The sequence below is a fragment of the Ovis canadensis genome, chromosome 12 (genome assembly GCF_042477335.2).
Source record: "Ovis canadensis isolate MfBH-ARS-UI-01 breed Bighorn chromosome 12, ARS-UI_OviCan_v2, whole genome shotgun sequence".
NCBI classification, from domain to species: Eukaryota; Metazoa; Chordata; class Mammalia; order Artiodactyla; family Bovidae; genus Ovis; species Ovis canadensis.
Genome location: NC_091256.1, coordinates 90,676,625 through 91,197,500, shown reverse-complemented (window position 1 = coordinate 91,197,500; position 520,876 = coordinate 90,676,625). Strand labels below are relative to the sequence as shown.

The window sequence follows — 520,876 nt, the reverse complement described above, 5'->3', positions numbered from 1 at the left end:
CAGAAGGCCCTTCCCAGGCCCCCTCTCGGGATCCCAGCTGCCCATGAAGCGCTGTCTCGGGCCCCAGGCCCGCCCCGCCCCTGCACACGGAGCTCCCTCCGGCCCTCCTGCCGGCGCCTCGACTCTGTCCCCTCCACAGCCTCCCCCGGCCTCATCCCTCCTGAGCCCTCACCTGCAGCCGGGCTGCCGCTGCCCTGGGAGCTGCCGTGGGAGTCTCCTTTGGGGGGCCGAGCCAGCCTGGGGTGAAGGTTCACCAGCTCCTCACAGCCTGTCTGTCTGCTGACCTGGGCCTGGGGACCAACAGTGAAACCCTCCCACCGAACCTCTGGAGACGGGAGCCGGGGGCCCGCGGGGAGCGGGAGCCAGGGCCACGGGGAGCCGGCTGCTCTACCCACTCTGATTCCTGCCGTTTTCTGGGCAGAGTGGGTCAGCGGTGCGGTGAGGGCGGGTCCAGGGCTCCCGACGCTGGGTGGCTCCACTTCTCAATAAGAAGCCACAGACCTCAGGGCCAGCCAGCCAAGCTTTCCTGGGAGTTGGACCTGCTGTCAGGCCGTGAGCCCACCCGGCTCGCCATCCATCCAGCTGGGCTGCACACCCCGTTGTGCCCCTCGCACCCACGCCAGTGCCCTTCTGCCTCCAGGCCTCGGCTTGAGCTGTCCTCGGGATCTGGTGCTTTTCCTTCTTGCCAGGCTTTGACTCTCTACTGAGTCGATGCAACACACCTCCTCCAGGAAGTCCTCCTAGATTTCCATCCGACTCTGAGTCTCTGAGTACACGAAGTACCAGAACCAGACACCCTCGGTTCTCACAGGCTGGCAGGAGGGAGGCCCTAGCCGGAGCAGAGCAGGGAGGGACCGGGTGGAGCTCTGTTGTCTGCTGTGCTGCCCTGGAGCCTGTCCGCTGCTGCCGGGCTGGAGGACACTGCCGCCTGCGTTCACTCAGCTGACAGGTTGAGGTGGGGCAGGGCTGGGCACAGACAGTAATTAGCCTTTGTCTACAGGTCCATTTGGGATGCTGAGTGGTGGACTTCAGGCCAGCCTGGAGAGCTCTGAGAAAGGGCTCCACGCGATCCCAGGCAGACGGGGCCCGTCATGGTCCGTGTCTCCCTGACGTGACCTGACCGGCATCCTGGATCTGACTGTCCCAGCCGCCCCGAGTCCGGGAGTCAGAGCTAGAAGGGCAGTGAGGCGCGTGGGGCGCGGCCGGTGGTCACTCACCTCCCTGTGGTCAAGGCCTCACCTCGCACATCTGGCGACTGGGGCAGGTGGGACTCCCAGAGGCGCTCCTTTCAGCTGTGAGGGGATGTGTGAGTCCAGCCTCTCTGTCTGAAATCGCTGCTGCTTGCCTGTGTAAGCCAGCCCTGCCTCTTTTGAGGTGAGAGTTATCTGCGCCTCCTGAGCCTTGGTGCTGTGAGCTGTGAGCTGTGAGCTGGGGGCGGTGGGGTGGCTGCCCTGAAGGTCCCTGCGATGCTCTGTGCTCACACAGGCGGCGCTGGGACGAGGGCTATTGTCGGGCTCACCTGCGGCTTCGGCTTTGCGGCAGAACCCGGCGGCATCCTCCTGAGTGGCTGGGCACCCCTTTCCCTCCACAGCCCTCAGCAACCCCCAGCAGGCGGTGAGCTGCCAGCTTCAGGACGTCACAGCAGGACAGGCTGGGACCTGCAGGTCTGTGCAGGCCTGAGTTTCAGAGTCGGGGCCCTGAATCCGTGCTCACCGGAAGTCCAGCTCCTCTCTCCTGTGTGGGGCGGAGTTTGACCACTAGTTTCTTTTCTTTTGGTTTTTTTTTTTTTTGTAAATTTATTTTCAAAGGGCAAAACAGCTGGGGAATTTACATAAGAGTCCAACAGGGTGTCACTGACGAGGTCAGCCATGCAGCCAAGATGGGACCTCGCATCCAGACGCTCCCAGGACCGCCCGTCCTCTGGCGGCGGCGGCCAGGGCCGGCCCCTCGCTCGAGCACACCCCTCCTGCCTGCAGCGCCGCCCGCAGCTCCCTGCGCTAGCACACACGGTCGCTTGTGCTTCCACCGTGTCCGACTCTTTGTGGCCCCGTGAACTGTAGCCCACCAGGCTTCTTTGTCCCGGGATTTTCCAGGCAGGAATACTGGAGAGGGTTCACTCCCTTCTCCAGGGGATCTCCCCAACCCAGGGATGAAACCCGTGTCCCTTATGTCTCCTGCGTTGGCAGGCGGGTTCTTTAAGCTAACGCCACCTGGGAAATGGACGTGTTAACTTTCCATGTCTGGACCAGGACTTTCAAACCCAAATCCACCCTCCACAGCCACAGTCATCTTTACTTGGTCCAAACGAAGGTCTCCATGAAACAGGAATTTACTGGGTGCTTCACTGGGTCTGTCTGGTCATGGTTTCCAGACAACACGGTCCTTGGCTCCGTCCAACATTAGAGGAGGTGTAGCTGGGCTGGCGGCTCAGCCGTGAATCTACCTGGAGCCGAGAGCAAGGACCTGAAAGAAACTGGCCAAACATGAGCTGCCTTGAAATAAATGCCGACGGTGTTAGGGTTTAGAGGACCCCCAGCATCTGATGCTAACTGTGGCTCTTAGGAGGATGGGGTATTGGTGACACCACCCTGCTCGTATGCACAGTTAACTGGAATACCAGTGTAGTCGAGTCTTCTTGATAGTTCGCGGGGTCGTCGGGTCACAGGGCTGCTGGTGTCAGGGCCTGGCAGCTGGCTTCTGCAAGGCCTGGGACCTCTTGGCTGGAAGAGCAGCAAAGCTCCGTGAGAGGCACCCCACTGGGCTGAGCCGGGAGAGTGAGAGGTGAAGAGTGGAGAGGAAAGGACCGCCCTGCTGGGAGGGGAGGGGCTGTGACCTGGGTGTGCTCAGGCATATCTGTCTCTGCGACCCCACGGACTGTAGCCCCCCCAGGCTGAATCTGTCCATGGGGATTCCCCAGGCAAGAATACTGAGTGGGTTGCCATGCCCTCCTCCAGGGGATCTTCCCTACCCAGCAATCGAACCAGGGTCTCCCGCACTGCAGGCAGATCCTTCACCATCTGAGCCATTAGGGAAGGCCAAGAATACTGGAGTGGGTAGCCTATCCCTTCTCCAGGGGATCTTTCCGACCCAGGAATTGAATCAGGGTCTCACGCATTGCAGGCAGATTCTGTACCAGCTGAGCCACCAGCCCCAGGGGCTGGATTTGAAGGCAGTCTTCGCTCAGCCTAGTGGGCAGCCTGGAGGAGGCTGGTCTGCGTGGAGGGCCGGCCCTTTCGTGAGGCCAGGCAGGACGGCGCAGGAGGGGGCCCAGAGAGTGCGGCCTCTCCACTCACCCCCAGGCCTCCCCTCCCCACACCCGCCCCCTGTGTGCACCATCCCCAGCTGAGTGCTCCAGAGCCTGGGGCTTAATTATATCCTGACGCACTTTGTTTTTTAAAAATATGTTTTGTTCTGATTCAATGTAGAAAATTTAGAAAATACAGAGAATATGAATAAAATGGAAATCACCCGCAATTCTACCAGCTAGACACAGCGCTCATCAACATGCCTCTGTCTCTGAGCTCTCGCACTTTTAAACTTGCCCTTCCTTTGTGATGTGTTGAATCTTTACAAATTGTGTTGGGGCCTGGTTTATGGTTCCTTCAAGACTGTAGCACTGGCGTAATCATTTTAGCTTTAAGTACTTTAAAAATTTGAGATATAATTGATATAGCATGAGTTGCTCTTTAAAAGTAGAGACCTGAGTGGCTGCTTGTGTTTTTTTAGCACGTTTACAAACTTGTGCAGACATTAACGTCTCTGATTTCAGCGTGTTCTCGTCTCCCTATCCTGGTTGGCTCTCACTCCCCACAACACTCGGCCCTGAAGGCGTTAATGCGCATGCTCTCTGCATTTGCCTGCTGTGGACATTTCACAGTCCTGCATTTAATGCAGTCATACAAAATGGAGCGCTTTGCGTTTGGCGTCTTTCGCTTTGCATGTTGTCAGGATTCACCCATGTGGGTGTCCATTAGTCTGTCAATTCAGTTCAGTTCAGTCACTCAGTCACGTCTGACGCTGTGACCCCATGGACTGCGGCACACCAGACTTCCCTGTCCATCACCAACTCCCGGAGATGGTGCCATCCAGCCATCGCATCCTCTGTCGTCCCCTTCTCTTCCTGCCTTCAGTCTTTCCCAGCATCAGGGTCTTTTCCAATGAGTCAGTTCTTCGCATGAGGTGGCCAAAGTACTGGAGTTTCAGCTTCAACATCAGTCCTTCTGATGAACACCCAGGACTGATCTCCTTTAGGATGGACTGGTTGGATCTCCTTGCAGTCCAAGGAACTCTGAAGAGTCTTCTCCAACACCACAGTTCAAAAGCATCAATTCTTTGGTGCTCAGCTTTCTTTATGGTCCAACTCTCACATCCATACATGACTACTGGAAAAACCATAGCCTTGACTAGACGGGCCTTTGTCGGCAAAGCGATGTCTCTGCTTTTTAAAATGCTGTGCAGGTTGGTCTTAGCTTTTCTGTCAGTACTTCTTTCCTTTTCTAAGAAAGTCTCCATTTCTCTGGCTGCACTAGCTTTTAGCTGCTGCCCTTGGGACCCCAGGCCTCTGCTCCTCTTGGTGGCTGAATGACATTCCACTGTGGGTTAGCCCAGGTCTGGTTGCCTGTTGCCAGCTGGTAGACACTGGGCTGTCTTCACTGCTTGCTGATTGTGGGTAATCCTGGTGTGAACACTTGTGCAGATGTGCTTTCAGTCTCTCGAGTGTGTAGCCAGGAGTGAAGCTGCCGGGCCGTGTGGTGACCATACGGACAGCCGTGTGCAGACCCGCTAAGCCGTCCCCTGCGGCGGGCACAGCGCTCACCATGCCCCGAGGCGCCTCTGTCCGTTTCCACACTTGCTGCCATCTGCGTTACGGTTTCCTCCTGGGTGTGACGTAGCATCTTGTGGTTTTGATTTACACGCCCTTGTGACTAGTGGAATGGAACCTCTTCTTACGTGCTTCCTGGTTGCCTTGTTTGGAGAAGTCTGTTCAGAGGCTTTGACCATTTAGAAACCTGGGTGGTCTTTTTCTATTGTTATTTATAATAGTTTTTTCAGTATTCTAGACACGAGTATCTTATCGGATGTGCAGTTTGCAAATATTTTCTCCCATTCTGTGGCTTGTCTTTTCATTTTCTTGATACTGTCCTTTGAAGAACAAAACTTAATTTTTATGAAGTCCAATTTTTCTGTGTTTTGTTTTTGTACTTTGGCGTTTTGTGTAAGAAGCTACTGCCTAATCCAAGGTCAGGGAGGTTTCTGTCTCCCTCTGGTAGCTTTATAGTTTTGAGTGTTTGGTCTGTTTCAAGTCCATTTCTGTATGTGGTGTGAGGTAGAGGTTCCATTGCATTCTTTTCCTCGCAGATGGTGAGTTCTTTCAGCAAACTGTTTCATCACACCAAAGGCTGTTCTTTTCCCTATTAAACTGTCTTCCGTTCAGTTCAGTTCAGTCGCTCAGTCGTGCCCGACTCTTTGTGACCCGAGGGCTGCAGCACAGCATCCTGTGGACAATTAGTTGCCCACGAGTGTGTGAATGCTTGGGCTTCGCAGGCCGCGCTAGTGGTAAGAATCCACCTGCCAGTTCAGGAGACAGAGGAGACGCAGCTTCGATCCCTGGGTGGGGAAGATCCCCTGGAGAAGGAAGTGGCAGCCCACTCCAGTGTTCTTGCCTGGAGAATCCCAGGGATGGGGGAGCCTGGAGGGCTACAGTCCACGGGGTCGCACAGAGTCAGACGCGACTCAAGTGGCTTAGCAGCAGCACGCACGCGTGAGGGCATTTCTGGATTCTCAGTCCCATTCCTTTGGCCTGCCTGCCCTTACGCCGGCACCATCCAGCCGCGACGGCTGCGCTCATGCCATAAGGTTGGAAATCAGAGAGCGTGAGTCCTCCAACCTTGTTCCTCTTTGTCATGATTCTTTTGACTATTCTGCCTCCCTTGCATTTCTCGATGCAGTTTTAGGATCTGTGTCAATTTCTGCAAAAAACAGAGAGAGGACACTGGGAGTTTTGATCGGGTCCTGCCGAATCTACAGGTCAGTTTGCGGAGTGTTGCCATCTTAAAAATCCATGGATATGAGATGTCTTTCCATCTATTTAGATAGCCTTTAATTTCTTTCAACAATGTTTTATGGTTTTCAAAGTATAGACTTTGCACTTTTTGTTGAATTTATTCCTAAATATTCGTGTGGATGTTATTGTAAATTGAATTGGTTTCTTTTTTATTGAAATACGCAGTGCTGTATTAGTTTCTGGTGTACAGCAAAGTGGTTCCGTTATACAAGTATGTGCACATATACATATATTTCTCGTAATAGATTATTATAAGACACTGAGTATAGTTCCCTGCGCTATAAGTCCGTCTTCTTACTTCATGTATATGTCTATCTGTTTAATAGATACTGGTGTGTACATACCCACTCCAGTGTCCTTGCCTGGAGAATCCCAGGGACGGGGGAGCCTGGTGGGCTGCCGTCTCTGGGGTCGCACAGAGTCGGACACGACTGAAGCGCCTTAGCAGCAGCAGTGTGCACATGTGAATCCCGAGCTCCTGGTTCACCCCTCCCTCCTCTGGTGACCGTGAGTTTGTTTCCTGTGCCTCTGAGTCTGCTTCTGTTTTGTAAATAAGTCCATTTGCTTCACAGCTTAGACTCCACGAGGAAGCGGTACCGTGTCTCCGTCTTCCCTGGCTGGCTGACTTCACTTGGCGCGCTGCCCTCTGGGTCCATCCGCGCTGCTGCTGTGACACCGTTTCCCTCCTGCGAAGCCGGGCAGCATCCCGCTGTGCGTGGCGCTGCTGCTTCTTCGTCCACTCGTCGGCCGTCGGGCACTCAGGTTGCTCCTGCGTCTTGACTGTTGAAACCAGTGCTGCAGGGGACACTGGGGTGTGTGTGTCTCTTTGAATGGCTTTTGTTTGGATATATGCCTGGGAGTACTCTTGCCTGGAAAATCCCATGGGCGGAGGAGCCTGGTGGGCTGCCGTCTATGGGGTCGCACAGAGTCGGACTCGACTGAAGCGACTTAGCAGCGTGCCCGGGAGTGGGATTGCAGGGCCACGTGGTAGCGCTGTTTTTAGTTTTCTGAGGAGCCTCCATGCTGCTTTCCAAAGTGGCTGCACCACTTTACAGTGTAAGAGGGTGTCCTTTTCTCCACACCCTCTCCTGCGTTTATTATTTGTAGACTTTTTGATGACAGCTGTGCAGACTGGTGTGAGGTGACAATGTCTCGCGGTAGTTCTGATTTTCACTTCTCTAAGAATCAGCAGAGTTGGGCATCTCCTCATGTCCTGTTAGCCATCTGCGTGTCTTCTTCGGAGAACTCTGCCCACTTTTTGTTTGGGTTGTTTTTTTGTTGTTACAGAGTTGTACGAGCTGTTTGTTTATTTTGGAAACTAAATGCTTGTCAGTCCACTTTGCGAACAGTCTCTCCTCGTCTGTAAGCTCCTTTTTGTCTTGTTTGTGGTCTCCTTTGCTGTGCCAGTGTTGTGGATTTGAGATCCCGTTTGTCTATTTTTGCTTTTATTTCTATTGCCTTGAGAGACGGCCTAAGAAGACACTGGTCCAGTGTATGTCAGAGAAGCTTTGCCAGTGTTCTCTGCTAGGAGCTTTTGGTGTCATGTCTTATACTTAAGTCTTTAAGTCATTTTGAGTTTATTTTTGTGTGTGGTGTGAGGGTGTGTTCTGACTTCGTTGGTCTACATGTTGTGTCCGGCTTTTGCAACAACACTCACTGAAGGTGAATTCTTTTCTTAATTTCGTCTTTGGATTGTTCATTGCAAGTGTGTAGAAGTACAGTTGGTTTTGGGTATTGATCTTGTATCATGCACTTTTGCTGCACTTATTTATAAGCTCCAGTAGTTTTGTAATGAGGTATTTTCATGTCTGGGGTTTTTGGTCTGTTTGTTTTGGTATTTTAATGTTTGGGGTGTTTGGTTTGGGGGTTTTTTGGTATTTTAATGTTTGGGGTGTTTGGTTTGGGGTTTTTTGGTATTTTAATGTTTGGGGTGTTTGGTTTGCTTTTTGGTGTTGTGATGTCTGATGGGGAAAGCCCCAGTCCACGTTTCTGTTACGCTTTGCTTGTCTATTTATTTTATAACATGGACGTGAAAGTCTTAGTTGCTCAGCTGTGTCTGAGTCTCTGTGACCCTAGCGCTACCACCTGTCAGGCTTCTTTTTCTGCGGCAAGAATGGTCTCTCCCTTCTCCAGGCAAGAATGGTGGAGTGGGGAGCCATTCCCTTCTCCAGGGGAGTCTTCCTGGTCCAGCGACCAAGGCTGGGTCTCCTGCGCTGCAGGCAGAGTCGCTACTGTCTGAGCCTCGAGGGCAGCCATCATAACAGGGACCTGAGCTTTAATTTGTGAAGATGCACCGAACCCCGGCCCCCAGATCCCATGCAGTCTGTTTTCTGATCCCTTACGTATTTGAGAATATGTTTTTGTGGACTTCACAGATACTTGTCAAGCTCTCTGAAAATAAAATTCATGGATCATTTTTTCTTAGGATGCTGTCAGGGTAGCTCTATTTTTCCCTGGCATGTGGTTGCCAGGAAATTCAGAGACGGCCCTCACTGTTTTGTTCCCTAGAGAAGAGCGTGCATCTTCATGAGTGCTTACGAGAGTTTCTCCGTTTATCGTCTTTACAGAGTTTCGCCAGAATGTGCCCAGGTGTGAATCGCTTTTCCTTCAGTTTGTCTGAAACCCAGTAGACGTTTGTAAAGTACATTTTTTGCAGCTTCAACAGATTTCAGAAATTAGAGCTGTCGCGCTTGTGCTCCAGTCATTTGCACGCGCCCCTCGCAGCTTCCCTGCCCGCCCAGCTCCACTTGCATCGATTTCTCTCTGAAATCCACCTTTATTTCTCGCGCTCTGCGCTGCTGCCCCTCTGCGTCTGCCTTCCCGCCCCCGTGCGTGTTTGCCCCTGTCTCACCGACGCCATCATTCCTTGTACCTTATTGAGGATGCTGATGAACCACCTGCTGCTTATTCCCGTTCAAGGAATAAATTATGTTTAGAGATTGCATCTTTTCCTGGGTTTCGGGATGCTATTATCATGTCCATGTTCTTCAGAATTTTTTAAAAAAGTTGTCCCTTTAAAGTTTTTCCTTCTCTTTTAAATGATTTTGTTTAAACGTGTAACATGAACTTTACCGTCTTCGTGTAGTCAGATGTGCGTGTGGGGCATGAAGCGCTGCACATCCCTGGGTCAGCATCCCCACCGTTGGTCCCGGGCCTCCTTCCATCCTGCAGAACTGAAACTCCGCCCCCGCTGAGCCCTCGGTAACCCTGACCCAGCGCTGTGAGTTTGGGTCTAGGGAGCTCGCTTACGCGGGATCACACAGCTTGTCTCCTGAGTCTGGCTTATTTCACGCGGCACCACGCACTCGAGGTGCAGGCCGTGGGCGCCGGTCCTCGCGGGGGCGGAGTCGTCGCCCGCTGCGCGTGCAGAGCCGTCCGCGGGGCTCAGCCCCTCGCTGCCGCCCTCGGTGATTGGTTGCTCTCCTCGGGCGAGCACGTGTCGGATTCCGGTCGCGTGTTGCTTCTGGTGGGGGTCTGAGCTTTCATTTCTTCTGTGTCTTCATCAGTGTCTTAGTGGGAAGGTGGCTGCACTTTGCTGTTTTAGCTGAACTTGCTTGACTATTTGACCTGTTTCTGGGGCAGAGGAGAGGCCTCAGCTGAGTGGGGCGGGAGCTCAGGGGTCGCCGAGGCCCGAGAAGACGCTGCGCGCGGGGGGCCGGCCTGGGGGGAGAGCGGGGGCCGCCCCACCCTGGGCAGGGGCGACGTTTCCCGATGGAGCGGAGGACGCGCCCTCCCGGGAAGCCGGCGCGCGAGGCTCACTCCGCGGAGGCGCTCTCGAAGCCCCCGCCTCCGGGCCCGCAGGGGCCGGTGACGCCGGAGGTTCCGGGACGCGGGCAGCGCGCAGGGTCCTGAGGCCGGCCCGGCGGGCTGCGTCGCAGGGGACAGGGCCAGGGGGTGGGACACGGGGCGACCCGAGGCCTAGGCAGGGGAAGACCATCCTGCACGCGGGGGGCCCGAGTCTGCCTGAGCGGACGGACGCATGGACGGACGTGGACGGGCCGACAGACAGGGGTCGGTGGGGGCGCGGGAAGCGGGGCTGGGAGGAGCGGATGGACAGCGCGCAGCTGCGAGCTGCCAGCTGTCACCCTGGTCCGCGGGAGTCGGGGGCCTGCGCCAGGGACGCCCAGCCGGTGGCCTCCTCCCGTGCCCCCGGGCACCCTCTGCTCGCTCCCTGCCACACAGTCCGCCCGGCTGCCCAGGACCCTGGTGTTGCTCGTGTTCCGTGAACTCGGACGTCACTGCCCGCTCCCGGGGGCGGGGCCGAGGAGACCCCGGACGCCCCTTCCTCCACCGGCCCCCGCAGCCGTGCCGAGGAAGGGCACCCGGGTCCCCAGGGGCCGCAGGACCGGCTAACGGCCCTCTGAAAGCCAGCCTGTCCTCTGGGTCTGGGACGGTTGCCTTTCACGGTCCCCACCCCGGATTCCGGGATTGTCACCCACAAAGCTGGCCTTCTGCCTGGATCTTCAGGTCTGTGTCTTCAGGAGAAGCTGGGAGAGGCTGCCAGGCTCCTCCCCGCCTCCGCCTGGAGGGTGGGTAATCATCTTTATACACTGCTGTGATTAAACACACGAAATGGCCCGGAGGCGCGCTCAGGTGTCCCCTTTGATGTACACAAAGGAAGCGCTCTCCGCTCCTGGGCTTCTGGCCCATCCGTCACTCTCTCGGGAGGAGGGCAGGGTAGCGGGGCCTTCTCAGAGCCTGCAGGGCAGGCGGGGGTTGGCTCCATCTTAGTAGTCTCGCTTTGATCTGCTGGGAGGTTGCAGCGAGGGGAAGGATCTTATTAGGTGGCATAAATGGAACTGACGAAACCGCTTTCTTCCGACAGTCGCAGACCTTCCTGTGTAGGGCGAGGCGGGGAGTGGTGTCCCCACCCCCTCTGTTGGGTGGTGACCCCACCCTCCCTGTTGGGTGACCCTACACCCCCTCTGTTGGGTGGGGACCTCACACCCCCTCTGTTGGGGGACCCCACCCCCTCTGTTGGGTGTCTCCACTCCTTCTGTTGGGTGGAGACCCCAAAGCCCCTCTTTTGGATGTGGTCTCACCCTCTCTGTTGGGTGACCCCACACCCCCTCTGTTGGGTGGAGACCCCACACCCCCTCTGTTGGGGGGCCCCACCCCCTCTGTTGGGTGTCCCCACCCCCTCTGTTGGGTGGAGACCCCAAAGCCCCTCTGTTGGATGGAGACTCCACAGCCCCTCTGTTGGGTGGGGACCCCACAGCCCCTCTGTTGGGGGGGGACACAGATGGAATAAGAATCCCTTTCCTGCAGCCCCCCACTCCCACCCACCCCTGCAGCAAAGTATGACTCTGAATTCCTGGGGGCCTAGCCATCAGTGTCCACTCTACCCCCGACTCTTCCATCACCTTGGGGCACTTCCCCTTGGGGTGCTGGTCCCAGCCCATTGGACTCAGCATTGGACACCGTGGGAGACCAGGCGAGGGGACCCCAGCTCTTCCTAGACGTTGTCTGCAGCTGCTTCCCAAGGGACCAGGGCGGGAGGGCAGGGGCCCCGGGTCCCACGCCAACCGCCTTCTCCGGCTCTGCCCTTGGTGCACTCTTGACCTTGACCGTCTCTGAGTCCTCTCCTCCTGGGTTACAGGGTCCCTCTCAGCTCTCACTCCATGAAGGTCTCTTCATGGCACACCATCCTATGAACAGTGCTGGACGCACCCCAAACCCCACCAGCGCAAACCAAAGCCACACAGATTGAAGGCCTCTCGACAAGTTTCAGGGAGAGCACACACTGCTGCCCCAGCGGCCTTCGCGTTAATCAGGGAGAAGCGTGGTGATGGCCCAGGGCCCGGCGCTGACCTGGGCCTGCCTTCGACACTTAGGCACGCTGAGCGTCTTCTCTGGAGCCCTGTCCCTTTGGCCAAAGGTCCCTGCGTTCCAAGCCTGTGTCCCTGTCCCAGAAGTTTCTCTCAGAAAGCTGTCTTCTCCACTAATCTAAAGGCTGTATATCTGTAGTGTATATCTGGATTTCTAAAGTCGCCACGGGCAGCTCCTGTACCGGCTCCCTCCCCGGTGGCTCAGTGGTAAGAGTCCACCTGCCCGTGCAGGAGACGTGGGCTCAGCCCCTGGGTGGGAAGATCCCATGGGGAAGGAAATGGCACCCCACTCCAGTACTCTTGCCTGGGAAATCCCGTGGACAGAGGAGCCTGGTGGGCTGCAGTCCTCGGGGTCGCAAAGACTGGGACATGACTGAGCGGCTGAGCGTGTATAACGTCCATAGGGCTGCCGCCCTGACCGGCAGATTCAGTCACCCCGAAACATGCGTAGGCCGCAGCAGAGGGTGGCCGCCCAGAGCGTCTGCAGGAGGCTGTACGTGTGCTCAGCCAGGCCTGTCCTGGCTCAGAGGGCACAACCAGGAGCCGTGTCTGCAGAAGGCCCGGCCTCCCCTCTCCGGCCCGCCCCCGGGCCCAGGGGCTCTTTTCCGCACACTCCTGCCCCCGAGCCCCGCTCCCCAGGGCACGCACCCCCTCTGTGCCGAGTGGACACAGCCTCGCACGCGCACACCACGGCAGCACCTGCTGCTTCTCTCTTCAGCTTCATGCCTCCAGCGGGGAGCCCCTTGGGACGGGCACTGGTGTGTCCTGCACAAATGCAGCTGGGTTCTTAGAGCTGGTTGCTGCCAGGCGCGTGTGTCAATCCAGGTGAGCTCAGTGTAGAGACAGTTCCTGAGGCACAGCGGCCTCCCCGCAGCTGGCGGAGGGTCCTGGGGGCCAGGGGCCGTGGCTTCTGCCGTGCTGTCTCAGGCCCAGAGGCGTCCGCCCGCCCCCGGTGCAGGAGAGGGCCTAGGAGCCCTTTGCCACCCTGCCCTCGGTGCTGGCTTGGAGGAGGGGCTCAGAGGGCACCCCGGGAACAGTCTGGGGTCCCCTCCCCTGGACTCGAGGCTCAGTGGCTATTCCCAGGGCAGATGTGCAGCCGCAGCCCTGGGGCCCCCACGGGACTGGCCTCTGCGGCCCTGCCTGTCCTGGTCAGGGTTCACAGGAAGCTCTGCTCCAGGCAGCCCGGCAGCACTCGGCCTGCACGGCTGCCGCGGCATCTGCTCTGTGCAGCTGGGGTGGGGAGGGGCCCGGCTGGGGGGTTGACATGCAGCGTGCCTGCGGGCAGTGTGTGTGGGGCAGTGTGTGTCTGAGGCAGTGTGTGTCTGAGGCAGTGTGTGTGTACAGCGTGTTTGGGGCCGTGTGTGTGTGCACTGTGTGTGGGGCAGTGTGTGTCTGTGTGCGCGGGCAGTGTGTCTGGGGCCGTGTGTGTGTGCAGTGTGTGTGTGTGCAGTGTGCTTGGGACAGTGTGTGTGTGCAGTGTGCAGTGTGTCTGGGGCTGTGTGTGTGTGTGTGTGTGCAGTGTGTCTGGGGCCGTGTGTGTGTGTGCAGTGTGTCTGGGGCCGTGTGTGTGTGTGTGTGTGCAGTGTGTCTGGGGCCGTGTGTGTGTATGTGCAGTGTGTCTGGGGCCGTGTGTGTGTGTGTGTGTGCAGTGTGTCTGGGGCCGTGTGTGTGTATGTGCAGTGTGTCTGGGGCCGTGTGTGTGTGTGTATGTGCAGTGTGTCTGGGGCCGTGTGTGTGTGTGTATGTGCAGTGTGTCTGGGGCCGTGTGTGTGTGTGTGTGTGCAGTGTGTCTGGGGCCGTGTGTGTGTATGTGCAGTGTGTCTGGGGCTGTGTGTGTGTGTGTGTGTATGTGCAGTGTGTCTGGGGCCGTGTGTGTGTGTGCAGTGTGTCTGGGGCCGTGTGTGTGTGTGTGTGTGTGCAGTGTGTCTGGGGCTGTGTGTGTGTGTGTGTGTGCAGTGTGTCTGGGGCCGTGTGTGTGTGTGTGTGTGCAGTGTGTCTGGGGCTGTGTGTGTGTGTGTGTGTGTGCAGTGTGTCTGGGGCCGTGTGTGTGTGTGTGTGTGCAGTGTGTCTGGGGCCGTGTGTGTGTGTGTGTGTGCAGTGTGTCTGGGGCTGTGTGTGTGTGTGTATGTGCAGTGTGTCTGGGGCCGTGTGTGTGTGTGTGTGTGCAGTGTGTCTGGGGCTGTGTGTGTGTGTGTGTGTATGTGCAGTGTGTCTGGGGCCGTGTGTGTGTGTGTATGTGCAGTGTGTCTGGGGCTGTGTGTGTGTGTGTGTATGTGCAGTGTGTCTGGGGCCGTGTGTGTGTGTGCAGTGTGTCTGGGGCCGTGTGTGTGTGTGTGTGTGCAGTGTGTCTGGGGCCGTGTGTGTGTGTGTGCAGTGTGTCTGGGGCCGTGTGTGTGTATGTGCAGTGTGTCTGGGGCCGTGTGTGTGTATGTGCAGTGTGTCTGGGGCCGTGTGTGTGTGTGTGTGTGTGCAGTGTGTCTGGGGCCGTGTGTGTGTGTGCAGTGTGTCTGGGGCCGTGTGTGTGTGTATGTGCAGTGTGTCTGGGGCTGTGTGTGTGTGTGTGTGTATGTGCAGTGTGTCTGGGGCCGTGTGTGTGTGTGCAGTGTGTCTGGGGCCGTGTGTGTGTATGTGCAGTGTGTCTGGGGCCGTGTGTGTGTGTGTGTGTGTGTGCAGTGTGTCTGGGGCCGTGTGTGTGTGTGTGCAGTGTGTCTGGGGCCGTGTGTGTGTGTGTGTGTGCGCAGTGTGTCTGGGGCCGTGTGTGTGTGTATGTGCAGTGTGTCTGGGGCTGTGTGTGTGTGTGTGTGTGTGCAGTGTGTCTGGGGCCGTGTGTGTGTATGTGCAGTGTGTCTGGGGCCGTGTGTGTGTATGTGCAGTGTGTCTGGGGCCGTGTGTGTGTGTGTATGTGCAGTGTGTCTGGGGCCGTGTGTGTGTGTGTGTGCAGTGTGTCTGGGGCTGTGTGTGTGTGTGTATGTGCAGTGTGTCTGGGGCCGTGTGTGTGTGTGTGCAGTGTGTCTGGGGCCGTGTGTGTGTGTATGTGCAGTGTGTCTGGGGCCGTGTGTGTGTGTGTGTGTGTGTGTGCAGTGTGTCTGGGGCCGTGTGTGTGTATGTGCAGTGTGTCTGGGGCCGTGTGTGTGTATGTGCAGTGTGTCTGGGGCCGTGTGTGTGTGTGTGCAGTGTGTCTGGGGCCGTGTGTGTGTGTGTGTGTGTGCAGTGTGTCTGGGGCCGTGTGTGTGTGTGTGCAGTGTGTCTGGGGCTGTGTGTGTGTGTGTGTGCAGTGTGTCTGGGGCCGTGTGTGTGTGTGTGCAGTGTGTCTGGGGCCGTGTGTGTGTGTGTGCAGTGTGTCTGGGGCTGTGTGTGTGTGTGTGTGTGTGCAGTGTGTCTGGGGCCGTGTGTGTGTGTGTGCAGTGTGTCTGGGGCTGTGTGTGTGTGTGTGTATGTGCAGTGTGTCTGGGGCTGTGTGTGTGTGTGTGTGTGTGCAGTGTGTCTGGGGCTGTGTGTGTGTGTGTGTGCAGTGTGTCTGGGGCCGTGTGTGTGTGTGTGCAGTGTGTCTGGGGCCGTGTGTGTGTGTGTGTGTGCAGTGTGTCTGGGGCCGTGTGTGTGTGTGTGTGTGTGCGTGCAGTGTGTGGGGCCCTGCTGGAGGCCTCAGGAAGTGCTCGCTGCTCCTCGGTCACCCGCCTGTGTCCCCTGACCGTGGCCTCTGCCCCTCAGGAGCCTTCTCTTCGGGGCCCCTTAGTTTGTGCACTGGGGCCCCACCTTCTGCCTTCACCCCTGCCTTCCCGAGTCACTGGGGACCCACTGCCTCACCCTCAGGCCCTTCTCTCACCCCCCCCAGGCTTAGCCCAGGCACCCGACCCCCTTTCTGCCTCGGGCTTGCTCCTCCCGCCCTCCTCCAGCACTGCCCCTCAGGACACCCCTCCCCTGGGAACCAGCTCAGATGTCACCTCCTCCGTGAGGCCTTCCTGGGTTTCCCGAGGGCGGAGGGCAGGCCCCAGCTGCAGAGCATTTCCCACATACTTGATTAAGTCTCAGCCGTGGGTTTGGAGCCACAGACTCCTTGCTGCAGGCGAGGAGGCAAACAAGACAGCCCTCCAGGGGTCTGGGTGGGTGTTCAGTAGGAAGGCGCGTGTGAAAGGCTGGCCTGCCTGGCGAGGAGCCCGCACGGGAGTCGATGGCCGAGGTCTTTGTGTTGCTGATTGAAGGACAGTCCAGGAGCTTCTCCAGAGACGGGCTGTGTGCAGCTCATGCTGGGGCCCAGAGCCGAGCCCGGGCTGGCCTGGCACTCAGAGCCTGCAAGCGCTCAGTGGGTTCCGTCAGGCCACCAGGCTGCGTTTAATCCAGCCTGACTGAGCTGAGGGCTAAGGGGAGATACTCAGTGACTGAACAGAGATGAGGGGCCTCTGTGGGGCCCGGTGCTTAGTTGGGGCACGCCAGTGGCTTTGTGGGAGCCGAGTGAGAGCAGAGAGGCCTTTGGGGGCAGGGCGTGGGGAGGGGGTCAGTGTGCAGGGGCACCTCGGCATGAGCTGGCCCTGTCTGCTGGCCCCAGGTGGGTCAGCACTCCTCCCAAGCCCGCCCCCCGGGAGCCGCGCGCCCTCCTCCCAAGCCCGCTCCCCCCACCCCCACCCCCACCCCGGGAGCCGCGCGCCCTCCTCCCAAGCCTCCCCTCCCCCGCCCCCGCCCCCCAGGAGCAATGCGCCCTCCTCCCAAGCCCGCCCCCCGGGAGCAATGCGCCCTCCTCCCAAGCCCGCTCCCCCCACCCCCACCCCCACCCCGGGAGCCGCGCGCCCTCCTCCCAAGCCTCCCCTCCCCCGCCCCCGCCCCCCAGGAGCAATGCGCCCTCCTCCCAAGCCCGCCCCCCGGGAGCCGCGCACCCTCCTCCCAAGCCTCCCCTCCCCCGCCCCCTCCCCCCAGGAGCAATGCGCCCTCCTCCCAAGCCCACCCCCCACAAGGTGTGCGCCCTCCTGCAGAGGCTGGTGCTGCCAGCAGCGCTGATGAGGGCGGCCCGGGCACATCCTCGCCGCCTGGCCAGTGCCAGCCTGTCCCCAAGCCTCCGCCTTCCCTGTGGCCGGACCCCAGCACCCGCCCCTGCCAACGCCGCCTCAGGCACAGGGTCACTGCTCCGAAGCGGCTGCTTTCTTTCCGCACCGTGAGGACCTCCCCCAGCACCTCCCTGCCCTGCCCTCCCTTCCTTGGCAAGGCCTCTGTAGGCCCCATGTGCCGTGGGTGTGGGGCTGGGCCTAGGGGCCTCCAGAGAAGAGGCTGCCCTTGGTGTGGCTGCAGGCGGGGGTCAGCATTCTGGTGCCCGGGAAGGGGCCCCGTGCTTAGGGCCTCCTGCCCCCTGAGTCAGGACGGCCACGGGGCGGAGGGTTTCTGGTTCAGGGAGCAGGACACTCGCGGGCGTCCCACCCAGTGGCTCCCCGCGGCCACCCAGACTCTCGGGGCTCCCCGCCCACCTGCCCTTCTGTGCCTGCGGCTGGAGGGCTGCCTGCAGGGAGGGGGCGGCTGCCCACAGGGGCTCCTCTGTGGGAGGGGCGGGGCAGGCCCAGGAAGGGGCCTCCAGGCTGGCCCGCCCAGAGCTGCTCAGGGCGAGGGGCGGCCCCGGGGGAGCCCTGGCGGCTGGATGCTCTCTGAGGGCCGCCGGCTTCAGCCAGTGCCTGCTCCTGCCCTGCCGCCCTGCGTCCTCTCCTCCACGTGCCTGACTTGGGGCGGGAAAGGCCCCGCGCCCCGAGCAGCATGGACTGGGGCCTGCCCTGCCGCCCTCTGCCCTCCGCCCTCCCTGGGTCCTGCTGGCCTGCGCTCAGAGCTCGGGGAGCAGGCAGCAGGCCCTAGCCTTTTGAATGGGCCCCTGGTGACGGGCATGGCAGCTGGTGGCCCTCTAGGACTCCCGGTCCGTCCCTCTGGCCTTGGCTCTGACCTGGTGGGATATAGGGAGGGTCAGAGAAGGAGATTCCAGAGGGTCTGTGGGGTCAGTCTAGGGCCCTGTGGGCTGCAGGGACTCTGGTTTCCAGGGGGCTGTGGCCCCTGGGCTCAGAGGTGCCTCCTGGTAGGGAGCCAGGCTGTGGAGAGGCTCCGAGTGTGAGTCCAGCCCGGCCACTGACCCACTTGGGGCAGCCCTCTCTCTTCCTCTAGGCTCCGGGCTCCTTGGGCACAGGGGGCAAGGCTGGCGGCTCCTTCAGCTCCGAGGGAGCAGGACCCAAGTCTCCACCTGCTCTTCTGGGGGCTGTGGGTGAGTCAGGTCAAGGACAGCCACCTGGAGCCTGGCACCCAACCTCCTTGCCTGCCCTGGCTCCTGGCTGGGGTCTTCCTGAAGGTGGTGTTTGTCCTCACGGCCAAAACCACCAGAGGGTCTGCAGTTGCCAGATGCCCCGCCCCTCCCGGGGGTCCCCCGCTCCTCCCTGGGGTCCCTCTGGATGTCCTCCTTGTTGGAAGGAAGGGGTGCTGGGGGAGCCTCTGAGCTGTGCTCTGTGTGTGAAGTGAAGTGAGAGTCACTCAGTCACGTCCGAATCTTTGTGACCCCATGGACTGTATAGTCCATGGAATTCTCCAGGCCAGAATGCTGGAGTGGGTAGACGCTCCCTTCTCCAGGGGATCTTCCCAACCGAGGGACCGAACCCAGGTCTCCCGCATTGCAGTCGGATTCTTTACCAGCTGAGCCACAAGGGAAGCCCAAGAATACTGGAGTGGGCAGCCGTTCCCTTCTCCAGTGGATCTTCCTGGCCCAGGAACTGAACGGGGGTCTCCTGCGCTGCAGGCGGATTCTTTACCAGCGGAGCCACAGGAACGCCCCCCCCCCGCCCCCCGCCGTGTCAGGGAAACGCTTTGTGAGCATTTCACCTGAAAACAGCGTCTCAGGCGGGCAGTGGCCAAACTAGTCAGCTGAGGAGACCCGCCCGGAGATTGAGCGGGGGGATGTGTGCCTGGATGTGTCTGCTCACGGGACCCCAGGGGAGACCGGCCGCGTAAAATGTACACACTGCGTGGGACCTATGTGCTCTAAGAAGTTATCCCCGCTGGCTGGGCTCAGGACAAGGGCTTGTAAGTGGGAGCAGTGACATCTCGGGGTCCTGGTTGTCACGGAGCGGGTGCATCTCCGCCCGGGGGGCCCAGACGTCCTTGTGGCCTGAGAGCCAAGCTCCAGCCCACTCGGCCATCTCCGTCCCACAGTCGCTGGACCTTTGGATTTGACCTGAGCCATCTGAGGTCTGTGCCCACTTCTGGCCCACGCTGGCCCCGTGTCCTGCCTGCGGCCCTCGCCCTTCTGTCCCGGTGTACGTCCCACCTTCCCTTAAGGCCTTTGGTGTGGGCTGTGATCTGGGGGGACTCGGGACTCCGCTCCCTGCGCAGTCTCTGGGAAAGCTGGGGCGAAGGTGCCGCCCCCGGGGTCTCCCCAGGGCGTGAGGGGTCTCTGGATGGGAGCGAGGTGGGGGAGGGCCCCCACAGCGTGGAATGAACACCTGAGTGAGTCACCGCTGCACACACACCCCAGGAAGGGCTGCCCGGGTCCCCAGGCTGGGGGGCCGCTCCCCTGCTGTCTGTGAGCCGCGCGGCCTGGAGGTGTGGGGGATTCTCCCTGGAGGGCGGCCTGGAGCCCCGGGCCTGGGGTGACGGGTGCGCGGACCCCAGAGCAGAGCCCCAGGCCTGGCCACACACGGAGCACAGGAGGAGGCGCCTGGCTCACTGTTCAGGCTCTCCTCCTGCCGGCGGCCCTCCCGCCGACTGAGTGTCAGCCGACACCGCTGCGCTCAGCACTCGGTGGATGACCTGCGGTCGTGCTGGAATTCAGGTTCTGACTCGCCGGTCGGGGACGGGGCCTCAGACTCTGCCTTTGCGCCGAGGTCCCAGGCAGTGCTGAGCTGACGATCCACGGACCACCTGCCAGAGGAAGGTCTGAGGCACCCAGCGATGCCCTGGAGGGGATGGCGGAGCAGGCATGGCCAGCCTCGACCGGGTGGCGGGCTCTGTGCCAGCCAGCCTCCTCGACCGGGCGGCGGGCTCTGTGTGAGAGAGGGAGGCGGCGGGGGGTGGGGTGAGGCGCCAGGGCCGGGGAGCGCGTGCTACGTGCCCGGCGACCTGCACAGTGGTTAGAGGTGTGCCCCGTGGAGCCGCTGCCAGGCTGGAAGCCCAGCTGCGCCGCTTACTGGGCGTGTGACGGGGCCGCATGTGGCTTTTCTTCTTTGGGGAATGTGAACCTCACAGGTGAGGGTTAGACGGCCTGATGCGTACAGCACCCCCGGGACTCAGGGGGCACACTCTCGGTACCCTGGGCCCTGAACGCTGGCAGGGAGGAGGTGAGGCCATGTGGGACCGCTGATGCCGATCCCATGGGCCTGCTCTGCGAGGGTCTGTGATGGACCCTGGGGTGGGGCGAGGCGAAGGGCACGTCCGTGTGGGGCTGATCGAGGCCCCCGGAACTGCCGGGTGACAGTCCTGTGCCAGGGAGCCCGCAGTGCTGGCCCCTTGGTGGTGCAGGGACGCCCCCGGGCAGGGCAGCAGGGGCGCCTCAGGAGGGGGCTCTGCAGGGGCCCGGCCCTGCCGTGGTCGAGCTCACCCTCGGGCCCCCAGGACGTGCCCACGCCCGCTTTTGGGTGAGGGGCTTGTGCAGAGCGCCTGTCCCTTTGCTGGCACGTCCCCCTCTGGAACGGCCCCTCCCTAGCAGCAGAATCCTGGCCACGGCCTTCTTCGCGTGAAGCCCTTCCTGGGTGAGGCCCTTCCTGGCTTCCCGTTTCCCTGTGGCAGTGTTGCCCTCGGCCCCCGAGCCCCAGCCCCACCGGCCCCGCCGGCTGCCCCTGCCCTGCTGCCTCCCACCCCTCGCCTTCCTGAAGCCCCTCTGGCCGCTCCTCCTCTCCCGGCAGGCCGCTGCGCGGCGCCCCTTCCCCTGGGTCCCCTCCTAACACGTCCGTGGCTGTCACACTGCTCTGGGACCGTCAGCCTGGCCTTCCCACTGACGCGGAGGGCGGGGACGGAGCCGATGCTCGTCCAGCCCTTTCCCACCTGCCTGTGCATGGAGACAGGCCCCCTTGGGCCTTCTGAGCCAGGCATCCTGGACGGGGTCTTAGAATTTTCTTCCACCTGTGGCCCCCCAGTCAGTAACCACAGTCAGACCGTAGGGGCCTGAGGACAGTGACCAGAGGGACAGGCCCTCACCGAGGGGCTTGTGGCCGTCGGGTCAGGTGTGACGTGTGTGGAGGTCTCTGCCGCTGCAGGCTTCAGGGCCTGGCTCGGTCGGTTTGCCCTCCCATCCAAGGCTCTGGGGTTGGCCTGTTCACCCACAGCCCCCTGCTGGCTGGCCTGGCATTTCTCCCAGGGATGGGGAGGATACTGGTGAGCAGCTCAGAGCAGATGGAGCCCTGCCGCCACCGGCATGTGGGCTCGCGCTGCTGGGGTGGGAGAAAGGCCCCCACCGCCCAGCACTGAGTCTTCTTCGGGGCCAGGATGAGGGGCTTCGGGGCTGTGTGGTTGGGGGCTGGGGTTTCCACATGCCAGTGTGGAGAACCAGGCCTCGGTGCAAAGCCCCTCAAGACAGCAGAGCCCGTGGGCAGATCCACGGCCGCTGGCCAGCTTGCCTCAACCCTATGGGACCAGCTGCCGGGTGGTGGGGCGTCAGTCCAAGCCCCAGGCCAGGATGCAGGGGGTAAAGGCCTGGCGCCGTCCTGAGAAGCCAGAACTGGGTGCTCAGCTGGCAGAGTCTTCCTGAACTCGTGTCTGAGGTCCTCCACCTCCTTGGATGCTTTGCTGTGGACAGACAGGCTGTCCCCTGTCTGCCTGTCCAACATCCAGTAGCCCCCATAGGCATCAGCCAAGCAGGGAGCCCCGTCTGACAGCTGGTCCTTGAACCAGGGGGCAGGGTCCCAGGGGCAGGGGCACTGGGATCAGGGTGCAAGGGTCAGGCGCTAGGGAACAGGAGTGCTGGGGAACAGGGGTGCTGGGGGATAGGGGTGCTGAGAATAGGGGTGCCGAGAATAGGGGTGCTGAGAATAGGGGTGCTGGGGAACAGAGGTGCTGGGGGATAGGGGTGCTGGGGAGGGGAACAGGGGTGCTGAGAACAGGGGTGCTGGGGAATAGGGGTGCTGAGGACAGGGATGCTGAGAATAGGGGTGCTGGGGAATAGGGGTGCTGAGAACAGGGATGCTGAGAATAAGGGTGCTGAGAACAGGGGTGCTGAGAACAAGGGTGCTGGGGAATAGGGGTGCTGAGGACAGGGATGCTGAGAATAGGGGTGCTGGGGAATAGGGGTGCTGAGAACAGGGATGCTGAGAATAAGGGTGCTGAGAACAGGGGTGCTGAGAACAAGGGTGCTGGGGAATAGGGGTGCTGAGAACAGGGGTGCTGGGGAACAGAGGTGCTGGGGGATAGGGGTGCTGAGAATGGGGTGCTGAGAACAGGGGTGCTGAGAATAGGGGTGCTGAGAATAGGGGTGCTGAGAACAGGGGTGCTGGGGAACAGAGGTGCTGGGGTCAGGTGCCAGGGATCGGCCTGTGGCTCCGAGAAGGTCTTTCCTTGGCTGCGTCCATAGGTGGACCTGTCCCCAGGTTGATGGGGGACCATCGTTGCTTTCTAGCCCAGCCCGGAGCGGACAGGGCTGGGAGCCAGTGTCCTCAGAGCGGGGGAGCCACGGCGCAGACAGGGAACCTGGGCATGAGGGGCACTGTGGTCTGAGGCTGTGGACCAGCACTGGGTCACCAACAGGGACACAAAGCATAGAGGGCCTCGGGCTGGAGCGGAGGGGCACCCGGGACCTGAGGAGCTGCGCTGTGGAGCCCGGGGGGCCCGCTGCCCCGGCCCAGACTCTCCCTGTCCCCTCCCACAGGCGCCTGGACGCCAACCTCATCTCCCTGGTCCCGGACAGGAGCTTCGAGGGGCTGACCTCCCTCCGCCACCTGTGGCTGGACGACAACGCCCTCACCGAGATCCCCGTCAGGGCCCTCGGCCACCTCCGCGCCCTGCAGGCCGTGACCCTGGCTCTGAACCGCATCGGCCGCGTCCCCGACTACGCCTTCTGGAACCTGTCCAGCCTCGTGGTGCTGTGAGTGCCCGCCGGCTTTGCTCTCAGCCGTGTCCCTGGGGTTTCCGAGGCACAGTGAGGTGACCATCCCAGGCTGTCAGGAGGCCGGGCGGCACGGGGAGTGCTTGGGGAGCCTGGGCGCCGGGCTCAGCTGCTGTGCTCTCTGCTGCTCTGCCCACAGGTTGTGGCTGTGCCCCACATGGGAGTGCCCCCTGGGAGTGACTTCCACCGTTCTTGAATTGGGCGATGGGTGGGTGCAGGGGTGGGATAAATTCACTTCATCTGCCAGCCTGGAGAAGCAGCGGAGAGCCAGCGCCTTGATTAGCGAGCAGAGTGCTGCTGGGGGAGCGCTCCGGGAGACGGTGTGCCTGGCAGGGCCTGCGGCTCACTGCCCCCCCGGGACCTGCGGGCACGGGTTAGCTCCCGGCTAATTGCCATGGACGGTTACCGAGTTTGTAGGGCAATTACCAAGGGCTTGGCGGCCGTGTGTAATTGCTCCGGGTTACAGACCCGAATGTCCAGACTTTGTGAAATGGGCGAGAGGCCTCCTCTGCTCTTGGAAGTCTGGTTTGATTTTCCACACCAAGGAGTGGACAAGACTTGGTTTCTTTGAGAGATGGAGGAGCAGCATTTGTTTGTCTGATTCTCTGTCCTGGGAGACGGGAGATGCGGGTGAGCTGCTCCAGAGCCTCAGCCTCTGTCAGGACGGCCGCGGCATCCTCCCTGGGTGGCCGTGGGTTGGCAGAGGGTGAGCAGGACAGGGGGCCTGATCCCAGCTTTGGTGATACCCCTGTGACGTCCTGATGCTCCCTGCGAATCATGAGTCTCTGAGAGACGGAGCTCCTGGAATGAGGGGGTCCTCACGGTGGGCCACTGGGAGCAGGAGCACGTCCTGCGGGACCCGCAGAGCCAGGAGTGCGCTCCGGCCGCTGCCCCAGGCCTGGGGGAGTGGCGGGGGGACTGGGAAGGACAGCGATGCTGCCCCAGAGTGCAGGACGAGGGCACTGGGTGCTGAGTCAGCCTCGGCCCGGGCGCAGGGTGGCTGGAGCAGCTGGTGGGGGACAGGGCCCTGCAGGGTGGTCCTGGCTGGAAGGACGGTTTAGAGCTGGATGGCGGAGGAGCGGGGGACAGGCTCTCGGCAGGTGTCGGTGAGGACGTGCCGGTGAGTGGCCAGTGTAGCTGGCGAGGAGGCTGGGGGGTGAGCTGGGGCCTCGGAGCGCAGGTCTGACTCTGGCCTGCCAGTGGGGTCCTGGAGGTGGGAAGGGGCCCCAGGAGGGTGACCTGAAGGACACACGGGGGCACGGGAGGGCGGAGGCGGATGCACGGGCCTGAGGGACGTTGTGGAGGAGGAGTTGGGGTCAGAGGCCAGGGTCTGGTCGAGGAGTAGGGCGCAGAAGCTCAGCCCAGGATCTCAGGTCTCCGGGGCGGTGGAGGTGGCTAAGCTCAGGAGGGCTGGACCAGGAAGGCTGATTGAGGCAGAGAGAAGCCCGGGGCGCTGACGCCGCCCTCTCCTGCCTCCAGCCTCGGCGGGGGAGGGGCTGCTGTGGCCGGGCCGTCCAGGGCAAGGGGGCCGCAGGAGGCCGCCCAGGGCTCCGGGCTGGGCTGCCGGAAAGCGCAGAGTAAGAAGATGGGTGCTTGAGGCTCATGCCAGAGGCACGGGCGACCAGCTGGCGGAGAGGGGCTTCCCTTCAGCCCGAGCCCTGAGCCTTCACCAGGCCGCCCTGCAGGGGCCCCTGGGAGGGCCTGAGAGGACTGCAGTGCTGGCCTGGGTGGGGGTCTCATCCCTTCCTCCGGACCAGAAGTCGCAGGACGCTGGGCTGCCGGAGGCGCTCAGGACGCCAGGGCTAGAGCGGTGGTCTGCAGGCTTGAGGCTGGCCGTGCGGAGGCAGGAGGTGCTCGGATGGCAGAGTGGGCTGGAGACGAGCTTCAGGGGGGTGGGGGCGCAGGGAGAAAGGCTGGAGTGTGCTGAGAGTTGGAGGAAGTGGGGAGGCCCAGGGCTCACTCCTGGAAGCTGGGGGCTGTGTTCCCCCGTCAAACGGGAAGGCCCTGCGGAGCCTGGTGCCTCCTGACGGGGAGTGGGGGGCACACAGTCCCTACCCGCCCCGCCGCCGCCCTGCTCCCTGGGCGTCTTGGAGGCCAGCCTGATTGCTTCCCTGTCCGCAGTCTCCTTCTCCAGCGCAAAGACGTTTCTAATCTTTGAACTTGAATAGCTTCGCTAGGGTGTGGCGCAGTGTGGGATTTTCTTCGTCTAATTTTCCTGAAACGATGTGTGCTTGTCACCTCCGGATTCCACTCCTTATTTTGGAGGGTTTTCTTCTGGGTTGCACTTCTGAATACGCCTTTTGTCTCCCTTTGGATCCGGCCCCGGAGCCTTCAGCGCCGCGTGTGGCTTGCAGGCTTGACTCCTCACCCCTCAGTTTCTGGTGTCAGCTCAGGCGTTTTCTCTGACTCTGACCCTCACCCTAAACCTAAGGGGTTAGTTAACTCTAACTCTCACCCTAATCCTAACCCCGGAGCCGTCAGCGCCGCGTGTGGCGCGCAGGCCCGTCTCCTCGCCCCTCTTCAGCTCAGGCGTTTTCTCCGACACCCCTGTGCTCAGCAGCGCCTGTGCTACTCCTGGTTGCAAACTAATTGCCTAGTTTTTAATGATGCAGCTCTGATCCTCGATGCACAATCGACAGCCTTCTTCCCCCCCATTTATAGTGCTGTCTCTGGGCGCTCACGGGCCTGCTTTGCGGCAGGAGGGGCTGGTGAGCATCCTGCACCCCTTGTGCAGGCGGCTCCCTGCAGGCCAGGCCCCGGCGGGTGGCCGTGGCGCCTCTGCCCCTAGTTTCCTGCTGTGTGTTTGCACCGTTGCCAGCCGCCAGCTTTTCCGGGCTCCTCCTGGGGCCACTGCATCACCAAGGGCCCCCTGGGCTCCCCACGGACTGCAGCTTGTGGGCTGGGACTGTGGGTGAACGAGGGTCACCTGCTCCCAGGCGCCCGGGGCCCTGGTGTGTGGGGTGGTGTGCAGACAGGGCCCCGTCTGCAGGCTCAGGCTTTGGGAGATACGCGTTCCCTCCCGACAGAGGTCCCCCTGGGCTCAGCTCCAGAGGAGCTTTCATCTCCTTCCCTGCCCCCCATCCCCTGGAAAGACATCGCGCCTCTGTCCAGTTCGGGGGCTCCCCAGAGACATCGCAGGACCTTCTCTTCACCGCTGGGCCTCTGCCGGGGGCCCCGGCGCGTCGCCGCGGCCCCGGTCTCTGCTCTGAACTTCTGTCTGTCCTTGCGGCGCTGCTGCTCATGTCACGATATTGGGCTGGGGTGGCGCCCGCTTCTGTGTTAGTCCTTGCGCTCTTTCCATTAGGAACTGGGAGAACACGCTGTCGTTTACTTTCAGTTTGCTCTTGACCGTGGGAGTCTCTCCCAGACTCACCACCCACCACCCACCCGAGGCCGTGCCTCTGGCTTTTTCCTTCGATAGGAAGCGGACACAGTGAAGCCCGCGGCCGCTCCAGCGTTGGAGACGTGGCTGTTCCTGCTTGAGAGCGTCTGTCCCTGGGCCCCTGCCACGTGGCCCTGGGTCCGGCCCCTGACGCGCCTCTCCTCCCACACAGGCATCTCCATAACAACCGCATCCAGCATCTGGGGGCGCACAGCTTCGAGGGGCTGCGGAGCCTGGAGAGCCTGTGAGTGACGGGCCCAAGTCCCTTCGGGGGTGGCCTTGCCCGGGAGGGTCCCTCTCGGAGGGCGGCCCCCTCTTCCCGGGGCAGGGGCTGTGCCCATAGGGAGTCCAAAGCCCACGAGATCTGAGATGGATGTGGGGCTTTGAGGAGAAGCAGGAAGAATGAGGGCCCCTAACCTGGACACAGAAGGCTTGGGGAGGCGTCCCCGTGGGAGCGCGCTGCTGACGCAGTGGGGAGCACCCGTCAGCGCCCGAGCTGTGGGCTCTGGGATGGCCGCATGACCCACGTCGCATCCTGGAGCAGCTCTGCCCAGAGCGTGCCCACGCCCTCGGCGCCCCCTCTGCGGTCCCGCCACCCCAGGGCTCCCGGGGGAGCTGCACCTCAGTCACCCACGGCGGGGCCAGGCCTGGAAGGTCCCCAAGAGTGAGCCCCGACTCACGGGCCATTGTCTCGCCCCCCGACGCCCCCACCCCACACGCGGAGCCTCATTCCTGAGGTAAGGGCTTTCCCGCATCCAAGCAGCAGAGGAGACGGTGCCTGGGACCAGTGAGCCTGGGCTGCGTGGAGTGGACGGGACGCGGGGCCGAGCGCGGGGCTGCCCACCCCAGCCTTCCTCCCGCGAGGGCTGCTGCCCCAGCCTGGGGTCAGGAGAGCCGGCCTCGCCCGGCCGGCGCCAGGGGCAGGCGGACAGTCGACAGCACGGTCTAGGCCCCTCAGTCGCCGTGCTGGGCCGTGGGTGTCTGCACAGCTGGTCCTGGACTTACTGTCCGTGGGCAGAGCAGACCTCGGGGGTTGGCCAAGGAAACACGCCCGGGTCCCGAGCTGGTCCAGTCTCTGGGCCCTGTGCGAGCTGCCTGCTGTGTGCCCGGTGCCGGCGGCTCCTGGGCGGTGGGGGCGGCCAGCAGCCTTGACAGCAGGGGTCACGCCCCTCCCCCGGGGACCCGGAGCCGGGCGCAGGTTTGGAGCCACAAGGCGCCTGCGCGGGGGAGGTCCACGTCTGCCTGGACGGCGGGCGGGCGGGGAGCCCTGCTGGGAAGGCGGCTGGCGGGGCCGTGGTGGGCGTGTGTTGGCACCTCTCAAAAGCCAGCTGGCGGCGGCTTCTTCACTGTCGGGGCGGTGGCCCGATTCTTTCCCAACGAGCCTGGATGGCAGTGTGGGGCGCTGGGCTCGACCAGCCTGGCTGGGCTTCAGAGCCGCGGGTGGCACCCGCCTGCCTTTCATCTGCAGCAGAGCCAGCGCACCGCACAGACCGGGGGCCTGCACCCGCTCTGTGAAGGGCACGGCCCGGCTGCGGGACCCGCTGCAGGGGGCAGGACCGCCCGGCAGCAAGGCCTGCAGTGTCTCACCCGCAGTGACGCCGACCTACCAGGCCCACAGGGACTGAAGGAGAGCCTTGGGGGCTCTGATGGAGCTGGCGGCCCCGGGGACCAGCGCCCCTGCACCCCACCCCAGCCGTGAGCTCAGCACCCTCCCACCCCATCCCTGAGGACTGAGTTCTCCTTCCAATGTTTGCTTTCCCGTTGAAAAGGAGGCTGTGTTCTTGTTGGGGGCTGGCTGGACAGCCAGGCGGGGAGGTGGGGGAGGGGTTGGAAGCGGGAGGAGAGGAAGTCAGACCTTGAACCGCCGCGCCAGTGGCCCGCTCTGCAGCCCCGCGGTCACCCTGGGGCCTCTGTGCACGGCTCTCTGCAGGGCCGGGGCTCTGCCACCTGGACCCTCTCACCAAAGCTGCCTGGCCCGAGCTGCAGCTGGGCTTGAGCTGTGGGCTCCTCTCCAGAGAGAGAGCGGCCCCAGCTCTTCTACCCAGGAGGAGGGCCAGGTGCCCAGACACACACACACACACACACACACACACACACACAAAACCAGGGCGCATGGCTCGAGCACTGCCCGGGGACCCCGTGACCACCTTGCTTCTGTTGTGACCTCTGCTCTGGAGGCCAGACGGCCTGGGTTCTGCACCCTGCCCGGCCCGGGTCTCCCTCCACCAGCTGGGGCTCTGGGGCAGGAGCCTCCCGCCCTGTGGGCCCTGGATTCCCTCACCTGCACGAGTGGGGTGAACACGCACACTCTCTTTTATGCCAGAAAGCAGCACCAGGAGACCGGGGCGGGGGGGGGGCCCGGGGCTGTCTGCCCACCCTCCTGCTGCAGGACGAAGCCCGCAGACTGGGGCGGGGGGCGCAGGCCCTGACTGCTCGGGGAGTCTGACTGCACGGGCCGGGCTGTGGGAACTGGCTCCTGGCTCCCTGAGGCCACCTCACTGTGCAGAGCCTGCAGGGAATCCTGGCTGCAGGCAGCAGGCACAGATGCCATCCTGCACTCAAACCTCCTTTCTGCTCCCACAGTGAGGGTGCCGGCCCCTCGGGAGATCCAGGGTCAGAGTGCTCCGGAGTCCTGCACCTCCACTTTCCAGGCCAGACCCATCCAGAGATTCGGGGCAAGCTGCCCAGGTTTCGTAGTTCGTAAGTGACGGACGGTGGACCCCAAGCCATTCAGTGCCAGCTCCCTGAGCTCAGACCAGTCCCTGGGCTTGCCAGGGGCCCGGTGAAAAGGAAAAGGGAGTGAGCCGCACCCCCTGGGAGGTTTTCCAAGGATGTTGCCGGGCCCTGAGGTCAGCGTCTGGAAAGCATGCCTGCAGACCCTGGCATGCCCTGCAGAACTGTCGTGGAGTGTCCTCAAAGGCCTGGCTGAAGTTACCGGTGAGTTTGTTCAGAAAGCTGAAGTTGTTCAGAAAGAAGAGGCCTAGCCGTGCTCAGAGCTGAGCCTGCCCCCACTGGCCTGGGTCTGAGGTCTGACGCCTGCAGCCCTGAGAGGACAGAGGGGCCTGGGTTCAGAGCGCGTCACCTCCCTCGGGCCTCTTCCTCACTGAACGAATCAGAGCAGCCCAGCGTCTGTGCTGCCGGGCCTCCCCTGGGAAGGGGCCAGGGCCACGGTGCCTCTAGCCCGGGACCAGTGCCCAGCAGAGGTCTGGGAGGACGGCCGCCTCCCTGCGGGCTCCCGAGGATCTGCCTCGCAGAGCGTTCTCACGGTAACAGCAGCCGCCCGGCAAAGGGACCTCTGCCTCTCATCCCTGAAACCACCCCGGTCAGCAGACTGCTCCAAAGCGGCCCAACCTGGCCCCTGAAAGCATCCAGCCACGTCCCAGGGAGCACCAAAGAGTTCACGCTTCTGAACTGCGGTGTTGGAGAAGACTCCTGAGAGTCCCTTGGACAGCAATGACGTCCAGCCAGTCCATTCTAAAGGAGATCAGTCCTGACTGTTCCTTGGAAGGGCTGATGCTGAAGCTGAGATTTCAATACTTTGGCCACCTGGTGCGAAGAACTGGCTCATTTGAAAAGACCGTGATGCTGGGAAAGATTGAAGGTGGGGGGAGAAGGGGGCGACAGAGGATGAGGTGGTTGGATGGCATCACTGACTCGATGGACATGAGTCTGAGTAAACTCCAGGAGTTGGTGATGGACAGGGAGGCCTGGCGTGCTGCAGTCCATGTGGCCGCAAGAGTTAGACACGACTGAGCAGCTGAACTGAACTGAACCTCCCCATGCTGGGCCCGATGGTCAGCCTTGGCCAGGGACAGCCAGCCCCCAGGCGGCTCTGCACGGAGGTCCCTCCAGGGTCCAGACCCGGGCTTTGCCTTCCGCACGTGCTACGTGCGGGTCGCCTGGGCTTGCGGGAGACTCAGTCCCCACAGGTAGAAAGCGGGGGAGATGTCCCGCGGTTCCCAGAGCCTGGAGTGCTGGCGCTCACTTCTGCTGGCTGTTTCAGCCTGTCGTCCCTGTAGCGCCAGATGGACAGTAACGTGCCGTCCTCCCCAGCAGTTAGTCACTCTTACTTCCTCCCTCCCTCCTCCCCACGTCCCCCCTGCACTGAGTCCGAAGGCGCAGGGGGAGTGCTCCCCGCGCCTGAGCCAGGCCTGCCTGCACAGGGACCCCCAGCAGGCTGGGCACAGCCACTGACAAGTTTCTGTGGCTGCCGTAACCAATTAGACAAACTCTGTGGCTTAAAAACAACTCCAGAATTGTATTCCCCCCCGCTCAGGGGGCCGGGGGTCCGGAATCGGGTTGGAGGGGGTGGTTCCTCTGAGGGGTCTGTGGCGGAATCTGCAGGAGCCCCTGACATCCGGCACCTGCCGAGGTCCCCGGGCTGGTGGGCGCTCCCTGCAGTCTCTGCGTCCGCTTCTCAAGGTGTCCTGGGGCTCCTCTTTGGGTGAGGACCTTGTTGGCTGCCCGCCTTGATAAGCCAGCACTCTTGAGAGGGTCCTTATCTTAAATCTGCAAAGACCCTTTCTCCAAAAAAGGTCACGGGTTCCAAGGGTGAGGACTCGGCCTTGTCTTTTGGGGGCTGCAATTCAGCCTGCTCCGCTGCCCGCCGGCTGGCGCCCAGGGCGCCCTGCCTCTGGTCCAGCGTCAGCCCACAGCCGCCCGAGGCCAACCCTGGGAGCATTGAGCTCTTCCCTTGCCAGTCCTTAATCACCTACACTTGTGGGCTTATTAGCTGCAAATCTGTGGGGTTTTGTGGCTCATGGAAGAATTTATTGCTCCACATAAAACATCTTTTCTCTGGCTTTCCCCCAGAACCACTAATGACTCCTCACAGGCAGAAAGCCGAGCTCTGGACGCGTCCGCCCGTGTCCCACCCAGGACGACGGCCGACTCTTCTCTGCGGCAGGGCAGCCTTCCCCACTCTCTCCGGGGCAGCCTCAGCCGCCGTGCTTGTCGCTGCTCCCCTGCCTGCCTGCAGGCCCCGCGTGTCCTGCACCCTGGGCCCTGGTTGAGCTGGTCCGCAGTGGGGTGGGCGAGATGGTTGGAGGAGGGCCTGTAGACTGCTGGGCCGCAGGCTTCGGAGGACACTGTGGAGAGAGGCCTGAGGGGCTGAGGTCTGCCCCCCAGCGCCCACGGGAAGGAGGCGGGGACCGCCCTGTCTTCTGCTTCTTCAGTTCACTGGCTCTGTGAATGCTGCTGGGTGTCTGGTGTGTGCCAGGCCCCTGCTGTAGGCTCAGGGGATGTTTATCAACCAGAAAGTCTAGCCCTCATCACAGGGGCTACGCGGCTCTAAGGCCAGAAGCAGCCTTAAAGATCCACAGCCCGGGAGCGCCCCGAAGCCCTGTCATGCCGTCTAGCTCGGAGAGACACCCACCGTGTGGTCCCTCATCCCTGCCTGACTCGGGGTCCCCTCCCACACGCCCTGCGGCCCAGCCTCGGGGCCCCTTCTTCAGGCCGCTGTGTTCCACTGTGACCTGCACGGATGGCCCCGCGTCCCGGTGGTCCAGCTGAGGGGTGCTGCGGTGGGGACCCGCCTTCACCTACGGAACTGGGTCCTTCTCTGAGCATCACATCTCAGAGCACTGGGGCTTTGCTGGGCAAGGTGGTGAGAATGTGATGAGGCTGCAAACCTGGATGCAGAGAGCCTGGGAGGAGCCAGAGGTGGAGGAGACTTGTCACCCATGGGTGGCCGTCCGCCCGTGGCCCAAGGGGGCAGGGAAGGGAATGCTCAGGACGAGGCGGAGCCTGAAAGGCCAGCGGCTGCCACGCAGGCATCCAGCATCAGGCAGGGGTGGAGCCTCAGCGCCAAGCACCCCAGGGACGACCCCGGGCTTGCTGAGCGTTCTCTCTCTGCCAGTCGAGGCTTCTCGGGGCCCTCCTGAGGGCAGGGCAGCTCCATTACAGTGGGCAGGACTACCTCGTCAGGGACCGTCCGGGTTTCTTTCTGGCAAAGAAGAGGGCGGAGGTGGAGGGAGGCGGAAGGGCGTGTTCCTCTCTCGGTAGAAAGAAGGGCGCTGTGCTAACTGCTGCCTTCGTTGACGGGTGGCCTGGTAGGCAGGCTGTTAGGAAAGCGGCGCTGTCCGTCCTGAAGTTGTGCTCGTGTGCCTGAGCGTGTGGAGTCGCTCCAGCTCGGGCTCAGCAGTGCAGGCGTGCTTGCGCTCACCGTGTGTGGCCGCCCTGCGTCCTGGCCGTGGGGACGAAGGGGACTCGGGGTTTATAGCCTCAGAAGCGTCTGGGCTCCCCCACGTTCCCCCACGCGCCTTTGGCTGTCATCTGGCGATTAACATTAGCCTTGAGAGTAAGCATGTCAGCGGAAGCCCCGTTAATGATGGCAGCCTCCTGATGGCTGTGGAAAGTGGAGACCGCCTGTGGGTCTGTCCTCCGCTCCGGAGCCTCGTGTCCAGGAAGAGGGAGCACGAGAGATGCCCTCTCTATGCACTCTGGGCCCAGTGAGCAGGGCGCCTCACGCAGTGGGCGTCCCCTGAGGCGCGGGTGAGGAGCAAGCCCAGCAGAGGTCAGTGCCTGGCCCAGGTGATGCTGCTGGTCCCTGACGATCAGGACTCTCCCACCTGCTCCAAAGACGAAAATACACAGAAGACCTGGCCTCCAGCTCAGTCACCTACCTTGACCTGCTTGCGAGCAGCTGGGGAAACCGAAACCCCCTCTGCTCACCCTCTTTCCCACCTTCCCTTAAGCCTTGCTGTGGCCTTGCTTCCTGGAGCCCAGCAGGATGCGCTTTGGGTAGCTCTGAGACGTGTTCGCCCTGAGCCGAGAGAGCAGGGCCAGCTTCGGGGTCCTGCTCTGATGGGCAGAGGTCCACAGCTTCTCTCTGATCCTCAGGTCCTGATCAGTAAAATGTTGGGGCTGGACAAGGGATGGTGACCCCGCTGGCTCTGCTCCGAATCCACAGTGAGAGGCTCTGTGGATCCCAGGAGCAGCCACTGCTGCGCAGCGGACAGAAGGAGACCCGGGAGGTGGTCCTGGCGCGTCCCCGGCCGCGTTTGCCGACACCGTCATCCTGTTGGGCTTGGCTGGGTGAGCAGACGGGGAAGGACCAGCCACGACTGCTGTGCCTCCAGACCGAGCTCTGGCTGGAACTGGGAGCCGGCTCCTTTTAGCCTCAGCTCTTCCCCTCTGCTCCCGGCTCTGGAGCCGCAGACAAAACAGCTGTGGGCTGTGGCTGATTCCAGGCCATTAAAGATAATGGCCTCCACAGCCTTCAGGAGTTTTCAGCTGAGGTTTAAGGCCCTGTGACTCACCTGCTACAGAGGAGTCAGCCTTCCACCAGGGAAGGCAGGCTCCGCCCTCAGGAGCCTGCAGGCCACCACTGGCCCAAGGGCCCAGGGGGCCAGACCATCGCCCTGGCGGTGGACATCGCACACACGGCCGGTGCCCGGGCTTTGGGAAGCCCACAGGGATCCCTTCTGCTTCCTGATGACAGCAGGCTTCTGGTCTCACGGGCAGATGGTATGAACCAGGAGGAGGACGCTGTGAACCAGGACAGCCCCATGCTGGACGCCCGCGCCCAGGGCCGCAGTCTGAGTAGCCTCTTCTTGAGCTGCTGTCCAGGGTGGCCTCCCTCTTCGCAGAACAGAGGTAATAACAGTACCTGCCTTGAAGGGCTGGCGTGGGCGTGAAATGACCTGCGACGGCGGAGCAGCTCGAGCCGTGAACACAGTCGCCACCATCTCATCAGCAGTGTGACCCCACCAGCATTTTCTCCTGTCCAGCTGACCGTGTTTCTGGAGAAAACACCGGGAAAGTTCCGGAAGAGGGAGTGAGCTGTTCTGACCACAGGGTCAGGGCCGGCTTCAGGAGGTAGCACTCCAAGGGTGCCTAGGGCTGGGAGCCCTGAAGATGTGGGGCAAAGGTGCGGGCCAAGGGCCCTGGGGTTGCAGCTGTACCCGGGACGGGGAGACTCCACCAGGTGAGACTGTTGGTGCAGCTGAAAGGTCACTCCAGGGGTCGGAGCCCACAAGGCGCGGAACGCTGCTCCGTGAGTCGTGGGAAGGCTCCTCCAAGCCTCTGGAAGGATGACAGCCTCTGCTTCCCATTTTAGAAACATCTCTTAGGCCGGTAATAATGCTCAAAATTCTTCAAGCTAGGCTTCAACAGTACGTGAACCTAGAACTTCCAGATCTTCAAGCTGGATTTAGAAAAGGCAGAGGAATCAGAGATTCGTCAACATCTGTTGGATCATAGAGAATGCCAGGGAATTCCAGAAAAACATCTGCTTCACTGACTATGCTAAAGCCTTTTACTGAACAAACTGAAAAATTCTTGAAGAGATGGGAAAACCAGACCAGCTTACCTGCCTCCCGAGAAAGCTGTATGCAGGTCAGGAAGCAACAGAACCAGACGTGGAACAGTGGATGGGTTGGAAATGGGGAAAGGAGTCCGTCAAGGCTGCATATTGTCACCCTGCTTATGTAACTTGTATGCAGAGGACATCCTGCGAAATGCCAGGCTGGATGACGCACACACTGGAATCGAGATTGCTGGGAGAGATATCAATAATATAAAAAATATCAATATCTCAGATACGCAGATGACACCACCCTTATGGCAGAAAGTGAAGAAGAACTAAAGAGCCTCTTGTTGAAAGTGAAAGAGGAGAGTGAAGAAGTTGGCTTAAAACTCAACATTCAGAAAACTAAGATCATGGCATCCGGTCCCATCACTTCATGGCAAATAGAAGGGGGAAAAATGAAACAGTTAGAGGCTTTATTTTCTTGGGCTCCAAAATCACTGTGGATGGTGACTGCAGCCATGAAATGAAAAGATGCGTGCTCCTTGGAAGGAAAGCTATGACCAACCTAGACAGCGTAGTAGAAAGCAGAGACGTCACTGCCGACAAAGGTACGTCGAGTCAGAGCTGTGGTTTTTCCAGCAGTCGTGTATAGATGTGGGAGTTGGACCATAAGGAAGGCTGAGTGCTGGAGAATTGATGCTTTCAAACTGTGATGCTGGAGAAGACTCGTGAGAGTCCTTTGGACTGCAAGGAGATCAAACCAGTCCATCCTAAAGGAAATCAACCTTGAATACTCATTGGAAGGACTAATGCTGAAGCTGAAGCGCCAATACTTTGGCCACCTGATGCGAAGAGCCAACTCAGTGGAAAAGACCCTGATGCTGGGGAAGATTGCAGGCAGGAGGAGAAGGGGACGACAGAGGATGAGATGGTGGGATGGCATCACCGACCCAGTGGACGTGAGTTGGAACAAACGCTGGGAGTTGGTGAAAGACAGGGAGGCCCGGTGTGCTGCAGTTCACGGGGTCGCAGAGAGTTGGATGCGACTTAGTGACTGAGCAACAGCAACAGCTTGGGCAGTGGGCCCCGGACTCGAGGTCAGGCCCTGGTGTGACGCCGGGTCAGCGCAGGGCCCCAGACTCGAGGTCAGGCCCTGGTGTGACGCCGGGTCAGCGCAGGGCCCCAGACTCGAGGTCAGGCCCTGGTGTGGCACTGGGTCAGTGCAGGGCCCAAGTGCGGTCACCAGTAGACCAAGGCCCAGGGCATGGCTCACACCAGGGAGGAGTTTAGGAGTTTATTCCTGGACCATGTCCTCGCCGGCGGGGGGCAGGGGCCAGGTCTCCTCAGCAGGTGGCCCTCCTCCACGTGGTGGCGTGGGGCCTGGGCGTGCCCAGGGCTCTGGCACTTGGCCTCCAGCTGGTGGAAGTGGGGGGAGGCCACGGGGGCAAGCCGGCTGCTTTGTGAGGCCTGCTCTCCTGGTTCTGTGGGGAGGACCAGCCCTGCTGCCACGCCGACCGCGGGGAGCTGGGAACCCCGAGACCCCGGCCTCGCCTCCTTTCACCAAGGACGGCAACGAGGGGCAGAACTCCCTGTGGCCGTGGGGAGGTTCTATCCGGGCCGCTGACACGGCGGCCAGCACTCGTGACCGCGCGGTTGGAGTGTGGCCCATGACGCCGAGCACAGAACCCTCAACATCACGAACGTGTCGCGCGCGTGTACGGCCGACAGAGCTGGTGGCTGCAGCACTGGGCAGTGTGGCTGCAGACAGAGGGGACGGGGCTTGGAGCGGACACAGCGGCCCCCGCCGTGGCCCGGTCACGCTGGGCGTGGTCCGGAACCTTCTCCAGTGCCTGTGTGCCTTCCCTCGGCCATAATGTGGGTGTAACGCGAGCGCTGCCTGCGAGCCCTCTGGAAGGCTCGGAGCTGGCGAGGGCGTCCGGGGACACCGTCAAGCAGGGAGAAACCAGGCCGGCGAGCGTGCGTCCCCCCCGCCTCTCCTGGAAACAGTGCCGCTTGCTCGGCCATCCCCCCGCCTCCCCACCGCTCCTGCAGACCACGCTCTCCACCTGAGGTCCAGCCTGCGCCCACACCTGGACCGGGCCATGACCCATGCAGGCCCACCTGTCTGCCCCTAAGACCTGCCTGTGCCCGCATCTGGCCCGCTCCCCCGCCGCCTGCAGCTCCGTCCACACAGGCCGGCACCTGGGCTGGTGGGACCCACCACATCCGGCCGCAGCCGCTCGGCCCGCTGTCTAGACGGCGCTTCCCGTCCACCTCGCTGCCGCCCACTCCCCCTGGGTGGGCGTCCGTGTGTCTGGGGCTGGCAGCAAATGCCCTCCGCCCCGAGCTGGTTCGTCGGGGGGCAGAGGTCTGGCAGGGGTGTTCCTGGGCAGTCAGGCCAGAGGCAGCGTCCGCGCAGCCCCCGATGAAGCAGGGCTTGGCAGCTACCCAGCTTCTCGAAGCTGCATGGACGTTCAGACGGGAAACCTCAGGCTGCCTCTTTGACGTGTGGTTGGCAGGATTCTTTTAGGCATTTGCACCATTTTTATTCTCCCACGTATTTCTGTAAAAATAGCCTTTTAGTTTACATGCCTTTTACCACGTGTCTTTCCCACGGTCTGTCAGGCCGTTCCTGGCAAAATTCCTGACCAGAGGCTGGCGAGAGGGCTGAGACCACTCAGTCCGGTGAAGTAGCGAGCCCCCAGGGACCTGCCCGGCCTTCTGCCCCAGCAGCCAAGGGCGCCACTCAGGGCGCACTGGTGCCTCTCGAGCCCGGCGCCTCCGGGCCGCCCGTGCGTGTCTCCCGTCGGGCGCACCATCTCCACCTTCCCCTGACTCACGTGTGGAGGCGACAGGTCTGCTGGCCGCGGCTCTGTGCCAGGGCCCTGCTGGGGTTTCGACGAGAAAAGAGCAAAGCTTGTGCCTTCAGGAGCTTGCATTCCAGTTGGGAGAGGATGTCTCTGTCAGGCGTTAGCGTGCTCACGAGGAAAGGCACGCGGGCTGTCTCGTTGTCTCTGCCCCGTGGACGCCCCCAGAGCCCTGATCCGTGGTGTGAAAGACGGTTGCAACTTCTTGCAGACCCCTGTGCCTGTTGCGCTGCGGCCGGGCGTCCACTCAGGGCTGGGGGCCAGGGGCCTGGGTGCTGGCCATCGGCAGCCCCCCGTTGAGGCCGTCGTCCCGCGCAGGGCAGTGGGCCGGCCAGGCTCCCCTCGTGGTGGGGGTGCCTTTCTGGAGGGGGTTGCAGCGCGGGGCTGGGGTGGGCCCGGGGGGCGTCCAGGGCCTCTCCCCTGCCCCGGGAGCTGCAGTGTTAACCTGCCCCTGCTCCCGGGCCCCTCCTAGCCACCACTGTCCCCGAGGCCCAAGACTCTTCTCAGCCCTGGGCCCTTCTGAAGGGCTGGTTCTGCGCATCAGCACAGTATTCCCGCAGACGGATCTGCGGCCAAGCGGGCCCTCCCTTCAGCCAGCTCAGAGCCCAGCGTCCGTTGCCCGGGCCCTGACCCCCGGGAGCTGCCCCCAGTGACCGCCGCCTCCTTTCCAGAGACCTGAACTACAACCAGCTGCACGAGTTCCCCGTGGCCATCCGGACGCTGGGCCGCCTGCAGGAGCTGTAAGCGCCTCTGTGGGGTCCGGGATATCCTCTGTGTCCGCGGGCCCCCATGCCCTCACCTCCCAAGGTCGCGACCCCCTCCCCCAGGCCAGCAGCCACAGGCCTCACTGCTCGGCCCGGAGCGTCTCCAGCTGGGCCGTCAGGGGAGCTGGCCCCTTCTGGCCTGGGAGAGTGAGGCCGGCCCCACCTGGAAGGCCCGGGAGCAGGCCTCACTTGTGCCTTGGGGCCCCTCCTCAGCCCCCACCCCCGGGGGCGACGAGGAGCCCTGCTCGTCTTAATCTCGGATGGGTTGCTCAGCGCCTGCTCTGCAGAGCGCCTGCTGGATGCACGCTGGGGTGAGACAGTTGGAGGTGTGCCCAGGCCCCCGAGGACACAGAGCTCGGGTCAGGACAGGGCGGCTCAGGGCCGGCGTGTAGGTCCAGCTCTGGACTGTCTCCTCAGCGATGACGGTCTGGGTGTCCAGAGGGCACTGCGGGCTGACGGGCCTGAGGTCAGCCTTGGAGGCTGCGTGTGGTCAGGAGGCGATCAGGGAGGGAGAACGAAGGGGAAAGCCCGACAGGAGATGGGCGGGCAGGGGGGCGGCCTGGGGTGGCAGGGGCAGCCTCTGTGGGGAGCAGCCACAGGCAGTGGGCTGGGGTCTGCGTGCAACCGGTTCAGGCGGTGGAGGTTTGTAGCCAGAGCCCGAGCCCCCAGGCCACATAGGGTCTGCCCCGCCGCCGCCTGTGACCTTGCGGGCCGGACTCACACCACCCTCACCTGGTCCAATGCTGGCAGGGGTGCCGGGCGGCAGGCACGGGGCCACGGGGGAGGGTCCCAGGGGAACGGCTGCCTGTCCTCCGGGCCTGGAGCCCCAGACGAGGAACACTGCTCCAGGGAGGGCGTGGGGCTCCGGGGAGCATGCCGGAGCAGCAAGAGCAGCAGCCGGGCGTGTGTGTGTCCGTCTGTCCACGGCGGCCTGAGGACAGGGCTCGCACCTCTGGCCCTCGGGGCTCGGCGCAGCCCTGGCCGAGAAGTGGGTGATCAGACGTGGGAGGAGCAGACTCCTGCGGGGCCTGCACGAACCTGGCAGGCGGGCGCTGGTCGGGGGGAGTTTAGTGACTGATGGTGTCGGGGCAGCTCAGAGAGGACCGTGTGTCCCAGTCCAGCGTTGACTTTGGACGGTTCTTCCTGACGCCAGACACGCCGTTCCTGGCTCCCAGACCCGGCACTCAGTGGGGGCTCCACCCGCCGTTTCTCCTCCTCGGCCACGGGTGTCTCCCCCGGCCCACCCCTCCGTGGCTCTGCTCCCCAGTTCAGGGCCTTGAGACCAAGCCCACGTCCCTTTGGCGCCCGCATCTCCTCTGGGAGCCCCATCTCTTTGCGCTCCTGCACGTGCCTTCCCAGGGACTCTGCAGAGCTCTGCCCTCAGGGGTCCAGGCCTGCTCCTCTCCCCCCTCACCCCCACCCCAGCCCGCTGGCTCTCCTTCCCAAGGGTGGCAGAGCCGGGAGGGGGGTCCCCAGGGTCCCCGGCTACGTCCCTCTAGCCCCAGCCTTCCTGTCTGGCTGCCGGAGGGCGTCCTGTGGTCCCCCTGATGCCTGTGTTGTCCCCCAGGGGCTTCCATAGCAACAACATCAGGGCCATCCCGGAGAAAGCCTTCCTGGGGAACCCTCTGCTGCAGACCATGTGAGCCCTTGCTCCTCTTGGGGGAGAGTGTGGTTGGCTGGTGGGATGGGGGAGCTCCCCACGTGCTGGTCCTGGTCTTCAGGGCGACAGGGCTAGCGGGGGGGAGCGGACACATGCCTCGCCCGCCGGGAGGGCAGTGAAGGTCTCATCTGTCCTGCAGACACTTCTATGACAACCCGATCCAGTTCGTGGGGCGGTCAGCGTTCCGGCACCTGCCTGGGCTGCACACCCTGTGAGTTGGCACCCCCGCCCCGATCCCCCAGTCGGGGTCCTGCTCGTGTGGCCCCGGAGCCTTGGCCCGACCCCCAGACGCCCCATCTGTGGCTCTTCAGAGAGCCTCCTTCAGGATACTGCGTGCACAGCAGCCCGGGGCCACCCCGAGTCTGTGTGTCCCCAGCCTCACCCCGGAGGCCAGCGCTGGGCCCCAGGCCCTCCCGCTTGGGTGCGAGCCCAGGGCTCCTCTGGGTCGGGCAGCGTGCACCCTGCCGGGCTTCTGTCCCTTGCGGGCCGTGTGGCCCCTGGGCGGGGGTGCCCGGTGTGGAGGGTCCCAGCAGTGACCCTTGGGGAGACCCGCTGCCCAGCTCCAGGGAGCAGCCCCCACAGCCAGAACTCCCCCAGAAGCACGCAGGCTGCTGCTCTGAAACGGGGTGGGTCCCACGGGCCTCACCTGGGCCAGGCTGGACGGAGCTGACCTGGCCTCCTGGGCGTCTGCCTCCCCCGAGGCCGGAAGGTCTGGGGTTGCTGGTGGTGCGTCGGGGGCCCCCGGATGCTGACCTTGCCCTCCAGTCAGTGGTGGTGGGTCGGGGGGCCCCCGGATGCTGACCTTGCCCTCCGGTCAGTGGTGCTCTGCCCCCAGTTCACTGAACGGCGCCACGGACATCCAGGAGTTCCCAGACCTCAGAGGTACCACCAGCCTGGAGACCCTGTGAGTGGACGCCCCCCACCACACCCCTGGACCCTAGAGCCCCCAGACTAGGCTCCCCAAGGTCTGGCCATCTGCTCCAGCCTGGCCAGGGGCCCACATCGCTCCCACTGGGAGCAGGGCAGGCAGCTTTGGGGGAGGGGGCCGCTCCCATCCTGGGGTTTCTCACAGTCCCTAACCCACCGAGGAGTGCAGAGGACCCCCAAGGGGTGGAGGGCTGTGACGCCCGCCTCCTTGGCCCCCTGGCTCCCAACTAATGTCCTGAAATGTCAGGGTGTGGGGGGTCCTCAGAGCTAGGCAGGTCCCCCAGTCACTGTGAGAGAGGGGCTGAGCAGTCAGGGGACCCCAGAGCCAGAAGCTCCCCTGAAGGACGGCGTGCTCCCCGAGGATGCCCTTGGCTCAGGTCTTCTCGGGACAGCGGTGCCCAGCCTGCCGGCCCCCACCCCGCTCCCCAAGTCTCCCCGCTGGCTCTCCGGGCATAGGGGCACGGGCGTGGGGCTGGGGTCCCTGGCCCCACATGGGCTGGGTTTCCATGCACGCCTGCCCGTGGCCCCGCGCGGGCTGCAGAGTCCAGCCCCTGTGTGGTGGGGACATGGCGGGGGTATGGCTGCAGGACCGCTGCCCGGCTGTGCCTCCCCGCCCCCTCCCCCGAGGCGCCCCCACCCTGGGCCCCAACTCCTGAGCTCCAGAAAGCAGCGGGCCCAAGTGGAGGCGGCGTGGTGCAAGCCTGTAGTCCTTGCAGGACGCTGACCGGTGCAGGGCTCCAGCGGCTGCCCCCGGGGATGTGCCAGCAGCTGCCCCGGCTCCGTGTCCTGTGAGTGCCTCCCTGCCGTCCCCGCAGCCATGACCCGGCCTGGCCCCTCCGGCCTCTGCCCCTGGGGTACTCTCTGCTCTTCCTGGGGGGTGGGGGAGCTCGGGCTGAGAGAGCTGCCCAGGAGTGACCAGGCCACCTCTCCTGGTTCCGGCAGAAGCCCTGGTGGTCACGGTCAGACCAGGGCTGAGGCCCAGCTCCGCCACTTCCCGCCGGGCAAGGCCTGGCTCCCCTTCAGTGGTCCTGACCTCACGCTCGTCGTTAGGACGTTTTGGAGGGTGGGAGGCACCGGCAGGTGGTAGGTCCCTCCGGGGTGGTTCTAGTGTTTCCCGAGTCCATGAAAAGTGCGTCCTTCCGGGACCGCGGAGGTGCTTCAATGTGCAGTCATGGGCAGGGGGTCCCGCTGGGCCTGCGCGCCCACCGCCGCCCCTGGCTCGAGACGGGGTCCAGCGGGGTCCACCACCAACAGGTGGTGCGTCCTTGGGGGTCCCATCCCCTCCTATGCCTCAGCGGGATGAGGGTTGCCAAGGGATCCCCAAGGGCGTCAGCTCCGCGCCTGAGCCTCGGCCAGCTGGCACGGCAGCACTCGGGCCTTGCTGGCTGCCTCAGCGCCCTCTCAGCTCCTGCGCCCCAACCCCGGGCCCTGCCGGCGTCCCCTAGGCCTCCTGTGGATGAAGCGGCCCTCGCCGCCCCTACAGTGAGGAGGGGAGTCCCGAAGGACGCGGGTGCGGTGAGGAGCCTGCCCAGCCGTGTCCCTGGCGGCCGGCTCCCCTCACCACCCCTGCCTGTCCCCAGGGAGCTGTCTCACAACCGGATCGAGCGGCTGCCCAGCCTGCGCGGGTGTCAGAAGCTGGAGGAGATGTGAGTCTGAGGCAGGGCCCGAAGGTGGGGCTGGCAGGCATGCTGGCCTTCTGCCCCGGGCTGGGGACTCAGCGGGCCGGGACAGGCAGGACTTGTGGGTGATGGCCCCGGAGCTGGGGCCCAAACGTGCCTCAGGGCACTCCTCGGGGGTCGGACAGCATGAAATGTGGCAGTGATCAGGGCTGGACAGGGAGCAGCTGCGGGCCTGCAGGGGCCCCAGGCTCTCGTTTTCCACAAACGCACACTCACACACGCACACACTCGTGTCCAGGAGGGAACCTGGGCTGCAGGATCCACGAGGACAGAACCCCATCACAGGCTCTCCGAGCTCCTGTTTCCCCAGTGTGGGGCCCACAGACCGCCGTGTCTGTGCCCTGGGGCCGGGCAGGGCGAGTCCTGCTGTCCCGAGGCCCAGGGTCCACCTCCCACTCAGACACCAGTCTGCTGGGCTCTGCTGCTGGAAGAGGGTCTGGAGGGCCCTCAGGATGAAGTTGGTAGGGCTGGGAGCCAGGCCCCAGGCAACCCTGGAAACTCACTCCCTTGGAGCCACAGGGATGGTTTGTAGCTTTAGTTTTCTGACCGACTGTTACCTAAGGCAGCCGGGGCCCCCATGCTCCCTTAATCCTGGTGACTTCTGCCAGCTGGGTCCTTCCGTTTTCCCAGTGTGCGGGGTGGGGGCAGGAAGCCCTCAGCCCTGGGCTCAGCAGGCCTCTTGCTGCCCTAGCGGCCTCCAGCACAACCGCATCTGGGAAGTCAGAGCCGACACCTTCCGTGAGCTCACCTTCCTGCGATCCCTGTGAGTAGGTGGCCCGCCCCCCCCCGCGACCTCTGTGAGTAGGGGACCCGCCTCCCTGTGATCGCTCTGAGTAGGGCGCTCCCTGCACGCCTGCACCCTGTGAGCACCCCAGGGCCTCCCTGCACCCCCGCATCCCAGGGCAAGAATGACGGGTCCCCCGCGTGTGTGCTCCCTCTCATCACGTCCTCTCTCCCACAGGGACCTGAGCTGGAACACCATCCGATCCATCCACCCTGAGGCCTTCGCGACCCTGCGCTCCCTGGTCAAGCTGTGAGTGCGGCTCTCCTCCTGGGTGCTGCCCGCGGTGGGGAAGGCCCAGCCCAGGGGGGTCGCCTGTGGGTATGGGACGCACACTGGGGGGCCTGGCTCTGACCTAAGGAGCCCCCTCTGTGAGCCCTGCAGGTCACATGCTGCCTCGGGCCCCAGGCGGGGGGGCGCAGAACGTGGGGGTTGGGGCTGCAGAGTGGGGGTCCCCCAAAGAGCCGGGATGTGCGTCAGCGCGGGAGGGATACTGGGGGCCTCCACTGCGTCCTCAGGCATGTCCGCCAGCGACCCTGCAGCCCTGCCCCTCGCCGCATGGGCACGCCCAGGTCGGGGGCCTCACTCACGGGGCCGGGACTCAGGGTCCCCAGTGCTCATGGCCCCGCGCTCTGGGCCCCAGGCCACACTCCCAGCCGGCTTCCCGCCCGTCTGTTCAGCAGCACCCTGGTCAGTGGGGGGCGGTATCTTCATCCCCCTGCTTAGTGGGGTGGGGGGCGGTATCTGCACCCACCTGGGCCGTGGCGGGGCGGTATCTTCATCCCCCTGCTTAGTGGGGTGGGCGGGGCGTGGTATCTTCATCCCCCTGCTTAGTGGGGTGGGGGGCGGTATCTGCACCCGCCTGGGCAGTGGGGGGCGGTATCTTCATCCCCCTGCTTAGTGGGGTGGGGGGCGGTATCTGCACCCGCCTGGGTCGTGGGGGGTGGTATCTTCATCCCCCTGCTTAGTGGGGTGGGGGGCGGTATCTGCACCCGCCTGGGCAGTGGCGGGGCGTGGTATCTTCATCCCCCTGCTTAGTGGGGTAGGGGGCGGTATCTGTACCCGCCTGGGCAGTGGGGGGGCGGTATCTTCATCCCCCTGCTTAGTGGGGTGGGCGGGGCGTGGTATCTTCATCCCCCTGCTTAGTGGGGTGGGGGGCGGTATCTGCACCCGCCTGGGCAGTGGGGGGCATGGTATCTTCATCCCCCCGTCAGTGTGGGGCGGCATCTTCATCTGAAAGGTGAGGCTGCTCAGGCTCCGGCAGACGCGACCCCCTGGCTTCACGGGGACAGTGACGGGCCAGGTTTCCTGCTGGCCAGCCCAGGCCGGTCTCCATGCCGCACGGCCTGTGGCCGCGCTGTCTGGAGTGGACGTCTGGCTTCCTCTGATGTTTCTCTGGGGGAGCCGTGGGCATCCTCGCCTCTGGCTCCCAAGCTGACCCTGAAACACAGCGGGTGGCCGAAGGCCTGGGTGTGGCCAGTCAGTCCACCCTGTTCCCAGCTCTGGCCCCTGGGTCCTTGGGGTGCAGGGGCGAGGCCAGCACAGCAGGGGACCCCCTGGGGAGGGGTCGGGGCTCCCATGGGACACAGTGGGGCCCGCAGGTGTGGTGCCCGGGGGGGATGGCGGGGCGCCCCTCCGGCAGCCCCGCAGGTAGGCGGCCCCAGGCGAGCGCCCTTGCCGCCCCGCCACCTCTGCCCGGCGTCTGTGGCCTCTCTGCCTGGGCACCTGTCCATGCCGCAGCACAGCCCGCCCCAGCCTCCCGCTGACTGGAAACTGGTCATGTCCGCTGTCCAGGGACCTGACGGACAACCAGCTGAGCGCGCTGCCCCTGGCCGGGCTGGGGGGCCTGGTGCACCTGAAGCTCCGAGGGAACAGCGCCCTGTCCCAGGCCTTCCCCAAGGACAGCTTCCCCAGACTGAGGTGAGGCTGCCCGGCCCCAGGGCGGGGGCACCCCGGGCCTCTCCCCAGGAGCAGCCTGCAGGCCCCAAGTCTGGCCCAGACCGAGCCCGTGGCTAGCATCCCCACCCCAGCCCCAGCCCTGGGGGACCCTGGCGAGGATAGACGCAAGACGAGGGGAAGGTGCCCGGCCTGGCTGGGCCGTGTCGGGGGCCGGGAGAGGAGGCGGGAGGGGCCGCCGGGCCGTGGGAAGGGGCCGGGAGGCTGCCCGTGGGGCCCTGGCGGGTGGAGGGCAGGCGCGGGCAGAGTCCTGGTCTGGCTCAGGCGTCGGTCTCCCCGCCCCAGGACCCTGGAGGTGCCCTACGCCTACCAGTGCTGCGCCTACAGCGGCTGCCCCGGCTTCTTTGCAGCCTCGGGGCCGCGGGGGCTCCAGCACCCTCCCCCCGACGCCCAGGACCCTCCCAGGCGGACACTGGCCGACCAGGCCGAGAGCCGCTGTGAGTGACCCGCCCCGGGACACAGGCGACGGGGAGGGGGTCTGGGAGGGGGTGGGTGGCCCCGCAGGGAGCGGCAGGGCTCCAGGACCCGGGGCAGGGGGAACCGCCTCTGTCCGGCCCGTCTCCAAGGCCTGGGGAGGGGTCCGTGAGCCCTCTGCAGCCCCCGGGCTCTCAGAGCCATGCCCATCACAGCCCTGCCTGTCCACACCCCCTGTGGGCCACAGTGCCCCCACGGCGCCCCACTCCCACCTCGCAGGGCGTTCTTAGAGCAGGCAGCCCTTTTCCATCAGCTATAGCCAAGCACGGTTTCATTAATTCAGTTTAGCCTGTTTCCAGAGAAAGTCCCCTCATGCCGTTCCCAGAGCCAAACACCGTCCCCGGCAAGTCTCCCCGGTGACTTACAGGGGCCCCGGTGCTCTGGCCTCGCAGGAGTGACCCCTCACCCTGACAGGACCGCCTGCGGGCTGGGCTCTCGGATGACGGGAGGAGAGAAGGGCCTCCCTGGCTAGCAGCCTGCTGCAGAGCGCAGGCGGAATCCGGAGCAGGAGGGAAGGGCTGGGCCCCCTCCTCACTGCACGGCAGTGCAGAAGCGAAGCAGAAGAGCCAGGTCTAACCATGGGTGAGGCCTCCCTGCGGGCCCAGAGGTTAAGGATTTGCCTGCAGCGCAGGAGACATGGGTTCAATCCCTGGGTCAGGAAGATCCCCTGGAGAGGGAAATGGCAACCCACTCTGGTATTCTTGCCTGGAAAATCCCATGGACAGAGGAGCCTGGAGCAACAGTCCATGGGGTCACAAAGCGTCGGACGTGACTGAGTGGCTAAACCACCACCACTGTGAGAGAGCGTCCAGGACCGAGCAGACGGCCGGGTTCTAACTGGATGAGGCGGCTCTCAGGCCAGGCCGCTGCAGGCCTGTTGGAGCCTCTGTTTCTCATCCTTAAAGCGGGAGCAGTGTTCGCACCCCACAGACCGGGGAGACCGCAGATGCGCCCAGGGTCCTGCTCAGAGGGGAACACGCAGGCGGGAACACGCAGGCGTGTAGCCAGGAGCCCTGGAGGCCAGCCTGGGTGGTGGCAGTGCAGAGCCTCCTGGGCGGGTGGACGGCCGGCGCTGGCCCAGCAGATGCGTCCCCAGGGCGTCTGCCATCTGCCCATGAGGGTCCTGCCTTCCTCGAGGTGTAACTTTCCACCAGGTTGAGGTCTTGGAAAACCACAGGCATCGGGATGGTAGGGGAAGCTGGGCAGGGTCCCCTTCCTGAGGGTCCACGGAGCCAAGAAGGGGCAGGACCCGGGCCACGGCCACAGGGGCTTTACTGGCCCCTCGGTCAGTAGCTGTACTGTGACCGCCAACCCTGGCCAGAGCCCTCCGGCTTCCCCTGCGCTTCCTTTAGGCATCCCCGAGCTCCTCTGCAGAGTGGGAAAGGTGGTGAGGGGTGGACCACCAGGCTGTGGGCACTGCCCGGCCCCCGGCCTCCTGGGAACGACTCCCATCTGCAGCAGGAGCGAGGCTCCACGAAGGATGGCAGCCCTGAGCCAGAGGCGGGGACTGGTGTGACCCGGCCGCCCGCCTGGCCTGGCCCGGACCTGAGGGTGCGCTCACCTGGCTCCTTCACCTTGTCCAGTCCAATTCCAGAAACCAGATTCTTGTTCCTAAGACAAAGTCTTTCAGGAATTCCCTCGAGGTCTCATGATTAGGACTCAGCTCTCACTGCCAGGGACCTGGGTTCAATCCCTAGTCAGGAAACTAAGATTCCCACAAGCCACTTGGCCAGGAAAAAAAACAAAAAACAAAAACCTCTTCCAGTGATGAATTATCACTTCAAAACAGGATTTCGCCTTAATAATCTATAAAATGGTTTACATCGTTTGTTTATCACTTCAGTATCCTTAAAGAGTTCATGGCTCCTGAGATGTCTGCCCCCTAGGACACTCCAGGCCCTGGTTTAAGAGACAGTGGGAGAGTGAACAGTGGAGATAACCCAGCGTGTCTCGGAGTCTCTTTAACGGGATTTGGCTTTCTGACCCTGTTTTCTTGGACGAGCAGAATTGCAGAGCCTAGACTTAGAGCTGAGGGGCCACGAGCGTGACCTGGCCCGGCCGCTAGCTCCGCAGGGACGCACCCCTTCTCACGCACGGCTTTCTGCTGCAGGCTCCTCAGCCACTGCTCCCCCCACCTCCTGCGCCTATAAAGCCCCCCGACGGTCCCCCAAACCAGCTCCTGGTGGGGAAAGTCCAGCGTCTGGGCTCGGGCCCAGCGAGGCTGGCTTTGAACTTGGCCCTGTCACACCCTGGCCAGCGTCCTCACCTCATCTGCACAGCAGCGCCGGAGGGCCCCTGGCCCCCATGGCTGCAAGGACATGGAGTCAGCGGGCGCGGGCCTGGAGGACGAGAACTGGCGTGTGGTCCCAGCCGCCCGGCGAGGGCATGGAGCCACAACCGCCGAGAGCAGGGCTGTCCTGTCCACGCCCCCCGGCGTGTGCCCAGCCCTGGGCTCATGTGGGCACCGCGCCCCTGACGTGACTCTGATCTGGGGGCTTGTCCATCGGGACCGTGGTTCTCCTCCTGCGATCCATCCGCCGATGCTGGTTTTGCCGTGGGGCTCTCAGCCAGTAGGGTGGCGTGGTTCCCTCAGGCTGCACACGTTGAGGCCAGCATTCCTCCCCTCGCCCTGCCCTTCCTGAGTGCTCCTCCCAGCTGCCCGGGCCTGGCCCACGCCCTGCAGCACGTCCAGCTCGCTGCTCTGTCCCGCTCCGTGTGTGGCGTCTCCAGCTGGACGCGGAGTCCTGGCCAGCGTACAGAGCCCCCAGAGTTAGGGCAGCCTCCTCAGACTCTGCCCAGCTGCCCACGATACGGATGCTCCCTGAGTCCGAGCAGGAGCAGGTCTTGGGCGTGGAGGACCACAGGCGGAGGAGCCACGGACGAAGAGGGTTTCCCCGGGGCGACCGGGGTGCCCTGTGCCCAGCAGACGTCTCCGGGGTGGGCGTCTGGGGAAAGGCGGGCTTGACCCACACCGAGAGCAGGTCTGAGCCCCTGTCCGCTCTCCTCAGATGATCTGGACCCGGAAGAGCTCCAGCTGGACGCGGAGGAGCCCAGGCCCCAGCCCGCTGTCCAGTGCAGCCCTGCTCCAGGTGAGAGGGCGCCTCGGGTGGGGAGGGCAGGCACTGTGGAAGGGCCGCTTCAGAAAGTGAGGTCCCACTGCTCAAAAGCCAGTACTCGAGGGGCAAGGCTGGGGGAAAGGAAAGTTTATTTCCGAGGCTGGCAACCAGGGTGGTTGGGCGACGGCAGACTCGTGTCCAAAGGCTGAGCTCCCCCGGACATCGACCTGCGGGCGAGAGCTTCTATAGGCGGAGGGAGGGGTCTGCCTGAAGCAGCGCCGTCAGCTCTGACGGTCATCTTGAAACTGGCCGTCAGGGGTCTGACCGGCATCTCTGTCATTGTTTTAAGTGCCGTTAATCTTCAGCTCCTTGGTTGGTTGGTTCCCGCTTCCGTGAGGCCAGTCCTCAGAGTCGTGGCGGCTCCTTATGCCGTGGCTACCGTCCTGGTGTGAGCGTTGCACCTGGTGGGGCTTTCGGCATCTGAGCGCGCAGGGTTAGGTGCGGCTCAGCGTGGTCCACAGCCCTTGAGAAGGAAGGCCTCGTGGGTCCCACCGCCAGGAGGAGAGGCTTCTCAGCGGAGCCCTGTGCTCAGGGAGGGCTGAGGGGCCGCTGGCCCGTCTGAACGCTGCGCCCCCTCCCCGCTCCCTCCCAGCAGCGCGCGGGATGGAGCGCCCTGGGCCCCGGAATTCCAGGTGTCCCCGCGGGCCCCTTCCAGCAGCAGCGGCCGTTCCTGACGGCTGACGCCGCCGGCTTCAGTCTCCCCTAAACATCCGGGAACAGAGCGCCCCGCTGGTGCGGCGCGGGCCGCCTGGGGGCGAGCAAGCAGGAGGCGGCGGCGTCCCGACCCGGCCCGCAGCCGCGCCCCGCGCCCGCCGGCGCCCCCCAGTGCCCGCCGCGCGCCCCCCAGTGCCCGCCGCGCGCCCCCCAGTGCCCGCCGCGCGCCCCCCAGTGCCCGCCGCGCGCCCCCCAGTGCCCGCCGCGCGCCCCCCAGTGCCCGCCGCGCGCCCCCCAGTGCCCGCGGCGGGAAGCGCACCCGGAGGGGCTGGTCCGGTTCACGCGGCCGCTCCGCCCCGAAGCCCGCAGTGGTGATGCTCGTTACGAGCGTGAAGACCGGCTCCGGCTTTCCCAGTAGCCGGTGCCGCAGGCCCGAGGAGCGTAGGTGTCTGAGGAGCATAGCGACCCGGGAGAGCGCGCACGATAATACTCCAGCAAAAAGAATAAGGAACTATATGCAGTGAAGTCCCATGAGCTGAAGATCTGTATGTATACGTATGCTTTAAACTGGTAGAAAACCAGCAAAACGCTTCTCTCATGAGCAGTGTCAGCTTCTCCATGTTCTGTGCTCCGATTTTTCTACAATTACCATCTATTATTTGATGATCAGAAAAAAGTGTTTAAGAAGTAGCGGGCACAGAAGCCTCCCGAAGCCCCAGGCCTCCTGGCAGCGCATTGAACAGGAGTCCAAGGGCAGAGCAGTGAAGAATCAAAGCGACAGGGCGGTTTGATGATGGCCCCCAGAGAGAGCGGGAAAAGGCCCGGCCTCCCTGCCCAGGGCGGGACCCGGCGGGCAGACCCGAGGGCTGCCTGTCCCTCTGTGCTTTGCCCCCAGCACCGACCGACTCCGGGGCACTGAGTGTGGCCGTGGAGCCTCCCCCCGCTGGGGTGGCACCGTCCCAAGAAGCAGAGCCGGCCACCCCTCTCCCTCTGCGGGTTGGCCCGGCCTGCCCCACAGCGGTGCTTGGCCACTCCGCCAGGCCAGCCTGTCCCGCCCTTGCTCCTGGACGCTGCTCCACGGGGAGGGCCACTCTCTGCTGCCTCAGTGTGTGCTGTGTGTGTGTGTGTGTGTGTCTCCCACGTCTGCTCCTTGGATCCTGGGCCTGTGTCCACCCCCAGCCGCAGGGGGAAGAGGCCCCCCGGGTGTCCACTCTGCCCCCGCGCACCGGAGCCCAAGCCCAGGCTGGGGACAGAGTGCAGAGCCACACGGCCCGGCCCGGCTAGCGTCTGCCTCTCTCCCGCAGGTCCCTTCCAGCCCTGCGAGCATCTCTTCGAGAGCTGGGGCATCCGCCTGGCCGTGTGGGCCGTCGTGCTGCTGGCCCTGCTCTGCAACGCGCTGGTGCTGCTGAGCCTCTCCACGGCTGGGCCCGGCCGGCTGCCCCCGGCCAAATTCGTGGTGGGGGCCCTTGCGGGCGCCAACGCCCTGACCGGCCTCTCCTGCGGCCTTCTCGCCTCCGTCGACGCACTGACCTTTGGCCGGTTCGCTGAGTTCGGCGCGCGCTGGGAGGCGGGCCCGGGCTGCCGGGTGGTGGGCTTCCTGGCCGTGCTGGGCTCCGAGGCATCCGTGCTGCTGCTGAGCCTGGGCGCGGCGCACTGCAGTGTGGCTGCGGCCTGCGTGCGGGCCCACGGGAAGGTGCCAGCCGCGGGCAGCGTGCGTGCGGGGGCTCTGGGCTGCCTGGCTCTGGCGGGGCTGCTGGCCGCCCTGCCGCTGGCCTCGGTGGGCGAGTACGGCACCTCCCCGCTCTGCCTGCCCCATGCCCCGCCCGCCGGCCGGCCGGCCGCCCTGGGCTTCGCCGTGGCGCTGGTGCTGCTACACGCTGCCTGCCTCCTGGCGGCGGCCTTGGCCTGCATCTGGCTCTCCTGCGGCCTGCCCGCCACCGGGCTGGAGGCCGCCTGGGACTGTGCAGCGGTGCGCCACGTGGCCTGGCTCACCTTCGCCGACGGGCTCCTCTACTGCCCCGTGGCCTTCCTGAGCCTGGCGTCCGCGCTGGGCCTCCTGCCGGTCGCCCCCGAGGCCGTGAAGGCCGTCCTGCTGCTGGTGCTGCCGCTGCCTGCCTGCCTCAACCCCCTGCTCTATCTGCTCTTCAGCCCCCACTCCCGGGAGGACCTGCGGCGCCTCTGGCCCTGCCTGAGGGGCCTGGGGCCCCTCGCCCTGGGCGGCGCCGGCCCGCGGGAGCCGAGCTCCTGCGACTCCACGCAGGCCCTGGTGGCCTTCCCTGACGTGGAGCTCTCCTCCGAGGCCTCCGATACCCACGGCCTCCCCTCGGGGGCCCTCGTCCCCCGCCAGCAGCCTGGGGGCCTCCAGCTGGAAGGCGGCCATGTTGCAGAGCCGGAGGGAACCCGGTTTGGGCAGCAGCCGCCCGACAGGGATGGTGGACGGGCACAGGGGGATCCGAAGGCCTCACCAGCAGGCCGGGCCCGGGCGGGTGGCGGGGGCTGGCAGTCGTCCGGCTTGGCCTCAGGCGTCTGAATGTCCTCCCCACTCCCGCCCGCCCCCTCCACGGATGATGCTGCTGCCTGTAAAATAAATCAGGACAACCCAGAGTGACCCGCGCAGACGACCCGCCCCTGACCCTGCCGGTCGCCTCCCTCCCAGGCCGCTGCCTGTGGGTTTTTGGCCGGGTCTCCCCTCAGTCCTGCTCTAGCCTCTTCTCTGTCGCATTTGAGGAGGCTGAGGACCCGACGTCTGGACGTTTCTCACTTTAGGGAAAGGAAGGGAACAGAAGACTGTACCGGGGGGGCGGGGGGCCGCCCATGTGGCCCAGGAGCAGGCGCGACGGCTGGGGGCCCAGGGAAAGGCTGGGGTGGGGGGGCAGAGGAAGGCTGGGGTTGGGGGGCAGGGAAAGGGCGGAGGGGGGGGTACTCAGAGGAAGACCGGGGCGGGGGACTCAGAGAAAGGCTGAGGGCGGGGACTCAGAGGAAGGCCGGGGTGGGGGCAGGGAAAGGCCGGGGGGGACACTCAGAGGAAGGCCGGGGTGGGGGACAGGGAAAGGCCGGGGGGGACACTCAGAGGAAGGCCGGGGTGGGGGACAGGGAAAGGCTGGGGGGGACACTCAGAGGAAGGCCGGGGTGGGGGCAGGGAAAGGCCGGGGGGTACACTCAGAGGAAGGCCGGGGTGGGGGACAGGGAAAGGCCGGGGGGGACACTCAGAGGAAGGCCGGGGTGGGGGACAGGGAAAGGCTTGGGGGGACACTCAGAGGAAGGCCGGGGTGGGGGCAGGGAAAGGCCGGGGGGGGACACTCAGAGGAGGGCCAGGGTGGGGGACAGGGAAAGGCTGGGGGGGACACTCAGAGGAAGGCCAGGGAGGGTTGCCAGGGACCGCTCCATGCTCTGCACCCCACGGGCCCTGAACGCACCCTTCACAAGACCCCTGTGAGAATCAGTTTTGGAAAATAGGACTTGGTGCCCCTTTCTCAGAGACCCGGGGAGCGGGTCCATGCGGTGAAGAGGTGGGAGAACCTGCTTTAACCCAGATCCCCAGTTCTTGACCGGTAAGCTTGGGGTTACTTGTTAGGTTTCCATCGAGCAGCTACTAGCACCTCACAGACGAGCCCCCGCCTCTCCCAGGGGCCCCCTTCTGCACCCCTGCTGATGTCACAAGAGGCCCCCCTTCCTGGGAGCTGGGGCTCAACCACGTTACCCCCCCTGCCTCTCTCGTCCTGCCCCGAGAACACTGTGGAGCAGGTTGCCCCGTGGTCCGCGGGGGGGCGGTGAACGGCTCGCGGGCACCAGAGAAAGTTCCGCCCTCGGAAGACGCAGGGTTCCCGACTCCCCTGCGGCTCCGAGCTCCTCCCCATGGTTCTCCGCCTGCCGCCTTCTACCATGAGCCCGGCTGTCCCTCTGAGTCCCCGGCCCTGCCCTCCCAGGGGTGCCCGGAGCTGCTGCTCAGCCCCAGGGACACGTGTGACGTGTTGGGTGGCAGGAAGCGTCACACAGGCCTGGGCTCCTGGGTGCCCCAGACGGGGGAGGACGTTGTGTCTGTCCCTATGCGCTCCCGGCACACTCTCCCCCACCCCAAATGCAGGCTGAGGAGTGGGAGCTGGGGCTCGGGAGGCGGGGTGGCCCGTCCTGGGCACCCCGCCGTCTGCCACGTCCCGACAGGACAGAGGGACCCCGCCGGCGCTCTCGTGATCCTGGGGCGGCCCTGGAAAGGTCCTTCGAGTATCGTGGCTGGGGGACCGGTGTCTCATCTCCCTGACAACCCCCATTGGGCCCCTGGTGAAAATCCCAGGAGGAGTCGCCATGGCCGCCAGGCGGGCGAGTGGAGGAGCAAGGCTCCACGGTGGAGCCAGCACGTTTGGCACCTTGTTCCGAGTCTAGCTGAGGAGACTGGACTCCGCCAGCTCTGAAGCAGACCTGCTGTCCCGGTGCCTTAGGGAGGCCCGGGCACAGCACAGCCCGGCAGGCCCCGCCAGCGCTCAGCTGGGGAGGCGCACCCAGGTCTCCCCACCGCCTGGGCTGAGCCGGAGCTCTGTTCGGCGCAGAGACGGGGTGACTCAGGCGGGCCTCTCAGTCCTCTAAGACGCCCCAGGACAGATGGCCTTAAGAGTCCAGGCCCCTTCCATGTGCCCACCAGCCCCCAACGCTGGAGCTGCTACGTGGGGCCTGTCCCTGAGGAGCCCTTCCTGGGGGAGAGGCAGGGCTTCAGCTGCACGCTCAGCTCCGGGGCGGCTCCATCTCCAGCTGCGCTGTTCCCCACCAGCTGGGCGTCGGCCAGGCCTCCACCTTTTGGTCGGAGGTGTTCGCCACAAACTGTCTTTATTATTCAAAAGGCTTGTAGACATTGTGTGTGTGTGTGTGTGTACACATGTGTTCTGTTGTGTCTGGATCTTTGTGACCCCATAGACTATAGCCCATCCAGAGAAGGCGATGGCACCCCACTCCAGTACTCTTACCTGGAGAATCCCATGGACGGAGGAGCCTGGTAGGCTGCAGTCCACGGGGTCGCGAAGAGTCAGACTCGACACGGGGTCGCGAAGAGTCAGGCTCGACTGAGCGACTTCACTTTCACTTTTCACTTTCATGCATTGGAGAAGGAAATGGCAACCCTCTCCAGTGTTCTTGCCTGGAGAATCCCAGGGACGGGGGAGCCTGCTGGGCTGCTGTCTGTGGGGTCGCACAGAGTCGGACACGACTAAAGCGACTTAGCAGCAGCAGCAGACTGTAGCCCGTCAGGCTCCTCTGTCCATGGGATTGTCCAGGCCAGAACACTGGACTGGATTCCGTCTCCAGGGCATCTTCCCCGCCCCGGGACTGAGCTCCGTCTCTTGTACTGGCAGGCGGCCTCTGTACCACCTGAGCCCCCAGGGAAGCCCCCGTAGGTGTTGCACGTTTACCCAGAACGAGAGGTGAGGTCACCTTTGTGCTTGGCCGGCTTTCTGGTGAGTTGGAGTGTTTCTCTTTGGTTCTCTCTGCTGTGGTCAGTGGAAGACTATGTGTTAGTCTATCATTGATCGAGCGAAAAATCAAAAGCTGAGTAATCCAGTGCACGTGAATGCATTTATTTGGATGGATGACGTCTTCCAAGACGGTGTCCGCAGAGCAGAGCAGAGCCCGTCCTGGGGGCCGTGGTGGGGGACACACTGGCCCCTGCTGGCCGGGCCTCTGCACGTCCTGCCTGGCGCTCAGTGCCCCCGAGGGCCCTGGCCGCCACAGCCGATTCTCCCTGGCAGCTCTGTCCTCACCGCAGGAAACCCCTCCTCAGGGCTGGGTGTAGGGCTGTGACTACGGAGCCTCAGTTTGGGGCTCCCCTGGGCCGACCTCCCTACCCGACCTTCGAGCCTCATGGCTTGCCCCCTCTAAGCAGGTGAGGACGAGCGAGGCTGTGAGGCCCTGATGGGTTCAGATCCGGGCTCTGCGCTGGTGCCTGCTGGGCCGAGCCCGAGCCTTGCGCTGGGAGGGGCTGTCAGGGAGCACTGCATCGGCTCCAGGGCGGGCTGGGGCAGGCGGGCACGGGCCGGGGCGGGCGGGGGCTGGCTGTGCCGGGCGGGCGGGCGTGAGCCGCTCTGAAATTGGGGGTGTGTGCCCCGGCCCCCTAAGCAGGCTCCTCCTCAACCCCGTTTGTTCCTTATTCTGGATGAGCAGTGCACGCGCGTGTCCCGACGGCACGCATCTTTCTGACAGTCCCCCTCCCTGCTCCTCTTGCCAAGGCCCCAGACCCCAGCTGGTTACTGCTGCGCTCTGCTTCTGCCTCGCTCCAGCGTCTCTTCCTGCACCAATAACATGTCTGAGCTCACAGCGCAGATCCGTAGAGGAAGCCCTCTGGTTTCTGCAGGACGGTGGCTCTCTTCCCACCGTGTGGCTGGGCCATCACTTCGCTTACCGCCCTCCCGGGCACTTGGGTTGCTTGAGGTTGTGCTCTTGCCTGCGGCGCTGCCGTGTGCGCCCTTGGATGTGGGTCCTCGCCACGCGTCATGCACCCCTGTGGTCCCTTTTCCAGGAGTGGACCTGCTGTGGGCAGCAGGCGGGATCAGACTCGCAGCCTCTCGGGTGACCACTCGGCTTGCTCGTCCCGGCAGAGCAGGGCTTTGGCGCCTCGTGTGGGGGCCGCTGTCCTCGCCCTGCCCCACCCAGTCCTGACAACCGCCCTGACCGTCTGCAGGACAGATGGCAGTGCAGAGCTCGGGCAGGACCCTGGCCCCCGCCGGCGGGTGGTTTCCCGGGCCGGGTCTCCTGGACCCGCATCCCTGCTCCCCTTCTCCCCCTCCTTCCTGGGCTGGGCGCGGGCCTGGCCTTCCTCCCCCATCTTCTGTCCTCTGCCCGGGTGCCCTCTGCTTTTGCACTCCGAGACGGGGGCCTCCGGTGACTTCTGGCGTTGCTGTTTCTAGTGAGTAGGGCGCAGGCTCTGTAGCCATGACCCAGCCCGTGGAGTGGACACGCCGGCAGACGGTGCAGGGTGTGAGGTCCACCGAGAAAAGGCCGCGTCCCCTTCAGGGGATGCATGAGGCGTCCCGTGTGGAGGCACCGGCAGGGCCACTGGTGTGTGGAGACGGGTGTGTGGGCCGCGTGGCTGCACGTGGCTTACAGAGAAGCGGTGTGTGCGGGCGAGGGGGTGAAGCCCACAGCGCTGGTGGGCAGGGGACAGGAGACAGGGCTTTCCTGGGCTCCAGGAGGAGGTACAGTCTGGCTTTTATTAATATGTCACCTGAAGACCTTGCGGCTACGAGAAGCATCCGCTGCAGACGGTCAGGGCTGGAGGCCAGGGGGTGAGGTTCCAGCCGTGACGGCAGGGCAGCTGAGACCCGCTGGGGGCCAGCGGCAGAGGGGGCTTGTGCTTTCCCATGACGACCCCAAGGCCATCTGGCTTCACACCTGGCCTGCCCCTCGTCAGCACTGTCGGCACGCGCGTCTCCCGCCGCGGGCGCTCGCCGCGGACGAGAAGCACACAGCCCCGATGGTTGCTGGCGGTCCCTCCAGGAGGGAGAGTGAGGATAGCGCGTGTGAGTGGAGCCCCCGACCCAGCCGTCCAGACGCCCGCCCGGCCCGCCCGGCGTCACCAGCCGTTCGCTTCTCACAAGTGAAGCTTCCTGGTTGATCCCCTAAGGGCATCTGGAAGCCCCAGTGTGAGGCACATGTGCCCAAGTGCAGGAGAGCATTGAGTTCCTGGGCTCGATGAGAGGATGGTAGCTGATTTTCAGAAGCGGTTTCAAGAATTCTGTAGAAGCTGGAAATAGATGAAGTGGGGACACGCAGGAAATTCACATTTCGGTTGGTGCCGTCGTGTTACTGTGCCCGTGTCCTAAGGCAGGCTGCCGTGAGCGCAGGGCGGTTCCGCGGTGGAGGAAGGGAAATGGCTCGAGGGGCCCTCTATGTGCCCCGAGCCCGGCCTGGCCCAGGACCACCAGGCTCAACACAGTGGGGTGTGGAGCCTCCCTGCCTCGGCACCTCGTTCCACTTCAGCTGACTTCTGCCCGGGTCCGCCTGCCCCGTCGTCTGCACAGGACAGTTGACGGCGGGCCCGGACCGCCTGCCCGTCGTCTGCACAGAACAGTGAACATGGGCCCCAGGGCCCTGTCCAGTCTTGGCCAGGGACTAGAGCTTGGCACCTTAGTACCTGCCCTCAAATGAAGCTGCCAGGGACACGAGGGGTTGTGAAGAGCCCTGTGAATCTGTGCGATCATCGCCTGACTGTCCCACTAATATCATATCCCCTTGGCACGTCGCAGGCGGTCGCTGTGTCTGCTGAGCTCTGTGCTGCGCCACAGTGTTCTGACCAGCCACGTGAGCCAGAGAGAAGGCTGCAAGCAACACTCAGGAGGGCGACGACCTGAATCCCACACTGCCTGAGACTTCTGAAACCTAGAGTTCTGGAAGCATGGTGGGCACCAAATTCTCTCTACATCTCCTTCAGACACGTGTCCATCCTCAGTGTCCTGCGTGATGCTGGCAGGTTGGCAAAGTAAAGGGCTCTTCCAAGTACCGTGACACTCCTTCTGAACGGCTCTCTGGCCAGTTTGCTCCCAGACACACATTCAGGATGAATGTGTTTTCAACGTCAAATGACTTTATTTTTCAGGCTTACAAGTTTTAAGATCAATACGCACACGGTAAATAAAATAACTCTCAGAGAATCAACGCAGAGCAGAGCACACGAACGTACAAGGTCTGTTTCACAGGACGCAGAAGTGAGCACGTCATCACATACGGAGCAAACGTTCCAGAAATGGAGGCAACGTGGGCCATCCCGGCAAAGACGGGCCAGGACAATCCCTAAACGTCAGGGCAAAGCCTCTTTCCACCACCGCTCAGCTGCCCGGCCTTCCTCTTCTGCGTGGTGCTGGGTCCCTCTGAGCCGCCCACCTCGGGGAGGCTGCCAGGCGGCCCTTCCTCGCCTGCCTGAGGAGGAGCAGATGGGAAAGCACAGCATAGTTGATACCAAACATGGTTCATACCGTCCTGGGTTCACACCGAACACGGTTCACACCATACTTCTGGGTTCACACTGAACATGGTTCACACCATACCTCTGGGTTCACACTGAACACGGTTCACACCGAACACGGTTCACACCGAACACGGTTCACACCATACTTCTGGGTTCACACCGAACACGGTTCACACCATACTTCTGCGTTCACACTGAACACGGTTCACACCGAACATGGTTCACACCATACTTCTGGGTTCACACTGAACACGGTTCACAACAAACGTTCTCCTGGGGCCTTGTTGCCCCGTCCCGGACAGACATCTCTCCAAAGCTGCTGCTCTCCCACCCCCTGAGCCGTTTATCTGTTGACTCTTCCCCCTACTGACACTAAGGGCTACGTGGCTCCGCCTCAAGGAGGGGACGGCTCAGCAGACCCATGCGTGCTCAGCACCGTCTCTGCTCCTGAAGGGTCTCCTTTGTTCAGTGAGTGAACTATCGATGTGAACTGGGGACGTGGCTCCTCCCTCCCTCCACGTCCACTCCCTTCCCTCCCACACCCCTGCCCCTCCCTGAGTCCCACAAAGAGGCCCCAGCTGCCTGGTGGTCCTCAGTGGACGGTGGCTCCCAGAAGCCCTTGCTCCGACTGGCTGAGTTCTCTATCTGCTCAACGATTACAAGGACGGCCGCAGGCGATCGACCAGCCACCCCTGGGTACAGCATGGACTCGGCACACGCAACAAACTCTCGTACGAACGCAGACATGTTCACACGCAACAGACGAGAGGCAGGAGCAAAGTCAGGGCTGCCAGACATCCCACCTTCTGCCGTGCGTGCTGCTCTGTCCACTGCCTGGCGTTCTTGAGGAAGACCGGCTTGTTGTATTTAAACTCTGAGGACTAAGACGGAAGCAGAGTAAACGGAGAGAGACAAGACTTGTCAGCTCCAGCCGCCACGCTGGGCAGCCCCACGCCCCTCCTGGACAGCGTATGGGACATGGGGAGAGTGGGCTGGGCACTTACGATGTCGGCCATGAGCGGGTCATCCGGGTTGGGCTCGGCCATGAGCTGCTGAACGGAAGTCAGCAGGGTTGCAATGTTGAGGGATGGTCTCCAGGCACCCTAGACAGACAGACAGATGGACAGACAGACAGGCAGCAGCTCTAAGAATGTGCTTCTCCAATCACATGAGGCCACAGGGTCGACCTTGCCCCCGCCACTCACTTTTGGTGGCAACTTGAGAACGTCTAGACAAATCCGTCCAGCAGCATCGATGTTGGGGTGATAGATTGGAGTCAGAAACCGGATCTGAGGAGGTTCAAACGGGTACCTTTGACAGCACAGGAGGACAGGGAAGTTTCACTAGAATATTGCTGCTGACGGTTACGAACAGCTGCTGATGACTGATTAGGACAGCAACCTTTGAGAGACAAACCTTTGTTCTCCCCCAATTTTTATGATGAAAATTTACAGTACTGAAAACCCTTTCACCCACCACCTGGATCAAGTCCCTAGCCCTTGAAATACTTCAGCATGATCTCCCAAGAATAAGGTCCCTCTCCTATAGAGCTGCAAGATTGTCAGTACACCCATGAAAAAAAACAAAGGTTACCCCTCAGTCTCACCTGCCGCTCGGGCTTCCTCAGTCTCGGCTGCAGGTTTTTACAGGTGGATTTTGAAAAACAGGGTTCAATGCTGATTTGTACACTGCACCTGGTTACTCTTTCTCTGGTGAGACACATACCTTGGAAAACCCCTGTGTGTCTCAGAACTGACATCCCTGGGATTACTGACCTGCTTCTCTTGGGACTTGTAACAAACCTGGCCTGTGAACAGGTGTCTACAAACCACAAACTACAACCACTGCCCCTGATGAGAGTCTTACAGCACACGTGCGTGAACAGGGCCTCCACACAGGCGGGGGGGGCCGGGGCCACGGGGGCCGGGCGGGGACAGAGGGCTGGCGCTTGGGAAAGAAAAAGTTCCCGAGATGGATGGGTTGGGGTGGCTGGACAACAGTGGAGTGCATCCACGCCCCAAAACCATTCACTTAAACAGGGTGTGAGTGGTCAGTTTCTGTCTGTGTTCCTGCAGTGACGTGTGTGTTGCCACAGTGACGTGTGTGTTACCGCAGTGACGTGTGTGTTACCGCAGTGACGAGTGTGTTACCACAATGTTTTGTGTGTTAGTGCAACGGTAAGCCCGGGGTAGGGGAGGTGGTGTTAGATGTGATCTAACCCAGGTTTAAGAAAAAGAGATTGAACTCCAAAGAGAAGGTGCTGGAGGTGACAGGAAGTCCTGAGGAGATGAGGACCGAGATCCAGGCCCCGTAAGCCCTGTGCGCGACGCTCCACGACACTGCTGTCTTCCAGCAACTGGTTTAGCCTGGAAATGTGAATGTAGCTCACACTGACCTCTCTGGAATGTGAACTTCCAGCTTGAAAACACCTTTTTCATAAGGTGTGTTGGCTCCACCGAGTATCTCTTGAAAGAAAAAGAAACAGTGAAGAGGTAACTGGGTGCCTGAAGCAGCTCACCGCCTGGTCCTGACGGGATGCTAGGTCTGGGACAGCTCTCAGGGTCTGACAAGCCCCCACACGAGGCGCCAGGCCGGGCTGGTGTCACCCAAGGGCTACGTGGGAGATCTGGCCACAGGCGACAGATACCTGCAGCCGTGCTGGGAGGCTGGCTGCGTTCTGACCACGTGCTGCCTGGTTTGGCCTCACAGATACGTAAAGGTGACGTAACCGTGGTGCTGAACTGCTTCAGAGCTGATGCTCAGGTCTCGGAAATAAATCAGCAAGAGGTGGGGTAAAAGGCCAAAGAAGAAATGCCCTGGAGACCTTTTATAAAGGCAGCAAACGAGGCAGGCAGATGCACTTGTGCCCTATTTGGAGGAACAGACAGTGTTCACATCCCAGCGCAACTGTGGACAGGCTCGAGACCCGCACGCCTGGGGTGACACCTACGTGCTCGCAGGTCTTCCATCCGGTCCCCGTCCTGCCAGCACGTGATGCCCGGGGGCGGCTCCGCGGCCAGCAGGCTCAGCTCTCGCTTCAGACGCGATGTTCTCTGCATGACCTCAGGCAGAAGCACTCAGTCTGCACTGGCTGGGATCCTGGGGAGAAGAGGGGTGCCTGCCAAGGGTCAGCAGCAGTGAATTCTAGTGCCGGCTCAATTCACTGAAGGAGACAGCCCTCACATCACTTGCTTGTTTGAGGAGTCTTGAGTTTTTTCCCTCGTGCTATCTATTCAAGCAAACACATTTTAAAAATAAAGTATAAAACAATGAAAAGTTTCTACAAACAAAACACTGAAGTTCTAAAGCGAAGTCGCTCAGTCGTGTCCAACTCTGCGGCCCATGGACTGTAGGCCGCCAGGCTCCTCCATCCACGGGATTTTCCAGGCAAGGATACTGGAGTGGGTTGCCATTTCCTTCTCCAGGGGATCTTTCTGACCCAGAGATGATGGGAACCCGCAACTCCTGAATTGGCAGGCGGATTCTTTACCACTCAGCCACCAAGGAAGTCCCAGAATTAGCAATACTACAGGCAAATTAGTATGTTAGAACTAATCACTACAACAGCCATTCATGTCAATTATTCCAAGTTTCTTCATCCGCGTCTTGAGGACCATCATATCATCTCTGGGACCCGGTTATCTTCCTGGGTAGTTAACTACTGTTATACACTGTGGCGCTCCTAGTAAAGCATCCTCTTGCCAATCCAGGAGTCTCGGGAGACGCTGCGTGGCTCCGTGGGTCCGGAAGCTCCCCTGGAGGAGGGCACGGCAACCCGCTCCAGTATTCCTGCCTGGAGAATCCCACGGACAGAGGAGCCTGGCGGGCTACAGTCCATGGGGTCGCAAAGAATCAGATACGGCTGAGCGACTGAGCTCCGTTTACACACTGACCCTGACTGCTCCTCTCAGTAAGCGGGCACTGGGAATCAGCAAGGATAAAACAACAAATATAACAATTAATGAGCGTCGGGGGGGGGGGGGGCCGGGAGCAACCGGTGGGCGTGGCGGCTGGGAAACGGCTGGGGCGGCGGTGGGGCGCGGGCCGGGCCGGGGCAGAGCGCCAACCGCGCTGCCAAGACATGCAGAGCGTCCGTTCTACAAGCGACAGTCGGAGAAGAGGAGGCTCCGCAGTCAGGCGGAAAGAAGGCGCCCCCAACCCCGCCACCCCGCCCGCCCGCGGCCTCTCTCACCTGCGCGGTCGCTCCTCGCAGTGCAACAGCCCCGAGCAGCCGGCACCGCGCCTGCGCGAGCCCAGCCGCTGCCTTGCCCCGCCTTCCGCTCGGGAGGCTGTGATTGGTCCGGAGCGCCGCCCGGGAGGCGCGCAGCCTCCGATTGGCCGGGCTCCGGGCGGGCCCCGCCCCCGCGCTTTGAACGCGAGCGCGGCTGGCTGGGACCGTCGAGTCTTTGGCTCGCTTGGCCCGGGAGGAGGCGCGCTGGGAGGGGCCGGGAGGGTCTGTGCCGGAGCGGACTGCCGTCCGGGTGTTCGCGCGGTGGGGCTGCCGCCACAGGACCGTCAGACCTGAGAGCCCGAGGAGCCGGACGTTCGGAGCGGGGTTCCGACTGGGGGCGCCGGGCGCTGGGGCCTCCGCCGCGATCGGGCCGCGCCCGCCACGCCTCCGGCTCGGCAGCGGGAGGAGCGGCCGGTCCTGCTGGACCTTCCCGCGGGCGGTCCAGTCGGGACCTCTGCTTCCGGCCCAGACTGGCGTTGAGTAGCCGTGGTTCCGGGTGGCCGCGGCGTGGGCGTCCTCTCGGCCTCGCTGGCGCGCGGTGCTCCCGGGGCTTGCGGGCCCCGCCGGGAGCCGCGAGCCACACGGGAATCCCGTTCCTGTCCAGTCAGCTGTCGGTCCGCAGTTACTGCCAGCGCCCACTCACTGTGGGGACGTGTTTTCCGTCTTAACGCTGGAGTTGGCTGCCTGTCTTACTACTGATACTTTCTATTTTGATCTCTTCAGTATGGTTCCTTATTTTCCACCTCAGCTATAACTGTGTCGCAATTGCTGTTCTGTCTTCGGAACTGAAATTAATTCCTTCCTCCGGTGGTTTTCTGAGAACGTGCTGTGGTTGTGTTGTGCTCAGTCGTGTCCGACTCTCTGCGACCCCGTGGACTGTAGCCCTCCAGGCCAGAATACTGGAGTGGGTAGCCGCTCCCTTCTCCAGGAGATCTTCCCAACCCAGGGATCGAACCCAGGTCTCCCGCATTGCGGGCTGATTCTTTACTAGCTGAGCCACCAAGGAAGCCCAAGAATACTGGAGTGGGTAACCTATCCCGTCCCCAGGGGATCTTCCTGACCCAGAAATTGAACTGGGTTCTCCTGCATGGCAGGCGGATTTTTTACCAGCTGAGCTACCAGGGAAGCCTGGAAATCTTTAACACGTCCTTTAGACGAATCAGGCACCATGCTAACTCTGGTGGAAAGGAGAGATGGTATGATGAACCAAGCAAAGACCTGTAGTTTGGGGAACCACAGAAAAAACGGGATAACAGGGAAAAGAAAGAAAGAGTCCCATGGGCGAAATGTACAGTCTCTATTTGTCCACCAGAGGGGGGTATGTTAACTGGCGAGAACAGAGGCCACGCTGAAAGTTTTTCATAAACTGTACAGGTGCCATTGCTTTAAAGAATGGAGTATGGGCTTCCGAAGTGGACCAGCGGTAAGGATTCCACCTGCCAGTTCAGGAAATGCAAGAGACTCGGGTTGGATCCCTGAGTGGGAAGATCCCCTGGAGTAGGAAATGGCTACCCACTCCAGTATTATTGCCTGGAAATTTCCATGGATGGACACAGGAGCCTGGAGGGCTGCAGTCCATGGGGTCACAAAGAATCGGACACGACTGAGCGCCCGCAGGCACACACACGAATTTGTAGTTGTTTTTTTTTTTTTAATGGGAAAGGATTATTTAATAAAAGTTTCCGGATGTGTGTGCATGGTCACTGGCGGACTCGGTACATTTAAAGGCTCAGGAGTGTGATCGCTTTGAAATGCCACTGTGTGCACCAGGAACTGTTGTCGTTTATAGCTTAATTATACTTCAACAAACAAAAAGTCTTTATAGAGAAAGAGAACAGATCTGGGGGAATTGGAGGAAGGTGGTCAGGAGGTACCAATTCCAGTTATCAGATAAGTAACTACATAATTACAGTCCATGGCGTCACAGAGTCCTACACCACTGAGTAGGCGCTGCCTGCGTGCGCGTGTGCGCGCACACATACGGATATAATATCCAAGATGATAAACATAATTAACACTGCCCTATGTTATATATGAAAGTTAAAAGAGTAAATCTTGGGAGTTCTCATCACAAAATATACATTGTTTAATTTTGTATCAGTATGTGATGACCCATGCTTACTGCGGTCATTATGATGTATACGTCATTATGCTGTACACTTTAAACTTACACATGCTGAATGTCAATTACATCTCAATAAAACGAAGAAAAAACAAGAATTAGGTTTTACTTATACAGGACTGTCAGGATTTGTCCACTTGTATATAAAGTATCAGTATTATTTTCTTTACCATATTTAGGAAATATAGACTATCATGTTTGTTTAATGATAGTAAACAGTTGTATGAGTTTATTGCGTAAGCTTACTTTCAGAGTTTGAGCAAGCTCCGGGAGTTGGTGATGGACAGGGAGGCCTGGCCTGCCGCAGTCCATGGGGTCGCAAAGAGTCGTACAGGACTGAGCAACTAAACTGAACTTTCAGAGAGCCTCTGTTGGGGGAAGATGTTTCAAGGAAAAACTTAGATGACTTAAATTTTGAAAAACTTCTCAAGTCATACACAGATTGTTGATTCCCACTATGAACTGCGAGGATCCTTTCCAGGGTCTTTTCAGGGCTCCTTGTTAACGCGTTCTAAGTGACAACGTTAATAAAACTCTGGATTTACAACCAGGGCAGGGTTTCGAGAATTTCGAGTCCTTTCCGTCCAGTTTTTCTCAATAGAAACCGTCTCTTTTTCCACTTCAAAAGACTGACGTTATAATTAGGGATCCGAGATTAGCTGGAAGCGCACGGAGGTGACTCGGGCCGCGGACAGCTCCCGCCTTCGGGGCAGAGGTGACCCCGCGCGTCCGCTGCCAGGCCCGGAGCCGCCCGGCCCCGCCTCTTTCCGGGTGCATCCAGGGAATTGAAGTTCCGGTCGGTCCCGGGCGCGCGCAGGGTGGTGGGGCGCGCGAGGGGCTCCCACTACAAGTCCCGTGATGCCTCGGGGCGCCGCTGCGCCTGCGTGCTGAGGCCGCGGGACGTGCGGGCAGCGGAGCAGTAAAGATGGCTGCGCGCGGGACTCCGCCCTCCGCTCCCGGCTGAGGCGCTCGGCGGCGGCGGCGGCGGCGGCGGCCCGGGGCAGCGGCGGCAATGGCCGAGCTGGAGCACTTGGGCGGGAAGCGGGCTGAGTCGGCGCGGGCGCGGCGGGCCGAGCAGCTGCGGCGCTGGCGGGGCTCGCCGACTGAGCAGGAGCCCGCTGACCGGCCGGGCGCGGGGCCGCAGGCTCGGCGCGGGGGCCCGCGGGTCCGCTTCGAGGACGGCGCTGTGTTCCTGGCCGCCTGCTCCAGCGGGGACACCGACGAAGTGAGGCGGCTCCTGGCCCGGGGCGCCGACGTGGACACGGCCAACGTGGACGGCCTGACCGCGCTGCACCAGGTGAGCGCGCGGGGCGGGTGGCCGAGCCGGGGTCCGCGCGGCCCGGCGGCGTCCCGCTCCCCGGCCCGGTGCGCGCCGTGCTCCCCGGTGCGCGCCCGCGCCGCCCGCCCGGTGCCCGCGCCGCCCGCCCGGTGCCCGCGCCGCCCGCCCGGTGCCCGCGCGGAGGCCGGCTGACGTGCCCCCGGGAGCGGGGCTGGGTCCGCGCCGCGTCCTCGGGTTTGCGAAGGTCCGGGGGCGGCTTCGTGACCGCGGGCCCAGCCCCGCGTCGGGCGCGCCGGCGAGAGGCCGCCTGCGGGGCGCCCTGGCGTGATGCTCGGGGCCGCCTGCCTTCCCGCGCCCCGACTGCCCCGCGGGAACGACGCGCCCCCGGCCGGGCCGCAGCCGTGGACCGCCGTGTGCGCTCGGCCCCAGCGCCTTCGCTGCGCCCATCTTACGCCCGCGCGGTCCGTGTCGCTGTCAGGATTGACTCCACCCTCCCTCTCCACGTGGGGCTTCGTCAGTTATTTCAGGGGCCCCGGAGCTGGACACCCACTCTTAACCCTTCTCGATTTCCTCCTTCTGCTGTGTGCGAGTGGGTGCGTTGGCATGAGAGCGCTTCTGAAAAATAACACGAGCCTGCGTCTCGCCGCTTCTCCGAACACGCTGGCCAGGAGCTTAGCGTGCCTGCTCGCCGTGTTTCCAGTCCTTTCTTTCAGAGGAAAGGACCTTCTCTTTACTCTGCTTGTATCCGTGTTTTCTCACTCAGAACGGTGCCCCACCTCACAGAGCAACCAGTTCAGTTCAGTCGCTCAGTCGCGAGCGACTGTTTGTGACCCCATGGACTGCAGCAGGCCAGGCCTCCCTGTCCATCACCAGCTCCCGGAGTTTACTCAAACTCGTGTCCATCGAGTCGGTGATGCCATCCAACCATCTCATCCTCTGTCATCCCCTTCTCCTCCTGCCTTCAGTCTTTCCCAGCATCAGAGTCTTTTCAAGTGAGTCAGTTCTTCGCATCAAGTGGCCAAAGTATTGGAGTTTCAGCTTCAGCATCAGTCCGTCCAATGAATATTCAGGACTGATCTCCTTTAGGATGGACTTGTTGGATCTCCTTGCAGTCCAAGGGACTCTCAAGAGTCTTCTCCAACACCACAGTTCAAAAGCATCAATTCTTTGGCGCTCAGCCTTCTTCACAGTCCAACTCTCACATCCATACATGACCACTGGAAAAACCATAGCCTTGACTAGACGGACCTTTGTTGGCAAAGTAATGTCTCTGCTTTCTAATATGCTGTCTAGGTTGATCATAGCTTTTCTTCCAAGGAGCAAGTGTCTTTCAATTTCATGGCTGCAGTCACCATCTGTGGTGATTTTGGAACCCAAAAAACATTTGTATAATTCTTTGCTGTTTAAAAATTATTTTATGTCTCACTGCATGTGAATCTCAGCAGTTATCCTTTGACGTAAGTGTTTGTTATTGATATAATAACCGTTTTATAGGTGATGAGTCTCAAGCTCAGAAAATTGTTGCTTGTATGGGATTAGAAGAGAGAGAAATTGCTTTTAGGCATAGATTTTTCACATTTAAACTCTAGAGCTTTGTATTTCGTCTATTAAGGAGCTGAATATGTATAAGATGGATGCTAAGAGGGCCACATGCATTTTAAATTTCTGAGCTCCTTGAGAGGGTGCGTTTTTACTTTTCAGATGTATTTGGGAGGTCTAGATTCTGAAAAAAACCACTTGAAGGGATACTGGAGGATAGAGAAATAGAAAGCCATCTCTAGCGCACGTGTTCTTCATTGAGGCAGTTTTCTGAGTATAACTCAGTGGCCCCATTTCTTTTAGCTGCCTCTGCCCGCTGAGTCCGGCCCGACCACACGTGTTTTAGCAGAGCCCCAAGACCAGCACCCAGCGTGAGGCCGCTCCTGGTGGTTCTTCCCGCACCAGGAGACCGCCTTTCTGACCCCTTGCCCTGAGACTGGGCCTCTTGGAGTCTCTCTTTCCCTGTTAATTAGCACCCTAGACGGTGACTTGCAGCTTCTCTGAGTTACTGTGCTCTTCACATTCTGTGATCTCCTAAACTAGGAGAGGGAGGGGATGGCAGCCACGGCCTTTTCTCTGAAGCGCCGGCACGCGCTTTGTGATCCTGCTCCCTGCTTGCAGAGCTCCTGGCGAGCTGGGTTGACCAGGTGTACTCAGCACTTGACAGATTTCATCCACAGACTAAGCTGCTTGAAGATCGGAGGGGAAACAACAGACCGTCGCTTTGTTTTGAATCAAGACGGGCCTTTATTCGCTCAGGAACTCTTTTCCTAGTCCGTTTCCATAGCGTTACAGTGTGTTTCTCCAGGGCCTGAGGAACTCTTAAGGGACCTAAAAGGGGTTTTCGAAACGTGGGGCTGGAACTGCCAGTGCCTGGACGGCCATCAGCTGTCCGCGTGCCTGTCCTGTGAAGCGGAGAGTGGCATGCTCGCCCGAGTTACTTAGCTAAAATAGCCACCGGCCTGCAAGTGTGGTGTGATCTATCAGGATGATTGCTGCTGGCCACGTTTTGGCCACGGCCTCTGGGCCAGCTGGACAAAACCCCAGCAGACGTCGCTGGCCGACCCCTCTTCTCCCTCAAGGCTACAGTAGGCGCTCTGTGTCTCAGGGCGCGGTGCCTGGACCCTGCTTTCGACTTAGACAGTTCTTTCCTGGTAGCCTGTGGTTCTGCCAGGAGGTGCTTGAGTCAAAGGTGAGTTCCAGGGCGCCTGCTAGTAATGCTTGAAATAGATCCGGATAAGAAGTTTCTTAAAGGTTAGCCTTGCTCTGGTGAAAGCCTTGGAAACTGATGCATACCAACTAGACATGAGCAAATGAATTAAGATTTGGTGTGCATGCAGGGTCGTCAATGAAAAGGATGTTAATTGAGTTACATAACCCTTGGAAGAGCGTGCTTGCTCACAGAGGAATTCCCATTTCGTTTATGTGTCGATATTTTTGGGCTTCAAGTGTGGGCTTATAATTCAGTGTGGGCTGGTACTTGAAACATTTTCTTTTTACATGTTTATGTGGTAAGGTTTTCTATTAGCGCCTATCTCGTGTCCTTAGCGTTATGCTCTTGGGTCCTCTGGGGCCAGATATAGGCTCGTAGACCTGCGTCAGCCAAATTACTGGGCTGCTGAGAGGCAGCCACTTGCTTTTGGAAAGATTTTCTGGGCTTTGTCAAAATGGGTGCCTGCGCTTCCTCCAGAATGCATTCCATTGGTGCTGTGTCTGCGGGTGTGGGGAGGACGCTGATACTGGTCCTCGGGGCTCTGCGCTCAAGACCGGTCTCCATCTGGACGACACCAAGAAGGCTAGAAGGATGCTTTCCTGGTGGCCTCAGAGTCGCCCCAGACTGGAATTCAACTCCTAGTGGCCTCAGTCATTCTAGAGCTGCCTCAGTCTGCCCCTGTGTCCTGAGTGGAATGAAAAGGATCTGTTTCCCTGGAAGAGACTAGGCAGGGAGAGGTGAGGGAAGGACGGCAGAGCGGCTTCTGTTCAGTGAGACGGAGGAGACGAGGGTGAGAGGCCTGTGCTTCGGTTCCAGATGGGATGTCCGTGTGCCGATTTGTATGCTAAAGTAAGATGTGTATTCTTTTTTTAAATTGAGTTGTTTAAAGACCTCATGGAAGCCACCCGTGTTCCCATTTTTTAATTTACGGCTGTGCTGGGTCTTCATTACTGTTTGGGCTTTCTCTAGTTGCAGCGAGCGGGTCCTCCTCTTCATCACAGTGGCGTCTCTTGTGGGGCCCGGGCTCAGTAATTGGGCCCACAGGCTTGGTTGCCCCGCGGCCACTGAATCTTCCCAGGCCAGGGGGTCAAACCCACGTCCCTGCGTCGGCAGGCGGGATCTTAGCCACGGGGCCGCCAGGGAGGCCCCGCAGCTGGCGTTCGACACTGTGTCCGTTTCCTGTGCACGCCTCTGCTTCTGGTCAGCGTGCAAAGCCAGCTTTCCCTCCCGTGATGAGAGCTTTTAAGGTGCACTTTTCTTGGCAGCTTTCAAACTCCGGGGCAGACGTTTTGGCCATGGTCACTATGCTGTCATCACGTGTCCGTGACTTATTTTATACCTGGGATAGAAGTTGTCTTCCTAACCTTTTCTCTTTTATTCCAACTTCCTTATTTATTCCCCTTACAGTTCCACGAGACTTACCCAGTATGTTGGTGAATTCTGCTCACCTTAGGGCCCAAGGCGATCTGGGCATAAATGAGAGAGCCTGTCGGCGTTTTCATCACCGTGGCTCCGGAGCACGCCTGCTGAGTCATTCTGGTGGCTGACCTCGCAGCCTGCTTCATAGGAGGCCACCTGGCCTTGCCTTCCCAGTCTCGTCCCCAGTCGTGACGCCGTCGTGCACTTCAGAGCCAGCTTTGAAAATGAGGCTTATTTTTATGGTGGTTTATTGGGAAGTGGGAGAGCTGGGGGAGTACAGACACACGCTGTCTAACCACCAGCTTTTTTTTGCTCCTTAGCCAAAGCTTTGTGCCCCGGCTTGCAGTCTCGTAAAGGAGCTGTCCGCTGCGATGCCGGCTCCAGAACCCTTGTGTTTCACGGTAGCCAAGCCGTCACTGTGTGAGGGTGAAGCGTGGCTCTGTCGCAGGTAGCGGGTTGGACGGGTCTTTGGTAAATTAGACTTAAGTCCTTCTTATTCTCATCTTCACAGTGTAAAGTGTTCGTGTTTACAGTCTACGTATCCAGTTCAGTCCAGTCACTCAGTCGTGTCCGACTCTCTGCGACCCCATGAACCGCAGCACGCCAGGCCGCCCTGTCCATCACCAGTTCCTGGAGTTCACTCAAACTCATGTCCATCGAGTCCGTGATGCCATCCAGCCATCTCATCCTCGGTCGTCCCCTTCTTCTCCTGCCCCCAATCCCTCCCAGCATCAGGGTCTTTTCCAATGAGTCAACTCTTGGCATGAGGTGGCCAAAGTACTGGAGCTTCAGCTTCAGCATCATTCCTTCCAAAGAAATCCCAGGGCTGATCTCCTTTAGAATGGACTGGTTGGATCTCCTTGCAGTCCAAGGGACTCTCAAGAGTCTTCTCCAACACCACAGTTCAAAAGCATCAATTCTTCGGTGCTCAGCTTTCTTCACAGTCCAACTCTCACATCCATACATAACCACTGGAAAAACCATAGCCTTGACTAGACGGACCTTTGTTGGCAAAGTAATGTCTCTGCTTTTCAATATGCTGTCTAGGTTGGTCATAACTTTCCTTCCAAGGAGCAAGCATCTTTTAATTTCATGGCTGCAGTCACCATCTGCGCTGATTTTGGAGCCCCCAAAATAAAGTCTGACACTGTTTCCACTGTCTCCCCATTTATTTCCCATGAAGTGATGGGACCAGATGCCATGATCTTCGTTTTCTGAATGTTGAGCTTTAAGCCAACATTTTCACTCTCCCCTTTAACTTTCATCAAGAGGCTTTTTAGTTCCTCTTCACTTTCTGCCATAAGGGTGGTGTCATCTGCATATCTGAGGTTATTGATATTTCTCCCAGCAATCTTGATTCCAGCTTGTGCTTTATCCAGCCCAGCGTTTCTCATGATGTACTCTGCATAGAAGTTAAATAAGCAGGGTGACAATATACAGCCTTGATGCACTCCTTTTCCTATTTGGAACCAGTCTGTTGTTCCATGTCCACTTCTAACTGTTGCTTCCTGACCTGCATACAGATTTCTCAAGAGGCAGGTCAGGTGGTCTGGTATTCCCATGTCTTTCAGAATTTTCCACAGTTTCTTGTGATCCACACAGTCAAAGGCTTTGGCAGAAATAAAGCAGAAATAGATGTTTTTCTGGAACTCTCTTGCTTTTTCCATGATCCAGTGGAGGTTGGCAATTTGATATCTGGTTTGTCTGCCTTTTGTAAAACCAGTTTGAACATCAGGAAGTTCACGGTTCACGTATTGCTGAAGCCTGGCTTGGAGAATTTTGAGCATTACTTTACTAGCATGTGAGATGAGTGCAATTGTGCGGTAGTTTGAGCATTCTTTTGCATTGCCTTTCTTAGGGATTGGAATGAAAACTGCCCTTTTCCAGTCCTGTGGCCACTGCTAAGTTTTCCAAATGTGCTGGCATATTGAGTGCAGCACTTTCACAGCATCATCTTTCAGGATTTGAAACAGCTCCACTGGAATTCCATCACCTCCACTAGCTTTGTTCGTAGTGATGCTTTCTAAAGCCCACTTGACTTCACATTCCAGGATGTCTGGCTCTAGGTGAGTGATCACACCATCGTGATTATCTGGGTCGTGAAGATCTTTTTTGTATAGTTCTTCTGTGTATTCCTGCCACCTCTTCTTAATATCTTCTGCTTCTGTTAGGTCCATACCATTTCTGTCCTTTATTGAGCCCATCTTTGCATGGAATGTTCCCTTGGTATCTCTAATTTTCTTGAAGAGATCTCTAGTCTTTCCCATTCTGTTCTTTTCCTCTATTTCTTTGCATTGATTGCTGAAGAAGGCTTTCTTATCTCTTCTTGGTATTCTTTGGAACTCTGCATTCAGATGCTTATATCTTTCCTTTTCTCCTTTGCTTTTTGCTTCTCTTCTTTTCACAGCTATTTGTAAGGCCTCCCCAGACAGCCATTTTGCTTTTTTGCATTTCTTTTCCATGGGGATGGTCTTAATCCCTGTCTCCTATACAATGTCACGAACCTCCGTCCATAGTTCATCAGGCACTCTATCTATCAGATCTAGTCGCTTAAATCTATTTCTCACTTCCACTGTATAATCATAAGGGATTTGATATAGGTCATACCTGAATGGTCTAGCGCTTTTCCCTACTTTCTTCAATTTGAGTCTGAATTTGGCAATAAGGAGTTCATGATCTGAGCCACAGTTAGCTCCTGGTCTTGTTTTTGCTGACTGTATAGAGCTTCTCCATCTTTGGCTGCAAAGAATATAATCAACCTGAGTTCGGTGTTGACCATCTGGTGATGTCCATGTGTAGAGTCTTCTCTTGTTGGAAGAGGGTGTTTGCTATGACCAGTGCATTTCCTTGGCAAAACGCTATTAGTCTTTGCCCTGCTTCATTCCTCATTCCAAGGCCGCATTTGCCTGTTACTCCAGGTGTTTCTTGACTTCCTACTTTTGCATTCCAGTCCCCTATAATGAAAAGGGCATCTTTTGTGGGTGTTAGTTCTAAAACGTCTTGTAGGTCTTCATAAAACTGTTCAACTTCAGCTTCTTCAGCATTACTGGTTGGGACATAGGCTTGGATCACCATGAGAGTGAATGGTTTGCCTTGGAAACGAACAGAGATCTTTCTGTCGTTTTTGAGATTGCATCCAAGTGCTGCATTTCAGATTCTTGGTTGACCATGATGGCTACTCCATTTCTTCTGAGGGATTCCTGCCCGCAGTAGTAGGTATAATGGTCGTCAGAGTTAAATTCACCCATTCCAGTCCATGTTAGTTTGCTGATTCCAAGAATGTCTACGTTCACTCTTGCCATCTCTTGTTTGACCACTTCCAATTTGCCTTGATTCCTAGACCTGACATTTCAGGTTCCTATGCAATATTGCTCTTTACAGCACCGGACCTTGCTTCTATCACCAGTCACATCCACAGCTGGGCGTTGCTTTTGCTTTGGCTCCATCCCTTCACTCTTTCAGGATTTATTTCTCCACTGATCTCCAGTAGCATATTGGGCACCTACTGACCTGGGGAGTTCCTCTTTCAGTGTCCTACCATTTTGCCTTTTCATACTGTTCATGGGATTCTCAAGGCAAGAATCCTGAAGTGGTTTGCCATTCCCTTCTCCAGTGGACCACATTCTGTCAGACCTCTCCACCATGACCCGCCCATCTTGGGTGGCCCCACAGGGCATGGCTTGGTTTCACTGGGTTAGTCAAGGCTGTGGTCCTAGTGTGATTGGATTGGCTAGTTTTCTGTGATTATGGTTTCAGTGTGTCTATGTGCAGCTTTGTGTTAAATACACTCTGAGTTATGGCAGGCACACGCTTTGTGTAGCCACCACCTTCCTCACGACTGGGGACACCTTCGGGGCCCCCCGGCCCTCCATCGGTGTTCTGGCAGGAGTGACGGGGCCGAATGGGGAGCCTGCGCTGTGGCCTCTGAGTCGGGCTGCGTTTGTTGGCTGTGATGTGTGGAGTCCCCTGTGTTGTTGCGCGTGTCAGGAGCACGCTGGTCTTTGTGCAGAGAGGTGTCCCACTGTGCCTACACACTGCAGCTTGTTGTCTGTCCGCCAGGTGCAGGATGCTTTGATTATTTAAGTTTTGGTGGTAATGAGTAAAGCCGCTGTGAACATTGCTTCCCGTCCTTACCGGTACTTGATGTCATTGTTAAAAAGCCCTGTTGGTAGTTACGTGGTGGTGAGGAGCTTCAGTGGCAGTCTTCACGCTAGTGATACTGCTTTGTGGTCTTTAATCACAGTGGCAGCAGCTTAGCAGGTGGACGCAGTAACAGTGGCTCCCGCTTGGATGGTATTTACTATGAGCCAGGGCCCGTTCTAAGTTCTAATCTATTAACTCATGAGTATATGAAGAACTCAGGAGGAGGTGCTTTATCATTTTCTGGATCCTACAGAGATGGAAATTGGACCCACTGCCCAGGGCTGCACAGGTGATGAGTGGCGAAGTTGGGATTTATTTCCGCTGAGGCAGTTGGAGGGTCAAATCCCTGTTTTTAGCTTTGTGTTGTAAGCCTCTTGCTACACTGTATTGCTCATTGTAAAACTGGGTAGAAAACAGGAGGAAAAGGTAGAAACTATTTAAAATCAGGCTCAGTTCAGTCCAGTTGCTCAGTCGTGTCCGACTCTTTGCGACCCCATGAATCGCAGCACACCAGGCCTCCCTGTCCATCACCAATTCCCGGAGTTCACTCAGACTCACGTCTATCGAGTCAGGGATGCCATCCAGCCATCTCATCCTGGGTCGTCCCCTTCTCCTCCTGCCCCCAATCCCTCCCAGTATCAGAGTCTTTTCCAATGAGTCAACTCTTCGCATGAGGTGGCCAAAGTACTGGAGCTTCAGCTTTAGCATCATTCCTTCCAAAGACATCCCAGGGCTGATCTCCTTCAGAATGGACTGGTTGGATCTCCTTGCAGTCCAAGGGACTCTCAAGAGTCTTCTCCAACACCACAGTTCAAAAGCATCAATTCTTCGGTGCTCAGCTTTCTTCACAGTCCAACTCTCACATCCATACTTGACCACAGGAAAAACCATAGCCTTGACTAGACGGACCTTTGTTGGCAAATGAGGCTACTCTGAGATAAATACCACTACCATTTCAATGTATTCCTTTCAGGTTTTTTTTCCAGTTGTTCCTTATATTGAGTCTATGTGTGTGAAGACTGTATTCATAGAGCAAATTAGTATCACGCACTGTGCTTCCTGATTTTTCCCTTGGTGACCATGTTCCTATATCAGTCAGCATGCTTTGAAAGTGCAGGCTTTGCCGTTTGAATACTGTGTGTTGTAAGCGGGTGCTCTTTATATGTTTGTTTGTTTGTTTTTTAATTTTTTAAATTTATCATTATTATTTTTTACTTTACAATATTGTATTGGTTTTGCCACACATCAACTTGTTTATGTATACATATATTTAACATGCAGTATTTAGGCAAGAGCTCTCCTGCGATGACGAATTCACAGCGCTGTTGTGTGCCTGGTGGTATCTCATGAGCCTGTGCTGATCTCTGCAGCAGTCTGCCCGTGTCCACGGCAGGTGCCTGAAGCCGCAGGTGGCGTCGAGCCCTGCACATACTCCAGGTGGGTCGAGGTGCTGACGCCCACAGTAGCCAGTGCTCCGGCCCCAGGGCTCCGCGTCTGCAGAGTCAGCCCCCTGGGTACTGTCTAGCACCGCAGTTCATATTAATGGAGGAAAGTCTGCTCTGAGTAGACCCGCACAGCTCAAGGGTCCGTGGTGCTGTCTTTCCTCCCTGATGGGTGGGCAGCCTGGGCCTGCTGGACATAGTGGGGTGGAGCTGGTCGGCCGGAGAGCTCATCAGAACGTTGGCCAATTTAAGACTTGGGAATTGCTCATTTCTGGAATATTCTGTTTGGTATTTTCTGATGGCAAGTAACTGAAGAGAGTGACCCCAGGGTTGGAGCGGGGCTGCTGTGTGTGTGTGTGTTGGTAGGAACGGCTCCTGGCCACACGTGACTCAGTCTGGTTTGGAGAAAGCAGCTCCTTTCAGCGGGGTGTGCTCCGTGACTCACTCCTCGGTGGAGGGACGAGGGAGGCCGTTCAGGGAGAGGGGCAGGGTGGGGGTGGCGTGCTGGCGGCGGGGGTGGCATGCTGGTGGCGGGGCGGTGTCGAGAGCATGCAGTCCTTGGTGGAGAGCTTTGGGTTTGGGCAGGAGAGGTGGCCCAGCCGGAGCGTCAGCTCTTCGAAGTAGGAAGCTGCGGCTGGATTTCAGAATGAACGGGGCAGAGAGGAAGGAGCCGCCGAGAGAGCTGAGAAGAGCTGGCAGCCAGCTCCCGCCTGAGGGAGGCGCTGCCTTGTTCAGACAGGAGCGGGGCTCTGTCCAGCACGGGGCTCCGCTGCTCTGAAGACACCCGAGGAGGAGGATCCTGTCCATGTCCGTGTGGCTTGGGGCTGGTCATCTCCCCATCTGGGCTCCAGTTGTTCACGTTTAAAATGAGAGTTGGACACGAGCGTCAAGGTGAGCACTGACGAGTGTGGGAGAGGATGGGAGGAAACAGAAGAGCAGGAGGCGCAGGCCGGTGGGAGAGAGGAGGCGGCGGGCCTCTCGGGGGGTCGACTGAGGCGTGCCCCCCGGGGCCCTGCCTGTCCGAGTCCTGGAACCCTGCAGATGCCTCCCCTCCAGGGGAAAGGGACTTTGCAAGGTGATGACGCTTAGGGTCTTCGATGGGAGGATGAGCCTGGGGCTGTCTAGGTGAGCCCAGTGTCATCTTCAGGGTCTTTAGAAAGGGGAGCTGGGAGAGAACAGTCAGTCGTAGGAGACAGTGGTGGCAGAAACCAGAGACGGCAGCGTCTTGGGGGCTCTCCAGCCCAGGCTGGCGGGCGGCCTCACGCCTCCGAAAAGACCACGGGGTGGAGTGCTCTGAAGAGCCTCCCCCAAGCGTGTCCTGCCAAACCTGGGTGTTGGGCAGTGAGCCCGACCGTAGGCTTCTGTCCTCCAGGCCCGTAGATGAAGCCGTGCACTTTTAAGCTGCTGAGTTCTGATCCTTCGTTACAGCACCAAGAGGACAGCCACAAAAGCCCAGTGACGCTGAGGAGTCTCAGGAGTGAACGGCCAGTAATGTGAAAGGGAATCGAGGAGCAGGCCTGGGGGGAAACTTAGATTTGGTCATTTATGATTTTTGAGAGAGCAGTTTCAGTGGGAAGATGTTTTGAGGACTTTTTATGGAGATTGTGTTATGTTTTTACTATTAAGGATAACTTAGTTTTCCTGTTGACTTTTGAAAGGGGAAAAATTAGGGCCCAAGATATCTGCTGCTGCTAAGTCGCTTGAGTCACGTCTGACTCTGTTTGACCCCATAGACGGCAGCCCACCAGGCTCCCCCGTCCCTGGGATTCTCCAGGCAAGAACACTGGAGTGGGCTGCCATTTCCTTCTCCAGTGCATGAAAGTGAAAAGTCAAAGTGAATTCTCTCAGTTGTGTCCGACTCTTAGCGACCCCCTGGACTGCAGCCCACCAGGCTCTTCTGTCCATGGGATTTTCCAGGCGAGAGTACTGGAGTGGGGTGCCATTGCTATGAGAAGACTCCTAAAATGTTGGTTTCCAGTTAGTTCCAAAGGCTTTGTTACTCATGAGTGAGGGGTATTTTAGGATGCTAAGCCCGGCACCCTGGGGGATGCCAGATGTTAGTTCCTCTCGAACCCGAGCTTCCTGGAGTGGGAGCAGTTCAGTTCAGTCGCTCAGTCGTGTCTGACTTTTGCGACCCCATGAATCGCAGCACGCCAGGCCTTCCTGTCCATCGCCATCTTCCAGAGTTCACTCAGAACCACGTCCATCAAGTCCGTGATGCCATCCAGCCATCTCATCCTGGGTCGTCCCCTTCTCCTCCTGCCCCCAATCCCTCCCAGCATCAGAGTCTTTTCCAGTGAGTCAACTCTTCTCATGAGGTGGCCAAAGAGTTTCAGCTTTAGCATCATTCCTTCCAAAGAAATCCCAGGGCTGATCTCCGTTAGATGGATTGGTTGGATCTCCTTGCAGTCCCAAGGACTCTCAAGAGTCTTCTCCAACACCACAGTTCAAAAGCATCAATTCTTCGGCCCTCAGCCTTCTTCACAGTCCAACTCTCACATCTATACATGACCACAGGAAAAACCATAGCCTTGACTAGACGGACCTTAGTCAGCAAAGTAACGTCTCTGCTTTTGAATATACTGTCTAGGTTGGTCATAACTTTTCTTCCAAGGAGTAAGCGTCTTTTAATTTCATGGCTGCAGTCACCATCTGCAGTGATTTTAGAGCCCCCCAAAATAAAGTCTGACACTGTTTCCACTGTTTCCCCATCTATTTCCCATGAAGTGATGGGACCAGATGCCATGATCTTCGTTTTCTGAATGTTGAGCTTTAAGTCAACTTTTTCACTCTCCCCTTTAACTTTCATCAAGAGGCATTTTAGTTCCTCTTCACTTTCTGCCATAAGGGTGGTGTCATCTGCATATCTGAGGTGATTGATATTTCTCCCAGCAATCTTGATTCCAGGTTGTGTTTCTTCCAGTCCAGCGTTTCTCATGATGTACTCTGCATATAAGTTAAATAAACAGGATGACAATATACCGCCTTGACGTACTCCTTTTCCTATTTGGAACCAGTCTGTTGTTCCATGTCCACTTCTAACTGTTGCTTCCTGACCTGCATACAGATTTCTCAAGAGGCAGGTTAGGTGGTCTGGTATTCCCATGTCTTTCAGAATTTTCCACAGTTTCTTGTGATCCACACAGTCAAAGGCTTTGGCATAGTCAATAAAGCAGAAATAGATGTTTTTCTGGAACTCTCTTGCTTTTTCTATGATCCAGCGGATTTTGGCAATTTGATCTCTGGTTCCTCTGCCTTTTGTAAAACCAGCTTGAACATCAGGAAGTTCATGGTTCACGTATTACTGAAGCCTGGCTTGGAGAATTTTGAGCATTACTTTACTAGCATGTGAGATGAGTGCAATTGTGCGGTAGTTTGAGCATTCTTTTGCATTGCCTTTCTTAGGGATTGGAATGAAAACTGCCCTTTTCCAGTCCTGTGGCCACTGCTGAGTTTTCCAAATGAGCTGGCATATTGAGTGCAGCACTTTCACAGCATCGTCTTTCAGGATTTGAAACAGCTCCACTGGAGTTCCATCACCTCCACTACCTTTGTTCGTAGTGATGCTTTCTAAGGCCCACTTGACTTCACATTCCAGGATGTCTGGCTCTAGGTGAGTGATCACACCATCGTGATTATCCAGGTCATGAAGGTCTTTTTTGTACAGTTCTTCTGTGTATTCTTGCCACCTCTTCTTAATATCTTCTGCTTCTGTTAGGTCCAGACCATTTCTGTCCTTTATCGAGCCCATCTTTGCATGAAATGTTCCCTTGGTATCTCTAATTTTCTTGAAGAGATCTCTAGTCTTTCCCATTCTGTTGTTTTCCTCTATTTCTTTGCATTAATCGCTGAAGAAGGCTTTCTTATCTGTTCTTGCTATTCTTTGGAACTCTGCATTCAGATGCTTATGTCTTTCCTTTTCTCCTTTGCTTTTCACCTCTCGTCTTTTCACAGCTATTTGTAAGGCCTCCCCAGACAGCCATTTTGCTTTTTTGCATTTCTTTTTCTTGGGAATGGTCTTGATCCCTGTCTCCTGTACAATGTCACGAACCTCATTCCATAGTTCAGCAGGCACTCTATCTATCAGATCTAGGCCCTTAAATCTATTTCTGACTTCCACTGTATAATCATAAGGGATTTGATTTAGGTCATACCTGAATGGTCTAGCACTTTTCCCTACTTTCTTCAATTCAAGTCTGAATTTGGCAATAAGGAGTTCATGATCTGAGCCAGTCAGCTCCTGGTCTTGCTTTTGTTGACCATATAGAGCTTCTCCATCTTTGGCTGCAAAGAATATAATCAGTCTGATTTCGGTGTTGACCATCTGGTGATGTCCATGTGTAGAGTTTTCTCTTGTGTTGTTGGAAGAGGGTGTTTGCTATGACCAGTGCATTTCCTTGGCAAAACGCTATTAGTCTTTGCCCTGCTTCATTCCTCATTCCAAGGCCGCATTTGCCTGTTACTCCAGGTGTTTCTTGACTTCCTACTTTTGCATTCCAGCGCCCTATAATGAAAAGGACATCTTTTTTGGGTGTTAGTTCTAAAACGTCTTGTAGGTCTTCATAGAACCATTCAACTTCAGCTTCTTCAGCATTAGTGGTCGGGGCATAGACTTGGATAACTGTGATATTGAATGGTTTGCCTTGGAGATGAACAGAGATCATTCTGTCGTTTTTGAGATTGCATCTAAGTACTGCATTTTGGACTCTTTTGTTGACCATGATGGCTACTCCATTTCTTCTGAGAGATTCCTGCCCGCAGTAGTAGGTATAATGGTCATCTGAGTTAAATTCACCCATTCCAGTCCATTTTAGTTCGCTGATTCCTAGAATGTCGACGTTCACCCTTGCCATCTCTTGTTTGACCACTTCCAATTTCCTTTGATTCATGGACCTGACATTTCAGGTTCCTATGCAATATTGCTCTTTACAGCATCAGATCTTGCTTCTATCACCAGTCCCATCCACAACTAGGTATTGTTTCTGCTTTGGCTCCATCCCTTCATTCTTTCTGGAGTTATTTCTCCACTGATCTCCAGTAGCATATTGGGCACCTAATGACCTGGGGAGTTCCTCTTTCAGTATCCTACCATTTTGCCTTTTCCTACTGTTCATGGGGTTCTCAAGGCAAGAATACTGAAGTGGTTTGCCATTCCCTTCTCCAGTGGGCCACATTCTGTCAGACCTCTCCACCGTGACCCGCCCGTCTTGGGTGGCCCCACAGGGCATGGCTTAGTTTCATTGAGTTAGACAAGGCTGTGGTCCTAGTGTGATTAGATTGACTAGTTTTCTGGGAGTATGGTTTCAGTGTGTCTGCCCTCTGATGCCCTCTTGCAACACCTACCATCTTACTTGGGTTTCTCTTACCTTGGGCATGGGGTATTTCTTCTTGGCTGCTCTAGCAAAGCACAGCTGCTGCTCCTTACCTTGGACGAGGGGTGTCTCCTCACCACCACCGTTCCTGACCATCAACGTGGGATGGCTCCTCTAGGCCCTCCTGCACCTGCACAGCCACCACTCCTCAGGACGCTCCTCCCAGCTGCCGCCCCTGGCCTTGGGCTCGGGGTGGCTCCTCAGGGTCACTGCCCCTGGCTTCAGGCGCGAGGTGTCTCCTCCCTGCTGCCCCTGACCTTGGACGCAGGGTAGCTCCTCTCGCCTGTGCTCAGTGCGCCGGCTCGTCTTAAACTCTGGGTCCCCAGGGAAGTCCCCGATCCAGATGCCAGATCCTGACCCAGAACTGACTCAGGGCAAGGAAGGAATTGAATTGAAACCTCATTTGGGTTACTAGTTGAATTGGTGACTTTTTTTTTTTTTTTTGCTTTAAATTTATTTTTCTGCCTTTGAAGTATAATTTATTTTTCTTAAATTTTAGACTGTAATCGATTTGAATAAATTTGACGTTAATCAGGCATGTAGAGTTTGTTCATAACACAGGTTAGTTGGAAAACTGAAGCCTTAGCTTTCAGTATAGAGAACTGATCCGTGTGCGGTGTCTGAGGCAGCAGTGTGTGCAGTGTGTGCAGTGTTGTGGCAGTGTTGTGTGCAGTGTGCTTGTGGGGTGTTACCTAAGGATTCAGAAAAGACTTGTTCCCTACGGTCCTGACAGACCATGGTACTGGGGCTGTTTGGGGAACTGCTCTGCTGCCGGCAAAGCCTGGCTTCCACTATGAAATTTTGGTCTAGTGACCTACTTCCTTTTTCTTTTTAAACTTTTAATTTATGAAATATTTATACATACAAAAAGAGTAGTATGATTCTCAAAAGTTGGCAGCTCATGGCCAATCTTGTTGCGTTTTTACATCTTTCTTTCCCTGTCCCCAATATACTAGGTTGTTTTATGGCCAGTCCTAATTATCACATACTTTCATTTGTAAATATTTCAACATGTATTTCTAAGAGATAGGAATTTAAATGAAAACAATTGCAAACTCATTAACACACGTAAAAATTGAGCAGTCACTCCCTAAACCGTAAGGTGTCCAGTAGTGTTTAAATTTCTCTGGTGGTTCATGAGTTATTTTTTTTTTTTAGCAATTGGTTTATTCAGGTAAGATCTGCATTTTGGTTCCTGTGTATCTTAAGACTCTCTTAATCCGTAGTTTCTGCTCATTTTTCTTCTGCAGTTTATTTGTTGAAAACCTGAGTTGTTTGTACTATAGACTTGCCCACAGTCTTGGTTCTGTTGACTGCATGCTTATATGCTAACATGGTCTCCTGTATTTTCCATAAACTGATCGTCAGATCCACAGATTTGATCTGATTTAGATGTGAATTTTAGGCAAGGGTATTCTATAGGTGATGGTATATCCTTCTGTCAAGAGGCACATGATATCAAGTTATCTGTTTGTGGTTGAGTGGCTGGTGGTGGCCTAAACAGAATCTTGAAGTTTCAAGCCTGTCTTAACTAGACCTGAATTCTGTTAATCAATAATTAATGCTTTCTTCTAATTATCATCACATCTCCCTTTGTTGACCTCTCCTTGGGAAACCTGGGACCAGTTCAAAGCGTGTAAACTGTGAACCTTGTCTCTTGCTGGCAAGCTTAGATCAGTGCCCTGGTGTGTAAAAGTTTGTCAGTGACACTGACTGTAAGGATCGAAACTTCATCACCTTTTCAGATCTGTTTTGCTAACTCTTAGTTGAAGTTCCCCCTCTTTTGAAATATTGTTCAGAGTTTCAGTTCAGTAATATGGCTTCTTGCCCCTGAAAATTGCACCAGCCCTGAGCTTCATTATAAAAGAAAACCTCGGAGGACAGGCTCCAGAGACAAGTCAAAAGGCAGAGTAGCTCGGCTCCACGGGGAGAGGAGAGCCGCTCCTCCAGGCGCGAGTCCGCGCCAGGGAGGGGGATAGAGGAGGCGCGCGGCCGCGCCAGCGGGGAGGCAGAGGAGGCGCGAGTCCACGCGGAGCGTCCGCGCCGCTGCGGCAGGCGGGGCGCTGGTCCTTGCTTGCGTGGAGGCTGCGGCTGTGGGGCCCTCTGGGGCCGGGAGAGGCCTGCCCTTCCAGCTGGGCGGGGCTCTCCCAGTAGGGGGTGTTAGGCACCGCGTTCGTTTTGAAGTTTGTTTTGTCATGAACACCGTTTTATGAACTGTATTTTCTTTATATGGGACAGTTCCTGGGAAGCAGGTTTATTTTCTGTTTCTCTGCAGTGTTTTTGCCGGGCATCTGTTTTCAGTGACTTTTATTCTTTCACTCACTCATTTTGAAAGTTGGCTAGCCTAGCCATGAGGTACGGCTTTAAAGTCCCAAATGCACTGCTGGGTTCTTGGAACTCAGCTCCACTGTTCGCGCGCAGGCCTCTTGCTGCCTTTCCTCCGCGTGTTTAAACTGCCCGCTTTGAAGGTAAACCGCGTGGAAAATGAGGTCAGAAGGATGACTCACCTCCCTGTCCGTGCTCGGGATACAGGCTGATAGAGTCCCGCCCCGCCCGCTGAGAGTCTTCCTACCTGCTGGGAGCTCCGGGGCCGAGCGAAGCGGCCTGTCCGCTTGTGCCCCACCTGCCGTGCGGGGTTGGCGTCGGAGGGTCCTCCCTGCTGGGACTCTCGGTGCTCAGAGGACATTCGCTGCTGGCGCAGTTGCCAGGTGCAAGGAGATGCTGTGTTCCCACTCAGCTGTCTCTGCTGATGCCGGTTAGCACCAGCATCGCTTCGGCCCCAGGGGTTTTTGTTGCTCAGGCCTGTCTGACTCTTTGTGACCCCACGGACTGCAGCAATCCAGGCTCCCCTGTCGTCCAGTATCTCCCGAAGTTCGCTCAAACTCGTGTCCATTGAGTCGATGGTGCCATCCAGCCACCTCGTCTTCTGCCACCGTCGCCTCCTGCCCTCAGTCTTTTCCAGCATCAGGTCTTTCCCGGCTCTGCACCAGGTGGCCAGTGCACTGGAGCTTCGGCTTCAGCATCAGCTCTTCCAGCGAATATAGAGGCCTTCGTCGGCAAAGTAATGTCTCTGCTTTTTAGTATGCTGTCTAGGTTTGTCATAGCTTTTCTTTCAAGGAGCAAGTGTCTTTTTTAATTTCATGGCTTCATTTTCTCCAGTGGTTTTGGAGCCCAAGAAAATAAAACATGTCACTGTTTGCACTTTTCCCCCATCTATTTCCCATGGAGTGATGGGACCAGATGCCATGATCTTCATTTTTTGAATGTTGAGTTTTAAGCCAACTTTTTCACTCTCCCCTTTCACTCTCATCAAGAGGCTCTTTAGTTCCTCTTCACTTTCTGCCATTAGGGTTTTATCATTTGCATATCTGAGGTTATTGATATTTTTCCCAACAATCTTGATTCCAGCTTGTGATTCATCCAGCCAGGCATTTCGAATGGTGTACTCTGCATAGAAGTTAAATAAGCAGGGTGACAATATACAGCCTTGACGCACTCCTTTCCCGATTTGGGACAGGTCTGTTGTTCCATGTCCAGTTCTAACTGTTGCTTCCTGACCTGCATACAGGTTTCTCAGGAGGCAGATAAGGTGGTCTGGCATTCCCATCTGTCTAAGAATTTTCCAGTTTGTTGTGATCCATACAGTCAAAGGCTTTAGTCATTGAAGCAGAAGTAGATGTTTTTTTCTGGAATTCCCTTGCTTTTTATGTGATCCAACAGATATTGGTAATTTGATTTCTGGTTCCTCTGCCTTTTCTAAATCCAGCTTGTACATCTGGAAGTTGTTGGTTCACATATTGCTGAAGCCTGTCTTGAAGGATTTTGAGCATAATCTTGCTAGCAAGGGTTTTCAGTGGGAAATAACTCCAAAGTGTAAGTCAGTGTCTTCATTATTGTGAAGAAAGCTATTACTGTATCTTCCTTTTTTTTTAAAAAAATATCTAGAGAAGAGAAATTTCTTGTTCTGTCTCCGTAATGCACTTCTGAGGTTTGAATCTTTAAAAATTTAAATGCTCCTTCATTTAGTTTTTTTAGCCACAGATTTATTGTTTCTTAGACGCCAGGTGCTGTGGTGGCTGCCGGGGCACACAGGTGGCGTAGTCCCTGCCCTCAGGGATTGGGTAGCTCAGTCTCAGAGATGCCGTCTGGCCCGGATTGCTTCTGGCTCGGGTTGCCTCCGTTCTCTGTTGCCCTGTTCATGGTAGAAGTGGGGAGAGTGTTGATTCTCTACGGTCTGCCTCTTTGTACTGTAGAGAGTCAGCCTTCTCCAGCCGCTAATCTGATAAAAGGCCCATGTCTCTAATGAGGTGGACTTCCAGGCCGTCAGTCATTGTCCTCTGTCCTCTGTGGGTCTCCCCTCTCTCCGCTTCCTGAGGGCTCGCTGGAGAGTCAGTGGTGGCCTGCGCTCTGGGGCCGCACTGGCGGAAGGGCTGCTGGGGCCGCGCTGGACGGAGAGCCTCAGGCCTGGCCGTGCGTGTTGCTTTGTCACGGGACCATCACGCTTCAGGCCTCACAGCAGAAAGGACCTCGGAGGACAGCATCTGACCCACCTCTGTCATTTTTGCAAATGAGCAGTCTGAGCCTAGAAAGAAGCTGAAAGAATACCATGAGCATGGAACAGAGATTCAACATAATGACGTGTTTTATCTGTAAAACAAACCAGATTTCTGCTTGGCAGTCTCTTCTGTTTCTGAAAATGCAGTTGTTTCCAGGATAACTTTGAGAAAAACAAAATATTCTCAATTCTTTTGAAGAACTTTTGAAGGAGGACGGTACAGTATGACTATATTTCTCTCTGAAAAGCTACAATATAACTGATGTATAATGGAGTAATTATTCACAATTTCAAGAAAATGAATCTGAGAGTTCTTTTAAGCATTTCACATTTTATTTATTCGTCTTTGTATTTACTGCTAATCACATAACTTTAAAATTGAATTATATAAAAGGAAAAACAGTCGTTAGTGCAAACACCACCTTAAATACATTAACAGTTTTTATTTTTATTCTTTCCCAGGTCACATTAATTTTTACAAATGTTTTGACTCGTAGAATGCGCTGCGTGTTGTGACTCTCAGTGCCCCTCACTGAGCGTACGCTGCCCTGTGCTTTTTCCTGTTATTACCTTTGCCTGAGCAGTTCCAAGTATGCATTGTTATTCCATTTACTGATGAGTAGAGTTGGGAACCTTGATCCTGTAGGTCGGGCTGACTTGGGAGCTTCTGCTTTCTGCCAGGATGTGCTGCTCTTGGGAAGTCCTGCTGTCTTCTCCGTCTGGACCATCCGTTTACTTTCGGAAGGCCTCTTGGATGCGTGCTGCTTTGTAGGGGAGGTTTCTTTCTGCGGTCTCTCCTCTGATTCTAGCCTAGGTCTTGGTTTGCTCAGTGTGAGATAGCGCCCAGAGCTCTGCGTCCCCGCCTCACCCAGCATGGCACACGCAGAGATGACAGCATTGGGGATGGAGACTCAGGAGCTTGGTATAAACACCCGTGACATTTCTGAATATATCATGGTAAAACCTATTCAGATCAAACTTTAATTGATAGCATTAAAATCTGTTTTAAAATTGAAGTATAGTTGATTTACAGTGTTGTTACCATTAAAGTCTATAAACAATAAATAGACCAAGAAGTAACAATCAAGAAATTAACAGCATCACTTGTTTAATTGAAGAAAATGTAGTGATATCAGCTGCGTCAGCGCTGACGCCGATGATGGCGACGGTCTCGACAAACACGCACGTCTTCATTTTCGGTAGGAAACGGTATATTTACGTGTGCTTGCAGAACGTCCGTCTTGCCTGATGTTAAACAGTGTAGACTGAAATAAACACAGGTTAAAGCGAGTCAGTCAGAAGAGAGGAGGCTGTGCTGTGGAGTCGCCCTGGACAGCGGAGCACGCACCGACGCTGCAATCGCTAAACTCAGGAGCCGCGCAGGTGAAACGCCACTTTACCCCCCTGAGATTTTTCATTGGCTGCAAAACATTGTTTAATAGTAATACAGAATTTCATTCAAAAGGTCTTAACCAATCTGTAACACAGTGGTGACTGGGGCTCTCCGATAAAGCCCTTTAGCTTAAACACATTGATAGGAAGAACCCAGTGAATGCTGGCAGTTGTTACGTTGAGTTAGTGTCACAGTATGGTTAAGATTATGAGCTTTGGAGTCAGATATGCCTGGCTTATCTGATAATCTTGGCTTAGCTGCTGGCCTTCACTTTGTGCATGCTGCTGAACCTCAGCGCCCGATTCGCAGTAGGCGCTCAGGTGACTTCTGCCAGTCCTGAGATGAAGACCGCAGCCCTTGCTGTGGACCCCCCCGCCCCGCCCTGCCGGGCGCTGTGTGGTCTCATGCCCCGTCAGCCTCTGAACTTGGCCCCTTTGGAGCACAGGCGTTTGAAGCGTCGATGGCGTCCAGTTCACTCTTTTTTCTCCCGTTGCGAGCACCTTCAGTGGCACGCCTAAGAGACGGCTGAGAGACGCGCAGTCATGAAGCTCGCGTCTGCGTCTCCTCGTGTGGGTCTCATAGTCTCGTCCTGGCGTGCTGGCCTTCGATCCGTCCTGCGCTTTCCATGTGGTGTGAGGAAGAGGTCCAGCTTGATTCTCCTGCGAATATCCAGGTGCCGCAGCGCCTCTTGCTGCGAAAACTCGGAAGGGTAAATCTTCCTGTTCTGGTCTGCAGTTTTTGACCAGCAGCTCAGAGAGTGTTGAATAGTAATTGTGATGGAAGGCGTCTTTGTCTGTTTTCTTTCCTTAAAGAGACATCTCTTATATGTCTCCATTAAATGTGATGTTTGCTCTTTTTTAAATAGTTTCTTTTGAGTAAGCAATTTCTCTCTAACTTGTTAAGTTTAAAAAACTTTTTTAATTGGGAAATTTAATACATATTCAGAAAAGTGCATATGAAATAGAACTATATAATTAATGGATTTTTATAAAGCAGAGGCCTGAGTTACCGTGACCTTGGTCAACTACTGTTCCAAGATCAGGAAAGAGGGGTAAGCTTCTAATACCTTTGATGTTAGAACCGTTAGTTAATAAGCCCAGGACGTTTAAAAGGTGGTTAGGGTGGCATCACACGCAGTGTTCTCTGACAGTGGCTGTGCCCCCTGAGAGACGCCAGTTGCCAGCTGTGGTTTGGCTGAGCCGCTGCGGCTGCTCGCGTTTGCACTTCCAGGACGCACCTGCCTTGCCGAGGTCTGCCCTTGGGTGAGTCACAGGCACCAGGCCCTTCGGGCATCCCCTTTCCTGTGTCTCCTCGCTCCGTGAGCGGCGCCTCCCTCTGCCCAGCTGTCCTGGGGACCTGGGTGGCGTCTGCGACGCCGTGTGTTTCTGGATCCGCTCGCTCTGCACGGTTCCTCCAGGACGTCCCGTGTTAGGTGCTTCCTAGGCCTGCGGGTGCATAAGGACCAAGAGAGACGCGGTCCTCTGTCAGCCTCCAGCCCCAGCCCCTGCGGATTCATCTCCCGGGCGCCTCCGGCACCTCTCGAGCCGTCTGCTTCCGTTCGGTCTCTTGTTTGCTCCGTTGGTCCCAGCCTGTAGCTCTCACCTGCGTCCCAGGAGTCTGCCGGGTCCCGTCTCCCCTCCGGTTTCCTGCTCTTTGAGCCAAGAGTTGGGAACGTCCTGCGCTCCCTGAAGCCCCTCAGGGGCTCTCCAGGCTCTTCTCGCCGTTCCCGGCCTTGGGTTCTGCGCCTTCAGCTGCGCGGCTCGTCTCTCTCGTCCCCTCAGTCGCGTCCCTTCTCGTCTCCAGTCCCCCGGCCCCGCGGCGCCTCTCCTTGGCCGCCCGCCTTGCGGGTCTCAGCCCCCCTCCTCCCCGCGGCGCCCTCCCTGCGCCCTTTGCCGTGTTGCCTGCTTCTGTGCTTCCGGTATCTCACTCGTACCTGTCATGGGGCGCTTGTCATACCGTCTTACAGCTTCTTATTTAGCTGACTGTTTTCCCTTCACCAGACTTTAAGGTCTGAGGGTCCAGGAACCGAGCCTGACTCATTCACCATTGCGTTAACCGCATCCACCATGCCATGTGTTAAACTGTAGACTTTGGGACTAGCTGGTCACTCGGTGAGTGAATTCATGAGAAGAACGGGGTGGTGGCAAGGGAGTAGCAGTGAGTTGTTCCGGAGAATAATTTAATGAGAATAATCAGAACTGGAATTTGAGTTCCTGTTTATAAGCTGCAAAGTATATGATTTCCTTTCTTAGTAATTGGTTCTTCTTTTAGATTTTCTTATTGGTTAAACTTTGCTTGGTTAGGTCTTAGAGGGAATTAGGAATTGGGTATCATGTTCTTATGTCTTTTAAAGACAAACAGAACAAGGAGAGCATAAACCAGGATTTAGGTGCTAAAAATATTGCAGAATTTAGAGCCTTGACCTTCAAGCAGTATGTCAGCGTGGGCAGTACAACTGTTAGGAGAAAGTGTCTCTGATACAGAAAGTTCTTGCGGTCAGTTCAGTAGCTCAGTCGTGTCCGACTCTTTCCGACCCCATAGACTGCAGCACGCCAGGCCTCCCCGTCCATCACCACCTCCTGCAGCTTGCTCAAACTCATGTCCATCGAGTCGGTGATGCCGTCCAACCATCTCATCCTCTGTCGTCCCCTTCTCCTCCTGTCCTCAATCTTTCCCAGCATCAGGGTCTTTTCAAATGAGTCAGCTCTTTGCATCAATCTGTCTTGCTCACAGACAGATTGCTGTGTTCGAAGTACTACAGCTTTTGTATCAACTTGAAGCAAATTCTAAATTGAGTGAATTGGTAGATATATGAGAATTGTAGTAATGATAAAACATTTTTTAGGGTGGTCTGGAAATTGGTGTGTAAATGCAGTCTTGTACCGAAAAAGACTTACATCCTTTTAGAAATCATAGGTGAATTAAATAAAATTAGTCTTTATTTTAATTTGATATGAAATTGCCCCAGAAGTTGTTATTTATAATGAAGTAATATGACAAGGATCGTTAAAGCTTTTTCAGTATAATGTAAATGTGGAATAATAGGATAGGGGAGCGAACCAGAGTCTGTGACTGACGGCGCGTCTGTCCTCTGAATGCTGGGCACTCCCCTGTGCCCTCACGTGCTGCAGGGCCTGCAAGGAGAGGGTAGAAGAATCAGCCTCCTCCCCCAAGGACGCAGCACCTTTGGGTGGGATGAGACGTTATTGCGGGAGCAAATAATTCCTGGCTGTGTAAGGGGGGTGACTGTGTGGAATGCGCAGTGTGGGTGTTCTGAGGAGGTCGAGGTTGCTTTAGTTGGGAAAGGCACCGTTTGGGGCAGGTTGCTGGGCATCTCTCAGCTGCTTATCGAGCAAAGAGTGTGGCTATCTTGGCACAGAAGAGCAATGTACTACAGCTTTTGAGAGAGTATTTTAAGGATTGTGTTTTAAGGAGAGTGTTTTAAGTGCGACGGTGCCTGTTTCGGGCGGACTGACTGAGCGAGGGCTGACATGGAGCAACAGCCAGGTTCCAGATCGGGAAAGGAGGACGTCAAGGCTGTATATTGTCATCCTGCTTATTTAACTTATATGCAGAGTACATCATGAGAAACGCTGGGCTGGAGGAAGCACAAGCTGGAATCAAGATTGCTGGGAGCAATATCAAAACCTCAGATATGCAGATGACTCCACCCTTATGGCAGAAAGTGAAGAGGAGCTAAAGAGCCTCTTGATGAAAGTGAAAGAGGAGAGTGAAAAAGTTGGCTTAAAACTCAGTATTCAGAAAACTAAGATCATGGCATCAGGTCCCATCACTTCATGGCGAATAGATGGGGAAACAGTGAGAGACTTTATTTTTCTGGGCTCCAAAATCACTGCAGATGGTGATTGCAGCCATGAAATTAAAAGACGCTTACTCCTTGGAAGAAAAGTTATGACCAACCTAGATAGCATATTCAAAAGCAGAGACATTACTTTGCCAACAAAGGTCCGTCTAGTCAAGGCTATGGTTTTTCCAGTAATCATGTATGGATGTGAGAGTTGGAATGTGAAGAAAGCTGAGCGCCAAAGAATTGATGCTTTTGAACTGTGGTGTTGGAGAAGACTCTTGAGAGTCCCTTGGACTGCAAGGAGATCCAACCAGTCCATTCTGAAGGCGATCAGTCCTGGGTGTTCATCGGAAGAACTGATGCTGAGGCTGAAACTCCAATACTTTGGCCACCTGATGCGAAGAGCTGACTCATTGGAAAAGACCCTGATGCTGGGAAAGATTGAGGGCAGGAGGAGACGGGGACGACAGAGGATGAGATGGTTGGATGGCATCACCGACTCGATGGACATGAGTTTGAGCAGGCTTCAGGAGTTGGTGATGGACAGGGAGGCCTGGCGTCTGTGGGGTCGGAAAGAGTCAGGCACGACTGGGTGCCTGCACTGAGCTGACTGACGGGCTGAGGCGGGAGAAGCAGGAGTTACGATGCGCAGTGGCGTGTAGAGTGGCTTCCATGGCCCCGTGATGGGGGAGCCCAGAACGGTGAGACCTCCCAAACAGAGAGAGCAGGAGAGGCCAGAAGAAGCAGGGGCAGCGTTAACATCTGGACAGTGCACTGAGATCCAGCAGGTCCTCACTCGGCGCCCGTCAGGTGCTGGATGCTGGGAGCACTGGCGAGGAAGCCCCGTCCGCCGATCTGCCACGAGCAGGCGCGGGACGGCACGGGGAGGCTGGTGAGGGGCAGAGCGGGGCCCGGGCCAGGCGTGTCCGGCTCAAAGTGAGGCTGGGAGACACCAGGCCACTGACGTGCGCTCAGCAGTCGGAGTTGGAGAAGGGCTTGGGTCTGAGGCGTGTTGGAGTCAGAGGCGACAGGCCTGGGGGCCGTGACCGGTTGCGGCTTCCTGACCTCAGTGGCCCCAGCTCCCTTCGTGTGGGGTGCTGGCGCTGCCCCCTCCCGGCCCCGCTCGCCTGAGCTGCTCAGCAGAGCAAGAGAAACCCATGGCGTTCCTCCTTGGCTGCAGACACGCTGAGGTTTGCAGCGGAGCAGCAGCAGATGTTTGGGGCGGGACGCGGGCTGGGCCGTGCTGGTGTCAGCCCTGGTCCCGCCACGCAGAGCTCAGGCCGCCACTTCCTCGGTGCCGGCTCACCGCAGGTGAGGGGAGGGTGACGGCAGTCTCCGACTCGGGCTGCTCTGAGCACCGGTTCAGCGAGCGTGTAAGGTGCCAAGCACCCTGCCGGGCACAGCGCACGCGTCCTGGCTGGGGACGCGGGCTGTGCGATGCCTCGTCTGGGTCCTCTTTACGCCTGCCAGCATCATCATCGTCCAGGTGACTGCGCCTCAGGGACCACCCACATCTTCACTCTTTGCTGGGAAGGAAGGTGACCTAGTCATCATTTCTGTAAGAAAAGGAAGGGCCGGTTCGGGGCTCCTTGCTGTGTCTCCTTGCCCTGCCTCTCAGAGGCTGGCTGTGCCCTCCGCTGCCCCGGCCCTGTGCCTGTCTCTGCCTTCCTGCCCCTCTCGCTGCCTGTCACCTTCTGTCCCTCACACACTGCAGGCGTCTCCACTCTCACAGCTGAAGCGGCCTCCAGAAGACCCGTCCCTCAGTCTTTCCACAGTTTTCAGACTTTGCTTCCTTTGTCCTCAGATTCTCTGTTCTGCTCTAGCTCGTGCGTTCTACTGAAACTGCTTTCCTGAAGGCCGCCACTTTTTCAGACTTGCTAACTGCCTCGCCGTGCCTCCCTCCTCGGTTTCTTTCCTTTGGGGCCATCTCATATGTTGTGCGCTTGGCTCTTTTTATTGCTGAGAACTTTTTTTGTCCTTCGACTTCATTGCTTGTCCCCCACTGTTCTCTTGCGTCCTGAATCCCTCCTTCTGACTAACCCCCCACTGCCCCTCTTCCCAGACGTTCACCCTTGTTCACCCTTGGCCTGCTCGGTTGCCTCTCGTTTCTCCGCTGGTGGCCTTGCCCACCCCGGGGCCTCGTCTGGAGCTTCTGCGTGGGTTGTGTCCAGGTCTGTCCGGCCCTCCGTCTTGGTATTTCCAGAGCAAAACTCTTTTCATGCCAGACACGGGCCTGTTCCTCCTGCCTTGTCTTTGGGAAGGAGGTTATCATTCCCCTGTTGCTGCCCATCTGACTGCATGAGAATCAGCATCACCGTGGTGGAGGTGGAGGCGAGAAAGCACCCGAGCCGGCAGGCCCGGGGCAGCCCCCGGTCCCCCTCCTGGGGCTCAGCACGCTGGGAGTCGTGGCGGCCTCCATGGAGGTCCGAGCAGACCTCCCCCGCCATCTGCTGTCAGCAGGGCGTGCCAGCCCTCTTAAACGTCTCCATGCATGCCGGGGGCCCTGTGCGGGCCCGTGTGCTCAGCGTGCGCGTGGAATGCCGCAGCATCCTGCTTGTCTGCCGACGGCCTCGTTTCCCCTGGCACACACTGGGAGCCCGTGTTAGTAGCACCCACAGCTGTCTGTGAAACACCAGTCTAGTCACGGAGCTCATATTCAAAACACGGTCACTGCCGAATCTGATGCCACACACAGTATCTCTTGGAATACATAGGCCTGGGCCCCCTTTAGGAAACCCCAGTTCAGTGGGCCCCGCCTGGCAGTCTGTATCTTCCCCTGCATGCAGGCTGTTCTGACGCGGCGCTGCGTTTGGAAACCCTTGGGATGCAGGCAGAGGGCAAGCAGCCTGACGCCCACGGTGTTTCAGCCCATCTTGGCAGTTTCCGTCTCTCCTCCCGGCCGCGCTTGGGGATGAGCACAGATAGCACCTGCCCCTGCCCGCCCGCCTGCCCTCCGCTCCCGCGGCTCTGTCTGCCACGGTGCTCCCTGCCCGCCTGCCCGCCCTCCGCTCCCGCGGCTCTGTCTGCCACGGTGCCCCCTGCCCGCCCGCCCGCCCTCCGTTCCCGTGGCTCTGTCTGCCACGGTGCCCCCTGCCCGCCCTCCGTTCCCGCGGCTCTGTCTGCCGCGGTGCCCCCTGCCCGCCCTCCATTCCCGCGGCTCTGTCTGCCAAGGTGCCTCCTGCCCGCCCGCCTGCCCGCCCACCCTCTGCTCCCACGGCTCTGTCTGCCGCGGTGCCCTGCCCGCCTGGTGGTGTGGTGTAGTCCCTAAGCTGTGTCTGGCTCTGTGTCCCCACGGTCTGTAGCCCGCCAGGCTCCTCTCCGTGGGATTCTTCAGGCAAGGATACGGGAGTGGGCTGCCATGCCCGCCTCCAAGGAGCTTGCTGACCAGGGCTCGGGCCCGAGTCCCGTGCCGCGGCGGGCAGGTTCTTCACTGCTGAGCCACCGTGCGCGCCCCTCCTGCCCTCCACACCTGCAGAGCCCTCCTGGCCTCCCAGGCTCAGCTCAGACGTCACTGCCTCCGTGACAGCAACCCTGTTAGAACTCGCTCGCCCTTCTGTTCTGTTCTCACAGCGTCCTGCTCCTGAGGCCGCTTTGGCAGCTGAGACGCTGCCTCCCACAGCTTCAGGCCCGCCTTGTCTTGGGCGAGGCCCTGAGCCCTTGCTTGCCGAGCTCTCTCAACCATCCTTTGTCCTTAGTGTCCAGCACACTGCTGGAAAAAAATGAGTCTGTTCCCACGCCGGTCCCGGAGGCGGGTGGGCTCTCAGACCGAGGCTGCCCTTGGGGAGCTGCACCTTGAGAAAAGGAGCGGGGAGCGCCTCGCGGGGGGGAGCCGCGGGCCAGCTGGTGTCTCGTGGAAGCTGAAGAAGGACAGGGAGGCTCTTCCGCGGTCCCCTCATCCACCAGCACTTAACCATATGTTTACTGAGCGTCGCCGCACGTTGCAAGGGCCTCCCTGGCGGCTCGGCGGAAAAGAGTCTTCCTGCAGTGCAGGGGACGTGGGTTCAATCCCTGGGTCGGGAAGGTCCCCTGGAGAAGGAAGCGGCAACCTGCTCCAGTATTCTGCCTGGGAAAGCCCACGGACAGAGGAGCCTGGAGGGCCACAGTCCACGGGGTCGCATAGAGTCGAACACGACTGAGCGACTGGAAAGCAACACTGCCCGTCACGCACCGTCCAGGCCGCGAGGAGCATCACGCGACGCGGACCGCTCGGGGGTGTGCTCGTGTCTGAAGCGAGACAGGAACATCAGAACCCTGAAAGCACGGTTGATCCTGGGTCTCGGCAGTGGGTCGCAGCCACGCGGCCGCCAGGGACGTCCCCAGATGTTTCCATTTTAAGCAGTGGAAAAAGATGTAGCTTAGGATTGACGCTCAGCACCCAGATGCTTGCCTGCAGCCACTGTAGGTTCTGCTCAGCGACACCGGTGAGGACTCGGAGGCACACACGAGCCGCCAGGCTTCACAGGCTGCGCGTCGCGTCTTTCTCCGCGCGTCATGCGTGGCAGGCAGAGCTGCTGCCGCCCCGGTGGGGAGGTTGGTCCAGTGGTTCCAATACGACCTGTAAACGAAGGGGAGAGCGTGCTTCTCACGGTGTCTGTGAGCACCGTTGGCCTTTGGGTCACCGCCCCTGTTTCCCCCCCAGGGAGTGGACGGCAGAGCCCGGCCGGGTCATGCTCAGCATCGCCCGTCCCCCCTCAGCTCTGGCCCTGTCTCTCTCCGTGGCGCTGGCAGAGGTGGTCTCTGCTGCTCTGTGGCCTGCGGGCTTACTGATTTAGTGCAGGACTTCTCTGGGCTGCTGTCTCTCTGAACTTGAGTGCATCGCTTTGGAGGCCTCTGCTCCGCAGGGATGATTATACGTACTCCTTCTGAGTGTGGATTCTCCTTACGTGCGTCACGCTTGCCCGGCTCTAACTCTTGAAGGACCAAGGTCTGACGTGTCTGCTGCTCCACCTTGTACAGGTTCACGCGGCCACTTAGAGCAACCGGTCGCACCGCTGGCCCCGGAACCCGTGAAGCGAGCCCTGCGTTACTCCTGACCACCGTGTCCTTTATCTTGCTCGTAGGTGCTGTCTTCCTGACGGAAGCATGCATTTCCTTGTTTTGGAAGACCCATCTAGTTGTTCTCTCTGTTGAAGTTTGTTTTTGGCGGCATCTTTTTATTTATTCAGTAGTGATATCGATAAAGTTTAAATCTTACTGATTTGCTGAATTTTTTTAGACTGGTTTCTCTATATAGAGACAGTTATACTACAGAATGGAATCGGTCACGTTTTTAAACCTGTGGGCTGGCAGATGCTGTGGCCGTTCGCCCTTTGGCTGGGAGGAAGCCCGTTGCTTTTCGGGCGTCTTTCTCATCACACCGGAGGCTCACGCGGCGGCACGTGTGCTCCGCGTTTCCGGTTCTGACTGGCTGCACGCTTGCTGGAGATAAACGGCGGCAGACTCGCCCGCGTTGGTGTGCTGCGGTCACAGGGACGGCTGTTTTGAACAGACTTTGATGGTTTCTGTGCTGGGCTGCACTGGGTCTCGGGCGCCGGGCGGTCTCTCCGGGCGCCGTGAGTGAGGAGGCCCCTTTCTGTGGTGCAGCGGCTTCTCATTACGGTCTCTGCTCCACTTGTGCAGCACGGACTCCAGGCCCGCGGGCTCCAGTCGTCGCCATGCGGGGGCTTGGCAGTCGCGGCCCGCGGCTTAGTTGCTCCAGGGTATGTGGGCTCCTCCTGGACCAGGGATCGAGCCTGTGTGCCCTGCATTGGCAGGCAGATTCTTATCCGTGTACCGCCAGGGAAGTCCTGATTTTCTGTTGTTTTTAATGAACTCATACATTACAGAAAATAATAGAGCAAATACCCGTAGGGCCACCGACCGACTGGAGAAATAGACTTGTCTTTACATTCTTACCTCACGTACATGTATCCCCACTCATTTATGATGTTACTTAATGTGTTTTTAAAGTCACATAAACGGGTCGCGTTTCTCACGCCTCTTGCTGCGTGCTGCTACAAGCCCGATGTCACGTGTGTGAGATTGGCCTCTGTTGATTCATTATCTTCACACTGTTAGTCATGTGCCAGCACAGGATAGGAGCACACTAAAACCTCCTTCCTTTTCTTGTTGACGGACGTAATGTTAGATTTTTGTCTTGTTTTGCTGTTAAATACGATGTAGATACTGCTTCATAACCCACTTGGATGGTTTTAATAAGAAGGTGGCAAATGACAGATACTGGTGAGGCCATGAAGAAGCTGAAGCCTCGTGCTTTGGGGGTGGGACTGGGAAACGGAGTCCCTGCAGCTGTTAAGCATAGACTCCAGTATGGCCCAGCGGTTCTGCTCCTGGGCGTATCTCCAAGGTGAGTGAGAGCACACGTCCAGATAAAAGCCTGCGCAGGAGTTTTTGCAGCAGCAGCATCTGTGACAGCAAGAAAGTGAGACAGCTCAGGCATGGACACGGATGAACAGACACGCAAACTGTGTGTGCGCGATGGAGCCCCACCTGGCCTCAGAAAGTGGCCGCATCTTGAGGCGTGGTGCCTGTGTGTGCATCACGACGCCGTCATGCTGGGACAGAGTCCAGACGCAGAAGGCACTCCCTTTGTGTGAACCGTCCAGAAACGGCAGCCCACAGACGCGGAAAGTGCTGAGTGTTTGCGGGGGCTGGAGAGAGAGCGGGATGGCAGGGGGCCCTCAGGGGCGTAGGGTTCCCCTGCGAGGCAATGAAATGCTTCAGGAATCAGACGGGGCGTTGCACGGCTCTGTTAGTCTACTGAAAACACCGAGCTGCATGCTTTAGAGAGGTGAGCTTGCAGTCAGTGAATTGTATCTCTCAACGAAGACGGTGTAAGAACATGCCGGAAAGCGGCCCTCTGCGGCCCTTGTGCCTGGTTCCACGTGCAGATGTGTCCGGGTTTCCTGGCGTTTGTGTGGGGGTCACATTCGTGCGCTTGTGGGCAGCGCTGTCAGGCGCCTGGCTGCGCCAGCCCGCGTTTCCCCAGCCCCCTCCGGCGGTTGCTGTCGCTCCGCGTGCTCCCGGGCGCCTGCTGCCGGCGGGTTCTTTAGAGCACTGACTCCTGGGACCACAGCCGAGAAGGTTCCCGAGCCAGTCGCTGGCGCTCAGCCGGTGCTGGCAGTGCGGAGTGCTGCTCCATAGTCTCCTCGTGATGACGGTCAGACCTCAGGACCAGGCAGCACACTGCCTGGCATCTGGGGTTTGCGTGTGCCTGACTTCTTTCCTCGGTCACACTGGACAGTGGGTCTCAGCAGTTTGTGTCTCTTCTGGGCCCTGTACTCCTTCCCTGTGGTGGCTTATTTGTGGGAGAAGAGAAACCTTGGATCCTTTCAAGTGTATTTTCTGTTTCAATCATAATTTCCACCTTTCCCTCGGGTTAGTGTTAGGATAGTTTAAATGATTATTCCAAGAGCCTTTTTTTTTTTTTAAAGTACAGAGAGACTTTATTCAGAAGGATTATTGCAGGGGAGGAAGGGACTCTGCAAATAGGGGGAGGGGGGTTTTGCAGCAGGGAGAACTCTGGCTCTGCGATCCAGGAGTGGCCCAAGGCCTAGTATTCACAGGTATTATTCATGGCTGACTTTAGAAATGTGCCTATAAACCTGGACACTTTAATGAGTTCCTCTGTGTTTAGTGTGTTCCATTGACCCTCTTTGTTGACAAAATCAAGGCACTGAATAATTAATAATTGGCTTAAGTGCTATTTTATCAAACGCCTTGACAAAGTGCCTTTGTTTTTCAAGGGTAGCATATTTATCTTGAGGTTTCCCAGGTGGCTCAGTGGCAAAGAACCCGCCTGCCAATGCGGAGACACGGCAGGAGGCTTGGGTTCCATCCTGGGTTGGGAAGATCCCCTGGAGGAGGAGGTGGCAGCCCACTTCAGGACTCTTCCCTGGGGAGTCGCATGGGTCGAGGAGCCTGGCGGGCCACGGTCCGTGGGGTCACGGAGTCGGCAACTGAGAGACAGCACACTGCCATTTGCTTTTTATAATGCACTGGTCTTCAAGAGGGCCGTTTTCAGGAGAACTTTCTGAGATACATCTTTGCCTAAGCCCTCTTTTTTTTTTTTTTTAAATAAAAGGCATGAAGAATTGAAATTGAGTCCAGGGAGAAGAATGCTTCAGGAGACACTGAAGGCCGGTGCACAGAGTCTGCTGACTGAACGCGGAGCTGGTGGTGCTTGTGTCTGCATGCAGCTGTTGGCCTTCTGTCGGGCTTTTCGGTGCTCGCTCTGGTCTTTCCACTGCCCTCTGAGCTGGCCTGGAAAAATCTCTTTACTCTTGGCCTTTATCACAGCCCTTGGAAACAGATACTTTAAATTGCCGTAAGGTCTTGAGTTAAAGAACTGTCCACCATGTCAGTGTGGCATATTGACAAGTAAGTTAGCTGGTGCTCTGGGAAGTAGGGGGGGCCATACTGTCTATACAGGCTGTCTCACTGGTGTTTAAAAAAATAGAATGTTCAGAGCAAGAAAGGTGAAACTTGGTTTCAAAAAGATGAAGGGTTTCTTTCTGCTTATTCTTAGTTACATAAAGACTTCGATACTCTAAAATGCCCTAATCAAAAATTCTGTGAAAATCTGGCAAGATCATTCTGAGGTTTATCTGAAAGAATCAATCAGAATGTGTTCAGAAGTAGCCAAGGGACTTCCTGGCCAGTCCAGTGGTTATGATTCCAGGCTCCCACTGCAAGGGGGTATGGGTTCAATCCTTGGTTGGGGAACTAAGATCCCACAAGCTCAGTGCGTGGCAAAAAGAGCCAAGAAAACCGCAAAGCCCACTGAGGCCGGTCTTGCCCTGCCAGACGCCGAAGCGCAGTACTGCCGTGGCTGTACCCGGTCGTGCCCAGCTCTGCGGTCCAGCGGGCGGCAGCACGCCAGGCCTCCCTGCCCCTCACGTCTCGCGGAGTTAGCCCAAGTTCGTGTCCATTGCATCGGTGATGCTGGCCCGCCATCTCATCCTCTGACACCTTCTTCTTCTTCTGCCCTTGGTCTTGCCCAGCATCAGGGTCTTTCCCGATGAGTTGGCTGTTGGCATCAGATGACGAAAATACTGGAGCTTCAGCATCACTCCTTCCAGTGAATATTCGCAGTTGATCTCCCTTAAGAGTGACTGGTTGGATCCCCTTGCTGTCCGAGGGACTCTTGGGAGTCTTCTCCAGCACCACAGTTCGGAGGCATCGATTCTTTGGCCTTCTGCCCTCCTTACAGTCCAGCTCTCAGAAACCACATGTGACCCCCGGGAAGTCCGCAGCCTGACTGTACGGACCTTTGTCGGCAGAGTCGTGTCTCTGGTTTCCAAAACAGCGTCTAGGTCTGTTATCGCTTTCCTACCAAGAAACAGCCGTCTTCTGATTTCCTGGGCTGCAGTCACCGTCCACAGTGACTCTGAAGCCCAAGAAGAGGAAATCTGTCGCTGCTTCCACCCTTTCCCTCCTGTTTGCCATGCAGTGATGGGGCCGATGCCATGGTCTTAGTTTTTTTTGATATTTTAGTCTTAAGCCGGCCCTTTCTCTCTCCTCCTTCACCCTCATCAGGAGGCTCTTTAGTTCCTCTTCGCTTTCTGCCGTTGGAGTGGTATCGTCCAAATATCTCAGGTTGTTGGGGTTTCTCCCGCCTGTCTTGATTCCAGCCTGTGACTCATCCAGCCTGGCATTTCCCACAGTGTGTAAACAAACGGGCTGATAGCAGACGGCTCTGTCAGATCCCTTCTTGGTCTCGAACCAGTCAGTCGTTCCATCAGGTGAGTGCAGTCACTCAGTTGTGTCCGATGAGCTTGTATACGCGATGAGACAGAGATAGACGGATGTTTCTCTGAAATTCCCTTGCTTTCTCTATAATCCAGCGAATGCTGGCAACGTGATCTCTAGTTGCTCTTCCTTTTCTAAGCCCAGCTTGGACATCTACACGTTCTTGGTTCTCATAATGCTAAAGCCTAGCATGCCAGACTTTAAGCGTTATCACACTCACACGCGAGATTTTAAGCGTTATCATGCTAGCATGCGAGATTCTAAGTGTTATCACGCTAGCCTGGGAGATTCTAAGCATTATCATGCTAGCCTGGGAGATTCTAAGCGTTATCACACTAGCATGCGAGACTTTAAGCGTTATCACACTAGCCTGCGAGATTCTAAGCGTTATCACACTAGCCTGCGAGATTCTAAGCGTTATCACGCAGGCCTGCAAGATTCTAAGCGTTATCACACTAGCCTGGGAGATTCTAAGCGTTATCACACTAGCCTGCAAGATTCTAAGCGTTATCACACTAGCCTGCGAGACTTTAAGTGTTATCACGCTAGCCTGGGAGATTCTAAGTGTTATCACGCTAGCCTGGGAGATTCTAAGCGTTATCACACTAGCATGCCAGACTCTAAGCGTTATCACACTCGCATGCGGGATTCTAAGCGTTATCACGCTAGCCTGGGAGATTCTAAGCGTTATCACAATAGCATGCGAGATTCTAAGCATTATCACACTAGCCTGCGAGATTCTAAGCGTTATCACACTAGCCTGCAAGATTCTAAGCGTTATCACACTAGCCTGCGAGACTTTAAGCGTTATCACACTAGCCTGCGAGACTTTAAGCGTTATCACACTAGCCTGCGAGATTCTAAGCATTATCACACTAGCCTGCGAGATTCTAAGCGTTATCACACTGGCCTGCGAGATTCTAAGCGTTATCACACTAGCCTGCGAGATTCTAAGCGTTATCACACTAGCATGTGAGACTTTAAGCGTTATCACAGTAGCATGTGAGATTCTAAGCGTTATCACACTAGCATGTGAGACTTTAAGCGTTATCACACTAGCCTGCGAGATTCTAAGCATTATCACACTAGCCTGCGAGATTCTAAGCGTTATCACAGTAGCATGTGAGATTCTAAGCGTTATCACACTAGCCTGCGAGATTCTAAGCGTTATCACACTAGCATGTGAGACTTTAAGCGTTATCACAGTAGCATGTGAGATTCTAAGCGTTATCACACTAGCATGTGAGACTTTAAGCGTTATCACACTAGCCTTCGAGATTCTAAGCATTATCACACTAGCCTGCGAGATTCTAAGCGTTATCACACTGGCCTGCGAGATTCTAAGCGTTATCACACTAGCCTGCGAGATTCTAAGCGTTATCACACTAGCATGTGAGACTTTAAGCGTTATCACAGTAGCATGTGAGATTCTAAGCGTTATCACACTAGCATGTGAGACTTCAAGCGTTATCACACTAGCCTGCGAGATTCTAAGCATTATCACACTAGCCTGCGAGATTCTAAGCGTTATCACACTGGCCTGCGAGATTCTAAGCGTTATCACACTAGCCTGCGAGATTCTAAGCGTTATCACACTAGCATGTGAGACTTTAAGCGTTATCACACTAGCCTGCGAGATTCTAAGCATTATCACACTAGCCTGCGAGATTCTAAGCGTTATCACACTGGCCTGCGAGATTCTAAGCGTTATCACACTAGCCTGCGAGATTCTAAGCGTTATCACACTAGCATGTGAGACTTTAAGCGTTATCACGCTAGCCTGCCAGATTCTAGGCGTTATCACACTGGCCTGGGAGACTTTAAGCGTTATCACAGTAGCATGTGAGATTCTAAGCGTTATCACACTAGCCTGCGAGATTCTAAGCGTTATCACACTAGCATGTGAGACTTTAAGCGTTATCACGCTAGCCTGCCAGATTCTAGGCGTTATCACACTGGCCTGGGAGATGAGCGCAGTTATCGTGTGGTCAGCACCGTCTTTGCCCTTCTTGGGAACTGGGGTGAGGACTGACCTTTTCCAGTCCTGTGGCCACAGCTGGGTCTTGCAGATTTGCTGACCTGCTGAACGCAGGACCTTGGGGGCGCGCTCCTTCAGGGTCTGAATAGCTCTGTGGGAATTTTGGTGCATCCAGAAGCCTTGTTGGCAGCAGAGCTTCTTAAGGCCCACCTGACTTCGCACTCCAGAATATCTAGCTTTGGGTGGCTGACCACACCACCGCAGTAATCGGTGCATTAAAGTCGTTTCGAGTGCAGTTCTGTGTTCTTTCCAGCTCTTCCTGATCCTCTCAGCATCTGCCAGGTCTGTGCCATTCTGTCCTTTATTGTGCCCGTGTTTGGGCGAGATGCTCCCTTGATGTTTCCGAGTTTCCTGAGGAGATCGCTAGTCTTTCCCCGTTTGCTGTTTTCTTCTATTATTAAACGCGGTTCGTTGTCTCTTGTAGCTTTGAAGCTCTGGGTTTAATTGGACGTGCCGTTCCCCCTCTCCCTTGCTGCCCTACTTTCTCTACTGCTCGTGAAGCCTCCTCGGATGACCGCTTTGCCTCTCGTGTCCCTTCTCTTCGGGTGGTTTTGCTCGCCGCCGCGGGTGCTGCGGGCCTCTGTTCGTAGTGCTTCAGGCGCACTGTCGGCCAGCTGGCCCCGCGAGTCCATCGTTTCCTCCGCTGTGCGGTCACACGGGAGCGCAGCCGCTCCCGCTCGGCTCGTCTGCTCTCTGTCTGCGAGTCTGCCTCTGGTTTGTAGACATGCTCGTGTTTGTCGCCTTTCGGGTTCTAGGTGTTAGTGATGCGGTGCCGTCCTCCCCTCTCTGACTTGCGCCGCGTGATGCCCTCGCCCGTCCGTGCCGCCCCGGATGGCACTGCTCCATTTTTCACGGCTGAATGGTCCTGCGTTGATGCACGTGCTGCGTCCCTGCCCTCTCATCCGCCGACAGACACTGAGGCTGTCCTCATGCCCTGGCTGCTCTGAATGGCGCTGCTGTGGGGGTCGTGTGTCTTTCTGAATCCGAGTTCATGCAGACCATTTTCTTTTGAAATGTGGAGCAGCTCACGACCCTGCGTGTCCTCCTCGCGCAGGGGCCGCGCTGGCCTCTGTGTCGCTGCAGCTTCAGTGTGTGCGCTGCCGAAGTGAGCACCGTGCAGACAGCGCTTAAGAGTTGAGTTATCCAGAAGAAAGATGAAGAAGGGCTGTGAGGGGGCATCTGCTTCTTTGGGTGAAAACTATGTGGTGTAATACTGAGCCGGAGTTGCCAGGGACCCGGAATTGCTGCCCACTTGTGGGAAGGAGGGAGGTAGCAGGACTCACTGCCTGCCCGGAACTGGCCTCACAGCAGTGGCGGCCAGGACGGCGTGGGTCCAGCACAGAGGTGGGCCTGCCGGCCAGCGAGACAGAGCCGAGTTCAGAAAGGAATTCACCAACTGAGCTTTTACAGAGGTTCCAAGACCACTGCTCAGTGAGGAAACGAATCTTTTTCAGCAAATGGGGCTCCAACAATTGTGCCGTCACATGAAAGAAGGAGGTCGGGCCTTTACCTCATACTATATGCAGAACTCAACTCAAAGCAGATCAGAGACCTGAGTGTAACAGCTGAAACTTTTGAAAGAAAACATAGCAGTGATATTTTCCATGACCTTGGACTTGGAAAAGGATTCTTAGATATGACACCACAAGCGTGAGGGGGTAGGGGAAGAAAAGATAGTTTGAACTCAATGAAATTAGAATGTAGAGAATTGAAAATTTCAAATCTTCAAGGTATGACATTCTAATTATTAGAATTATTATTCTAATTATTAGAATGTCATACCCTGCTGGAGGGAATGGAAGACGGTAAAGCAGCTTTGGGAAACAGTCTGGCGGTCCCTCACACAGCTAGGTGTAGGGTTACCCTGTGACCCAGCAATTCTACCCCTAGGTAATACAACACTCAAAGCAGATGAAAAGGTGTTGACATAAAAACTTGAACACAGATGTTTACAGCAGCATTGTTCATGATAGCCAGAAGGTTGGAGACAACCCAGATGGCCATCAGCTTACGACTGGTTGACCAGAATGTGGTGTGTCCAGATGCTGCTAAGTCACTTCAGTCGTGTCCGACGCTGTGCGACCCCATAGACGGCAGCCCACCAGGCTCCCCCGTCCCTGGGATTCTCCAGGCAAGAACACTGGAGTGGGTTGCCATTTCCTTCTCCAGTGCATGAAAGTGAAAAGGGAAAGTGAAGTCGCTCAGTCGTGTCCGACTCTTCGCGACCCCATGGACTGCAGCCCACCCATGCAGCTCCTCCGCCCATGTGAGTTTCCAGGCAGGAGTATTGGAGTGGGGTGCCATGATGTCCTGGGGCTTACCTGGAGGTCCAGTGGTTAGGAATCCACCTTCCAAAGCAGGGAACTTGGGTTTGATCCCTGACCGAGGAGCCAAGATCCCACATGCCATAGCTAGAGAAGGCATGGGCTCCAAGGCCGCTGAGTCCACGCACTCCAGACCCCGAGAGCCACAGCAGATGGATGTTGGCTCGAGTGCAGCCAAAATAAGAAAGTAAGGGAGAGACGTACTGATGCCGCTGCAGCTTTGGGTGGGCCTTGGAGACACACTCTAAGTGTCACGGCCAGCTCCTTGCAGCCCTGTGGATGGCAGTGCGCCAGGCCTCCTGTCCTTCACCATCTCCAGGAGCTTGCTCAAACTCATGTCCACCGCGTCCGTGATGCCGTCCCGCCTCTCTTCCTCTGCCGTGCTCTCCGCCTGCCCTCAGTCTTTCCCAGCATCAGGGCCTTTTCAGGTGAGTCAGTCCTTCGCATCAGGCGGCCTGAGTGTTAGAGTGTCAGCTTCAGGCCTTCCAGTGAAAGTTCAGGGCTGATCTCCTTTAGGAGGGACTGGTTTGACCTCCTTGCAGGCCAAGGGACTCTCGAGTCTTTTCCAGCTCCGTTAGTTCAAAAGTAATCTGAGAGACTAGCGCCATGTTTCCTGAATTACTGTGGTGGATGGTTTCAGGAAAAAAACTTTACATTTCTAAAATTTTTTAGTACTTTCTCTTTTATCCCCAGTAGTGAGTTTATATTATTAGCAAAATTGATTATCCTTAGAAAACTAAAAAACAGAGTTACCATATGACCCAGCAGTCCTCCTCTCCTGGGCATATATCCAGACAGAACTGTAAGTCAAGGAATTACGTGCGTCCCCGTGTTCACTGCAGCGCTGCAGCAGCCGAGACATGGAAACACCCTGAGCGTCATCAGCAGATGACATGCCGAAGGCCCTGCTGCACAGCCCGGAGGGCGCTAGTCGGCGCCCCGCCCCGGAGGGTGACATGCAGCATCCTAGCCCAGAGGGCGCTATGCAGTACCCCGTAATGATGGAAACAACGTGAAGTATATACCCGATTCACTGCACCGTGTGCCAGAGACCCAGCGTTGTGTATCAGCTGTCCTTCAGTGGATCTGTTCATGAAAGTACGTGTCCAGGCCCTGCCTCGTGGCTTTGGAGCCTCAGTTCCCGGACCAGGAACTGGACCTGGGCCACCGCAGTGAAGCGCTGAGTCCTGACTGCTGGGCAGCCAGGCGCGTCCCCCCCACCCCCACACCAGTGCCCCTTCAGGACCCCTCCTCTGGCCTTGCTGTGCCTGCTTCCCTCGGGCAGCCGGCGAGGCTCTTCTGCTGGCAGGTCAGGGGTCTGTTCTCACTGATGGGTGCAGACCCCACGACCTCACTCCCGTCTTCAAAGCCGCAGGCCCTCCCTGCTGCTCAGGGTGGAGTCGGTCTGTCTGGGGCGGCCTCCGCTGCTGCGCTCCACGCTGCCCGCCTCTCCTCCCGCCTGCCCGGCAGGTGAAGCCCTGTGTGCGTGTGTGTGTGGGCCCCACCCCCAGCGGAGCACAGACTGGCCAGACTCCTCACTGTTTCGGAAAGCGAGCTCCTCTCTCCTCTCCTCTCCTCTCCTCTCCTCTGGAGCTGTGTGTGTCCTGCTCCCGTTCTTCTGATTGGCCTTCCCTGGTGGCTCAGCCGGTAAAGAATCGCCTGCAGTGCAGGAGGCCCGGATTCGATCCCTGGGTTGGGAAGATCCCCTGGAGAAGGGAAAGGCTGTCCACCCCAATCCTCTGGCCTGGAGAACGCCGTGGACTGTATAGTCCATTGGGTCCCAAAGAGTCGGACACAGCTGAGTGACGTTCGCCTCACTTTCTCCTGATTCTCCTTGTGCCTGCGGCTTCATCTGGTGAGTCCTTGTCCTTTATGACGGGGGCGAATGACAGCCATTTGGGAGGTGCTTCCCGTGGCCCGAGAGTTCATGGCGCCAGTTCGTGACGCCTGTGCTCTGACACTGAGCACGCCTCTCACGTTATTTCCGTCTCATTCCTGCGACATGCGTGTTTGAGTGACGCCACCACTAAATGGCGAAGTCTGGCTCAGTTTTGATTCCTCCCTGTCTTCCGCAGGGCGGTGTCTGGCATAATGTTGGCCTCAGAAAGTGCTGGCTGAGTCGGTGACAGGCGCCTCGCACCCTGGACACGGCACTGGGAAGGGTCTTCCCTGCCCTTTGGTGGTGTCTCAGTGCTGGGTCTGTCTGCCCAGCGTTCCCTCCTGTGCTAACAGGACCTGATGGCTTTCAACAGCTGGTGACCCTGTCTTGGCGAAGCCCGGTCCATGGCCTGGAGCCCCGCGAGCTGCTCTCCGCACCTCCCCGACCCCCGACCTCCCTCTCTCGTTAACGGTAGGGCCTGACTGCTGCGGTCTGAACTCACCCAGAGTTTATAGCGTATCTCTGTTTATTTAAAATGCAGTGGATGCTTTTCGCCTTTTTCTAGGGACTAAGCAAGGATGATAGCATGCAGAATATGATCGTGGTGGCCGCTGCTGCTTACAGAGCGTCTAACCACGTGCTGGACTCCCGGAGCCCTGTGCGCCTTCGCTCGCTTGAGACACACGGCGCGGGCTCCGCGGCGGGCGCGTGACCCCTGACGCGGGCTCCTCGGTCTGGGTGGCCGTTGTGCAGATGGGGCATGGAAGCGCGCGGTGGCCTCTCATCCATAGACACGGGCCCCTGGCTGGCCGCCGGGGTTGAGCCCGCAGCCGCCCTCCTGGTGGCCGAGCTGTGCCGGGCGGGGCTGTGAGTCATGCTCCCTGGGGCCCTGCCGTGTGCGGCCCTTCAGGAGGTGATGCCGACTGACGCTTGGAGCTTTGCCGGCACGGAGCTCTGCACGAAGATACGCTGGGATAACAGTCCCTTCCTTTTCGTATGTCAGGTGTAAAACGTGCTGTGCTGGTTTATGTGATACTTTCTGAGAACCTCATCTTCCTGTAACTTCTCTCCACCCAGCTCAGGTCCCAGAACTGCCCGCTTTCTTTGTGAGGCTCGCTTGGCAGCCGTGGAGCATTGCCCGCCGTCCTCGCTTTCAGACCGCACTCTGCAGCTTGTGGAACGCTTGTTTCTGGGCACAGACCGGTCTGCCCTTTTCGTAGGACAGCCGTGTACCCTGCATGCTAGCCGGCACAGGCAGGCTGGGGGCCGAGGGTAGGACAGTTAGCTGAGCCGTGAGGGGGTCTCTACTCTCGACTCTGCTGATGAGCAGACAGCGCCCGAGCACTTTCATGGGGTCTTTGTGCTTTGCATTTCGTCTGGGGTGGCGTGAGTAGCTCGGATCGCCAGTCGGCTGTGTCCCTGGTGATGCCAGCTTGCCCTCTGTTTAGGAAGACAGTGTCAGCTGTTACAGATGCTCTGCGGGCCGACTGGCATCTTGAGCCTGGCCCGTGAGCGCTGTTGTGGGCAGCTTTAACTTGCTGGGGAGAAAGTGCAGGTGGCTCCTCACCTAACGTGTGACCTGGAACAGCTTGGGTCCCTTTTCGGGGCTGGTTCCTTCATCTGTGGGCTTCCTCCCCCTGCTGACTGCCCCGGCTGGCGCAGGCCTGTCCCGGGAGCCCCGCTCCACCAGGCCGGTTCAGGCGGGCTGTGTCACGACTCGGTGGGCCTCGGCCCAGTGCGCACGACCTGTGGGCAGACAACCCCGCCGGGGCCTCCTCCCTGCCGTCAGGCTCAGCCCGATCCGGCCTCGCGCACCCTGGGTCTGAGAGAAGCCCACGCCTGGGGTTTGCCGTTTATTCGGGCTCCCTCACGGGCCCTCGCTGTTAGAACTCTCCACGCATGACAGGGTTGAGGTTTCGAGACTGGAACTTCTATCTGAGACGAATCATGGGCTTTGAGAAGATGCTGTTTCATCTTCCAGGCCCTTCATCTTCTCCTTGACTTTTCGAAAACCCGCCTCTATGACAAGTTAGGGTCGCTGGGCCCAGCCTTTGGAGTACAGAAGTTGCTGCGCTGATGCCTGTCGGACAGCTCAGCGGGTGTTTCTTCACTGCAGTGCGCAGGGAGGGGTGAGGGGACCTCACTGGAAGGGTAAGGGTGGTGGCACTTCCCGGCGGTCCTGTTAGGCCCCGCGTGAGCGTGTGTTTGAAATCCAAACAGTGGCAGCCTCAGACAAGAAGGTGCCTGCTCTTAACTGAAAGAAGGTTTCTCTGGCCGCAGATAATAGCCGGTCACAGCCTTGGGGACAGGATGCCAGTTTACTGAGAGCGAGAATCTTGGTCACGTGGCGCTCCATGGAAAATGCTTGTGCTGCCTCTGTTGGCTCTCTCCCCTGAAAGGCCACAGATCTGTGTCCAGAGCCGGCCTGAGCGCTGAGCGCATCCTCAGATATAGTTCTTGCCGCTGGGGCCAAGCCGCCCGCGCCCGCGGCCCTGAGCCCGGCTGGCGGTGCCGGCTCGCCTGTCGCGTTGTGATCCCCGCCTCCCCGACGGGCACACAGCCTCATGGCCACAGTGGATGCTTGACTGTGAGGTGGATCAGGTGGTCTGAGCTACAGTAGGTAGAGCCTTCTCAGAGGGCTTATCTGCTCAGGGCTTATCCAACACACTGAGGCCTGGGCGGCCTTGACTTCTCTCGAAGGCGTTCTGGTGGCGCCTGAGGCTGCCCTGCTGGAGCCAGGGCACTGTGGGCTGAGCTGTGTCGGGCCTGCAGCCTCTGGCTCAGCCTCCCCGTCCCCGCCCGCCTCAGCCCCGTCCTCAGGCAGCATGTCCAGGGCACTGTGGTCTCAGCCTCCCCGTGCCCACCCGCCTCGTCCCCGTCCTCGGGCACGTCTCACGTGAGCACGTGGTCAGGCATTTCGGGGCATCTGCTCTTTGGGCTGAAAATTGACCCTAAAACCTTCTGGTAAAACACAGCTGTGCCTTAAGTGTGCCTTAAGAAGTTGATTTCCTGACCGTTTTCATCTGGCAGAGAAGGGGTGACTGGCTGTGGTGCCCCCGTTGGCACCAAGGGTGAGGACGCCACCGGTCCTCGCGGGGCCGACGCCCGCTCCGTGCCAGGTGTGTTGGGGCCCTGTGGCCTATAGCCGACCTCCACGAGCTTGGTGGCGGAAACAGCAGGAGCCTGTCCCCTCACGGCTCTCGCCCTGAAGTCAGGGCGCAGTGGGGCTGCCCTGGCCCTGGAGCTCCAGGGAGACGCTCTCCTCTATCCTCCCGGCTCCTGGTGACGGCCGGCACGCTCCAGGCTCTGCCCCAGGCGCTCTGCTGCCCCTCTCCTGCCTTCGCCAGCTCTCCCCTGCCTGCTTGTCTACCTCTTAGCAGGATGCTGGTTGGGTTTGGGGCCCCTCAGGTCATCCAGGACGCCTCTGCAGCTGGAGACCATACCCCGCCTACACCCGCTGGGCCCCCTTGTCAGAGTCGGGTCCCCCTCCGGCTCCTGGGTTAGGGTGTGGACGCACCCCGCTGGGCCCCCGTGTCTGAGTCCAGTCCCCCTCCGGCTCCTGGGTTAGGACGTGGACGCACCCCGCTGGGTCCCCGTGTCTGAGTCCAGTCCCCTTCCGGCTCCTGGGTTAGGGCGTGGACGCACCCCGCTGGGCCCCCTTGTCAGAGTTGGGTCCTCCTCCGGCTCCTGGGTTAGGGCGTGGATGCACCCCGCTGGGCCCCCGTGTCTGAGTCGGGTCCCCCTCAGGCTCCGGGGTTAGGGCGTGGACGCACCCCGCTGGGCCCCCTTGTCAGAGTTGGGTCCTCCTCCGGCTCCTGGGTTAGGGCGTGGACGCACCCCGCTGGGCCCCTGTGTCTGAGTCGGGTCCCCCTCCAGCTCCTGGGTTAGGGCGTGGACGCACCCCGCTGGGTCCCCGTGTCTGAGTCGGGTCCCCCTCCGGCTCCGGGGTTAGGGTGTGGACGCACACCATGGGGCCCCCGTGTCTGAGTTGGGTCCCCCTCCGGCTCCTGGGTTAGGGCATGGACGCACACCGTGGGGCCCCCGTGTCTGAGTCGGGTCCCCCTCCGGCTCCGGGGTTAGGACGTGGACGCACCCCGCTGGGTCCCCTTGTCTGAGTCCAGTCCCCCTCCGGCTCCTGGGTTAGGGCGTGGACGCACCCCGCTGGGCCCCCGTGTCTGAGTCGGATCCCCCTCTGGCTCCGGGGTTAGGGCATGGACGCACACCGTGGGGCCCCCGTGTCTGAGTCGGGTCCCCCTCCGGCTCCGGGGTTAGGGTGTGGACGCACACCGTGGGGCCCCCGTGTCTGAGTCGGGTCCCCCTCCGGCTCCTGGGTTAGGACGTGGACGCACCCCGCTGGGCCCCCGTGTCTGAGTCGGGTCCCCCTCCGGCTCCGGGGTTAGGGCGTGGAGGCACCCTGCTGGGCCCCTGTTCAGCTGCTGCCCGGTGGATGGAGGTGTGTGCCCAGCATGAGCTGTGCGGCGTCAGCAGGCCGCCCTCAGTGGTTCTGGCCCACCCTGGGACGTGCTGTCTGCTCTCAGTGGGATGAGTCTGGACAGTCTTAGAGTCCAGGTAACCAGCAGTCACTGAATCTGTAGAACATGGGAGTTTCTATGCGTTTGGGTGTTTGTTCGTTTCCATAGACATCTGTTGGGGACCTGCTGGGTGCCAAGTACGGCCCTGGTATTCGGGATCTATCAGTGGACAAATAGCCAGAGAGCCCTCCCTCGTGGAATTTGCGTTCTGGCTTTGCTGGTGGACTTGACACTTGCACGTAGGTGAGTCAGGGTGTTTGGTGATGAGTGCGTGTGTGGAAGAAACTTGGCTCTTTGCTGTTACCTCCAAGCATTTAGGGTTTTCGGGATAAGGTAGACATTGCGCAGTTTTGGGAATTATATAAATTTTGAGTTATGTAAACTGTATAAATAAATGTTACTGTTTTATACAAGTTTGGAGGATAAAGGACAAGATAGTGAAAGATGTGGACGGGGCCACGTCTCCAGGGTCGCCCCCCTACCCCTGGCATCACCACCCCCTGGCGTCACCACCCCCCAGCAGCATCATCCCCCCCGTGCCGTCCTCCCCCCAACCCTGTGTCGCCCCCCACCCCAGGGTTGCCATCCCCCCAACGTCACCAAGCCTCCCCCCCACCGACAGCATCGCCCCCCAGCAGCAGCATCCCCTAGCCTGATCTGTGGGATCGAGGCCGGGGAATCCCGCTGCCCGGAGCCCGGCGTCTGTGTGCTGCCTGCGCTGGGGTGGACGGGCCTGGGGGGACGCTTTCCCGGGCCAGGGCAGGTTCCGAGGCACAGGAGCAAGGCCGCGCTGGGCCCGTGGCGCTTGCTGGTGGTGACAGTTGCAGGCTATTTTGGGGGTGGAGGCAGCTTTGCTCTGTGAGGCCTCCCTTGCATTCCCAGATTAACGCCGTCAGCTGCTCTTGCCTCTGATAGAGAGCGGGCAGGGGAAGGCACAGCAGAGGGGCACGGCGCTCCCCATTCTCCAGGCTGTGAAATCAAGCCTTTTTCCTGGGGGAGAGATGCTCATTGCCAGGGAACTATGACGTGCTGATTCTAGGAAGCTTTAAATGATTGCCTGGCAATTTCTCTGGTAGCTTTCTGGGCTAATAATTAAATAATATCTCCTTTTCTCAAGGAGTTAGAACAGGTTGTTACTTTGGTAATATTCTGTGTCGAAAGTGACATCAGAAAGCCGTTTAGTGTCTTGGCCTGTTTGAGGGGAAGACCTGTCCGTGGGGAGGCGCGTGCAGCCCTGCGTGGGGGCCGTGGCTTCGAAGGCGGCCGCCTGCCCGCCCCTCGCTGAGGCCGGGAAGAGGCACAGCACAGCTGCAGGGGGAGGGACGGCAGCGTCTAAATGTGGTCTGTGTTTAGCTGGGAAGCCTCCAGGGACTGTGCGTTTGGTCACGCTCATTCTCCTAGAGAAAGGGAAAGTCGCTCAGCCGTGTCAGCTCACCGCGGCCATGCGCACTGCAGCCCGCCAGGCTCTCTGTCCTGGGATTCTCCAGGAGAGAATACTGGACTGGGTCGCCATTCCCTTCTCCAGGGGGTCTTCCCAACCCAGAGACCCAAACCCAGGGCTCCCCCATTGCAGGCGGGTTCTTTAGCCACCATGGAAACCCTCCTAGAGGGAAAAAAATTCCCCGAACCAAAGAGCAGAGAATGGCCCCCCCAGATGCCCCCGAGAGCGGCTGCCCGCAGCTCTGTGGGCTGGCCTGCCCGACAGCGTCCTCTTCAGTTGACTGTGGACAGACTGCTTGACTCCTGTGGCTTCTGACTCTAGGGCCCCACAGCATCCCAGGCGCTACAGTGACTTTCCTGAAGGCAGGCTTACGGAACAGGCCCCGTGATCTTGCTGGCTCAGAGCCTGGAGCTGGAGGGCAGCGGTGCGTGAGGATGACGTGGGATTCATGCTCTTCCCGGGAGGCTGCTGCTGCTTCGCTGAACCATCGGCTTAGAAACGGTGCCACGTGCTGCGTGAGGCTGTGGTCCTCTGTAGCCCTCACGAGGCCTGCGAGGCGCTGGCGTCCCCGCCCCCAGCTGAGCCCTGGTGCTCAGGCTGCGTCCTCACTCGGGACTGTGTGCACCGGCAGGGCTGGGTCTCGAGCCCAGGTCTGCCCGGCTCCGGCCATGCCCTGTGGAATGCCAGGCAGGGGCACCTGACAGCCGTGCCGCTCTGCCCCCTCCCGGACGATTGGAGACGGGCGCTGTCCGGTGAGGCTGGCGGCGGCGTCTCAGACATCCTCACGGTGTCATTCTTACGTAGACACCGTGTCAGGGGTGTGAGATTCATGGACAGGAATGATCATGAAACTGGCAAGGAAGAGAGCTGAAGATGCGCTGAGGTGAGGAAAAGGCAGGGGAGACGCGAGGGGGAAGAGGAGAGGCAGGTTTCTCCTGTCTGACGTCTGCCTCGCCAGGGTGGCGTTACCTCTGGGATTTGGCTCAGTCATCTAAGGATGAAGAACCGTCTTGAGAACACTGGCTCCCAGAATTCGGCCTGGTGATGGTATGGCCCCTGGCTAAGTGTCCCAGCTGGTCTCCTTCCAGAGCCAGAGAGACTTTGCAGCCAAGCGAGGAGGAGCCGACTCGTGCCCCTCACTAGCACAGGCCAAGAGGGCACATTCGACCTTCCCGACACAGTATATGACTCCTGGGCAGAGTGCCCTGAACCTCTGAAGCACTGTCTCCTCCTTGAACTTCAGTGCCTATTGAAAATACCCTCTTCCATCCTTCCACGTAAAGTATTAGCAGTTTTTAGTGACATATTCTGTAGGGGGTTAGCTAAATCGTAACCTGTGGGATTGCAGACTGGCCGACATGCAGAGTGTGAGAGGTTCACTGATAATCTCAGTTACAAAATGGCTCATAATATTGGGAATAGTTGTGAAATATTTTACGTGGTAAGGAAGTATGAGGAAGAGCTGATCAACCTAAGCAAACATAATAGGAAAAATTTTGATTTTTTTGGAACTGCTGGTTGAAAAAGAGGCTGTTTTGAATGCTGGCTATAAAAGTCATCTGGCCTTAAAAGGTCGGGTTGGAGCGATATGTGACTTCAGATCAAATCGAGGGTAAGATGTGTAGCTAATCCCACTAATGGTAAAAAGAGTGTCAGGTGGTTTGGGGGAAACGAACAAGATGCGCTTTGTAACCAGGACTGTTGTTGCGCAGTCGCTGAGCCCTGTCTGACTCTTTGCGACCCCACGGACATGGACGGCAGCACCAGGCCTCCCTGGCCTTCGCCGTCTCCCGGAGCTTGCTCACACCCATGTCCCTTGAGTCGGGGATGCCATCCAACCATCTCATCTTCTGTCGTCTCCTTCTCCTCCTGCCTTCAATCTTTCCCAGCATCAAATGAGTCAGCTCTTCATAAGAGGTGGCCGAAGTATTAGAGCTTCAGCTTCAGCATCAGTCCTTCCAGTGAATATTCAGGGTTGATTTCCTTTAGAATGGACTGGTTTGATCTCCTTGCTGTCCAATAGACTCTAAAGAGTCTTCTCCAGCACCGTAGTTAGAAAGCATCAATTCTCCTGTGCTCAGCCTTCTTTACAGTCCAACTCTCACACCCGAACACGGCTCCTGGAAAAACGACAGTTTTGCCTCTACAGACCTTTGTCAGCAAAGTGCTGTCTGTGCTGCTTTAAGGCACCGTCTGCGCTGGTCATAACTTTTCTTCTAAGGAGCAAGCATCTTTTGATGCCGTGGCTTCAGTCACCTTCCGCAGTGATTTTGGAGCCCAAGAACGTGGAATTTGCTACTCTTTCCGTTTTTCCGCTTCTATTTGACATGAAGTGATGGGACCAGGCGCCATGATCTTCGTTTTCTGAATGCTGAGCTTCAAGCCACCTTCTTCACTCTCCTCTTCACTTTCATCGAGAGGCTTTTTAGTTGGTCTTCACTTTCTGCCGTAAGGGTGGTGTCATCTGCGTATCCGAGGTTGTTGTTTCTCCAGGCAGTCTTGATTCCGGCTTGTGCTTCACCCAGCCTGGCGTTTCTCATGATGTCCTCTGCATGTAGCAGGGTGACGATATACAGCCTTGATGCCCCCCAGTCCCACTTTTGAACGAGTTCATTGTTCCGCGTCTGGTTCTGTAGCTTCTTGACCTGCATCCAGATTTCTCAGGAGGCAGGTAAGGTGGCCTGGAATTTCCATCTCTCTGAGAATTTTCCACAGTTTGTTGTGATCCACACAGTCAAAGGCTTTAGCAGAGTCAATAAAGCGGAAGCAGATGTTTTTCCGGAACTCTCTTGCTTTTTCGATGATATAGCAGGTGTTGGCAATTTGATCTCTGATTCCTCTGCCTTTTCTATATCCAGCTTGAACATCTGGAAGTTCTCGGTTCACGTACCATTGAAGCCTAGCTTGGAGAATTTTGAGCATTAGTTTGCCCTTCTTTGAGATTGGAATGAAAACTGACCTTTTTCAGTCCCATGCTGAGTTTTCCAAGTTTGCTGGCATATTGAGGGCAGCAGTTTCACAGCATCATCTTTTAGGATTTGAAACAGCTCAACTGGAATTCCATCACCTCCAGTAGCTTTGTTTGAAGTGAGGCTTCCTAAGGCCCATTTGACTTCAGACTCCGGGAAGTCTGGCTTTAGGTGAGTGACCGCATCATTGTGGTCATCCAGGTCATTAAGACCTTTCTGTACAGCTCTGTGCATTCTTGCCGCCCCTTCTCGATGTCCTCTGCTTCTGTCGGGCCCCGACCACTCCTGCCCTTTCCGTGCTCGTCTTTGCGTGAAATGTCCCGCAGTGCCTCAGTTCTCTTGGAGAGATCTCTGGACTTTCCCGTTCTGCTGTTTTCCTCTAGTTCTTGGCCTTGATCACCTGAGAGGCTCTCTTGTCTCTCCCTGGTGTTCTCTGAGACTCTGTGTTTAGTTGGGTATATCTTCCCCTTCCTCCTTTGCCCTCCACTTTGCTTCTCCCAGCTATTTGTGAGGCTCCTCAGGCAGCCATTCTGCCCTCTTGTATTTCCCCTCTGGGATGCTCTCGGTCACTGCTTCCCCGCACAGTGCTGCAGACCTGCGCCCATAGCTCTCCAGGCTCTCTGTCTGTTGGGTCCACCCCTTGAATCTGTTTGTCACTTCCACTGTATAATCATAAGGGTTTTGATTTAGGTCAGACCCGAGTGACCTGGTGTCTATCCCGGATTTCTTCAGGCAGTTCAGCTCAGTCACTCAGTCGTGTCCGACCCTTTGTGACCCTGTGGACTGCAGCACGCCAGGCTTCCCTGTCCTTCACCAGTTCCTGGAGCTTCCTCAAACTCAGCAAGTCAGTGATGCCATCCAACCGTCTCATCCTCTGTTGTCCCCTTCCCCTCCCGCCTTCAATCTTTCCCAGCATCAGGGTCTTTTCTAGTGAGTCAGTTCTTCACATCAGGTGGCCAAAGTATTGGAGTCTCAGCTTCAGCATCAGTCCTTCCAATGAACACTCAGGACTGATCTCCTTTAGGATGGATTGGTTGGATCTTCTTGCAGTCCAAGGGACTCTCAAGAGTCTTCTCCAGCACCACAGTTCAAAAGCATCAATTATCTGGCGCACAGCTTTCTTTATGGTCCAACTCTCACATCCATAGCTTTTACTAGATGGACGTTTGTTGGCAAATTAATGTCTCTGCTTTTTAATATGCTGTCTAGGTTGGTCATAGCTTTTCTTCCCAGGAGCAAGCGTCTTTTTAATTTCATGGCTGCAGTCACCATCTGCAGTGATTTTGGAGCCCAACAAAATAAAGCCTCTCACTGTCTCCATTGTTTCCCCATCGATTTGCCATGAGGTGAGTCTTCAGCCAAGATTACCTGATTAAATAAATATCCCCTAGTTTGAATCAGCTGCTTATCGTCCAGTCTGTTTCTAGATGGGATTGGCATGAGGTTTATCTCGAGGGGTTTCTTTTTAAGTCCTCTTTCTGGGATAGATGCTTCTTGAGTGTTGTAGTTATCCTCAGAATTCTCGCTCGGTTCTCCCCAGGGTAATCTTCTGCTGTTTAAATGGTTGCCCATTGTTCAGTCACTAAGTCATGTCACTTTTTGTGACCTGCCCCCACCCCGACTGCAACGCACCAGGCTTCCCGGTCCTTCACCATCTCCCAGAGTTTGCTCAGACACGTCCGTTGAGGCGATGGTGCCATCCACCCATCTCATCTCATCGTTGAGGCGATGCTGCCATCCACCCATCTCATCTCATCGTTGAGGCGATGGTGCCATCCACCCATCTCATCTCATCGTTGAGGCGATGGCGCCATCCACCCATCTCATCTCATCGTTGAGGCGATGGTGCCATCCACCCATCTCATCTCATCGTTGAGGCGATGCTGCCATCCACCCATCTCATCTCATCGTTGAGGCGATGGTGCCATCCACCCATCTCATCTCATCGTTGAGGCGATGCTGCCATCCACCCATCTCATCTCATCGTTGAGGCGATGCTGCCATCCACCCATCTCATCTCATCGTTGAGGCGATGCTGCCATCCACCCATCTCATCTCATCGTTGAGGCGATGGCGCCATCCACCCATCTCATCTCATCGTTGAGGCGATGGCGCCATCCACCCACCTCATCCTTTTGCCGTCAGTCTTCCCCAGCTGCTCGCTGTCACCGTAAAATGTCCCTTGGTATGTTCACTGAAGACATCAGCTCTCAAGCTGTTTGATCCAAGTAATCGTTGACATTCTAAAAATTTCTTCAGGACCCCAAAGAGCTTTCATTCATAAGTATTATTACATATTTCTGAGAAGTCTTGGAACTATCTGCCTAGTGATTCAGTCAAAATAGCAGTAGCCCATTACATGTTCATATGAACCACATGCTTTAGTGGAAAAGAGCTACGTACTTTCAGAACCAAAAGCGAAGTAAGAGCAGCCCGTCGACCTGTGGCATAAGGGGAAGAGCGGCTGGTCCTGCGTCCGCGTGGAGCTCTGCTCGTGTCTGCCTTCTGCCTCCCGCGATGAATTGTTCTGATGAGTGTGTATGAGGGAAATCTGGGCTCACACGGGTGTCTGCCTGGAAGAGGGGGGAGTGTTTTAATAGCCTGTTCAGACAGTTCTGAGTGTTCTTGGTGCTGTACTGAAAACGCCAACAAGAGTAGCTTCTGAAATCTTAGTCACAGTGTGGAATCTGAAACCGAATCGGGGAGCTCCCTCACTTTGTGGCTGAAGTCCAGCATCTGCCCTGTTTCCAGCGGTCTTTTCACCTTGCGCGGCTTTCTCACGACGAGCCTGCTTTTGTGGAGAGCATGGGCCGATCGCGTCATACCGATCTTCCGGGTGTCGGTGTGTGTTTCCGTTCACAGCATAAAAAACCGCCTTTCTCGATAATCCCACTGGTCACATTGGAAACCTGAATATTAGGGAGCTGTCAGGCTCTTGGTAGTGGATATCTTTTTCAAAATTCTGATTTTAATTGGATGGCCAAATTTTGTCATTGGCAAGAAATACTAGGTTTCTTTCCCTTTGAAGTGACAGGCTCACTTTTCATTTTTGCTCCTTGATCGTCATAGTTTATCTGCTGGTTCTTCTGAGTAAAGCAGCGTCTGTGAAGAAGGTGCTTGTTCGTCTTGCAGCTCGGGCAGACGCACAGACGCTTTGTCCTCAGAGTTGGCGCTGAGCTTGGGACCTGGAGAAGGGCTTCGTGCGTGTTCGCTGTTATGTCAGAGAGCGTCAAGGACACTTAGAAACCATGATTGAGGGTCAGTCACGGTAACAGTGTCTACGGCTTCTTCAGGGTCATTATTGAGGGAAACCGGCCTCTCGGTGTGTGTTTTGCCCCTCGGAGGCTCCCCGGCTCCTCCCCGTGGGGCTGTGTGTCTGAGTGCGGGCGTCAGCCAGTGAGAGGAGCAAGTCGGGTGTTAGCAGTGTTACAAAAGTCAGCCTGACCTGGAAAGCTGTTCTCAGCTAAAGTTTTGACTTTTTTTCTTTTGCAAAGGAGGGCTCAGAGAGGCTTTTAAGAAGGGAGTCTCACTTGTCTCTGGGCCCTGAAGTGTCTCCGCTGCCGGGGTCCGCTGACGCCTTGACGATGGTCCCCTCTGTCCGTGTGGCCTTCGCTGCTCTTGTCCTCTGTGCTCTGGTGGCGCGTGGGTCTGCTGGCTTAGAGTGGGCTTGCAGCCTTTGTTCGGGAAGCCTCCCTGCCTTCCTGACTGTGGCGCAGACACGCTTGCCTTGCTGTCTGCAGCTGCTCAGAGGGACACGGCTTCTGTTTGAGGGCTCGCTGCACCCTCTCGCCAGAGCAGAGATGGTTCAGCAGCCCTGGAACCTAAACTGCAGCTTCCCGCTGAGAAAGGTGCATTTGCACCTGTAAGATTCGCAGGCAAGTCGGTGAGTGGTTCCTGACATCGCTCTTGGCTAACGTGATGAGGCGGCACTCCAGCGATCGCGCTCCTTGGTTAGTCCTCTGATCTGGTCAGTCACCGTCATGGCGCTTTCACAGCTGAGCACTGAGGCAGGGAGGGAGTTCGCGGGTTTGCCTAAGATCCCAGCACTGAGCGGCCCCCAGGACACCCTTCAGGACGCAGGGGCTGACGCGCCCTGTTCCCGACTCCGCCGCACCCCCAGAGCCGGGGCAGCGTCCCCGCGCGCGCTTGCTGACTCAGTGACGGGCCTTTCTTTGCAGGCCTGCATTGACGAGAACCTGGATGTGGTGAAGTTTCTGGTGGAGAACGGAGCCAGCGTCAACCAGCAGGACAACGAGGGCTGGACGCCCCTGCACGCGGCAGCGTCCTGTGGCTACCTCAACATAGCAGAGTGAGTGGCCGGCGGCGCACGCCACGCGTGCCCTTCCGCTCTTGAGCCTGAGTTTCACAGCCGTGACCGCTCTTCACTGCAGCTCATGCAAGCGGGCGGCTGAACTAGTTTAAGGAATAACTGATCACTGTGTTTTGCATCGTTGCTTAATCTGCAGCTTCTTAGTTGAGATTTTGTGTTTGCTCCTGTTTGCAGCTGGTGCGTGCTTGTTGGGACGCACGGGGCTGGCTTCTGCTGCCCGCACTGTCGGCTGTTTCTAGCAGCTGTAGCTGGACACGCACGGGGGCAGACCTGGGGAATTTCTCCACACCCTGTGTAGAAGAGCCCCACCACACGGGGTCTGGGCTGGGAGGGTGCTGCGTGAGCGTCTGCTGAGTGAAAGTCACATGTGTTCTAGATGAGAGTAACTGTGGATTGCTAAGGTAAGTTCTGTACATGAAGCCGTGGTGAGAGGCGTCTCGCGGCCCCTTTCCGCGGGACGGGGGCCCAGTATAGCCCTCCTGTTGCACAGCAGGGCGTGTTCTGTCGGCAGCTGTGCAGAGGCCTGGGAGCGGCCCCACACAAGCTTCGCCGGGTCCCGCGGGAGGGTGCCGGGTGCAGGGAGTTGGAGGTGGCGCGCTGACAGACGCGGATTCTGAGGAGCAGGCGCCCGCAGCAGAGCTCCCCTCCCGGGCGGGCCCTCAGCCCACCTCTGCCGAGAACCGTGAAGAGAGCCTGCTCATCCCTCCTCACTGGTGTTTGACTGTTTGCTCGGGCGGCTTGTTTGTGATTCTGACCTCCTGAGTCCCATTCCATCCGGGGCTCTGCTTTCCCCCGAGAAGCTGACAGGCGGAGCTCAGCCTGGTGTCGCGCTGGCCTAACCCTGGGGGCCTCTCGTCCTCCCTTCAAAGTGAAGCTGAGACAGACAGTGGCTGTGATCGCGCTGTTGCCGTGGTGGCTTTACCCTGGCTGTGGATGAGCGTGGTTCCTTTGGAAATGAGTTCAAACTTTAAGTGTCTGTTGCCGAACAAACGCTACCTTGAGTGAGGTGGACTGGTGAGAGCCACTGTCTCCTCAGGCACAGATGGCCAGTCAGACGAGTACAGGCCTGCCCAGAGGCGCGAGCTGGACCAGCCCTCCTGGCGCTGCTGCTGGCCGTCCTCACCCTCCCCGTGTGTCCCCATGCAGGCCAGCAGAGCCCCCCTGCCCCGCAGAGCCTCCCCCCCTGCAGAGACCCCCACCCCCTGCCCGCAGAGCCGTCTTCCGCAGAGCCCCCCAGAGCCCTCCAGCCCCTGCCCGCAGAGCCCCCTGCCTTCCGGGGCCTCGACCGCAGAGCCTGTGAGCGGTGTTTCAGAGGTTAGCGCCCGGCCGTTCCCTCATTTCTCTTTTGTATCTTAAAAATACATCTTAAACTATACTCTCATTCCCAGAGTCTGTAGAAAGTCTAAATTTCAAGCAAGTGGAAATGAAGAACAGCCAGACTCGCTTTCTAGGGAAGAATCGGTGCGTTCTAGTGTGACGACCTTTTTTAGTCTCATTCCAACTCTGTCTAATGTTTTTTAAAAAAAGATTCAGGGGCTATTACTCCTCTTTTGGAATTCAGGCCTATTGCTAGTGAGCTGGGTCTCTTACCTTCCTGTTCCCACTAAGTGTCTAACTTAGAAGCGGCAGACTGGCCATAAACGACAGCGTCTAGTTAGGTCTTGTTGTTTGCGTTAACGGGGCTGATCTATTCTGAGTTGCTGAGCACATCTCGTTTTCTTTGTTTGCCCCTGAGGATGGGAGCAGAAAGGCCTCACGTTGGTGGTGGCGTGAGAGGGACACAGAGGCTTCACCTTCTTTCTTCTTCTTCCCTGGCCAGGCTGTGCGTGGCTTGTGGGGCCTGAGTCCCTGACCAGGGACGGAGCCTGGGCCGCGGCTGTGAGAGTTCTGCGTCCTAATGACTGGGCCTCTGGAGATTCCCAGGAGCGGCTCTATTTTCTGAAGGACATGTTTACTGAGCTAAGAGGTGTTTCTGAGCCTCAGGGCAACTGTAAGGATCCTCAGGATCACAGTGAATATTACTTCATAGGCACTTCGCTGCGGTCCAGCAGTTAAGGGTCCGCACTGCCACTGCAGAGGGCGTGGGTTCCGTCCCTGGTCGGGGAATAAAGATCCCTCATGCCGCACAGTGTGGTTAGAACAGAAAGAAGACTTCATGGGCTGATACTTGTTCAGGTAACAGTGTGAACCTGGAGAGGCTCCACCTCCACCAGCCCTCCCCCAGGGTAAGGATGGCCTGGGGCAGTGTCTCACTTGGCACGCATCCCTCTGACTCGGGGAGACCCAGGTCATTTCTGGACAGGAGTAGTCTCCATCAGGGTCCGAGAACTTCTCAGGAAAGGGAAAAGCAGGGCCTTTATGCCTGAGGGACATGGCCGCTGGCCCAGTAAAGAATGGAGAAGGTGTCAGAGTGGAGCGGCTCCACGCTGGGTTTATTTCACGCAGTGTTTGTGGGTTGCTAAGAGAGAGCGCACGTCGGACGTCACAGCGGTGATGCCCGTGAGGAGGACACAGCTGTTATCTGGAGCCGCAGTCAGCTGGGGGGCGGTGTCGACATCCCTGTGTGTCACCGGGGCCCAGACTCAGTGCCGGAGGCAGAGTCCAAGGAAGAAGAGGGAGGGTTCAGTTGTCAGAACACGCAGAGGCCACTCAAAGGGGCTTCGAAAGACACGGAAAGTTTCTAGTAATAGCAGGAAAGGGGTGAGGGGAGGGTGTTTCATCGGTTGGAGGGACTGTCGAACTGTGGGAGGCAAGTGAGCTGTTGTGTTTGGGGATAATGTGGGGTTCCGGGTGACAGAGAGGGTGTAGCTCAGTCTGGATATGTGTGCGGGGCTGACTCTGGGGGAGTGCGGGTTCAGGGCGAGCAGAGAGGGTGCAGCTCAGTCCAGGAGCGTGTATCCTGCGCTTACTCTGTATTCTTTGCGTTTTGGGGTCTCAGGGTTGGGAGGTGAAGCAGCGTGGGTGTGAAGGGCAGCAGGTGGCCTTAGTGCGGTTACGGAGAGCCGAGGGAGCGGCTAGCCTCAGCGGAGCGTCTGTCCTCTGAGGCTGTGAGGGAGGGTGGAGACGGCTCAAAGTCAGATGAGTCCGTGTGTGTGCAGCCCACCTGAAAGGCAGACACATTTGGGGGCGCTCCGTTTATATGAGGTATTGAGCAGTGAGGAAGCAGTGTCCTCGAAAAACGTGCCCGAAACCCACTAGCTGCAGGCTCTCCTCTGCCCGCTCCTGAATGCAGTGGCCACATGTTATCTCTTAAAATCTTCTGCAGGGTCTTTGAAATGTTGCTGCTGTTTGGTCATTCAGCCATGTCTGACTCTTTTCGACCCCATGGACTGTAGCCCCCCAGGCTCCTCTGCTCCTGGGATCTTCCAGGCTAGGTGGAAAGTTCTGGAGTGGGCTGCCATTCTCTTCCCCCGGGATCTTCCTGATCCAGGAATCAAACCCGCATCTCCTGCCTTGGCAGGTGGGTTCTTTACCACTGAGCCCCAAGGGGAGCCTCAGTGTGCCTAAAATGTGTGCCCTTTAAATGCAGAAGGGGACCTGTGCATGCTTGCTGCGTTGCTGGCTGGTTGAAGTCTGATTTAAGTAGCTTTTCTTTCTCCTTTAAAGACTTGTGTATTTTGGAGAACTCTGGCACTGTTGGGGTTCTCACTGGCCCCAGGTAACTTGATGTAGTGCCAAGATGACCTGGAGCTGAAGTCAGCGGATGGGGCGTAACCTCCGTCTTTTGCCTCTGATAGTACCCATGTAGCCTACTTCCTAAGGTTGTTTAAGACTCATTATTAATTGTGCATGGAAGTGCTTTGAAAATCAGAAAGGATCCACGTCAGGTGTTAAAGTTACCAGGCCTCTCTTCTTTAGGATCGAGCACTGTTGGCTTTCAATATAGAATCTAATGTTTTTCCAGTCATTTAGACATGTCTTAGAGTGTAGATTTCATGGAGGTGGCTGGTTAAGGGAGAGTTCTGTGGACACGTGACCCAGGCAGGTTCATGAAAGTCCTGATTTGTCCTTTATTCTGTTTTCATGCCCTGGCTCCACTTAGTGTGCTCTTAATGGGAATGGGGGCGTTCCTGTGGGGATCACTCCTTTCCGTCTCTTCTGGGGACCCCATTCTCAGTATCAGCGGTGTCCTGAGCCCTCCTGGAAGCCTGGGTTTGGACGCAGCCTGGGGTGAGCTTTAAGGCGGCGTGTCCCCCTTGTGGTGTTTCCAAGTGCCTTGCTGCCCATGGGAGTGAGAGAATGGGCTTCAGAAACGAGTGTGGCAAATCGCTCTTGGAGGCGTCTTTCTCACCAAGGAACAGAGACGCTTTGATCCCGAGTGTTGAAGGCTAGTGGAGTGCCTTATCTGGGGCCACACGAAAGCTCTAGACGGAGGCCACGCTCTGCGCGGAGCCCCAGGCTCAGGAGTGCCGCCGGCCTCAGACTGGGGAGGGTGCTGACTCTGCTCTTGTCTGCGTAGGTATTTCATTAACCATGGAGCCTGCGTGGGCATCGTCAACAACGAAGGCGAAGTCCCCTCTGACCTTGCAGAAGAGCCTGCCATGAAGGACCTTCTTCTGGAGCAGGTGAAGAAGCAAGGTGAGCCGAGGGCCACATGGCAGGAGGGGCCTGGGCGTCACCGTGCGGCACCGTCTGCTCACGCCGGCCGCCACTGCTCACGGCACGTGCCTGCTAGTCCTTGCGCGCGGATCGCCCGGGCCAGACTCCAGAGGCGTGCAGTCGGCCCGCCCCTGCAGCCCTGGGCCGTGCGCCGCTGTGCAGTCAGGCGGCCGGTGCGCGCTGTGACGCTGCAGGGCAGGCTGAGGAGGGGCATGTGACGGCTTCCATGTGTGCAGACCGCAGAGGAGGCGGCCCGTGTCCCTCTGAGCGCTGGACAGTCCTCTCTCTGACTTTGCGCCTTTCCTCTTGAGCAGAGCTGAACGTGGTGCTGGTGGGACCTTTGTTGCGACCTCTAAAGTGATCTCTAACCATCCTGACTATGAGACTTCTGGTAGTTTGTTACAGTGAGGAAGCTAATGAGAAGAAGAATCCCCTTCAGAGAGCCGGTCAGGATTCTCCGACTGGAGGTCTTTGGGTTCTTTTAAATTAAAAAGTTGCAAGTAACCCTGGGCCTACATGGCAGGGAGGACAGGCCTCCCTGCTGGAAGCGCCGCAGAGCTGTGTGGGCCCAAGGTGCAGGGACGTGCCGTCCTTCTGGGAGCCCCTGCACCCACAGTCTGCAGTCCACCCCGGGGGTCTCTCTGCCGTGACCTTCCAGACTCGATCCCTACCGGCCGGGCGGGCCTGCGCTCACACCACCCAAGGCCGCCTTTGCTCCAGCAGCAGAGCTGAGGTGCTGAGACAGCCAAGTGCCTGCACAGCCGAGAATACTGACACTTAGCAACTTGTCCGTGATGTTCTGACGGGAGATGGAACCCCTCGGAAGTGCCTCTGTGCTCAGCTGCTCCTCAGCTCTGGGCCACAGAGCTTCACTTGGCATGTTTCTCTACTCAGGGAGATGAACTTCAGAGGGAGCTAATTTATCAGCGTATACGATGCCTGAAGCTAAGACTGTTGACCCCAGCCCTAGGTGTAGGAGGGGACAGGAGGAGCAGACAGGGGCTTAGGGGCGACCATTCTGTGTCCCCGAGGGACCGCCTGACCTCCGCGTGTGTACTCCCTCCTGCGTTCAGTGGGGGTCGTGACAGCGGTTGCATTTGCGCCGGAGGCTGTGGGGAAACACAGGGGTAACGTGTGAGAAGGCTGTGACTGTACTGCTGCAGGTGCTACCGAGGGGCAGCCCGCCGGCCTTCAGGTTCTTAAGGCCAGAGCGCCTGCAGGCGTCGGTGGACCTGCCATCTGTGTGAGCCTAGTGGCCTCTCCCTGGGGGGCTGCTGGCGGCCGTGAACGCCTCTTCTGATGCAGAGTGAGCTGGCTGAGCAGGCTCCGCGGCGGCTGAGCGGCTGTCCCGCGTGCCTCTGCAGGGCTGGACCTCGAGCAGGCGCGGCGGCAGGAGGAACAGCAGATGCTGCAGGACGCCCGCCAGTGGCTCAACAGCGGCAGGATCGCCGACGTGAGGCAGGCGCGCTCGGGGGCCACTGCCCTGCACGTGGCTGCGGCCAAGGGCTACTCCGAGGTCCTCAGGTGGGTCCGCACTGCAGCCGGGACGCACGGCGCCCTGTCCTCCCCGCCCCCCTCCCGCCTCACAGTCCCCCTCCCCCTCCCCGCCCTCCTCGCCGTCCCTTCCCCTCTACCTGCTGGGTCGTCCCTGCCCTCCTCCCAGGCCTCTCCTGGCGCTCCGCGGGGAGCAGAGCCTGGAGGGCCTGGAGGGCCTCCTGCTGCCTGGCGGTTCATCTCCGGCTCCCCCGCCCCTGTATAGGCAGTACAGGCAGACGTGCATCCCTGCGTGCTCTGTGGCCTCGTTAGGCTGGTGGCGTAGGTTTCAGGGGAGCTGTACTCGCTGGGGTAGGGCGGTCGCCCATGCTGGAGGGGTCTGGACTCCTCCACCTCCCCGTCCCTGCCCTGCTTTGTGGCGCCTCAGGGCCGGGCGGGCGCGGCACCGGCTGCTGGCAGCTCCGTGTGCGTCTGTCAGCAGATGTCCTCACTGCCCGTGTCCCGGGACGAGGCTCCTGGTCTGTGTGGTGGGGTCGGTGCCCCTGTCTTCAGGGCGGGGTTCCCTCGTTTGCTTCTCTGGAGGCCCGCACGGTGCTGCCTCTGTCAGCCGGGGGTCATGCCAGCCTCCACGTGCCCGCCGCCTCGGAGCCTCAGCGGGAGCCCCTGCAGGCACTCCTAAGGTGGGAGGCGGCAGACCGCCCGGAGAGTGGCCGCGGGAGGAGGGAGAGGACGAGGGCCGGAGCCCTCCTGGTGGGGCCGTGGGCCGGGCCCCGGACAGGGCTCTGGGTGATCTCTGTGCTGGGGATGACGTGGCTGCACCCCAGTGTGGCCTCGGTCAGGGGGGCCTCACTTCTGGTGGCTGCGCTGATGCCCGAGGAAGCAGACCTGGGCTCGGCACCTGGGGCCGGGGCTCGGGGCCGGGGTCTGTAGCATCAGACAGGTGGCTGTGCGCTGGGCAGGGAACCCCGATGCAGAGGATCTGAATGTCTCGTCCGTGTTCTCCTCAGACTTTTGATTCAGGCTGGCTATGAGCTCAACGTCCAGGATCACGATGGCTGGACCCCGCTGCACGCAGCTGCGCACTGGGGCGTGAAGGAGGCCTGCTCCATCCTGGCAGAGGCCCTCTGCGACATGGACGTCAGGAACAAGCTGGTGAGTGGGCTGGCCCCCAGCGGCGTCCTGGGGCACGAGGCGAGAAGGCCTGCCCAGGGGCCAGGCCTGCCATCCGGAGCAGGCACCACCGGCAGCTGGAGCCCTGCCCCCGCCCCACCCTCCCCCCGACACGCACACTCGCCTGGCGGCAGGAGGCCCGCCTGCTGACCGTTTCCATCGAAGCCCCTGAAACAGAAAGTGGAAGACGGAAACGGTCTCACCTCAGCAGAAGTGAGCAGTGGGGAAGCCCGAGACCGCTGTCCGGGGAGAAGTGTGAAATGCGTCAGCTTTTCATTCAGAAACCTAGTAGCTGAGCCCTGCTCACATCCATTCGTTAAAAACCATGGCGCTGACTGCACCCTCGTGTTTGGCCGAAAGCGGTGTTGTCCAGCCCCCCTTCAGGCAGGTTAGAGGCCCTGCGGCTTCCTCCCACCTGCTGACTGCAGATCCGGAGGCCTGGCTGCTTACTCCGGGGACGTTCCGGTCTGCCCCGCCCCACCTGCTCACCCTCGGTCTGTGGGCCAGGGCCCCTCGCTGCGCTTTGGCCTGAGGGTCTCACTTAATGGGCTGCTTCCTGTGACTCGTCCTTAGTGCCCACACCTGGGCCTCCTTCCGAGGCCTCTGAGAGCCCCTTGCTGAGTTTATCATAGCGACTGTGAGCTTTGTGGAAGAGATACCAGCAGAGATTTCAATTGATGATTTGCCGAGAGACAATAAACACTAGAGACGAGGTGAGGATTTCCTGCTCACCGTTTCACAGAATGCAAAGCCCTGTGTCTGGGGGGTCCTCTGTTTCTTACGTCCCCTCTCTGACAGAGGAGGGCCTCATCCTGGCGCTAAGTCGGCGAGTCAGGGAGGCAGGTCAGAGGGTCAGAGGCGTCAGGCGAGCGCCGGCCTCTGGGCAGAGGCGCGTGACCACGGCGGCGTCTCCTTGCCAGGGCCAGACGCCGTTCGACGTGGCCGACGAGGGCCTGGCGGAGCACCTGGAGGCGCTGCAGAAGAGGCAGGGCGTGGTGAGTCTGCGTGGCAGCCGTGTGGTCTGTCTGCCCGCGTCCCGGCAGTGGCCACTGTTCCTCCAGGAACTGTCCACAGTCCGTTAGAGGGAACATCCCAGAAGCCCTTGCTGCTGAAGCTCGCTTGGTGTCTTGTGGCACCTGAGGGCAGCTGGCAGGTAAACGCGGCGAGGGCGGCTCTGGCTGCCTGGAGCTCTAGGCAGTGAGGGTGGGGTGTGGGAGTCAGTGCTTTCCAAACAGGGAGTACCGAGTTGAGGATGTCTTGTGACTTCCTTATTGACCGAAGGGACTTCTGTATTTAAAGGGGGTTGACTACAGGGAGGAATATGTTTCTTTCTTAGAAAGCAAGCAAACCCACGAAGCTCAGAGGTGTGGCCTGGGCTGGCGCTTGGTCAGCGATCCATACCTAGCCCAGGTCCATCGGATATCCACAGTCGCTCCCTTCCTGCTCTCCTGAGTGTGTGAGGGTTTGCTCCTGGGCCCGTGGCACAGCGCCTCTCAGGAGGACCACGGAGGCGTGTGCCCACGTCCAGGTGCAGTGTGGAAGCCCTCCTCGACAGGCGAGCAGGGAGTGAGTCATGCTCCACTGCAGGAGGGCTGTCGGAGGGGAGGGCGGGGCTCGAGCAGCTCCCCTTGGGGCGGGAGAAGGTCACGCCCTCACTTTCCTGAGCTCCCCTCTGTGGGCCTTGACTCTGGTTCAGAAGGGCGTGCAGAGCCATTCTGAGGGGAGAGCGAGGGGCTCAGGCTGGGGCGGGAGAGGCCGCCCAGAGCGCAGACGCACCGGGTCCCGTGGGCGCCCTCACTGAGCTGTCGCAGCCTTGCTGACACCAGAGTGCGCTTTTCACGGCTACGTGTTCATCGCTTTACGGATACTCTTCCTGAAGTAGTTCTGGGCTCACGTAACGTGGGAGTTGCGGGAACACGCAGAGAGCCCCGTGCATGTCTGGCCCGGTGTGCTTCCTCTCTGAGCACGAGTAGGATCTTCACCAAGTAACGTCTCCCACCACTGGGAGTGGTGCCTGCCTTTGCCTCCGCATAACTTTGGGGTCCGGGGATATAAATGCATGTTGTCTGGAGTGTGTGTCTAAGTGCTGGGCAGGTTTTCCTAAGGGCTGATTTCCCATTTGGCACCGGTTTCTCTGTAGAAGCCTTGCCGACTTCATTCAGCTTCGGGATCATAGAGCATTCTCTCACAGGCGCGCGCTCCTGGCGCTTCGCCCTTCGGAGTGAGGTTTGGGGGCGATGAGGCTCGGATGCTCAGGCGGCGGGTGTCGCCGAAGCTCTGGCGCCATGGCTTTCCTCTTCTCACTGGCTGAGGGCTTTCCTCTGCCGGCTTCTTCCGAGCAGACCCCCTGCTGTGTCCCCTGCCCGCCCCCACCTCCCCTCTGGGGCTGGTGCAGTGGTGGGGCCGCTGGAGTTCTCGTCACTGCTGATTCCTTCCCTGTAGTCAGTGTCTTCCCTTTCCTCTTTTCTTGATTTCCAGCTTCGAAGTGAAAAAGAGACACGGGATAAGCTCATCGAATCAGACCTGAACAGCGAGCTGCACAGTAGACTCTTTAAGAAGTAAGATGGTCTGCCCGTGGCAGACTTGGCTTGAGAGTCCATGCGGTGAGGAGACTGGCGTCTGATTGTAGCCAGGTGGTCTCTAAGCGAGGCGGGACGCTCGACGGGCGAGGAGGTGGATGGCATGGCCGTGGGGGCCTGTGAGTGGGGAGCGTGTGCCCACTTTGTGGAGTGATGGAGACCCTGTGTGTGTCAGGAAACGTCTGTTAGACGACTTGCTAGAACTGTTCGCCTCGTTCACCACGAGGAGATGTAGCCCCATTTTCCTGAGTGCAGATTACGCCACACTCCCAGGTCGGACACCGGACGGACCCGAGGGAGCGTGTGTGCGTTCCTGTTACCACTTCGACACGGAGGTTCCTAGGCTTGTCCCCCTCTACCAGCTCCACAGCGAGCTCAGAAAGCGGTTTCTCCTCTCTGAGTTACTCAGATTGTCGTCTGTACTTTAGCAAAGAGAAGATGCTCTGTGAGGAGGAGACGCCCAAGTCCCAGCGAGCAGAGGAGGAGAGCAAAGAGTCCAGCAGCTCCAGCTCCGAGGAGGATGAGGGGGAGGACGAGGCCTCGGAGTCAGAGGCCGAGAAGGAGGCGGGGGACCCTGAGGCCGTCTGTCCGCAGAGCGCAGGGGGCCGCCGCGTGTCAGAAGGCAGGTGGAGCCGGCCCTGGGGGACTGATTCCCAAACAGGGGCCCCAGATCGCTTTCTTCTCCCTTCTCATCATGTGAAGCCCCTTCAGTTGCTGGGGGGATGGAAGGAGGAGCACAGTCCTGGTTACCTTGCTGCCTCTTAATGGTGCGCGTCGTGTCAAGGGTCTTCAGTTTCCTGTGCAGTGAGAGTGGGGTGCTGAGCTTGGTCGGACCACCAGGCTCCGGGTTAGCCCGGGGTCTCCACTCGTGGGCAGGCAGACTCTGGGCTCCGGGTTAGCGCAGGGTCTCCACTCGTGGGCAGGGGACGCCAGGCTCTGGGGTAGCCGGGGGTCTCCACTCGTGGGCGGGAGACGCCAGGCTCTGGGTTAGCCCGGGGTCTCCACTCGCGGGCAGGGGACGCCTGGCAGATCTGGGTTTTGCTGGCGGGTCTGCCTGTGGCAGTGGTCCTGCTGGATAACGGGGCTCGTGGTGAGCTCAGACTGCACAGCCCGGGGCCTGCGGTCACCACATGTTCCCCTCCAGAGGCGTCCCGAGAAGATGCAGGGTTTTCAGTGAGGGGGCGGGCCCGCCTTGGCTGAGAGTCAAGTGTGCGTCCCCCCGGAGCCTGCCTGTCCCTGGCACCCGCTCTGTGAGGGGTCTCCTTTACTGACGTGGTATCTGCCGTTTCAGGGGAGTACTGCCCTTGTCCAAGACTGGCCTGGGGTCGGTGTTGGGGTGGGGGCACACCCAGGCCAGGGGCCACAGAAGGTCACAGGTCAATCCTGGAGCCAGTGTGTGTGTGGGGGGGCATGCCCAGCCCCAGGGGCCACAGAAGGTCACGGGTCAGGCCTGGAGTCAGTGTGTGGGGGGCGGAGGGCACACCCAGGGTATAGCCTCACTGGGTCGGCCCTGGGACAGCTCATGTGATCACTGTGAATACTCAGGGCAGTCTGAACGTCTCTGCCCAGGAAGACTGCCTCGCGGGGTTGCAGGGCTGGGCCTTGGGAGTCCAGGGGCCAGAGGCGCAGCAGCCCCGGGCACAAGCAGACGGGTTTCTGCCGACACCCCAGAAGGGAGCCTCCATCTTGCGTCACCACCACGCCCCCAGGAGGGCTCTTCCCCTGCGGGCTGCCCCGCCACGCCCCGCCACGCCACGACCTGCAGCCTCCCCGCCCCGCCCCACCACGCCCCGCCACAGCCACGCCCCCGCCACGCCACGCCCCCTGCCACGGCCACGCCCCTGCCACGGCCCCGCCCGCCCCGCAGCCTCCCCGCATCCCCGCCCTCCGGGCGGCTCCTCTCTGAGCCCGCATGCTCGGCTCTGGGCGTGTGGGACCTCATGTTGTCACCGTGATTGTTCTGCGTCTCACCTTTCCTTTTTCTAATTGCCGAGGAAGCAAGGTCCGTCTCGTACTTTCTCTGGCTTTTTCTGCCCAGCCCCCAGAGCGGGCTCTACCTGCACTTCCTGGTGAACGGTGTGTGTGACCTGTAGTGAGAAGGCTGTCCGGCGTTCATGTGGGAGTTGTTGTCCAGACAGACTCTCACATGCGCCTGTTTCCTCGTAAGAGGCAGGGGTTGCCGGAGCTTTCACCGTGGTCGGAGTCTAAGCCGTCCTTGGCCCTGGTGGTCTGTGTGATGATGGGTAAATCTTTTGCGTCCGAACAGTACGGACTCCCATAAGGGTTTCCTAACGCACCTGTTGCTTCTGTCTTTCACCCCAGATGGCGGGCCGGGCGCCGTCCCCAGCCGTCCCAGCTCTGACTGCGGGAGCAGCGTCGCGGAGCGGAACCCCGCAGCCCCGCAGAGCGCCGTCCCCGCCGCTTCCGCCAGGAGAGTGAGTGTGCGGTTAAGCTGGGCGTGCCCCCGCCGCGGTAGCAGGCAGGCGTAAAGGCCGTAGAGACGCACTCGCGCCTGCCTTCTTGCTTGAGCCCAGCTGACTCGCAGCTGCGTTTCAGCTGTGCCGCGAGCTGACTGTTACACGTTGCGTACATGTTTTCCAGATTTTTTCCGTCATAGATCATTACAAAGTATTGAGCAGCAGGCGCCAGTGTTACGCAGCAGGTCCTTGTTGTTTCATATACTTTCGTTGTTCAGTTGCTGACTTGAGTCTGACTGCAGCCCGCCAGGCTCCTCTGTCCATGGGATTCCCAGGCAAGAACCCTGGACCGGGTTGCCATGCCCTTCTCCAGGTTTATGCGTAGTTGCGTATCTATGTTAATCCCAATTCTCCGTTCATCCCTCGGCCCCTTCTCCTGCGGTGACCGTGAGTTTATATGTTAATCCCAATTCTCCGTTCATCCCTCGCCCCCTTCTCCTGTGGTAATCATGAGTCTGTTTTCTGTGAGTCTGTTTTGTAAAATCATTTTTTTGCTCCGATCCCACACACAAGTGGCGTCGGGATGCGTGTCTCTGACTGCACGCGGGCCGGCCATCTCCCGGCCTGTCGGTGTTGCCACGGGGGGCCCTGGTCCACCCCTCTCGTGGTTCTGCCATGGCCGAGTGCTCATCACATCACGTGCTGCGCCTCCACACGCCCCCGCCACGGCGTGTTCAGGCTGCCGTGACGGGGCAGAGACAGGGTGGCTTGCACGTCGAGGCCTGTGTCCCACCGGCCGGAGGCTGGCAGGTTCCGTCCACGGTGAGGGCTCTTCTCCTGGCGCTCAGACGACCCCCTGGGCTCCGGATGCTGTCACCTGGGTGTCCGGACGTCAGGACGTGGGTCTGGGGGGTAGACACAAGCAGGGCGTTCCTGACTTGCCCACAGTGTGTTTTAAAGAACTTGTGGCCACCGCGTGCGGGTGGCCAGGCTCCAGCGCCAGCAGCCTGGGACCAGGGGAGTGCTGCCACGGCCTGTCGTCCCCGAGTCTGAGGTTGGGGCACACGGGTCACGGTCGGGCTGGGCAGAGGCCGGCCAGGGCGCAGCCTGGGCACTGCGACAAACACGCGTGTCTTCACTCTCCCCCCATGAGTGAGGTCTGTGCAGCTGCTGGCGGGAGGGCAGAGCTCGAGGGGCCGAGGGCCGGCAGCCTCCCAGCCTCGTCCGCTGGAGGCTCGCCGCGGGGGAGCCGCTCACGCTGCGGCTGAGGTGCTTCTGCGGGCGCTCCCTCACGTGCTGGCCCCTCGGCGCTGCCCGCGTGCGCAGTGGGCCTCTGGTGTCCTCGTGGGGACCAGGAGGCAGAGGCTCGGCCACTTCGCGTTCCCCGGGCGCTGCTGTGAGCCGTCGGGCGGCACCGGCAGGACGTGGTCCTCACTCCGTCGTGAGGAGTGTGACCAGATCAGCCGCTCTTTAGGAGGAAAAGGACTGGGTTAGGAAAGCCACCAACACACACCCAGGCCACTTTGCTCAGAAGATGCTGAGGGGCGTTTGGACGGCTCTTAAAGAGCCCACAGGGTGCTTCTGCAGAGCCCCTAGGAGAGGGGATGCACAGAAGAGCAGATCTCAGCATGGCGTGAGGCTTCTGCTGCGTTCCCGCTGTGCCAGCAGCAGAGCTGGCCTGGTTCTGGAGCGAGGGCGGTGCTCCAGCAGGGCCCCCGCGGCCAGAGAGGTGGTGGCTGGTGGTACCCAGGCCGGCCGTGGCCGTGCCTCAGCCTGGCTTCGGCTGACTCCGGTCTGTGATGTGTTGTGTGGTGTGTGGAGATGAGATGCTTAAGGACAGTGTAAGCTTTCCATGAGCCTTTCTTTTCCAACGTTAACGTTACTTTTTAATGAAATGATGGTAATGAAAATGGTGATTCATTTTTGAAAGCCGTTCTCTTGGCAGAATTTAAAACCTGGCAACCGTATAACTTCTACCATTTTTTTCTTTTTGATTTTGCTGTTTCTTGAAATCTGAAATGCTTAGAACTGCTGTCTGTGTCAGAGAAGCTGTTTTCTTGAAATAAGCAGCTAGAGTTTGGGGGGAGAGGCCTGCAGTTTGTGTCAGGGTTGCCTTAAGTCAGCTCACCGCAGCTGCGTGACAGGGCCGTGGCCCGTCTGTGTTCCTCAGGGTCCGTGTGTTGCAAGAGGGTCAGCTCTTGGCCAGGTTCACAGGTGGGCGGGGGAGGCGTGGAGAGAAGCGGGCTGCTGTTCCCCGGCCCCATGTCAGCACTCCCCTGCTGGTGGGTTCTCTGTTGGGTGGGCGCCCTGTGATGGCTGAGGGCTGCTGGGGGGTGCCCGTGGCGCCTGGCCTGCTCTGGGCCCCCTGCTCTCCTCACGTTGCCCTCGCCGCTTGGCCAGGGGTGGGAGGAGCCGTCGGACCTCACCTCCGGTGCCCCTTCCCTCGTAGCCCTCCAGCCTCTTCAGCAAGCCGGAAGAGACCAGGGACGAGTCTCCGTGTTCGTGGAGGCTGGGCCTCAGGAAGACCGGCAGCCAGAATGTGCTGAGCGAAGCCGCAGGGGCCAGGGAGGCCCTGCGGGACCGGGGCGCGTCTGTCCACCGCTCGGCCTCCAGCCCCCGCATCTCCACCCTGATGGATAGCAGAGAAAAGGTGCGGTGTCTCTAGGCGGCAGCTCAGCCTCGGGGACGCACAGACAGTGTCTAGCGCCTGGTCTGGCTCTGGAAGCACGGAGCCTTTAAAAGGAGGCAGGCTTGTTGGTCGTCAGGTAGCTGTTCACTTGCGATGACTTGGTTGTCCAAGAAAGAAAACCCCTTTTCCTTTTGGCCTGCCTTCTGCTCATCCTTCCCCTCCGTCCTCCCCGAGGGCAGGAGCGTGCGAGCGTGCAGGCTCCGACTCGGCCTAACGCTCATCCTTCCCCTCCGTCCTCTCCGAGGACTTGGCCTAACGCGTGCTCTGACCCAGCAGCGGTGGCTCCTCCTCGTGGTGTGCGGAAGCAGAGTTCCTTAGCTGGGCTTTCGAGCCTAGTGAAGCTCGGGCATCTGAGCACTTTAGAAAGCAAGCTTCTGCGTGCGTCTCCCTGACTGGCGGGTGTCCCGGGGGCTGAGCCCTCACTGCTCAGTGGGAGCCACGGGTTCTGATCCTGAGATGGTCCGGGTTCCACGGGGCGTGCTGGCGGCTTGCCTGAGTGGCCGGGTCTCCTCCAAACGCAGCCCCCTCACTCAGCCCTGTGTTTCCAGAGATGCTCGGGCCAGGGTGTCAGCACGCCTGCTGAGCCTGTGGCTGCCTTTCAAGGCGGAGAACGTCAGAGCACAGCTTGTCTCTAGCTTCTCAGAGGTCCCCTTTTGGTGGGACTGCTGCTGTTCCCTTTTTGGTCATCCCAGCTTTTCCCAAGAGAATCCCCTCCCTACATGTTGGCGTCTAACGGAGGAGAGCTGGGAATAAGCCTTTGTTAATACCTCTCGAGCAGGAGTCGGTGTTGGGTCTGGAAGTAACTCACGCAGGTGTGAAGCTCTGCTTTGCTGCCCCGGTGGGTCAGGGCGGGCCTTCTCTATGCTTCACTTGCTTTGACTTTGCAGGAGAGAGAAACCAGAAGCTCCTTGAGTTCACTGGGGCTGCGGAGGCCGGGCAGCACGAGCGACCTTGAAGAGAAGGAGAACAGGTACCGTCATGCCCCGCCCCCTGTCTGGGACCCCCAGCCCCACCCCCTCAGGTCCTCAGTCCAGCATGGGATCCCCGCCCCGCCCGGGGGCTTGCGTTTGTGCACAGCAGGCTCTGTGAAGGGGGCTCAGTGTCCACGCGGGTCTCACACAGGGCCCGCCCCGTGGGCAGCACTAGAGACCTTGTTACGGAATGGAGTCGAGCAACTTCTAGTTTGTACGTCCATGTTAATTAAGACGAGTGTGGGAACTGTGACCTACGCCGCGTCTCAGAGCTGCCCGCCTGCGGGCTGGAGCCGGCTCCTCAAGGCGCGATCCTGCCCCCCGCGGCCCAGGCGCCGCCTGCAGCCTGCTGGCCGTGCGGAGGCCTGGTCCTCCGGGGCCTGCTGGAGCGGCCTCCACTTGCCAACAGTCCCCGCCTGGGGAGGGCTGCTGGGGGACCTGGGGAGGCAGAGGCCCCGAGTTGCCAGCTGGGGGTGAGCCTCTTCTGGGTGTGCACCCCGCTGTGAGCCGAGGGGCTGCTGCTCCTGGATGCTCGTACTGTCCACCCCCACTCCCGCTCTGCTTGCTTGGAGTGACCTGCCCTAGGCTGACTCGCCAGCCTTTATAAACGAGGAGCAAAGCGACCGCTCCTTCAAGAGGCTCCAGACCCTGGGAGCGAGGCCTGGGTCCCCAGTGAGGCGGGCTGGCCCTGAAGTGGGTGAACGGGCAGACAGAGATGCTGCCGGCCCTCCATCTGCGCAGGGAGCAGGGGAGTCTGCAGACAGGCCCTGGGAGGGCGTCCCGCGTGCTCCCTCCCGAGCTCCCCGGCGCCCCGCCCCGGCGCAGCGAGGCAGCGGCCTCAGCGCAGCCCTGCCTGTTGCCTCCGCAGAGAGTCAGCTGCTAACCTGGTGTGCAGTGGCTCCCAGCCCCGGCAGCCCTGGAGGGACGCAGCCAAGGGGAGCGAGGCCCCGCAGACGGCGGCTCCCTCCACCTACGTGTCGACCTTCCTGAAAAGGTACCCGCCCCCTCATTCTGGCTGTAGACAGACGGGCAGTGACTGCATCCGATTACCGTCACAAAAGTGAACTGAGAAATAAATTGCTTTTAGATTTCTTGGGATTAACATCGTAAGTAATTTTAAATTAAAATTAATTTCTTTTCCTAACTGAATTAGAGTAAGCTAATTCCGGCTTCTCCCCACAGACAGATCTGAATACATACTCCACCCTCTCAGTCCTGTGCTGTCTGCAGCCACTTTTGGCTTCCAGCAGTCTCTGAGCGGGACTGAACTCAAGCCCCGTCCTTGTCTGCAGTCTCACCTGGGGAGCAGGGAGGCAGGGGGCGCCCAGCGGGTGTAAGGGGCGATGGGGACAGGTTTTAATTTAAGAGTCTTGTACTGAAGCCTGTTCATTCAGGGACTTGAGTCTCACCTGGGGAGCAGGGAGGCGGGGGAGCCCAGCGGGTTTCAGGGGAGATGGGGACAGGTTTAATTTGAGAGTCTTGCACTGAAGCCTGTTCATTCAGGGACTTGAGTCTCACCTGGGGAGCGGGGAGGTGGGGGCGCCCAGCGGGTGTAAGGGGCGATGGGGACAGGTTTAATTTGAGAGTCTTGCACTGAAGCCTGTTCATTCCGGGACTTGAGTTGTTGTTTTTCTTTATGACTTCAATGGCCCTCAGATCCATCAAGATGTGAAAGTCGCGAGTGAGGTGCAGAGAAGGTACCCAGGTGTCCTGCCCCTTTCTCATCTGTCTGCCCCTTTCTGCAGTCACTTTCTTTGCCATGTGCCAGCCAGCAAGCAGCGCGCCTTTGCCAGAACCCTGAAGCTGTAAGATACAATTAATATTTCAGCTTAAACTTTGCTGCTCACGCGGAAGAGTCTGACTTTCGGGGCTTCTGAATTCTCTCTTCACGCCCGCTGTCTTAACCCCTCCACCTGCCTGTTCGTGCCACAGTCTTCATCATCAGGCGTTTTGGTGATTGGTTGGCTGAGGGATACAGGCTTTGGCCACAGACTGTGTTTGGGTTAAAAACTGTTTTCATTTGATTGGAAGGATCTTATTAACCAATTAACATCAGAACGTGGGCACTGCTCAGAAATCCGAGAGCCGCTGTTGCCTGTTTCCGTGTCCCATCAGAGGAGGCTCGGCTTGAACAGTGCGCCCGCCCGGTTCAGGGGGCGCCCGCCCGGTTCAGGGGGCGCCCGCCCGGTTCAGGGGGCGCCCGCCCGGTTCAGGGGGCGCCCGCCCGGTTCAGGGGGCGCCCGCCCGGTTCAGGGGGCGCCGGGGCTTGCGCCACCGCCTCCTCGCTCCTGGTGTTGCTGGGGCTGCTGCCTGCCTGTCTTCAGGGCCGAGGCCTGCAGCCCCCGTGTGACCACGAGTAGATGGGCCGAGGCCTTGGTCTGAGTCGATGCTTTCCTGCTCCTTAGGTTGGATCTAAGGCTGAGAAGAGTTCTCAAGGAGAATGGCGTCCTAGCCCAAGGGGAGGGGAGGCTGGGGTTGCTGTTCCAGCCTGCTGGGGCACTGTGGTAGGCTGGGGCTTCCACGTCCATGTCTCAGTGGACGCATGGAGGGAGTGGCATTTGGTGGGCAGATGCCGTCTGCACAGTCTTGGTGAGCCGAGAGCTGGGGTCGCTGTTCCGGCCTGCTGGGGCACTGTGGTAGGCTGAGATGTGGAGGCATGGAGGGAGTGGCGTTTGGTGGGCAGATGCCGTCTGCACAGTCTTGGTGAGCGGAGAGCTGGGGTGGGGGGAGGGCCGCTTCTCTAGGGCGGGAGCGCGCTTCCTTGTGCGAGCGAGTCTGAGAGCGAATCTTATTTTATGATCTTGCAAAAGGAAAGAGTCATCCACAGTCGCTGTTTCAGACAGAAAGCGCGAGTAGGTACTTGTCATTCTTGGACTATGCCAACTCTCGGAAACTTCCCGTTTTCCTTTCTAGGCAGAAATTCCTTTCGTACAGCCCAGTAAGATGCGTCTTTTGCCCAAGAGGTCTTCCTGACCGCTTTTATTCACACCTCCAGGTTGCTGTTATGGTCAAGTTTTTAAATAAATTTGGACTCACATGATCGCCTGCTGCAGCTGAGGTGTGTTTCGGCGGAGCAGAGAAGCTGAGCCTCGCTGCCCCCGGGTGCTGCTGCGTGGACGTGGGCCTCTGGCCTCTCTCCGTGCTGCGCCAGAGCGCCTCTGAGCTTTTGCAGTGGTGCTTCTGTCTCAGGGAGGCCTCTGGTCTCACATGACTTTCTGTCTTGGGGTTGTCGGAGTGTTCCCTAATGAAATGGCTGTTTCCGGTCTCCCCTCTCAGGCCCACTGCGTCCACACATTCTGCTCCCTTCTGTTGCACCTCTCCTCCTGTCCTCCTCCTCCGCCCAACTTGGGTGAAGCGCCCAGCTGGGTGGGGAGGTGGCGCTGGGCGGGTGGTAAACCGCGTGTCCTGGAGGAAGTGACCGTGTGCCGTTTCGCAGTGCGTCCCGTGCTGGGCGTAGTGGCCCCTCCGTCTCCACCTTGCAGCCCATCGCAGCCCACTCGTGCTGCCTCCCTCCGCAGGGCACGTTGCTGGTCTGTGCACCATGGCAGGTAAGCACTGGGCCGCCCGCAGGCCCACAGGTGCGCCGTGCCGAGCTTGGCCCGAGGTGCGCCGTCGGCGTGGGTGCAGCAGCCACCCGAGGCCGCCTGTCCTGTCAGTGGAGGGTGCTCAGGCTTCCGCTTAATGCGACCGCTTTCACTTCTCAGCAGCCCTGCAGCCAGGGCCGCGAGTCCAGGCTCAGACTGTGTGGTAGGTCGGAGGTCACAGCCGCCCCACCTTCACCTACAGTCTCTGTGGTGCTCAGCAGGCCTCTTCTGTGCCTCTTTCTAGAGGACGGCGTTCAGACCCCGGTGCGCAGGAGGCTCAGTCCTGCTTCGGAAGCGCTCGGGCCACAGGGGAGGCCTTGGCGCCGGTGGTCTCTTCCCAGCTGTGTCTTCCTGGCATCCGGCCCATCCGAGCGGCGGCCCGGCGGGCGGCGTGTGACGCAGCGCAGAGCTTCCACTGCGGCCGTAGCTGGTGTGACTGTGGTCAGAGCCCTTCCCCGGGTGTGGCCAGGGCCGCTCTGCTCCCGTCCCTGCAGCTGGCGCAGGTGGCGAAGCATCAGTGAGGGCGGTGCCACCTGCGCCTGTGCTGGGGCCGCCTGATGCTGTCCTCCTGGCGCGGTGCTGCCCGCTGCTGGGCGCTGCTTGCAGCCCCCGTGTGACCGCGTGCACACGCGCCAGGCCCCACAACGGTGCGTTTGCACAGGACGCTAGCCTGTGGGGACAGGCATGTTGTCCCCGCACGGAACGACGCTGAAGCAGAGAGGCTTCCAGAGCTCAGAGCGTGGCCTGGGGGGGAGCGGAGGAGGCGTAGCAGCTGCCCTGTGTTGAGCCTCCCCTGGACCAGGCACGGGGCTCGGGCCAAACAGCGTGACATCAGGACCTGGTCCACTCACACCCACGGTGCACCCGGCAATATTGACTCCGGGGTGATGCGTCTTCATTTTCCCTCTCAGTCAGGACGGCCCCAAGACAGGGCTGGCGCGTGGCTCAAGTCCCAGTGGTTAGAGCATGGCTTCCACTTCCAGAGTAGCTGCTAGAACCCTCACCGTCACGGCTGCATTCTAGGCCATCTGAGGAGACGGGCGGTATGCCAAGAGGGATGCCTCTGAACTGAGACTTTCCCGTGAGGCACTAGCCTTCTGCCTATGCCTCACTGGCTCCCTCCAGCAGCCGGGGAGACTTCGACACGTGTGGATTCTTAACTGGGCACATGGCTGCCCTGAGCCACGGGGTCCTGGAGTGAGGAGCATGGATGTGGGTGTGTCCTGTTCGGTCCAGAGGAGGCCTCCAGCGTGTGAGCGGCAGCCTCACTTTATAGATGAGGAAACTGAGGCCGAGAGCGCGGCCATCTGCCCGCGGTCACGAGGCTGGAAGGAGCAGAGTCTGGCTGAGCCTAGGTCTGTGCATTTCGGGGCTCTTTTTCACTTTTTTGTTTCCACTGAGTTTATGTTTTATTCTGGGTATAGTAAGTGTTCCACAAAGCAAAGCAAAACAAAGGCAAAGTGAAGCCGCTCAGTCGTGTCCGACTCCTTGCGACCCCGTGGACTGTAGCCCACCAGGCTCCTCAATCCACGGAGTTCTCCAGGCAAGAATGCTGGAGTGGGTTGCCGTTCCCTTCTCCAGGGGATCTTCCCAAGCCAGGGATTGAACCAGGGTCTCCCGCACTGCAGGCAGGCGCTTCACCGTGTGAGCCGCCGGGGAAGCCCGAGTGCTCCGCGGGTCTGTCCTATTTAGTCTCGCAAGACCTTGCGCTCGCAGTCATCATTATCCCTTAGAGGATGAGAGATGGAAGAGGTTACGCTTGGCCCCAGGTGGTTCCAGAGCCCCGGAGCGTTTCTGCTTCTGATCCCAGCAGTCTGTAAAATTATGCACTTCAAAATAATAAAAGTCATATTCTGTAATTTGACAAAATAAAATCCTTGGCATTTCTCCAGCATAAGAAATTGCAGCAATCGAAGCGTGTCATTAACTAAGCAGAGTTTCCCGTGAAGTTCTGACGACTGTAAACTTTTATCCCTTTGTTTCTGGTTGATTTTATTAGTGCTTCCTAGAGACTTAGGCATCGTGGAAGTCTGAGGAATTATTTGCCTTCACTTAAAAAAAAAAAGTGAATGTGAAATCTCACCTTTTTCTTGAGCTATTAACTGCTTCTGGAGAAGCGGCTTGTCTGTTTCTTAGAAACCAGTTCAGAACTGCTCTATTTTTATCCTTGTATCGAGGTACCGTATTGATAGTTTTATGATCTGATCATTCTTTCAAGCTTATTATAATGTGATTATTTGAAAATGAGCTCATCGGTGCTTAAAGCATTTGTGGTGGTTGTAAGTAGGTGAAAAAAGCAGGTTCTTAGCATTTATTACTACCACTGCTTCCCTGTCTCTGTGGGCATCAATTTTGGGTCTCTGTTACCCCAGCAACAAGCTGTGACATCACAAGCGATGGCTTTTTGGGTGCAGAGCCAATGGCTGCTCTGAAGTCTTTGTTAAGAAACAAAGATCTTGTTTTCATGTAAACGAGCGTAAGTGCACAGCTTGCCCATGGGCAGTCTGTCTCAGGGCTGCTCGCAGGATCCCGTCAGTTTCTGTTCGGTCACTCCTGCCTGCAGTTGTGACTGTGGGCAGTCAGGCACTGGCTCCCTGGAGAGAGAGTGCTTGCGCTGCCAGGTGAGGTCGCAGAGCGCTCCCGAGGGGGTCTGGGTGACCCGGGAAGATGGTCGCCTGGCGTCGGCCGCGGCCCCTCGGGGCCCCCTGCCTGGGGCTGCGGGCGGTGTGGGTGGCCTCGGTGTCGTCTCGTGTGTGTGTGTGTGTGTGTGTGTGTGTGGGGGGGGGTGTGTGTGGGTGTGTGTGTGGGTGGGTGGGTGTGTGGGTGTGGGTGTGTGTGGGGGTGTGGGGGTGTGTGTGGGTGTGGGTGTGTGGGTGTGTGTGGGTGTGTGTGTGTGGGTGTGTGTGGGTGTGTGTGTGTGGGTGTGTGTGGGTGGGTGTGTGTGTGGGTGTGTGTGTGGGTGTGTGTGGGTGTGTGTGTGTGTGGGTGTGTGTGTGTGTGTGGAGACCTGGGGGCGCTCAGGAGGCGTCAGAGCGCACTCGTGTGTGTCGATACGTGTGCCTTAGTTGATTAAATGGAATTTTTTTGTATCTCAAATAAATTGTTTTTCCTTTTTCCTGAAACATAACTCCTTAGGCGGAAGATGTCAGATTGAAAGCATAATCACTGTTGTAAGATTTAAGCGCTCAGAATTAAGAAAACAGACCAACCACAGACAGGCTCTGAGCGAGGAGATTCTCTGGGCGAGCCCTCCTCAAGGCTCTGCCTCTGCCAGGGCGGTGCTGGGCACGCGCGCGCCGGCTGTTCCCTTTCTGCTGTGTCCTTCCTGCCTTCAGGACCCCTCACAGGTCCCAGGGCGGCGCTGTGTGTGTGTGTCTGTGTGTGTGTCTGTGTGTGTGTGTCTGTGTCTGTGTCTGTGTGTCTGTGTGTCTGTGTGTGTGTGTGGCTGTGTCTGTGTGTCTGTGTCTGTGTGTCTGTGTCTGTGTGTCTGTGTGTGTGTGTCTGTGTGTGTGTCTGTGTCTGTGTGTCTGTGTGTGTGTGTGTGTGTGTGTGTGTGCACGCGCGCTGACTGTTCCCTTTCTGCTGTGTCCTTCCTGGCTTCAGGACCCCTCACAGGTCCCAGAGCGGTGTTGTCTGTGTGCTGACCGTTCCCTTTCTGCTGTGTCCTTCTTGATTTTAGGACCCCTTACAGGTCCCAGGCCGACTCCACGGCAGAGAGAGCCGATGGCCTCGCCTGCAGCAGCCCGCTCTGTGTGATCACGAACCGCCCCCCGCCCAGCACTGTCCGCGGGGCTCCAGCCGCCGCGCCGCTCTGCGCCCCTGGCCCCGAGCCCTCTGCGGAAGCCGGGCAGAGGAGGAGGTGTGTGGCCCCTGCCCGCTGTGGGCTCTGCTCTGAGGCAGGAGGTAGGAGGTGCGGGGTGGGTGGTGACAGTGAGTCCCCAGCTCAGAGGCTTCTTGGAAGCAGAGCTTTCTTTCTGTTATGGCTTGGGTTTGTACTCTGTCTCTCAGAGACTGTCGGTGGAGATTTTAATTACTTCTGATTATTTAACGTAGGCGCTTCTTCTGTTACGGATACAGGCGTGTCTTCCGTCTCCTCGTCTCATGGGAGAGAGGTCCCGCTCAGGCCCTGTCTCCCCTGGCGCTGCAGCCCCTGAGCACAGGGAAGGGTCTCAGTCCCACACTGCGTGGCCCGCACCCACCTCTGGCAGCAAAGGAGAGCAGGGATGTGATAAAAGGCTCCGAGAAGCAGAGCTCGATGTACAGTGGGGATTACTTTGAGAAGCATGTCAGAAAAGGCAGAGGACAGTGCGTGACGAATGGGCGGCGGCCAGTGGCTGGCTGTTCAGTAGACTCACTGGAGGGGTGGAGGGAGCAGCCGAGAGCTGACCGCAGAGACTTTAGGGAGGAGCTGAGAGAACTGACTCCACACTCAGGGCGGAAAGCGAAGAAGAACTAGAGAGCCTCTGGTGAAAGTGAAGAGGAGAGTGAACAAGCTGCCTGAAAACGCAACATTCAGAAAACTACGATCATGGCATCTGGTCCCCTCACTTCATGGCAAATAGATGGGAAAACAATGGAAACAGTGGCAGACTTTATTTTTCTGGGCTCTTAAGATCACTGCAGATGGTCACTGAAGCCTTGAAATTAAAAGATGCTTGCTCCTTGGAAGAAAAGTGATGATAAACGTAGACAGCATGTTAAAAAGCTGAGACATGACTTTGCCAACAAAGGTGTCTCTAGTCAAAGCTATGGTTTTTCCAGTGGTCATGTATGGATGTGAGAGGTGGACTATAGAGAAAGCTGAGCACCGAAGAATTGATGCTTTTGACCTGTGGTGTTGGAGAAGACTCTTGAGAGTCCCTTGGACTGCAAGGAGATCCAACCAGTCCATCCTAAAGGAGATTTGTCCTGAATATTCATTGGAAGGACTGAGGCTGAAGCTGAAACTCCCAACACTTTGGCCCCGTGATGCAAAGAACTGACTCATTTGAAAAGACCCTGATGCTGGGAAAGATTGAAGGCGGGAGGAGAAGAGGATGACAGAGGATGAGATGGTTGAATGGCATCACCGACTCGATGGACATGGGTGTGAGTAAGCTCTGGGAGTTGGTGAAGGACAGGGAGGCCTGGCGAGCTGCGGTCCGTGGGGTCGCAGAGTCAGACGCTGCGACTGAGCGACTGAACTGAACTAAGCGTCGGGCCTGAGAGACCTTGGAGCGTTGGCCGAAGTGGACGGGCCGTCTTCTCCCACTTGAAGAAGTGGTGAAAGCAGAGTGCACTCCGGTGGGGGATTGCAGACCGAGGCATAAGTGTCCCTTTTCTAAGACTGTAAAAAGAGGTGAGATCTTAGCAAAGTTTAGATTCCAGTTTGGCTTCATTGTGTTTCGAATATCCGGAAGAAGGAGTGTTGCTTCTGTGAGCGTGTGTGCACGTGTCGCCTGTCCGAGCACCTTGTCGTCTCAGACACAGTGAGCCGCACGCTCTAGATGCTGGTGTTCTGTAAAGAGAGCTCAAAGGCCTGCCTTCTGGGACGAGATGGAAGGAGAATGAAGCTGAAAAGTGCTTTTCTTCTTCTTTTCCTTCCTTTCTTTTCTCATTTATTTGCATAAAACTGGAAGAGATTCTGTTTTCTGGGCTAACAGATTGCAGAGCCAACAGAAATTTTAATAAATCGAATCTTCAGTATTCAATGTTTGTGTGTTCCATAGTACAGATGTAACTTAGACACTGTTAGTTTCATCCAGAAACTAAATGCAAAAGTAATCTTTCATTTGCTGAAAAAAAAACTCCCTTTGAAAACTGCTCCTGAGTGGAGACAAGTGAAATGGGTTAAATCCACCGTCAGGACCGCGGGCCCTGAAGGACGGCTGAGCCAGGGGCTGCAGGCTGCCCCGCTCCTGCTTGGGAGCCGCAGGGAGAGCAGGGGACACGGCGACCGTCTGCTGGGAGTTTGTAACCTCTGAGCGGTAACCTGCTGCGGACCGTGGGCTTGCTACAGAAGGTCCGTGCAGGCCGCAGTGTTTACGGAGCGGCAGCCCGGCACCCCGCGCAGCATGCGATGCAGCGCATTTCCTCAAGGAGCAGCGCGTGTGAGAGGATGCCGCCGAGGTGTCTCACACATACTCCGAGTTCTTACGACAGGCCTTGCAGAGGACTCCTGGGGGGCTCAGACAAAGTCAGGCCAAGAGTGCGAGGCCCGCCCTGTTGGGAGCTGCGCACTCCAGGCAGCGCGTGCAGGCCCTGCAGAGGGGCCGTGTGCGAGGCGCTCCGTGCTCCAGAGACCCTGGAGGAGACTGACATGTGGAGGGTCCGGGCTGAGGCCCCAGGGCAGGCCGGGGCTGCGAGGGGTGGGCGGCCACAGCCAGGAGGAGTGTGGGCTTGCTCTCAGAGCCGTCGTCGGCCTCAGGAAGAGTGTTCTGAACACCTTGCAGAGATGCGCGGTGGTCGCCAGGTGGGATCACCAGTCCACGTTAGAGCCTTCATTGCCTCGAGAGGAACCCGGCCCCTCGCTCTCGGCCCAGGTCCCTGCTCTCCGCACTCCCTGCTCCTGCCCTCTGTCTCTCTGGAGCTCCCCACCTGGAGCTTCCCTCCTGGCTCCCGCCCTCTGTCTCTCTGGAGCTCCCCACCTGGAGCTTCCCTCCCCGCTCCCGCCCTCTGTCTCTTTGGAGCTCCCCACCTGGAGCATCGCCCCAAAGCACAGTCTGTGCGTGGGCCTCCGTGCCTGGCTGCTTTTCCCGGCCTGGTATCTCCAAGGCTCCCCGTGCCGTGGCGTGCGTCGGGGCTTTCTTCTTTCTGGGGGTGAGCACTGTCCCATTGCGTGGCTGTTCTGTGTTTTGTTTGACATTCATAAGTTGCTGGACATGTGGATCGGTCCTGCCTCTTGGCTGTTTATAAACATTCAGGTACAAGCTTCTGTGTAGGTATATATTTTCATTTATCTTGGGTGTATACCTCAGCGTAGAATTTCTTAGTCATCTGTCCATGGAAGATTTTAGCCAAAAAAGAAATAATAATAACTCGGTCTGACTTATATTTTTTAAAACTCTGTTTTTTGAGCTCTGGTTTAGCATTGTGTGTGGAGTGGACAGGGAGGAACAATGGGGGCGGGGGTGAGGCGACCCGTCGGGGCCCTCTGCAGACGGGAGCAGGGGGCACGGAGGGGGCGGTGGCCGTGGCGGGAGAGGACGAGGAGCCCCCTCGGGCAGCTCCCCAGCGTGCTAAGTGGGCCCACAAGGACCCTGTTCCCCGGTCAGCGTAGCAGAGTGCCCCTGAGCGGGGAAAAAGGAAAGGAGGCTCCCAGGGGGCAGACGTGAGGAGACCCCAAAAGCCAGAGTGGTCTGCGTGGCCCGGGGCAGCCTGAGGCCTGGGGGCTGGAGGCATGGATTTGGCACCCAGTGTGGACGCAGGATGCCGGGCTGTGGGCCTGAGTGGGCTCAGACCATTCACCGGGAGCCCGTCTGGGCTGCCTGGATCCTGGCCCCTGCTCCAGAACAGCGTCAGGGGTCTGGGCAGGGATGGAAAACTCTTTTTAATTTTTTCTCACGATTTTAAAGAATACGTACGTGTGTTATTTTCTTTTTCAGGCTCTTTTCCGTTTCACGTTATTACAAGATGCTGAGTGTAGCTTGCTGTGCTTACAGTAGTCTTTGTTGTCAGAAAAATCTCCTTTGGGCTATTCTTACTACACACGCAGTTTGGAAATCCCAAGCCAAGAATCTTAACATGGAAACCAGGTGTGCACTCTGGACGTCTGGGGGCCAGGACGGACAGACACGTTCGAAACTACCTCGGAAAGAAGCGCGTGTGCAGCCTGGGGTCTGAGGCGTCTCCGTCCGCTGTCCCCTCCAGAGACCCCCTCGCAGGGAACGCTGCGAGCGCTGGGGCAGGCATGTCCTGTGAGGGCGCGCGCAGCGCGGGGTCCGGGTCTGCGAGCTCCTGCAGAAACCGCAGGCTGTGCTTCGACGGGTCACGTCAGCACAGTCAGCCCGCAGGATTTTACCGGAGCCACACGGGAGGAGTGTGACCTGGAGGACCGTCTCAGGAAGCCCGGAGGATGGCCCTCCCGTTGGAGGTCCTGGCTCAGCAGTGCCGTGAGGTTTGGGACACAGGCCGTGTGCCCGTCCACGGCGCCTCACTGGCGGTCGGCACGACCCGGGTCTGCTCACCCTCACGGCTCTGTCCGGGAGGAGGGCTCTCTCTGAGGGGCTGCCTTGTCAGGGCTGCTGCCGCCGCTGCGTGTGGTTGAACAGGCGTTTCTGCCGGCAGAGGCTTGGCCTGTGTGGAAGGCAGACACACTGCACAGTAGAGGGAGGGGGCCAGAGGACAGAGGCAGTCGTTCTAGGTCTGAGTCATTCTTGTCTTGCCGTAAAGTGTGAATTTTATCCTCAGTGAGGGTAACTGGAAGTGAGCGGTGGTACTCAGGGCAGGTCTGTAGGCAGAGCAGTCAGGTGAGGGGTCGGGGGCACTTCTTGGGACAGGAGGGTCTGCTGCATGCTCGTGTGTCCAGTAGTGCTGCTTGAGCACGTGGCAGCCTCCCGGCGAGGCTGCCGTGCGCCTGGCGGAGGTGTCGGGAGCCGCGGTCCCAGGAGAGCTGGCCCATGAGTCCCTGAGGAGGCCAGCAGGCCGCCCAGAAGCCGCGGGTCCGAGGTCGGGCGTGTGCACAGGCCGGCCACACAGTGCCGGTCGGAGGCGCAGGGCAGCTGCCCAGGGAGGTGCCGGGCTCGAGTTTTGGGGGTTGGTCATGGGCGGCGGGCGCTGATGTAGAGGGGACACGAGACACGCAAGGAACAGGTCACTGCCTGACGCTGGGGGAGGCAAGGCCACGCGGCGTTTGCCCAGGCATCTTCTGTGGAGCAGGTCTAGATGAAGTTGTATTCTGTGGCTAAGTGAGCTTGTTGACCTGCGGTCAGACGGTGACCAGGCTTCCTCTCCAGCCTCAGGGCAGGGAGGGCGAGCACCTGCAGCCTTCCCCACTCTCCGCGTCCACGGAATCCTTGTGATTTTCACAGGAGCCCCAGTGGTCTCCCGCTGGGATAATTGGGAGACTGCAGTGTCCGAGGGGTGGGCAGGAGCTGGTGGTGCCGTGTGTCTGTGCCGAGAAGCCCGAGCTGCTGCTCTCAAGGCTGTGGGCTGGAGTGTGTGCAGCTGGGGAGCAACTTGACCAAATAAAACATGCCGTTTAAGCCTTTACAGAATCAAAGCCATTCAGTGTCTCCTTCCGACAAACACAGGCTGAAAGAGAAACAAATCCCATGTTTCGCAAACAACTGAATTTTCCTTCTGAGGAAACATGCTGGGTACTCACTCTCGCCTGACGCGCAGCTTCCTCTGAAGTCGGGTCCTCGCAGTGGCACTCTGGCTCCTGCTGGGAACTGGAGGCCTGGGGCCCGTATTTTCGGGCCCCGTTGGAGACAGTGTCGGGTCCACGGGCCTTCAGACCAGTCACAGCGGGACCCGACCAGGGGGAGTGTCGTCTCGGGAAGCATCTCCTCTGCAGCGTCACCGCAGCCTGCGAGCCGGGGTTGGGTCTCCGTGCCCGGCGCACCGGCTCCCCACCTCTGAGCAGCCCCCCTGGCTCGGTGGGTGCAGCTGCAGCCGTCCCCTGCGGGGCCCTGCACTCAGCCTGAGCCGCAGACAGGGCCCCGGGCGCCAGCGCGGGGGCTGGCCCAGGGCACGGCTGCGACGCCGCGTGGTGACCACACGGGGAAGGCCAGCACCGGGCTCTTCTCCGGGATGAGGGATGACTTACTTTCGCTGTATTTTCCAGAGTTGTAGAGTGATGAAGTGTTACTACTGTGATGGCGGTGGAGGGCCGGCGAGCCCTGTGGACAGGTCTCTGTGAGGACGTGTCTTTGAAGAGGCCGCAGTCCTTGAGGAGCAGCCTTAATAGTTAAGCGGTTCCAGACACCATATGCAGGAGTCTAGGTAATCTATGATTCTGTTGCATAAGTTCAGGGCAGGACCTCTGGAAGTTTATTACCTTTGAGAAGGGCACAATCTTGGATTTACAAAGTTTCTTTTTTTTCCCCTGAAAAGCACCCCTGTGCCTGGCACGCTCCTGTTCCCCGATGGAAAGGAAGGGGGGTTACGGCCCCAGGTTGCAGGTGGAAATGTTGAGGCCCAAGAGCATCGAGGCGGGCGGTGGGGGCCATGTCTCAAGCCTCTTTTCCTCCTCGTTGAACTTCCTAACCATTTCTTATTTTGGATTAAAAAAAAAAAAAGGTTCCGTACCGGGGCCAGTCCATCTCTACCTGTGACGGGAGCACAGCCGTCTCCACCTCATGGCCCTCCAGGCCTGCACACCGTTCTGGGGCTGCTCCTAGGCCTGAAGGCCCCCCGGGCTGTGGGACTGTGCAGGGTTGCTGGACCAGAGGCGCGGTGGGGAGGGTGTGTGGCCGGAGCAGCTGCCGCGCATCCCCGCAGCCGCAGGTTTTCCTTAGCAACCCTGTAAACACCCCGCTCTAATATTAGAGCGCCTGCCTGGGGTCCTCTTGGTTGGCGTCTCCTGCAGCTTCCCCCTCCCACAGGCCCCGGCCCTGAATTTTACATTCTTTCTTTTTCTTGGCGCACTTTTTTTTCTTATAGAAATAACCAAAATGGTTTCTCTCTGCATGAACTGAAATTATTTCTTTCCCAGATAGCTCCCGCGCACTTGCTTTGCGTGATCTGTTTACAGCCGAGTCATGCACACTGCATGGGTCGACCTTCCTGAGTTCCTCGGGGTCTTAGTAAGCTGGGCAGTTACTCCGCTGAGAAAAGCTGTCAGCAGATTAATTTGGCCTCATTTTTGGAATGTGAGAGATTTAAACTCTGAGTCACGGTTTTTTAAAGCTGTTTGACTCGTCTCAGTCTCCATGCTGAAGACGAGGCAGTGGTCAGCTCGGGGAGTTACTCTGGAAAGGGGTTCCCAGCTCCTGCAGCCTCTGAGCTTTACTCTGAAATGAGTGTTTCCTTTGCCCGCGAGGCTGGATAGCAGTCGGTCCATGCCCGCCTCTGGCCGCACCGCGGGTCGCTGGGTTGCTTGTGTGGCGAGTTGCCACGTTGACTCACCGGCGGTTAAAGACTACACCCGCGTGACCCGCTTCCTCCGTGTCAGGAGGCCGTCTGCACCGTTCGGTCACCAAGCGCACGCCTTGCCGTGCAGCGTCGGGTGGCACTGGTTCTGGGGGCGCCTCTCGTGTGTCCCGAGCTCCGACGTCAGCCACCTCGTCTTGCTGCTGTGGCCCCTGCACCTGCCCGAGTGTGGTCCTGGTCGCTCGGGCACCTCCGCCCGGCCACGTGCCGCACAGGCACAGGGTGCCCGGGTCCACAGGCGCCTCCCAGTGACCGTGGAGGGATGTCTACAGCTGAAGGGGAGCACGCGCGGCAGCCCCGCCTGTCCCCCCCAGGGTGAAGCAGGGGTCCTGCCTCCGTCGCCGCCAGCTCACATCCGATGCCACAGGGGGAGACGCAGCCGGTCTGGGTTTAACAGCGCCAAGTGGGAAGGAGCTGCTAGCGTGTGTAGGGTCTCTTTTGGGGGTGATTCCGGTGTTTTAAAATTGATTTTGGTGATCGCGTAACTTAATATACGGAAAGCTGTTGAGGGGTGCGCTTCAGTGGAGGTGTGATGCGTCCTGGCTCCGGGAAGCTGTCTAAACATAGCACAGGGTGTCCAGCCCCCCAGCAGCTCCGGAAAAGCAGGCCTGGGCAGTGCCTGCCGAGGGCTGCCGCAGTGAGCCCGGGGGCCTGGGAGGAAACGGCTGTTTTCTGTTACTGAACGCGGCTCCTGAGACACGCACTCATCGGGTCCAGAGACAGTGGTGCTTGTGGCGTGGTCGCTCAGCACCACTTAGCAGTTCAGGAGCTGAGCTCCCAGAGCGCCCCCTCCCCGAGGGACGTGCGCGTCTGGAAGGGCTCGGGGCCGCTGCCCCTGCTCCCAGTCCCGCAGTGCCAGCGCTGGGCCCATATCAGCCCTGAGTTCACAGCTAATCTCCTCCTGATAAGGGGCTGCTTTTTTCAGAGCTGTGAGTGCCGGTGCGCGGTGGGAGGGGCCAGAATGCTGGGCCTTCACTCAAGCCGTGCCCACCCCATACCAGGTGATTTTCCCATGTTAGGGAAATGGTCGCTTGCAACAACCTCACAAAACGAGCTCTGGTGTTTACTAGGGGAGGGCCGCAGAGGGGCGGCCACCTGTCTGTTGAAAAGCAGGCTCCGGGAACGCCGCTGCAGGGCCCAGGTGTGTGGCGGTGTGTCTGGGTGCCCGACCTCTCCCCTCCGTGACTTGACCTGGCAGTGGAGTCCTTGCCGCCCCTGGATTTACAGAAATGGGAGGTGCGGGAAGTGGATCTTGCTGTTCCAGGCTTGCGGGCGGCTGGCGTGCCACCCCGGGCCCCCGAGAGCGCGGGGCCTGAGTGCGGGAGCGGCGGGTGAGTCTGCCCGAGACCCTGACGGCCGGGTCCTTTTCCGCCGTCCGCCCTCCGCCCTCCGCTCCAGATCCTCGGGAGGCGGGCGTGCGTGCACGCCGCTTGGGTGCTGTGGTTGGGGCTGGAAGTGGTGAGGGCCGGATGCAGTGCGGGCCAGAGCCTGTGTGCACCTCTGCTGGCGTCTCCCCGTCCCAGTGTGTGTGAACCTGTGTGCTGACGCCGGGCCTGCTCACGGAGGCCAGGGTGGCAGGGGCAGATGGGCGTTTGGGGAAGTAGAAGCGTGCGTGTCCTGCTGACGAGCCTCAGCGGCGGCGTGCTCGCGGTGGACGGTGGCGCGCAGGTGCTGGTTGTGTTGCTTCCTCTTAAGCGTCACATAGCATATATTTTGGAGAAGGCAGCGGCACCCACTCCAGTACTCCTGCCTGGAAAATCCCATGGACGGAGGAGCCTGGTAGGCTGCAGTCCATGAGGTCGCGAAGAGTCGGACACGACTGAGCGACTTCACTTTGGCTTTTCACTTTCACGCATTGGAGAAGGAAATGGCAACCCACTCCAGTGTTCTTGCCTAGAGAATCCCAGGGACGGGGGAGCCTGGTGGGCTGCCGTTTATGGGGTCGCACAGAGTCGGACACGACTGAAGTGACTTAGCAGCAACAGCAGCATGTATTTTAAGTAAATAAAACAGGTCAGATATTTACCTCAGAGAGACAAGCTGGTGTGGGTGTGTGAAGGTATAAGGCGCCGCTTGAGTTGGCCTTTGAACAGGAAATCATAGTGAAGAGGCTGATGCGTTGAGCTCCGGGTAGAAGCTATTCGCCTGCTACAAACGGGACAATCGGACTGAATGGCAGTGAATGTTTCCCCGTGTGTGTGAGTCGTCCCCTCATGGCCTCGGGTGCGCAGAGGACCAGATTCCAGACAGGATTCGGAAGGGACCAGGTCAGGCCGTGTAGGAGGCTCTGCTGCTGGGTCGTCGGTTTGGCCCACGGAGTCACTGCCCGTGGGACCTTCTGGACTCGGCCTCCGGGAGCCAGACCCTTCCCTCCCTGCTCCTCCCATCCCCCTGCCCCGTGTGTCTCTGGTGGTCGCCCGACTTTACGTTGCAGGTAGCAAGTCCAGACGTCCCCGCGTGTGTGTGATGTCCACGCCGACCCTTTGTTCTGGGATGGCCGCTGTCCCCTTCTCTGCTGAACCAAGTTCTGTTCTTCCTGGGAGAGCTCCTGACAGCAACCCTGCTGCTGGCTCTGTCCCCCAGGCCCGGCCGAGGTCAGGGTCCGCTCCCCGTGCGCCTCTGCGGCCCAGTGCTCAGGCTGGTCCGGCTGCCGCGGGAGCTCCCTGGGGGCTGGTCCTGCCGCGATCTCCGCACAGCACACGGGTGTTGGGTGGGGGCCAGCGTGCTGCTGTGCAGTGACCCCCGTGTCCAGCGGGGGGCAGCAGAGGCACGTGTGGTGACCGTGGTGACTTGGGAAGGCGGCCCCCGGGACCTTGCTGCTCTGTGTTTGGGTCATTCCTTCCCGGGGGTGTCCAGGCGGGTGGACTCTTCTCCTGGTGAGAGCGGCAGGCACAGGGGAGGGCTCCTGGGCCCTGCACCTCGAGGTTGCCTTTTAACTTAGCTCCGGTCCACTTGGAGACCAGAGGTGGCCGTCCCGTCAGCCACACACTCACTGCTGTGCCGGTAGCCGTGGGTTTAAAATGAGAGCCCTGCCTGCTTCATGCCCCGAGACCGGGGATGCCAGGTGCCCGCCTCGGAGGCCGAGAGGGAGCAGACTGTCGGGGCGGGGGGTGTATTAGGCGCTCGGAGAAGAAGGCGGGTTGTGTAGGGTGGGTGGTCCCACACATGACCTACCTAGAGAAGGCCATGAAGTGAGGGGGACCCGAGCCGCCTTCAGGCGTGGGAGGCCTAGACAGGTCGAGGGGGTTGATGTTTGTGAACACTTACTATGTACCAATTCCCCCAGACGCATTCAGCCTTCGTAGCTGTGAGATGAATAGTGCTTTTCCTCAGTACATATAAGAAAGTGGAGGTGGACTACGGTCCTGCCCACAGTCATAGAGCGGGTACGTGGCAAAGCCAGGGCTCAGAGCCAGGCCTCTGGGACGCCACTGCCCCCTGCTCTGACCCCGCAGGGCAGCGTCCGAGGCACCAGTCTCCCCTGGGCCCTGGGCGCCGTGAGCTGGCTGTGGGCGCAGGCCTAGGGCTCTGGACGTTCTGATTTTGAAGGACGTGAGTATGTGGCCTGGGAGAAACCGTCCTGAGAACAGAGACTGGAAGCTCTCTGTGCCGTCTGAGGCCAAAGGGCACGCAGGGCTCCTGGAAGCCGCCTGCCGTCTCTTCGGCAGGCGCACGGCGCCCACGGGGGTGCCCCAGAGCCTGGGGGCACCTCTTTCTGAAGAGCTGGGGCTGGCTGCCGGAGTCACCTGGGCGAGCCGCTGCCTCTGGCTCTTCCTCAGACGCTTTTCCTCAGGCTCCCTGTTCACGCTGGGCAGTAGAGCCTCCTCACTTTTATTTTGTTTCCTCTGAAGAAACCCTAGTCTTCCGACCTTAAAACGGGGGGAGTAGAGCATGACTCGCAGTTCCCGTGTGCTTTTGCTGACCTGTGATAAAGTGTAGTGACAGCTTGGGGACCGGGGGGGATCTCGGCTCCTCCCTGAAGAAGCACGTGGAGGAGGGGCGCCCCGAGCACGCTGGGGATGGCAGGGCTGCCTCCTCATGTGCCTGGGCCAAGGTGCCTGCCCAGGGGCGCATCGCCACCGTCTGGCCTGGAGCCCCCGTGCCAGCCGCCCGTCACCCGCTCCCCGTGCCGCTCTCGAGGCGGGGCTGATGCACCTTGTCCTCACGCCGCCTCTTCCCTCTGAGACCTGCTGCCGGGGGCTCTGCCCTGCCGCTTCCCCACTGACCCCACGCCTACGCCGCCGACTCTGCCTGTGCCCCCGGAGCCTGTGTCTTCCGTCCCCTGCGTCCTCTCCCTCCTCTGGCTCCTGCAGCCCTCCCGCCCCTGCCGGCTGCTCCTCTTCTCCTCTGGGACCGCCCCCCGCCACCAGCTGCTCAGGCCCCTCTGCGTCCTCTGGGCTTTTCTCTTGGGACCTTCCTGACACCATGGAGTCTGACTGCCGGGGGCTGCCCAGGACTCTCGCTGGTCGTGTGTGTGTGGGTGTGTGTGGGTGTGGAGTCTGACTGCCGGGGGCTGCCCAGGACTCTCGCTGGTCGTGTGTGTGTGTGTGTGTGTGTGTGTGTGTGTGTGTGTGTGAGCCCAGGACTCTCGCTAGTCGTGTGTGTGTGTGTCTGTGTGTGTAATTTTACTTACTTGTCTTGGCCTGCGCTGTGTCTGCGTGGCTGCGTCCAGGCCTCTCTCTAGCTGCAGAGGGCTCTAGGGGATCAGGGCTCAGCGCCTGTGGCTCCCAGGCTTCGTTGCTCCTCGGCGTGCGCGATCTTCTGGGTCAGGGATCGAGCCTGTGCCTCCTGCCTTGGCAGGTGGGTTCTTTACCCCTGAGCTGCCAGGGAAACCCTTGCCGTTGTTTTCCTGGCCATTCGTTTCCTTTCCCTCTATTTTGTCTCCATCCGTTCAGGGTGATGCTGGAGGTATGCACTGCCTTGCGTTCTCAATTTCTCTTCAGAACGAGGGTGTAAGCAAAAGAACCAAACCACTCCCTTCCCTCTGACTCTGAAAGGCAGGAAAGAGCGGGCAAAGTCTGTTTGCTCTTATACATTTTTGTCCTTGTTAAAGGCCTTGAATAGATGTCACTCTGCTGAGGAACATGAAAATCAAAGACTTCTTTTCTTCTCCCTAGAAGTGACCAAGCCTCCTCGAGTCCTATCTGCCCTTCCCCTTGAAAACACATCAGAGCACCCTCCCTCTCCACCTGCACGGCCCTCGGGAACCCTGCCCTCCCCCTCCCTTGGGAACTGAGAAACATCAGTAACCTCAGATACGCAGATGACGCCGCCCTTATGGCAGAAAGTGAAGAGGAACTAAAAAGCCTCTTGATGAAAGTGAAAGAGGAGAGAACAAGTTGGCTTAACTCAGCATTCAAAAAACTAAGATCATATCATCCGGTCCCATCACTTCATGGCAAATAGATGGGAAACAGTGGAAACAGTGACAGACTTTATTTTTCTGGGATCCAGAATCACTGCAGATGGTGACTGCAGCCATGAAATTAAAAGACGCTTGCTCCTTGGAAGAAAAGTTATGACCACCTGCTGCTGCTGCTGCTAAGTTGCTTCAGTCGTGTCCGACTCTGTGTGACCCCATAGACAGCAGCCCACCAGGCTCCCCCGTCCTCTCCAGGCAAGAACACTGGAGTGGGTTGCTGTTTCCTTCTCCAGTGCAGGAAAGTGAAAAGTCAAAGTGAAGTTGCTCAGTCGTGTCCAACTCTTCGTGACCCCATGGACTGTGGCCCACCAGACTCCTCCATCCATGGGATTTCCCAGGCAAGAGTGCTGGAGTGGAGTACCATTGCCTTCTCCATATGACTAACCTAGACAGCATATTAAAAGCAGAGACATTACTTTGCTAAAAAAGGTCCATCTAGTCAAAGCTGTGGTTTTTCCAGTGGTCACGTATGGATGTGAGAGGTGGACTATAAAGAAACCTGAACACCGAAGAATTGATGCTTTTGAACTGTGATGTTGGAGAAGACTCTTGCAAGTCCCTTGGACTGCAAGGAGATCCAACCAGTCCATCCTATAGGAAATGATGCTGAAGCTGAAACTCTAATACTTTGGCCACCTGATGGGAAGAGCTGACTCACTGGAAAAGACCCTGATGCTGGGAAAGATTGAAGGCTGGAGGAGAAGGGGATGACAGAGGATGAGATGGTTGGATGGCATCACCGTCTCAATGGCCATGAGTTTGAGCAAGCTCTGGGAGTTGGTGATGGACAGGGAGGCCTGGCGTGTGGCAGTCTGTGGGGTTGCAGAGTCGGCCACGACTGAGCGACTGAACTGAAGAGGCATGCATAGTCTCGCCATCCCGCAATACCTCTGCTGACATCTTTAAGTGTTACTCACTTGGAGATGAAGCTGTGCCGTGTTTCATTTTTAAAATATCCTTGTTACATATTTAAAACATCCAACATATCAGTTTTTATCCCTATCAAGTCCTGTGTCTTGCCTACTGGCTTCAATTTTTAAAATAAGTTGCTAAAATCTCGTTCACACCGCTGTGTCCCCTCAGTCCCGTCTCCCTGGCCCCCCCTCGAGGGGCCACTGCTGTGCGTTTGGGCGTCACCATTTTCAGATCTTGTCAGTCGTTACTTCACGTGTGTGCACACATACCGTCCTTTTACAAGGGCTCACTGTGTGTGTGAATTGTGGTGTTCTCTGCACAGCAGTCTGGAACCTGCTGTTCTCACTTAGCGGGTCTGTCTGTCCATTTTCATTGCTCGCCGAGGCCATGGTGTGAGCGCAGCGCGGTTGGGTTAGGTGCCTTTGCTACTGATGGGCATCCAGGGCGCTTGCCTGGTGCCCCCCGGCGCTGCAGCTGTGCTGCGCACGCTCGCTCCTGGCCCCTTGCGTGCGTGCAGCACTCTGTCCAGGGCGCTTGTTCCCGAGGAGGCCCGCTGTCAGGAGCCGGGTGTGGCTTCTGGAGAGGCCACCCTGCCTGCTCCTGGTCTCACCCGCCACAGTGAGCATGCAGTTCTCTGCAGCCCACGGTGCGCTTGATGATATCAGTGAGTTTGTAAAAACAAAGGAAGATGAAGTGGCTTCTCTTTGTGTTAATTTGCATTTCATGATTACTAGTGAAAGTGAACATCTCTTTTGTTTATAAGGCTTTCGGGGTTTCCTCTTTTGTAAATTCCTTTATTATATGCTTTATTTTTTTCCTGTTGGAATTTGGCCCTTTTTTAAAACCTTGGTACAAGGTCTTCACATAGTCTAGACGCCAGTATCTGCAGGTCCACGCACACGTGATAGGGTCTAGACACCAGCATCTGCAGGTCCGCGCACACGTGACGGCCCAGTTTGTCTTGGAGCGTGTGGATGTTCTGTAATTCTGCATCCTCGCTATTGTTGAAGATCTGAGTTATTTCCATAAATATTTTGTGTGTTGACTTTCTTGGATTTTCTTTCTTTCTGATTAAAAGAGAAAAAGCTGTGGTGAGGCTGCGTTTGACCTGGTCTATCCTGCAGTCAGGGACAGATGTTTGAGAGTGGGCCAGGCCAGCTGGCAGGTGTAGCCTGGGAGTGAGACGAAGCAGCCTTGCCGCCCCCTGGTGCTTGTCTGCCCTTCTTGGCACCCGTGGACTCACTGTAGGGTGGCCTCCGTAAATACACCACTGTCCTGTGGAAGTGGCTTTGGCGTTCAAGGATGGAGTGATTTTAATGGAACGGGTGCTATCGGCGGATGCTTATCTTGCTTCCTTCCCGGTTTGAAATTAACCATGAGCCCCCTTCTCAGCTCAGAGCAGAGCTCAGACGCAGGGTTCCCCAGCGCTGTTGCAGAAAGCAGCGCCCGTGGGTGGGTTCCGGGTGAGAGCCGATCCTCATCACGAGGGCTCACAGCCTTGTGCAGTCCTGGGAGACCCCTTGGTGCCTTCTCTTCAGGCTGCCTCACGTACCTGCAGTTTACTTAGAGAGCCCCGGGGCCTGTGCTGAAAGTAGCGCCAAGGGCATTATGGCCTCTTCCAAATGAATTATCCACTTCCGGGAAAACTAATTAAGGGGAGCTCCTTAATAGACTAGGTGGCATGGATATTATAGCGCCTTTCTTTCTTTTCCAAATCACTGCTGAGCTTCTGACGTGGGATGGAGAGGTCGTGGCCGGAAGCAGCGGCCGGGCCGTCCCTGGCACCTGCCCTGGTGCTGGGTGAAGAGGCGGTGGCAGCCGGGAATGCCCTCGTTGCGTGAGGACCTCGGGCTGAGAGTGCTCAGATGTCTTGTCCGGGGTTTTCTAGCACGGGTGCTGCGGGGCCAGGGTTCGAACCCCGGCCGTCTGGCTCCACGTCTGGTCCTTCCACACTGACCTTGTCGGGAGGTGTTCTAGGCCGTTTATTACTGTGACGACTTTCTTGATGCTCACTGACGATTTTGCACAGCTTTCTGAGATAGAATTGGCGCATGTGTTGTAAATAAAGGGGCACTGTGAACTTTAGAGGCAGAGAGCAAATTATTTCTTGCAGTCAAATTATTGTAGTAACAAATTATTTTGCTTATTTCCAACTATTTGAATTCTACTGACCATGTAACTTCAGACAAAGCAAAATGTTTCCCGCCTTCCAGGAGACGCAGTAGGCAGGTATGGTAATTAGATGATTTGGCATTGAAATTCCTTCCTCTGTCCCTGCGTTGCAGGTGTGAGCCTGGCTTTTATCTGGAGGCCAGAGCAGGGGCAGATGTAAAGCCGAGGCTTCTGCTGCGCTGTCGCTGCCGTATCCTGTGGGCTGACGCGTCTGCAGAGCAGAGCTGTGCAGGGCAGATGTGTGAGCGCCCGGGACGTGCAGTGTGGGTTTGCCCCGGCATGGGCGTTGCTGGGACTTCTCTGTAAGGGCCAGGTGATGAATATTTTGGACTTTGCAGGCCATGTGGTTTCGGTCACAAATACTAAACCCTGCTGCTGCTGTTGGTAAGACCTGGTTTGCAGAATGTGGTGGCCGGGTGTGGCTCCAGGATTGCAGCGCACTCCCTGGTCTGGGCTTAGAACGTTCAGGACTCAGGCGCTGCTGAAAGCGCAGGGTGTCCCCCGGGAAACCGGGCGTGGAGGAGCTCATTTCTGTGGATCTGGAACCCACATCGGGGCAACAAAAGTGAATGAGGATGTTCCTTCCCTCCTCAGAAAGTCTTAAGATCAAGTACTCGGGTTTTCTGAGGTTTGCTTTTATAAGTGTTTGCCTTACAACTTAGTGCAGATCTCACATACTGACACAGGCTGCAAAGCCACACACGTGGCAGCAATAGAAATAGACCGTGACACAGCAGACAGAGGATGCAGGCGCGCACAGGTGGGGACCTCGCCGTCTGTGCGCTTGTTCTCCGGAAAGATTCAGTCTGTTTGGTTTTCACATGTTGGTCTGTTTTCTGATTGTTTCTGAGAAGAACGTGTGTGATTTCAAACACTTAAGACTCCAAGTGAGGTGAAAGGCCCTCGATTTCCCCCCAGAGCTGTTTTTATCAGCTGCATTGCTCTTGTTCGATGAAAGTCACTGGAGCAGGTGGTGAGATGTGCCCGTTGGAAGCTTGCACCTTCACTGTGGCTTCTGTCCAGGGTGCAGAGAAGAGACGACAGTCAAGAGTTGGGTGGCTTAGGGGCACTCCCTGTGTTTGCAGGCAGAGGTGCGGTGTGAGGAGGCTGCCTGGCACCCAGGCGGATCTCCCGGGGAGGGCTGGTCCTCAGTGTGGCCACTGACTCACTGACTCCGAGGCTGGCCTATGGCTTGCAAGTTTGGAGGCTCAGGTTTGTCCAGTGCCCCGAGGAGAGTATACTCAGGAAGGAGGCATTCACCGTGCGCTGAGAGCGTACGGCAGCTCCAGCTCACTGACCCACGTGGCGGGAAAATCTCTCAACATGCAGCCTGGCTGAGGACCTCTGTTCAGACTATGGCATGTCTTATAACAGACAAACCCTCCCACTGAGAATAAGCAGAGAAGGTGGATAAACAGAAGGGGAAGAAGCCTGCGGAGGTGCTGGAGAGACGGTGACGCATGGCCGCTGGGCATGTCCTAGTCCTGGAGGGAGTCACAAGGAGGTGAACCCTGCCCCGGGCCATGCTGTCCCCGAGGCACTGGTTACAAGGCTCCTCACGGTGAGGCGACAGAAGCCAGAGTTCAGAAACAGGGCCCCAGGGGCCCCTAGACTTCCACTGGGACCGCCAAGGGCCCGCCTTCTGGCCGCCAGGCTTCCCAGACCCAGGCCAGCTTTGCAGAGACTGAAGCCCAGCCTCTGAGCAGCTCAGTCTCAAGGTGGGTTCAGAGGGCTTGCCTGAGCCCCCTCTTCCTCACAGTGTGGTCTGCACACCACCAGTGTCACCTGAGAACCAGTCAGAAGCTTCTCGGATGCCCTCCAGACCTGCTGAGTCAGTGCTGTCGGGGGGGAGCCCTGTGAGGTTCGTAGTCACGGCCTTCCGAGCGACGCTGCTGCGTGGAAGTCGGGGGGCCACTTCCTCAGCCTGACTGCCAGGGAAGAGGGTCTCCTCTGGAGGGTGGCAGTGCTTCCAGAGCTGCAAGCCATTACGATTTTCTTTCATTGAAAATTCTGGCATTAGTTTAAAAGTGACCGTACATGCTGAGTAAGCGACTGATTCATGAAAGACTAGGAGAAAATACAGGCGCTAGGGGCAGGCTCCGGTTGGCATGTTCAAGGCAACGGAAGGCAAGATGGAGAATCTCAGTGGAGAACTGCTCTCTGTTCAGGAAGATGGGAACTCTAGAGCTGAAAACTAAAGTAACAAGAAACCACTTGCAGAAGAGCAGCCCGGGAGAGGACTCGCGAGCTGCACAGCCCGGACAGCAGCAGGCGCCCGGCGTGCAGCCCAGAGAGAGAGCAGGAAGGCCGGGAAGAGCGTCCTCAGATCGGAGGGCGGCGGGGCGCCCTGGGGCGCTGACCTGCAGCTGGAGAGGAGGGGGCCGGCTGCCTCTCCTGGCCGGCGCCGCTTCCTCCCGGGACTCGGATGCTCAGACCCGCCCTTCAGACGTAGGTGCGTAGCCAACATTTTCTTGAAAGCGAGCAAACTGAGCCTGTCATTTTGAGTACTGGTTGCAGATTATAACATTTAAGGCAGAAGTTAGAATTTTGGAAGACTTGTACCTTTTGGGTGACAGTACTCACTGCTTCCCAATGTGCAAAGACTTCTGAGACCAAAGCCAGTGTTAGAGAACGTGGAGTTTTAGGAATTTTATTATTTTTTGTTGATATAATGGATGAAATGAACACTTTCTCTCTGGTGCACAGTGCAGTGATTTGATACGCATGTTACAGAGGGACAGCCACAATCTCTTTAATTGCCGTCTAGACCCGCACGAGCTTTCTTTTTCCCTCTCTGAGCAAGTCTCGGATACACAGTGCGTGTCAGTTGCTGTGGCCCCGTGTGGCACACACTCCCCGCACTGGCTGCCGTGTAACTGGAAGTTTGCTCCTTCTGAATACCTCACCCACTTTGCCCACCTGCACCCCCAGCAACCCCCAGGCTGTTCTCCGCACCTGTGAGCTCTTAGATTCCCATGCAAATAAGGCCACAGCGTATTTGTCTTCGACTTACTTCACCCAGCGTGGGCCCTCAAGGCCGTCCATGTTGTGGCAGGCGGCAGGGTTTCCTCCTTTGGTGACTAAATAGTGTTCTGCTGTGTGCGTGTGTGTGCGTGCATGTGTGTGCGTGCGTGCGTGTGCACGTGTGTGTGTGCCTGTGTGCGCGCGTGTGCGCGTGTGCGTGCACACACATTTCTCTATGCACTCATGTCGATGGACACGTGGCTGCTTCCCTGTCTTGGCAGATGAGACTGGTGCACGTGGGGAGCAGCTCTGGCGCCGCTCGAGGTGGTGCTCTGGTTTCCTTCAGGTAAATGCCCAGCAGCGGGCTCGCTGGGCCGCATGGCAGTTCTGGGGTTGCTGTTCTCCAGCGGCTGCAGCAGCTTACGTCCCCCAGCGGTGCGTGAGGACGCCGTCTCCGCATCCTCGCCAGCGCTGGTTGCTTCTTGTCTGGTAGCCGTCCTGACAGGTGTGAGGTGACCTCTCACTGTGCCTGTGGTTGGCGTTTCCCTGGTGATGAGTGGTGTGAGCGCCTTTTCATGCGCCTGTTGTCCATCTTCTTGGGGAAGAGTCTGTTCAGGTCCTTTGCCTGTTTTTTAATTGGAGTGTTTGTTTTCTGCTGAGTTGTGTGAGTTCTTCAGTTTGGCTGTTAACCCCGTATCAGCTATATGACTTGCGAGTATTTCCTCCCGTTCAGTGGGTTGCCTTTTTGTCCAGTTGCTGGTTTCCTTTGCTGTGTAGAAGCAGGAAGTTTGATGAAGTCCCGTGTGTTCATTTTGCTTTTGGAGTCAGAAAGGCATTGCCAAGACTGATGTCAAAGAATGTGGTTTTTAAAGTTGCTATTGCGCGATGAAACGTGTTCGCGTTCGGGAGGGCTGCGCCAGTATTTCCCCAGAGCCGCGTCTGGGGAAGGCACTGCAGCCCAGGTGCAAGACAGACGGCTGGGTTCTAGCGTAGCGGGCGCGGGAGCCCTGCTGACGTGGCTTCAGGGTCCACGTGGCAGCTGACCTTAGGGGTCACTACCTGTGTTAGTTACTGTGGCTGTGTGACTGCAGGGGACTGCCCACAGTTACCTGGAAGAGCTGCTCTAAGGCTCCTTGCTTCTCCAGCTACATGTCTCCGCAGCACTGGGTACTTTTGCACATTTCAGCTAAAACAAAACACACACATATTGAATGCAGAAGTGTGTATTGAAACCCAGCTGTCTCGTTTTAAGGCGACATTAAAGAAATCTACAAACATGCAAAAGTAATACTCTTCTTACAAAAATTTTGTTTTAGAACATATATTTTCATAAAAGGTAAATTATTGATATTAACATGTAATAGGGCTGTCATTTTCTAATAAATTCACAAATGCTGTTTAATTTCTCGATTTTAATGTCTAATAAGGTAAATATTAATAGATATACCCCGTATAAACAGAGGCTGTTTGGGGATCTTCAGCACTTTTTAAAATGTGAACGGTCCATGACCAAACAGTCTGAGAGCCGTTGCGTAGACGCAGGTGGAGCCTGTGTGACTGCGTCCCAGCGTCGCTCCTGGGCCACGTGTGGCTCACGTGAGGCTCGCGTGTGGCTCGTGTGAGGCTCGCGTGTGGCCCCGTGTGGCCCCGTGATGCTCGGCGGCTGCCCCGCGAGGAGTGAGTCTGCCAGCGCACTGGCTCTGCAGCCGCGTTTGGCCGCGTCATGTCTCTGTATCACAGCTGGCTGTTTCTCACAGTGCTTTAAACTTTTCCTTGCTGTATTCGTTATGATATCTGTGATCAGTGGTCTTTGAGGTTACTGTTGTAATTGTCCGGGGTGTCACACACCACACCTATATGAAACCACCAACAATCAGAAATGCCGCTTTTCACTGCTCCGCTGACCAGCAGCTCCGCCATCCCTCTCCCGTGCCTTGGGCGTCCCTCTCCCTGGGGACACAGCAGTACTGAACTCAGGCCGGGAGAGTCCCCACCAGAGTCCCTAAGTATCCAACCGGCAGGAGGAGGTGCGTGCCTCCCAGTCTAAATCTAAACCTGGAAATGACTCTGCTCAGTGAGGAAGGCACTTCGAAAGCCAGACAGGCCTAGAGCTGGGCCTCTTGCACCGAACAGCCAGGCTGGGGATGGAAAGGACAGGAGCTTAGAGGAGTGGAAAGTGCTGCTTCAGTGGGTGATTAGAAAGGGAAGCAGCCTCACTGCTGGTGTAGAGAGGGAAAGCCCGAGTGGTCTGGGTAGAGGGTCAGACAGACAAGCTTTCTTTAGTCACAGCCTTGCCCAGAGCGAGGCCTTAGCTCCCTTCAGTTCTGGGACGGCAGACAGGTGAGGACGCTGCGGAAGGAAAGGCTGAAGCTTAGCAGAAGTTGATCATGAGGTTTGAGGAGAGATGCCATCTTAATAACATACAATTATAACCCTGAATATTCATTAGAAGGACTGAAGCTGATTGTGGCCACCTGATGTAAAGAGCTAATTCTTTGGAAAAGACCCTGATGCTGGGAAAGATCGAAGGCAAGAAGAGAAGGGGGCAGCAGAGGCTGAGATGGTTAGATGGCATCACAGACTCAACGGACATGGATTTGAGCAAACTCCTGGAGATAGTGGAGGACCGAGGAGCCTGGCAGGCTGCAGTCCATGGAGTCACACAGAGTGGAACATGACTTAGCGACTGAATAACGCAGATACGATGAGGTGAAGCAACAGGTAGTGATGTAGAAACTGCAGCAAGTTACCCAGAAGATGCCGCTGAGATCGCCCATGAGCGCCGCTGAGATCGCCCATGAGCGCGGCTGAGATCGCCCGTGAGCGCGGCTGAGATCGCCCGTGAACACAGCTGCACTAAACGACAGATTCTCAGTGTCGGTGAACCAGCCTCTGTTGGAAGAAGGTTCCATCCATGACTTCCATAGTTAGGCGAGCCAGTGCCTGGCTTCAAGGCTTTAAAGGACAGACTGCCTCCCTTGTTACAGGCTGGTGACTTTAAGTTGAATCCAGCGCTCGTTTACCATTTCGAGAACCAGGGCTCCTAAGAGTTATGCTGTGTCTGCCCTGCCTCTGCTCTGTGATGGAGCAAGAAAGCCTAAAGACAGCACTCCTGTTGACAGAAGGTTTCCTGAGCTTTTCAAGTCCATCGCTAAGACCTACTGCTCAGAAAATAAGGGTTCACAACATCGCTGCTCATTGACGGTGTGCCGGGTGTCACCCGGGAGCTCTGATGCAGGTGGGCGGTGGGATTCCTGTGGCTCATGCCTGCAAACACGTCTGTCCTGCAGCCTGAGGGTCAGGGAGTGATTTTGACTCTCTGGCCTATTGTTTAAGGACTACATTTCGTAAGGCTGTAACTGCCACAGATGTGAGTCCTCCGATGACCTGGGCAGAGTCAGTTGAAAACCCTCTGGAGAAGACTCACCAAGAACGTTTGTGACTCGTGGGAACAGATCAAAATATCCACCTTAGCAGGAGTTTGGAGGAAGTACATCCCTGCCCTCATGGATGAGTTCGAGGGGTCCAAGACTTGAGAGCTGAAGGAGCTATACCAGAGGACTAGGTGAGAAGGGGAGCCTGAGGCTGGGACAGAATCGCTGCGTCTCGTGCTAAAGCTTGAAGGGTGAGGACCTGTTTCTCATGGATGAGCACGGGAAAGGGTTCTTGTTCACAGCAGCCAAGACACGGAAGCAACCTGAGCGTCCGTCAGCAGGTGAATGGATAAAGACGAAGTGGTGCAGGTACACATGAAATAAAACTCAGCTGTAAAAAGTTTGCAGCAACAGGCGTGTAACTAGAGACTGTCGCAGGAAGTGAAGTTAGCCAGGCGGAAAAAAGACAAGTACCATGTGATATATCACTAATATGTGGAGTCTTTAAAAACAAGAAAGATACAAATGAGCTTATATATAAAACAGAAGTAGTCACAGACATAAAAAGAAACTTACTGTTACTAGAGGGAAAAGAAGGGTGGTGAATTAGAACTTTGGGGCTCACATAGACACATTGTTGCTAAGTCACCTCAGGCGTGTCCGACCCTGTGTGACCCCAGAGATGGCAGCCCACCAGGCTCCGCCATCCCTAGGATTCTCCAGGCAAGAACACTGGAGTGGGTTGCCATTTCCTTCTCCAATGCATTAAAGTGAAAAGTGAAAGAAGTCACTTAGTCGTGTCTGACTCTTTGCAACCCCACGGACTGCAGCCCACTAGGCTCCTCTGTCCATGGGATTTTCCAGGCGAGAGCACTGGAGTGGGGCGCCATTGCCTTCTCCAACATAGACACGTTACTACGACACATAAAGCAGATGAATAGTAAGGGCCTCCGGTCCGGTGCAGGGGATTGTGCTCAGCGCTGTGACACCCTGAAGGGAAAAGAACCGGGGGAAGAATCGATGTCGGCACGCGCGTAACGGCCGCATCTCGCTGTGCCCTGAAACCAACAGGACGTTGCAGACCAGCTGCTGCTGTCCAGGCGCTCGGTCGTGTGCGACTCTCTGCGACGCTGTGGACCGCAGCAGGCCGGGCTGCCCTGTCCTTCACTGTCTCCTGGAGCTCGCTCAGACTCGCACATCCATCGAGTCGGTGATGCCACCCAGCCATCTCATCCTGTCGTCCCCTTCTCCTCCTGCCTTCAGTCTCTCCCAGCATCAGGGTCTTTTCCAATGAGTCGACTCTTCACATCAGGTGACCAAAGTATTGGAGCTTCAGCTTCAGTCCTTCCAATGAATATTCAGGATTAATCTCCTTTAGGATGGACTGGTTGGATCTCCTTGCAGTCCAAGGGACTCTCAAGAGTCTTCTCCAACACCACAGTTCAAAAGCAGCAATTCTTCGGCGCTCAGCTTTCTTCGCAGTCCAACTCTCACATCCATACTTGCCAACTGAAAAATCAACTGTACTTCAATTTAAAAGATAAAATATTTTTTTAAAGTTTTTTTTGCAATGGAATCTTCTCCTGGTGAAGATGCTGCGGAGGCTTGAAAGTGGCAAGAAAGCCTTTGGATTCTCACATGAACTTAGCTGATAAAGCAGTGGCGGGGTTTGAGGATTGGCTCCAATTTCGAAAGGAACTCTACTGTGGGCAAAATGGTGTCGAACAGCATGACAGGCTGTGGGGAAGCCTTTTATGAAAGGAAGAGTCAATCAGTGAGGCAGACTTTGTTGTCTCATTTTAAGAAATTACCGCAGCTCTCAGCAGCCACCACCCTGCTCCGTCTGTAGCCATCAGCATGGAGGCAAGACCCCCCACCAGCAAAAAGATTACATCTTGCTGAAGGCCTAGCTGATGGTTAGCATTTTAACAATAAAAGTGTGTTTAGTTGAAGGACATCCTTTATTTTCTAAAGACACCATGCTGTTGCACGCTTACTCAACTACAGTGCGCTGCAGACGTGATTTGCACAGGTGCTGGGCGCGCGGCTGAGCTCACTGCAGCTTTCGCTTTATTCTGGCGGTCTGGAGCTGACCTCAGCGTCTCTGAGGCCTGCGTGCGCTACGGTGCCAGTTGGAACACATCGTTAGGATATCGTCAGCAGTCACTCTATACGAAGACGTAGATAAGATTCCTCGGCAAACAAGTGTTAGCACAACAGAGAATCTGGACGGGCCTAACTCCGTTAAGGAAACGGAAACCCTTACTTAAAGCTTTCCCATAGAGGACACTGTAAACCCAGATGGCTCCACTGGGGAGCTCTTCCAATTGCTTAAGGAGGAACTGACCCCCGTCTCCCACAGATTCTCCAAACAGACAAGGAGAGAGTGCTTTTCACCTTTCATAACTTTTAATTCCCAGACTGGCCAGGTTGTTATAAGAAAGGAAAAGTACAGGCCAGTTTCTTCCAAGAATAAGGATGGGGAAATCCGGAAGTAAATAATACTGAATCTATATGAAAAGTACGTCTATATATGGTGATGCATCCCGGCCAAGCTGAGCTTATCCCGAGGACTCAGAGTTGTTCTATCATTTGAAAACCACTCAGCAAAATCCACCACATTCGCAGAAGGACGGAAACGATCATCTCAGTACCTGGGGGGAGACGCGACTGATAAACTGCACAGGCTAGTGACGAGAGCCAGAAGGAGCAGCACACACCTCCACACACACACACACACCCCAACACACAACACCACACACACACGTGCACATACACCAAGACACCACACACACATCAACACACACACACACCTCCACACACACCCCACACACACCAACACACACACGTGCACATACACCAACACACCACACACACCACACACACATCAACACACACACCCCACACACCTCCACACACACACGTGCACATACACCGAGACACCACACACACCCCCAACACACAACACCACACACACACGCGCACATACACCAAGACACCACACACCACACACACATCACACACACCAACACACACACACACCCCACACACCTCCACACACACACCAACACACACCTCCACACAAACCACACACATACACCAACACACACCACACACACATGTACACACACATACACCAACACACAACACCATACACACATACACCAACACACCACACACACCACACACACACCAACACACCACACACACCACACACCTACACACACACACCAACACACACCTCCACACACACCTCCACACACACCACACACACCACACACACATACACCAACACACACACACCAACACACACGCCACAAACACCAACACACACACCATACACACACACCAACACACACCCCACACACCTACACACACACTTACACCAACACTCCTCCACACACACACACCACACACATACACCCACACACACACCACACACATACACCAACACACACCACACACACATGTACACACATATACACCAACACACAACACCACACACACAACACACCACACACACATCAACACACACACCCCACACACCTCCACACACACACCAACACACACCTCCACACACACCACACACATACACCAACACACCACACACACGTACACCAACACACACACCACACACACACACCATACACCTCCACACACACACACACCCCACACACCTCCACACACACTTACACCAACACACACCTCCACACACACCACCACACCACACACACCACACACACATCAACACACACACCCCACACACCTACACACACACACAACACACACCTCCACACACACCACACACATACACCCACACACCACACACACATACACCAACACACACCACACACACACACCAACACGCACACCACACACATACACCCACACACACACCTCCACACACACCAACACACCACACACACATACACCAACACACACACACGTACACACACATACACCAACACACACACCAACACACACCCCACACACCTCCACACACACTTACACCAACACACACCACACACATACACCCACACACACACCACACACATACAACACACACGCCTCCACACACACCACACATACACCAACACACTCCACACACACACGTACACACACATACACCAACACACAACACCACACACACATACACCAACACACCACACACACCTACACTCACACCAACACACAAACCTCCACACACACACCACACACACCACACACCACACACACACATACACCAGCACACAACTACACATACCTACCCACACACACACCTACACACACACACCCCCCACCCACCCCCCCACACGCCCCCCCCCACACATACACCAACACACACACACCACACATACACTAACACACACCCCACACATACACCAACACACACCACACACAACCCCACACACACACCACACACCTACACCAACACAACCACACACACACCCCCACACACACACCACACACCCCCACAGACAGACACACCACAAAAAGCGAGTGATAAACTGCACACACTAGCGACTGAGAGCCAGGAGCAGTACATCCGCCCCCCACACACACCTACACCAACACATACACACACCACACACACACCACACACCGACCCCACACACATACACCACACACCCCACACACACCCACACATACACTTACACCACACACACCCCCGCCCCCCACACACACCCACACACACACACACCTACCACACATACACCAACACACACACCACACACCCCTAGACACACACAACACCCCACACATACCCCATACCCACACACACACACATCCCCACCTCCACACACACCCCGCCTCCACACACACACTCCACCACACACACCCACACCCATACACACATCCCCACCTCCACACACACACCCCACACACACACATCCCCCCACCTGCTTCCAGGGAGGGAGGAGCTGCCTGCACTTGGGGAGCCGAGTCTGCTGTCTCGGCCGGAAGCCAGCTCTGAAGGCGGGAGTTGGGCGGCGGGTCACACCCCTCTTCACCTGCCCTGGAGGTTTGCACCCGGAGTGTGAGGCCAGGAAAGAAGCCACGTGAGGATGGGAGAGGGGAAGGAAGGGTCTCGTGCTGCGTTGGGACGCGGCTCTGCATGCACGGGAGCAGGTCCAGAGCGAGTCTTGGCCTCTGTCGCCCTCTGCAGCGGCCTTCTGTGGCCGCCTCTGCCTGGCTCCGTCTAGGCGTGCGAGCCGCCCGCGCGTGCCGGGGCCTCACCTCTGGTGTGCCTCTCCCCACAGGTCGTATCTGACTCCCGTCCGGGACGAGGAAGCAGAGTCCTTACGGAAGGCGCGCTCCAGACAGGCTCGGCAGACTCGAAGGTCTACCCAAGTGAGTGTGGCCTCTGTGTTTTGAATCCTTTGTCTGTCTGCCATTCCACTGGAAGTACAGTTAAAAAACAATAAACCGAGTGCCTTTTCGCAGCCCCTGCAGTAGAAGCTTTTGTGTTAAACCTCACACTGCACAGAATCAGATGCGTTCATGGCTACACATACCTGCTCTCGCTTCTGTTCTTCCAGGCGCAGAGCAGGCCTCTCCTCTTTCCTCGCTAAGCCTAATCATTTCCCTTGTGCTAAGGCCCGTTTCATTCCTGCAGGAAAAGCTCGGTGCTCACCACAGTTACCACGGGCTCACATGCTGCTCCTGGGTGTGCACTCGGGAGAGAAAGGCAGGCATCCACAGAGAAGCTCCTACACAGATTTTATAACAGCATTGTTCGCGGGAACCAGAAAGCCCCCTTCAGGGTCTCCTCTGGCTGGGCTTCACTTGCTGTGGAGGCCCCCCTCCCGTGTGGAGCCTGCACGTTGGCTGCAGGGCTGAGCCCTGGGCCCTTAGGCGCAGCGTGGTCGGCGCTGTGGAGCCGGGGCGCCCGCGGCCCCCGGCAGGTGTGGGTGGTGGGCTCAAGCTGGGCTGTTGCACAGACTGAACAAACAAGCAGTCAGCGAGACTTGAAACGCTGCACAGGTTCCTGTTGATTAACGAATGGATGGGCGGAATGGCCCATGTTCAAGGAGTGCTGTTTGGCAGCAAAGGGAACTGAAGCCTTACAGCGTGCGCACACTGCGGCGCAGATGAGCCCGAAGCAGCAGCCGTGCCGGCGGCAGGCACGGGGCCCGGCTCCGTCCACGCCAACCCCCAGACTGGCAGAGAAGAGAAAGTGGACGAGTGTTCGCTGAGGGCTGGAGGGGGGACGGGAAGCGACCCCGAGGGTGTGGGGGGCGTCCCTGACGCTGGGTGCGGGTGTGTGCAGCCCGGGAGCGTGCTCAGAGGCAGTGTGTGTGCCGCCAGGTGTGGCTTATGTTCCACTAGTGATGTTACGAAAGGAAAGAGGCCTGAAGGAGGTATTGCGGTGAGGAATATCTCGGAAAGGTCGCCGAGACCCGATGGGTCGTCTCGGAAGCCTGGAGGCATGTGGGCAGCTGTCCCTTGGCCGAGCTGGGCCGTGGGCCTGTGGCAGCGACATGGACGGGGCCTGTGGTTGGGCATCAGGGAGGCAGAGGAGGGTGAGCTGGGCCGGCAGAGGGTGAGGAGTCAACAGGAGGTGGTCCAGAGGGGTGAGAAGGCCATTTCCAGGGGGTGGGGAAGCCCCGCAGTTTCAGATGCTAAAGACGCCGAGCAGGAAGGCTCAGGACTGACGGACGCCCAGGGCCGGGCAGGCGCTGTCACAGCTGTGACTGCTTGTGCTTGACGGCGGCTCCTTCCCCCAGAGGACGCAACCTCGAGAGGGCCAGACTGGCTGCCATCTGCTTGTTTGGGTTTATTGTGGAAGAGCATGTAACGTGCAGCTTAATAATTTGGCCATTTTTAAGCAGACAGTTCATCGGCAGTGAAGACAGTCACGGTGGTTGGCAGCCATCCATCTTTGGAACGGCCTTCCTCTTCCAAACTGAAACTCTCGACCCCCTGGGCCCTCGTTTGTTCCCCCGGCTGCCAGCAGCCCTGCTGTGCCCCTTCTCCCTGGCCTTGGCTCCAGGTGGCTGTGTGAGTGGAGTTGCAGCCCCTGCCCGCCGGCGGCAGCCTCTCCCTGTGCCGCCCACGTCGCCCTGCCTCGTGCGGCCGGACGGTATTCCACGGTGTGTCCACACCGCGTCGTGTTCGGCTGCCACCCTGATGGACACTTGGCTGCTCCCACTGCTGGGCAGCCGTGAACAGTGTTGCTGTGAACATGATGTGCAGCTGACTCTTCAGTCCCTGCTTTTGTGTCTTTAGATACAGACCCGGAAGCAGAAGGGGCTGGATCACGTGTTTCTGTCTTGTTGTCGCTGCTTAGCCACTCAGTCGTGTCCGGCTCTCTTGTGACGCCGGGGACTGTAGCCTGCCAGGCTCCTCTGCCCATGGGATTCTCCAGGCAAGAGCACTGGAGTGGGTTGCAGTTACCTTCTCCACGCTTCTGTCTGTCTTCTCGTTAATCTTATATCCTGTGCCTTTACCGAGTCCATGAGCCCTCGTGGCTTTGGGGTGGCATCGCTGAGATTTTCCATGTATAGGATCATGTTATCCACACACACTGACAGCTTTACTCATTCTTTTCCAGTGTGGGTTCCTTTTATTTCTTTTTCTTGTCTGATTCCTATAGCTAGGACTTCGAGTACGGTGTTGAATAAAAGTGGCAAGAGTGGGCATCCGTGTCTTGCTCCTGATCGTAGACAAATGCTTTCAGAACTCCACCGTTGAGCATGGTGTTCGCGCGAGGCTTCTCATGTGTAGCCTGTATTATGTTGAGGTGTGTTTTCTCTGTCCACACTCTCTGGAGAATTGTTTTTGCATCATGAATGGATGTTGAGTTTTGTTGAAAGCTCTTTGTGCCTTTACAGAGATGACCATATGGTTCTAGTCTTCACTTCGTTCGTGTGGTGTCTGCCCCACTGATTGACATGTAGATACTAAATCCCCCTTACATGCCCCGGATGAGCCCCACTTGATCGCAGTGTTGCTAGTTGTCGTTGCTCAGTCTGAGTCCGGATCTCTGTGGTCCCATGGACTGCAGCGCCGCCTGGCTCCTCTGGCCTCCCCTGTCCCACATTCATGGTCGCTGAGTCAGCGATTCTATCTAACCGTCTCATCTCCTTTAGGATGGACTGGTGGGAGCGCCTTGCAGTCCAAGGGACTCTCAGGAGTCTTCTCCAACCACAGGTCAAAAGCGTCGACTCTTCGGCGCCCAGCCTCCTCTCTCATCACTGCTGGAGACGCCGCGGCTTTGACCGTGGACCTTTGCAGGCAACTGGTGCCTCTGCTCTGTTAATGCACTCGCTAGGCCTGTCATCACTCTCATTCCAAGGAGCAAGCGTCTTTGAGTTTCATGGCTACAGTCACTGCACTCTGCAGTGATTTTGGAGTCCAGAAAATAGAATCTGAAAACTGTTTCCGCTTTTTCCCCTTCTATTTGCCATGAAGTGATGGAACCAGATGCCATGATCTTAGTTTTCTGAATGTTGAATTCTTAGCCAGCTTTTTCACTCTCTTCTTTCACCTTCATCAAGAGGCTCTTTGCTTGCTCCTCACTTTCTGCCATTAAAATGGTGTCGTCTGCACATCTGAGGTTACTGATACTTCTCCGGGAAATCTTCATTCCAACTTGTGATTCCTCCAGCCCAGCGTTTCACCTGATGTACTCAGCATGTAAGTTAAGTAAGCAGGGGCACAGTGTGTACCCCTTGACGGCCTCCTTTCCCAATCTGGAGCCAGCCAGCTGATCCATCTCTAGTTCTGTTGCTTCCTGACCAGCATATGGATTTCTCAGGAGGCAGGTCAGGTGGTCTGGAACTCTCGACTCTTGAAGAATTTTCCACAGTTTGTTGCGATTCACATCGTCAAAGGCTTTGGTGTAGGCAGTGAAGCATAAGTAGATGTGTTTCTGAAATTCCCTTGCTTTCTCTGTGATCCAGCAGATGTTGGCAGTTGGATCTCTGGTTCCTCTGCCTTTTCTAAACCCAGCTTGTACGTCTGGAAATTCTCTGTTCACGTACTGTTGAAGCCTAGCTTGAAGGATTTTGAGCATTATCTTGCTAGCATGTGAAATGAGTGCAATTGTGCGGTAGTTTGAGCATTCTTTGGCATTGCCTTTCTTTGGGATTGGAATGAAAACTGACCTTTTCCAGTCCTGTGGCCGCTGCTGAGTTTTCCATATTTGCTGGCATATTGAGTGCAGCACTTTAACAGCATCATCTTTTAGGATTTGAAACAGCTCAGTTGGAATCCCGTCACCTCCACTAGCTTTGTTCGTAGTGATGCTTCCCAAGGCCCACTTGACTTCGTACTCAAGGATGTCAGACTCTGGTTATCCGGGTCATCAAGACCTTTCTTGTCTAGCTTTTCAGAGTCTCTTTTTGCCACCTCCTAATCTCTGCTGCTTCTGCCAGGGCCTCCCATTTCTGTCCTTTGCTGAGCCTGGCCTTGGGTGAAGTGTTCCCATGACATCTTCAGCGTTCCTGAAGTGGCCTCTAGTCTTTCCCATTTTGCTGTTTTTTTCTATTTCTCTGCACTGCTTGTTTAAAGGGCTCTCTCGTCTCTCCTTGCTCTTCTCTGGGACTCTGCATTCAGTTGGTGCTGTCTTTCCCTCCCTTGCTTTCCATGTCTCAGATATTTGCAGGCCTCCTCAGACAACCGCATTGCCTTCTCGTGTTTCTTCTTTGGGTAGGTTTTGGTCACTGCTTCCCGTACAGTCTTAACAAACCTCCATCCTCAGTTCCTCAGGCGCCCCCTCAGGTCTGGTCCCTTGAATCTGCAGTCGTGAGCAGCCCCGCCCGCGGTGCGGTCGTGAGCAGCCCCGCCCTTTGGTCTTCTCAGAGCTGTTGGTAGTGCCCTCTGCTCTTGCCCAGTAGCACACCGGACACTTCCCACCTGGGGGCTCATCTTCCAGAATCATATTTTTTTGCCTTTTCATGCTCTCCGTGGGTTTTCCAGGCAAGAATACTGGAGTGGGCTGCCATTTCCTTCTCCAGTGAGACCCGTCTGTCTTGGGTGGCCTTGCAGGGCTGCATGGCTACATTGAATTGCACAAGCCCCTTCGCCACAACAAGCTGTGGTCCATGAAGAGGGATCATGGTGGTTGATCTTTTTAACGTTTATGGGATCTGGTTTGCTTGTATTTAATTGACAGTTTTCACATCTATGTTCATCAGGGATTTCAGCCTGTTGTTTTCTTTTTGTGTGTTATATCTGTCTGGTTTTGGTATCGAGATGATGCTGGCCTCAGAGAATGAGTTCAGAAGCATTCCTTACTCTTCTTTTTTGGAAGCTTTCGGAAGGATAGGTGTTATCTCTTCTCTAAATGTTTTGTAGAATTCACTTGTAAAACCACCTGGTCCTGGACTTCTGTTTGTGGGGAGCTTCTGTTACTATTGCTGATTCCGTTTCCTCACTGTTACTGGGTCAGGCCATCTTTCCTGTCTTCCTGGTTTAGATGGTCGTCTCTAGAAGCGTGCCATTTTTCTAGGTGGCGGCCCTTCTTGGCATATGCTTGCTCATAGCAGCCTCTCATTGCCTTTATTTCCGCAGTGTCAGTTGCAGCTTCTTTTCTGACTTGATTTGCGCTCTCTCTTTTTTGGATGAGTCTGGCTAAAGGTTTGTCAGTTTTTTTTATCTTTTTGAGGAACGAGGTTGATTCCATCGATCTTTTCGGTCGCTTTTGGTCCCTGCTTCACCTGTTCCTGCCCTTCCTGGTTCAGACTGTCATCTCTAGAAATGTGTCCATGTGTCTTTCCGAGGAGCGAGGTTGGTTCCACCGATCTCCCCGTTCACTTTTGCTCCCTGCCTCGCCTGTTCCTGCCCTTCCTGGTTCAGACTGTCATCTCTAGAAATGTGTCCATGTGTCTTTCCGAGGAGCGAGGTTGGTTCCACCGATCTCCCCGTTCACTTTTGCTCCCTGCCTCGCCTGTTCCTGCCCTTCCTGGTTCAGACTGTCATCTCTAGAAATGTGTCCATGTGTCTTTCCGAGGAGCGAGGTTGGTCCCACCGATCTCCCGTTCACTTTTGCTCCCTGCCCCGCCTGTTCCTACTCTGGCCATCGTGACTCTGCTGCTGACTCTCGGCGCAGTTCAGTCGCTAAGTCGTCTCCAACTCTCTGCAACCCCACGGACAGGCTTCCCTGTCCTTCACCGTCTGCAGGAACGTGCCCAGCTTCGTGCCCATCGAGTCGGTGATGCCTTCCAACCGTCTCATCCTCCGTTGCCTTCTTCTCCCGCCTTCGATCTTTCCCAGCACCGGGGTCTTTTCCAGTCAGTCGGCTCTTAGCATCAGGTGGCCAAAGTACTGGAGCCTCAGCGTCAGTCCCTCCAGTGAATGTTCAGGGTTGATTTCCTCTAGGATTGACTGCTTTGATCTCCTTGCTGTCTGCTAACTGTGGATTTTGTTTATTCTTCTTTTTCTGATTCCTTTGGTGAAGGCTAGGTTGTGTGAGGTTTGCTATGTATCCTGAGGTAGGCCTGTATTGCTACAGATACCCCTTAGGACGGCCTTTGCAGTGCCCCGGAGGCCTCGGAGGGCTGCGCTTCCGGAGGCCTCGGAGGGCTGCGCTTCCATCTCATTTGTCTCCGGGGGTGCTTTGGGCTCTGCTTCGGCCTCTCCAGTGGCCCATCAGTCGTCTAGTAGCACACTGTTTAGCCCCCATGTGTCTGTGGGTTTTGCAGGGTTTCTTTCTTTTTTCAGTTGGTTTCTAGTCTCAGAGCCTCGTGGTTGTAATAGATGCCTGATGTGGTCTCAGCTGCGCTAAATTCCCTGTGACTTGTGCAGCGGTGCAAATCTGCCCTGGAGAATGTGCGTCTGAGAGCGTGTGTGTGCCGCTGCTTTCGAAGGGAGGGGCCCTCTGGTCGGGCGTGACACACAGCCAGTGTCCCCGCCCTGACGCCCTGTGCGGGCCGCGTGTCCGCTGATGTGAGTGGGGTGGAGCCCCTCCTGTCGCTGTGTTGCTGTGGAGCCCCTGCCGCGTCTCTCACTCCTCCCCTGACTCGTTTAGGCGCTCCTGTGCTGGGTGCGCGTACGAGCGTAATTGCTGTGTCTCCCTTTCGGAGTCGTCCCTCGGTCGTCGCGTCCTTTCCCTCTTTGTCTCTTGCAGCGCTCTGTTCTAAGGTGTGTCTCCTGGCTTTCTCTGGATTGCCGTCTGCATCGCATGCCTTGCCCATTCCCCTTGCTCTCAGGCTGCGTGTCTCAGGCCTGAAGTGTCTCCCTTGCTGGCAGTATGTGTGGGTCTTGTTTCTGTACCAGAGTGGATCCAGCCACTCTCTCTTGATTGGAGCATTTAATCCATGCACATTTACAGTGGTTATTGCTCTGTGTGTACCTGCTGTCACTCTGTTGCTGTTCTGAGACTGTTTTTGCAGTTCTTTCGCTCACCCCCCCTTTGTTCGTATCCCTTACGGTTTGAGGACTGTCTCTCGTGCTGTGTTTGGGCGTCTTTCCCTGCCTTGTGTCTGAGTCTGTCATAGTCTCCTGGCTTGTAATTACCATGAGGTTTGTGTTTCAAGTCGCTGATCGCTCTAATTTCAAAAAAATTTTAATAACCCTGCATTTGTCATTCTTTCCCCTCCAAGATTGCTGCTTTTTACCTATCTTACATCCTTTCATTTTGTCCCTTAACTGCTTATTGTGGATATAGTTGATTTTACTAGTCTTTTAACCTGTCTGCAGGGATCAAACCCAGGTCTCCCAGGTTGTGGTGGATTCTTACCATCTGAGCTGCAGGGAAGCCCACGAGCTTTGTACTTGGTTGCTTGATTGATGCGAGCTTTGTACTTGGTTGCTTGATTGAGGCGAGCTTTGTACTTGGTTGCTTGATTGATGCGAGCTTTGTACTTGGTTGCTTGATTGATTGAGGCAAGCTTTGTACTTGGTTGCTTGATTGATGCGAGCTTTGTACTTGGTTGCTTGATTGAGGCGAGCTTTGTACTTGGTTGCTTGATTGAGGCGAGCTTTGTACTTGGTTGCTTGATTGATTGAGGCAAGCTTTGTACTTGGTTGATTGATTGATGTGAGCGTTGTACTTGGTTGTTTGATTGAGGTGAGCTTTGTACTTGGTTGCTTGATGGATGCAAGCTTTGTACTTGGTTGCTTGATGGAAGCGAGCTTTGTAATTGGTTGCTTGATTGAGGCGAGCTTTGTACTTGGTTGCTTGATGGATTGATGCTTCCTTTCCTGTGTGTTCGCCTTTGCCGGCGAGATTTTCCCTTTTGTAATTTCCACGCTTCTAGTTGTGACCTTTTCCCTTTCTTTTGCTTAGAGAAATCCCTTTAACATTTCTTGTAAAGCTGGTTTTGTGGTGCTGAACTCTCTTAGCTTTTGCTTGTGTATAAAACTTTTGCTTTCTTCATCCACTCCAGATGAGAGCCTCGCTGAGGAGGGTATTCTTGATTGTAGGCCTTTCCTTTTCAGCGCTGTGAATGTATCATGCCCCTTCTGTCTTACGGAGTTTTTGCTGAAAAGTCAGCTGATAACTGTATGGGAGTTCCCTTGTTCATAGCTTGTTGCTTCTCCATTGGTGCTTTTAATATCCTCTCTTCGTCTCTAACTTTTGCCGATTTGATCCCGAGGTGCCTTGGTGTAGTCCTCTTTGGGTTATTCTCGGTGGGGACCCAGTGTTTCCTGGACCTGGATGTCTGTTTCGCTTCCCGGGTCAGGGAGCTTCCAGCTGTCGTGTCTCCAAGCGCGCTCAGTGGCCCCGTGGCCCCTTCTCCTCTGGGGCTCCTGTAATATGAGCATCGGTGCGCTTGCTGTCGTCCTGAGGCCTCCTACACCCGCGCATTTACGCGCACGCTCTCCTTGTCCTGTACAGAGCCGTGACACCCCCCACTCTCCCTTGGGTCGCTGGCCCGTTCTCCGTAGCGCTCAGTCACCCCTTGGTCCCTTCTAGCGCGTTCCCGCTCTGACCGCGGCTCTCGCCTCTGGCCGCTCTCTGCGCTTCCTGCCTCCCCGCTCTCCCTTCGGTTCTCCGGGCTCCCTCACAGGCGTTGCCGGGACCTTCTTCTCAGGGAGGTCGCCTGTTTCTGCTTCACCTAGTTGTTGTTTGGAGTGTTTTCTTGCTCCTTCGTTTAGAACATGTTCTGTTGCCTCCCTTTGCCTAACTTGCTGTTTTTATTTCCGCGTGTCCAGCAGGTTGGTTCTGTTTTCCCGGTCTCGGAGAGAAGTGGCCTTTTGTAGGAAGTGTCCCGTGCATGCCAGTGGTGCACCTCCCTGTGGTCAGCAGCGCTCCGTGCTCTAGGGTGCCCCCGTGTGGGCTGTGGGGGACCCTGGGGCTGCTGCTGGTTCACTGGTGAGGGAGTCAGGGCAGGAAACCCCAGGGCTGGTGTCCGCCTGCAGGTGGTGGACCCAGTCAGCCCACGGCAGGCAGTGGCCTGCAGCTATCCTGGGGCCAGTGTCCACCCACTGGTGTGTGAGGCTGGTCTCGAGGTCGACACAGGCTGCTCGTGGACAGGGCCAGGCCCCAGCCATGTCTGGGTCTGGAGTCTGCCCGCTGGTGGGTTGACCCGGGCTCCAGGGTCCGCGGGCGCAGGTCCCTGCGTCCCCACCCAGCGCCTGTGCTGGTGTGAGGGGCTGGCTGTCCAGGGCTGCTGTGGGCTCGAGGACTCATCAGACAGCCTGTCTGCTGGGGAGGGGTATGGGCACACGTCCCTACCCGCTTGGTTGCTGGGCCTGAGGCCTCCCATGCTGTGTGTTGCTGGGGGCCAGGTGCTGCGGGTACTGGGCTGGAGGGAGGGTCCCACCGTGGCGCTGGCCTGCAGCCGCGTCCTTGGCGCGGGACCAGCTCCCAGTGTGGCTGCCACCGGTGTCTTGTCCAGAGTGTCACAGCCTGCCTCTCGGGGAGACTCCGGTCAGCCAGTGGGTCTGATCTGGCTCTTTTGAAGTCCCAGCTTCCACCCTGGGTTGTGGGGTGTGTGAAGCTCTGTGTGCCTGCAGGAGCGGAGTCTCTGCTCCCCACAGGCCTTGGCGACTCCCCGAGGAAGCCCTGCTGGCCTCGAAGCCCGGCATTCTGGGGGCTCGCCTTCCCCAGCACAGGACCCCCAGCTGGGGAGCCCCTCAGCCCCCTCTGCGGTTAGTCAGCCTGCCGCGAGTGGGCCGCCCCTCCTGCTGTCTTGCAGTGGCCCCTTCTCCCCGTAGCTGTGGCAGACCCTTCCTGTCCAACCCCGTCACAGCGGTCATTCTGATGAGCCCCGGAGGGCTGTGCTCCGGGTCTTCCTGCTCCGCCGTGCTGGCCATGCCCTCGCGGCCAGCTCTGTGTGTGTGTGTGGATGCAGTTTGCGGTTTGGTGGTTGTCCTAGCCTGACTGACGTTTCACCTTGTTGAGCCTGGCTCTTCCTGTGTGTCAGCTCCAGTTCTCCTGGGATAGCTGGAGCCCACGTGCTCTTTGAGGTCGGGAGGGCCCCGAGGAGCCGAGTGGATGGGTGTGGACACGGCAGGGGGTGCTCGTGGAGCTCGAGCGGCGACGCTGGAGGGCTGCCCTTGCGGTGCACCTGGACCCGGGCCCGGACCTCTGCACACCCAGGCACTTGTGTTCGGTGTATATTAGCTGCAGACGGCCTCACACCTGTTGGGAGCTGTTTGGAACCTGGTACCATTCGACCTTTGAGGAGCTTCCCTGCTCGTTCATGGGGAGACGTCCACGGTTAGGGTGCACCCTCTGACTGTCTGGTGTCTTCCCAGGGCGTCACCCTCACGGACCTTCAGGAAGCGGAGAGGACGTTCAGCCGGTCAAGGGTAGAGCGTCAGGCTCAGGAGCAGCCCAGCCTGAAGCCCGTGGGTCCCGGAGCACTTGAGGGCGGCCCCCGGAAGCACGAGCCCTTGGCGGCCCCTGCCCAGGAAGCCGGGGAGAGCCACCAGCCCTGGGGCCGGAGCCCGGAGGGAGAGGTGAGCGCCGGCACGGAGAGCAGGGTCTGGGAGGCGGCCGGGGGGCTCTTGCTCACGGGGAGTCAGTGGACGCCTCCCAGGAGGCCTGTTTACGCCCGTCTGTGGTTGGCGGGCCTGTGTAACTGAGAGAATTCAGAGGACGGTGTCCTTCAGGGACCGTCATCTCCTCTGGGAGTTACCTGATGTGCTTTCGGCCGCAGCCTGCTGCGATGCCTGTGTGTCCTGTGACATGATCGCCACCACAAGCTTGGTGAGCGAATGTGAATGTCTCTCGGTTCTGAAGAGACAGGTCTCGATATAATAAAATGAGGTAGAAATAGAAGCACTTATTATTGTCTATGCTCGGCACTGCTTTAGCTGTTTCACACGTGTGAAACTGCTCAGTCCTCAGCACAGCCCTGTGAGGTAAATGCCAGTCCTTCTTACACTGAGGCCGTGGGGTGTTCAGCACCTTGCTCGGCATCTCCGCGACTCAGGAGAGCCCAACGGGTTCCCTGGCAGCCCAGCAGGTAGGAGGCTGCGCTGCCCCTGTGGGGCCCGGCTTCAGCCCTGGCCGGGGGCTGCGATCCCACAACCGCACGGTGTGGCCAGACACCAGTGAGGGATTTGGAAGAAGAGGTGGCGGGGCCGCTGAGCCTCGGCCCAGCCCCTGCCCGCACACTCCCGCAGCCTCTCCTCCTGCGCTGCGGGTGGACGGCCTGCCGTGCACTTCACCCCTTCAGTGCAGGCGCAGTCAGAGGTGTGGGGCCCTGTGTAGGTGCTCCTGGTTCACCGAAGACTCCCAGCGACACCTTTTATCTCGGGGTGACTGTCAGCACCATCCCTTTTCACGCCCAGAAATGCCCCGGTCGCGATGACACATTTCATGGTGACCGTAGTTGCAGGAAAAGAAGTCTTCCTGCTCTTCCTGTAGGTGGCCGAGGTTCTCTTGTTTATTCCGTTTATCAGCCACTGCTTCTTGAATACTTACTACGTACAAGGTTCAGTTCTAAGCATGCGGTAGCTCATCCAGTCCTCCAAGGCCTCTCTGAGGAAGAGCTTGTTTTCCGTCTTAAGAAGGAGGAAGTGGAGACTCAGAACTTGAGTCACCTTCTTAGGCCATGCGGCTCATTTGTGCCGAAGCTAGAATTTGAGCCACATCCTCCCAGACTCCCAAGCTGCCTGTGACGCGCTGCTTCTGTCTCTGTGACTTATAAACAAAGGGTCAGGCCATCTCCACATGTGGCGAGCGCTTAGCTCTGCATCTTCGGCAAACCACGGCAGCAGATAAATGCTGAGGCTTACTGTCGAGCTCTGTCCTGACTCTCAAGGAAAAAAAGCTCAAAGCAGAAAAGGGGAATTATTTTTTTCCTTTTATTTTGGGGGTGGGGTGCACATGCAGGATCTTAGTCCCGCAGCCTGAGGTCACGCCCGCACGCCTGGCAGTGGGCTGCAGTCTTCACGCCAGCCCGCCAGGGAAGTCCCAGAGAGAGGGAGCTTTCAGTGTCAGTAGCCCAGTTACTTCAGGTTGGCAGAAGGCTCAGCAGCTGGCAGAAGGTCCGGACTCGATCTGTTTCTAGACGCCTCTTATGTTGTTTTTTCCCATCCTGAGCTTATTTTCCCACATACACCCTGCCTTTCCGTGCCCCATCTTGAACGATGCCCCAGCCCCCTTCCTGTCTGCTTCGTGGAATCACAGTCGTTAGCGAGCCGGTGCTCCCTGGCGCCCGCCCGTCGGTTTCGGGGGGAACTTTTCTGGGCTGCTGTTACCCTGGCTGTGTCAGAGGAGTTCGGACCTGTTTTCTCTCTGGCTGGTTAACTGCTTATAAGCCTCATGATGTAGAAAAGCCCGTTTTGAATAAACGTGCTGTCCCTACGCTTCCGTTGGACTTGACCGCTGACGCCCCATCCTGTGGGTCGTCCTAGCCTGTGTATCATCCCCTGCAGCGTCCAGGTCAGCCCGAGCAGCCCACGGCGCCGGCGTCCCCTTCCGCCCCGAGACCCTCGCTCTACACCAGCTCCTACCTGCTCCGGACGGGTGGGTCCTCTGCGCCCGCCGCACAGAGCTCAGAGCCCCCCGCAGGCACTGCCGGGACGCGGGACATGGACAGAAACGGTACGTCGGGCTTCGAAAGCACAGGCTTCCAGTGCGCACGCCGCGGCGCCTAAGCTCCGTGCCGCGTCTCCTCCCTGAACAGAGGGCGGAGAAGCAGAGCCGGGCGACCAGTCCTCCGGCAGGATGTCCGTCCGCGAGAGGAGGCGGCCCCGGGAGCGCCGGCGGGGCACGGGCATCAACTTCTGGACGAAGGACGTAAGTGGCCCGTTGGTGCCGGGCGTCCTGTGTGGGTGAAGAGAGAGCCCCGCCCGGCGCCGCGAGCGCTGCCTGTCAGGACGCGTCGTGAGACAGGCAGGCTGCAGGGCGCCGGGCTCGTCTGGGGGACTCGGGCTGGCACCAACGGCAGTGCCAAGCGCGCGGGCAGGGGGCGAGCGCGCGGCGAGTGCAGACGGAGCGGGCGCGCAGGCCGTGCGGTCGGAGCCTCCCCCGCGGGCGCGCGGGCGCGCAGGGAGTCAGCGGCGCGGCGGCCCGTGCGCGCGGGGTTGGCCGAGGACCCGGGCTCTCAGAGTTACCCTCCGAAGAAGGAGGTGACGCAGCGCAGCTTGCCTTGGGCTCGGAGCGAGGACGGGGCTCCGTGCGTGCGCTCCCCGCGGGCCTCTGCCTGCTGGCTCAGCCCACCCCTGACGTCCACAGACCGAGCGGCCGGGGTCAGGTCCGCAGTGAGCGTGGCCCGCGGGGAATAGATGGCCGCTGCGGTGAGGCGGGAAGAGAGGGAAGAGGCGGTGGTGGTCGCTGTTAGAAGCGGCGGGTGTGAGCGTCCGGACGGGTCCGGCGGCGGCAGCGCCCGCGGAGGCCGGTTCTCGTTCCGCTGGGGCCGCAGGGGGCGCTCCGAGGCGCTGCTGAGGCCGCGCGCTGACCGGGCTGACTGGTGCCGCCAGCGCTGTCTGCGACCGCGACCACTTGTTTTTCTTCCACCTGCCTTTCCAGGAAGATGAAACGGAAGTCCCGGAAGAGGTGAAGAAAGCGTGGGTAAGTGACCGGCGGTGAGGCTGCCCCGCGGGGCCGCCGTGCCCGCTCTGCCCACCTAACAGAGGAGCAGGCTGCGTGCAGGCTGGGGTCTGGGGGTCCGGCGCGCTGCCCTGGCCGAGCTGCGTCCCGGGTTCCCGCTCGAGGTTGCCTGCGCCTCCGGCCAGGCTCCGACTCGGTTTCCGGCTCTGTCTCCTCTCTCTTGTGCTGGTGGAGTGTGTCAAGTCCTTTGGAATCTTGGGAAGAAAAGTGCAGTGATGCTGTTTCTCACGGATCAGCATCCTCTCCACGCTGGCAGAGAGGAGCAGAGGGCGGGGTGGGGACGGTCCGAAGTCACTTACATTTGCCTCTGGAAGGAGGCCTCGCTCTGGCCTGGGCAGCTCACAGGCCTGCACCATGGCGCCCGCTCCTGTCTGAGGGCGGCTCTCCCAAAGCCCCGGGCTCGTGAGCGTCGGCTCCGTGCTCCTGGGCAGCACCATGCATCTTTCCTTTTTCTTCCTTTGGGCTTTTTGTTTGTTTTCTTGGCCGTGCTGCGCAGCTCCCGGGTTGGGGTTGGGGGTCTTCGCTGCCTGACCAGGGCCGGATCCCCGCCCACTGCGTGGCGCGCGGAGTCCTGACTGCTGACTGCTGCACCGCGGGGACACCCTCCTGCTGTTTCTCCAGAAGGAAGGGGTTTGTCTGGCTTTGACCAGATGAATTGGGAGAAAATGTGCATTTCTATTGGAAAGTACGTAAAGAGATGGTTTCTTCTCTACCCTAAGGTATGTGACAGTATGTGATCAGAATATGCATAATAGCTCATCCTGAAAGTTAATGGTCCATTTTCAGAGGGGAAGTAGGGATGCTCTGCTCTCCTTGACCTGCCAGGATTGGGGTCGAGACCCAGAACTGTCAGGAGTGGCCTCCAGAGGCCGCGCGGTCCAGACCACTGAGGAGGGTGCAGCCCCCTTGTGGGGGCGGGGTTGCAGCTGGCTCACAGGGGAGGGCTGGGGGCGCGGTGTGGGCACAGATGCCCGAGGAGGCCCCCGGGGCAAGGTGTGTGTGCGTGACCGCGACCTCGTTCCTGGGGGTCGGCAGGGCTTCGGGAGACAGTAAGCTGTGACTGATACACCTAACGGGAGAGCCCGAGGGTGACCGCAGAGCTTGGACATGGCCACTGTGTATGCAGGGGCGTCGAGGCGGGCAGCTCCACAAAGGAGCCCAGCAGGGAGGCCTAGGCAGCGTCCCTGCAGGGAGGCTGCAGTCTCCTCGTTTCTGAGCTCCTTGGTGCCGGGGCACCAGGCAGGGACATCGACTGTGGGCTTAGGAGGGCAGGGTATGTGGTGAGCCCATGCCCTGACGCCACCCCGGCCCTGGTGGGCTCCTCCCCAGCACCTGTGCAGCCTGGCAGGTGTGATGCCGGGGTCCGCACCGGCCCCCGGGGCAGCAGGCCCGGTCCTCATGGACCCTGGGAGTCCATCCCTGGTCAGGTGGGGGCTAGAATGATCCTGAATGTGTGTGGATGTCTCTCCTCCTCTCAGAGACTAGAGCCTGGTTGGAAAACCTTTGTTGTCTAATCCCGATCTGTGTTGATGTTGTGGGCATCTGTTTCCTGTCGTGTAGCTCAGCTGGAGAAGGGGCGCTGACGTGCATGTCCGGGCACGATTTGCGACTGGAGCGGCCCTGGGTGCTCTCTGTTCTGGGTGAGAGGAGAGGCCCTGTGCGCTTCCGTGGTGGTGACACAGGAATGCTCCAGGCCTCACGTGGTGCACCTGTTGAGGCAAACCCCGGCCCCCCTGGAAAAGCCACGAGGCGGTGAGGCCGCAGGTGATGCAGGGCTCGCGTCTCAGCAGCCCCTTGGCGCCGTGCTGGCAGCAGGTCTGCGCGGCTGTCCGCGGGAGGTGGGCGCCCTCCCAGAAGTCCTCATCTGGCTGCATCTTGCAAAGTGAGGCTGAACCGAGTCTGGGTTTGACGTGAGAGAGGCGGCTGCTCCCGTCCAAAGTGCTGCCTGTCCGCTGGCCCCGGGGCGGGCTGTGTGCTCAGGGCCCTGCAGGCTCTGCGTCTTCCCTCGCCTGCGCCTCCATTCTGTTTGCGCTGTTTGGGTCTCCCAGTTCTTGTTTCCCGATCCCCAGGCCAGTTCCTACACGTGGTTGAATTCGTCACTAGAGGGCAGACGTGTCTCGGAGCCGTGGTGAGCGAGAAGAGCCGTGCCTGAGGAGGCCGGGCGGGAGGCAGGTGACTCGGTGGGGAGGCCACATCCGTGCGGGGAAGCTGCCCGCCTTCCAGACGTGGGCACCTTGGAGCTGGGAGGGAGTTAGAGAAAGTCCAGGAGAGGGGCCTCGCCTCACAGGGGCAGCTCTGAGGCCCGGTCCAGCGGAGCATCCAGGGGCGAGCACTCTCCAGGTGGCCCCCGGCCCACTTCAGGGGCCTCTGTGACTGTGCTGGGGCTGACCTCACGTCCCCTGTGGTTCCCCGTCCCTATTTAGGGACACAGATGAAGCCCAATGAAGAGGCTCAGCAGTGGAGTGTGAAGGGCTTCCAGGCTCAGAAGCTTTGCCGCGTGGAGGTGGGCCAACCACCGCCTGGCACGCGTCTCTCACACCAACCCAGAGGCTCTCCAGACCCCATGATCTTCGGGTTTTTCTGGAGGCTTCCTCAAGTGTGTAGTTCGCTGTTAACCTCAGTCTCCTCCCCCTCCGCCTTCCCTCAGCAGGTGGGGGTGAGTCTAGACGTTCCCAGCTGGTTTTCTGGTTAAAGTGTGTTAATGCACAGCCCTGTGTGAGCTTCAGCTGTGCAGAGTCATGGCTCACAGTTTCAAAGGTTATGCCCCACGTATAGTTCTTGCAGAGCGTCGGCCGTACTCTGTGTGTCGTGCAGTCCTCCCGGCTTCCTGCCCCGCAGGAGGTGTTCCTCTCACTCCTCCGTCGTCGTCTGTTATTCTTGCCGAGCAGGTTCCGTGTTTGAGTTGAGTTGCTGGTGGTGTTGCGCCTCCTCACATAAAGGGAGGTTCCCTTGAAGGGCGGTTCAGAGGCCGCGTGAGAGTCTGATCCGTGTCCAGGGGAGCACTCCCCTACTGCCCCGACCTGGTGTGTGTCTGTCTGCCAGGATGTGGCGTTCCCTTCCTCCACGTAGGAAGGTGCCCTTTTGCTTTCCAGCAAATCATATGCCATCATCTGAACAAACCATGACACTTGACCTTCGAAGTCAGCAGCGTAGCATCCCGTCCAGAGTGGACCATTGGTCTGGTGACGCCTCCTCCTGGCGAGGCCTGCCCAGCAGACGTGCTGAGGAAGTGCTGGTCAGAGGGCGCTGAGATCCCTGCCGCAGACGGCTGGTGAGCTCGTCCAGGGGCACGCTGGTCCAATGCTCCAGAAGGCGTAAGCGATTAGGTGTGAGACTTTCAAACTGAACCAGAGAGACCCAAACTGGGGTGTTTCCAGCAAAGCTTGGTTTTGAACTAAGCTGTAACAGGAAATAAAACTTGCTCTGAGAGCCACCTGGCCGCGGGAATGCCTCTTACACCTGAAGCCGCTGCACGCGCCTCCCCCACTGCCCCTCGTCTCCTGTAGCCCCTCCCCCACTCGTGGAGCAAGCCCTCCGAGGCGCCTGCTGTGGGCAGGCCGTGCTCAGGGCCAGCGTCACCCCGTCCCCGGGTCTCAGCTGGTGTGGGGGCATCCCCATGGGAAGGCCCTGCGGTTGCGGAGAGCTGGTTCCTGGGGCTCCCCTGACGGCTCCCGAGAAGGAGACGCGGCCTGTCTCTTTGACGGCTAGGAATGTCACGGACAAGGAAGTCTGGTGTGCTGCATCCCTGGGGTCATACAGAGTTGGACACGACTTAGTAACTGAACAAGTGTCATTCTAGCCATCCGAGGGCTAAATCAGAGTTTCATACAGAAGAGCTCCCAGAAATAAGTTTTCCAAAGAAAGGCCCTCCTTAAGGAAAACAGAGAACAGGGCCAGGCAGAGCGAAGTCGGGCCAGGCAGAGGGAACCAGAGCTGAGCCAGCTTCTGAGACCGCCTGCAGACAGCCAGCTCCTCCGCAGAGTTCCTCTTTTCTCACTGAGTCTCACAGTTCTTAGGGAATGTCGGCCATACCCCGCGTGGTATGCGGTGGTGCTTGTGGGCCTGCGAGTTGGAGCTTTGATCAGTCTAAGACGACAGTCATGGGCTTGGGATTTTAGAGCCAAAGGAAGCTTTGAACTTCTTGCTTTCCTTACTCATGGCCACACCGCAGGGCCTGCAGGATCCTGGTGCCCAGGCCAGGGACTGGAGCGGGTCCCAGCAGTGAGCGCCCGAGCCCGAGCCCCTGGAGCTCGGGGGGTTCCTGAGCGCCTCCCTTTAGAGCTCACAGCGAGCCCCAGGGAAAGCGCGCACAGCTGTGTGTGGACTCTGCCCTTGAGTGTGCGCCTGTCGCGTGTCGTGACGCACTGTCATGGCGGGAGGAGCGCAGGCCCAGCCCAGCTGCTCTGCAGGAGACACTTGCGTTTCCTCGTCTGTAAACGGGGTTGATGACAGTGTCGACCTCTTAGAGTCGTGAAATGAGAACCACCTAATACACTGAAACAGCTAGAGATGAGTCACGGCCATTCAGACTCGTTCCGAATCTTGGAATACTCTCACTGACCTGAGGATACTCTGACTTCGAGGCTGGCTGTTAAGCTGTCCGTAAAGGATGGATTTTTCGGGGTCAGAGAAGTAGCCCGGCTCCAGCACACGCCTGTGCTCTGACAGCGGGCCTGCTGGGTTTTGAGAAGTAAACGTTAGAGGGAGTGCTGAGGTGCGGGGGAGCCAGGCGGGCCGGGAGGAGGGCGAGCTCCGGCGCCCTGTGCGTGCCCTGCGCTCAGCAGCCCCCAGGCTCTGCCTGCGCCCGCCTGCCTTCCGCTCGTCTGCACATGCGCACGCACTCAGGCCACCCCCGCTCACTTGGAGTCGGTGGTGGCCTCCCCTCCTGTCTGCTCCTGGCGCTCTGTGGGCGCTGTCCCCTCCGTCAGGCAGGACTCTGGCTTGTTACCCAGCCTCCTGAAGCCCCTTCGTCTGCTGGCAGGCGCCCAGCGGGTTCTGTCCGCGCCCGCCGCTGGCTAGTGTCTTTGCTGTTCTCCTTTTAGGTAAAAGCTGAGGCCTGTTTTGCTTTCCCTTCTCTCCGGGGCCCGATTGCCTAATAAGGTAAAGTATGTCCCAGACGAGCTGAGCTGTTGAGACAGAACAACCGTCTAAGTTTAGAGACCCGGTAGGTAAGCTCCGGACGGGACAGCTTATTTCTGTAGTCAAGCAGTATTTTTCAGTCACTGGAAAACCACCATCATCTTTTTTAAGCAAGCCGCTCTCCCTTTCAGCTGAGTGAAAAGACAGTGAAATATAGATCTTCCTCCCTCAGCTTCTTTGTCTTTAGCTGGAAAAGAAGGGGAAGAAAGGGGAAAGGTAGTTAGCTTGTCCCCGGAGTGAGAGGGCTTGTGAAGCCTAAGAATCTGATACGGTGCTCCCGGGACAGATGGAACGGGGAGGGCTGTGTAGACAGGGGTCGGCAGACTCTCACAGGGACCACGGGCAGGGCGCTGGGGGAGGCGGGCCAGTGCGTCTGTCCAGGCCGCCCGCGGGGGCCTCTCCAGCCTCTCCCCTCGTGCGCTTCTGCTCTGCACCCGTAGTTCTTAGGATCCCGCAGCTGCTGGGCTGTCTCTGTGTGGGTCACGTTTGTGCCTGGTTCCAGCCAAGCTGAAGAAGCCAGCCTGAGAGCAGTCTCTTTTGCCGTCTTCCTTTCAAGGACTCCGTCAGTTTTAGGCGACGCTGCTGCCAAGCAGAGCTCATGAAAGTGCACACGTGTTCCCCTCAGACCCTGCAGTTCTGGGGCCCGCTGCCCACCACATCAGTGAGTCCTGCCTCAGTCAGGAATCTGTCAGACGGAAAAACTGACCTTCAGGGTATCTGTGTGGCCTCCACTCAGAGGTCCAGAGATGCGGCGGGTTTATCAGCTGCTGAGGGGAGGACACTTAGCCTCTGAGCTTTGCACTTACTCCAGCCTCTTCCTTCCGCCTCTGGCTGCCTTCAAGGCCTCCGGTTTTGTCAGCGACCTCTGACCTTGTGTGGCGTCGTCAGAGGCTTGAACCTCCGCTGTAGCTTGTTTCTGTGATTAGGCAGAAAGCACGTGACGCACGGAGACGTGCAGAGAGAGCTTCTAGAGGAGGCTGTCCTTGTAGGGGTCGCCGTGGCAGAGACGGACGCAGGCAGGGCCAGGGAAGCCAGGCCTCCCCCGTGCCCCTGAACACAGCTGTCCTGCCCCTGGGCTTCTGCCCGCCGCCCTGGACAGTCAGGGGTGAAAGCCTCTCTGTCATCCGAGTTCAGAGCCAGACTTGACTATGTGCGTGAGCTCACGTTTTTCGGTCGAGGAGAAGCCGCTTGCACGTGGGTTGACTGCGTCCCCAACCGCGGCGCCTCTTGAGCAAGGACATCATCATTCAGCAGCCCCCGCCCCGCATTCCCCCGTCACCGCTGCCGTCGGCCTCCAGGATGCTTCTCGGGGCCCACCTCTGGCTGCCTCCTGACGCCTCCTGGTGTTCCTGGCCCCCAGATTTGCACATTGAAACACATGCTTCATTTTCAGTGATTTCCCTTTGTCTCTTCTCCATGTTTTATTATTAATTTTTTGTGATTTTAGCTGAGTTTTACCTCTTAAGAATTTAACTTCAGAATAGTCATAGTTGGTGGGAGTAAAAAATGTTTGTTATAAGAAGCGATTCCTAGTGCTGCAAAGAGTGAAAATAAAGTTGTTCACTCAAATGAGATGATTGTTTAACATTCCGGTGAATTTCATGCCGATATTTTTCCTAAGAGTTTTATATCCCGAAACCAGCTAATGGCTTTCTTAAGAAGACGATGGTTGCAGCTTGGGTATTCCGGGCCCCGTCATTACAGTGATGACAGCTTTGTGTGAGGCTGGCTTCTGAGCCCTCGGGTCCGGCTCTCTCTTGGGCGGAGTCAGGCTGCGCTGGCTTTGATCGTGGGGAGCCCGCAGGGGTAATTGTTCTCTGCGCAGTGCAGTCTGGGGGTTTCCTTAGTTACAGGACCCTTCATTTCTTCTGGAGACCTTTAACCATGGCTTAGGCCTAGCTAATGTCAGCCTTCAAGCCCCATGATTGAGGTAACAAGCTTAGTGGGGGATTTGCGGCTCTTTCTCAGCAAATGAAGTGTTTATAGATTCGCCCCGGCAGGAATGTCGAACTTGAGGCACTGACTGATGTTACGGCTGGAGGGCCGGAGGGATGGGCTGGTGGGGGCCGTGGTCACGGTCTACCAGGCTTCGTTTTCTCCAGCTCCATTTTCCATCACGCAGACTCAGGAATCGGAGCAGGCATTCAGGGGCCTGAATTTCTCTCTTAGAAAACCGTGATGTTCTGTCCAGACGCAGTGCTCGAGGGACACAGATGTCCGCACAGGTGCACCGGAGCATGCTCCCTGGGCCTTCAGAGGCTTCGTTTCCTGACAGCCCCAACTCTTACACTGTAAATTATGCCAGTTTCAACGGCTACTGAGAAGAAAAAAGGGACTTTTTTAAAGCCCTTTACCAAATTAATAGTTCAAACTAGAATACTTGGTGTGGGCTTGGAGCTTATCAGTTCAGTTCAGTTGCTCAGTCGTGTCCGACTCTTTGCGACCCCATCAATCGCAGCACACCAGGCCTCCCTGTCCATCACCATCTCCCGGAGTTCACTCAGACTCACGTCCATCGAGTCCGTGATGTCATCCAGCCATCTCATCCTGGGTCGTCCGCTTCTCCTCCTGCCCCCAATCCCTCCCAGCATCAGAGTCTTTTCCAATGAGTCAGCTCTTCTCATGAGGTGGCCAAAGTACTGGAGTTTCAGCTTCAGCATCATTCCTTCCAAAGAAATCCCAGGGTTGATCTCCTTCCGAATGGACTGGTTGGATCTCCTTGCAGTCCAAGGGACTCTCAAGAGTCTTCTCCAACACCACAGTTCAAAAGCATCAATTCTTCAGCTCTCAGCCTTCTTCACAGTCCAACTCTCGCATCCATACATGACCACAGGAAAAACCACAGTCTTGACTAGACGGACCTTAGTCGGCAAAGTAATGTCTCTGCTTTTGAATATGCTATCTAGGTTGGTCATAACTTTTCTTCCAAGGAGTAAGCGTCTTTTAATTTCATGGCTGCAGTCACCATCTGCAGTGATTTTGGAGCCCCCCAAAATAAAGTCTGACACTGTTTCCACTGTTTCCCCATCTATTTCCCATGAAGTGATGGGACCAGATGCCATGATCTTCGTTTTCTGAATGTTGAGCTTTAAGCCAACTTTTTCACTCTCCACTTTCACTTTCATCAAGAGGCTTTTTAGCTCCTCCTCACTTTCTGCCATAAGGGTGGTGTCATCTGCGTATCTGAGGTGATTGATATTTCTCCCGGCAATCTTGATTCCAGCTTGTGTTTCTTCCAGCCCAGTGTTTCTCATGATGTACTCTGCATATAAGTTAAATAAGCAAGGTGACAATATACATCCTTGACGTACTCCTTTTCCTATTTGGAACCAGGCTGTTGTTCCATGTCCACTTCTAACTGTTGCTTCCTGACCTGCATACAGATTTCTCAAGAGGCAGGTTAGGTGGTCTGGTATTCCCATCTCTTTCAGAATTTTCCACAGTTTCTTGTGATCCACACAGTCAAAGGCTTTGGCATAGTCAATAAAGCAGAAATAGATGTTTTTCTGGAACTCTCTTGCTTTTTCCATGATCCAGCGGATGTTGGCATTTGATCTCTGGTTGCTCTGCCTTTTCTAAAACCAGCTTGAACATCAGGGAGTTCACGGTTCACGTGTTGCTGAAGCCTGGCTTGGAGAATTTTGAGCATTACTTTACTAGCATGTGAGATGAGTGCAATTGTGTGGTAGTTTGAGCATTCTTTGGCATTGCCTTTCTTTGGAATTGGAATGAAAACTGCCCTTTTCCAGTCCTGTGGCCACTGCTGAGTTTTCCAAACGTGCTGGCATATTGAGCGCGCAGCACTTTCACAGCATCATCTTTCAGGATTTGAAACAGCTCAACTGGAATTCCATCACCTCCACTAGCTTTGTTCGGAGTGACGCTTTCTAAGGCCCACTTGACTTCACTTTCCAAGATGTCTGTCTCTAGATTAGTGATCACACCATCATGATTATCTGGGTCTTAAAGATCTTTTTTGTACAGTTCTTTCGTGTATTCTTGCCACCTCTCCTTAATATCTTCTGCTTCTGTTAGGTCCAGACCATTTCTGTCCTTTATCGAGCCGATCTTTGCATGAAATGTTCCCCTTGATATCTCTAATTTTCTTGAAGAGATCTCTAGTCTTTCCCATTCTGTTGTTTTCCTCTATTTCTTTGCATTGATAGCTAAAGAAGGCTTTCTTATCTCTTCTTGCTATTCTTTGGAACTCTGCATTCAGATGCTTATATCTTTCCTTTTCTCCTTTGCTTTTTGCTTCTCTTCTTTTCACAGCTATTTGTAAGTCCTCCCCAGACAGCCATTTTGCTTTTTTGCATTTCTTTTCCCTGGGGATGGTCTTGATCCCTGTCTCCTGTACAATGTCACGAACCTCATTCCATAGTTCATCAGGCACTCTATCTATCAGATCTAGGCCCTTAAATCTATTTCTCACTTCCACTGTATAATCATAAGGGATTTGATTTAGGTCATACCTAAATTCCTGAAACCTTTGTCAGGCTGTAGCAGCATCCTAGAAGGAAAATACTGTTTGGATATCCTGTACAAACAGCGCCTGCTGTGCGACAGAGCTTTCCTGGCGCTGGGGGACTCCGAGGAAACCGTCACGGCCTCGGCGGTCATCAGGCTGTCGTCCCTGAGCGCCGAGGCCTCCCTCTGTCCAAGCGTCCGGCTCTTTGGAGGGTCTGCACTCTGGGCCTTGGGGAGCCAGGCAAGTGCTGGGGCCTGCCCTGTGGGGGGCGGGGGGTGGGGGCGGCCTGGTCTTCATGTTGGCACCGAATGCTGCCAGTCTGGGCTTGGCAGGCCTGTGTGCGGGGTCTGATCGTCCGTGTTGTCTGCTTGGCCAGACACTTGGTCCATTTCAGCTGCTCAGCTCCACTGTTCCAGTGAGTAAGCAGCTGTGGACAGTATGTCCTGAATGGGCATAGCTGTGTTCTGACGAAACTTTTCATACAAAGCAGGCTGGACTTGGCCTGCAGGGCAAGCGCCAGGTGACCGGCTCGGACAGGCTGCTGGCGGCCACGTGCCTCTCAGTGCCCGTGTGTCTCCTGCCAGGCCCCACCTTGTTGATGCAGCGTTTTTCGATTCTTGAGCGTCACCAGCAGTGTGTGGGCAGGGGAGTCGTGCAGGAGGCAGCGGTGTCATCTGTCCTCACCTGGAAACGCACTTCTGCAGGGACGCAGCAGAACTTCCCAGGGGGCAGCCTCGAGGAGGGAATGTCTACATGGAGCTTCCCCGTGGTCTCACTTCACGGCCTTCTGGGGAGAAAGCCTGAGATGACGGTCCCCTATCTGTCCCTTGTCAGCTCTTCCCATCCGAGCCTGTCCCTTCCCACCTCCCGAGGCCTCCAGCCACAGTTTGGACACAGGCAGTCACCTGCTGAGTGACAGGTTTAGCTCCCTGCAGACTCCAACCGCACCTGAGCCAGTCTCTGAGGCTCCCAGGTTCCCAGGAGGGTAACAGTCGTGGCAAACAGCCCTGGGGTATGGGTTCATCCGGAACGGTTTCCTCAAAGAGCACTTCCTCCCAGCTCACCCCTCCTCAGTGCATACCGTCGCCCCAGAAAAACATCAGAGGCGAAATGGAGCTTCCCGACGGTAAGTCCGAGGGGCAGGGCAGGGCCTGGGAGACCGACCCTGACTGTGCCATGAGCTACAGCATGTTGCTCTGTGAATAAGCTACTTCCTGCTCTGTGTTCAGGTCAGTCCTCTGAAGAAAGTGTCTCCCCAAAATACTTTTTTACTGCAAGCTACAACTGAGCTTGGGCCGTCCCTGGTGGCTCAGTGGTAAAGAATCCACCTGCCAATGCAGGAGACTTGGGTTCAATCCCTGGATCAGGAAGATCCCCTAGAGAAGGAAGTGGCAACCTGCTCCAGCATCCTTGCCCGGGAAATCCCGTGGACAGAGGAGCCTGGCAGGCTACAGTCCATAGGGTCGCAAAAGAGTCAGAAATGACTTAGTGGCTAAACAACAATTAAGCGTAAAGGAATAAATTTGATTTAGATTGTAATCATTACTAGAAAACTACTTCAAAATAGATTAGTTCACAAATATATAGCTATACGAATAAAAATGTGTAACTTCACGTATTCAGAACTGTCATTATTCAGCCACCAAGTCGTGTCCGACTCCACAGCCCCAGAGCTCACCAGGCTTCTCTCTCCTTCACCATCTCCCAGAGTTTGCTCCAACTCATGTCTGTTGAGTCAGTGATGGCGTCCAGCCATCTCATCCTCTGTTGTCCCCTTCTCTTCCTGCCCTCAATGTTTCCCAGCATCAGGGTCTTTTCCAATGAGTCAGCTCTTCCCATCAGGTGGCCAAAGTATTGGAGTTTCAGCTTCAACATCAGTCCTTCCAATGAATATTCAGGACTGATCTCCTTTAGGATAGACTGGATCTCCTTGCAGTCCACGGGACTCTCAAGAGTCTTCTCCAACACCACAGTTCAAAGGCGTCAATTCTTCGGTACTCAGCCTTCTTTATGGTCCAACTCTCTCATCCATACATGACTACTGGAAAAACCATAGCCTTGACTATGCAGACCTTTGTCAGCAAAGTGACATCTTTGCTTTTTAATATGCTCTCTAGGTTTCTCATAGCTTTCCTTCCAAGGAAATGAGCCTAATGAAGTAGAATTTTTTTTTCACCAACCAAAATACGAAAATATTTTGAAAAGATAAAGGCCAGTTTGAGAGGATTGTGAGATGAATCGCCTCATATTTCATGTTGGGAATGCAAATTAATACTTTAATACTTCTCTTTAGAAAGCAAATTGCCAAGCTATCAAAGACCCCGAGTTGATGCAGAATTTTCATTTTGGAGTTTTCATTTTCCAATTTTGGAACTCTGTCTCTAGAAACAGTCCTAAATATGATAAAGAAGAGAAGTATTACATCCAGTGATTTTCAGCAGAGATTATATAATACATACGTGGCTGTATAAACATTTGTTTATTCAGTAAATGCTCGCATGCCTGTTACGTGGGAGGCGTTTGTTTGGTGCTTTTGAACAGAGCAGAGTCCACTTAGCGATTGTGTTAGTGGGAAAATGGAAACCACCAAAACGTCCCTTGTCCCGGCGGCAGTTAGGCAAACAGTGCCTCAGCCTTGCAGTGGACACCGTGAATCACAGCTTGCGTTCCATCCCCGACGGCCAGCCCTGGGGGTTTCCTAGGAAGAGACTGGAGTCGGAGGCCGCCGAGCTGCGGAGGCCGCACAGAGCCCTGGGTGAGCGCCTGCAGGGCGCCGCCACGTGGGCCTGTGCACGGCCCCGCAGGCAACGTGAGCGCGTGCACGTGGGCTGCAGACTGAGTCGCCGAGTGCTGGTGGCCGTGTCCCCGTGGTGGCACTCGGCGCCCCGCTTGCTTCTGCTCTGATGAGCCCCTGTTGCCGCCATCATTTTTTCTAAGTGCTTGGGCAGCACAGATGTTGGGAAAGCAGAGGCTTGAAGTGAAGTGCAGGCTGCTGTCTCGGCCACGCCCCGCCCTCCGACGCCGCCAGTTTCTGCTGTGTGGATCGGTCTGCACGCTCGCCCCGGCCCTTAGAGGCCCCAGACACTGGGGGTCACAGAGTTATTTCTGGAAGGTACTGTGGAAACTATTCCACCCCAACTTCCTTATTCTACAGGTTGAAAGTCCAGAGCCCCAGAGTGGGTGCGGCTTCCGAGCCGTCCAGGAGCTGCAGGGTCCTCCCGCCGTTGGCTCCAGGCCGCTGTCCTCCCGAGGGCCCGGCGCCTCCTGGGGCGGAGGTGCTGTGGCCTGGCTCCGGGGACAGCGGCCTCCTCTGTGCCTCGCGCGGGGAGATACAGGCAGGGTTTACACACAGGCCCAGTCAGGGCTGCTGCTGCCCAAGCTTATCACCGTGTCAGAGCCATCTGCCCTCTGTATCTCATTTCACAGTAAACCCAAGGTTTCAGTCCATGCAACTTCCAAACAGTAGGAATAGTCCCCCACTACAGTTGATTTTGAGTTTAAGCTTTGGATATATTTACTAATGTTTTATCTGACTTGTGACGTTAGGGGAACTGAACTGTTATTTCAGAAGTAAAAGCCACTAATGATACAAGTAACTCCCAAAAGAATGGTCGTCAGATGGGCAGCAGCAGACCCCAGGAGAGAGCGTGGTGCCTCCACCGTGCTGAGGGGGAGCGGCCACGCAGCAGGCGCAGAGTGAGGCGGTGTCAGGCCCGCGGGGCTGACTCAGCCCACAGGCCCTGCTGGCGTGAGGACCGAGCGTTTCTCAGCAGAAGGAAAGCAAACACAGAAGGAAACGGGGAAGAAGAGAGAAGACGCGTGGAACACGGCGATAGAGCCAAGTTTTCCTAATGTTTAAGCACTGGACCTGGAATCTAGAAGCGATGCAGGGTTAAAGGCATAGAAGTGCCCTGCAGTTCTAGTTTTGAGCAGAAAGAGACTGGTTAACTTTATGCACTTCTAAAGAGAAAGATGCCTTAACTGTTAAACCATTGCATAAGGATAGCCACTGAAATAACACAGAAACAGAAGGGACAGCTCCCGTCAGCAGGGAAAATAGGAAATTCTTCACATTAATTCACTCCATCCAGTGCAAGACAAGAAAGGAGATGAAAAGAGGCAAAGGGGAAAAGAGTGAATAGGAGATTCAGAACAAAACGTGCTCTCAGTCTTGATGAGCATGAATTTACCTGTAAAGCCAGGCAGACACTCAGGTTGAATTATTTCACTGCATGCTGTCTTCAAAACGGGAGTCAAGGGTTAAAAATAAAAGTATGAGGGGATGTATGCAGATGCTCACCGAGAGGAAGCTGATACGGCAAGATCAGTGTCCATCAAAAGATAATTTTAAGCAAAAGACATCAAATGACAGGAAGATATTTCTTAATTGTGAAAAGCAGTCCACAGAGAAGTCACAAAATAATGGACTGTAGACACCGAAAATACAGTCTGAAGACTTATAAAGCAAAAGCTGTCAGAGTAGCAAGTAGATTGTGTGTCCACGGTCAGAGCTGCAGACTTTTACACACCTCTCTGAGAAACTAGTGTGTCAAACACTCACAGCCATCTGAAGTTCAGAACAGATTCAGAGAACATAAACAGCCAGCTCGTGCCAGTAGCTACACCAGGCACGCGCGGGCTTGTATCGTGAGGACCACAGTGAGTTGGAAATCAGCTCCATGCTTCCATTCATCAGATATTTACTGAGTGGTGACACTCGCCACCCGCTGTCCTGGGCACTTGGGATGCAGCAGTCGACAGAGAGCCTGGGCTCATGGGGCTGACCTTCCAGCAGCGAGAAGGCGGAGGAGGCAGGTGGGAAAGGGCAAGCACAGTGCGGTGTCGTGTGTCAGGCTCGTGGAAAAGAGTCGCATGAAGAGGACTGGCTGGGGAGAGGACGCGCCCCGTTGCCAGGCGGGGTGCCTGAATGGCTCTTGTTGGCTGAGATCAGAACAAAGAGCTGAAGAGCAAGCGAGTCAGCCGCAAAGACGTCTGGAGGGAGAGTGCTCCAGACAGACGTGTCAGCTAGAGCCAGGCCTTGGGGGACTGGAGGGGAGCGCTTCCCTGCTGGTCCGGGGGGAGGAATCCACCTGCCAGTACAGGAGACTCGGGTTGGCTCCGCGGTCGGGGCAGAAGCCCCACAGCACAGCTGCTGAGGCCCAGGCACCCCAGCCGGGGAACGCCCATGCGCAGCACAGCCAAAAATAAGTAAACACAACTGTTGTAAAACGAACTGGCTCTGTGAAAAGATAAACAGGAGTGACAAACTTTCAGCCAGACTCAAGAAAAACGGAGGCCCAAATCAATAAAAAAAAGAGAAAGACACTGCAGTTGACACCACAGAAACACAGAGGATTGTAAGAGACTGTATCGAACACCTACGCGCTATTCGCACAGAGAGCCTAGAAGAAATGGACAAACTCTCGGAAATGTTCCACCTTCCAAGACTGAACTCCGAAGAAACAGAAAATGGGAACAGATGAGTTACCAATAATGAAATTGAATCAGTTAGTTCAAAAACTCCCAGCAAATGAAAGTCCTAGACCAGATGGCTTCACGTGTGTGTGTGTGTGTGTGCTGTGCTCTGGGGCCTCCATTGTGTCTGACTTCTCTACGCTTCTGTGGATTCACGTGTGTGTGCGAGTGTGTGCTGTGCTCTGGGGCCTCCATCGTGTCTGACTTCTCTGCACCCCTGTGGACCGTAGCCTGCCAGACTCTTTTGTCTGCAGGATTTTCCTGGGAAGAATACTGGAATGGGCTGCCATGCTCTGCTCTGGGGGAACTTCCCAGCCCAGGGATCGGATCTACTTCTACACTGACTGGCAGGCGGATTAGTTCTACCAGCAATTAGAGAAGAGTCAGGGTTAGGGCCCGTCGCTCAGTCGTGTCTAACTCTTTGCGACCCCATGGACTGCAGCGTGCCAGGCCTTCCTGTCCATCACCAGCTCCCCGAGCTTACTTAAACTGATGTCCATCCAGTCGGTGATGCCATCCAACCATCTCATCCTCTGTTGTCCCCTTCTCCTCCCACCTTCAATCTTTCCCAGCTTCAGGGTCTTTTCCAATGAGTCAGTTCTTCGCATCAGGTGGCCAAAGTATAGGAGTTTCAGCTTCAGCGTCAGTCCTTCCAGTGAATATTCAGGACTGGTTTCCTCTTGAAAAACTCTTCCAAAAAGTGGCAGAAGGAGGAGGATTTCCAGCTCACTCTGTGAGGCCAGCATCACCCTGATACCAAAGCCAGACTGAGATCTCTCTCTCACACACGCACGCATGCACGCACATGCACGCACGCACACGCGTGTACAGGTCAGTGTCACTGATGAACACATTATAGAACCTCTCAGGTAAACACTAGAAACCAGATCTAACAATACATTTAGAGAATCATACACCATGATCAAGTGGGACTTTTCCCAGGCACGCAAGGATGGTTTAGTATCCACAGACAATATGATATACACCACATCAACAAATTGAAGAATAAAAACCCTGTGATCATCTCAGTAGAGGCACAAAAAGCTTTTGACAAAATTCAACATCCATTTTTTATTTTAAAAAACCTCCAGAAAATGAGAAAGAAAACTTACCTCAACATGAGAAAGGCCGTATATGAGAAGCCCACGGCTAACATTCCACTCGATGTCAAAAACTGAAAGCACCCACTCTGAGAACAGGGTCTCGCCGGTCACCCCACGTAGCCTTGGAAGCCCTGGCTGCATCAGCTAGAGATGGACAGGCAGCGGAAGGAAGGGTCTGCTGCAGACGGCCGGCTGCCCTGCACAGAGGCCCTGATGGTGCTGCCGGGCAACTGCGGGAGCTCAGTGACGCTGGCAACGCTGCAGGATGCAAGATTCACGCACGGAAATCTCTTGCGTTCTTATACACTGTCAACAAAAGATCATAAAGAGAAATTCAGGGAACAACCCCATTTACCATCGCATCAAACAGAATAAAATACCTGGGGATAAACCTATCCGAGGAGGCAAAAGCCCTGCATTCTGAAGAGGCTGATGAAACGGAAGATGATACAAGCAGATGGAGAAACCAACCACCTTCATGAATGTTCACATCTGCCTTCTAAAGCAGAGGAGACGGGCAGCAATAGACGGGACCCAGTTGAGCTTGAAAGCTTTTGCATCACAAAGGAAACCACTGATAAAACAAGAGGGCAGTCTACGGAATGGGAGAAAATAGTCCCAAATGACACGACTGATGAAGGGTTAGCATCCTAAATGTGTAAACAGCTTATGCAACTCAACATCATGAAAGCAAACCACTCAATTAAAAAACTAGCAGATCTGACTAGACATTTTTCTAGAGAAGATAATCAGATGGCCAACAGGTTCATGAAAAGATGTTCAACGTCATTAATCATCAGGAAGACCTAAGCTAAAACCACAGTGAGGCGTCACCTGTGTGCGTTATCCGTGTGCTTAGGTGCTCAGCCACGTCCGACTGTCTGCGACCCCATGGACTGTAGCCCGCCAGGGGACTTCTCCAGGCAAAAATACTGGAGTGGGTTGCCATGCCCGCCTCCAGGGGATCTTCCCAATCCAGGGATCAAACCCAGGTCTCCCGCACTGCAGGCAGATTCTTTACCAGCTGAGCCACCAGGGAAGCCCAGGAATACTGGAGCGGGCAGCCTGTGCCTTCTCCAGGGGACCTTCCCTACTGAGGAATTGAACCAGGGTCTTCTGCATTGCGGGCGAATTCTTTACCATCTGAGCCACCAGGGACACCCCATAAAAACAACTCAATTAAAAACAAGCAGAAGGCCTGAATAGATATTTTTCCAGAGAAGATGCAGAGATGGCCAGCATCTCTAATCACCGGGAAAAGGCAACCTAAGACCGCAGTGAGGCACCACCGCACACCTCTCAGCACTCCTGTCGTCAGAAAGAACGCAAACCGCATGGTGAGGACGTGGAGAAGAGGGCCCCCACACACGCAGACTGTTGGCGGGAGTGTAGCTTGGTGCAGCCACCGTGGAAAGCAAGATGCTCGCCATAGAGCCGTCATGTGACCCGGCAGTTTTGCTCCTGGACACACACCCAGAGGAAGCAAGACGCTGATTTGAAAAGATAATGCACCCGTGTTCGTAACAGCATTATTTGCAGTTACTAAGGTACGGAAGCAACCTAGGTGTCTGTCAGCCGGTGAATGGGTAAGGGCTGTGTGTGTGTGGTGGAATATTCAGTTCAGCTCAGCCGCTCAGTCGTGTCCGACTCTTTACAACCCCATGAACTGCAGCACGCCAGGCCTCCCTGTCCATCACCAACTCCCGGAGTTAGTCGGTGATGCCATCCAGCCATCTCGTCCTCTGTCCCCTTCTCCTCCTGCCCCCAATCCCTCCCAGCATCAGAGTCTTTTCCAGTGAGTCAACTCTTCGCATGAGGTGGCCAAAGTACTGGAGTTTCAGCTTTAGCATCATTCCTTCCAAAGAAATCCCAGGGCAGATCTCCTTTAGGATGGACTGGTTGGATCTCCTTGCAGTCCAAGGGACACTCAAGAGTCTTCTCCAACACCACAGTTCAAAAGCATCAATTCTTCGGCGCTCAGCCTTCTTCACAGTCCAGCTCTCGCATCCGTACATGACCACAGGAAAAACCATAGCCTTGACTAGACGGACCTTTGTTGGCAAAGCAATGTCTCTGCTTTTGAATATGCTATCTAGGTTGATCATAACTTTTTTTTCCCAAGGAGTAAGCGTCTTTTAATTTCATGGCTGCAGTCACCATCTGCAGTGATTTTGGAGCCCCCCAAAATAAAGTCTGACACTGTTTCCACTGTCTCCCCGTCTATTTTGGGAATATTACTCAGCCACAGAAAAGAATGAAATTCTGCTGTTTATAGCAATGTGGGTGGACTTGGAAGGCATTATACTACGTGAAATGTCAGAGGAAGAAAAGTATGATGTCACTTATGTGTGGAATCCAAAAAATGACAAGCAGCAGATCCCCAGGTGTAGAGAAGAAACCAGTGGTTAGCAGTAGGGAGAGGGAAGGGGAAGGCAGTACTGGAGTGGGGGCTAAGAGGCCAGGCTGCTCTCCATAAAGCAAGCAAGCTACAAGGACATGTCGCACAGCGCAAGGAAGACAGCTTGTATCAGAACTAGAAATGGAAGGCGACTCTCAGAAAGTTAAATCATTATGCTGGACAGGTGAGACATATAATACTGTACTTGAACTATATGCCTCAGTGGAAAAGAGTATTCTGGGCATTCGGGATGTGAGAAAATGAGGGGTCTTGGCAACCCCGAGGTCTTTGGTCTGAGCAGCTGCAAAGCCCAAACTGCTGGCGGCTGGAGGCTGGAGGCTGCAGGCCGGGGAGGGACGCAGGGCCCGGGCGGGGCTGTTGAGCTCGAGGTCTCCGCAGGTGCCTGGCTGTCAGGCCTGTGGCGCGTCTGGGTGATGCTTAAATCTGTGAGGGGATGGAAGGGTAGTTGAAACGAGAGGGTCAAGGCCTGAGCTGGGTTCACTCCGCACTGCAGGGAGGGCCTCGGGCCCAGGGGCTGGAGGGCACCCGGGAAGTGGCGGTGCCCTGCCCAGGGGCTGGAGGGCACCCGGGAAGTGGCGGTGCCCCGTCCTGTGTGAGTGGGAAGAGCCCACCACAGACAGTGGCTGCGGCACTGGGGATTGCTGATGGGTCGGGTCGTGAAGGCCGCGGGCTGCCCAGTGACATCCGTGTGGGGGTCAGCGGCGACCTTGGTGGGGCTAGCTCCAGTGGAAAGAAAGGCTGGCAGCAGAGGTTTCAAGACCCAGCTGGGGAGAGGAGTTAGAAATATGGAAAACAGTCATTTTTTGCAAACAAGTTTCTCAGCAGAGCGGGGCAGGGAAATGGAATGAAAGCTCACAGGAGAGATGGGGTCAAGACAAGAACGCTTCTTGAGATGGAGAAGTCAGCCGATGGGCCTGGGGGAGGCGGACAGTGGGGAGCAAGCCCAGAACCAGGCAGAGTAGGAGGCGGGGCGGGCGGCGGGTGCCCCGGGAGAGGGGGCGGGGGCGGGCCCGGGCCGCGGGTGCCCCGGGAGAGGGCCGCCCACCACCGGGACGTGGCCAGCCTGCCGCCGTTCCCCAGTGAAGCAGCGAGCAGACCAGCAGCTGGAGAACCACCTGTGGAAGGGTGCGATCGCAGCCCTGGAAGGCGAGGGCCAGCCTGGGGCCGCCCCAGCTCACGGTGAGCCCGGTGAGCCCAGTGGTGTACTTCTCTGCCAGCCCCTCGCAGTGGCGGAGTCGGCAGGAAGGTCAGGTCACACGAGGCTGTGGTTCTGCCAGAGTGCAGTGCAGGGGGCGGGGAGGGGGCACACTTCACGCAGGACGAAGCGGGCGTGAGGGACTCAGCGCCGGGCACAGTGGCGCGGGCCTCAGCCGGCGGCTGCTCGACGCGTCCTGAGAGCAGGAGAGACGCGGGGGCAGCATGGAGACTGCGGAGGCTGCAGCGGTGCGGGCGGGGGGACAGGGCGCTGAGAGCCGCTCATAGAGACACCGCGTGGGTCAGGGAGGCTGCCGTCACCAGCTAGAACACACTGAGGGTGAGGCTGCTTCACACTAGATCCTGGAGAGGTAGCTAGAGAGAAAAAGCTACACCCTTCAGTGCAGAAGTGCATCGAAAACTCTTGAAAGTAAGACGGAACGGAAAAGCCAGTGAGCCAGGCGTTCAAACTCGAGGTGCTGGGAAGAGGACAGAGAACGCCCAGATGCAGCAGCGAGGGTGAGATAGAGAGACGGGCAGAAATCAACGAACTGGAAACGCAGCAGCCGTGGAGGTGACCGGTGAGACCAGGAGCTGACTCTGAAGAGACACAGGACGGCCAACCTCACACGTGACAGCCTTGGGGGCCGGTGGGAACAGTCAGAACGAACAGCTCCGGAAGGGAGGGGGACAGAAGAGAGAAAGCAGACATTAATCATAAGACGTGCTTTTGAACAGCATTATGACTGTAGGCATGAACACTTGGTTTAAGCAGATTTCTTTTCTGGGAAAATATAAAATACCACAATTACTCAAGAAGTAATAGGAAAATAGAAAAGCCCCATAACCACTAGAGGAAATCGGGTAATACTCTAACCACCGCTTTCCGACCCTGGGCCAGAGGTTCCAGGCCCGAGCCAGTCTGCAGAAGGTTTACCAGGCCTTGGGGGACTCGGTCAAAGGGGGTCTGCCCCTACCGCTGTTCAGAGATGGAAAAGGAAACCGGAGTCCACCCAGGTGTGGGGTGAGGACCGGCTCTCCTCGGGAGGACTCCTCCCAGCGGCGGGGAAGGCAGGGGCTGCTTTGTGGTGAAGCTCCTGCTGTATGCCCCTCGCTCAGAACTCCATGCCCGGTACCTCCCCTCACACAGACCAAGGATACAGATGAAGACGGGGAAACGGGCAGAGACGGGATACCTGGCAAAGAGCTCCTCTTCCCTCTCCTGCTGCGATGCTGGTGGCCCGTCCAGGCGCCCAGTAATGAAAACAGCAGCGTAAATCCATGGGGCTCCTAGGACCCCAGACTCTTCTTCTGAGTGTGTGTGGGCGTGTGTTGGCCTCCTCTCAGTGGGAAGACCTGTTTGTTTAGGAAGTCCATTGCACGAGCACTTGGTGGTGTTCGGTGGTTTGATGGGAGAAAATCAAGTTGATGGTTAAAAGCAGAAAATATTTTATTTGGCCCTATATTCATAAATACGCCTGAAACTTATTGTTGTGTTCCGAATTCTTGGTTACAAAAGGAGGAGCGGAGATCTGAACTATTTATAGTTAATGACTCTTAATAACGTGACTCATTGCTTCCTTCTCTAGATCTGAACTAAAATATTGTATATTATGGTGTCTCGGAAGTTTATACACTAAGTTGTCCCCCAAAATCGATTTGCGAGAAGAGTAGCAGCAGGATTTTTGAAAGACTAGATACTGGTTGCAGACTTTGAGCAGACCTCCCTGGGGCCGGGAGAGCCTGTTGAGAGTCTCCCTCACCTTCCTGAGCCAACAGCCTGCCCTTAACCCCATCCCCGCTGCTCTTCGGAAGAGGCCGCAGTTCAGGGTGAGTGGGTTTCAGGGTGGATCTTCAGAGAAGTGTAGACCTCACATTTATGGCTAAATTCCTAAAGTGTTTATTTGTTAACTTAAACATTTCACCCCGGGGCTCAGCTGTGACCCTCAAAAGTGCAGACAAGAGGCCCTTTTCTGACCCCTTGGCCAGCAGCACTCCAGAATTTATGCGGCAGCCCCATGCTTGTTTCTGCGACCGATTCCAAGAGGTTGTGTATCATTGCTCAGTCGTGTCCAACTCTTGCGACCCCGTGAACTGCAGCACGCCAGGCTCCCCTTTCCTTCACTGTCTCCTGGAGTTCACCCAAACTCATGTTCGGTGAGTCAGTGATGCCATCCAACCATCTCATCCTCTGTCGTCTCCTCCTCCTGTCTTCAATCTTTCCAAGCATCGGGGTCTTTTGTAATGAGTCAGCTCTTTGCATCACGTAACCAAAGTATTAGAGCTTCAGTGTCAGTCCTTCCAATGAATATTCAGGGCTAATCTCCTTTAGGATGGACTGGTTGGATCTCCTTGCTGTCCAAGGGACTCTCAAGAGTCTTCTCCAACACCACAGTGCAGAAGCATCAATTCTTCGGCGCTCAGCTTTCTTTATAGTCCAACTGTCACATCCATACATGACTACTGGAAAAACCGTAGCTTTGGCTAGATGGATCTTTGTTGGCAAAGTGGTGTCTCTGCTTTTTAACATGCTGTCTAGGTTGGTCATAACTTTCCTTCCAAGGAGTAAGCATCTTTTAATTTTGTGGCTGCAGTCATCGTCCACAGTGATTTTGGAGCCCAAGAAAATAGTCTGGCACTGTTTCCCCATCTATTTCCCATGGAGTGATGGGACCGGATGCCATGATCTTAGTTTTTTGAATGTTGAGCTTTAAGCCAACTTTTTCTGTCTTCTTTCATCAAGAGGCTTTTTAGCTCCTCTTCACTTTCTGCCATAAGGGTGGTGTCATCTGCATGTCTGAGGTTATTGATATTTCTCCTGGCAATCTTGATTCCAGCTTGTGCTTCATCCAGCCCAGCGTTTCTCATGATGTACCCTGTATATAAGTTAAATAAGCAGAGTTGACAATATAAAGCCTTGACGTACTCTTTTACCTCTAAACCAGTCCCTTATTCCAAGTCCAGCTCTAACCGTTGCTTCCTCCCCTTCACAGGTTATATGCAGCAGGATGAAGTGCGCCCCCTTTGGGTTTGCAGTCTGACTGTGAGACTGTTTTAGCAGCTGTGTTCGGCATGCAGTTCTGTGGGTTTATCCACTCCATTTCTGGGTGCATACATTTATGCTTGTATATTCTACCCTCGGGAATTACAAAAATTAGTTTGATCGTGAACCAGAGAATAAAGGACATGTAGATACATAGAAATACAGTAGGTACATAGAAAGGCATACGGGCATTCCCGGTGACTCAGTGGTAAAGAATCCGCCTGCAGTGCAGGAAGTGAGGGTTCCATCCCTGGACCGGAAGGACCCCCTGGAGGAGGAAATGGCAGTCCACTCCAGTATTCCTGCCCGGAGAATCCTACGGACAGAGGGGCCTGGTGGGCGACAGTCTGTGTCTCTGCGCACTGACATCTGTTCTGGGTAAACACGAGGCCCCTGCTGCAGGTGGTCTGTGTGGAGTGGCAGCAGCCGACACAGTAGCCGAGACGCTCCCGTGAGTGTGATAATACGCCGTGTTTGCTGCCTGCTCGCGCAGGCTGAATTTGGAGGCAGCTGACGTCTGCACTTCTGGGGGGCGGGGCGTGGTGAGCACAGTCCGGAATTGTCTGTTCACGGGGGAGCGCGGGAAGCACGCTCCTCCTGGAGGAAGGAGGCGCTGGGACTGCACGTGTTCCTTCTCAAGACGGCGGGCAGGCGGCCGGGCCTCCGTGCACACGCCCTTCCTGAGGGGCGGCTGTGTCCGCTGTGCCGTTGCTTTGGGGCACGCTTTACCGGACGTCATCACTCCTGAACCGTGGAGTTTAGTTTTCTTGGTTTAAGACCTAAGAGGAGACATTAGAAGTGAGTCACGTGGCTCATCCGTTCTGAACTGAAAGCCACTGAGGGAGGCTGGGAGAGCCCTCGGGGAGAGGGTGGGCAGGACACACCACCGCCTGCTGTGTGCGGCGGCCTGCGGGCGCGCACGTGCCGTCAGACGCAGGGGGCGTGCCCTCAGACGCAGGGGGCACGCAGGGCGCGCACGCGCCGTCAGACGCAGGAGGCACGCAGGGCGCACACGTGCCGTCAGACGCAGGGGCACGCAGGGGCCTGCGGCTGGTCCCACGTTGTCGGAGGTTCTGCTGAGCCGACAGCCTGGGACTTCAGTCATAACAGAACCTCCTCTCGCTGCTGAGCCGACGGCCTGGGACTCTGGTTCAGTTATAACAGAGCGTCCAGCGTTGCTGAGCTGCTTCCCTTTGTCTCCCTGGGGGGAATGAAGCGCGGACCCGATGCCCCCTCCTGCCCGTGTGGAAGCACCGTGTGTAGGCCTCTGTCTGGAGGGCGCCTTTCCCGGGCGCTTCGGTGACTCGGCTGAGAGATGAAAGGCCAGACCCTCCGGTGGAGCCCGAGAGGGCCGCTCTCGCCGCGCCGCTGCTCCACGCCGCTGACCGAGCAGCTGCCCCGCGGGGACGCGTGCGCCCAGGTGCGGAGGTCGCGCTTCGTGACGAGGCGGCCTGGAGAGACACGGGGCGCTCCCATCCCTGGCCGCCCGGTGCGGCAACGCCGCGCTCCCTGAGAAGCAGATCGGGCTCCACCCAAAGGCGCAGGGCTGGGGCCACCGGGCGGGAAGCGCACGCAACGCTCTCCGGGGCTGGCGCCGTGTCATTGAGAAGGGAGACAAGAAGTGCTTGTCGCCAGCGTGAAGAAAGCGTCAAACATACAAAAGGACCAGTGGATGAAGAAAGAGCTGAGCTTTACCTTTCCGGAGAAGTCATCCCTGTCCCTGCACTCCGGGCGCTGCCTGCTGCCCGCCCTTCCCCGCCGTCTGGGGACGCCTTGCTGACGCCGGGGCTCCCCGCCGGGCCGCTGCGCCTCGCTCGCCTCTCGCCGGCTGCGTCTCTCCTGCCACGTCGTCCCCTGAGAGGGCTTGTCTCCCCGTCTGTAGGGTGGTCGTCCCTTTCCGTGTGGGGCAGAGGGCCGGGCGAGATGATGGGTGTTAGAGACAGACGCGGAGGGCTTGACGGGCGTCGGTGCTGCCGAGACACAGACGCGAGACCCGCACGGACCACGGGGAGCAGCTGCCCGTGAGGAAGGGGCCGCCGCACCCGGGGCGGTGCCGGCTCGCGGGGTCTCAGCTCGGCCAGCGCCTGACCCTCCCAGCCTGCCGCGCTGCGGCGGTGTCTGCTCGGTGTCTCTCTTCTAAGTGGGAAGGTCTGAGGAAGGCGCGCCCCCAGAGACGGGAGTGGCCGTGTGAGTGGGCTGCAGAAGGTCAGACTTGCAGGTCTGAGCCCCAAGATCGCCGCCTTTTGGACACGTGAACCGGCTCACGGTAGAACTGGCCGGTCCTCCTAGGGGGTTTTGGGTTGGGAATGGCTCAGGGCCCCGGTATAGCCGTTCCAGCCTGTGTTCCTCAGAGCAGCGCCAGTTCCCTTGATTCAGCGTCAGAAGTTGCTCAGAAGGGTGGGGAAGATACCAGGGCATTGGAGGGAAGGGGGCTTGCTGGGGACGGGGGAGGCAAAGCGCCCGTTGCACCGGGGGCGGGAGGCGGGACTGCTCCTGAGAGCCTTGTTACTTCAGGGACTGAGCTGCTGGCTGAGAAAGCGCTTGGCCGGGAAATGTTGGCTACAGTGGCGACGACACAGGGCACGAGAGATTGAACTTGAGATGTTTCAAGGCCAAACGCAGAGCCCTTCTACCCCAAGCGGAGGAATTCCTCTGCTTAACTCTGGACTCCCCGCAGCCCTGTCCTCTGCTTGCTCCCCCTGGCTCTCTCCCCCTGTCTGATCCTCCAGTGATGGCATTTTGTAAAACCCTGCCGAGCTGTGTTCTCAGAGGCTCCGCTGGCAGGGTCTCTTGTGCCGAGAGCTTCCTCCGCCGTGGCCAGAGTTTCAACTTGCGGCTTCCTCACGGGGCGGCAGCAGTGACGTGTGGTCACACTTGGACACGAAGGGCCTCCGTTGCTTTGCTGCCTGTCTGGGCTTTGTCGCTCGCGGGCCCAGATGTGGAAGAGTCCCGGCTCCCCCGGGAGATGCCTCTGAGAAGCGGGGCGGGGGGTGGGGGCCACGGCTTCGCCCCCAGGGCCCCCCTGCGTTCCCAGGAGCCGCGGGCTCTCTTCTCCTCCTGCAAGTGGCAACCCGAATTCCGAGTGGAAAGCGCATCTTGGCCCTTGGCCCTCGGCCAGCATTCCTCGCTGAGCGAATAGGATTTGGAATGTCAGCGTGGAGGGCGGGAACATGTGGGGCGCGTGTTTATATGTAAGAGCAGCCTCCTTGGACTTCCCCAGACCGCTTCCTTCTGAGCCCTGGCTCCCTTGTTTACAGTTGGTGTCTGTGTGTTTCAGTCCTCTAAGCTGCGTTTGTCACGGCCGATGGCCACAGGGCCCAGTGCAGCCCCGGTGCCTGGCTCTGGGAGGCGGCGTGGTGTCCAGGGGGCTGGTGTGCCCTCCCTGCAGATGAGTACAGGGCGGCTGTTCACCGGCACGACCTCCCGGGCGTGACCTGTGGTCCCAGAGCCTGGACCTCGTTCTGTGGGCGCAGGCCTCCAAGAGAAGCTCCTCGGGGAGAAGCAGGCTAGGCTGGACTGGACGTGCTCAGACCCAGCGTGGACTCACCGACGGGGCCCCCCACCGTGACCCGCTCAGCTCTGAGGTGTGATCAGGGGCGTTCGGTGACCCTGCCCCTCCCCGCACCCCCCCTGGGGCCATGTCTTCCCTGCATGGCCGGGGCAAGGACCTCGCTCGGAGCAGGACGGCCCAGTCGGACTCACCCCCAGCCTCGCCCTCCCCGACGGCCAAGACTCTACGAGTAAGCAGACCCCCTCCATCCGTGCTCTGTCAGGGTGGGGCTGTGGGCTGGGCCCTGGGGTCTGTGGGGTCAGGGCCAGGCTGAGGTCTGGAGTCTGTGGGATCGGGGCCGGGCTGTGGACTGGCTCTGGGGTATGTTGGAGTCGGGCTGGGCCCTGGGGTGTTTTGGGGTCGGGCTGGGCCCTGGGGTCAGGCTGGGCTCTGGGGTCTGCTGGGGTTGGGCTGGGCCCTGGGGTCTGGGCTCGGGGGTAGGCTGTGGGCTGGCCCCTGGGGTCTGTGGGGTCAGGGCCAGGCTGAAGTCTGGGGTCTGGGGTCTGTGGGATCGGGGCCGGGCTGTGGGCTGGCCCTGGGGTGTGATGGAGTCAGGCTGGGCCCTGGGGCCGGGCTGGGCCCTGGGGTCTGGTTGTGGGGGTAGGCTGTGGGCTGGGCTCTAGGGTCTGTGGGGCCGGGCTGGGCTGAGGTCTGGGGTCTGTGGGGTCGGGCTGGGCAGAGGTGCTGCGGGGCGTGTGGAACCAGCTGGCCAGGAGCTGCTCAACAGGAGGTTTCTGCCCTGAAAATGGCCTTGGAAAGCTCAGGTGGAGCTCCTCCCCGACGGCAGAATGGAGGCTGGCTGTGGTCAGCGGTCCCTTCCTGTGAAGTAGGGGTCGACGCTGTGTCCCTGGGGCAGCCCCCAGGGCTGCAGAAGCGCCTGCGGTGACCTCAGGCGTGCTCAGGCTCTGTGTGTGTGCGGGGCATCTCTGAGTGACGGACAGCAGAGGGCAGGCGTTCCGGACACGGGGTCCTAGTCCTCGGTGGCCGTCAGGAAATTCTGTGCTGGAGAAGCTGAAGGCGCCCCTGCTGGCTGTGAGGGTCCCGGCGGCTCCCGCTCCAGGGCGCGTGTCTGCACGTGGCCGCAATCGCCCTGCTGGGGGGGTCAGGGGTCGGGGCGGCTCCTCCTGGGTGGGGGTTTAGCACGGCTCCCTTATTTGGAGGGGAACCCTGAGGGAGGCTTGTGTGTCTCCTGAGCGGTTCTGTGTCTGTTTTCAGTGTCTTTCTCACCGTGTGAGTGACTGCAGGGCCTCTCCTGTGTGTGTCCTGGGAATGTGGGGGCCTCTTTGCACGTGGCCTCGCTGCTGTCATCCCCAAGGAGCTGGGGCGCCTGCGCCCCGCGGCTTCCAGGCAGGGCCCGCAGGTGGGGGCAGCCGGGCCGTCCTGTGGTGAGAGGAGCCCCGGTCAGCATCGCTCAGCCCCGGGGCCGCTCCCAGAGCAGTGCCTCCCAGCGGCACCCTGCTCGCGTCTCCAGGGACACCCCTTTCCCGTGCCGAGGAGCCCGTGTCCTCTCTGCACGGGCTGCGGCTTGCTTCCTGTGTTGGTCCCCAACGGCCACTCGCCCCCCAACTTTTGGGCCAAGGCCACGGTGGAGAGAGTCGAGGCTCTGGGGTAGAGCGGCTGAAACCTGGCCTGGGTGCCGCTTCCCAGGTCAGAGGGCGGCCAGGCTCCCACTGCCAGCTGCAGCCCCAGGGACCCGGGCAGCCTGGGCCTGTGCTGCGGAAAGCATTCATGCTCCCCTTGGGTGTCAGACACGCAGACTAACCCGGGGCTGTCGACAGTCAGAACGGGCGGGGAAGCCCTGACTTCATCTCCCAGTGGGCCTCGGCTCGTGTCCTGTGGGGTCCACGCTGGCATCTCCCCTGCCGTCCAGCGCTGCTTCTGGGAGCGTGTGTGGCACAGACGCCCCGAGGACAGGCCGGGCCCCGGTTAAGAGCCCCAGGTGCCTGCCGAGGGTGCTGCCATCCCCGCATCCTCCCCAGAGAGCGCGAAACCCAGCCCGGCCCCTTGTCAGCAAGCAGACAGCAACTACTCGTGAGGGTTGAGGACCCCCAGCTCACTGGCGGCTGTTGCGAGCTTGGGTGGCTCTGGGGCGTGGTGGGGCCCCCTCCAGGGCAGAGTCGCTGGCCTGCCGGCAGAGGACCTGGGACACCCTGCTGGGAACAGCCGTCCTGCTGGAGGCGACACACCACCAGAGCTGGTTCTGCAGGCCCGAGGCTCGAAGCCCCCACTGAGAAAAATTGTGTCGTCCAAAGGGCTAAACAGCAAATGCTTCCATTTTCCTTTCCTGTAAGGAAAACATCCTCAGGGGAGTTGTGAAGTTACGGCTGTCTCGTGGGGGAGTTAGGGCACGTTGCTCTTCAGTGTTCAGGAAGCCTGTAAACTGCAGCTCAAACGGGTTATTTCTGACTCCAGAAAACAAATGACGGTGCGTTTTCAGCAGTTGAAAACTGAAGCTGTCTTATCACGCTTCTAAACTCCCGGCAGCGTCTGGCGCTTCTAACGTTATGTTCGTCGGCATTTCTGTACTTGGTAAAACAGCGACCTTTTTAAGAAAATGTAGTAAGCTAATGTTTGCCTAGAGATTGTGCAGCTAACATCCTCCTTGATATTCACTTAGGTGCAAAAGACAGTGCATGTCCTCCCCAACCAAGGGTGCTGTTTCCTTTCTCTAGTTTGTAGTTTTAAAATAATAAACGTGTTTCATTCTCTGAACCCCTATTATACTGCTACACATGGCTTTAAATCCAGCCCCATAAGGAAGGCACCCACCACCCGCCCTCCTGACCCGCAGTGCTGGCCTCCACCGCCCTTTCACACCAGACTCACACTAGTTCAGCATCTCCGTCTGGAAACTGAGCGGTGGTCCCCGAGTGACAGGCCTGCCGTCTCTGGCCTCTTGCTCAGGGAAAGCCAGACAGCTTCCAGAGCCCCACGTGAGTCTGGCAGGCGCCTCCTCCCGTGTGGATTGATGAGCACCTGAAGGTCGGCCTCTCCTCGAACCCTGAGCAGCTCCGCCAGGCGCCCGGCTCACACTCCCACTGGTTCAGTCACTCAGTCGTGTCCGACTCTTCGCGACCCCATGGGGGGCAGCACACCAGGCTTCCCTGTCCTTAACCAACTCCCAGAGTTTGCTCAAACTCATGTCCATTGAATCAGTGATGCCATTCAAACTGCTTTTTGATGTAATTTTCCAGTATTAAAAAAAATAATCCTGAGCTACTGATATATTAGATGCCTCTAGCTCTTTTTTGCTCTTTAATCACTGTGACTTATTGGGTTTCAAGTTTATAAATTCTCTTATTTTAAAAACTAGTCAGTTTAGATGGTTGAGTATTTTTAAATCATCTTGAAAGTAAGAACCAGGTAACCTCTGGTCAATATTCTCAAAATATTATTTGCTAATTTACCAAAATATTCCTTAGTACAGGGCATACCCCGAGGTAACACGCCTGAGAAAGGCTGACGTCTACAGAGCTTGGTTGGCATTGTTGTACCAAACAGTCTTGAAGTAAGTGGGGCATCAGCTGCACCCTGGGAGTCTTTCAATTAGACAGATTTTCTTTGAATTGGTTGGTATTTATGATAATAGGATTTGACCTGCATCTATAAACCAAGATCAGTAGCATTTTCCCCGTGTAACCTGGATTGTTACTCCTTCAAGACTTACATCTCAACAGAAAATACACAGATTTTACATATTTTTCACCCTAGCTATTAATGTGAATAAAGGGAACATTTTACCAGCTAAAACTGTAACCAGCTATACAAACTAACGAGGGTATGTTTGGTGTTGGGTCCTGTGGCAACAGGGAGTGCTTGCCCACCCCATGAGGCGTCTTCCTCCCAGAGGGGAGAGACCACCCCACAAAGCACTTGTCTCCTTGCCTGCCCCCGTTTGCCGAGCCTGGTGTCTCCCTGCCTGGCCCCCCTTGCTGAGCCCGGTGTCTCCCTGCCTGGCCCCTCCCTTGCTGAGTCCACTGTCTCCAGCCCTGCCCACCCCCTTGCTGAGCCCGGTGTCTCCAGCCCTGCCCCCCACATCAGCCCCTGTGGCAGACGGCGAGCAGCCCCGTAGGTGTCGCTTTCTGCTGCTCCCACCATCCTGACCCGGCACTTCCCGTCTGGGATGCCGTCTTGACTCCACTTTAGGACCTGTTGCCCCAGGATGAGAAGTGTTGTCTGGGTGAATAATACAGACCAAGGGTGCAGGCAGCTAGCTGTCACTTTCTAATCAGAACCACTGGTGTGCTGGGTTTGGTTTGGTCTTTTAAATCCACTGAGTAAAAGCTAGTCAGCAGTAACTCTACAGGAGAAAGCTCCTCACGAGAACGGGAGGACCTGTCGGCATGGAAGCAGGCCCCACCACCCCCGGAGCGGTGCCCGAGTCCTGGGTGGGCTGGGCTGGCCGCAGAGGAGAGGCCTGCAGCCCGGAGGCTGGTTCCGGGACCTTCGTCACCATGGTGGATCCTCCCTGGGGACCGTTCCACGTGCAACGGGCCGATGCTAGACCCGGGAGTGAGACGGAAGGACTCCCTGCCTGGAGGCCTGCCGGCTCACATGGGAGACGAGGGGCAGAGGGAGCCTTGTGGTCTAGGCGCGGGCGTGGCGCTGGCTGCAGGAGGCCCGTCAGGCGGTAGGCGCGTCCACCTGGAGGGCGGGCAGGGGGGCCCTGCGTGACCCGCAGACCCCAGTATGGGCAGCTCCGGAGAAGGTGGTAGACACAGCCCCGCGGCGGGGCAGGCCGGGTGCCCCAGATGGCGACGTGTCCAGTGAGAAGTGCTTTGGGAGGCTCAGGAGTGATGGGAGGTGGTTGGTATGAAGCTCAGGAGAAAATCACGGGCAGAGAGTGCTGAGGTGTGTGACCTAAACTGCGGGCAGACATGGGCAGACTGTGTGGGCAGCAGCAGGGAGCAAAGCCCGGGGCGGAGCAGCAGCGGGCAGGGCTCCTCCCAGGCCGCCCCTGCGGGCAGCCAGGGCCCACGTCTGGCTGTTACGGTGACGAGCCTCCGTCCCGAAGAGCCCAGGAGTGGAGGGTCACGAGGGCAGAGGGGCTGAGAGGCAGAGGCTCCAGTCCGCCTTCAGCATGGCCCTCGTCTCCCGTCTGAGATGGTTCCAGGGCCCAGCACGGCTCTCACTGTTTCTCGGCCTCGTCCCCCGTGGGCGGGCCGACGGTTACAGTCAGGAGACGGGAGAGGCTCGAGCCGGCCTTTCGTCCCTCTGGTTTCTGGTCCTGAGTGTATGTCCTGCAGGGGCCAGTGCGGCCCCAGCCCGGAGCCCCACTGCCTTCTCGGACTGCAGAGCAGGCATCCTCCCCAGGAGGCCTGGACTTGACTGCTGTCCTCTTCCCAGTGAGAGCAGCGTCTTTGTGTCAGAGCGTCGACCTCTTGAGTGATTATCAGAGAGAGAGTGTAACTGTTTGGACAGTCAAATAATAACCCGAAGTGCCCATGGGTTAGAGAGGGTAAGTAGGGATTAGCCTGGATAATCAAAATCTACAGATAATCAAAACCCTGGCTTGTGGGCAGGGGTGCACTTGAGCTCACTCCTCTGGCGGCCTGAAGCCCCACAGCCCGAGGGGCCAGGTGAGCGGGCAGTGGAGGCCGATGCTGACGAGCTCCCTCAGTGCCTGTGCCGTGCAGACCCAGGACCCGTGCCCCTGCATGCTCCGTGTGGGCTGGGCACCCCGACCAGAACCACAAGAGCCAGCCCGTGGTCCCTGGTCCTCGTCACCTGGCCCGTGAAGGCCGCCTGGGGAGGGTGCTTTGTTCCTGGGTCCGTGACAGTTTGCGGGTGGTGTTTAAGTGCAGGGGGCTTGCCCTGGGCTCTTCAGGGAAACTTCAGCATGTTTGTGTACTCCCTTCTACTACCAGTACATTTTGTGAACTCCCCAAAGGTCTGTGGGGCTTTCCTGGTGGCTCAGACGGTGAAGAACCTGCCTGCAGTGCAGGAGACCTGTGTTCGATCCCTGTGTCGGGAAGATCCCCTGGAGAAGAGCATGGCAGCCCACTCCCATATTCTTGCCTGGAGAGTCCTCAGGGCCAGAGGGGCCTAGTGGGCTACAGTCACGGGCTCGCAGAGTCAGACGCGACTGAGCGACTGAGCACAGCCCAAGAGGTGTGGGAATTCTTCAGAAACGGGGAATGTCCACAGGGAAAGGTGCCGGCCTGGATGGAATGGAGACGGGGCTGGCGTGACCAGAGGGGCAGCAGGGCTGGACCTCTGCCGGCGGGGGGACACACTAGAGCTCGTGCAGCGACAGCTGGGCACCTCGTTCCCACAAGCCACCCACACGGCTCGTCACGACCTGCCAGTGAGAGTTTTCAGAAACATCTCCAGGAACTGAATGTAATTCCTGCGTTTCTTGACCCCATTGTTTTACTTTCCGCGTGCAGTAAGTACTTGGTAAAGACAAATGGGGTAGAATTCGATGAAGTCAGATGTAGTTGAATACTTTTAAAAGTTGGGTTTTGCCTGCAAGTGTTGCCCGGAGGACACCCACCTGCCCGCGTGTCGTGCTCCCGGCATTGTTGACTCAGGCTGTGAGCCGGCAGCCAGCCGCCGCTGCGGGGCCGTGCGCTGTGGACACTTCCTCCCCTGGGGTGCGGGGTGAGCTTGGCCGAGCCTCTCACCGTGGGGCTTTCCAGAGCATCCCGAGCTGGTGTCCTGGCCTGGCTGGGGCCTGTGACCGGGCTCACGCGTTTCTCCCTGGACTGTGTCGTGGGCACGCGGCCCTCGGCAGGGCGGGCCTGACCCAGCACCAGCCCTGAGCACAGAGCGTCCCAGGCTGACGGCGGGGGAGCAGGGGAGTGTGACAGGCGGCCCCGTCCCTGTCGGAGGCGGGGGCTGCGGGACCGGCCCAGGGGCACAGTGGGGCAGGACCTGGCCCACACGGACGGCAGATGTGAAAGAGGAGAGAGTCCAGCGGGGACCTGGTGACACCCATCCCCAGATCTGGGAAGCGCCCGACCCCGCCTGGACACCGCCACTCTCTGCACAGAGGGACGGTTTCCTTCCCTGCCCCGGCGCGTAGTCCTGGATGCTGGGACAGCCCGGACTCAGGAAGGCCCTGTTCAGAGCTGGAGCCCCCGGCCACCGGTTCGAGGCCCTGTTCAGAGCTGGAGCCCCCAGCCACCGGTTCGGGCTTCCCAGAGCCCGAGGCCGTGTTTATGTGTGGGGAGGGGCTCTCAGAGGCTTGGCGTCGCGTGGACGTTCTCGGGCGCGGCCAGGTGTGCCGTGGGTCCTCATCTGGGTGCGAGGCAGACGCTGGCTTGGCGCCCGCTGCGTCCTCTGCAGGGAGCGAGGAAACAGGCTTTCCCACGGCTCTGGGGTCAGCCCGCTAGTCTCGGCCTGGGCACGTGACGCGGTCCGCCTCTCCCTTGGGCCCAGCCTCCAGAGCCACGGTTTTATTTTAAACTTGGTCAGAAGAGTTTGGTTTTAATTATCCACCTTCCTGAACTCCCAGTAACTCCAAGCTAAAAGCTTTTGTGGGGATTTTTCTAAGCCAGCCGCTGGTGTTTCGAGAGCCTCTACATTTCACAAATGAAAACCAGCCTGGCCCCGTCCCGTTCCAGGACGGCCTTGTGAATTCCCAGCGCCCTCGGCCCTACTGTCTTATTAGAAACAGGCCCCAGCCAGTGAGGTCGTTACGGGAGAATTCGGGAGGTGTGGGAGGGAGGAGCCAGCTTCTTGGTTTGGGAGCATTTCTGAGCTGTGGTCTGTCTGGGTCCTCCTCCTCCTCCTCACTTTCTGTTTTCCGTGTGTGTGCTGCTCTCTGAGCAGCTTGTCTTCTCTGCTGCTGAGGCCCCAGGTTGGGCTGTAAAGGCTGTGAGAGCGACTGAGCAGTCTACCTCCAGCCCAGAGGCAGCACAGAGTCCCGCCTCGTGGCCAACGGCGCTGGTCTTCAGTGCCAGCAGAGCAACGGCGTCTCTCACCAGGAGTCCTTCCTGAGACGTGCGGACTGGAGCACGGGCTGCCAGACGCCGGTACTCACCTGCGGCTCCGGAGGGCTGGGGACTCGGGTCGTGTCCAAAGCACAGGTGCAAGGACGCCGTGCCTGTCCTCTGAGGGCGCAGCCTGGCTGGGCCTGGTCCCTCGCTGACCCTGGGGCGGCTCCGGCTCCTCCCCGGGGGCCCTGGGCCTTTCCCCAACTCCCGTGATGTCCTTGATGGGCTCACCGCCCACTCTCCCGGCCCACTCCAACCACTCCCTGCAGGGATGGGTGCACGCTTCCGAATGAGGTGCAGTGTCCGGATGACAGGGAGCTGGGCTTAGTGAGTGACAGCTCCTTTGATCAAGAAACCCAGACTTCTCTCTCCCTAAACGTAGCTGGTGTTTCTCCGTTAGATGCCAGGTTATCTAGGGCATAAAGAAGCCGGGCACAGCAGCAGTGTCTGGAACACGGTCTCAGCACCAGCACCGCGCCGTCCAAGGCTGGGGCTGCGTCCCGAGGCCTCTACCCGTCCGGGCCCGCCTGCCCTCGCGGCTCTCAGAAGCCTCCTGGGCTCGCTGCTGCAGGGACAGTGCCGTCTCTAGAAACCCAGGGGTTCTCCTCTGAAGTGGTACGTGTGTAGCCGAGCTGCCTCACCTGTTCCCAGATCGTGTCTCCTGAGACTCACACTCTCCTCTGAGGAGCCGGTCACCTCGAAATGTGGCTGAGGCTCGTCCTTAAAGGTGGTGGTAAAAAGCCGAGGCTCCCAGAGGGCTCAGGTGGTCACTAGTTGGGAGGGGCGGAGGACATGGTGGGAGGAGGCTCTTCTCCTCTGACCCCAGCTTCGGGTGATTCCTGCTCGTCCCCGCCTTCTGGTGGGAGCCCACCTGAGTGGGTCTTGCTCCGTGAGAAGCGCGGCCCCACGGGAGAAGCGGGCGTGTATTCCTCCAGCCCCCCAGGCGGCCCCTCGGGGAGCCGCGGGCTGTCCTGAGGGCGGCGTGGCAGGGCTGGCCCACCGTCTGTGTAGCGTCCTCAGCGGAGGCCATGCTGTGTGTCCCCTGCGTGTGATCTGCCCCACCTGAGGACCGCAGGGGCGTGACGGCGGGAACCCACCCCCTTGGGGAGGTCACCACTCCTGCCCTGAGAGGAGCGAGTCCTGGACCTGACTCGTGAGCTCTGATGGAGACAGACCTGGTGAACGCTGAATTTCCTGTCTTCACCAGAGACAGTCCGCACTGCAGAATTTAAAGCTGGAGACGCAGCTACAGTCTCACCCGACAGGTCACACACTTACAGAGAGGACGTCAGGAACCCCCAAGCAGTAAATCTGTGGGCCACCAAACCAAGCCCATCTGCAGACACCCTGCCGGGGGGCGCAGGCTTCTGTAGGAGAGATGGGAAGGGATGGTCGTGTGCGCGAGGTGGGTGGGGGAGCCCGAGGGCTGGGCCGGGCCTGTGCTGAGCGCCCCCGGGGGCGTCACCCGGAGGGCGGGGGCCCTGGGGCGCGTGAGCAGCACCGTCTCCCCGCCGTCTCTCCTCGCCCCGCTCCGTCTGCCCCCACTGCTCAGGCAGGCCTGCCGGCCGCGCTCTCGGTGCCCCGGCTCGGCCTCCCTGCAGGCCCTGCGCAGCGGTCTTTGTTCGCTGGGGCCCTTGCTGTCCCCAGCCCGGGTTTGGCCTCACTTCTCTGGGGTCTGGGTGTGTCCTGATGGGCAGGCCCCGGCCGTGAGCCCTCCACCCCTGGCACAGCCCCTGGGGGCAGCTTGAGCGCTGGCACTCAGGCCAGGCGACGTGCTGGGCTGGTGAAGAGGGGCGGGGCCGGGCGTTACGGAGGTGAGTCAGGAGGACCCCCGAGCCGTTGCCAGTGTCTGGCCCCAGGTCAGAAGAAGGCGCAGGCCCCGTCGGCGGTGGGGTGGGTCTTCACCCCAAACGCTCACGTCCAGCTGCACGCAGGGCACCTGGGGCCGCGGCGCCATTCACAGAGGAAGGCCGGCTCTTGGCCTGTCGAGGGGACACCTGCCAGCCGGAGGTCCGGGTGGAGGTCCGGTGGGGCGCTGTGGAAAGCAGAGCTGGTGGGCGTGAGCCCGGGTCGGGCGAGGGTCTCGGGGATGGCACCTCGCAGCTGGGTCACTGGGTTGGGGCCCGCGGCCCGCGGGGTGGGGCACCATCCCCAGGAAGGCCCAGCCCGGCGGGAACCTGCGCGTCCTGTTCCTCGCCCTCCTGCCTCTGTCTCCCCCCATCGATACTGTTATTAACTCCTCAGGAGAGAAAAATAAATATGTCTACGTCGATGGAGGTCTTTTTGGGTTTTTGCCTGAGTTCTTTCATTAGAAAAGTGGAGATAAAGGGTAAAGGTCATCTGTGATCGAAAATACACGTGAAGCAGCCGCACTGTTTCGCTGGTGCTCGCAGTGGCCCTAAGCGGGTGGGCTCCCAGCTGAGGCCTGTGAGCCCCTCCTCCTGAGGCCTCAGTGCTTTCTCGCTCTGCTCCTCCCACCGTCCTGGGAGCAAGGGGGCCTCTGCCTGCCCTCCTCTCCCTTCATGAGGGGCCTGGGGGCAGTGGGGACGGTCCTGGGCCTTCACAGAGCAGATGAGGGCGTCCCCGAGAGCAGGGCTGGGTGTGAATGGAAGGCGATGGGTAGACGGGACGCTGAGACGCAGAGATGCAGAGAGGCGGCCCGTCACAGGCCTGCGTGGCCCTGGGACACAGGGCCGTTTGTTGGGGGCTGGCGGTCCTGTCACAGGTTACTGAACCCCAGCTTAACGTGATGCACTCCCCCGCCCCCCACCAGCCACAAGTCTTGAGAGTCCTGGGCACGTGGGGCGGTGCTTTGCTCAGCAGCCTTTCCTTGGCCTGCGAAGCTGCACCCCGTCTGCAGCTGTGGAGCTGGGGTGTCTGGTTGGAAAGTACACTTGGGAATGAAAACGGCCGACGTCGGCCTGCGGCTGACTGACCTCTTGTTTCTCTCCCTTCTGCAGCGTGAGCGACTCTCCAGGTAAGGCCCGCCCTGCGCCACCCCCGTGAGTATGCGTGCTTGCCCGCGCCGCCGCCCGCCTCAGCCTCTCTGTGTCCTCTCTCCTCCTCTCCTCGCCCGCCTCAGCCTCTCTGTGTCCTCTCTCCTCCTCTCCTCGCCCGCCTCAGCCTCTCTGTGTCCTCTCTCCTCCTCTCCTCGCCCGCCTCAGCCTCTCTGTGTCCTCTCTCCTCACCCCCACACAACCCCTCCATGCACACCACGCTGTGTCCTGCCTCCACCTCGGTTCCCCTGGGCTCGGGGGGCGTGAGCATCCCGACAGACAGACGGCTGGACAGACAGTCTCAGTGGGAAGCAGCTGGGCCCCGAGGGCGGTGCTGGTGGCGCTTGGGGCAGAGGGGTGGCCAGTCGGACCCATGGTTCTGGGTCAGGGGCCCCAGCCTGCTCCCTGTACCCAGGTGGGCCCAGGGGAAGTTTGTCCAGTGAGCTACAGCCCTGAAAACTCGAAGAATGTCAGGGTTTGGGGAGGGGTCCTCTGTAACTTTCTGCCGAGTACCTAAGGGCAGACTTGGTCTTCCTGAAGAACGAGGTAAGAGTGGAGACCGTCGGTCCCCAGGCTCGTGACCCCTCTGATGACCCTGAGAGGGACAGGGGTGCGTGGTTACGGGAGGTGTGGGCGGATCCGTCTCGTGACGGAGCCGCCGCTTCCTTGTTGATAGACCCTAAAATCCACACACTGGCGCGTGTCCTCCCCACGCGTGTCCTCTCGCCAGCACCAGCTGAGGGTAACTCTAATTTCCCTCTAACCCAGAAGAAAATTAATTTTGCAGATTGGTGGAGAGAAGCGCTTTACTCCGGTTAATTTCTTGTGAACTCTGTTACATTACAATGCCATTTATGAAAAAAAATTTCCCTGCCAACTTCAAAATATGCTGTAAAACTGTAGCGAGTAGATCAGTGAGGTCCTCAAAATCGGTGGAACCAGCCAACAGCCCCCGGAGTCACACGTGACTTCTAGCTTCGTCGAGAGGAATCCATCTCACTACATAAGATTCAGATCTCTGCTAGTGAAGAGACTGAAGTGGGAAAAACACTTCTTGCAGCTTACGTTAGTTCTGAGGCTTCCCTGGTGGCTCAGCTGGTAAAGAACCCACCTGCAGTGCAGGAGACCCTGGTTTGATTCCTGGGTTGGGAAGATCTGCTGGAGAAAAGAATGGCTGCCCGTGGTAGCATTCTGGCCTGGAGAACTCCACAGACTGTATAGTCCTTTGGGTCGCAAAGAGTTGGCTGCAAGTGAGCGACTTTCACTTCAGGTTTAAAAGCTCTGCTGTGTGTAGGATGCTCGGTATATTTCCTTCTCGACCAGACAGTTCCACTGCTACAATTTTACGCTAAGAAAGTAACTGAACAGATAGACTAAGGCTTATAGACAGGTCAGTGTGTGCCTTGCAGAAGGCAACGTCATCCCAGTCCAGTATTCCTGCTTGTAGAATCTCATGGCTAGGGGAGCCTGGCGGGCTACCGTCCCTGGGGTCGCAAAGTCAGACACGACCTCAGTGCCGTAGCACAGACCGTGTGGGCCTTTCAGTAGAGGATTAAGCGCTCACGCAGCCATACCGGGGAAGTCTCCACAATCATCTTTCCTTTATTGAGGGAGGCCTGTCCTTCTGTGCGTGTGGGGTGCCCGTGGCCGTTGGGAGCAGGTGCAGGGGAGGAGAGGAGAGGCAGACACGGAAAGTGTTCTCCGAATTTGTTTACAGAAGTGTCTGTTCCCACCGCCACGTCTAACATCCTGCAGGAACCCGGACTAAGCTGTTGACAGAGACTGTCCTGGGGCAGGGCTTGGGGTGGCTTTCACTTTCTGTTTAGGAGCTTCGATACCCGTGCTTAAGCTGTTCAGTGAGCAGTACCGCTTTTATAATCAGGAAAGTCAGTGAAGGGATTTCTGTTTACAAAAGGTGTTTTTTTAAGTGTAAGAAGAAAAAGAACGCTGCTGCAGGACGCAGCCTCCCTCTGAGGACGGAGTGGCCCTCGGGGTCCTGGGCGCCGCCCCCCCCAGCTCTGCCTCTTCTGGCGCCTGGATCCCACCCACCTCCGAGCAGCGCCCACAGGACAGGGCCATGGGCAGACGCTCCGGAGCCGGGCCTTCGCGCGTCCTGGTTCAGGGTGGAGCCCGGCAGGGCCAGTCCGTCTGTGGCCGTTCATGGGCTGCATTTTAGCTTGGAAACATCAAAGCCCCAGACAAACAGGAACACTGTTAGGGACCCACTCAGTCTGTGATCCACTCTCGGACCAGCCAGTTCTGGAACAAAGCTGCCGTCCGCCCCAAGCATGCAGCCCCTACAGGCTGTGAAGTCCTGTCCTGGGCATGGCTGCCCCCATGTGGCGTCCAGAGGAGGGGTGGATGGTGAGCTCGCCTGCCCCGGGCCTTCCTCGCCCACCCCAGCTCTGAGCGCCAGGCCCACGTGTTTCTGACTTCATTGGAATAATTTTGTAAGAGCCTCTGAGATCCAAGAAACTTGCTTTTAAAAGCACTCTCTCGAGGGAAGGTATTCACCCCGAAGCTAGTGTGAAAAGCTCTGAGATTTCAGCCAGCACAAGCGTGTAAACTGCCAACTTGAAGCCCATTGTGTGCTGGGTGTGGGCTGGCCCCCTGCCCAGGTGGGCAGGCATGCCCTGTGGCACTCAGCGCCCCTGGGGAAAGCGTCTGCTGCCTTTTAGCGTCTCCCCCTACACCTTGCTGTTCTCGGAACCAGCTTCCCCTTCCCTGTGTCTCCTGCAGGCTGGAATCTGGAGGCAGCGACGCGTCCACTGAGCGGGCCTCAGCCAGAGCCCGCCGGGAGGCCCGCGAGGCCCGCCTGGCCACCCTGAGCAGCCGCGCAGAGGAGGACGGCAGTAGGGACTACAGGAAGGTGGGCTCCGACTCCGGCCCGCCCCGCTCGGGACAGCCCCGCAGGGCGCCTCGGTCACCCCCCTCTGCCGGCTGCTGTTTCTTGTACAGTAAAAGTGTCCCTGTATCGGGTGCTTAGAGGTGAGGGAAGCAGCAAGGACCGAGAGCTGTGGAAGGGAGAGCAAAGCCATTTGCTTTCAGTGAGCCTCATGAGCCCCAGACACACACGCTGCTCGGTTGCGGTCAGTAACAGTACTCTGGTTTGAGGGTTTATGTTATTTCACGGCTCGTTTCCTTCACTTCTTGCGGAAGAGAACCCAGCTCAAGGGGCCGGCTCAAAACTGTTCCTGTGCGTGAGGTGCCAGGAAAAACTTTTTTGTTACCAAAACGTTTGTCTTGTTGGGCGGAACTTGGCTAACACGGGCACACGTGCAAGGGCGGCCCCAGCGTCCAGCCTCTTCTGTGTGGGAACCAGAGCTCTACACCGCGACGCAGCGTTGCGTCTGCTCTGTCCCCCGCCCTGGAGAGCAGCATTACTGACGGGAGTCTCACCTTCGTGTTCGGTCCCTTGGACCTCACGGTTCCAGCAGCAGGAGGCCTGTCCCCAGCTGCCCACTTGGTGGGGACCTGATTCCTCTCTCCCTCCCCAGCTCTACGAGAGCGCCCTGACCGAGAACCAGAAGCTGAAGACAAAACTTCAGGAGGCCCAGCTCGAGCTGGCGGACGTGAAGTCCAGGCTTGAGAAGATGGCCCAGGTGAGGTGGGGAGAGGAGAACCAGACTTGGATGGGGCAGCGAGGTGGTCAGGACGGCCCTCCCCAGAGATGAGGGGCGGGCTTCACCTGCCATGGGCCATTGCTGGGTCTGTGGGAAGCTGCCTGGAGGCCTGGGGGTGAGAGTTTTGAGTCTTGCCAGGGCGGCCCAGGTGGAGACCAGAGCTGGCTGTCAGTTCTGCCCCAAGATGGGGTCCGAAAGCAGAGATGGAAATGCTGGACCTGAGCCGTGAGCATGTGGCGGGGGACAGTGTCCTCCTAACCCGCAGGCGAGCAGGGGTGCCAGCGCCCGGGGGGCCGGGGTGGGGGCCTGCCCCGGGGGGGGGGGCCTGCCCCGAGGGCTTTCTGGACGGCTCTGCAGTGCAGAGCTGCCTGTCCTGGGAGCTGCCCTTCATCCTCACCCTGGAAGGGCCCCGCCTGCTCAAGGCAGCCGAAGCCGACTTTGTCGTGAAGGGGCTGCCGGGCTGGCCACGCAGGCCTGGGCTGCACGGTTCAGAGGCTGGGGGCGTCCTGTGAGGAGCTCCGCCCCCACTTCCTCTGCAGAAGCTCCAGCAGTGCCTCTGGGTCTTGGCTTCATGGCACAGCGCTCCCACAAGCTGGGGCACTGATGGCGTGGTGGCTGCTGAAGATAAACTCAGCCTCTGCGTCCCTGGGGAAGTGTGTAGACTTTTTAGCCAACTGCTTTACTGGGTGTGTCGGAATATGCTTTGTTTTGCCAAATGCTAGTTACTGAAAGTCAGAAGAAATGCTGGAGCTGCAAGCCAAGCCTCAGCTCTTTACCAAAAATGGCCTGTTCGATGGACAGTGAGGGGGAGGCCTGTCGGCCCCACACATCTGTGTGCAGACGGTTACCACATGGACGCGCGGCGTGTCTGCAGGGAAGGCCCACCCTAACTCGGAGGGCTTAGAGTTAAACCAAGGCAAAACAGAACGAGTTCTTCGCCTGAGTAAGCTAGTTAAGCTCTCCCAATGCAGGTGAAGTAGCCGTGAAATGGCTCCCGCGGCCCCGGCTCAGGCAGGAGGACCGGGGTGCGACTGCCCTGCCCCTTCTCTCCTCCTGCTTCTCGGTGGAGGGAGTGGCCGATGGCCGTGCGCTTCAGAGACATCGGCGAGAGCCTCGGACAGGAGCCTGAAATCCCAAGTCTCTGCTGGTTCTGGCCAGTCCTTCACTGTTTAAGAAAAGAAGCCTCCTCAAGAACGCCAGCGCGCTTTCTGTGTTCACTCAGCGTTTCTGTGCTTGGTACTCAGCATAAGCAGCCACTTTGTCATCAGCGGTCTGTTGGTCATAAGGAATTCTGCCTGGTTCTGAAGTGCTGATAGCAGAAGGGGCCTCGGGGCGTCCCCATGCCCCATCGAGGAGTCCAGCCTTGAAGCTACTCTGCTTTTTGGCTGTGGTGGCTGAATCTTTTTATCTCCTCTCCAAATTATGTGTTAAAAGTAGAGACTCCCCTGGTGGCTCAGAGGTAGAGAACCTGCCTACCAGTGTAGGAGACATGGGTTCAATCCCTGGTCCTCAAAGAACCCACATGCTGAGGAGCAGCCAAGCCCGCACTCCACGAGCCAGAGCCCAAGCCACATGCCTGGAGCCCGTGGTCCCCAGCAGGAGAAGCCACCACAGGACGGCGCCCGCACTGCCCTGCGGCTGGAGAGCGGCCCCCGCGCCGCGGCCGGGGAGCGGCCTGCACAGCAGCAAAGCCCGGGCGCGGCCAGCGTGAAGAAAGGAAGAAGGTGGAGGGCAGCCCCTAGCAGAGCTCCAGTCTCTCGTTCGAGCAGAGTCTCGCCCGGTGCAGAGCCCATTGCACAAAACAGGAAGGCGCTGCACACAGCAGGCAGGTCTGTGGGTGGACCGAGACCCACGGGCCTCCAGCCCGCCCACCTGAACAGCACCACCTCTGCCCCCGGGACAGAGGGGCAGAGCAGCAGGGGCCACTCAGGAGGGAGGCCCCTCCATTCCCTCCGGCCTGAGATTCCAGAGAGGGAAGTGGGGTGGCGCGGGGCGAGTCGGGCAGCCTTGAAGCGAGTGTGTATCTCCATGTCTGTTGGTGTGTGTGTGTGCATGTTGTGGGGGTGTTGTGTGCATATGATGAATGTGTGTATGTGTAGTGGGTGTGTATGTGATGAATGTGTGTTGTGTGGGAGTGTGTGGTGAATGTGTGTATGTGATTGTGTTGTGGATGTGTGTGTAGTGAATGTGTTTACATTTAGTGTGTGGTGTGTGTGGTAGGCGTGTGTGGGGTGTGTTGTATGTGGTGAATGTGTGTGTATGCAGGTAGTGCGTGCATTTGTGTTTCGTGTGTGCATGTCACGTGTGTCCTGCGTGTGCATGTGGTGAATGTGTATATGTGTCGTGTGTGATCTGTGGGCGTGTGGTGGATGAGTGTGTGTGGTGTGTGTGGTGTCTGTATGTGTACATGTGTGTTGCTTGTGTGTGTGCATGTACTGCGTAGTATGTGTGTTGTGTGTGATAAACGCGTGTGGGGGTGTGTTCTGTGTGGATGTGTTCTGTGTGTGTGTACATGTAGTGTGTTGTGTGTATACATGTACTACGTAGTGTGCGTATACATTTAGTGCGTATATAGTATGTGTGGTGTGTAGGCGTGTTGTGTGTGGTGAGTGTATCTGTGTGTACACGTAGTGTGTATTGTGTGGGGGTGTTTGTGTGTGTGTAATATGTATGTAATGTGTGTGGTGAAACTGTACATGTGGGTGTGTTATGTGTGGGCGTGTTGTGTGTACATGTATGTGTTGTGTGGGGGTGTTGTATGTGTATACATGTAGTGGGCATGCAGTGTATTTCGATGTATACATGTGTTGTGTGTATACATGTAGTGCCTGTGGTGAATGTGTGTGTACATGTAGTGTGTACTGTAAGGGGTTGTGTTTGTGATATGTATGTAGTGTGTTGAATGTGTGCGTATACATGTACATGTGGGGGTGTGTTGCTTATGTGTGGGTTGTGTGTGTACGTGGTGTGTGTGGTGTGTGTATACATGTATGCGTGTGGTGTGTGTATACATGTCTCTGGGTGTGTGTCATGTGTATATACATGTATATGTGTATGTGTTGGCGAGTGTTGTGTGTGATGTGGCTATCTTATGTGTGGGTGTGTGTTGTGTATGCATGTAGTGTGCGTGGTGTGTTGTGTGTGCACGTAGTGTGTAATGTGTACATGTGTGCGTGTCTGCATGTAGTGTGCGTGTTGCATGTGTGCTGTGTATGTAGTGTGTTGTGTATGTAGTGTGTTGTATATGTGTACATGTGTGCATGTTGTGTAGTGTGTGTGGTGTGTGTAGTGTGTGTTGCGTATGTACACGTGTGCGTGTTGTGTGTGTGCATGTAGTGTGTGTTGTGTTGTGCGTGTAGTGTGTTGTGTACGTGTGCATGTGTGTTGTGTGGATGTTGTGTATGCATGTAGTATGCATGTTGTGTTGTGTGTGCGTGTAGTGTTGTGTACATGTGTGCGTGTTGTGTAGTGTGGTGTGTGCATGTAGTGTGTCTATGTGTACATGTGTTTGCATGTAGTGTGTTGTGTATGTGTACATGTGTGCGTGTTGTGTGGGTGGGTGTGGTGTGTGTATATACATGTATGTGTGTACATGTGTATGTTTTGGGGAGTGTTGTGTATGTGATGTGGGTGTCTTATGTATGGGTGTTGTGTGCATGTGTGTTGTGTGCGTGTGGTGTGTGCATGTGGTGTGTGCTGTGTATGTGCATGTGTGTGGTGTGTGCATGTAGTGTGCATGTTGCATGTGTTGTGTGCGTGTAGTGTGTTGTGTATGTGGTGTGGATGTGTGTTGTGTATGCATGTAGTGTGTTGTGTGTATACGTGTGCATGTTGTGTGGGTGTGTTGTGTGTATACATGTATGCGTGTAGTGTGATGGATGTGTGTTGTGTGCATGTGTGTTGTGTGCGTGTGGTGTGTATGTGTACATGTGTGCATGTTGTTTGGGTGTGTGTGCATGTAGTGTATGTAGTGTGTTGTGTGTGTATGTGTGCGTGTTGTGTGTTGTGTGTATACATGTGCATGTTGTGTGGGGGTGTGTGGTGAGTGCATGTAGTGTGTGTTGCGTGTGTGCATGTAGTGTGTTGTGCATGTGTGCATGTTGTGTGGGTGTGTGTGGTGCGTGTGTGCATGTGTATGTGGTGTGTGTGGTGTGTGCATGTAGTGTGCGTGTGTTGTGTGTGCGTGGTGTGTGTTGTGGATGTGTGCGTGTTGCATTGTGTGCATGTAGTGTGTTGTGCATGTGTGCGTGTTGTGTGGGTGTGTGGTGTGTGCATGTAGTGTGTATGTGCATGTGTGGTGTGTGTGGTGTGTGTGCACATGTATGTGGTGTGGGTGTGTTGTGTATGCATGCAGTGTGCGTGTTGTGTGTAGGTGTGTGCTATGTTTGGGGGTGTGGTGTGTGGGTGTGGTGTGTGTACATGTATGCGTGTAGTGTGGTGGATGTGTGTGTTGTGTGCGTGTAGTGTGTGTTGTGTACATGTGTGCATGTTGTGTGTGTGGTGTGCATGTAGTGTGTGTGTTGCGTGTGTGTTGTGTGTGTGTAGTGTGTGGTGTATGTGTGCATGTGTGTTGTGTGTGTGTAGTGTGTGGTGTATGTGTGCATGTGTGGTGGGTGTGTGTGGTGTGTGTGCACGTGTATGTGGTGTGGATGTGTGTGGTGTGCGCATGCAGTGTGCGTGTTGTGTGTAGGTGTGTGCTATGTTTGGGGGTGTGGTGTGGGTGTGGTGTGTGTACATGTATGCATGTAGTGTGGTGGATGTGTGTGTGGTGTGCATGTAGTGTGCGTGTTGCATGTGTGTTGTGTGTGTGTAGTGTGTGGTGTATGTGTGCATGTGTGGTGTGTGTGTAGTGTGTGGTGTATGTGTGCATGTGTGTTGTGTGTGTGTGGTGGGTGGTGTATGTGTGCATGTGTGGTGTGGGTGTGTGTGGTGTGGGTGTGTGTGGTGTGTGTGGTGTGGGTGTGGTGTACTCATGCAGTGTGCGTGTTGTGTGTGGGTGTGTGCTGTGTTTGGGGGGGTGTGTTGTGTGGGTGTGGTGTGTGTACATGTATGCGTGTAGTGTGGTGGATGTGTGTGTTGTGTGCGTGTAGTGTGTGTTGTGTACATGTGTGCATGTTGTGTGTGTGGTGTGCATGTAGTGTGCGTGTTGCATGTGTGTTGTGTGTGTGTAGTGTGTGGTGTATGTGTGCATGTGTGTTGTGTGTGTGTAGTGTGTGGTGTGTGTGTGCATGTGTGTTGTGTGTGTGTAGTGTGTGGTGTATGTGTGCATGTGTGTTGTGTGTGTGTGGTGGGTGGTGTATGTGTGCATGTGTGGTGTGGGTGTGTGTGGTGTGGGTGTGTGTGGTGTGTGTGGTGTGGGTGTGTGTGGTGTGCGCATGCAGTGTGCGTGTTGTGTGTGGGTGTGTGCTGTGTTTGGGGGTGTGGTGTGTGGGTGTGGTGTGTGTACATGTATGCGTGTAGTGTGGTGGATGTGTGTGTTGTGTGCGTGTAGTGTGTGTTGTGTACATGTGTGCATGTTGTGTGTGTTGTGTGTGTGTAGTGTGTGGTGTATGTGTGCATGTGTGTTGTGTGTGTAGTGTGTGGTGTATGTGTGCATGTGTGGTGTGGGTGTGTGTGGTGTGGGTGTGTGTGGTGTGGGTGTGTGTGGTGTGTGGTGTGTGTGGTGTGTGGTGTGGGTGTGTGTTGTGTGCGTGTAGTGTGTGTTGTGTACATGTGTGCATGTTGTGTGTGGTGTGCATGTAGTGTGCGTGTTGCATGTGTTGTTTGTGTGTAGTGTGTGGTGTATGTGTGCATGTGTGTTGTGTGTGTGGTGGGTGGTATATGTGTGCATGTGTGTTGTGTGTGTGTAGTGTGTGGTGTATGTGTGCATGTGTGGTGTGGGTGTGTGGTGGGTGGTGTATGTGTGTATGTGTGGTGTGGGTGTGTGTGGTGTGGGTGGTGTGTGTGGTGTGGGTGTGTGTGGTGTGCGCATGCAGTGTGCGTGTTGTGTGTGGGTGTGTGCTGTGTTTGGGGGTGTGGTGTGTGGGTGTGGTGTGTGTACATGTATGCGTGTAGTGTGGTGGATGTGTGTGTTGTGTGCGTGTAGTGTGTTGTGTACATGTGTGCATGTTGTGTGTGTGGTGTGCATGTAGTGTGCGTGTTGCATGTGTGTTGTGTGTGTGTAGTGTGTGGTGTATGTGTGCATGTGTGGTGTGTGTGTGTGGTGGGTGGTGTATGTGTGCATGTGTGGTGTGGGTGTGTGTGGTGTGTGTGGTGTGTGTGGTGTGGGTGTGTGTGGTGTGCGCATGCAGTGTGCGTGTTGTGTGTGGGTGTGTGCTGTTTGGGGGGTGTGTTGTGTGGGTGTGGTGACTGTGCATTCGTGTCCCTGCCATGTCATGTCTCTGGGGGCCTGGCCGCCGCCCCCAGCCCCGCCGTGGGGACTCTGTGAAACCGGGAGGGGCGGTGAAGTGCATCTCAGTCGTGTCAGGACCCGTGGGCAGGGCCTGCTGTGTGACCGCCTGGAGCCCCGCCACCTGGTGGGCTGCCGGTGGGGGCTAGACGAGACGAGCCCTCTGGCCCTGAGACCTCCAGTAACAACTCTGTTCCTTCCCTCCTTTTGCACCGACAGAAGCAAGACAAGACTCCTGAGCGGTCGTCGGCACTGGAGACGGAGAAGCGGGTGCGTGCGCGTCGGGGGCGGGGCTCCCGCGCGGCCGTCCCAGGGGCTGCCGTTCTCTCTGCCTCCGGGCGGCAGTTTGGTTGCTAGTCCCGGGGCGGCCTCTGAGCTCAGGGCAGGGGTCCAGGGGGCCGCTGGCATCGCTGGGGCAGGTGGAGCTGTGCAGACTCAGCTGCCCGCAGAGTGCGTCCCCAGCGCACGCGCCCTCCCGCCCTGCTGAGCAGAAGGGGCGCTTTCGGCTGCACCCTGGATTGAGGTCTAAGGACCGAACGTGAGCGAACAGCCTGCTCATTCTAACCGAGGAGAAGGGGCTTCTCAGTCAGCTGCTGACTCCTCCCGAGCACACTCAGGATCTATCTGGGGGTCGACTTTCTCGGGTTGGGAGAAATCAGGTGTACTGATGAACTCCAGCGTCGCCTTGACCTGGAGTATAAAATACGTTCTCCTCTCTCCTGTTGCCATGTTTAATTTGGAAAGCAGCTCAGTTTTACATTCGATTCCCACGGCATGGGGTTCTGGCTAAGCGGGGCCGGGGGGGCGGCTTCTTGACTTGGAGTCCGTCAGTACTCAGCGTCTTGCCCTGTTGAACAGGAGAGGCGGGCCCTGGAGCGGAAGATGTCGGAGATGGAAGAGGAAGTGAAGGTATGGAGCCTGCGGGCCACGGGGGCTCTTGAGGGGCGTGCACTGTGTGGGTGAGGGGAGCCTGGGCTCGACCCTCAGCCCCTTGGAACGGACGTGGCCTTTGGGCCAAGGGGACGTCTAACTGGTTGGGGCAAACCTGAGCTGAACCTGGAGGGTTTCCTCTGAGGGCTTCACCCAAGGGGCTGGATGAGAGGACAAAGCCGGGCTTCCAGCTCCAGCCCTGAGGACGGGTCGCAGGTGGGGCTGCTCCGGGGCCTGAGGACCTGCAGCAACCATCCCCACCATCAGCCCTCAGGCCCTGGGGGTTACACTCAAGGGCACAGGATGGGGCTGGCGGGGCTGGGCAGGGCGGCGTCAGATCTGGGCGTCGGGGCGATAGTGAGGGGGCTACGCACTCGGGTGAAACACGCTCGGGCTTCCTCCCTGGGAGCCAGAGGCACCGGGCTGTGAGCTGAGCCCTTTGAGGGAGACCATTCCTTGTTCCCATGGCCTAAAAAGATGGGTTATTTACTAAAGAAGGTTGCCCAGGGCCTGACAATGTCAAAACTGATGTGCGGTCCGGTGCCAGGCGCCGTGTCGGTCTGCATGGCCCCAGCACGGGAGGCATGTGGGCGGCAGGCTCGGCGTCCCAGGGTGGACGGGCCACGCTGGCGGGCAGGTTTGGGCAGGGCCACCTCTCCCGAGGGCGTGGGGCCCACGCCCCCCAGCTGCTGGCTCCTCTGGACGCACCGCCCGGCGCTCCAAGCGTGCCCCCCACACGGGGTCCGCAGGGTGGGCCTTGGTTCCTCGGAGCTCCTCTGGTTTTGCCCCTCTTGAGCTACACTGGCCGCTGTCAGGGTGCTCCTTAGGAAACAGGCCAGCCCTGAGGAGAGCGTGGACACGGCCCCAGCTAGGACCCTGCAAACAGGGCCCTCAGGAGCCCAGGCCTCACCTGCTCCAGGCCAGGCTGCCGTCTGGTCCGCTTGGCCTGCATGGGGGGTGCACGCTTGTCCGGAAGGGAGCCGCCGGGCCCGCTCCCGCCAGTGTGGGAGCCCTCAGGCCGCAGCTCAGGCAGGTGGCTCTGTCCCCTCCTCTCGGCCTGGGGTTCCCTCAGCGGGGTCACAAGGCCTTCTTCTCTGCGTCGAGGTTAGCACACGGGGCGGTGCCCCACGAGGTCCAGGTTCTGTGCCAGCCCAGCTGGAACCGGGTGGGGCCTGTGCGTGAGTGTCTGCGCCCCGGGCAGCAGGCATGCTGATCGGAACCTGGCTTTTCCTGCGGCCACCCTGTTCTCCCCGGCCAGCCGCAGACCCCAGTCACACCTGCGCCCAGGGAACTGTTCCGTGTACACAGAAGCTCAGGCCCTGCAGGCTTGGTCGCAGGGACCTCCAGGGAGCCCCGGGAAGCGGGAGGGCCTCAAGGGCGGATGGGTCTGGGGCCAGTCTCCTGACTCTGGACCCTGAGGTGGGCTGGCCTACCTCACCCCCCACCCCCTCACCCCTCCCCCATCTCACCGCCTCCCCTCCCCTCCCCCACGTCCTCACCCCTTCACCCCTCTCCCATCTCACCCTTCCCAATCTTGTCCCCTTCCTCCCCTCCCCTCCCGCCCTCACTCCCTTTGCTCCCCTCCCCTCCTCCAGGCTCTGGCATGGGAGGTCCTGCAGCCCACCCGTGTGGACACTGCTTTTTGAGTTTTGTCTTCCGGCTCTGGAAGCGTCCTGGCTGACCCTGGCCCCCCTGGCTGACCCTGGCCCCCTGCTCGCCGCTCCCTGCCACGCCTGTTCTCAGCCCTGCCTCTTCGGACCGCCCTGCCCCCGCAGCCACATTCTTTCCCTTGACCCGCCTGTGCTGCCAGGTTCTGAGAGCCTAACACCACTCTAGGAGGCAAGGACCATTTCCTGGAGGGACCATGATTGCTGAAAGCGCTGGTCCCATCAGCCCCAGGGAAGGGGCAGCGCGGTGGACGGTCCACGGGTCCTTGCGCCTGGCCCCAGACGCTGCACCGTGAGCGCACTCACCCTCTGGCTGAGAGGACCCCCTGGCCCGGCCCTTCTGGGCTCCTGGGAGCCTTGGGCCACCCTCCTGCCTCCCAGGGGCGCGTCTCCGTCTGTGGGTTGAGGGTCAGCCATCTGTCTGCGTGTGTTTCCTTTTCGCCGTCTCCCCTTCCTGCTGCTTCTCATTTTCTTCTTTCTCTCCTGGAAACTCCCTGCTCCCCCTCCTCACCTTCCATCTCTGCCCTTCCCCTCTGCGTGGGCAGAAGAGACCTTCCTCTGGCGCCTGGCGACCTGTCTGTCGTCATGTAGCCCACAGGTCGTCATCTCCGTCTGTGGAGCCCATTCTCTCCCTCCTAGAGCTGATGGTCCCAGCTTCAGGCTCAGAGGCCTGGCGGGAAGGATTGGGCCGGGCAGGAGCCTGTTTATTGCTGGCTGTAGTCCATGGGACGGGCATGCACGTGCTCCCCTGCTCCCGTCCGCCACGCTGTGGGGTGACCGCTGGACGGGCCTGGTGCCGGCCACTCATCCGTTTTCTGAGATGAGGCCCTGGCCTCAGGCACAGCCATGCTCCCAGCCCTCCCCCAGGGCAGGGAGCAGGTCTCCACCCTGGCTTCCAGGCAGCAGAGCAGGCCTTGCTGGGGCCCTGTGTCCAGGGGAGGGCGGGCTGCCACAGGTGCGCCTCCTACAGGCCTTGCTCCATTGAAAATGAAACACAAGTGAGATAGTAAAGACTCAGAGAGGAGACGAACGGGAGTTGGGAGCCAAGTTCAGGGCAGGACGTGAGAAGGGGGGAGCAGGGCAGCCCCAGACGCCGGCCCCCAGACTCACCCCTACCACAGCCAGCCCCCAGCCCCAGCTGCCCACCCGCCTCCTCCGCCTCGCCTTTCCTTCCTTGCGTGCAGACTGAGCGCAGAAGCAGAAAGCCATGTGACTTCTCTGTCCCACTTGTCTCTCCTCTGGCCTGTCCTGTCTGTCTGTCCGTCCCTGTCTCACTCTCTGCAGAACCTTCACCAGCTAAAACAGATTCAGACCTTGAAGCACGTGAACGAGCAGCTGCAGGCTGAGAACCGGGCTCTGACCCGGGTTGTGGCCAGACTCTCGGAGGCCGTCGAGGGCTCGGACCCCCAGGGGCCCTAGTCCTCCCCGCCACTCCAGGCACGTTCCCTCTGTTGTCGGCCTCGGGCTCTGCACTCGCCCCCTGAGCCTACATGTGTGGGGTCCATGCAGGTTGGTGGTCTGCAGGCACAGGTCCTGGGCCTGTGTGTGAACGCCACGTGTTTCCAGGGGAGGGCGGGCTCTCGGTCAGCCGTGACCCCAGTGCAGCCTGTTCCCTGGAGCAGTCAGGTTGGGCCTGGGGTGCTGTAACCAAGGGCAGGGGGTGCGGGCTCCAGACACCCAGGGGCTGGACCCCACGTGCTGCTCAGCCTCTGAGTCTGAGGCCTGGGGTGTCTAGAGCTCCCCGCTTGTTCTGTGTGCAGCCAGGTGAGAACCAGGCCCCGGAGCAAGCGCTGGGCAGGGGCTCTGAGCCTGCTCCTCTCCACCGCCTCCCGCGCTGGGTCTTGCCTTCTTTTCCATCTTGGGGGCCGTGCCCTCCTGCCTGTCAAAGGTCTGGGTCTGGGGCAGGGCCCTTCCCATGGCCAGGCCCTCCCTGACGGAGCCACAGGTAGGAGGCTGTGAGCGGTCACCGGAGGACCAGGAAACACATCCCCTGGACTCGGAGCCTCTCCCTCACGTGGCCTGAAGCCCGACTCACAGTTGGCGCGTTTCCCACCAAGGTGGCCTGAGCAGTCCTCATTCTCTGACATGAGTTTTTGATTTCCAGCAACAATCTAATTAGTCCCAACCGAGGCTTGCTCTTCTTTCCGCCTGTCTGCTGTGCCTCTGGGTCAGTAGCTGGCAGCTTGCACCCGCTGGGTCTGAACCCCCTCTCCCCACCCCGCCGTTCCTGTCGGGTATGCTGGGGTCCCCCTGCCGGCCGAGCGGCCCCTGGCCTCCTGGGAAGGTGCGTGAGGTCCATGCTCCACTCAGGGAGATCAGCCCTTGACTCAGGGTGAACTGGGGGCCCCAAAAGATGGCCCATTTTTCTCATTCCCCCTCTGGTGAAGAACACCCCAGGCCTGGTTGGGGCTGGGTACCGTGGAGCCAGTGGTGGTGTGTGCAGGCCCGTGCCAAGCTCTCTGCTTACACGTTCTCATTCAGTGAGAAACCAGCCTCTGTTCTTGCTGGAAGAACTGAGTCAGAAGACGTGACCCGCCCCAGGTCATGGGGAGAGTGTGGGGCAGGCGGCCTCTGCCATCTGAGCGCCAGCCTCTCCCGGTCCTTTCCGACTGTCCCGGGCTGTCAGCAGAAGCTTGGGCGGCTGAGAAAGTGCCTCGACCTGGTTTTCCCAAAGAATCAAGTCTTAACCTGGAAGTGAGTCTCCCGAGAGTCGAGGCCGTGTTTGGACGTGTTTTCAAAGGCGGCAGTTCAGGCCTGATCTGAGAGCCACCAGTGGTGACACGGCCATACCCACATGGAGCTGCTTCCCATCCAGAGCCGCTGCGGGAACGCAGCCCGGGCGTCTGCTGGCGGCCTGGGAGGGCACATCAGAGGGCCTCTCCCAGCCTCTCGGCCCAGGCGTCTGAGCAGTTGAGGCTGAGGGTGGGCAGGGAGGCGGGCCAGGCTCTGACGGGGCTGCAAGGGAGGGCATCAGAGGGGCTCAGAGGACCGCCCTGCTCTGGTGTTTCGGGATCAGCGCCCTCCTACACGCCATGCCACAGCTGTGGGCCCCTCAGAGTCCCTGCTTTGTGGGGGACCAGGGCAGGGATGGGCCTTTCTAGATACAAAGTGGTAAACCCAGGGAAGAGAGCCAGGTGCCTGACGTGGCCCGGCTTCTGGACCCGCACCTGCAGCGTCCGTCTCCCTGTGAGGCGCTGTGCGTGGACAGTGGCGCTGGGCTCCTGTCCACATCTGTGGCCGGGAGGGGGGCTGTGCCCCAGCCCGCGGGGCCGCCCTGCGCTCCAGCTGCCCTCTGTCCTCTGGGCACCGGTGCTGCTGCCTGCGGGCCACACACGTCTGTCTGCAGCTTGACCTGCTTCGTCTGTGAGGGGCTGAGGGGACAGTTCCATCCTTTTCGGGAATCTGACTGGCCCCTGAGTGTTACTAGCAGAGCCCCAGGAACATGGCCCGGTGGGGGCTGTAGGCCTGAACAACCAAGCAGAGGACGTGGCCCTCAACAGATGGGAGGAGGGGTTTGGTCGCCCTCGAGGTGAACAGGTTCTCTCCCTCAGACCAGCACCTGCAGCCAGCTCACACGCCAGCTGCGTCCCTGTGGGGCCCTCAGGGCGCTTGGACCCCATGCCTCCCTTGGGAGTGCCCCGCCTGGGCAGGGCCGCTGCCCCCCTTGTCCCACAGGCCGAGCAGTGGGGTGTGAGGGTCCAAGGCTGGCAGAACAGCTCGCCCACCTCCCACGGCAGTCCCGGCCCGGTTTTGGGGCCGATGAGGCCACGTGCGCCGCGGCCCCAGGGGCCTCAGCTGTCCCGTCTGCGGGCTGCAGCAGCAGGACCCGCACGTCGTCCTGTGGGTGTGAGCAGAGGCCTGGGCTGTGCCCCTGCCTCCCCCGTCACCCTCCGAACGTCCCTGCGTCCCCGGCATGGGTGCTGCCCCAGCTTCTCCAGCCGGAGTGGTCCCGGGGATGACCCAGGAAGCAGTCACTCGCCCAGGATGGGGGGAGGGCGTCCCTGCCGTGGGCCGGGAGCTGGCGCTGGTCACCCTCGCACAGCAGCCTGGCGCGGGCCACGCCAGGCCTCACGCGTCTTCCTCCGCCCCGCAGGTCCTGACAGAGCTGAAGTCCGACAACCAGAGGCTGAAAGACGAAAACGGTGCCCTCATCAGGGTCATCAGCAAGCTGTCCAAGTAGGCCAAGCCCGGGCTGCCGGGGACGGCCTGTGTCTGCACCCACCTGCCGAGCCGGGGCCTGCCTCTGGCTGCCAGCCGCCGCCAGCCGCCGCGCCCTCGGCGGCCCCCCAGCCCCCCCCCACCCCGGCTCAGACAGTTCCCATCAAGGCACCACAGCGACCCTCAGCCGGCTGGGCATCCGGAGGCGGCTCGGGGTTGCCAGGCCCGCCTCGGACCCGGCCTCCCGCTGCCCGGCCGCTCGCCCCGGCCGCCCGCCCAGGAGCCGACTCTCCTCTGAGCCCACGCGGCGATGCTGGTGGCGGCAGCTCTTCTGGCTGTGGCAGCGCCTGCCCCGAGCTCGGGCGGCCTGGCTCATCCCCGAGTCTGTGCTGTTACAGTCCGTCCTTGGTGCCCCCGCTGCGCGTGCCCAGGGCGTAGATGCTGGACAGGCCCCAAGCCCCGCAGTCCGTCCAGGCGCTCACGCCACGAAGCCGGGCCGGGCTCTCAGCGCGCCTGTCCCCCCATCACAGTTTCTTCACGAGAAAACCTGGGCTCTGAGCGCCCCACCTGCCTCGCTCCCTCAACCCGATTTCCTGTCCTGAGAGAAGCAACACCTTCGTGAGGGCTTCTGAGGGGCATGGGGCGGGCTGCTGGAGGCGGACTCGCTGGAGGCGGGGGTGAGTGGGGCCCACGAGTGTGAGTGGGCCCTCAAGGACGCTGACTTGGTGACTCTGGGCGTGTGTGGGGAGAGGCGCTCACTCACTTAGGAGCAGCAGGAGTCCAGGCTCCGGCAGGGGCAGGGTCCCCCTCCACAGCCGTGTCCAGGGACCCCACCCCGGGTCAGGGAGCTTTGGGGGTTGTACCTTGATCACTCGCAAGCTGGGAGACGCTGATAGCCAGAAAGGTTCCCGGTGGGAGCAGAGGTCTTCCTGAGGCCCCCCGTCACATGCTAGCCCTGCCGTGCGTGGCTGGGGACCCGAGGCACCAGCGGCTCCCTGGCCCAGACCTCAGTCCCCACGTGGCTGGCTCCCTGCTTGTCCTGGCGTGGCCGCCTCCCCGGACAGAAGCCTGGATGAACCGCCCCCTCGGTCCAGGGCAGAGTTGGGTCCTGAGTCCTTGGTGATGCTTTGGTGTTAATACTGAGGCCTGTGCTTTCTGTCAGAGTTCCGTCCCTCGGCTGGTGCGAGCGTGCAGGCCAGCTTTGGGGCTGCTGTTGACGTCTGGTGTGTAGCTGTCAGCAAACACTACCTCTGTCTGAGAAAATGGCAGAGTGCTCCAGCTCCTCCGTGGCCCTCAGAAGCGCCCCGTGCTCCTTAACCCAGAGCTTTCGATCACAGTCCCGGCTCCAGACAGGAGGTCTGTCTCCTGGGGAAAAACCACATTCTCAGGGCAGGCAGACCCTTCCCTGTGCGCACGATGGGGAGGGGTCTGACAGTGGGGACAGGCGGGCTGGGAACGTCGAAGGGACCTCCAGTCGTCCACGCGCCAGCCCTTTGTTCTGGGGGACCTGCAGGGGCCCTAGACCCTGACCCCCAGTACCGGGCCGGCACGGCCCTGCCTCTTTTTCAGGAGAAGGGGGCTGAGTGGGAGCGGTCACCCCACCCTTCTCACAGCGGGCAGAGGAGATCCGGCTGTGCCTTCTTGCGGGCACCTCCCGCAGCCCTCGTGTGTCCGACAGGCCCCAGCTCAGGAGGGTGGGCCCTGTGGCCGGAGCCGCAGTCTCAGGCACGGCCTCACGCAGCTCATTCTGTAGGGGACCCTAAATCTGGTCTCTTTCTGGGCCGTGTGGGTTGTAAGGTGGTGGCCAAGGCCTCCTTGCTGCCCCTGGGACTCCAACCCGTTACCACGGCGCCTGAGCGGGAGGCCGGCGCCTGGGAGGGTCCTTGTCAGGGGCGGTTTGCAGTTTTCCAGGGAGGCTGCTCGTCTGGGCCTGATGACCAGGCCTCCAGCTGCAGCCTGGCCCCTTCGCCACCCTGTCCCCGAGGCCGCTGCTCCCGGATGCGAGGATTGGGCCTCCATCTCCCCTCCCCCACAGGGCGCTGGCTTCCCCGGCCCCCACCCCCGCCTGACTGTGTGATCTGCCCAGGACAGACAGACGTCAGGGTTTCAGCCAGGCTGCTGGCACGGGAGCCTGACGGGGTGGGCGCTGCTGTGGGTGTGAGGCAGTGGAGACAGCACGGAGGGGCTTCCCAGGGCCCCAGCCCGCGTGCCTCCAAGGGGGAGCCTCAAGACTTCACAGCTGAGCCAGCAGGGAGGGCCCAGCTCCAGCCAGCAGGGGAGCCCCTGGCACCCCGCCTCTGCACGGGGTGGGCATAGGCGGTCCTCCTGGTCAGGGCCAGTACTGAGCGCTGTCCCCATGCTGAGCTTTGGGGCAGGTGTCGGCACCTGGGGGTGAGTCCTCGGGCACCGTGAGAAGGCAGGGGTGCAACAGGAGGAAGCAGCTGGAAGGACAGGGTCGGTGGTTGGGCCCTGGGCCCGCGCCTGCCCCGGGCAGCCGTGCTGCCGTCTGAAGGGGCTGGAGTGGCCTGGGTCGGGTCTTTAGACTGAGTCTGTGGTTTTTTGATTCCTAAGGAGACCAGATAGTTCTCGCAGTCAGATTCTGCTCATTCTAACTTCATAAATCCATGTTTCCTTCTCCATTCAAACTGCTGAAGCGTGTGTCTAAGTGGGAGAGTGAATTCAGCGTGGAGGGCAGGCCCCCCTGGTGGCCGGGTGAGCCTCTGGACAAGCGGCCCTCCCAGGAGGTGGTGCGGCCCCCGGTGGCCTCGAGCTGTGCTTCTCCCCAGCGGCCGCCCCATCTTAGCTCTGCCTTAGGTCTGCAGAGGACCGTCCTGGATGGGAACCAGCCTCAGTCCTGGGGGGCCGTCGGGGCTGTCCCGGGCTGAGGCAGGTCCCTGCCCGGAGCAGGGCTGCAGGACGGAGCTTGCGGGCCCCTTAAGGACTGTGCCTGTCACCCGTGCTGACTCCCTGGGGCCCAGGAGCTGTCAGCGTCGCGGCTCCTGGGGAGTGAGCAGGCTCTGGGGTGAAGAAAGGCCAGACGGAGGCGGCGCCACCTTCCGGGAGGCTGGGCTATGCAGCAGGCTGGGGAGAAGACTGTAGACGGAAGCCGCTGAGAGTCTGGTGCCCCTGAGGGGTGCCGCGCTCGGGGGTCACTCTTGCCTCCAGCCTGCGTGCAGTGTGCTCGCTGCTTGGGGACGTCACAGCCTCACCCTGGCTTCATCCGGGGGCTCTGTTCACTCACATCTTTGCCCCCCGCCGCCCTGCTCCTCTTGGGCCACTCCAGTTCCTCCGCTCGCTGTCCTGACGGGGACTCCAGAGTGATCTCTGCCTTGGGTGGCCCCTTAAGGTGGCTTTAGGATGCCACCTTCAGGATGCCATTCCAGAACAGACACGCCTTCCACCCTTCCGAACGCTCAGTCTTTGCTTTTCTCACTGGAGCCCATGGTGCTCAGAGGAGGGGGGGTTTCCCACGAGTCGCCCCAACTTGCGGAGCCCCCTGCTGGGCACCTGCCTGGCGGGGCCCTGGGGGCAACTCTGCTTCCAGCTGGGCGTGCCTCAGTGGTTTTGGGTGCGGGCGGAGCTCCGGGCTCTGCCCTGCCCCTTGCCTCCACCCCACCTGCCTCCTGGGCTAGAGGACTGGCCTCGAGCCAGGCCCCCTGGAGGTGGGCAGCAGGGGCAGGGCCTCTGAGCCCCCAAAAGGCCGACTGTCCCCCAGCCCGCCGTGAGGGGCTCAGCCTCAGGTGGTGACTCTGGTCCCCATCCCACAGTCTCCTGCCGCAGCCTTGGCCGGCTGGGTGGAGAGCACACGTGAGAAGCTCCCCAGGGCCCCTATGCCCCCGCCCGTCACCTCACACCCCCCCACACACACCCCTGACTCCCCTCCGAGACAGCACCTCTGTGTACACACGCCAGGGGGCGGGGTTCAGGGAGGAGCCCGGATGCACTTCGTGAGCTGAATGTATTTTTATGCAACTTTTGAGTGGCCTTTCAACCCTGAGGTGAATGGTTTCGTTTTACTGGTTGTTATGTAGTATTATGAAGTATTCCGTGTTTGGAAGTTTGGGAATAATAATATTCACGTCTGTATGATGCCTGTAAACACAACAGTATTTATAAATGAGTAAATTAAATTGTGTTTTAACTTTGTGATGGTCTCTGAGCTTTATGAAATGGGGCTCATAGAACCTCACATCTGGGCCGGCCTGTGGTATTTCTCCCACCCAGCCTGACGCTGCTTGGTGTTCAAGCTCAGACGCGGTCGGCACGTTCGGGGTGGCGTGGCCGTGGGCCAGCCTGTGGCGTCCCCATGTCACCGTCCCAGCCGTCGGGGCCTGCATCCCAGGGCTGGCCGCGTGGCCCAGGGGCTCGGGGCGCAACTATGGGGCTGCCTGGTGTCTGGCGGTGCCCCTGGTGCTCGTGGCCAGGTCGTGGTCTGCCCTCCGCAACAGGGTCTCGGGGCCACCACTCGGGTCTGGGGAGCCAGAGCCTCTCCAGAGCTCCAGACCACAAGGGCCGCGGGCGGGGTCACCAGAGATGGCGATCAGCACGGGCAGCTGCCCAGGCCTGGCCTTGCATCCACCCCGTGCCCCCCGTGTGTTCACACCCTGCAGAGGCCCCGTCGCCACGCTGGGGGCCGGAGAGGGCCGGGTGCCTTGTCCCCCACGGTCACCTGGCTGCGGCCCAGGGCTCCTCACGACCGGTGGAGACGCGTCCCCTAGAGACCCAGGGACCGCTGAGGCCCGGCCACTTCCTCCTGAAACCCCCGGCCAGCCTGCAGGGCGCTCTGCCTTCTCGTTCCGGAGTTGGGGCCAGATACCCACGGTGCTCAGGGCCTGCCAGGACCCCCAAGGAGACCGCCACGGGCTGAGGTGAGGGGAGTGTTGCGGGGGGTCATGCTTTCCGGGGTGAGGGGTGCTGCCTGGTCCCTGAAAACCCCCGAAGCCCTGGCCTCAGAGGTCAGACATCTCGGGTTCCTCCATGAGCTAACCCGGCGCTTGTAGGCAGCGGCGTTCCGCAGACCTGTGGGGCTCAGGCTGCAGCCATGCCCCAGGCCTGCTCTGCTGGCTGGTGGGGGGGGGCTCCGAGAGTCTGATCCACCCCTCCTCCCTGAAGGCCCCCCCAAAAGTTGCCCTGAGGGCCCCGCGTGCCCACCCCTCCCGAGCGCGGGGCCAGGGTCTCAGCACTGTGCCCTCACCCGACCCGAGTCGAGACCTCCACTCCCAGCTGCTTTCAGCTCTTTTCTTTAATAAGGAGATGCTGTTACAAAAGAACAAATGGGCGGGAGACCAGAGTCCGTGGGGGGGGGGGGGGGGGCACTGCCAAGCGGGGGGCGGGGGGGGGCCGCTGTACACACGTCCTTCCCGTGAGGCAGGCTGGGAGTCCCGGTGGGCCACACGCTGCAGGAGCCTGGGCCTGCCGCCCTGGTCTGGGGGCTTCAGAAGCTGCAGCGCCAGTGTTGGGACGGGAGGGGTCGGGGCAGGATGCCCGGCTGCTCTGACGGGTCGGGGTCCATCCCACCCACACCTGCTCCCCCAGTTTGTGGGGCGTGGGGCCCACCCCCCACCGTGGCCCCGGCCAGCGCCCCCTCTGCAGGGCCCATGGAGGGGTCACCCCACCTAGGGGCTGCTGGCGGGAGCTGCTGTCCTCTGGGTCCAACACGACGGCTCAGGGCCTGGGGCCCGCGGTTCCCCTCCCGCCTCCCTTCCTCCCGAGGGGGCGGTGGGGTGGGGCTGGGTGCGGATGGGGGTCCCACCCCCCACCTCAGAGCAGCCACAGCTGCCCACTGCTGGGGTGTCCCTGCCCGACGGTCGGCGCTGAGTGCACCTGTTCCCCAGCCTGGGGTCCCCACCGCTGCCCCCCGCCACCCCCACCCCCTCAGTGTCACGGGAGCGGGGCCCAACCACAGACCCAGCCTCCAACAGCTCCCATGCATCCTGGTCGTCTCCAAGGGCCCCCACTGCCCACCCCGCCGCCAACATGGAGCAGGGCCGGGGGGACACCGCTGGGGCCCACCAGGATCCCGGGACACCCGTCTGTCCTCGGGACACAGGGCAGGGGGTAGGGGGCGGGAGGCTGGCAGGCAAGCCCTTCACAGTATCCTGAGGGGAGCTGGTCAAAGGGACCGGGGGCTCCAACAGGGTGGCCCCGGAGACCCCCGTATGGCTTTTCAGTGGATCAGACGGCGGGGGAGGAGCAGGCCACCAAGGCCGCTCTGCCATGGACACGCACCAGCCGGTCGGGCCAGGCCCAGGCTGGCTCCCGAGGCGTGGGGAGCTGGGGGAGACGCAGACTTCACACGGCGCCGGGGGGCAGCTCGGGGCTGTGATGCGGAGCTGGGCTCTGGGCGCGGCCATGCGGCTGCTGGCGCGGAGCCGGGGCGTGCATGGGCGGGGTGGCGCGGGCACGGGTGGCCGCCCTCGTGTGCAGCTGAGCGCGCGCGGGGGCGGACGAGGCTGGCTTCTCGGGCTCTTGCTGTCATCTCCAGCTCACAGCGTCCTCTTCCAGCACTGCAGCTCGGAAGCGGGTACAGTCCCGGTGACCCGGCCCGGCCCCCAAGCCAGGGAGGCAGGAGTGGCCGCAGGACGAGGCTGCCCAACAGCAGAGCGTGGCCACAGGTCCGTGGGTGCGGGGCTGTCCCGGCCAGCGCTACGGGCGGGCTCACACGTTCAGTCACTGGTGGTTTGTCAAAAACTCACGTTTAACTTGGCACCTGGACCGCGGGGCTGAGGGCGGCCAGCATCAGGCCCGGGACCCCTCCGTGTCTGCCATCACCAGGGCTCTGAGGTGGAGAGGGGGCCGCAGGGCGGGGACAGCCTCTCTGGGGGGGCCCCAAGAACTAACCCAGACCCCACGGGAATGTGAGACAGGGGGGTCTCTTCCAACCCTGCTCACCACGTCCCCCCCACCCAGCCCACGGGGACCTGGTTCTCTCTGCTGCCACCCCAAGGCCACAGCAGCAGGAACTTGTGTGGTCTCTTGGGAGGAGGGGCTGAGGCTGTGCTGAGACCACCCCTGCCCCCCAACCCCCACGCCCCTAGCCACAGTCAGAGGCCCTGCCCCAAGCCCCTGCTCCGGAGAGGGGAGGAAGGGGCCTGGGTTTCGCATGTCACTCTCAGCTCCTCCCTGAAGGGCACCTCTGCTGCTTCCCTCCTGGCAACCTTCAGTCCACGGAAGGGGGACCCCAGGCCCGGGCACCCACAGGCCTGGGGCAGGACCCTCAGGCAGAGACAGGAGCACGCATGTGTCTCCCGCAGCCACAGGTCAGCAGACACGGCTGCTCAGACGGCTCCTCTGGGCCCGGCCGGCCTGGCAGGCCCCTGCGGCCCCCACCCCGCCCCTCAGCCAGCCCAGCGCTGTCATCCAGCCCCACGTCCAGGCTCAAGACCCCCAGAGCAGCAGAGGCGTCAGGATGGAGGCCAGTGCTGGCACAGGGAGCGGAGGGGTGAGGTCGGCCTGGGGTGGGGCCCTGAAACGGGGACCCTCGCGGAGCACCGAATCCCTCCGCTCTGCGGTTACCCGGTCCTGAAGGCAGGGCCGCCCCCTTCCCACCTGTGCAGAGGGGCTCCCAGGACGCAGGCCCTCGAGCACGGCTGAGCCCCCTCCCCACTGCGTCACGCGCAGCAGGGCCCCGGCGTCTTCCTCCGGCAAGAGCCTGCCCAAGACAGCCGTCCGTCCGGGTGTGGGGTGTGGGCTGATGGGAGCAGCTCTGGGCCTGGGCGGCCGCGAGGGGAGGAGGGAGCCAGCCGGGGGTGGCGGGGCTGATACTCCTGCCCAGGCTGCGGGTAGGGAAGGAGCCTGCGTGCGCACTGGACGCACGTATATATGGCTTTTTATCAACACTGGGGTCAGGAGCTGAGCGGGGAGCCAGCATGGGGACCCCGGGGCAGGGACGGATGCCCCGGGGACCCAGAGAAGCCCCGGGGGACGAGAGGAGGCCGGCCGGCCACTGCCCCCTGCTCACCTGGGCCCAAGGACAGGGCCTCCTCAGGAAGAACCCGGCTCTGCACAGACAGCGCGGCTCCACTGAGATTAAAAGAGGAAATGGGCGCGGGCAGGACGGGGACGCCGCTCAGCTCTCGGCCCCGACGGGGGCCAGCACCCACGTCTCCTGCCCAGAGACCAGGGCCCAGCAGGCCCGTCGTGGTCTCTCTGGGGAGGGGGTCTCCTGTGTCTTCACGGTCTGACATCTCCCGTCCACAAGGTGAGCTCGAAGGATGGACAGACCCCGTGCAAGTCCGGCCACCAGCTCAGGTCCGTGCTGTCCCTGAAACCAGCCCAAGGGGCGGTGACTTCTGCACAACCCAGTCTCCACACCCGGCCTCCGAACCAGCCACTCACACGTGTCGCTACCCGTCCAGGAGCCGGAGCGCAGGCCCCACCCGGAGCCCAGCAGTGCCGCCATCTCGGAGCGGGGGGGAGGGGGGGGCACACGCTCAGGGAGCAGGAGAGGCCCACTGCCGGCTGGGAGCTCCGCCTCGGGGTGAGCCTGGGGTGCAGCTTCGCAGGAGTGGGTCACAGGCATGCAGCGGGGACGGCTCCCGGGGCGGGCCGGGCAGGCCGCGCCGCCTCTGGGGGCCCTCCTCCCACGGCCGTCGGAGGGGGGGGGGGTCCTTATAAAAAGGGGACGGGGGACACGACGACACAGACGGGCGGGGCGCCGCGCGGGGGCACAGCTGAGGTGTCCGTGGCTCTGGGTCTCGGCGGCGGCCCGGCCGCGGCCCTACTTGCTCTTGCCCAGCAGCGCGTCCACCTCCTCCTCGGGCTTGAGCGAGTGCCACTGCGCGATGGGCCGGCGGGGGTTGGCCAGCATGTCGGACCAGTGCCGCAGCTCCGTGCCCGTGGCGTTGCTGCCCACGAAGATCTTCCCGATGGCCTCGTTCTTGCCCAGCTTGTCGTAGTCCAGCACGGTGACCACCACCTGCACCTTCTGCGGGAGGCGGGGAGGGGGGGAAGGTGGGCAGGAGCGCTCGCGCGGCGCGCCCCCCCCGCCCCCACCTTCCACCCAGACGGTCCCGCGGAGCCCGAGGAGCAGACCCATCCTTGCAGAGCGACAGAGGCCGTGCCGGGGAGGCCTGCCGCCCGCTCAAGGGGCAGCTCGGAAACGCCCGGGGCCAGGCCCCAGGGTGCCGCCCGCCCGCCCGCCCGCCCGCGGGGCTCAGCGGCGGGCCCGCCCCCCAGCGCGGACCTGAATCTGCTCAAAGGGGATCTCGAAGCTGAAAGACTCGTTGAAGTAGGGGTTCAGCGTCTTCTTCTTCACCGTCGTCTTCTTCTTCTTGAGCCGCTTGCCGTTCTGCATCAGGTGGATCTTCACGTAGGGGTCTGCGGGGCGCAGCAGGCAGGCCCTGAGCCCCCCCGGACCGCCGGCCCGGGGCCAGGTGGTCACAGGCGTTGCCCCCGTGACCCGCCGCAGCCTGGGGCTCGGTGAGGGGCGCGGGGCTCCTGGTGACATCCGTCCTGGGCAGGGGACCCACCCCACCCATCCTCCGACGCCCGCCTGAGACCGGCCTGTCCAGGGTGACTCAGGAACCCCGCGCACTGGCCGAGGGCAGGGCGGTCGCTCAGCCCTGCGGCCCAGCAGAGCCCCGGCCCTCGCCCTGCGGCGCCCCCCTGGGAGCCGCCCCCTCCCCTGCAGCCCGAGGGCTCAGGCCACAGGCGGCTCTCGGGCGCCCCCGGTGGCGGCCAGCAGCCCTGCGCCCACCTGAGAGGCCGCCCACGTCCATCTTCTTCAGGTTCTTCGCCTCCAGGATGCAGACGGTGAGCTTCCCGGCGGTGGGCACGTAGCGCAGCGAGGCGCAGATGTCCCCCAGCTTCTCCGGCTGTCGGGAGAGCGGGCGCGGGTCACCTCAGCGGCCGCCAGCACGGCTGGCCCCCTGGGGCCTCGGGCCAGAGGCAGCCCAGCCCCGCCTGCGGCAGGCAGACACTGGAGCCGCGGGCACCATGGCCGGTGGCACCAGGAGGCTCTGGATGGACGTAGGGTTTGTGGGGTCCCGCCTGCAGCGTGCGCGGTGGTCTTCAGAGCCCCTGGCACCTCCCATCTGGTGTCAGTGCCAGGGGGCAGGGACCTCGAGACCAGAGAGGAGGACAGTGCGTCGCCGCCAGTGCGGTGGCGCGGCGCCGCAGCGTCTCAGAGGAGGCCTCCCCCGCGTCCAGGTCCGGGGGGCCTGGTGCTCCGAGGGCAGCGTCTAAACGGAGGCTTTGTACACAGCAGAGGCTTTGTACACAGCGGGGGCTCGTACTCGCTGAGTGTGTGAGCAGGTGCTGCAGCCGCTGCCGCTTCCGGCAAGACAAGCCTGGTGCTGAGAACCCGCTCAGACCGCGCGGGCCTTCCCTGCGGGCACACGAGGCCCCGGGCGGGTCGCTGGCGCTAAGCAGGCACAGGGCCTCGAGGGAAACAGGAGCGCCGTGTCCCCTGCGCCTGCGGCCTCGCCGGGCGGCTGACCCACGGGGGCCCGCCCTCTTCTCACCACCCCGCCCCGCCTCACCCCTTCCTCCTCCTCCCCGCCCCGCCTCCTCCTCCTCACCCCACCTCCTCCTCCGCCCCGCCCCGCCCCACCTCCTCCTCCTCCTCCTCCTCGCCCCACCTCACCTCCTCCTTCTCCCCGCCCTGCAGGTCCCGCCATTCCTCGATGGGCTGCCCCAGGTCCACTGTGTTCATGGGTACCTTCACCTCGCCGATGATGTCGTGCTTGGAGAAGCGGTCAAAGTCGTAGATGGCCATCACCAGGGTCTTGCCCCCCAGCTCCTGGTATGGCACCTGCAGGGCACAGGCGGGATGACGGGGTCAGGGCAGCTCGGGGGCGTCCAGAGGCTGTGGACACCGCAGGGACTTGGGCTCTGGTCCCGGCCGAGCTGTTCCGGGCCTGGGTCACGGCCCGCCGCGCCTCCCGCCTGTCACCTTGAAGGTGAAGGTCTCGTTGAAGGCAGGGTTCAGCGTCTTCCGATGGACTTTGGTCTCATATTTCTTCTTCTTGTCTGGAAGGAGGAAGACCTTGACATAAGGGTCCGAGGTGCCGCCCATGTCCAGGGCGGGCAGTTCTGCAGCCTGCAGGACACCCACGGTGAGCTGTGAAGAGAGCGGGCGCCCGTCAGCCCCCCCGGGGGGCGGGTGCCAGGCAGGACGCCAGTCTCCACGCCGCAGGGGACTCGCCGGGAGGTGGTGACCTGCCCCACCCCCACCCCCCCACCTGGTTGGCCTGGAAGTCGTAGTCCAGGGAGAACTGCAGCTTGCCCAGGTTCTCCGGCTCCTTCTCCTCCTCACCCTCGCCCTCGCCCTCTGTCAGACCCGTCTCCGCGTCGTCGTCATCCTGGGGGGCTGCAAGAGCGGGGTGCGTCAGGGACAGAAGGGGGCCACCGCCAGGCAGATCCTGCCCCGGAGCTGGCAGCGCCCCGGTCCTCCCCATGCAGGCCGCCACCCCGGGCAACACGTACCAGGCGTGCGGGCCGGGCGTCCAGGCCGGGCGCGTCCACAGGGAGAGGAGAGGAGACGGTGGTGAGAAATCCCGCAGCTCAGACGAGCCCGCGAAGAGCCGGGGGCCGCTCTGCACCCGGGCCCCCACGCACACCCTGAGGCCTCCCACGCCCACACTCTGAGGCCTCCCGGGCCCCCACGTGCACCCTGAGGCCTCCAGGCTGATCCCTCCTGCCGTCCTCTGCACTGACTCCTTCAGGAAGAAATGTCTCACACAACAAACACGGGGAAGTGGGGTGCCCAAGAGGAAACACAGGACACCTCCAAGCCCTTTCTGGGCTGGGCCCCCGGGAGACGGGCAGAGAGGAGACCAGTCCTCTGAGTCCTGGCCGGCCTGCTGGCCCTGCCAGCGGGAACCCCAGGTCCCCCATCGCTCTGCGGGGCTCGCCCCGATCAGCCCCACTGGCAGAGCAGCCCGGCCCCGCCCACCTGGCCGTCCCCGCCCACCTGGCCGTCCCCGCCCACCTGGCCGTCCCCGCCCACCTGGCCGTCCCCGCCCACCTGGCCGTCCCCGCCCACCTGGCCGCCCCGCCCACCTGGCCGCCCCGCCCACCTGGCCGCCCCGCCCACCTGGCCGCCCCGCCCACCTGGCCGCCCCGCCCACCTGGCCGCCCCGCCCACCTGGCCGCCCCGCATGTCCTTCATGCTCATGGCGCTCTTGGCGCCCTTGCTCTTCTCCTTCTTGTTCTTCCTCTTCTTGCAGCAGCACTTCTTGCAGACGCAGAAGCAGCAGGTGAGCAGCAGAAGGCCCGTGACCACGGCAATGGCGATCAGCGCCCAGGGGGGCACTGCCCGTGGGAGACAGCGTCAGCGGTGCCCGCCGGGCAGCCCACAAAACCCAGACGGGCAGAGCGTACCCTGTGCCCCTTCACCACCCCTGTGGGGCCCAGCCGGGCTCTGCTGAGATGTGACTGTGGCTCACACGGAGGATGGGACGGTCCTTGTGCAGACCTGGTGGGGGACGGGGGTGGGGGACGGGGGTGGGGACAGCCTTCGAGTGCAGTGCTGAGAGGCTGAGCTCCTTAGTGACCTGGGGGAGGGGGGCAGTGGGGCCAGCGCTCGGCTGCTCCCCCCAGATCTGGACTTTGGGTGTCTCCTCACCGTCTTCACCAGGAATCTATGAAGCAGTGAGTGGAAATCAGCCAGTCATGTCCGACTGTGTGTGACCCCATGGACCATACAGTCCATGGAACTCTCCAGGCCTGAATACTGGAGTGGGTAGCTTTTCCCTTCTCCAGGAGATCTTCCCAACCCAGGGATCAAACCCAGGTCTCTTCCATCGCAGGCGGATTCTTTACCAACTGAGCTATCAGGGAAGCCCCGGTGGGGAGGGGATTATTTTCTAACAGAACTATTTCAAAGTGTAACTGGAAGACTTCATCTTTAGATTTCACCTTTCGAGTCTTCTAAGTTGTAAGAACATTCTGCCCAGGGAGGTGAGGGCACATAAACTCCCTGTTCCTTTCATTAGTGACAGACCCCTCTGCCGGCCCCACCACCCCCGGTCCTGAAGGGGATCGCCAAATAATCCAGCCTAGAGCCCAAATGTTAGGAGAGCCCGCAGCCGTCTGCCCGCCCAGCACACAGGGACACTCACGAGGCAGCTTGACTATCTCGTTGAAGAACCTCTCCTTGAGCATGGCAAACACGTCCTCCTTGCCCTCGCCTGCACCCCCGCTCTCTGTGGAGTTGTCCACCGGGCCGGCGGGCATGGCGGTGGTGGCGGGGGCCACCATGGGCTCCTGGTTCCTCTTGAAGATGCTCCTCATGGTGGCAGAGGGACAGCTGCGGGGGAAGGGGGCAGGGTGAGCCCCCCAGAGGCCCGAGTGCAGACGGCTCTGCCCACAGGCTGCGGAAGGTTCTTCCAGAAGCTAAAGACTGTGGACAAAGGCCATATGTGACAGACCCACAGCAAACATCCTCGTGATGGAAAAAAACTGCAGCCTCACCGCTAAGATCGGGACCAAGACAGTGGTGGCCACTCTCGCCACTGTCGCTCAGCAAGCAGAGGGCGTCCCAGCTGCAGCGGCTAGAGAGCAAGAGATAAAAGGGATCCGGATTGGAAAGGAAGCAGCAAAGCAGTCACTGCACGACATGACGCTACCCGGAAAATCCTGATGGCGCGGCCAGAAATCCTCTAAAGCCAACATCGCACAAAAGGAACGCACAGAAGCCTCTGGCCCCGATGCCCTGTCAGCGAAAGAGCGGAGACGTTACGAGGAAACTCCACTCACCGCTGCATCAGAGAGAATAGAATACCTAGAGGAACCTACGTGCGGAGGCAAAGGGCCTGCGCTCAGAAAACCGTAAGCACGGATGACAGAAAGCAAGACGGCACGAACAGACGGAGAGATGCGTCGTGTTCCTGGGAGAAGCGATACTGTCGAAGTCACTGTACTACCCAGAGGAAGCTACAGACTCAGTTCAGTGCAGCCCTGTCAAATCACCAATAGCATTTTCCACAGAATTAGAACAGAAAATTTACAATTTTGGAACTTACAGAAACACAAAAGACCCCGAACTCCCAAGGCAATCTTGAGAAAGAAAAACGTAGCTGGAGGAATCAGGCTCCTTGAATTCAGACTAAACTACAAGACTACAGTCATCACAACAGTATGGTGCTGGCACAGAAAACAGAAATACAGATCAATGGAACAGGGCAGAAACTCCGGAGATCAACCGACTCGCCTAGGGCACCTTATCTTTGACAAAGGAGGCTGGCCAGAATACACACTGGTGTAAAGGCAGTCTTCAATAAGTGGTGCTGGGAAAACGGGACACTTCCTAACACCGTAACACCAAGTAAACTCAAGATGGCTTAAAGACCTAAATGTAAGGCCAGACAACCATGAAGCTCTTCGAGGAAAACACAGATGTAAGTTCGACAAAAACTGCAGCAAGATCTTTTTTGACCCATTTTCTAGAGTAGTAAGAATAAAAACAAAACAAATAGGAAAGGGAGGACGTCAAGGCTGTATGTTGTCACCCTGCTTGTTTAACTTCTATGCAGAGGACATCATGAGAAACGCTGGGCTGGAAGAAGCACAAGCTGGAATCAAGATCACCGGGAGAAATATCAATAACCTCAGATATGCAGATGACACCACCCTTATGGCAGAAAGTGAAGAGGGACTAAAAAGCCTCTTGATGAAAGTGAAAGAGGAGAGTGAAAAAGTTGGCTTAAAGCTCAACATTCAGAAAACGAAGATCATGGCATCTGGTCCCATCACTCCATGGGAAATAGATGGGGAAACAGTGGAAACAGTGTCAGACTTTATTTTGGGGGGCTCCAAAATCACTGCAGATGGTGACTGCAGCCATGAAATTAAAAGACGCTTACTCCTTGGAAGAAAAGTTATGACCAACCTAGATAGCATATTGAAAAGCAGAGACATTACTTTGCCGACTAAGGTCCGTCTAGTCAAGGCTATGGTTTTTCCTGTGGTCATGTATGGATGTGAGAGCTGGACTGTGAAGAAAGTTGAGCACCAAAGAATTGATGCTTCTGAACTGTGGTGTTGGAGAAGACTCTTGAGAGTCCCTTGGACTGCAAGGAGAGCCAACCAGTCCATTCTAAAGGAGATCAGCCCTGGGATTTCTTTGGAAGGACTGATGCTAAAGCTGAAACTCCAGTACTTTGGCCACCTCATGAGAAGAGTTGACTCATTGAAAAAGAGTCTGATGCTGGGAGGGATGGGGGCAGGAGGACAAGGGGACGACAGAGGATGAGATGGCTGGATGGCATCACGGACGCGATGGACGTGAGTCTGAGTGAACTCTGGGAGATGGTGAAGGACACGGAGGCCTGGCGTGCTGCGATTCATGGGGTCGCAAAGAGTTGGACACGACTGAGCGACTGAACTGAACTGAAGTGAACTTTAAAGCTTTTGCAGCAAAGGAAACCATAAACAAAAAGGCAACCCACAAAATGGAAGAAAATATTTGCAAAGAGGCTGACAAAGGATTAATCTCCAAAATATACAAATGGCTCATGCAACTCAATATAAAAAAATTTAAAAGGGGGCAGAAGATCTAAACAGATATTTCTTCAAAGAAGACATACAGACGGCTAAAAAGCACATGGAAGGGTCACCATCACTAATTATTAGAGAGCACAGATCCACACTCCAGTCGGGCATCACCTCACACCAGCCAGGATGGCCTGCATCGAGAAGTCTGCAAAGGAAACCCTGGAGAGAGGGCAGCCCTCCTACACTGTTGGTGGGAACGCAGATCGTTGCATCCACTACGGAGAACAGCGTGGAGGTTCCTTAAAACATTAAAAACAGAACTACCAGATGACCCTGAAACCCCACTCCTGGGCATTTACCTGGAGAAAACCATAATTTTAAAAGATACATGCGGCCCAGTGTTGACTGCAGCACTGTTCACAGTGGCCAAGACATGGACGCGACGTGCATGTCCGTCGGCAGTGGAGTGGAGAAAGAAGCGCAGTGCACATGGGGGAATACTACGCAGCCCCAAAAAGGACGGGCTGATAGCCCTGCAGTGACATCAGTGGGCCCGGAGATGAGCATGCTGAGTAACGTAAGTCAGACGAAGACACAGACAACGCTCATCTGCGAAATCTAAAAGAAATGGTACAAATGAACTTATTTACAAAACAGAAATATAGTCACAGATGAAGAAAGTAAACATGGTTAACAAGGGGGGAAGGGATGGGAGGGATGGGGGATTGGGACTGAGAGATATGCAAGACCATGTGTGCAGTGGATATGAGGGCCTGCTGCGCAGCGCCAGGGAATGCTCGGCACTCTCTGGGGACTTACACAGGAACGAACCTGAAAGAGCGGGGCTCTGTGTGGAACAGATGGGATACAGCTGAAACCAACATGATACTGTAAATCAACCTCAATGAAAAAATATTTTTAAGCCTTTTTTTTTTTCAACTTAATCCCTTTAAGTTCAAGGGTACTTCCAGCAGCAGCAAAGCGAGCAGCAGCAGCCACACGACCATCCCTCGGCCGGCATGTGCCCCCAGGACTGTGCAGAACCCCCCTTAGTCACACACACACACCCATTTCACAGAGGCAGAAACAGAGCCTGGGCACCCTCACTTACACAGAGCACGTGGCTTTCCTGAATCCCATTCCACCTGAGCACACCACCCAGGGCAGGAGGCAGCTCACAGCGAGAATGAGCTGTCCTCCCAGACCCACGCTGGCGCCCAGCACCCCACCCTCCAGACCACCCTCGCCCTGCGCCGCAGGCCCCATCCACACCTGCCCAGGGCGGGGTTCAGCCTCTGGTCCAGGAAAGTGGCGCCCATGTCCGTCCCCGGAGCCACTCCCTCCCTGGGCTGAGTCGGGGCCTCTCGCCAGCCCTGCCCCCTCCCCACAGCAGCATGTTAACTTCCTGTTCAAGCGAGTGTGACTCTTCGTGACCCCATGGACTGTGGTCCACCAGGCCCCTCTGTCCATGGGATTCTCCAGGCAAGAATACTGGAGTGGGGTGCCATGCCCTCCTCCAGGGGATCTTCCTGACCCAGGGATGGAACCCGTGTCTCCTGCCTGCGGGCAGATTCTTTACTGTCTGAGCCGCCAGGGAAACAAGGGCTGCTCATTACTAACAGAAGTAACCCAGGTTTACGGGGGAGGGCAGGAGAGCTGGGCGACATTCCCCAGGACCCTGCCTTCCACGGACAACTCAGGCCGGTGTCTTTGGAGGATCTGCAAAGAATTCTTCCCTGTGTTTTATGTGTTGAGACCACAGTGAAAGTGAAAGTGAAGTCGCTCAGTCGTATCCGACTCTGTGACCCCATGGACTGCAGCCCACCAGGCTCCTCCCTCCATGGGATTCTCCAGGCAAAAGCACGGGGGTGGGGTGCCACTTCCTTCTCCAGGGGAGCTTCCCGACCCAGGGCTCGAGCTTGTCTCTCCCCTGCCTTGGCGGCAGGTTCTTTCCCAGTAGTTTCATCTGAGAGTGTGGTATTCTGCATTTCTCATGTAAAATTTTGTCCCAAGTATTGTCGTTTATCGTGACAATCTTCCCTTCTCACTTAAATAGCTATGTGACGCCCAGCCGCGCAGTCACACGCACCCCACCTGTGTAGCCATCCGCTGTTCCAGCTTGGCTGGTTTTCAAGTTCTTGCTGCTAAAGTATTCTTGTGATGGTCTTCATTTAAGGTAAAGTTCTTAGTTTTTCAGCTCTGCGCCCCTCCCCTCCCCACTGAGGTCAGGGGGGCGGACATGACACCCCCCTGCCGGGCCACAGCGGGCACCCAGGGGCGCGCCCCTGGGGATCCAGGTCATCAGAGGAGAAGCCAGGAGTTTCACAATCCCCCAGGGTTCTGCCGCGGGCACATTTCAGAGCCCTCGTCCTCGTCCTCGGTGGAGGCAGCGAGGCCACCCCGGGCAGGGCCGCAGGCCGCTCACTCCCCGCGTTCCGCCAGCTCCTTCCTGGTCCAACAGCCCCGCCCGGAGACGCGCCCTGAAGGGCGGGCGGCGCCCCCCGCCCTCTGCAGCCCCCGCCCTGGCCCTGGCCCCAGGACCCTGGAGGCCTGGCCGAAGGCGGTTCACACCCGCAGGACCCCCTCACTCCTCCTTTCCCCTGAGGGGTGGAGTACATTCAGAGGGTCGTGCAGCCACCACCTCGACCCAACTAGAACGTTTCCTCCAAAGAGAAGCCCCACTTCCTCGCCTGCCCCTCCCCACGCGCTCCCTCCTCCCAGCCTGGGCAACCCCTGATCTGTGCGAAGATTCCCGTTTCCACTTCTCACACCGACGAAATCCCACGATACGGGCCTGGTGCCCTGCCTCTCCCACAGCGCAGCGCCGAGGGCGCCGCCATCAGCACCTCATTCCTCTGTGGCCGAGGAATATTCCTCCACACCCGTCACACATCTATCAATTTATGGACATCGGTTATTTCCGCCTCGGTTTCCTGAACATCTCTGTGCATGCTTTCATTTCTCTGGGATAAATACCCGTGAGTGGAGTTGCTGGGTCATATGGTAACTATATTAGACATTTTAAAGAGCTACCGAACGTCCCCAACCACTAGGGAGATCCGCGTGGGAGTTCCTTAACAAACTGAAATCCGAGTCCCCACATGGTCCGGCACTCCCGCTCCGGGGGAAATATCCAGACAAAACTTTAATTCAAAGAAGATACATCCACCTCTGTTCGCAGCAACGCTACGCACTATAGCCGAGACACGGGAGCAGCCTGAACGCCCCCAGCGGGGAATGGCTGCGGAGGACGCGGTGCACGCGCAGCGGGATAACCCGCAGCCGTCGCGGAGAACGAACCGATGCTCCGCAGCCGTCGCGGAGAATGAACTGATGCTGCCTACAGCAGCGTGGCAGAAAGATCACACAGAAAGGGAAGTAAGCCAGAGAGACAGCCACCACGAACGTGGCGTCACATGTCACTCACGTCAGACCTGCAGCATGACGTGAACCGATTTACAAAACGGAAACGGACTCACGGGACAACAGACGTGTGGCTGTGGGAGGAGAGGAGGGAAGGACGGGAGTCTGGGGTTAGCAGGTGCAGACGGTTACATGCGCAGCAGATAAACAAGGCCCTCCTGCACAGCGCGGGGAACCAGTCAACACCCTGTGATAAACCCTAACGGAAAAGAATGTTTTACGAAAGAACATATGTGTGTGTGCGTGTGTAACTGAACCACTTTGCTGTACAGCACAAATTAGCACACTGTAAACCAACTATACTCCAATCAGTAATTTTTTTTAATGGCTGCACCGATTGACTTTCCTGCAAGCACTGCACGAGGATTCCGGGTTCCGCACACCCTGGACAGGACCTGTGGCTACTGGCTGTCCTAGCCGAGCGGACGGGGCCCCCTACTGGGCTTCTGCGTTGCCTTTCTCTGATGACTAATGATGCCAAGTATCCTTCCACGTGTTTATCGGCCATTTGTATGTCTCCTTTAGAGAAATGTCTATTCAAATCCTGTGTCCATGTTTTAATTGAATATTTGTCTTTTTATTGTTGCGTTGTACGAGTTCTTTACATATTCTGTACCCGTCCCTTTTCAAACACGTTTTGCTAATATTCTCTCTCATTTTACGGTATCTGTTCATTCTTTGATGCACCTTTGAAGCACAAAAAGGTTTGATTTGGATGATGTCCATTCGTCTGTTTCTTTCACTGCCTGTGCTTCTGGCAGCATGTCTAAGAAGCCCTCACCTGACCCAAGGGCACAAAGATTTGCTCCCAGATTTCCTTAGAGGAGCTGTGTGCTTTTAGCTCCTACATTCAGGTTACAAAGCACTGAGTTCACCTTCAAGAATGTGTTTTGTGTATGGACCTCCATTTGTTGCAAAGACTATTATTCCCCCGCTGAACTGTCTTAGTGCCCCTGTAAAATACCACCTGACCGTGAATGCGAGGTGGTCCTGTGTTCTCTGTCGCATTAACCTGTCTTTCCACGTGCCAGCACCGCACTGTCTCAATCACTGTGTACAGTATTTTTGGTTCTGGGGGCCAGGCAGTGGTTGGCTGCGGCTGCCGCCGTGCAGGATGTGGGTTCCAGGACCAGGGATCACACCTGCGCCCTTCACTGAAGTGCAGAGTCCCGACCCCTGGACCACCAGGGAAGTCCCTGTCATAAAGTTTTTAAATTAGACAGTGTGAGTCTTCCAAATTTGTTCTTTAATAAGATTGTCTTGGTTATTTTGGGTGTCTTGAGTTTCCATACAAATTTTAAGGTGTGTTTGTTTAAAACAAGATTGCCATGTTCATTTCTATTAAAAAGCAAGCCATCTGGGATTGTGACCGGGACGCAGTGGGTCTGAGGGCAGTGTGGGGAGCGTCTCCACCTTAACAACAGTGTCTTACAGCGCCTTTCCCTTTAAAATCTTCTGTAATTGCTTGCAACGCTCCCTTTCAGTTTCCAGCATAAAGCCTTACACTTTCCTTAAATTTGTAGATATTTGAGTCTCTTTAATACTGTGGTAGGTGGACCTGCTTAATTTCATTTCCAAATTGTTCATTACTAACATATGAATGCAGTAAGTTTTCATGTACTGGTCTCGTGTCCTGCCATGTGAGCTGACTGCTAGTTCTGACGCTGTGTGTGACATGCACTGTGTATTGTATATATGTGGGTGTGTGCGTGTGTGTGTGGTATAGTGTGTGGTGGTGTGTGTGTATGTGTGTGGGTGTCTGTGTAGTATGGATTGTGTGTATAGTGTGTCTGTGTGTGTGGTGGTGTGTGTGTATGGTGTATATGTGTGTGGGTGTGTGGGTGTGGTCTGTGTGTAGTGTGTGTGTAGTGTGTGTGTGGTGGTGTGGTATGTGTGTGGTCTGTGTGGTGTGTGTGTGTATAGTGGGTGTGGTATGTGTGTGGTATAGTGTGTGTGTGATGGTGTGTTGTATGGTGCGTGTGTGTGTGTATGGTGTGTAGTGTGTGTGTGGTATAGTGTGTGTGGTGTGGGTGTGTGTGGTGTGGATGTGGTGTGGTATAGTGTGTGTGTGGTGGTGTGTGTGTGGTATGTGTATAGTGTGTGTGTGTACTGTGTGGTATGCTGTGTGTGGTCTGTGTGGTGCGTGTGTAGTGTGTGTGTAGTGTGTGTGGTGTGGGTGGTGTGTGTGTGTGGTGGTGTGTGTGTGTGGTCTGTGTGTAGTGTGTGTGTGTGGTATAGTGTGTGTGCTGTGTGTGTGTATAGTGGGTGTGGTGTGGTATAGTGTATGTGGTGGTGTGTGTGTATGGTGTGTGTGGTGTGGTGATTATGTGTGTGTGTGTGGTGTGGTGTGTGTGTGGTCTGTGTGTTGTGTGTGTGTGTAGTGTGTGTGGTGTGGGTGTGTATGGTGTATATGTGTGTGTGTGGTCTGTGTGGTGTGTGCGGGTGTGGGGTGGTGTGTGTGTGGTGTGTGTATAGTGTGTGTGGTGTATACGTGTGTGGTGCAGTGTGTGTGGTGGTGTGGTGTGTGTGTAGTGTGTATGGTGTGTGTGGTGTGTGGTGTATAGTGTGTGTGTGTGGTATAGTGTGTGTGGTGTGGGTGTGTGTGGTCTGTGTGTAGTGTGTGTGTGGTGTGGTATAGTGTATGTGGTGTATGTGTATGGTGTGTGTGTGGTGTATATGTGTGTGTGTGGTGTGTGTGTGGTGTGTGTAGTGTGTGTGTGTAGTGGGTGTGGTGTGTGTGTGGTATAGTGTGTATGTGTGGTGGTGTGTGTGGGTGTGGTGTGTGTGTGTGTGGTGGTGTGGTGTGTGTGGTATATTGTGTGTGTGTGGTGGCGTGTGTGTATGGGGTGTGTGTATGGTGTGTGTGTGTGGTGTGTGTGTGTGGTGTGCCTGTAGTGTGGTGTGTGTGTGTGTGTAGTGGGTGTGGTGTAGTGGGTGTGGTGTGTGTGTGGTGTATATGTGTGTGTGTGTATGTGTGTGCGCGTGGTGGTGTGGTGTGTGTGCGGCGTGTGTGTAGTGTGTGTGTGTAGTGTGTGTGTGTAGTGTGTGGTGTGGGTGTGTGGTGTGGGTGTGTGTGGGTGTGGTGTGTGTGTGGTCTGTGTGGTGTGTGTGTAGTGTGTGTGGTGTGTGTGTGTATGGTGTATATGTGTGTGTGGTGTGTGTGTGTATAATGGGTGTGGTGTGTGCGTGTATGGTGTATATGTGTGTGTGTGGTGTGTGTGTGTGTAGTGGGTGTGGTGTGTGTGGTGTGTGTAGTGTGTGGTGTGTGTGGTGTGTGTGGTGTGTGTGTGGTGTGTGTGGTGTGTGTGTGTGTAGTGGGTGTGGTGTGTGGGTGTGGTGTGTGCGTGTATGGTGTATGTGTGTGTGTGTGGGGTGTGTGTGGTGGGTGTAGTGTGTGGTGTGTGTGTGTGTGGTGTGTGTGTGTATTGTGTGGTGTGTGTGTATAGTGGGTGTGGTGTGTGCGTGTATGGTGTATATGTGTGTGTGTGTGGTGTGTGTGTGGTGTGTGTGGTGTATATGTGTGTGTGTGCGGTGTGTGTGTGTCTGGTGTGTGTGTGGTGTGTGTAGTGGGTGTGGTGTGTGTGTGGTATAGTGTGTATGTGTGGTGGTGTGTGTGGGTGTGGTGTGTGTGTGTGTGGTGGTGTGGTGTGTGTGGTATAGTGTGTGTGTGTGGGGTGTGTGTATGGTGTGTGTGTGGTGTGTGTGTGTGGTGTGTCTATAGTGTGGTGTGTGTGTGTGTAGTAGGTGTGGTGTGTGTGGGTGTGGTGTATATGTGTGTGGGTGTGGTGTGTGTACTGTGTGTGTGTGTAGTGTGTGTGGTGTGTGTGTAGTGTGTGTGGTGTGTGCGTGTATGGTGTATATGGTGTAGTGTGTGGTGTGTGTGTGTGGTGTGTGTGGTGGGTGTAGTGTGTGGTGTGTGTGTGGTGTGTGTAGTGTGTGGTGTGTGTGTGTAGTGGGTGTGTGTGGTGTGTGTGTGTGGTGTGTGGTGTGTGTAGTGGGTGTGTGTGTAGTGGGTGTGGTGTGTGTGTGGTATAGTGTGTATGTGTGGTGGTGTGTGTGGGTGTGGTGTGTGTGTGTAGTAGGTGTGGTGTGTGTGGGTGTGGTGTATATGTGTGTGGGTGTGGTGTGTGTGCGGCGTGTGTGTACTGTGTGTGTGTAGTATGTGTGGTGTGTGTGTAGTGTGTGTGGTGTGTGCGTGTATGGTGTATATGGTGTAGTGTGTGGTGTGTGTGTGGTGGGTGTAGTGTGTGGTGTGTGTGTGGTGGGTGTAGTGTGTGGTGTGTATGTGTAGTGGGTGTGTGTGGTGTGTGTGTGTGGTGTGTGTGTGGTGTGTGTAGTGGGTGTGTGTGTAGTGGGTGTGGTGTGTGTGTGGTATAGTGTGTATGTGTGGTGGTGTGTGTGGGTGTGGTGTGTGTGTGTGTGGTGGTGTGGTGTGTGTGGTATAGTGTGTGTGTATGGGGTGTGTGTATGGTGTGTGTGTGTGTGTGGTGTGTGTGTGTGGTGTGTCTATAGTGTGGTGTGTGTGTAGTAGGTGTGGTGTGTGTGGGTGTGGTGTATATGTGTGTGGGTGTGGTGTGTGTGCGGCGTGTGTGTACTGTGTGTGTGTGTAGTGTGTGTGGTGTGTGTGTAGTGGGTGTGGTGTGTGCGTGTATGGTGTATATGGTGTAGTGTGTGGTGTGTGTGTGTGGTGTGTGTGGTGGGTGTAGTGTGTGGTGTGTGTGTGGTGTGTGTAGTGTGTGGTGTGTGTGTGTGTAGTGGGTGTGTGTGGTGTGTGTGTGTGTATAGTGGGTGTGGTGTGTGGGTGTGGTGTGTGCGTGTATGGTGTATATGTGTGTGTGTAGTAGGTGTGGTGTGTGTGGGTGTGGTGTATATGTGTGTGGGTGTGGTGTGTGTGTGGCGTGTGTGTAGTGTGTGTGTGTAGTGTGTGTGGTGTGTGTGTAGTGTGTGTGGTGTGTGCGTGTATGGTGTATATGGTGTAGTGTGTGGTGTGTGTGTGTGGTGTGTGTGGTGGGTGTAGTTTGTGGTGTGTGTGTGGTGTGTGTAGTGTGGTGTGTGTGTGGTGTGTGTAGTGGGTGTGTGTGGTGTGTGTGTGTATAGTGGGTGTGGTGTGTGGGTGTGGTGTGTGCGTGTATGGTGTGTATGTGTGTGGTGTGTGTGTGGTGTGTGTAGTGGTGTGTGTGTGTGTGTAGTGGGTGTGGTGTGTGTATGTGTGTGGTGTGTGTGTGGTGTGTGTAGTGGTGTGTGTGTGTGTGTGTAGTGGGTGTGGTGTGTGTAGTGTGGTGTGTGTGTGGTGTGTGTAGTGGGTGTGTGTGGTGTGTGATGTGTGTGTATAGTGGGTGTGGTGTGTGGGTGTGGTGTGTGCGTGTATGGTGTGTATGTGTGTGGTGTGTGTGTGGTGTGTGTAGTGGTGTGTGTGTGTGTGTAGTGGGTGTGGTGTGTGTAGTGTGGTGTGTGTGGTGTGTGTAGTGGGTGTGTGTGGTGTGTGGTGTGTGTGTATAGTGGGTGTGGTGTGTGGGTGTGGTGTGTGCGTGTATGGTGTGTATGTGTGTGGTGTGTGTGTGGTGTGTGTAGTGTGTGGTGTATGTGTGTGGTGTGTGTAGTGGGTGTGGTGTGTGTATATGGAGCCTGTATACGCAGGCTTTTGGCACACTCACCCGCCGGCCGCAGGTCCCGTGCCCGCCCGGCCGCAGTGCTCGGGGCGGCAGCCGGGCTGGCACCCCAGGATGCCCACTGCTTGCCCGATGACGCCAAACAAGTCGCTTTCTGAAACTCAATTTCCTCAAATAAAAGCTGGGGGAAATAATACCCACGGTGCAAAACTGGTGTGGAAATGACGAGAATAAACTCGCCGGCGTCCGCCTGGAGGTGATGCTCAGGGCCGGTGACCGGAGCCGACCCCAGCGCCCCTTCCCCGGGCCGAGCGGCCCGCGCACAGCAGAGGCCCGGCCCAGGGGCCGAGCGAGCGGAGCCGGAACCAGCCGGGGGCCCGCAGCCCAGCGTCGGGAAAGCCCGCCGGGGGCCCTGAAGTCCAGGAAAAGGGGGGCAGAGGGGGAGGCTGGGCAGGGGCCCCCAGGGAGCGCTCACAGCCGGGTCAGAGCGTCTGGACCCAGCCGGTAGGAACCGGACACGGGACGGGGCTGGGGGCGACCCTGCGTTCACTCAGCGACACCGGCGGCTCACACCCTGCTCCGCTCGGGGCGGCCCGCAAGCTGGACGGCAGGCGGCCGCGCGAGTAGAGGTGCAGCGGGGAGGGATGCCGAGCGGAGGCCGGGCGGGCTGCTCCGAGGCGGCTGCATCTGGCCCACTCTGGGGGCGCAGGAGTGCCTTCCTGAGGCACTGGCGGTGAAGGGGCCTCCAGGCACGGAGGACGTGCGGGGGCCCAGGGATGGGAGCGGCGGGGGCCCAGAGCCCGGAGGAGCCCCGCACGGGTGGAGGGGGCCGCGGGACCAGACACACAGCCCTCTGGCCACAGCAGGGAGGGCTGTCTGGAGGAAGGGGAGCTGCTGGAGGGTTTACGCATGCGTGTAATATGATCGGTGATCAAGGGGTCAATCCAAGAAGACGTAACAATTGTAAAGCCGTGCACCCAACTCAGGAGCACTTCGATGTGTAAGGCAAATACTAACACCGAAAAGAGAGATTAACAGTGACACAGTGGGAGGGGGGCTTCAATACCCCACTTTCAACAATGGACGGATAAGCCAGACAGAAAATTAACAAGGAAGTACAGGCCTTAAATGATGCATTAGACGATATGGACTGAACGTCTTATTGCAAAATTCAGACTTAGATTGAAGAAAGTAGGAAAACCATTATGCCATTCAGATATGACCTAAATCAAATCCCTCACGATTATACAATGGAAGTGACAAATAGATTGAAGGGATTCGATCTGATAGACAGAGTGCCTGAAGAACCGTGGATGGAGGCAGTGATCAAAACCATCCCCAAGAAGAAGAAATGCAAATAGGTAAAATGGCTGTCTGGGGAGGCCTCACAAATGGCTGAGAAAAGAAGAGAAGCGAAAAGCAAAGGAGAACAGGAAAGATATTCCCACCTGAATGCCGAGCTCCAAAGACCAGCCAGGAGAGACGCGAAAGGCTTCCTGAGTGAACAATGCAAAGAAACAGGGGAAACAACAGAATGGGAAAGACTAGACGTCTCTTCAGGGAAATCAGAGACACCAAAGCAACAGACATTTCATGAAAAGTCGTGCACGATAAAGGACAGAAGAGGTATGGACTGAACAAAAGCAGAAAATAGTAAGAAGTGGCAAGAATACACAGAAGAGCTGTGCACGATACAGAAAAATAGTCTAATGATCTGGATGACCAGCATGGTGTGATCGCTCACCCAGAGCCAGACAGCCCAGGGTGTGGAGTCAAGTGGGCCTCAGGAAGCACCACCATGAACAAAGCTAGCAGAGGTGATGGAATTCCTGCTGAGCTATTTCAAATTCCAAAAGATGATGCTGTTAAAGTGGTGCACTCAACACACCAGCGAATTTGGAAAACTCAGACTGGAAAAGGTCAGTTTTCATTCCAGTCCCAAAGAAGGGCAGTGCCAAAGAATGTTCAAAATACCACACAATTGCACTCATCTCACATGCTACCAAAGTAATCCTCGAAATTCTTCAAGCCAGGCTTCAACAGCATGTGAACTGAGAACTTCTAGATGTATAAGCTGGATTTAGAAAAGGCAGCGGAACCAGACATCAAATTGCCAACATCCACTGGATCACAGAAAAAGCAAGGGAATTCCAGAAAAACACGTATTTCTGCTTCATAGACTACACTAAAGCCTTTGAATGTGTGGATCATGACAAACTGTGGAAAATTCTTAGAGAGATAGGATTACCAGACCACCTTACCTGCCTCCTGAGAAACCTGTATGCAGGTCAAGAAGCAACAGTTAGAACCAGACATGGAACAACGGACTGGGTCAAAATTGGGAAAGGAGTATGTCAAGAGTGTTCACTGTTACCCTGCTTATTTAACTTATATGGAGAATATATCATGAGAAACGCCGGGCTGGATGAAGCTAGAAAATGCCAAGCTGGAATCAAGATTGCTGGGAGAAATATCAATAACCTCAGATATGCAGATGACAACACCCTTATGGCAGAAAGTAAAGAGGAGCTAAAGAGCCTCTTGATGAAGGTGAAAGAGGAAAGTGAAAAAGCGGGCTTAAAACCCAACATCAGAAAACGATCATGGCATCTGGTCCCATCACCACACGGCATTAGATGGAGAAACAATGGATTCAGTGACAGGCTATTTTCCTGGGCTCCAAACTCACTGCAGCCATGAAATTAAAAGACGCTTGCTTTCTGGAAGAAAAGCTATGACCAACTTAGACAGCATATTAAAAAGCAGAGATACCACTTTGCCAACAAAAGCCTATACAGTCAAAGCTATGGTTTTTCCAGAAGTCATGTATGGATGTGAGAGTTGGACCATATAGAAGGCTGAGCACCAAAGAATTGATGCTTTTCAACTGTAGTGTTGGAGAAGATTCTTGAGAGTTCCTTGGACTGCAAGGAGATCAAACTAGTCAATCCTAAAAGGAATCAACCCTGAATATTCATTAGAAGGACTGATGCTGAAGCTCCAATACACTGGCCACCTGATGCGAACAACTGACTCATTAGAAAAAGACCCTGATGCTGGGAAAGATTGAAGGCAGGAGGAAAAGGGGACGACAGAGGATGAGATGGTTGGATGGCATCACCGACTCAACAGACATGAGTTTAAGCAAGCTCCAGGAGTTGGTGATGGACAGGGAGGCCTGGCGTGCTGCAGTCCGTGGGGTCAGAAAGTGTCGGACACGACTGAGCGACTGAACAGTAACATAGAGCATCGCATCCAGAAGCAGCAGACACGCACTCTTCTCAAGCGCACGGAACAGCCTCCAGGCCTGACCACATGCTGGGCCAGAAGGCAGACTCGGAAAATGTAAGAAAGCTGAAATCATAGCAGGCATCTTTTCCGATCACGACGTTATGAGATTAGGAATAAACTACAAGAAAAAATATTAAACCAATCAAGTGGAAGCTAAACAATACGCTACTAAACCACCAATGGGTCACTGAGGGAATCAAAGAGGAAATCAAAGACACCCAAAGACAAAATGGGGCAGCGATCCACAGCCACGGGACACAGCGGAGGCAGTTCTGAGAGTGACGTTTTCGGCAGCACAGCACTGCCTCAGGAAACAAGCAAGCTTTCAGAGGGACAGCCTAACCAAACAGCCAGAGCCACCAGAGGAAGAACAAAGAACAGCTGGCGTCGCAGAAGGGAATAAACCAGAGAGGCCAAGGCGGAAAGAGACAGAGACAAAGAGAACAACGGCAGGGATCAGCGGAGCTAAAGGCTCATTCTCTGAAAAGATAAAGTTGAGAAGCTTCTAGCTAGATTCATCGAAAAAAGGGAGAGGACCCAAATCAACAGCAGGGTAAGTGAAGATGGAGAGGGCACAGCCTACGCCACAGAGCCGGCAGGGGTCAGAAGAGACTTCCCCAAGCAGCCGTGCGCCAACTGGGGGACTCTCGGAAAGGCACCGTCTCCCGAGACTGAGCCAGGGAGAAGCAGAAGGTGTGACCAGACCAGCCACAGCCGCTGAGGTCGCGACTGCAACTCTAGCGCTTCCAGCAAAGGGAAGGCCCGGAGGGGATGGCGCCACAGGCGAACTCCGTGAAACGCTTAGAGGACTGATGCTCGCCCGCCGGGGACTGTCCCCGAACACTGCAGAAAGAGAGCCCCAGACTTATCCTACGCGGCCACAATCACCCTGAGGCCAAAACCAGACAAAGATGCCCCAGAAGAGAAAGTTACAGGCCAGCGTCACTGACGACTACAGACACAAAAGTCCCCAGCAGAACACCCCAGGCTGAGCCCAGCAGTGGCCCGAAAGGACCACGCCCTGCGACCAAGCGGGACCTCTCCCAGGCGCGCAAAGACCCTCCCGTGTCTGCAAATCAACCAGTCAGGTACCGCACATTAACAGCTGGAGAATGGAAACCACAGGATCACCTCGACGGATGCAAAAAAAGCTTTAGGCAAAATTCAGCGCCCACTGATGATAAATGCTCTCCAGAAAGCGGGGGAGGAGACCTGCCTCAACACAATGAAGGCCGTATGGGACAAACCCACAGCGAACAGTATACTCGAAAGTCAAAAGCTGAAGGCGTTTCCTCCAAGACCAGGAACAAGACAGGGATGACCACTCTCGCCACGTTCATTCAGCACAGGTTTGAAGTCCTGGCTATGGCAACCAGAAAAAGAAAACGAGATGAAGAGAGTCCACACTGGAAAAAGAGCCACGCTGTCACCGTTCGCAGACGACATGATGCTGTGCGTATAAAGCCCTGAAAACGCTGCCCGGAAACCACTGCAGCTCAGCAATGGGCTTGGTAAAGCTGCAGTTTATAGAGCTAATGCTCAGAAATCTCTTTCATTGTTATACACTAACAGTGAAAGAAAGACGTTAAGGAGACAAGTCCATTTACCGTCACGTCAAGAACAAACCCACAAATAAACTTACCTAAGGAGGCTAAGTACAATCTTTCAAACTGCACCCTGAAAACTGTAAGATGCTGATGAAAGAAGGCAAAGACGACAAAAAGAGTTGGACAGACATACCGTATTTGTGGACTGGTACGTTCAATATTGTCAAAAAGACCGTCACCCAAGGCCATCTACAGTGCAATCTCTGTCAAATTACCAATGGCATTGTTCACAGAACTAGAACAAAAAAATCTTAAAATTTGTATGGAAACACAAAAGACCCCTGAACAGCCGAAGCAATCTTGAGAAAGAAAAAAATGGAATCGGGGTCCCTGACTTCAGACTATACTACAAAGCTGCCGTCATCAAACGGTACGGTGCTGGCACAAAACAGAAATATAGATCAACAGGACACGGTAGAGAGCCTCTCAGAGATAAACCCACGCATCTATGGGCAATTAATCAACAAAGGAGGCAAGTCTACACAAGGCTGGAAAGAGTCTCTTCAACAGATGGTGCTGGGAAACTTGGACAGCTACATGTCAAAAATGAAGTTAGGTCATTCTTTAATAGCATACACAAAAATAAGCTCGACATGGATTAAAGACCAAAACGTGAGACCAGACACTACAAAGCTCCTGGGGAAAACACAGGTGGAAAACACTCTTCAACATAAATCACAGCAGCACCCTTCCCTGACAAAACCGTGGCCCACTGGAGAAGGGAATGGCAAAGCACTTCAGGATTCTTGCCTTGAGAACCCCATGAACAAATGAAAAGGCAAAAAGATAGGATACTGAAAGAGGAACTCCCCAGGTCGGTAGGTGCCCAATATGCTACTGGAGATCAGTGGAGAGATAACTCCAGAAAGAATGAAGGGATGGAGCCAAAGCAAAAACAATACCCAGGTGTGGATGCGACTGGTGATGGAAGTAAAGTCCGACGCGGTAAAGAATAGTACTGCATAGGAACCTGGAATGTCAGGTCCAGGAATCAAGGCAAACTGGAAGTGGTCAAACAGGAGATGGCAAGAGCGAACGTCGACATTCTAGGAATCAGCGAACTAAAATGGACTGGAATGGGTGGATTTAACTCAGATGACCATTGTATCTACTACTGCGGGCAGGAATCCCTCAGAAGAAATGGAGTAGCCATCATGGTCAACAAGAGTCCAAAATGCAGTACTTGGATGCAGTCTCAAAAACGACAGAATGATCTCTGTTTCCAAGGCAAACCATTCAGTATCACAGTATCCAAGGCTATGCCCTCCCTAACCACTAACGCTGAAGAAGCTTAAGGGGATCAGTTCTATGAAGACTTACAAGGCCTTCTACAAGTAACACCAAAAAAAGATGTCCTTTTCATTACAGGGGACTGGAATGCAAAAGGAGGAAGTCAAGAGATTCCTGGAGTAACAGGCAAATTTGGCCCTGGAGTACAGAATGAAGCAGGGCAAAGGCTAACAGAGTTTTGCCAAGAGAACGCACTGGTCAGAGCAAACACCCTCTTCCAACAACACAAGAGACAAGTCTACATATGAACATCACCGGATAGTCAATACCAAAACCAGGTTCATTATATTCTTTGCAGCCAAAGATGGATGCTCTATACAGTCAGCAAAAACAAGACCAGGAGCCAACTGTGGCTCAGATCATGAACTCCTCATCACAAAATTCAGACTTAAACTGAGGAAACTGGGGAAAACTACTAAGCTATTCAAGTATGACCTAAATCAAATCCCTTATGATTACACGGTAAAAGTGAGAAATAGATTCAAGGGATTAGATCTGATAGACAGAGTGCCTGATGAACTATGGACAGAGGTTCATGACATTATACCGGAGGCGGTGATCAAAACCATCCCCAAGAAAAAGGACTGCAAAAAGGCAAAATGGCTGTCTGAGGAGGGCTTACAAATAGCTGAGAAAAGAAGAGAAGCAAAAAGCAAAGGAGCAAAAGAAAGATATACCCATTTGAATACAGAGTTCCAAGGAATAGCAAGGAGAGATGATAAAGCCTTCCTTAGTGATCAATGCAAAGAAATAGAGGAAAACAATAGAGTGGGAGAGATTAGATATTTTTTCAAGCAAATTAGAGATATCAAGGGGACATTTCATGCAAAGATGACACAATAAACAGAAACAGTCTGGACCTAACAGAAGCAGAAGATATTAAAAAGAAGTGGCAAGAATACACAGAAGAACTATACAGAAAAGAGCTTAATGACCCAGATAACCATGATGGTGTGGTCACTCCCTCAGAGCCAGACATTCTGGAGTGTGAAGTCAAGTGGGCCTCAGGAAGCCTAGTAGAGGTGATGGAATTCCAGCTGATCTATTTCAGATCCTAAACGATGATGTTGTTAAAGTGTTGCACTCAATATGTCAGCAAATAAGAAATCTCAGCAGTGGCCACAGAACTAGAAAAGGTCAGTTTTTATTCCAATCCCAAAGAAGAGCAGTGCCAAAGAATGTTCAAACTACTGCACAATTGCACTCATCTCACATGCTAGCAAAGCAATGCTCAAAATTCTCCAAGTTAGGGTTCAGTAGTATGTGAACTGAGAACTTCCAGATGTTCAAGCTGGATTTAGAACAGGCAGACAAACCAGAGATCAAATTGCTAACATCCCCTGGATCATAGAAAAAGCAAAGAATTCCAGAAAAACATCTCCCTCTGCTTCATCGACTACACTTAAACCTTCAACTGTATGAATCACAACAAACTGTGGGAAATTCTGAAAGAGATTGGAATACCAGACCACCTGACCTGCCTCCTAAGAAATCTGGATGCAGGTCAAGAAGCAACAGTTAGAACTGGACATGGAACAACAGACTGGTTCTAAACCAGGAAAGGAGTACGTCAAGGCTGTATATTGTCACCCTGCTTATTTAACTTATATGCAGAGTACATCATGCAAAATGCCAGGCTGGATGAATCACAAGCTGGAATCAGGATTGCCGGGAGAAATATCAACAACCTCAGATATGCAGATGACACCACCCTTATGGCAGAAAGTGAAGAGAAACTAAAAAGCCTCTTGGTGAAGGTGAAAGAGGAGAGTGAGAAGCTGGCTTAAAGCTCAACATTCAGAGAACGAAGATCATGGCATCCGGTCCCATCACTTCATGGGAAATAGATGAGGGGAAAAATGGATACAGTTAGAGACTTTATTTTCTTGGGCTCCAAAATCACTGCAGATGGTGACTGCAGCCATGAAATTTAAACACACTTGCTCCTTGGAAGAAAAGCTATGACCAACTTAGACAGCATATTAAAAAGCAGAGACATTACTTTGCCAATAAAGGTCCGTTTAGTCAAAGCTATCGTGTTTCCAGTAGTCATGTATGGATGTCAGAGTTAGACCTTAAAGAAGGCTGAGCACCAAAGAATTGATGCTTTTGAACTGTGGTGTTGGAGAAGATTCTCGAGAGTCCCTTGGACTGCAAGGAGATCCAACAAGTCCATCCTAAAGAAGATCAACCCTGAATGTTCATTGAAAGGACTGATGCTGAAGCTGGAACTCCAACACTTTGGCCACCTGATGTAAAGAGCTGACTCACTGGGAGAGACCCTGATGCTGGGAAAGATTGAAGGCAGGAGGAGAAGGGGACTACAGAGGATGAGATGGTGAATGGCATCATCGACTCAGTGGACGTTGGTTTAAGCAAATTCAGGGAGATACAGGACAGTGAAGCCTGGCGTGCTGCAGTGCATGGGGTCGCAAAGAGTCAGACATGACTGAGCAACAAAGTCCTTTTCAAACCTGTCTCCCAAAATAATGGAAATAAAAACAAGTTTTAAAAAAACAAAAACAAATGAGAGGGCACTCTCCGCCCCCTTCTGAGTCTGTGTCAGAAGCTTCCTCTGTCCCTTTTTCACTTTAATAAAACTCTGCTTCACAAAAGCTCTTGAGCGATCCAGCCTGGTCCCTGGTCCCGAAGCTCAGTCTTCTTCGGAGATTACGGATCCAACACCGTTCACCGAAAGCTGTCCTCCTGGGGGCTCGCCCGGGATCCTCGGGACGAGGTGAGAACACGTGGAGCTCCAGCCCCTCGCTCCCTCACGCACACGCTCTCTGCTTTACTCTGCTGACCCTCTGTGTGCCTCTGTGAGTGGACCGCACGCCCTGCACGAAGCCCGCGATGAGCCCCGCCCTGCGGCTTCACGGTGCCTCATCATGGCTGAAGGCAGGCCGGAAAAGGGAGCCTGGTCGGGGTTTGTACCGACCTGCCAAGGCCAAGAGACACCCAACGTCCCTGCGAGGGGGGCAGCCAGAGATGGGCGAGGCGTGTGGATTGAACTCTCCTTTCTCGGTCACCTTTTCCTGGTCTCTTTGACCATTTCACTCGGTGCCATAAATCAAAGCAAGCTCCTCTGTGGCCCACCTCCTAGAGTAATGGAAATAAAAGCGTAAGTAATCAAGTGGGACCTGATTAAACTTTAAGGCTTTTGCACAGCAAAGGAAACTATAAGCAAGGTGAAAAGACAACTCTCAGAATGGGAGATAATAATAGCAAATGAAACAACTGACAAAGGATTAATTTCCATTAATTAATATTAATTAATAGACATTTCTCCAAAGATGACACACAGATGGCCCAGAGGAACACGGAAGGTGTCCTCATCACTAGTTATTAGAGAGACGCAAACCAAAGTACAGTGAGATGTCACCTCATTTCAGGAGAACAGTCATCATCAAACAACCCACCAAAATAATGCCACAGCGAGCCCACTTACACTGCTGGAGAGACGGGACCTCGGCACAGCCGCCTGGAGAACAGTGTGCAGGGCCCTTAAAAAGCTGAAAATCGAGCTGCCCTATGACCCAACCCCGCTCCTGTGCGTGTATCCAGAGAACAGTGTGGTCCAAAGGGATCCATGCTCCCCTGCGGCCACCGCAGCACCGTTTACAGGAGCCAGGACGCGGGGGCCACGTGGACGTCCATCGCCAGAAGAACGGGAAAAGATGGGCTGCGTGCGCACAATGGGGCATCACTCAGCCACTAAAAGGCACGGGATCGTGCCGTCTGCAGCAGAGTGGACGGTCCTAGAGAGTGTCATCCTGAGAGAGGTCAGTCAGAGAAGAAGCACCGCATGACACCCCTCGTATGCGGGAGTTACTTACAAAACAGGAACAGGCTCACAGACTTAGAGAGCGAGCTTACGGTCGCCGGGGAAAGGCGGGGCAAAGGGACACCAGGGGGGTTGGGACGGACATGCACACACCGCCATGCTTACACTGGATAACCGACACGGACCACCGTACAGCCCAGGGAACTCGCTCAGTGTCGCGGGGCGGCCTGGATGGGAGCGGAGTCTGCGGGAGAATGGGTGCACGTGTCTGTACGGCTGAGCCCCTTTGCTATAATTGGCTACACTCCAAAATAAAGAGCTTAAAAAAACAGCCAACATGGATGTCTTGTCATCCAGGTTCTTATGAAAGATAAAGACCTCGTTCTGGAGGGCACTGGGGGAGAGTGCTGCTGGGAGGGGGCAGGGTCCGAGGGTGGCTCCCGAGCCTGAGGACTCGGCTGCCCAGACGGCGGGGGGACGAGGCCCATCTGAGAAGGCAGGCGGCACCCGGCCCGACCAAAGCCCTGGGGTCCTCCCCCAGGGCCGCCCCACAGCCGGGGGTCTGCACGCTCTCCCCTCCGCTCCCCACGCCCCCAGCCCAGCCCGCCCCACGACTGCCGTCTCCTGGAGGCAGCCAGGGCCCTCCACTCGTCCTGACGCCCGCACGGCAGCCGGGTGAAGCCCCGGCGCGGCCGTCCACGCTCAGAACCACGGCCCGGCCAGCCTGGGCCCAGCGGCTGCCCGCAAGCCGTTCCCGTCGCCTCTGCCTCCACCGCCAGTCCCGCCACAGCGGCCACAAGCCGCCGGCAAGCTCCGCCCCTCGGCCTGGACACGCGTGCTCAGGCGCTCAGCCGTGTCCGACTCTTCGTGCCCCAGGGCCTGTGGCCCCTCGGGCTCCTCTGTCCACAGGACGCTCCGGGCAAGGATCCTGGGGTGGGTTGCCGCGGCCTCCTCCGGGGGCTCTCCGACCCAGGTCTCTTACGTCTCCTGCACTGACAGGCAGGTTCCTGACACTAGTGGCACCGGGGGAGCCCCCCTGAAATCTCCTTAGCTTCGTGGCCCCCGGGCTCACGTCGCACCAAGGCCCATCGTGCCAGCAAACCCCTCCAGGGCCCTGTGCGCCCGTTCCTCTGTCTCGTTGTGAGACTCAACCAGCAAAGCACCGGCCCTGCCCGGAGCGGGGAGCCCCCAGTGCACGTGTGACCCCAATGCGCGGCATGAGGGCGGGCAGGGCACGGGTGGAGCCCCCACGGGCCCTCGCTGAGCCCTCCTCCACAGGACCCAGGCGCCTTGGGGGGGCCTGACCCCCACTGCCCGCCTCCAGGCTGCCGGGTTCTCGGAAATCGTCCCGCAGCTGCCCCAGCCCCCACCACCGCCCCCACATCCCCCCGCCAACCTGCCGCCCCGGCAAGCAGTCTGCACGGGGCTTCCCAGCCCAGCGCTCAGCCCTCGCGCCTCCCGCAGCCCCCGTCCACACTGGGGTCGCCTGCCGCCTCCTTGCTCCTCTTGGGAGACCTGGAACAGCCGCCCGCCCAGGCCAGCCCAGGCCCCGCTCTCTGTCTCACTCTCCCCCCAGCCCCCCTCTGACCCCCTGGACCCCACCCACCCTCACAAGCTGTGAAGAGAGGCCACCGAGCCGCGAGGGCACGTGTGCCCGTCAGGCGGGACGCCCCGCGACGGCCCCTGCCCGCCGTGCCCTGGACTTGGCTGCGACACTGACTCCTCTGTTCCCCTCAAGCCCCGTCTCTCCCAGGCCTCAGTGACCCGCCGACAGGGACCGGGTGAAGAGACAAAGCGGGCGATTAAGTAGTCGATTCCACCAGGGAGCTGTAACTAGGAAAAGATATGAGAGATCCCTGTAAGGTAGCGATCACTCAGGAGAGCAGGCTTGCTTCATGATTAAACCAAGCTGACTCGATCAGCAACAAAACCATGCAACAGGAGAAGACGCGCCCCAAACAGTAAACCGCCCCCCCTCCCAGTGAGCGCGGAGATTCATGACCTCCAGCCCACGCTAACAGATGATGCTGTGAAAGTGCTGCACGCAATATGCCAGCACATTTGGAAAACTCAGCAGTGGCCACAGGACTGGAAAAGGTCAGTTTTCATTCCAACCCCAAAGAAAGGCAATGCCAAAGAATGCTCAAACTACCGCACAATTGCACTTATCTCCCACGCTAGCAAAGTAATGCTCAAAATTCTCCAAGTCAGGCTTCAATAGTATGTGAACCGTGAATTTCCAGATGTTCAAGATGGATTTAGAAAAGGCAGAGGAACCGGAGATCAAATTGCCAACACCCACTGGATCATTGAAAAAGCAAGAGAGTTCCAGAAAAACATCTGCTTTATCAGCTATGCTGAAGCCTTTGACTGTGTGGATCACAACAAACTGGAAAACTCTTCAAGAGATGGGAATACCAGACCACCTGACCTGCCTCTTCAGAAACCTGTATGCAAGTCAGGAAGCAACAGTTAGAACTGGACATGGAACAACAGACTGGTTCCAAATAGGAAAAGGAGTACATCATGGCTTTATATTGTCACCCCTCTTATTTAACTTATATGCAGAGTACATCATGAGAAACGCTGGGCTGGATGACGCACAAGCTGGAATCAAGACTGCCAGGAGAAATATCAATAACCTCAGATATGCAGATGACACCACCCTTATGGCAGAAAGTGAAGAGGAGCTAAAGAGACTCTTGATGAAAGTGAAAGAGAAGAGTGAAAAAGTTGGCTTAAAGCTCAACATGTCCTATGACTTCATGGGAAATTGATGGGGAAACAATGGAAACAGTGACAGACTTTATTTTGGGGCTCCAAATTCACTGCAGATGGTGACTGCAGCCATGAAATTAAAAGATGCTTGCTCCTTGAAAGAAAAATTACGAGCAACCTAGACAGCATGTTAAAAAGCAGAGACATTAATTTGCCAACAAAGGTCCATCTAGTCAAAGCTATGGTTTTTCCAATAGTCATGTATGGTTTCGAGAGTTGGACTATAAAGAAAGCTGAGCACCGAAGAACTGATGTTTTTGAACTGTGATGTTGGAAAAGACTCTTCAGAGTGCCTTGGACTGCAAGAAGATCAAACCAGTCCATCCTAAAGGAAATCAGCCCTGAATATTCACTGGAAGGACTGATACTGAAGCTGAAACTCCAATACTTTGGTCACCTGATGCAAAGAACTGACTCATTGGAAAAGACCCTGATGCTGGGAAAGATTGAAGGTGGGAGGAGAAGAGGACGACAGAGGATGAGATGGTTGGACGGCATCACTGATTCAATGGACATGAGTTTGGGTGGACTCCGGGAGTTGGTGATGGACAAGGAGGCCTGGCATGCTGCAGTCCATGGGGTCACAAAGAGTCGGATACAACTGAGCGACTGAACTGAAGACGTGCTCTCTGCTCACGTGACAACAGTTTAGGGGACTTTCCTGGGGGCCTGCTGGTTAAGAATCCACCTTCCAGTGCAGGGGATGCGGGTTCAATCTCTGGGCGGGGAACTAAGATCCTGCAGGCAACTAAGGCCACACGCTGAGCCAGGAGAAGCCCACGCGGAACGGAGTAGCCGTGCGGGCCGCAGGCAGAGGGGGGTCCAGGCGACTCAGCGACGAGCCTCCAGCCGCAGTGGAGGCCCAGCAGCAGCAGCAGCTACAGAAAGGAGCTCACGGCACCGAACCTGAGACAGCGTCTCCACCGCGCCTGCCCCGGCGTGACCGTGAGGGACGAGAAAGCACCCTTGCCCGACTTGGAGCAGGAGCTGACACTGGAGGCTTGATGGCTACTCCAGGATGAGGAGGGAGGTGGTCTTCACCCCTCCCCACTTTTCCTCCGATTATAAAACCGGCCCCCTAAGTTCTTGGGGGCACAGCACCCTCGCGCCTGTCTGCTTGTCAGCCTCACAAGCATCCTATTCTAATAAACCACTTCTCATCTCTCCCCGGGCTGAGACAGGAAGGCCTCAGAGCTCCCAAAATGCCATCCGCGTCCCACCGTGACCTCCCCAACCCAGCCCTGCTGCGCACCTGCCCCCAAGGCAACCTTCCAGAATGTAAGTCTGGCCATGCCACCTTCAGACGCAGCCCATCCCGAGGAGCGGAGCCGCCCCGGGCATGGCCTTCAGGCCCCCAGCCTGCCCGCCCCTCGCCGCAGCCTCACCAGCCCCAGCACGGCCCACGGTCACCGGGGCAGGGCGGTGCTCTGCCTGTCCTGGCGGCCTTCACACTGCGGCAGGGGTGGGTAGTGGCCCCCTGAGCCTGGGGCTCTCCATCTCTGATCCTCGGGGAAAGACCCCCAGGCAGGGAAACCCCACCCTGGCAGGGTTACCCCACCCGCAGACGGGCACGTGCGGGACGAGGGGAGAACAGATGGGCACTCAGCCGTCAGCCACAGGCCCCCGCGCTGGGCCCAGGAGCGCCCACCCTATGATGGGGGTAATTGGCCTGCAGAGCCTGTCCAGACGGGGGCGAGGGGCACTCAGAGGGCGGCGGGGCCAGGTCACCCGACAGCCAGACCCGGGGCGGGGGGCCCGCTCTGCCATGTGGCCTCCTGGGCCTGGAGCCAACGCCGGGATGGACGCCGCCGGCCCTGCTAAGCTCCGGAGGCCGCCCTCGTCTGAGTCGTCAGCACCCCACCCCACCCCTGTGTCTCCTGCAGAGTCAAGTTCAGAGCACAAAGGGGGGCGGCAGCCGGGCCTGTGCACACAGCGCCTTCAGCACTCCAGGGCAGAGGGTGCCCCGGCAGAAGCAGGAAGACAGGGCTAGACGCCCCCTGCCCGGGGGCAATGTTCCTAGCATCACCAGCCATTTCTCCAGCAAAAACCGAGGCTTCACGCCCCCATCCCAACAGGCCTTACAGGCGGGTCACACCCCCTCTTACCCCACAGAAGCTAAGGAAGCAAAGAAGAGAGGTGCAGCACCAGTTCTCAGGACCCCTGCAGGGAAGGGCCCAGAGAGGAGGCGGAGTCTGCCCAAGGGCACACAGCCACAGCACGGAGGGGAAGCGCGGCCGCTCCCCGGGGCTCTGGCCGTGGTCCTGGGCGGCCGCAGTGTTCAGAAGATGGATCTCCCGAGCCTGACAGGGGAAGAAGGAAACAGTGCCTCCGCAGGGAGCAGGCACACGGGCAGGGGGCCGGGCCGGGCTGGGGAAGACACGGCCAGTGGCCACAGCCCCCTCCCGTCCACTCGGTGGGCAAGAGGGAGGCCCCTCTCCCCAGGGCGGTGGTCAAGGCTGGTGCACAGAACGAAGCCCTGGAATGGGAGGCTCAGGCCCAAGGCGGGTGCTGGAAGGAAAACGAGCCCCGAGGCTCTGCCGCTGGCCAGTCCCCCTCGTCCTCCTGGGAGAGGGGAGTACCCCACCCCCGCCGGCCGAGGAGGCTCTACCCAGACAGCAGTGGTCTCTGCCCCCCAGGCCGGGAGAGGCTGGGCCTCAACCTGCCCACGCCCCCGACCCTGCAGGAATGAGCCTGGGCTGTCCGGTCTGTCTCTCCAGGGTGGCCACTCAGCTCCATGACCGGCCCTCCCAGGCCCCCAGACCCTGCATCTCTACTGGGAGCTGGTCCCATGAAGGGCCCCGGTCCCTCACAGAACCTCCCCCAAGGGTCCCCGAGCATCTCAACCAGACCTCTGAGGGCCCTGGATCTGGACGAGAGGGAGCTGCCCAGCAACGCCTCCCCCAACCCCCACGAGGGGGCCCGCCTGCAGCTCCTCCGCCCAAAGACACAGCAGGCCCTCCTGCAGCTTCCGTGCACTCCCAGGGGAGGCTCCTTCCAGAACAGAACCTGACCCCCATGAGGGAGACAAGACGATCCACCCCCAACCCTGCTGGGGGCACGGGTGTCCACAACCCCCAGGCGCCCCCCAGCCAACCAGGCACGACCAGGACGGTGCAGTCACCGCAGGCCCAGTCTCGACTCGCACGGGACAACGGGGAGCTGACTTTGATGGCGCTGTGTCTGCAGACACCACGGGAATGAGGTGAAACAGGTTGACCAGCAAGGTGCCCGGTAGCTAAGAAGATCAACTGCTTGCTCAGCCGTGCCCCACTCTCTGCGGCCCCGTGGACTGCGGCACGCCAGGCTTCCCTGTCCTCCACTATCTCCTGGAGTTTGCTCAAACTCACGATCAAAGAAGAGCAATACTTAAGGATAAATTTGTCTCTATTTTTTTGGACCCACGCTCTGGTCTGACATTTAGTCCTGGGAGGTAGAAGCTAAAGTTTAAAATAGTTAATTTTCTTAAAATTGGCCATTTCTCTGAGCTCCTCAAGTGCCTGCCTGGGTCGGCCGTGGACACCTGTGCCTGGAGCCAGGCTGCCACCCGCATGGAGAAGCAGAGCCTGCCCGCCCCAGGGCCCCAGCCTTAGGAAGTCCTGCCCAGAATCTCACTTCAATCTTTCCTGCTACACCCACCCGCCATTGCCTTCCCTGGGTCCAGGCTGAGATCAGCAAATCCCAAGCCTCCACCCACTCGCCCGGAAGTGAGGGTGGTCAGAGGAGAGAGCTCAATCCCTGGACCGAGATCCTGGGTGTAGGGTTCACAAAGCGGAGAAGAGAACTCTGGACACCAGGAGCCTGGGGAACCCTGCAGACCACCACCCAGAGCCTGTGTCTGAGAAGCCACACACGCACGTGGGTAAAGGGGGCATAACCCCCCCACCCACCTGGCCAAGCTGCCTCCAGCTGCGCCGTGGGGTCCACCAAGCAGGCAGGCCGGGGGTCACCCCGTCGGGCCCCAGCAGGACACAGCCTGACCCCACCCTGCTCCCACGCCGTCTCCCAAGCCCACAGGTGCCCTCATGAGCTAAGGGTCTGAGGGAGCAGGTGGGGGAGGGGGACCCCGAAGGGTGACTGAGTGGGGCCCATGGACACTGGGGGACCACAGGTGGCCGGGGGCAGGTGGCGGAGAGGAAAGTGGAGCGGGGCTGGGTGAGGCTCCCCCCAGGGTCGGGGGCGCAGGTGCCAGCAGGAGGGGCAGCCCCCCAACCCGAGCAGTGACGACTCAGGACACAAACCCGCCCTGCACTCGGGGCCCACCCCGACACACGATGCCACACTCACCCGAAAACCACTAAAGAGAGATGTGTTCTTCTGACACACGAGCTCTGCTACACACGGCCCCTGAGGGAGCTATGGCCTTGGGAGACGGCATGGGAGCCGGGTGGGGTCCTGCTGCGTCGCCCCCGGCCTGCCTCCTGGGGGACCCCACAGCGCAGCTGGAGGCAGCTTGGCCGGGGAGGGCGGGGGGGCGTGCTCCCCTCACACACGTGCGTGTGTGGCTTCTCAGACAGTGTGAAGGCAGTGAGCCAGAAGCCAACGCTTTTTAACGTGAAGACATGAGCGGAGTGTGTGAAGTGTCCGAGGGGTGCGTGGTATGTGTGTGAGGGGCGTGTGGTAAGTATGTGAGGGGCGCGTGGTAGGTATGTGAGGGGCGCATGGTATGTATGTGAGGGGCACGTGCTAAGTATGTGAGGGGCGCGTGGTATGTATGTGAGGGGCACGTGCTAAGTATGTGAGGGGCGCGTGGCGCGTGGTATGTATGCGGGGGGCGCGTGGTAAGTACATGAGGGGTGCTTGGTAAGTATGTGAGGGGCGCATGGTAAGTAGGCGAGGGGTGCGTGGTGTGCGTGTGGTGTGTGAGGTGGGGTGTGTGTAAGGTATGTAAGAGGTGTGTGTGGTGTGCGTGTGACCTGTGAGGTGTGCATGTGATTGGTCCTTCCTGGGTCACAGCCTTGCTGTGGCGAAGGCGTCTGCATAGCTCAGTGAAGCCAGGAGCCGCATCCACCCGAGACAGACGGGTCATAGTGGAGAGTCCTGACGAAGTGGGCCTCGCTGGAGGAGGGAACGCAAACCACTCCAGCATTCTCATGCCCCGAGAAGCCCATGAGCAGCATGAAAAGGTAAAAAGACAGGCCACCAAGAGACGGGCGCCCAGGTTGGAAGGTGTCCAGCATGCCAGCGGGGAAGGGCAGAGACAACCGCTGCGGCCCCAGGAAGAAGGGGGCGGCCGGGCCGGGTGGGAACAATGCTCAGTGTGGGCGCGTCTGTGAGGGAAGCCCGATGCTCTAAGGACAGGAACCCGGAATGTCCGGTGCGTGAAGCAAGGCAGATTGGACATGGTCAACCAGGAGAAGGAAGAATGAGCACAGACATTCCAGGAATCAGCGAACTAAGATGCACTGGAGTGGGTGAATTAGCTCAGATGACCACCACATCTACTACTGCGGGCAGGAACCCCTTAGAAGAACTGGAGTAGCCATCACAGTCAACAGAAGAGTCCGAAATGCAGTCCTTGGAGGCAATCTCAAAAACGACAGAATGATCTCTGTTTGTTTCCAAGGCAAACCATTCAGTATCACAGTAATCCAAGTCTATGCCCCAACCAGTAATGCTGAAGAAGCTGAAGTTGAGCTGTTCTATGAAGGACCTTACAAGACGTTCTAGAACACCCAAAAAAGATGTCCTTGTCATTACTGGGGACTGGAATGCAAAGAGCAACCTGGAGTAACAAAGTTTGGCCTTGGAGTACAGAATGAAGCAGGGCAAAGGCAAAGGCTAACAGAATTCTGCTGAGAGAATGCACTGGTCACAACAGACACCCTTATTCAGCAACACAAGGGACAACTTTACATACGGACACCACCAAACAGTCAAGACTAAAATCAGACTGATTCTATTCTTTGTAGTCAAAGATGGAGACGCTCTATACAGTCGACAAAAACGAGACAGGGAGCTGACTGTGGCTCAGATAATCAGTTCCTCATAGCAAAATTCAGGCTTAAACTAAAGAAAGCGGAGAAAACCACTAGGCCAATCAGGTATGACTTAAGTCAAATCCCCTATGAATATACAGGGGAGGGGACAAGTACCCAAGGGATTCGATCTAGTAAGCAGAGCGTCTGGAGGAGCATGGACGGAGGCCCGTACACTCAGCAGGAGACAACAAACCAAGCCCAAAGGAAAAGAGATGAACGGAAGCGAAGGGCTGTCCGAGGAGGCTCTACAAACAGGGGAGGGAAGAAGAGAAGCGAAAGGCACGGGAGAAAGGGCAAGTACACCCGACTAGAGATCCAGAGAACAGCAAGGAGAGACAGGAAGACCTTCCTCAACGAACAGCAAAGAAATAGAGGGAAACAGCAGAAAGGGTAAGACTAGAGACCTCTTCAAGAAAGCTGGAAATATCACAGGAACAATCCATCCAAAGTTGGCACAGTAAGGACAGAAAGAGTAAGGACCTGGTAGGAGACGAGGTCAAGAAGAGACAGAAAGACGACGACAAAGAGCTGCACAAAAATGGCCTCGGCGACCCAGACAGCCACAGCGGCGCGGCCTCCCACTCAGAGCCAGACACCCCGGAGTGTGGAGCCAGGTGGGCCTTCAGAAGCACTGGGGCCAACACAGCTAGCGGAGGCGATGGATTCCAGCAAAGCTATTCAAAATCCTGAAAGGCGATGCTGTTAAAACGCGGCACTCCACACGTCAGCACATCTGGAAAGCCCAGCAGTGGCCACTGGACTGGAAAAAGTCGATTTTCATCGCAATTCCCAAGTAGGGCAGTACGAAGGATGTTCAAACCACCAGACAACTGCACTCATCTCCCATGCTAGTGAGGTTGTGCTTAAGATCCTCCAAGTTAGGCTTCAGCATTACATGAACCGAGAACATCCAGATGTATAAGCTGCGTTTTAAAAAGGCAGAGGAACCAGAGATCAAATTGCCAACATTCACTGGACATAGAGAAAGCAAGGGAATTCCAGAAAAACATCTGCCTCTGTTTCATCGACTACGCTAAAGCCTTTGACTGTGTGGATCACAACAAACTGTGGAAAAATCTTAGAGAGATAGGAAGACCAAGCCATCTTAACTGTCTCCTGAGAAACTTGTATGCGGGTCAAGAAGCAACAGTTAGAACCCTGAATGGCTGATTGGTTTAGGATTGAGAAAGAAACACGGCTGGGCTGTTTATTGTCACCCTGTTTATCTAACTTACACACAGAGCACCTCATGCAAAATGCAAGCTGATCCCAGTCTTGGTTATGGAATCACGGTTGCCAGGAGAAATGCCAACAGCCTCAGACATGCAGATGACGCCACGCTGATGGCAGAAAGTGGGCAGAACTGAAGAACCTCTTGGTGAGGGTGAGAGAGGAGAGTGAAAAGCCAGCTTAAAACGCAGTATTGAAAAACTGAGATCGTGGCATCCAGTCCCATCACTTCATGGCAAACAGAAGGGGAAACGGTGGAAGCTGTGACAGATTCTCTTCTTAGACTCTGAACTCAGCGCGGATGGCGACCGCAGCCGTGAAACAGGACGACAGTAGAGGCCTTAGGTGGAGGAGGGCGTGGCAGCCCACTCCAGTATTCTTGCCTGGAGAATCCTGTGGACAGAGGAGCCTGGACAGCCACAGTCTGTGGGGCTGCAAAGAGTCGGACACGGCTGACGTGACTTGGCACAGAGGCCTTAGACAGGGATATCCTGGGGTTTGGGGCAAGACAGCATCAGCATCTTAGTTAGGGGCAGCGTCAGGGTGTTAGCGGGAGAGCGAGGTCATCAGGTGAACAGTGTCAGGGCCTCACAGACACCATCGAGGACTGAGAGAGGGCAGGGGACTCGGTCAGGGACCCGATCGGGGCCCCAGGGGGAAACGAGTGGAGGACACAGTGAAAAAGAGTTGAGGCCAACATTCAGGGACAGTCAGAGAAAAAGACACAGTCAGGGCTTTAAATACAGACAAGATCAGGGCTCAGGTGAGAAACACCTCAAGCTATTAGGAACAGCATAAGGGCCTAAAGTAAGCGAGGGTGTCAGAGTCTCAGGAGAGGAGCAGGGCCTTATCAGCGAGACCTCAGGACACCAGCTAGGACCACTGGCGGGACTGAGTCGGGGCAAGCGTCTCAGTGTAAGCGGGAGATACAGCAAGAGGCAGTGAGGAACAGCATGAGGATGCTTATTGAAAAGAAAAAGTGAGGTCATTAGTTAAAACAGCAACAGGACCCTAGGAAGGGCAAGTTTTATAAGTCATTAGGGAGGACCAGAGTCAGACCATAAACATGGCTGAGCACCGAAGAATCGATGCTTTTGAACTGTGGTGTTGGAGAAGACTCTTGAGAGTCCCTTGGGCTGCAAGGAGGTCCAACCAGTCCATCCTAAAGGAGATCAGCCCTGGGTGTTCATTGGAAGGACTGATGCTGAAGCTGAAACTCCAATACTTTGGCCACCTCATGCAAAGAGCTGACTCATTTGAAAAAACCCTCATGCTGGAAGGATTGAAGGCAGGCGCAGAAGCGGATGACAGAGAATGAGATGGTTGGACGGCATCACTGACTCGATGGACATGAACTTGGGCAAGCTCCAGGAGACAGTGAAGGACAGGGAGGCCTGGCGTGCTGCGGTCCACGGGGTCGCAAAGAGTCGGACACGACTTGTGACTGAGCAACAGTGACTCGTGTGCTGAGTGTCCGTGCCCTGTGCGGGGCGCGTGGTGTGTGAGGTTCATCTGTGAGGTGTGTGTGTGAGGCGCGTGGTGTGTGTGGTGCGTACGCAGTGAGTGTGTGTGTGAGGTGTGTATGGAGTGAGTGTGTGTGTGGTGTGTGCGTGAGGTGTGTGTGGTGTGCGTGAGGTGTGTTGTGTCTGTGATGCGTATGCAGTGTGTGTGTGTGTGTAGTGTGTCACACGTGTGTGAGGACTGCCTCCCTGATGACTGAGGGCGCGGCCTCCGCCCCGTCCAGCCTTGAGAAGTGGCCCTGGCGCCTCTGACCTCGACCCTCTCTCTCACCCACTCCCCCCGTCCCCAGGCCCTCATCCCCCATCCCCAGGCCCTCGCCCCCCATCCCAAGGCCCCCGTCCCCCGGCCCCCGTCCCCCCGTCCCCAGGCTCCCCGTCCCCCCGTCCCCAGGCTCCCCGTCCCCCGTCCCCAGGCCCCCGTCCCCCCGTCCCCAGGCTCCCCGTCCCCCGTCCCCCCATCCCAAGGCCCCCGTCCCATCCTCCGTCCCCAGGCCCCCGTCCCCAGGCTCCCCGTCCCCCCATCCCCAGGCTCCCCGTCCCCCCATCCCCAGGCCCCCGTCCCCCCGTCCCCGGGCCCCCCGTTCCCCCCGGCGACAGGGCTGCACTCAGTGAGGCCGGGCCGCTCAGACGTCCCAGCTGAACCCCCGCTGTGCCAGCGACCCGCCAGCTGGCAGTGCCAGCAGCTGCGGACAGGCGTCTGGCTCAGCGGCAGGGGCGCAGCGGCTGAGCCCTGGGGTCGCTGGGAGCACAGCCACGGGGGCAGGAAGCCGGCTCTGGCGGGCAGAGCAGCACGTGGAGGGTCACCGCGTGGAGGCGGCATGGGGATGGGCACACGTGGGGCACAGAGAGGGAGGCCTTGCGGGCTCCACACGAGGCACACTGCCCTCCATCTCGAGGACAGCGCTCAGCCTGGGTGGGTCCACCCCGGCTCCGCGGTCTCTGCAGCTCTGGCTGAGGGACTGCAGGGACAGGCTTCAGGACCGGCTGCACCAGCGGGGGGCTTCCTGGCAGAGGCGCCCTGAGCCAGGGATCACGGAAGGCCTCGGAAGACACCGACCAGTCTCAGGCAAGAAACTCCGCCCCTGGCAGGCGTGAGCGGCCTGTGAGGACCACAAAACAAGATGGGAGGGCTCACGGCCACCGCCCGAGATGGGGGGACAGCCGGCCCCCGGGAGCGGCACAGCAGGCCGCCGCCCAGGGACGCGCCCCTCGGAGCCTCCTGGGCCAGGATGTGGAGTCTCCAGGCTCACGCTCTCGGGAGCACCCTGCCCAGCAGAGCACCGTCCCCTCCATGGTGGCTCGGGACTCTGCTTCCCCCAGAGTTCGGCCAGCACACCCCCTCCAAGGTCCACCCGTGGCACACCCACACGAGGGCAGGCAGGAGGCAGAGACGCGCCCCAGGTCGCAGGGTCGGGGCAGGAGGCGGCGCGCTCAGCAGGGCAGGGCTGACAGCGTGGAACCCGAGCCCTGGCTGAGCCCCCAGCGAGGCACCGTCAGACTTGCAGCCCGGAGGTGGTGGCGGGCCGGCGCCCGCCGCCTCCTGTCTGTGCGCTTCTGTCATGCACTCCAGGCGCCTAACTCCCCGCCAACAGCGTCTTGCTCCTCGTGGTGGCCAGGCGCGTAAGCAGGGTCCCTGTTGGGGAGACCCCGCGCCTCCCGGCCCAGGCGCTGCCCGGCGGCCGCCCCTGCTTCTCCCCCGACCCCAGGGGCACAGGGGCCTGGACACGGGCAGCCGGACCGTCCCCGGGCGGGCCCCCACCTCGTGCTGCGGGAGCACAGATGCAGGCCCAGAGTGAGGGCATCTCGGCATTTGATGAAGCCCTGACAGACGGCGGTTCTGTGAGGGGATAAGTGCCCTGTCACCAGGGGAATTCAAGCTGAGGACAGACCACTGCTGGCAGGACACGGAGGGGACCCAGCACTGGCCTGGATGACCTCCAAGGCCCCCTTTCCAACGACCTCTAAACCCCCGACATCTGCACCCCCGCTGGGCTGCCCAGGGGCTGATTCCCCAGGCAGCCTGTCTTCAGGGGGCGCCCACCACCCAGGTCTGGGGGAGCTCAGTGGTGCTCTTTACAACATCACTACCTCACAGACAGCCTGGGGGGTGCTAGAACTAAACACAGAATAGAGATCAAGCTTGCAAACCTCCCTGAGCAGACAAAGCCGCGTAAGCCACGGAAGCAAAAGAAAACGCAGCTTATTTCCCAAACACAAGCAAACCTGGACTTAGGCCCCTACCTGTAAATGCCTCTGACAATCATGGAAGGAACCCATCTCTTCCTAAACGTGGGAGGAGACACAGGCAACCTCACTCGGCCTTGCCTCGCAGGCATCGTGCGCTTCCCAAACGGAAGGTCACGGGCAGCCCTGTCGAGCAAGCCCGTCAGCACCGTTTCCCAAAACCCTCTGCTCACTCCGTGTCTGTCACATTCTGGGAATTCTCACAACATTCCAAACGTTCACTATTCCTGGATTTGCCGTGGTGATTTGCGAGCAGTGATCTTCAATATTACTATTGCAGCTGCTTTGGCATTTTTTAGCAAAAAAGTGTTTTGTGATGAAGTGAAGTGAAAGTCACTCAGTCGTGTCTAACTCTGCGACCCCATGGACCATACAGCCCATGGAATTCTCCAGACCAGAATACTGGAGCAGGTAGCCTTTCCCTGCTCCAGGGGATCTTTCCAACCCAGGAATCAAATCGGGGTCTCCTGCATTGCAGGCGGATTCTTTACCAACCGAGCTATGAGGGAAGCCCGTTTTGTAATGAAAACACGCAAATTGTTTTTAAGGAGATGACGCTATTGCACATTTACGAGACTGCAGCCTGGCGCGACATAACTTTCAGATGCACAGACTGAAGACTCTCTGTGCCTGTCTCTACCGCAGTGTGCCTGCAGTCACGTTGTTTAAAACCAGTATTATTTTTTTACTACAATTTTTTTTTTTTTTTTTTTTTGCGCTGCGCTAGGTCCTCGGCGCGTGGAGTCTTGGTTGCGACACATCGGCTTCTCTTTGGGGCAGAGACTCTGGAGTGCAGGCTTAGTCGCCCCACGGCACGTGGGATCCTAGAGCTTCCCAGGTAGTGCGTTGTTAAAGACTCTGCCTGCCAGTGCGGGGAACGCAGGGGACGCAGTTCAGTCCCTGGGTTGGAATGATGCCCTGGAGAAGGAAACGGCAGCCCACTCCAGTGTTCTTGCTCGGGAAATCCCACGGACAGAGGAGCCTGGCGGGCTGCAGGCTATGGGGTCCCACAGAGTCAGACACGGCAGCACACACAGGCACACTGCTTACGCGGACTCCTGGTCTCCTGACCAGGGATCGAGCCCACATCCCTGCGCTGGAAGGCGGGTCCCTGACCGCTGGACCTCCAGGGAGGCCCCTGCAGTCACTGCCGACCAACCCCTTGCTGTCTGAGAACCTTGCTGCAATGACCGACCAAGGTGTAGGTGGGCACCCCCAGCACCAGATATGCCGTCCTGGGGCACCATGCCCCAGCGTCTCCTCTGTCTTTGACTTTGGAAACGCCGAGGTCACAGACTTGGGTCACGCTTTACCTGGGTGTGTGGGATGAGACGGCCTTCACTCATGTCCTCCGGGGCCAGCCGCCAGCTCGCAGAAGGCACGTCCCACCCTGGACCTCCTTCTCCCCAGCAGAGGCACTGCTGACCCTCCGCAGGTTAGAGGCTCTGCGACACAGGGCCTTTTCATGCTGTTCATGGGGGCGGTTCTCTAGGCAAGAAGACTGAAGTGGTTTGCCATTCCCTTCTCCAGTGGACCACATTTTGTCAGTAAGGAGATCCAACCAGTCCATCCTAAAGGAAATCGGTCCTGAATATTCACTGGAAAGACTGATGCTGAAGCTGAAACTCCCAATACTTTGGCCATCTGATGCAAAGAGCTGACTCTTGGAAAAGACTCTGATGCTGGGAAATATCGAAGGCAAGAAGAGAAGGGGACGACAGAGGATGAGATGGCTGGATGGCATCACCACTCAATGGACATGAGTTTGAGCAAGCTCTGGGAGTTGGTGATGGACAGGGAGGCCTGGCGTGCTGCAGTCCATGGGGTCGCAAAGAGCTGGACACGACTGAGCGACTGGACCGAATGGACACAGGGCCTGAGTGTCAGGAAGAGCGCAGATGGAAGGTTCCAGGAGGCGGGGAGGGCGGAGTGGAGGGCCTGGGAGAGGTCGCAGGGCTGGACGTGCAGGGGGAAGGTGCGCGGGGGCCGTGCCGCCTCGCTGCTGGCACCAGGCTGGCTGGAGGTTCAGAGTGGGCTAAACACACACCGGGCACCTCCTGTGTGCTCAACACTTTCCCATGAAGGCCCCAGACCGCGGAGGAGGGCCGAGCGTCAGAAGCTGGCTGGTGCGGGACTCCAGAGCAGGGCTCCGGAGGCACGAGCCACGCGGCGACGGGCTCTGTCCTGGCTTGGGCCCAGGGGTCCCCAGCCCACAGCAGGGGTGATGGATGCAGGGTCTGCGGCGGGTGCCCTCCTCACGCCCGCCTGGTCAGTTGGCACTCCGAGAGGGCGGAACTCTGTGGGGGCCTGGGTGTCACCCGCTGCCGTGAGGCAGTGCAGAGCCTCATGGAGGAGAGAGCCAGGCGGAGGGAAGGGGCCTCTCCCCAAGTCAGGAGGGCAGACAGAGGTGGAGTCCGGACACCCCGCTCCAGAGCCGGGGTCTTCCCTGTCTCCTCTTAAGAGCAACGTGGGAGGCTTTCCACACTGGGGGGCACAGGAGTCCCTAAGTCCCACATGGGACAGAGGGTGTGGGGGTCTGGTCACCTCCCCAGGAGGGCCAGCAGTGGCGGGGAGCAGCCAGCAGTGATGGGGAGCACTCAGCAGTGGTGGGGAGCACTCAGCGGTGATGGGGAACACCCAGCAGTGGCAGGGAGCACTCAGCAGTGATGGGGAACACCCAGCACTGGTGGGGAGCACTCAGTGGTGGCGGGCAGCACACAGCGGTGGAAGGGAGCACCCAGCAGTGGCAGGGAGCATGCAGCGGTGATGGGGAGCACCCAGTGCTGGCCGGGAGCACTCAGCGGTGACGAGGATCACCCAGCACTGGTGGGGAGCATGCAGCAGTAACAGGGAGCACTCAGCAGTGAGGGAGCACTCAGCGGCAATGGGGAACACTCAGTGGTAGCAGGGAGCACCCAGCGGTGGCGGGGAGCACACAGCAGTGGCAGGGAGCACACAGTGGTGGTGGGGAGCACTCAGTGGTGGCAGGGAGCACCCAGCACTGGTGGGGAGCATGCAGCAGTAACAGGAGCACCCAACAGTGATGGGGAGCACCCAGTGGTGGCGGGGAGCACCCAGCGGTGGAAGGGAGCACCCAGCGGTGGAAGGGAGCACCCAGCGGTGACAGGGAGCACCCAGCGCTGCCCAGGAGCAGTCAGCAGTGACGGGGATCACCCAGCACTGGTGGGAAGCCTGCAGCAGTGGCAGGGAGCACTCAGTGGTGATGGAGAACACTCAGCAGTAGCAGGGAACACCCAAAAGTGGTGGGGAGCACTCAGCGGTGGCAGGGAGCACTCAGCCGTGGCGGGGAGCACTCAGTGGTGGCAAGGAGCACCCAGCAGTGGCAGAGAGCACCCAGAAGTGGTGGGGAGCACCCAGCGATGGTGGGGAGCACCCCCAGAGCATGGCACTCAGCCATGTGTCAGGTTTAAGTCCCGGTCTCCAGGCGAGGGTCCTGGGAACCTGACCCCCAGGTTTCTTATTCTAGAAAGTGAATAATGACAGTACCTTCTGCACAGAGAATTGTGCTAACTGACAGTTATCCACATGCAATGCTCAGAACAGGCCTGGGTCACCACCGACTTCAAAAATAAGTGAAAAATAAGAACCATTGTCCTCAGCCTCCATGGGCACTGTGCCAGGACGCCTCAGACACCAAACCCATGGATGCTCAAGTCTCTCATATACACGCGGCACACCTCCCTCCTGGACACTCTAAGTCACCTGTAGATTGCTGAGAACACCTCACACAATGTAAACACTGTGTGACTAGTTGTAAATACGATATAAACACTATATAAATAGTCGTTGGTAGGTGGAAAATTCAAATTTTGCTCAGTGGAACTGTTCAGAATTTTTTTCAAATATTTTCACTCTACAGCTGGTTGAATCCTCAGACACGGAGAACTCCCAGACACAGAGAGAGTGACTGTATACCGTTTGCCCCAGCAGGCCCACTCCTAGGCGCGTGCCCGAGAGAAGTAAAGTCAGGCGTCCTGCAGAACCTGCCCTCAAACGTTCACAGCTCTGGCATTCACATCGTCCAACACCGACCGAGACACCATCGACAGGTGGATAGATACACTGTGGTTTATCCCTGCCGCAGGACATCGCTCAGCAGCTCAGAGGAACAAAGGCCGGACTTGTGGCGTGCGGACTGACCTTGAAAGCAGAAGCCCACCAGGCAGGTGACTCTCTCATGTGAGACGCCCAGAGGGACAGACGGACAGAGACAAGACAGATGGATGATTCTCTCATGTGAAACGTCCAGAGGGACAGATGGACAGAGACGGAAGATAGACGGTCCCCTGGATGGAGCCGGGGGGAAGGAGGACACGGTGGCCACTGGCGCAAACAGCTTTCTTTCTGGGTGACCAAGCTCTGAAGTTAGCTGGCGGTACTGGCTGCAAAACTCTGCTGAAACTCCCCGGCTGTGCACTCAGGTGGCCGCGCTGTGCGGCGCGCGAGTGGCACCTCAGTCAGGGGTTTTACAAGTGAAACACCCGGGGTCTTCCCTGGTGGTCCAGCGGTTAAGACTCTGAGCTTCCCCTGCAGGGGGTACGAGTTCAATCCCTGATCAGGTTTAAACTAAGTTCCCGGATGCTGCGTGGCATGGCCAAAAAAAAAAAAAGTAAAACCCTGTAAACCTCCAAGGGAAAGGCTTTGATCACAGTTTTGGGAGCAGGGAGATGGGGCCAGGGAGCCCCTGCAACGGCCCGCAGCCGGCTGCAGGGTCCGACTCGGGACTCTGAGTTACAGAATTCCACGTCCGAGGTTCTTCCTGAAGCTTTTCCTGAATCCAGCCTGAAGCCCAAACATCCAGGGAAAAGCCTCCTCTCACCTCCCCACTGAGCCCTCAGGAAGTGCTCCCACCTCTCAATGCTCCTCCAGCTTCCTGTGGGATCTGAGGCCACAGAAAAGGTCACAGGGGACAGGCACCTGCCCGGGACCCTACACTCCAGCCCCGGCCGACACCTTTAGGAAGCGGGGGCGGAGGGAACGCAGCAGGCTCCAGGGGCGCTGCAGCAGGCGGACTGGGCTCCTGCTCAAAACCGCTGGGCAGAGGCCCAAAGGTTGAAGGCAGGAGGAGAAGGGGACGACAGAGGATGAGATGGCTGGATGCCATCAGCGACTGGATAGACGTGAGTTTGAGCAAGCTCTGGGAGTTGATGAGGGGCAGGGAGGCCTGGTGTGCTGCAGTCCATGGGGTCACAGAGTCGGGCACGCCTGAGCGACTGGGCTGAACTGACGCCTTCTGTAGAGCGATGTCTGTGCTCTCTTGCTCGCGTTTTGGTTGGGCTGCTTACCTGGTGTTGAGCTGCGTGAGCTGCTTGTGTGTTTTGGGGATTGATTTTTCATCAGTTGCTTCACGTGCTCTCCCAAGCGTTTCAGTAAATTAGCCACAGCCCTGCAGGAGGCAGGGTCTGGACACAGGCGCCTGGCACCGGGGTGGCAAAGCTGAGCACCTGTGAGGCGCCAGGCCCAGAGCCCCCAGACCCCACCCGGACGGGTCGGGGCCCGGGAAGGAGCAGAGTCCACTCTGGGCTGCGCTCTCGCCCAAGGCCATGTGCTGGGGCCCGGGGGATGGTATGCAAGCGGCTTCCGGCCGTCGGGCCCAGAGTGGAGAGCAGGCTGAAGGCCCCTCACCGCCCCGGCCAGGCAGCCACTCAGAGCAGGCGGCAGGCTGCCTGGAGGTTTGGGGTGTGGGCCCTCCCTCGGTCTCTCCACCGCTGACCCAGGTCCAACGGCACATGGCCGGCCCCACAGTAGGAGGTCAGCCTGGCTCTCTGCTCTCTGCGGCAGGTGGCACAGCCAGGCCCTCCCACAAGAGGCAGGGGCTCGGGCTCCACCCACGTCTCCCACCTGGCAGAGTCGCCACACAGCAGGGAGCCCCCCCGTGCCCCCAAGCCCCTCCTGCTACAGCGCGGCCCGGGGGTGGGGGCAGGAGCGCCCTGCTTCCTGAAGCCCCCCTCGTGAACCTGCGAAGACGCGGTTCTACCAGCAACAGAGACCACAACAGCGGCTGAAGGCCAGTCCCCGTCAGTCCAGGAAGGCAGGGGGCTCTGGCCGCCCTCGCCCCAGCCCTCCTCCAGCTTCAGGACACAGGACAAGTGAACAGGACGCAGAGAACAATGAGGAGATGAAACAAGGGCAGGCAGAGAGGCCGTGCAGCCTGTCTCGACCTGATGAGGACTGTCTCCACGTCGTCCCTGAGCTCGGGAGCAGACGAGGGAGCGGGCCCGAGCCCTGCACAGGGCCAGCCGCTCCAGGGCCTTTCTGCAGGGGTCCCCTCAGCCAGGGAGGTACCTGGGGGTCAGGGTGGGGGCGCGGGTCCAGACACAAAGGGCACTTCAGCGCGCCTCGCCCACTGGCCGGCTCAGGACCGAGGGCTGCCCCCGAGGCCCGGGCCCGCCGCCCCCGTTTCCAGAAGCCCTCCCCGCGCCCCCACCCCAGACCTGCCCGGCAGAGTCTGAGGCCACAGCAGGGAGGTTGGGAGGCCGCGGTGTGCTCACCGTCAGGAGCGGCCCAAGTGGGCCTGTGGAGATGGGCCAAGAGGCGAACCAGGAGGGGAGGGCTGCTCTGTGAGCCACTCTTTCTGCCCTCTGGCCTCTGGGCCTCCCCCGAGCCCCTGGGTTTGTTTTCGCATTTTGCTGTCCCGTTGCCAGGCAGCCTATCAGGCCCCAGAGAAGCAGGCAGCGGCTGGTGCCGCTGGCAGAGCGTGGGCAGGAGCACGCATCTCCGGCTCCGGCACCATGGCCGACCCTCCAGGCCTCTCGGGCCTCAGCGTTCAACCTGGGGACGCTGCACTTGAGGACCTCTCCTCCTTTCTGCTGCCATCAAAGCCCCTTTACCGTGTACTCTGACTTTAGAAGAGACAGAAAATACCCGCTCGGTTCCTAACGGGAGAGTGGAGAGACGGCTCGCCTGAGGGCCCACCGGGCAGGTGCAACCCCGTCTCCGATGCCCACATGCTGTGTGATCCCGGACGAGGCACGCCCCCTCTCTCAGCCCTGCTACCCCGTCAGCAAAACCAAACGCTGAACGGATGATGCCCGAGGCGCCCCCAGCGCCCTAGGCTGCGGCTCACTCAACACAGCCCAGGGACGGTGAGGCCTTTTCCCCCAAACCCTTCTCTAAAGCCCTTCCTCAGACTAGCCTTAGTTGGGGGCCGCCGGGCTCTGCTTGTCCCTGGGTACTGGGGACCTCTGCTGCCCCAGACTCCTCTCTGCAGACTCACCCCAGCCTGCAGCCCCCACGCCTGGTGACGGTGGCGGGGCAGGGGGCTGTGTCCTCGCTCTGCCTTAGCCTGCATCCCCCGTGACGACACAGAACCTCAAAAGGCCACTCCCCGGGCAGCACGCAGTGCACCTATTCACACTGAGAACTGCCCACGCCCAGGAGTGTGCATGAACCATTCCCTGGCAAGTAGGCAACAGTGTTCCCAGTCCACAGACGACAGAACGGAGCCTCAGAGGTCAAGTACTTTCCCCAGTTCACACAGCTAGAAGGAAAAGGTCAAGATGGGAGCCTGGATCTGTCTGCTTTTAAGCATCGGCGTTCCCGCCAAGATGTCACCACCGCCCCAGGCTGTCACAGGACCCCAGTGGAGGGGGCTGAGAGGCACGGCCCGTGGGACCCCACCCCCAACCTTGGCAAAAGCAGACCAAGGGGCCCTTCAAACCAACCTTGTCCCTTGCAGTTGAGTGCACCTTGCCCACAGTCACACAGTGAGCCTGGGGCAACACCACTCCTCAGCCTAGAGCAGCCCGCAGTCCACACTGGCAGCCCAGGATCCTGGGGTCCTCCCGCCGCTGCCCTGGGTGCAGACGTGCTCCGGCTGCTCCCTCTGGGGGGCCAGCCTCACCCTCTCTTAGCCCCTGTTGGCTCTTTCCTGGAAGGTTCTGGAGCGGATGGACTGAACCCATCTTGTAACCTCAGAAGGGATGGGAAGTGGGGGGGGGGGGGAACCAGCGGGAAAAAGGAGTGAGATTAAAGTCAAGCAGCAACTTTCTCGCCCGTGAATTTTTAGCCGCAGAAGCTCTCTAATGATCCAAGAAAGAGGCACAGAAAGACACACAGACAGGGGAGGAGGCAGAGCCGCTGCCCCCTTCTGCAGGGCCGCCCTGAAGCTGCTGGGAGATCGCATGGCAGGTCCCCCCGCCCCCTGCAGGTCCTTATCGCTCTCGCGGGCGGCAGCCACTCAGGACTCAGCACTGGACGGAGCATCGCACACATGTCCCTTGTTCACGCCTCACGGCAACTGAAGCACCACAGCTGTTATCACTTCATCCTGACAACTAACTGAAGCTCAAGGATGTGGAGCACCATGCTCAAGGTCACACAGCCACTAACTGGTAAGCTCGGGTCCCCCAGGGATGCCTGCCCGTGGCCCACTGACACCCAGTATCTGCCTCAAGGGTCTCCACTCTGCAGACAGACGTGTGCTGGGAATTCCAGGGCCACGGGCCCCACCGCCCAGCCAAGCCCACTCTGATCAGACTCTGTCTGGAACTGCAGCCACAGGATGGCAGGAGTCCCAGGAAGTCATCTGGTTGGACCCCTGCCATGTACAGTCAAGGAAAGCAAGAAAGGGGCTTGCCCAAGGTCACACAAGGTCACGAGAAGCAGCACCTAGGATTAGACTCAAGCCTCCTATCTTAAAGCGGGAGCCTCCCCACAGCACCCTGAGGCCCACTGAGAAGCCACCGCTCATCTCAGCTGGAAGAGAGCCGGAGCACCCCAGGCAGGCTCGGGTTAAGCTCCCGTGTCCAGAGCTATCGCAGTGCAGCCTTTCAAGTCATCCTCATCAATTAGACACAGCGTGACCTTGGGAGGCCCGTGACCCCCCCTGAACCCCCAGGCCTCCTATGGCACACTGGGAACCCTTCTGGGGAAGGCTCTGCCCCTGCAAGGAGGCTGTGTGGTGCTGGAAACAGTCTCAGGCGCGCTGCCTTGCAGGGGAGGGCGCTGCAGTTCTCCCCTGAGGCTAGGTCACCCAGGGGTGGCCCCCATGCCCTCAGCGCACCCCACCTGCAGGCAGGCCAGCAGGACCAGGAGAGATTCAGTCACCATAAACTCCAAAGCCCCATTTTCCAGATGAAGATACTGAGGCCCGGCAGGGTAAGAGAGCTGTCCAAGGTCACAGGCGGGGTTGGCATGGAAGCTTTCCGACTCAGTCTGGCACGCCAGGAGCGCAGCTCCACACCGCCACCCGCCTCCACCCGCCTCCCAGGACCGCCGCGCGGAGCTCCTGCAGAGGCGGGAACGGAGGCGGCGCCCTGCTAGGCGGCCCAGCCGGCAGGTGCGCCCGTGGGCTTGCTCGCCCACCGCCCTGCCCCCCCCACGCCCCCACTCCCCACAGGGGCATCGCATCACCTAAAGGCTCGGAGAGGTGCGGCCGCTCGGCCAAGGTCACGCAGAAAAATGAGCAGTCTGCGCGCCTACGGGCCCCCTACCCCACCCCGGTCTCTCCAAGCTACGCCGCTCGCCGGGATCCCGGGCCCTCGCTTCCCCACGTACTGGCCGCGCGCTGGCTGGAGTAGAAAAAGTTTGTGGGAGAGGAAGGGGCGGAAGACGCCGCCGCCCATCCCAGACCCGGATGGCGGCGGCCGGGCGAGAGGCACAGAAAGGAAGCGCGCTCCGCCAGGTGCCCGGCGGGATCCCGCGCCCGCAGCCACTCCCCGCCGCGGGGCTCCCGGGATAATTTCGGATTCTCCCCGGGAACCTTCAGGGTGCTCCCGGAGCGCGCGGACTCCCGGAGGGCAGTCCCCCACCGCCCAGAGTCCGAGCGTCCCAGGCGGACGCCGCCTGCGTCCCCGGCCCGGCCGCCCGCGCACCGCTCTTACCCGGAGACGGCTCGGCGTGACGACCCGAGCTCGCGGCGAGGGCGGTGGGCAGGACGCCGCGCGCCCGGAGCGCAGGCCCCTCTCGGCGAGTCCCGGCGCCCGGCCGCCGCGGCTCCGCCCGCTCCCTCGCGCCGCAGTAGTAACACCTGCCCCGCGCCCGCCGCCCGCCAATCCCGAGGCCGCTCTCGGCCGTCCGCACGCGGCGCGGGCCCGGCCTCCCAGCGCGACCCCCGCCCAACGGCCCGCCCCACCCGGGCCCGGGGAGGGGGCGAAGTTTGCGGCGGGTGAGGCCGGCCGCGCGCCCCGCCGCCCGCGGGCTCTCCGAGCCTCTCGCGCGCGGGGATTGGCTGCGGGGGCGGCGGGCGGGCGGGCGCCTCCCCGCGCTCGGGACCGGCTCGCGGGCGGGAGGGAGCGGATTTGCTCCGGGGATACGGATGAAGGCTTTCCTGGTCGGGAAGAGAAAAGGGAGGCGAAGAGGAGCGGCGGAGACAAAGGCTGGGGGAGGCGGGGCCCGTGCGCCCGCAGCCCGGAGCCCAGGCTCTTCCCGCGCCGCGGTGGGGGACGACGCGGGCGGAGGGGGCCCTGTGCGGAGGGCGCAGGACCCCGACCCCGCTCTCAGAGGGCACCTCCGCGGGGCCTCTCGGGGAGGCCGGGCCTGGGCCCGCCCACCCCAGCACTGCGGCCGGAGGGGCAGCGGGGACGAGGAACCACTGAGCCCCTCCTCCGGCCTCGGCACCCAGTGTCCGGACCTCCGGACCCGCTCAGCCGCGGGGAACTTGGCTTGTGTCGGCGCGCCCGGCCTCGCCCCCGCCCCTCCGCTCCGCTCTCAGGAGCTCCCTCCTCTGCTTGCTCCCGGCCTGGAGACTCAGAATCCGGAATCAAGTTTGGGGTTTCACCCTGGAAGTGACACCCCCAAACCCGGTGTGTTGGGAGAGAACTTAGCCAGACTCCCCGCGGCGCCTCACCTCTGCAGCGTCAGAGCCGAGGAACCCTGGGGACCCCCAGCCCTGCAAGCCCTCTGTGTCCCCTCTTCCCTGCGTCCCCAGCCCGCCAGCCACATCGCCCCAGCGGCCACCGCACTGCGGCGGCGGCACCGCGCTCGCGCTGGGCACCGGCCGGGTCTGCGGAAAACGCTGACTCGGGGTTTCCAGGCTCCATCGGCAGCAGGCACTCGCGGCTGGGGGCATGCGGGCTGGAAGCCGGGTGAGGGGACGCGGCGCGGAGACCCGCTGGTCAGTTCTGCAGACCCTTCACGTGCCTTCCGCGGGTCAGGGGCTCAAGGTGAGCTGCTGGGCAGGAGGGGAGGTTTCCTCCTGCATCAAGCCCCGCCCGGGGTTGCTGGTCACCACACTGAGGGGACCTGACCCCGGAGGTCGCTCTTCCATCCCTCCCTGGAGAGAGAGAATCCCCTGAAAGCCCACAAAGTGTCTTCTCCAGGAGGAGGGAAGGAGCTGAAAGTCCCACAGGCTGGACCCGGGTTAGGTGCTTGGTATTTCCTGATGCCCAGGGTCCGGGGATGCCACTCTGCTTGGAACTTTGATGCTGCTTGGAAATGGCCCTCGTGGCTCCTTCTGGTAAAACGGAACAAAAGATCCCCTGAGCGTCACTCAAAGCTGCCGCTAGTAAAGTGGTCCAAGGAGGGGTGAAATGGCCTAATTACAGAAAACAAAGCATTTATGGAGGGCTGTCCGCTCCTTTGAGGGCAGAGCTCCCTCCAGCGTGCCTTTCCTCTCTGGGACGGGCTTCTGTACAGGTAGGGGACGCGGCCCCAGGCTGGTAGGAACGCTGTGGCCCCTAGCGAAGAGGAGCTTAGAAAACCTCTCACGCCAGAGGACCCTCCCGGGGGAGGGTGGTCAGGACAGCTTCCAGCCTTGGCTTCACTTGAGCCTGGAAACAGTCCCAAGAGGCAGCAAGGTGGGCGGGGCAGCCTTCACCCTGTCGGCCCCAGGAAGCTTGCCTCCCGGGCGTGGGGGGGTGCAGTGCGGTGTGGAGCTGGGTCCTGTGACCCGGATGCCAGCCCCCTAGTCCACGTGGGCTGGGGGCACACCTGTGGCGACGCCTGTCCCGGGGGCTCCTTACTGCCCTCCGAGCCCCTCCGACCCTGCCGCCCCCGAGGCACCCCCTCACTGGACGTGGTCCTGCAGCCGCGGCGGCTCTGTCCCCACCCCGTGCTCCAGCTGCACTGAGGGCGGCGCTCATTCTGCCGCACAGAGCCTCTGCCCCCGCCGCCCGCCCCTGACACCCGCCACCTCCCTGTGCCTGTCCGTGTCCTCTGAGCACTGGCTGCCGGTCATTCCTGGTTCTCATCGCCCCCTCCCCAGACCACGGGCTCCCGAAGGGAGCACCGCACCACCTCAGAATCTCCGTGGCTCAGAGGCTCCTGGAGTCCCGCTGCTCCCAGCGTACACTGTGACCTTGGGCGAGCCCTCAGCCTTGGCTTCGCACCTGCCACAGAGGGACTCCAATTCCAGCTCCAAATCGGAGCCGCTGCGGGGACTAAAGGGACCAGCGCCATGCCTGGAGCACACGGTCAGCTCCTGCTGGAAAGGGAGGGGCGAAGGATGGAGCCTCCTCGCCCTCCCTTCTCCCCAGGAGCCCCCCTCCTCGCCCCCCGCCCCCTTTCACCCAGCAGCTCCTGAGCCCTAACGTCTGTCCCCGGCTTCCAGGATGGATAGACAGCGGCTGCAGCCCCCCTTCCCTCCCTGCCGAGGCCTGGCCCCTCCGGCTCCCGGCTCTACCCCGCGTCAGCCTCGGATGCCAGCAGAGCATCTCCCCAAGAGCCACGTCTGGCTTAGTCCACGCCCACAGCCCAGGAGGGGGTCCCCTGTGCTTCCTCCACGGAGACCCCCGAGCTGCCCCCGACCTGAGCTGAAGCCACTGCTGAGGGCTCGGGGGGGGGGGGTGTGAAGGGCAGCCGTCAAGAAGGGCCCGGGGGGCTCACTGGTCTCTCTGGGTAGGCTCCCTGCCGCTGTCCCGCGCCCTCCTTTCGGTCTGACCTGGGCCTTCAAAGGCCGCTGCCAGGAAATGGGCAGCCCGGCCCCAGCCCTCCACCTGACGCGCCCCAGCTGCCCCAGAGGCAGCCTGGCCAGCTCCCCAGGTTGGTCCAGCGGCTGCCCAGGGAGGGGGACGGAGGGGAGCCCCTTCCAGAGGCTGCTCTGGCTCTCCCACCAGGCCAGGTCCCCACCCCACGTCAGAGTTGTGCAGACAGAGCGGTGACTCTCAGCTCTTCTTCCAGGGACGCAGCAACTGGGCTTCCGCCCAAAGAGCGTGGAAACCCCGCAGTAGTTCCGTGACCACCACTGGTGCCACTGGCGGCCCACCCCTTCCCCTCCCCTCCCGCATCCCCCACCCCCATTCTCATCTCCCCTTCCCCTACCCTCTCCCCCGCCCCCCTGGGCTTCACCGGACAACCTGAGCAGCACTCGGGCCACAGACTTGGAAGGATGGGACCCTCACGGCCGGCAGACTCTGGGGTTGAGACACAGGCTCTGAAACCAGACACCTGGGAGAGGATCGTGGCTCTGCCCCTCTGTGCCTCTTCTGTCAAATGGGGGCACAAACAGTTTGCACCTCACCCAATCACTGTGAAGAGTGTATAAGTAAGACAGGCAGACACTTGGAAGGGCGTCTGGGCCATGACGGGGGCCCAGAGAGCATCCGCTCTGTGCCCGCTCTCGGCAGGCGCCGACGCGGGAACCAGCGCCTGCTCACCCCGGGCCTCTCCCGGAGCAGTGGCTCGTGTGCCACGTGCAAGGCCTGCAGCCATGGCAGACGCCCCCCGTCCCCCCGTCCCAGCAAGCGTCTGCCTCCACGCTCCACGCGGGGCTGCTGGAGAGCCGCACCTGGGGACGCGCCGCATCCACAGCCGTCCGGGTGGGGCGCAGGCCTGGCAGCCGTTAGACTGGGGGTTTTGGTAAAGAAATTGTCGAAAACAAAGAATGCAGCTGACAGGCGAGCCAGACGGCACAGCAGGGCTTGAGAGCCAGAGGGAGGGACCCTCCGGGTGCGGGAGGGTGGCCGGCACCTGACCTCCTCTGACCCAGGGACCTGGGCAGCAGGTCAGGGCCCCCACCACCTGCCGGGAAACCCCCCAAATGGGCACTTCACCCTTGGGGGTTCTCATTCTCTCAGTGGGCACTGAGACAGGCCAGCCACAAGTGGGCATGCAGCCAGGAGGCACCTCGCAGGGCAGCTGTGGAGGCACCCAGGCTGGTGAGGCCGGCTTGTGGGGGCGGGTTCCCTGCAGGAGCAGGTGGGGGAAGATGAGGCCGGCTTGGGGGGCGGTTAGGGGGGAGGCCGGCTTGGGGGGCGGGTGGAGGGGAGAGGCCTCTTGAGGGGGCAGGTGGTGGGGAGAGGCCGGCTTGGGGGGACAGGTGGGGGAAGGTGTGGTTGGCTTGGGAGGACAGGTTGGGGGGGGAGGCTGGCTTGGGGGAGCAGGTGGGGGAGGGGGAGGCCAGCTTGGGGGGACAGGTTTCCTGCAGGTGGGAGGGATGATGCTGGCTTGGGGGGGCAGGTGGGGGAAGGTGAGGCTGGCTTGGGGGGGTTCCTGCAGGAGCAGGTGGGGGTCAGGGTCTGAGATGCTGATGGTGAGGACAGCAGCCTTCATGGACCAGACTCTACTCACCCCACACAAACAAAACCCCGCGAGAGGGCTGCTCCTGAGCCCGTTTCAGGGCAGAGAGGGTGCAGTGGCCTGCTCATGCTCACAGCGGGGCCGGAAGGTGCAGGGTCTCTTCTGGGCTCTGCCCCACCCCCTGTGCCCCTACCTCACCGATCAAGGCCAGGCCCGTGTTCCTCCCTGTAAGCTGGACAGGTGTGGACCACTGGGTGCCGCCCAGTCCTCACAGTTATGCTATGAAATGGGTATTTGTGCCCAGCTCATGGCGGAGAAAACTGAGGCTCCACAATGCAAATGACTTGCCCGAGTTCACTTGGCAGCGAGGGGCCCGGGCCAGGGTCCCCGCCCCATGCCCAGGGCCCCAGCAGCTGCAAACCCAGCGTCTCCTTCCCCGAGGCACACCCTGCACCTCAGCTGCACTCCTGCCCAGCAGGGGGCTCACGCCCTAAACACAGGCCTCAGGCTGCTCTTGGCAGGCACTGTGTTTGCACTAGCAGGAGGCTGGGGGCAGCCCCACGTCGAGCAAGCCCCCGGCGCCGTCTCTCCAGCAGCCTTCGCTCACTCCGTGTCTCTGTGGCGTTTGGTAATTCTCCCAACAGTTCAGCATCTTCGCTAGTGTTCTGTAACGGTCTGTGGACAGTGACCTCTGATGTCACTACAAGGACTGGCTGAGGGTGCCAACCCAGGTTAGCATCTTTACAAACAAGGCATTTTAAATTAAGGCACGCGCGCTGTGATTTCAGACACACTGCCACCACTCAGGATGGTGTAAAGGGAACCACGGGCGCTGGGGGACAGAACAGCTCCTGTGGCCCCACACGGGGGCAGCGGGGCTGCTGGGTCAGGGGAGGTGAGCCTGGCCGGGCTGAGGGCGAGGGTGGCGTGCGTGTGCACTCTAGGAGGAAGACCCGAGCTGGGGACACGGGGCCGGACGGCTCCTGGGCCGGGCTGGTGACGGAAGCGGGATGAGCTTCCCCTTTACAAGCAGGAGCACGGGCCCGGGTCAGGGTGAGGGTCCGGGGAGCTGTGAGCTGGGGAGCCCACTGGGGGCCTGCACCAGAATCAGGGGAAATGGCCAGAACACACCTGGAAACATGCTGGAGCTCAGGGAGAGGTTTGGACAGGGACATGCCTCCAGAAGACAGTGATTCATAGATGGCAAAGAAGCACTTGCTCTGGAGACATCAACCACCTGACAAGCGGCCGCGACCGGCTTTGCTCCCAGACATGGGCCCAGGCTCACCCTCCTCGCCACCTCAGTGCGCTCCCCCCACAGCTCCTGCCTCGGGTCTGAGCAGTCGCGAAATGCTCCCACACTTTCTTTCTCTTTCCTAAAGATCTGAGGTGTGAGTTTCTGTCCACATATGATCTACCCATTTTGCAGAATTGGCAAGTTGAGGCATAGCTTTCCTAAGCCACACAAGCTGACTGTGGAGCCAGAAGTGATGCCCACTCCCACCGACCATCAGCCAGGAGGACAGTCCCCTCAGCTGAGCAGGCACAGCTTATGCTGATGCAGGGCTGCCTGTGGGGAGGGCGCTCCCGCCCCGCCACCCGCCCGTGCCCTCCGCCTGGCCTGCACAGAAACCAAGCAGGCAGAGTGAGCAGCTTCTGCACGACCCAGGAAAGAGGCAACAGTGGCTGGGCTGGGCGCTGGGAGGACAGAGGCAGGCTGTCCCAGAGCTGACCTGTTGGATGTCGGCGGAGTTATTCTCTCTAGGGTGACACCTCAGAGCCTCCCAAATCCATGTCCTTAATGGAGGGTCAGGGAGCTAATCACTGCATCGTCTTCCAGTGGTGCCAAGGCTCAAGACCCCGAGGGCCCACTCTCTGCCTGCTCTCACCCCCGGCGGATTAACTGGCCTTTCAAACCTCCTCCTCAGCCGAGCTTCTTGAGGAAATCAGGGTGATGCGGCGCAAATAACCGAGTGTCTCTCCCCAGCCTTCAGGCTGCTGCCTTAGCCGCTGCTCAAAGGGATGAGCCAATTAACGTGACTAGTCGCTCCAGGCCCGGCAGCGGCAGGCACGGGACCCTGAAGGCGCGCTCTCCCAACGAGGCCCTGCGCCGGCCGGCCGTGCCCCGCGATGGGCCAGCTTTCTGCCAAGCCTGACAGTCGTCCACACCCGCGTGACCTGCACTGAGCCCGAGCCTCGATCTCAGAGGGGCCAGGGCGCCTTCCCCCAGCCTTTCCTCACGTAAACCCGCCTGGCCCCTGCCTGTTCACAGCCCCCACGACCTCTGTGGACGGTCTACTCCGTCCAGGCTCCGAGCCTGGCGAGGGCGGGGGTCCCTGCTGAGTGAGAGCAGACAAGGCTGTGTCCTGAGCCAGTCCACGTAGGGACCTGCCAGCGTACAACCACACACACCCGACACTGTACAACCACACACACACACACCCGGCACTGTACAATGACACACACACACAGACAAACCCAACAGTGTAAAACCACACAAACACACACACAGACACGCACCCGACACTGTACAACCACACACACACACACATCCAACACTGTACAAACACACACACACACACACACACACACACCCGACACTGTACAACCACACACACACACCTGGCACTGTACAATGACACACACACACAGACAAACCCAACATTGTACAACCACACAAACACACACACAGACACGCACCCGACACTGTACAACCACACACACACACACACACCCGACACTGTACAACCACACACACACACCTGGCACTGTACAACGACACACACACACAGACAAACCCAACACTGTACAACCACACAAACACACACACAGACACGCACCTGACACTGTACAACCACACACATACACATCCGACACTGTACAAACACACAAACACACACACAGACACGCACCTGACATTGTACAACCACACACACACACACCCAACACTGTACAAACACACACACACATCCGACACTGTACAAACACACACACACATACAGACAAACCCAACACTGTACAACCACACACACACACATCCGACACTGTACAAACACACAAACACACACACAGACACACACGATGTGTGCTATACCTGGAACTGTGAAGTGGGGAGGGAGGGTGCTATAGGCCCACCAGAGGGACTCAGCAGGAAGATCAAGGGCGGCTTCCTGGAGGAAGCAGCGCCTGAGTGGAGGCTTGAAGCCGCACAGAAAGCAGCAGGCAGAGTGAGCGGCTCCTGCACGACCTGGGGGCTCAGGGCCCTGGAAAGAGTCAGCCAAGGCTGGCGGGCTCTGGGAGGACAGAGGCGCGTGGAGGGCGGGTGTGGGGCTCGGGGGGGCCGCTGGGGGGGCAGGGAGCCCTAGAGCCAGCCCAGGCGTGGGCAGGTGGGTGTGAGCAAAAGCTGGGTGTCGAGTCTGCGGGGCATCGAGGAGACGTGCAGGGGGCGTGGGCGGCCTCGGAGAAGCCCAGGCTGATGGCATGCGCGGCGTCCTCTCAGGATGGGCTGAGGCTGAGGGCTGGCGAGCAGGCGGGAAGAGCCCTTCTAGACGGGCATGCACCCCGCCTCCTGAGACTCACGCAGGCCCCTGTTTCCTTTATCTGTTACTAAATCAACAGCTGGTCAAGTGCCCACGAGCCAACGGTGACAGGCAACATTGCTGGCAGCTGAGGCCCGAGGAGGCTCCCGCCTGCTGAGCGCTCTTTCCACGACCCTCTCAGCCCTTGGGAGGCAGACCTTCCCGCTCCTGTCTCCAGAGCCAGACGCCATGCCCAGGTCCCTTCTCATGTCTGGGGCCCGTGCTCGGAGGAGGGAGGTGAGACCTGGCCGCCACCTCCACACAGGTCCCCAACTTGCTTCCCTGATGGACCCGCATCTGCTCACGCCATAGCAGCTTGCCGCCGGCTCCTCAGTGTCCACACCCTGTTAAGAGCGGTCAGAGAGGGTTCCTGTACTAATCGGGCTCCATCTCCGAGGCTTCATCCGGCAGTGCGCGTCCAGCCTCCAGAAGCCCGGCCCTCTCCCTCCCTGAGGACAGCCACCAGCCTGGAGCCCACTTCCCAGGGCTGCCCTCCCACTTGGGGCCAGGTGACCACGGGCCCCTGGGAGGGGCCGGGGGGAGCAGGCAGGCAATGCTGGGATGCAGGAAACCTGGAGGGCCCACCCCACTCGGGGCTGCCCAGTGCCGGCTCCCAGGGCAGGGGAGGCGCCCCTGGCCCCTTCTCTGATGCTGCCCCAGGCGAGGAGCTAACAGCCCTCACACAGTCTGGGCTCTGGGCCGGCCAGTGGCTGGGGGAGGGCTTCCCCTCTGCAAGGTGGGGGGCACAGGGCTCCGAGAAAGCTAGGGAGGGGGCGGTCGGGCTGACCCCACATGTGGTGCTGGGGTCCGGCTACCCCTCCCTGCAGCCGCCTGGAGCAGCCAGCCCAGCCGGGCTCTGCCCCAGAGCAGCCGGCGCCCCTCCCGGACTGGCTGGGCGGGTCAAGTCTCTGCCGGGGGCCTGGGGGCCCTGTTGGTCCCATAAGTGGGGTCTGGGTGACCAAGTGGCTCCTTCACCTCCAGTTGCCCTGGGGGCCTGGGGGGCTAGCAGTGGGTGAACAGTCGAGGATGCCGGTCCCTTTTGAGGCAGGAGGAGGAGAGATGACAAGGATGGAGACTCAGGTAAAGGGACAGGTTTCAGGTAAACGTGCCCTTGAGGATGGAGACACCTGGGCGGGAAGTGGAGGCGGAGGAGACGCCCCCGCCCCTCGGGTCCTTCCCCGGCCCTGGCGCCGTCCCCTGGCGCCGTCCCCTGGCGTCTTTGGGCTGGGCCCCCGCTCCCTGGCTCCAGCTCCGGCCCCAGGGCAGACGTGACTATGGGCCCTGACTACAGGCGAGCCTGCCCAGCGCAGCGGCTCTGCAATGCAGTGCTGGGGTTTTTTGTTAGTTTTTTTTTCTTTTTTTCCCCTAAAATTCCTCATTTCCCAGGGAAAAGCGCAGCCAAATGCTTCCAAAAAGGGGCGGCCAGGCGGCCTGGGACGTCCGCCCTAGTGATTCCGGGACCTGGCGGCCGGCCCTCCTCCCGCCCCTGAGCAGCCCTGCCCTCGGCTCCGGTCCTGGGGTGCAGCCTGGTGGGGCAGGCACCTCAGCATCCGTGGCCGGAGCACCACTCAGCACCAACCCCAACCCTAAGCCTCTGGCTGAGTCTCCGTCACAGAGAAGAGACGCCTTCAGACCCAAGGGGCTCCACCTCACCCTACCCTGCCCTCTCTGAAGGAGCTTCCTTGGGGGGGGGGGAGATGACTGCGCCCCCCCATTTGCTGGATCAGATGCCAGTCTGCTGCAGGGGTCTCCGGGGGGAGGGGCCCCTCCGCTTGCCCCCTGGGCGACACCCTAATTCCACACGCTCTGCCTTGGTGCCCTTCTTCTGTTCCTGGGTCTCATTTCCAGGGAACTTTTCACTCCAGCTCTGCCTTTCCAATTAGAAAGGGATGGGCTCAATCAGCTAGGGAAACAAAGCCTGACTCAGGCTGCTGGAGACCCCGCCCTCTCCCAGGGACCGCAGTGCGCCCGAGGCCAGCAGAGAAAAGGTCCCGGGTGGCAGGTGACCCTTGGTGCCCCCAGGCCCCTCCCCTCACTGGGAGGGCAGCAGGGCCCCGCCCGCTCCCCGCTCTGGGGCCAGTCTCTCCAGCACAGGTGGCTCTAGCTTGGGGGCAGCCAGGATAGAGCGGGGGCCAAGCTGGCCCGGCCTGGGGGACTGCCAGCCTGCCCATCTGTGTGCAGGTGACAGCCAGCGACGCGGCGCTCGGAGCTAGGAGGTCGGGGCCCCTCCCCGCTGCCACCAGACTCAGGCCTGGCAGGAGGGGCCCCCAGGCCCAAGGGGCAGGAGATCTTTAGATGAAAACAAGCCAGTCCTCAGCCTGGGAGATACCACCCTGCACATGGCATTTCCACCGGGGCACAGGCTGTGGACGCAGGGACAGCTCTCCGCCCCTGAGCTCAGGGCAGGAAGTGGGTCAGGTCAGCCGTCAGGGGGACACCCACCGGGAGGCGGAGGGAACCCCGCAGGCAGGGTAATGCTGAGTCCAGGATGTGGTCCCAACTCTGCCGCCTTCCGCCTGGGGTCCCAGGGTGACTGCACTGACCCTGGGGCCTGTCTCCTCACCAGGAACAGGAGGGCATAGGCCACAGCTCACAGGCTGCAGCGAGGGGTACCGGCCTAGAGTCTGTTCACCGCAGCTGCCAGGAGCCCCACCCCGCAGCCTCGGGCAAACGCCTCCGGATTCTAAGTGCATGAAGTCTCTCCTGGAAGCAACGTTCGGTGCAGGGCCCCAGGCCCAGCCCCAGAGACTCTGGGTCGGCAGGTTCAGTTCAGGCACCGGGGGCTCACCGCGTCCCGAGAAACAGAGGGGGCCCTGCACCCGCGGGCTGCAGCGTGCTCGGCGCCCGGCCCCGCCGCAGCCTCGCCCCTCTCTGCCACAAGCATTCCGGAGCAGGACTTCCCGCCGCGGCTCACCGCTTCCCACCCTGGGTTCTCAGGTCACGAGTCCCCACTTGGCCCCGGACCCCTTCTGGGGGCGCCGTCAGGCGACGGGCCAAACAAAACCTCACCCTGGGGACCATGTAACCCTTCATCAACTGCCCAGCAGCTCACTCCCTCATTCACTGACTCGCTCACCCCCTCCCTCACTCATCCCCTCCCTCACTCAGTCCCTCCCTCCCTCACTCAGTCCCTCCCTCCCTCACTCATTCCCTCCCTCCCTCACTCATTCCCTCCCTCATTCATTCATTCCCTCCCTCCCTCATTCATTCATTCCCTCCCTCCCTCACTCATTCCCTCCCTCCCTCACTCAGTCCCTCCCTCACTCAGTCACTTACTCATTTGTTTACCCGCTCATTCCACTCACTTGCTGGCTCGCTCACTCACTCTTTCGGTACTTCTACAAGCCTCCTCTCTACCAGGCAAAGTGCTAGGTGCCAAGGTTGACACGTGCAAAGCCCCCCTTGTCAGAAAAAGGCCAAGGAAGTGAGGGCCCTAAGGGGCCACAAGCCCTTGGGAACCCTCAGCTGCAAACCCCAAGGGCAGGCTCAGCTTGGCGGCCTCCACCAACCCCTTCCAGGAGGCAGCGGGAAGGGGTCACCAAGGCTGCCCCAGCTGGCCAGGAGAAGGAGCTATCTGGAGATATGGACGGTCGTCCTCAGCTCATTCACATGGTCACCGAGAGACAGAGCTCAGGCAGCCTTCTGCCCCAAGACTAGGGGCATCACCCTTGGCAGAAAGAACAATTTTTCCCAGTGAGTGCCCCAGCTTTGCCTCCAAACGGACCCTTCCCGTGGGATTCCCTGAGCCTGTTCACGGCACCGTGGGCTTCTACTGGCTCCACTTCGAAACTTAGGGTCAGCTTCTTACAAACACGTTTCACTGTGGGTGTTACCAAACCCACTGAAAAGCAGAAAGAAGGGCCTCCTATGCTTGGCCCCTGGCCCCAACATTTATGAACAGTTTGCAATCTCACTTGCCTAGATCCTTCATGGCCCCTTTTGTTTGGGAGGGGGAGCATTTTGAAGGGAGTCCAGATATCATGTTACTTTTCCCATAAATACTTCAGTATAAGTGAAGGCCTCTAACTAAAATCCCTTATATATATATATATCAATGAACTTATGGTTGCCAGGGGGAAAAGTGTGGGGGGAGGGAGAGATTGGGAGTTTGGAATGGACATGCACACACTACTGTATATAAACCAGATAATGAACAAGGACCTACTGTTTAGTACAGGGAACTCTAGTCAATATTCTGTAATAACCAAATGGGAGAAGAACTTGAAAAAGAATAGTTACATTTATATGTATAACTGAATCATTTTACTATACACCTGAAACACAATATTGCTAATCAGCTATATTCCAATATAAAACAAAAATTTAAAAATTATATGTATGTCTCTTTATGACTAGCTGGCCATATCACACCTGGTACAGTAATATTACCTAATATTATACAACACCCAATCCACGTGAAGACGGCTGAGCGCCGAAGAACTGATGCTTGTGAACTGTGGTGTTGGAGAAGACTCTTGAGGGTCCCTTGGACTGCAAGGAGATCCAACCAGTCTATCCTAAATGAGATCAGTCCCGGGATTTCTTTGGAAGGAATGATGCTAAAGCTGAAACTCCAGTACTTTGGCCACCTCACGCGAAGAGTTGACTCATTGGAAAAGACTTTGATGCTGGAAGGGATTTGGGGCAGGAGGAGAGGGGGATGACCGAGAATGAGATGGCTGGATGGCATCACTGACTCCATGGACGTGAGTCTGAGTGAACTCCGGGAGTTGGTGAGGGACAGGGAGGCCTGGCGTGCTGCGATTCATGGGGTCGCAAAGAGTCGGACACGACTGAGCGACTAAACTGAACCCACATTCAAACTCCCCTCTTTGTCTCCAGCTTTGCCCTTGTATCCTCTCATATTTTGTCTAGGATTCAGGTCTTATGTTCGAATCTGTTTTGAATTGACTTCAGTATATGGTGCAAGGTTAGCGTCTAGCTTTCCTAACACCATTTATTGAAGAGACTATCCTTTCCCCTTTGTATACTCTTGGCTCCTTTGTCATACATTAATTGACCAAAGATGTGTGGGTTTCTACCCGGGCTCACTCTCTGTTCTGTGCCATTGATCTGTGCGTCTGTTTTAACGCCTCTACCACACTGTTCTGATTACTGTAGCTTTGTTGTGTAGTTCTTATTAACTGACGGTGGATCTTGAGGCTTCACTGGACACAGTTTTGATTTCCACTGCGGCCCGCTCGTCTGCTGTTCACCCCAACTCTCCTTCCCAGCACCACCAGCCCAGCGCAGCCCAGCCGCGTCCCCTCCGCACTGCCGCTCCACAGGCCATAAAGCTCCAGACACAGGCTCGCTCTCTCGCCTCTGGGCCTTTACACCGGCTGCTCCTTTGCCCAGAGCCCTTCCCCTGCTCTCCCAGGTGGGGTGCACTTTCAGGATCCGGCTTAGAAAGCCTCACCTGGGTTGCTGCGTCTCCTGCTGTGCTCAGCCCCCCATCACAGCTCACGCCTCCAGGCTCCTCACTTCCCTCTGCCCTCGTATGTAGCCCCCACCCCACCCGGGCTGGAAGCCCCTGAGCCGCAGCTGACTCTAGCCTTCTTCCTAACCCAGGGCCTGGCACAGAACAAGTATTTAACCAGCACTTACAGAGCTGACGTGACTCACCCAGTAGCAGCCCTGGCTCACAGGGTGGCAGGGCAGTGACTGGCCACAGAAACAGTCTCGGGTTGGGTGCTGGGTAGATGGTCAGTACCCAGCAGCAGCAGAAACCCGCAGGCCAGGGAGAGCCCACCTTCTGCGGGGGTGAGAGAAACAGTCCAGCCAGGCCCTCCGAGCCCCCAGACATCGCCCGCTCCCCTGTTTTCCTTCCCGTCGTCTTCACGCCCTTCACCCCATCCCTTGTCCTGTCTTTCCACGTTAACTGGTCATTAGTCCAAGTCTATATTTTTATTATTTATTGTGCTTACTCAATCGACTTTTTTGATCACAATGCCTAAATTAAGAAGCAGATAAATGGGGCACAGTTTGTTTCTTTACCGAGCTCACTAAAATAAGTCATTTAGTCAGCAGCTCTCAACAGGAAGAAGGTTACATGATCCCTCATCCTCAGGATGCCGAACAGCTCATTTAACTCGAGTCTCCCCAGTGGTCTGACAGCTTGACTGCCCGTTTCAGCAGAATCTAGTCCAATCTGCTGGGGAAATGGTAAAATTCTCTCCACCAGAAACTTTCCCACCAAGGAAACTAGGGCAGACAGGCCCGCGGAGCAAGCCGATGGCCCAGGCCTCCCTGGCGCCTGCACCTTCCTTATGTCTCACACTTAATACCAGGAGGAGGGACCGTGTGAGGGCAGGGGCCAAATGGGGGAGGGCTCCCGGTGTGTGTGGGGGGGGGTGCTAGCAGGAGCCCACAGCTCCCTGGGCTGGCAGACGGGTGGGGGCCCCCGAGGACCAGAGTCTGAGCCGTCTGTTAGCAGCCAGAGCTACAGAAGACACACAGGGCTGCCAAAGCAGCCTCCTGGGCAAAGGGGGAGAGGCCTCCAGCCTCGCCAGTGCCCGCCTTGGGGCGGAACCTGCCCAGATCCCAGCTGGTAAAGGAGCCGATAGATGGAGTTCTCAGCCTGTGCGGCCAAGCAGAGGGCAGGCGTGGAGAGGATCTGAGAGCACCAGGCGACTGGCATGGTGAGTACGTGCGCGTGTGAACACAAGTCTGGCCAGAGACAGGCGCCGACACTTCAGCTCACACTTGCTCGAGAAGCCCCTCGGGGTGGTGCCCTGAGCACACGCTGCCAGGGTCCTGCCACCATGGACAGGCGGACCACTTGGCAAGAGCAGAGCAGAGGCTGGGGTCCAGGGTCCCCGGGGTGGAGGGGGTCCGGGGTCCTGAGGGTACAGCAACAGTGCACACGTATTCACAGACACGTGTAAGCAAACGCCTGCACACACTCCTCCTGACACACGTGCACTGCACACACTGATGCACAACACGGAGTGTGGCTGAAACTCCTGAGGCGGGCTTTGACTCTTTTTCTTAATGTGATCGAAACTCGCGGGCGTGGTGCGGGGGCAAGCAGGCTGATAGCGTCTGTGGAAGTGGTCGATGAATTCAGGGTGTGTGCCACACAGGTGCAGAGACGGTGCCCGGGGCGTGAGCGAGTCTCTCTGGTCTAAGCCCCCCGGGTGGGAGTAGGGGCGGCCTGGGGTCTCTGAGGGTCACAGGGCGCAGAGGTGCCCCGGCCCCGAGAAGGCGGAAGGACTGCACTGCCCACCCTGTGCGGCCCCAGGACAGAAGAGGGCAGCCAGCACTGCCAGCTAACTTCAGAACAGTCCTCGCCCAAAAGGAAGACTGGTCAGCAGTCACCCCTGTCCTCCTCCTCAAGGCCCTGGCCGCCCTCAATCATCAGTGAGGGCTCCGCACCGGCAGAGGGAGCCGGGGCCACAGCGAGGACTCAGGACGGAGCCCCTGCCCGTCGACAGGCCCCTGCGCGAGCGGCCCCGCCTCGTGACTCTGGGGCAGATGGAGGGGTCTGGGGTGCCAATACCCCTGGACCCAGAGGGGCAGGTCGCAGGGGACAGAGATGCTCTTGGGCCCAATTCCGCTGACACTGGGGAGCCTCTGGTGGCATCTGGCGGGGGAGGCTCCTGACACCCTGCGGGGGAGAACCCAAGCCCCTCAGCCCCCGCAGCCATCATCGAGAAGGACGTGCTTCCAGAGTCGCTTCCATGTAGGAGGGGGCTTGCCTACACAGGCCACTAAATCAAGATTAATGAAGTTCCCGCCGGGACTAATTACCGCGCTCCCAGACCAAAGCACTCCCAGCATCCAAAAGGCCACGTACAGCTTGAAGGACACGGGGGCGGGGGAAGGTGCGAGGTGCCTTTACCCCTCCCTGCTCCCTCCTGGAGCAGTGCTGGGAAGCAGGCGAAAGGGGCACGCTGGCGGCCCGAGTCTCAGATCTGTATTGACGTTCATCCCAGCTGTCCAGCGCCCGCATCTCCGGTCAGCACAGGCCCTCGACAGCTCACACGGCCACAGTGCGACGTGGGGGTGTGGAGGCTGGCTCAGTCACGCTCTTCCCCACGCCCGCCTGGGCCCACGCAGACCACCCAAGGCTGCCACACGGGCAGTGCTGGCCCGGGCGAGTCCAGTCAGGGCCAGTGACCAGTCACGTCCACGGCCACGGACTGGTCTGGAGGAGCAGTCAGAGCAGCCCAGCCCGGGGCCTCACTCTCAATTCCCCACGTGCCCCATCCCCAAGCTGTCCGTCTGAGCCCTCGACCAGGGCCCGGGCAGGCATCGGGCTGAGGCAGCCACGTGTGCACGGACGAGACAGGGAGACCCCGTCTCAGAAAAGGGAAACCAGGCGGCTCAGACCAGCCCCCTAGGAGGTGGTGGGGAAAGCTCCATGCCACCCAATGGTCACCTTAAAGCGTCTGAAACCCAGCAAGGGGATGCCAGGCTGCAGTCTGGCATCAGGAGTCCAGGGTAGGCGCCTCTGTCCTGAGGGCGTCCACACCGCAGGAGGGGGAGCTGAGCGCCCCCGGGGGTGGGGCCACCGGGAGAGACTTCGATAGAAACTACCTGTCTTTCTAAGCCCTGGTCCCAGCACGGAGGTGCATCTCAGCACGGGCTGGATGGGCTTCTGGTCCGACCTTTCACCTCTGGTGTTGGAAACCCAAGCCTTGAACTTCAGTGAAGCCTCCTGCTCGAGGAATGCCCCCAGCGCCTGCCGGAGCAAATGCAAACCGTTTCTGGGGGGAGAGAGCCCAGGGTGCGTCACACATGACGCTCGGCATGAAACTAAAGCTCGGGGATGCCGTGAGTGTGTGCGGTCAGGAAGAGCAGGGGGCAGGAGACCCACAGGGGCGCAGGGCTGACGTTAACATGAAGCCTGCCGCTGATGAATACAGTGAGCCCAGTGGACAGGCCCCACTGTGGGTTTGATGCAGCCGAGGAGGCAAGGAAGGAACCGGGAGACAGAGCAGGGAGGGGGCCCAACCGAACACTCACACACACAGAAGAAAGGGCAGAACACAAGAGGACGACGAGGCCTGAGCTGGAGTCCCAGCGAGGAAAACGGACAGAAAGACGGAAAAGGATATTCAGGGCTGAGAAAAGACACCAACCCACAGGTTCAAGAACCCAGCAAACTCCAAGCAGAAAAAGTGACTATGCGTCTAGACGTAGCAGAGAGAAACTGCAGAAAACGAGATGGAGACCAGGCAGCCAGACGCAGTCAGAGTCAGAGAGCAGCAGGGCCTCCGGATGCCCACGTGCGGCTGGCCTGGGCCCCCAGGAGGGTGGGTGGAGTCAAGAGGAAAAAGAGAACCTGGAGCCAGAAACAAAGGCACCACACGCGAGGGTCCTCCCGGGGCAGGCGGACGGCCTGGGTCCCTGAGCATTCTCACAAACCTCTGGGAAGGGCAAGGTGCCGCTCAGTCCCGGTTAGAAATCGATGGCGACAGGACAGCCCTGGTGGTCCAGGGGCGAGGCTCGGCGTTCCCATGCCGGGAGCCTGGGGGGGATCCCTGCTCGCGGAACTAGACCCCGCTGTCACAACTCTGAGTTCACGCCGCACCTAAAGACCCCGCGGGCCAAGGATTCAAACCAAAAGGTCCGCATCCGCGTGCTGCAACAGGACCTGGCGGAGCCGAACAAGTGACCACACACTAAGTAAGAGGAAAAATCCGACCGCGAAGAGAGGCCGGGGCCAGCGTCAGGGCTGAAACACGTAAGTTAAGGAGAGCGGGTGGCAGGGACCCCCCTGGCAGCTCAGCAGTCCAGACTCGGAGCTCCTCCTTGTGACCCCCACCTCCCGTCCTAACCTCCAACAGACAGGGTCTCGGGAAACAGACACCTTCTCTCTCCTTGAGGGTGAAGGCTTGCTGCCTGGGTCTCCGACAGCCCGAGAGAAGGGGATGGCGGTCTGGGGCAGGGGCTCCCCACACCCAGGTCCCCCAGGGAGCCAAGGGCAAGCTGTCCTGAAACCCACTTCGAACACTCTACTGGGGGGCAGACAGAGGCCCCCATCACCTCAAGGGCCGCCGCCCTCTCTGCCAGCTGGAGCTCTCTGCCCCCACCCCTCGCCACTCTCCACACCCCGCAGGGAGAGCTGGAGCCTGGGGCCAGCTCCCCACCTGCACACGGCTGCTCACACCTCTGCCCCTCTGCTCCCCACAGCCCCCTGGGACCCGAGTCTTCACCCGTGGCTCCCTGGTTCCTCTGTCCATCCGGAGAAGCCTCGCGTCTGCCCCAGCACTCCCTCCGTGAGCTGGCGGAGCGCGGGGAGGCCCACAGCACGGCAGCTGGAGAGGGAGGGAGCGAGGCTCGCAAGGCCCCGCAGCTGCCCCTTTGGGGGCGCTGAGCCCTCCCGCCTCCCGCCAAGAGAGGAGCCCAGAGCCTGGGCCCCTGGGGACCTTCAGCCGGGCTGCGGGCTGAGGGGCTGCTGGGCAGCGAAGGGACCGCAGGGGTTGCCCCCCTGGATGCTGAGGCAAGCGGAGGGTGTGACACCCCAGCCCGGCTGCTCAGACAGGAAGGGCTATTTTTAAAGAACAGATCCTTTTCCACGTGCTTAGTGTTTCCTTTTGGGGTCATTTCTTCCCCATCTCCCACCCCGTGCCCGCCTATATGGCGAGTCCCCTGCAGCGAACCCGGAACTGAAGCTGAAACTGGAAGAAGGCTGAAGGCACGTTCATGGAGGGGCAGTGCCCCTCCTCTGCAGCGGAGGCTGGCAGACAGAGGCACTGTCGTGGGAAGAGCTCCTGACCGCGGCCCCCAGACCCGGGCGCTGCACTCGGGGTGGACACCAGGGTGCGTGCCCACACCCTCCGCTGCCTGCAATGTGAACTTGGGCATGCTGCTGTGAGCCTCGGTCTCTCCATCTGTAAAGTGGGCCCCTGCAGTACGTGCACCTTCCTCCTCCGGCCTTGGTACCAGCGGGGATGGTCCTGTTAATATAACACTCACAGAGGCCACTCCTCGCAGAGGACACACTCACAAAAGACACACTCACAAAGACACACTCAAACAGGACACACTCACAGAAAACAATCTCACAGAGAACACTCTCACAGAGGACACACTCACAGAGGACAGTCTCACAGAGGACACACTCACAGAGGACACACTCACAGAAGACACACAGAGGACACACTCACAGAGGACAGTCTCACAGAGGACACTCACATAGAGGACACACTCACAAAAGACACACTCAAACAGGACACACTCACAGAAAACAATCTCACAGAGAACACTCTCACAGAGGACACACTCACAGAGGACAGTCTCACAGAGGACACACTCACAGAGGACACACTCACAGAGGACACACTCACAAAAGACACACTCACAGAGGACACACAGAGGACACTCTCACAGAGGACACTCACATAGAGGACACACTCACAAAAGACACACTCAAACAGGACACACTCACAGAAAACACACTCACAGAGGACACACTCACAGAGGATACTCTCACAGAGGACACACTCACAGAGGATACTCTCACAGAGGACACTCTCACAGAGGACACACTCACAGAGGACACTCTCACAGAGGACACTCTCACAGAGGACACACTCACAAAAGACACACTCAAACAGGACACACTCACAGAGGACACACTCACAGAGGACAGTCTCACAGAGGACACACTCAGAGAGGACACTGTCACAGAGGACATACTCACAGAGGACACTCACACAGAGGACACACTCACAAAAGACACACTCAAACAGGACACACAGAAAACACACTCACAGAGGACACTCTCACAGAGGACACACTCACAGAGGACACTCCTCACAGAGGACAGTCTCACAGAGGACACTCTCACACAGGAAACTGTCACAGAGGACACTCCTCACAGAGGACACACTCCTCACAGAGTCCACACTCTCAGAGGACACTCACAGAGGACAGTCTCACAGAGGACACACTCACAGAGGACACTCTCACAGAGGACACTCACAGAGGACACACTCACAAAAGACACACTTAAACAGGACACACTCACAAAAAACAATCTCACAGAGAACACTCACAGAGGACACACTCACAGAGTCCACACTCACAGAGGACACTCCTCACAGAAGACACACTCACAGAGGACACTCACAGAGGACAGTCTCACAGAGGACAGTCTCACAGAGGGCACTCCTCACAGATTCCACACTCTCAGAGGACACTCTCACAGAGGACACATTCACAGAGGACACACTCACAGAGGACACTCTCACAGAGGACACTCACAGAGGACACACTCACAGAGGACACTCTCACAGAGGACACTCACATAGAGGACACACTCACAAAAGACACACTCAAACAGGACACACTCACAGAAAACAATCTCACAGAAAACAATCTCACAGAGGACACTCTCACAGAGAACACACTCACAGAGGACACTCCTCACAGAGGAGAGTCTCACAGAGGACACTCCTCACAGAAGACACACTCCTCACAGAGTCCACACTCTCAGAGGACACTCACAGAGGACAGTCTCACAGAGGACACACTCACAGAGGACACTCACAGAGGACACTCACAGAGGACAGTCTCACAGAGGACAGTCTCACAGAGGGCACTCCTCACAGAGGTCACTCTCACAGAGGACACTCCTCACAGAGGACACACTCACAGAGGACACTCCTCACAGAGTCCACACTCACAGAGGACTGAGGCATGAGCAGGGGACACTCCTGGGGGGCCTTCTGCTTCCTCGTGGAGAGAGCTACCAAGGCACCTGACACCGCACCTAAGTCCCGCATCCCATTCCCCACTTGCTGAGCAAGCATGCGTGGTGCCCCCACCCCGATGTTACAGAAGTATTGCGGGAAGAAGCACAGACTGACTGGGCAGCTGCGGCAGGGGGCCTGGGGCTTGAACAGCTTCCCAACCCCAGAAGGAGCTTGTAAGATGTGGAAACAGTCGGAGGAACCGACCCATCTCCCAGGGTCTTGCAGAGCTTGTGAGTGCGGGCCAGCGGCCTGCGCAGGAAGCAGGGCCTCAGGTGGCCCCTCGCCCACCTCTGGAGGTGACGGAGCCCCGGGCAGAGTGGCAGAGGAAAGATCACATGGGACTCAGGACGTGCAGGCTCTGGTTGTGGCCGGCAAGTCCGTGGACGGATAAACGCTCCGGGGAGCGGCTCCAAGGGAGCGGGCACCACCCAAGCTGGGGGTGGCGGGGGCAGCTACCCCTCCATCCCCACCTAGGAGCCAGCCCCCCAGGTGAATCCCATCCCTGTGTCCCCCCTGAACACAGGCTCTGCTGCACCCCCACCGTGCAGAGATCGGGGGGCCGGGGCAGGTGATGGAGGGAAGATTAGTTCAGACCCCTCATCACACACCAGGGACGAGCTGGCAGACACTCTCCGACACACACACACACACTCACTCCCATCCTCCCATCCCCCACGGGGGCCAGCCAGCCTTCTCAGCACACTGCTGCTGTGGCTGTAATTCTATCCTGGGGTCCCGGTGACATCATTTACCACCCACCAGACACATGACCTCAGGCACATCACCTCACTCCTCCAAGACTCCTTCCTCGTCGGTGAGATGAGTTCACGCTCCGGGTCTGTTCTAAGAACCGGGGGGCCGGCGTGTGTCCCCCCATCCACCATCACTATCCCACTGCCTCTCGGACACCTCGGGGCTGCCTGCTGCCTCCCCTGGAAGTTCACCAGCATTCCAAATGTCGGGCAGTAGAGACACCCCACAGGCAAGCCCAGTCCCCAGAATTGAGGACTGAGGGCCCTGCCCCTCCCCCAGAAAGTTTACCCTGAGAAAGATGCCCCCTTCGCTCTGGGAAGCACCCACCACCCCAGGGTTCTGAGAGTCAAGGGAAGCCAGGAGACCCACACCCGCCGGGAGGGCAGTGGAGCACCTGATTGCACAAGCCTGCTTGGTCCCCGCGGAGTCTCTCATGCAAGAGCAACGACCCATTAGTCTCCATCAATTATTCATCCCCCTCAGGGCCAGGGCCGGACACACAGCATGGGGGCAGCTGGAGCCAGGACCGAACCCACCCCACCTCCTTCCCCCTAACAGCAGCCAGTTGTCTCCCCCACCCCCTGCCCACCCGGGGTCCCACGGACGCCCACCTCTGCAAAGTGACACAGCGTCCAGACGGCCGTCACCCTGCTGAGCAGATGGCCAGCAAGGCGCCAGCCACGCTGAGGCTGACGCTCGGGAGCCTCCCAACAAGGATTTCCAAGAATCGAGAAGCACACAGACCCGCTCTCTCTCAAGGTCGACAGGCATGTCTGGTGGCAGACGTGTCTGGGCAGAAGGTCCCAAGCTCCGTGTCCCCAGAAAGATGCCCTTGCCAGTGCAGCCCCGGCCTCTTCCTGAAGGTGCCTTCCCCAAGGAGAGGTCACAGAACCCTGGACTCTCGCAGACAAAGAGGACAGGCCTTTAGGACCAAGCCTGCTGGACGGCAGGCCCCTCTAACAGCACGCCACTGAGTGCCCACAGACAGGCCCCTACCCAGGCATGCATCCGGTCAACAGTCATTCAGCGTCTTCCAGGGACCAGTGCCAAACAGGACGCTGGTTTACACCCAACAAGCCCAAGTCCGTGCCGACCTCTTTCTGAGAGTGGGTCGCAGTCAGGCTTCATGGGTCAGCTGTTGTTCACGGGGCCCAGGAGGGGATGAGACGGGGAACAGATTTAGGACAGAGCCTTGAGCTCCCGCAGTGAGGCAGGGGCCCCAGCTTGCTCCCCCAGCCTGGCCCCATTCCCCAGAACCACCTCCCTGTTTGGCACTGGCTTTCCAGACTGAACCTGGGCAACAAGCTCTCCTGGTGCCAGAGGGAAGCCCCAGGTCTCCTTTCCTGCCCAAGAACTCTGTGCCCACACGTGGACACCGGGCTTGTCTGCCAGGACGTGCCTGCCCCTCTGGCGGATCTGTTTCCGCCCATCAGGGGGGAAGGCAGCGACCACCTGGCAGTACCAACGGCATGGGAAGCCCTGCCTGACGCACAGCCTGCGGGAGGGCCAGGGCACGGGGAAGCTCTGCCCAATGCACAGCCTGCGGGAGGGCCAGGGCACGGGGAAGCTCTGCCCAATGCACAGCCTGGAGGAGGGGACAAGGAGGGGAGGCCCGGGTAGCAGGGGCCCCACCCAGGCGTCTGAGTGCAACATGAGGGGAGAGGCACCCAAGGGGAGACAGAAAGTGGCCTGAGTGCGGCCTGGGTTTTTGCTTTTGCTAGGTAAATCCTGGAGGGTCCTAGTGGGCCCATGAGGAGCGTGGCAGCTCAGCTGTCTCTCATAACTCGAGGGATGAACGTTAGACCTTTGGCCCAGCCATGTGCCCTGAACAGGAAGCCGGGAGGGTGTGGAGGGTCAGTTTCAAAGGGCATACAGTGGTCCCGGAGGCACTGTGGGTGGAAGGGTGGAGGGGAAGGGACAGAGGCAGGAGAGGTTTCCTCCACCCAAGGGTGTCCTGAGCTCCGGAAGCAGAGGAGGGACCCTGTCCAGGGGGATCAAGAGGCCGGAAAGCAGTGCCGCCCTGCTCCAGGGCCCTCTGAGTCCTGAGCAATGCCAGCCCCTGCCCACCTTCCCCGGCACGGGGTCCCATCGCATCCTGCCCACCCCACACCTCCTCCCAGCTACAGCTGCCTCCACCCTGTAGCTCCATCACCTGCTCCCACCCACCGATCCCGAATCCCTATGTAGCCCCCTCCCTACTCCAGCCTCACTTCGGGGCAGGGGCCCCAAGTAAGCCCCACAGGACAGCATCCACCACAAAAGCTGGCGCCTCCCACCACCCCAGGCTGGATGCTGCACGAGAGGAGTGGGTGATGAGGTATCGGAACAAAGACAATCAGCAAGTCACTGACGCTGGGAGACCACAGTCAGGCTGCAGGACCTGAGGTCGTGTATTCCCAACACCCGCAAGCCAAGGGCCCGCCAACCCGGGCCATGCCTGCCTCGCTGCTGTTAAAGGCCTCGTGGTGAAGGCAAGGCAGACACCAGGGCTCACTGTGCGGCGCTCGGGAGTCCATCGCCCGTTCTATCGGAAACAGTGGACCCAGGGGAAGAAGGGGGCGTGGCCGCGTCTCAAAGGGCGGGAACAGTGCCCACAGCACCAGGTTTCCCGTCAGCCCCCGCGTCTGTCTCCCCGGAAGGTTAGGATGCAGCCCGCCGGACCCTCCTTCCAGGGCGCACGCCGGGCTCTGTCCATGGTGCTGAACCGCCGCACAACACGGCCCATGATCTCAGCACCCCGAGGCTTCGGCATTTCGGGAGGTGCCTTGGGGTGCTCCATCCTTCTATCATTATTCTCCAATTAAAAATAAATAATGTTTTTAAAAAGGGAGGAAGGTTCATGAGGGAGGGGACATACGTATACCTATGGGTGATTCACATTGATACACAGCAAAAACCAACACAATATTGGTAAAGCAATTATCCTCCAATTAAAAATAAATAAATTTAAAACAACAACAAATAAACAGGAAGGTGTTCTGGAGCACGGAGACGGGGAAGTGCACCCTCCCAACCTGCTCATCACCTAAACTGGGCATGGCCACCTGATCTGACAGGCTGAGATCCGTTCAGAACAGCTAAAAGCGAGAAAACGGGACTGACCCGGTGAGCCTCAGGGGGGAGGAATTTGCAAGGGAAATGTGGAGGCTATGTGGATAACAGGAGGACACGTCAAGGATGTGGGGGGATTCGGAAGGGTCCTGTCAAGAGGCTACAGGTCAGGTGTCAGGATCTTTCAAGGTCATACGTCCAAAGTCCAGAACTGAGGGTCCAAAGACTATGACCCTCCTGTGGGTCCTTGAAGTCTAGCGGAGAAGGGGGTCAAAGCATTACAGTACTGAGCATCTGTCCTCTGTTAGTGGCAAAGTAGCTTCGGATTAGGTTTACGCGTTTCTAGCATAAACCCTGAGATTCACTGGGAACATTTGGAAAAATATCAAGGTTGTGTTGAAAAGAGGGGGCTGAGTCTATCCTGAGCCCCAGACTGGAGTCCCTGCTGAAAGACCGAGAAGCCATATTCCTCGGGGACCTGGCTCTCGACTCCCTTCAACCCTAGGGTGGAATGATGGTGGCTTTTGCAGGCCAAACATTCTGCAATTGTGAATGGACCACAACCAAAAGAGAGATTCTTCAGCAGGAGACGACAGCCTCCTGGGTTTAAACGAGCAGAACAGGCGGAGGGGGCACTTGCATATCCTTCCACAGCCCTGACTCTCACACACACTCCCTTACCCTGAGACCACGTGACCACATCTGGCGCTGATCGCCCTAAGCCCCTCCACCCCACGCCGTCCTCCCCTTCACTGAGCGCAGTGACCCACCTGACCTCGGCTCCCCCCACGCCCGCAGAGACTCTGGGCCCACGGCAGTCCCGCTGGTCAGCCTGCCCTTCCCAGGCCCAGGCCGGCCTGGCCCCTCCTCTTGGAAGGCGGGCTCACCGCTTGCTTGGTCTTCTGGCACAATGTCCAACCACACTTCTCTTCAGAAACGCCCCCCGCATCCACCTGAAATATTTCACATGCCGGGTTACTCCTAGGGCCTCTCTGATCTTACGAATAATTTTTAGACATGGAGAGTCTCCCTCATGGAAGTGGGGTGGGGGTTCACCGGACAGCCCCCCACCCACATACACACGGAGAACCTGTGGCCGCGGGTAATGACAACAAAAAAGCCCAAGGACACAAAGGCCCCTGGAGAGGGCGTTTGATTGCCCCCGTTTCCAGGGACAGCACTGTCCCAGGTTCCCTGAAGAGTCTGTCTCCCGCCCTCGTTTCTGGGTCTGAAGCATGAAACACCCTGGCCTCCCTTCACCCCCAAGCCCAGCCTCCCTAGCAATCACACCACCAGCAACTAATACACTTCTCAGAAGCCATATTTCTATTACAGCAGGACAAGAGAGCAAAGGTGTAATTGGGCTCGATGTGATGGAGTGTGACAGCTCACAGTTAGCCACATGTGTCATCAGGGACGTGAACTGGGGACAGTTTATGCCCAAAAACTCATTTCCAAGAGACACCCAGACAGCGCTGACATCAGTGGCAAGGCGAGGAGGGAGCCACAGACTTGTCTGAGGGGAGACCTTGGAAGGTCACCCACCACGCCGCCTCTGCACAAACACTCTCCCGGCAAGGCTCTTTGCTTTTCCGGAGCGTCTGTCCGACGCCCTCACTTCCCCCGTCTGGTCAGCTGCCTGATGTCTCGGCGCGGCAGGCCAGAAAGTGCTGCCTGGTGTCCACCCTGAGTCCTGTGGGCGGCCCCATCCGTCTCCACCTCTGATGCCAGCCACCTGGGAGACCCAGGCACTCAGCCTGGCCTCCATCCCCTGCCGGAGAGCAGAGTTGTCCTGGTCCCAAATCCCTGTCCCAGCCTCAGGGGACGAAAGGCAGTCTGGCCTCTGCAAACCACGGACACTTTCCTGGGGCTCTGAGGAGGGCCAGCGGGATTTCCTCGCCCAACCTCATTTCACAGAGGAAGGAGCAGTGATGAGGAGGGAAAGTGAGCGCCGGAGGCCACCTGGGAACCGTGGGCAGAGGTGACACCCAGTCCCTCCAGCACCAGAGGCCACCCCCAGCGCAGACCCCCCCCACCCCCGCCCTGCAGGCCGCACGCTGCTGCACAGGCGGAGCCCACCACGCAGGCGCCCGTGGGACCCCCGTCCGGGGAGAAGGCCCCTCCACAGCCCATGAGTGAGGGGGGGCCCCACGACCCCCATGCGCAGAGCGCCCCCATCGTAAACCCTCGGGACACTGGGCAGCTTTTACTCCACACCAGTTACCATAGTTGCAGTGAAGTGACCCTCTTTTGTTTACTGCCCAGTTCCCTGAGACCGTAAGGGCCCTGTGGGCAGGGTGCCTGGGCATGAGTGAGTGAGCGCAGGCCTGGGGGCGGGCCAGGGCCACCCGGGTGCGGGACTGCAGGCCGGGGCCTGCCTCTCCTCTGACAATGAGGACAGAGAACGGCAGCCTCAGGACGCTCCCTCCCCGGAGGCCTGGGACACAGAAGGGATTCTCGAGGCTGAGCGCTGCTTTGCGAGGTCCCTGCTCCGGGCGAGCCCAGCCTGCCGCTGAAAGGACTGAACAAGTCCACAGGCTTTCATACGTGCCTTTCCCCTGGTCCTTCCCCAAGCACGCGTCACCAGGGCAGGGCCCAGATCCTGACCCGGATGCACCGTCTCACTGCCTCCCGCCAGCCCCTGCCTCTCAGCCCCGCAGCCCCGGATCAACTTCAGGAAGAGCTGCAGCCTGAAGGTACAGCCTCAGGGTCAAGTTCATCCTGATTTCCAAGGAAGGAGAGCCAGAGGGACCAGGGCCCGCGGGCAGGCGGCCCACACTGCGGCAGGAGTGACGTTCTGCCTGTGGCGTTGTGGGTCTTCCCCACTCTGAGCCACATGCCTAGAGGTGCCCCAAACCCAGACAAGAGGGAGCTGCTCTCTGAAAGGGGAGCCAGGCTGCGGGGGCTGAGAGGGGCACCGCAGATCTTTTTAAGGCCAGAGCTCAGGCCCACAGAACTTGAGCCCTGGGGGTCCCCAGGGGCCCTAGAGGGGCTCCGACCACTGCTGAGTCCTCTGCCCACGAGTCCAGCCCAGGGCCACCTCCAGTCACCTCGGGGGCACAGGCAGGATGAGCTGAACAGGGGGCAGAGCTGGAAGAGCCAAGAATTTCCACTGCAGCTGGAAAACCCTGTGGAGCTCGTCCAGCTCTGAACACCCATCCCCAGCAAGGGACATACTGCTCCGCTGACCCCTCTCATGGGAGGAGTTGTCTCTTCCTGTCTCAGTCTCCCCCTACTCCCGGACTCTGGTGGGCAGCCCAGGATAGCTGACCAGGAAGCAGCCACGTGCCAGGGTGGTCCCTCACCGCGCGTGACCACGAGGAGCAGGACGTGGAGGCTCTGGTCCAGCGCTCACTCTCACTCAGAGGCCACCCTTCCAGCGGCTCCAGGCCTCCTGGCCCCACGCTCCACTCACCCTCCTGGGGTGATCTGACCGCAGCCTCTCAGAGCCAGAGCCGCCAAAGCCACAGAACAGAAGGCAAGACTTCCCATCCTCCTCACCTTGGAGCCCAGGGCTCTGAGTCGCAGCTGCAGCTGTGCAGACACAGGGCCCATCACAGGCCCACCGGCACCTGGCTCATGATGTGAGAGGAAGTGGGCCCTCAGCCTCGCAGGAGGGCTGGGCCAGGCTCCATCACCGCCGGGGCTGGGGCACCGACTCCGCATCTCAGCCCCGGCGCACCCCGGGGTGGTGCACACGCTGAGAACTGCTGTCCCAGGAGCTCATGGACTGGTGCCCCAGGCCATACCCCGCCTGTCAGTCTCCACTTTGCAATGAGAGCCTGGTCCCCACGCAGGCTGTCCACTCCAGCCGCACACGAGATCTCACCCGCAGGACACCCAACCGTGGGGCACAGACCGGGGGGCCCTTCTTGCCCCTCGCTACGCTCACCGTCCGCACCCCAGGGGAAGCCGGGGCACCTCTCGGGCTTGGCAGGAGTGAGGACTGGCTGCTCTCACCACCTGTGCTCCCCGGGCGGGGCCTCCCTGGAAGCTCAGACCTGGGGCACCTGCCCTGCCCCCCTGCCCCCAGCAGCCCAGTGCCCAGCATCAGCGAGCGAACCCAGCTTCCCACTGTGCCTCCGCCCGTCTCCTGCAAGGCCAGGCCTGATTCAGATCCGGGGCAGCCTCATTAAAGTGGTGCCTTTCCTCCCTGGGGGAGAATCAAACTGGGAGAGCAGGCCTGTGCCTCCACCTTCCCGGGCTCCCTGCGGGAGGCTGGGTGTCAGCCCCCAGCCCCTCACCCCTCAGCCAGGACCCGCCCCTCCAGGTGGGAAGAGGGAACCCAGGGGCCTGGCCTGGCCTGAGACGGGCGGGTCGGGGGCCACGGCTGACGCTGAGGGGAGTCGGGCAGCCCGAGGAGACAGAGGACCGTGCACTGGCTCTCCTGCTCACCCAGGGGGTCCCAAAGCCCACCGAGGGCTTCCTCTCTGCAGCAGCAGGAAAGTGGCTCCCTCGGTCAGCTTCCAAAGAGAGGAGGTGCCCGGCCCGTGGCCATCACTTCAGAGCAGAGTCGTCGGGAGGGGCTGCCTGCTCACGCCTTCCCTCCCTGCACCCATCGGCTATGACTGTGCCCTCCCTCTGAAGCTGACCGCCGGGCAGCCTGCCCCGTGCCCACCTGCGCCAAGGTGAGCAGGACGCCTAGGAGAGCTGCGGGCTGCTGGGCCTTACGCACAGCCTGCGGGGCGCGGGAGGGCTGCGTGCCTCCCTGCCCCACCCCCGCCCCATTCATTTCTGGGTTCCCATCTCCCTAAGGCCAGACTCACAGCTGCGACCACTACACTCCATACAGACGCATGGAGTGCAGGAATTACAAGCTACGTCCCCTGACTGCTGACTCCCCGGGGCTGCAGCAGGAGCCCAGTTCTGGAAGCCCCGCTAGGCTCTCCGTGGCCTGAGGGTGCCCCGTCCCACGCAGAGGTGCCCTCCCCACAGACGCCTGAGGGGAGCTGCCCCCCACTCGGCCACAGTCCTACCCTGGTCCCAGAGGGCCAGGTGAGGGTCTCAGGCTTCCTGGCTTCTTGCCGAGGGAATGGAGGGCTGCCCACCCTGAGGAAACCTGGTTCTGGTGGGCAGCTGTCCTGGGCAGGGAATGTCTTGGGGCCCAGCACCACCACCCCAACCCTGGGGGCGCCCCAGGCTGCTGGAGCGGGCGTGGTGAGGCCCAGCCTCCCAGCACCGTTGGGCCCTTTCTGTCCACACCGCGAGCAGAAGGAAGGGCGCAGTGGGACCGGTGGAGGGTCCAGCCTGGGAGCGGGGCTGTGAGTCCCACAAGCATCCCCGCTTCTCAGACCTGGACGGAGGGGCAGTCAGACACCAGCCAGACCCCAGCTCCCTCTCGGTGCCCAGAGCCCCCAGGATGCACGAGCGCCAGGAAGTGTGCACACACGCGCATATGCACACCCACAGGTGTGCGCAGACCTGCGTCCCAGCTGTCAGAGGGAGCCTGTAATTACCGAATCGTGACCTCGTGAAGGCTCCTCGTGCCAAGGCCGTCAGGCAAGGCTGCTGAGGCCGGGCCCCCAGAACCCTTCTGATGCACCCACCGCGGCTCCCCCCACCACCCCTGCAGCTCAGGTGCTCCTGAGGCCGCCAAAGCCCCACAGCCAGTCCCACGAAACCCCGTGGCAGGGGAGGAGGCTGACTCAACCCCAGCAGTTCCATCAGGCGTCTGATGCCCGATTCCCTTCTCCTCCCTGAGCGCCCGGGCAGGTGGAGTGGCGGAAAGGTGGGAGGGGCAGCTGATGGGAGGAACGTTCTGAGCCATCAGCTGCCGCGGCCGGGAGGGTCCAGAGCTGCCCCCTGCCCCAAGCAGGTGCTCTGAGATCCTGAGTGAGTCACGGAACTTGTCCGGGAGTCTGTGTCCTCTCACTGTTAAACGGGGCAGCAAAGGCTGCGAAGGCTGCCCTGAGGGCCGCAGGGACAGAGCTGCAGGCTGTTCACCGTGGGGGCGCGCTCAGGGAGGGGGAACCTGAAGCAGCGGGTTGGGGGGGGGGCACCTGGCTCCGTGTCCCCCGCAGGGAACGCTGAGCTCCGAGCCCCGGCCAGCAGCCAGAGACGACCTGTCCTGACTTTACAACTGCAGCCGGCCCCCCAGTCTGGGGCTGCCTGGTGACACAAAACCCCTGAGGTTCAGTGGCCATTATACTGACCCGAGCAACTGATGCCCCACTTTCCTAAGCAGCCAGGGCTGGCCCCTGCCTGGTGTCTGGTCAGATGGTCTCCGGGCCAGACAGGTGGCCAACAGTGGAGGTGCTCCAAGGACGGAGCCTCGGGACCGCTCTGTGGCCCTTGCACTTGGGGGTCCTTCTTGGTGGGTAACTTTGGACACCTGGCTGAAGCTCAGATGTCTTCAGAGGGGGGGTCGGCGGCCAGGGGCTCCCCCGGCTGTCCAGATTCTCAGTCACTGGCCAAGGATCCAAGTTTACCCATCACTCTGGCCCCTCCCTGAACCATCACTGCAGGGGTGAAAATCAAGGATTCTGGGACAAACCCTTCCCAGAAATTAAGTTCTGGTGAGACACGGCTGGGAAGGCTGAAAGCCGGAGAGGTGAGACACTGGAATGGCCTCTGAGGAAGTGACAGCTGCCGGTCCTTCTCTTGAGTTTTGAAAAAGAAAAACAGCCGGGGGTGAGGGTGGGGGAAGGGCTCCCCTCAGTTGGGGAACCCAGAAAGAGTCTGGTCAGTGTGCAGAAGCATCCTGGTAATGCCAAGGCGCTGAGCTGGCATCCGCCACGCTCTGCACTGTTCCAAACACACAACCGGAATGAGCTCGTTCAATCCTCCCCGAGCCGGTGTCACCCACGTGCGCTTTACCTCCATTCAGCAGACAGAGAGACTGAGCAGAGTTTGACTGAGTCGCCCACGGTCGGCCTGAGTGCCTCAGACCGACATCTGCGACGAGACTCTCCCCCAAGGAGCCCACAGGTTTCCTGCTTGGGGGACGCGGGCCGGACCCCAGCTCCCCGGACTGCACGATGACGGTTCATGTAGGGAATTCGGAATTCTACCTGTCCGGTGGGACTTGTTAACCATCACCACTTGCTGAGAGCTTACTTACCGTGCAGCCAAGTGTCATTAGCTCTGTTTTACAGATGAGACCCACCAGAGTAGGTCGGGTCACCCCATTACATGCTCTCCAAGCAACCTGCGTGCTCGCCTAACACCTGTCGTGGTTGTGGTCCATCATCTATGTGATCATCTGTCTAACTGAGTCACTCACTGGACTGTAAGTGCCGTGAAGGCAGCGATCCGGTCTGTTTCGCTGCCAGCACCAAGCACGCAACAGACTCAAAACCTAAAGGCGGAATGACATAGAAACTGCTGCGCGGAGAGGCTGAGCAACGTGCCTTGGCCCCTGGAACACAAAATCCAAGCTGGCCGGGACTGTGTGCTGTGTTCACACCGGTGTCCACAGTGAGTGGAGCAGAGCCGGGCACAGGGCAGGCCTCGCCAATAAGCACTGGCTGCATTAACAGTCATGCTCTGTAATTCGTGGCCTGGGGGTTTGAACCCAGGCCTGTAGGGCTCCCAGCCTCTGTGCTTCCCAGGTGGCGCTAATGGTAAAGAACATGCCTGACAATGCAGGACACATAAGAGAGTAGAGTTCGATCCCTGGGTCAAGAAGATCCCCTGGAGGAGGACGTGGCAACCTTCCCCAGGATTCTTGTCTGGAGAATCCCATGCACGGGGGAGCCTGGCAGGCTGCAAGTCCAGAGGGTTGCAAAGAGTCAAATACGACTGTAGTGACTTGCATGCATGCATGCCTGCTGCCTACGTTAACACCCCCCTGTACCAAGCAGACACCCACAGCTGTTCCCTGTGGCTGCTGATTCAGTTTGGAAAGCATATCCACATCACCCTGACCCCAGAGTTGTCTGGCTCATGGAAAGCAAGCCTAGCTGCAGCTGAACCCAACGTCGGGACCGTCCAACAAACCAAGTCCAATGACCCAGCTACAGCGCCAGGGGAAACGGCTCCTCCTCCCCCACAGCCTTCGACCACCCATGAGGACATTCTGCTCAGGGAGGCGTCGACGAGCCACTCTCCCAGCCCCAGAGCCCCAGCCTCCTTCCCACCATCCTAACCATCCCCCCCACCTCCCTCCACCTGCTCTCTGAGGGGTCCCAGCTGAGAGACGTCAGAGCCCGGGGAGAGACTGGAGGGACATGAGAGGCCAGACTGGCCTGGGGTGGGGAGTACCGGCTTGGAGAGGGCAGGGAAGGGGCTTCTGCAGGTCTGTGCCACACCAGGGACAGCCCTGTGGCATCTGCCTGAAGCTGCCCGAGGGCGGAAGGCCACAGTGTAAGGTCAGAGAGTCCGGCCCCAGCTCCAGAAAGGTTCTCCCTGCCCCTGCAGGTGTGCAACGAGGTATGCGCTGTGCCCGGGGATAAACCCAGCAGCAGTCAGGAGATGGAGCCAGCCACAAGCGCTTCTGTGGGGAAACACCAGCACCTTTCTCCTCCCTGGTCTTGATCTGTGTGTGGGCAGCGGGCCCTGAAGCTGAAACACTGAAAGCTGCATTGGCATAATCCGCCCCCCCCCCAACCTAAAAGCTGTTGCCTTAAAAAAAGCCCTGGACTGCTGGACGAAACTCTCGGCAGAGTAGTCGGGCTCCTCCTCCTGGGGATGGGGGCCAGGTAGGTCCACGTGAGGCTAGACATGGAACACTTATCTCTTTCCCCCGCTTCAGTTTTCCAGAAGCTCCCAGCTCCTTGGAGAAGGGGAGCTTGTGAACCTTAAGCCCAAGAGGTGTCCAGAAAAAGCTGAGCCCCTCTGGGGCATCTGCCTGAGAGCCAACCTGGCGGAGGCTGGTCCCCGGAGGAGAGAAGCCCAGGGAGAGGACCCCGCAGCTCTGGTCACGCCCCAGGGTCGTGGAAAGCAGGGGCCCGGGCCGAGCTCCCTAGGTGGCTGCAGCGTGCCGGGCCAGGACCCCTGGTGCTGACTCACCTGGGAGCCCAGACCCATGCTGCAGCTTGCAGGGCCTGCCAGGCCGCGGCTCACCAGGACACCAGGCACGTCCCACTGCATCAGAGCTGCCCTGCCTCTCCCACTGGCCCCAGGGCTGGCCCTGGGCATGGCTCTTCCCTCTGGCTTCTCTAGGGGTAACAGAGACGCAGCCTGGAGGTCGGATGCGGCCCTAAGCAGGGGGAGATGACTTGGGAGGGTTAAAGGAGCCCTGCTCTTAACGGTCACACCCTCTGATGAAGTACCCAGGTTCCCGAGGGCCGGCTCCATGGACTGAGGACACGCTGTTACACATGGAGCCTCCCCTCAGGGGGCCAGTGGGGCCGGGGAGGGCGCCCTCCACCTCCCTGTCAGACCCTAGCTCACCTTCCTCTCTCTGGGTGTCCCCGGATCCTAAGGTCCTCCTGTCCCCCAGCCCAGCCCACTCCAGGCGGGGAGCCCTCTCTCCTCATTGCAGTGCCCCCCCCCCAGGTCGGCGCCTCCTTGTCCTTGCGCTCCTGTCTCTCTGCCACCACCGAGGAAAGCCACTCTCCTCTCCCTGACGGGGGAGGGGGCGTGCTGCAGAGGGAGAGACCAGGCTTTGGTGACCCCACACCATGGGCCGGGGGTGTCCTGGCGGCACCTGTGGAGTGCGGGGATGAAAATAGGGAAGGAGAAGGGATAAGCCATGTGTCTGGAGTTAAAAAATAACCACTCTGTGCCCAGATTTGGGGCAGGAACAGAGGCGGAGGTGGGGGTAAATGATAGGGGTCCAGAGAGAGGGAGGGGCTGTCTGTGCTTCCAGGGCCTGGGTACCCAGCTGGGAGGAGGGCTGGGCTGTCCAGTTAGGGGAGAGCTGCCTGGTGGCAGGAGTGCTGCCCAGCGCGGGGGAGGGCTGCAGCGCGACGGGACGTCCTAGGTCTGCTGAGTCATGAGATTTGGAACAGGTGAGGGGTGCCTGCACCCCCTCGCATCCCTGCCCCAGCTCCTCCGGACCCTCGATCGCAGACCACCCCTGTGGTTTGCATCCGCGCCGGCTCCCCGACCGAGGGTCTCTACCTCCTGGAGCTCAGGATCCTCCCTGCTTCCCCCCACGACGGCGGGGCCGGGGGTCCCCGAAGCTTGAGGTGGGGGCAAGGAGAACCTCGGCTGGAGCGAGACGGGAGTGGGGACGTCTCCGAGGCGCGGGAAAGAGGGTCGGGGGCTCAGAGCCCGGGGACGCAGCGGAGTGGGCCCGGCCCTCTGCTCCGCAGCTCGTCCCGGGGGAGCCAGGGTGGAAACTGCCCCCTCTTCCCGCCCCAAACCCGCAGAGCAGCGGCTCCGCGCCGCTCGGGTCCGGCTCCCCAGACGCCTCATCTGGACGCGCGCAAACTCCCCCAAAGGACGGTGCGGGCGCCCGGGCCCCTCGGCCTCAAAGCTCCGCGACCGCCCGCCCCCGGGAGCGGACCCCACCCGCGGCCCCTCGGTGAGGAGCAGAAACTTCTGAGGAGGCGGTCGGCGCCCCTCACCGCGGCGGTACGACTCACCGAGATAGCCAGCCAGCAGGGACCCGCGTCCCCGAAGTGAGGGCCGGCGGGCTGCCGGCGACGGCCGAGAGGGCGTCCGCTCGGCCCGGAGTCCCGCGGCGCCCCGGCCCCAACTCGGCCGGAGTGTCTTTGCCGCAAGACTTGCTGAGCTTGCAGCCTGCGCCGCGGCGAGGGAGGCGCGCGACCCGTGGAGCGCGCTGCAGTGCAGGGAGGTGATGGGGGCGGGGCCAGGGCGGGGCCCGGAGGAAATGGGGCGGAGCCGGGGCGGAGACCCGCAGGAGGCAGGAGACGCGCGACCCACCGAGCGCGCTGCAGTGCGGGGAGGGTGTGGGGACGGGGGCGGGGCCCGGTGGAAGGGCGGGAGGAAGGGGGAGGAGCCCGGAGGGGCGGGGCCGAGGGCGGGGCCCAGATGGGGGCGCGAAGAGGGGCCGGGGGTTGGGGGCGGGGCCCGGAGGAGGGCGGGGCCCGGAGGAGGGCGGGGCCGGGCGGAGACCGGCAGGAGGTGAGGGACGTTCCCATCCGCGGGGCGCGCTGCAGTGCGGGGAGCGGGTAGGAGCGAGCCCTGGGCGGGGCCGGCGGAGGAGCCGTGGGTGGGGCCCGAATGAGGGCGGGGCCGGGCGGAGACCTGCAAGAGGCAGGGAGGCGCACGACCCGCGCTGCAGTGCCAGGAGGCGGTGGAGGCGGGGCAGGGGCGGGGGGCGGGGCCCGAAGGAGGGGCGGAGCCAAGAGGGCGGGGCCCGGATGGTCGGGGAAGGGCAGAGCCTGGCAGGAGGTGGGAACCTGTCAAGAAGGGGCGGAGTCCGGGGAGAGGGCGGGGCCCCGAGGGGCGGGAGGAAGTGGGGCGGGGCCCACGGAGGGGCGGAGACCGGCTGGAGGTGGGAACCTGCCAGAAGGGGGCGGAGTCCGGGAAGGGGGAGGGGACGATGAGGGGCGGGGCGGGAGGAGGGGCGGGGCGGGGCGGAAGGAGGGGCGGGGCGGGGCGGAAGGAGGGGCGGGGTGGGGCGGAAGGAGGGGCGGGCCGGGGCGGAAGGAGGGGCGGGCCGGGGCGGAAGGAGGGGCGGGCCGGGGCGGAAGGAGGGGCGGGCCGGGGCGGGCCGGGGCGGGGCAGACCCGGGTGCCCTACGCGCAGCATCTCTGGGCTCTCAGAGCCCACCCCGGACTCCTGCTCAAGGTCAGGAAGGGTCGGACCGGGAGCCGGGCCTCGCGCTCCTCACACGAGAGGGGCTGTCTCTCTCGTGCCAGCTCCCCCTCAATGTCCCAAATCCACTGCAGCTCGAGGCGCCATCACGGGCCGCAGGAGCCCTGGTAGCCGTTTGGGGTCTCTGAGCCCCTCTCCTCGCCGTCCTCCTCCTTGGAAGGTCACCTCTACCTGCAGTTGTCACCTGGAGGGAGGGGTTTCTGAGCCTCGAGGTTTGGTGAGGAAGAGGAGGACCCTTGGGAGGTGTTAAAGGTGCCTGGAGCGGCTCAGAGAACAGCGTGGGTGGGGGAGAAGAGAGCAGAGGAGGACCAATTATCACAGGACAGGGCTTTCCACACGGGCTGGCCTCAGAGCGGAGGTGGGTTTGGGGTGGTTTGCAGGGAGCAAACAGCCCCGAAATGGTCCTATGGCCAAGTAGCTGCAGACAGTCATCGAAGGGGCCGGGGGGGGGGGGGGGGGGGGGAAGCGCACCAGGTGCTGCTCTCCCTTCCGCATCTGCAACTCCTGCAGCGTCTGGAGCATCTCAATCTTCACGAGCTCTCCTGGAGTCAACTTGATCACCAGAGGGCAGTATCTGCCTCTCCCAGAGATGCCCAGAGAGGTTCCCGCCAGAATGCCTGACCTGACCTCAGTTCTCAGTAACACTTCCTGAGTGAAGGGGAATACCGAGCGGCCCGGGGGCGGGGCGGGGCGGGAAAAAATGAAAGTAAGTTTTGAGGGAGGAGGGCAGGGAGAGGAGCTGGGCTTTTCCCTATCACTCATGGAGGCCGTCGCAGCCAGCTTGCCTCAAGGGCATGGAAGGCCTGTGGGGTCCTTGATGAGACAAGCTGTGCCTGCCCGAGGCCTGGAGGTCACCCCCACGCACAGGGCAAGGGGCAGTGGAATCTGAATCCAGACCAGGAGAGGCATCTGAGCTGACACCTTCAGGCTGCCCACCCTGGCCAGCATCCTAGGACCTGCTGCCTCGCTGGAGGGCCTGAGTTGTCCTTCCTGGTCCCCAGCTGGTGACGCATCGGCAGGATGCAGGCGGGAGAAAGGGCTGCAGTCTCCTGGCACAGAACCCAGCCAAGCCGACTGGGCTGCCTCCCTGCCTACCACTCCAGTCAAAACCTGTGCCAGCTGCTGTCAGGGCTCCTCCTGAATGAGCCCAGAGCCCAGGGGCAGAGGGGGCTGGCCTGCCTCCTAGACTATGTAGAGTCTAGGCTGTAGTCAGTTTGGTTTAATGAAAAATGCGATGTTCCTGGCCACAGCCTCCACATTAATCCATCAGGACCAATAGTGTCAGCTACAAGCCTGATTGGGAGCTCAGCACCCCTGGCACCCATTCCCCAGGCTCTGGAGCTGAGAGAAGGGTGGGAGGGATGCCCACCCCCCACCCCCCACCCCCCACCCGCGTTACTACTTTGCTTTCCAGCTATTCGTCCTTTGAAGGAAGAGCCTGTGGTCAACCCTAGACGCTGAACTGCTGCTCAACTAGGCCGTCAAGGCAATCGCTCTGCCTGTGTGCAATACCGTTTGAACCCATGAAGGTAGGAGAGGGCTGCCTAATTTGGAGGGTTCTCCAGGGAGAACGAGCCTACAATCCCCTAGTTACCCAGCTTCACCACTTTCTGCTGAACAGAGCTTCCTACTGTTTCATTTCCAATTGTCTCAAGCCGGAGGCAGGCCAGAGGGAGGTGGCATCTCCCCCATCACTGCTCTCCCTGGGGACCCAGACCCCCTGCACCCTCACCCACCCACTGGCCAACTCAGCTGCTTAAATAATCCTGCTTGTGCCCATCTCCATCTCTCACAGGTCTGCTGGCACTTGGATTGCACCCCCACTGTGTTCTGGGGATGTCTCTGCCTCAAGAATCTTCCAAAGCTCTGCTGTTGTCTTTTGAGCAGACAGAGCAGAGCCAGCGGGGCGAGCCAGCCATCACTTCGCAGGCCTCAGCAGCTCCCAGCTCCTGCTTTCTCCTCACACCCCTCTCAACACAAACATGCCCCCAAAGCTGCACCCCCCATGCCCCATACACCCTGTCAGTCTCTGGAGCAGTTTGCATCACTTCTGACAATTCAACAGACCTTGGTGAAGCTTCCACTGAGGCACCTGCCTCCCTGTTTGTAAGAGAACAAAGGGTTTTAAACCTTCTGTGCAGTTCCTGCCACTCAGGTCTTAGTGACCTTTATCTGACTTGATTTGTAGACACACCAAGTTTAGAGGTATTTTAATTTTACTTACACTAATATATTTCATACTCAACTCTGCTTAATTTCTTAGCTATTGCATAAAAATGCTTTTAATACCAAAGACATTAACTCATTAGATGGAACCAAAAAATGAAACATGGATCAAGTTAAGTATCACACAATTCGCATAATATCTTAAATTTTAATTTTAAAAAACAGGTCTCTAAAGAGTCAGTGAAGGCCAACTCCTCCAGGAAGCTGGCTAAGTGAACTATAATCATTTATTCCACACGTGATGAACAAACACAGGAGAAGACTCTACACAGGGACGTCACCAGGCGGTCAATACCCAATCAGACTGACTCTATTCTTTGCAGCTGAAGATGGAAAAGGTCTATACAGTCAGCAAACACAAGACCAGGCGCTGACTGTGGCTCAGATCATGAGCTCCTTATTGCCAAATTCAGACTCAAATTGAAATAAGTAGGGAAAACCACTAGACCATTCAGGCTTGGCCTAAATCAAATCCCTTATGATAATGCAGTGGAAGTGAGAAATAGATTAAAGGGATTAGATCTGATAGATAGAGTGCCTGAAGAACTATGGACAGAGGCTTGTAACATTGTACAGGAGGTGGTGATCAAAGCCATCCCCCACAAGAAGAAATGCAAAAAGGTGAAGTGCTTGTCTGGGGAGGCCTTACAGATGGCTGAGAAGGAAGCAAAAGGCAAAGGAGAAAAGGAAAGACATACCCATCTGAATGCAGAGCTCCAAAGAATAGCAAGGAGAGAGAAGAAAGCCTTCCTCAAGGATCAGTGCAAAGAAATAGAGGAAAACAATAGAATGGGAAAGACCAGAGATCTCTTCAAGAAAATTAGAGATACCAAGGGAACATTTCATGCAAAGATGGGCTCAATAAAGGACAGAAACGGTATGGACTTAACAGAAGCCGAAGATATTAAGAGGGGGTGGCAAGAATACACAGAAGAATATATTTAGAAAGATCTTCATGACCCAGATAACCGCTATGGTGTGATCACTTACCTAGAGCTAGAAATCCTTTACTGTGAAGTTAAGTGGGCCTTAGGAAGTATCACTAGGAACAAAGCTATTGGAGGTGATGGAATTCCAGCAGAGCTCTTTCAAATCCTAAAAGATGATGCTGTTAAAGTGCTGCACTCAATATTCCAGCAAATATGGAAAACTCAGCAGTGGCCACAGGATTGGAAAAGGTCACTTTTCATTCCAGTCCCAAAGAAAAGCAATGCCAAAGAATGGTGTTGGAGAAGACTCTTGAGAGTCCATTGGACTGCAAGGAGATCCAACCAGTCCATCCTAAAGGAAATCAACCCTGAATACTCATTGGAAGGACTGATGCTGAAGCTGAAACTCCAATACTTTGGCCCCCTGGTTGCGAAGAACTGACTGATTGGAAAAGACCTTGATGCTGGGAAAGATTGAAGGCAGGAGGAGAAGAGGACGACAAAGGATGAGATGGTTGCATGGCATCACCGACTCGATGGACATGAGTTTGAGCAAGCTCCAGGAGTTGGTGATGGACAGGGAGGCCTGGCGTGCTGTAGTCCATGGGGTCGCAAAACAGTCAGAGACGACTGAGTGACTGGACTATTTATTCCCCAGGCAATGAACGAAAACAATCAAGTTTTAACAACTGAGTCCAATAAAACTCAAATACCACAGAACAGGGAGGGTTGAGGAGGACTTCTCTCTAATTTTATACTGCTAGAAAAGTCACATCTTAAGATTCTCAGGACCATACCTGGCATAGAGAGGAAGTGAAACAAATCCCAAAGATGATCTCAGATTTGATCAGATCACAGGACCTCGTGAATATCATGGGGACTTCCTCTTTTTACATTCTTTGATCTGACTTTTCTGGAAGCAAACATGATTTTTCTTTTCAAAGGGAATAATAGTAATAAACACTCTTTTATCTTTATATTCCTCCTTCGTCAGCAAAGTACCCGCCAGTCTGGTGTCCCAGGTAAATGCATGCCTCTGAGCGGAGGCCCCCACGCCATGGTCGAGGAGCAGCTTCTCCTGAGCTACCCCGCTCCTTCCCCAGACAGCCCGTCTTCCCTGAATCCAGAAATGCACGGAAGGGGCTGTGTGCTGCTGAGTGCTCCGAGCTGGGAGCTGCACCAGGCGAACTCTTCTTTCCCAAGGGCAAGCACGGCTCTCAGGACGCAGGACACCCACCATCGAGGGGGGTGAGAAGCAAACCATTGAGGCCCTTTACATCTCCAAGTCCATGAAGTGTCCGTGTGTTGAGGCTGAGTCTCAGAGCGGCCCGCAGTGCAGAGGCCATTGCAGGGGAAGAGGCCTCGACAGACGCTCGGCCGGCCGGGGTGTCCCAGGCTGCCCCGCCGCCCTTCCCTGGGCCTCTGCACATCTGCAGCAAGCCAGACACCCTTGACTGCAGCCTCACCCGCGTGCCCTCACCCCATCCCCCAGTGGAGATGCTGTCTGGCACCTGCCGGGGGCCGGGAGCGCCAAGGCTGGCACTGGCACAACCCCCGCGGCTTGTGGCACCTGAGACCCCCGACTCCCCGGGGGGTGGTGGCAGCAGTCCTGCAGTGACTGACCCAGGTGGCCTCCTGGAGCCTCCAGCTGGCAGCAGCAGCTCAGGGCGGCAGCAGGGTGTCTTGTGTCTCCGTTGAACGGAGACCTCAGCAGCTGCTGAGGCGCTGCGGCTTGGGGCGGGGGCTGCGGGAACCCTGGGAAGGGTCTTGACAACAGGCGGCCACGAGGCTTCAGCAACAGGAAGATCCCTGCGCGGGGGCCACTGTGCCGGGGTGGGGGAGTCACGCAAGGTCAGGGGCGAGGGCTCGGCCAAGGCAGGTGGGTTCAGACAGGTCATTCAGGTTCTCTTCACCAGTGAGCAGAGGCCGCTGAGGGCGTCTCGTCTACACACAGGAGCCTGGTCAACCCACTCATGTCAGGAGGTTGGAGGCCCACACTGACCCCTCCCCTGCTGACTGCCCAAGGGGGCCTGCAGGTGGACTGGCCCTGGTGGCTTCTGGTGCCCAGCTGCCTGGGTTCAACCTCAGCCTGGGCTCAGCTCACCGCCCACAGGCTTGGGTACTAAGCGGTGAGCTCACTTCATGGGACTGTGCGGGGGGCCGGGGGGGGGGCACCCGCAGAGGGCTGCGCTGGAGCCGGGGCTTGTCACTGCTACCTCTGGCCAGCAAGTTTCATGACGGCTGTCCTCATATGCCCCAGAGACGCAGACGGATGTTCCCAAGGACACACAGTGAGCCTGGAAGCTTCCTCACTCAGCCTGTGGCCCACCCACAGCAAGATTCAGGAAGGAGAGGACCTGAGCCTAAGCCTCGTCTTTGGAGCAGGGCTTGGCGTGTCTGCTTTGCCTCTGGTCCGAAATATTGGTGTGTGTGTGCAGCTAGGTCCGTGAGTGGCATGGTGAGCTGGGTCTTTTCTTCTGGGTTGTGGGCATTGATGGGGCTTCTGTCCAGAGAAGACGACCACAACAGAGCCTTGCTTCAGGCCAGGCCAGTCACCTGGACGTGCCGCCCTCCTGTCACTAACCGTCTTGTTTTCTCCTGCTCACTTGCCAGGATCTCAATGGATATGCCTGGCCTGTGCCAAGTGACGTGCCTTTGCCAACCATGGGAGGAGGTGCAGGGTGAGGGCAGAGTGCGACGGGGGAGGTGGCCCCCATCAGCAGGGTCCCTGCACCCTGAAGCCGCAGATGCCTGGAGCTTAATAAGACAGCTGAAGTGCATTTCCCGCCTGCCTGAATTAAGCAAACCAGTTCAGGAGAAAAACAGCGTCCCGCCAGTTCCTAAGGCTTCCGTAAGCTGCACTGCGCTGGTGGTGGGAGAAAACCCACAGCCTCTGAGGGCTTCAGGAGTTGGCCGGGGAGGGTTCAGGAGTTCTTCGTTGCCTTGGGAGCCACAGCCTGCGAAGGCGAGGCTCAAGGGCACACAGAGGCCTGTCACCTTGAGTGTAGGGCCCAGACTGTGGGCGTGAGCCCCGTCTGGCCCCCTGGCACCGGCTGGAGCACCTGCAGTCCTAGCGGCTGCGTGTCATCTGGGAGACGACGGGGGTGCTGGCTGCGCAGGAGGCTGTGGAGAGGGGGTGAATTCGGGCTCAGCTTTCAGAGAGCACCCGCCACGGATTAAGGACTGTGTTGGCTTGCTTCTTATCATTGCTCGCCCCCACCACACACATACATCCCCTTCTGGTCACACTGGGGGTCTTCGAAGATGTCTCCTCCATTCACCGCAGAGTCTGTACCCAAGGGTCCCCCTCGGAGGCAAGGCCTGTCCCTGCTCAGAGGAGCCCTGCCCCAGAACAGCTTGCAGTCAGGGCTCTGAGGTGGGGGCTGGGTGGGACCGGGGGAGGTGAGTGGGCCCAGCCTCCCCCTCAGCACAGTCACACAGTCAGTGTCGGGGTGACAGAACCCAAGGGCGGCTCTCCTGACTCCATCAGTCGTGAAGCCAAGACCAGAAAGTCCCAGAGGCCTGTTTCCACAGGCCCCTCTGCCCTGGACTCAGCTTCTCGGGGACTGCGTCCAAGTTCTGTACACCCCGAATCTCCTAACCTCGCGTGGAGCCCAGAACTGGGGCCACCGGCAGCTCGGGCAGGAGGCCTGAGGGCCCCATCTCAAGTCCACGTCTAAGTCTCCCCCGAACAGAGCGGAATCCCTAAGGGGCCCCAGGCTGCAGGCTCACGGCGTCAGGGAGGCCGCGCTCAGGGACCTGGCAGGAACCTGGCCCAGCGCCAGCCCTCTGCCGCCCCCCAAGAGCCCTGCAGGCTCGTCCTGAGGGTGTCTTCAGCGACTTCAGCTGCTGTCACCCGGGACAAAGCCAGGCTGGGGGCACAGCCTTCACAGGAACCTGGAGGATCCCCCTTGACTAATACCCACCTGCTTCCAGTTTCAGGCTCTGAAGCGAAGGGTGAAGGCCCCACACCCACAGAGAAACAGCTCCTCGGGTCAGAGGAGCCCTAGGAACGGCACCCGGGGGCTGTGGAGCTCTCCGTGCCGTGCAGGCCCCAGCACAGCGGGACGGTCTGGCTGTCTCCAGGACACGGGCTTGGGTCTGGCTGCCGAGCAGGGCACACCCCGATGCTACTTCCAGGGGACAGTCTAGGGGGGCTCCGTGGGAAGGAAGCTGCAGGGAGGGTCGTCGTCAGCACATTGCAGACCTCTGCCGGGTAAATGGTGCTCCTTGCACCGAAGGCCTTGGTCCCTAATCCCGCTCTCCCCACCTTCCAGAGACTGAAGCTGGGGAAGCCTGTGTGGGAGCCTCGGTGACACCAAAGAATCCCAAAGACTGACTAAGCCCCTATTTCTCTCTCCCGGCCAATCCAACCAGGGAAACCTCCGCCAGCACCAGGAGCAGGCGGTGCGGGGTTGGGCACTTCGGGCAGCGGCCAGGGCCTTGCTGGCCGTGCACTCGGTTCCCAGAAACGCCTTCTTGTTCCTGCTCAGCAGCCTCCGCTTTGCTCTCTGGACCCTGCTCCGCCTTGATGCAGCAAGACCCTCAATGTTGCTCACTCCTGCTCCTTGAAGTTTCTTGGAAGGTGAGGGTTCGGGGGGTGGAAATTTAGAGCTCAGGAAACAGGCCAGGCAGCCATGTCCACTGCAAGCTCAACTGGACCGTCTCGAGCATGACAAGGCTGGGAGGTCTGTGCCCAGCAGACCCTGGCCTCACCGGCACCCACAGAGGCACGTGGTTAAGTCCAGCAGTCACAGACACGCTGCTGCCACTGTCCTCGCTATCCACAGGGAGAAGGGGGCTTCGTGGAGAACCTGGAGCCCCGCACCACCAGGGCCACAGGGCTCATATCCCATCGATACTGGGAGCGAGGTCGTCTTGCTCGACCCCAGCTGCTGCGTCGGGGCAGGGGCAGAGGGACGCAGTGGGCTCCCAGCCCTAGGCATGTGCTCAGAGCTCTCGCTTAGAGCAGGCACAAGCCCAGGAGGCTCACCCCACCTGGGTTTCTGGGGCTGCCACCTGCTGGCGCTCTGACTCGAGACGGGTGCTCACCACCCGCTCTGAGAATAGAAGCCTCGGTGGGCCTCAGCCAGAGGGCACCAAGCAGTGTCCCGGGATCCTGCAGCCTCACCAGGGCTGGACCAGGGCAGGACACGCAGCTCGCCACGCAGGCTCGCCCAGCCCGGACTCTCTGGGTCTGCAGCTGGCCCTCTGTGGTCTCGCCTATTCCTAGCTGTAGTCATGATTTTTAGATGATTTGAATTTTTGGCCGTGCTGGGCCCTGGTTACTGCGCTCCGACTTTGTCTACTTGTAGTCAGCGGGGGCTACTCTTCGCTATGGCATGTGGGGCTCTCGTCGCAGCGGCTGCTCTTGCCGTGTGCACAGCTCTGGGTGTGCAGGCTGGGTAGTTGTGGTGCACAGCCTTAGTTGCTCTGAGGCATCTGGAATCTTCCCAGACCTGGGATCGAACTCGTGTGCCCTCACTGGCAGGCAGACTCTTACCCACCGTACCACCAGGAAAGTCCGTCATTATGATAATATAAACCACTGAGTGTGAAGAGTTGCTTTTATAAAAACTAGACAGAACTGCTTATAAGTATGGGCGAAACTTATAAAAGATTGCAGGAAAAGAGTCTGAATTCTGAAAGCCAAACTCCTTCATACAATGGCTAAATTCTTCATCCATTTTACTGGAAGCCCACACTGAGCATCATGGGTGATTCGTGGCGATCGCTGTGGAGAAAAGCCCTCGCCCCTAGGCTGCCATCTCCTCAGTTTTAGCCTCTTAAGTGGATGAACACAGGACTCAGGGAACAGGAAGCGTCCCTTTTCACCCGCTGACTTTCTGATAAACTATCCGACCCCCAGTCCTTGGCCTGCGCACGAGGGGCCTCCCATGTGCGTTCCTGCTGGGATCACGGGCAGAAAGGAGCCACTGGTTGAGCCCCCACCGCGTCCCCAACATCCGGCTTGTAGGAGCTACATTTGCTTCCAGGGAGATGGTGTCTTGGGCGTTTATTTTCCATAGAGCAAATAACCATGTTCCCTGAGAAAAGCCATTAACTTTTCCCTGTGTTCCAGTTCAAGGAAAACAGAATAGTCCTCTGGCCTCTTACTCACCTGAACCAGGCCCACGGCCTCGCAATCCCATTCCTCCATCCAACTCAGCGAGTCCTCCTGAGAATAAGAGCACCGCGCTGCCCCTCCTCCTAGTGCAAGTAGCTGAAGACAGAAGAGGGGGCTGGGCCACCATCTGCAGGCCCCGTCCCTGCTGGCAGGAAGGGGCAGCACCTGCGCGAGCAGTCTCAGAACACGGCAAGGTATACATCAATTTGGAAGAAGTGAAATGTACGCATTACATGTGGACTCTGTGGTTTGGAACTGGATTTACGGTGGTGTGACTTCACACGCGGTCTTGTCCAGGCAGCTTCTCAGGGACTGCCCTGAGGAGCAGGGGGGCTCTCAGGAGCCACGTGCTGGACGGGAGGGTGGAGGGCAGGAGCCAACCCCCTGGCTGCTCAGGGCGGGGCACCGGGCTCCTCACCGCTCCTCAGTGCCCTCCCCAACAGGTCAAGTCCAGTGGAAGGGACTGTGCTGTCTGCATCTCTACACCGAGGCAAGGCCATTCCAACACAGGCCGATGCCCAGCGCAGACTGGCTCAGTGACTGAACGGCGATCAGCACGGACTGAAAACCCTTGCTGTGCACCTGCCTCCTGTCACAGGACACGGTTATCTGTGAGCCATTCCAGTCTGTCACAAGCTGGGAAACCCAGAAAGGACTTAGCCCGGACCACCACCCACGGGCAGTGAACTCCAACCAAGGCGGACTCCAGCCGGAAGAGGGTGTAAGTAGAATGCCGGGCTATCCATCAGCATCACAGCGAGACAAAGGAGAGGCAGAGGCCTGTGACAAGAGCTCCACCAGAGGTGGAGAGAAGCCAGGCTTCACGCCCTCCAGGAGGCACCCACGCTGTGCACAGGCTTACCCCCGTCCAGGCACCCCAAGGTCGTGCTCCTTTCTATGGTGGGTGTGCTAGCAAACCAAGTGGGTCACACGCCACACGTCTGCCACAGCACCCCAAATCTCACCAACGCCTCTGCCCCGTCACCAGAGCTCACAGGCACGCAGCAGCAGGCTCCCACCAACCCCAAGCACAGGCGGCATCGCTGGCTTCAGGTTCACTCTGAGGGTGAACAAGTCCCTACTCCCAGGGTGCTGGAATGAAGCGCAGAGGCAGACCTTGCTCACAGACCGCCCACACCCCAGTCTTCCTCCAGGACAGTCTACACGCAGGCGGGGTCCACCGCGCTCAGCGAGCAGCCCCAGCCTCACCTGCCAGCAAACACATGAATGGCCGCCACAGCCAGCAGCGCACCAGGCCCTCCGTCCACAGGTCCTCCTGGCTGAGACGCCAGGCTCACTCGGCCCTCCTCCTCCTCACGCGGCTATAGACCAGACGGCAAGGGGTCAGTTCACTTGTGTGACGGTCTTTGCAGCCTCAGAGCTCACACACGACCGCCAGGGTCGTGGCGCGTCCCTCAGAAGGGTGACCGGGAGGTGTGCGTCTTCACGCCACACGGCCACACAGGCAGGGCTGAAGACACAGCAGGCCGGGGTCTGTACCAGCAGCTGACAGCTGGCACCCAATGCGCCCGCAACTGCAGCACCGTCGTGTATGAAGGGCCAGCGGTCTCACCCGGGGAGGGGCAGCTCCCACTCACTCCTGCCTCCCCCATCCCTGAGGGGCAGAGATCTCTAGCACCAAGGGTGCTCCTGTCAAGGATCACACACAACCCTTCAGGTGAAGCGGCAAAGCTGGCCGGGCAGGAGAGGGGCAGCCCAGACGGGCAGAGCAGCTCTCCACAGGCAAGGCTCTGTTCCAGGAGCAGGGTGGCCTTAAGCTTCCTCTCTCTGTGGAACTGGGGCAGTCAGCATCCTGCCCCGACGCCAGGGGCTCCAAGGATCTGGACACTTAAAAAGGCCAAGACCAGCAGACTGGCGCAACACTGTAAATCAAACTGCTCTAATGCCAGGCCGCACTCTGGACAGTCTCCTCCACTGGCCCCACAAACCCGTAAGATGAGGAGAAATATGAAGACAACTCTGGGAAAACTGGAGACGCTTCAGAGTCATTCTTAAAGAAATTTAATTGACTGAATGGCATAAAAGGGAGCAGTACACATGTGAATCTCTGCTACATCACAGACTGCTGCTGCTCTTCTTGTTGTTTTATTAAAGACCGCTGTTTCTACCCATCTTCCGGTCTATGGCTATAGAATGTAGGGGACGTAGGCATTAGCACAGGACAGGAAAAGCAAGCCAGAGTCTGTTCACCAGAACGTCTTCTCCAGTGCGGAACAGGGTCCTCTGAGAAAAAAAGGTGTGCAAAGGCTGGGACCCACCTACGATCGGGAACAGCAACAAGTCAGAGAGGAAGGCTGATGGGAGGGGAGCCTGGCTGCTCCCAAGTGCTCCCTGGAGCCCCCTTCTCCTAGGCCTCCGTGAGGATGCCTTCTGAGGTCCTAACCTGAAACCAAACTTCCTGTCGATTCAAATAGAATAAAGACATCATCCCCCCAAGGAGAGCTCATCTGAGGCCGGGAACTGACCCAGGGACAGAATGATCCACCAGCATTCTGAGAAAGCGTATTTAAAAACAGCATGGCTTTCTAGAAGGTTCTGGTGCGTGAAGACGGGAGGAAAGGGGGTCTTTGTTAGCGGGGACTGGAGGCATGTGGCCCACCAGACAGAGCAGGATACAGAAGAATTCCCTAATATCTGCAGGCTACCACCAGCTGCTGCTGTCCCCTGGGTGGGCAGAGGCAAAAGCAAGCCCCCCTAGGGTTCTTCATGGCCCACAGGTAGGGGCAGAAGCAGCTGTAGGCTGATGGCTCTGAATAACCAGCAGGTAGTGTTACGTTAGGACCAAGGATTTATTCCACAATATAAACCGCAACACTTGATACAAGCTTCCAAATGAGCAGGCGGGGGGTGGGGTGCGGAGAGCCAGAACAGCGGTGACAGGTGCTTAGGGAGCAGCCTCTTCTCTGTCACCAGTTCCCCAGTGACACCAGAAGCCAGACGTCTGTGTTCGGACATCCGCCAGATGCTAAAGCACCACACTGTTTGGAAGTTTGTTTGGTTTTAATTCCAGCCACTGAAACCAACATGGAAGTTATTGCTTAGATAAATAAACCTAGTCTACCAGGAAAACAAAAGTGGATAAAGAAAACAAACAAAAACCTCAAAAGTGAAAAACTTAAGCTCCCCAATATGGTAACAGAGTAAACGAGAGAGAAATTCCTCAAATGAGGATTTACTGGGCCCTTCTGGGCACTGAAACCGAGTTGGACTCAGCCGGTAAACCCCAGGAAGAGGTGAGATTTTAATGCTGTACATGAGAAGGTGCAAGCGCCAATCCTTCCAAACTGGTGGGAACCCCTGCAAAAACAGTCAGCGTTTCAAATCTCAACAACCACAAACAGCTCTTAAGGAAAAAAATACAAAAAGTGTCAAAAAAATTTTTGTTTTTTTTTTTTCTTTTTTTCAAAGAGTTCTGGAAAAATGATCCCGTAAGGAATAGAAATAGCACCGTTCACAGGCTGGTTTGAACGCCAGTCCTGCAGCTTTGCTGAGAAACTGGGAGTCCCCGGGCCAAGCCCTGACTGAGAAGGGCTCTGCGGGTTTTATCTCCGGCCCGGCGCGTCCGTCTCCGCACAGCGCACGCACACGTAGTCCTCCTCCTCGGCCGTCTCGGGAGAGACACCAACACAGACCTGATGGAACCACCGACTGCAGCTGCCATCACACTGGACCCAGTCCACCTGGTTACAGAGAGCAGGGAGACGGGGTTTTCAGGGGAGAAGAGGCCCGGCGGCCGGGGCAGCCACTGCCCCTCACGGGACCTCCGGCACGGCAGCCCAGGCGAGCACGCTGAGCTGTTCTCCACGCAGTGGCTGAGCGGGGCGAGCACAGGTCGCCCCGTGACAAGTAAGCAAAGGGACGACAGCGGCACCCCCCCACCTTCTGAGCGCCGGGCGGCGAGAGCCGGAGGAGCAGGAAAGGAAAGGGCAGAGGAAGAGTTTCTTCGAGAAAAGGGAGGAGACCCAGGAGCGCTGAGAGAGCAGAGACACCAGTGGGGGAGGGTGAGCAATCCACTCAGACGGGCTCAAGGCAGCTAAGCAGGAGAGAGACCCGGCCGGGCGAGCTGGTGCTCACAGGGTTCTGAGCTAAGGGAACACATGTCCTCCACGGCCCAAACCTCACTGACCTCGTCTCCTTCTGGCTGCAGGCAGCTCACGGCCGGGCAGATGGCGTCCTCGTCCTCAGAGTCCTCCTGCTCCGAGGAGGACGAGTCTGAGGGCAGGGACTGCGTGTCGGCAGAGGGGACCAACTCATAGCTACACTCTCTCTCTAACTTGAGACTGTCCGTGTCCTTGGGGTGGCTCAGTTTGATTCTCTTCTTTTTGGGGGCCCGCATTTTGGTGATTCGATCCCACCGCTCACTGGAGAGGCCTTCTCTTTCCAGGCGTCTCTTCAGCTTGCTCTCGAGGCCGCTGGCTCCGTCTCGCTTCCCTCGGCAGCCGTCACTCTGGGAGGAAGACGGCAAGCCCAGTTTAGGGCACGGCTTGCCTCTCACTAAAGCTGCCGTGTCAACACCCGCAGGCATGAGCAACAGGTGCGCCCCACGAAACCAAGACAGGCTGCCCCTGCTCCCGGCCTCGCCCACCCCACCCCACAGGACCACCTAACTTCGCCGTTCAGCCCATCAAACACTGGAGGACAAACGTGTCACCAACGTGAACTGCCTCACACCAGCCCAGCAGTGCCGGGAGGCGGGAGAGGCCAGACACACGAGCAAATGCCTGACGTCCACAGAGCTTCTTGGGAGATGCTGACCCTCAGATGACTAAGAAACCAGGCCGATACCGTCCTTTGTAAAGGACATCTCCGCCCCTTAGAGAAAAAAGGTGCTTTTAACTGAACACAGTTGGTAATGTGCTACCCTATTTGGTACTGAAATAATAAAATCAATCCTAAACGCCAGGGTCTACCCTTATGCTGTCTTCCTGCTTCGACTATATCCTCAGGGGTCAGCGATGCCGTTAGCAGGATGCAGCAGCGGCAGCACCTCACGCTGCTGAGAAACGGGGCCTTCGCACTTAAGGGAGAGAGCACTGGGAACAGGCCCCCCAGGACCTCCCGAGGTTAGGACTCCCTACTTCTACTTCAAGGGGCACAGGCTTGATCCTGGTCAAGGTATTAAGATCCTGTGGTGCAGCCAAAAAGAACGAAGCACAAAAACGGGCCCTCTTGGTCTAGCCACCTGGTCCTACCAACAGCTGTCAGGTTCCGTTTAGCAGAGTTACCGCATCTGTTACACGTTGACTCGAGAATGAAAGCCTTTCCAGCTGTAGTTACACTTTCATCTAACAGGATTTCTCTTACACAAGAATAATCCTGTTTCTAGCTATTATCACATGGAAATGATGAGAAGCGCCGTATGAAAAAGAAAAGCTTTTCACACAGTGGTTTAAGAACCAGTTCCAGAACCCAGGCTGCGAGCCCAGCCGCCGTCGGCATCTCTTCCTGGATCAGAGACAGCGTCTTGTCCCTGTGCTATCAAGAGGGGGTGACGCCGAGAGGGGGTGACGTCGAGAGGGGGTGACGCTGAGAGGGGGGGGGCGCCGAACCCCAGTGCCCACCTTCTCACTGCCGGGTCTCACTGGAGAGCTGTGGTCAGCCTGCTGCGCAGGGCTCGGCTTTGCGAGCAATGTCTGGTAGAGCTCCTGAATTTCAGGAAGGGACACCTGGAGCAGCTGGGCCTCCATCAGCAGCTCATTCACTTCTGGGCTGATACCTGTGTCAAGACCAGAGCAGATCACGGGGACACTCCTTGTGACATGAGGAGAGGAGGGCCACCCAGCCAACTGCCACCCTCCCCACGTCAAGTGGAGCCACTTCCTGTGCCCAGAGCCACAGCCCAACAGGCCCAAATGAGACTGAGTCTAGCGCTGACGCAGGAGACACGCCTCTGCCTGGACAGCCGTCTCAGGGCCGGGCACTCTTCACGGGCCGGGGCTCCAGGCAGAGCTCCCGGGGAACAGTCACCCGCAGGAGGGACAGAAGAGAAGCAGGGTCTCGAACAGCCCCCTCAAGTCTCCTGAGTAATGAAGCAACAAGTGAACCCGTGACTGAGCATCTGACCGTATCACTTGCTGTTTAACTATCAGCTGACATGGGATGAGTCCACTCCTCCCTGAAAGCAGTGGATATAAAGCTTTCCTTTCTATTTCTTTTGCACTTACAAGCCTTTAAATAGGATTCTCCTCCCACCTTTCAAGTACACAGTAACACGTATCCCACATACAAGAGCAAAGTCATTTTTCAATGGTTCCAGATTATCCGCAACAGCAAACTGCTGCAGTATCACTTGTTACTGTTCAAGCCCTCAGAACAACAACGATCATGATGATGGTGATCAATACAGACCATGGAGGGGGACACAGCTCCGACCAGTGGAGAAGGGAGAGTGTAAATAGGAGGTTCTGCTGTCCCAGTCGTCAGGCAAGGAGAAGGACGTGGGGCCAGGAGGCTGAGATATCTGACGGAAGGAAAACATCTCACAGTAAGGCTCTTCCAGGACTAAGACTCCCACCAGCCTAATAGAAGTAGCTTGGGTTATCAGGCAGCATATAGCAGAGGACTTGATTTTCCCAAACTGAAACAAGCCTTTGGCATCTCAGATCTGGCCAAGCCAACTCCTGTTCACCAAGCCTTTGGCCTTCCTGGCTGTGCCTGGACTGACTTCAGAGGTGAAGAGCACTACTGGGCAGTAAGTCAGTTTTCTCTGCATGGAAACAGATCACACAGCCTCTTGGATTCCTGGGGGAGATTTTCACCTGCCTGACACAGACATGCAGCCCTTTGGGTAAACCAACTGAGGAACTGCCAGACAGCACTCCCATTCATGTCCCCACCTTCTTCAGAGCTTATCAGAGGGGCTAGAACAACAGTCCTTTGACCACAAATGAGCAAACAGCAGTTGTGTCTTTCCTCTTTATTAACACAAGGAAACTCCCCAGCACGGCATGTGTAACGGACACAACTGTCTCCAATGTGGGTTAGGTTGTCCGAAGAGCCACAACTCAACTATGAGGCAAGGACTTAAACACATCACCTGCTCAGTGCCAGGCACTGTATTTCAGAAGCTGGAAATAAATGGGGGGGGGGGGGGGGGGGAGGAGAAAGAAAGACAACAAATACAGCAGAAGCAACCCTCTGTCTGCTATGTCTAGCCTGCACCTCACGCAGCCCTTGCAGACCACAGGCCTCCGCTGGCGCAGCACCAGGGAGGAGCAGTGACTCTGCTGGAGAGTCCGCAGCATCGGGGAGGCATCAGGTGGGCCTTATAAGAGGACTGAACCCTGCACTCCCGAATGCGCTTTCCTATCTTCTGCGGGAGAAGACAGGACCCCACCCTCGCCACCAAAGTCATGGTTATTAAGAATCAGGCTTTCGGCAGCAAGACCACAGATAGTGTGAAACCCACTGCCTCCCCTCTGAAGCAACATGGTACAAAAGATGCTTCAAAACTTAATTTTTCCTCAAAAAGCAATAAGACACAGAAGAAGGCACACTCCCTTTCTGCTCAGTGACTCACATGATAGGAAGCAGGAAAAAAAATAGCTAAGCAAAAAAAAAAAACTTAAGTATATCTATTAAAAATACCTAGGTTCATACACACAAATGGGGAAACCATATGTATATATGAGCAGGTGAAATCTGCTCCACAGACTGACCACCGGGAGCAGAGGAAGCAGACAACGTGGCAGGAGCACGGAGCCCTGCAAGGACAGCAGGCGCCGGCAGCAGAAGCGCCCAGAGCCACAGGGGCACGGCGGTGAGCTGTCTGCAGACCAGCAGAGAGGGCCCAGGCTCACCTTGCTGGTCTCTGGCACCTGTCCTGCTGCGGCCTGCCACCTGCCACACAACAGTCCCGAGCCCACTGGGTCCTGCAGGGCCGCGAGGTGCCCTGATGAGAGCAGCTGCCGGGCTCTGTGCTGCCAGCTCACGGTCCTCTCGATCATGTACCGCAGCGCGTCTCCCTCAGGCAGACGGACGCGGATGCGCTGCAGGGAGGCCAGTAGGGGCAGAATCTTCTCGAGTGGAGGCTTCTCCGACCTCCGACAGTTGGGACACAGCCAGATTCGGGGGCCCTGTGGAATGCTGGGAGCCGCCACACAGATGGTGTGGAAAGCATCCCTGCAGAGTTCACACTGGATCATGGGGGCCGCGGGGGCCTTCTGACACACGCAGACTCTCATCTCCACATGGTGCACGGGCGACAGCAGTCTCCCCTCATTGGCTTGTCGGAGAGACTGCAAGGCTTCCATTTCTCGTGCGCGAGCTTCCCCGAGAGCTGCCATCTAGAAAGGAGAGGGCGATAAAGGATGATGGCACAGAGACCTCGGCCGTCTTCTCAAACTCCCGGGGCGTGGCGATGAGGAGGGCTCCAGAGCAGGCTCTGGGTGTCAACGCCGGTTCTGCCTCACTAAGCCGTGGGGGCGCCTTGGACAACAACTCTGCTCACTGTGGTGGGACCCCCACAGGCATAAACTGGAGTCAGGAACAGTGCCCGCCTCCAGGGCTGCCGGGACGACCCCACGGCCATGTGACCAGGTGCTCTGGCTGCCTCCCGGCGAACCACGCTGTCAGCAGTTACCTAACACACACTGCTCTTCCAAGCCAACTTCTCTGCACGTGTATCTCTTAGAAGATATTCCTCCCTTCTAAGATCCAGGTTTTTCACTGTCTATGTACAAGTTTCTGAGGTTTGTCTTCAGCTCCAGTAACTTTTGTGACCTTCTAGAAACGTAATTTAGATGAGAAAGTCTCTCAGATGCCACCGTAGCCTGTGTCTCTCACTGCCTCTAACATCAGGCCTCACAGGTGCACTGGACGCATGAACCGCACGTGGTGAGAGCGGGTCCCTCGTGAAGAGGTTGCAGGAGCTCCTCACCGAGCGCCCCGCACACACACACACACCGTGAGGCCACCAGGCACAGACAAAAGCAAGCTGCTTTTCTGCAGGAAGTGGCACGTGTACCTGCTATAGTCTTTTCTCTATTAAAACAAGAGCCACATTTCACTTCCGAGATCAGGTAATCTGTATAAGCAACTTGAAAACACAAGCATGATTAGTTTCAGAGTAAAAAGCTGAAGTGATACCGAACATGTTCCTGACCAATATGTACAGACTGTCCATGTGTGACCTCTATGTGAGGCAGTCCAGGCTTTACAGATTTATTCACTGCTCACCATGAAGTAGAACTGCTTTAAGGGGGACCAATTCAGATCACTAGCTATGTAAGAGTAAGTCACTACCCCCTTGGTACATAACACATTGACCTTTCATAGCAAACGGCTGGATGAGCCAAGTCCTGATACTTCACTGAAGAGAAACACAGAGGAAGCACAGATGTTTAGAACCAGCATTCCCCACCAGAAGCAAAAACTAAAGGCTTACAGAACCGTTTCTTTCCCAACCCTATTTCCTAGTCCTTAAAATACTGTGTCACAGCTAAACCATTCCCGAGATCAGATCCACCCCCGGTCACCAGACGAGGAACCTGAGTCGTGAGGCCAGACTGACGCTCCACTGTTTCTGGATTAGAGGAGAAAATGTATCAATGAGGGTTGAGGTAAGAAACCAAAAGACCTAGGATAAACCACCTAACAAACCCTTGCTCAATTTGGAAAATCTCCTACTTCTACAGACGAAGCAGCGCGCAGGCAGTGCACACGGTGCGGTGCGGTGACAAAGCGGCCAGCAGGCAATGTGCAGAGCCGAGCAGAGCTCCAGGCCAAGCCTGTGCAAAACCCGCCGTCTACCAGTGGAAGCAGCAGCTCGGAAGCACCAGAATGATGCTCAGGCAGCCACAGCTGACTACAATCCGAAGGAGGGACGAATACGCCAAAGACAGTCCGTGTCAAAATACACAGACACTTCAGGGTAACCCCACGTCAATCCCGAGGGCAGCCAGGCAGCACTGAGGGCTCAGACTGGAGAGGCGTCCTGGCCCAAGGGCGAGTCCGCTTAGCTCCACCCCAGCAGCAGGTGGGCTCCTGCTCTGGGAAGAGCAAGGCTTTGTGCCTTCAAAACCACCCTAAAAGGGGCTTCATCAGCCTAGAAAACTTCTGCACATGGAAAGAAATCATCAACAAGAGGAAAAGACAACTTACAGAACGGGAGAAGTATTGGCAGCTTGTAACCTGATCCAGGGGATGAAGACCCCAAATCTGTGAAGAACCCACATACTGCAACAGCACCCGCAGCCACCCCAGCAAAAGCGAAACCCGACAAGAACGGGCAGGAGGCCCAGTGGACATTTCTCCAAAGATGACGAACAGATGGCCAACAGGCACAGGAAAGGACGCCTAGCACCGCTGACCATCAGGGAAACGCAGGTCGAAGCTACACTGAGACGTCGCCTCACACCTATTTTAAAAGGACCATCGTCGAAAAGACCAGAAAAAACAGGTGTCAGTGAGGATGTGGAGAAAAGGGAACCCGCTCCTACACTACAAGTGGGGATGTGAGTTGCTGCAGCTGCCGTGGAAAAACAGTGTGAAGAGTCCCCAAAAAAGTAAAAACAGAACTACCACAGGACCCAGCAATTCCATTTCTGAGTACACGTCTAAAGGAAAGAAAAATACTAACTTGAAAAGATTATCTGTACTCCCATGTCCAAGGCGGCCTCATTCCCAACAGCCAAGATACGGAAACCACCTCAGTGTGCCCACTGGTGGATGAAAGGAAGCGTGGCTGTATGTACAATGGGGTGTTACCAACAGAGAAAAGGATTCTGCCATCTGAAACAACACAGATGAACTCAAAGCATCACACCAAGTGCAATAAGCCAGAGAAAGACAAGGACTGTCTGATCTCACTTACATGTGGAATCTAAAAAAGAAGAAAAAAAACAAACAACACCCCACAGAAGACTATGTGGATCATAACAAACTATGGAAAATTCTCAGAGAGAAGGGAATGCCAGACCACCTGACCCGCCTCCTGAGAAATCTGGATGCAGGTCAAGAAGCAACAGTTAGAATTGGACACGGAACAACAGACTGGTTCCAAATTGGCAAAGGAGTACGTCAAAGCTGTATATGGTCAGCTTATTTAACTTCTATGCAGAGTACATCATGCAAAATACCGGGCTGGATGAAGCACAAGCTGGAATCAAGATTGCCGGGAGAAATATCAATAACCTCAGATATGCAGATGACACCACCCTATGGCAGAAAGTGAAGAAGAACTAAAGAGCCTCTTGATGAAAGTGAAAGAAGAGAGTGAAAAAGTTGGCTTAAAACTCAACATTCAGAAGATTAAAATTCAAGTAAGATCACGGCATCCGGTCCTATCACTTCATGGCAAACAGATGAGGAAACAATGGAAACAGTGAGAGACTTTATTTTCTTTGGCTCCAAAATCACTGCACATGGTAACTGCAGCCACAAAATTAAGACGCTTGCTTCTTGGAAGAAAACCTATGACCAACCTAGACAGCATATTAAAAAAGGAGAGACATTACTCTGCCGACAAAGGTCCATCTAGATAAAGCTATGGTTTTTCCAGTAGTAATGTACGGATCTGAATTGGACTACAAAGAAAGCTGAGCACGGAAAAACTGATGCTTTCGACTGTGGTGTTGAAGAAGACTCTTGAGAGTCCCTTGGACAGCAAAGCGATCCAACCAGTCCATTCTGAAGGAAATCAGTCCTAGATAGTCATTGGAAGGACTGATGCTGAAGCTAGAACTCCAATACTTTGGCCACCTGATGTGAAGAACTGACTCACTGGAAAAGACCCTGATGCTGGGAAAGAATGAAGGTGGGAGGAGAAAGGGACGACAGAGGATGAGATGGTTGGATGGACACAACTCAACGGACATGAGTTTGAGTAAGCTCTGGGATTTGGTAATGGACAGGGAAGCCTGGTGTGCTACAGTCCATGGGGTTGCGAAGAGCGGGACACGACTGAGAGACTGAACTGGACTGACAGACACAGAGCACTGATGGGCAGCTCCCAGAGGTAAGTGGTCCGGGAGATGGCTGCAGGGGGTCAAAAGGCAAAAACAAATCCTGGGGATGCGGCATACAGCACGGTGACTGAGGTCACTGATACAGAAAGAAACTGTGCTCTCTTCTCCGGGGAATATGTCAGTTGTGTCCAGATCTTTGCAGCGCCATGGATTACAGCTGGCCAGGCTCCTCTACCCATGCAATTTTCCGCAAGAATACTGCACCGTGTTGCCATTCCCTACTCCAGATAGTCATTAATACTATGTTATAGTTCTGAAAGTTGCTAAGAGAGTAGATGTTAAAAGTTCTCATCACAAGAGAAAAAAAACAAACCTGTGTGGTGATGGCTACTGACTAGACTCATACAGGGACCACTGGGTAATACACATATCCTGGGTCACTCTAGGCACACCTGAGACTAATGCTACAGGCCAGTCACACCCGCCTGGCAAGTTTCTAAAGCATCCAGGTCCATAGCTCTCTTCTTTCCATCCAATACTGTGCTCACCAAACATTGGCCCGATACTGCTCCATCTTCTTGAAGATGACACTATCTTTGGATCCACAGTGCTCACGCTAAGAGGGGATCAGACTCAGGAGTACCCAGTACCCTTTCCAGTGTATGGCCTGTTGTAAACTTAACAGTAAGCTGGCATCGCAGGTCACCTGTTAGCCCTGGACCAAGCTACAGGCTTGGGAAGTGTTTCTGAGTCTGGGAGGCCTCGCAGGCACCTTCCATTAAAAACTTTTACAAATGACAGTTTTCCTAAAGTTGCTTTGGTAACAGAGTACTCTGGAAGTTATTCTCCTACTTGCCTTCCCAATATACCCAGTAAAGAAGGAAGAGCTAGACAAGGCCCTCCCCCCAAGAAAAGAGGAGGCGCGCCAGCACGCACAGCTGAAGCAGTCTCTCTGCTCTCCGTCAGCGCTCTCTCCAGGTCGCTCAGACTCTCTACTCGGGGGCTCTTCTTCTTGCCACTCGGCAAGGGGTCCTTTAACTTTCTCTGCTTCCTCTTTAATCCCAAAAGGCCAACGTCACATCGAGGACACAGCACCTGATGTGGAACAAAGCACAGCCGCTGTGGTTTGTCTGGTTCACCACAGAGCATCACCAAGTTCCCAAGTAAAAGCCGAGGCAGCGGGGAGGACGTGGATTTCTTTATATTTTCTGCATAATATCCAACCCTGATCCCAGAAATCCTACTCTACAAAGGAAGGAAGCAAGGATGAAGGAAATCTCACAAAAAGACTTTTGATTCAGATTCAATCAAACAGTAAGTAAAAAGAAGCAAAATGCAATGATTCCAGTCATAACGTGTGACCAGAATCAGCTTAAGGAAACTACAAGTGTTAACTATAAGCATGTTGAGAGGTGGGGATCTTTTATCAAGCTTGGCAAATCCAAGTGGTGAAGCATAGCCAAGGTTAAATGTTCAATTTTAACAGACCAAGGAACTTCAAAGAGGAATATTTCTTCCTTAGTGAATGCTATCCCCAAACATATGCAGAAAACATTCAAAGATTCTTCTAAGTTTCCAGCGAAATTCAGGAGACTCTCCCTGGCTCCCCTCAGAAAATAACTCCTAGAGCATACATCAGTCAGTGTTGCCCCCTCCATAACGAAGGGGCTGTGTGTTTACCAGGTGAGGGGCCGCAAGGCCCCAAGGTGGTCTGAGTGCAAACTTACCTCAAGGAGAGAATAGGACGAGTTCTTCGTCAGGAATGTGTTAGCAGCACATTCTTTCCAAACGTGGACCTCAGCTACTAGGGACTCCAGTCTCGGCAGCGAGGGCAGATGCACCGGGATACACCGGCCTCGAGTGACAAGCTCCACCAGTGCGCCCAACACTGGCACACGCCCTCCAGCCTGGTTAAGTCAGAGGAAGAAGAACACTGCTGTGGAAGCGCACAAAGTGCCCCTCCATGATCTCAACATACTAAACTCACGAGCGATGCCGACCGAACCTGCCGGCTAGCTGGTGGTGGTGACGGTAAGGCCCCTGGGGGATCCCACTTGGTCACCAGGCAAGAGCCTGGCTCGTGCTGGAGCCACAGACACAACTGAGGACTGGCATGCGCTGCCATCCCTTCGCTCAGACGCTTACGCCCTTTCTCAGGGCATCTGCCATTTTGGTGGGTTTGAAGAAAATCCAACAGAAATGCAAACCTGTAACAACTCAAAGGACTTCCGCACTGACTGGGAGAACAAAGCGGAAAACCAGTCTTTCACTCCGTCCACCGACAATGAGCTAATAGATTATCCAGGAAAGCTAAAATGAGCTGAGAAAGAACACTGGCTCTCAAAGTTTATTATTAAGAACCATCTGGGAAGCCTGTTTTAAAAACTTCCTGGGCCCCACCCCCAGATTTCTGATTCAGTTCATTAGGGAAGGGTCCATGTGAATTTGTAGTCCTAAAACTTCCCAGGGGCTGCTGGGGCTGTTCTGGGACCACACTCTGAAGCATGCAGAGCACTCCCTGCGTGTAAACAGACAGCTGGGCGGCACTGTAGAACGAGGAGTCCACCGAACACAAGGGGTCGCCCTGTCGCTGGTCACATTTCTCTGCTAGTCCTTACATACATGATTCCAGGCCAAGCTATTACTTCAGGAATGGAGCAAAACTTGCTTTTTGTCCGTATCGACAGATTTTGTTGCAGACACAGAACTAAGAAGCACATACATGAAAACATGTGAAGGGAACCAAGCCCACCTAGAAACGTGTCCTCTCCTCTGATTTCATATGCTCACCTCTCCTGACCTCTGCCACCACCTCACTTTCTGGCGGCTAGCAACCATGAGTGGAAGCAAGGACCAAGGCTACAATCACGATGGTTCCAGCAACGACAGACAAGAGCGTGCATCAGTGATCTCGCTGGGAAGTGTGTGTGCACCGCGAACACTCCCCGTGCTCTTTTCTCTGACTGTCTGGAGTCACTCCTTATGTACTATTTATCAAACAATGTATCTTCTCTTCCCTGTTAATCAGAATAGATGTCCAGATGTTTCACTGAAAACACCTGGCTAAGCTGTCCTATTTGGCACTTCTCATTTAACAATTGGTCTATTAGCAGAACTTAAATTATGCAGATATTCAGAAAACCAGATATTTTGTTCCTAGAGTCTGATGGCTTCAACAAAACAGAACTTGAGACTCAAGTACAATATAAATTAAAAATTTTTAAACCTAGCCCATTAAGTAATTCAAAGATCTTTTTTTCTCAATAGGACCATAAGACCTGCTGTTTTATGATGATAAGAGAGAAAAAGGAAAACACCCCCAGCAACCCCTTTTCACATGAAGTCCCCCAACTGGAAACAGAGGAAAACAGAGAGTGTGTCTCGTCTTTATTGTCGCTGCTCAGTCCCCCAGCCCTGCCTGACTCTCTGTGACCCCATGGACTGCAGCACACCAAGTTAAGGGACATTGTGAAGGTATATTCTGTCTATACCTTAATGATGCTACACACGCATTTAATTTTCTATTTTAACTTATAGGTAAAGGCTCAGTAAGTACACCATCTAGCACAGAGCCACAGATACTTTGTGCTGATTCTCTGGAGAATTACTCCAGAATATGCTAAGCCTCACTTCCTCTGCAAGGACAGAGAAGCACTTTTAAGCCACTACCTGTGCGGTAAAAGTCCCGGACCTCACTGCCCAGTTTGGCCATGGAATCACATATCACTACTCACTCAATCGCCTACTCTTCATTATCTAAACTCCAAGCAATTGGCAAGCCAGCGAGAGACAGCCATAACGGTCAAAGATTAGTAACTGCATTTCTTCCACAACTTCATTTTTAGCCCTTTCTCTTCAACCCCAATCAAGTGCTTGAGACTGTTGTTATGGGAGGCTCCCAAGCTCCCAGAAAAGGTTAGTGAAATTATCTAAGTCTTACATATTAAGCCAACTCGTGAGCACAGCAGGTGGGGTGGGCAAGGGCATCTACACGGGGTAGAAGAGAATCAATCGCGTGGCCAGCCCAAACACAGGCCCCGGGCCGCGAAGCCCAGCGCACATCCCTCCCCCAGCCTTCCATCCCTGCTCTTCAGCGAGGCGCGGGCATACGCGGGGCTCTGGGAACCTACCTGTAGGGCCTCCGCTTCCTGCAGCCAGTCTCTGGCTCTCTGCACAGAGTCTTTCAGCGCCGCGCCGTTGGGCAGGTGTGCGGGGATCTCCTCGATCTCCTTCACCACGGCGGCGAGGCTGCTCAGTGAATGCCGAGGCCTAGAGAGCAGAAAGAGTGTCGTCAGCCTCCGCGCAACCGCTCGCACTTCTCATGGCTTACTTATCAGAGAAGTTAGAGAAACCACTTCAAAGGAAATTCACAGTTGCAAATAAACTTTTTGAAATGGCAAGTAACTACAAGATATCAAATTATCTACATAAGACTAAGGCAAATAACTCAGTTCTACTTAGTTCTGATTTGACAATGGAATAACCATAAACTTCTGTTTGCAAAAGGTAGCTTAGGGGTAATTTCCTCCATGTTAAACTAGAAACGCTATCAAGACTCATACAGCTCCACTAAGATAAGTAAGAGTCTCCAGGACATCACCACACCGAAGCACAAAGCCCAAAACTTCTGTGTCCTCTGATCGATGACCACTATTTCAGGATTAAACAGTAACGTCCAGAAAATAGCTATCCCTGTACTTTATGCTGTCAGCTGCAACAGTAAAGATCTGTTAGACAGAAAGCAAGACGAGGAGGAACCATCTTCTCCCCTCAGATGGTCAGCCCGAGCCCAACACGTCCTCAAGGACAGACAAGGTCATGAGGCAACAGCATGAATGCTGGGAACTACAGCGCGGCCGCCGCTTTAAGGGCCCTGCGCAGCGCGGGGCTCAGATGCTTCTCTTTACGACTCCTTGGGATCTCTTTCATTAATTCTGGGTTTAAACAGTTCCACTTATTTGTAAATGTTTTCTTCCCTCAAAGATGTTCCCATTGAAATCCAGGCAAATTTGATTAAACCACTTTTAGAAAATGAGTGTCTAAACAGTTCCACTTATTTGTAAATGTTTTCTTCCCTCAAAGATGTTCCCATTGAAATCCAGGCAAATTTCATTAAACCACTTTTAGAAAATGAGTATCCATTTGAACCATTCATTTCACAATCAGTAAATCAAGAAAAAAAACATTAATCTTCTTTGACCAAGTTCCAAAGCAGTTGCAAACATCTCAGCTAAACTTCCACACGCACAGCTCAGCTGCTGCGCCTGGGTCTCATTCTAAGCCTGTGCCCTGCCCAGCGTGGACCAAGCAGGAGCCCTCCCCAGGGGAGGCGTGGCCGCGCTCAGTTACCTGGCCTTGAGGAGACTCCTGGCTTTGTCATCCCAGTGCTCTGACACTGTGAGCAGTTCCTGAAGCCGCGCCATAGCCTTCTCCACGGCTGAATACGGGGCCAGGCCCACCCCCAGGTCTATGAGACGTCTCATATCGTCTAAGGTGAGGGAGCTAGGGTCCTGGCACGCCTGCTGCACCTCCTCCAGCCAATGGGCCTGCTCCAGCCGGACACGCATCTCAGCAAGCTGGGGAAGCTCAACATCAAAGTCAAAGCTGACATCCAGCAAGTCCTGCAGCTCAGCAGCGCTGGGCATCTCCTCAGAGAGCAGTTTCTGGCTGTGCTGCTGGAAATCTTCTACACGATTCAAGAGATCCTAAAAAACACAGGTTGTTGCATCAAAACACTAATTTCAGCAACAGGCTTCTTGCAAATGTACAGCCTTCAGTGCATATTCAACATGACCCTCTGCATCTCACTCGACCCCAGCAACAACACACCAACATGACAGCACATTGGCCAAACGGCGGTTCAACAAGGGGCTCTAGACAGACGCACGGCAGCGGCGGTGAGCAGCCGGCAGTCCCTGCCAAGGTGAGAATTTCCAACTGTCTCTCCACTGCAGGCCTGTTACAACCTCCTTATGAACATGTACCACTCAAGCTGCTGTTAAACACATTTGCAAATAGATGTACAAAGTAACCACTCAAGAACAGGACTTCATCATGTCAACTGAGCTTATTTACAAAATACAGGATGACCACATATAGGAGGGGGGCAGCCCCCATCTGGGCACCTTCAGCAGCGGTGTCTGACTGAGGACACAGGGGAGAGCATGCAGCTGGGTCACAAACTGCCGGAGCTCATTCACGGTCAGCTGATTGTGGGATTTCCCTCCACCAGACCGGTATCTAGAGAGACAAAGGCCCAAGAAGGCTGCATGAGGACACAAGTACTAGCACCCCAGACTCCAGCCACAGCAGACTCCCCAAGAGTCCACACCCAAAGCGGGTGTGCACAGAGCCTACCTCGTCTGCCTCTTGCCATTAAGCAGCTGCTGGGCGACAGAGGCGCATTTCTCCGCGTCCTGCGTGACTAAGCGGAGGTGACGTAGAAGATCATTGTCTGGAAATTTCTTCATCTCAGATTCTTCAATCAAAGCCTTAAAGTTGACAAGGCCTAGAAACAAAAGATCACCTTTTCTGTGATCAATATATATGAACTTCTGGTATGAAGTCTGGAACAGAAGATGAGGTTTGATTTTATCAGCTCTTATCTATGGATATTTGCAATGCTCTCCCGCTAGTAAATTTGTTGACTTTTTTTGGCGGGGTTGGGGGGGCCGGTGGGTGGTGCCCTGAGAGTGGAGGGCTTTATGAAGTGCCTGGAACTGCCCTTTACTATGGACAAGTTTATGAAACGCCTGATGGAGCAGGAGAGAACGCCAGGAGAGCGCACATGCAGGCCCTCCTGCATCTATCTAACTGCAGCTGGCAGGGAACCAGCGGCTTAGAGACTGACCTTGCACGTGCCCTGGAACAGGAGAGGGCAGAGTCCCCTGCTGAGCTCCAAAAAGGAAAGCAAATGAAACCACTTTGAGAGAAGAGATGCGAAGGGAAGCAGTGACTTTCAAAGGTAATAATGAGGCCAGAGACTTTGACTAGAGCTAAAAAGTAATAAACTCCTCACTGACTCTTTAGGATATACTGTTTGGGTCATGAACGCTAGTTGAAAAAAAAAAGCAAAACAAACAAAAACTTTTTCTAAGGGTCCATATAAAATGTGAAATACTTTTGTTTCTGAGACAGAGGCGTGTAAGAGCTACTGTGGTTTGTAATAATGCTGCCTCTGTTAAGAATGCAATCTTTCAGAACTCTTACACTAAGACTTCCCTTTGATGTTTGGATATTTGCCTCATTCACTCTTGGCTTAAAACTTGTACTAAAGCTCTAAGCCTGGCTGGACAGATGAGCTCAAACAGGCTGCTTCAAGCAATGCTTGCCGATAACTGTTTGCCGACTGGATTACAATCAGCCCCAATTTGTCAATCACCAAATCACACTCTCTATATACCACATACTTTTCTTCTTATTAATCTTAGCCTCCAAAGCTTCATTCACATTCAAGGCCCACTCGTTGTAAGATTCTGCTCGAAGCTTCAGCGCATTCATCATGGGGTAGAGGTCATCCAGAGTGTATCTGTACCTGGAAACAGAAGAGCAGGCTGGCTTTGAGATACATGGGCCTGAAGGTAATGAGATGCCAACATCACAAAGCCTAGATTAAACATCCAGTGCTTTCCACAGGGAGAAAAGTCATTCTTCCTACTCACCTCAGTTTATATTTATAAGGAGGACAGGAACATAATTCCTTTACGTGATGCAGGCAAACAAGCAGGCCAGGTCTACAGCAGCAGGAGATGGCAGACATGAAGCACGTGGTTTTGCATTTCACACACTGACGCTCATCATCTGGCAACAGTTCAAAATCCATTCTTTCTGAATCAATTACTCCCTAAAATAAAGTGTACTTTAGAGATTGCCAAAGGATAATACCACCCACTAGCTTCCAAGAAAAACACGCAACAGTTGAGCTTTAAAAAAACCAGAGAGAACCTTACCAAAACACAGACTGCATGATTAAAAATGTGTGGACCCAGTAAATGTGGGCAAGTTAACCTGTTTCACTCATCTGGAACAATCTCTTCTGGACAAGGTAGGCCCTTATGTTTGGCTATATTGATCTGAATATGAGAACAGCTATTCACAGGCTTATAAAACTACTGAGATTAGCTGCTGCTTCTACTCAAAATTGGCCTTGCCCAAATTTTGGGGTATATATAAGAGCAAAGAAATGTAAATACATTCTACTGCAGAGGAAATGCTATATAGGACTTCAGAGAATCCATAAAAATAACAAATATAAATAAAAGGAAAGAAGATAGGGCAAGCAGAGAAGACTATCATGCAGGAACTGCAGATGGGAAGCTACTGAGTGGCCTGTGTGGCTCCTGGAAAAGGCTCGCCAATCTGTGACGCAGAGACTGAAGGCAGAACGAAGCATCTCGTAACCAAGCGTCAAGAAAGATGAGCTCTCGAGCCAGTACGTCCCTACTGTGATGTGCACCACCTGACGACGAGCCCGCCTAGCAGTACGTCTCTACTGTGATGTGCACCACCTGACGACAAGCCCGTCTAGGATGTATCTTTTGTTCTGGAAAAACTGAACTTGTACCACTTTTTCTCCTTACCTGGAACCGTCTCCAACCTAAACCTGAGAATGCAGAGTCTGGCCAACTCATGTTTATAAACCAGCCAGCTCCTTTGTTCTACTCTTTCATTCTGTATTTCAACCTCTGGACTATTTCACATCCTGCTCATCAGAAGTTAGGAAAAACCTAATAAATGAATTTTGGTTCTAACCTGAAACTGATTCTTAAAAAGGACTTTGTTAAGGAGATGTCTTAAAATTTTTTTTAAAGTAAGATTAAGGATCAACTCTATGAATTTTGGTTGAGAATAAATCATATTAGTCCACTCAGTTTTAATTTGTAAATTTTCCACATCTGGAAAAAAAATTATGAGTTCTCCAAGTTGCAAAAACAAGCTACCACTATTGATGGAAGACCTTGGTAAGACACTTAAACCCTCTGGGCACTGTTTCCAGAATGGTACAGTATCAGGGGAAGGTGAGCAAGCGGTTGTTGATTCACAGTAGGGCTCCAGGGAGCCAACATGCTAAAGAGGCACACTGAAAAATAAATCCATATGACTATTTGAGGAGACGACTGTCTCCAAAGAATCTACAAAAAAGCTCTAAGAACTATTAAGTTCGGGAAGCGGTCAGGATAGAGCATTTGAAAGTCAATTTGTATTTTAAAATACCAGCAATAAAAGACTGTGAAAAACTCTGAAGTATTATTTATAGTGCCAAAAACAAGAAGTACCTAATTACAGACCCAAGAAAATGCGTGTAAAACCCGTGTGCGGTAATCCACAAAACATGGAATGAAAGAAACCAAGAAGACCTCAGTGGGGACCTTCCCTGGTGGTCCAGTGGACAAGACTCCCCACTTTCACTGCAAGGGGCACAGGGATGATTCCTGGTCAGGGAAATACGATCCCAAATGCCCAGCCTTTCTAGCATAGCCAGGAAAAGGAGACCTAACTAAACGAGGGGATATACTATGTCCACAGATTAGAAGACTCAGTGTTGTTACAAGATCAATTCTCCCCCAAACTATCCATGAATTTAATGCAGATCCAATCTAAATGCCAACAAGCATTTTGGTAGAATCAGTAGGCTGATTCTCTACACTTTATATGGAAAAGCAAAGGGGCTGAAACAGGCAAAACAATTTTTAAAAGGAGCAAAAGTTGGAGGATTCAAATTACTTCAAGACATTAGAAAATTACAGTAATCAAGACCTTAAGGCATCAGCAAGAGGATAAAGGCACAAGCTAACAGACCAGAACAGAGTACAGGAGCGGCTCACACGCATCGATTCTCAACCAAGCTGCCAGGACAGCCGATGGGAAAAGAGTCGGGCATCTTCAAGAAATGGTGCCGGAACACTTAGACAGTCATATGCAAAAACAATGACCTCAACCACAACTTGTCGTAAACAAAAACCACTTAAGAGGATTACAGACTTAAATGTAAAACCTAAAACTAGCAATTCTAGATGTCTACACACTAGGAAACGCTTGTGACTCAGGTTAGGGGACAATTTCTTAGGAAGGACACACCAAAAAAGACTCATTAAAATCAAACAACAACAACAAAATATGGGAAACTGAATTTCATCAAAAGGAAAAGCTTCTGCTCTCTGGAAGACCCCACTAAGAAAGTGGGAAGACAAACCAGTAACTGCAAGGAAATACTTGCGGACACTTAGCTGGTCAGAATAAAGCGGAGTGTCTCAACAAGCCTGTAGAAAGGGGCGCAGCAAGACAGAGCGAGCAGACGCTGCACCGAAGGGACACACGCACAGGCAGCGAGCGTGACACAGCGCCTGCACCATCGGCCGCTGGAGAGACGGAGATTAGAGCACGGTGAAGCAGTACTACACACCCGTCAGAACGGTCCTGAGTGTGAGGACTGTACTGAGTGACCCCCAGTGACATTCAGATGGGAGTTTCAGAAACCTTACCAACTTGCGGACAGTTTCCCTGAGCACCTTCTCGTCCTCAATCATGATGGCCATGTCTTTCTGAACAGTTGAGGCCACGACGACGTCTAGGACATCCGCCTTGGAAGCCATCTTGCAGATCATCTCGTCGTGGGAGAACACGCAGTAGCGGTGGAGCAGGCGGTAATGCTCCACGCACTGTCGGCCTAAGGGCAGCTGCGCCAAAAGGGGAAGACACGTGACGTGCGGAAGGGGACACCTGCCTGTCTCCAAAGACCCCTGTATTACCAAACGAACAAATATCACATCTCGGGTTATCACCCGTATTATACATCACCCCTACAACTAGACTCAAAGAAGCCTCGGACCTTTTAAAATCTTTGCATCTCAAAGATCTGGCTATTAGGGACCTTAATTGTAACAGGGTTTTAAAACCCAAAGTATTCCTGAGGCATTACTGTCTACAACAATGTAGAATTTAATCAGAAATATGAATCTTCACATTTCCTGAAGCAACTGTGTGAAATTGGTGTGGTTAACCTACTTCAGGAACAAAAATGCTCTAAAAACTATTATTACTGTACAGAAAATAATTAGAGGTGTAGGAAGTAGCACTGTTTTTATTAAAAAGCACTGAAACAAGGTTACAATTTATTAGCTTTAACACCACACCCACTTAAAACTAGACAGCTCTTTTTAAGTAAATGAAAAGTATTAATACTAATATAAAAATGCAATTTACAACCATCTAAAATCAAGTATCATTAAAAATTACTGTGTTTGGAAAATTTAAGTCAATGTACAGTCTTCAGATTGGAAATGTTTGTTGTTAGTTTGTAATGAGATATGAGCTTCAAGCAAAACATAACTCAACAGACTCTTCACGAGGTCCTGGGTTCACACTGCGGGCTAGTGCCTTCTCCTGCTGGAAGGTGCTCGACTGGCAAACCTGCCGTCTCAGCAGCAACTGGTTTAAGCAACTAGAAAGTCTATACCACTTCTGCAGGAAAACCAGTACATGTCAAAAGGCTCACTAGGTCATAATTACACACCCAATCAACAGTGCAGAAGTTAACGGCCTCAGCAAAATTGAAACCTTGATTGAAACCGCTGTGGTAGGCTCTTGGAAACGTGATCACAAACTCCCCAGCACACTGATTAGTTCGGTAAACCTAAGGAGACAAAAATTGGAGATTTTCAGTGACATTTCTCATGAAAGACTCTGGACACAGAGTATCAGACCCAGAAAGGGCAGGCAAACAAGTGTGGTGGGTATTGCCTAGAGATACTTGTTTCTGCCACAAGATGGAGTGGTTACTCAGACTTCCAGGTGTGTAAGTATCTCAAGAGAAAACAGCTTACACAACAACCTGGCTATATCCAGGATCAGGACACACCCTTCTAAATAGTATCATAAATGAAAGAGGATCTCCTACCACCCAGTAAAGAAATTCCACTCTATTTCAAGGCTCTCGTTCGATACAGAACTCTTCCTGATTTGGGCCTCAAACTTAAACCCCTCCAATTCCTCTTTTCCAACTGCTCTCACCCAAAAGACACCCACACTGTTCTAGGCACACAATCCTCATGCTGAACCAATTATTATGTAATAATAACATCAGGGGCTTCCCAGGTGGCACAGTGGTAAAAAAAAATCTGCCTGCCAATGCAGGAGACACAGGAGAGAGATGTGTTCGATCTCTGGGTGGGGAAGATCCCCTGGAGTAGGAAATGGCAACCCACTCCAGTAACCTGCCTGGGAAATCCCACAGACAGAGGAGCCTGGTGGGCTGCAGTCCACGGGGTCGCAGAGATGGGCCTGACTGTGCCCGCACACACGCGCCTCCACCAGCAGTTCTCCAAAACGCACTTCCCAGACCAAGAGCACCGTCGACTGGCCGCTTGTTGGAGTGCAAGCTCTCCAGTGCCAGCCAGGCAGGCTACGAGGCCGAGCAGCCCCTGGCTGAGGCCCAGCCCTGTGCTGCAGCATGCGCTCAGGGCTCCAACAGGCAAAGTGTGAGGACCACTAACCACCACACAGTCCCGTCACCAGGACTGCCTCCTCCCTCCCCAACTCTGTGCCACACACACCACACTTCTTCAGGGCCCCACACCTGGGCTTAAATGCCCTCATGAGCCCTTTCCAGTTCTCCAGAGTTGACACCATTGTCAAACCACACCATCCTTCCATTGTCTGTGTAAACACTATGTCTTTTCTCTTAGACTGTGGGCCCTAAAATGCACAGTGTCATCCATCTGCCTCTCTAGATCCAGAGTCTAGCCCCATATGGGTTACTCAGCTATTAAAGGACTGGGCTGGAGGTCTCTTCTAAAGCCAGCTACCAGCTCGTCCCAGTGCTTAAAATTCCTTCACAGTCAAGTCAGCCTGCAATGCACGAGACCTGGGTTCGATCCCTGGGTCGGGAAGATCCCCTGGAGAAGGAAATGACAACCCACTCCAGTATTCTTGCCTGGAGAATTCCACGGACAGAGGAGCCTGGTGGGCTATAGTCCATGGGGTCACAGAGAGTCAGACATAACTGAGTGACTAACTTTTGCTTTTTTTTTTTTGCAAAGCAAATCAGAAAGGTCCATCAATGTGGGGTGGGAAATCAATACGGAAAATGCCAACAATGAGGTGATGGTGGTGTTTTGATGGCTACTGGTCCCTATTTTCTAAGGTTTGGCCCATGAATATTCGAAGGTCCTTTAAAGAGAAGTCCTCTCCATCTGCCCCACTTCCTGGCTTGTGAATCCAAAAGCACGAAATGGAGACCTTGAGATCAAGAATTTCTCTTAACACTGTAAATGTATCATCTACACTCGCTTGAGCTAACTAAGTTGGATTCTCCAACTTTATACATTTCAATCTGGCCTGCCAAAATGTCTTCCGAGTTTCCACTGAAAGGAAGTCAGTAAACAAAAGTGTCACTTTGTACAGAAACCTCAGAGGAAAAAGCATACAGCACCTTTCAGTCTAGAGTGGGAGCCCTGAAATCCAAGCTCAAGACCTTGAAATGAATTTTCTATTTTTGTTGTTGTTGTTCTTTGAATTTTCTCTTAAACTAAGCTTAACTGGGGGGGCGGGGGGGGAGGGGAGCGCGGGGGGGGGGGGGCGCGGGTGGGTAGTGTTTAAGATCCACCCGGAAGTCACCGTTTCAGTTCACCATTCAAAACCAGGGCCGGGCATATTCAATACTTTCTAAAGGAGGAATGGCCTATGAAGGCGTCACACCCACAAGTTTAGATCTAATTTATGACAGAACCCAGCCAGTTCCATAGTGAAAGCGAAAGTCGCTCAGTCACGTCCGACTCTTTGTGACCCCATGGACAGTCCATGGAGTTCTCTAGGCCAGAATCCTGGACGGGGTAGCCTTTCCCTTCTCCAGGGGATCCTCCCAACCCAGGGATCGAACCCAGGTCTCCCGCACTGCAGGCAGATTCTTTACCAGCTGAGCCACCAGGGACGCCCAGGAATCCTGGAGTGGGCAGTAACACAGCAACTAACTTGCACCAACAAGACTCATTTCCTGAGGTTTTCGTTTTGCTGCTTTGAAGAGCTAAAGCTACAAACTGAGTGACAGTTTGGAAGGCAGGGATGGCGCCGGCCGCAGCCGAGGAACACACTGTGCACTGAACGCTGGGGAGGGGGAGGAGGCGGCCCCGCACTCACTGTGGTAAAACGAGGCTGCTCGGCAAGCTGGTCAGCAACTGTACCAGACCAGCTTTCTTGATGGTGTTTTGAGGATCCAGTCCCACTGGCTTAATGCAATTTTGTACGAAATTACACCACACAGTTATTTCTACACAACCAAATCAACTGCATAAAGTCTCAGGCAATGGGGAGAAAAAGAAGCGGGGAGTTAAGTCTGGGTGGCAGGAGGATCGACCCAAACATACAGGCACTTCGTGAGTCATCAGGGTGTTGGGGTTCATGATGGTGACAAGCTGGTGGAGAAGGTCGGGCTGGGAGATGAAGAGCTCTGGGGCCAGCTTCTTCATCACAGTCTCCAGCTGCTCGGCGGCATACCCTGGAACTCCGTACCAGGTCTTTGGCTCACCCCTAAAGCAGTAAAAGCAGAACAATCTCAAAAAACACATGGTATTTCAGCAGCTTCTTACAAATCAACCAGCAAATATCCACGCAAACAAAATGGTTCACCAGTTTCTGTTTTTAAGACCTTGCTTCGTAAGGCAATGTTCAACCTGAAACAATGTCCCCGAGTGTCACCGGAAGTAGGACCTGAACATAGCGATGCGCTTTGCCTCTTCAAGTGTAAAGTCTGAATATGGGAGTTCCACCTGAGGCCCCCTCTTTCCTCCCATTTTACCTGACCCTTCAGAAAACACAGGGGTCGCGCATCCTGAGAACATAAGGCATCACGTGAGTAGAGGGCAAGGTGGCGGCCACAGCTGTCCACAGCGGCTAACGAGGGGCAGCAGCCCGAGCCTTGCCTTCCCTTGCCTGCGCTGCTGGAGGAGTCAGACCCAACTCCAGGGAGGCAACCAGCACTTCCACAGAGCTCTCATTCTTCCAAGGCACAGTGGCCTGTTGGCCAATCAATCTGTAACAGCCTATGAGGTGTGGTAAACACCGCCACTTCACAGTTGGAAGTGCCTGCTTGGGGAGCAGGACTGATGCTCTGCCCATATAGTGCCAACTCCAGGTCCTTGTGTGAGGAGTTATATCCCCTCCCGCCTCCTCCCACCACAGGCACGCGAGGAGGCGGCCCACTCCACCTGACACAGAAGTCGGTCCTCGGCCAGCCCTCAGAAGCAGGTGGCTCCGAGAACCTAGAGCAACCGCGGGCCCTGAGCCCTGTCCCTCATCCAAGGGGGCTGCCAAGGCTGCCACTGCCACCCAACGGGAACAGTGCTCTCTAGACTTCTTGTGAGTAAAGACTTCTCTGAGGGTTAGAGAAAAACTGCCTATCTTCCCACCAAAACCCATGAGCAAGCTCAGGGCTCCGTGGACTTCATATAGATTCTTAAGAGCCTTTGTCTCAGCATGTCAGGCTGCTTGTTCCAACAGCAGTCAACAAAAATCTTAAGGAATAAAAAATTCATTACTCTTCAGACAGAGTTAAAGGGTGTGTCACAGTTAAGAGGTGGGTACGTATTCCAGCCCAGCTGGTGTGCTTTTCACAGGCTCTCTGGACTCCTCACCAGTGCAGGTAGTTAATCGAGTAGCTCCAGTGGTCTTCAATGTGCCAGCAGAAGGAAGAGAAGCACATTCCCACATAGAGCCAAGGGAGCTTCATGCCGCATATGTCAGCAGTGATGTGAGCAAGCACAGACTGCTCCATCACGGGCATGTTGTTCAGATTCCAGCCACTATCAAGATACTCCTAAAAATAAGGAGATAAAAAAAGGATAAAGGTTTAGCTCTAACATGCTAACAATTTGGAACTCCACTGGTTTCAAAAGGCTGGCTGTAAATAGTCCTCAAAATTAAGAGAATGGGGGTGGGGGGGGATTTGGGGGGGGAGAGGAGCAGCCACTGTGCCTACTTCCTGGATGCCCATCGATCACTTCTGCCCAGCTTTTGCGCCTTATGCAAGTGGGTACGCACACGCACACGCACACGCACACACACACGCCTGATCCCAGTGCCTCATGTTTTCTTCAGAAGGAGAAACTAAAATTATAGAATCTGAAGGCAAAGGGAGGTAAGCGATTCTCCCCTATTATCCAGGATTCTCATTTTTCTGTGAATTCCTTCTTCCGACCAGCTCTAAGGGCACCTGCCTCCTCCTCCAAGTCTCGGCGCTCGCAGCTTAGCTCACCTCCTCCTCGGGCGAGAGCTTGACTTTCCCATCTCGGACAGGGAAGCCACTGCCGAACTCCTTTGAGGCAATATCGGCTCCATATTCCACGGTGACATCCTCTTCAATAGTGCTCACTAGTCGCCAAAATTCCTTCTCTACCAGTTCCGTGGGAACCATCTGTAAACAAAACAGCGAGGAACAGAAGAAAGCGGCTTTCTGCAGCTGCTCATGGCCCATGAGCAACCTAAGGATCACAGGGTAGTAGGCTGAGGAAAAACAGTCCCTAACACCCCAAAGGGCTCCCCCGGTGGGTCAACGGTAAAGAGTGTGAATGCCGATGCAGGAGACACAGGTTCGATCCCTGGGTCGGGAAGATCCCCTGGAAGAGGAAATGGCAACCCCCTCTAGTGCTCTTGCCTGGAGAATCCCGTGGACAGAGGAGCCTTGGGGGGCTACAGTCCATGGGGTTGCAAGAGTTGGACAAGACTTGGCACGCATGCCGTGTCCCAAATGCGCCGCAACTGGCCCGTCTGCAGCACAGATGTGAACATTATCTTCTTAAAAACACTCTTATAACCAGAGAGTATGAACTAAAAACCCATGCTCCTCTATCAACAGCCCGGCCACCACCGTAAAGGGGTCAAGGAAGGCAAAATGCGGAGATTTAAGAGCTGGAAGTGTTTTTCTGTTTTCAGAAATCCAAAACACAACCTGGTTGACTACTGTTTAGTAACAACGGTTAGCTGTGTTTGAATGATGCTTTATCTTTTGAGATGCGTCTGATCACATCACTCTGAATCCACGTTCTCACTCTTTGCACCTGACCTGGCAGAGAGTGATGCGGGCAACCTCAAGGTAAAGATAGGCTGCCGTGATTTTGCAGCTGCAAGCTCACATGTAAAGAGCCGCCAGGAATGTAAAAGAATGCTTAAGGTCTGCTGTTCATCTGATATGAGGCCAGAGGCCAGTCTCTAAGTCCTCGTTTCAGTGAAATAAAAAGCCAACCACAGACAGAAGAGGCACCAGAACTGTTTTAGCAAACATATGGAGAAATAATATGTAATACAGGAGGGGTCAAAAGAACTGAAAATTTAAAGGGAATATAACTTGAATTTATTCATAAGCCTGTTAAATAAGGGGCTATTTTAAGTAACAGTTAACATTAGTGATACTAGGAGAAGCAGGTTCACCCATACATTGCTGGGATCGCATAAATGGTACAGCTTGGTGTACCAGATGGGGAGAAGATGGACAAATATTAAGAAAATAATCCAACCAAAGAGATGCATACAATGTTTGCTATAGCACTTTATTACTAGTGAGAAAAAGAAAACACAGCTTAAGTCTCCAAAATTATGGTAGGAGCCCTTTCACCCTGGTGCACTCATTTACTGGACGAAGCGCGCTTATGCTTCCAAGTGAACAGAGGAGGGTTTAAAAGTGTGAAGCTCACAGCGCTAATTCATGACAACATAAGGACACGCAACAGGCCCCCAGGGCACAGCACACTGACTGGCACACAGGGGTCATTCAGCAGACGTGGCGTCTTCTTCAGACTACGTTTGTGAACTGGAAGGACTGCCAGTGTGGGACTTTAATCGGCGTTCTGTCCCTGCTGCTACATCGTTTGTCTCAAAAAGCCTGTCCTTAGAGAAAGCCAATGAAATCTTAAGAGTGCATTTTAAAAGTATTGTGGAATTTTAATACTACTCAACAAATTAAAGGTTTTATTGTGCATGAATTGACTACCAGAGTTAAGAACCAACTCAAATATCCTCAATACACCTTCCCTCAAAGTTATTAGAATCCTAAATCAGAGCAGCATGTATGTACATACATGGACTGGCATGTTGAAGTAATCAGATTTGAATGCATCTGCCATTTCACCGAAAGTACGGAGAGTATAGTCCCTGGCCGCCTGCTCAAAGCCAAATGCTTCTTGTGGCTTACTGCATTCCTGTCAAAAAACAAAGAGAAAGGAAAAATATTTAAGTATATTCATATTTACTTACAGTTCACATGTATGTATATATGAGAAATCATAATTACATGTTTATTAAAATTACTTGTGCAGTGTAATTCTACTTGTCTGGAAAACATTAACAGTGGTTATCTATTGTGAAGTTATCTATATTTTAGGTTGTTCAGTTCCTAAGAGTTTTTGCAAAGAGCATACAATGCTTTTTTTTAAATGAGAAGTTTTAAAGCATAGTTATTAAAGCATTTTTCTGCCTCTTAGCTGACTACATAGCTGTGCAGTCACTTCCAAGACCTCCTTTCCATTCAGGCCCACCCCAGTTTTTATCATGAGCCTCATTATTATCAACTGCCCAATATAAAACACAAAGGCAAAGAAAACACATTTGAAGGAAACGCTTTACGGCCGCCTCTGCTATCACTTCTGACCTGAGCCAAGCACTTAGGACACCTCCAGTCTCCCTTGGGAACGTCATGGAGCGGCGGGATCAGGCAGAAGGTGTGGTAGCTGTCATCACACCCGTCGCACAGGAGAAGCCGGTCCTCGTCGCTGCCACTGCCACACAAGAGGCAGACGTACAGGTCAACCTGCAGCGTGAAAACAGGCACGAACGCAGGCATGAGCCACAGGAAGGCTCTTGGGAAATTCTAAGAATGTGATGAGTCTGCAGCGTAATCTAGTCTCTTCAATCTGCTGCAGATGAAAACGCTTCCTCCTCTGTGAGGAACGTTTTAAATAAAAATGCTTCACCTTCTGTAAGAGATATTTCACAATACCCATGCACTCCCAACTGTACAGAGTAATTTTCAAGATTTCTCAATCATGTGTTTTAAAGTTACTTGTTAAATATCCAGCTTGTAGTAACTTACAGAAAGATTAAGTCTTCTAGAAGAGTAATATGTTAGGCAATAAATTATTCATCTAACCAAAAACAGAACTTACAAAGGAAAAGTTTAATTTTAGCATGTTAAAAGGAAACTGTTTTAAGTTAATCAAGCATATCAAATTACCCCTTTACATCCTAATTCAAGAGTGATAGTTAAGCAGCTCTCCCAAATACACAAGGACAAAACTACTCAGAAATCACCTACTATAAGTTGAATACCGTTTCCCCCAAATTCACATGTTGAGTCTTGACTCCCAGCACCTCAGAATGCGACTGCATTTGGAGACAGGGTCTTCAAGAGGTCGTTAAAGAGGTCATATTTGTTTTTGTTTAGCTGCACAGGCGTGTGCGACTCTTTTGCAATCCCATGCCTGCCAGGCTCCTCTGTTCATGGGATTTCTCAAGCAAGAACACTGGAGCAGGTTGCTATTTCCTTCTCCAAGGGATCTTCCCAACCTAGGGATCAAACCTGAGTCTCTAGCATTGTACGTGGATTATTTAACGCTGAGCCAGCAGGGAAGCCCCAAAAGGCCCTATGAATGGGCCTTAATCCAATCTGACTGGTGTCCTGATAACAAGGGGAGACTCGCACACAGACACACAGAGCCCAGGACAGAGGCCTCTGGCACAAACCAGGCCTGCAGACACCTTGACCTCAGACCTGCAGCCTCCACCGCTGGGGGAAATCGGGTTCTGCTGCTGAAGCCGCTCAGTCTGTGATACTTCATCATGGCAGCCCAAGCAGGCGTCTTCGCTGTAGCCAACAGAGACCCGGACTGGCTCACAGAACCACTTTTCTGATGGCTGTGTTTTCGTGGTGGGGCAGGGACAGATATTTATGAAGAGAACATTTAACTGCGTAACGTCAAATTCCAAGATCAAAAGTACTGTTGTTAAGCTGCTGCTCCCAGGCGCTCAGAAGGGGGCTGAGGGAGAAGCCTGGCTTTTTCTGTCCCCGAGTGAACAGCCCTGCCAGGCCCTGGCTTCCCGGGGCCCCACACTCCTTCCCCTTTCCTTCCTTGCTGGAGAACACCATCGTGATTTTCTGATCCACCTGCAGCTTACCTGGAGGCAGGTGAGTCACTTAGCAACGACGGCATAGGCCTGAGCTCACCATTATTCAGGGCTAAACGGCATGGCCTCCAGAGACACGGCCGTCCTTGTCCCCAGGAGTGACTGCCATCTTCACGATGCGTCCGTGTTCCCTGTTTACAAGCTGACGATACAAACCACCTCCACAGGTCTCTTCACTGTGAGAGACCCTGAACCAGCAGTCCCAGGCAAGGCATTAAATATTTATAAACTGGGCCATAGAAGAGTTTAAACATGTCAACTCACAGCATTGGTAGTTTTTTTAGCTCGACTCTTGGGTTTTTCCTTCTCACTTTCTGTAACATACTCTTTCTTTTCAACAGGTTCTTGCTTGATGCTGCTTTTCATGTCTTTGTCTGTAAGAGGCAGTCCAGGTTAGCACTTTCTCTGCTCTGCTTCTTCAGCTTTCTCCCTCCTCACCACCTCCTCCCAAAGCACACCCTGAATGGGTGTCCCGCTGCTCTCACCGCAGCGGCGGCAGGGGCCCCCCGAGCGACCATGCTCAAGGGCTCTGTGCTCATCGCTTTAGGGTCAAGTGCAAACTCTCCCATCACTCAAACTCTAAGATACGAGCACTTCTGGAGATGCTGCTCAAGCCTGTATGCTTCTAACGCGGGAGGTGAAGATACGGTCTTAAGGCTAAGACACCACACATGCAGACAGTGAGCTCCTCTTGCTCTTGCCTGTGAGACTGACAGCTCACCACCAGAGCCCCCTCCACACTGCAGACTGCCCTTCCATGGTCTGAGGCTGCTAACCTAACTTTCTCGTTTCAAAGATGCAGACTTTTTAAAAACACGAGCTATTAGCTAATGGGCTATCCTGTGGCAGGTACTGTACTAAAGCACTACTGTATCTATCACATAATGCTCTGCATCAAATTTGTTTCAAAGACAAGAAAACTGGCATTCACGGAAGATAAGAAACATCTCCAAGGCCATACAACCAGTTAAGTGGTTGAGCCAGGATCAGACTCAGATCTACGTTTTTAAAATCCCATCTGTTTTCTGTTACCTTGTGCTGCCTTTACACTAACACACCAACCACTAAGAAAAGTCCACTTTAATAACGTCTTCATTACTAAGTGCCTCCCTGTCTAGAACTTCTCTCAAGAGAGCACCAAACCTGCCTTTCTGTGACTGACATCACGCAATGGCCAGGCAGGCAGCTAGAACCCAGACTCAGCAAGCGTGCCTGAAAGCAAACCTCTCAGCTCTTCAGTCAAAGGTGCCCATGTGTCTCACAAATCACTGCTTTACAATTAATGTTGCCAAATCAAAATTCAAAGTAGCAACTAGGGGGAGCTGAGACCCTTTCACCTTCTGGTCACTTCATATGTGAACAGATATAATAAGATTTTATTTCTCAGGGTGCAACGCCAATGACTAGTATGTAACCCAGTGACTAGTATGTCAAGCTGCTCCACTATTTTAACTAACAGATGAATGGCTGTTTTCACTTATCTGCTCTTCCTCCCTACCCACGGATGGACGTTCTTACCATTCTCACACTTTGGAGCTGCACATCCCATTCGTCGCCTCAGGTTATGAGTTCTGGCTTCTGTCGTCTCTTCGGGTTCTATTTTAATATTCATGGCCTTAAACAAATTTGTCATATACGTGAGTATCTTCTTTAAAAAGAAAGACATATCCTAAAATCCAGTTGGAATCACAAAATCCCCATAATCTTAAAAATTATCTCTATCAATAGGACATTCAAAACATAGCTCCCTTTCCCCTTAAAGGAGAGACCCCACCTTTATTATTATAATTACTTAAGGAATGAATGAGGAAACTTGTACGTCACGAGTCTTCTCCCCTTTTAACAGGACAAAACCAATCGGGAAAAGGCAAGGGATCAGGGGTGACTGATGGGAAGCATTACTACCCCTGCTGGGAATAGCACGTGTTTCCTCCTAGAAGCTCCTCACTTCTCCTCTGCTCACAACTTACACTCTATTCAGTCATCGTTAAGCCACAGCCTAAACAGTTACAGAAATACCATAATTTCATCAGCCTATAAGCTCTGCTGGCTCTTCCAAAGTTTGGCTGCATTCAAGGAAAATTCAGCTTCCACAGCAATTTCCTATCAATTCCTGTAGTGGACTATCACTATAACCGCTCCCCTAACAGCACTGAGTCATGGGCTCCCATCAGAAAGAGCATGCAAGCCAATCACGGTCCCTAGTAGTCACTAACGTGCTCACACTGGTTGATACGCAAAGCCCTGTCTGCTCTGGGACACAAGTGAGGTTGTGAAACTGCCCCACGTTCACTCACACAGAATTAGGACGTCCACTGCTACCATCACCGTGATGTGTCCTCAAGACAGACCTGGACGCTCACAGCACCTGGATGTCTTACACATTTCAAGATCAAGATGCACTCAAACAAGAGCTCCCTTTAAGGCGAATGCACCGGAGGCCTGCCTGTGGGCTTCAAATAACCGTTTATTCCTATTCGGAGGCACTCTCACTTCAGAAAAATGGAGTCACCAATCTTTTCCCTATTCCAACCCACCTAAATAAAAAATAATTCTCTTATTTATCCATTTTCTCAGAAACCAAAATGGCTGATTTTTTTCATCCTCTCCAATAATTACTAAATAACCCAACTACAGATTCAGAAACCCAACTAATGCCAAGAGGCTTCCCAGTTCTAAATTGTTCTTAATATGTTAATCACTGATTCTTCATACATGTCCATCAAGCCAGGGAAGAACCCCAAACTTTCCCACCTCTGTGTGGGAAAAAGCTAACTGGGAAAACACTTTGCTCCCTTTCTAGGAGAAACCTCTCAGAGCAGGAGTATCTGAAAGCAAGCTGTTTTGTTAGCCGTTCACTCCTGATCTTCCCTCCTGCTTCTCTTTCATTTCACCTGTGTTCAATTCCCTGCCCCTTGCCGTCGCAGCACGAACGTTTGCCACAGACATATTCCTCTTCAGGAAGTCTGACAGAAACAACTGTCACTACCTGCTTCCTAAATGCTTTGTTAAAAAGACAAAGTTCTTCTCAGCGAAAAATCTTCAACTTCACACCTACTAGTCTTAACCCCCAATAAACTCTGCCCAACATCATCAGGGTCACAATGAATGCCTATTCTTCCCAAGTCTCTGACTGTTAACCATTCAGCAGCAGACTGACCCGGCAGCATAAACCTAGAAGGAGTTCCTCAATTCCTCGCCCCTCTAACAGTGCGATTCCTCCAAGTGCAAAAGCCAGCGTACACGCAGCATGCCTCTGTGAGGTCAGGGAAGTTCAGCCTGTGAAGAGCGCATGCGCGACGGAGTCCAGGGTCAGAGACTCCAGCACTGGGCTCCAGGCCTGCCCAGCCTCACGAGGCTCTCACCTCCGCTCTCATGCGTTTTGCTCGGCGGGCTGGAGGACAGGTTTCCGAGGGCTGCACAGACTGCCTCTGGGGAATATCATGGGGTTTGTACTCCTTGTCCTTTGTGTCTGTGGTCAGGTTTGGCTTCTGCAGACACTGGAAATAAAACACAACTGTACTGATGAATTTCTCCCGTTTTAATCTTAAGAGAATTTCAATGGATTTTTGCAGGGTATATGTTACAATTACTGATGGAAATACAGGTGTGCAATCTCTAAAATCTAAATAAATAAATGCAAAGACAAGTCTGCAGTTATCAACCATATACACACACATATAGTTATAACACCTTGAACTTTTTTCCAGGAGGTGAACAGTGCTGCTTCAACTCATGTAATGCTGATGTCATCTGATCAGGTTACAACAGGCCACAGCAGGCTCAAAGCAGCTCCCATGAGCCAGTGGCAATTACCCCTGCTTACAACTTGTCAATTAACTGAAGGTCTAAATTGCTAGAAAGGCCCCTATACGTTCCCAAAATAGCTTTCCATAATTGGAATCTCATTTTTTTAAAAAATTTACAGCAATGAAATGTGGAATTCAGTAAGTTTTCTAAATTATGTTATGCTATCCTGTAGGTTTAAACATAACTAGCCACCTTCTGTTATCAAAAAAATATCATTTGCATTGAGAAAACAGATTACCTGACTGTTCTCCCATATTAAGGCTTTCCTTTTCTTCAACATATCCCTACAAAGTCTCATTCACAAGGCAAAGGTTAACAGGCAGCCCCCAGGAGTAACTCTGGTTCTGGTCATACAACAGTGTCTTTTTGCTCTGATTTTTCTTTTTGGTTTGACTGTAAAAGGGTGATTCAATGCCAGTGCGACAAAACAGTGATAGCAAAGTTTCGCCACCGAATCGAGTATGAATTTCAAGAAAATACTGCTCCTCTGTAAGAGGACCCACAAACATCCCAGGCAGCATTTCTAAGAGCCGTTTCCACAGCGTGAGCACAGATGGCTGTCATGCATCCGCACTCAGTGGAAGGTGCACTCGAGTGACAGTCTTCTACAGCTTCCGCTCTGCGAGCACCGCCGCGGCCAGGGCCTCACTAACGCGCTCGGCGCCCCTCACAACATCTGCAAAAAGAACCCAGAGAAGGGGGGGCAGAAGCCCCGAGACACCACAGAGCCACCACCTGACACAGTCTGCTTCCAACACAGTGTCAGAGACTAGTAACGGAAACTACCACAGACTGCCCGATGCTACGAGCAAGTAACGAACCCGCCACTGGCAGCGCACCCTGTGAACGTGAAAGAGTCTTAGTCTAAGAGATCGGATCTGCAAACACCAGTTCAATTAGAAGAGAGTATCACTGGCACTGTGTAAGTAAGTAGTTGAGAGTATGTTCAGTGAAAACACATAGATGGGAATAAAACCTGTCTACCACCTAAATTAGTCACTTTCATGTATTATATAAACTTTCTACTGAAACCTGAACGTATGTATGATTGTGGACACAGGAACTAGGCTGATTCATAGACATTTTATTAAGTGGAGGGTCAGAAATCAGAATATTGTGTGTGTGGTTCTTAGTCTCCACTGCTGTAAATAGCTCCATAACACATGGTCTGCTTGGCTGTATAAGGGCTTTGAAGAATCAAGATAAAATCAAGCTCAGGAACTTTTAAGAATGTGTATGAAGAGATTAATTTGTTTCAAGTGAAGGTGTTAGTTGCTCAGTCAGTTCAAAACACACCTGATATGTTTGTTCTATATTTAATGCTACCACATGCCAACGCTCAAACAAAGGTTTGAGAAATTGGGCCTTCGAGGTAACTGGAATCATCACACACAACGACATCATGCAATCCCGTGAGACACTAGAGCGCACGGGGCGCGAGACTGAAGCTCTGTCCCGCGCGAGCACAGCGCCAGTCTCTCGAGTTTCCCAAAACTTACTTCAGGCTTCAACAGTTCCTTCACAGAGCACGTGTCTCCCCCAGCCCTTACTAAGGGTTTATTTTTCAAGAGAATTTTTAGGTTTACAGTCTAGTAGAGAGGAAGGTACCTAGATTAACCATACAACCCTTGCCCCCAACACATGCACGGCCTCTCCCATCGTCAACATCCTCACCAGTGTTAGGACACTGGCTCCAGCTGGTGGGCCGACACCAACACAGCCCCCGGAGCCCACCGCTCGCGCCGCAGGGCTCCCTCTCGGTGACGTGCCTGCTCTGGGTCTGGACAAAGGTGGGGCATCACTCAGAGCGCTTTCGCTGCCCTCAGTCTGCTGGGCTCTGCCTGCTCCGCTTCCCTCCGCTGCCCCCACCCCTTGCGATCACTGGTCTTTGCATCACTGGTCTTTTCTTCTCTAGGGTGCCACTGAGGTACAATCATGCAGTGGGCGCAGTCCTCCCACCGGCTTCTTTCACGTAAAGAAACGCACGCAAGCTTCCTCCTTGTCTTCTCAGGGCTTGACCGCTCACTGTTTAGGGCTGAGTAATGCTCCATCGTCTGGGTGCCTCACAATTTGTTTATCCATTCGCCTACTAAAGGACATCTTGGTTGCTTCCAATTTGGGCAATAAAGCTGCAACTCTTTGGGTGAATACCAAGGCATGTGCCTGCCGGGCCGTGTGTGGCAATCAGCACGTTCCGTTCTCTAGGCAGTCGTGCACAGCCCTCCAGGGCGGGGCGCCGTTCTGTTTCCCCACCAGAAGTGGAAAGAAGCTCCTGCTGCTCCACACCCCACCAGCACCGGGGCCGTTGTGCTCTGGATCCGGTCACTTTAATGATGCACAGTGGCCTCCTGTTGTTTTCCATTAAAAATATATGCATTTTGATTCTCCTTTCCTCTCAGGATTATTTTCAAAAATCAGAAATGGGCACAAAATTCACACACAAAGAATGCGACGCAAGAAATCAAAGCAAGGTCTGCACTGGGGCTTCCCTGGTGATCCAGTGGTTAAAAATCCCCGTCAGCGCAATGGCCACGCACTTGACCCCCAGTGCAGGGAGATCCCACATGCCACGGGGCAGCTAAGCCCAAAGGCCACAACTAATGAGCCTGCGCTAGAGCTCATGCTCAACAAGACACCGCTCCAACAAGCCCAGACACTGCAGCCAGAGAGCAACCCCGCTCAGCACCGTGAGAGAAGAGCCCACCCGCAGCGACAAGACCCAGCACAACCGGAAAGAAGCAACCTAAAAAAAAAAGAGGTCTGGGTATAAAAAAGGGAATGCCACAGATTCCTTAAAAACCTGTATCTTCACAGATATACACTGACATGTTAAGCAGGAAAAAAGTAAGATCAATTCTGTACATAAAGAATATACCTCCATTTGTATGTATGTGTATAAAAATAATACATGAGATGAGAGGATTAGGTGGGATTTATTCTCATCCTATTTCCCTTTTAGACTTTTTCCACAATGAACACATCAGTAGACCCCTCAACAAATATTTATGTGTTGTAGATGCAATGTTTGTAAAAGGTTCTTTAAATATCCACTCCTTTCAGAGGTTCTTTAAATATCCACTCCTTTCAGACTATAATTGTATAAATGCTTACATACTTTTCAACTATGAAACTACGGGGCCTCTAAGTACATCAGTTCAGTTCAGTTCAGTCGCTCAGTCGTGTCCGACTCTTTGCGACCCCATGAATCGCAGCACGCCAGGCCTCCCTGTTCATCACCAACTCCCGGAGTTCACTCAGACTCAAGTCCATCGAGTCAGTGATGCCATCCAGTCATCTCATCCTCCATCGTCCCCTTCTCCTCCTGCCCCCAATCCCTCCCAGCCTTGGACGGCAAGGAGATCCAACCAGCCCATTCTGAAGGAGATCAGCCCTGGGATGTCTTTGGAAGGAATGATGCTAAAGCTGAAACTCTGGTATGGCCACCTCATGCGAAGAGTTGACTCACTGGAAAAGACTCTGAGACTCTAAGCACACAGACTGAGCTGTTTCTAAAATGCTGCAACCCGTGAAGCAGAGACTCTTTCTCTGTATTCTTCTAACTTCCGCACCGAGAAGGTTAAAAGGAAAAAACCTACTGTGGCAAAAATATGTAGATCGGATTACAAAACAGAGACATAAAGGTTCCACACACAGTATCCTTAACTATTTCATCCATGGGTTCACTCAACACTCACACAATCCATCTATCTTTAAACAACTTTCTGAATATTAGAATAGTCACATTCTTCGAGGGTAAAAAGAATGCCTTCCTGGAATCACGAGAGAGAAAAAAACGCTATGAGAATCTACAGGGTGCAAGCATCATGGATGGTGTATCTGCCTCAGGACACAGTTCTGATTAGTGGTTCACCCTCTGAAACAGTGATACCTTCCTACTTCTCCGCCTAACAGTTTCTAAAACTACAGGGGCCCCTGCTCTAGTGTACAATATCTCAAAGGGTAATTATGATATTCTTCTTCCTACCAGGGCCTAAAATAAAGTGGGAAATTTTTATAACACTGTTTTGCTTTTAATTAGAAGGAAGTTTTCATCTGAATAATTTGTAAGGAAACAAACATGGTTACACAGAACTATCAGAAAAGGGATCCATTTGCTGTCCAGCACTGCTAAGTCCCCTGCGTGAATGCTAAGTTTCTTCAGTCATGTCCAACTCTCTGCGACCCCATGGACTGTAGTAGCCCAGGAGGTTCCTCTGTCCATGGGATTCTTCAGGCAAGAGTACTGGAGCAGGTTGCCATGCCTCCTCCAGGGGATCTTTCTGACCCAGGGATCAAACCTGCATCTCTTAGATTTCCTCCATCGGCAGGCAGGTTCTTCACCACTGGCACCACCTGGGAAGACCTACCAAGTCCCCTAACTCTTTACCAAAACCAACATTCTATTTGAAAATCTCCTTGGAGATCTCAGCTGGCAAGAGAGCACACAAGCAAGGCATTTCACATGCTATACTTCCATGTGACAGCGAGGATTCCATTTTTTAAAGCCTCACAGTTTCCACTTATTCGCTGTCAGGTGCTCTCGGCTGTGCCGGGCCCCCGTTGCTGCGCGCAGGCCTCTCCGGCTGCGGCGGGTGCGGCTCCTCTCCAGTCGCGGTGCAGGCTTCGCGCTGCAGCAGCTTCTCTTGCTGCCGAGCAGGGACTCTGGGCACGTGGGCTTAGTTGCCCCACAGCATGTGAGACCTTCCCAGAACCAGGGATCAAACCCATGTCCCCTGCATTGGCAGGTAGATGCTTTACTGGTGGACCACCAGGGAAGTCCAGGAATATACTTTAAACAGTAAGTGAACGCAAAAGCATGAGTTGTAACAAGTAGGTGATAACCAACTGCTCATTGTAGGAAATGAGCGTATAATATAGGTTTCAGTTTCATCAAAGACTATTTCCTCCATAACCCTATTCATTCCAAAAACAACCTTTTTAGTATGTTCACTCTAGAAACAGAACAAAAACATCAGAGGAAAAATTGATAAACCAAGTCTTTTAAGGAAGTATTCCATACATAATCAAGGCCTTTTCATTCCTCACAAAGACCATGTACCAATAAGCAGTGAAATAAAACAGGTTAAGGCTAGCCCCACTCACCCTCAAACTGTCTCCAGACAGAAATAAGTTGTAGGGGTTCAGTATTCGCTCATAGTGTCCTCTGATATGAGAGCCCACAGCTTTGCCAGGAGCAAAGCCCATCTTGGTGGCAATTTTGGTCCATTTTCTATCCTTGCAAACAACTGCAAATCCACCTTCCTCTGCAACTAACTGTGAAATAAAACAGCAAAAGGAATCAGAAACAGTTATAGGGAAATCAGCCCTAAATCCCTCAAGCCTAGGTATGGCACCGAAAATACAATGTTCTTGGCTGTGATCATCTTTTTTAAAAATTACATTTTCAAAGTAAAAAAATACATACATATATATACATACACATATATATATATACACTATTAATTTTAAACTAGAAATTAAAAACACTGCTTTTGACAGCATAGTCCATTAACTTTTTGTACTCCTCCAAAAGCTACTTCTCAGTTCCCCAAAGTAGTCACGATTTTCCATGAGAAAGAACTAAATTAGCAATGAAATCTCTGATAAAGACAGAGTTCAAGCCATTGGTCAAACCCAGTGACCCTTTAAAATCTCCATAAACTGATGAGTAGGAAGAACAGCAGCATGCCAGGTGGAAATAACGCAGGCTTTGGACTAAAATGAACTTTAAGGTAGAGAATTATAACTCAGCCTTTTCAAACTGGTCACTTTGGACACTGAAAGCCACTGTCATCTTATCTGTAATAAAAGAGACAGGAATATCGAAGAGGACCATTGTGAAGTTTAAGTATGACCAAAACCAGGTGGTAGCAATATACTTCACAAGATAAGGCTTTCAAACCTGAAAAGCAGAGACCAATTAATCACAAAACTGAATGATGAATTTTACCTTACATATTTCAAGCAGCAGTAAGTTTCTTAGTTTAAGGCAATGAAGAGCAAATTCATGCTGTCAGAAAAACTATTCACTGAGAAAGATGGTCATTAGGCTTTTTTACCTTATTAAGCTGAAACAAGTCCAAGATCTTCCTCTCCACGTGTGGAATTTTCAGAGTACTTCCCTGTAATTCCCAGTACTTTGCAATCTGGTCCAGGAAATTTAACTTTACACGTGTTTGAGCCTAAATGACAAAGAACTGAGCTGTACTCTTACCTAGCTTATTATAAAGCTCCTTTCCTGCGCATGTGATATTCTCATTCTTAGAATATTTAACTGCAATAGCACTTATGAATTCAAGAGAGAAACTGTCCCAAAATATACAAAATAAAACTGATTAAATAATTACACATAAACAATCAAAAATTTAACCCAGCCCCTACCATGTACCAGGTTAGTAGCAGTTACACACTCGGGAAGTCCTCGCATAACATAAACAGGCAATCTGAAAAGCTCCTCATTTAAGGAGTATCATAGGTAAGCTTCTGTATGCCCCTTTGGTCTTTTTACAATTCCGGCATTTTAAGGTTCTATTTTCTCCAGGTACAAATTCTCTCATTTGCTCAAATGCAAATCTGAAAGCACATGTTCGGCAGCAGTTCTGCATCAATGTTAACAGTCTGGATATCTTAGCAGAAAACTCTTAAATGTTACTCCTTTAACAGATTACTAACTGTAGCCTACAAGTCATGTTTTTTAAATTATCTCATTTTTCTTTCCCCCATTGTGAAATTCAGACAGTTCTACGAGTCTTATCTTGCATAAGACCAAAATTGAGATCAATACTCAGATATTCCCACCTACGTCAAAGTTAATACCCATCTTCCTATCTTTCAAGCTTAATGTGAAAACACAGTGAAATGCCTGAAAACATACACACCAGATGTCACCACTGCCAATGCAGCGGAGTTCCAGTGGACACAGTTTTCATTTAAGAATGTTTGGTTTGGTATAAAAAATAAAACACGGCTCGGTATGGAAATTAGATTAGCAAAACATTCATATGAATGATCTGCCTTCATGCGAGAAGCGCTCAGCTCTTACTCGCCCAGCACTCTAGGGCTCAAGTCACCCAGGGCTAAAGAAGAGACACTCCCCTTCTGTAGAGAGCCCCAGGCTACTCACTCCTCCTTGGGGGAGGAGAGTGTGCTCTTAGGCCTAAGTGAAGGCATGCGGAAGAATGGGAGAGCCTCAGAGCTGGGAGATCTTCTCCATGAAGCAGTTCTGAAAGCAAATGCCTTCCAAAATCTAAATTCTATTCGTTGTCCCTTAGATTTACAAGGATTTAAATGCATTTATTAACAGGTTGGCAATTACTGACAAAAATCAGTGTTTTGGGGTTTGCTTCAAAGGCTTATTGCCATCTGTTTTACTATGATTAACAATTACTAGCTATACTTTAGTTTCCCTGAAGCCACTAGATTTGCGACAAGGCCTAGTTCAGAAGAGCCCTTTCAGAAAACTAGAATACAGGCAACCAGAACAGTGGTTAAGACGTCACCTCCAGTTCATTCAGCCTCTGGATGCGCGGGGTAAAATGAAGTTTGTCAACATCACATGCAAATGGTGGCTGCCAATCCTAGAAGAGAAGCAACGGCTTTCATTAGAAAACGTTATAATTCTCACACTTAGAAAAAGAGTCTTGAAGAAAAATCTCTGGTTAAGTACAGTACATGTCATTTCTAATGAGTCAAACAAAACACAGAGCAGTAGTTTCTCAACCGTTTTCTACCAGAACAGCGAAATATGTACAATCCCCCTTCTCCAAATAACTGACACGGCCTGCACACACCCCTCCAACCAGGGTCCAAAGATGCCGCCGAAAGGTCGCCAACTCAAGCAAAAGAGGCTCCCACTCCTCTCTTCCGTAAGGACAGAAACAGCCAGGAAGTGAAGTCGCTCACTCGTGTCCACCCCTTTGCGACCCCATGGACTGTAGCCTACCAGGCTCCTCAGTCCATGGAATTTTTCAGGCAAGAGTACTGGAGTGGGTTGCCAAACAGCTATATTAATGTCAAATTATATACAAACTGTATTTTAGTATCTGTAACCTAGTAACATTAACCTTTATTATAAAATTGAGGATAAACTCTTCCCTGGGGGAAGGAGGGCTGACATCTAAAACCAACTTCAAGAATCATCCCTAAAAAAAAAAAAAAAGTCATCCTTAACATACCTATTGATCCGGGTTCTTGGAAGAACTATTAGAAGAAAACAAACAAGAAGGAGAGTGTATATGAACTGTTTCCAAGTGGAAAAAACTGTTCCCAGCGAGAGAACAGCTGAAAGGTGTTAAGCAGCACCCGAGCTACCAGCAGGCACGGAGTCAGTCTGGAGCGGCGACAAGGTTCTGGAGATGGACAGCGGTGATGGTTACGGAACACTGTCAGTGCACTTAATGTTACCAAACTGCACCCTAACGATGGTTTACTTTATATTAGGTACTATTTTAGTGTTTCAACATAATTTTAAGACAAAAATTAAACTGTTGAAGAGTTCTAATAGTGGCTTCCCTGGTAGCTCAGATGGCAAAGAACCTGCCTGCAATGCAGAAGACCCAGGTACCATCCCAGGGTCAGGAAGAACCCCTGGAGGAGGAAATGGCTCCCCACTCCAGTACTCTTGCCTGGGAAATCCCATGGACAGAGGAGCCTGGTGGGCTACAGTCCATGGGGTCACAAACACACACATAGCTCCATTTATTGACACTGAAATTTTCCCTTACATATGTTTTTTGGAAGAAAGAAAAACAGGCTATATAATAGGAAAACAAAACATGGAAAGAGCAACAAGGGTAACAGTGGTTTGTCTTTGGTCTTTGGTAGGATAACGGGTGATTTTTCTTTTGCTTCATTACCCATTTTAAATACAATCTGAAATATATTAAATACATTATGTAATACCTAATAATAATAATAATTTTAGATTAAGAGAACAAGTTAATTCAAATGCTGGTCACACCTGTAAATAACACTAAAATACTGGGCAGCTGTAATGAGGAGTATCTAGATACTCTGAACGTGGAGAGACAGCAGCAGTGAACGAGCGGAGAACTAAACCCTGCAGATCTGTGCTGACATTTGTGAATTTTAAAGACTATCATAAAAGACAGGGGGAAAGAGGTTATTTTAATCTCAAATTTATATTGTTGGAATTTATCACTATCGACTGCTTTTAGTTTAAAATTAAAACAAGACTTTGCTTTTGTGATAGACACACGTAAGTGAAAATGCTCACCAGCAATGCCTGATTAAACATTATGTTAAAAAGTAGATTAAATATTACAATTTTTTTAAAAAGGAAATAAGTAGATCACACATTGGTACAAAGCCATTTACTACAATCCCAAAAAGAATAGGAAGGAGAAAGGAAAAACCGACAGTCCTGTGTAACAAGCCAATTACAAGTGTCTAACGCTATCATACAGCCTCTTCAGCAAACACCACAGCTAATGTTTAAATGCTAGTTAAATATACTATATTGCTAACAGACTTACAAAAATACTACTTATTTCATCCTGGGTCAAAAAGATTAAAATGACTTTTGTTTACCTTGTTAACTAAAAATTAGGAAAGCAATGTGTTTAATTATATGAATAAAATGTAGCAGAAGAAAATTACATTGATTCTTAGTATTCTGCAGCAGCATAATGGAAGACTGGATGTTGCTCAGAGCTTTGCTCTCTACTACTTCATAAAAGCTGTAGGCTTTCTGAATTGAATTGATACGAGTTGAAGGTTAGACCAAAAATATATCAAAGATAATGTGTCAAATATGTAAGTAAATGATTAACATAATGCCCAAATGATCTGCAATTTTTAGAGATTAAGATTTATGGGTAATGTATGATACGCTCCAATGAATCAAATATGCCTTCTATTTCCAAAACACAATGATACAGAAATTAACTTCACTGTAAGTCTACATATTAAAGTTTTCTACATTAAGATATGCAGTGTCTTTGTACGTATGTAGCTTATTTAATTTATACTTGGTTTTAGCTTGCAACATTTTTTGAGTAAAATGAATCCTAAAAATCACACAAAGGGAAAACAATATGTGTTTGTCCTCAGGAAGTTCACACAGTGGGTTTAACCTGTTTAAAACCAAAACTATTTCAATAGATTATTCCTTCACTAAATTCAGATCACTGCAAACTTCTGTCTCCTCCTCTGGTTACAAAAAAATGAGATAAAATAGGATAAACGTCATTCAGTTTTGAGTCTTCCACTGTCAGGGGCAAAGCTCTGCTCCAATAAAAGAAGCGCATTTTCTGTCCGATGCTCACTGTCATATTAGAACAAAGAAATCCTTGGCAAAGTCTGGCCTCACTGAGCCATGACCTTTATGTGTGGAAAGAAGCCATCAGAGATACACTGTGAATTAACTAAGACCAGCCATCAGAGAAGCAAAGAGACCATAATAAAGCTTCTAAGAAGTGAACATTTTCACACAGGAATCTAATGTTCAAATGTCAAACAATGAAGATTTCCATCTAGAAACATGGTGATAATTTCTGGTTTGACGGTGAAGTATCTAAAAGGGATATCACGTAATCTAACCAAAATCTTGCCCTCTACCAATAAGATGATTCATAAAACCATGCTTTTTTTTTAACATTAGAAAAGCAATTTCTACATGAAGTAGGTATAGATTGCAAGGAGTTCCATATAAATTCCCTGTCAAAATTCATTTTAATTTTCTTTAAAAACTTTAAAATGTTATTCGATATAAAAGTACAGTTATAATATTTAAAAGCTCAATTATTTTCCTGAGCATTAAAAAATATATTCCTTGGGAAGGCAGTTAAGTAGGACACTGAAGCTTCCAAATCCTGAGAGAGGCCTGAGAAACACCACGTAAACACTTTCCTTAGTCCCAGCACTAACCTAGCAACAGTAACTTACAGCACATTTAATTCAGAAAATGTCTGAAATGATGAACAGTATGAAAATAACTTCCATAGAATGTTAAAGATTTTTCAAAAAGACCATGAAAATTCACTTCGTAGATATCCACTATTAACACCCACATACTCAATATACTAGAAGCTGTTTTAATGTTTCTAGAGACTGACATCATTTGAAACCTAACAATCACCAAAACGGGAAAGTAAACAGAGGTTACAAGTTAGTTCTCCGATTCCGTACAGACAAAATCAATTAAAAATCAGCATCAAAAGCACATTAGTTTACAAAGAATAACATGAATTAAGAACCAAAGCTTTTTTCTAATTGCATATACTCTATCAATCCCACTCATCACTGAAAAAACGCACTCACGGGATTTGAGTTCAATGCCAGCAGAGCTAACCCTCAGTGTTCTCAAGGGCAGATTCTCACATTGTTTGTGTTATCAACATTACCACAGAACCTCAGTGCAAATTTTAAGGATCCGAACAAAGAATTCATCTTAGAATGTTAAGGGAAGTTAAAAAAGCTTTCTGTTGGGCTGAGGTTGTAAGGTTTATCAGCCTTAATGAAGATTTCAGTAACATATTATGAAATACAATTAAAGACACTTTCTCACCCATCAGTCTGTAAGATAGCCTTAAGGCATCTGCACAAAAGCGACAGGCAGTGTGCGGCACAGCACACTCCCCGTGAACTGCGGGAACAGACTTCTTGCTCACGAGCCCCTCAGACATCCACTGCCACTCACAATGACATTGACAGGTGTCTAGCAGGAAAGTTTTGTGACAAAGGCTTCATTCAGAGTCTTCTCAAAGCAAATACATGCTGGTGCTGCTTCTCCTTTGCTTCTTACTCCCCTCAGGGCAGACCTGGCCCCAAGCACTTTAATTAGCCACCAATTTGTTCAAGTATGTTTAAGATCGCCTGGCCTTAGTGAGCCACTAGTAAAAACACTTGGAGGATTTTCTTTTTAGACTATGGAACACTTTTATATCTTAAATATGAGGCACTTTAAGTGTATGTGGTTTTTTCTGGGCAGGCTCACAGCTTTCACCAGGGTCTCAAATGGGTCTGTAACCAAACAAACGTACTGGGAGTATATCTGGCTTTCCTTTAAAAATTTTGCGCTTTCAAGTTCTTATCTCACTACCCCAACCCACTTTCTTTCAATACTTTCTCCTTTTACTTAACCAAACATCATAATAATAGATAAAGACACTTGTTCCTCAGAACATCAGCATCACTACAGGATAGGAAAGGGTGATGCGCTGAAGGCAGAAGACTGGAGTCTGCGTTCCATCTTCACCACTCGGGCAATCTCAACTTCTTTCTGCAGAAAAGTATGAAAAACAGCCACCTTCAGGGCTATGGTGAGAATAGAAATTACAGATCTAAGTGTTGCTTACTGTAAAGCAAAAATAACAAGCATTACATCACATTGAGTTCTGACCGCCGAAATGTAATTTTCCTCTAGCAAAAAGTCAATGCAACCTCAACTTTCAAGGAGCATATGAGCTTAGAACTTTAAGGGCCCCATCCTTTCAGCCTAACTCCAGTTGGCACCTAGTTGCCAACCAGTACTTTTCATCATCGCAATTTCAACACAAGTTAATAAAGAGTTCCCTTAAATAAAGCAAATATTTTATAGTAACTAGAAACAGAGTATAACCTTTAAAAAAGAGAGCAACATTTTAAAAAGAAGAAGTAACAGTGAAGATTGGTTTAAGACGGCAGAGTACAAGGACATGCACTCACCTCCTCCTGAGAGAAACCAAAATCCCAGCTAGCTGCTGAATAACCACGGACGGGGCAATGCTGGAACCCACCAAAAAATATACCCCACGTCCAGAAACAAAGGAGAAGCCACAGCCAGACAGGAGGAGGGGAGCAATCACAGTAAATTCAACTTCCACACCCGCCAGGCAGGCAACACACAAGCTCAAAAGCAACTGAACCGCAGAAGTTCTCCCACTGTTGTGGAGGTTCTGAGCCCCAAGTCAGGCTTCCCAGCCTGAGGGTCCAGCAAAGGGACCGGGAATCCCCAGGGAATCTGACTTGGAAGGCCAGTGGGATTTGGTTACAAGACTTCCACAGGACTGGGGGAAATAGACTCCACTCCTGAAGGGAGGGCTTTAGTTGCCAACTCGTGTCCAACTCTTTGTGACCCCACAGATAGACTGCATGTAGCTCCCCAGGCTCCTCTGTCCATGGGATTTTCCGGACAAGAATGCTGGAGTGACGAGCCATTTCCTCCACCAGGGGATCTTCCCCACCCAGGGATGGAACCTGTGTCTCCACACTGCAGGAGGAGTCTTTCCCAGCTGAGCCATCTTGCATGCACCAGGACCGGGGGACAGGAGCAGCTGACCCCACAGGATACAGAACCAGACCTCCCTGCTAGCAGTGGAGGGTCTGCTGTGGAGGTGGGTCAGCAGGGCTCGCCACAGGGACGGGGACACTGGCAGCAGCAGCCCTGGAAGATGCTCCTCGGCATCAGGTCTTCTTGGAGGTCGCCATTAACCCTACCATAGAGCCTATAGCATATGATAGGGTCAATGCAGATTCCCTGGAGAAGGAAATGAACACCTACGCCAGCATGCTTGCCTGGAGAATTCCATGGACAGAGGAGCCTTGGCTGCAGCCCATGGACTTGAAGAGTCTTGCAAAGACTGAGGGAGTAACACTTTCACTTTCAGAGCCTATAGATCTCAAGGCGGGTCGCCTCAGGCCAAACAACTAACAGGGAGGAAGTGTAACTGCCACCCACAGTAGATAGCTGGATTAAAGCTTTATAAGAAATTTTACCAAAAGGAAGGATCTTCCCTCAAAGCTCAGTGGGTAAAGAATCTGCCTGAAAGGCAGGAGACCCAGGTTCAATTCCTGGGTCGGGAAGATCCCCTGCAGAAGGAAATGGCAACCCACTCCAGTATTCTTGCCTGGAGAACCCCATGGACAGAGGAGCCCGGCCGCCTACAGTCCATGGGGTCGCAACAGCTGGACACGACTAAGCAACTAAACCACCACCACCACCACCACAAGGAGCCCCCTGCCAACACAGGAGAAAGATCCCCTGGAGGAGGGCAGGCAAGCCACTCCAGTGTTCTTGCCTTAGAGGATCCCATGGACAGAGGAGCCTGGGAATCTACAGTCCATGGGGTCACAAAGAGTTGGACACGACTGAGCTAACACACAGAAGAACTAAAGAACAGAGATGAGCAACGCAGTGGAAGCAATCAACAGCAGAAAAACTGAGGCAGTGGAACAGATAAGTGACCTGGAAGACAAAACGGTGGAAATCACTGCCGTAGAATGGAACATAGAAAAATGGGAAGGGGAAAAAAAAAAAGAGGACAGTCTCTAAGCGACCTCCGGGACACCGAGCACACCACCATGCGCGTTATAGGTCCCGGAAGATGGCGAGGCCCCCTTCACCTGGCTTGTGTTCTCTCATCTCCCTGTTTCGGTTGCTCTTTCTTAAGCCTTCATCAAACACAGTAGAAAAGCTTTTCATACACATATTACATATTCAAATAGTATGTAAAATATTCAGATAACTTATGAGTTTAGAAAACTTACGAGTTTTTGCCTAGCCTAAAAAATTATGACATTTTGAGTCTACTTGTTTGACTCAGTAAAAAACTTTGATATAGTTCCATGTATTTTGGCATTTAGTATTCATGCTAAAAGTCTAAAAAGACAATTATTTTAGGGATTTTTTTTCCTTAAGTTGAATGAAGCTTGAAACTTCTAATCCATTTCTGAGAATATAAGGAAATACTATGTTGTTTTAAAAAAAAAATAGGAAATTAATGTGATACAGTATTATTAACTAAAGTACAGATTTTGTTCAAACTTCACAAAATTTTATGCTAGGGTATACTATCTTTTTAATTCTTTATTCAAGATTCCACATTGTATTTAGTTCCACTGAGCAACTTCAGCTGCATGCAACCAATTCTGGAAAATTCTCTTTTCATTTGTATTCTGTTACAAATATTTCCTAATTCTCCTTGTTTCGGCTTCTTAGATACAGCCACCACTTAAGAGTGGACATTTAACTTCCAAACTCATGGGGTTTCAAAAGCATCTTTGATGTTCATCTCTCCCTTAAATGCCGTCTTCTCTGTGGTCACCCTCTGTGGTTCTCCAGTTTTCTAGCCTTACTGAGGCTTTCAGCGTCTAACTCAAAGATCTCTCTCGGTAAATGTCACACTGAACTTGAAAATATGTGGGTTATTTTCAAATACCTTTTGGTGTTGTGTGAAGACTGCACAGATCTTAATTCTGCTAAGCTGGCTCACGGGGCTTTTTCCAAGCCTACTGTGTCCTTCTACTTCTCTGTATATTCATTTCTATTAATCTTTGAGTTTGATACTGAAATCCCAACTAAAAATCTTAATTTACCTACTTAGAAAAAAACAGCAATATATAAGTGGAAATATATGTAACTCTGTTCTATATTTTCCAAGTTTCCTGTAATGTGTTATCATATCTTCATAACTTAAGAAATTAAAAAGATTAAAAAAAGAAGTAACAATGTATTTGGGATAGAAAAGAACTTGTTTTAACTTGCATCCTGACTAAATTTTATATATCTATATACACAACTAATTATTAAACCTCTCTGTATATACTTTACTATTTTATACATTTGACTCAATAAAGTCAGAATAAACAATAAACTTAAATAAAATTAAATGGCATCACTGACTTAATGTACACGAGTTTGAGCAAGCTCCAGGAGCTGGTGGACAGGGAAGCCTGGTGTGCTGCAGGCCATGGGGTTGCAAAGAGTTGGGACACGACTGAGCGACCGAAATGAACTGAAAATTGACTGTAAACAAGCAAGGGCTGTACATCCCCCGCCTGTCACCTGCTCGATGCTGCCTCCTCAGGCACAGTGGGGCTTATGTCTCCCCGACATCGCAGAGGGGGTGTCAGGGAGGAGGCCCGCAGCCGCACTGCCCAGGCTCAAAGCCTGGCTCCACTGTGACTCTGAACTAGGCTAGCTCCGTGTGCCTTGTGCACACGGGGAGAGAGGGAATCAGGAAGCTTAAGCGAAATAACGTGGGCGAGGCCTTTAGAGAGGCACCTGGCATGCACACAGTGAATGACAGGAAAAAGCTCGTTACCGAGCATGAAATGTTCATGTTGCAAAGCTTTGTCGTTTCCAGGAAGCCTAATGCAATCATTTCTCTCTTTTTTTTTTGATTGGTTATGTTTAAAACAATGGCTGTGATTCTCTAATCTTCATTATGAATTTGTATAAAATGGAATTCATTAATATATACTACTCGAGGTCCATTAATCTTTTTTTCTGTGTTCTTTTTCCAGCATTAGATACACGCATCCTGCTTTTTTGAAGCAGGATTTTCATGCTGAAAGAGCTTCCTAGGGAATTCCCAGGCGGTCCAGGAATCAACTCTGCGCCCAGGTTCAATACCTCGTCAGGGAACTAAGATCCCACATATTGTGAGATGTAACCAAAAAAAAACCCACAGAGATTCTTATCAGACTGTTTTAGCTCAGTTCCTCAGTCGTGTCCGACTCCTTGGGACCCCATGAATCGCAGCACGCCAGGCCTCCCATCCATCACCAACTCCCGGAGTTCACTCAGACTCACGTCTATCGAGTCGGTGATGCCATCAGACTGTTTCAGGCATAGAGGCAGTTAACAAAACTGTCTAGAGAGGAGGTGCTAGGGTGGCAATGGAATTCAACTTCTGTAACACAAAAAATAACACTCGCGGGCAAGTCTACCTATGGTTTCACACGTGACATCAGTATTTTATACTGACAAAGCCATTTTCTGTGTGACCACTATGTAAAATTTCCTGACTGCATATTTTCTTATGGGACAAAGGCTAAGGAATACAATAGGTTTAAAATATACTTTTTTCCCCTAATACAAAAGTAATCAGACTTATTACTGAAATTTCAGAAAAAAATATAAAGAAAAAAATCAGCCCTGTAATTGTAGAGAAAAACCTGCTACATTTTGGTATACATCCCCCCAGTGTTTTTTCTAAGATGCTTATCTTCATAATTTCAAACCCTCCCCCAAAAAATGACATTGCATTTTACTTATTACTATACAGTCAACATTAATATTTCATTGTATTGGCACTTTAATAATTTCTTATTATTGGACATTGAGGTTATTTCCTTTACTTTTCAATGTTAATTATCATAAACAAAACATTTATACCTTCTAAGAAGCTTCTTTCAGCTTCACTCAAGGGTCACGTTTTACAGACAGCCAAGCACAGGAAAAAAATAAATCAATGTGATCACAGGAGCCACAGGTGCCTGCCTGAGACCCCCTTTTATGAATGACAGTGAGTTCTGTAACAGAAGTATAAGAATAAGGAAGACTTTAAAATGAAAATTACCTTCCCAGAACAGTGCTATGGATGTCCAATAAATGCTACTGACAAGCAAAGTCTAATTAGGAAAGTTAATTTTAAATGTCTCTATAAAGATAAGATTAAAAATATGAAATAAAAAACCTCTCACTGCTAAAAACTTGTCAATGAAGAAAACTTGGTGACAAGTATTTGAAAACAATATTTTAGTAAAATACATCATGCTCCTTATTTAGACATGGGCAACTGTGTCAAGCGAGGTGCGTACTGCAGCAGAGGGCTTGCTTTAGTTAAGGTGAGAACAACTCCCACAGCTTTAATGTTTCAATATTCCCACAGCCAACAGGAAAGACTGCAAGAATAAATGGCTCCTGAAAGGAAAAAAAAAAAGTTGCTGATATGTCCAGTCAGTCCTCCTCAAAATTGTCAAGGTCATCAAAACCAAGAAATCTGAAAAACCACCGCAGCTAACAGGAGCCCAAAAAGACCTGACAAGTAAATGTGTCGTGATGTCCCAGATAAAATTCTGCAACAGAAGACATCAGATAAAACCGAAGTGCACCTGTGTTCATTCACGGATTTATACAACACATGCGTCATACTAACAGCTCATTGATGCACGTTAATAAAGGGGGGAGAAACTAGGTGAGGAGGTTCTCAAACGACCTACCTTCTCAATTTTTCTGTAAACTTACAATAGTTTAAATATTAAATTAAAAAATAATTTGGATCAATTTTTATCTTATATTTCAAACTTCTGACTCCACAAGAGAACTGTCAAAAACCGAAACACAATCACATCATTAATAGAAGACTTTCAAACTTACAAAATGACAGGCCCACTTTACCGGTTTCATGAGAAAATCTATTGTTTGCCATATGAGAATATAAAACAATCCTCCCATTAATACTGCTTTTCAGACTTCAAAGACAGTTTCCTCCCAAGTCCCTCTGTAGGAACAAGCTAAGTACAAACACACCCTTGATAGATAACTACCAAGTTACCTGGAGCAATTCATACGCATGTTTGGCATGTCCCAAAAGTCTCATAAAGCCTATAATGGAAGGATCCTTTCAAAATTCACTAAGAAAGATCCTCAGCTCAGTTCAGTCGCTCAGTTGCAATGTCTACTCTATGACCCCATGGACTGCAGCACGCCAGGCTTCCCTGCCCATCACCAACTCCACGAGCTTACTCAAAACGCATGTCCATTGAGTCAGTGATGCCATCCAATCATCTCATCCTCTCGTCCCCTTCTGCCTTCTCGTCCCCTTTTCCAGCATCAGGGTATTTTCCAAGAGTGAGTTCCTAGCATCAGGTGGCCAAAGTATTGGAGTTTCGGCTTCAGCATCAGTCCTTCCAATGAATATTCAGGACTGATTTCCTTTAGGATGGACTGGTTGGATCTCCTTGCAGTCCAAGGGACTCTCAAGAGTCTTCTCCAACACCACAGTTCAAACGCATCAATTCTTCGGCGCTCAGCATTTCAACTCTCCCATCCATACATGACTACTGGAAAAACCATAGCTTTGACTAGATGGACCTTTGTCAGCAAAGTAATGTCTCTGCTTTTTAATATGCTGTTTAGGTTTGTCATAGCTTTTCTTCCAAGGAGCAAGCATCTTTTAATTTCATGGCTGCAGTCACCATCTGCAGTGATTTTGGAGCCCCCAAAAATGAAGTCTCTCACTGTTTCCATTCTTTCCCTATCTATTCGCCATGAAGTGATGGGACCGGGTGCCACGACCTTAGTTTCTTGAATGTTGAGTTTTAAGCCAACTTTTCCACTCTCCTCTTTCACTTTCATCAAGAGCTTCTTTAGTCCTTCTTCACTTTCTGCCATTAAGCATGGTGTTATCTGTGTATCTGAGGTTATTGATATTTCTCTTGGCAATCTAGATTACAGCTGTGATACATTCAGCCCGGCATTTTGCATGACGTACTCTGCATATAAATTAAATAAGCAGGGTGACAATATACAGCCGTGACACACACCTTTCCCGATTTGGAACCAGTCTATTGTTCCATGTCCGGTTCTTTTTCTTCTTGACTTGCATACAAATTTCTCAGCAGGCAGATAAGGTGGTCTGGTATTCTCATCTCTTGAAGAATTTTCCACAGTTTGTTGTGATCCACATAGTCAAAGGCTTTAGCGTAGTCAATAAAGCAGAAGTAAATGTTTTTCTAGAACTCTCTTGCTTTTTTGATGATCCAAAGAATGTTGGCAATTTGATCTCTGGTTCCTCTGCCTTTTCTAAATCCAGCCTGAACATCCAGAAGTTCATGGTCCAAGTACTGTTGAAGCCTGGCTTGGAGAATGTTGAGCATTACTTTGCTGGAGTGTGAGATGAGTGCAATTGTGAGGTAGTTTGAGCATTCTTTGGCATTGCCTTTCTTTGGGATTGGAATGAAAGCTGACCTTTTCCAGTTCTGTGGCCACTGCTGAGTTTTCCACATTTGCTGGCATATGGAGTGAAACACTTTCATAGCATCATCTTTCAGGATTTGAAATAGCTCAGCTGAAATTCCATCACTTCCACTAGCTTTGTTTGTAGCGATGCTTCCAAAGGCCCACTTGACTTCACATTCCAGGATGTCTGGCTCTAGGTGAGTGATCACACCATAGTGATTATCTGGGTCATGAAGATCTTTTTGGTATAGTTCTTCTGTGTTTTCTTGCCACCTCTTAATATTTTCAGCTTCTGTTAGGTCCATACTATTTCTGTCCTTTATTGTGCCCATCTTTGCATGAAATGTTCCCTTGGTATCTCTGATTTTCTTGAAGAGATTTCTAATCTCTCCCATTCTATTGTTTTCCTCTATTTCTTTGCACTGATCACTGAGGAAAGCTTTCTAATCTTTGCTTGCTATTCTTTGGAAAGGTGTAGCTTCTCTTCTTCTCTCAGCTATTTGTAAGGCCTCTTCAGACAAGCATTTTGCCTTTTTGCAGTTTTCTTGGGGATGGTCTTGATCCCTGCCTCCTGTACAATGTCATGAACCTCCGTCCATAGTTCTTCAGGCACTCTATCAGATCTCATCCCTTGAATCTATTTGTCACTTCCACTGTACAATCATAAGGGATTTGATTAGATCATACCTGAACGGTCTAGTGGTTTCCCTACTTTCTTCAATTTAAGTCTGAATTTGGCAATAAGGAGTTCATGATCTGAGCCATGGCCTGCTCCCGGTCTTGTTTTTGCTGTCTGTATAGTTTCTCCATCTTTGGCCGCAAAGAATATAACCAATCTGACTTCGGTGTTGACCATCTGGTGATGTCCATGTGCAAAGTCATCTCTTGTGTTGTTCAAAGAGGGCATTTGCTATGACCAGTGCATTCTCTTGGCAAACCTCCATTAGCCTTTGCCCTGCTCCATTTTGCACTCCAAGGCCAAACTTGCCTGTTACTCCTCCAGCTTCCTACTCATGCATTCCAGTCCCCTGTGATGAAAAGGGCACCTTCTTTGGGTGCTAGTTCTAGAAGGTCTCATAACCTCAGCTTCTTCAGCATTACTGGTTGGAGCATAGACTTGGATTACTGTGATACTGAATGGTTTGCCTTGGAAACGAACAGAGATCATTCTGTCGTTTTTGAGATTGCATCCAAGTACTGCATTTCGGACTCTTTTGTTGACTATGGTGGCTACTCCATTTCTTCTAAGGGATTCCTGCCCGCAGTAGTAGATATAATGGTCATCTGAGTTAAATCCACCCATTCCATCCCATCTTAGTTCACTGATTCCTAGAATGTCAATGTTCACTCTTGCCATCTCCTGTTTGACTACGTCTAATTTACCTTGATTCATGGACCTAACATTCCAGGTTCCTATGCAATATTGCTCTTGACAGCATCAGACTTTAACTTCCATAACCAGTCACATCCACAACTGGGTGTTGTTTTTGCTTTGGTTCCGTCTCTTCATTCTTTCTGTATTTATTTCTCCACTGATCTCCAGCAGCATATTAGGGACCTACCAAGTTGGGGAGTTCATCTTTCAGTGTCCTATCTTTTTGCCTCTTCATACTGTTCGTGGGGTTCCCAAGGCAAGAATAGTGACGTGGTTTGCCATTCCCTTCTCCAGCGGACCATGTTTTGTCAGAACTCCACCATGACCCATCCGTTCTGGGTAGTCCTAAGGGGCATGGCTCCTACTTTCACTGAGTTAGACAAGGCTGTGGTCCACCTGATTAGTTGCATTAGCTTTCTGTGATTGTGGCTTTTCATTCTGTCATTAAGGATAAGAAGCTTATGGAAGCTTCCTGATGGGACAGATTGTAGGGGAAATTGGGTCTTGTTCTGATGGGCGGGGCCATGCTCAGTAAATATTTAATCCAATTTTCTATTGACGGGCGGGGCTGTGTTCCCTCCCTGTTGTTTGACCTGAGACCAAACTACTAGGGCTGATGAAGGTCATGGTGCTGCTGCTGCTGCTGCTGCCGCCGAGTCACCTCAGTCACCTCAGTCTGACTCTGTGCGACCCCAGAGATGGCGGCCCACCAGGCTCCCCTGTCCCTGGGATTCTCCAGGCAAGAACACTGGAGTGGGTTGCCATTTCCTTCTCCAATGCATGAAAGTGAAAAGTGAAAGTGAAGTCACTCAGTTGTGTCCGACTCTTCGCAACCCCATGGACTGCAGCCCACCAGGCTCCTCTGTCCATGGGATTTTCCAGGCAAGAGTACTGGAGTGGGGTGCCATTGCCTTCTCCAGAAGATGATGGTGACCTCCTTCAAAAGGTCCTGTGCACTGCCGAACTCAGAGCCCCAACCCTGCAGCTGGCCAACACCAGGCCACGCCTCTGCCAGAGACTACTGGACACTCACCGGCAAGTCTGGGTCAGTCTCTCGTGGGGGTGCTGAAAGAAAGATCCTAAGACAGCTAAATCTCTAAAACAAATTATCTTCCCCTTAAATAGGCTGACAATACAATGGTCAATCATGAAAATTTAACAGGAAAGCACTATTCATTTCAGGTCATTCATAGACATCTTACGGTCACTGAATGAGTCTGCAAGAAATTTCAGACCCTTCTCCCCTGTAGTGATTGTAACTGGCAAGAATATCACTTCGGTATGCCTACAACCAAGGCACATTATGGTCCTGTAGCAATACCACAGTTTTTGAAATTACTTAATAAGTAGTTTTGATTTAAAGTTAAGAAAACATGACATACTTCAGAAAGATTACAAAAATGATCTGTCAGGGAAAGGACTTTAGGAATGAGGTTGGACTCTGCCCCCTCAACCTGCACTTGGTAACACCCAAACCAACCTGGGCACCAAGGGCAGGGAAAGTTAAACAGCCCACACCCTATCTTTAAAGGCTTATTAGATCTGTGAACACCTGCTCGACACTACACTTTCCCTACTTGACAAACTGGGCTCTCTTGGGAGATTCAAACATCAAGGTCAGGACAGGGACAGCAGTGGCAGTGAACATCAGCCTGAGCCTCGGAGAAGACACTAAGGGGTGCTCTTTGTTCTGATGTTCTACCTCAAGTTCAGATCCCTCCAGTCGCCCAGCCGGGTCCAACTCTTTGCCACCCCATGAACCGCAGCAGACCAGGCCCCCCTGTCCATCACCAACCCCCGGAGTCCACCCAAACCCATGTCCATCGAGTCGGTGATGCCATCCAGCCATCTCATCCTCTGCTGTCCCCTTCTCCTCCTGCCCCCAATCCCTCCCAGCATCAGGGTCTTTCACAATGAGTCAGCTCTTCCCATCTATCTCAAGACACATTTGCAATTGTACAAAAAAGAAACATAAATAGTAAGCCATACATTTAATTAAAGCAAACATTTAACAGCTTTCGGTCCTGCTGCAATTAAGATATATTAACTATAAATCTAATAACAAAAGTGGAAATAATTTTAGAATATGTATGATCCCTAATAGCCATATTCAAAGGAAAAGACTAAGCCTGAACCTGAGCTGGTATTGCTAGGAAGCTGCTCTGTTCACCCCCACCCCACGGCCAATCACCTAATATTTACACAAACATAACCAGACCATCTATTCAATATACTCTAATTCTGACCATGCCTCAAGGCTAGATCTTCTGTATGAAAGACAAAAGGATGTAACATTACACAGGCAAGCTCAATTTAGGAGAGTAGATACAGGTCCTATGTCCAAAAACCTTAAATTTATCTCACGATGTGTCTCCTGTTACTGCTGTACAGATAGCACTATCTTACTTCTTTCACGTGTACTGCCACATTTAATAACCAATTTGGGAATTCCTGGAGGTTCAGTGGTTAGGACTAGGTGCTTCCACCACTGCCAGGTTCAACACCTGGTGAGGAAACTAAGATCCAGCAAGCCGAGCAGCATGGGCATAATAATAAATTTGATCGATTTATTACATGATTATGACGCACCCAACCCCAAAATATGAGGAAAATTCCAGCCTGATAAAACTGGTCCTCATGTGAAGGGATGCCTGGTATCAATGGGACACGCACGATAAAACTCCTATATTATCTCCTCTCCCAGATTTTAAATAAGAGAATTTTACAGCTGTCTCTGGAGTTGAGACTTGAGAAAATCATCGCCAAGAAGTCCTGTAAGTCTGAAATACAGACTCAACAAACCAGCTTTTTTCTCTCCTTGGCTTCCCAGCACACTGCCTGCAGCCTCCGTCTAGGTCCTCTTCACTCCTTGTCTGTTGATGTTTCTGGAGGTTTGGATGACTCTCACTCTCACTCTACACCCCTACCCCTCCCTAACTCTGCCCTAACCCAGTCTTCCCAGATACCCCAGGCAGCCCCCTCTCCCCACACTCTCTTTCCACCTCCATTATCTGCCCAACCCTAATACCTTCAAGCATTCCATATACAATTTCCATCACTTGCACACATCCCACTATTATAATCTAGTTGCTGATCTTTCTCACCAGTAGATTACAAGTTTCCTTAAGTCAAAGTTGTACACTACAGAACCTTAACAATTCCTGGCACTTACTGACATATCAATAAGCCTACTGAATGGAACCTAAAGCCAACCCCAAGGACCCAATCCATTTCTTCATTCACCAGAGCTGACAAAAAAGGATTTCTCAGTTTCCTATAGCAAAGCTGAGAATTCTTATTAATTCAAAGTCAACAGGTAAGAAAAGCCCTTTATTAACATTGCCTAAACATCATCATTCAGTCCCATCACTTCATGGCAAATAGATGGGGAAACAGTGGAAACAGTGGCTGAGTTTATTTTTCTGGGCTTCAAAACCACTGCGGATGGTGACTGCAGCCATGAAAAAAAATGCTTGCTTCTTGGAAGGAAAGTGATGACCAACCTAGACAGCATATTAAAAAGCAGAGACAGTACTTTGCCAACAAAGCTCCATCTGGTCAAGGCTACGGTTTTTCCAGTAGTCATGTATGGATATGAGAGCTGGACTATAAAGAAGGCTGAGTGCCAAAGAACTGAGGCTTTTGAACTGTGGTGTTGGAGAAGACTTTTGAGAGTCCCTTGGACTGCAAGGAGATCCAACCAGTCCATCCTAAAGGAAATCAACCCTGAATATTCATTGGAAGGACTGATGCCGAAACTGAAACTCTCAATACTTTGGCCACCTGATGCGAAGAGCTGACTCATTGGAAAAGACCTTGATGCTGGGAAAGATTTAGGGCAGGAGGAGAAGGGGGCGACAGAGGATGAGATGGTTGGATGGCATCACCAACTTGATGGACATGAGTCTGAGCAAGTTCCGGGAGATACTGAAGGACAGGGAGGCCTGGCGTGCTGCAGTCCATGGGGTCACCAAGAGCTGGACAACAACAGAAAGCAGACAAAACACCACGGGCCTGCACTTGGGCGTCGTGTAGATACAGCTTTCTGTGATGGTTTTCCTGCAGTGTGTCAGGACAGCCAAAGGGAACTAAAGGAAGACCACACTCTCCTTCCCAAAAAGCCCAGCTGATTTCTGGGATCCATGAAAGGAGCCACTGATCACTGCGTATTAGAAGAACACTGAACTCAGAAGTAAAAAGCCAGTTTGGAATTCTCCAATCAGTCCTTTAAAAGCTGTGTCACCTCAGACAAGTCACTCACCTTCTCTCAGTACATCTTCCTCTAACTGTTCTTGAATTCCCTGGCAGTCCTGTCGTGTGCTTTCAAATGCTGTGGGCCTGGGCTCAATCCCTGGTTGGGAACCTAAGATCCCACAAGTTGCACGGAATGGGAAGGGGAAAAAAAAAAAAAGTCCTACCTTAGCAGCAAGAACTAAGTTAACAGAAAGGTTTTTCTACTGGACCTACTGGAAAAGGGAAGCCTTGTCTATTGCTGGTGGGAATGCATTGCTGAAGCGATGCGCTTTGGAGAACAATGCGGAGGAGGCTCTTTAAGCTGAAACCAGAGCCACCAGGGACCCAGCGGCCCCACGCCTGGGCAGATGTCTGGGGAAGAGGCTCCAGACAGATGCATGCGCCCCGCAGCCAGGAAACGAAGCAGTCTAGACGGCCCACACAGACGGACGGACACAGAAGACAGGGTGCCTAGATACCAGAACACGCAGAGTATTATTCGGCTATAAAGCATAACGAAATGATGCTATCTGCATCAATCTGGATGGACCTAAAGATTATTGTACTGAGTGAAGTAAATCAGACAGAGAAAGACAAGTATCATACGATATTGCTTATATGTGGAATCTAAAAGATAATGAAATGAATCTATGTATAAAACAGAAGCAAGATGCACAGACAGAGAACACTTTTGGTTACCAAGGGGGAAAGGGAGGGCCGGGAAGAGATGCATTAGGAGTGTGGGATCAACAGATACAAACCACCACACATGCAACACGTGTGCCGGATAACACGGGAAACAATATGCAGCATCTTACAATGCCCTACAGTAGAAAATTATCTGAAAGAATACATATCACTGAACCACTCCACTGTGAAACTAGCACTACCCGCCCAGGCCAGAACGCTGGAGTGGGCTGCCATTCCCTTCTCCAGGGATCTTCCTGACCCAGCAATGGAACCCAGGTCTCCCGCACTGCAGGCAGATTCTTTACCACCTGAGCCACCAGGGAAGCCCAAAACTGTTAGTTTATATCAACTGCACTTCAATTAAAAAAAAAAAGATTCGTAATTTTCTGTCTACCATCCTATGTAACCCTAGTTTTACGAGGGTACAGGCAATATAAATATTAAGAATACTGCGTGTGCTCACATTAGGTTTCTCTACTTAGTAGCCAGGTGACCTTGAGAAGTTTACTTACCCTCTTTATGCCTCTTCATGTAAACTAAGGCCAGAATTATCCCCATTTTAAAGTCAGGTTAATGGAATAAAATAGCTTCCCTGGTGGCTCAGACGGTAAAGCGTCTGCCTGCAATACGGGAGACCCGGGTTCAATTTCTAGGTCGGGAAGATCCCCTGGAGAAGGAAATGGCAGTCCACTCCAGCACTCCTGCCTGGAAAACTCCATGGACGGAGAAGCCTAACAGGCTACAGTCCGTGGGGTCGCAAAAAGAACTGGACATGACTGAGCGACTTTACTTACTTAATGGAATAAAACCTTGAAAACAGTCATGACCCTCAAGGCATGAAGCTCAAGGATAATAACTAGATAATGGAAAACATACCAGAAGTCTAACGTTTGGATTCCTGCTCCACAATCTTTTCATGAAATCTCTATTCTCTGCAAAGTTTTCACTTCCTATCTAATACCAACCTTCAGAAACAAATTAGCCTGGATCCTAAACCAAATTTTAAACCCTGTTCCCCTAAAAAAAATTTGATGAGCAATTATCCTAAATATTCATTGGAAGGATTGATGCTGAAGCTGAAACTCCAATCCTTTGGCCACATGATACAAAGAACTGACTCACTGGAAAAGACCCTGATGCTGGGAAAGACTGAAGGCAGGAAAAGGGGATGACAGAGGATGAGATGGTTGGATGGCATCCCAGACTTGGTGGACATGAGTTTGAGTAAGCTCCAGGAGTTGGTGATGGACAGGGAAGCCTGGCGTGCTGCCGTCCATGGGGTCGCAAAGAGTTGGACACGACTGAGCTGAACTGAATTAATTATCTATTATATAAGTCAAAGATATATTTTACATATGGAATACAGGAAAAGTCACAAGGTTATCAGAGAAAAAAGTAGTTACTAAAAAAAAAAAAAAAAAAAGTTATAGAGAGGAACCCAGAAGAATGGGCTGCCTCCTACTGTAACTTTTAAAAACCCCAAACCATACCATACACAAAACCCTGAAGCCAGCCTTCCACTGGAAAATCTGGTAGCTGTTCTCAATTTGTTCAAAATGCATCATAATATTGGAGAAGAGCCCCTCTGGGAGAAGAAAAAAGCTTGGAATATCTGGAATTTTACAAAAGGGGGTAATACTCCAAAAACTCTCTTTACAGACCTTGCTCATCTCCATGCTCGAACCTCCCTTCCTGCAAATAAAAAGATATCAGAGTACAAATCCTAAGACAGCCTTGCTCTCCTTGTCCAAGTTAAATCCTGGCAGGGATGAGCTGTTCCCGTCTGGTTTAAATATCACCTAATGATGAGCTGGTACAACCGCACAGAAAACTGGGAGGCACTGGCCTTAAAGACCTTGTAATTACGTGGCTTTGATGGGATCTGTTCTTTGTCTCTGGAGCTGCAGGAGCGGAGTGGACGGCCACATTCAGAGACCTGTGCGCCTCACGGGAACACGCGCCTCACGGGAGCCCCAGCCAGGGGCTGACCACACTCAGGTTTGCACTTAATTCTCTAACACTACAATCTGATCAAGTGTGAGGTGGCAAGAATTCACGTAGGAATGCACAAAAGTCTGCCTAGGGCCACACGAGGAACACAGCTGGGAAGACAAGAGCTCAGCCTAGCTACAAGTTCTTAATTAAAACACTCAACATTCAACAGTTGTAAAACTTGGTATGTACACCAGTGGACTGTGTCTTAACACATTTAGAAAACAGCACTGATAATATATTTTAACAACAAAAGTGAGAAATCCAGATTTGTATGATTATATAGCAATTCTAATGAGCTTTATTTTTTAAAAGTTTGCTACTTGTCAGTAATAGAACATAACATACTCAGGCTCTGTCCTGAGGACCAAAATAAGCATTCCCTCCCGTCTGTTCTACCTTTCTCCCCGCTTCACTAGTGAGACTCAGTTCTACTAACCATCCTGTCAGGAAAGCACTGGGATATCTAAATTGTGTTGGATAAAACAGGATACTCTCCATCTGAAGGGCTCCCACAGCGTCAGAGCCATCCCAGCACGAAGCTTTCCAAATACAAACTCCTCTCTGTATAACACACGTGCACTGCGAATTTCCTGAAATAATTTCTAACAGCTTTACCTGGAAAAAAAATTTTTTTTTCCTTCAATTTTAAAGAGCACTTGAGACGCAGGAAAGCCTCACCTGGGCCAGCACGAGACGAGGGTCACACTCTGCATATTCTAGTTTTGATGCTGGGCTTTTGACTTTTTCACTTTTTAAAATCCCTTCATTCTAAGGGAAAATGCGGGATATGCATTTGGCACTAACCCTTGTCTCTGTAAATCTGTCCCCAGACTCTTAGCGGTTAGCAAACATAAGCTTTGGAATTTAAGCTCCTTGCAAACCATCAATTAATTAGTCTGGACAGGGGCCCTAGGTCAGTGTTAGGTCTTCTTATAGCAGGTAAGAAGGCACACATTGGGAAAAAATGACTTTGTCCAAGGTCACGATGGCATTAGATTCAAGATTCTACTCACTCATTTTACAAAATCTAGAAACACTGACTCCTTTTATATAACATAAAAAAAAACCCACATACACTCTCCTTGATAAAAGTTTATTTTTATCCCTGCAAAGTATTTCTTAAATTCTACATCTGTTGTAAAATAACAGACCTCCAAGTGAAACGGAATCAACAAGTTTCTTTAAAAAAAAAAAAAAAGTCACTCATTATGTCTTCTGCCTAGGGATGTTTAGTTTAGGCACTTTAATGCCTGAAAAACAAAGTTATGATGGGGGGTGGGGGGCGGTGGGCACGCAGACTTTAAGGGGGATAGAAAACAGTTGTCAATGGCCTGCCTTTTAAATGGCTCTTTTTATTATTTGAGGCCACCTAAATGCTCATCAGCAATTCTGCTGAAACAGTAGCTGCACCACGGAACCTGGAAGTCAGTAACCATCTTCACAGGCAAGCACACCCGGCGGCATCCTGCCCAGCAGCTCCTCAGAGCCTCGCCGCTCGCCTCCTTCACACTCATTTTCCAGAAGGGGCTCGGTTCTGCTTCTTGGTCACTCCCGACTCCCAGCTGCACTCTGTCGCGATGACGTCTGTCGGACGGGAAGATGGACCCAGAGTGGCAAGGGAACAAGGGGCACCACCTCCCACCACCTGCCTCTGTGACCAGGCCCTCCCACAGACACGCCACAAACATATCCCAAGGCAACAGACCACCAGAGGGACTGAGAAGTCCAATCCCCATCCTGATGAGGCAGAGAGGCCATCTCTCCCTACCAGAACCTCATTCCTAACTGCCCAAACCTCACTCACCCTGAGTAAGACAAGAGCTAAACCAAGTTGTTCTCTCCAACTGAGGTTACTAGTTTGCTCTCAATTCCAACGTTGCTACTCTGCCTTCTGCTCTCTTACACCCAGGAAAACACATAAAGGGACTATGTAGCATATGCTTACTTTCATAACTTAAAAAATTTCATTTATACTCTGGAAATGAAGGCTCTAGCAGAGCAAAGTATCTAGTCCTAAATCCAGAAAGACAACTTAAATGATTAAAAACAATGTAACAGATGAACGGATGGGATGACTCCAGGCCACATCTACAGGTGCATGGCAATGATGCTTTAAGACAAACATATTTAGTCAAATTCTCCCATCTTACAATTACGGAACTTAAGAGTCCTAGTGCCCCAGAGATGGCTTTACCCCATTCATCTTCATAAACTTGGAGGTCGAGAAAGCAAAGTCATCACTGAACTCATCTAATAGCTAATAACAGAAAAAGGAGCATTTTTAGAAGAACTCTCTGCAGAGTACAAAGGTGCTCTCTCCTTTTTCTCCTTGTTAATCCCATGCTAGGACACAGCAGTTAATAAGTACTTAGGAAATCCTTGTTAAGCTGCATACAATTCTCATGTCTTAAACAAGTTTCTTGCAACTCAGATCTTAAAATCCAGTTACTAGTGTCTCAAACTCTTAAGTAATCTAAAGCAAATGAGTGGCCCAATGATATGGCAGGATCCACTCCAAAGGAACTTTTCAGTGTGCTTCTGATGACTCCTCTTCAAGGGGCCCAAACGTAGACATTTCTCAAAGTACAGTCAGTTCTTTAGTTCTCAACACGTATTCCACATAATCGAAAAAAAAAAAAAAAAGAGGCTGCAATGGTCTTCTAGCTCATAAAACAGGTATATTAGCATAATCCCCAAAGAAATATATATAATTCTCTTGGAAAGGAAAAATCAGACTACCAGCTCAATGCAAGGGGCTGTACAATGGGGAAAGCAAGGTCTTTCCCGGTTGGTTACTGGTTTTTAAACCCAAAGATGGCCTCTGCCAAGAGATATACAAGTGGACTTCATGGAACCTAAATCCAGAAACCTAAATAGCACTTTCATTTTGGGGCATGAGCTGTCCCTCTATCCTTTTCTATAGCCAAACTTTAATGTGGTCCAATTAGAACAAAAATGAGAGGTTACAAAAGCCTACAGAAAGCTCCTATTTTACAGCACATAAACCAGATTCCTTTTTTTTTTTAATTGACTAGTTCACAATGGTATTTTTGCCTTTCTAAAAGAAAACTCTCATTAGCAGATTACCGTATGCCTATATTAAAGTATCCTAAATATCCTGGACTTTGTTACTGTCTCCCAAACTAACCAAGTAAATGAGTTGACTACTGATCAACCAGAAATAAAGAAAATTAAGTATCTTAGAGACAAAAAGTGAAATTGATGGCTGATCACTTTCTCTAATTTTCCTTATAGCTGTCTCTCAATAATGAACTCAATCCTCCAGTTTTAAGTTGCAACAATTAACACTCTTCAAAGGCAATTCTCTCCTCATTCTGCTCTTTAAAAAAGGTTTAGACTGCATGTTTAAAAACAAATCCTATAACCAACCACAGGAAGGGAAACTTTTCCACTGGGGGTAGGGACATAAATCTTGAGCTGCCTCATATGCCTGTAATATCACTCATATTCCATTCTTTGAGTCTATTAATTTGTTGATTGGTTAACTAAGAGTGAGTTAGATGGATATCTGAGGATCTGGGTGTGATCAATTTACCACTGGCAAAGTCAAATTTAGCTAAGCACCCATCCAAAGACTACAACAAATGAAGTTTGCTTTTACTTTAAGGCAGATACATTCACAAACTAGAACTGTAGGACTTACTTAACCCAGCCTCCTATCAAGTGAGGAAAAGAAGTTCTTTTGAGAGGTATAGTTCTAAATCTGTCTTAAAAAGTGGTTACAATCTGGTTCAGGCTTTCTTCTGGGGTGGGGCGTGGAGGGGCAGTGATGAACAAGCTCTAACAACTAATGATGGTTATAAGAACTCCATGAAGATGCTAAAACCACTGAACTGCAGTTTAAACTGAAGAACTGTGCAGTGTGTGCACGTGTATATATATGTATCTATAGAAACGAAACTGTGGTTTTTATTGTAAATTCTTCCTTTGCTCAAGGATATTTCTATTGATAAGCTTTTCCCCAAAATGTTAAAAGGTTTAAGGCGGCAAAGAATCAGAGAGAAAAATTTCAGGTCACCAAAGAAACTGGGAAAGCAATAAAGGGGATGAGGCCAAAGTCAAGCAACCCCAACATCAGGGAGACGACAGGAGACGCGCTCCTGCCGCTCCAGCCTCCCCACACACAGAGGCGCACTCGAGTTCCTCCGCGCTCCTCAGGGCGGAGCCAGCGGGCTGCAAGATGCGAACTGGACTGAACACGCCAAAGGTTTACACTCTGGCTATGAAGTCAAAGGGGTCAAACTAAGTAACGACCACAAGAAGGTAAAGTGGAAAAATGTGTCTACTGTGCCATCTGGGGTTTGACTTAAATCTCTCACTTCTGGATACCACCAGAGAAGAAATTTGTGGAATCTGCCTAGCTATGGCCAAATGATGTATGTTTGAGAACAGAGTAGCTTACTGAAGCCATCAAATATATTCCAATCAAGCTCAGGAGACTCAGAAATTCACTGACCAGCCTATTAGATTTTGCCTAATAATTACCACCCTAAAATTAATCACCTCCAAATACCACAAAATGACATGGAAAATACAATTTGTCCTTAAAAAGAAAGCTAAGTACATCAAGGAGGAAATGAAAATTTCCATTATAAGGATAAAACCAAAAGGCAGATTACTTGTAAACTGAAGAAAGAAATCCAGAAAGCCAGACACTTGATGTAATTTGAAAAACGGTTGACTTCCATCTTTAAACTCATAACTCAGGATTTGAGTAATGTCTTTTTGATTTATTACCTTTTATCACATTTATCTTACTATATTTCAAACAAATTTCTGTGAACCTCAAGTTTTCAACAGCCAAGTAGTTTAGGACCATCACTGAGGAGCAGCTATAAACTGAAGCTACCTTAAGTACCATTAATTAAAGATGCAAAGGTTAAGGACAAAAAGAAATAGAAATACTTTGTAATTCTTCCCCTTACTTTGAAAAGTAAAATACCAATAAACCAAATCCTCATTTTAACAGTCACTTATATTCCAGAAACTCAGTGGCCACAATCATCTAGAAACACAAGCATTACAGTATATATAGCTATCACCGTGGAAAACATTTCCTATCTCTTGGTTTGTTGTTGGTTTATTTCAACTATATGAAACCACTTTTTCACAGAAAACGGTTTCTAAAACAACCATTGCTTACATCCTCTTCTCTTAGGAAGCCTTTGTTCCAACAAGACCCTCCTTCAAGAGCTACAGCTTCTGGAAAGGTTTCTCTTTTTGTGGTTGTATCAACAGTGAATACTTCCAAACTCTTTCCAGTTGGCACAGGAGTTTCTTAAACAAAGGAGGAAGCAAGCCTCCTCCACACAAAGCAGGCCTCCAAAGCACAGCACTGGTCATGTTTGTGGAGCGCTTATCTGTGCCTCCCTCACCCCCTTTCTCGGGCTGTGGGATGCACCTCTCTCAATACAAAATGGTGGCCATCATGTCTGTCAGACACTGAGAATGGGGAAAGACAGACAGATCACACGTTTTGCAGGGCTTACAACTGGTATTCTGGCCAAGACGAGGAAATGAGTAGCCAAACCTAGGCAGAGCAACACTACCTTTTTAGGAAAAGAGCCTCCCAAAAGGCACGGGATGAGAGAGTGGATAAAGGGTTTGCACCACAATACCAACATGGAGGACACCTCACTCCCAGGAGGCGACTGCACGCATTTGGGCTGCCGAGAACTTCCTCAGGTTGCCTAGTTCCAGAAGAGACCCCACTGAGGCAAAGCACTCTCCACAGTCTGCGTCCCTAACGCACGACACCAAGCTCCACGGCCACCTGTCCGCGCCCGCCCTCCTCTTCCCGAACCAAGCCCGGGCCCCGATCCCGCACAACTTCTGCAGGCCTCCGGCCCCAGCCGACGCGCACTTCCCCTCGGCAACGGCGAGCGACCGTGTCCACTCCTGCAGGGAGAGGCACCGATTTCCAAACATCGCCCCCGCACCAGCGGACCAGCTATTTTCGGAGGTGGGAATTTCACCTCCGTTTCCGACTACTCCGAGACACACTCCAGGGTCCCAGTCCGCGCTCCGCCCCGGGGGCGCCGGGGGCGGCCGGGCGCCGCGGCTCCGCGCGAGCCCCGCAGCTCCAACGTCACCACAAAGGGCGCGCGCGGGGCGGGGGCGGGGGGCTGCACCCGGGGGGCGGGGGCGGAGCGGCCGCCCGGCCCCGCAGACCCTCCCGAGGCAGTTAGGCTCGGGCCAACGGCCGCCAAGGTGGGCGCCGCGGGGCCGCGGCGGGGGCGGGGCGGGGCGGGGCGGGGCGGGGCGGCGGCCGTTGCGGCCGTTGGGGCCGGTCTCGGGAACACCCCCCGCACGCCCACCCCGGCCGGGGGCTGCGCGCGGGCCGGCCTCGGCCTCCGGGGCGACACCGCGCGCCGCGGACGGCTCCCGGGCCGGGGGCCCGGCGGGCCGGGGGGTCGCGCAGAGCCTCGGGGCGGCCGCCCCCCGAGGCCCACGCTCACGCCCCCTCGGCCCGGCCCGCGGGGCCCCCGCACGGCGCCGCCGCCCCGGCTCGCCCCCGGCCCCGAGGACCTGCCGGGGGTCCGGAGCGGGGCGGGGGGCCGGGGCCGGAGGGTGGGGCGCCAGGTGAGGCCGCCCGGACCGCCGCCGCCTCCACACAAAGGACCAGGGGCTCCGCCGCCATATTGAAAACTTTCCTCCTCGCGACAACTCGCGGGGCGCGCACCCCGCACCCCCGGCGCCCCGCACCCGCGGCCCCCGCGCCCGGGGGCCTCCGCGCCCGCCCGCCGCCCGGCCGCCCGGCCGCCCTCCGCCCGCGCGGGTCGGCGCACGGCCGCGACCCCGGTGCCGGCGCCCCCGCCTCTCCGTCCGGATCCGCACCCCGGCCCGGCCGCGCTCCGTCCGCCGCCCCCGCGCCCCGCGCCCCGCGCCGAGGCCCGGCCGCCCGGACCCCCGCCGGCCGCGCGCCCCGCTCGAGACTCACCGGCGGCGGCCGCACCTTGCAGATCCCGGTCTGCTCGGCTATGGGCCGTATCTTGTGGATGAAGGCGAAGGGATCGGCGAACTCCTCCCAGCTGGGCTCGAAGACCGGGCACTCGGGCGGCGGCAGGAACTCCCCCAGTGGGCCGGGGCCGCCGAGGGCCGGCACGGGGCGCTGGCCGGGGGCCTCCATCCTCGCGGCGCCGCGGACGCGGCTGGGTGGCCGGCCTCGGCCTCCTCCTCCTCCTCAGACTCAGATCCGGCTGCTCAGACTCCGACTCCGACTCTGACTCCGACACCGACCGACGACGCCGCGCCGCCCCAGCCACGCCGTGCGCCTCCGCCGCCACGGCGAGGAAAAGGAGTCCCACCCCACCCCCATCCCCACCCAGCCCGCGCCGAGCGCCCGCCCCCGGGCACGGATCGCGGCCTCACGGTTCAGCCCAGCTGGCCTCCACTGACCGTTGACTGCGTGCCAGAGTCCCCTCCCTCCCTCAGGAAGTTACGGGTCTGGGGGAGAGGCTGGGCTCACGGGTGGACCCTCTGTCCCGCCCCGCCTCGTGGGAGGCGCCCTGGTGGAAGTCCGCAGACATCTGGTCAGACCCCTGGGGCCGTGGGGTGTCGGGGCCGGAGGCGGCTTTTCCAGGTGGAGGGGTCAGCTCGAACGTGACAACAGCGCAGAGGTGAGAAAACAACAGGAGGCTGAGAAACTAGCACTCTGTACTAGGCCTTTGCACGTGCTCTCATGATGAATTTTTAATATACACAACAACCCTACGAGGCAGGTACTCGTTTCCATTTACACATAAACCCAGCGAGGCGCAAGTTGATTTGCCCAAGTTGCATATAGGTCAACAAGTGGTGGAGACACCACCTAACCGGAAGGTAGGGTGTTGCAGGGAAGAGTGTTCCTTGAGCAACAAGACGGCGGGTGTGGACAATGGTATGTTAGCTGCTTGCATCTGCGCTTCATCCCGCGCGGGAGTCCCTGCTATTGTCCCCATTTTGCAGAGCAGACAATAAAGGCACAAAGAAGTTCACTAAGAGATGATAACACTTTTGACACATCTGGGGTTGGTGTGGGGAGGATAATGTCCTGCCCCAGAAAAGGGAAGAGAGGGAATTCAAAAAGTAGAACTTCAACCCTAAAAAGAGCTCTTTCCTCGAGAAAGGAGCCAAACCCACGAAGGACTGTTCGCCAGGGCCTCCTTAGTAGGTAGGTGTCAACCGAGTCCTAACCCTGATGTTATATTCACCTGAAGGAAAGTCTTATCCTTGAGGATCCTTCCTCCAAAAGGCCGCGGAGGGGAGAAGCCTCCTCTTCAGAAAGCTCTAAAATAAACCCAAAGGTCCTTGGAGAAGGCAGATCCCTCCCTTGCTGTCTAGGGCTTTAGGATCTTGCTAAGCCAGGGCGACGAAGGCTGAAACCAACGGCAGCTGGCACCCTATTAAGTCGTCAGTGTACAGAGGATGTGACATTGCAGGTTAGAATGTGCTCATGTGTTCACAGAATCTAGCTGGGGGTGTAGAGAAATCTGTTGCACAAAGTTTTAACTTGGCTGAATATTTGAAAAATTTTCACAATAAAACGTTGGGGAGAAAAGTCCTCGTTGTTACTCTTTGCCTTGGGCTCTAGAAGGTCTTACTGGGGTGGATTTCCTGTCCCGTGCTCTCTCCCGGGAGCAGCGTTAAGACGATTATCACACTGAACACTGGCATCCTCCGAGCCAGGTAGGCGAAACTCCGAGACGAACTCCAGACACGTACGGATTCCGGCCGAGAAGCAGGACAGCGCGCCCGTCCCCAGCTACCCCCGGGCCACCCCCGCACCGCAGCTTCCCCGCCCCGCGTCCGCCACTTCCGGTAGAGCCCAGAGCCGCGGGATTCGGTGGCCCGCAAACAGGGCAGCAGCTGCCCCTCCCCACAGACGCGCCTTGCAGCTGAGGGAGGGTCGGCGACCGGGCCTCGAAGGGAGCTGGGAGGGGCCGCTTAGCCCGCGGGGACGCGGAGGCGCTCTCGGCCCTTTATGATGCGTGTTTACATGCGCGGAGGGATCCTTCCAGCTGACAGCCGCGCCGCGCCGGCCCTTCTTTTTTTAAAGAGCCCGGCCGCGGGCGCTGATTGGCCGGCCGGCGCGGGCGCTGACTGGCCGGCCGGCGCGGCGCTCGGGGGCGGGGCGCGCGCCGCATTGTCTGCTCCGCGGCCGCCGGGCGTCCCGGAGGTCGTGCTCGCTCACGGCCGGAGGTCCGGCTATCGGGGCGGAGGGCAGCGAGGCGGGGGCGGGCCGGCGTCACGTCCCGTGCCGGGGCCTGCGAGGGGTCGGGCCGGGGCCGGCGAGGGGTAGCGCCGGCGGCCGGAGCGGAGCCGAGCCGCATCCGGGTGCCACGTCTCCAGTAACCCCTCCTCACCCGCACGACACCCCGCCCCGCGGGGCTCACTCTCTGGTCGCAGCATCTGTGCCTCCCTGGAGCCGAGCACACGGCCTTGGGGAGTCTGTCCTCCCTTCCCCGCCCCGCTCAGCCTGCGGGCCTCCGCCAAGCCTACCCCGGCTCCGCAGCCCGCGCCCCGGGCCGGCCGCCCGGTGTCGGGGCGCACCGCGTTCCTTCCGGAAGCCGCGCTGCACACTCGCAACCCAGGGCACGACGTGGTCGCGCGCCCACCCCCGACTGGGTTCCAGCAGCGGAGAGACCGGCTCCCCAGCGAGGGCGGCCAGCGCGGCACGTAGCGCACGTGGAGGGCCGCTCGCGCCCGCCGCCGCCTCCCCCGGCTTCCGGGGCGCGCGGTGCGCCTGCCCTCGGCGCGGCGTCCCTTCCACTCCACCCGCCTTTCCCCAGCCCTGGTGGGCCTCCTCTCTGCCCTCCTTTTCTCTGACTTCCCCGAAGCACAGGCCTCTTCCCGGCCTGCTCACAGTCCAGCTCGGCTCCTCCCTCTGGTTCTCTGTCGTCATCCCCCACCCCTCTGGGGGCCCTGGAATGTCTGGTGTCGGATGTCCCCCGTGGAGACAAACCCGCAGACCCCGAGACCTCAGGCTGCGCTGCCGCCTCGGAGGCCTCCGTGGCTTACTTTATTTTGTGCGCTCCCACAACGCGTCTCTGGTCCTGCACCTTTAACTTGGTGTTTGTCTTTTTCCCTCCCCCGTCCCTGCGCTCTCACCCTGGGGATTGTAAACCGCTGGAAGGGAGGGAGCCAAGGCCTCCAGCCCCGAGCAGAAGGGGAAGGGAAAATGGCCTTTATGGTGGTCCGTGGCTCCGTCTGGCCGGGGATGGAGTTTTGGACCGGACAAGGAGATGAACCTGGCTCCCAGGGGAGGCAGGAAGAGATCGCACCACAGGGCCCACCTACTGGGCTGAGCCCTGGTCATTCCCGCTTCTCCGCTGCCCTGCTCGGTGCCGCCGGAAGTCTCTTCGGTGGGGCTCGTTTGCTCCCGGTCCTGCCCCACCCCCGGCCATGGGCCCGTCCTTGCAGGTCCACTCCCACCGTGACGGGGGGCGGGCTCAGCCCTGGGCTCCTGGCCCTGGGCAGCTGGGTCTGGGTCCTAGGAAGGCGCCTGATAACTGCCTTTCGCTCCTGCCCGTTCCCTCTTCCTGTCCGGCCGTGGGAACCCTTCAGCCCGGAGGGACCTGGGGTCAGGGCTTGGAGTCACCTGGCTGAGGCGTGGGGCAGGGCGGGGCGCCGTCCTCGCCACAAGGGTGTTTCCGCCCATTCAGGTTGGGCCGCTTTGGAGGTTCTGGGCTATGCTGGGAAAAGCTGAAGAGGCAGAGAGAAAAGCACACGCCTCTGTTCACCCCGCGCCGCTGCCATCACCCTAAGAAAGGGCCTGGGGGCCCTCAGGTGGTCGGAGTGTTTGGAATTCTCTGAATGCGGGGGCGGGGGGGGGGGGGGGCGGAGTCTTGGAGCAGGAATAAAACTTTGCTTCAGAGCTCGCCGAAGCACTCCCAAATCCACCACACTCATTTGAAATCCGGCGCTCAACCGAATCCTGTCGCATGTCCAGCACAGGGTCTGACGACCCTGACACCAGCTCCCCTTCTCCCCTCCCCTGACGGGGGCACCTGGAGACGCAGGGGACCAGATCTGCCCGTGGCTGGAGTGATCCACAGTCTGTTGGACACCCTGGCCTGTGAAAGTAGACGGGTTGTTGTTTAGTTGCCAAGTCCTATAAGGCTGTTTTGCAACCCCATGGACTATAACCCGCCAGGCTCCTCTGTCCTTGGGATTTCCCAGGCAAGAATACTGGAACGGGTTGCCATTTCCTTCTCCAGAGGATCCTTTCAACCCAGGGATCAAACCTGGGTCTCCTGCTTGGCAGGTGAATTCTTTACCAATGAGCCACCAGGAAAGCGAAGTATAATAGATGGGTAATATTAATAAATAAACTGTGGAAAATTCTTCAAGAGATGGGAATACCAGACCCACCTGACCTGCCTCTTGAGAAACCTATATGCAGGTCAGGAAGCAACAGTTAGAACTGGACATGGAACAACAGACTGGTTCCAAATAGAAAAAGGAGTACGTCAAGGCTGTATATGGTCACCCTGCTTATTTAACTTATATGAAGAATACATCATGAGAAACGCTGGGCTGGAAGAAGCACAAGCTGGAATCAAGATTGCCGGGAGAAATATCAATAACCTCAGATATGCAGATGACACCACCCTTATGGCAGAAAGTGAAGAGGAGCTAAAAAGCCTCTTGATGAAAGTGAAAGAGGAGAGTGAAAAAGTTGGCTTAAAGCTCAACATTCAGAAAACTAAGATCATGGCATCTGGTCCCATCACTTTGTGGGAATTAGACGGGAAAACAGTGGAAACAGTGTCAGACTTTATTTTTTGGGGCTCCAAAATCACTGCAGATGGTGACTGCAGCCATGAAATTAAAAGACGTTTACTCCTTGGAAGGAAAGTTATGACCAGCCTAGACAGCATATTAAAAAGCAGAGACATTACTTCGCCAATAAAGGTCCATCTAGTCAAGGCTATGGTTTTTCCAGTGGTCATGTATGGATGTGAGAGTTGGACTGTGAAGAAAGCTGAGTGCTGAAGAACTGATGCTTTTGAACTGTGGTGTTGGAGAAGACTCTTGAGAGTCCCTTGGACTGCAAGGAGATCCCACCAGTCCATCCTAAAGGAGATAGTCCTGGGCGTTCACTGGAAGGACTGATGCTGAAGCTGAAACTCCAGTCCTTGACCACCTAATGTGAAGAGCTGATTCATTGGAAAAGACTCTGATGCTGGGAGGGATTGGGGGCAGGAGGAGAAGGGGACGACAGAGGATGAGATGGCTGGATGGCATCACCGACTCGATGGACATGAGTTTGGGTGAACTCCGAGAGTTGGTGATGGACAGGGAGGCCTGGCGTGCTGTGATTCATGGGGTCGCAAAGAGTCGGACACGACTGAGTGACTGAACTGAATGAACTGAATATTAATAAACAGTAAAAAGCCATTTCTCAGATGAAGAAACTGAGACTCAGAAAAACTGATCAGCAAAGTCACACAGGCGGTGACAGAACTCAGGCTGGAATGGTGAGCCTGTGCTCTTCCCTAAATGCCAAGGTGAGGCGTGAGGACATGGAAACCCCATCCCAGATCTGACCGCCAGCTGGCCCTTCAGCTGCCAACACGTGTCCATTCTTCCCCCGCTAAGCGCCGATGCTCTCCTGCGCTCTGGACTGCCATCTATAGCTCCTTTGCTTACATTCTGATGGTTTCACACAACAGTGCTCACCCTTACACAGAGCTGGTTGAGACCCATGAAGTAGGCTTCGTAACCATTACAGATTCTGACCCTTGACTGGAAACATGGTGCTAGCGGGTTAGTTTTTCCTGTTTGGCAGCTTTCAAGAAGAGGTAGATGAAGGAGCTTTTCACACCCACCTCCAGGTTTGGCCACTGCTCCTCTCCGACTCGCCTCTCCATCCACCCCAGGGTGCCCAGCTCACATCAGCCTGTTTGCATTGTTTATCTCTTTGGTTTGCTGTTTACTTTGGTTTATTCCTCACTCGTCTGCTATCCTCTATTCATCTTCTCCTACCTCTGCCCACAGCCCTTCAACTAGAGGGATCACTTCCTGCCCCGTCTTTTCCCATCTTATCCCATACAGGCACCCAGTATAAAGCCAGGACCTAGCATAGTCTCCGACTCTCCCAAGACCTAAAGCAGAGGCCAAAGACTCAAATGACTAACAGGGGACAGAAAAAAATTCTGAAGAAGAGAATGCACTTCCCATCACTGCTCAGGCCAGGGTGACAGCAAGGTGCAATTTTTCAAGAAAAGGCAAATGTCTTAAGTGTTTATACAGTCTCTCCTAATTTTAAAATGTTCAGTCTAATTTCAAAAAGACAGTGTGTGGGCCAACCAGACAAGCCTGTGGTCCAAGTGTGTTCTGGGTGGAGCCGCCTCCCTGGAGAGGCTGGGGGTGGGGTAGTCAGTCTGCTGACCTTCAGGAAGAACAATGGTTGCCCAGGGAGCCCCAGTGGGGACGCCCAGCCAGGGATGCTGGGGGCACAGAGGTGCCCTCCAGACCCTTTCCCCTCTCCCAGCCGGGGGTCGAGATGATGCTTCTGTGTGCTGGAAGGAGAGCTCTGACTTCCAGCAAAGTCCAGAGCCTGCACCCAGGACCTGCTGTGGCAACAGACACAGCATCCCAGGTGGTCACCCCTCTCTGCGCGCTGCGGAGGAGCCTGCCAGGGCTTAAAGTTTATTTTCACTTTAAGTCTACTACACTTCAACTTAAAAATGTGTCTTTCCCCCTCTTTCACTACTGTTTGTCTCCTCTAAAGCACTTAGAGAAGCAGGAATTAGACGCGGAAATGTTCCCAAAATGCTGTGCGTCTGTTTAAGAGTCTAAAAGTAAACTCTGGGTGGGGATTAGGGATAAAGGGAGAGGGGCCTTTCAGATACGATGGAAAGGGAGGCAGTGCCGGGTCCATGGCTGAGAAATGGTCATCGTCCCTTATCACGACAGTGCCTGCGTTTACTGAGTGCTGGCTATAAGCAGACATTTTTCTGTGGACGATTTCTTTTCACCCTCGTAAGGATTTCGCTGAGTGAGCATCGTTATCTTTTAGTTTCTAGGTGAGGAACTGGGCTTCAGAGAGATTGAGTCGTTTGGCCAAGATCACATGGCCAGTAAGCTTAGCAGAACAAGTCTGAGTGAGTCCAGACTCTGAGCTCTTATCCGTCGCCCAGGTAGTGCCCTTCTCCGGTGAGCTGCCCAGTTCTCCTGGCACTGCAGCGTCCCTGGAGCCCAGCATGTGTTTGTTGAAGAGACAGGTGACCGCTCGCCACATCACAGAGTCCCAGTAGCTTGTGACTCAACACGTTTGCCGAGCCAGCACTCTGGGCCAGCACTGTGCAGAGCTCTGGATGCAGCATGGAGTGAAGCGAAGGCCTGGCCCTCAGCCTAGTGACTGGAGACAGCAACACACACAAGTAAGATAGCTTCTGGTAGAAGTGAATGCAGAGAAGAGAATGCATGGTAGCCGATGGGAGGATGGGAGAGGGTGAGAGCTGTTTTAACCATGATGACCTGAGGCCGCATAAAGACCCTGCGTGTTGGGAGGAGTCGGCTCAAGGAAAGTCTCTGAAGGAAAGTTCTAAGAAGACCAAATGCCAGCACTCAAGAAACAGCTTGGTTTGTCCAAAGGATGCTCACTCCCCCAAACAGCTTGGGGAGGAGGGGCAGCGTAGGGGGTGGGAGATGGAGTCCACGAGGCAGGCAGAGGGCCAGGTCAGGCAGGACCTTGGAGGCCGTGGTCTGGAGTTTGATCTCCGGGTAAAAGGCCCCTGTGTTGTGGTGGCGGTGGTCCGGGCAGGAGATGATGTAGCAGCAGACACGGAGAGAGGGTCGCGTTCCAGATGCTTTGGGGAGGACGAGACAACAGAACTAGGTAGGTGGAGCATGGAGTGTTAAGGGGAGAGACGTAGCAAGGATTTTTCCCATGAGGAGCTGGGAAAATGATGGTGCTATTTACTGAGATGGGGAGAACTTGGGGAGATTTGGCAAGTAGGAAGACTCTGTAGCTCTGCTTCGGCTCCGTTAAAATGAAGACACGTCTTATCCAAGTGGAGATGGTGAATCATCAGGTCCTTCAGAGCTCAGGAAAGAAACTGGGGCTGGAGGTCAGACCCGCCTTAGGAGTATGGTGAATATGAAATGGTGGATATACACACAACTGCATGCGTGTATGTATACACGCACACGGGCGCACACGTGTTCACGAGTAGTGTACATAGTAAAGACACAGGGCTGGGTCAGAGCCCTGGGGCACCCGGCGGGGCTGGCGAGGAAGAGGAGAAGCAAAGGAAAGAGCCTGGGAGGGGAGAGTCAGCGGCAAGAGCCGAGCCGGGCAAAGTGTCTGGAGCAGGAGGAGGCTGAGGAAGACGAGGAGAGAGGGAGTGTGAGATGAAGTGGGCTGATTCAGGGCGACAGATTCTAGCGCGGCTGCGGAGGCAGGGGGCAGGACTTGGAAAGGACATTTCTTCGGTGGGGTGTGTGGGGGGGTGCTGCATTACCCCCTGGGAGACGGTTGGTGTCCTTTTGACAATGATGGGAATGGCCCAGTAGGGCAAGAAGCGTGGGCAGATGGCAGGAGGAAAGAGCGTCCTCACGGGGCGAGAGCAGGGAGCCAGCCACCCGGGCAGGAGGGACCCAGTCCGGGCCTCCCAGACAAGCCCAGCCCCCGGGTGCGTCCTGGCCAGGGGTCCCCCTGACGACGGGGCAGTGGGCTGGGACACGGAGCAGCATCTCAGAGGGAGCCTAGCTCAAGGCCGGCGCACCGGGGAGGGGGCCTAGTTTGCGGTGCCCGGTCCTCCGGAACCCCAGCTCCTCTCCTGCTCGTCCAGGAGCCTGACCGGCTCAGGGCTGCAACAGGGCAGTGCACCCCCCACCCCCCACCGGGGCCGCCAGTGAGTGACAGGTAACCCGCACGCCAGGAGCAGAGGGAACAGGGCTGCGTACTCGAGGGTGACTGCCTCCGGCTGTCGTTGTAAAGCCTTTTATTCAATATATGTATCTATGTATGTATGGTCTACAAAAAACAAGCCTGTTTCTGTCACATGTACTGATTTGTATCTGAATTACCCATCAGGCTGAAAGTCCTGGCTTAAGAAAGCCAGGTAAGAAAAGTCTAAGTCTTCCTGCTGAATAAGTACTGTTTTTATAACTCTTATCAAAAAGCTAAATGGCTAAGGCAGAAAAGCATGGTAACCTCTACCAAAATAGTAAAGGGGCAGGGAGCCATGAAAATGGGGGGAAATTAGAGAATATCGTAGTCTTGGGAGCATCATAATTACTGATGACGATTTCTTTTCTTTTGTGTACTGACTGCAGAGAAAGGATCACGCGTGGGAGACAAGGTATATTAAAGCCTTTCTTCTGATCATTTAGAAACAATCAGAAAAACCCATTCTCCCTGGAGGAAAGACACAGACAGGGAAAAAGCAGCATACGAGTGCTCTGGAGGCTGAGCCAGTCTGAATTCCTGCAGCCCATCAGTCCTGAAAGGATTTTTCTTTTGCTCTGAGTTAACAGAATTATGTTCTAATCAAGGTCTGTGAATAAGATTAAGGGTTGGAATAAATTAAGGACGTCCTTTACAAAAAGTAGGAAAGGCATCAAACTGCTTAGCACTTAGCAACACTTCAAGTTCAGCTATTTTAATAAATAGTTTGACTTTTGTTTAAAAAAGTAGGAGTGGGTGGTAACCATCTGTTTTCTAAGATAAACGGGCTTCACCAATGAAGGCCCAGCAGACCGTGATCATTGGAGCAGGGAAAACCTGGAGAATTGAAATCTCCAGACCTGCACAGAGAGGGCAGCAGAGGGCCCGGGGCAGGCAGCCTCCCCCTGCTGGCCAGGAAGCGGGCTCTGGTCCCGGCTCAGACAGAGGGCAGGCGTGGGGACTGAGTGCGCAGTGGACAGAGGACGGCTGGGAGGGGTGGGCCTGCAGGAGACGGGCTGAGGTGTGGACGGGGGAGCCATGCCGGCCTGTCCCCCTCTCGCCCAGGAGCCGCCATGCACTGTCCCCTCTGGCGCTGCTGCGTTGTCTCAGTGGGCCTCGGGGTCCTGTGGCTCCTGTTCACGCTGGAAATGCCCAGGGAAGTTGAAGACGACCAGGACAGGATGGCTGTCAAGGTCCAAGTAGCGGCCTAGCCCTCACTGTGTGGGTTCAGGGTGGGTGGGGGGTGTGAACAGCACCCATCCCTCTCACGGGAGAGCAGGAGGCTCCAAGGGGTGGGTGTGGACCTGGCTGGACCCACTGGTCCACAGAGAAGCTGATTCCCTGTCCCTCCCCCCATGTTTGTTAAGACGAGGAACACAGCAAGTACTGTGTGAGCCCTGGATACTCTGGTCGGTGGTCAGACGTCCTGATACCGCGCTGGGCTCACTCTGGGGGGAGTGAGCCACTCTTTCCCCGGAGGAGCTCTGGAAAGACCACTAGCGATAAAGCCTGTGCTTTCTATGGCAGAAGGACCAGATGTTGCCTCTGCCAGTGCCCCAGGAGGACAGCCACAGGAGAAGGAAGGACCTGGGACCGCCAGAAGACTGGAAGAACCTCACCTCCAAATACCTGGAAAGACTCCAGCAGAGAAAGAAGAGTGAGTTCCAAGGGGGCAGTGGGTCTCCTGGGATCAAGCGGGTCGAGAGGAGGAAGGGCAGGGGGCTCCCCGGTGTCCAGCGGTGAGGACTCTGCGCGTCCACTGCGAGGGGCGTGGGCTGGGTCCCTGCCCAGGGCACCAAGATCCTGAATGCCACGTGGTGTGGGCAGAAATAGAGGGAAAGAAGAAGAAGGAGGTGGGGACTGGGAGAAACGAGGCAGGGAGAGAGGGCGGGGCGCCTGGGAGTCCGTGGGCCGGCAGTCCTCTCCCCGTCAGGGCATCTGGTCTCAGGGATGAGGAGCAAGGAGGGGGAGATAAAGTGGCTGCCCCCGGAAGAGGGCCTGAAAGTACCTGGGAGAGGGGGGCCTTCGGGGCACACAGCCCGGCTTGCCCAGATCGCAGCTCAGGGGTGCGGGGACTCCAGGAGCCCCGCGGGCCCCACAGAGCTGAGGCAGGCTCGGGCTCCTGACTTCCAGGAGAGGGCTCCTTCCAGGAGATCTTCTTTAAAGGAGAGCTCTGTGAAGATGAGCTAGGTAAAACCAGAAGGAACCACAGTGAATGTAAAAGCAGCTGGTGTGCGTGCTGGTCACTTAAACCGCGGGCGGCAGAACCGTGGCTCCAGGAAGCCTCGGCGGCCGCGAGGCTCAGCACCCTGGCTCAGGGCTCCTCAGGCTTCCGCGCACACCAGGCACCTGCTGACGGCGTCCAAGCGCAGAGTCCCGGTGGCGCCGCACTCCGCACAGCAAGGGTCTGCAGCCCACTCCAGGGGGGCGGGCGGGAGAGAGCCGGCGCCCGCCCGCTGACGCCGCCGCTTGCCTCCCCAGCGTGGCTGACGGTGGGCGTCTCCTCGCGGCCCCGGCCGGGGCCCGACCCCAGCAGCCTGCTGTACACGCTCCTCTCGGTGTTCCGCGCCACCTCGAAGGTGGAGCAGAAGCGCCTCACGGTGCTGGTCCACCTGGCGGGCGCCGACCCCGCCTGGCTCGGGGAGACCGTCCTGCACATTTCCAGCCTCTTCAGCCCGCAGATCTTGGCGGGGCAGCTGCTGCTGATCCACGCCCCCCCAGACGCCTACCCGCCCGCGGGCGCCGGGGCCTCCGGGGCCTCCGGACGGGAGCTCTACTCCGAGCAGAACGTGGATCACGCCTTCCTCCTGAGCTCCGCCTCGAAGCTCTCAGAGTACTTCCTGCTGCTGGAGGACAACGCCTTCTGCGCCCCCAATTTCATCAGCCACTTGCAGTGGAAGGTGGAGGCGCTGCGGTCTCAGCCCTGGGCCTTCCTGGAGTTCGCCAACCTGGGCGTCCTGGGCAAGCTCTTCCGCAGCAGCGACCTGCCGACGCTGGCCCACTTCCTGCTCCTCTTCTACCGGGAGAAGCCCCTCGACAGGCTGCTCGCCCACTTCCGCGTCCTCCTGGCCCAGAAGGACCCCATCCTGTGCACGCCCTTCCTCTTCTACCACAGGGCCCCCTACGACCCCCGGAACGACAGGCAGAAGGCCTTGGGCGCGCACAGAAAGAGCTCCTACGCCCCTGACAACCCGCCCGGAGCCGCCTTCACCGACATGAAGGTATTCGAGGTCCACTCCCCCTGGGAGGCCTACACCCTGGATGAGTCCTTCTTCTGGACCCTCAATGTGAGTGCCGGCAACCACCTGACCGTCATCCTGAACCAGCCGGCCGACCTGAGGAGGGTGCAGGTGCTGACGGGCACCATCGTGGAGGGCAAGTACGCCCTGGAGAGGGGGCAGGTGGAGCTGGGCTACGGGCCCGAGGGGATGCCGCAGCGCTGCTCTAGCTTCGTCCTGCTGGGCCGCCTCCTAGAGGGGCAGCTGGATCAGGAGGTAGTGCCCAGGTCCGTGGGGCACCAGGTGAGCTGTGTGAGGCTGCTGGCAAACGCCAACCAGGCGGGCGGGCTCATCGTCAGGCACATTTACCTCTGGGAGGAGCATGCCAGAGACGCGGGCCGCTCGGGATGAAGACAGACGAGGAAGACACTGAAAAATTAAAACCTTGCAGCCACATCATTCTAGCCTGTCTGAGTGATCTGGGGGGCAGCGGGGGGGTGGGGGGTCGTGCCAGGGAATGAGGGGCAGAGAGGGAAGACAGTGTGGTGCCAACAAGATGCTCCACCTGCTCCTTGCTTTTTCTGCCCAAACAAGGGACTCTTACAGGCTGTCTTTTCCTGGGCCAGATGTAGCTTAGACCAATTTGGGACAAGGCCCTGGTGGCTCCCAGAACCTTTCTAGTCCTGGGGTGCTGAGGTCAGCTCAAGGACAGGGTGATGGTGTGTGTTCTCCCACCGGGAGGGGAGGGGTAACCGGAGGGGAAATCATGGCCAGGCCCTGGAATTCACACAGAAGAAGCTAAGAAAGGGTCTCTCCTGAGAAGTCAAACTCCCCGAGGCTCTGGAGTTCACAGACACATGTGCAGAAGTGCAACGGAGCTCTTGACCCTGTCTTTCTGAGCTGTTCTGTGGCGCCAGCCCAGCTCCCGCCTCCCCTCAGACGACTGCAGAATGAACAGTTTCCCACCAAAGCATCGCCTTCTCCTTGGTGCTCACTCACCTCCACGCCGGCTTCTGAACCCCGGCGCTGCTGAGACTCCTCCCTGTTTGTAACGAGAAAAGCAGTCACACCTGGAGGGGTTCCCAGGTCTCAGTCTCCTTACTCTCTGCAGCAACACACAGTGCAAATCAGCCTTCTTCTCGACTCCATTCGTCCACTCATCAGAATCACTGAATCCCTACTATGTCCCGGGCTTCCCAGGGGGCGCTAATGGTAAAGAGCTCACCTGCCAATGCAGGAGACTCGTGTAGGTTCAATCCCTGGGTCAGGAAGATCCCCTGGAGGAGGGCGTGGCAAGTATTACTGAGGGCCCCCCAGTATTCTAGGCTACAGTCCACGGGGCCGCACAGAGTCAGACACGCCTGAAGGGACTTAGCAGGCTCGCACGACTATGTTCCAGGGACCAAAGGAGCTCCTCTTGGGGTTAAGAAGTACAGGACCCCTGGGGAGTATGGCCCTGTGTTAAAACTTCACTGGGAGCTTAGGAAAGGCTTTCTGGAAGTCACGACGTCTAAACCTGACCTACCAGATTTTCGGAGAAGAAAGCCAGGTGATGAGGAAGGTTCAGGAAGATTTTCCAGTAAAAGAATAGCATGTAGGGAAGTGGGCCAGAAGTGAGAAGGAGCTTGACTCATTGGGGAAGACCACTCGTGTAATGGGGCTGGAAGTGGAGGGCGAGCTGGAGTAGGAGTGAGGCGGAAGATGCAGCCGCGGGACTACGAACCGGTTTACAAAAGGCCGTGGGCAGCTCAGTGGGGGAAAGGATGACCTTTGCAACAAGCGGTGCTGGGACAGCTGCCTGTCCACGTGCCAGGGAGCGAAGCGCGGCTCCTACCTCACATTAAAGATGAACCCAGAATGGATCTACACCCAGACGGAGGAGCTAAAAACAAAAAAGCTCTTAGAAGAAAACAGAAGTGTAAATTGTTGCGACCTTGGTTAGGCGGCAGATTCTGACATGACACCAAAAGCACAAGTCACCGAAAGGGTAAATAAGTTGCTGGTCGTGGCTGGTGGTTTAGTTGTTGAGTCGTGTTCGACTCTTGGGACCCCATGGACTGTAGCCCGCCAGGCTCCTCTCTCCATGGGATTTCCCAGGCAAGAACACTGGGGTGGGTTGCCATTTCCTTTTCCAGGGGATCTTCCCAGGGCAGGGATCGACCCCACATCTCCTGCCTTGCGGGTGGATTCTTTACCAGTGAGCCACCAGGGATGCCCCAGATAAGTTGGGCTTATGGTTCACAGGACACTGTCAAGAGAGTGATGAGAGAACCCACAGACGGGAAGAAAACCATCTGCAAGTCATGTCCGATGAGAGATGGATATCCAGAATATATAAAGAAAGCTCACACACAATAATAAAAAGACAAATAACACAATTGTAAATGGGCAAAGGATTTGAATAGACATTTCTCTGAAAAAGATACACAAATGGCCAACAAGCAAGTGAAAAGGCACTCACGGTTAGTCACTGGGGAAATGCGAATCAAAACCACACTGAAACACCACTTCACGCCCACGAGGATGGCTATTTAAAAAACAGGAAGTAAGTGCCGGTGAGGTGTGGAGAAACTGGAGCCTCATACGTGCTACTGTTGTGTTCTGTCACTAAGCTGTCTGACTCTGCAACCCCATGGACTGCAGCACGCCAGGCCTCCCTGTCCATCACCAACTCCCGGAGTTCACCCAAACTCATGTCCATTGAGTCGGTGATGCCGTCCAACCATCTCATCCTCTGTCGTCCCCTTCTCCTTCCACCCTCAATCTTTCCCAACATCAGGGTCTTTTCCAGTGAGTCAGCTCTTCACGTCCGGTGACCAAAGTATTGGAGCTCCAGCTTCAGCATCAGTCCTCCCAGTGAGTATTCAGGGCTGATCTCCTTGTATCCAAGGGACTCTCAAGAGTCTTCTCCAACACCATAGCACATGCATGCTTAGCAGAGCTGTAAAATGGGGCAGCCGCTTTGGAAAATGTTTAACAATTCTCAAAATGTTAGAGTTACCATATGATCCAGCAGCTTTACTCCTAGGTCTGTATGTACTTAAGAAAATAAAAACGTTTGTCCACACGAGGGCTTTCACCAGAATGGTCATGGCAACATGGTAAGAGCCCAAATGTGGAGACAATCCAAAAGTCCATCCCTGAGGAACCGGTTAGTGAAACATGGTGTGTATCGTAAGATGAGACAACCACTCAGCCAGGAGAAAGGCTGGAACACACAGGTTTGCTGCAGCACGCAGGAACCTTTGAAACACTGTGCGGCGTCAAGGAAACCAGTCACAAAGGCCAGAGCGCTTACGGCCCCACTTGTATGAGACGCCTGCAATCAGCAAGTCCAAATCGTATCTGCGGGCGAGAAAAGCTGACTGTGGTAATGGTTGCACTCTGAACATACTGAGAACCACTGAATTGTATACTTTAAGAAGAGTGAATTTTGGGGTATGTGAATTATGTCTCAACAAAGCAGTTACTTGTTTAAAGCTGTAGAAGCCAGTGAAAGGGTTTGGAATACCCTGGCGGCAACAGAGGGTCACAGCGGTCCTGAGCAGGAGAGGAAGCGGCTGTGGGTGCTTTGGGGAGGTCACCCCAGGCACCCCGGTGAGGTAGCCGGAGGGGGTCAGGACGGGGAACCCCATGAGAACTAACAAGATGGGGGCTTCCCTGGACGTCGGGTGGCTAAGCCTCCTCACTCCCAGTGCAGGGCGCCCGGGTTCGATCCCTGCTCAGGGATCGAGCTAGATCCCACGTGTCACAGCAGAGTTCACATGCTGTTACTAAGACACACAAAAAAGGACCCCACGCGCCGCAACGAAGACCCGGCACAGCAAACCCCATCAATGCGCACAAGGAGACACCCAGGAAAACCCACAAGACGCGAGGGGCCTCCGCGCGGCCGGGCGCCCCGCCCCGGCCCCCGCCTTCTCCGCAGTCGGTCATAAACGAAGCGTTGCCCGCATGCCTCTCTGACTACTCACGGCCTCGGTCACGCCGCTGCTTCTCCACCCAGCCCTGAACGTGGGAACGTTCCGGGCCTTTCTGCCACCTCCTCCCGCCTTCAGGCAGGGTCAGAGCCTCACCCGAGGGCACGTGCGGGCACCGCCCCGGTCCACGCCATCCTCGGGGGCCTCCAGCCGAGCCTCGGCGGCCCCTGGCTGGACCTGTCAGCCCAGCACGTCCGACAGCAAATTCTGCGGCCTTGTCCATTTCTGACGATGGTTACCTTATCGATGTAAACTCGCAGACCTAAAACCGGGCTTTGAAACAATGGTCTGTACGCTGCTTACAGCAGGGTCCGCGGGAATTGCTTACTGGAAGTGGTTTTGCCCAGCCCGGCGCGCCCTCCCGTCAGCAGCGGGACTCGGCTTCCCCGCCCTCGCCCAGGCCGCCGCCCGGCCCGGGTCAGCCTCTCCAGACCGGCCGCTGGGCGGCGGGCGGCGGGCGGCCCCTGTCCACCCCCGAGAGGCGCTGGGGAGCCTCGGGGACGGGGCGAGGGAGGCCGGGGAGGCTGCCCGGGGGTGGCGGCCGACAGCGGAGGGAAGCGTGCGAGCCCCCGGGGCCTCCCGGCTCGACAGCGTCCCCGTGGTCCGGGGCTATCAGCAGGGCTGTCCCGGGGAGACAGAGCGGGAAGGAGCCCGAAGGAGGAGAGGGGGCGTCTCCTCCCCTCGCTGGCCGGCTGCTCTGGAACCTGCTGGATTTCCGGGAGGCAGTGTCGCCACCCCGAGGCCGAGCTCACTCAGGAGGCAGCTGGCTCCCTGCGGCCTCCACGCTGCGGGCAGAACTAGGGGCTGGCCTGCGCTTCCCCACGACCTCCACCCTGGCCGGCTCTGCGTCTGGGACGCTCTCCTCGTGCAGCCCTGCTGCGAGGGCCCTGGAGCACGCTTCCTGCCCCAGAACTGCCTGGCTGTTCCCTGCATCCTTGTCCCCCAGGCCTCGCGGGGTGCCCGGCAGGCCCTCCTCCCTGAGCCTGAAGTCCCCACTGCACCGTCCGCCCCACGCCTGTCCCCGCACCACCCCTGAGCAGACACCGGGCTGTCCTGCCGCCCTCCCTCTCGCCTTCCCCTGCCCGCCATGTCTGCTCCTTGCCCTCGTGACCCCAGAAGACCGTGGGATATCGCCCTCTCACCTTGCCTTCAGGTTTGGGCTCTTCTAGGCATGGTTGGGGTAACCTGTCTGCCAACCTCCCGGCTCTCCCAGCCCTCCCCCTAACCCGGGAGCAGGGACTGTCCAGGCTGGATATCAGTTTCCTCATGCAAAACACAAATGTCACCTCCCCAAAAAGCCGAGACTGCAGGGGACTCACTGCCTGAGTGTCAGGCTGCTACACACTTCAGTAGGAGGTCAGCACGATAGATCTCTTCACCTTCCAGCCCGTCGGGGGCCTCATCGGGGTCCCTAGAGCTCAGAGTGGGCCTGTCCGCCTCCTTTCCACCCACATGCTGGCCTATCAGATCAGGGGTGGTGCCAGGACCTCGGATCTGAGTTTCATGAGGCGCTGCGGCAGCAAGGGGGCATGGCGCCCATGCAGGGGTCTCTCGAGGCTCTGTCCAAGGCAGGGACCCTCTTCTTGACTTTCAGGAGTAAGCCCCTCTCCTTCTCAGCTTGTGGGTTGCGATAGGGACGGTGGGACTGGAGGCAGGCCCAGAGCCTTTGGAGGAGGACACGGGGAGCTGTAGGGCTGGTAGGTCCATAACCCCGGGGTTGGGGTCCAACCTAACACATCCAGGCCTTAAGCCTGGGCGCCTCCAGTGCCCTGGCTTCTGTTCACCCTCTGGAAGTGGTCCTCTACAAATGAAGGTTCCCAGTGCTGTAGAGAGGGCCCTGGGCAGAGGCGGGGTTGTCCAGCCACCTTATGGAAGGCAGGGGCGAGTACAGCCAGTCTGGGCGGCCCTAGCACACCCTGCCTGGGGGACCGTGAGGCACCCCGTGGGGTGGTTGCCAGCACCAGACCCTGGGGTGTTGTCACTCGTCAGGAGACGAGGGCCACGGGCCCGTCGCTGACACTTCACTCCTCTGATCGGAGGTCCTGCTGCCAGGATCCAGCCCCACCCATCACTCCAGTAAGACATTCGGGTCTCACTCCCGCTGCGTGGCTGGGAATGAGGACAGAGCTCTCTGCCTGCAGCTGAGGAAGGGTCCCCTCTGATGGACCTCCAAGCTGCTGGGGGCTCAGGCGGGATGAGGGTCTGGCCAGGAGGCCCTGAGGGGCGCTTGGTGGGTGGTGGGTGGGGGTGTGCAGCCACGCCTGGACTCTCGGGGACAGTCGTGAGGCTCCAGACCCCCAGAAGAGTGGCAAGAGGCCTTGGTGGGGAAGTTGGGACCGTGAACTATCAAGAACAAGTGTCTTCAAAAGAGCTAGATTTGGAGGAAAGGAAGTGCCTGGGGGAAGCACAGAAAGGACTCCTCCGAGTTGGCACGGAGGCTTGCTGGACACAGGGAGGCGGTGGAAGGACGCTCGGACCAGGCCCCGGGGCCACTGCTGATGGGCCAGCCTTGCTGCGCCCAGGACCCAGTCCAGGCACTTAATCCTCATCTCAGCCCGTGGTCGTGGGTCCACTGTTTCCATCTGTTTTAATTTGTTAATTAAGTTTTTGATGTGGACCATTTCTAAGTCTTAATTGAATTCGTTACAGTATTGCTCCTGTTTTATGCTTTTGGGTTCTTGACTGCAGGGCGCGTGGGGTCCCAGCTCCCTGACCAGGAATCAAACCCGCAGCCCCTGCCCTGGAAGGAGAGGTCTTAACCGCTGGACCAACGAAGCCCTGCCTCTCAGTTTACAGATAGGAAACGGGCCCAGCGACTCGATGGGGCCACTCAGTGCTGGAGCAGCAAGTCCGGGGCCCACGTGTGGCCAGTCTGGCTTCAGAGTCTGCACTCTCAACCCTGAATAACACAGCTGGACTTCCACATGGCCCCTCACACCTCTGCGGGGCCTTAACCGCTGACCCCACTGGGTTCCTCTCTAGAAGAGACGACCGAGCGGGCCGGGGCTAGCCGCCTCCCGGCAGCGGCTGCCGCATGGAACCCCGCGTGCCTCTCCCGGGAGAGGCCGCCCCGGCTTGCCAGGAAGAGCCTCATTCAGCCTGCCTTCGGCTGCGTCCTCGTAGCCTGGACCCCATGTCTTCCTCCAGAGAGACGCGGGGATGTCTGGGATCTAGCCCACGCCCTCAGCTCACAGACCAGGAGGGGCCGGAGGAGAGCGTCCCCTCCCAGGGGCCCCACTCACCCGGCTTTCTTCCCGAGGGTGGCGGGGAGAGAGCATGGGGGGAATGCTGCTCTTTGGGGGGCCCCGCCAGGCCCTTCTGAGCAGGCGTTAAGTCACCAGCTCCGTCTCCCGGGGGTGACGAGCCGACCACGTTCGAGGAGGAGAGCTGTCAGGAACGCAGGGGTGATCGCCTTTTATGACCTCCCCTTGAACCTTAATCCCTAGACTCGAGGTCTCAGGGGGTCACTGCCCTCCTCTGCGCAGACAGGCACCCTGCATTTGGTAGGGCGCAGAGCAGCACCGTGGTCTCTGCCTACCAGCATGGCAACCCGGGAGGCCCCACCGCACCACTGCAGGCTGACAGCCGCTGCTCGGAGGACAGGCTCTCCCCAAGAGCAGGCACCTGAAGGCTTCATGCAGGAGGAAGTTCAACCCTTTTGTTCCCCACTGGTTCCCTGTAGCGTCTAGAATAAACCGAGGCACACAGAAATGCAGGAGGAGTATTTGAAAGAAAAGTGCCAAGTCAAGGTCGTCCAGCTCTCGACTCTTCCCCAGCTCCCTCTTCCAGTTTCAGCTGCAAACGACTGGACTCAGCATCATCTGAGCATAAACATGCCCGTGTTGCCCACACCTTTGCCTACCCCCGGCTCGGCCTCAAGCACCCCGCCACTGCCAGCGTCTGGCTCCCGGAAGCCCTCGGCCGGGTGGGGCCCCCTGTGCCCCCCACCCACATCTGCCCCTTTCTCACCCCAGCTCCAGGGGGCTTTAAGGAGGGAAGAAGGGAACAGGGAGAGCCCCTCTGTAGGCAGGAGGCCCCGGGCACAGCGCTGACCCGTCGCAGCCTCTGTCCAGGGAGAATGGGGGCACGCGTGAGAGGAGGAAGACTGTTGAAAGGGTCACAGGGGAACAGTTCGCAGCCACCCCGGGCAGAGAGAGTCTGAAGCCAGGTGCCGCCTCCCACCCTGTCACAGCCCTCCGAGCACAGGGCCCCTCACCTTCCCATCGTCCCATCACTGGACTAACGTCCTCTGTCTCCTGTCCTGGATCACGGGCAGGCCTGCAGGGAGCCAACTTCCCATGGCTCCCAGGCCAGGGTCAGGCACGAAGAGTAAGGGGATACAGGGGGAAGTCCCCTGAGTTTGGACTCTGCTGCAGCCAGGACGGCGGTCCCAGGGCCCCAGCCCCACGGCAGCAGCTTTGCGGACCCCGCCCGCCGGGGAGGGCTCACATCATGCCCTGGGCAGAGCATCTGTGGGCTGCAGATGTCCCTGGTTCAGGACACAACTCCAAAGGCAATGCTTTCTCTTTCTGTCCTCACCCCACCAAGGGCTCCATAGTTGGAAAGCAGCCCGGGGGACTTTGCTGGTGGTCCAGTGGCTGAGACTCTGAGCCCCCAACGCGCGGGGCCCTGGGTGCGATCCCTGGTCAGGGAGCTAGATCCCACATGCCGCAAAGATGCCAGCTGCCACGCCAAAGATCAGAGTGATCTGCAACTAAGACGTGGCGCGGCTACGCGAGTCAACATGAATACAAGAATGGAACCTGTGCAAGGCTCTCCCTGGGAAAGGACTTGGCCCATGTTGGGTTTGGAGGTGGGGTCCAGCACAGCCTTAACAGATTCTCCCTGATTATTTAAAAAACACAAAAACGATGGGGGGTAGGAACAGAGCCCAGCTCACTCTACTCCACTCTGGGATCACGAGGGGAGGAAGTGGCGGCTGTGAGTTGGTGCAGATGAACCTCACAGCTCGCTCTGTCCACCACTGACTGACTGGCACCAAAGCACAGGAGGGCTCGGCTCAGGTTCCTTCCGGCTGCCTGGGCTCCTGTGTGGTGAGGGCTGGTCTCTCCCTGATGCTCCGAACGAACAGAACTGCTAATAGGTGTGAATTCATGCACCCAGCAGGGGAAAAGCAGCGGCAGAAAGAGAGCAGAGTGCCGGCTCCTGTGTCCAGTGAGGTCCCAGCAGAGCAGGCTGGGCAGACCCACCCGACACAGACCCAGATCCCTGAGGAGGTGCCGGGCAGCTTTCTGTGACCGCCCCACTTCCCCTCGGACCTTAACTGCCCCTCTACCCCGAGCCCCTGGAGTCCTAGGGGAGCCAGGAAGTTTAAAGGTTCTCAAGTAGAAAGTGAACAGCTCTAGCAGGGAAACTGTTCCCTAAAATGGAAAGGGGTGCAGGTAAGGAAGACCCAGGCCCGGGCCGGAGCTGGGCCTAAGACTGGCAAACCAGTGCAGCCAAGGGCCGTGTCGCGCCGGGGCCAGCAGGCCTCTGCCCTCGGACCTGCAGGGGCACGGGAGGCTGGGGGCCAGACCCACCGCCAGATGACAGCTCCCGTAGGGGCACCGCGGGGGTCAGAGGGCGGCTGGGCGCCACCCTCTCAGCACACCCCTCCCAGGGCTGAATCAAGCTGGGCTCACAGAAGCTCAGTGGCGGGCGCACACACATTGAGTCTAGAAGTGTGTCCGGAAACCAGAGCATGAAGACTCAGGCCCACATCGCAGACCCCACCTTGGGCCCACTCCTGTCTCGCCGCAAGAGCCTCTCAAACCACCTGGACCCTGGGCTGTGCCAGAAGGAAGTCCGGTCCAGCCTGTGGTTCCTGTTGGGCCTTTTTGCTGAGAACACACTGATCTCTCAGACCGCAGGCAGCTGGACCCTCAATCAGTGGTTCTGCTGCAGGAAAGGGGACCCCTTCCAGGGCCTGAAACTGGGCTCTTGTCTAACAGTCAGAAATGAATTGTCCGAGGAGACACATGTGCTGACAAAGCAAGAGATTTTACCGGGAAAGGGCACCTGGGTGGAGAGCAGTAGGGCAAGGGGACCCAGGAGAACCGCTCAGCCACATGGCTCGCAGTCTCGGGTTTTATGGTGATGGGATTAGTTTCCAGGTTGTCCTTAGCCAATCATTCTGACTCAGAGTCCTTCCTGGTGGTGCACAGCTTGTTCAGCCAAGATGAATGCCACAGAGGATTCTGGGAGGTGGTCTCCTTTTGACCTTTCCCAAACTCTTCCAGTTGATGGAGGCTTATTAGTTCCAGGTTCCTTACCAGGACCTCCTGTCTTAAAACAACTCATGCAAATGGTTGCTGTGGTGCCGGCCAGGGTGGGTGGTGTCAGCGCGCTTCCCGTAACAGTTTCTCTCTTGGTGGGGATCCCTTTGAGGATAAAAAGCTATGGGCCTTCTTGCCTAAGAGGCTCACAGGCACTTTATAATGATTTCAGGTGTCCACTGTTTGGGATCCTGGCTCTGGGACCCTGCGTAGTTGTAAGGTGCTGGGTGGAGCCCTGGTAAGGCTCACCACCGGCCTGGAGGGCACAGCCCCAGCCTCCACTGCCCTCTGGTGCCAGCGGGAGGGGGAACACACTCCCAGCAGCTGCAGTCAGAGCCCCAAGGTGGCGTGGCTCGCCTCTCCTTCGGGCCAATCCAGGGCCCCGAACACTCGTAGGGGCGACGTTGGCCCCCCCGGAACCGGTGGGGGGGGCCAGTCCTGGCCCCCTGCGGGCGGAAGCGCCTCTGCTTTACCTTGGAAGGAGGCAAGGACGCTGGAAGATTGAGACAGCCTCCACCCAGCAGAACCCCACTTACTGGCAATACACACTCGTACCAGAACATTGTGCTGTGCCCCGAGACCGCTATGTTGTCTTCTGTGTATCAGCAAAAATAAATTTTAAAAAAGAAAAGCAAAAAAGAAAGAAAAGCAGCTGTTATTCAAATTGATGACAAACAGAAAATGCTCCGTTTAAGAAAGACCTCAGCCTGGGGATGCTTCAGGCCCGCAGGTGACACGGAGACAGCATCGGGACAGTCCCTCTGAAGGGGCAGCACGAGCTGCCAGCTCCCAGCCACTGCCCCCAGCTCTCTAGGCCTTGGGCAGGTCCGGGCGGAACTGGAGAAGGGGCAGGAGGCCAGCGGGAGCCCCTCCCAGCTGGAAAGCCGTGCTCAGGCATCGAAGAACAAGCAGAGCATCAAGGCTGATTCCCCCCACCTGCTGGGCTAGACACAGATCAGAGTCAGAGGAGGCTGCAAAAGACGTCAGGTGGCAACGTGAGGCGCCAGCGTGGCAGGGCCGGCGGCTCAGGCTTCTACCCCCAGATCCACACTTGGACTACACGGCAGCCCCGGGGAAGCGGTGGGTGCCGCCAGCACCAGCCACAGCCCAACCTGGGCTTCCCGTGCTCCACACGTGTCCAGCCTCCCGGGCCAGAGAGCAGGCTGCGGACGTGCGGATGTCCTGCAGGTGTCGCGGGCGTGTGTCCGCTCACTAGCGTCTGGTGGATCCAGTGCTGGCTGCGGCATCCCCTTCCCCCGTGCAGCGGCTGGGTAGAGGGGCTGGCTGCATCTTCCTCGCCGGATGCAGCAGCTCAGGCTGGGTGCCTGACGGAGCCAGTTCTTACCCCATCTGGGCGGGAGACCAGGCCTCACTGCCCGCCCCACAGGACCCAGGTGGAGCCCAAGGCAGGGCGTGAGGGATCTGAGGCCCACGTCTAAGCAGTCCTGCCTGCGGCCTGGCCAGTGAGGGGCACTCAGGGGCCCTGAGAGGCCCCTCCCTCTGCTCACAGACACCCGGTCCTGCTTTAGGGGCGCCTCGCTGACTTTCCATAGGGATGAGAACACACGCTGGTGCAAAAAGCCTACAACACATCTTCAGAAAGCCGGGAAGGGGTTGTCAGAGCAGGGGACTGGGAGGGGGGACCCCGGGCCGCCTCAGGTCAGGCGGAGCAGGGGCCCGCGAGGACCCTCAGGAGCCCGAGAGGCAGGCGAGGAAGTCCAGGCCCAGCTGCACATCCGCTGTCCCCCGCAGCCTCCGTTCTGAGTGTGACCCCGACTCAGGAAACGCTTTGCCAGGGCCCTCCTGAGCAGTCTCGCAGAGGCTCGGTGTCCCGACGCCCCCACCCAGTTCCAGGAGCGCCTCCCGCGAGCAGAGCTCCCCTGACTCCGGGCGGGGGGACCCCAAGCACCCGCTGTCCCAGGGCCGAGGGCTGCAGGCCTCGGGCCAGCCGCAGCTCCGCGCTGCCGCGCCGGCCTCACGGAAGGCGCTGCGGTCCTCCTCCCGCGTCCCCAGGCCGCCATCGCCGGGTGCGGTGCCCTCGGGCGGGCAGGGCCCGCCTGGCCCCGGCGCGGGGTGGGGGGACGCAGGCCAGGCCTCGCAGGGTGTTAGCGGGCCTCGGTCCCGGGAGGCGGCGCCCCGCTCTGAGGCCCTCGGGGCTCCGAGTCCCCAGGCGCCGGGGCGCGACAAGACCAAGAAGCCCGCCCCGCCGGGCCCGGCCTGCAGGTGGGGCGGCGGGGCGCTGCTCGCGCGGCCCTCAGAGAGGCGCTCCGCGCCGGGGCCGGGCCCTTCGAGCCCCGGAGCTGGGCGGCTGTGAACGCTCGCCCACAGCGGCGCCTGCTGGCGGGCGGCCCCGCAGCGCGGACGAGCTAGTCCGGGTGAGGGCGGCGGGGCCGCGGCGCCGGCAGAGGGCGCCCGCGCGCGCCCGCCCCGCCGCCAGGGGGCGCCGCGCCGGCCGCAGGGGCTTCGCGCCCCGGGCCCCGACGGCGGAGGCAGGGGCGCCCTGAGAGGCCGGCGGGCACAGCACGCGCGCCCCCCGAGCCGCCCCGCTCGCCCCGGGCCGCGCCCTGTCCGCCAGCCCGCCCTCCGCCGAAGCCCTGCGAAGGGGCGCCCCGCGGGCCTGGCGGGGAGGTGCGCCGCCGGGCGCGGGCTTCGCAATCGGCGGAGGGCGAGAGCCGCCCGAGGAGAACGCGGCCGGGGGCACAGAGGGCGGCGGCCGGGGGCGGCCGAGGGCCGCGCTGCAGCCCAGGGAGGGCCGCCCCGAGAGCGGGCCAGGCCGCCCGGCAGCCCAGCGGACCTGCGGCCCGAGCCGCGGCGGCGGCCTGCAGCGGGCGCGGCGGCCCCCGCGGGACACGGCTGCGCGCCCCCGGGCTGCTTTCCGGCGTTTGCATGAAGACGGGCCTGCACACCTTTCGCCTCTCAAGTGACCAGCTGAGGGACCTCTGAGGTGCGGTTCTAATTCTGAACACCCGAGTGCAACACGCGGGTCCGTTTCCTCGTGTGGGAGGAATGGCTGGAGTTTGGTTTTATAGGGTGATTGGGCCCCCGCAATGATACCTCACTGCTGTGCCCTTCGCAGTTAGAGGACTCCTGCCCTGTCCCCTCCTGCAGTCCCTTGCCAGTGTGCAGCAGTGTGTGTGGGTTGGGCTTGGATTCTTGCCCTGGAAACCCTGCAGGGGCGATGACTTCCCCCTGGTAGAGCTCAGGGAGACAGTCAGGGTCGCCCACCAGTGCCCCTGGCTTCCTGCATCTGTTTACCCACAACACCCTAGCCATGCCATCTGAAAGCGCCCTGAACTATTTAAAGATGAAATGCCTGGTGGCTCAGGTGGCTCAAGCCCAGGGTGCCCAGGTGAACTTGGAACTATGAAGCGTGCTCTCTGGTCTCAACCGTGGTGGTTTCTGAGGCTGCCAGCTCCACAGTGGATGTTCTGGTCAAGGGATAAGGGGAGAGTGGGTGGAAATTCAAGCGAGTGCTCTGAAACTTCATGTGTACAAAGCTCAGACGCATAAGCCATTGGGCGTCACTGCCCTGAACAAAACAACTTGCGTGGGGAGTCCTGCTCTGCGGAAGGTGGGCCCATCAAGGGTCAGTGTGAAGCTGCCTGGCCCTGAACTCAGCACCGCCATCTGCCTTTGCCTCTTTGGCCTGCACCGCACCTGCTGGGAGACTCAGCCTGGTAAGAGCCTCTTTCCATCCTCCACTGACCCAGGAGTTACACATGCATTTGAAACAGTAACGCCCTTCTGTTACTTGTGGGATTACCCACCTCCATACCTTGACAGTATGCTTCTTTACATCACACCAATTAAAATTAGTCCTTTTACATGGTATCTGGATTTACTTCTATTATCTATTTCCAAGTTTAGATTTTTATTTCTGACTTTTCCATCTCTTTTTTTTCCTCTCTCTTGTCAACCTCAAAAATAAAAGGCAGTTATTTTTACCAGCAAAACAGGTTTATTCAGGAATAGCAGAGAATTGCGACTTGGGACAGGCAAGCTGTGGTGAGTCACAGGCACGTCAGGAGAGCAGAGAGGGACGTGCTTTCACTGAGCTTAGGAGGAGAAAAACTGCCTGTGTGAAAAGTGTCCTGCCTTGTGCCGGGGGAAAACAGCCCTACCCCGTCTCCCTCTTCCTGCTGGTGTTGCAAACGGGGCCTGAAAGTGCCCCTTCTGACCTCACTCCAGGTAAGATGAGGTTGCTTATTTTCACACCCCCCACTCATACCTGCTTCGGGAATTTAAAATACACCTGCGATTGGAGGGGAAGGCCCGGGGTCGCCTCTAGTGTCCAAGCCTTCTGAAGAATCCGGACGGGCCTACATTCTCTCCCCCATGCTCCCCCACTTCAGAGCAATTACACGTGAGCCTGGGTGGTGGAGGGGCCAGGGAAGGTGGACCAGCTTTGTGGGCACGAGATTGTCCTGATGGAGGGGCAAAGAATCGAGGTGCCAGGCAGGCAGTAGGGCCATCCCTGGAGCAGTCATTCTTGAGCCAGTGCGAGGCTGTGCAGGTGGTTCCCGAGCTGCTTACACAAGCAGGCTTTGCACAGGGCTGCTGGTCACTGTACGTATTCGGCTGCGCTGGCTCTCTGTGGCGTGCAGACTCTCAGTTCCCTGCTGCTCGTCATTTATGCGCCAAGTCCTGTCTGATCCTTTGTAACACCCTAGACTGCCGCCAAGCTGTGCCAAGCTTCCCGTCCTGTCCTTCACTCTCTCCTGGAGCTTGCTCAAACTCGTGTCCATTGAGTCAATGATGCCATCCAACCATCTCGTCCTCTGTCATCCCCTTCTCCTCTTGCCCTTCTCTTTCCCAGCTTCAGGGTCTTTTCCATTGAGTCATCTGTTCGCATCAGGTGGCCAAAGTGTTGGAGCTTCAGCATCAGCCCTTCTAATGAATATTCAGGGTGGATTTCTCTCAGGATTGACTGGTTTGATATCCTTGCAGTCCAAGGGATCCTCAATTCTCTAGCACCGCGGTTCAAAAGCATCAATTCTTCGGCACTCGGCCTTCTTTATGGCCCAGCTGTCACACCCATACATGACTACAGGACAAACCATGGCTTTGACCAGACAGACCTTTGCCAGCAATGTCTCTTTTCAACATGCTGTCTAGGCCTGTCATAACTTTCCTTCCAAGGAGTGAGCGCCCTTTAATTTCATGGCTGCAGTCACCACCTGCAGTGATTTTGGAGCCCCCAAAATAAAGTCTCCCACTGTTTCCTCATCTATTTCCCATGAAGTGACGGGACCAGATGCCATGATCTTAGCTTTCTGAATGTTGAGCTTTAAGCCAGCTTTCTCACTGTCCTCTTTCTGGAGCCTCCCAAAATAAAATCTGTCACTAGTTCCCTGACCAGGGATCCAACCTGAGCCCTCTGTACTGGGAGTGCAGAATCTTAGCCAAGGGACCACCAGAGAAGTCCTGTTGCTTTCTTTTAAAAACCTACTAGAAAAGAGCACAAAAGATGTACAGCTTAATTTATGACATAACCACTATGCCGATCTTTTAAAAGAAGAACATTCCCAGCCTTGCTGAAGTCTTCCTGACCTTGCCCTTCCAGACCATGGCCCCTGCCTTTGTCTAAAGTCAAGTATCCATACACATGGGGCTGTTTCTAAGAGATTTTGTTCTACCCTTGTGACAAACTACCATGTCTCTCGCAAAGAGAAACCCTCCCATCTGGCTTTCCTCCCTGACTGTCTCGGCTACTCTTAGTCCTCTGTATTCACATACAACTTTGAGAATCAGTTGTTGAATTTCACACACAAAAAAAACCTATTGGGTTTTTGATAGGGCTTTTATTAAGTTTACATACATCAGTTTGAGGAATAAGTTGACATTGTCACAATTCTTTTTGTTCAGTTGCTCAGTTGTGTCTGAGGCCGCGTGGACCACAGCACGCCGGACTTCACTATCCTTCACTGTCTCCCAGAGCCTGCTCAAACTCATGTCTGTTAAGTCAGTGATGCCGTCCAACCATCTCATCCTCTGTCGTCCCCTTCTCCTCCTGCCTTCAATCTTTCCCAGCATCAGGGTCTTTTCCAATGAATGGACTCTTCATATCAGGTGGCCAAAGTGTTGGAGCTTCAGCATCAGTCCTTCCAGTGAATTTTCAGCGTTGATTTCTTTTAAGATTGACTGGTTTGATCTCCTTGCAGTCCAAGGGACTCTCAAGAGTCTTCTCCAGCACCATAGTTCAAAGGCATCAATTCTTTGGCACTCAGCCTTCTTTATGGTCCAGCTCTCACATTGTTACAGTTAGGAGTTGACAAACTTTTTTCTTTAAGGACTAGATAAATAGACTTTGTGGGCTGAGGCAAAACTGAGAATTTTATGTAGATATTTACATGCCCATTTACAAAGGCAAAACCATTCTTAACTTGAAGGCTCTTGAATCTCAGTAAATCAGATGTGACTTGGAGTGGGTCCAGCCTGTGGGCGTGGCTCTCCGGCCCATGAGCTCACTTGCTCGTTCTGTGTTGTGGGCTCGCAGACTTACTGTCAGTTTCGTTTCCTAGTTCTCTCTCCAGCTGTATCTAATCCACTATTATAAGCTTCCCGTGAATTCTTACTTTGGTTTTGGATTTTAAGATTCTAGAATTCACTCTCTGCCCCCCCACATCTGGTATCTCCTTTAGAGTAAGCGGTTATTTTACAGGCTTGGTCTGAAAGCTCCTATATTCCCCAGCCTAAGGGGCCTGTTCCATAGTCTTCGTTTTATTGGTGTTATCATCTTGTCTCATACACTTGGTTACAGTTCATTGCGTTCAGGATGCAATAAATTAGCAATTAGCAACACTGCCTGTAGAAAGGACTCAAAAGCTTACGCTGATGACATTTTCCTCTAGAGGCTTTTATTGGCTCCTGCCAACACTGGGGTCACTGGAGTCCAATGCTAAGGCTGAGAGTTCGAGGCTGAGCTGCAACCCCTCAAAGCCTTCTGCTCCCCACTGTCTCACCTGCTCCTGGGGCAGAGGACTGGGGGGGCCTCACCCCAAAGTGAGGGGTGGCCGCCAGGGGCACACCCGTTGGCAGGCCCTACTCCCGACTACGCAAGTCATCAGAACCGCCCGTCAGCCTCCTTGAAGACGGGAAATGCCCCTGGGAGGGGAGCGCCCACCACAGTGAGCCCACCACCCAGGGCCTCCGTCTTCTCAGCGATCCTGGTCCAATAATTCTCCAAACTCCTGGGAGTACCCTGCTGCTGCAGGACTTTTACAATACTGTGTGCTGCCTTCTGAACTGACCTCACTTGGTGGTGAGTAAACCGGTACCCGGGCAGAAGGCCTCGCCACAGCCACAGGGTGGAGTTACTCGAGGAGCCTTGTGCAATGGGGTAACGGCAGTAGACGTCAGTACACGTACGGTTCTGGGTCAACACAGGAAGGCCTTGGAAAAGCCCACTGCTCCAGCGCAAGAGCTGCAGCCGATAATCAGGCTCAGTCCTGGGCTCCCTAAGTCAAGGCACCCACACTGGGGGTGTGTGTGTGTGTGGTGGAGGATGACCCATTTCACGGCAGACACCCAGGGGCTGGTTATTCAGCGGAGAGACCCCAGGATAGTCCTGAGGCGCAGGTTTCAGCCCTCCTCTCTGTCTCAACTTCTATATTCGGCCCAAGGATGTGCAGGAGTCTAATTGCCACTGCTTAAATGCATTTATTTCTTTCAAATCAAGCTGAAAAGGCAGAGAAACAACTATATTTTTGGCTACTGGAGGAACAATGTTTGGCAATTCTCAAAAAAAGAAACACAAATGGAAAGTATGTCAAATACTCATTAGCAATGAGCAAAAATGAAAACATGACACTATCATTCCTCCCATCACAGTAGCAGCATGTTCATTTAAGATGATAAATACCGTGTCAGGAGCTGCCGGGCAGGAGGCTGAGGGGCTCCGCCACTCCGAGGCGCCGCGTCAGGAAGCGGAGCCCAGGGACACCACCCACCCCACGAGCCCACGGCTCAGGAGCCCGAGGAAGCGATAGGAAAGCGTGGACAGGCAACTGGCATCGCGTGATTTACGAGAAACCGGAGGCAGCCTAACAGTGGATCGTTTAAACAAGTCACAGCACCGAAGTACAAGTGGCTGCTCACCACGATGGTGGGCAGAGGTGCATGTTTCCTGCGTGGGAAGCCTGTACTTTGTTAGATGGAAAAAGTAAGTTATGAGAAAAAATATGACCTCGTATTTGTTTTTGAAAATCCTACATGAGTACACACAGGAAAGCACTGGGAGGAGTGTGCACGCGTCACCGTGGGCAGTCTCTGGACAGCGCAAGTACGAGCGATTAAAAACAACTTCATACACACGTCTGTATTTATCTGCAATGAATGTATACCGTTTCTGTGATTAAGGAAAGGAAAGGAAAAGTCTAATTTAAAAAACACTGCCCAGGTTTTGGCTCATAATTTGAGGGGCTGTATGTCCCCAGAGGCATCTACGTGGTTTGTCCCTTCTGACCTGAGGGGATATGCTCAGTTTTTCTGCAAAATGCCACAATCACGGACGCCTGACCGCCCTCCTGCAAATCCGTTTTCTTCCAGAGCCTGTGAGTCTAAAGCCGGGACTGAAGCCACCTGCCCAGGTGAGAGGCTGGTTGCAAAACTGTGTCCAAGGCTTGCACTTTAGTGGGGGACCCTCAGAGTAAGTTCTGGGGGGAGGACGGAGACAGCAGCTGGAAAATGGGGAAAGGAATGTCTGTAAGGTCTCCATTGCGTCCTCGCTCCCGTTCTAGCCTCCTGAGCCTCAGAGGCAGGGAATGTGGGAGGAGGCCGAGAACCTGGCCTCATGGACTCCTGAGCCGGTGAGGCATCTCAGAGAGACCGCAGAACCGAGAAGGGTGCTGAACGTCGAACTGTCAGAGCAGCCCCGCCACGACAAGAGGCACTGGACAGAGGTCTGGCCCCTGGAGAGCCCTGCTGAGCCAGCTCTGTGCCGACTATGTCGCCTCCCGTGGGTGCCCGGGAAGGCTTACGAGTCCAGGAAAACCACACAGAAAGCCGTGCGAGATACGGCAAAGGCCACCCCCAGCACGCCACCCTCTCCACTTGTCCCAGGAGATGCCGGGTGCGCAGTCAGGGCCGGGGTCTCCTCGGCGTGGCCGACAGACAGAAGCGCACACCGGATTTGCAGCTTACTGACAGCAGTGACGAGCTGACCCAGAGAGAAACCACAGCAGGGTGGGAAGGGAAGGGGGCCACGTCCGCCTGCACAATGAAGTCTCCATCAGCCCCAGGAGAGGCCCCCGAGGTGGTCTCAGATGTGTGTCCAAAGTAAAGTACTTCTGAGGGGTGGCTGGAATCCTGCAGTCTGGAAATGCTTTACTCTTAGAGAATAAATTACTGTAGACAAAGTCAGCCACACACGTCGCTCTGAGGTGCTCACGTGCTTTCCTGAAGGAGACTCAAAGGCACGTTTCAGTGGTCAGCACTGTCGTGAGTGCTCCGGGTCATGTGTCCTCAGGGCGGACAGCGGCTAACTCCTGAGTGGGAGACAGGGAGGCCGGCACGGGAGGGAGGCCGGGAGGGGAGATCTGCGGGAGTACCGTGTCCTGGAGCCGGGAGAGCGGAGGGGGAGAGGACCTAAGCGAGCGCCCGCGCGGAGGCCACAAGGAGGTGCGTGGGCCTGGGCTGGACGGGCGGGTGGTGCTCACGATGGATGTCAGTGCAGAGCAGGAGACAGGGCGGTCCCCGGGGAAAGCTTTAATAGCAGGGGGAGCTGCGCCCCCCCCACCCCCTGTCACTCATGGGAAACCCGGTCCAAAGCCACGTAGAAACTGTCCTTGTCATCCAGGCAGTGCCAGCCAATGGGGCCCACCTCACAGTCTGCACAGACCAGGAACTTGATGTTGCCCACGTCCTTGGTGAAGCCCACGTTCTCGAAAGTGAACATGTCCTCCACCAGCCAGTGCTCCTGCAGGAGGTCGCCCTCCGGACCGCCGCCGCTGGCCAGCGCCGGCTTCTTCCTCATAGAAGGAAGGAAGAGCTGCAGGGGGAGAACACAGGCCGGGCCGGCTTACTCCCTGCGGCCCAGAGCTCCCCGCCCAGGGGTTCTCAGGAAAACGGGGAGAGTGCGCCCTGGGTACGGGGGAACCGGGGCCTCCCCAGGCGCACAGGGCCTGCCCTCCTCCGCTCCCACCCACCCGGCCCGACGCACCCGCCTTCCTGCCAGCTCCTAAGGGCTCCCTAACACTCGGCTCACACGTGACGTCCTCGGGTCTCCTCCAACCAGACAACCTGGACTACCTTCCCGTGCCTGCATTTTTCAAAGCGGCTTGACTGAGGCTCAACTGCCACACTCGCACAACTCAAGTGGACAACCGGACACATTCCGGTACCAACACACTGCTCAGCGGCGAGCCTTGACCACACCATCAAGATGACAAGTATCCACCGTCCCCCGTTTGCTCACGCTGCTCCTCGCTGATCGTTCTCTGAGACCATCTTATCTGTTCACTGGCTCAGCTGTTTATCGGCGTCTTCCTCCACCAGGTCAATCTTCCCGCTCACAAGCACATCCCCAGTGCCTGCCACAGCACAGCATCCAGAGCAGAGCTTACGCGTTTACTAACAGGGTAAACACGGCTATCTGGCTTCACTGTGCTCCATCACTGTTAAGAATATGCTGCATTTAGAAAAGGAACAGGAAGAAGCCTCCTAGAATTTGGACTATTATCTCCAGGATTCTGCACCTCCCACCCATGAGGAGAGCCTCTGGTGTACGCATGCACGCATATACACAGGCAGTCCCTCTGATTCCTCCCACGTGGTGGACCCTAGCTAGCGCTTTGGTCCTGGACAGGCTGCTGAGCTGCACTGGACTCTGAGATTCTGCTGATGTCTCAGGGAAACCTCTTGTGCTTTTTTCATTAATTATCCACACTACCCTTTTAAACACAAAATATCTTCTCTTTATAAAAATACATTCTCATCATAGAAAACTTGGCAAGCATGCTACACTGTGTGTATGTGTGTGTGTGCGCGTGGTAAGCCGCTCAGTCGTGTCCAACTCTTTGTGACCTCTGGACTGTAGCCTTCCAGGCTCCTCTGTCCATGGGATTCTCCAGGCAAGAACACTGGAGTGAACTGCCATGCCCTCCTCCAGGGGAGCTTCCCGACCCAGGGATTGGACCCCAGTCTCCTGCGTCTCCTGCACTGGCAGGCGGGCTCTTTGCCTCCAGCCCCACCTGGGAAGCCCAGGCTATACTGCAGCTGAGGATAAAAACTTACAAAACAGAGTGCACTTCTGTTTCGCACAGTCGCTCAGTGTGTCAGGCTCTGCGACCCCACAGACTGCAGCACGCCATGCTTCCCTGTCCATCACCAACTCCCTGAGCTTATTCAAACTCATGTCCATAGAGTTGGTGATGCCATCAACCATCTGTTAACCTTTTTTGCAACTGTCCCTTCAGTAAGTACCTGTGGTGCTTTTAAAGCATGTCCATACATTCTCTGACAGTCCTCCCAAGCTTTGGACACCTTGCCTCCCCGCTTGAGCCTGGCGGGCTGAGGGGAGGGGACAGGCAAGGTGAGGGAAGGCCGGGCCTCTTTTGCCGGTTTCTCTGGGAGCCCGAGTGGGAACTGTGGCTTCCTTGAGACCGCTGGCAGAAACGGAGGAGCACCTCACCGCAGCCTGTTCCAGACGCTGGGATCCTCCTGGTCCACAGGTGGACACAGGCATCAGCAGGCTTCTGAGACAGCCCCTCTGACTGCTGTTCCATCAAAGACCCCCAGTGGAAGAGCCAAGATGTAGCTGGGCCTGGCCAATCCCCAAATTCGTGAGCAAAATGGTTTCAAGTCACGGTCTAGAGCAATTCTGTTCTGCAACAATAACCAGGGCGAGGCCGCCTAGAGAGCGGCAGCATGTTCCACTGATTCCTCACCTCTCACTGTGATAAACGACACACAGCGTGCCATTAAGGACATCCACAGCACGGTGCCGCCCTCACCACCATCCTCCTGCCCGTCTAACACCACACTCACCAGCACCCCTGACACCCACCCTCCCCCTCCTACCTCCTGGCAATCACTGGTTGGTTCTCCATTTCTAAAATTCAAAAACGTCTCACAAACGGAATGATACAGTAGTAATCTTCTGGGACCAGCTTTCTTCACTCAGCAGAGCTCCCTGGAGAGTCACCCACGTTGTGGTGCCCAGGGTGCTGCTGTCCCGCAGCTCCTCAGCCACCCCTGGGAGGCCCTGGGCTGTTGCTGGGTCTCGGCTCTCAGGAACCAAGGTGCACTGAACTCTGGTGCCAACACGTTCTCATCCCCCCGGGGACGGAGGCGGGGAGAACACCTGCTGGGCGGCCACCCACTCGGGCTCTCCCCTTCTCTCCCACCAGCCCACCTCCTCTGGCTCCCCTGCCCCGACCACCCATCCCCTCAAAAAATGTAAGGAAGCAGCGACTCCGTTCCCTAACTTGCTACCCTTTGCGGTCTCAAGCCCTTCACTGAGTGTTTCTTTTCTCTGTGACTGCAATTTCCTCTCTGAAACCTGAGTTTTACCAATGGACCGAGAACATTTTATAGAGAAACTGTTCATCGCACTTAAAAACAACACGGACCGTAGAACTTAGTCGAGGGCCGAGAGCCTCACTCCCTCACTTAAACCCCAGGGTCTGTGTCCACCCTCCACCGCTCTCTGGGCAGCGGACGACCCACACGACGTGGGCGGGGCTCACCGACCTGGAGCCAGCGCTCCGCCTGTTCTGGCCTCAGGACGTCCCCCGCCTGCTGTCCCTTCCTCCCGTGCCCACTTCCCCGGGTCCTGGCGCCCACTCCCCCCGGGTCCCCGCGCCCACTTCACCCAGTCCCGGCGCCCACACCCCCGGGGCCCGGCGCCCACTCCCCCCGGTCCCGGCGCCCACACCCCCGGGTCCCGGCGCCCACTCCCCCCGGGTCCCCGCGCCCACTCCCCCCGGGGCCCGGCGCCCACTCCCCCCGGGGCCCGGCGCCCACTCCCCCCGGGGCCCGGCGCCCACTCCCTCCGGGTCCCGGCGCCCACTCCCCCGGTCCCGGCGCCCACTCCCCCGGTCCCGGCGCCCACTCCCCCCGGATCCCCGCGCCCACTCCCCCCGGGTCCCGGCGCCCATTTCACCCAGTCCCGGTGCCCACTCCCCCCGGGTCCCGGCGCCCACTCCACCCAGTCCCGGCGCCCACTCCCCCCGGGTCCCGGCGCCCACTCCCCCGGGTCCCGGCGCCCATTTCACCCAGTTCCGGTGCCCACTCCCCCGGTCCCGGCGCCCACACCCCCGGGTCCCCGCGCCCACTCCCCCCGGGTCCCGGCGCCCACACCCCCGGGTCCCCGCGCCCACTCCCCGCGGGTCCCCGCGTCCACGTCCTCTTCCCCGGGTCCCCGCGGAGCGCGGCGGAGCGCGGCGGCGCGCGGGAAAAGAGGCAGGAGGTCGCGACAGCAGGGCCACGGACACCGACATCTGGGTCTGAGGAACTACGGCCCAGGCCCCGCGGAGCTCGGTCTGCGCGGCCCGGCGTGGGGGCCCCGCGCTGTGTGCGGCCCCGGCGGGACGGGACGGGGTCGAGGCCCGTCCCCCGCGCCCTCACCTGCCGGCGGGAGAAGAGCGCCGTGCCCGGCTGCAGCACGCGGGAGCCGCAGCGCCGGCACAGCACCGCCTTCCGGTTCCGGCCCTCCTCGGATACCAGCTCGCTCGGCGGCGCCGGGGCCTCCATGGCCGCCACCCGGGCCCTCGGCGGAGACGCGCAGCTCGGAGCCGCCTCTTCACACCGCGCAGGCGCGGCCGCGGCGGCCCGCGCTCCGCGCAGGCGCGGCCTCGGCGCCGGACGCCACTGCGCAGGCGCGGGCCTTCCGGGCCGGGCGGCCGGGGTCGGCGGGGCTTTGTGACAGGTGTGTCCTGGGGCGTGACGGGGCGCTGCTCGGGCTCATCTGGGCGCTGGGCCAGTCCGGGTGTGCGCTTCATCTCGGGAGCGGCGGGGACGTCCCGATCTCAGAGCAAATCTCAGCCGCAGTAGCGTCCGCGCGACACCTGCTCTCTGGGGCGGAGACCGGGGCCTGGAAGCTGCAGACGCTGCTCTCTGCTCGGGTCGCGCTGACCACTCACTGCGGGGCAAGACTCGGTGTTCAAGCGCTTCCCTATGGGGGTACGGTCGGAAGGGCTGCCTTCCGGGGCTCGGGATCCAGGCATGGCCTGCAGCCACTGCTCTGGGTCGTTCCAGTTTCTCATTCTCCCCGGTTAGTCTTAAGACGTCTAGCTTACTGGCTGTAGTGTGGCGGGCGCGGTCTTCCCGAGGTGGCAAGGGAAGCGGAATAGGAAGGGGAGCCAAGTCTTGTGAGGAATGTCTCGTTTACCCAACCACCCCGGTCGGCATGTTTTTCTTCTCCTCTTTGTCCTTCATTAAGTCAACCTTTGCTGAGCAATTAATAGAATATACTACAATCTTCTACAATTGTAGGATGTGAGCATACGATGATGATCGGCACTCTGTACTGGAAAACACAGTCTAAACAGGCAGACAGACGCAAACACAAGGACTTAGGGTAAAGACAATCCGCAGAACAAAGTGCACTGGAAGCACCGATTAGGAGTGATTCCATCCGGGGAGCCAGAAAAAGCTTTACCGAGGCAACACTCTTCTCGGAACTATTTGGGAAATGGGAAGTCAGTCAGCGGTGAAGCCAGCCTGGGGCCATCCTCTCTTCATCCCCACTCTTCCGCCTCCCCTCTTCCTCCCTGAGAGAATGAGTCACAAGTGTCACCACTTGGTTTAATCAGCAGGCACAATCCATCTGCTAGGGAAAGGCTGGCAGGCCTCTTTCCTGAACCTCTTTGGCTCCCCCTTCCCTCTGCTCTGGAAATATCAGGATTTTTGCAGTTTTGCAAGCGTTCTGCAGCTATTTGAGTCACGTGGCACAAAACCGAGGGAAACGGTAAAAGGACTGGGGCGACTAAAGCCCTGACATTCAAGCGGGTACAAAACCAGCCCAAGATTGCCTCCGCTTTGTTCCCTGTGGTTTCCGAGTCAGGGCCGAGTGTGAGGGGAGGCCGTGAATATGCCATTCGGATAGCCTCATGCTAATGAGTCTCCGGAGACCTCTCAGCTGTCTAACAGAAACAGAGCAGTTAGTGGCAAACACACAAGAGAACGGGTTGAAGAGACAGGACCTACAGCAGCTGTCTATGCCTTGTCCCCCGGAACGTCTGGAAGATGGTGCTGGTTTGCCACAAACTCTTACAGGCATTTGAGACCACTGTTTTTTGTTTTTTGTTTTTTAATATTTTCTTAAAAAAATACAAACAAAACGAACTTTAGGTCAATATAACTCAGGGAAAGAGGAAAAAAAGGAATTCCAGAACAAAGGGAAAGTGCCTCCTTGTTTAGGCGACCACGTTGTCCCCACACTCCCAATTCTCCGAGCAGGAATGTCACTGCGCAGCACAGGGGAGCCTTGGAAGTTCAGAAGGCCGGGAGGTACTGAACTAACAAACGGGTTTCGGTTGTCATCGATTATTCCGTCCTGGGATGAGTGAGATCCAGTCTAAAGACAGGGAAGGGGTGTTCTAATAAGAAAGGACAACATGTACAAAACACAGCAGTAAAAACGACTCCTTGGCAGAAGTATGCTCTGACAAGAACCAGGGGAGTCACCAGGCGACTGCCACCCCCGCTCCTCCCCTCCCCCTATAAACAGTACCGACGGCAACAGTGGAGAAAGCAGTCCTTGATTCAACAGAGGAAAGCCTTCCTGGGATACAGGTGCGGCAGCCGGGGCGGGGGCGGGGGTGGGCAATGGTGAAGTCACAGGAACTTCGGTCTGGGACACGTTTCCTGCACTGCTGCTCTGTGTCTAGGGCCCAGCAAAGACCCTCAAGTAACACGCCCCCTCAGCCTTCCACGTGTTGCAGGCTCCCTCACACCCCACCGCATCCAGGTCCCGTCCTGCACTGGACACCCAGTTCCCCACTCCCGAGGCCCCCGAGCTTTTGACAGGGCTCTTCCCTCGTTTTCCTCCAAAACAGAACTCTGTTGCCCCTGTTACCTGTAGACTAGGAAAGAGATTTATTCTTGGAAAACCAAGAGAGTTGGTACCCTTCCAACCCTGCCCACACCCTGGAGTCCATGTTCACCTTAATCGTCCACAGCACACGAGGCACAAGGTATATTCTCTGGAGCGCACACGAGGTTAAAGGCGAGGACCAAGTGCCCCCGCGGCCAGGAAAAGGGTCTGGCCGATCACACCCATGCAGGGTGCGGCCTCCGCCCTCGAGTGCCTGCGGCCTCCGCCCTCGGGGACACCCCCAACGCCAGGGCGTGTCAAATAAGCTCAGTGAGAGCCGCGGCACTGAGCCTGTCATCCCCTCCCCACACTGAGAACAGACATTCTGGAAAGGACCCTTGGTTCTCTGCAAACTGTCTCTTCGCCCAGTCATTTCTCTCGGAGAACACACACGCCGGCGTCGCAGCGCTGAGTTCCCATGGAGGTCACGACCTCCCAGCTGTCAATGATGGGGTCGTAGCACTCAATGCTGCTCAGCAGGGAGTTCCCGTCGTAGCTGAGGGAGAAGGGCCAGCAGGGATAGAGAAAGGCGCACCTCCACCGGCCCCGCCCCGGCCTCGCCCAGGGCCTGTCTCAATAGGCTCCGCCCCGCCCCCTCCCCACAAGGCCCCGCCCACAGCCTGTCTCAATAGGCTCCGCCCCACCTCTCCCTACAAGGCCCCCCCTCCCTACAAGGCCCCCCATTAAGATTGCCATGGAGCCCTCTCTGCAGAACCAAACCCTGTCTCCACCACACACGTGGATCAGCTCACACGGCCCTGGATCCCAGATTTACCCCTCACCCTGCAATTGCATAAAGTCTCCCCCGAAGCACCGTGGCCCCGACGTAGCACCGCGGGGTGGTCATGCTCGTGACCGTTGTCCAGGAGTCGGTGCGAATGTTGTAGGCTTCCACAGAAGAAAGGTGGGCTGTACCATCGAATCCCCCCACCACATAAATATGGTCATTCAGCAGCGCTACCCCTGCACCTGGGGAGGAAAGGGCACAACAGATGACGGCTGCTGGGCTGAGGATCTGAACCCTAGAAACAAAACACTGACAGGCGGCTGGGTGAGCCCCAGAGTGGCCGAGGGATGGGCCAGGGCCAGACAGCCTGGAGGATCTAGTCCAGCACAGGCCACACACCTGCAGCCCTCTTCGCCTGGCCGTCATCTCACTTTCATTAACTCGGAGCCCAACCCTTGTCATGAGAGAAGGGAGTGGAAAAAAGAGGGAAAGAGAGAGGGGTCGTGATGGGTCTGGAGCATCTGGTACCCGGAGGCAGGGCTCTCTGTTCCTCCACGCCAGCCTGAGGGCTCAGAAAGACCCCTCCCTGCCCGACTCCTGCACGTGCTCCCTCAGGCAGCCCACGCCACTGCACAGAGCTGGGCTGGAGGCCAGGATGGAGGGAGGGACTCAGGTACAAAAAGACAAGGCAAGGAGGCTCTGCTCTCACCCTAACCCAGGGAGAGTCTGGGCTGTCTCCAATGCCGCTGTATTTAGGGAGCACAGACACCGAGGACAACGGCCCTGACCCATGTTTCCCAGGTTGCCAGTGATGACAGGCCTGCAGCCCCACTGCCCAGGCAGCTCTGACAGCTCCGCCTCCGGCCCCTGGGGCCTGCCCGGTCTTACCAGAGCGCTTGGTGGCCATCGGTGTGACATTAGTCCAGTGTCCTGTATGGGGGTCATACTTCTCAACTGAGTTTAAGATATTCAAGCCGTCATATCCTCCTGAAAGACAGAGCGGGAACCATTCCAGAAAGAATGGTCGGTGCGGACGCCCACTCCTGGCCTGCCTTCCTCAAGTGCCCCGACTGAGGCTCTTCGTCCCAGCCCTCTTCAAGGGCTCCAGAGAGAAACCTAAGAGCAACCTATCTTCTGCTCTCACGAAAAGGAGAATCCCAGTGAGTGGAAACTATACTGGGACAGACCAGGGTTTTAGGGGGAGGAAGTCTATGAACCAATTCCAGTGAAAGGGATCCTGCGCCGAGGCCGCTGCCCTTAGTCATCCCGCCCCCACCCCGTCCCAGACCCCGCACACCTAGACAGTAGATCACCCCGCTGGCCACCACGAGGCCGGCACCTTCCCGGGCCGTCTGCATGTCGCCCAGCATGCTCCACTGGTCGATGTTCGGGTCATAGCGCTCCATACTGGTGTGGCGCCTGCTTCCATCGAAGCCCCCAGAGACATAGATCATATCTGCTCAGAATGAAGGAGCCACAGACCGTTAGAGAGTGAGAGGTTTGTAACGACTCCTTGTCTACAAATCTCCCACAACTCTTCCAAATGCCTGGAGCCAGAAACAACTGTTTGGTTTTTTTTTTTTAAGGGATAAATCAAGTCTTTCTTAAAGAGGACAGCACAGTCAAGACAAGTGAGAAGAACAGGGTAAGATGGAATCTTCAGAAACATTCCCTAGATGCGAGTTTGCAAAACTACCACTAGCGCCAGCTGCCCCCTCAGCACACTGGAGCCTGAGTTACCAACTCCAGTGTCAGCACTGAGACGCCTGGGAGTGTTTCCGAAACCAGAAAGGTGTGACTGACCCCGCCGGCTGCCTCCACATTTCATGGAGGTGTGAACCCCGATCCAGCCACCCCGAGATGCACGCGCCGCCCTGTGCAGCAGCCTACCTCCCAGGGTGGTGGCTCCAGCCAGGCCCCGCCGGACGTTCATCGGAGCCACAGAATACCAGACCCCGTCCTCGTCTGCCGTGTAGTCCAGACACTCCACGGAGCTGAGGCGGGAGCGGCCGTCATAGCCACCAATCACGTAGATCCGGTCGTGAAGGGACACCGAGGCCACATAGCGTCTCTTCCGAGTAATGCTCTGGGATTCAGGGGAGAAGAGGCGCCTTTGCCACTTTAGCCAGACAAGTCTCAGGCCTCACCTTTGTGGTCCTTCCTGGGTTTCCCTCCGCACCTTGTTGCTTTGCCTGTGGCCGTGAAGCCCTCTGAGCAGAGGTTTATCTGCTGCCTGTCCACTGGACAAACGCCTCTTGCTCAGTGATGCTCTTACTGATGAGTGTCTTCTGTGCGTCTGTCTCTAAGGATTCCAGAGGATCTACCATCCTTCCCTTATCCAGTATCTGATTCCTTCCCATTCCATAAGCACTGCGCTAAAGACCAACATCCTTCCGTGAAGCAGGAAGAGACTAGTGCACTGCTCTCTAAGGGCCAGGACCCAATGACCTGAAAGGCCATGAGAAATGACCCAAAGATCCCCATGGTTCTCACAGTTACTGCACTGAAGCAGAAACCCCCAAGGAGACACAGACCCTGGGTCCCACGGACACCAGCTCAGTCCAGCACAGCTGAGCACCGTGCTCAGGCTAACAGGGCAGGAGCGGGCACCCTGTGAACCGCTCGGGAGGCCGGAAGGCGTGGGCATGGTGGTGGCCAGCTGAGTGTAACTGCACACAGGGCCGTGAGTCCTCCTGAAGCCGAGTTAGTCAACAACCAACTACTGTAACTGACTATTGTCAGGAACTCTGCTGCTGTGACCAGGCCTTTCCACTCTGAGGGCTGGGTTAGTTACCACCCGGAGTCAGGGACTGCGGACATTTAAGCTCTTTCCCCGGGCCTGGTTCCACCACAACTTACTGGCAAAAAGCTCCACTCCTGCGTCTTGGGGTCGAACTTCTCCACGGCGTCGATGGGAGACTGCTGGCTCCCGAAGCCCCCGACCACCAGAAGCACCTCGTTGGCCCCTGAGGACAAGCGAGGAGGGGCCGCTTTCCCGTGGCTGCTGGCTGACTGCCTCGGGGGCGGAGCAGCGCAGACAGCACCCAGGCGCCTTGTCCCGCGTGGCCCGGAGGAGCCACCCGAGACAGGAGGTCCTCCACGAGGCTGCCCAGCAGCAAACTGCTCCTCCCTGAGAGCCTGAATCTCTGAAACGTGAATTTCTAGACAACATTAAAACTCTGGAGGGCACGCCTGAACACGCCCTGTGTGTGCTCGCTTGTGTTGGATTCTTTGTGACCCTGTGACTGTAGCCCGTGAGGCTCCTCTGTCCATGGGAGAAGCTTGAACACACTCTACACCGCATCAGCCCATCTATACGATTCCAGCTGAGTTCACAACAGGCTCTAAGGGTAGGCTGGAGGAGCTCCCTGCCTTTCTCACCCTGTAAAAAACTCAAAACGGGAGTTTTTTGTGATGGCAAAGAATTTTCTCCTAACCTTGGCTCCCAAAATTTGAGATGTGGCTTAGGAACCAAATAATAAATTTAAAAATCTTTTCCATGACTTTTATTTTTCCAAATTAGCCAACTCCATGACCACGTGTCCTGTTAATTCATCAAAACTGCCAGGTAACCGACCATAAGGCTAGACTTTTAAAGGGAGTCTTTTTCTCTACTATCTTACCAAACGAGGCATTTTGATAGCTTTTGTGTCTTCCCCTTTTCCCTAGGGACTTCTCTGGATAATATTCCCATGATATTTCTTTTGAGAAAATCCCCTGTGTAGCTGCTCTACTGTAGAGAAGTTAGCTGGGGCATTTCAGGACAGTCAGGAGGGCATTTAGCTGACCTGGACTGGAAAGACCAAATGGAGTACCTCTAAACTGACAGGAAATACAGACAAGCCCCCAGTGAAGTCACGGCTGCCACGACCGGCAGGGGAACAGCAAAAACCGCTCAGCACGAAGCACGCCACCATCGCCTGTGGAGAGCCTGTGCCACAAAACTGAAGCTGAATCTTAAATTTTATCAAGACTGATCAAATCTAGTTTAACTACCAGTTTACAGGAGACACGGGGGACAGAAAACGTGTTAAATGAGACTACTGGGATGTAGTCAATAAAATCTAGCTCGTGGGAGACTCAACAGATAAACTGCAGAGGAAAACCAAAGCAGGAGTGAAAAGCCTGTGGATTTTACAGAGAGTTAGGAGAGCTATGAGCCCAGCGCAACACGTGAGCCTTGTCTGGATGCCGGCTGGAGCAGCTGAAGCATTCAAAAACAAAGAAAAATAAATTATGGGAAAACTGCGGAAATGTGAACGTGTACTTACATCTGATGAAAGTAAATAATTGGTTGTATGTGTCATTTTTCAGAGACACACACAAAAGCATAATATGGATGGAATTTTATCCTGTCTGGGATTTGCTTCAAAATAGATAGGCTACGAGTCAGTAGTTGTTGAAACTGGGTGACGGGTATGGGGGAATCCTTTGATTATCCTGCTCTTATATATGTTTGCTATTTCCCTTAATAACCCACACATAAGCCACGGATTTTACCCTCTTATGAGAGGGCACCTCTCTGTGTACTTGCCAAGTAAAGTAGGTGGACCCTACTTCAAGGTGAGCAGTCACTTCCTTTCTGCAAACAAAGCATCTGAACACAGGGTCCTTTTGCAAGACCCTACTGTTTAAGCTCCTCCGAGCTGGGGAGCCAGGGTCTTCCTTGGCAGCCCTTTCTCCCATTTACCCACTTCTTCCCCCAGCTCTTCTCTCCCTCTGACGAGCGCACGGATGGGGGGGCCATGATGACCCCGGAGGGGCAACTGAGCGAAGACACTCACAACTGAGGGGGTTTCCTATGCTTCGCACAGTAAAGCAAACTCCACTGAGCCAAGCACACCCAGAGGGCCAGCCGGCTGGCAGGAAGGCTTCAATGCAGGCTCCGGCTGGCCCCGGGTCACAGAGGAGTGCAGACAGGGCGAGCGTGGGGGTTGCTCAGCAGCTCAGGGCTCTGAGCGCCCAGGCGCCAAGACCACCGGCCCCCGAGCCCCTCTGCCCATTCAGTTCAGTTCAGTGGCTCAGTCGTGTTTGACTCTGCGACCCCATGAATCGCAGCATGCCAGGCCTCCCTGTCCATCACCAGCTCCCGGGGTTCACTCAGACTCAGGTCCATCAAGTCGGTGATGCCATCCAGCCATCTCATCCTCGGTCGTCCCCTTGTCCTCCCACCCCCAATCCCTCCCAGCATCAGAGTCTTTTCCAACGAGTAAACTCTTCGCATGAGGTGGCCAAAGTACTGGAGTTTCAGCTTTAGCATCATTCCCTCCAAAGAAATCCCAGGACTGATCTCCTTCAGAATGGACTGGTTGGATCTCCTTGCAGTCCAAGGGACCCTCAAGAGTCTTCTCCAACACCACAGTTCAAAAGCATCAATTCTTCAGCACTCAGCTTTCTTCACAGTCCAACTCTCACATCCATACATGACCATAGGAAAAACCATAGCTTTGACTAGACAGACCTTAGTTGGCAAAGTAATGTCTCTGCTTTTCAATATGCTGTCTAGGTTGGTCAGAACTTTTCTTCCAAGGAGTAAGCGTCTTGTAATTTCATGGCTGCAATCACCATCTGCAGTGATTTTGGAGCCCCCCAAAATAAAGTCCGACACTGTTTTCACTGTTTCCTCATCTATTTCCCATGGAGTGATGGGACCGGATGCCATGATCTTCGTTTTCTGAATGTGGAGCTTTAAGCCAACTTTTTCACTCCCCTCTTTCACTTTCATCAAGAGGCTTTTTAGCTCCTCTTCACTTTCTGCCATAAGGGTGGTGTCATCTGCATATCTGAGGTTATTGATATTTCTCCCGGCAATCTTGATTCCAGCTTGTGCTTCTTCCAGCCCAGCGTTTCTCATGATGTATTCTTCATATAAGTTAAATAAGCAGGGTGACAATATACAGCCTTGATGTACTCCTTTTCCTATTTGGAACCAGTCTGTTGTTCCATGTCCAGTTCTAACTGTTGCTTCCTGACCTGCATACAGATTTCTCAAGAGGCAGGTCAGGTGGTCTGTTATTCCCATCTCTTTCAGAATTTTCCACAGTTTATTGTGATCCACACAGTCAAAGGCTTTGGCATAGTCAATAAAGCAGAAATAGATGTTTTTCTGGAACTCTCTTGCTTTTTCGATGATCCAGCGGATGTTGGCAACTTGATCTCTGGTTCCTCTGCCTTTTCTAAAACCAGCTGGAACATCTGGAGGTTCATGGTTCATGTGTTACCCATTACCATCCCTGAAGGAGCCCCTGTGCTGAAGCCCGTCTGCCAAGTGAGTGAAGTGATTCACTTCCCACTGCAGTAGAGCTCATGTCAGCGCCAACAGAGCTTTTGCTGAGGATAAGGTGGCCAGTGTTTTAACACTGAAAACATAATTTTAGGCAATACTGATGTCTGTTTAGCCTGTGTAGCTTTTCCTATTACAAAGATGATTTCCTTTTAAAAAGTTTAAAAAACAACTCAAGAGCAGGTATGACTGTCATCCTTACTTGCATATAACCCTCCCTTTGGTTAAAAAGATATAAAAATTTTATGTCTTGTGATTATAAAACATATAATATATAAAATACATTTTCACTGTTAAAAAGCTTGAAAATAAAAGCATTATGAAAAACTCTATCTGTAATTCCACAAAGACACAAGAACATAAGATCATCTCCCTCCAGTTCTGTCTCTAAGTATCTATACAGCAGAAGCGGGGCCATATCATAGTTCATCCTGTTTCCATTCCATTTTCTCAAGATATTAACAAAATCCTTTATGATTCTAATATGTTAGGCATTTCAGGAGCTGGTAATTGGATTATAAGTAATCACATATAATCCTGTGATAAACATCCGTGAATATGGGACGTTTCCCTGTTTCTTTAACACGGAAATGAGAGCAGTGTCTAGCGAAGAACATGAACCTTAAAGACTCTTTTGATCTATAAGATTCTGAGGGTGAAGCAAATTACACTCCCACCAACACTGCAAGGGTGCCGCCCCTTCTACTTTCTGTAGCACTGCACGTTTTTACTCTGATACTTTGGTAGGCAAGAAATTGTATTTATTGTATTATTTATCACTATTAAGACTTTATTTGGAGAAGGAAATGGCAGCCCACTCCAGTGTTCTTGCCTGGAGAATCCCAGGGACGGGGGGCCTGGTGGGCTGCCATCTATGGGGTCACACAGAGTTGGACACGACTGAAGTGACTTTGCAGCAGCAGCAGGCTGAACCTGTCCCCTTATATTTACCAGGACTCCCTGGCTGTGAACCATACACTCAAGTCTCTAGTGTTTTTGTCTTATGCGCATTTTTTTGTTTAGTTCTTTACAAAGAACTTTAACCCTTTGCTGTGGCTGTAGTGAATTTATTTTCCTAACTGACCTTACAACATTGTACCTGATTTTTATTTGATCAAAAACATTGACTTTTAAATTTCTTCTATTGCTTTGTGCCTGGAAGTCTTCCTCAGAACAATTCCAAGGGTCTCACTATCTTTGGACCCTGAGCGGGGACCACTGTTCCAGCAGTCTGCCTACTGTGAAGAAGAATCAGGGAAACAGCTAAGCAGAAGGAAGCCTGTTCGTTCTCCGCCAATCAATGGGGGCCTGTCAAGCTGGACCTCCGTGTTTACGAGGAGGAAAACGTGTCTAAAAGCGCTGGCGACAACTGTGTGTGCAGGCACACTGCGGACACCGAGGCCTCCTGGCAGGGCCTGGTCACCGCTCTTTTCCTGGGACTGTCCCTGCCCTGGGGTATGTTGCTGTCGGAAAGAGCAGACGGGCGGCAGGACCGCCAAGAACGCGCTCGGGCCCTGCGTTTGCACCAGGACAGGAAAGGAGCCGGTGAGCAGGCAGGAGCTGCAGTTTCCATTACATTTTTGGTGAGAGCAGCGGGCAAGGTTAGTAAGGAAAACAAAAGCCCCCCACGTGTAGGGTGTGGCACGCTAGGCTCACTCCTGTGCATTTCACTGTCCTGTGCTGTGTGCAGAAGAGCCACCGTCCTGGTAACTGGCTCAGCTGCCTCCCTGAAGAGGACGGCAGAGCGCAGGGGGGCCGGCACGGCTCATTCTAAAGCGGAAACACAGAGATGCCTAATTAAGAGCCTAGTTGGGGCCCAGGAGGGCCTAGAGGAGCCATCCGACGGTGAAGGTCAGGAAGGGCGGCGGTGAGGAGACACCCCTCGTCCAAGGTAAGGAGCAGCAGATGTGCTTCGCTGGAGCAGCCGTGAAGAGATACCCCACACCCAAGGTAAGAGAAACCCAAGTAAGAGGGTAGGTGTTGCAAGAGGGCATCAGAGGGCAGACACACTGAAACCATACTCACAGAAATCTAGTCAGTCTAATCACTCTAGGACCACAGCCTTGTCTAGCTCAACGAAACCAAGCCATGCCTGTGGGGCAACCCAAGATGGGAGGGTCATGGTGGAGAGGTCTGACAGAATGTGGTCCACTGGAGAAAGGAATGGCAAACCACTTCAGTATTCTTGCCTTGAGAACCCCATGAACAGTAGGAAAAGGCAAAATGGTAGGATACTGAAAGAGGAACTCCCCAGGTCAGTAGGTGCCCAATATGCTACTGGAGGTCAGTGGAGAAATAACTCCAGAAAGAATGAAGGGATGGAGCCAAAGCGAAAACAATACCCAGCTGTGGATGTGACTGGTGATAGTAGCACGGTCCGATGCTGTAAAGAGCAACATTGCATGGGAACCTGGAATGTCAGGTCCATGAATCAAGGCAAATTGGAAGTGGTCAAACAGGAGACGGCAAGAGTGAACGTCGACATTCTAGGAATCAGCGAACTAAAATGGACTGGAATGGGTGAATTTACCTCAGACGACCATTATATCTACTACTGTGGGCAGGAATCCCTTAGAAGAAATGGAGTAGCCATCATGGTCAACAGAAGAGTGCAAAATGCAGTACTTGGATGCAGTCTCAAAAACGACAGAATGATCTCTGTTCGTTTCCAAGGCAAACCATTCAATATCACAGTAATCCAAGTCTATGCCCCAACCAGTAATGCTGAAGAAGCTGAAGTTGAACGGTTCTATGAAGACCTACAAGACCTTTTAGAACTAACACCCCAAAAAAGATGTCCTTTTCATTTAGGGGATTGGAATGCAAAAGTAGGAAGTCAAGAAACACCTGGAGTAACAGGCAAATTTGGCCTTGGAATGAGGAATGAAGCAGGGCAAAGGCTAATAGAGTTTTGCCAAGAAAATGCACTGGTCATAGCAAACACCCTCTTCCAACAACACAAGAAAAGACTCTACACATGGACATCACCAGATGGTCAACACCAAAATCAGATTGATTATATTCTCTGCAGCAAAAGATGGAGAAGCTCTATACAGTCAACAAAAACAAGACCAGGAGCTGACTGTGGCTCAGATCGTGAACTCCTTATTACCAAATTCAGACTTAAATAAAGAAAGAAGGGAAAAGCGCTAGACCTTTCAGGTATGACCTAAATCAAATCCCTTATGATTATACAGTGGAAGTGAGAAATAGATTTAAGGGCCTAGATCTGATAGAGTGCCTGATGACCTATGGAATGAGGTTCGTGACATTGTACAGGAGACAGGGATCAAGACCATCCCCAGGGGAAAAGAAATGCAAAAAAGCAAAATGGCTGTCTGGGGAGGCCTTACAAATAGCTGTGAAAAGAAGAGAGGCGAAAAGCAAAGGAGAAAAGGAAAGATATAAGCATCTGAATGCAGAGTTCCAAAGAATAGCAAGAAGAGATAAGAAAGCCTTCTTCAGCGATCAGTGCAAAGAAATAGAGGAAAAGAACAGAATGGGAAAGACTAGAGATCTCGTCAAGAAAATTAGAGAAACCAAGGGAACATTTCATGCAAAGATGGGCCCGATAAAGGACAGAAATGGTATGGGCCTAACAGAAGCAGAAGATATTAAGAAGAGATGGCAAGAATACACAGAAGAACTGTACAAAAAGGATCTTTACGACCCGGATAATCACGATGGTGTGATCACTCATCTAGAGCCAGACATCCTGGAAAGTGAAGTCAAGTGGGCCTTAGGAAGCATCACTACGAACAAAGCTAGTGGAGGTGATGGAATTCCGGTAGAGCTATTTCAAATCCTGAAAGATGATGCTGTGAAAGTGCTGTGCTCAATATGCCAGCACATTTGGAAAACTCAGCAGTGGCCACAGGACTGGAAAAGGTCAGTTTTCATTCCAATCCCAAAGAAAGGCAATGCCAAAGAATGCTCAAACTACTGCACAATTGCACTCATCTCACATGCTACTAAAGTAATGCTCAAAATTCTGTAAGCCAGGCTTCAGCAATACGTGAACCATGAGCTTCCAGATGTTCAAGCTGGTTTTAGAAAAGGCAGAGGAATCAGAGATCAAATTGCCAACATCTGCTGGATCATCAAAAAAGCGAGAAAGTTCCAGAAAAACATCTATTTCTGCTTTATTGACTATGCCAAAGTCTTTGACTGTGTGGATCACAATAAACTGTGGAAAATTCTGAAAGAGATGGGAATGCTAGACCACCTGACTTGCCTCTTAAGAAATCTGTATGCAGGTCAGGAAGCAACAGTTAGAACTGGACATGGAACAACAAACTGGTTCCAAATAGGAAAAAGAGTACATCAAGGCTGTATATTGTCACCCTGCTTATTTAACTTCTATGCAGAGTACATCATGAGAAATGCTGGACTGGAAGAAGCACAAGCCGGAATCAAGATTGCCGGGAGAAATATCAATAACCTCAGATATGCAGATGACACCACCCTGAAAGGTCAGGGCAAGGTCAGGATGAAAGGTCAGGGAAAGGTCAGGCGTGTTGAGGCATGCCCCGGCAGAGGGCGCTGCAGACACACCCCGGAGACGGGCCGGCAACCAAGCCGACCAATCAGGAGCCGACACGGAGCCCTCGCCGTCCAATCAGGAGCCGACATGGAGCCCTTGGACACCAATCACCGCTGAGCCCGAGTTTTCTTCCTTATATGGGAGCCCAGGCCAGGGCTATAAAACCCCTCCGCACCCCTCACACCTCGCAGACTCCGCAGACTCCCTTTACGCCGCAGACTCCCTTTGCTTCACAGACCCCCCTCGCTTCCTTGCTTACCTGCCCCCGGGAGTTCTGCCCGAGAGCGACCGCCCAATAAAAGGCCCTGATCAACGGTCCATAGGGGTGGCTCCTTCTTCCCGTGGCGTTTCTTACACACCCTTATGGCAGAAAGTGAAGAGGAGCTAAAAAGCCTCTTGATGAAAGTGAAAGAGGAGAGTGAAAAAGTTGGCTTAAAGCTCCACATTCAGAAAACGAAGATCATGGCCTCTGGTCCCATCACTCCATGGGAAATAGATAGGGAAACAGTGGAAACAGTGTCAGACTTTATTTTGGGGGGCTCCAAAATCACTGCAGATGGTGATTGCAGCCATGAAATTAAAAGATGCTTACTTCTTGGAAGAAAAGTTATGACCAATCTAGATAGCATATTGAAAAGCAGAGACATTACTTTGCCGACTACGGTCTGTCTAGTCAAGGCTATGGTTTTTCCTGTGGTCATGTATGGATGTGAGAGTTGGACTGTGAAGAAGGCTGAGCACCGAAGAATTGATGCTTCTGAACTGTGGTGTTGGAGAAGACTCTTGAGGGTCCCTTGGACTGCAAGGAGATCCAACCAGTCCATTCTGAAGGAGATCAGCCCTGGGATTTCTTTGGAAGGACTGATGCTAAAGCTGAAACTCCAGTACTTTAGCCACCTCATGCGAAGAGTTTACTCATTGGAAAAGACTCTGATGTTGGGAGGGATTGGGGGTGGGAGGAAAAGGGGACGACAGAGGATGAGGTGGCTGGATGGCATCACTGCCTCGATGGACGTGAGTCTGAGTGAACTCCGGGAGTTGGTGATGGACAGGGAGCCTGGCGTGCTGCGATTCATGGGGTCACAAAGACTCGGACACGACTGACTGAACTGAGAACTTCTGCAAAAAGGACCTCAGTACCATGTGGGCATGCAGGATCACATTCTTAACCCTCCAGGGCAGGACCACTAGCCAGTTCTTTGAGCCACAGAGCTTTTCTGCTGCCTGTTCAAACAAAGGCAGGAATCAAACTCTAAAGCACCTCTGGGCTTGCTGGTTCACACAGAGTGTCACTGTAGCTCCACTTAACAATTATGAACTGGCTGGGGCCCTTTTGGCTCTACAAAAAAGAAACACATCTTCTGTGTTGGAAAGAACTCTAGTGACTGACTTAACTCCTCGGATGTGCAGCTGGTGGTAATCCAGAGGTGCTGAAGGATGCGTCCGGGTTCAGACAGCGAGTTACTAGGGCAAGTGGCGGAACTGGGAGCAGGAACCAAAGCGAGTGGAATGTCCTGTCTCCGAGCGCCAGGTTCCTTGCAGCACCTCACTGCTCAGCTGGTATTCAGAGAACACTCCTTGTTATTTTGTGTAACCACAAGCGTATGGCAGTAACAAAGAGGCATGTAAACAAAGCCTTAGTGGTTAATATCCCCCTGCAATCTCACTTTATTAAAGGGTTAGTGTTTATCCTGCATACACACCCTTTTCTGTGCTCAGGTAAACATACACACCCAGAAGAGTCTTTCTTTCCCCTCACTCAGAGTACACAATTAAGTCAGTGAATCTGACTCAACGCCTTTTAAGCTTCCTGACATTCCAGCTGTGCCATAATTCAACCAGCCATTCCCCTTTACTTGGCGTGCAGGTTGTACTCATTTTTTTTTCTCGATATTAGCAATTTGTGGTGAACATTCTTATGCCTGTGTCTGGACTCTTTTGTGCTTACGTCTATGCTGTACACTGTCTCCACAGGACAGGCTCCTGAGGTGGGACACACAGGGTGTGCACCTTGTCCAGACCTGCGGGTGCAGCGTCTTTCGGGCGCCCAGCCTCCCTCTCACAAGGTGCTCTGGGCGCTACCTGTTTGCTTCCCATGCCCTGCTGCACGAGGTCTCTGCTCTTTTCCTTGTCGCTACGCACAGGTTCTTTTTATAGTAGAAATGCTAACCTGTTGTCAGATGTATTGAGTGTATTTTCTCCCAGTCCACCAGTCCGTGTCTTTGCCTTTTGCCATCATTAAAAAAACACCCAAAAAAATCAACCTGAGGCAGTCAAGTGACCATGAAGGGCTCTAAGTTTTCCTGTTTTAGTTAAAAAGGGACAGAGGGAAGGGAGGTTGCTGTCTCACGGATACAGAACGTTAGTTCTGTAAGATAAAAGCGGTTCTGGACATGGGAGCTGTGTGACGGTATTTAACAACTGAAATGTATACAAGGTGGTAAGACGATAAATTGTATGTCATTTGTATTTATCATAAAAATAGAAAAAAAGGCCACCCAGAAGTTATACAAATATTTTCCTATAATTTCTTCTAATATTTTCATGATTTTTCACACTCAGTCCTTCAATCTTTTTCAAAAATTTTCTATTTTCTCCACGTGTCTCATGCTGACTATAAACTCTGTATATATATTGAGACACAAGTCGCATTTTGTCATCTCCCGGGATTAACAGAGTGGATCCCTTTACAGACAAAGCAACAAGAAGCAGTGTCTCTGCATGGTGGAATTCCAGATGGCTCGTTTACTTTTTTGCTTCTCTTTATTTCTAAAATTTCTACAGACCTATTAATTCTGCCACTAGAATGAGATAAATCGTCACTCTACTTATATCTATGAACGAAAGGCTTAATTATCAATTAACCCCTCAGCACGCATGAGGCCACAGTCAGGTCAGAGTAAAATCAGGAAATAATAACAACAAAACACTGCCTCATATGCACAGAGTAATTATAAGCTGCCAAACGCTTGGGCTCCCGGGACGGCGAGAGCACATGTGAGCACAGACCCCGCGCCAGGTGGAGTGCAGGCATCGTACACGCACAATCTCATCCGGCCCCGGTGGCAACCAGGGTGAGAAGACGCTGGCATCCTCGTTTCAGAGGCAGAGGCGTCAGCTTAGGCCAGTGGATGCCCTGCCTAGGCCCACAGGCCGGCCAGCAGCTGCCGGGACCTGAGCCCAGGCCTGTCCACTGAAGCGACAGCCTCCAGAGGCGGCACGCACTCCCTTTCACAGCAACCTGCAAGGCTGGAGCTGTGATGACCCATTTCACAGACGCGGGGATGGACCCAGAGGGGTTAAGTTTCCTGCCAAAGCTCACACCCGCGGTGAGTGGTAATCGGGGGTGAGCACCGCCCGTCTGGCTTGGCTCCAGGCCCTCACCCGCTGCACGGCACCGCCTCCGACCTCCCGGACCCTTGCCTAACCCGCAAGGCTTCCTCCTTGCCTCCTCTCCACATGGAGGAGGGAGGCGCAGGGCAGCAGGCCATTCGCTGACTACACGGCATCTGAGAGAGCTCTAATCCACAGGCCCCAAAACGCTGAAGTATACCTGGAACTTACACTGCCTAACACTTGACATTTATAAAGTGCTTTCCTCGCTGTATCTCATCTTACCCTCCAAACAGTCACATGAACTTGGTTTCTAGGAGCGCAAGGTCAGGGAGGTAGTGGGCCTTGCTCACGACGACACAGCGAACACGAGCCGCCAGCTTACCGAGCCGCGCCCTCGTCCGGGGCCCCTGCATCTGGGTGCGCAGCTCGGGTCTCAGGTGGAACTTCTTGGCTTCGTCAACAAGGTCCCTGCACTGCAGGCTGCAGCGGATGAAAGGCTGGAAGAGCAGGAGGAGAGTGAGCCACGGGCCTTCAGGAGGGCTGCCAGCAGGGGTCAGGCCGTGGGTTTCCGGGACTGATTTCAAAGAGGTTTGTTTTGAACAGACATCACACAGTTCAAAGGTAGGTGAGGGCACGTGATGGACCACAGGAAGGAGGTGCACAAACGAGACGGGGTTGAGAGGTGACACTGAGCAGCTGGCGACCCCCGAATGCCAACGCCCGGAAAGGCGTCCGTGATGAACTTTCAGAGCCGGGCTGGGCCAGTCTCGCCCACACTTTACAGACTGGTGGTCTCCAGGGTGGTCCCGACAGCTTGTGGAGAAAGTCAGGAAACGCCCCACAGGGGCCTGAGGCTGAAGGAAAGCTCGTAACAAGCAAGACACGACGCAAGTTGGTGTGAAACACACCAAACTGCTTTCAAGCTGACTTTCCCAGAGGCCAAAAATGAAGACTTGATAAGGAAAGTGTCTTTTCCAAGGGAATTTGAAACAAACTTTTTTTTTTTGCTCTTTTTTGCCTTGCATTTTTTACAATTTATTTTTAATTGAAGGATAATTGCTTTACATGAATCAGTCATAGGCTTACCTATATCCCCTCTCATGGACGAATTTTTTTTGGAATAATTTTTTTAAACGGAGAAAGGGACAAAATTTATCATCCAATACTGCTATGCAAAATAATGAGGGGCTTGCAAAACAAAAGACAACAAAGAGCAACGTTAAATGAAGCCTCAGACTCTCGTTTCTGCTGGGAGCCCGACTTGCCTGGCGACCGCCGGCAGACCCTGCACTGTGCGCGTCCCGGGCACCGGGACAGGCTCCGGGGTGCTTGTGCCTCTAGCGGGACCAGTTCTGGGTGCAGGACGTGAAGCTGCAGAGACGCCCCTGTCCCGGCGACTCACCTCAGTGTCTATGACGTCTGTGATGTAGCGGGGGGTCAGCAGGGGCATCCGGACGTACTGCAGCAGGTCCGGCAAGGACCCCTCCCGCTCCTTCTTGGCGTGCTTCACCCAGTTGATCACAGCCTCAAAGACCGGCTCTTCAGAGTCCACCTGCAGGCGCGGGACACGCTGTTGGGGCGCTCTGGAGCCATCTTCCATTCCCCTCCCCCGAGTAACTCCCATCTCCCAGAAACAGCCAGGCTCTTGGGGAAACAATCGTTTCAGACACAACTTGCTAAGATCTTGAGAAGATCTTATAGAAGATCTTAGAGAAGATCTTGAGAAGAGTTATAGCCAGAATGGATGAAAAACATCTAAGAGAGAGGGTACCTAATAGACCATCCGTCACAAATCAGGTTTTAATTCAGAATTTTCTCCATTCCTGAATTTTTTCTGGTCATTTCTGAAATGTTAGTAGGCAAAAGGGGAACCTGCTGCCCTATTCAAAACTGGCTCTCAGGATACGTTTATTCACAGCTGCTGTTTAAGGAGGTCCAGCCTTGCTCCCCAACTCCTCAGTCAGGCCCGTGAGCAGGAACCTCCCTTAAAACACTGCAAGGAACACGGAGTCTTCAAAGCATCATCAATGAGCACTTGAGCAACCATGCTGTACTAGGTACCATGCAATTTGAGATGATACATATAATTAATCTTTTGGGGAACTGAGGTTTGAGCTACATGTGACAGGCAGGATATGAAACCTTTTCCCTGGACAAGCACTCGGTACAGTGAGCACCAGGACTCACAAGACTGACACCGAGGACCTGGCCCCGGCGCCCGCCTGTCCTGAGATCCTCTCAGAGTGTGACAGCGCCCAGATAGAGAAGCCGTTCTGGGGGCTTCTCCAAAGAACTGAACAGACAGAAAATGCTTCCGAACGTTCATTCATTTGATGGATTTACCAAACACCTACTAAGTGCCAGGAACTACTCTGGAGGGACAAATCAGACATGAACCTTCCTCTTAAAGTGGGGAGATAACTGTTAAGTCAGAAAAGCAAACAATCTCACTTTGTTATTATGTATCAAATGGGAAAAGTCCGGGGGCTGGAGACAGACTGACTTGAACTTGAGATTTCTTTATGCAGAGTGATGGGACAGGGAAGGCCTTCCTGTAAGAGCTGTAGGTTTCCACCTGGCGGAGGGGCAGCAGTTAGCCTTGGCAGACAGCAAGCGCCTGGAGAAGCCCTACAACCACACTGTCCAAAACAGCAGCCACAAGCCCCACGTGCTGCTGACATCTACATTAATTTAAGTGAAGCTAAAACTAAACATCCCGCTTCAGGAATTCCCTGGCGGTCCAATGGTTAGGATGGTGCTTCAGCTGCTGGGAGCCTGGTTCGATCCCTGGTCTGGGAACTGGGATCCTGCAAGCCTCGCAGTGCAGCTAGGAAACCAGACTCAGCTTCTCAGTCCCACTGGCTGCACTTCACAAGTGCTCCAGGCCACCCGTGCTTGGGGTCAGTGAACCGGCCAGCACGGACACAGGGCCCCTCCACCTTCACAGAACCTTCTACTGGACAGCCTGGGAAACGACCGAGCCCGGTGTGGCGGGATGAGCGAGGGAGGCGATGGAAAAGGTCAAGCTGGAGGAGCAAACTCTGCACAAGACTGGACTTTCCTCCAAACCGTGAAAAGGCGCCAAGCAGGTAAGTGATGGGACCACACCGATGTTTCGTAGTTACTCTGGTGACCACAGAGGATGGTTTAGAAGGGCTGCGTGCTGGGAGCCCAGACAGGGGCTACCCTGGGCCCAACAGGCAGAGGGCGGCGAGGCTGAGACGATGGCAGTGCGGACAGGCTTCACACACTGAGCTCACAGGGGGTCAAGCGAGCCCAGTCTGCCGATGGACCAGACGCAGGGGAGGGTGCAGAAGAGTGGCCGTGATTTTCAAATGAACTTTGGCTTTGGCAAGGACGACAGGCTCAGAGTTCTGAACAGCTGAGTGCTGGACTCTGACACATTCTAGGTTTCAATGAGATACATCCATTGAAAATGGGGTTTTTCCATCATAAGCTGAGATCTTTGATCTTACTAAAGACGGAATAAACAAACATTGCAGAGAAACAGCTAAACTGAGAGGAGAAGCCCCCAACATTAATGCTTCACTACAGAGAAAATTTCTCTGCAATAAATTTTCACAGAGAATTCTTTTATGTATCAGCTGACATTAGAACAGCCCTACGTACTAAGTACAACTATTTTCTGCATTTTATGGGAGAGGAATCTGAAGATGAGTGGCTAGGAACACATGCCCCACCACCAAAACCAAACTCCAGCCTGACTCTGAAGCCCATGTTGTTTTACACAACATGACATACTGCCTCCGTTGTTTCGAGTGGTATTGTTTCATATGGTCCAGAGGAAGTGTTAGTTAGCAACAGGGTCAGACATCTGGCTAGTGCTTCTGGCTGGCATACAAAAGAGGAAAAAATGTCATTTTCTGAAAAAAGCAAAGGCCATTCTCGCCAGATACTTGAGGAAGATGGTACAGAAGAGTTGGTCCTGGTTTCTGAAGAGGTGAGCTCACCGCCCTCCCTGCTCCAGCCAGCTGTATTCACAGTCTCCACTGTTCTTAAACGAAGGCTCCCTGATTCGGTCAAGCAGAGACAAACTAAGAGGCGGCCGGCTCCCGGCCTCGTGGTTGCAAGAATGGTCTGGAGGTGAGGGTGGCCGAGTCCTGCCCCTCGAGCCGTGTGTGGGTGATGACTCATCTCGGAAAACTAGAGACGGTTCTGAGAATTAAATCACATTTTAAAATGCCAAGAATGGTATCGGGAGAATGGAAACTCCAGGGTACAAGGCTTTTGGTCCATTCTGTCCATAACCAGATCCCCAGCCCAGAACTGCTCTGGGCACACAGGAAGAACTCAATAAATACTTGATAAATGAGCCAAGAGTTGGTAACTTTATGAGTGTTCGCAGTGAAGCTTATGTCTGTGGGTCTCCCTCTACCACCGGTTTGGCGTCCCGTGCGAGGACCCAGCTCCCCCCGTGCCCCACGGGCGAGAACAGGTCGCAGACACTCGGCCCCGAAGCCCTTGCAGAAGCAGCGTCTCGGGCAGACGTGAACCACACGTGAACCTAGTCAGAAACAAGGGTGTGGGCATGCCCTGATCCAGTTCCCTCAGAAAAGCCACCTGGCAGAGGTGCCAACACAAAGCCGGGTGAACGCTGCTAAGAGATACACTGAAGACTTGCTACTGCATGAAAATCCTAGTTTTAACAAAATAAATCAGCTTACTGAATATGCTTACTAAATATATTAGACTGTCTTTAAGCAACACATCCTTTTCTAGCACTTAGAGGATCAGTCAAACTTTCCTTCCAATGTATTGACACCTCTCGTTTATACTGAGGTGCCCTGAACGTCTGGGGTCCAGTCATCTACAGTCATTTTCATTGTTATCTGAGGACAGTGAGAGAGAGAGGGGGGAACTCTCAGCCTCATGGATCCTCCCTGAAGGTCACCGTCTCTTCAGCTGGGGAAGCAAAGCCCCCAGAGGGACTCCTCCCCAAGAATGAGCCTCTGCTCGGAGCTTCCAGAAGCCAACAGCAGAGCTGGGCCGCCAAGATGGCTGCTGGCCTCAGCGACATGACGGCCCCACTGCGCACACTCGGGGTCCCGCCTAGCTACAGACCTACACGAGCCCCCAGGCTCCTCCCTGCGGGGCGGCATCCCTGGACGTGGGGCGCAGGCCGGCGGCACGCCACTGCTGCCCAGCTCAGCCAGCAGAGCCCGCCACGCCCAGAGGTGCCGACCTCCGTGCTCCTGCTTGCAGTCCGCAGCCTTCTGTTCCGTCCTCCTGACCCACTTCCTCTACCGTCTCATCTAGACCCAGAGGCTGACTCTTCTTTCTTCTTCCTCACTCTGAACAGGCTCGTGATTCTCCCGACACCGTTAGCACCTGCGTCTTTTCGTTTGCCTCCACAACACTGTGAATCCCCTGCAAACAAGACTGTGCTTACTCACTCTCAGCTCCCCACCACCCAGACCGTGGCTGCTGCGTGGGAGACACTGTGAGTACATGTTTCAAAAGAAGTGAATGGGTAACGAGACGTAGTCTACAAAAATCCACTTAACTTCCCATTTCTGCTTATTCCACGCTGTTTAATAGTGACTCTTAACCACTGGGATCACAGATTTCATTGAGGAAGAAGTGAACTCCCTCCCATAAACATGCAAATCCATTCGGCATATAATTTCAGGGACACGTGCCCAAGCCTTTCAGCTAATGCGGACACCCGGCTGAAAGCCCTGCTGCAGAAGCACAGCAGCTCCCTCCTTCCTGTTGGTCTCTGGCCCAGCCCTGAAGGGAGGCGACGCCAAGCAGGCAGGTACCTGAATCTCATCGCACTTGATGAGCTTCTCCACCTCCCCCTGGCTGAGAAGGATGAACTCTTCATGCTGCACCACTTCAGGGAAATGCTTCTGGCTGAAAACCTCAGCTGCCTGCATCAGGTCAACACAGTTGTGAGTCTCAGCGAAGTCCCGGATGCCCAGGCAGTTGGAAGGGTCCAGCTGGCTTTCCAAGAACTCGCAGCAGGCTTGCTTCACGCCTAGACAGACACAGACAGGGGTCCTGAGGACACTTGGCAGGACAGGCCTCAGTCCCTGGGTCACAACCTCTCCGAGTGGGATCAGAGGGACCCTGGCTCAATGCCTAAGAATCAGTTTAGAAATTTCATTCTTTGGGAATCCAAATCCTATTTCCATCTTACGTGCTATGCAGCCTTCAGCAAAGCCTTTACAAATGTGTGCTGCAGCCTTGAAACAAGTGCAGCAGGACGGACTGTGTTCATGGACACCGCCACAATCACAAAGACATGCCTGTAAAACTCCTGGGCGTCACGCTACAGAACCAAGTGTCACTGAGCACAATCCACCTAATCCCTGCTCCACACGAGGACTTACTGAAAGATAAGGAGGACAGACAGGAGGGGCTGGAGGCACTCTCCTATCTGTCCAACTGAAAAGCTCTGAGTGTAACGTTCGTTTAGAGCTGGCACTAACGCAAAGGCCTCCCACTCCTCCAGTCATGTTCTGAAAACTATCAGAAACAGATCTGGAGGTTAGCGCAGATCGGCACCTGGAAGGGGAACCGTCTCCAGTGCTGTGGAAACCTTACACTTTCACTCTTGTGGGTCAACCTACATGTTCAATAGACAGTTTCTATGGTTCAGAAGGTTAAAGGGCCCATGTGAGTGGCCCCCAGCCCCCTTACCCACCCGGGCACCTGCGGGAGCTCCCTTCCATGGAGGCAATGACTTGTGTCTCATGACCCCCACAGGACGGCTGTGCACACAGACGGAAGGAAAGGCCTCTACTGGCCCCTCCTGCATATTTTCACAAACAGAAAGCACGTGCCCTCTTTACTAAAGAGCCAGAGAGCACACCCGGAGGGTCTTCTACTCTGCGACTGAAGCCTCAGCTTCTCAGCCATGGACATTAACCCTGAGGCCCATCGTGCCCCTCACTCCCGCGACCTGGCACGTCTGTGGGCCACTGTGGATGCACGCCTCCGCAGCTGTACCTTTCAGCTGGAGCAGGCAGGCCGCGGGCAGCAGCTCCTGGACGTTCTCCACAGTCACGTGCACGGTCTCCGTGTACACAAAGTCCAGCAGGATTTCCATGGTGGAGGCAGTTAAACCCTGAATATCTACATACGGCTTCCCCTTCTCTGAGAGCTGAAAGTGAAAAGGGCATGAGATCACAGTGGTTGCAATTCCACAAGGTTAAGGCAGAGGCTCGTATCCGGGTCCTTGAAGGGATGTTAACAATATTAACTGCATACACGTCTTTAACAAAAAAAGGTCGTCTCTTTTGATCTATGCAAAGCAAATACAGCATATATTTGCAGCTTTTCAAATGGGGGGAGCTATGTGCAACCCAAGAGCACACAGAGGTGACACCTTCTGAGAATATCAATTTTACTTGTGAATAATTTAATATGCTGCTCTCTTATTAAAACAAATGCAGACACGGAATAGAACCAAAAGTTCCATGAGCATGCCACTAGCGTCCATGGGCTTTTCAGAGGAAACATGAACTTCGCTGAGTTCCGGCTGCAGACCCTCCAAAATGAGCCAGCACGGTCCCACCTGTCCTGAGGCTGCACTGGCCACCTTCAGGGTGTCCCACTGTACCACTGAAGACAACTGGATTGTCTGATACTTCCTCAAATACTGGGTTGATTCTCTTTCGGGATTACTGAATTATTGGTGGTACATTTAGTCTAGACTATATCCTTGGGGTTATGAGTATAGTTGAGGCCAGACACGCATAGAAAACGGTTTGTCTAAGGGTGGAAATCTTCAGCTTCACAGGACAGTAACCATCTGAAAACGGGTCACCTTATGAATGTTTTACTAGATCTTAGGTTAGAAATTACGATTACTTACAAAACTCCAGTGTGTGTCTGTTAGAAACTAAACATCTTGATCAACTTTGATTCCTTCATCAGTCCAGAATCATCAAAAAGTATTCTCTAACAAAGCCAAGAATAAAATAAATCCCAGAAACCAGAAAATGTCATCAGTACATTATTTTGGAAAACCATTTTACTAACTGTAAAGTCTTTATGAACAGAAATATATAAGTACATTCATGTCAGGAGTTTCTTAGTCAGTAACCTATATTCCCATTAGCCTAATAGTTTAAATACGTAAATGAGTTTACTATCTAAGAACTTACAGCAACTGCAGTATTTCACATTAATACTCGCTTTACAATTTTTCAGAGTGCCTCTCATTTACTATCAGTTCATCTGATGGTCACAGCAGCCTGGTAAGGCAATTAGGTCTGATGCCACTGCCATTTAACACACGAAGGGTCTGAGCTTCAGAGAAACAACGTGACTTAACCTAGGTCTTCACTATTAATAATAAGAGACAGACTGAAGCCAGGCCTCCTGCCCCAGCCGGTGCTACTTCAGTGGCGCCGCATTTATGGGGAAACCTAGAGCTGGGAAAGAAGGAAGACACCAGCAAGCTTAATCGTTCTGTTCTGCAGACAACCTAGTGAGGTGAGATGGTCGCTAGGGTTCACACAGAATTTCTAAGAGAACTGAACCTAAAATCCAGGTCTCTGGACCCTCCTGTTTAAATCATTTAGTGTTAAAAACAAATTCAAGGGTATAGAGACCAGTCTGGAGATTCTTAAAAGACTACAAATAGGAGTCCCACATGATTCAGAAATACTGCTCCTGAGCATATTTCCAAAAAAGATGAAACCTTTAATTTGAAAACATTCATGCACTCCAGTGTTCAGAGCAGCACTACTTAGAACAGCCAAGACACGGAAGCAACGGAAGCAACCTCCACGTCCATCAGCGGATGAATAAAGATGTGGTATATACGTGGGGGACACACACAGACACACACAAGTGGAATATTACTCAGTCATAAAAAAGTAATAAAGAACAATGCCACTCGCAGCAGCCCAGGAGGACCTGCAAATGGTCAGGCTTCCACATTCTCCCCGCCAGCCCTGTGGCTGAGCACTGGCTCGGCGTCTCACACGGCTCTGGCTTTACGATGGAAACATCACAATTAGAGTCAAGTTAAGTTCCTGGAGAAGGGAATGGCAAACCAAGTTAATTTAGGATTAAATCCTCTCTACCATTTACAAGCTGTATGGCATTTCGTATCTGAGACCTTATTTCTTCACTTGTAAAATGAGATGGTAACAACCATCCCTGGGGTGAGTGGGACAGGCAATCGTCTAACACAGCATCTGGCCCATAGGCCGGTGACCTTCGTTATAACATGATTACCATGACGAAGGATGTCAGGTTTATGTACAAGCACAGATAAACAACATACTCGAGACAATTTATTTAAAATAAAAAAATCAGACTTGCAATCCTGGAAGCTGGGAGCGCTCTCCTCTGCTCAGCTTTCCGAGCCCCTCATGACTCAGCAGCTCCTCCACACGCTGCGTGTCTTGCCAGGCAATCACTACGGCAGTCTTTTCCCTAACACTTCGCGAGCACCATGTTTTTTTTGCCAGGCCAGCCTGTCCCCAATTCCCTGGTTAAGGGCTTGTGCTCCCAAGTTGGCATCTTTCTGGCGATGTTTCGTGTGCCCACACAGCCAGGCACCAGTCCTCCGCCACCCACCTGAGACTGCACTAACAGCCCCCTGGGAGGAGGAGGAAGGCTGCTTCTCCTCACACACTGCAGGAGGGAGTGGAGTGAGGACGGACTCTCGCTCCTCTTTCCTTCCCGCCTCCCTCTTCCCTGGTCTTCACAATGTTACACTTTAGAAGAAAGAGAACAGGAAAACAAATTAAAACACTGGTAAGTAAAATCCGATAGCTGACATCTGTGTTTGCTACATGCTGGACGCTGTTCTAAGCACGTCACATGTAAGTTCCTCAGGTAACTGCCACAACACCATGTGAAATGGTGTACTACCATCATTCCTCATTCTGAGATGAGGAAACTAACGCACATGTTAGTTAGATGTTATCCAGAGTCTGCCGTTGAACACCAGGCTATAGCGACTCACAATCGTACAGAACTTCCACTGTCTCATTCAGCGGAATGAGATGCCCACGAGGTGGCCTGTGTGGGCTCCACCTGTCAGGAGCCGGTCCACCACGTACCTCGCTGGTGAACATGGCGCAGAAGTAGTCGCTGCAGGCAGCCAGCACGATCCGGTGGGCGGGGAAGTCCTGCTGCTCCACCCTCAGCGTCACGTCACAGAGGGTGTTGCTCTTCCTGAGGGAGTTCATGGAGTTGAGGATGGATTTAGCGTGAGTGTTTGTCATCATGTCCTTGGGAGCCATGATGCCTCTCATCAAGCAACGTGGAGAGCGAGTGAAAGGGGTCCTTGAATTCTCTAAGAAACAAAGCCAGGGAGCACGTGTGAAAGCCTGGGGACACTGCATATATTCAGTTAGCTTTACAAACAGAGGCGGCGCCATCAGACTCAAACATCCACAGGTAGAGCACACGCCTCTTCCTGGCATTACCAACACAACCCAGCCACTAATTCCCCTGAGTAAATCGGATCCCTCCTCCCTCTGAACTCCCCTTGTCATGGAGTGCCCAAACCACCCGACATAACTGTCATCAACACACTGCTGCAAGGAGAAAGAAACTATTCCTCTCTCACCTATCTTCACAAGGCTGCTCTCTCTCAAGGTAAAAATCAGAAGATACAATTTCTTAAAGGTGTGATGTCACTATTTTTAATACCCTAAAGGAAATTAAGTAGCTGAATATTTATAGAGGGTGGGGACCCAGTTTTATATATATGTATCTTTTTTTTTCTCTCCCAGCAAGTGTATAATAAACGTTCAGTAACAGAATGCAAGAAAGGAACTGCACCTTCAACCTAGAGCAAAAGGGCCAGTATCAGTGAAAATAAACTTTTTCTAAAGAAGCACCCAATTAATTATTTATGATGACTTCCAACTATATTTGGATTTGTTCTTAAAATGAAACCTCAAATGAGGACCCAATGCATGCCTGCATGCTAAGTCACTTCAGTCATGTCCGACACTTTGTGACCTTATGGACTGTAGCCCGCCATGATCCTCTGTCCACGGGGATTCTCCAGGCAAGAATACTGGAGTGGGATGCCATTATCCTTCTCCAGGGGATGCAGTACCTACACTGAATAATGGAGACCATGCAAGCTTAAGCTACTGAAGTTCTATAGAAAGTCCACCTACTCTAATTATTAGTATACATTCATCAATATTAACAAATTAGTATTTGTAGTAATTCTTCTATACTATGAGAGAATTACTGGGATAGAAAACGTATCAAAACACTACTACTAATTTTATGGCCACAGCCAGTTACTTGTAAAGTTCACTGTATGCATAAATTAAATGAACTCAGTAACAGGCTACACGTCAAAAAATTAATAGAAGTAATTTCTTGATTTTTGACAAGCTTCAGTTAAGTTATTATTTTATTTTTGTTTATTTGCTTCAAGGACAATTTCTGGGGAACGAAATTGGAAGGTGACTAAGAGTCTGTCTTATGTGGAATCCAAAATTTTCTGTAAGGATCCAAGAAAATCAAATCAAACTATGCTTTTCGAAAATCCACAACTCACAACCATAATTTTATACGAAAAGGGAAAACGAGCCCCTAAATCCTCATCTACTCCTGTTTATGGGTAGCGCACTATTCTTTACGGTCTCCAGCCACTCCACAGGACCCGTTCTACAGGAAAGGAGGTGGCTCATCCAGGCGTAAGACGATATCCAGAAAGGCCTTCCTGCAGTCAACTTCGTTTCAACTCTGGAGACTGAGAAAGGCCCGCACGCACGCCGCTATACGGTGAGGACCCTGGGGCGGCGGGTCGGAGCCGGCTCTGCGCGTCAGACAGACACGGCCCCAGCGTGCGGCTGCCCGCTCCCGGGGTCTCCGGCCGCGCTCCGCCCCAGGGCACCTGGTCCGGGGCCCCCCGCGAGCTCCCCGCTGGAGGGGCCGCCTCCCGGCGGGCGACAACAGCAGCGGCGCCCCCCTCCCCGACAGCCTCCTGACGGAGGTCGCGGCGCTCGACGCCTGGACGCCCCCGCCCGCCCTGAGGGGACGGCGGCGGGGGAGGGCACCGGCTGCCGCCCCCGGGCCACTCACCTGCGCTCCGGCCCGCCGGGCGGGCGCGGGGCGAGCGGGCGGCCCGGGAGGTGCCCAAGCGCCGCCGCCCGGACCCGGAGGCTCCGGCGCCGCGCCCGCGGCCGCGCGCCGTGATGACGTCGCGCCTGCCCGCGTCACTTGCGAGGCCGCTGTCACGTGACCGCGGGCGCCGCGGGCGGGCCTGGGCGGAGCGGGTGGACGCGGCGCGAAGGGGGCGCGGGCCCCAGCACTGGTGCGGCCCGCGGCCGAGACTCCCTGCGACCACCGACCCTGGGGCCTCAAGACGCGGAGACCCGAGAGGAGTGCGCAGGTGTCCAAGGTAGGGAGCTGGCCGCAGGGCGCGTTTCACCTGACAGGCGTTCAGGCGCCCTCTCACGTCGAGGAAACCCACCGAGGCGCCCCGTTTCCTCCCGTCCATAGTCCGCAGTGGCCTTTTCGGGCCGACCATCGCTGTGATGAGAATCCCGGAGCCCCGCGACCACGGACCTCGGCGTTCTCTGCGTCACAGTCGCGTCTGTGGCCACCGCCGCGCGGTTCTCTGCTGCTTGCCCTCCGAGACAGTTACGTGGAAGGGGCGTGCGGCCCTGGAGGCGGGACTCCGCCAGGGAGACTGCGAAGGGCCTTAGACGTCCCGGGGGTCCTCAGGCCCCCTGTCCGCTTCTGCTGCCTTTCACAGCTCCTGGGTGCTGAGCGTTCTGCTGGAAACTTTGCTTCTGACTGGTTTTGGCGCACTTATCTCAGCGCCCGGGAAGGGAGTGAGCTTTCTTGACACCGTTCCTGTGAAGGTTCAGACCAGCTGTGCTTGAGTGTGCCGTTTTCCACTGTGGTGCCTTTGGTTCTTCAGGGACAATAAAACTATGGCCAAGCGGGTGGCAGCGTCATAGCCTAATTTTGTGTAGTGTTTCCATCTCTCATGTAGTATCTCTGATCTAAAATGCTCTTGATTTCCGTATTTCTGAGTGCAGGACTGATCCAGGTTTTACTGGGGGCATTTTGTAAAAGTTCGCCAGAATGATGAATGCAGATATCCTTTAACAGCGATTTTTTGGGTATATGTATCCTTTGTATATTCTCACACACATGAAAAAGGATGTGTGTACAAGGTTGTAGATTGGATTGGGGACTGTTTCAGGAACGTGTGGTGCCGCCGTACAATTCAATTCCACGAAGTTGTGAACAGTGAGTATTCTTTGCCATTAGTTGTGTAGAAGGGAAAGATACAGTCATATTTGCCAGTATATGTATAAAAATTGCAGTTGGAAAGATACAAAGTAGAGTAGCAACAGAAATTTCTTTGGAGAGAGGAACTGGTTGTTTGGGAGACAGGGTGGGAGAGATTTTCTCCTCTACGTATTTTTGTCCCTTTTGAATTTTACATCATGTGGACTTAATGTATGTATAATTTAAATAAAAACAATCCCTTGTCTTCTGGCTGCAGAATAGCATCTAGTTGCTTTAATGATATTGCCTAATTCCTGGCTGCAAGCAAGGACACTGCCAGCAAGAAAGCCAACACACCGAGGGGCTTAGTCAGGCTGCTTCTGTTTTCTTCAAGGGTACGGCCCTAACATGTTTTGAGTCAAGTCACGGGGACACCGTCCTAAACTTTGGATATCTGACTCGGTACCCTGCAGCCCAAACTGATTCTGAGTTCTTAGGTCCGTTGCTGGAGGGCTGTGTCTGGATGAGGTGAGTGGATCAGTCAGGTTCCACACACTGCCCTGCCTTGGTGTTTGGACGCCTGGGAAGACTCTGGGTGTTGACAGCTACTGAAGGGTTTCAGTAAGGGAAGCATGGATGTGTTGTGGAGCTCTACATCAAGTACATCGAATGTGGGGCAAATCTCGAAACCAGTTAGGCAGAGGGTACTGCATTGTTGTGCCATCAGAGCGTGGCAGACAGGAGAATGTGCCTCATAATTATGGAGTGTAATCACAGCAGGGCCCCAGCTGCTGCTTTGAAATTCATCGTGAATTTGCTCCCAGCCCTAGCTCATGCCCCCAAGGGCTGGTTCCTGGTCCTGACTGAAGATAAGGCAGATCCTGAGGAAGACACTTTCTGGGGAGATGGGACTCCTTTGTCAGCAGATTTTGGGTCAAGGACTTCTTCACACACAGGGCCTTGCTGAACCTTTCTTAGGTTGCAAGGCAATAGATGCTCTGCAACTAGAGACTGATTAGCCTCTTCCCTAATTGTTTACCTGATTGGAAGAGGGTAGAGTCAGAGTCTTAGCTTTTATTCTTGGCCTTTCTCTAATCAGAACTCATCACCGTTTCTCTCACCGCTTTTCTCCTATAGTGCCCTCAACAAACACTTAGGAAATGAATGAACGAACCATAGCATGCAGTTAGAGGAAGAAGGTAGTACCTGCTGCTCGTTAGCAGAGTTGGTGAAGGCGAGGCTGGACAGTCAGTCAGGACTTTTAAATGATTCGAGGCTTTGAAACCTGGGGTTTAAGTCAGATCTGAACCTAGATTCAGATACTCTGATCCTGCCATCTTGTGAAAAAGTCCTGGTCTTTTAGGGCCTTAGCTTTTTTCATCTGTGGAATGGGATACTACTACCTACTATTAAGGGTTAAAAATAAAAGCGTAAAATGACATATGGAGAGTGCAGAGGATTTCCCTGGGGACCCAGTGGAGAGGAATCCGCTTGTCAATGCAGAAGACACAGGTTCGATGCCTGGTCCGGGAAGACCCCACACGGTACAGAGCAGCTAAGCCCCTGCACTGCAACTGCTGAGCCTGCATTCGAGAGCCCGGGAGTCACAACTGCTGAGCCTGCGCTCGAGAGCCCGGGAGTCACAACTGCTGAGCCTGCGCTCGAGAGCCCGGGAGTCACAACTGCTGAGCATGTGTGCCCAGAGCTTGTACTCTGCAGCTCTGTCCTCTGTACTCTTCTGGTTTGGGAGAAGCCCCCCCAAACCAGAAGCCCATGCAATGAAGAGTAGCCCTCGTTTGCTGCAGCAAGAGAAAGCCTGCAAATGGCAACGAAGACCCAGCAAAGCCAAAGAAAAAGATGCTCAGTAGATGTCCTCGCTTAGACCCTTTCCCTGGTCCTGTCCACCAGCAATGAGGAAACATACACACGGGGCCTCACCAATAGCTGAGGGTCTATTTCCTCAAGTACAATACGGATGGAGCTAGACCAGATGTGGTCCTTTCTGTACTAGTGGACGCCTCCGAGGGCCAGACAAGCGGCTGCACTGCTGGGGAGGGCTGAGGGTGAGCCTGAGAGGCAGCCCTCTGTAAAGATAACGGCTGCTATTGGGCTGAGGTGGGCTGCTTCCACTGTGCAGCCCACAGGTCAGCATTTTGAGACTTCTGCACTCAGTTAATTCTGTGCATTTTTGAACAGCACCTCAGTGCAGTCACACCAGATATAGTATCTCTAAGTAGCCCTACTCCCTTCTCCTAATCTTGAGATTCAGCCACATTGTCCTTCCTGTAACTAGTTCTCATTGCTGAACTGTTTCATAAGAATAAACCAAGATTTATTTTTCCACTCAGCAGTTCTGGACATTTGGCTTGTGTGTAGTATGTTGCTATGTACAGCTACAATGAAACTTTTTAGTACAAGCTAAGTTTCTCAAGGGTAACTTTTTTAAAATGTGAGTTGTGACCCACTGATGAGTTATGAAACAACTTAGTGAGTCAGAACCAGCATTAAAAAAATTTTTTTAAGCATCCCCTGTGCTGGAAGCACTGGAGCCACTTAACCACTGACTGCCAGGGAAGTCTCCCAGCATTTTTTAAATGAAGTAACTTAGGACAGGTGCCAGCTGCTGCTCACACTGTCGTGTGACTTCATGTAATGTTTGACTGCTGTAGCCTGTGTATACTCCACACACCCAGAGTGGTCCCATGGATGATTCCCCAGCAGCGTCTGGTCAGATCCACATCTGTACCAACACGCAGTCTTAGAATTCTCAGTTTTACTTTGTGGCTGCTCTGGGTCGTTGCTGGGCAGGGGTTTTCTCTAGTTGCAGCGAGTGGCGCGCAGGTCTCCATTGCAGTGGTTTCTCTTGTTGCCGAGCACAGGCGCCAGGGCACACAGGCTTAGTTGCCCAAAGGTATATGGATCTTCCCAGGCCAGGGATTGAGCCTATGTCCCCTGCCTTGGCGGGTGAACTCTTAACCACTAGATCACCAGGAAAGCCCACCGTCTTATGATTTTCAATTTGTGCCAATCTGGTAGGAGTCAGTTTGGCTTTTCGTTTCCCTGATTAGCGCTGGAGGCAGAGATCTGTTGGCCTCGTTCAAGTTTTTAAAAGGATCATTTATTCACCTGGTTGTTCAAATTTGACTGCTGAAGTGAACCCAACTCTGTAACTTGCGAAGACCCCCATGCGGTACCTATACTAGCTCACGAGGCCCACTGTGGGCCTTTCGTATCCAGTGGACAGAGCTTGGTCAGGACATTATGCAGAGGCAGAGAGAGGTGTGGAGTGACCTCTCGGTGAGACAGCCTTAATCACAGTGGCTTCCAGCCTACAGCATTCTGTGGCAGGCCACCTGTCTCTCAGGCATCTTCTGGTCACGGGAGGCTGCTGCAGCACACTGATGGTGTCAGGGCGCGTCCGTGTCGCCAGGAGAGACGGGCAAAGTGGCCTGGAGGAGCAGGCCTGGGGTCAGCTAGGCTCGTGCACCGGCCGCCCACGCCAGCCAAGCACCTGGGATTCAGACTGGAGCCTCAGCAGAATCTGGACCGACTCCGCTGGCTTCAGTCCTCTGGAGTTACATGCGAAGAGCGGAGACCACACAGGTTACAGAATGCCAAGTGTCTTCTGTACTTTATTATCATCATAGTCTTTGCATCAAGATACATAGCAATGATAGCAGGTTTCTTTTTAAAGCTTAGTATTAAATATTAAATATCTTTCCCCACTTTTTACATTACTCTGCCAAGAAAAAATTAAAACTCAAGTTATCTGAAGCCTGGACACACTCCCATGATTAGCCGGGCTGCGTAGAAGTCGGTGGCTTGTTCTTCCTGCCGTGTGAGCGGGCCCAGGCCCTAGAAAGATGGGACCAGGCTATAATTGTTTTTGAAAAGTGTGCTACAAAAACGGACGGCCTGTTATAAGCCAGGTTACAAAGTCAGGACAGGGGTGAGGGAGGGACAGTTTCTTCCAGAAACGGAATCTCTGAGGAGTCCCAGTCCATCGCTTTTCCCCAGAATGGAGCGAGGAGGGGTCAGATCTCACCGTGAGCTTCCCAGCCCCATCTCTGGGAGGGGGCGGCTGGGGGCAGGGTGGCTGCACCTGCCCTCCCCCACCTTTCTCAGCGAGGGAATGGAGTTTATTGCCCAGTGAGTGTGAAGTGGGCTGAAGCTTGGTTGGTACTGAATTCTCTAAGAGGTTTCTTCTAGAAACAGACAACTCAGACTCTTCCTCTCACTTCAGCATAGAAGTTATTTTAAAAGCACTTGGGAAGTTCCTCCTGCACCCCTGGGGGCAGCTCAGAGGAGGGAGTCATCAGTACAGCCCCCTTCCAGGCCGTATCGGAACTCCTGCAGGTTGGAGACGCCGTAGAAGTGGACGAAGGCGGCCGCCACCACCAGGACATGGAAGATCTGATGAGACTGGAACTGCAGGGACAAGAGAGAAGCTTCAGGGCAATGGCAGGGAGACCTGAGGGAAGCGAGAGGAGGCACTCGCCTCTCCTAGTTCCTCCGCAAAATTTCCTGCACCATAAAACCGATACGTTTGTTGTAGGAGAAAAAAAACGTGTAAGTCCTGTCAGGGATTCACTCACCCACATGCACCAGCATGAGCAGGGACACGCGTCACCCCAGACACCACCTGCCCATGTCTGTCTTTGCCTCTGACCCCGACCTCCACCTTCGGGCAGACCCACCACCACAGCCCTGCAAAGAGTCGTTTCTTACCCATATGTCGAATTTTCCAGGGAAGAAGCGCTCAGGAATGCGTGCGGCATAGAGGCCGGCTCCAGTGATGTACATCACAGCCATGAGGAAGAACCAGCCCATCTGGCCCACCGTGGTGGCCTTGACGAAGCCCTCCGCGATCGTGAAGTGCATGGTAGGCACGACGCCGCTCAAGCCAAGCCCCAGGAACACCCCTGAGCAGATGGATGGAGCGTGTCAGGCACAGGGACGGCCCTGCTGCCCTGCTGATACAAGTTACTTCCTGGTGAACAGCACGTGTTCAGGAAATTTTGCACAAGATGGAGAGCCATCATCAGATGCTGCTTCAGCGTCCAGAGTGGGAAGGAGGCTGGGTAAGTGCTGACACAGCCGTTCCCTCCTATGGAGCGCCAAGAACAAACATCGTGTGTTCTCTGTTATCTGTTGAGCAACCCAGGCAATCATGTGCGTCAGAACTCTGATGGCTGCCTCGGCTACGAAGCCGAGATGGTGAGCCCTCGGGTGGTGTGCCAACCAGAGACGAGCAGGATGGGCGTGCCATTAAGAGCACAGAGGACTTAAGGAATAGGAGTCTGACCTCCTGAGGAGACAGACCCCAGTGAGAAGCCATCAGATAAAGAGCAGATGGCGCCCCTCCACACCAGGCCCCTGCCCACGGCCGCCGGGCAGGGCTCCGCTTCACCTCTGCAGACGCCCTGGGTGAGGCACCATTGGCTGGTGCTCGATGAATAGTTAACTCTCTTAAACGAGGGTTAAACCACAGCGATGTTAAGTCTCTAGGGACTGGAGACAGTGGTAATTGACGTGTGGCTGCAGTAAAGCTGGAGTCTGGACAAGACACCAGGAAGGGGCTCCTGCTAACAGCGACCCTGTCCCTCAACACGGCTCGGGCTCTAGGCGCTTTCTCTACCAAGCCACGCCTTTCATTCCCTTAGGAAAAGAACTCCCGCTGAGCTAGAGACTGTGCTTTGTACGCTTCGCTTCGTAACTTCCTCAAACCAGAGGTAAGAGTCTTTTCTGCACTTTAATTACTGTACTGTTGCCATTTCGCTGAAACAGTATGAAACTTGCCGGGGGACCGAGCTTTGAGAATTCATGCTGTTTCTAAAGTTCTAAACACAGGTCAGGGTCTGGGTGGGGGCCCAGGGCTGGCCCCTTAGGCTCACGGTCTAGACACCCACGGGCGCCCTGCCTTGCGACCCACCTGCTCGCGTCTGCCGGTGCTTGGGCGTGGCGAACCGGTCCCACTGCGCCACGATGATGGCGGAGATGCCCAGGACGCAGACGATGGAGAGGTAGATGAGCCGCGGCTGCGGCGAGCAGTAGAAGGAGTAGTAGAGCCAGGGCACGAAGCTGCCCATGATCAGCAGCGCGATCCCCGAATAGTCCAGCCTGAAAGAGCCGCGGGGCGGGGTGGCCGGTGGGCGGGCCGCGGGGCGGGGCGGCCGGGCTCTACTGCCCTCAGGCCGACCAGGGCCCCCACTCACCACGCGGTCCGGCCTGTGTCCTGACTCAAACCCCCACACGGTCAGGCACTGTTTGGGGCACGTTTGAAAGGCACCCCTTTGCCCAGGCTGTCAACAGCCACACCCCCTCACAGACACGCAGCCAGGAGATGCATCCATCACAGTCCAGCCAGGCCCCAGCTTCCATACAGCAAGGACTCTGAGTATTCCCCAGTTCTGACAGTTCTAAAGCCAGAACCCTTATCGTGGGAGCATCACTAAGGCGGTAGTAGTCTCTTTCAGTTGACTTTAATGATAAAGGCGTATTACTTGTTGCTGGTGTTACTGAGAAAAACAGAACAACTCAGCAGCACTTCCAGAACCAAAAATAACAACAAAAACGAGCAAACAGAAGCCCAGGCTCAGCGCTGGGGAGGACGGGCATCTGGGGCTCCTGATAAGCTCTCCCGGCGGGTGGGCAGGCGCGCCCGTGGGCGGCGGCGCCCTGACGGGAAGGGGGCACGGCCGGGCGCTTGGTGCGGGAGAGCAGCCTCTGGACAGCGCTGCGCTGGGATGACGTCTACCCACAGCGGGCTCTGTCTGGAGGAGGCTGCAGTGAGAATTTTCAAGTTGGACTTAAGAGAAAAGCTTCCTGACCCTCTTACACCCATGAAACATCAGGGAATCTTGAGGAGCCCCTGCAGTCGCCAGGACCCCCCAGCACCTGGATCACGGGCGTGAGGACAGCACGTGGTTCTTCCCCACCATCCCTGTGACTCACTTGGAGAAAGTCCGGGAGACTTTCTCTGAATGACAGTAGACAGTGTGGAAGAGCCAGGAGAAGCTGAGGCAGAGCACCGCTCCCAGGAAGAACATCCCGAACACCACCTTCTCCTGGAGCGGGGCCATGAAGTACATGTTAGGCCTCAGCATGGTCAGGATCCCCAGGAAGAGAAACAGCACAAAGCCTGCAGCAGGGGAGAGAGGAGTCTGAGGAGAAAGGCGACAGGCGATGCTTTGAGCCAGCCCTGACGCCACAGGCTGAGCTGCAGGAACCCAGAGACCCAGACCAAAAAGAGCGTCTGCTAAACGCTGACGTGTCCTTTCTAGACGGTGGGTCTCTGACGGGATGGAGCCGCCAGCCCCAGGACGGTTCTGACCACAGAGGACATCCGTTCGGACATCTCCCCCACCCGCACACCAGTGATGAGGGGCCCTGCGAGCTCCCCGGCAGTGTAAAGACACCACCAGCTCCCTCATAATCGTGACAATGGCGTTTCTCCTTCCCGTGGACAAAGGCCACACAGCTCCCGGGCCGGAAGCAGACGAGCCCGATGTCCCCCGGGGCCTCACCAAGCAGGTGCGTCCAGATGTTGCCGGTCTCCGTGTGGATGCGGAAGATGCTCTTGAAGCAGGCGCGGAAGGAGGGCATGGGCGGCCGGTGGCCGTGCAGCAGGTAGTCATTGTCCTTCAGCCAGTCCGGGAGCACGTCGTACGGGATGACCCTCCAGCGGCCCTCCCAGACCTGCAACCACATGCGCTCTTAGCGGGGCTGGGAGCCACGAGCCTCCCCAAGGACGCGGCGTGCAGGAGAGCATCCGCCGGGTTCCAGAGGGTCCTGGGAGGCGGTGGGGGCCAGCCCGGGGATAGCAGACACCAGGATAGCAGGAGCGAGGCTGCCCCCGGACCCCCGCTTAGAGTGTCTTTGTTCTTGTGTCAGGAAGCTTATCTGGATGTGCTTAGCTGAGCAGGTCAGAAGATGGCAGGACCTCCTCTCAGCTACCTGAGAAATACACGTTTACCGCTCCCCCCACACTCTGGCGGCTGTCTGTCATCGTCCCCCCTAAGTTCTCACTGTGTTGAGACTTTTCAGAGCAGGAGTTCTTAACCTAGGACGTAAAGACAGCGGACAGTGTCCAGAGAGCCGGTGAGCAAGGCTAGTCTCGGAACTCGTGACGCTGCCCCCGTGGAAATCACAGGCCTTTTCGTGTCAGGTTTGCAGTTACCGGTTTCTACTCATCGCCACTCAGAAATGACAAGCTCTGATAACACAGCTTGTCATGAGCGCGTGTTCAGCGTGTTGATAAAGGTGCAGTGCTCCCGCCTCAGCCCCGGGCGGGTGAGCCCGCTCCCTCCCCGCGGGACGGGACCTTGTACACGAACTCCTCCATCTTCTCCATGGCGTGGTGGGCCTGCAGGGGCAGCGTGAGCACGCGCACCTCCTCCTCCTCCTCCTGCGGCCCTGGGCAGGCCTGCTCCTCCTCGGCCTGTGGGGAAGGGGAGAGCGGCTGCAGCGCTGGAGGGCCTGGGGACGCACGCGTCCGGCGCCCAAGAGGCAGGCCATGCCGCCCTCTGCCCGGCCTCTCCTACACACAGGCCTCGGGTCTGCTCTCCGGAAGCAGGATGCTGCCTGAGTTTGCAACGTCACAAGCGCTGGGGGAGAGCGCGCCACAGCGCCCAGGGGAGAGGACAAGGGAGCCAGCACCTGAGGCGCAGGGTCAGCAGCCCAGGCCTGCACCCAGGCCCTGGCAGCCCACCTCTGTCTCCAAGACGGTGGCCCTCAGCTTCCCCCAGTTTCCCAAACACTTCTCATTTAGACCGCTGAACAAGGAGGAATAAGACAGAGGCTCAGAGATCCGCTAAGACTCTCAATCTGATCGGTGCCCTGTGCACTGGCCCTGGGGCCCAGACAGTGTCCACCTGCTCCGGGAGAAGCCAGGCCTCAGAGCCGGCTCCACAGGAGCAGCACAGGAGGGCCTGAGAGGGCTCGCCTCCGGGGAGACCTCCAGAGCCGAGGCGGGGAGGGCAGTTCCTCCGTGGGGCGGGTTTTCCTCCTGCGATGCTTCCTCTTAGATCTTGTGATAGAGGAACACCCCCCATCCCCCACCAAATTCATCCTCTGTCCGTCTAGGCACAGAGTCCCTGGTCTCCCTCAGAGTGGGGATGCTACTGGGGTTTTGCTCAGGCACAACGAAAAGCCCACTTGGCTGTACAAGAGGCCCTGCCAGGCCCCTCCAGGGACAGGGCCTTATCTCCCCCCTCCGCCCCTTGGGGACTCTGAAGAATGAGATAAAGCGGCCAGGTGCGGCCTCCACAGCAGCCTGGGGCAGCACCTGCTCCTCCCACGAGCCTTCCAGCTGGCCAGATCGGCAGGGATTTTCCATGGTATATGGAGCCTGGCCTGACTGCTTCCTGCCTTCGTCAGGACAGACAGTCCAGGGCGCTGTGGCTCTGGGGAGACCAACAGGTCTCAGGAGAGGCTGACCAGGGAGATGACTTACTTTGGTTGGGCTGGTGACCGCCCGCTTGCCCTTCTCCTCGAGCAGGGGTCCCAGCTCGGCCAGCTCCACTGTGTCGGCCACCCTGTTGCTGGCGGGAGCCCCGTTGCCCTGGGCCACCGCGGGCCCCTTGTGAGACGACATCAGGATGGTACCTCGGGGCCCTCTGGCTTCAGCCTGGGGAGAGCGTGGGGTCTCTTGGCCCCAGGGGCCAGAGAGCTCCCTGTGATGGGGACACTGGAAGCAAACACAGACACAGGGTGTTGACAGTTTATCCTTCTGACGTCTCATTTCTGAAGTCAATACTGAGAAAGAGACAGCCCCCCACTCATACCCTCTCCAGTCCCAGAGGCCAGTTAACTGCACCTCTCCTCCTCTGTACCATCAGCCTTTACTGAGGTTTCACTAATCCTAAAATCTGAAAACCTAGTTGCTTCAAAAGATTTGTGTGTTTTGCACCAAACTGTCACCCCAGAAAAACAGCTACCCACCCCACATCCCTCCCACAAACACGGAGCCCCTTCAGTGAGCCAAGTTTATCCTGATTCCCAGTGCTGGCCCAGGAAAAGCCTGGCTCCGAGACTGAGCAGCAAAAAGAGGAAGCCGAAGCCTGGCTGTAATCACCACAGGCCACCCAGGCTGAGAAGCGAACCAACTGCCAACTGAGCTCAGCGGGCTTTACCTACAAACGCCCTGAAACGTGTGCGCCGCCTACAAAAGTGGGCCGAGGGTGGACTGGCGGTCCAGGGGTTAACTTCTCTGCAAGGCCTACTGCTTCTGTTGGAGAATCACTGCCCGGCTCTGTGAGGAGAGCACACTTTGCTCACAGCCCTGTCTTGCAGCAGCAATAACTCACCTGGCCGTGGGAGGCTGAAGACACGAGGCAGCCCCCGCCTTGCCCTGCCACCAAACCAGCTCAGCACAGGCCTGTCCCAGCGACCACAGGTCAGAACCTAGGCCCCACTCCAAAGAGCTCTGGAGCTGAGAGACAGACCCTGTAGGAGGCAGTCTTTAATCAGGCCTCAGGAAGATAAGATGAACGTTAAGAGGAGGGGAAAAGTGCCCCAAGACTTCCGACCCCCGCTCCCAACAAAGGAATTCACTGCTCACAGCAACAGCAGCCAGAATTGGTCTGCACTGGTCACCTGAGCCCCGGGAGCCACCAGGCAGCGCAAAGATGGCCAGGTAACACCTGCACGGAGCAAGCTGCCCTCCGGGGAGGAAGCAGAGCTCGGGGGCCACCTCCTTCATCGGGGCGGTCAGCGCAGCCTCGCTCCCGAGGGGGCAGCTCTGCCTCCCCAGTGGTCGCTGCGCACCCACCTTTGCCATGTGTACCTGCTCTTCTACCCGAGAGTCACCTCGATTCCTTCTCAGAGATTAAGACCGGATCTGTGTGGTCAGGTGAGGGCAGCCCGCAAGTTTCCAAACAGTCATGCCAGGCTCAGCCATCAGCACAGCTGAGAGCTGGTTCAGGAGAACAAATGACCGTGCCTCCGTCCACAGACCCCGCTCTGGTGCCGGCACACAGGCACTGGCTCCTCCTCCACACATGCAGGACTCTGCCAGGAAAGATGCCAGCCCACAGCCACAGCCAACGACTGAGCCCCTGGAGAGCAGGAAGCCAGAGGCCCACGAAACCCTCAGGAGACAGGCGGCCCACGTGAGCAGAAACACTGGGCAATCTCTTTCAATAGGCTGACCACAAAGACACATTTCCTCAAACTGAAGTAATCCCGGACAAACAGCTTTAAGAAGAAACAAGTGACACTGCAGTGAAAACACAGATAGCTCTGGGCACCCCAGACAAGGATGAGAAGGGGAATACACTCAGCTGGAGTCCAGTACTTGAGAGGCGGCCACTAGGGTCAGAAATAGACATTTTCTCAGGTTCTGGGATGCGGTGCCACACAGATCACTAATTTATGCATGTCCCTGATTGTGGTCAGAACCTGTATTTCAGAATCGGTGGAAGAATGACGGAGGCAGCATTCCCACCAGCAAGCATGTGACCCGCTAGCTAAGGCGTTCCGCGCTTGTGCCTCTGGGCTGCTCTCTGTCTCCATCCCCAGAGCAGCCAACACCCCCCCAGAATACTTAACAAGTGCACTTAGTGCCGGCGCCCCGAGGTGCTTTAAGGCACTGTGCAAAACCCCAAGTCACGCAAGTCGCTGTCCTGAAGGAGCCTGTAGCCCGGTGGCATGAGGCCACCCGCGGCACGTGCAGAACCAGGGGCAGCGCCACTGCTCCAGCAGGAAAGCGCGGGAGAAACCTGGGCTAGGGTGGCGCACCCCCGGTGCAGGTGAGTGCTGTGGGCCTGACTCACCAGTGGGGGTGAGAATGATACACATTATACGATGGGCAGTCAAGGCCAGAGAGCAGGCGCGGACTCCAGCCTGGCGCACTTCCTAACTTCCTCACTGGGTCTGACGCTCTCACGCCCTCAAGCCCAGCGTCCTCCTAGGAGGACCTCGGTCTTGTGGCAATCTTCAAAGGCTTTGCTCGTTCAGTCGAAACCATCTTCTGTTGCTTCTGAGCCCCTTTGGCTCCCACACCCCACCCCCAGCATTATCTCTAGACCCAGAGTCACTAACTCTGACAGGCACCCGGTAACTCACAAGCCAGGCACGTTACAGCTCATCACACAAGACACATCGCCACGCATCAAAGAACAGACGACGACGCTCAGCGGAGGTCATGTCACCATAGTGAGCAGAGTCCACCGTCCAGCGGGGTCTTCTAAACTACCAACACAGGGACAGGAAGGGAGAGAGGGGGTGGAGGTCTGGTAAGAAAGAAAAGCAAGTAATGCTAGAACCTGAAAGTCTACTTGGCAGGGTGGGCCTCTCACAGACGGCCGACAACTGGGACAGGCGAGCCTTTCGGCGCCCGCTGTGCCGCGCCAGCGCCAGCCCCTGGGGCCTGAGGACGGACTCTGGGCACTCAGAGCCAGCTGGGCTTCACTGTCCCACAAGCTTTGCTTCTGATTTTTTAATATTTCATGGGTTTCTTAAAATTTTTTAAAGATTAATTTTATTTACGGCTGTGCTGGGTCTCTTGCTGCGCGGGCTTTCTCCAGCTGCGACGAGCAGGGGCTCCCCTCGGGCTGCCGGTGCAGGCTCTAGGCCACGCGGGTTCAGTAGCTGCTGGCTGCGGCTGCGGTGGTCGCAGCTCCCAGCTCGGGCGCAGGCTCAATAGTCGTGGTGCCCGGACTTCGCTGCTCCCTGGCGTGAGAGGTCTTCTTGAACCTGTGTCTCCCGCGTTGGCAGGTGGATTCTTTACCACTGAGTCGCCAGGGAGGCCCTCACAAACCTTCCTGTCCTTATATGTTCTAGAGGAGACACCTTTCTCCTCAAAATCGCCACATCCAATGAAGGAGTTATAACTGGGCCAAACTCCACTGAGTGCATTTTTGATGGGATTTCTTTACTTCAAGTTAATACATCTTTGCCACTAAGCTCTCCCGCTGGATAGCCCTGTGACACTGGAGGGCAGGGCTGTGGGGGCAGGGGCTGCCTGTGCTCCTATGAACAAGATTACCTGGTGCCAAACTTGGGGAAGCACTGATTCTTAGTTGCCAGCCTTTGTTGGTGAGTTTATTTCCCTCACACTTTTGGAGACGTTATTTTGTGAACCAGTTCACAAGGTTTTCACATTATAGTACACTCCTTCTCAGGAGTCAAAGGCACAGAACTTCTAGAAATTTTTAATCTAGGGTCCCTGAGCCCTTGGAGGTTCCACAAGTTAAGCTCCTTCTTACGCCTACCTGACTCTCACAGTAAAGCTAGACTTGTTCTGTTGTGTCTGACTCTGCAACGTCATGGACTGGAGCCCTCCAGGCTCCTCTGTCCATGGGATTCTCCAGGCAAGAACGCTGGAGTGGGTGGCCATTCCCTCCTCCAGCGGATCTTCCTGATCCAGGGATCAAATCCACATCTGCACTGCAGGAGGATTCTTTTTTTCTTTCCTTTTGAACGATGTAGGCAGAGTTTTTTTCGGTAAAGCACACACATCAAGGACCAGTTTGCTGTTAGATCGCTGCACAGATGCAGTCCCAGCAACAGGCAGAAAACGCCACGACCCCAATGTCCATTCACATTCGGTGGGCTTGTCCTCATCAGCAGAAAGATTGAGCCAAGCAACCGTGATTTCTATGCTGCTGCTGCATTGCTTCAGTCGTGTCCGACTCTGTGTGACCCCATAGACGGCAGCCCACCAGGCTCTGCTGTCCCTGGGATTCTCCAGGCAAGAGTACTGGAGCGGGCTGCCATTTCCTTCTCCAAGGAAGATTCTTTACCACTGAGCCACCAGGGAGCCCAAAACAAGACGAGTCCAAGCAGTAAGGACAGAGAACACAGTCGTCTCTGCCGCTCTGTCAGGGAAGGTGGCTGCGTAGCGCTGCTGGGGGAAACGAGTCAAGGCAAAGGCTTACGTTTGAAAACTGCTGAATTACAACAGTGGAGCCTCAGCTTTCCTATTTAAGTACAAGTGTCACTGACTTAAGAGTCTGCAATGAAAACCCAGAATCTAACTTTCTTTGTAGCTCTTCTCCAGGTAAAGCTATCTCAACAGAAATAGGTCTTTTTTGAATCCCAAACAGACAGGTAAGCTTTCCAAATGCCATAACACAAGGTAAAGTAAACAGGAATGGGAACGCGTTTCATACCAGCCCTTGATTTTAATACCTGGCTTTTAAGTACATTAACACATTATATGGTCACTGTATACTGTGAGAGCCCAGATGAAACAAGTAAACGAGGTACATGTCTAAAAGCGAATCACTCAGTTTGCCTCGAGGGCACTTTCAAGGATCTATTCAATCTAAGACAGCTAAAACTTCATACACAGTAACCATGCCCCCAACATTTCTGAGCAGGAAAAGGCAATTCACCTTGAAAATAGTGAAAGGAACACAGTCCAGTGGGCAACATGAGGGACGAATGGACATTAAGGGCAAAACCTAACAACTCTGATGGATACCAGCACCAGAAAACACCGCACCAGTACTGATGAAACCTCTGCATGTAGAGATGGCTTCGGTTTTCCCTGGTAGCTCAGGCGGTAAAGAATCCGCCTGCAATGTGGGAGACCTGGGTTCAGTCCCTGGGTTGGGAAGATCTCCTGGAGAAGGGAAAGTCTACCACTCCAGTATTCTGGTCTAGAGAATTCCTTGGACTTGTAGTCCATAGGGTCGCAAAGAGTCACACAGGACTGAGTGACTTTCACTACTTCACTTAGTTCACCAGTATGATCACCAGTAGGTGGGGTTGTGTTCCAAGTGTGTCAAACAGTTCCTTTCTGGCTTTATATTAAAGAAGCCAAGGAGATTTCTTAGGGAAATAAACAACAGACTTATTGGCCTAGAAAGAAGGGAAAATTCTTTACTGTCCACAAAGAAGCGTGGCGTTGTGGCTGCAGAGACAAGGCAGAGAGGAGCCTGGCCTCGATGTTAAGAGGAGGCAGCAACTCATTTGTCTCCTAGCACCGCTACAAGGCTAAACGCCATAAGCGCTGGAGGAATTCAGGAGGAAGCTCAGTTTGAGCTGGAACATCGGGAAAGGTTTTGTGGAAGATTTTAAGAAAGGATTTTGATAGGTAAAGATAGGATCAAAGCATTCCTGAGGGTAGTGCTGTGAACCTGGGCAGGCTCAAAAGAACAGAGACCCCAGGGCAGTGAATAATCCACTTTCCACAAGGAAATCTTGGAAAGGCAATGTGAGGCCAGACTTAAGAAGCTGAGGACAGTCTAAAAGCTGAAATCCGCAGTGCACTTTATCCATTAGCAACCAGGGGCCTACTGGGAAGGGTGTGCCCTGTCTGAACTTTCAACCTGCAGGCAAAATAGTTGCTTAAAATTTCTGTTTATCCCCTGGGCATCGGATAGTTTCTTGGCCCCTGAGAACAGAATGCTTTCAGATTCTACTCAACAATTAGGTACAGTTTCGGGGAGACCTGCCCTAAGATGGCTGCTTACAGGCAACACACCAGTCCTTAAAACTGATGCCCCAAGTACACGGAAGTTACTCCTGGGGTGAAGAAATCCCACGGCGGCAATCCGTGTGTCAGCGCCCCGCCTGAATCCCAGCACTGCGTGGACACTACCAAACAGCAGCAGCAGCAGCTGCGCCACAAGAGGCGATGCAAGCCTAGGTCTTAGCAAACAGCCGTAAACAGACCCCAGAGCCCCTTCACTTCAGAGAGAGCCAGTCAGTCCAGTGCTCGCTTGATTCAAGCCGGGAGCCTATACATCCTTTCCCTGCTGTGTCTTCTCCCTCCTTGGGGGAAACGCCAGATTAACCTAGCAAAGCACTCTGCAGGCCTCCTGTTGCTCCTCCGACACCTGAAGCTCCCTAAATGAAATTCGCCTTGTCCGTTTCCCACTCGCCTGCGTAGCGCCTGAAACCGAGAGGAAACATCTATTCCATTAAAAACTGAAGGCTTGACCAAAAACCTCAAACAGGATGGCACCTATGAGAGATTTCTGAGGGAATAAAATTTCCTTTTTCCCCAAAGTACTTTAGATTTCGCTCACATTGCAGCATTTAGGGCCACCTTACACACAGGCCAACTGTCCACCAGCCTCCCCTTCCCCGCCGCCAAGGTGGGGGCACTGTCACGGTCTAGTAACCGCGGGGCTCCTCGGGCTGCCGAAGGCGGGGGCTCCCCGCCGGACGGCCGCTCCGAGCCTCAGGCCCGCAGCCCCTCGGCGCTCGCCTCGCGCGGTCTTGGGACCAGGCTCAGCTCCGGCCTGGCGGCCCTGAGCCGGAGCCTGAAGCCCGACGTCTCACCCTGGCGACTGGTGGGTACGGCCGCCACGGCGGCTGTTGACAGCGGGGGACGCGACTCGCACGGGAGGGGCCGGGAACGCGGACAGCTGACGCGTTGAGGCTGGAGGAGCGGCCGGCCCCGAGCGGGGGTCCGGGGGCCCTGGGGACGCCCGGGCGGTCCAGCCCTACGGCAGCTGCCTCAGGCCCGCGCCGAGACTCCTATGGGGAGCCCGCCCTCTGGCCGATCCCCGCCCTCCGGCCTGCTCGCCACCGAACCCAGGGGAACTTACGGCGGGCGGGGGGCTGTGCTGGGGGCCGCGGCACCGGCGCTACATCCCGCGTCGCTGGAGGCGGCCTGCGGCCGAGCGGCCCGGATCTTCTGCGCCCTCCCGGGGCCGGAAGGGGCGCGCAACCGCAGGGCGTCACCTCCGCGAGAGCGTCACGTCCTCTCAGACGTTCGGCTCCCGGCTCTCGCGAAGCCCAATCACAGGCCGGCCCCTTGGACCCGCCCCCAGGACGGCCCCGCCCCCCACCTGACCCCGCCCGCTCTAGCCCGGTGATCTTCGTTGTTGTTCAGCCGCTAAATCGTGTCTCACCCTGCGACCCCATGGCCGGCAGCACCCCTAGACTCCTCTGTCCCGCAATCTTTCCGCAGTCCGGACCACAGGCCCGCCCCTCGGCCCCGCCCCTCCCGGCGGCCCCGCCCCCCGCCGTACGACAGCGCCTCAAGTCCCAATCGCAGGTCCGCTCCCCTCGGCCCCGCCTCCCGCTCACGGGCCCCGCCCCCTCGCTCTGCTCCAATCGTAAACCTTCCCTCGCAAAGCCTCGCGGGAACCACACCCTCCAAGTTGCTAACCTGTGCTCCCTTCGAGGAAGGAATTTCTGGGAATTAGACTGAGCCCTGCGAGTGAAGTGAAGTCGCTCAGTCGCGTCCGACTCTTCGCGACCCCATGGACTATATCCTACCAGGCTCCTCTGTCCGTGGAATTTTCCAGGCAAGAGTACTGGAGTGGATTGCCAGCAATGCTGAATTTCCTGTCCCAAACCTGTCCTCTAGGCTGGGCACTTCTTAATCCTTCTTCTTCAACCTCATGGCCCCTCCTTTCTGCACATATTTACTGAGCGCCCCACGCGTGTGAGGCACGAGGCCAGCAGGTTCCTGGTCAGGAATAGCGGCGACGCATTGGCTGGCCTTTCTCGCGGACTCCCTGCTCTGGCCCGGGCTCCGGCTGAGGCTGGATGGGGACCGCAGAGTGCCGCAGCCGCCATCTGGGGGCATGACACCTCATTTGTCACAAGGCTGGTAAGTGACCAGTCTATTCAAGATGCAGAGACAGGGTGGTTTATTATAATCCTGATGTTTCAGGGGCTTTTCCAATGAGAAGAGCCGACTCAATGGATGTGAGTTTGAGCAAGCTGTGGGAGTTGGTGATGGACAGGGAATCCTGGCGTGCTTCAGTCCATGGGATAGCAAAGAGTTGGACATGACTGAGCGACTGAACTGAACTGAGCGGATGCTTCAGGGCAGTGGGAATAATTCTCCAGGTGCTGGTTAAAACTGTAGGGTCTGAAATCACATAGACCCAGGCTTCCATCACTAGCTAGCCTCTGACCTTGAGCACGTTTTTGAACCCTCCATGATAAATACCTCGTCTGAAAAATAGGAATAAAACAGTGCTGTTTCATAGGCTCTTTGTCAGGATTGAGACAATTTATGCAGGTTTTTGGCTTGATGCTTGGCAAATCATAAATGCTTCACAAATCTTAGTTACCATGTGCTGTCCACTGTATAAAACCCTCAGAAATGGCTGCTGTCCACAGAAGTTTGCTCTCAGCTTGGCATTAAAGGCTCTCACCCACTCTCAGGCCTCACCTGCCTCCACTTGCCCTCTGGCATTTGGGCTTCAATGAACTTGCCGAGTTCTCCAACATGAACTTCTCTTCTGTCCTTCAGGCTTTTGTACACACCGATCCTTCTGTTGGAACACCCACCCTGTCATTCTCTGCCAAAAGATCCAAGCAACTTACAATGCCCAGTTCTGGTTTGCTTTGGACCAAGACAATCCTAGGTTCATACTCAGGCTCTGCCAGCCACTGACCAGCTATGTGACTTCCTACATGTCCTGGCTCCCAGACTCAGGATTATCATAAGGATTCAGTTACACCATGATCATGATCAAATCCCTTACAATTATACAGTGGAAATGACAAATAGATTCAAGGGATTAGATCTGATAGAGTGCCTGAAAAACTATGGACAGAGGTTAGTGACATTGTACAGGAGGTAGTGATCAAGACAATCCCCAAGAAAAGAGAAATGCAAAAAGGCAAAATGGTTGTCTGAGGAGGCTTTACAAATAGCAGAGAAAAGGAGAGAAGCGAAAGCAAAAGAGTAAAGGAAAGATATCTCCATTTGAATGCAGAGTTCCAAAGAATAGCAAGGAGAGATGAAAAAAAGCCTTCCTCAGTGATCAGTGCAAAGAAATGGAGGAAAACAATAGACTGGGAAAGACTAGAGATCTCTTCAAGAAAATTAGAGATATCAAGGGAACATTTCATGCAGAGATGGGCTCGATAAAGGACAGAAATGGTATGGACCTAACAGAAGCTGAAGATATTAAGAAGAGGTGGCAAGAATACACAGAAGAACTATACAAAAAAGATCTTCAAGACCCAGATAATTACTATGGTGTGATCACTCACCTAGAGCCAGACATCCTGGAATGTGAAGTCAAGTGGGCCTTTGGAAGCATCACTACAAACAAAGCTAGTGGAAGTGATGGAATTTTAGCTGAGCTATTTCAAATCCTGAAAGATGATGCTGTGAAAGTCCTATATTCCATATGGCAGCAAATTTGGAAAACTCAGCAGTGGCCACAGGACTGGAAAAGGTCAGTTTTCATTCCAATTCCAAAGAAAGGCAATGCCAAAGAATGCTCAGACTACTGCACAATTGCACTCATCTCACATGCTAGTAAAGTAATGCTCAAAATTCTCCAAGCCAGGCTTCATCAGTATGTGAACCGTGAACTTCCAGATATTCAGGCTGGACTTAGAAAAGGCAGAGGAACCAGAGATCAAATTGTCAACATCCATTGGATCATCAAAAAAGCAAGAGGGTTCCAGAAAAAACATCTATTTCTGCTTTATTGATTATGCCAAAGCCTTCGACTGTGTGGATCACAACAAACTGTGGAAAATTCTTCAAGAGATGGGAATACCAGAACACCTGACCTGCCTCCTGAGAAATCTGCATGCATGTCAAGAAGCAACAGAACTGGACATGGAACAACTTGTTCCAAATAGGAAAAGGAGTACGTCAAGGCTGTATATTGTCACCCTGCTTATTTAACTTATATGCAGAGTACATCATGAGAAATGCAGGATTGGATGAAGCACAAGCTAGAATCAAGATTGCCAGGAGAAATATCAATAATCTCTGATATGCAGATGATACCATCCTTATGGCAGAAACTGAAGAACTAAAGAGCCTCTTGATGAAAGTGAAAGAGGAGAGTGAAAAAGTTGGTTTAAAGCTCATCAGAAAACTAAGATCATGGCATCTGGTCCCATCACTTCATGGCAAATAGATGGGGAAAGTGACAGACTTTATTTTGGGCTCCAAAATCACTGCAGATGGTGACTGCAGCCTTGAAATTAAAAGGCACTTGCCCCTTGGAAGAAAAGTTATGACCAACCTAGACAGCATATTAAAAAGCAGAGACATTACTTTGTCAACAAAGGCCCATCTAGTCAAGGCTATGGTTTTTCCATTAGTCAGGTATGAATGTGAGAGTTGGACTATAAAGAAAGCTGAGCGCTGAAGAATCGATGCTTTTGAACTGTGGTGTTGGAGAAGACTCTTGAGAGTCCCTTGGACTACAAGATCAAACCAGTCCATCCTAAAGGAAATCAGTCCTGAATTTCACTGGACGGACTGATGCTGAAGCTGAAACTCTAATAGTTTGGCCACCTGACGCGAAGAACTGACTCATTTGAAAAGACCCTGATGCTGGGAAAGATTGAAGCGGGAGAAGGGGAGAACAGAGGATGAGATGGTTGATGGCATCACTGCCTTGATGGACATGAGTTTGAGTAAACTCTGGGAATTGGTGATGGACAGGGAGGCCTGGTGTGCTGTAGTCCATGGGGTCACAGAGTCAGACACAACTGAGAGACTGAACATTTAGCACAATGCCTGCTACTGCAGTTAACTGCTGTTAACTAAAAAGCGTCCTTCTCTTCCTCTCAGAATCTTTTCCAAACTCTTACCGTCTGCACCTTCTATCTGTTCCATAGTGCTCACCGTGTTGCAGTTATTTATCATTGTCTTCCTCTAGACTATGAGTTGTTTGGGGTCTAAGAACAGTGAACCCTCAGGACCTAGCACAGGGCTTGGTGCATGGAAGTCCTTAATGTTTGTATACTGAGTGGATAAGACAGAAACCTGTGCGAGACAAGGAATGAGCTTCTGTGTAGGGAATTCTCTCTGCTGGGGTGCTTCACTCTCTGAGCCCAACAATCCTAAGCAAGATTTTCCTCTTTGGTGGTTAGGTGTCCAAGTGCTCACAGAGCCCAGTACATACACATGGCAACTGATCAGACATGCCTGAAGGGACCCCAGGAGCAATTCAGTACTGGCTCTACCCTGGGGGGCCCACAGCCATTCTTTCTGGGGCCCCAGAAGAAGTCATACACAGTTCCATGCAGAAAAACAATGCCAACCTTCCTCCTGTCCTGATGCATTGTTCTGTGCCAGTGTGACTAACAGAGGATCTGAAGAGGGAGGGACCCTGCTGTGATGCCTAGAGGGAGTGGACTGGGCCCAGTTGCTGGAACAGGAAAAGGGCAGTCAGGACAGATGGGTCCAGGGAACTCTGTCCAGGCACCAGCCAGTCTGGCCAGGGCTGGTGAGGTCAGGTTACTTTTTAAAGGACCAAAGCTTCTCTTCCAAATAGAAAGACAATACTTTGACTTATTTGCCAGGCACCCTGAAGAATAAATACAGTGAAGGGCCAAGAGAAGGCAGGAGAGCAGGAGCGGCCAAACCCAGGACCACTGTGAGGGCTCCAAAAGCTTCCCTCTCACTTATATTCTCCTTCATCCTCCTGAGGCGTCTCCAGGGAAACCCTGCACTTCTGGCTTTGCTGAGACAGCTGCTGAGAGGAGTGTGGACTTTGGGGACAGCTCACGTTTCAGCCAGGGCACAACCACTCCGAGGTTCAGTGGAAGACCTGAAGAAAATTCTATGCTGGGAAACAGTTCCTCCTCACATTCTCAGCATGAAGCGCCTTGGAAACAAGGACCCCAGACACAACAGCCTCTTAGGTGAACCCCAGGGCCTGCGCCCATTTATTTGCATAAGCCAGAGGTTTCTGCCGCAGTAGCAGTCTCAGACCAGGGGCAGCCCCCTCCCTCCAGCCTCGGCAGGTCCAGAGCGAGACAGACACCCGACACAGTTCAGATTCCTTTCTCTGAGGCTGAGGAGACCATTTCCTCCCCTCCCTTGTCTCTAGAAGACAAGGTCTGTAAGTCTGCACCCCCACCCCCATTCACAGTCTGCTATGGGTTAAGCACCAAATATTAAATGAAACCCATTACACAGGGTTCTTTCACCACAAAGACTGCGATGCCATCGAGGAACCAGCCAGTCTGGGAACAGCTGTGCCCGCTTCCTTCTCTCCGACTCATGGGAGAGTCTGCTCCAGGAGCCTGACTTGCATGTCATCACAGGGAGACTGGGGGCCTTCCAGGGGAAGACTCGGCCTGGGCCATCTTCCATGGCTATAAGGATGTTGTTCCTGCAGGGACCACCCAGACCTGAGCTCTGAGTAAGGCAAACAGGCTGATACTGTCGGGAAGGGCGTCCAGGGCTTATGGCCTTTGGGTGCTGGCTGGGGGCAGGGGGCAGCCACAGGGCAGGGGAGTGCGGGAGGCTCAGTAGGTGAAGCGCATCTTCGGCGAGTAGCCCAGTTTGTCCAGGCTAGGGTGGCAGGCCTGCTGCACCATCGGGGGTGGTCCACAGAGCAGCAGCAGCGTGTCCTCCCCGGGGGCGGGCAGGCGCTCCCGGATCATGTCCGCAGAGACAAAGCCCTTGCTGTAGGCCCAACCTGCATGGGAGAGGAGAGCGCCACCTTCCAGAGCTGCGCTGGCCGCGGGGGCAGTGTGGGCAGGGGCGGGTGCTCTGCACAGTCTGGACTGGCTCCTCAGAAGGCCTCCAGGTGCAGCAGCACCAATGGTCAGTGGGACAGCAAGCCCTGCCACCCCCGGTCAACAGGAACCGCAGGGAAGGGTCCAGGGGAGCACTGAGTCCATGCACCCGGAGGCTGGCAGCATCAGCGGGCTTCACTGAGACCAGAACCCACGGGAGGGGGAGCCCTGATCTGCGACGCCCAGCAATGGGGACGGCACCTTCTGGGGGGTGATCCAGGGTGAACCAGAGCTTAAAGCGGTTGGGGTGTTGGGCCTGCAGCTCCTCCAAGTCCTCTCGTAAGATTATGTCCTTTTCAGTCTGAAATGAAGTGGAGAAGCAAAGTCTTTAGGAACCTTCTCAGATTCTGAAACATAAAAAGTTCTCTGCTATAACAACTCTCCAACCAGGAAAGAAAAGGCAAGCAGAAGTTCAAGGGTATAAGCAAGGCTTTGAGGGAGTTAGGATGAAAGGAAGGAGAGGGAAGGAGCCTTTACTGACTCAATAAAAGGAATGAAGATGGACTGTGTAACAGGACACTCAAGGAGCCAGTCTCTGCACTCTGCAAATGTTTTCTCCTTCTCCTTCCTCAGGGGCCAGGGAAGGAATCTGGCTCAGTGCTCTGTCCTGCTCACTGTGGGGAGGACCCTCCACCCCAGTGGGGCCCTGGGCAGAGGCTGGGCCAGTGCGCCCACTAGGACCACCCTTCCCACACAGCAGCTGGAATCCCAGGACTGAGAAGAGCGAAGCAACCTGATTGGCAAACAGCAGAGAGCACTGGGTAGGATCTTCGGGGTCTTTCAGGATGGCCCGGATCAGCTGCAGCATTGGAGTGATTCCTGCGCACAGACACCCCACGGTGAGACACAGGGCCCACTTCCCATTCCTGCCTGTGAACTGCCTGACCCAATCAGCTTAATTCTACTCACTCAGCCCTTCACTCTGCTTTCCTTCATGTTCTAATTCTCTGTGCTTCTCCTGTGACTCCATAGCACCAACATTTCTGGACGGATGTGCCCTTTATCCCAGACTCACTAAATTTCCTATCTGGTAGGTGACTTGGGATCAGGTGCTCAGTGTTCACATAAGTTCATGTTGTTGAAAAAAAAAAACTCAAAGTGAAAGTCGCTCAGTCATGTCCGACTCTTTTCAACCCCATGGGCTATATATATAGTCCACAGAATTCTCCAGGCCAGAATACTGGAGTGGGTAGCCCTTCCCTTCTCCAGGGGGATCTTCCCAACCCAGGGATTGAACCCAGGTCTCCCACATTGCAGGCAGATTCTTTACCAGCTGAGCCACAAGGGAAGCCCTCATGTTGTTGAAATCCTTCTAAAGAACCAATCCAGGACTCTCCTGAAGTCCGCTGGAGGGTAGGGCTTGATATCCCAAATGACTGTAAGCACCTACTGACTCCATGATGAGGGTCCTAGAACCCTGGACTTGCAGGTTAAGTGCCTGAGCTTTGGAACTGGGCAGAGCTGCACACTGACCCTGCCTCCAGCTATGCGCGGAAAGCGTTCAACCTCTCTGAACCTCCGTTTTCTCATCCCTAAAAAGGGAAGGCTCATACCTACGTCACAGACACATACAGAGAGATGAGCACAGTGTCTGCCGCAGGCAAACGTCCAATGCTAGTTTTCTTTCTTCTCCGCTGTCCTATTCCTAGCGGCTTCTCTGGTCTCACCCCAGATTTATTAGGTTCATTCAATCTGAGGTCTTGGGAGAGCCCACCTCATACTGTCAGTTAGAAATAAATTCTGGGAGGGCTTCTGCCTGGTTATGACTTTGCTTTGCAGCACCCAGGGGGCTCTAGGCACTGCTGGGGACCCCCCAGTTTGGCCATGATTACCAAACCTTCTGAGGGGCACCCGGAGCTGTCACGGCCACGGTCACAATGGAGGGAGGGAGAGGGCAGCCCTGGGGCCATGCACCTGTGCCTCCGGCAATCATTCCCAGGTTCCTGGCCACACGGGCTTCTGGTGGAGCCTTTTTGTTGGTCTGGATGTTAAACTTCCCTGAGAGGTTAAGCAGAGAGATGGGAGAAAGAACAAAGTCAGTTCAGCGAAGCAAGAAAACAAATGCAGAGTCGGAAACACGGCCCAGGCCAGCTCAGCAGCTGCTGTGGAATCCGATCCTGGGGCGGCGGTGTTGGGCCAGCCCTGACAACGAGACATTTGCGGGACAATCAGGCCAGGACTGTCTGTCCCACGTGATGAGCAACAGGGAGTCATTAGCTGGCTCCCGCAGAGGGCCGCTCCCTGGAGAGGGCAACAGGCATGGGGCCAGGTGGGACTCGACCTCCTCAGGGGCCCAGACCAGCGCCCCGGATGCCTAACGCACCCGCTGTCCCCGTGGGAAGGGCAGACGCCATCGTCAGCCCTGGCTCTCTGCAGCCTGGCCTGGGAGTGAGTGTCTGAGGCAGAGCGGGAGCAGCACGCCTTTGTCAGCCATCCCCACAGCTGTCAGGGCGGCTGAACTGTGCGGATGCGGGACTGGCCTCGGGCACATGGGGCTGCGGAAGACGCCTGTGTCTAAGACCGGGGCTGTGTCCACAGGCGGGGCAGGCGGGCCTCACCCCCGTGCACGCACACACAGAGCCGCACTCCACAGAGAGGTCCGTGGGCACCAGAGTTGCGGGGGTGGGCCGTTACCTTTTCCCGCGTAAGTGAGCAGCCCACTTGGCCCCCGAAACTCCACCATGTCCCCAATCTTCAGGCTATCCAGGTACTGAGACATCTTCCCTCCCTCAGGAAATTTGGGGTGCACGCCCTTCAGATAGACCTGATTCGACAGAACGGAAAGAACTTTATTTGAATGTCCCTGGCTTCTGAGTCCCCCGGTGACAGAACCTTCCTGAAGCTGGGCAGGGATGACACCAGGGCTGTGTCCTCACGTCCACAAAGAACATGCACCTCCTCCTACCCAACACATTTTGGAAGTTTCTACAAAGCTCAGAGGGAGGAGGATAAGGGCTCTGGAGGCTCCTTCTGACCCTCTTACCTTGATGACAAGATCCACGTAGCCCTGGTCCTCATCGCTGGTGATGGGAGTGTACGGCCTGATGACCAGGCTGCCGTCGATCCGGGCAGAGAGGTAGACATGTTTGCCTGGGGACCACGTGAGAGCTACATGTGGACCGGCTGCACTCCGGCTACCTTTCAGAACACTCTGGGAGGTCTGAGAGGAGAAGAGCATCTTGCTCCCTACCGGGGTCCCCGTGAGCTACCAGGCAGGGAGGATTCAACCCTTTGAGGCCCTAGCTGGACCCTTCAAAAGCTGCCCTCTGCAGAAACTCTTATCAGTGACTGCCAGGACTTTACTGGAGAGCTGAGGGTCTGGGCAATGGGGAGAAGGGCAGAGTTTGCTCAGGAGCAGTATTTGCTCAAATCCTGCAGGAAGGAGGGGAAGTGTTGAGTGCTGAAGATGTCTGGGGGCACCGAAGCCACGCCCAGAGTGGCCCAGGGCACCACGCAGCCTGGAGGGGAAAGGGGGACAGAGCGCAAAGGCAGCGGAAGGGAGGAATGCGGTGCAGGAGACCCCAGGAGGGGAGCCACCCTGTCAGGGCACCAGGGACAGGAGCCCACGCCATCCTTCTTACCCACAGGCAGCCCCAGAACGTGGTGAGCCGTGGGCAGGGCAAAGCGGAACCTCTTGGTGTTGTGATTCACGGTCTGGAGGACAGATGACAAGCGTCTCACCAGGCAGGTCTGGTGCGGCCAAGGCTCCCGGGCACCCCAGCCACGGTCTAGCGGAGCTCCGGCCCCGCCCCTACTCCACAACTCACAGTCTTGTCTAGCAGTCGCAGCCGGTACTTCTCATTGGGGTCCAGGAGCGTGACTGGCGGCCGGCGGGACCTCCGCACCAGGTAGGCGCCCAGAGCCACGCCGACCAGCGTCAGCAGCCCCACGCCCAGGGAGGCCAGCAGGACCGGGCTCTGCAGGCAGAGGGGGCAGTGACAGCCGCGCTGGGGAAGAGCCCAGGGCGCGGGCGGGGACGGGCCCCGGCGACCTGCGCCCCAGGAGGGCTAGCCCGGACTCCGGCCCAGGGGCCAGCCGAGGCCCGGGGGCAGCCTGGGTGGGGCCCCCAGCCCGAGCGTGCGGCCCCGGGACCCCGGCATCCGGGGAGGACGTGAAGCCCTGCTGGGCGGGGCCGGCGGCGACAGCCCCTGGTCCGGACCTGAGTGCCGGGTCCCAAAGGGGACCGAGTCCCCCGGCGCGGGGTACAGAGCGAGGGTCTTACCGGCTGCAGCCCCATGACGAGAACCGCGGAGCTCGCCGCGCAGCCGGCCGCCGGATCCCACAATGCGCCGCGAGGAGGGAGGGGGCGGGGTGGGCGGGGAATGTGGGCGGGGCAGATGGGCGGGGCCACCGGCGCTCCACCCCTTTCCCCCAGACCCAGGAGCCCTACCCGGAGGGGCTGCCCCTCCAGCCCCTCCTCCTCAGCTTTCGGTCGGTGGCCGCTTGGACCGCTTCGGCTCCAACAGGCAGAGTTCTGTCAAACGTAGACACATACCCTGCAGGAGCTGGGAATCTCAAGCGTGCAGATGCTCAGCGAGAGTCAGGCTCAAAGAAGAGCAGGAGGGCCTGCCAGTAACTAAGGGTTGTGTAGTCACCTTGGTTTCTCAACAGGCAGAATTTCAACCGGAGGATCCACAGCCTGGCCGAGTCTCCTCAGGAATGACAGGGGCAACTTCGTTGTCTGCTTCCGTGACTGGTTTTGCTCGCACCCGGCCATCAGGCTCATTCAGGAGCTCACTTTGGGTCCAGGTCAAGATTCTCCAGCTTGCTGGGTGGCTCAGTGGTCAAAAATCGCCTGCCAATGCAGGAGATGCGGGTTCCATCCCTGGGCCAGGAGGATGCCTGGGAGGAGGAAAGGGCAACCCACTCCAGTATTTTTGCCTGGAAGATTCCATGGACAGAGGATCCTGGTGGACTGCAGTCGATAGGGCCACAAAAGAGTCGGACAGGACTGAGCACAAGCTTCTTACCGGGATCTGGGTTCTCCTGCCTCCAGGGCCAAAGACCTGGCTTTGGGGGTAGACGAAACTGAATCAGAACCTGGACAGCTTACTCAGCCTCTCTGTGATTCCTGTCTACAGATGGATGTGTGTTATTGTCTGTCTAGTACATAGGCTGATGTGAGACCCAAGTGAGACATGTAATGTACTTAGCGTGTGGCCTGTCACAGAGCAAAGCTCTCAACAGGCATCAGTTGCTGCAGTGACTCAGCAGACAGTACTGATGCTCGGTTCGGGATTACAGCTGAGCTCTGCTGGCAGGAGTAGCCTGGGGCAGGAGGAGTCAGACACAGATGCTGACAGCCTGGAGCACACGTTGGCCAGGATGGCCATTCTCTCTAACGCGCAGTTCCCAACTGGAGTGGCGTTTGCCCTGGATTTCTCCCGAGGCTTAATCCCTTGCTTGCAGATGCCCGTCTTCTCACCGTATCTTCACTTGGTCTTCCCTCTGTGTGGGTCTGAGTCGGCACCCTTTTTCTGCTTGGTCAGACAGTAAATATTTCGGTGGCATAGAGGCTGTGTAGCAACTCTTCTACTTTGCTGCTGTAGCATGAAAGCAACCACAGATAATACACAAATGAATAAAAGTAACTGCTTTCTAGTGAAATTTTATTCACAAAAACAGATGGTCGATCCTCATCCAGCATTACCAGAACCCCTCAGATAAACTGGTACTCAACCCCTTCCAGACCCCACAGAAAAGCACTCAGAGACCTGTTCTGGTGGAGGAGGGCGGAGTGGCGGCCAGACGCTCCAATCTGGAGCTAGACACAGAGACACACTCCCAAGTGACCCAAAGGACACCAGCTCAGGTGGTGAACACTGACCGCCAGGCTCCCCACAAAATAAGTCACCCGATTCCCGCCCATCCCCCGCCATCCAGCCCCTCAGAACCGCCTTCACTAGACTGGACAATGGGTGGTGAAACTCCAGGCTCAGAAGAGCTCCCTAACTCCCTCCCTCCTGACATGACCTCCCTTCTCCATCAAAGCCCTCATACCTTCAGCGACTCTGAAGGACACTGATTGTCTCTGTGTCCCATTGATTTTCCTCTTAGGTGATTCTGCTGGGCTTCTCCTTTGAGCAAAGTGACTGGTGGGAGAAGCTTCCATAGTTGGTAAGACTTGGCTATCAGCCTCAAATGACATGGCGGGGGGACTGCTGGTTTCGCGGTCCTTTAGGAATTTGTATTAATGGGGTCATACAGTATGTGGTCTTTTGTATCTAACTTCTTTTTTGCATTGTGGTGTTTGTGAGATTTATCTGTATTGTTGTGATCATAGTTTATTCATTTTCATTACTGATTAGTGTTCCGTTGTATGATTGGATCAAATTTATCAATACCTACCTGTTCTACTACTGATGCCCATTTGGGTGGCCTCCAATTTGGGGCCGTCACAAATGATGCTGCTATATGCACTGTCCTCCATGTCTTCTGGGGCACAGGCGCTTGGGTCTCTGTTGAGTGTGTGCGCAGGAACGGAATTGCCCCATCGTTAGGTGTTCGGTGTTAGAGGCAGTGGATTCTGCAAACAGTCTTCTAAAGCAGTTGTGGTGGTTTGCCCTTCCACTAGCAGAGAGGAGAATTCTTGCTTCTCTACATCAGAGGCTGACAAACACTTTGTCTAGAGAGCCAGACAGTAAATGTTCTAGATTTTGTGAACTATAGAGTATCCGTCACTGCTATCCAGCTCTGGCCTTGCAGCATGACAGCAGTCCCAGGCAGCGTGTAGAAAAGCGATTATGGCTGTGCTCCGATACAGCTGTGTTGGTGAAGCAGTCCGTGGGCTGTGTTTGGTCCACAAACGAAAGGTTGGCGGCAGTTTACCAACCCTCGTACATTCTTTCCAACGTGCGGTACTTCCTAACTCAGACGTTCTGATGTTTATTTGCAGTTCTTCGAGGAAAAGTGAGAGGACCTTCTTGTGAAACCCTTCCTCATTTGCACGGTTCCTTGTTGAGGTTTTCGGCCCATGGGGTTGCCTGTCTTTTTCTCACTGATTTCTACTTGTTCTTCATATACTTCTGGGTGGATATTCTTCGTCTGTTACGTGTTAACAATACTCCCGCTGCATAGCTTGCCTTTTCTTTCTCTTTATGATGCTTCTTCATATGGTGTTAAATTTGGCCTATATTGAAGACATCCTGCCTTATATTTTCATTGTTTTTTTTCTTCTATTTTTACTAAATTCTTATGATGGATGCTTACCTTTTTAATTTTTAGTCTCGTTTATTTTACTTATTAGTCTCACTTGTTTTCATGTAAGACTGTAAATTTCCTTCTGGAACAGGATTAACTGCATGACCCAAGTTTTCCTATTAGTAATTCCATTATGATTCAGCTGTAAATATATTCTAGCTTCCATAATGATTTCTCTTTAGCTTATGAATTATTTAGAAATATGTGTTTATTTTTAAAGTATGGGTTTAAAAATCTTTCTTTTTGTCATTAATTTGGAAACCAGGTGGGTTAGAAGCTAACTGTGCTGCCAGAGGCCTTGGAGTGTCTCTGCAGTCGTCTGGACTTGCTGAGCGGCCGCCTGGTCGGTTTTCAGGCGTGTTTCCAGCTTTTCGTGTTGAATGTGGGCTCCTGGTGCTGAGGCTTAGCTGATTGCCCCCCGCACCTTGAGATCCTGTCCTTTACTCGTCGCCTGCCCCCCGCCCGCCTACTATCACAGACACTTGATTCCCTCAGGGCGAAACCAGCTTAAGTCGTTGTTTACCTATCTGGAGTCCCATTTTTGTTTAATTATTTGGTCTCTGAGAATTTCAGATATTGTTTTCATCCCAGTAATCACCAACCCAATGGACATGAGTCTGAGCAAGCTCCGGGAGTTGGTGATGGACAGGAAAGCCTGGTGTGCTGCGGTCCGTGTGGTCACAGAGTCAGACGCGACTGAGCAAGTGAACTGGACTGAGTACACATGACAGCAGCTTTTAAGTGTTGCATCTGGTATGTTGAGTTGTTTCATTTTGTTGGAAGAGTTTCTGCATCTGTTCCTTTCCGGCTGCGCTGGGTCTCTGCCTGCGCTCAGGCTTCCTCTGGTTGCAGTGGGCAGGACTCCTCTAGTGGCGGTGCTCTCCCCATGTGGGGCACAGGCTCCAGGCTGCGCGGGCTTCGTGGCTCCTAGGCATGTGAGATCTTCCCGGACCATGGATCAAACCTGTGTCCCCTGATTTCTAACCACTGGATCACCAGGGAAGTCCTGTTCAATGTAAGGGTTCATAGTCAGACAAACTGCCAGTAGCAAAATCTTCGGTAGTTTATTTGTGATTATACTGAATAGAAACGTATAGATATTTTGCATAAATTAATAAATTCTGTATTGAAAATATTGTAATGAAGCCTGAGTATTTTCATTTAATGGTTGTATCTTGAAGCTCTTTTCAAGTCGTACTTAAAAGTTTTTTTTTTTATAATAGCAATCAGGTAATTTGAAACTTCTTATTTCAGACAACTAGAAAAGCTGAACAAAATACATATAGCATCTGATTGAAAGCAACAGCAAGATTTCAAGGTAAGGAAGAATTACCAGGCTAATGCAAAAAGGGTTTCTGTCAGCTGAAAAAAAGCCTTATCAAAATTTTAAATAGAAATTCACCCAAAGACTTTGCATTCATTTTACTGGTTAACACGTATTACAAGGAACATGGTATTTTTTTAATCTTTTTTAGATGTATAGCTCACTGGTAATGAGTCCGCCTGCCAGTGCAGGAGATGCAGGTTTGATCCTTGGGTGGGGAAGATCCCCTGGAGAGGAAATGGCAACCCATTCCAGTAGTCTTGCCTGGAGAGTCCCATGGACAGAACAGCCTGGCGGGCTGCCGTCCACAGTTGTAAAGAGTCGGACACAACTGAGCGACCGAGCGTATGTGCATGCATGGTCTTCCGTGATGTTACCCTGTTTCTAGTGAAGTGGCTGAATATATCCCAGGGAGAGGCAACTAGTTATATTCAAACACTATTTTTTTAAAAGTTAACTTCAGGAAAAATTTCAAAACCCTACAAAACCCTTTCATTTATGTTTTTATTGGGCTTCATCAATTTCGTTCATCAAATGAAAGAGAACTGGTACCTATGTTGCATTTAATTTTAATTATTGATGTTTGCATTAAGTTCTTTGTTGGTGTCACTCAAGTTTGGTTCATATTATTACTACTGACCTTGAGTCTGTACCCAAATGTTTCCTCAATAGATACGGGCAGGAATGTGCAATTCTGACTCCTTATTTTTCGATGGGCATAGAAAGATTTCCAAGTTACATATTGTTTCTTTCCTCCAGAAGGTTATAGCTGCTGGTTCAGCTATTCATAACTTTATGAGGCAGATAACGGGCATTTCAGTTCTCTGGTGAAAGTGAATTGCCCTCTCCTTGGAAAAGTGCGCATGTGTAAACACAGTTCTAGCAGAGTCATGAATACTTGGCGCGTCCGTTCCTGAGTCCCAGCTGAGCAGGCTGAGCAGGCTTTCCTCCAGCAAGGTCTTAACCGTGACACCTTAGAGGCTTGGGTCTTCCTGTGGTGTGTGTGTCCCCCCGACCCCAGAACTCATACTTTGAGATCCTAACCCTCAAGGGGATGGCAGTAGGAGGTGGAGCCTTTGGGAGGCGAATGGGGCTTGAGGGAGGGGTCCTTTCGAATAGGATTAGTGCCCTCATAAAGGAAGTCGGAGAGCCCCCTGCCCCCTTGGTGCACGTGTGAGGACGCAGCAGAGAGACAGTGTCTGTGAACCAGGAGGTGGGCTCTCCCCAGACGCTGAACCTTCTGGCACGTTGACCTTGGACTCCCAGCCTCCAGGACATGAGAAGTAAAGTCCTGTTGTCTATAACCCCTGGAATATAACGGCCTGAACTGACCGAGACAGGCGTGTGGACGTGAGCCGCTGTCAGCCCCTCCAGGATCATGGTGCTGTCACAACTGTGGAGAAGTGACAGGTTCTTCCTGGAAAGATCTTGGGATGTTATAATTGTGTGTGGATGAGAATCAAGGCAGTTCCTGGTGCCTCCCTCCCCCTCTCTGGACCCCAGAAGCCAGAAGGGTGTTGTCTCATTGGTGGCCCTCATTGGTCTGCACCTGCTCTCTGATGCAGCCTACGAAAATCAAGAGTTGGAGTGACAGTGCCTCTCAGCTTGCCTGGGGCAGGCCGGTTATGTCTGCTGACCTGTACAGTTTCACTATTGCTTCCTTTCACTATCACTCTCAACAGTGTCCCAGGCAGGAGAACAAGTTACGTGCTCACCCAGCTCAAGAGTGAACAGGCCTTGACCAATTTCTAGCTTTATTTCTTGCCAGCCGAGCCGATTCCATCTCCAAGCCCCACCCTTCCCGGTTCCCCGCAGCGCGGTCTACACCTCCTCTTCCTCGTCATACTCCGTGGTCCAGACTTTGATCTGCCTGATCAGAAGCCAGGACTCCTGGGCCTCCAGCACCAGCAGCCGGATGCAGCCCAGCGCCTCCAGGGAGTCTTCTTCATAAGACACCACCTGGTCCAGGCGTCCCTCCACCACGGGGCCGAGCAGGGTGTAGCGAGCACAGCCCTGGAGGTCCTCCAGGGGCCCATAGCCCAGCTCCACCTGCCCTCGCTGCAGCTGGTGCTTCCTGTCTTTGTCGGAGCCCGTCAGCACCTCGATGCGGGTGACCTTCTGGGGCTTCTCCAGGATCACCGTCAGGTAATTGCCTCGGACGGGGTTGAGGGTGGCGAAGCTCTCCTTGTTCAGGGTGTAGGCGTACTGCGGGATGTTGTTGAACAGCATCACCATGTCTGTGCGCACACTGGCTGTGGGGTTGTCGGGCTCACCAAAGACCTTCTCCTTGTCTGCAGGGAAGCAGGAGCTCTCCAGCCCGGAACGGTTGCCCGCATGGTGGAAGACTGAGGAGCCGAAGCGGATCGGCGTGTTCTGGGCCAGGAGAAGAGGGAACTCAGAGAGGAGCACATGCGTGGGGGTGTCCCTGGGGAAGACGAGGAGGAAGGAGGCCAGGCGGGGGAGGTCGCTGGAGTGGAGCACCTTCCCCGCGAGGCTCAGGCTCGAGAACTCCAGGGTCACCCAAGGCAGCTCCTTCCAAGCAGACAGCGTCCAGTAGATGGTGGAAATAAACTTGGGCTTGCAGCGAACCTGGTCGTCCAGCATCAGGAAGTATTCGGAGAGGTTGGCAGCGAAGTTCATGAGGAGGGCGTGGTCGGCCTTCTGCGCGGAGTACAGGCCCTCGCAGGGCGAAGGGTGGTCCTCGGGCCTCAGGGTCCCCAGGGGAGGGGGCCCGCCGAGCTGGCCCTGGAGCACCAGCAGCTGCCGGGCCTCGATGTGTGTTCGGAAGAGGTCAGAGATGCTGGCCACCGTCTGGCTGAGCCGTTCAGGGTCGGAGTCTGACAGGGACACCAGCACCACGACACAGCCCAGCTCGGGGCCCGAGGACGCCTGGAACAGGGACCGCAGGGTGTCCAGGAGGTGGCTCTCGTGGGGATGCAGTGCCGAGGAGACGCCCGCCGTCAGCAGCTCTGGGAGCGGGGAGCAGCGGTTAGCACCTCCCGAGGGTGGGCAGGTCCCAGGCCTCCCCCCACGGCCACCCTAAGGGCCAGTGCCCGAGACAACTGCCCACTTCCATTCCCAGGGAGAGCTGACTGCTGGGCAGGAGAGGGATGCGGCTTGCTTCCCTCTCTGTTTTGAAAGGCTGTTGGCCGGGGCAGGGGCGGGGGGCGTGGGGGGTGTCCTTTGAAGGACAATGCTCCCTTCGATGGAGAAGGTTGCCAGGTCCAATGGGATGTTTTCTGGCCTTGACCTCAGAGTTATCCTAGTGGCTGTGTGTCTGCCAGACCTGGGTTGGAGGCTCTTCGGGGAACTGTGTAGACCCGTGGGCCCTAGCAGTGTGGAGCCCAGGGTCCCTATCTCTGCCCCTCCCCGTCTGGCCAGGCCCTCTCCCACCTGTCCCCCTCCCTGAGGGGCCTGTCCTGAGTGAGTTTCCCTGATGGACAGTCCTTGAGAGGCTGCTCTGTGCTTCTTAGCCTGTCGCTCACGTGGGCGCGGGCAGGTACGGAGCAAAGACGCCTGCCCTGCACTCCGCGGCCGGCCCAGGCTTGGAGCACCCTCTGTCCCCGCCCTCCTCCTCCTGGCCGGTCTGTGCCCTGGTCTGCCGTCTCCCAGTCTGGCCACCACCTTGTGCCTACTCACTCTTTTCGTGGGGAGGGGCCCCGGCCAGGAGCTTGTACTTGGCGCTTTGAAGCCCCGGGGAGGCTTTCTCCATGTCCCTGAAGGCCTGCAGACGGTTCTCGACTTCGGAGCTGATTTGCTGATGGCTGAGTTGCCACAGAATTTTCTTCTTTTCCTCCTGCTCAGAGTAAGGTGAGCGTCAGCCCTGGGCTTTCCCCTGAGAGCCAGGCCAGGCAAGCCTGGGATGCGGCCAACCAGTACCCCCCTCATCATGGACACACACAAGGCTCTCTAAAAGGGTTAGGGGTCCCCCAGCTTGTGCAGAAGGCCGACTGGAAGGGCCTGGCTTATGCAGCCTGGAGACTCACCTGGCCCTACCCGGCCTGTGTCTGACTACTCCACCCTCGAGCTGGCAAAGGTCACTTAACTTGGCTCAGCCCGTGCTGGGCTCTGCGACAGACGCTGAAGGCTGGTGTCTGGTCCTGTGCTCAGCTCTGTTTTGGCCATTTCTGACCGCACACACATCTCTGAAGCACCTTCCTTCACCAACCCTATGCTAAGCTCGGGCTGGTCTGAGGCCTTCCAGAACAGCGAGGGCTCTAGGCCCGGGCATGGCCCGGGTGGGACTCGGTCTCCTCCAGGTGCAGCAGTGCCCGCTGCTGGGGAGTTCCTTTGGGGCTCAGGGATGTGGCCCCCAGGTGGCCCTCCCGGCAGGCGGGTCTTGGCAGCCCCTGCGCAGGTGAACGCCCTCCCTTCCTCCTCGCCTTTACCCCAACTTTGTATCAAGGCTGGCTCAGCACTGATCTGACCCTCTCCTGATCCTTCCAGAGCTTTCTCCTTAGAGTGCACGCGGTGAGGCTAGGGTGTCTGCGTAACTGGGAAGACTCCCCGCTGAAGGACCGGCACGTGGTCTGAGGGGACTCCCGGGGACTCACCACCAGTAAGCTGTACATAAGTTGCTCTTCAACCCTCTCTTGGAGGAAGGAGCCCAGGAGGACCAGGGACATGATGACCACGAGGCACTTGCAGAGGCAGCCGTGCACAGTGCGGGGAGCGGGAGCGGCTCTGTGGAGACAGGCAGGAGTGGGCCTGGCGCGCTCTGGCTCCACTTCCTCCCCGCCTCTCCTGGAGTCTCCGGAAGCCTTCCTGCCCTGCTGACCTGCCCCTGCTGATGGCCCCCGGGAGACAGGCCAAGGCTGATGGCCCCCGGGAGACAGAGGCCAAGGCTGATGGCCCCCGGGAGACAGAGGCCAAGGCTGATGGCCCCCGGGAGACAGAGGCCAAGGCTGATGGCCTCCGGAGATACCGAGGCCAAGGGGGCTGGTTGCGTCCAGCCCCCTCCCCTTCTTCTCTTCCGTTGGGGCTTCCAGTTGAGACCGGAGCAACGTCTGTCCTGTATCTGCTCTTGGAGCGGCAACCCCACCCAAAGGACGCGTTGCCAAGAGGACAGGCAGGGCTCGGCGTTAATTAGGCCTTCCCCAGGCCTCAGACTCAACTGGCATTTCCGCCCGGGTGTGACTGGCCAGCGACAGGGCCTCCTCTATCAGCTCTCACTGCCTTCTGAGCCTGCTCCTTCCCGGGATTATGGTTGACAGATTAGAAGGTTCTGAGTCAAGTCAGAGGGACCGAGGGAAGATGATTAGTTCATGTCTCTCTCCCATCCCTGGCTGGTCAGAGGGTGGAACCCTTAAGTGGCTGGAAATTCCTAATTACGTGACGTCTTGACCAGGTTTAGAGTATTATGTCCATGGAGATTTTTTTCTCATAGAAAAGGTGCTTTGAGGGTTTATCCCAGAGCAGAGATTTCCCTGAGATCAAGGAGAAAACCCTTTAATGCTGCAAGACGGGGGCCCAGAGGGCTCTTCTGAAGTGGCCGAACCTGGGCATCCCTCCCGGGGGACCCTGCTTGACAACCCTTGTTCACCTTGAATGGGGGCTGCTCAGCACCCCAGCCTCGTGGCCGGTACCTGCTTCTGGGTGAGGCCAGGGTCAAGTCTGCAAGCCAGCTTTCCAGGCTTTTGTCTCAAGCCCAGGAGTCTGGAAGTTAACTGTCAGTTTGAGTCAGTAGATGAGGGGTGGGTATTGAAGAACCCCTTCCCCGACTGGAGAGCTCCCAACCTGCCCCCCATCCCAGGCTGCATGCTGGGTCTCTAAGGCATCACAAGTTGGTCCCAAAGCTCCAGTTCTCCCCCGGGCCCAGGACTGCCCAGGCCTCTGAAGTTCCCCTCTCTTCTCTTTCTCTGGCCTTTTTCTTTATTAAGAATATATTTCAGTTCTTTCTTCTCTCCCTCCCCAGCTTAAGGTAAACAGAATAATAACTTTACTTATATAAACTGCAAAATGATTACCAGCATAAATTAACATTCGTCGCCTCATACAGATACCAAAAAGAAAAAAAAAAAGGAAAAAAATGTCCTTATGATGAGAATTTTTAAGATTTACTTCCTCAGCAGCCGTCAAATATACTCCACGGTAGCGATCACTGCGGCCACCTTGCTGTCCATTACGTCGCCAGGACCCGCTTATCTGATGCCTGTAAGTTTGAGCCTTTCGATGACCTTCCTCTAGCGCCCGCTCCCACCCCACCTCTGGTAGCCACAAATCTGATCGCTTCTGTGGCTGCTGTTTATTTATAGATTTCACAGACCACTGAGATCGTACAAAGTTTGTCTTTCTCTGTCTGACTCATTTCATTTAATAGAGTGCTCTCAGGTTCTGTCCTGGTCGCGAACGGCAGGATTTCCTTCTTTTCGTGGCCACACGGCATTCCTCTGTGTGTGTCTCTGTGTGTCCATCACGCTTTCTTTATCCATAATAGTGTGGTATTGACTAGTCCCCCTACCTAAGAACTGTAGTCTTCTAACCAGACAGAACCTTTTGAACTAAAGACTTTTCTCCCCTCCTCTCTTCCCCTCTTTGAATCTTCTTCCAAGCTTTCCCCCTTCCCGCCTCTCTTTTCTCCTCTGGGAATCAAAAAACAAAAAAGCAAGCAAACAAAAGCCATTAAAAGCTTTGTTCTGAGGTTAGGATGGTTATAAAGAATCTCTAGAAAAATTGTTTTTCCTTGCATTAAAAAGTTATGTACAGGGGCTTCCCTGGCGATCCAGTGCCTAAGACTGCGTCCACCGCAGGGGCACAGGCTCGACCCCTGGTCCAGGAACTAAGGTCCCACGTGCCTCATGGTGCAGGCAAAATAAATGAATAAAAATACTTTAAAAACTTAAATAGTCACGGACTACTCTGATGTTCAACGTACTTTTTTTCTTTTATGGTCACTGCTTTTTAAAACCCTGTTTAAGAAATACTGTATACTAGAGTTGCAAAGATATTCTCTTATGAATCTTTCTAGAGGCTTTACAGTTTTGGTTTGCCCCTCCAGCTTTATTGAGTGATGGCTGACAAATAAAAATCATGTGTATTAAGTGCACAACTTGATGCTTTGATGCAGATTTACACTGTGAAGCGATTGCCACAGTCGCCTCACATGGCCGCCTCTTCCCTCCTTCTCTCTTCTCTTCTTTTGGTTACTCTCCTCTGCTCTTTCAGCAAATCTCAGGTATAACACGCAGCGTTGGTGACTATGGCTACATTGCTGTACCTTAGCTCCCAAAGCCTATTCATCTTTGCTTCTTTTGATAAGACCTCCCCCCGCCTTCCCCTCTTCCAGGTTCTGGCAACTGACATCTCTATTCTTTGCTTCTGTGAGTTTCACTGTTGTAGGTTCCACATATAAACGCGATTAGGCAGCAGTTATCTCTCTGTGTCTGGCTTATTTCACTTAGCACGAGGTCCTCAAAGTTCATCCGTGTTGTCACAAAAGGCAGAACTCCCACCTTTTAAAAGGCTGTGTAATTCTTCCTCCGGTGTTCACACAGCACGTTTCTTCATCTGTTCCTCTGCCAGTAGACACCTAGGCTGCTTCCTTTCTTAAATAATGCTGCGATGGACATGGCCGTGCAGGTGTCTTTTGAGGTCCTGATTTCAGTTCCTTTGGATATATGAGTACCAAGAAATAGTATTGCTGAATCATAAGTTAGTTCTATCTTTGATTGTTGAGGAACTCCCATAATGGCTGTGCCAATTTATGCTCCCATCAACACTGTGCAAGTGATCACTTTCCCTCGATTCCTGGCCAAAACTTACTATTATCATTAGTAAGAGCAGTCCTAATAGAAGTGAGGGGATATCTCATTGGGGTTTCGGTTTGAATTTCCCTGATGACTAACGAGGGCTTCCCTGGTAGCTCAGACTCTGCCTGCAATGCAGGAGCCCCCGGATGACTAATGATGTTGAGAGAGAGTCTTTCCATGTACCTGTTGGCCATTCGCAATGCCTGCTTTTGAGAAATGTCTCTAAAGGTCCTTTGCCCATTTTTAATTGAGTTGTTATTATTGTTTTTTTGCTGTGGACTTGAATGACTCCCTTACGTATTTTACACATTAACCCCCTGTCAGATAAATATCCCGCAAATAAATGCCTTCTGTTTAGGGGCTGCCGTCCCGTTTTCTCATCTGTCCATGGTTTCCTTCACTGTGCAGAACACAGTGCTCGTTTTTAACTTCAGGTCTGTGTTCGTCTCAAGTTCACCTTTGCGTGTGGTGTGAGTCAGGGGTTGAGGTTCGTTTCTTTGCACGGACACCCAGTTGTTCACACTGGTTTTGGAAAACATGTCCCCATGCCTTCTGAGTTACCTTGGCATCTCGGCAAAATCCAGGAGGGGCGTAAGCCTGCAGCTGTGCACGCCCGTGTCGTCCTGCCGGTCTACTTTTGCTGCTGTCTGCGTGACAGCACGCCGTGCCCCTCCCCCTCCGCGAGGTCACAATGCCGGTGTCCTGTGTGTTCAGTTCAGGAGCCTGCGTGGGCCCCAGTGCCGCCGGCTCTCCCGCGTGAACGAGCAGGCATCCACGTGCAGTGCCATCTCTGTGACAAACCACAGCGGTTTCCACACGTCCCTGTTCCTTGGGGATGGTTCTCTAACCTGGCGCCTAACCTGTACCATTTTGTTAGAATAATTTATTAGTTTTTCAGTTTCTAGGTCCGCTTTGTTGACGGATGCCTTACAAACCATTTTCGTCGTACGGCTCACTGCGCTTTAGCAAGTGTGTGCAGCTGCGGAGCCCGCACTGCCATCGAGATGGAGGGCAGTCCCTGGAGAGGCGCTCTGCGCCCTTCACAGCCAACGTCCACTTTCCCGGCCCCAGCCCACCCCCGGGTCTGAAGGACCGCTGATATGTTTTCCATCACTGTGGTCTGCCTTTTCTAGAATTTACCTATGTTTACCTTTCTATGATTTCTGAGGAGCATTTCAGTTGTTTTAGCGTTTGAATACAGTGAATAAAGCTGCTCTAGAAATCAACGGGCAAGTTTCTGGGTAAATGAGAGTGCGATGGCTGGTCTGTGGGGTAGGAGCAGGCTTAACTTCGGAAGAGGCGGCCGGGCTGCTCCCCAGGGCGGCCGCACTCCTGCGCATCCCCATCAGCTGCCTGCTTGGCAGCACCTGCTACTCCAGTCCTTCAGTCTGAGCCGTTCCAGCAGGGCTGGGTTGGGGTCTCATTGTGCTTTATCCCTTTTGTAAATTAAGACGATTTACATACAGTAAAACCCACCTTCTTCCCTGTAGCGTTCCCTAACTTTCAGCGCACACACCCAGCTGCGCAGTCTCCATTGTAATCAGGCCGCGGCCTGGCGCGGCACCATCACCTCCAGAGCTCCTCGGGCGCCTTTGGAGCCAGCCCTTTTCCTCACTTCTAGCCCACGGTGACCACGCTCCTGCTCTCTGCCCCCGGAGCGTCCTGGCAGTGGAAGCCGTCTGTCTCCTCGAGCCTGCCTCTTCCCCATTCACGCTGCTGAGAATCATGTTTCGAGAAGGAGCCTGGCGCCTCGTTCGTCTTCCCGCTGAGAGACGCTCTTCTGCGCGTGTGCTCTGCAGCATCTCTGCAGTCACAGTTTGCTGGATGTTTGGGCTGCTTCCAGCCTTTGGCAATCACAGATAAAGCTGCTAAAGACGTTCCCTTTCAGGCTTTTGTGTAATGTGTTTTTATTTCTCTCAGATAAACACCCAGGAGTGCAACTGCTGTGTCATATGATGTATTGTTCACGTTACAAGAAACTGCTAAACTTTTTCTAAAGCGGTGCCTCATTGTAAACATCCACCGGCATTGTACGGGAGCTCCAGTTGCTCTTCAGCGATACCTGCTTGTCAGTTTAAAAAATTCAACCCTTCCCGTAGGTATACACGTAGTATCTATTAGCAGCCATGGCTTACGGTGGGCTGGCTAAATTTGTAGGTGTGCCCACCGAGATGCAGACGCAGTGTCTCCGGGACCTCACTCACCAGTGGCTCCAAAAGACAGTGGTGAGGGAACATGCCGGGGGGACGTGCCAGGCCATCAGCTGGCATAGAAGCGGGTTGGGGTTATGTCCTTGCTCCCCCAGTTCACTGGGGGAGTCCAGTGAACTCCCTGGAGGGCTGGTCAAGAGCCTTGGAAGTGTGGGGACAGCGTCTGGGCTAGAGGAACGTGGCTGGATGACCGGGGACGTGCGCAGAGGTGGCAGGTTCACATCCACCAGGGAATACCAGTCCTGGAGGAGAGGCTGCGGGACGAGGAGGGCGAGACCTCTGTGGTGCCAGC

The 520,876-nt window shown here is 56.1% G+C and overlaps 11 protein-coding genes and 5 long non-coding RNA genes across 45 annotated transcripts in view; 7 read left to right on the top strand and 9 right to left on the bottom strand.

Moving 5' to 3' along the window:
- LGR6 (leucine rich repeat containing G protein-coupled receptor 6) overlaps positions 1 to 52,052 on the top strand; it is a 68,429-nt gene extending 16,377 nt beyond the window's left edge. The window contains exons 4-17 of one of the 2 annotated variants that reach the window (XM_069545046.1): positions 22,697 to 22,912; positions 26,488 to 26,559; positions 38,105 to 38,173; positions 39,765 to 39,836; positions 39,997 to 40,068; positions 40,693 to 40,761; positions 41,501 to 41,572; positions 42,365 to 42,430; positions 43,155 to 43,226; positions 43,425 to 43,496; positions 45,039 to 45,164; positions 45,486 to 45,637; positions 48,683 to 48,763; positions 50,749 to 52,052. In XM_069545046.1, coding sequence (XP_069401147.1) covers positions 22,697 to 22,912; positions 26,488 to 26,559; positions 38,105 to 38,173; positions 39,765 to 39,836; positions 39,997 to 40,068; positions 40,693 to 40,761; positions 41,501 to 41,572; positions 42,365 to 42,430; positions 43,155 to 43,226; positions 43,425 to 43,496; positions 45,039 to 45,164; positions 45,486 to 45,637; positions 48,683 to 48,763; positions 50,749 to 51,974 — 2,437 coding nt within the window. In that variant the 3' untranslated portion in view covers positions 51,975 to 52,052. The remainder of the gene's footprint in view (positions 1 to 22,696; positions 22,913 to 26,487; positions 26,560 to 38,104; positions 38,174 to 39,764; positions 39,837 to 39,996; positions 40,069 to 40,692; positions 40,762 to 41,500; positions 41,573 to 42,364; positions 42,431 to 43,154; positions 43,227 to 43,424; positions 43,497 to 45,038; positions 45,165 to 45,485; positions 45,638 to 48,682; positions 48,764 to 50,748) is intronic. The other variant, XM_069545048.1, reaches the window with a different exon arrangement.
- Positions 52,053 to 57,989: 5,937 nt separating this feature from the next.
- Positions 57,990 to 63,406, bottom strand: UBE2T (ubiquitin conjugating enzyme E2 T). Of its 3 annotated transcripts, none has more exons than XM_069545031.1 (7): positions 62,581 to 63,406; positions 61,339 to 61,487; positions 60,784 to 60,853; positions 59,594 to 59,699; positions 59,393 to 59,491; positions 59,192 to 59,269; positions 57,990 to 58,339 (listed from the first exon to the last, which is right to left on the bottom strand). In XM_069545031.1, the coding sequence occupies exons 2-7, from the start codon at positions 61,445 to 61,447 to the stop codon at positions 58,214 to 58,216; spliced, it is 588 nt and encodes a 195-aa protein (XP_069401132.1). In that variant the 5' UTR covers positions 61,448 to 61,487; positions 62,581 to 63,406; the 3' UTR covers positions 57,990 to 58,213. The 3 variants fall into 3 exon arrangements, with proteins under 3 accessions (XP_069401132.1, XP_069401135.1, XP_069401133.1); XM_069545034.1 differs by having other exon boundaries at positions 61,339 to 61,617; positions 62,581 to 63,345; XM_069545032.1 differs by having other exon boundaries at positions 61,339 to 61,506; positions 62,581 to 63,331.
- A 2,224-nt stretch (positions 63,407 to 65,630) lies between these two features.
- PPP1R12B (protein phosphatase 1 regulatory subunit 12B) lies at positions 65,631 to 242,787 on the top strand. Of its 11 annotated transcripts, XM_069545035.1 has the most exons (25): positions 65,631 to 66,038; positions 120,016 to 120,146; positions 124,627 to 124,745; positions 126,131 to 126,290; positions 127,268 to 127,412; positions 128,351 to 128,425; positions 129,909 to 129,988; positions 130,438 to 130,631; positions 132,332 to 132,444; positions 134,876 to 135,076; positions 136,003 to 136,085; positions 136,955 to 137,080; positions 143,350 to 143,529; positions 170,852 to 170,942; positions 181,242 to 181,445; positions 183,372 to 183,540; positions 183,623 to 183,735; positions 184,468 to 184,509; positions 221,840 to 221,856; positions 224,615 to 224,744; positions 225,373 to 225,477; positions 232,106 to 232,156; positions 232,745 to 232,795; positions 235,768 to 235,920; positions 238,577 to 238,651. In XM_069545035.1, the coding sequence occupies exons 1-24, from the start codon at positions 65,754 to 65,756 to the stop codon at positions 235,900 to 235,902; spliced, it is 3,000 nt and encodes a 999-aa protein (XP_069401136.1). In that variant the 5' UTR covers positions 65,631 to 65,753; the 3' UTR covers positions 235,903 to 235,920; positions 238,577 to 238,651. The 11 variants fall into 11 exon arrangements, with proteins under 11 accessions (XP_069401136.1, XP_069401137.1, XP_069401138.1 ...); XM_069545036.1 differs by lacking the exon at positions 235,768 to 235,920 and having other exon boundaries at positions 238,577 to 242,787; XM_069545037.1 differs by lacking the exon at positions 143,350 to 143,529.
- LOC138416217 (uncharacterized) lies at positions 167,981 to 171,753 on the bottom strand. Its single transcript, XR_011247592.1, has 3 exons — positions 171,107 to 171,753; positions 170,492 to 170,990; positions 167,981 to 168,244 (listed from the first exon to the last, which is right to left on the bottom strand). It is a non-coding gene; the product is annotated as an uncharacterized lncRNA (long non-coding RNA).
- A 3,667-nt stretch (positions 242,788 to 246,454) lies between the features above and the next one.
- On the bottom strand, positions 246,455 to 331,988 carry SYT2 (synaptotagmin 2). 2 transcript variants are annotated; one of them, XM_069545029.1, is made up of 9 exons: positions 331,813 to 331,988; positions 251,706 to 251,893; positions 250,730 to 250,896; positions 249,825 to 249,944; positions 249,536 to 249,703; positions 249,227 to 249,394; positions 248,339 to 248,456; positions 247,826 to 247,959; positions 246,455 to 247,567 (listed from the first exon to the last, which is right to left on the bottom strand). In XM_069545029.1, the coding sequence occupies exons 2-9, from the start codon at positions 251,875 to 251,877 to the stop codon at positions 247,361 to 247,363; spliced, it is 1,254 nt and encodes a 417-aa protein (XP_069401130.1). In that variant the 5' UTR covers positions 251,878 to 251,893; positions 331,813 to 331,988; the 3' UTR covers positions 246,455 to 247,360. The 2 variants fall into 2 exon arrangements, with proteins under 2 accessions (XP_069401130.1, XP_069401131.1); XM_069545030.1 differs by lacking the exon at positions 331,813 to 331,988 and adding an exon at positions 256,174 to 256,530.
- Positions 331,989 to 344,297: 12,309 nt separating this feature from the next.
- KDM5B (lysine demethylase 5B) lies at positions 344,298 to 414,729 on the bottom strand. Of its 3 annotated transcripts, none has more exons than XM_069545022.1 (27): positions 413,137 to 414,729; positions 385,695 to 385,772; positions 384,255 to 384,377; positions 383,299 to 383,469; positions 377,751 to 377,885; positions 375,904 to 376,000; positions 374,650 to 374,759; positions 372,854 to 373,012; positions 372,285 to 372,404; positions 370,466 to 370,624; positions 369,846 to 370,027; positions 368,580 to 368,742; positions 365,732 to 365,851; positions 364,701 to 364,895; positions 361,881 to 362,062; positions 361,629 to 361,753; positions 360,577 to 360,727; positions 360,345 to 360,459; positions 359,569 to 359,924; positions 358,350 to 358,488; positions 355,947 to 356,126; positions 355,156 to 355,314; positions 350,113 to 350,598; positions 348,662 to 348,773; positions 347,875 to 348,029; positions 346,440 to 346,760; positions 344,298 to 345,993 (listed from the first exon to the last, which is right to left on the bottom strand). In XM_069545022.1, exons 1-27 carry the CDS (start codon positions 413,323 to 413,325, stop codon positions 345,856 to 345,858), a joined length of 4,620 nt encoding a protein of 1,539 aa, XP_069401123.1. In that variant the 5' UTR covers positions 413,326 to 414,729; the 3' UTR covers positions 344,298 to 345,855. The 3 variants fall into 3 exon arrangements, with proteins under 3 accessions (XP_069401123.1, XP_069401124.1, XP_069401126.1); XM_069545023.1 differs by lacking the exon at positions 413,137 to 414,729 and adding an exon at positions 412,172 to 412,412; XM_069545025.1 differs by lacking the exons at positions 374,650 to 374,759; positions 375,904 to 376,000; positions 377,751 to 377,885; ... (2 more) ...; positions 385,695 to 385,772; positions 413,137 to 414,729 and adding an exon at positions 373,531 to 374,527.
- Positions 411,605 to 414,735, top strand: LOC138416212 (uncharacterized). The gene is made up of 2 exons (XR_011247591.1): positions 411,605 to 412,158; positions 413,384 to 414,735. It is a non-coding gene; the product is annotated as an uncharacterized lncRNA (long non-coding RNA).
- Positions 414,736 to 414,784: 49 nt separating this feature from the next.
- On the top strand, positions 414,785 to 425,747 carry LOC138416211 (alpha-1,3-mannosyl-glycoprotein 4-beta-N-acetylglucosaminyltransferase-like protein MGAT4E). Of its 3 annotated transcripts, none has more exons than XM_069545027.1 (5): positions 414,807 to 414,863; positions 422,466 to 422,491; positions 423,142 to 423,269; positions 423,604 to 423,733; positions 424,558 to 425,747. In XM_069545027.1, the coding sequence occupies exons 3-5, from the start codon at positions 423,150 to 423,152 to the stop codon at positions 425,703 to 425,705; spliced, it is 1,398 nt and encodes a 465-aa protein (XP_069401128.1). In that variant the 5' UTR covers positions 414,807 to 414,863; positions 422,466 to 422,491; positions 423,142 to 423,149; the 3' UTR covers positions 425,706 to 425,747. The 3 variants fall into 3 exon arrangements, with proteins under 3 accessions (XP_069401129.1, XP_069401128.1, XP_069401127.1); XM_069545026.1 differs by lacking the exon at positions 414,807 to 414,863 and adding an exon at positions 420,427 to 420,565; XM_069545028.1 differs by lacking the exon at positions 423,142 to 423,269 and having other exon boundaries at positions 414,785 to 414,863.
- A 17,441-nt stretch (positions 425,748 to 443,188) lies between these two features.
- Positions 443,189 to 450,314, bottom strand: RABIF (RAB interacting factor). The gene is made up of 2 exons (XM_069545021.1): positions 449,116 to 450,314; positions 443,189 to 445,537 (listed from the first exon to the last, which is right to left on the bottom strand). Exons 1-2 carry the CDS (start codon positions 449,239 to 449,241, stop codon positions 445,292 to 445,294), a joined length of 372 nt encoding a protein of 123 aa, XP_069401122.1. The 5' UTR covers positions 449,242 to 450,314; the 3' UTR covers positions 443,189 to 445,291.
- Positions 450,315 to 451,563: 1,249 nt separating this feature from the next.
- Positions 451,564 to 478,964, bottom strand: KLHL12 (kelch like family member 12). Of its 2 annotated transcripts, XM_069545005.1 has the most exons (12): positions 478,517 to 478,964; positions 476,524 to 476,759; positions 473,450 to 473,603; positions 472,258 to 472,475; positions 467,877 to 468,026; positions 466,857 to 466,971; positions 455,172 to 455,278; positions 454,203 to 454,398; positions 453,610 to 453,768; positions 453,201 to 453,299; positions 452,368 to 452,554; positions 451,564 to 452,081 (listed from the first exon to the last, which is right to left on the bottom strand). In XM_069545005.1, exons 1-12 carry the CDS (start codon positions 478,962 to 478,964, stop codon positions 451,955 to 451,957), a joined length of 2,196 nt encoding a protein of 731 aa, XP_069401106.1. In that variant the 3' UTR covers positions 451,564 to 451,954. The 2 variants fall into 2 exon arrangements, with proteins under 2 accessions (XP_069401106.1, XP_069401105.1); XM_069545004.1 differs by lacking the exons at positions 451,564 to 452,081; positions 452,368 to 452,554 and having other exon boundaries at positions 452,656 to 453,299.
- On the top strand, positions 478,659 to 479,386 carry LOC138416208 (uncharacterized). Its single transcript, XR_011247589.1, has 2 exons — positions 478,659 to 478,835; positions 478,937 to 479,386. It is a non-coding gene; the product is annotated as an uncharacterized lncRNA (long non-coding RNA).
- Positions 479,387 to 483,281: 3,895 nt separating this feature from the next.
- ADIPOR1 (adiponectin receptor 1) lies at positions 483,282 to 496,660 on the bottom strand. Of its 11 annotated transcripts, none has more exons than XM_069545014.1 (11): positions 496,183 to 496,289; positions 491,744 to 491,869; positions 490,464 to 490,873; positions 489,985 to 490,123; positions 489,132 to 489,365; positions 488,001 to 488,117; positions 487,204 to 487,375; positions 486,632 to 486,818; positions 485,610 to 485,797; positions 484,406 to 484,599; positions 483,282 to 484,105 (listed from the first exon to the last, which is right to left on the bottom strand). In XM_069545014.1, exons 5-11 carry the CDS (start codon positions 489,270 to 489,272, stop codon positions 483,977 to 483,979), a joined length of 1,128 nt encoding a protein of 375 aa, XP_069401115.1. In that variant the 5' UTR covers positions 489,273 to 489,365; positions 489,985 to 490,123; positions 490,464 to 490,873; positions 491,744 to 491,869; positions 496,183 to 496,289; the 3' UTR covers positions 483,282 to 483,976. The 11 variants fall into 11 exon arrangements, with proteins under 11 accessions (XP_069401115.1, XP_069401114.1, XP_069401116.1 ...); XM_069545013.1 differs by lacking the exon at positions 489,985 to 490,123 and adding an exon at positions 489,811 to 489,929; XM_069545015.1 differs by having other exon boundaries at positions 490,487 to 490,873.
- LOC138416209 (uncharacterized) lies at positions 484,785 to 503,854 on the top strand. Its single transcript, XR_011247590.1, has 2 exons — positions 484,785 to 485,409; positions 502,676 to 503,854. It is a non-coding gene; the product is annotated as an uncharacterized lncRNA (long non-coding RNA).
- On the bottom strand, positions 501,217 to 506,400 carry CYB5R1 (cytochrome b5 reductase 1). The gene is made up of 9 exons (XM_069545020.1): positions 506,325 to 506,400; positions 505,870 to 506,019; positions 505,684 to 505,756; positions 505,086 to 505,192; positions 504,737 to 504,866; positions 504,017 to 504,100; positions 502,836 to 502,921; positions 502,304 to 502,403; positions 501,217 to 502,002 (listed from the first exon to the last, which is right to left on the bottom strand). The coding sequence occupies exons 1-9, from the start codon at positions 506,337 to 506,339 to the stop codon at positions 501,830 to 501,832; spliced, it is 918 nt and encodes a 305-aa protein (XP_069401121.1). The 5' UTR covers positions 506,340 to 506,400; the 3' UTR covers positions 501,217 to 501,829.
- Positions 505,481 to 510,435, top strand: LOC138416207 (uncharacterized). The gene is made up of 2 exons (XR_011247588.1): positions 505,481 to 505,950; positions 506,714 to 510,435. It is a non-coding gene; the product is annotated as an uncharacterized lncRNA (long non-coding RNA).
- A 1,911-nt stretch (positions 510,436 to 512,346) lies between these two features.
- On the bottom strand, positions 512,347 to 516,649 carry LOC138416203 (alpha-1,3-mannosyl-glycoprotein 4-beta-N-acetylglucosaminyltransferase-like protein MGAT4E). Its single transcript, XM_069545006.1, has 3 exons — positions 515,180 to 516,649; positions 514,266 to 514,422; positions 512,347 to 513,595 (listed from the first exon to the last, which is right to left on the bottom strand). Exons 1-3 carry the CDS (start codon positions 515,249 to 515,251, stop codon positions 512,448 to 512,450), a joined length of 1,377 nt encoding a protein of 458 aa, XP_069401107.1. The 5' UTR covers positions 515,252 to 516,649; the 3' UTR covers positions 512,347 to 512,447.
- Positions 516,650 to 520,876: the final 4,227 nt, after the last annotated feature.

Bases quoted from the DNA above. Each gene is read 5' to 3' on its own strand.
- RABIF (XM_069545021.1), bottom strand. From the start codon at position 449,241: ATGGAGGCCCCGGCGCCGCCGAGCGAGCTGGTATCCGAGGAGGGCCGG. The intron at 445,538-449,115 runs GTGAGGGCGCGG...CTCCCCCTGCAG, and splicing joins CGCTCTTCTCCCGCCGGCAG to CTCTTCCTTCCTTCTATGAG.
- PPP1R12B (XM_069545035.1), top strand. From the start codon at position 65,754: ATGGCCGAGCTGGAGCACTTGGGCGGGAAGCGGGCTGAGTCGGCGCGG. The intron at 137,081-143,349 runs GTACCCGCCCCC...TCTTGATTTTAG, and splicing joins GTGTCGACCTTCCTGAAAAG to GACCCCTTACAGGTCCCAGG. The intron at 143,530-170,851 runs GTGTGTGGCCCC...CTCTCCCCACAG, and splicing joins GAAGCCGGGCAGAGGAGGAG to GTCGTATCTGACTCCCGTCC.
- ADIPOR1 (XM_069545008.1), bottom strand. The intron at 486,819-487,203 runs GTGAGGCCCCGG...CCCCTGCTGCAG, and splicing joins CATCTGGACGCACCTGCTTG to GCTTTGTGCTGTTTCTCTTC. The intron at 484,106-484,405 runs GTAAGAAACGAC...TTGTCCCTGCAG, and splicing joins CTGGAAAATTCGACATATGG to TTCCAGTCTCATCAGATCTT.
- UBE2T (XM_069545031.1), bottom strand. From the start codon at position 61,447: ATGCAGAGAACATCGCGTCTGAAGCGAGAGCTGAGCCTGCTGGCCGCG. The intron at 60,854-61,338 runs GTAGGTGTCACC...TTTTCTTTCAAG, and splicing joins GATGGAAGACCTGCGAGCAC to AGATACTCGGTGGAGCCAAC. The intron at 59,270-59,392 runs GTAAGTGCCCAG...CTTCCGTCTTAG, and splicing joins ACCCGCTCATGGCCGACATC to TCCTCAGAGTTTAAATACAA.
- KDM5B (XM_069545022.1), bottom strand. From the start codon at position 413,325: ATGGAGGCCCCCGGCCAGCGCCCCGTGCCGGCCCTCGGCGGCCCCGGC. The intron at 359,925-360,344 runs GTGCCCAGATGG...TGTGTTTTTTAG, and splicing joins GTCAGACACCGCTGCTGAAG to GATCTCTTGAATCGTGTAGA. The intron at 346,761-347,874 runs GTGGGCACTGGG...TCTTCCTCCCAG, and splicing joins TGAGACCCGGCAGTGAGAAG to AGTGACGGCTGCCGAGGGAA.
- LOC138416203 (XM_069545006.1), bottom strand. From the start codon at position 515,251: ATGTCCCTGGTCCTCCTGGGCTCCTTCCTCCAAGAGAGGGTTGAAGAG. The intron at 514,423-515,179 runs GTGAGTCCCCGG...TACTCTGAGCAG, and splicing joins TTATGTACAGCTTACTGGTG to GAGGAAAAGAAGAAAATTCT. The intron at 513,596-514,265 runs GTGAGTAGGCAC...CCCCGCTCCCAG, and splicing joins GGCCCCTCCCCACGAAAAGA to AGCTGCTGACGGCGGGCGTC.
- KLHL12 (XM_069545004.1), bottom strand. From the start codon at position 478,964: ATGGTCGGCCCGAAAAGGCCACTGCGGACTATGGACGGGAGGAAACGG. The intron at 468,027-472,257 runs GTACCTGCCTGC...CCGCGCCTGCAG, and splicing joins TCAAGTGCGATGAGATTCAG to GTGGACTCTGAAGAGCCGGT. The intron at 453,300-453,609 runs GTGTGCGGGGTC...TCTGTCTTTCAG, and splicing joins CGGGGTGATCTACTGTCTAG to GAGGATATGACGGCTTGAAT.
- CYB5R1 (XM_069545020.1), bottom strand. The intron at 505,193-505,683 runs GTAAGAAGGATG...CGTGGTCCCCAG, and splicing joins CGTTCTGGGGCTGCCTGTGG to GCAAACATGTCTACCTCTCT. The intron at 504,101-504,736 runs GTAACGGCCCAC...TTAACCTCTCAG, and splicing joins GCTCACTTACGCGGGAAAAG to GGAAGTTTAACATCCAGACC.
- SYT2 (XM_069545029.1), bottom strand. From the start codon at position 251,877: ATGAGGAGCATCTTCAAGAGGAACCAGGAGCCCATGGTGGCCCCCGCC. The intron at 250,897-251,705 runs GTGAGTGTCCCT...TCCCACGGGCAG, and splicing joins CGAGATAGTCAAGCTGCCTC to TGCCCCCCTGGGCGCTGATC. The intron at 249,395-249,535 runs GTGACAGGCGGG...TGTGCCCTGCAG, and splicing joins ACGAGACCTTCACCTTCAAG to GTGCCATACCAGGAGCTGGG.
- LOC138416211 (XM_069545027.1), top strand. From the start codon at position 423,150: ATGCACTGTCCCCTCTGGCGCTGCTGCGTTGTCTCAGTGGGCCTCGGG. The intron at 423,270-423,603 runs GTCCAAGTAGCG...TTTCTATGGCAG, and splicing joins AGGACAGGATGGCTGTCAAG to AAGGACCAGATGTTGCCTCT. The intron at 423,734-424,557 runs GTGAGTTCCAAG...TTGCCTCCCCAG, and splicing joins ACTCCAGCAGAGAAAGAAGA to CGTGGCTGACGGTGGGCGTC.